At 40.5% G+C, this 575,737-nt stretch overlaps 8 protein-coding genes, 4 long non-coding RNA genes, 1 other non-coding gene and 1 pseudogene across 18 annotated transcripts; 9 read left to right on the top strand and 5 right to left on the bottom strand.

The window, feature by feature from the left end:
- Nucleotides 1-9,887: 9,887 nt before the first annotated feature.
- Nucleotides 9,888-18,686, top strand: LOC140509953 (uncharacterized). The gene is made up of 3 exons (XR_011969019.1): nt 9,888-10,054; nt 15,373-15,458; nt 17,191-18,686. It is a non-coding gene; the product is annotated as an uncharacterized lncRNA (long non-coding RNA).
- Nucleotides 18,687-101,792: 83,106 nt separating this feature from the next.
- TRNAR-UCG (transfer RNA arginine (anticodon UCG)) lies at nt 101,793-101,865 on the bottom strand. The gene has a single exon. It is a non-coding gene; the product is annotated as a tRNA-Arg (tRNA).
- A 332-nt stretch (nt 101,866-102,197) lies between these two features.
- On the top strand, nt 102,198-129,023 carry POLG (DNA polymerase gamma, catalytic subunit). Of its 2 annotated transcripts, none has more exons than XM_072618094.1 (24): nt 102,198-102,336; nt 103,695-103,741; nt 103,811-104,406; nt 105,179-105,374; nt 106,100-106,267; nt 106,467-106,613; nt 106,905-106,984; nt 107,567-107,749; nt 107,879-108,027; nt 108,266-108,392; nt 108,988-109,209; nt 110,581-110,698; nt 111,536-111,595; nt 111,995-112,102; nt 112,718-112,878; nt 114,154-114,207; nt 114,488-114,605; nt 114,981-115,116; nt 115,227-115,473; nt 117,099-117,221; nt 118,264-118,432; nt 118,703-118,911; nt 128,092-128,252; nt 128,517-129,023. In XM_072618094.1, the coding sequence occupies exons 3-24, from the start codon at nt 103,811-103,813 to the stop codon at nt 128,579-128,581; spliced, it is 3,597 nt and encodes a 1,198-aa protein (XP_072474195.1). In that variant the 5' UTR covers nt 102,198-102,336; nt 103,695-103,741; the 3' UTR covers nt 128,582-129,023. The 2 variants fall into 2 exon arrangements, with proteins under 2 accessions (XP_072474195.1, XP_072474206.1); XM_072618105.1 differs by lacking the exon at nt 102,198-102,336 and adding an exon at nt 103,509-103,526.
- On the bottom strand, nt 128,727-186,041 carry FANCI (FA complementation group I). Its single transcript, XM_072618081.1, has 39 exons — nt 185,830-186,041; nt 185,492-185,573; nt 183,430-183,532; nt 182,337-182,409; nt 179,501-179,631; nt 178,734-178,890; nt 177,566-177,623; nt 175,642-175,683; nt 174,952-175,075; nt 174,410-174,495; nt 172,134-172,260; nt 170,951-171,043; nt 169,700-169,836; nt 166,775-166,955; nt 164,986-165,073; nt 161,916-162,046; nt 161,365-161,435; nt 160,755-160,869; nt 157,538-157,660; nt 156,321-156,389; nt 154,554-154,655; nt 153,360-153,530; nt 153,152-153,273; nt 152,545-152,709; nt 150,981-151,160; nt 150,491-150,657; nt 149,099-149,175; nt 147,038-147,154; nt 140,703-140,754; nt 140,049-140,176; nt 139,862-139,930; nt 139,606-139,699; nt 139,176-139,360; nt 132,123-132,176; nt 131,988-132,047; nt 131,336-131,410; nt 130,173-130,268; nt 129,679-129,801; nt 128,727-128,981 (listed from the first exon to the last, which is right to left on the bottom strand). The coding sequence occupies exons 3-39, from the start codon at nt 183,511-183,513 to the stop codon at nt 128,916-128,918; spliced, it is 3,993 nt and encodes a 1,330-aa protein (XP_072474182.1). The 5' UTR covers nt 183,514-183,532; nt 185,492-185,573; nt 185,830-186,041; the 3' UTR covers nt 128,727-128,915.
- A 19,212-nt stretch (nt 186,042-205,253) lies between these two features.
- On the top strand, nt 205,254-218,317 carry RLBP1 (retinaldehyde binding protein 1). The gene is made up of 8 exons (XM_072618070.1): nt 205,254-205,415; nt 210,099-210,206; nt 210,515-210,643; nt 212,039-212,243; nt 213,184-213,362; nt 214,843-215,001; nt 215,748-215,858; nt 217,578-218,317. Exons 2-8 carry the CDS (start codon nt 210,195-210,197, stop codon nt 217,734-217,736), a joined length of 954 nt encoding a protein of 317 aa, XP_072474171.1. The 5' UTR covers nt 205,254-205,415; nt 210,099-210,194; the 3' UTR covers nt 217,737-218,317.
- On the top strand, nt 209,247-209,749 carry LOC140524288 (translationally-controlled tumor protein homolog pseudogene; annotated as a pseudogene).
- Nucleotides 218,318-220,558: 2,241 nt separating the features above from the next.
- LOC140509926 (tubulin beta-5 chain-like) lies at nt 220,559-222,133 on the top strand. The gene is given in 3 exon segments (XM_072618037.1): nt 220,559-221,399; nt 221,402-221,956; nt 221,959-222,133. Coding segments are annotated over 3 exon segments (1,320 nt in total). The 5' UTR covers nt 220,559-220,741; the 3' UTR covers nt 222,066-222,133.
- A 5,193-nt stretch (nt 222,134-227,326) lies between these two features.
- On the bottom strand, nt 227,327-347,345 carry ABHD2 (abhydrolase domain containing 2, acylglycerol lipase). 2 transcript variants are annotated; one of them, XM_072618050.1, is made up of 12 exons: nt 347,250-347,345; nt 312,280-312,365; nt 304,699-304,899; nt 269,837-270,012; nt 267,609-267,776; nt 263,686-263,727; nt 252,778-252,961; nt 244,622-244,714; nt 241,708-241,818; nt 239,227-239,296; nt 237,852-237,936; nt 227,327-233,399 (listed from the first exon to the last, which is right to left on the bottom strand). In XM_072618050.1, exons 3-12 carry the CDS (start codon nt 304,890-304,892, stop codon nt 233,203-233,205), a joined length of 1,320 nt encoding a protein of 439 aa, XP_072474151.1. In that variant the 5' UTR covers nt 304,893-304,899; nt 312,280-312,365; nt 347,250-347,345; the 3' UTR covers nt 227,327-233,202. The 2 variants fall into 2 exon arrangements, with proteins under 2 accessions (XP_072474151.1, XP_072474159.1); XM_072618058.1 differs by lacking the exon at nt 263,686-263,727.
- Nucleotides 347,346-370,723: 23,378 nt separating this feature from the next.
- On the bottom strand, nt 370,724-375,306 carry LOC140509925 (uncharacterized). The gene is made up of 3 exons (XR_011969000.1): nt 375,041-375,306; nt 373,604-373,755; nt 370,724-370,897 (listed from the first exon to the last, which is right to left on the bottom strand). It is a non-coding gene; the product is annotated as an uncharacterized lncRNA (long non-coding RNA).
- Nucleotides 375,307-375,395: 89 nt separating this feature from the next.
- On the top strand, nt 375,396-387,595 carry LOC140509924 (uncharacterized). Of its 2 annotated transcripts, none has more exons than XR_011968999.1 (4): nt 375,396-375,692; nt 376,568-376,662; nt 379,572-379,684; nt 387,146-387,595. It is a non-coding gene; the product is annotated as an uncharacterized lncRNA (long non-coding RNA). The 2 variants fall into 2 exon arrangements; XR_011968998.1 differs by having other exon boundaries at nt 379,569-379,684.
- A 50,279-nt stretch (nt 387,596-437,874) lies between these two features.
- Nucleotides 437,875-461,439, top strand: MFGE8 (milk fat globule EGF and factor V/VIII domain containing). 2 transcript variants are annotated; one of them, XM_072617983.1, is made up of 10 exons: nt 437,875-438,157; nt 440,804-440,929; nt 441,470-441,613; nt 444,713-444,823; nt 445,421-445,602; nt 452,329-452,484; nt 453,317-453,461; nt 458,184-458,368; nt 459,585-459,740; nt 460,154-461,439. In XM_072617983.1, the coding sequence occupies exons 1-10, from the start codon at nt 438,085-438,087 to the stop codon at nt 460,295-460,297; spliced, it is 1,422 nt and encodes a 473-aa protein (XP_072474084.1). In that variant the 5' UTR covers nt 437,875-438,084; the 3' UTR covers nt 460,298-461,439. The 2 variants fall into 2 exon arrangements, with proteins under 2 accessions (XP_072474084.1, XP_072474089.1); XM_072617988.1 differs by lacking the exon at nt 444,713-444,823 and having other exon boundaries at nt 437,907-438,157.
- A 2,951-nt stretch (nt 461,440-464,390) lies between these two features.
- LOC140509923 (uncharacterized) lies at nt 464,391-470,027 on the top strand. Its single transcript, XR_011968997.1, has 2 exons — nt 464,391-464,564; nt 467,531-470,027. It is a non-coding gene; the product is annotated as an uncharacterized lncRNA (long non-coding RNA).
- A 2,225-nt stretch (nt 470,028-472,252) lies between these two features.
- Nucleotides 472,253-484,460, top strand: HAPLN3 (hyaluronan and proteoglycan link protein 3). Of its 2 annotated transcripts, none has more exons than XM_072617955.1 (5): nt 472,253-472,329; nt 477,359-477,542; nt 479,437-479,805; nt 482,541-482,843; nt 483,553-484,460. In XM_072617955.1, exons 2-5 carry the CDS (start codon nt 477,419-477,421, stop codon nt 483,837-483,839), a joined length of 1,083 nt encoding a protein of 360 aa, XP_072474056.1. In that variant the 5' UTR covers nt 472,253-472,329; nt 477,359-477,418; the 3' UTR covers nt 483,840-484,460. The 2 variants fall into 2 exon arrangements, with proteins under 2 accessions (XP_072474056.1, XP_072474061.1); XM_072617960.1 differs by lacking the exon at nt 472,253-472,329 and adding an exon at nt 474,060-474,127.
- Nucleotides 484,461-486,667: 2,207 nt separating this feature from the next.
- Nucleotides 486,668-571,832, bottom strand: ACAN (aggrecan). Its single transcript, XM_072617974.1, has 18 exons — nt 571,535-571,832; nt 529,513-529,589; nt 527,640-528,023; nt 526,018-526,192; nt 524,629-524,756; nt 523,125-523,418; nt 519,285-519,740; nt 516,239-516,413; nt 514,384-514,511; nt 513,146-513,439; nt 512,490-512,684; nt 510,371-510,403; nt 506,081-510,250; nt 492,468-492,626; nt 491,888-491,970; nt 490,782-490,926; nt 487,911-488,093; nt 486,668-487,142 (listed from the first exon to the last, which is right to left on the bottom strand). Exons 2-18 carry the CDS (start codon nt 529,580-529,582, stop codon nt 487,066-487,068), a joined length of 7,149 nt encoding a protein of 2,382 aa, XP_072474075.1. The 5' UTR covers nt 529,583-529,589; nt 571,535-571,832; the 3' UTR covers nt 486,668-487,065.
- Between the last annotated feature and the right edge of the window lie 3,905 nt (nt 571,833-575,737).

Raw genomic sequence — 575,737 nt, 5'->3', positions numbered from 1 at the left:
GTCAATCAGTCCCCTAGAGATCTCTTTAGTTTAGAATCCCTATGACACAGACTTAGCCACAGCATTGCCTTGTGCTTCTGAGCCATCCAGGCACAGGCACACAGCCATGGATAGAAACATGGATAGGAGAGATGAAAGTCAACCCCAGGCAGAGTAGACATTTGGAGATTTTATGGAATTGAACCTTAGGGTTCCTTTCCAAATTAGGTGCCTCTCCCCTAGAAAACACTGAAAAAAAAAAAAGAGTATGAGTGATGGGTTATAAGAAATTGCGTTTACATACCCCTCTATTTCTAGTATTTCTAGGGGTTTCAGATTCGATGATCCCGATCAAGGATATTTAGCATTTTGTCATTTATTGATGACAACTGAAGCCCTTCATGGCTTTCTTTTGTTTCTGTTTTTCATTTTTAGCTTTGGCATGAGTTCAACATTCCTTCCTCACAGTGCCTTTTATTGTGAACTCAACTGAATTATGATATATTCTGGGAGTGGGGAAGCCCTAGTCATGCTCCCTGGCCTCTTCAGGACTTGGGCCATAATTAGACTAGGGATTTCCAGGAAGGTGCACCTGGGAAGGGACTAGAGGAGCAATAACACTTTGGGTCTCAACTAAGTATAGCAACCTAGACCCTCACCAAAGGGACACACACGCACACACACACACACACAGGCAGAGGAGGTATCTGCAGCAAAGGAAACAGCACTAGCCTCAAAATCAAGAAATTTATATCCCAGATCCCATCTGTCTCACTTATTATGAGTGTGTGACTTGGAAGAAAGAATGTACTCTCCTGTAGCCTCAGTTTCCTTACCTGTAAAGGCAGGGAATGGTTCCTCTACAGAGAGAATTGCAGTGAGGATCCAACAAGACATTGCATGGAAGGCATTTTGTAATGGTAAGGAGCTCTATGTTATTTACTAATTATCATTATTTCCCCTTTCAATCCATCATAGTCTGGTGGATCTAACAGGAGAAAGCACTTAGCTTCTAGTCTTGGCTTTGTTGTACTCACAAATTGTGACCTTGGCAAGCCACTTCATACCTTTATGCTTCAATTTTTTTTCAGTAAAACAGAAAAAAAAGCTGTTCCATAATGCTTCATGGGGACAATCTGAAGAAACAGAAATAATATATGTGAAAGAGCTTTGAGCTCTTGGGAAGAAAGATGTCCTATAAATCTGATTCAGGTGTTATTAGGGCTGAAAGTAAGTATTACTGCTCTCTGGAGAATGGAGGGGGTGGGGAGATGGGGAAAGGACCTAACAGCTCTTCTCAGATCGTACTATGACCTCTCTAGCAAAATAGCTCTGAAATCTATGTAGCCCCAAGTCCTCCAAAACACATAGACCTCAATACAATGATTTCTACCTTTGGGGAACTCAGTAATGGTGTAGCAATTCTATGTTCTATTGAATCAACTTTCCAGCTTCACCTTCACCAACTGAAAGCCAAAGCCCAACACTGAAAACCCTTCTGACTGTGTGGTCCACAGTGAGTCCCTGGGTTGTCATATTCTTGTCTGGAAATTAAGTATTATTCTCCCATGCTTATAACAGAGCTTAATATTCTAAGTGCAAGATTTTGAATCCCTGGAGTTAAAGGGTGACTCCAGCTCAGAAAAGCTGAGAGATTATGGCCAGGGGTTACCCTTTCTCAGAATGTGGCACAAATCAGCTGCGTTCCATTAAAAAAAGTGGTTTGGAAAAGGGCTGTTGGGCTTATCCTAAAACTACAAATGGAGGGGCAAAGGGCAAACACCATCTCAGTCAAAAGAAGAAAGGAAGGCATCTGGATGTGAGGTACCCTGTGTAAAATAGTTTGCTTTACTAAACTAGGATCTCCCCCAGGGCTTAATCTATTCAGGCATTTTTATAGGATATCTATAATCCAGAAAGACTTTGACCCAAAAAGGTCAAAGAAGCTGAACTTGGCTAGAACATTATTCAAGACTCTAGTGAATCTCTTCTCTATGCCTGATCAAAGATTATAGCTTTATCCAGAAGGAAGGAAAGACCAGAGTCATATCTGCTGACCTACCAGTCAAGTGTCTGCATTGACCTTTTTAAGAAAGAAAATAGAAAACAAAGATCAAAAAGGTTAAAACGAGTCCGTGGGTTATGAGAGAAGAATCTTTACCAATATGCAATTTCAGGGAGCCTAGGACAAGGATATATATGGAGGAAGGAAGAGGTGTGGCTCTCAGATCATAAAATCTAACTTATTTATATTATACATTGTTATTTATTATTTTATGTTATATGTTATTTGTAACACATGAAGCAACAGAAGTTCAGAGAAGTGATTTGAGGTGATGTAAGGAAATTATTGATATAGTTGAGACTGGAATCCAAATCTCCAGACCTCCACTGTAGTTTTATTTTTCCAACTATGCCTATACCACATTGCTTTAGTCACGTTGGGAAGGAATATCTTATACCATTGAAAGAGAAAATCAAGCTAAATGAAACAACTACAGCTACAGAGAACTCCAAACAGAAAATGCTTCTGAGAGAATAATGGTGGCCAGGGAGGAGCTAATATCTTACTTGTCAAGAATGGAATAGAAAACTATTATTCCTTAGGATCTCAAAGTCCTTCTCATATATTTCAGTATTCCATCCATTCACTCACCATTTCTTATAGAGTGCAGATATCATTAAGTCCATTTTGCTAAGAAACTAAGGCACTGGAAAAGCTAAGTGATCTAAGTATCCAACAGTAATTCAATGATGGGTGATGGGAGTAGAAGAGAGCTCCTCAATCCCTGGTTTATTCCCTTTGTCATTAGCCTGTGTGCGAGAATGGAGAAACCACTAGTGAGGGAAAGCAGATGGAGAGGAAAAGTGCTGAATATCCCAAATCAAGGGTGTCCCTCAGACAAGAAGGAGCCTGTTTGTAGTAGGATTGCCACAATCAGGGCCAAGTGACCATCTATAACAGGAGTTCTTAACTACTTTTTTGTCTTGAATCCCTTTAGCAGTCTGTGAAGGATATGAGTTTCTTCTCAGAATAATTTTTAAATGCATAAAATAAAGTGTATAGGACTATAGAAGAAATGAATTGTAATGAAATACAGCTATCTATCTATCTAAAGACATTCACAAATCCCAGGTTAAGAACCCCTATAAAAGGTTGTTACATGTAAGGACTGCTTCTATATGCTACCACTTTGTATACACAGAAGCAACATTTCCTATAGGACAAAGTACTAGCACCTCTTTTCCACCATCATTCAATTATTTCAGACCTTACCTTCTTCCACAACCTATGTTTTAGAATATAGCTGTTTTATAAAGGGACAAAAAATCTTGGAACAAGAGAAAAACATAAGTGTTCAGGAGCCCATCTCAAATCTTGCCCCAGCCTTTCCTAAGAAGGGTTGAAACTCTGGAAAAGGCTGTCTTGAGCAGCGTAAGCCACAAGGCTGATACCATGGAGGAGTTTGACATGACTCTATGGGTAGGAGAGCCTGGACATGAATCACAGGAGTAGAGAAGTGGACATCGCCTCAGAGAGCATCATTTTACAGATAATGAAAAGGACCAAGAGAGGTTGCCAGAGATCATACAGAGAATAGTAGAGCCTGGACTAGAACCCAAGTCTCCTGGCTTCCAGTCCAGTTCTCTATCATTATAAGCCAAATGTGTTAGGGGCAAACCTTACATGGGTGAAAGAGGATTGATATTTAGAAAGGAAACAGCTTTCTCCAGAATCTCTAAGCTTCCTGAGAATTCCTTATGGAATCCTTCATAGTGGAAATGGATATAAAAGCCCAATCAAGTCCTGGTTTTGACAGAGGATCCTTTTCTATCAGTAATTCCACATTACTTTCTTTAAAGTGAAACTGGGATGAATCTGTTCACAACTCAAATGAGAGACTGTTGAAAACAATTCTGTCTCCAATCACCCTAGTGATACTAATTGGAGGAAGCTACTCTATTTTCTTTAGTTAGACAAGTTTGGATTAAATAATTTCTACCCTTCCACCTCTAACATTCTATAATTCTAATAAGAAAGTCATATGTTGGTGAAGGTCAGTGATCTCTAGGAACCCAAAAGAATCAGTATCACAATAACTGCAACTGTGCACACACCGCTATCTCCACCCCCACCCCCTTGAATTCTATACAAAGGCTTTTGGGACTTCTCAGATTATTTGCTTTTACTTTTGAAAAAATATTATGGAGCCTCTCAGGCTTTGACAGTTGACTTATTTGACCTATGACATTTAACATTTGACCCAGAACTTTACTGTTTTGAGGATACACTTTCCCCCAAACTCTATCTTTCCAGATATCTTATAACATTTGCCTCCACCTCAAGAGATGTACTAACATCTATCTTTGCCACAATTAGCATCATTAGGAGTTCAAGTTTGAAGGGACCTTTGAGGTAATCCAATCCAACAATCTAATTTTCTAGCTGATGATACCTTAGATTGGGTTGAAAATGATCCTATGCTCCCCCTCTTTAGGGACAAGTTTATGGAATCTTGATAGCTGATCTATAGAAAACTGAAGAGACAAGTTAACACCTCCTTTGAGCATCTCAATGATAGAGCTTCACTGGCAGGGTTTCTCATCATTCGGGATCTCAATAAAGAGCTACCTGAGGTGGAGCGTTCTGGGGAACATGGGGAGTAAATAGGCAAAGAGACAGGTAATACAGTGTGTGAAATATGAGGAAATGGTGAGGCTATGAGTTCCAAATTGCATTCTACTATGACTTTAAGTTTCTGAATTTCTCTGGGCTACTTCCGCACAGGATTGTTGTAGGGAGGATAGACTAGGGGGTAGTGGTGCAGAGAAGGGTGAATGGAGGGGGCAAGTTAAAGAATACTTCTTTGTATTAGATCCTTCTTCAGTTGTATTCAAACTCCCTTTCAGTACCTGAATGTTAGATCCCTGGATGGCAATGGATAGTAGCAGAGACAGAATTTGGGTCAGAATAGGTAAGAGCTGTGATCTCTCCAACGCCTGCTACATAGGCCATGGAAGAACCATCTGCATCATGCCCAAGGGTTCCACATTGACTTTGGGGATGATTCTTCCCTCCTCTCCCTCCCCCATTTAATTCCCAGAGGCCTCTTCTATTGGATAGTTATCATTCTGCAAACAAATCAGCCACCTGGCCCTTCTGGAAATCCTTTTGAGAATTTTCCATCCTCTCATCCTTTTCTTAGCCTCGCTAGGTATTGGATCCAAGCTCTTTTCAACACCTCTCTTCTCAACCTTTGGTCCCAATTTCTGTCTTTTAGTTATCTGTGTCTCAGTCTCAGCTGAGACTTCCCACTCTTAAGCCATTCCCTGAAGTTCAGCTTCCTGACCCTTGAGGGGCACCTGGGCTGCTGCCTAATTCACCATATTCCAGTACCCTCAGTTTCTACTGGTGTTCACCAAATCATACTTGTTCTGGGACCCAGATCCTGTCAGAAGCATTATTTCTTTTATACACAGGGAAACTGAGGCAGGGGGAAGGAGTAGCAAGTTATTATCACAAAGTGCAGAAGCCAGGTAACTAACCTCCCAGATCCAGACTGTGGCCACTAGGCCTTTCATCGGTTCTGTGTGAAAAGAGCTAAATTCAGGATAATCTGGAAGCTTCATGGCTGAGTCATTATAACTCGGGCCTGGAGCTCAGCAGATTGTGGGGGTTAGGGATGGGGAGGAACTGCTTCGGTCCTCCAAGTCTCAGCTGTCAAGCAAGAAACCTCAGCGAAGCAGAAAGGAACTTGACACTAGGTCCTTAATCTCGGTAATTCTCCTCTTTCCCTACCTTCCCCCACCCTCGCCCCAAACCACACAATGAGCGAGGGAATGAGCGGCTGCACCCCATCAGCCCATGCCCCAGCGCTCTGGCTCCGGCTCCAGCACTGAGCCTCGGCTGCTGGTCCGACCCGGCCGCCCTGGGAGGTAGGGGAACCGCGCTCGGAATATGATTCCCCGGCTTTTCGTGCTGCTCTGTCAGCCGAGTGCGACTCTAAAGCTCCCCTGTCACCTCAGTCAAGCTGCTACCGGCCCGCCCCCGGATAACCGCGCTGATCTCTAGATTAGGGAGCCCAAGGCGGCAGCTGAGACTGCTCACCCAGGCGGGGAAAGGGAGTGGGGCAAAGTCTCCTAAGATTCGGCCCCGAGCCCCTCCCACGAACTCTCCTCGCCTAGCTACTCAACCCTTCAATCCCCAACAGCCTCCCCACTCTGCACACCCCTCCTCCACAGCCTCCAACTCTCAGCACCTCCCTCAGTCTCCCACTCTCAGCACCCCCTCTAGCCTCCCACTGTTAGCGCCTCCCCCGATCTTCCACCCTCATCAACTTTCGCCTCCCCTTCCCCCTCATAGCCTCCCACTCTCCTAGGCTTCAGATGGCTAGGAGAATTTCTGGCCAAAGGAGGATATGAGGAGGAGGCGGGGAGGGGAGGAGGAGGAAAAGAAGAGACAGAAAGTGAGATAAACCTAAAAATAAAGGTTGAGAGATTGGGAGCGAGTGGGTAATGAGAGAGAGAAACAGAGAGAGAGAGAGAGAGAGAGAGAGAGAGAGAGAGAGAGAGAGAGAGAGAGAGAGAGAGAGACAGACAGACAGACAGACAGACAGACAGACAGACAGACAGACAGAGACAGGGAGAGACAAAAAGAGACAGAGACAGAGACAAACAGAGACAGAGAGACAGAGAGGAAAAGGAAGAAAGAGAGGAGGTGAGCAATTGAAGATCACATAGTTGGGGAGCAGAAGAGGGAGGGATAGGGGATAGGATGGAGGTAGAGCTAGAGAGTGATGAAGAGACAAGGCCACAGAGAGGTGAAAGCAGAGACACTGAGATAAGCAAGCGAGAGAGAGACACGTGCTGAGTTTCCTAGGCCTGGATTAAAACAGGTCTCCAGTGTTAACTCTTGTGACTCAGTCAGCTCTCCTGTGGTTTCCCCTGACTCCTCGTACCCCAGCTGTCTCTCTCTGGAGGCCCTGGCTCAAGCACCAACCACTGCACTAGGGCATTAAGAGACTTGGATTCCCTAGCTATGTTCCTGAAAGTGGACTGATGTGGTGATGCACCACATGGGGTGGGGTGGTGGTGGTGGAAAGGAGTGCCTGGAGCTTGAGAGAAGGGAGCGATGAGTGATGGGAAATGAAGGAGAAGACAGGGAAGGGAAGGAAATCCAGAGAAAATGCCAGAGTTCTGCGGGGAACGTAAACACATTTATGGAAGTTGTGATGGAGATGGGAGGGCAGGACTCTGTCTGATACCTCACACTGTCCAAAGACAATGGCAAAATGAATGGATGAAAACCTCCTAGAGGTAGACTTGGCTGAGCTAAATGTGACCTACGAGTTCTGTTTCTAGCTAGGAATTAATTAATTCTCTTCCTTTCAGAGCAAGTGCATAAACACTGGACTGGCAAATTCACTTTCAAAGGTACCAATTGTTACCTATTTTGCCTCTAGGACTCTGAGTCCAAGGAGTAGTATCCAATTGAGCTACTGATGGACTGGAGAGAAGCTCCTCAAAGAGCCTCGACCCTCCAGGTCAGTTACCCTCTTGAGTCTGGTTACATTACCTTTCCATACTTTCAAATAGCCAAACCCATATGGGACCCTTTCATTCCTCTGGGCCACCATCAGGACTCCTCAACAATCTCATCATAAATCACCTTCCCTCCTTCTCCCTTCCCCACTCTTGAGGATATGGCTCCAGAAGGACCACATTTCTGTCTAGGCTCGCAGTCCCCAACTCAGGGCTTTTCTGCGGATCATGGTCTCCTTGAGGCTGAGTGGGCCAAGCCTCCAGCAGCTTTGAGGGGCGTTGGAGTGTGAAGGAGAGAGCATAAAAAACCACTGAGGGGGCAGCTAGGACCTAGGACAGAGGGCTGCCAGAAAACACCAGCATTCTCCTACCTAAGTCTCTCCTGCATTCCTTGAGAGATATATTCCTTGTTGTTGAAGCCTTGGGTCCCCAAACTTCAGGTATGACCCACATCATTATCTCCCCCTATACCCAAAGGAGTAATCTTTCTGAGTCCATTTTGAAGAAAAGGAAATAATAACAATTTCATTTATATAGCGTTTCAGAAAGCACTTTATAGAAATTGTCTTACTTGACCCTGTCAGAAATCCTGTGCAAGTATTATCATTTCCATTTTACAGATGAGGAATCTCAACCCAAGGTCACACAGCTACTACAAGGAGAATCTGATAGGTGTTGATGGGAAATAGGATTTAGGCCAGATCCTGGAATAGAGGGGATCTGACTTCCCTTGTCACCACTTCTCCAGCCTAACCTCACTCAGATTTCAACTAAAATCTCTTCTACATTATTCTCCTTCAAATACTCATTTCTATTCTTGAGCTTTAAAAAAATACCCCAAAAAACAAATGGTCTCCTCTCCAACCCTAAAAGCCTATTTCTTTCATCACAGTAATTGGGGTTCAATGCTTGTCAAAGTCAGCAGACTTTGCAATAGCAGAATTGATAGCAATAATCCTCAGGCAATTTGAGGGACACTACCACGAGCTATCAGCTCTCTCCTTCCTCCTCCCCTCCAGCTCGAGACTGGGACAGGACTACACAGCTGGGCAACCCAAATTCTCTTTGACTGGATTTATACACCTGACCATTTCCACCATCCCCTCAACCACACTTCCACACCTAGGCCCCTGACTTTTCATTATTGGGATCAGCCTCCAACCACACTGTCCCAGGTCTAGCCAGAATTCCAGGAGGTCTGAAGCCTCAAAAACCAGAGCGGGGACCACAAATCACAGCCATGTTTCACAAGTGGATTGCCTCATAGTCGTCAGAGACCAGAGAGGTGCCCAAACAGGATCCTCTGCTGCAAAGTGGCCCCTCCTGAAGCAGAGTATTCTGCATGGCTCAGAGATGTGATCCTTTATCCAGGAAGTCACTATGACCCACAAGCCAACTCGGACTGAAAAGAGAAAGGAGGTCAAGACTCCTTTGCCCCTCGGGACAAAAGGACAAGCATTTTGCGGAAAGAAGGACCTCAAAGAAGGACTTTGAGAAAAGAGGACTTGGACAGATGGACATTCCCCTGGCCAAACAGTAATCAATTCCTAATGTTGCAGTAGCAAGGGAGGGGGAGAAGGGGAAAAATAGAGTAAGGAAGAACAGAATGAAAAGAAAGCGGGAGAAATACAAAAGATACCAGCAAAGAAGGAAAGGGTTCATAATTAATGGGGGGGGGGGGGTTAGGCGGGCGGAGGGAACTGATAAGGAAGAGAAAGAAAGGGGAAGGAGGAGAAGAGTATTTAGGAAATTAGAAAATTATCCCAGTCTCCCTATTTAGTGTCACTTATCTGATAAATCAAATTGGATTTCCGAACTTAAGTTCTCCTTAACTGGACGTTCCCCTTTCCCACCCCTAGCCCTAACCCTACTCCCTTCCATGCCCCCCCCACCCCCAGACTAGGCTCTCCAACTCCCATCCCCCTCTCCAGGCTAGGCTCCATTCTCAGGGACTGCCTGACCGCCTCCTCCCTCCTTCGCCCTCCCACCACTATTGAAGCAGCCCTCACCAGAGGAAAGACAAACATATACACTGGCACCTTATCAGACATGCATGCAAAACTAATTAACATGGGGAGACATGCGAGCAGCCGTCCAGCTACACACCCTCAAACACACACGCAAACAAGGCAACCCCTTGTCTAGAGGGGACATTCAAAAGGCTTTGTTGCTAATTTAGGCATCTGTCTCTGTCTGGTCTGGTCCTCCTGCCTGGGCTGGGTTTTTTTTTTTTTCCCAGCCCCTCCGACAATGCTGGGAACAAGCCCGCCGATCCCTTATTCAAATCACACCCCGGACAATGGCCTCATTGTGCCGCCTACAGAAAAGGGGCTAGGAGGGGAGGGAGGGGGGACCCTGTCGGGGTGGGTAAGGGGGGAAGGGGAACGAAGGAGAATGAAAATGGGAACCCAGGAAAGTGTTTACTAACACGATCCCTTGCAGCTGCCTTGAGCTCCCTCTCCCCTCCCCCACTTGGTTGGGGGTTGGGGAATCAAAGACACAAGGAGGAAGGAGGCTAGAAACTGGAGCATGGGTAGGTATGAGGCAAGGGAAGGCTTCAGGTTCAAGGAGTGGGATGTGGAGGGAGGGACGAGGCTAGGGACTAGGACGGGAAGGCTTTCTGGATGGGTAGGGATGAAGCATGGGAGGGCTGCAGATCAGGCAGCGGGATGGGGAATCGTTCAGCAGCCCCGAGGTAGATTAAAAACAAACCACAGATTTAACCCAATCTGGGCCAGTCCCCGCCTCCCAAATCCCAACAAACACCACTGAGGTGGGGTGGTTCTTCCTTTTAAACTCCTGCTTTGATGTGTAATCTGCAACCTGGGGAAGGAGCAGGAGGAGGAGAGAAGAGAGGAGGGAGAAGGAGGAGGAGGAGGAGGAGGAGGAGACTGGTTGCGAGGGTGAGGTGCGTGCGGCTGCGACTCACTCCGCAGCCGCCGTAAGGCGAGCGCAATCCCTGCCATTGTCTTCGGGCATCGTTTCATTTTCTCCTCCTTCCCAGCTAATAAATTAGAAAAGAGACTGAGAGCGAAGGGACCCAGTTCCCCACGGACGAGTGGAGTCTGCGAGCTCACAGCAGATGGGTTTCGCCCAGGCTCGACTCAGACCACACCTGGCCAGAGAGTCGCACGTTGCCCAGACAATGAGGAGTACAAAAATTATAAATCTCCCGAGAGCCCAGAGAGGGAAATCTGGGCCTTGAAAATGCCCTCCCCCACCTCCTTTTCTGGGCTACAAGCGCCTGGACAAGCAGACATAAACAGACACACACAGAGACTGACACCGACACGCAGACACAAAAAGAAACACATACACATAGAGGCCGAACCAGACACACACACACACACACACACGGACAATAGTGTGATGAATGCAGGACTGTATTTTCATTCAGCCCAAATCACATCCAGGCTTGCCAACGACCTGATAGTCTAAAGGTTAAAGGCTGCAAGAAAATTTCCATGAGTAACCTTCTCTCAGATCTGGCCAAAACCGAAGCAAAATAAAAAGGGGGACAGACATACAGAAATAAATGCCTTCTGTGACTGAAAAGGCTCCCATCTAGACTGACTACTACCAGACTGAAAAGTCTGAGTTATTTGGAAGTTATGGTACGTGAAAAGTGGGAAGGAGGGGGAGGGGTGTGCTTTTTAAATTTTCTCTTTTAAAACAGCCTTAATTCTACCATGTTTTGAATGTTTTGAAGGGGTCATCCTAGTTCAGGGAAACTGTAATTTAGAGGTGAAGTGTGTTTTCCCTCAGGGCTGAATCCACTAGTCTCTCCCAATAAAGGACAATAGAGCTTAATAAGTTGGGGTGGGTTTTAACTATCGGAGTAATTTAGATATAGACCACCTTCTCTCCCCTAGGAGAAACAGAAGACAAGCCTGGAGATTCTGATGGTATGAAAAAGATTATATGATGAACAAAGTTTAAGTAAAGAACATTGAGGGTTAAAATCATAAAAGCCCTTTAAATAAGAAGGGCCTCACCTTCTAATCTCCAGAGGAAGAGGAACAGAAATTGTTAGCAAACTGAGTAAGATGAGGGAGGGGAAATCACACACACACACACACACACACACACACACACACACACACACACATATATAATATTTTCAGACATACATAGATGAATATGCACATTCATGTATATACATACATCATGGGGAAATAAGTGTGTATATATTTATATTTATATGTATATGTAATATATATATATATCAATAAGTTATAAATACCCTTTTTCCAGTAAGAAAAAACAACTCTCTGGTATAATCAGAAGCCAAATTTTACCTTGAACCATCAAAAACCATATAAAACCAGTAAACACAGAGAGGTCAGAATAGTAAACTGACTTGAAGTGTTTGACTTCTCGCTGAAGCATTAACTCACCTATATAGTACTTGGGCTTCTAAGCAGGCCTAGGGTCAGTCTGCCTTTTGACTCAGTGGGCCACATTCTCTTTTTCTCTCACCATCCTTCAAATTTCAAGGGGTCCTGGAAGAAGAAAGGGATGAAAGTAACAGAGTAGAACAGAATAAGAAAATTACAACAGGGCCTTAGGTGGAGAGGAGGACACAGTCAGTAATAGTTATATAGGTTTTCTTATAATTGATGTATGTTGTCAATTAATTACCATATTTATACTCAAAGCAAGGGTGTCTATATAATACAAACTCAATAAACATCAGTAACATTCAATAGAGGGAGTCAAACTGTCTAGAAAAGAAGGTTGATAATCACTAAAGAGGAACAAAATGTCAGAAAGTATAAGAACTGCAGCAGCCTTGCTAAGCCTACCAAAAAAATGTTGACCAGAATGTCTCCTGAGAAGCAATAGGAAGCCTGATAAAGTCACAACTAACTTTAGGATAAGGTATCAAGGACATAAATTTATTATATAGGGCACTGGCTATGGCACACATACTAGAAAATACAGAACTCACAGATTGCTTTGAGAAAATCACCCTAGTAAATGTCCCACTAGAGTTCCTCCAGGGAAGAGAGGTCATCAAGATATGGAAGGAAACTCTAGAGAATTCCTTCACTGGTCATGCCACTTCTTGTTCCCACTAGTGTGAAGAGAAAAACCAACTTCTAGTACATGCCTTTGGAATCAACTACTGCTGCCCACTCTATCATTATTGGTTTCCTCCAGAGAGCTCTAGGTCTAGAGTCAGGAACTTCTCTTCCTGAGTTCAAATCTGGCTCAGACTCTTACTAGCTATGGGACCCCCGGCAAGTCACTTAACCCTATTTGCTTTGGTTTTCTCATCTGTAAAAGGAACTAGAGAAATAAATGGCAAATCACTCCAGTATCTTTGTTTAAAAAACCCAAATGGTGCCACAAAGAGTCAGACATGACTGAAAAGACTCCACAACATGCTCAAGCAACAGCCATTGTCAGGATACTGGCTGCTACTCAGAGACTTTTGTTCCTGACTTGCCTTGGAACTCGCCACAAACTGTATTCAAACCCCTCCCTTGTACCTTCTCTCTATATTCTACTGGGTCCACCTGTGAAATGAGGGTGAGCTTATCTGTCCCCTACACCTCATGCCTTCTTATCCCTAAAGAGCTCTTAACACTTTGGGGAGGGGAAAGAGGAGGAGCTAGAATCCCTGGCTCAGAAGCACAGAAAATACAGCAGTCTACCTTTTTTTTTTCAATCTTAACAAGATATTCCATCAAGCTTACAAAAACCAGCGTTCTTAATTTCAGGGCATAGTTGTTCCTTTGCCCTGGATAAATGGGAGAAAAGCTATTTACAGGTTTGGGCTATGTACCCCAAAAACACATAATTAATATTTTAAAACTTTACGTTTGCATTTTTTTAAAATCAGTGCATTATCTAACTCCTGATTTATGTATAGGTGCTAGCTAAGCAGATCAGTGCCTCCACTTACCTGTTGAATTTAGGATTGTCTGGTAGTTTGACACGTCACTAAATAGAATCTGAACTTAAGGCATTTTGACACGTCACTAAATAGAATCTGAACTTAAGGCATTTTGAGCCAAATACTTTTTAATTTACTTCATAAGAAGAAGGGGGATCCTCTGCAAAGACATTCATAATATGTAATTTATTAAACTTCATCAGATACTAAATTACAAAATAGGTTGTATTTTATTTTGTCTTTTAGTATATGAGGGGAGTAGTTAGATAACATGGAATTCAAGATTTGCAATTCTGTATATTTAAGGCAAAGTCTGAACTGAGAACTCTGGAAAGGCAGAGGATGTTTAAATTACAACTAAAGGTAAGCACTTAGGTATATAAGAAAATTATGGCCTGCTACAGGAACTTGGTAAGGCATGAAGCCACTGCTGGATACCAACTACTTTCATTTTGTGACCATTTATTTTATATACATACATACGTACATATACACATATACACATATACACACACACATATATACACATATACACACATATACATACACACATATATACACATATACACACATATACACACACACATATACACATACACACATACACACACATGTACACATATATACACACATGTATATATACCATTATATCTTAGAGGCCTAGCTATTCCCAAACTTGATAATACTTACTATTCTAGTTGGGATATAGAAAACTCACAAAAACCCATCATCATATATGCTGAATGAGAAAATTCATCAAGTGTAAAGTAGACAAGGGGAAAAAAAGTCATAAAAATATAGCTGTATATAGGGGTATTTATAATACACGGGATTTGTAGAAGCAAAAAGGATGAAGAGACTGTATGCTATAGCCTTGTTTGTGGACTGGTCTGCGCATCATAGAGAGGCAGTTTTGACTTTCTCTCTCTCTCTCTCCCTCTCTCTCCCCCCTCCCACCCCTTTTCCCTCCATCTAGCACATCTCTACCAGATAAATCTTGCTTCACATTGGTCCCCTGCTTAGAATGTACAATGTTTTCCTTTTGTTTGTTACATATATTTTAACTGTATTTGTCTTTCAAGGTCCTTCATTATCTAACCCAATTCTACCTATCCAACCTTATTTCCCATCCTCCCTTGCACATACCCTCCACTCCAATAAGCTAGTCTACATACTAATTTTCCCATTGTCTAGTGTTTGCTCAGGCCTTTCCTCCTCCTCTCTGCCTATCTCAGCAAATCCATTTAAACAAGGCCCAGTTTTAAAGAATTTTCTTCTGTGGAACCTCCCCCAACTACTCCAAATCACATTAATCTCTCCCTTCTTACCTTTTGTTACCTATGAGTGCAACATTAAGTTTATGACTACGTCTATACAATGTCACATTATGCTCTAAATATTATGTACATATTCAGTCCCCAACTAGATAATCTCCATGTCTAACTTCTTTTGTGTCTATTATGTGTAACACCTATCTAGCACATAGTGGCAGTTCAGTATTTATTGAATGATCAGAGAGCTGATGAGAGCATGTCTTCCATGGGCCTTTTAGTTCTAGGCTCAGTTTATAGATTTTAAATCCAGTACAAGATATGGAATGTATTGCCATCAAGTGTTAGGTTCATTAGGTTTTTAGGTCTCAAATAAAGAGAAGACTGAGAGGAGAGAAGGCAATGAGATAGAAGGGGGTTGATGGAAGCTGAGGTGTAACCATTACTGCTGACCCAACACTCTCCTCTCTCTCTTTCTCTCTCTCTCTCTCTCCCCTTTTTCTCCTCCCCCTTTTCTCTCTGTTTCTTCCTCTCTCTTTTATCTCAAGATCCCTTACTATAAAACAACCCCCTCCCACTCCCATCCCACCCTGAGCTACAGTTCAAAATGCTTGACAGGAACACTTACCTAAACTTCTATCCTGAAGTTCTCTTCTTCTTGATTCCCTTTTGGATTAGAGCCCCTGTGAAGGAATTTGGTAGCCAACGGAAGGGCTTCAGAGAAGGACAGCTCTGCCTCACAGGTACTACATTGCTGAGGAAAGGTAAAACATCATAACTTTACTCTGGTGGGCTAGAAATCATTCAAGTGCAATTCAGGCAGGCCTGTGCTTTGCTAGTTTTCTTGGGCCTATGGTAAAACTACATTTTTTCCTCACACGTCCAGACCCCAAACCATCTCTGCAACTAATTGAATTAGTAACACTAAAGCGCCAAGTGGACCCAGCCAAAAGGCAAATATCGTATTTCCCATTTTACTAGCTGCCTAGAGATAAGACAAAGTATCTAATTAAAATGCAACTAAAAATGCTAAAATGTTGGTGGAATTAAAAGGCAACCTTGTGGACAGTGAAATAGGGAAAGGAATAGACCTACTTATGATTTAGTTTGATGTAGTACAAAGAATCCAGTCCTGAATCACTGCCTTGTTGTGGTGGAAGGGCTTGTATAACTCAATGAAACTATGAGCTATGCCATGCAGGGTTATCCAAGACAGACAGTTCTGACAGAAGGTGATCCATTAGAGAAGGAAATGGCAAACCACTCCAGTGTCTTTGCCAAGAAAATATCATGGACACTATTAAAATGATCTTGGACAGACTTTGGGAGATGGTAGAGGATAGAAGGGCCTGGTGTGCTATATGGTCCATGGGCTCACAAAGAGTCAGATGTGACTGAATGATTGAACAGAAGTGCAAAGAACACTGAAGATAAGTCACAAGACCTTGGTGCAAGTCCTAATTCTACCATGTATTAGTTATGGAGCTGTGAGCAGGTCACTTAAATTCCCTGAGCTTTAGTTTCTTTATCTCCAAAATGGTGATAGATTATTTGCATTACTTATCTCATAGGGTTATCAGAAGAATTAAATTATATATAAGAAATGACAGAAAAGTAAGCAGTTATTATACAAGGAGTCAGATTCCTCCAGTGTTACTACTATTCCCATGGCAATATAATGCCATACAATACAAATGAGCAGTACTTAATTTAATGGTACCTGAAAGACTTGAGAAAGTTCCTGTCAGTTCATCTCAAGGAAGGGTAGATTCATAGAAAGACTGTGTGTTCAACTAGAGACCCATGCTGATGTATTTATATCTATATCCACACACATATATATATACATACACGTGTGTGTGTATGTGTATCCATTTCACCAAGGTGCTCTTTCTTGTAGATACACATTCAGTTAAAACTGCAGAAGTGATAAGCTTGAGGGCAAGAATAATTTTTCATTTTGTCTTTGTGTCCCCAGCACCCAACACAGGACCTTGCACATAGGGGGTTTTCTTGGTAAAGATATTAGAGTGGTTTGCTCATTTTACAGGTGAGGAAACTGAGACAAACAGGGTTAAGTGACTTGCCCAGAGTCACAAAGCTAATAAGAGTCTGGGGCTAGATTTGAATGTAGGTCTTCCTGAATTCTGCCACTGCACTGCCTAGCTGTCCCTAGTAGGCACATAGTAGGTTCTTACAAATGCTTGTTGGATTAGATAGGAATAATAGGATAGTAACTCAGGAACTCCTGAATCTGAGGACCACAGAGAATAAGATCTGAGTCCAATTCCAAGGCTACGTCCTCAAGCTTCCTGTCCTTGCCAAGAGACTTAAGACCAAGTTTTTCATTCTAACCTGTCCCTAAGAGAGAGTCAGTTCCCTACTGAATACTCCCTCCCTCCATGAAACACAAGATACTCTTTATAGACTATATTATAGAGTATTAGATTAAAAAGGAATTTCTAAGATTATCTAGTCCAACCCTTCTTTTTACAGATAAAGAAACTGAGGCCCAGAGAGGTGATGTGACTTTGCCCAGTCATATAGCTAGTTAGTAACACAGCTCGAACTAAAGACTTGGTCTCCTTGAAGGAAGAGCTGAATTCTCATGCCTACGGAAAGCAAATGTGACACCTTGGGACATGATAAGTCCTGATTCCTGGTCAAAGAATCTTTCTGGAAGATGTAAATCTTTGGATGGAAGCCAGAGCAAAAGGATTCTCCAAGAAGAAAGTGGCTTTGAGCCAAGGTACATCTCAGAAACTTTACACAAATACAGAAATCCTTCTATCTGAAGTTGGGGGACTGTAGAAGAAAGAAGAAAAAAGATGCAAGATTTTCTGATGGAAACAATCCCACTTGGTAGAAATTTGGTTTCAGCCTCAGAAACAAGCTTGGGGACCTCACAGATGAGAAGTTCATTGTTGTCATTACTTTAGGCCACTATATATTCACCTGTCTCTTCCTTTCAGAAGCCACAGATTTATCCCTAATATTAGATTTCTTTGGGTGATAAGGGAAATGGTGATTTAGATAGAATGGAATTCCCCACATCAAACTTATGCAGTGAAATTTGGAGAAAACCTCCAAAACCCAAGGAAGCCAAGTACAAGACACTCAGTGCCAAACACTTTGAGAAATAATAACTGAATGACAATGATGATTATTATATTATTAAGAAAATCTGTATTCTATAACAGCAAAATGAAGCAAATTAAAGGGCTGATCCCAACATTGTAGAACAACTTGGATATGACAAGGCTATTTAATCTGTTTCCTGTTAGATGATCCTATCAAAGCAAATGATTAGTAAATTATCTGGGACTTTCCTTTCCTCCTATATGTCCCTCCTCTTGTCCATCTAATTCATCACAGCTATGACCATGAACATCGTACTAAGCTATTGCTGAGTTGCTTCGTTGTTTAGAATATAAGTTTGAAAGGATAGCTCTTCCTTTATCCCATGTTTAACTATGCTGCGCATGGAAAAATACCAACCTCAGAAGACTGGAACCTCAGTTGATCCCAAGGCTATGGAAGCTAAATTCCTATTTTGCTCACAAGGAATTTGGTTGACCTTAGGCTTATTAACTAGTGTATACCTTTATAGCATTATCAATGGCTACTTGGAGGTAGAGCAGGATTGTGGGGCACCAGGAAGAAATATCCCTCACTATATTCGAGAGTTCCACCTGAACTTCCTGCCCTTCTTTCTCAAAGCCAATACACTTGACTTGTGAAACATATTTTGGTTTTTTTCCCAATAAACCATACCCCAGAGGTAAGATCACATAAACCATTTGGAATGGTTACCAGAGAGAGTGAAAATCGTGAGACCTGTCATAGCAAGAGTGGAGGGAACAAAGAAAAATAGTGTAGGTCAGGTGGGAAAAGCTAAAAGTCCTCAGCATCTGACACAGGCCTATATTTACTCAGAAGAAATTCTTGTCTGGATTGCCTAGCTTTTGCCTGTATCATGGTACCTATTCCTGTTGATTCTCCTCTTGTATATCCTATGAGGAACTATCCATACAAGGTCATCTATGCTTTAGAAGTGAAGAATGAACATTGCCTTTATCCATGTTTATATTCTACTTACTCTGGAGTCTCTATGCCAACACACTATCATAATTGCTAAGCTACTAGTCAAGAGTTGCTATATTAACAAAGGAGGCATTATGGTCTATGAGCCAAGCAAGGTCAGGATCTTAATTGATCCAGTTTAAAAAAAAATTTACATGTATTATGTATGTATATTTAAAATACTGCTGCCACTTATTTTAAAAATATCACCATGATATAATCCCCGATAGGTTTCTCTCTTGCAACAAAGATGCATAATTAAGACAAACCAACATGTTCATCATGATAAGGTATGCTTCTTTCTGCACCTGTTGCCCACCACCTCCCTGTCGAGAGAAGAGGGGAATGCTTCACTACTAGTCTTTGATTTTTTTACCCACTCCCTTATCCAGCTAAAACATATCGTTTCAGTCAGTCAATATTAAGTGTCTACTATATGCCAGGCACTATGCTAGGTGCTGGGGATACAAAAAGAGGCAAAAGACAGTCCCTATTCTCAAGAGTTTACAGTCTAATGGGAGAGATACCATGTAGAAAGCTTTGTGTTAACAAGCTATATATGGGATATATGGAAATAATCAACAGAGAGAAAGCACTAGAATTGAGAAGGATTGTGAAAGACTTCCTGTGGAATTCAGGAGAGGCAGGAGGCAGATACCAGGAGGGAGAGTATTGCAGGCATAGGGTACATCCAGTGAAAATGCATAGATCTGGGAGGAGTATCTTGTTCCAGGAATAGCAAAGAGGCCAGTATCACTGCATAGAGTATGATGGGGGAGTGTAAGATATAAGAGGACTAGGAAGGTAGGGGAGGGGCCGATTATGATGAGCTTTGAATGTCAACCAGAGGTTTCTATATTTGATCCTAGAGATGATGGGAAGCCACTGCAGTTTAATGTGGGGGGCAGAATCAGTGTATGACATGGTCAGGTCTTTGCCTCAGGAAAATCATGTAGTGGCCAAAATAAGGATGAACTGGAGGGAACAGGCAGACCCACCAGCAGACTACTGCCAAAGGCATGAGGTGATGAGGGCAGGTCTGCACTAGCCTGGAGGCTACGTAAGAGAAGGGGGAGTATTGGAGATACAGAAAAGGGAAAACTGGCAGGCCTTGGCCACAGACTGGATTTCCTTTCCTCTTGTTTTTTGTCTTCTCCAGTTTTCTCTGTTCAGCTGGTCTATTTTTGTTCTCTTATATAAGAGGCACGATATTGAAGCAGGCAGTTAAAATGACAATAAGTCTCAGAGTCTTTGGACAAGTTACCAGTGGTCCTCTGCTTCAGTTATTTTGCAATAAAATAGGGAGAACTATTCTGTGGAGTTACCTATTCTACAATTTGGTGTCTACCTTCAATTTACCCTTCAAATTCAGGACATGATAAATGTTAAGGTCCTAATCTCTTCTGAATTATTAATCCCATATATATCAGACTTTCATTAGCTTTCTGGAACAAAAGGTATTCTCTGATCTAAAAATCCCAGTAACAGAATAGCTGTTCCCAGTCACTGTCAAGAGATGTCTAGGACTCTGAAGTCAAAGGAGCAATAAGTTGGAATACTGACATATCAGATTAGAGAAGGAGACAGGGAAATATGGGTGAGCTAGTATAGAAATATCACAGTGGAAGAGACAACCAGGATGAAGCCTTTGGTGGGAAAGAGAAGTTAAGATATGAATAGATTCTTTGGTTTAGGGCAAGTTACAAAGCCCTGAGTAAATTCTCTAAACTAGGACTTATGTCTAGCTGCAAAGTAACTGGGGAAAAAAAGATGGGGCCCTGACAGAAACATAGCCTAAAATGAAAGATGGTACAGATATAGCTTGACTTAAGAAAACCCAATCTGCAAAAATCAGAACCTGCTAAATAGAAAAATTAAAGGCTTGTTATTAACATGACAAAATGAATATTTGTTTTATAAAAAGGAATCATGACAGCTTTCCTATAAGTAGTGCATTTAAATTATGATTTAATTTACTAAATTTGATTGACATACTACTTTTCAGGAATATATCCATTGCATGAAGAAAAGATGCAGCTCTATTTACATGTATTACTCTGGCAAAATGATATGAAAAGGTCAGCTCTTCACTAGGTGACTTTAGTCTTTTAAAGAAAGGTAATCTGGGTCACTGATTTCTGTTCCACTACAGGATTTTCTTTTATCATGAATTATCTCAATAACTGCCGCAACTTTCCTCCTCTTTTTGTCAATGTAGGCACTACCTAAAAGCAGCCAGTTATAGTCAAGTCTGGGGTTAATTGTACACTTGAGAGAGTTGGGATACAATATTACAGATGTTATTCTTGCTCTGCTAAGTGCCATATCTCCTTCTACCCTCATCTATGTAAAAGGCAGGATTTGCCCTTCTTGGGAAGTGGAGAGAGCCTGGATGTTTATGCTACACAAAGGACACCCACCCCAAATCTTTCCTACTTGCTTCAAGCTTAGCAACATCTCATTTCCTTCCATCCAGCACCTGGACTAACCACTAAGGAAGCTTTAGCTGAGCTTACATGTCAGTCAATAGCATTCACTGCCTCTCAGACCACCCAGATCAGTTGCACCTTTTAATTTTCATTTCTTTCTGTCTTGCAAATGAGGACAGCCACTTACTTTTAAGTAGCAGGCAGGTCTACCCCCAATCCTGAAGATGGGTGCATTTCAAAGCAAATTCTCAGGTGATGAGATCATTATCATCAAAGAATTCCTTAAGCACTTACTGGAACCATGCTAGGGCTTCAGAAGACATGGTCTTTTGACCATAGGAACTGTTCATTCCAACCAGAGCCACATTCTGTGAAGGTGACATGCATTAAAGCTGATGTATTGGGAAATCAGCCTCACAGGAAAGGAAACTCAAGCTATCTACCCAAAGAACCCCAAAGAACTGGTCAATTTTATCAAATGATGACTGTGCCAGGTCAGATATTCCTCATTAGTTCACATAACGTGGTTTGAAAGTAATTAGTAACATGGTCATCAGAAGAGAGAAATGATCCATTCCCCACCAGGCCAAACAATGTGACAGATCCAACAAAGAGAACTAGGGAGAACTCAGATACAGAAAGCCATAGAAAAGCATTTGGATGTTTCTTGCTCTGCAGTTTAAGCCAGAGCAGTGGGCAAAATACAATTAATATTGTAAGAAGCAAATCCCTCAAATGAGAAATTGAGGAATGTAATTACCAATGCCTTCTATGATTCTTCTTTGGTTAGCTCACAGGATCATAGCTCTACAGCTGGAAAGTCTCTTAGAGGAAATATAGTCAAAACTCATTTTACAAGTGAAGAGACCAAAGCCTAGGAAGGTTCAATGACTTGTCCAAGGTAATGAAGGCAGTAAGCTTTGAATACTTGTCCTCTGACTCCAAAGCCCATGTGCCTTCTACTACTCCATACTCAGGTCAATTTGTCATTTTAAAACATATATTAGGTGCACAACACTCTACTAAGCATTGTAAGTGTAAAAAAAAAACATTTAAGTAAGACATGGTCCCTCCCTTCAAGGTGATTAGAGGCTATTTCCTGGATGATGATTGGGGGTGGTGGTGGCAGGGAGCGCATTCTCTAGAGTCTATAGACCTACTTCTGCAATTTTCCATCACTTCTTTCTTATAATTTGGTAGCCTCAGAAGGTCCAGATTCTTAGCCTTCTGTGAAATAGCCTGTGTACAAGTATCTCCTCTTTCTTCCTAGGATGTTTTTGGCTATAACCAAAAAATTCCCTAACTAAACAGTGAACAGAGAATTTCCACTGTGAGGATGGAATCTTTGTGACAAAAACATAGAAACCACTGGTTGGGCATGAAATATTGACAAATTAATCTCCCCTTCATATTTCTTGGGTAGATCTCCCAGTTCAAAAGACTCAAAGTGGGATGGGGAAGAGGAGGTAAAGAAGCTTTAGCAGAGATGGCCTGAAAGATGAATCTTCCTCTCTTATCAACAAAAGAAAAATAAAAATGGTATTTGGGGAGGAGGGGGTAAAGGGAGTATCCCACCTGTTTTGCCACCCTTAGGGAAACCGATTGCCCATGTGCAAACTGGTATCCAAAATGCATTTCTAAGGTGGCATTTTTCATCCATTTTCTATCTAGGTTTGCAACCCAGTGCCCACTAAGTCCCCACACTCTATGCCAGCAGGAGGCTTGTCCACGGAACCTGCAGTGGACAGAGGAAAAAGAGAACCCAGAGAGCCCAGACCCTGTCCTGGTCCCTACCCCACTCCAGCTAGAAGCTGTCGATGATACTTCTCTTGAAGGTTCTTTTTTGGACGATCCCAAGCTCTGTTTGGCTGCATCTCAGGGACCCTGCAGAAAAGCTCCTTTGCTTTTGCAGCCCAGCCCTCCCCTCCTCAGTGGTCTGGTCATCTTGCCAGGGCTCCAATCCCTCCATAGTTGTTCACTAATGCTCTGCCGTTTGGCTTAGCTTTTTAATGTTGCCCAAAGTCCTGAAGTCAGGCTCTAGAAGCATCTCAGCCCCAAGTAAGAGGTGCTGAGATTCAGTAGCATTTCCTTCATTAGTTATTCCACACTCAGGAGAACAATAGTGAGATAATACTCCTCACAGGATCATAGACTTACAACTGGAAGGGATCTTGAGGGTTATCTAGTCCAACATCCCTCTTCTTTTTTCTGATAAGGAAACTGAGGCTCAGAAAAGTGAGGTGACTTTCCCAAGGTCATATAGGTAATAAGTGGAGAAGCTGGGATTTGAACCCAAGTTCTTGACTTCAGATGCAGCACTCTTCCAGGAGTGGATTCCTATGCCAGACAAAGTGGGAAAATATATATGATCTGGGATCCAGGCTTGGGAAGAACACTTGTAAATGCACCCTTTTCTGGTATAGTGACAAATTTTAACATTAACCTGGGAATGTCATAAATATTCTTCACAGTTAAGAGAGATATCATTGTGTAGTAGAAAAAGCATAGGAACAGGAACAGCTGTGCCCATAACTGTGGTACCCTGGTCCCTGAAAATCACCTTGCTGGGTCTCAATTTCCTCAGTTGTAAAATGAGGGAGCCAGACTAGTGAATCTCTAAGGGTCTTTCAGTTCTCAGATTCTCTGAGAAAGGATACACCACTCCCCCCCATACACACACACATGAAATCATGTACAAATATATATCCTATGCATGTACATCTGTAGAAGACATATAGATGGCTACATAGATGTAGTATGGTATTATATATACGTGTGTGAAAGGCAGGATTTGAACTAAGGTTTATCCTCTCAGGGTTCTAGGTTGCTCTCTAAGATTATAAATTTCAGTGAAGGTGTTGACCTGCATCGGTAGAGGGAGTTTCTTCATCTGCGAAGTCCCTAGACCATTGAAATCACAGGTACAATCCTTATCTCTATCCCTATATGGTATATATAATATATATTAGGTAGCAAATCCAGGCAAATACAACTAAAGGGAAAAGTACCAGCCAGAAGTTTTTCATTAGCCACACGTCTCTGGGCCAAATTTAAGGCGAAGCTGGAAATAAGATGGATAATTCAGGAAACCAAAGTACCGTGTAACTCATACCTTAATTGCATAAACTGGGAAATATGTAAGGTGTGGGTGTAGAATTAACTTTTGGGGGCAATTCAGACTGTGTGTGTACATAGGCTTTTAATGGTCGATGAGGGAGCTAAGGAGATGGTTGGTCTGGTACTGGACCGCGTCTCGACGCTCTTTGCTGGAGTGGTTCTCAGACTGCGATCTCGCACAACGGCTCACCATCTGCTCAGGCCTCCTGGCTCCAGATACAATGGGCGCCGCCGGCGGGTTTGTGCCGCGCAGCGTGGGTAGAAGACCCCTCAAGAGCCCGAAGGACTGGAGGGTTTCAGACCCAGACGGTCAGAGCTGGAAGACCAGCCACAAGTCACATATTAGAAGGAAGCAGAGATTTCCGACCTCGGGCACTTAGGAAAGGACTTAAACCTCGGCTCCCGAGTTTGGGCACCTTGATGTTAAAGGTGGCTCTGATCTCATCCACTAAAATCCTCCTATTCTGCCCAACCCTACCCTACTCTTCTCTGTCTCTGTCTGTCTCTATCTCTGTCTCTCTGTCTGTCTCTCTGTCTCTCTGTCTCTCTCTCTGTCTCTCTCTCTGTCTGTCTCTCTGTCTCTGTCTGTCTCTCTGTCTCTCTGTCTCTGTCTCTCTGTCTCTGTCTCTCTGTCTCTCTCTGTCTCTCTCTCTCTCTCTCTCTCTCTCTCTCTCTCTCTCTCTCTCTCTCTCTCTCACACACACACACACACACACACACACACACACACACACTCACATTCACACTCACACCCAGTCCCACGTATATGCAAACATAGTAGTCTGGAGGTTGGGAGGAGACAAGGCATCTGTCTCGGGGATCTCTCCCTATCCTTCGCACTCCCCGCTACATCCTCCACCCAACCTCAAGGCAGAGCCGCTACCTCTTGCTGGAGGAAGACGGAAAGCCCCAAGAGCTCAGGTTTCCTAGCCTAAAAAAAAGGCAAGATCTTTCCCCCAAAACTACCCCAGGATGAGGAGGATACAAAATTCTATTACTCCTAAAGAAACCGTTTAGGTTACGAAACAAAGGGGTCAATTGTTTTAACCCCAGCTGTGTTCGTTGGGCTTTGACTACGCCCAAGCAACAGCAATTGAGGACCCAACTGGGCTAGGGGTGGGAGGGACTTCAAAAATACTCAAGCTTCTTTTAGTTGACCTCTACTCGTCAAACATTTTACATTCAAGAAGGTTTAACTGTCTCTTCCTCTCCCCCCGCCCTTTTTTTGAAGGGGTAAGTACTGGGGAACTCAGATCTATTTAGGGAGGAATGACCAATAAATGATTCTGGCAAAAACAAAAACCCAACTGACGAAGCGCAAATATGCGTTTTAGAGTGTTTCCTGGGTCTCTAGTCTTCTAAAAAAAGCACGAGAATTGATGCTGGGGATGGGGGCATGGAAGAGAATTGTTCTATTTCATTTTCGGTTGAAAAGAACACCCTCCCTGGTCTGTGTGCCAGCTCCCCTGAGGCTGGAAAGATAGGACTAAAACCTGTTTGGTAAAGAGAAGAAATTCACATTCATAAAGTTCTTACATCTACAGAGCACTTCTCCCAAAACAAGTCAGTGAGGGAAGGAGTGCACCAGTAATTAGGACCACTGCCAAGAATCAGTTCAAAGGGCAGCATGGTATAGTGGAAAGCTAACTCGGACCCAGGGAGAGTCTGAGGAGTTGTCTTTTTATTCTGATTCTGGCACTAAATTGACTACATTACCTTGGAAAGGTCACTTGGCCCCTCTCTCTTTATCTGAATTTCCTGATTTGTAGAGTGAAGGGTGAAGATTGAGGTTGGATTAGATAATCTTGCAAGTCCCCACTGGCGCCAATGTGACACACAAACCCTTCCCCCAGCCATTTGGCAGGGTTTGAAACAGGAGGCAGGGGACCACGCAGGCGCGCAAGGAAAATTAGCAAGGTCTGTGTTAATTCAATTAATATCTGGTGTTGGGAGGACTGTGTATGGGGGGCGGGGGAAGGCTGCCTGAGGAGGGAGAAGTGGCAGAGACAAAACTGGGCTATGCCAACTCGATTTCATTGTTACGCCGTGGGCAATGAGGGGAGGGTCGGCGGAGAGGGGCGTGAAGGAGGTGCTCGTCAGAGACCTAGCGCGCTGCAACCTACCTCATGCCCATGCAGCCATCTTATCTTGCAGAAGACTCTTTGCTTCCATCAAAATGGCCTCCTGGCACCGAGCAGCCTGGGAACTGCTGCTTTGTGGCACTCCGCTGTGGTGGGTAGGGTAGCACAGCCCTCTGCAGTCTTCCTTCTTTCACCTTTTCTTGGGCAGTTTCTGGGCGTGGAGAAGAGAGGACTTTTTCTTCCACCATCCTTTCTTCCTGTGGTCTCAAATCTGGGAGGTTTTCCTCCGAAGAAGGGGGCTGGAAGCACAAGGAGAGGTAAATTCTAGACGCTGGTCTTAGAGCTGCCTCCCTGTAAACACTCACTGAATGCCTACTGTGTGTAAGGCGCTATGTTAGGCACTAACACGGAGAGAGCTAGGAAACATTGCCCCTTGACTGAAAACCTTTTCCTTGTAGTGTTTTAAGTCCTCTCTGCCTCTTATCAAAACCTAAGCACACATCTTGATATCTACCAACCCTAGGTATAACAGATTTTTTTCCAGTCCGACTCAGGCTATATTTGATGGTCCACAGAGATTATTTTGGGGGTGAAACTATGGGTGCTGTTGAAAGGCAGGAGGTTTACTGAAACATTAGGCCTGGGCCTAACCATGAAGAATCAGATAGAGAGAAGAGTTTTAACCCAAAGGTATTTCCTCTGACTCTAGCTTAAAATATTAATAATGTTAATTGCTTATGAATGAAAGAACTTATACCTATGTGAGAAAATAGAGACTGTCTGAATTAGACCAAAATACATGACATTCATGTCATTGACCCAGAAGTCTATTTCAGACCCCCTGAAATGGTGGGTCACTTCTGACTAAAGGAAGAAAAGACTTTTTAAAGTCCCATGACTTGTGCAAAATGACATGAAGCTTGCACAAACGTTCACTTTATGAAAAAGCCAAAGCTATATGGTTTTATAGTTTAGATTTTCCTAGCATTAAATAAGCCTCACATTTCAGAAAGAATGGTTTAACATTCTGAGCTAAATGTTTTATCTCTGCAGTTGAGAAAAGAAGAGGTGAGGTGCTTTGAGAACAAGGGAGAAGAGATTGGAGTATAGGGTAGAATAAAAGGATAGGGAGTCATTGTAGGGGGTGCCTGTGAGAACACATTCACTTTCTCCTCAAATGTGCTTAGGCCTGTCTCACCTTCTCTCTCACTGCCTATTCTAGCTCCTGCTCTTTAGAAAATGAAGTCTGAATTTGAGGGAGACAAAGGGAGAATGGTGGGAAAGAGGAAAACATTTTTTATCAGAAAAACTGGGGGGAAGGAGGAATACACCTTCAATCTACCCTCTATCCCCCCCCCAACCCCACACAAGCATGTGTAAGGCATTGTTGGTAATCTTAGTTCCAGAGACAGAACCCTTCTAGACATCCCTGCCCATGGGCTCTGGGCTAAAGTTTGGGAGCAGGTTCAAGACAGGTCTCACCCAATCCCACATCTGTCAGACCACATTGTTTTGAATCTGAGCACTGAAAGACAGACAATGAGAGCAGAAACTTAGCCCTGGGGCCAGCAACTCACCTCTCTCCCAGCTCCATGTTCTCTGAGTACAAGCCATGTTCCGTCCTGCGCCTTCTCAGCCATGTCTGATTGGAGAGAAGGGAAATTTATCTGAATGAAGGGACGCTCAGCAGGAGGGAACACAGTTAATAATGACCCCGGGGCCCTTCGTGGGAAATAGCTGCAAAATATGTTGGAGAAATAAAGAACACCCCTCCCTCACCCCGCCCCCCAAACACACAAACATCAAGTACCCATGCACAGACACATTTGTACACGAATAATAGGGTGAGTATACATATCGCCTTAAGGCTCTTTAGCCTGAGAAACTCAATTCCATCTTTGCCCTAGTGTGATGGAAAGAGCCCCAGCTTTGAAGTTAGAGGCTTGGGTTTGAATTCTGGCTCTGCCACTTCTTACCTCTGCGATCTTGGACAAGCCTCAGTTTCTTCATCTGTAAAATGAGAGGCTTGGGCTAGATGGTCTCCAAGGTTCCTTAGAGTTCTTGATCTTTTGATAGATATATGTAGGGATCATCATTCCTACAGTTTCCGCTATCCAAAGAAATGACGGATAAGCCACCATAGAAAGAGAAGCAAAGGCAAATAAGTCCTCTCCCAGGACAGCCCAGAGCAGTGAGGGATGACATTGAAATCAAGAGTCAATTCTGCAGAGCCAAGAAAGGGACTGACCCCTTTTGCACCTCAGCTCTGACCTCTTTCTTCCTAACCCAGGAGACAAGACCAAGACATTTTAAGGGGAATTTCCAGCAAGATTAGTAAAGAGAATAGGGAATAAAGTTATACTCCAGTATAGCATCTCCTCAGGCTCAAATCTTCCATTCTAGATCTCACCAAAAGATTGACTCTGGTACCTCTGTGATTGCCATCTGTAGTTGGAAGCCATGGCTGGGGAAAGTCACAAACAGGCAGCAGGGAGACTGGTTTTCATCCACTAGCTTTCACATGGTTTGGCAAGGGCGAAGAGCCTACTGGGTTCTGGAACTGGAGCCCAGCGTCTCCAATCTGGAATTCAGGAATGTTTATAACAATCAAGTTGGGAGCCTGGGAAGGATCAGGGTCTCCAAGCATCCCTACTTCCAATCTTGCCCTTTTTCACTAAGCTGATATAAATGCACCTGCCTCCCCTAGTTTAGAAAGGACTCTTAAATGATTTTCTTTAAAAATCATTTTAAAAAATATCCAGTAGAAACAGGAATATCCCATCAGCATCTCTATGGGGGAATGGGAACATGGGGCTACTACGATACAGAGGTCCATCCACTGGAGTCAGTTAGTGGGCAGAACATCAGAGAATAGGCCAAGTCTAACCAGAGATCTGGGCTTAAAAGCCCAGGGAGCAGGAAGCTTTCCAGAAGCCCGAGAAGATAGTCACTCTGCCAGGGAAAATGCTAGGTCAGCATCAGAATCTGCTGTGTTTTTCCAACACCCTCCCAGCAGGGCCAGTCTAATTTTCACCCACTGGATAACCTAGAGCACATTGCTTGAGGAATCTAGGACCTTGAGAAGAGGAGATTAATGGAGTTCCAATGTGGAGATTAATCTCTTTTTATTTTTAAAATCCAAATCCACATAACACAATTAAGTGGGTAATTCAGGGTTATCATAATTCAAGCAGAAGTGAATGGGAGGAGTTTGAAGCTTTCCTCACTCTGACTCTTTTTACACAACAGAATTAGAGACCTAAAACAATTCTTCTGCAGGAAAAACAACCACAAAGAAAGAGATATTGAGGAGGGAAATTACCCTTCTTCCACCTCCACCTTCCCAAGGTTGTCTATATCAATCATATTCACCTTAAGAAAATGCTCCTCCTTCCCATTTCTCTATGAAGTATAAACAGCCTAAATGATCAAATGTTCATTAAGTGCCTGATATACATATACAAAAGGAAAATCAGTCCCTAACCTCAAGAAGCTTTCCTTCTACCAGAGAGACAGAATACTTACATAGATAATGAAATACTATGTACTTGGAGAAAAGAGAGCAATCAGGAAGGGCTTGTGGTGGAGCATGTGGCTCAGGTGGTGCCTGAAAGGAGCTTTGAAGGAAGCTAAGTATCCCAAGAGGTAGAGGTAAAAATTCGAAATGTTATTTCAAAAAATAAAAAGGAAGTTAGCTTGATTTTTTTTTTTGAGATTGTACCCTTTAAGTCCAAGGTGGAAGGAAAAAACATACAATACAAATTCTTTAAAAAAATCCCTTAAAGAATACAAATTCTTTAACTTCAAGTCTATCTGATGATTGTTAAGTAGATATTTCCTACACTGCATCTGGGCACTGAGGAGGCAGAAGTTTCATGTAAAATTTTTCAATAGCCCCAAAATGCTACCTGTAAATGGGGAGAAAAATCAGGGTAAGAATTTCCAGGAAGTGGTGACAAGGAATAGGAAGAAGTTTGAGGTCTGGGAATTCTTTGAGGGATAGAAAGTCTGAAAGCCCTAAAGAAGTGAGAAACCTGGGAAAATATTAGGTGCCCTGAAGAGCAGTTGACAACCTCCCCTCCCCCCCACAAAAAAAAGAGTAGAGAACCCCAGGCCTAGAGTTAAGCTTTTTAATCACTGCCTGAGGCTGTTAGCCCCTTCTTCTCTTCTTCCCTAGAAAATAAGCCTTAAAACCATTTTTAAAGCAAGCATAAGGTGTGAGAGGGCTTGTGAATTTATCTAACCTAACCCAGAGGGGATGACAGAGGACAAGGAAAGCTATTTGGGGCTAACTCCTCCAAAGTAGCCCTCCTCTTCCACTATTTCCTGGCCCAGATGAAGTGATATTGAATGAGAAAAGGAACTTGACATGTAAAAACAAAACAAAACACTCTCCCCACCCCCAGCCCTAAATGCTTAGAGATGGGAGAAATAGTTTCATTCATTTTTCTTCCAAAATGATCCTGGTTAAAGAAAACAATATTTTGTTTTCTGGATTTAGAACTAGATTTAGACTGGATTTAGAAAAGCAAGCCAGCCTTGTGCATATGCAGGTAAAAGCTAAAAGAGAGCACTAATTAGCACAGGGACCATCACCTTCCATTAATAGCTCATCACTGTTTCCTTGATGTTGCTGAAGGCAGGAAAGTTGGAATGTGTGATGCTTACCTGTCCCTAGCTCATTAACAGAAAACTCAGGGTGGGAACAGACCTTTCTTGGCTGTAGCCCAGACAGAGAATGAGGCCCTCTCTCCCACCTAATTACCAAACTGACTTCTGTACCCATTGGAGGGGGAAATATTTAAACACAAGCCCCACCACATCATATATACACAAATACCCTTGGCCTAAGCAGACATGTACATTCAGACATGCCCTATCAAGGTATAACAATACAACCTTATAAATAAATACAAAAACCTACCATCTAACAATTTATTATTATATTTTTACTAGCCTACTGAATCAAGAATATGAGCATCTTTTATTGCTGGGTGGGCATAATTTTCCAAGGCACATGTGGGAATGGTTATGTGAAAGTCTCTCTCTCTCTCTCTCTCTGTCTCTCTGTCTCTCTCTGTCTCTGTCTCTCTGTCTCTGTCTCTCTGTCTCTGTCTCTGTCTCTCTCTCTCTCTCACACACACACACACACACACACACACACACACACCACAACACATCACATCACATCATATCACATCACAGAATCCTCGCTAATCTTACGTGGATGTGAAGGAGGGCTTGTATGAATTGAATAAATTAGCTAAGACAACTTCAGAAAAGGAGTACAATCTTCCATTAAAAAAATCTTGAGCCTTAATCCCCCAAAGGCAATACTTTCTCTTTCTCCATGGTCATTTCTCAGTAAACAAAGAAATCCCTCCTTCAGCATCCACATCTCTATATTCATTAGAAGCTGACATTAGAGAATACCTTCCAACCTCACTAAGTCACACTAATAACTGGAAACGCAATTGCAGATTACTGGATCTCTTTCTTTACTTTCTACCACACTCTCTCTTTCCCTCCCCAGCCCTTTCTTTCTTTTTTTTTCTCTTTTTTTCCCTTGCAAATTAGAGAATAAGCAAACCCAAGGTGATCAAATCAAGGCAAAGACATCACTAACTGTACTTTGTTCATTTATTTTGACAAGTGCAGTTTAATTTTAATTATTTATGATAATACTTCATAGTAGACTAGTAAATGTGCTGGAGTATATTTGGTAACATTAATGAAGTCTGCCTAATAGGAGACTTCACTCCAGCACCCTGCTAGGAAATCTTGATGCTAGAGAAGTGGGTTGAGACCACTAACATACCATAGTTCTTGTCATTTTTTAAGAGAACTTAATATATTTGAGGATTGGTGAAGTGAGAATTAACCGGGTTTCACAGACTAGGCACACATATATAGTTTTGTAATCATGTGCACGTATGGCTCTGTATATATTCTAAAGATATGCAGAAATAGGTTTTACATAAGCAAAGAATATATATGTATATATATGCACACACACGCATGCACATATACATACATACGTACACACATGCATTTCCCACCACAAATCTCAACTTTAGAAATTAAGATAGGTTAAAGACCCAGAATCCTAAAGAAATTATAACCCAAGGAAGGAAAATTTGAAAACAAAATTGAAAATCTGGCATACAACATTAGTTCTACAACTTTTTAAAAGACTACTTACTTATGCTTCTGCCTATCACATGCATCAAATGGGCAGATAATGGAATTTGTGGACTAATAAAAGTTGAAGTTTTTTGGGTTGAGAATTATATATAAAGTCTGATGCCAACCCTCACAAACAATGTGAAACATGAAAAATATATCTGATTCAACAGGTAACTTTAAATGGGGACAGTTTCCAATGTTCCACTGTCATGCCTAATGTTGCTTTATCACAGATTTTAGTTACGAGTGCATAGCTCTTTATTAAGACTCTGTCTTGATGAGAATAGGTATTCTATGCACATGCATATTCATTTTGTAGACACTTATATAGCCCCAATGACTCCAGATGCATGCCCTACCATGTTTAGATTATTATTGTTAGCAATAATGATGGTTTTAAACCATACTTAAACATTTTACCCTTTAGAATATGAACATATAGAGGATCCCTTTGTAACAATTAATTACAGCTGAGCCAGGGGCCAATCTGAATCTTTTGTTTCCTTAGCTCAGGAAACCTATGTGTGGGGATCTTCAGGTAATCTTACGATTGAACTTTTGTAGCAATCTTGGTATGGAGGCCAGGGGTTTCGTCAAGAGGTCCATACCCCATGGGAAAAACTATCCATTTAGCGTTTGTTGGGTTCCTAGAATGAAGGTTCTTCTATTAAGAGAATAGAGTTACCTCCCCATTATACATTCTGGTCAACATGAGCATCATTTATTCAGAGAGATCAGCCTCAACAAGGAAAACTGTATCAAAGTTCCTGTAAAAGTGCTCTCTCCACCCCACCCCACCCCATAAGAACCAAAAACCTATGGCTAAGATAATTCTAGAAAGTTTTCGATCTAGGCTAGTTAGTATGTGTGTAACTAACCCTCTGTAGTTTTTAATCCCATACATACATACATACACACATGGTCCACTACCCTACAAGAAATAGGAGGGTTATGTAGTCTGGATTGGGGTATCACCTGCTGAAGTCATGTTGGTATCCCCCTTTTTTTTCCTCCCCTGGCCACACCCACCTTGACTCCCTCTTTCCTTAAGGCGCTGGTCTCTGGCGTGGGAAAAGCAGGTTGGGGCTTTTCACAAATCCAATATCCCCTTGAACCAAAACCAATTAGCCTGGCCCAAGGTCCTGTCATTGAGGCCCTGGCCCTCTTTTCAAACCCCTGCCGGCTCAATTGCTGTGAGGGGTCTGGCAGTGAATGAGCGGAGCCCACTTAAAGTGGTGCTTAAGCCTGGACCAGGGTGGAGGGAAAGAGTAATTCTCTATAGGAACAGGCAACCGCCCATTCTAAGAGACAACTGACCAGGGTTTTGTTCGAACTCCACCCCCACTCCTTTTCTCAGAGAGAGAGAGAAAGTCCCTCACCCTACAGCTTTCTGTAGGAGAGATGAAAACATGGGCTCAGGAAAGTTGCATGACCCCTATGACTTGGTTCTTCTGTCTCCAATATTTTTTGACTTCCCTGTATCCGATGTTCTAATACCTCTACAACTTCCTTCCACAGCTTCTGTCTCTTTGCCCTCATCTCCCTTAAAAAGGTTATTATTTGGAATGGTTCGGAAGGCTTAGGTTTCATTTGAAGGAGGAGTCCAGGGAGACTGATTTCCAAATCTTCAAGGAAATTGACTCTTGTAAGGGACGATGTCGAGAAGGGGGGGACGGTTAAGAGGCGAGATGGAGAAACCTTAAGAATGTGAGAAGGAAGTCGATGCTTGGAAATTAAAGCGATCCTAGAGCTGGAAGCTCTCCGCACCCCACACCCCAAGACGGGGGGGAGGGGGAGAAGTCATTTTCTTTACTAGTTAGATGCATGGTTTACACTGGCTAGAAATAACTAATCTCCTTTGTTAACCTGCTTGATCCTGTCCTTTACCAAGTCTCTAAGACTTGGTATCCCACACCTTAGGGACTCTGAGCGGCTCGGATGATGAGGTCACTTAGCCTTCCTCTAGCTTCTTCCACCTTTGTGAACCTCTTTGCCACACCAACCAGGCGGAGAATAAGGGTTGGTTTGTGAATGGATGAGATTCCCATTCACGAATCTAGGGGTGGAATTGAGAACACTCACCATCACCATGGTAACGAGCATCCCACCCTGTACCCCGGAGCTGATTGGTCATTATCTCTACCCAAGTAGACTTTTGGTGAACAGAGGAGGTTAGGACACATGCCACACGGACCAAGTCCCAAAATAGAAAAGAAGGAAGATATCTGGAAGGATGACTGAAATCCAGACAGCCTCCTCGGAAAGTTTCAGAATTTTGTGTTGGCCCAGAGCACAGATCGTGTTGACCGAGAAGTCAAAAATACTTTTTAAAAAAAGTCATTCTCTTGCATATTATCTTACAGTGTATTCTCTCAACTTGGCCCTATATAGGAAACGTAATTTGCTTTCAATAGTAATAGAAGGCTTGAATCGGTGCTACCAGGGTGAAGACTGGCCTCCTCCGCCTCCTCCCCGAATTCTCCCTGAGAGCCTCAAGCATGTAAACTCCAGCTGGTTCGGGGACAGCCCAGTGGCACGTTCTCGCCCGGTGCGGATAGAAGGATTAACCCTGATCCTGCAGACTCGGGTGCCCCAGTTGAGCTCCGTTTGGGGTGGAGGGGGGTGTGAGGGCGAGCTCTGCTCCTCTAATCCGGGCGCTGCGTGTGGGACCTGGCGGATCAGGGAATTAGCGCTGTAACTTCGGATTAGTAACGCTCGCTAAATGAGAGTCTAATTCCGACCCTTCATGCTTTTCAGCGTCCTGGCCTGGCCCTGGGAGGCCTCCCTGGCATTAGCTCAGGCAGTTCCCGTCTCCGCGGCCCAGGTTTCATTTCCCCGTGGTCTCCCCCTGGCACTGGGGAAGATCAGCCTCGTGGCTTGCTGACCCGCCAGGAAGCAGGAGCCCTAGAAGTTAGTGCCGAAGCTCGCTCCGAGCCCTGGCAATTATTTTGCCGAGCGGGGAGGGGGACGGAAAGGCGACATAGAAAAGAGATAGACGTGGGATGGCTCCAATCCGTACGAGGTCCAGGTCCTCAGTTTCTTGCAACCTTTTTGGTGGTTCCTTTCAATTGTGAACTCCCTTCACCTCTGGGTAGCTGGGCAGGAAGCTCGCTTGGGTCCTGCAATCTAAGGCATTCAGAACTCAAAAAAGCTCACTCAAATTTAGGGACTTGTACTCCTCCCCCAAAAAAACTCCAAAGAAAGGAACTCTTGACTTTTGGGCTGAACTCAGATTTAGTCATAGTTCAGGGTACTTCCTCGCTCTTTCCAGGCGTGTAGTGTTTCAGCAGTGAAGCAGGTTGGAGCTCCAAGATTCGGCCCAAAACGTCCTCTACAGAAACAGGATAGAATAGCTCCCAGGTGATAACGGGGAGAGGGGCACTACAAAGGACCCAACAATTGCAGATCGAGCAAATTCCTGAAATTGAGCCAGGCTGAAGACTGCTGTCAGTTCCTGACTAGAAGTCAAAGGTACCGGACACAGTGTCCTCAAAACACGCCGGCACACAGACACACACTAACATAAAGACACTTACAGAAAAGAATACACACACACACACACACACACACACACACACACACACACACACACTTCCTGATAGGATTTTTCAGAATGAAAAGTTGCTCTATTGTCCTCCTCCCTCACCATTTATAGTTTAAACGTGCAGTCTATACCCGGAAAATTCGATCAGAAGCATTCTCTGTCTACACAGTAAATCTTTCCAAAGCTCTTTCAACAACCCAAGTGGTCTACACTTTTGGCCCTGAAGGTGGGTTCATTTCTCAAGTGCATCTTGGTAGCAACAGCTTTTTGGATGAAAGCCGTTGAGCCACTTTCTTATTTGCACAGGATCCCCTCCATTCTCCTCCCAAATCGTGCCATTCAGGAATGTTTTCCAGCTTCTGTAACAAAAAAAAACTTGAACAATGTAGACAAATGAAGACACTAGATTACTTTGCTGACAAATCCTGAAAAATATGTGTGGTAAGTGATTGGAAGTAGACAGAAAAATGCAAGTCAGGAGATCTCAGGGAATCTAATGGTCTTGTCTCTAACCCCAATTATGACCTCGGCTCAGCTTTTCCCAGTGACCCAATTTTTCTTCTAAAAAATGAGCTGTCTCCTAACTTCAAGGTACTTTGGGATAAGAAGTGAAATTAAGAACAAAGACCACTCCCTATCATCATTCCTTCTCCCCCACCTCTATTTAGCTGTAGGAAAGAAAGCTATACCTATGTAAGAGACTTAGAGTAGTAACTTCTTCTGCACATCCATCTCAGTAGAGAAAGGGCAGAAAGAGAGAGTAGTCTTTCCCCCCCAAAAAAGTGGGATTTGGAAGCTTGAGAAGTTAAGTGGAAGATATTTTACTAAGAGAGTGAGTAGGTTTTGGGGTTTACTGGAAGGAGGGCTGGGTTGTAAGCAAATGAGTAAATATGCACATATAAATCACAACACACTTGATTTGCAGATGCACTGATATGCAAAGCATCGGATCATTGTCCCTCTCCCACCCTCCCCTCCCCCTATTAATAAGACACACACCTGCAGACATCTATCTTGACCTCATCTATAGGACTGCCTGCTTGCCTGCCTGGAGAAGTTTGGAGCCCAGAGTCGGGTACCTAGTCAGATCTTTTCTTTCCAGAAGGACTTGAACAAACTATTCTCCATCAGTGAAACATACAGGTATGTTACAGTGAGTCTTCAGACATTTAGTTTCAGAAGTAAACCTGGAGCCCCCTGTGGCCCAATAAAGTGACCTCGTGGAAAGCTGGAACCCTGACCTCCAAAGGATGTAGGATCGTGGGACCTTCAGGACCTGAACTGCTTAGAGTCCCTCCCCGCCCCCCCCCCCCCCAACCTGTCTTTTCAATCCTGCAATCAGAGTTCAGAAGGACTAAGATTTCTTTTCCTTGCCCGGAAAAAACTTACACCCCCCCCCTCCCCCGCCCCAACCTACAATGCTACCCCGCACCCCTCCTGAGCTGGGAGAGATATAGGGGGCCAGGGGGTCGTTTGGACCAAAGCTGTCCAGGCAGGAGCTCTCCTTTTTCCCAATGTGTTGCTAAAATGTGCCAGGAGATTGCGTGGTAGAACGCTCGCTGCTTTGCGTTACCATGGGAACGGAATGCAGATTTTCCCCCAATTGCTTTTTTATTTGCTAGACATTGTAATACATCTTATGTTGCGACTTCTCGGTTTTGCAGGGGGAGGCGAGCGAAGCAGTCTTTATGCATGTTAACCATTCAGGCAACTTGGGAAGCATGGGAGGGGGAGGGGAGGGGCGCGAGGCGATGTCCGGGGTCCGGCTCAAACAGATAGTTTGTATGCAGGGAAAGTCTCGGCGGTGAGGGCTGCCCCCAGGATCCCAGTCCCTTTCTATTGAGCAGACTCCCCTTCATTTCTGCTCCGGTTCACGCTGCACAGAGACCCCCCAACCGCACACAAAGGCAGCTGCCAAAGCCCATGAAAAGTGATCAAATTATCAAGAACTTGACCTCACCGAGGGGCGAAGCTTAGGGAGGGCTGAGCCCCCAGCCCGATCAAAAACCGAAGCCGCATGCTAATGCGGCTCCAGGTTTGACTCGCAGAATAATTCGATAAAGGCCGCATTGTTAGAACCGAGTGGAGCCCTCGGCGCCCCTTCACACCCCTCCGCACCCCCTCCCTCCCAGCCCCGGCCGCCGTCTCCCTCCCGCCCTATTTGCATCCGAAAATCCCAGTCCTGAGCTATGTGGAACAGATTGTTCCAACCTGATTTATGGGGTGAAGAAAAAGGGTTTGTCTCCCTCCCGTCAGCGACCCCTCTTCAACCTCATCTCCTCCCTCCCCACTCACATTCTCCTTTCTCTTTCCAGACTCCCCCCCTCTCCCCCCTTTCCCACCCAGTTCCTCGGGTTCCTTTACCAAAGGTTTGACTAGCAAAGAAAGAAGCCAAGTCCCAGAGAGGGAAAAGTTTCCTTCCTCTAGTCGAGGAGCTGGGATCTGACACAGAGGTCTGAGAACAGAAAGACAGAGAACTTGGGTACCTGGTTCTGGGTAGGGGCCTCCCCCGGGCCTCTACTTGGTAAGTCGGATTCTTGGGTCCTTAGGCTCCGTTGCGACCGCCGTCTCCTCTCCGCCTGGGACAAGGCGGGGACTGTGGGGTCGTGAAGACGGTGCTGGTAGGTTGGGAGGGGGGGCTCTCCCAGCTCGGAGAAGTTGTGAAAGTCATTTCTACTTTCGGTTATCTAGCTTTATGATAGCTTAATAACACTCATACAGCTAGATAACCAAAGAGAGAAACGGGCCTCGATCCTGCAGGCCCCCTGGCCACCGCCTCCGGAGCCGGCCCGACGTGTTGGATTGGGAGAGGGCTGGCTGGTAGGGAAAGGCGACCTCTCGGGCTGCTCCTGCCCCCGGGAAAGCAAGGAAAAGAGCGGAAAGAGAAAAAGAGAGAAAGAGAGAGAGGACATCAGTTGAGCGCCCTGCATCTCCCTCCTGGAGCCCGGGCAGTTCCCCGGGGGCTTCCTGGAGCTGCTAGCTGGGCCTCCCGAGCCTCTCGGTGGGGGGGCTCCGACCACTAGGAGGAAGCGGTCGGTTTGCATGCAGGTCATGCACTGAGGTCCCGAGGCGCCGCGCACACAGGGAGCACCCCCCACCCCCGCCCACTGCCCAACTAGCCCTCTTTTCTGATGGTAATCACCCCGCGGGGAAGTGACGTCAACCTGGCCCAGACCAATCAGGGGCCCAGCATTCAAATCTGGGTCCCCTTCCCGCGCTCAGTCGGACCCAGACTTTACAATGGATTTGGCGTTCACAGGCCCCCTGGGGTAAGAGGAGGTCTTCAGCTGCAGAGGAAAGATTCATGCTTGTCTCTTGTGAGGAACACAGTGCTAAGTCCCATTCCAGTTAATTTCGCTCCCCTTCCCCTCAGGATCCACATTCTTCTCTGTGAAGACTGAGATTTCCATACAACAGAACCAATTTGATATATGGGGTCACGAGAAAAGGAGCGAGAAGCCTCAGGAAAGTATAAATGCGAGTGTGGTGTTGGGCGAGGGGAAGAAGGGGGTTGTGAATGTGTATACCTGAACGTGTCAAGGTTTTTACATAAGCATCAAATGCTTATATGCGTGTCAGAACAAGTGCATGACGCTTGTAGGTGTGCAAATATATGTCTGCCCAGGTTGGCACGTGTGTCCGTGAGTCAGGCTACAGGATAGAAAGCTTCTCCTCAGAGAATATAAAATGCTGATGCAGTTTATCTTCTTCTCTCACTTTCCCCAGGCTTGGGGAGCCGTAAGTGGAAAAACGTTTAAAACTGTCTCACCCCACTCTAGAGTATTTCACAGGAAACAACAGTACGTGGGTTCTCCATTTTTAAAGCACCAATCAAGTAAATATTTTCTCATTCTGTCACATAAACCAGTGTACCTTTCCATTTAGCAAAAATAGTGAAGGGAATGTAGATTTTGTTTAGGTACTAAGACCAAAGAAAGCCCACATTAAAAAGCTGGTGCACCTTTTCCTCCCCATGAACTCGATTTCCCCACATTTAATCGCTAAACCTTACAAGTGTGGTCCTAGTGCTAATTATATATCCAATGACCCAAATCAATTACTTCATAAATCTCATTACCGATGGGAAACGAATTTCAAGACTTTTAGGGCTCCAATATGTTTTTCCCAGTGCCTCCTGTAACCCGTTTTTTGTTTGTTTGTTTGTTTGTTTGTTTGTTTGTTTTAATCATCTGGGTAGAGACGATAGGTAAGGCCAGGGAAAACTCAGTCATTGCCCCTTGAATTCAACTATGAAATTGAAAATTTCAGCAGTGGGGGAAGATTGCTCCCCTCCCCAATCAATTCACACCAGTCACTCCCAGTTTGAATTGCTTCTCCCATGTTCCACTGCTTTCTTTTTTTCCTAGAACCTGGACAGCCAGTCTTGTTTTCTCAAGGCAGCCTTACTTAGTCAGAACTTAGCCCAGTGAAATTTGGGAGTTTGATTTGGTTGGATGAGGGGAGTTTGGAATCCTGAAACCATATCCCTGAATTTCCCTCTCAGCTGCTTTGAACACCTAGATCCCCCATTAATATTTTTGATTGGTTCTCTGTGGGTATATTACAAAGAAGATGTTAGTATGGAAAAGAGAATTTTCTCTGTGAACCCTTGGAGACACCAAACTACCCTTCTCCTGCTTTTGTTGATTCTTTGACCCAAAGTTGATGGTTGTCCCATTTTTGGGAAGCCCAAGGTTCATAGCTATTGTGGATATCACCAAATTAGTCCTCATGTTTAGATGCAGAGCTTGAACTACAAGGATAATTTCACAGCCTGTCTTCTGTCTACTCTCCCTACGTCTTCTCCAATGTTTTTTCTGGGCCCGCATCACAGTTGGCCAGAGAAAAACTTAGAGGGACATAGTGGTGAAAGGAAGGAGGCAACATTTTTGAGGACTGGGTAGAATTGAGCACTTCTCTGCCAGGACATTAGATAAAGAGGGAAATCTAGCAGTCCTACCTGTATGAAAGTCATTCAATTATTTAAAAAATAATCCATTTCTTCCACTCCTTTTCCAGCTGAAAAAAATAGCTATTTTTAAAGTCATAATAGGTCCCTCTCCCTACCAAAGAAGAAGATGAAGAACAAAAGCACATTCAAACATTGTTTGTCTGCTTTCCTTTTTTTGAATCCCAGAAAAGAAAGCAGTTAGCAATTCTAGCTCTTTCCCCTACCCCTAGAGGCCTAGAACCTAAAACATTTTCCTGTAATTCCTACTTCATAAGATATCTTCCTCCAAAAGAACCTGAGAAATTGAGGAAGGAGAGAATGGGGAAAAAGGAAACAAAAAAGCTCAAAAAAGAATTAACACCTGGATATGACGCCAAGATGCTTAAATGCAAAGGATGACAATAATTGGGAGGAAACTGGCAGTCACTTAGAGGCGGCTTGCCCCAAGACCCCTGGCTCTTTTTCAGTTTTCTGCAGCAGACATAGTCTTTACGTCGGATAAACTATTAGGGTGCCTGGTAGGAGGGAGGTGCAGAATCATTGTCCTTCAGAGGCCATTCCCTATGGGCAGAGTCTTAGCAACTAAGGGAGAGAAACCGAGGGAGGGTGAAAAGGTAGGCAAAGAGAGCAAGGCAAGAGAAAAGAGACTCAGAGACAGAAAGAATCAGAGACCAAGACAGAGACAAAGAGAGACAGAGTCGCTTTTAGCATAATTTAAGCACGATGCGCACAAAATGGCTTCTCCACAAAGCTAATGTTAACGGTGTATATGAAGCGCCCCCAGGAGTGGGGGAGGCACTGAGTTGTTGCTATGAGAAAATGAATGATTAAAGCACCAATTTGGATTCCATTCAGGGCAGAGATTGTTCATTACTCCCCCAGTCTTGATTTCCCATTTAGGGAAACCCGGGTCCAGAAGTTGGACGCACTGTGCCCCAAGACAGACCCACTGGGGAATGGAGCAAAAACGGCCAGTTCCTCCCTCTCTTTACCCAGAAGAGGACAAACATAATCTATTAGAGAATCAGCCTTAAGAACATCACCCTCTCCCCCCGCCCTTGCCCCTGTCTTTCTTCCCCGTCCCGCCCCGCCAACCTGCAGGCTCCACGACTTTCTTAGGACCATCTCCCTCTTCACATAAAGGAGGTAAAAGCCTTCGTCTCCTTGAGCTATTGCAAAGCTGACCTGGTCCAGGGAGAAGCCAGGCCCCTAACACGGGACTGAGCCAATCTGTACCAGTCTGCACACCTCAGATTCCCAAGGTGGGTTGGTTTAACTGACAGTGGAGGCTCATTTCGAATTTAGCCCCGGAGATAATTCAAGGTGAACTATTACCCTATTCTCCTACCCCAACCCACCTCCCACGGTCTCTATTAGCAACTCAGCTTTCTCTTTCTATATTTCAAAGAAAGACGTTTCCTTTTAAGCTGAAAAAAAAAATGGACTAGCATATTGTTTCATTTTTCATGTGCCCCATAGGGCAACATGAGGCAATATGATGTATATCAAATATGTGCGACACTACGTATAATTTAGGATATATACATGAAAAATACAAATATGTGATTATTGTGCGTTTTCTGTAACGCCAAATGTAAATACACATATATAGATGAGATGAAGCTCTGAAGATTGTAAGAACGAAAGATCAGAAACTTGATGGGCCTAGGATCCAATTATCTCTCTCAGAAGAATAAATGTTTGTTTCTTTTCTTCTTTAGTCTCCTGTTTGAATATTCCTTGTTTCAAACTGACACCCCCACCCTCCCTCCCAGTTCATTTTCATCCCAATACACGGTGCTCAGATTCTCTTGGAAGATTTAGCTCCTTGCACTGAGCAAGACCAGAGATCGTGTTCCCACAAGCCACATACTACTTGAATCATTGAGGGTTTTTCCTCACGATTACTTCACCCTGTCTAAGCATCCACTGTATACCTCCCTCCTACCTCTTGCTTCGATCTTCTAGCCCTAAAGCCCTGTAGAAAACCCAAACTCAGTTATCAGCAGGACCCCTGACCATGGTGCTGAGCGTGACTCCCGCTTTCGGAGCTCCTCTCCACTTGGGCCTGAAAAGCAGTCATAACCTCTTTTACTACAACCTAGGGATCCGAGCCCTAGAAAACCGTTCCCTTCATCCTCCTCCCCCAACTCCATCAACCACAGAACCAGCTAAGAGTCAGAAAGCCAGCTTAATCAGCTTATGGCCTGAGAGAACTGGATTCGGAAGGAAGCACAGAGCCAGTAGGTTTGGTACTCAGCTCCTAGAAACTCAGGCCTTTACAAGCTTTCTTCATGGAGAGCCAGAGAGGAAAGTCACTTTCAGGATTCTTAGATATCTTCTCTCTCTCTCTCTCTCTCTCTCTCTCTCTCTCTCTCTCTCTCTCTCTCTCTCGCTCACACACACAACACACAATATGTACATATACATGTACATGGAATGGTACAAAATACATGCACATCTACCATGCATACAGATCACATGCTACATGTGTGCAGTATGCATGTATGTGTATATAGGTATAAATGTATGTATGTATACACACATATATAAACATACCACACAAATAAAGCACAGTTATAACATACATTCACTCATACAGAAACAGACTCATAGGAAGATCTCTTTCTGAATTAGCTTTTTCTGTGATTGTGATTCTTTTCCCCCATCTACCCTCAGAAGCCCAGTACAGTCATCTTAACACTCAAAAGAACTTTGGCTATTATCATGGTATTGAAGATGGCAACGGGCACACTCAGGATCTGCAAAACCTGTACCAAAGCAGAGCTGGGCCATTAGCTGTGTTTGGATAAAGGAAGAAAGGGAAAAATAGAGGGAGAGAAAGACTGAACACTGGTGTTTCTGTGTAGGTCCTGCATCCTACTGTCCTACACTTCCTCAGAAATAGAAAGGAATCTTTAGTATTAACTAGAATTCTCTAGCCCTATTCCTTTGGGGAGTGGCTAGTGAGTGTAGGGAGAAGGTCAAGCTATCAGACCCTAAGGAGGAATACACCCAACCTTCTCTTGGACACAGTTTTAATCAGTTTTGGGGGAGCCTCTTACCAAAGTAGGCCTATAAGTGATCATGATAGGAACTCTTATCTGCTCCCCCACCCCTCTCCCCTCCTTACACCGTGGGTCTGTAATTAGGAGAAATCATTTTAGTCACAACCTGGAATAATTTCTGGTTCCTCACAGTCTTAAGTGCCTCCCTTCTTAATTGTCTGTTCTCCCCATTTCTGTTCCTCCCTCTCCTGTACCTCTATGCTCATCTCCCAAACCTTTATTAATCAGATCTCATCCTTTTCTTAAGGCTTAGAACCACAATTAGCATTGCAGCTCCCCACTCTTGTCTCTCCATTCCCTAGGAATAAGGAACTGACTTCCTGACACTCCCTTTCATAGACACCAAAGCTCTCCCCTCTCACTTGTTCAGGGTTATTTAGGGTCTTGGTTCCCAGACATTGTCAGAGCTGTAGTAGACATGCCTGGGTTTACTGCTTTCCTCCCTCTGCTCCAGGCAAAGAAGCTTGGGCCTATGCTGCCCTAAGTATCAGCCAGAGGAATTAGGGAGGTGGGTGGAAACAGAATGAAGAGAGGACAAGGGCAATGGGAGAGATACAGTAAAGGATGCTGTTGTGGAGAACAAAAACAACTGCTATAACAGCCCTGGCTGAATCAGGCCAGTTGCACCCCTTTCTTATTCACTGAGCTAGCTGCTGACTGTTCCTAGCTTCAGAATTTGACCTGAGATGAAACCGGTACTCTATCCCACCCCAACCCCCACCCCAGACATAAACTATAGCTGCTTTTCCTCTGTCCTTATATATCATATATATGATTCAGCTTTTGAAAGGAGCCTCCCCCCGTTCTTTATACCTTCTCCTTTTTTTTTTCTTAAGCTCTATAGGTCAGAAGATTCAATAGGTTCCAGCCTTCCTATCAGAATGAGGGTTGTATGGTAAAAAGAACTCCCTTTCAACCCCCCACTATTATTTCTTCCCCACTCATATATCTCAGTATATATATGTATGTGCAGCTACCTGCACATACATAAACACACACACACACATGAATTAATAAACATTGATTGCTCTTTAAATCTGAAACTCTAATCAAAGTGCCCTCACCCTGGATGCAGGGCCCTTCCTATGCCTCTTTGCTATGCCCAATCCTTCAGGTTGGGCAGCCTTGGGCCTCTAGCAGAGTCTCAGCTCTGCTTGTACTGAGAAGCCAGAAACCTTGAGCATTTTCAGCTATACCCTTCCCCTCCCCCTCCCATTAGAGCTTCACCCAAATAGCCTCATCCTTCTCCTCTTTGGGAGGTGGAGGAAGTAGGTAAGGAGGACAAGAACCAGAGAGGGAAACACAACTGACTGACCTAAAGTTCTTATGTTGGGATTTGTGTGTGAAATAAAATAGACCCAGAAAAGATTTTCCAAAAATCTCATGTTTTAAAGGGGAAAAAATGTTATAGATTTCTAAAGGGGTGATGATTCTACCTGTATGCATGTGTGTAATTATCACCTGAAATGTTTCTCATGATAACATCTGTCCTGGTGTGTAAGTATTGTAGGTATGGGTGTGTATGTGGGCGGTCTATGAAGGAAGAGAAAATGAACTCAGAAGCTGGGGCTGGAGATTGGGACCTGGGATGTGGGCTCTTTACTATGTTAACATCTGAAGGATTTACCGTTTATTCTCTCTTGCTCGATCCAAGTCACACAACTTCCACTCCCTTCCCCCAAGGGATCCAAAGTCAAATGTCTTACCCCTCCTGCTTCCCTCTACTGCACGACCCCTGACCTTGGCCTTGTAGATTTCCAAGGGTCAGTGGGTTAGGGCCAGGGCAGAGACCTCTGGCTTCCTCCGGTACACTTCTCCCTTGCCCTGGGCTACCCACTAAGCAGAGCTACTAATGACCCTCAAAAAAAGAGGGGTGAAGGAGAATATGACCCGGACGCCTTCCCCAGCCTCAGCTAAGCTCCAAGAAATAAGTTAAACACCATACTCCCAAAGATTCAACCTCACCCGCCCCCCCATCAATTCCCTAATCTACCCCAGTCCCCCTCCCCCCCACAGCACATTTGGGCGTCGCAATCCCCCATCCTCCCCCCACAAATCTCCTGTTAGACGCACCCGACAGCAGCACTTACGGACGGGGAAAAGGGTGGGGGTTCTCGGAGACCGAGCTCAGGGGCCCGGGGAGGCAGCGGCGGGGGCTGGGCGGCGAACTGGGAATGGGTAGAGAAGGAGGGCTCTCCAGTCCCCGTAGTGGTGGGGAGCGCAGATTCCTGCTTCTTGCTGCCGCCCTTTCGGCAGTCCTTGCCTCTCCTCTGCCCAGGGATGAGGAGGGGGGCGGCGGCCAGCACTGGGGGCTCTTTGCCTCTCGCAGCTTCTCCTGTCTCTGGAGCTGCTCCCAGCGCCGCCTCTTCGGGCAGGCTCGGCCCGCAGTGACGTCAGCGCCTCCTCCCCCTCCCCTCCCCTCTCTCCCCCCTCACTCCTACCATTGCAGAGGGGAGAGGGGGGAGAGCTGGAGAAAGGGCAAGAGCAGAGAGAAGGCTTGGAGAGAGGGGGCTGCAGGAGCCCCGGCCCCCCCCGGCCCTTTGCCCTTTAATCCGGGTTCTCAGCACAGCTTGTGCCATATCGGCGCCATTCCCAAACCAGCAGTGCCTGACGATAGTCACTCCAACTACAAGCTCCCCCATTCTTAAGACCCGCCACCCACTCCCCCAAAGCTGCTCTTCTCACTTAAAACCCTCCACACAACTGGGGGCAATGGAGGGGGAGTGGCGGTAGAGAAGCACAGGGTGACCCAGGATGGAGGCCTTGTTCACAGCTTTGGGATATAAGAAAGAAATGGTTTTAGCATGAGAATGGGGAGGTTGAAATTTCCCCCGCCGTCTCTACGCCGAGCTAGAGCTCCTTCCCTATAGATTTTAGCGATCTCTTGCTTGAATGCAGGGGAAGTAGCGGATGCAGGGAAAGGGGGAGGATGGGTACCCCCAATGTGAGTTCAGAGAAGCTTCATCAGACTGAGTAGACCTTGCTTACAGCTACTGAGGACCTCGTGGATACATACCCCCCCCCCTTACTTCCTCAAGGCAGGTCTCAACTTTTCACCAGTATTACTAACCTTTGCTCCCTTTCCAGAGAATCTGGGGAAAACTATAAGTGCCCCGCCAGCTCTTTCCACCTGCCAAGCTGCTGTCCAAATGCTGAACTAGAACTCCGCTGAACCCCTTACAACCCTTTTTGCCCTCAAGACTTGGAATCAGTCCCAATCCTAATCCCAGACCGAATTCCTCTCTGTGATCCCATTATCTGATTATCCGGCGAGATCTCTCTCATACATAGTGAAAGAGTGAAATAGGAACAGAGCTACGGAATTCGAACCCCTGGAAATGTAAATCATTTTTCATTATTTTTGTAAAGGGTCACTGGGTGGTGGAGGAGGGATAGTGGAGAGGGAGAGGGTAGTAAGTCTCTTTAGGAATGAGAGGGAACTGTGGGTCTGAAAGCCCGCTCTCTCTTTCCCTCTCTCCCTCTCCCCACCCCTTGTCTCTATGTCTCTGTACACTGTATCTACTAGGTCTGTGTGTGTATGGCTCTGTCTCTCTCAACTGCAACAGCAGGGGAGGTCCCGCCAGCTGAACTTGTCAGCGGGGTCTTACCATCCATCAAAACCCAGACAGACAGGCCAAGTTCATGAGCAATAGGGTTAACCCTTTCCAACCCGCCTCCCCCACTAGGAGTAGGCAGCTGCCTAATTAGAGGGACCTTGTTTCTCACTTTAATTCCTAAGGCTGTGTCCCAAGTACAGCACAAATACTTCAGTCCTTTCCCCCCTTTCCTCTTTCCCATTTTCTTCTGATTCTTTTCCGGTATGGGAAACCTTGCGTTTCCCATCTGAGATGTTTCGGGAAGACTTTCCCCTCTTTCTTTCTTTCTTTTTTTTGATCCCTCATCCCTTTCCCCACCCCACAATTAATCTTTGTTTGGTCTTTTTTTTTCCTCCAGAAGACACCTTTACCTCCTCACATCTAGGCTACTTCTCCTACAGTTTATATTTTTCTCCTATTAGAGATGTTGTCATTTTCTTTAAAGAAAAACTCACATAAAAACACATACTGGCACTACCATCTCCCAACACATCATCTCGAAGACATGGTGTGAGGTAAGAGAGAAATAGATAGCCAAAAGCACTTCTAGAAATGGAGGAAAATGTTACAATCGTCTCACTCTGGAGAAAGAGAGAGAAAAAAGAAAGGGAGAATATCTGTATAAATAACTTGACTTTTGAGAATTTCCCCCTAGCAGGTGGATAAAAATTCCCGGTTTTCTCAGGTGCTATACAGATCTTCACCCTTCTATTCTTGGATCCATCCAACATTACATGGGTCTCCTACAAAGTTCTCTTCTCCTCCTTCTCTTTCTTGCCCGTTTTCCAATACTATCTCATTATCCCTCTACCCACTCCGCTCCCGAACTGTGATCGTGTGTTTCCCTGATCCCAAACCAGGAAGGCGCCTTCACTGCTGGGAATCTAGAAACCCTCTCTCTGTGAAGTTTATTTTCATTAGATTCCCAAGAGCTCAACTTGCGTGTAACCCGGGCCACCTTTTCATTGCCGAAATCCCTACATTTCCTATTGAATTATATTTGCTCCATTGCCACTGAAGCAAAGAGGACCGATCAACTTTTCCCCTGTGCATGTTCTCTACACCTCCCCCTTCCCCAAAGTTCGTTCTCCCCCCTTCTTCTTTTTAATTCAGGCACCCAGGCCGTGGACGTGTCCTGCAGTTTAACTACTTCCAAATTCTTTGTTCGGGTCACACTGGGACTCCATTGTGCCCCTATTGAGAGAGCTTTATTGCTAAGCGAAGCTTGAATCAATTTAGGGACATACCGCTCCAAGTCCCCGGGTCTGAGCACCATTGATTCGCCTCTAGCCGAGGGCTCTTAGGAATGGAGTGTAGGGAGAGAGGAACAGTGAAAAAAACAACAACCCTTTTTCACTCTTCTTCCATGGGCTCCAAATTGATTTCTTTAAAAAGCTTCAGATTTACTTGGGTTGTGATGATCACATATTACTGTTATTAATATTGTTTGCCTTCATCTGGATAATAATAATAGTATTTATCATAATCACCACCATCACCACCACGACCACCATTTCTGCTCTCAATTTCACTCCACTCACCTTCCCTGTTTCCCTTATGCTGAGGCCTCTTGCACTTCATTCGATGCAGGTGCAAACCCAAGCCAGCTCACAGTTCTCTCAAATCTGTAGTGCCTGTGGCTAGAAAGGCTGTAAGGTCGTTGGCCTCAATAATGCCCTCATCTCCTTCAGAGACTCGGGATTGACTCTTTCTTCTCCTCCCCATTCTCCCACAGCTCCCACTTCTGCTTTTCATCCATTCCATCCCCATTGTACAGTTCCACTGTCTCTCCTACAATCTTTCGACACTCTGCTGTCTCCAAATGGAGCTCAGGGACTCACTCACCTCTGAAAGTTGACTGAGAGGAGCTAAGCAAGACTGTTTCCTTTTCCTGGCCAGGCTCAGGGTGGAATTGGAAGTGCTCTGCCCCAGGGTCTCCAGAGCACTCTCTTCGGTGGGCGCGGGAGTTTGTGGCGAGGCAGGGCTGCGTCCCGATTAGAAAAAGGCGGCGTCCCCCCGAGGGCAGGGGCGGGGGAAGGGGGAGCAGGCGCCGAAGTGTCACTTCAGGGGTAGAAGCCTATGAACGTGGTGCTGGGGCCCGAGCTGGCCACGTAGCGCCCTACGTCACCTATAAAAAGGGCTGGGGCCTCTCTCTTGGGGGCTGCTCCCGCAGAGGGGAGAAAATACCTGAGGTTGGGGGTGAGTTAGGGACCTTCCTTTAAGCCTCTTTCCCCAAGGAGTCTCTGAGCTGGAGTGTTGAGTGCAATTCAGGTGTAGACTTGGTTTGCCAGGTTCCTCTTGGTTGACTCCTATCAAAGAGGTGGGTGAAGAAGGCAGGAACTCTGGTGTCCCCAGCCCCCAGATCTGGTTTATTGCTTCTAGCGTCTCAACTTCGGCCTCTTCCAAACTCAAGGAAGGTCCAAAGAGGGTGAATGAATCCTTACAAATGGTGGCACGTTTGGAGAATCTGCACAACATAGCTAACAGAACCTTGAGCATACAGAACCTTGAGTCTCTTCGATTTAAGCTACCTCGGTTGCCACGGGGCTCCCCTTTGGAGAGTGAGTCTTTTCGGCTCCGGTTTCCTAGGCCCCAATAGAACACCCCTTCTCCCCGGCGTTTTTCTATTCAAGTAAGGTTTTTTAGGCCAAGGGCAGCGCCTTCCATGAAAATAGGACCACCATTTTTTTTTTTTTTTTACAGAGCACAGGCCTAGTCTTGATTCTATCACCCCCTCCAGCTGTCACTATTGTGATTATTAGTTATAATAAGAATATATGATTAATGATGCTGATGACGTTAATAACGATTATGCTTCCTAGTGCCAGGGCCAGCGATGCCCGCTCAGTGTATGGAAGGCAGATAGCAAGCTTCCCAGACTTCTCTAGTTCCACCGGCCTCTGTCCTACCCAACCTATGTTCTTTTATCCTTCCCCACCCCCCAATACCTCCAGATGCTGTGGCAAATCGACCAAAGCGTACAATGCCCTCTCTACCGCTAACATTCTCTTTTCCTTCGAGTTTGCTGCCAGTAGCTGAGATGGAATCATTCGTTTTCCGCTTGCGCGCGCCAGGACCCAAAGCTTGGCGTGTCCTTTGTTCCAATGGTAGGGCATGGCCCGATACCCGGCTGCTGCCAACTTCTTCTTTGCCTTGGGGACATTTCCACGTGCTCTTCCCAAGCCAGTCCTGGGATGTGTTCTCTGTCCGAACCTCAGGCCTCTCCCAAGTCCATCCCTACCCGCTAGAATCGAGTGATTCTTTTGCGGTTGCTGAACTTCGGCGCCCCACACCTTGCCGGCTCTGAACCGGTACTTCAGTCGACTAGTGGCCCGTGGTATTGCATTCCAGAAACCGCAGCTCCATATCTTTGCCCTTCTTCATACCAGCACCTCCCCTCCTTCTAGTTCTATCCCAAAGAAAGATCTGGAAGCCAACTCGGGGGTGTTATCGTTTTTTCTTGACTCTCCGCCCCCCTTAAACTATTCAACCAGCCAGATGCTAAAATAAACTCGAATTCATAAATGGGGCTTGGTGGTGCGGCGCTGGACTCTGAGCGAATTTCCACAGTCCTCGCTACCACGGGGTCCTTTGAGAAGGGGTCTTGAAGGAAAGAGAGTCAGAAAATAGCCTTCTCAAAATGAAATTTGCTGTTGTTTCCATCAAGCCATTTTAGTTTCCAATCCCAGGCCAGTTGCTATCCTCTGGACACTGGGACAGGGGCAATCTTGGATGAATCGCTGCCCTCCCCCCCCCCCCCCAAATAAGATCGCCCTAACAACAGAAACAACATTTTGCCTCAAGCCGTGGTTCGCCGGCCAGGAGAAAGAGAGGACCCTGGACTGAGGTTTTACTTCCTCCCCTCCGTTTGGGCCACCCGCCTGTATTCCCCGAAAACGTACAGCTTTCACGTGCCCGTGTCCAGGACAGGAAAACGGAAACCCTCTTTCTGACCTTTTGAGGGAAAAGGCGGACGGGATCAGAGAATTGTGAAAAGCTGTGCTCTGGTCCCGCTGGCTGCTGGGGCGTGTCCTCTTCCCCAGGCTGCGGCAAGATCAGGGCGGTAGGGGTCGAGTCAGGTCTCCCCTTGTCCTATCTTTTGAAGATCGACAAGTTCTGTGAGCTTGTGCTCTTTTCTTCAGTGAAACAGATCTAGGGTTTCCAGTTCGCTTTTTTTCTCCCTCCCCCTGGGGCAGTCCCTCCGGATTGACTGGTCCCGGGGCCTAGGCTACCCAGGGAGTTCAGGTTGGTTTCCTCTTTTGAAAGTCAACTTCTTTCTTACTCCCCGATGCCCCCATTCCGACCTCATAGCAATCAAGGGAGATCAAGAACAGTTTTTTCCCCCATTCCTCTTTCTTGTCCCATAAATGTTTAGTAAGACTATCGAAGGCTGGGAAATGGTATGTTTTAAAGGAAAAAGTAAAATACTACCCACCAAGCAAAACCACCAAAATGGAAATTAGTTTGCCATTCCAGAAAAGAGGTACTCTAGCACCCCAGATCTTTATTTCGCCTCCAGCCCAGTGGGACTGGGGGGGGGGGGGAAGTCTCAGTTAAAGCAGAGAAAACTACAGAAGGGCAGATCCAGTTTTACCGTTATTCCTGCTTACCTTTCCCTCTGAACTTACTAAACCTAATCCAACCTCCAAAAGAAGAAAAAGTCTGCTTTTCAATTTAACTGTGTCGGGGACTAATCTCTGGGTTGGTATCATGGTCCAGGGAGGTTTAGGGATCCATGGTTCTGGAGACAAGATTGAGTTGAATTGGGGAAGCGGGGTATGGGGAAGAAATCTCAGATATGTGCCATTTGGTGCCTTGTACTTCGAATTTAAGTCTCTTCCATTAACTTTTTCAGTAAGAAAGAAGGGCAAACTCTGAAATTTAGTGGGAGGGAACCCTAAGTCCGAGAACTTAGGAAAGATCAGAATGGGGTGAAGGAATTATTTGTTATTTTCTTAAGATATTTCCAAGACAATAAGTCATGTCATACAAAGAATGTTAAAAAAAAAAAGCCCTTTTTCTTTCTATCCTGTTTCTGTCTCTACATCACTGTCTCTGTGTCTGTCTCTATTTCTATTCTTTCTTTCTTTTGCTCTTCCTAATTGCGGTTTAGCACCCCACTGCATTTTTCTTTTCTTTCTTTCTTTTTAATTCCCCCTTTGAGATCAGGCTGGCAAACAGCAACCTCTAGTGGACAGCCCAGGAGAGGTCTGGTGGCCCATAGTGGTGGAAGAAACTGGAGAAAAAGAGAACCGGAATTATTTCCACAGTATCTTCTCTAGGGCTGGGGAAGAGGAAGAAGATCTGATGAGAGTAGTACAATTGTGAACTCATCTTCTAAGTGAGTTCAGGATTAGGGGCTCCTGGCTTTACCCACTGAGTAAATTTTTTGTGGTTGTTTTTTTTTTTTTTTTTGGCTTTGTTTGGCCTGGCTAGAAAAGCACAGTCAAGAAGAGTTGAGGTTCAGGGCTCCATATTTCTAGGACCACACAACACTATGATCTCCTTTTCTTGCATTTGAGTCTTGAATCCCAGCCTCGGAAAGTCGAACTTGGAAATCTTCCCTGCCTCTGCTCTTTCCCGAAGGTGGCGGAAGTGGGTGGGGGTTGGTTGAGGGTTAGGCCTGTCGGAATCCTAGGAGACTCAGAACTTGTCACCAAGCCCTCTCTCTACTTACTGGGTGGAACAGAATTCCTAGGCTTTGGAATGAAAGTCTAGAGAAACCTCTAGCTAGCAGCATGCAACCTTTTCAGCCCAAGTGAAAGGAGAAGGGAAGCTAATGTCTGAAAGGGGTGGGGTGGGGAATCTGGTTTTCAGGCAAGATTAGAGAATGGGTCAGTTTGTTGTCCTTTGTCTTCCAAGAGGACCAAAATGACATCACCATGATAAAGTGTGTTCAACTGTGGCTGATCAGAACAATATGAGCTCGGAATGCTCTACCACAGTTTGAGCACAGATAATCTATGTGGATATTTGGGGTGGATATCCCAAATTTGTGCATCCTATGTTTAATTTGTGCTGTCTCAATTCTCAAAGACCTCAAAGAGCACAGTACCTTTTCTGATGTGGGCGCATCATGCTGAGCAGTCCTGTGCCAGTGTCTCCCATGTTGTACAGTCAAATCCAAAGTTCTTGAGAGAGACCTTGAGAATGTCCTTATATCGCTTCTTCTGACCACCATGTGATCACCTGCCTATACGAGTTCTCCATAAAATAGTCTTTTTGGCAAGCATACATTTTGCATTCGAACTACGTGGACAGCCTATCAGAGTTGTGCCCTCTGAAGCATAGTTTGAATGCTTGGCAGTTCACCTCGAGCAAGGACTTCAGTGTCTGGTAACTTATCCTGCCAGGTGATCCTCAGAATCTTCCTAAGACAGTTCAAATTGAAGCGATTCAGTTTCCTGGCATGGCGCTGGTAGACTGTCCATGTTTCCCAGGCATACAACAATGAGGAATGGCTCTGTAGACCTTCAGTTTGGTAGTCATTCTTATACTCTTCTTTCCCAAACTTTTCTTTGGAGCCTCCCAAACAAAGCTCTGGCAATGCATGCATCAACGTCATTGTCAGTGTGTACATCCCTGGAAAGTACACTCCCAAGGTAAGTGAACTTATCCGCAAAACTTCTCCATTTGTTGTAACCAGTGGTTCCACATATAGATGGTGTTGTGGTGGCTGATGGGGCACCTGCGTTTTCTTGGTGTTAATTATTAGGCCAGAATTAGCACAGGCAGCAGAGAGTTGATCCGTACTTTGTTGTATCTCAGCTTCAGAGGCTGCATTGAGTGCACAATCATCTGCAAACAGAAAATCATGCACCATCACTCCCTCCACTCTGGTCTTGGCTTGTAACTTTTCAAATTCAAGAACTTACCTTCAGTACAGTAGTTGACCTTGATGCCATGTTCATCCTCATTGAAAACATTTGATAACATTGCTGAAAACATCATGCTAAACAGCAATGGGAGCAAGCACACAGCCCTATTTCACTCCATTGGTGACTGAGAAGGTACAAGAGCATTGTTCATTATCCAGAACCCAGGCAAACATGCCATCATGAAATTGACGTACAATACTGATGAACTTCTCCAGGCAGCCAAATTTTGACATAATTTTCCATAAGCCTTCATGACTAACAGTGTCAAAGGCCTTGATCAGATCTATAGACATTGTGTACAGACCTCTGTTCTGCTCCTGGCATTTCTCCTGGAGTTGTCGGGCAGCAAACACCATACTGACTATTCCTCAGCCCTTTCTGAAGCCACACTGACTCTCAGGTATATGATCATCTTCCAGGTGAAGGATCAGCCTATTAAGGAGAACTCTAGCAAGAATTTTGCCAGCAACAACTAAGAGAGAGACACACCTCCCCCCGCCCCCCCGCCCCGGCCCCATGATTGTCGCAGGACAATCTATTCCCTTTACCTTTACAGAGATGGACAATGGAGGTATCCTTGAACTCCTGGGGGATAACATCCTCTTGCCATATAACCTGGAAAATTTCGGTCAGCTTTTGTACGAGCAATGGTCCCCCTGCTTTGTAAATCTCAGCTGGAATAGAATCAGCACCAGGTGCTTTGCCACATGAAAGGAGCCTAATGGCCCTCAAAACCTCTTCTTCAGTTGGAGGTTCAGCTAAGGAGGGATGGATTTCAACCTGAAGTAAATGGTCAATGGTCTCAGCATTGATTGATGATGGTCTGTTGAGAACACTATGGAAGTGTTCAGCCCATCTCTCTTGGATCATGTCCTTATCACTAATCAATGTGACTCCATCAGTACTGAGTAGCTGTGATGAGCCACAGGTTTTTGGTCCATACATAGTTTTCAGGGAAACATAAAAGTGCTTTGGATTGTTACTGTCAGCATAAAACTGAATTTCATCTGCCTTCTTACTGAGCCAGGAATCCTGTATCTCTCTAAGCTTTGCTTGTACTCTGCTTTTGATGGAATAAAATGCTGCCTTCTTAGAGGTGGATGAACTATCCTGCTGGTAAATCCTGTGGAATTCTTGTTTTTAATTTAGCAGTTTCTGGATTTTCCCATCATTTTCATTAAACCAGTCTTGGTGTTTGCTAGTGTTCTGGGCCAGATGAGCAAATGCAGTGCTGTACACCAAATCTCTGAAAGTTGTCCACTCCTTTTCTGCTCCACTTTTGCCAACTGTGTGTTGGCCCAACTTTCCCTCCAAGCTAGCAACAAACTGTTCATGCTCAGAGAAGAGCTCTAATTTGTTGACATTAATTCTTCTGGTAGTCATTTTGCTTTGGGGGCTTTTGATCAATTTGAATATTTAGCTTGGAAAAGATAGGTCTATGATCAGTCCATCACTCTGCACCACACATTGCCTTTGTCACTCACATCTTGTCTGTCTCTTCTCCTTACAATCACATAGTCTATTAGATACCACTGTTTGCTGCGAGGGTGCATCCATGAAGTTTTATTGCTTTTAGGTAAACAGAAGACAGTGTTGGTGATGAGAAGGCCATGAGATGCACAAGTCTTCAGCAGTAAATGACCATTGCTGTTGCTGTTTCCAACCCCATTCCTCCTTAGGACTTTCTGCCAAGTCTGGTAGTCTGAGCCTACTCTAGCATTAAAGTCGCCCAGAATTATAAGCTTGTCCTCTTTTAGAACATTGATGATAAGGGTATCTAGGTCTTCATAAAATTTTTCTTTGACTTCATCAGGGTTTGTCATGGTGGGCACATGGACACTGATGGTGGTGCAGAAAGATAGAAACTCAGAAGAGGAAACTTAAGCACAAAGATTCACCTTTTTTATGCTTCATGATCCTCTGGGCTCAATCACTTTTTGTCTATCTGACTTCCATCACCCTCTGGCCAATTACTCTCTCCCACTGGTTAAAGCCTCTCCAATTCATTCTTCTCTAGGTTTTAATGCTACTTCTAGCTTCATCTGGCTTATCTTGCCAGAACTTTCTAGACCTCCTAGAACAAGAATAGACTGAAGAGAATTGTTGGTTATTGGCCGCTTGAGGTGCTAAGTGGCATAGTGGATAGATCAGGAAGTCTGAGTTTAAATATAGCTTCAGACAATATAACATTGTGACCCAGGTCAAGTTAATTAATCCTGTCTGCCTCAGTTTCCTCATTTGTAAAATAGGGAAAATAACATCACCAATTTTGTTATATAAATGTTAGCTATTACTATTATTACTTGGCCTCTGAAGTAGCCTGTGCTTTTGCAGTGGCCTGGTATCATGAGAAGGTTTTCAGCTATTCCTCCACTCTGGCCCCATAAAACAAATGGGGAGAGAGGTTTTCCATCCCAAAGCAATATCTTCACTGGAAGGGTACAAATGGTGGAGTAGGTCTTAGAATCAAAGAATAGTAGAACTGGAGATAACTTTGTAGATTGTGGAAGACTTTCTTATTTTAGAAATGAGTGAGATCAGAGAGATTAAACAATTTGTCAGAGGTCAGAGCTAGTGAATGGCACTGCTCAGACCAGAATCTGACTCCTGGTTCTACTATCACTTCAATATGACCTAAAGACACTTTATAGTAGGCTCTCAGGAATTTCATAAAATGGAAGGTTTTAGGAGGTCAGTTTATTAAATGAATGAAAACATTACTTAAATATTTCTCCATGATTTACAGAACATTCATAATATTCAAGCTCTAGTAATAGTTATACGTCACATAAAATATTCTGCTTTCTAAGTAAGTTTGATCTCGTTGATATTCTCACCATTTCCAAACAGGAGCAAATGTTGATGTAGTCTTATAATGAAACAAAAAAAATTAACCTGGGAAATCACCAGGAGAGATTATTTACAAACATTTCCTGAAAAACAATGAAGAAGATTAAGATATCCAAGTAAATGAACCCAGCTCCAGAAAAAAAAAATTAAATGGGGCAGGAGTGGGAGACTAGATCAAAGTGAAGAGTTGCTATTTTCCACACAGCCTGAAAAGAGTATTAAAGTCCACTGTCTACTAAATTCTGTCACTCCAGTCCCACATATAAGGACAGAGCTAGGATAAGACATTTGTTTATCTTAGGCAAAATTTGAAAAATTATAGTCCGTGCAGATTATTAATCACTTAAATCTGTGAACCTTAATGATATCTGGCATTCCTATGGCACTTCAAGGTTGACAATACTTTACATACATTAACATAATTTATATTCACAACTATGCTGTGGGGTATTATCCATATTTTGCAGACAAGAAGACTGAAACTCCAGTGGATTCCTATTACTTCTAGGATCAATATAAAATTCTCTATGGCATTTAAAGCCTATCATAACCTTTGCTCCCTTACCTTCTTAGTCTTCTTCTATATCCACTCCCCCATATACTGTTCAATGATGGCATTGTCTTCTTAGCTTTTCCTGGAACAAAACACTCCACCTCCCTACTCTAGGTATTTTCACTGGCTATCCCTCATGCTTGGAATGGTCTCCCTCCTTGTCTCTGTCCCTGGTTTCCTTCAAATTCTTAAAATCCCAACTTCCTAATTATGGTCCTTTTCCTCTGTTATTTCCATTTTATTTGATATATAGCTTTTTTGTACATATCTGTTTCACGTTGTCTCCCCATTAGACTGTAAGATCCCTGAGAATAGAACTGTCTTTCCCCTTTTTTTATTTGTATTCTCAGTGTTTAGCACAGTGCTTGCCACATAGTAGGCATCTGATAAATGCTTATTGAATAACTGAATGACATTTCTTTGTTTTTTCAGAACTAAATTTGGTCAGTTACATATTTTTCAGTTTTTAAAAATTGTTCTTTGATTGTAATAGTCATTGTCCAATTTTGTCTTCCAGATTCGGCAACTTTCACTTTGCATCAGTTTACACAAATCTTCCCGTATTTTCCTGAAATTTTGCATTCAGATACTATTCAGATGCTATGGTTTGTTCATTTTTGTTACTTATTCCCCAACAGAAGGGTATCTTCTTGGTTTTCAGTTCTTTGTTACCACAAAAAGTGCTGCTATGAATATTTTAGTGTGTGAGACTTTTATGTTTCTGACCTTCTTGGAGAATCTGCAAAAGATGAAGATCTCTGGGTCAAAGACTATGAATAGTTTGGTTATTTTTTTCTTTTACCTAGTTGGAAAATGTTTCCCAGCATTGTTGGACCAAATTTACAGTTCCATCAATATAGTATTTGTGCTCCTGCGTTCCTGCAGCCTCTTCAAAAATGACCATTTCCATCTTTTGTCATTGCCAATTTTGGTGACTCTAAGGTGAAATTTCTAACCTACATGCCTGTTCATGTATCCTTTAAGCATTTATTAGTTGGGGAATGGGTCTTATTCTTACAAATTTGAATAATTACCTGATACATTTTAGAAATGAGACCCTTATCTGAGAAATTTGCTACAGATTTCCCTCCCCGCCCCCTCCACCAGTTACTCAATTTCTTTCTAATTTTAGTTGCATAGGGATTTTTTTGTGGAAAAACTTTTCAATTTTATATAATCAAAATTGTAAATTTTGTCTTTGGTCTTCTCTAACCCTTCTTTGGTTATGAACTGTTCCATTATCCATAGAACTGAAAGGTATCTTCTTTACCCCTCTAATTTGTTTACATCACCCTTTATGTGTTTTTCTATTTTTAACCAAATCCAGATGGTTTTGATGATTACTATTTTAGAATATAGTTTCAGGTCTATAAGTTCTTTTCCCCCTACATTTCTATTTTTCATTATTCCCCTTGAGAGTATGGATTTTAATTCCTTTAAATATTGTTGTTGTTTTTTTATTGTATAAAATAATTTTTTGGTGGTTTGATCAACATAACACTAAATATATAAATTGATTTAGGTAGCATCATCTCTTTTTTTGTTATACTTGAGCAGTCCAACAATAACAAATCATTTCTAATTACTTAGGTCTTCCTTTATTTCTTTAAAAAGTTCTTTTAAACTGTATTTTTATGGAGTTTCTCTATTATTTTCTCCTGCTACATAAAAATGCCAATAATTTTTGTGAATTTGTTTTGTATAGTTCTATTTTACTGAAGCTATTTGTAGATTCTCTGGGGTTTTCTAAGTAAATCATCATATAGTCAGTAAATATGAATATTTTTGTCAGCTCTTTGCCATTGCTTATACCTTTCATTCTATTTTATTTCTTTCTATTGTCTTATTGCAATTACTTGAATTTCTAGGATTATGTCAAATAATAATATGGGGAAAGGAGGAAGCTTGTTTTGTTCTTTTTTTTTTAACAGGAAAGATTCTAGTATTTCCCCATTGTAAATAATGCTAGCTCTTGACTTTCAATATGTTTTTATCATATCAAAATTTGCCCTTCTTTGTTAATGTTTTGTAGTGTTTTGGGCATATATGAGTTTTGGACTTTGCCTTAGGACTTTTCTGTATCTCTAAATATTGTCATGTGGTTTGGGCTAGTTATGTTTTTAACTACGTTACTTACTTTCATGACATTGAACCATCCTTGCTTCTCCCCTTTTAGGGACTTCACGGTCAGCCATTCCCCTTGTGACCCAAGTAAGATCTCAAGACTTCAGAAATATTAAAAGTAGCTCTTCCTCACTGAGAGATTAGGCATTCTTACCATAAGTATTAACTGGTGGTGGGAAGGGGAAGATACAAAACATGGGCAAGTGAACAATATCTGCACATGTGGCTCAGAAGCTGGAGCTGTCAGAAGCAGCCACTGTTTCTCTCTAGGCAAATATTTCTCCATTCTCAAATTCTCAAAGGCCTTTCTTTTGCTTGTTTCACTGACCAATGGCCAAGAAGAGAGTTAATTCTATTCATTTTCCACCTACAATTTACTTTTCCTGCTGTACTGTCTTTGTTTTTTTTTTTAAACTCAGTCACTGATTACTTCCTTTGGAAAAAACATAGTCAAGAATGCAGTCCCTGAAAGGCTACTGTGCAGCCTATGTGAGGCATGAAAACTGTGCTCCCTGAGTATTCCTATTCCCAGTAAACATTTCTAGTGGCATATAAAGCTTGAATTGTTTTTGAGTCATTTTTCAGTTGTGTCTGATTCTCTGTGACCCCTCTTAGAACTTTCTTGGTAAAGATACTGGAGTAGTTTGCATTTCCCTCTCCAGTTCATTTTACAGATGAGAAAGTTGAGGCAAACAGCATTAAGTGACTTGTCCAGGGTCACACAGCTAATAAGTGTCTGAAGCCAGATTTGAACTCAGAGCCTCCTTACTCCAGGTCCGGCACGCTATCCACTGCATCACCTAGCTGCAGCATAAGCTTGATGTAACACAAAGTAAATGTTTATATGTCATAGAAATGGAATTTTCTGACATTAAAAATAAGTGCAGAATAATAATTTCCAGGAGTCAACATGGTGGAGTAAGCAGTAAATCACTGTAACTCCCATATTCACCTCCAAATAATCATAAAATAGTGCCTCAAAACAAATCTTGGAACAGGAGAACCAGCAAAAAAAATGAGTGAAACAATCTTTTAGGTCACGAAAATTGGAAGATCAACAGGAAAGTTCTGTCTCATTCAGGCAAAAGGTGCAGTCCAGAGTAGGAAGCACCACTTCAGCAAACCAGGGGAAGATCATTAGCCCCAGTGTGGCTGAGTGGACAAAACAACAGCAGGGACTCTCCTCCCCACCCCCATTGCTCTTCATGGTCAGGGGAATGGACAGAGTCCAGCTCTGAGAACCATCATATGCTTCAGAGTAGCCCCAGGCAACCTCCAGTGACCAGACCTCCATGTGCTTCAGTGTAGCCCTGGACAAACAGGTAGATGCCAACTCTACCAATGCCTAAGCAAAAAGGCAGGTGCCAGTGGTCAGATCTTCTACCTTAATATGCTTCAGTGTAGCTCTGGGGAAATGAAGAAACACCCCACTGGCCTCAGCACACCCCAGACTCAACATCAAGTAAACTGCCAGATCCTCAACAGCCTTCAGCAGCACAAGCCACTCCCCACCCCATGCTCTCAGCACAGCATCAGTCACAAAGGTCCCCGGTGGGTCTTAGGGTAATATCAGTGCAACACCAGGTAAACAGCCAGGGCCAGCAGGCCCTGGCACAAGAAGCCTGAGATAGTGCCCCTTCCACCCAGGGAGCAAGGATAAAATTTAAAAGAGAGGAAAAAATAACCAAAAAAGATGAGCAAAAGAAAAAACAAGAAGAAAAGCATCTGACCATAGAAAGTTGTTAAGGTGACAGGAAAGATCAAGACATGAACTCAGAAGAGGACAACAATATGTTAAAACACCTATAAGCAAAATCCCAAAGAAAAAATGGGAAATGGTCTCAAGTCCAGAAAGAACTCTTGGATGAGTTCAAAAAGGAGTTTAAAATCATGTAAGAGAGGTAGAAGAAAAATTGGGGAAAGAAATGAAAGTGATACAACAGAATTATGAAAAAAGAGTATCAACAGCTTGGAAAAAGAAAAAGAAAACAATTGCTTAAAAAGTAGAATTGGTCAAATGGAAAAAGAGATACAAAAATCCACTGAAGACAATAACTTAAAAGGTACAGTTGGCCAAATAGAAAAGAAAGCACAAAGTCTAATTAGGGAAAAATAACTCCTTAAAAGTTAGAATTGGACAAGTGGAAGCTAATGACCCTATGCGATGTCAAGAATCAATCAAACAAATTCAAAAGAATGAAAAAAATAGAAGAAAATGTAAAATACCTCATGGGAAAAACAACTGATCTGGAAAATAGATTCAGGAGAGACAGTGTCAGAATCATTGGACTACCTGAAAGCCATAATCAGTAGAAGGACCTGGACAGCACCTTTCAGAAAATTATCAAGGAAAACTGCACAGATATCTTGGAACCAGAGGGCAAAATAGGCATTGAAAGAATCCGCCAAACACCTCAAGAAAGAGATCCTAAAATAAAAACTCCAAGGAAAATTATAACCAAATTTCAGAACAATCAGGTCAAGGAAAAATACTGCAAGTGCACAGAAAGAAACAATTTAAATGTTGGGGAGCCACAGTAAGGTTTACATGGGATTTAGCAGCTGTAGCATTAAAATATCAGAAGGTCATGGAACATGATATTCTAGAAGTCAAAGAAGCTAGAACTACAAAGAAGAATCACTTACTCGATGATATAAACATAATACATCAAGGAAAAAAATGGTCATTCAATGAAACAGAAAGATTTCAAGCGATCATAAGGAAAAGCCCAGAAGCAAATAAAAAATCCGATTTCTAATAGCAAGACCCAAGAGAATCATAAACAGGTAAAAAGGGAAAAGAAAACATAAGGGATTCAATAGAGGTAAAATGTTTACATTTCTACATGGGAAGATAATACTTGTAATTCTTAAAAGTGGTATCACTAATAGTAAAGCTACAAAGAATATACAGGGACAGAGGGTACAGGTATACGGTGAATTTGAGGGAATGACGTAAAAAATAATGAAAGGGTGAGAATGAGGAGTACACTGAGTGCAGAAGGAAGGGAGAAGTAGAAGTGCCTCACATGAAGAGGCACAAAAGATCTATTACAGTGGAGGGGTAGATGGGAAGGTGGGTGATGGGCATTGCTTGAACATTATACTCATCAGTATTGACTCAAAGAGTCAATATACACAATCAGTTGAATATAGGAATCTATCTTACTCAACAGAGAAGTAGGAGGGGTGGAGATTAAATAAAGAAGGAAGGGGAAACTGATGGGAGGGCAGATTGGGGGAGGTGGTACAGAGAAACAAAACACAAGTGAGTAGGGAAAGAGTTAAAGGAGAAAGAGGACAAACGGAAGGAAAATAAGATGGAGGGAAATATGCAGTTACTAAACATAACTGCAAATGTGAATGGGGTGAACTCTCCCATAAAATGGAAGCAGATAACAGAGTGAATCAAAAACCAGAATCCTATAGTATGTTGTTTACAAGAAAGGCACTTGAAGCAGTGAGACACACACAGATTAAAGGTATGGGGCTGGAGTAGAATCTATTATGCTTCAGCTGAAGTTAAAAAAAAAGGAAGGGTAGCAATCCTGATCTCAGACAAAGTAAAAGCAAAAATAGATCTAATTAAAAGAGATAAAGAAGGAAACTACATCTTGCTGAAAGGTACCATAGACAATGAACCATTATCAATACTAAACATATATGTATCAAGTGGTATAGCATCCAATTTCTTAAAGGAGAAATTAAGTGAATTATGGACATTATGAAATATAAAACAGATAATTTTGATGATATTAAAATGAAAAAGTTTTTTTTAACAAACAAAACTAGTGCAACCAAGATTAGAAGGAAAGGAGAAAGTTGGGAAGCAATCTTTACATCAAGTAAATCTGATAAAGGCCTCATTTCTCAACTATATAGAGAACTGAGTCAAATTTATAAGAATACAAGCTATCCCCCAATTGATAAATGGTCAAAGAATATGAACAGGCAGTTTTCAGATGAAGAAATAAAAATTAGCCATAGGCATATGAAGAAGTGCTGTAAATCACTTTTGGTTAGAGAAATGTACATTAAAACAATTCTGAGATACCATCTCACACCTGTCAGATTGATTAATAGGACAAAAAGGGGAAATGATAAAGATTGGAGAGGATGTGGGAAAATTGGGACAATGATGGACTGTTGGTGAAGTTATGAACTGATCCAATCATTCTGGAGAGCAATTTGCAGGTATGCCCAAAGGGCAATCAAACTGAGCGTACCCTCTGATTCAAGTGATACCACTACTAGGTTTGTATCCCAAAGAGATCATAAAAAAGAGAAAACGACCTACATGTGCAAAAATATTTATAGCAGCTCTTTTTATGGTGGAAAAATATTGAAAACTGAGGGGATGCCCATGAGTTTGGGAATGACTGAAGAAACTGTGGTATATGAATGTAATGTAATACTCTTGTACAATAAGAATTGATGAACAGGTAGATTTCAGAAAATTCTGGAAAGACTTGGATGAACTGGTACAAAGTGAAATGAGAAGAACCAGGAAAACATTGTACACAGGATAAGAAAAATTGGTGCATTATGGGATACTCTGAGTTAAAAGTAGGAATTTTAAGACAAAATGCATTTTAGGTTGTTCTCAAGTTTTCCTGCTGAGAAGCGTGTCACTTTATCTCTAAATGAGACCTGGTTTCTGAGCTCTAGACTGATTGGGCAGTCTTTTGGCTAATATGGGAGAAAAGGTTTTTGTTCCTTCATGTTGAAAATAATGGTATTTGGAAGAAAAACTAATGTCTTAATGGATTTAGGGTTTCCAGGCTTATATTCACAAGGTAGAACTCAGATCCCCATTATCATTAGTGAGGGCATGTTACCTCTAATATCTGATTCTGGTTACCCCAGATAGTTGATGATATGGTGATATTCTTGTAATAGTTGCAACTGGAGAGCTCCATCCACAGCTATCTGGAGCCCTGACAATGAGGAGAGAATCGGAAGTCTATATAAAACTGAATTAGAATTTTTTAGTGTTTGTGAAAATGTCAATTATTTGATCAATTTAGGATCAGGAAATCACTAGCCCACCAATAGCCACTGGCCTGAATTGTCTTGGGAGCATGGAGGTTCCACTGATAGCAGAGCTTAGTAGAATATCTGTCTGCTTACCTGAAAATGGGTACTATAAAGATCAATAAAATAGATTCCGTTCTTTTCATCAACACATGCCTTGTAACTGAGGCTGGACCACATATGCAGTATAATTTGGTTGCCAAGACTACAGAGTATGAAGAACACCCTGCAGCTAGCTATGGGTGACCTGTTGCTCATTGTGTGAGCACTGTGCATCCAACTCAGAGTGACAATTTTCAGCTAATGGCTAAAGATAGAGTTGTCTTGTCCATGTCTCCTGGAGAGAAGGAGGTATTGTTGTGAGTTGTGAATAATAATGATAATATCTCATGTTCTTATTAACAATGCTTAGCACATATAATACTTTAAGGTTTGCAAAGCACTTTATAAATGCTATCCAATTTGACACAACAACCCTATAAGGTAAGCGCTGTTATTATCCCCATTTTGCAGAGGAGGAAAGTGAGGATGAGAAAAGTTAGTGACTTGCCAAGGGTCTTTCAACTAAAGAGTCTCTGAGTTAGAATTTGAATACCTTTTTTCCTCACTCCCAATACAGTGTACTACCCATTCTGCTGAGGTCCTTCTGTTTCATGTCAAACCAACAAGCATTTATTATATGCTTAATAAATGCCAAGCATTGTGCTAATTGATGGGGATGCAAATAAAGACAAAAACAGTCCCTGCTCTCAAGGAACTAACAGTCTAATGGGGGAGATAACATTCCATCAACTATGTAAAACCAAAATATGTACAGAGTAGTCACAGAGGGAAAGCACTAGTATTAACTAGTAGGAACTAGGAAAGCCTTCTTGCAGAAGGGGAAATTTCAGTTAAGATTTGAAGGAAGCTAGGAAGCCAGGAAGCAGAGACATGGAGGGAAAGCATTTCAGCCATGGAGAAAACTAACGAAAATGCCTGGAGTCAGGATATGGAGAGTCTTGTTCCAGGAACAGTAAGGAGACCAGTGTCACAGGACCACAGAATGTTTTACATTCTACTCTGCATTTTACAGGGTGCTCAATGGTTTATAATGTTTTAAAGTTTATTTTTTATGCTTCATAAACCTTCTCATGACAACCTTATAAGTATTATTGTCCTCATTTTACAGATGAGGAAACTGAGGTTCAGATCAACTAAATAATTTGCCTAGTCAGTGAGATAGAAATTATCATAGTCATAGAAAATAGGTCTTCCAGCTCCATATTCAATGTTTTTCTATTATAGTACAGTAGATTTGTGAAGGGATCACCATTGAAACTAAAATTTGCTCCTTGAGAATGTTACTTCCCTTCCTCCTTCCTATGGCTGCCAAGCTTAACTTTACTTTTGAAGAAATTTGCTTGTTTGTTGTGAGTCTGGGTTGAATGCTACTGATCCTTTCTTCCCTTGATTCATCTGAATCAAGATTAGGGTTTAAAACACACACACGCACACACACACTTACTTTTACTCATATATTAAAGTAAAAAAAAAAAGAAGCAGAATAAATGACAAGAGTTTAGAATTTCCAAATTACAAAGATGCACTGATATTTTTCAGCTTAATCTGCCTCTGGGTTATGCTCTTCTTCTGATATGCCTGTCCTTGTAGGCCAGCACTCTTTCAGATGGCTAAGGGGGATTCTTCCCATCAGGTGAATCTCACTCAGCTCTGTAGCTTTTTAAATGGCATCTTAATGTAATATAGACCTACCTTTTTGTGTGTCTAAATGGCTGCATCTTTAAGGTCCTTTTAGGGGTCTGTTTCCTTTTTGAAAATGGGTGTCTCTCTATTACCTCCTACCAAGTGACTGCTATAGGGAGCTTCTGGTAGAACTTTGGGCTGATAAGACCGACACCAAATGAATCCGATTAAGATTTCAAGTCTGTCTTTGGTATAGTCACTAGCACTCCACCTATTTCATTATGCTATCAGTTGATAACTCATTTTTGAGTTGACTCTGAAACCCTCTCCACAAGGGGAGTGAACCATCTGAGAATTTCATTTTACTGTGTTATACTAGTCCAATACTTTATGTAATTGTTAACCTGGAACCCCGTATTCTGAGTTTATCCAGACCTGGTACAACCTTAGGTGCCTTCTTCATTCCCAATCACATTGTTGATTCATTTCTCTGTCATTCAAATTTTCCTCTAGCAACTTCAAATTTTATCTCTTGTATAGGTCTATATTCATGTGAGTGTAAGGGTAGAGGGCAGCTTTAATTTCACTCCACAGATATAATTCATAAAGGACTTACTAAGCAATTGATACAATTCTCCCCTTTCTAGCGAGTCCTGTTTTGATCCCCAGGACATACAGGCCTCTCTCTAATCTTACAATACTAGTCTAAGGGATAGAACTCCTCCAAGAAAGTAAATGAACATGGAGTTGCTAGAAACAGCCAGGCACCCTGAGAGAGAGACAGGAAGGGGCATGTCAAACCATGCTATACCTCAATCAATATCTCTCCTAAGATCCCAATGGAAAGCCCAAATCCTTGGCTATAGCAGTTGTGTACCCCTGCCCCTGAACACCAGCTTTGCTTCCAGCTTGGCTCCCACAGCCATCACCAAGGACAGCAATCCCTGTTATGAAGGGGTCTGCCTTCTTTTTCATCACTGCCACCAATCACTCACTATCTGCTACCTTAAGGCAAGTAAGCTCAAGAGCCCCAGGAATACCAATGCTTCCCCTTCCTCCCCTCTGCTGAACACTGGTTCTGCTTTCAGACTCGCCCCCAAATCCATCATCTTGGGAAGCAGCCCCTATGGAGATCTGACCTGGCAACAGTTTTCGATAGCTACTGGAGCCTTCACCTCCTTAACAACCATAGCTACTGGACACCCAGAAGAGAAAGTTGTTGGCAAAGTCAAATAGCTCAAAACTAGATACAGATATTATTTTACCAGTGGAAACAAAATTAAAGAATATGCATTATCAGGTGACTTGCTGCTACACCTTGAGAGGCATAAGACCTTTTGGTCTGACTTGAAGCTGAAACTTCCTATATGATGTTAGAATATGAGCACCTTAAGAACAGATTATCTCTACTTTTCCACTGATCTCCCCAACGCTTAGCATGGTACTTTACACATGGTGAATACTTAATAAATGGTTTTTCATTGGTTTATTTAATAGGCCTGTACCATATGAATAAATAATGATAGTAGTAGAAGGCAAAAACCTATGTTTTTTGCTCCTCTACATTGTGGCTCAATATCTTGCAGCTCCAGAGTCACATACTGGTCCCTTATTCTAGGAACTTTTGCTATTTCTTCAGAAGGCTGGAATTTAGTAGCTTCTATCACTCAGAACATGGTTCCATTCCTTGGAGCATGGTAGGTGGCACAGTTGGTAGAGCACTAGGCCCAGAGTCAGAAAGACCTGGGTTCTGTTCATATGGGCTCTGGAATAATTATACTCTATGTTAGAACTTCCCTCTTTCATAAGGAAGCAGGACAATGGAATCACACAACAACCAGCCAATTAGAACTTCTGAGGCTCAGAACTGCTGGACATACCAGTGATCCTTTGCAGGTGAACTCTAGCCCAACTTTGATGCCTGTAGCTGTCAGCAACCACGGAACCAGGCTTGACAGCTCAAGGGCAATCTTGAGCAGAAGCTGCAGACTCAAGACCTGGCTCAGGACTTTCTAAACATCCTGCTATCTGATTTATTGTGTCTATAGATATCCTCTCCCTTAACCACCGCTCCCTGCCCAAAAGCATCTAGAACCTCTAATATCTCACCCTTTTCCCACTCCTCTTTGAGCAGCTGAGAACTCTCTCCTGCTCTGCTCCCTTGTAGGATTGTCTCTCCCCTACAAACCTTTTCTCAGTCAATAAATTCTTTTAATGGGTGTTTTGGACTCTGTTTCATTTCAGCTCCCCTTGTGGGTCTGGGGGGTCTTTAGTTAACAGTTCAAATTCAGCACCAAGTAGTTACCAGCTGTGTAGCAACTCAACCTCTGTCTGACTCAGTTATTTCAACTGTAAAATAGTGATAATAATAACTACCTCCCAGGACTGTTGTGAAGACCAAATGAGACAATATGTTTAAAGTGTTTAGCACAGTTGCTGGCACACAGCAGGTGCTTAATAAATGCTTGTTTCCTTTCCTGTCTTCTCCATGGCAGCCATCTCAGAATGAAAAGTTGCCTAATTGCTGCGCCCTCCTCATGGCTGGATCTAAGAACTTGGAGTCCACAAACATCCTCTCCTCTGTGCAGGAGGCTGAATCATGTGGTTTCACCCTTTCCTGGAACCATGTTGCTAAGAGACTACTGCTGCCTCTCATTGTCCCTTTTCTGGCTATATGGGTGAGGACACAGGCCACTGCTCTGGCATGACTTTCTAAGGATGGCATTAGTGCCCGCAAGGGGAGGCTGTGCAGATGCACAGTCTACCCCTTCACCTCCTTGGATTCAGGTCTGCTCTTAGCTCTGCTGTAATTTTCCTTTCTGTGTTCAGTTCTTTGAGAATTTCACCAAGGCTAATTCTTCTTCCAAGACTCCCTTTTATAGGCCCAGTACAAAGGGGGTGGTGCCAGTTCATAATAGATCAAATTATCCACAATCACTGAGACTTACTTAATCACTCATCCTTAATGAGTTATGAATAGGCTGACAAGCACCCAAGCCCAGGAGATGTCTTCAACCATCTCAACAAGGTTTTAATGGGCATGCCCACACTCTTCATAGGGAAATGCAATCAGAGTCCCAAACAAAGGCTCAACCCCAGGAAACCACATCAAGTTGATGAGTATCCCCTGCTCAGACCCTTACAATTATGCATGCTGCAATAACACAGACAATTTACATTTCAACCAGAGAAGGATTGCTTCATCACATGGTGTCTTGTGGGTCCACCTGTGCTGTCAGGGGTAAGCATTTCCAGAGCAGAGATGAGACAAAGCAATTTGTGCTTCTTAGATAAGGTTTTTCTCCCCCTTTCTTTTAAAAGTATTTAATTTATTTTTACAAGCATTTATTTTCTCTCTCTCTCCCACTGTCCCATCACTAATGAAAATTTCATAAAATAAAAAATAAAATACTTAAAGCAAACATGCATAGTCCAGAAAAACACATCACTACATTGACCATGTGCAAAAATGTTTGTCTCATTCTACTTTTTAAATCCACTACCTCTTTGGCAGGAGGTGGGTGGCAAATTTCATTTTCAGTCCTATGGACCATATGGTTTATCACTGCAGTGTTCAAAGCTCTAAAATCTTTCAAAGTTGTTTTTTTACAATGTTGTTGTCATTGTGTAAATTATTCTCTTAGTTTACTTCACTCTACATCACTTCATAGAAGTCTCATTTTCCTCCAAAAATACCCATTTTATCATTTCTTATGGCACAGTTAATATCCATAGGAAAGATTTTAATAACTTTGTTCTAGCCAATCAGAGCTTTTGAAATTTTTAATGTAAGATGTGCAATTTTACTTAGTGCAAAATAAATACCAATAAGTGAATGGAAAAATAATTTGTTAAGCCATGGCTATATATATGCCAGGCACTGTCCTGATTGCTGGGGATGTAAATGCAAAAGTGAGGCAGCCTTTTCTCTCAAGGAACTTACTTTCTAATAGGTGAAGAAAATAAATATAGGGAAGTGGTAGCCAGCAACTGGAGTTTAGTCTGAGAAATCATGTCTTATGCTTCTCCACTGCTCTTTTGTGATCCTCAAATTCAGTTCTTTGGAGATTATGGCATTCCATGACTCTTAGTCATTCAACATCATATGAAGAATATTGGTATAAAAAAAGATGCATCTCTGTTTTGGGAAGAAACTTGTTTAGTTGTTTTTTCAGTCATGTGAAATTCATGATTCAATTTAAGGTTTTCTGGCAAAGATACTGGAGTGGTTTACCATTTTCTTCTCCAGCTCATTTTACAGAAGAAGAACAGAGGTAAATAGGGTTAAGTGACTTGCCCAGGGTCACACAGCTAGTAAGTGTCTAAGGCCAGATTTGTTGAATTCAGGGAGATGATTCTTCCTGAATCCAGGTGCAGCACTCTATCCACTGTGTCACCTAGCCTCCCAAAAGAAATTGAGGGGTCATCAAAAGAAGTGGACAATTTTCCAAAGGTAATCTGACCTGTTGTCCTCTCCCTTATAAAGCTTAGGTCTAATTCATCTTATATTTGCATAGTGTCTGTACCAAGTGAGGGCTCTCTGTAGATTATACTTCTTTATCTGAACAACAGTTATTTTATCCACTTGATTCATCTGCGAGAAACTTTGAATCTCATGTAGGAAATTCTGCAGTGCTCTAAGACCTGGTCAGCACAATCTTATCCACAAATAGGAGCACCTACAGGGACCTCACCAAGCATAGGGATCTTTCAATTTGGATTCTGCTCTGAACATCATCCATGACAATGGAGAATATTTTTGGCAATTATACTTCTCTCTGCTTTATGCCTTAACTGATATTAAATATCACATTGTTGAACCAGATTATCTTTGTTGTTACAATTTTAAAATGAAATCAAATTATCCTTTTATACCTGATGAATTCAATGCAAAGGGAGAGGTCAGCAAAAATATTTCAGAAATATGCTTCAGAAGCAAGGAATGAGAGAAACCAAAGGCTTATAGAAGACACAGAAGCCTTATACCTATAAAGCATGATTACTTTCTTGAGCAAACTCAGTCAGCATGCAGTTCTTAAGTATTAGGAACAGAGGAAACAAAAACAAAACACCTTCTGCCCTCCAGGAGTTAACATTGTTTCGAGGGGAAACTACACACACACACACACACACACACACACACACACACACACACACACACACACACACACACACACACAATTATATAGAGCTATATTTGTATGTATATAGAGAGTTATATATGTATGTATATGTACAGTTATACATAGGTATGTAGTTACATGTATGCATGTGTATGTAGAGTTCTATATGTATACATGTGTATATATTTGCATATGTATAAACTAGATACAAATTGACATAAGATAATCTAATGTGGGAGAAAGCACAGCTAGAGAGAATTAGGAGAGACCTCATGTAGGAGGTTGCCTTTAAGTTGAACTTTGATGCAGGACATGCAAAGGATGGTGCAGAAGGAGCTATCAGAGAGAAAGGAAACCAAGAGAGAATAATACAGTTACACATCTCAGGGTGCAGGGGGTAAGAAAAATCTGCATAAAATTTTTGATCCTCCCTTCATACCAGAAAAGAAGTCTAAATTATTATGGTATTACAAGATAAAATATGTTGATACTATACAATACTATACATATATTTTATGCATTTCTGAGTTCCTAACCTTTTTCTGTTTTACCTGCTAGTTTTTGAGTGTCGTCTGTCACAAAACTCCCAAACAATTCCTGATTAATTTATTTTGTCAACCTGTGAAACCTTGATGGGGAAAGTTGCAATAAGGAAGAGATAACTGTCATATCATGAAAGCCCAGAAAAGAGAGAGCTTTCAACAATGTCAAATGCTGCAGAGAAGTCAAGAAGGATCAGGAGTGAGAAGACCATAGGATTTGGCAATTAGGAGATCACTGGCAACTTTGGAGAGAACAGTTTCAATTGAGTGATGAGGTTAGAAGTCAGGCAGCAAACATTTAAGAAGTAAACAAAAGAAGAGGGAATAGAGGCATGGAATAGAGGCATTGAATGGAGAAAATCTGTTATAGGAATTCCCCTGGGAAAGGGAGGAAAGATACAAGGTTTAGTAGGGTGAAGTGAAGTTTTTTTCTTAAAGATAACAGAGATGTGGATATGTTTATAGAGCAAGGAAGAAGCCAAGAGATAGTGAGAGACTGAAGATTAGAAAAAAAAAAAGGAGATAATTAAGGGAGGAATCTACTTGAGAAGCTAGAATAGGATGGGATTAAGGGCAGAAGTAGAGGGCTTGGAATTGACAAGGATAAAAACCACCTCTTCATCAGAAGAGAATTGGTGATGATGTTAAAGGATTTTGAGATTAATAAAAAGGGAAAAGAAGACTCTAGCTTTTGGAATAACAACTCACTATTTGACAAAAACTGCTGGGAAAACTAGAAAACAATAGGATACAAATGAGGTATCTCACACTGTATACCAAGATAAGGTCAAAATAGGTGAATGATTTAGACATAAAAGGTGACACTAAAAGCAATTAGAAGAGTAAGGAATAGTCTAACTGTCAGATTTATGGGGAGGAGAAGAGGAGTCAGGACCAAACAAGAGATAGAGAACATTACAAAATGTAAAATAGATAACTTTGAGTATACTAAATTAAAAAGCTTTTGTACAAACAAAACTAGTGCAACCAAGATTAGAAAGAAATCAGAAATCTGGAAAACAACCTTTACAGCAAATGTCTCTGATCAAGGCCTCATTTCTCAAATATATAGAGAACTGAATCCAATTTATAAGAATACAAACCATTCCCAATTGATGAATGGTTAAAGGATATGAACAGGCCATTTTCAGATGAAGAAATAAAAGCTATCTACAGGCATGTGAAGAAGTATTCTAAGTCACTTTTGATTACAGAAATGCAAATTAAAACAACACTGAGATACTACCTATCAAGTTGACTACTATGACAAAAAAGAAAAATGATAAATGTTGGAGAGGATGTGGGAAAATTGGGACACTGATGCACTGCTGGTGAAGTCGTGGACGGATCCAATCATTCTGGAGAACAATTTGTAGCTATGCCCAAAGGGCAATCAAACTGAGCATACCCTCTGATTCAGTGATACCACTACTAGGTTTGTATCCCAAAGAGATCATAAAAAAGAGAAAATGACCTACATGTGCAAAAATATTTATAGTAGCCCTTTTTATGGTGGCAAAATATTGGAAATTGAGGGGATGCCATGAGTTTGGGAATGACTGAAGAAACTGTGGTATATGAATGTAATGGAATACTCTTGTGTAATAAGAAATGATGAACAGGCAGATTTCAGAAAATCCTGGAAAGACTTGTATAAACTGATGCAAAGTGAGATGAGCAGAACCAGGAAAACATTGTACCCAGTATCAGCCACATTGTGTGATGATCAACTATGAATGACTCAGCTCTTCACAGCAACACAATGATCTAAGACAAGTACAAAGGACTCATGAAGGAAAATGCCATCCATATCCAAATAAAGAAATAATGGACTCTGAAAACAGATCAAAGCCTGTTTTTTCACTTACTTTATTCTTTCTCATGGTTTTTCCCCCTTTTGATTTGTTTCTTCATTAAGACTGTGACTAATATAGAAATATTTTTTACATGACAGCCCATGTATAAACTATATCATATTGCCTACCATTTTCAGAAGAGGGGAGGGAGAAAATTTTGCAACTCAAAATGTTGTAAAAATGAATGCTAAAAATTTTCTTTACAGGTAACTGGGGGAAAAACAAAATACTATTAAACTTTAAAATTTAAATAATGTAAAAAAGAAAAAGAAAAAAAGACTTTTACGATAAATTTCTATTTTCTCAATAAAAGTATGAAGAGAGGTCTTATATTGAAAGGAAGTAGTGTGAGAGGCTCACAAAGAGAAGAGAAGGTTTGCAATAGCCTCTGTGAGTAATTCAATAGACATTCAATTAGAGAATAACAAATGGATTCCTTTGTGGCAATAAGGGCCCAGTTGAGATTACAGTTCTTGATCATGGAAATGGAACACTTGTGGATGATGGTGAGATCAAGAGTGTGACCATCTCTGTGAGACTGAGATGAAGGAAAGTCAGAATGTCAACCTTGTTTTGGTCCTGCACCCTCTTGGCTTTTTAGGAAACCTGTCCCACTCCATTCAACATGGAAAGAAATTAGTCCTAGATTTTACATGCAAATACACATAAGAAATAAAATAGTGAGATTACTTTCTCTTCTCCATTATATTGTAAGGTCCTTAAGGATAGGGATTATTTTTGCCTTTTTTTTGCATCCCTAGAGTTTGTGCTCGGTCCACCTTGAACAATGACTTGCACATATTAATAACTTAGTTTAGTAAATGATTGCTGACTTCTTGTCTTGACTTGATTTAACTACTCCAAAGGTACACACCAAAATTATTGGAATTATAATGATTACAAATAAATTGAGAGTATCTGGAAGAGTTTAATAGGATAATACAGTTTACAAAAAATGCTTTGCACTTCTTTAATGAGCTTCTCATATTCCCTGAGGGTATGCATTCATATCCTAGATTGGGAATCCCTGGTATAGATCATGGAAAGTGAGTAGACCTATACACTGGGAAGTCAGGGCATTTGAGATATAAAGGGGACAGAGGAGGCTAATTAATACATGGAAAAGAGCTGGGCCACCTGCTCCTGGAAAGACATGATGACATGTCATGGAAGTGCTTCGCTTCCCTAGTTGAAGAATGTACGGACATTCTGTAAAATGTTCCAGATCATTCACCATTTGGTAAAGAAATGCCATTTTTAGTGACTGTAGAGCTGGAACTAGGGTGCATTCAAAAGGCGTTAGTTAGCTAGAGCCAATCACTTGGTCTGACCCGCTCCTGACTATTGTGTTGAGAAAAGAAAAAACAATACCGTAAAGGGAGAGTCCTCATGCTCTCCAATCCAAGGTTGACATGTGACTTTGTTCTTTGCCTCTGAGTTTATTTCCTACTTTAGGTGAAGGAAATTGGAAATTACTATGACTCCATGCATTCGGTACTAAAAAGATGGATAAGGATCCAGTTCCTTCAAAGGGGAATCTATGTCTCCACCATTACAGATGTACGAAGAAATATGAAGGAAGAGATCTAAGATGAAGGCAAGTTTGTTAATAGAACGGCCATCTCAGAAGATACAACAGAAGGCACAGGGTCAGTTGGATTGAAACTTGAAATGGGTACAGATGAATTGGATGGATACAAAAAAATAGAAGTGACGGTGAGAGATACAGTGGTTTTTGCTTGAGAAACCAGTGATTATGCAGCACTATAATTGTGAGAGTAAGAGGTAGGTGTGCTGGCCATAGGAGAGGTAGAGTGTGCTTTTAATTTTTTCTTGGAGGGAATCAGGATTAAGTGGCTTGCCCAGGATCACACAGCTAGTAAGTGTCTGAAGCTGAATTTGAACTCAGTCCTTCCTGACCCCAGGGTCAGTGTTCTATCACTGTGCCACCTAACTGCCTCATTGATATTGAACTTCTTAAATGTAGTATGCACCCTCAAAGGTCCTCTAAAAGACAAAAGCCAACATCAGTTCTCTTTCATGTACCAAGAAAGAAGAAAGATTGGGTATGACATTAATGGTCCTTTCTATAGATGAGTTCCTGGGATCAAGAAGCCTGGTACCTAAGGCTGGTATTTATATAGCACTAGGTTTATAAGGCCTAGTATTGCAGGCTCTGATGCTAGGCAAGGAAATGAGAGACACTGGACATGGCAAGTACCAAAACAAATCCACAAAAAATAACACCATGTACATTTTTCCCAGAAGGAAATAACTGATTACTGATTTGGGAATAATTCCTGAATCAGATTTCTGTAGTGTCAAACTACTGACTTGTTAGAGCAAAAATTAAAATCAATACAAAACTAGAAGAATGAAAATAAGAAAAAAGATATGAAATGAAATTTTAAATAGCTTCTACTTCTTTTTATTAATAAAATTATTGACACTAAAAAGAGGGAAATGGATAGAAATAAGGTACCACAACAATGATTATAACCATTTCCTCAAGCAATTTAACCAATATAAATCAATTGTCAAAATTGCCAAAAGAGCCTAGAAACTATCATGGTCAATAAATAGGTACTCTGTTTCATTGTCAAACACAGAGAGAGAACAGCCAGAGATGGTTTAGAATATAAACTTTTATATAATATGTATGTATGTATGTATGTGTACATACACATTATAAACATTTTTTTAAAAAACAAGAATGGTGGGAGCTTGCAGGGAGCATCATCTCATAAAACAAGAAGCAGTAGCAGAGGGAGAAAAAACCAAGTTTAAAAAAAAGCTTGACAAGAGACTACTAAGAACACACAAGAGAATCTAAGGATGAACTTGACAGATGAAAACAAACATATGAAAAATGGTATATATCTGTCAAGATTTTTACATAGCAAATGACTTTTTATCATCAATGATAATGAAGCCACCACATTTGGAGTATAACATTATGACCTTTCCATATGCTAGAAAAGACACACCAAAGAAAACAAAGGTGGGAACTGCAGCTGTACTAGATGAGAAATAGAAAGAAAAGGCCCATACTGGAAGAGTGGGTAAAGACACAGGGGCTGACTTTCTTTAAAATATTCTTCCACTTGCCATATTGATGATTGATTGATAATTATCAGTTGATAATTGATAATGCCATTTTGATAATAAACAGCTGTAGAGAGACCAGCCACTGTACTCACTGAAATAGAAATATATCCACATTCCAGAGACTCTGATATCTAGCTGTGACAGAAAGCCGTGGGACCAATAACCTTACTCACAGCTTTCCCAGATGTAGATCTCATACATATTACAAAGATCTGATGAGGCAGTAATGTTTTGGTTAAAAAACACACTGCAGCTCTCATTACTCTATCTTTCTGCCTTATTTTCCCTGCGATCCCACTGGGAAAAGAAGGAATATGAAGTCTCTTAAAAGATGTTCCTAATGACTTTTTACAGTTGTTGGACAGTATGACTATGAAATTAGAAGTAATACCATTAAGTAATCCCACCCCTTATCCTACCCCACCTTACACTGCCCCCATTCCAAGCAGTATTTCAAGGTGTTGATCTAAATCCCAATTCCAAGGGTAACTGGAGAAAGATATCTAATGTAACCATTTAATTCAATGCAACAAGTATTTGCTAAGCATCTACTTTGTGCAATGTTAGTCATTGAAGGAGACATAAAGATGAAATGATGCATATTTTCGGCTTCAAGGAGCTTATAACCAAATAGTAGGGTTAATATAAGTTTGTGTATAACAATGGCACAAGTTCTAATATGATATATGCATAGTACATGAAGAGGGGAACAATCATTTGGTTCTTTTAAATTGAATTATTAATTTTTAAAATTTTGAATTTAACAAATGCCAAAGTGAACCTTTCCATGTACAAAGTAAGATACAAAAGAGGATTATATATGAAACCATGAATTTCTATTCCATGAGATTTCCTTTTTTTTAAACAAAAGCATATAATAAATTCAAAATGTTACTTTAAAAGCTGTTGGTGTTTCCTTCTGACCTTCCTTCTATTCTCTTCTGTGAAAAATATTTCAAAAGCCCCTCTTTCTTTCTTTTCTTCTCTTTTTGGCATCACTATTGTGAACTTCACTCTCCCCACCCTAAGTCCACTCTCCCTCATTAAAAACAGAATTTAAAAAACCTAGTTACAAACCTACTTACAAAATAAACGTAGTCCAGCATAGTCAAAATGATCATTTCTTTTTTACATTCTTTTTTAAAATTATGAGTTCTAAATTCTCTTCTTCCCTCCAGTGCCTCACTCATTCATTAAGAAGGCAAGCAATGATACTCATACATGTGAAGTCATACAAAATATATTTCCATTTAAGCAACGTTGCAAATAAAAGCAAGAAACAATTTTAAAAATATGCTTCAATCTGCCCTCAGAGTTCATTAGTTCTCTCTTGAAGTTAGATGGTATTTTTTTTTATCTTGAGTCCTTTGGAATTGTCCTAGATCATTGTATTGATCAGAAAAAAATAAATCACTGATGACCATCAATACAATATTGCTGCTACTGCGAACAGTGTTCTTCTGGTTATGCTCGCTTCACTTTGTATTAACTCAAAAAAAGTCTTCCTAGGTTTTTCTGAAGCAGAGATCATTACTGAAAATATACTTGTCTGCACCTTGAGTATCACCTCTCTGTTGGGAGATGGCAGCTAGATTGCTGGTCCTCTGGAAATATGTTTGGTTATTGCTTTGATCAGAGTTCTTAAATCTTTCAAAGTATTTTTCTTTACCATGTTTGTTAATGTTATACAAATTATTCTTCTGGTTCTTTTCCCTTCACTCATATCAGTTCATAGAATTCTTCTCAGGATTTTCTGACATCACCTCTTTTGTCATTTCTTATGCTGCAATAATATTATATTATATTCATGGGCTGTAACACAATTTGTTCAGTCGTTCCCCAATTGATGGACACTCCCTTCATTGATTATTTAGATTTTGATAGCTTAGAATGAATGTAAATAGCTATTATTTTCTGTTCTGGTCAGAAACTCTAAGGGTCTTTCCCTCCCAGATTGATAAATTTGTGATGACAAATTGGGCCATCTTTTGTCTCAACTCTTACCTAGCCCTTTGTCATTGAATGGGTATTGCCTCAAACAAACTGAGACCTAGCAAAGATCTTAATTAGAAAGGCCAAGGTCATTCCCTTCTTCCTGGGCCAGTCCTCTTGACTTTTGTCTTGACACTTGACTTCCATGACTCTGGAGGAGAGAATGAGGCTGACAATTTTTTGAAGCTCTGCCTCACTTAAATCCAATTCATGAACAAGTCAACATATCAACTGAAAGATGTTATCAGTCCTCTTCAAGAATGATGATGAATAATAACAACCCCCTTAGTTTCCAATTCTTTTCTTTTAACCTTCCATTCAGGATCCAATCTCTGGAGGTGAAGTTTGTTTGCTTGTGACTAGTTTCTTCTCCCATGTTATTCTATCCCTTAACCTCACTTCTTTTCCTGTTAATCCTTACCTATTAATTCTTTAATTTGATATATTTCTATACCAAACTCTGTGTGTGTGTTTGTGTTTGTGTTTTCAATCTTCCTTTGTTGGGTTCTGGTTAGAGTGATGTTCATCTAGTGCCTACTCTCCTCAGCCCTTCCTCTGTGATTGTATACTCTTCTTATGGATCCCAAGTATGAGAAATAATCTCCCTTTCTACAAGAGTATATTCCTTTTACTCTCCCCCTTTCTCTCTTAAAATTCTCAAAACAGAAGCAATCCACCCCCAAAGTCCTTTGTTTCCATACCCTTTGAAGACATTAAGATTAAAACATTTCTTCTCTCTCTACTACAGTTACAGTATTTCACTGCTGTAGAATTCTTTCCAGTTACTCAAATAAATTTTTCCTTTTAGGTTTGGGTCTCTTGATTATTCTGTTTACATTTTAAACTTTCTAATCACTTCTGGTCTTTTATCCTTTTCATCTTCATCTCACTTCCATTAAATGTATGTCTTCCCTCCTATAAGATTATACTTAATTTTGTAGGATAAGTTATTTGTGGTTGCTAGTCTAAATCTTTTGCCTTTTAGACTATTATATTCCAAGATCTCTTCTTGTTTATGGTAGAAGCTGCCAGGTCTTATGTGATGTGGACTGTAGCTGGTACTTGAACTGTTTCTTTTTTGATTCTTGCAATATTTTTCTTTGATGTGGGAGTTCTGGATTTTGGCTATGACACTTCTAGGACAATGCCTTTTTTCCTCCTAGGAAGTGATTGATACGTACATTCTATATTTACCTTTACTTTGTTCTCTGGTTCTATAGCTTCTATATTCTATAGATATGGGTAATTTTTTAAATTAAACCTTGAAATCTAGTGTCTAGGTATTTTAAAAAAATAATGGCTTTTAGGGAGTCTGATGGATCCTTAAATTATTTCTACTTGATGTGTTTTCCAAGTTATTTACTTTTGATAGCAGAGACCTTATATTTTTTTCTTTTTTAAAAATCTTTTGATTTTATTCTATTTTTTTTTATCTCATGAAAGTACCTTGTGCCCCTAGTTGGAGAATGTGTAGACCTTCTATACACAATTCCACTCTGCTGATCACATCATAAAGAAATGTTTTTTAATGCCTTTTTCTGTTTGGTTTATTTTAATTTTCAGTGAATTCAATTTTGGGGTAACATTTACCATTTTCTTTTCTAATGTATTCATTCTCTTTCAATTCTTTCCTCTAGAACTTTAGTTCCATTTTAAAATCTCTTCATTTTTTGGGTCTTCATATAATTCTATATATAATATATTATATATATATAATCATATAATATAATGTCGAAAGAGTCATTTTTTTTCTTTTGTGTCTCTTCTTACAGTTGTTGTGGAATTACTCTCTTCTTTTAGCATTGATTTTAAGGTATCTTGGGATCTATAATAATTCCATATAGTGGCCACCATCTTCTTTTTACTTATATCTCCAGTTTGAGTTCCTGAATTGGGCCTTTGTGCCTAGACCAGGCTCCACCTCTTGCTGCATTTTGAGAGAAGAAGCTAATCCTGGCTAATTCTTGATCTGCTGACTTCAACCTCCAATGGCACTGGTAGGATTTAGGCCCCTTAAGATCTTTGAGGTTCAGTGGACTGGATCTTTAGGACCTTTCATGGCATCTCAAGATGGAGTTCTAGGACCATTAGTAGGCTTAGGGTCTCCTGGTCTGAGAGGTATTATACCTAGTCACTCCTAGTTTCTTCCAAGGTCCATGCTATTCATTTTTTACTACCCTGGGACTTTCTCATGGGAACTCTCTCCTCTTGCTGACTTTGGATTAGCCTTGCAGGCTATAGGTATATCTGGTCCATTCTGATCATATTAGGAGACTTCCATCTTGTTTGCATACTCTAGCATTGTCTTTTCTGTTGGAACCATTTTCCTACTATTTGTGGGCTTCTGTCTGATTTTGTATAGTTCTGGGGTTGGATTAAATTACATACTGTAGTTTTTCATTGTGTTTTTTGATCATCATTAAGTCTGGTGCCATTTTTAGGGTTTTTTTTGCTGAAATGTGAGACCTGGGTTTCCTGTCTTTGTTTAAGCAGATATCTGGGCCAGAGGTTTCTGGGAGCAATCACTTGTAGGCAGGGACAATAAGGGCAGTGAAGAAGGAATCAGGAAAGACTTTGTGGAGCAAGTAGTAATTGAATTGGAATTTGAAGGAAGGGAAGCATTTTAATACTCATATTCCTACTTCTCAGGGTTAGTTTGTGGGAATAGGTCACTTGGAAATTATACACTGAAAGGGGAAAAAAAAGAACTTAAGTATTTTCCCCTATAGTGAGAAACACTCCACAAAAGTCCATAAAGGTTAACTGAGTTATCTTAGGCTATGCCAAGAGAACTTAAACTTAGAAATGTTTACCAAGCTGGAAAGGTCTACCCTGCCAGATCACATGCTGGCCAAAGACCAGCCTAGTACAAAGCATTTCATTATCTGCAGGTTGTACACAAGATGATGAATTCTTTGGTCTTGGACATGCATGAAACAGAGAAAAATACAAATGACTGTCACTCCTGTGTAACCCATCCCTACCCTTTGCTTCAGCAGTGATGATAGTAGACTGGCAGAACTGGTGGGAAGAGGGTGCTAAGAATTACATAGTTTTTAAGAGCATATATAAATGATTAGGTTGACTGTTGGTATTTGAAATAAGAGTTACTTGTCCAAGAGCAAAGTTCTTGATATTCTACCGGAAGAAATGAACCATACCCATATGGACATTCTTATTATAAATGATGATTCACGGGTGCTCTTCAAAGAGACAAATACAGCACTCATTCTTTATGAGCATAAAGAAAAAAAGACCTCCAGGAAGATAATTGCAGATTAGGTAAAAAGTATCTGCTGTAAAACACTAAGAGGAGAGGAATTCTCCCAAGAATTTCATGAGATTCTTCAAACCAGGTTAATACTGTCTCTCTTGTTAAGGTTTTTACTGGTTTCTATTTCAGCAACATTTCTCTTTGTTGGTTAGAAAGAGGTGAAGATTTTCAGTTTTCTTTGTCATTTCATTTTTCTTTGGAAAGATGAAATTATCAGTAAAATAAGGTAGGAAAGTATTAGTTTTTCTGTTTTGTGGACAGAGAGAGACGGAGAGAGAGTTCTAATAGATGCCAGATAATTTAAATCCTCTCAGTCTCAAATACCCAGGTTTGTGATCTGTTTCCTAAATTCTTCCTCTATTTTCTCCTATTCATGAGGTCTATATAATCTACTCCCATTTCACATTCCGTCAATCTTCATCCAATGTTCTCCATCCTGTTTCCTTCCTCTGGAACCTGGATTTCTTCACATTAATATGCATTCTTAATGTACAGTGTTTTCCAATATTCTCTTCCTCTCCCTTTATCCAGTGTGTTGGGGTTTTTGTTGTTGTTATTTTGCTTTTAATAAAGTACGTAGCCTCCTAGAATCATATACTAATTACGGTTTCCATACCATTAAGATATACTTATGACGTCAAAGTTACTTTTTAGTGTTAAGGTCTCTATTTCACCTTGCTTATGAATAACAAGGACCAAAGGCAGATGAGAAGATGCTCATGAACAATAGGGACTAATACAGGATTTTTAAAAAAAGATGTGGTTGGATTACGATCTACATTATTGGATGGAGTACTCACATAAATGGGATCATGAGTCCTTGGAGAGCAAGCTGGGGAACTTTACTAAACAACTTTTTAAAAGCAGCTGTAAATTGTTATGTTTGTGAGACGTAGTGGATAGTCTGTTATAAGTCAGCCCATTATCAGTATTAATTAAGAAAAAGGACAGAACCATCAATTCACCTAGGTCAGCAGTCTGCCTTTCAATCAATCAAACACAATCCACATAATGTTTTTCTGAACCCCCAAAGGAGAACAAGAGCACATTATAAATTCCTTGAAACTGAGGATATCTTATTTTCTCTCATTTTATTTTTTATCAATTACATTAAAAAGTTAACTTTTTTTTTTAATTTGAGTTCCAAATTCTCTCCCTCCCTCTCCTCCTTGGGAAGGCAAGCAATTTGATATAGATTATACATGTGAAGTAATGCAAAACATTTCCATATTAGCCATGTTGCAAAAAAAAACACTGACCAAAATAATCCAAGAAAATAAAGTATTTTTTACTTTAATTAATTTAAATTAATAAACTAATTAAAAATTAATATTTTAATACTTTAAATAAATACATAAATATTTAAAATAAAAAAGTATTATTTGATCTATGTTCTGACTCCATTTCTTTCTCTGGAGTTGGATGGCATTTTTCATCATAGGTCCTTCAGAGTTGACTTGCAACATTGCATTGTTTATTGCTGTTATTATGTACAAGATTATTGTTAATATGTACAGTGTTCTCCTGGTTCTGCTCATTTCACTTTGCATCAGCTCATGTAAGTCTTTCCAGGTTTTTCTGAGAGCATCCTGTTCATCATTTCTTATAACACAATAGTATTTAATCACAATCACATAGTGAAATTTGTTGTCATTCCCCAATTGATGTGCATCCCCCCAATTTTCAAGTTTTTGCCACCACAAAAAGAGCTGCCATCAATATTTTTGCGGACATAGGTCCTTTTCCTTTTCCTTTGATATCTTTGGGATACAGACCTAGTGTTGGTATTGCTCACTCAAAGGGTATGCATAGTTTTATAGCTCTTTGGACCTAGTTCCAAGTTGCTTTCCAGAATGGATAGATATATTTACAGTTCCACCAACAGTATATTAGTGTCCCAATTTTCCCTCCCCCCAACAGTTGTCATTTTCCTTTTTTGTCATGTTAGTAAATCTAATAAGTGTGAAGTGGTTCTTTAGAGTTGTTTTAATTTACATTTCTCTAATCAATAGTAATTTAGAGCATTTTTTCATATGACCATAGATAGCTTTGATTTTTTTTTTTTGTTTGAAAATTGGCTGTTCATATCCTCTGACCAGTTATCAGTTGGGGAATGACTTGTATTCTTATAAATTTGACTTAGTTCTCTATACATTAGAGAAATGAGGTCTTTGTATTAAAAAAAAAACTCTTGATGTAAACATTTTTCAAAGTTTCCTGTTTTCTTTCTAATCTTTGCTATGTTGTTTTTGTCTGTACAAAGCCTTCTTGATTTAATGCAATCAAAACTATCCACTTTATATCCAATAATGCCTGTCTCTTGTTTGGTCATAAATTCTTCCATAATCCATAGATCTGATAGGTAAAATTTTTATGACCCCCTAATTTGCATATGTCGATGATATCTTTCTTAGTTATCATGGTGTGGTAGAAGCATTTTCTGCCATGTAAGCTAGGCTAGTTTTTCCTTAACAAGTATTTTTTAAAATTTTTAATTGAACTTGGGGGATTAGGGTTCAGGTCAGTGATATGCCATTTTGGTGGCCTAAATACAAAAGCCACCCCATAAGAAGGCAGGAGTTGCTCTTTTCCCTCAGGTTTTTGATCAGTGGACCATCATTGCCAATCTAAAGGCAAAGAAGTTGTGCCCAACTGAATGGATCTTTTTTTTTTTTTTGTATGGGTAGTTATCATTTATTTCAGCCCACAGAAACCCAGAGACAAACACAGAAACACATAAAGCACCCAAATCACTCATAACCTCTTCTCAAACTGAATTTGGGACTGCTTTCTTGGCAATCTGGTGACATTCCAGTGAGTCCGTCTTTCCTACAGGTTTCTGAACAGTCCCAGTAAGATTCATAGTATCATCCTGTGGTTTCAACTGCCTTTGGAAGGTAGACATATTTAGGAGTATGCTAAATAAGTAAACTGCTTCTCACAGAATTTGCACAGTCCAAATGGAGTTCTGTGACAAGGTCCCAAGCTCTCCCATCCCTCCAAACCCCAAGAAATAGCTTTTATCCTTTAGCCACAGAGACCACGTGGGCAATCCTGTTCTTTCTCCCAAAGTCAAAGCAGGCCAGCAAATATATGCAAAATTCTCTACTTTCTATAGAAATGGTAATACCTAAACTCTCAAACTTAGACATTCTTAAAGTTTGGGTTATCCACAAAACAGTTCCAAGGCTAGAGCTGCCAATGGCTAGAAGGCTAGGTTCAGGTATTATATTACCTAGAAGGTGGAAGCCTCTCTTTCTCTGTCTCTCTGTCTCTCAAAAACACATACACAGTCACACACAGGGTACTGGGGTTCATAAACATTGCCAGTGAACTACCATCCTGGGTCACATAGACAAGCACATGTCTGTTTCCACCATGTGATTCTACAGAAACTTATCAATTTCCTGGCTGTTGCCATCTCTCAAGTTGGGAAATTCCATTCTCAGGAACTCAAATGTCTGACTTACTCTGAAACCTAAATCAAGTTCATATAACTTCCCTGTTCTCCTGCCCAAGACGTTTTTTTACCAGTTCCCAGGGGGGACAGAGTGAATACAGGCACAAGTTTCCGTGCCCCAAGTTCCACCCTCTCCTTGCAGCAGGCCATTCTGTCTTCTTAACAAGGGAAAGTCAAAACAGACAAATGGAATATATAGTCTAATAACAAGGGGCAGCTCCCCTTCTTCTGAGGATAAATTTTTTCTAGTCCAATGATATATCCTATGATAAGGCTACTCTGAACTGCAGCAAGCCAATCACCTTGGAAACAATCCCAGTCATAGAAAACCAATTAGAAGTTCCATGTTTCCTCTCAGCAAGATGCCAGTAGACATACCAAAATTCTCCATCAAAAGTTGCTCCTCAGGCATCTCAAAACAAAGTCTCTTGGTCAGTAATTTTATTGATTGGAAAATTCATCAAAATGATCAAATACTCCCTTGATCAATCTTCTCACAGGTATAGTCACTGATTTTGTGTTTTGGGAGTCTACACTTTCCTTATTGGCAACTGTGCGTGATGCTATCCATTCATAAAGTTATCAGTGGAAGAAAGGGGCTAGCCTGCCAGTGGGATATTGCAGGGTGAGAAGGCTACAAAGACAGATGAAAATTCTAGGGAGAAGAGATCCCAGGTGCTGAAGGAAGTTCCAAGGTGAGGTAGCTGTTGAGGAATGGCATTTGAAGTCAGAGAGAGAAGCAGTAACATCTGGATTTTCAAAGAGGAGAGGAGGGATGGGGAACAGCTACCCAGAGTCTCATCTGACACATGAACCTTCTTCCAAGTCCCCTTGAATGGATCTTTGCTGAATATCCTTTCCCTACTACGGCTAAGTAAAACTCCTTTTGTTAACGGTTAAATAGTTTATGAGTGTCTTCACTTCATAGAAACTTCAAGCATCACACAGGCATGAATCAGGCCTCACCAATAATATATGGTATTTCCTCTAGTCTGTCATAATTACTTATGTTTTACAGGTGCTTAATAAAGGAATGAGTGAGTTCTGATAATTAGCAATCTTAATAGCTCTGTTAACCTTACTGGAAGGTCCTTACATGGGATGATCACAAGGCATAGTGCCAATTCAGTAATCAATAAGTCAACACATTTATTAAGCATCTAATTCAGGTTTAGGCACTATGATAGACTCTGGAAGGATACCACAGAGCTAAATGTGTGGTATAGGAAAATGAAATTATAGAAGAATTTCAGAACTTAAAGAGACCATAGACATTATTTAGGCTTACCTCTTGAGGATAATTAACATGGCTAAGTTTACAGACAATGCTTATAAAAATTCAGGGAAGGCAAAGATGGCTGTGAGCTGTAAAAGTCAGAAAAGGTGTGATGGAGAAAATTGGTTTTGAACTGGACCTTGAAGGAAGAGTAGAGCTTGATGTGATGGAAAGGAGCTGGTCAGTTTTTTAGTTATGAGAGAATGCATCTAGCATGTTATATGGGAAAGGGCAGTGAGGAGGTTAGCCTAACGAAAGCGTTGAATTTGGGGGTGGGAAGCACTAGGGAAGAGTAGAATATTAATTAATTCTTTCCAAAAATATTTATTGAGTACCTATTGTGCCTCAGGCTAAGATAGAAGGCTAAAGTAGGTTAGGTAAAGAGGTCCAACTGATAGAAATCATTGAATGCTAGTCAGTTTCTACAGATTTGCAGAATGCCATCCCACATGCTGGCCACAGGATACTCCCACTACCCAAAGGAGCAAAAAGTCTAGGCTGTTCACTAGGTTACTATAGAGCCATACACCCTGTGTGTTGGAAGGGACCTTTGATACTACTTATCAACAGGGCAAGTGCCTGACTGGTACTCTTCAGTCATGGAAGCTGGACTCCTCCCCAGTCCCCAAACTCCTCAGCATTCTTCTGAAAAATTTAAAAGTGTCTTCCTAATCTTATTTTAACACTCCTGGCCTTGTAGCTTCCTTTGGTTTGTACTCCGTCAGAAGCCGCTGGGTGAAAGTTTTTCTACCCTAAGATCCCATTCCTTTTTTTCCTTCTATAATTATGTTCAATACTCTTCCCTTTACCTAGAAGAACCATGCTCAGAAAATGGCCTCACGAATGAATCTATTGATTCTTTTTGTGTCAATAATTATAGATGGGATTTATATACCACTTTAAAAAATGTGTTTTCTTTACATTATCTCCTTTGATCTTTACTCTGTCTTCTAGCCCTTTAATATTTACAAAGTGCAAGCATTATTATCCTTATTTTACACATGGGGAAACTGAGACACAACTGCATTATAATTATATAAATCAATCAACAAACAATTCATTTCCTACCTGGCTGTTCTCCTGGATTTAACAATCTACAGAAACTCTTTTTTCTGCAAGATGAAATCAACTCTGAAACTCATACCTCCTTAGTACCCCTGGGTCCCTCCCTCCTTCTGATTGGAGAGGAGGGAGAATGGACATTGGAAAGCTCTTCCAGGCCCTCTACTATTTAAGGAGGGCTTCCAGGGAATTCCCCTCACCATTTCCCATGAGGCTTCTCTCTTGGACTTCATGATCTACAGAATGTCATTATTTTGCATGATGATTTTAACTCTGTAAGTCACCCTTTCTCAGATTATTTCCCTGGTTACAGGTCTTCATCTTGCCCTTTTCCACATATCTCCTCCTCACACCTTTCAACTTCTTTTTATGTATTGTCTTCCTCCACTACATTGGGAGCTCCTTGAGAGCAGGGACTATCTTGCGGTCTTTTTTGTATCTCTGGTATCTAGTATAGTGCCTGACACGTAATAGATTCTTAAGAAATATTTATTGATTTGGATTCTGACATTTATTAAACACCTATTATATGACAGGCGCCATATTAAAGAATGACAATTGTTAAATGTATCAGCATGGTGTGAGTGAAGTGCTATGTGAGATTAGAAGCCATTGATCACTAGGGCTTCTAAGAAAGCTTCCTGAGATAACATTTGAGTTGGACTTTAAACGATGGTAGAATAAAAAAACCCAACAACATTGAATTGATAAATAAAACGAGGAGTTGGTTTTGTAAAAAAAAAAAAAAGTCAATAAAGTAGATAAACAATTGGTTAATATGATTTTTAAAAAGGGAGAAAAGAACCAAATCACTAGTACTAAAAATGAAAAAGGAATACTCACTAATTAAGATAAAATCAAAATAAGGTGTTATTTTGCCCAATTATACATCAATAATTTTAGCAATTTATGTGAAATGGGAGATTACTTACAAAAACATAAATTGCCTAGATTAACAGAAGAAGAAATAGAATACCTAAGTAAACCATTTGAGACAAAGAAATTCAACAGGTTATAAATGAATTTCCTAAGAAAAAAGCTTCAGGACCAGATGATTTATAAGTGACATCTACCAGACAATTAAAGATCAACTAATTGCAATATTAAATAAATTATTTGGAATAAGAGACAAAGAAAGAATCCTACCAAACTCCTTTTATGAAACAAAATGGTACTGATACCTAAACTAAAAAAAGCAAAACAAAGAAAATTGTAAACCAGTTTCACTACTGCATTTGGATGCAAAAATCTCAAATGAAATACTAGCTAGGAAAGTACAAAAATATATCACAAAGATTATACACTGAGACCAAAGGGATTCATACCAGGAATTCAGGGATGGTCTAACTTAAGGAAAAGTATTAACATGAGTATATCAATAGAAAAGTAACAAAATCATATTATTTTATGCTAGATGCAGATAAAGTTTTTGACAAAACACAACACTCATTCCTATTTAAAAAAAAAAACACTTGACATAGGTACAAATGTATTTTTTCTCAAAATGATAAGAAGCATCTACCTAAAACCGTCACCAAGAATTACTTGTAATGGGGATAAGCTAGAATAAAATCAGAAAGGAAACAAGGATGCCTATTATCACCAATGAGAGCAATAGCAATGAGAAGAAAAAGAAATGGAAGGAATCAGAACTGGCAACGAGGAAACAAAACTATCTCTTTTTGCAAATGATAAGATGATATACTAAGAAAATCCTAGAGATTCAACTAAAAAGCTATTTGAAACAATAATTTTATCATAATTTAGTAGCAGGATATAAAATAAACCCACTTAAATCATTAGCATTTCTATATATCACTAACAAAACCCTGCAAGAAGAGATAGTAAGAGATACCTCATTTAAAATAACCACAAACCCCATAAAATACCTGGGAGTATACCTGTCAAGACAAACCCAGGAACTAAATGAACATCATTATAAAATACTTTTTATGCAAATAAAGTTAAGATATAAACAATTGGAGAAATGTTGCTTGTTCATGGGTGGGCAGAGCCAATATAATTAAAAAAGACAATTCTACCTAAACTAATCTACTTATTCAATGGCATCTCAATTAAATTGCCAAAAATTATTTTATTGAGCTAGAAAATATAATAACAAAACTCAGTTGGAATTACAAAAGGTCAAGAATATCAAGGAATTAATGAAAAATGTAAAGAAAGAAGGTTTAGCAGTACCAGATCTTAAACTATATTATAAGGCAATAATTATCAAAACTATCTAGTTCTGACCAGGAAATCGAAAGGTGGATCAATGGACCAGAGTAGACATATTATACTAAGTAATAAGTGATTATAGTAACTTTGAGTTTAACAAATGTGAAGATTTAAATTTTTGGAATAAGAATTCACTATTTGGTAAAAAAAAAAAATTATGGGAAAACTGGAAAACAGGTGGGCAGAAATTGGGTAAAGATCAATATCTTACACCATTTACCAAGATTAGGTCAAAATGGATACATGACCTAGATATGAAGGGAGATATCATAAGTAAATTAGAAAAACAGAGAACTTATTGTCTAAGAATTTGTGAATAAATAAGAGATAGAGAGCATTGTGAGATGTAAAATGGATAATCTTGATTACATTAAATTAAAAAGGTTTTGTACAAATAAAACCAATGTAGCCAAGATTAGAAGGAAAGCAGAAAATATGGGGAAAAAAATTTATAGACAGTTTCTCGGATAGAGTTTTCATATTTCAAATACATAGAGAACATTGTCAAATTTGTAAGAATATCAGTCATTCCCCAACTAATAAATGACCAAAGAATATGAGCAGGCAGGTTTTTGATGAAGAATTCAAAGTTATATATAGTCATATAAAATGCTCTAAATCATTATTGATTAAAGAAATGCAAATTAAAACTTTGAGATAAAAATCTCATGCCTATCTGATTGGCTAAAATGATAGAAAAAGAAAATAACAAATGTTAGAGAGGATGTGGAAAAATTAGGACAATAATACATTGTTGGTGGAACTGTAAATTGACCCAGCTGTTTTGGAGAGCAATCTGGAATTATGCTCAAAGAGTTATGAAACTGTGTATACCCTTTGACCCATCAATACCACTTTTAGGTCCATTTCTGAAGGTGATCAGGGAAAAGAATCCTTATGTTCTAAAATATTTATAGCAGCTCTCTTTGTAGTGATAAGAACTGGAAATTGAAAGAATGGCCATCAATTAGGAAAAGGTTAAACAAATATAGCATGTAGTTGTGATGGAACACTACTATGCTGTAAGAAATGATAAACAGATTGATTTTAGAAAAACATGGAAAGATTTACATGAAATTAGGAAGAGTGAAATGAGCAGGACCAAGAGAACGCCATATACAGTAACAGCAATATTGTTCAAAGAACAATGGTGAATGACTGAGTTATTCTGAGTACTACAAATACTCAAATTAACTACAAAGGACTGATGAAGGAAGATGCTATTTACCTCCAAGGAAAGAACTGATAAATAGAGGTATACATAGTATATTTTATATACATACATATATGCCTGCATATATTTTTCACATATACATATACAAGTCAAAGGGTGATCTTCTTAGTGTGGGATGGCAAGGGAGGGAGACAGTTTGAAGCTTAAAATGTAACAAAAATTTAAATAAAAAATCATCAAAACATAAAAAGTGATGGTGAAGAATTCTATAGTTGGAGATGGAGCTGAGTGAGGATTAAATATGGAAGAGACAATATTCTAGGCATAAGGAACTATGTGTAAATATGTGAAAGTGCAGCGAGTATATTGAAGATGATGAGTAGTCTAGTTTGGCTGAGCTATTGAGTACATGAAGGGGAACTGTGAAATAAGACTGAAGAGGTAGGAGGACCAGATTATTGGAGAACCTGAATGCCAAGAAAATGAATTTGAATTTAGTTGGCAGTAGGGAACCACTGAATGTAGTCAAACCGAGGAATGATATGACCAGATCTATCTATAAAAAGATAAATTGGGCCACAGTATGAAAGATGGGTTTTGGGGGAGGGGTTGGGAAATGGCAAAGGGAGAGTTGAGGTATGAAGACCCATAAAGAGGGTACTCCAGTTGCCTAGGCTAGTAGTCATAAGAGCCTGTACAAATAAAAGTGGAGATTTATATACCATTTTATATACCTTATCTCATTTAATCCTCACAATTCATTGAAATAGATCTGAAGTTATTATTAGTCTCATTAAAGAGATGAGGAAATTCAATCTTGGAGAAGTTAAGTGACTCATGCCTGGTCCCCAGCCACTAAATTACAGAGACTGCATTTGAACTCAAGTCTAGCTTGATTCCAAGTCCATTATGCTTTGTTATGACACTACATTATCCCACCCCTATTACTCCTAATATGATGACAGTACAAGGGATTAGATACAATGGCTATCATGGACTAGAATTAAGAATTTATAGCCAATTACATATGAGAAAAAAGGCAGAAGGAAAAGCCAAAGATAAGACCAAGATTTCAAACATGGGAGAGTATATGAATTATATTTTTCATATATTTTTCAAAATTGGGAGAATCAGAAGAAGGTTAAGTGGGAGAGATTATATATATTTATTTTTGGATGAGTTCAATTCAAGGTGCTGGTGAAACATTTCATTTGGCAAATTGAAAACTCAGGTGTTGAGCTCAGAACAGAGGTTAGAGCTAGAAAGAAAGATATGGGAATCTCCTGATCTGCCTAGAGACAGGAATTAAAGATGTGGGAGTGAATAAGATCGTGAAGTGAAAGAGCACAGAGTAAGAAGAAGAGGACACAACCCTTGGGAATACTTCCCTTTTAAAGAGTTGGGAAGAACAACCAACAAAGATGGCAGAGCAGGAGTGTTTAGAGAATATGGTGGTTGTTGTGTTTGTCCTTCATTCTCGAAGAGGACCATGACATCAAGATGATGATATGACTTGCAGTTGACTTTGATTTGAGTGAGGGAGGGCTGTGCAAGGTCACCAACATGAGCCATCTGGATTCAGCAGCCTGATATTCATCAGGACAACTGGAGATGGCCCAGGATGCAATGGGAGACCCTGGCCCTTTCAGCCTAAAGACCCTCTAGGCCTCTTTGTGTGTCCGTCCTTCGTTGCCGAAGAAGACCATGCCATCAGAGAAGCGATGACATGACTTGCACTTGACTTTGTTTTGAGTGAGGGAGGGCTGTGCAGGTCACCAGCCTCACTCCTCCTCCAGAGCCATCTAAATCCGGTGACCAGATATTCATCAGGATGACTGGAGATGACCCAGGATGAGGCAATTGGGATTAAGTGACTTGCCCAAGGTCACACAGCTAGTGAGTGTCAAGTGTCTGAGATGAGATTTGAACTCAAGTCCTCCTGACTCCTGAACTGGTGCTCTATCCACTGCACCACCTAACTACCCCTAAAGGCCTCTTTAAGTAGTTACTCAAGGAATGGCCTCTTTAAAAAAAGGCAAAAAAAACTGGGAGGGGAAGACCCTCAGGGTTTCTGGGTAAAAGAGAAACAGTTACTATTTAGTATTTACATTCACTCTGTGCTAGTTGGGCAGGGACATGTTGTCCAGTCTATGAACTCCAGAGTGAATTGAGTTTAAGGCTGGGTCTTTGAGCAAGAAATCTAGCCAGTAAACCCAAAAGAGAAATGAAGAGTGGAGGGGACAAGAGACGGGAAGGGAGCAGTGGGGAGGAGAGAATATGGTATCCCAGAAGTCAGAAAGTGGAAATGAATAAGTCAAAGGTTGCGGCAATGTCAGAGAGAATGAGAAACCAGAAGAGGTCATTTCATTAGTTTGTCATTGTTGACCTTCTAAATGGTGGTCTCCTTAGAATGATAAGTGTAGACGATGAAGTAGAAGAGAGGTGAGGAGAAAATAGGTTATGAGGAGGTAGACACATGAAATTTGGATTTTTTTCAAGGTTTGTCATTGAAAGGGAAGAGAGATATGTTGTTAGCAGTATGGGGCAAGACTTCCTGGATGAAACAGGACACCTCCTAACATTCTTTTCAGGTGGGCATCACTTTCCACTTCAGCAACACTGCCCAGTTGGGGAAGATGGATTTTTAATGAGGTGAGTTACCACGTACAGAAGTCAAGAACCACTGACTTCAAGGTGGCAAGTAGGGTTACACTGCCATCTGGTGTCCAGTCACATCAGGCAGCATGAGTAATGATCTGTGTAACCAAAGGTGAATAGGGAGCGGCTGGATCTGTCTCTGTAAACGGACAAACTCAGGAGGACTCTGTTTCACTACACCACCAAGTCATGTAGGTCTCTAGGAAACCAGAAGGGTGTCTTAGACATTATCCATTCCACTCCCTCTGAATCCCCATGAAGCAGCAGATGTAGAAGAAAGAACACTAAATGGCAATCAGGTGGCTTGAGAGTAAGTCCTAACTTTACTAATTAACTTGCTTTGTGGTCAGAGCAAGTCAGTTAAGCTCTCTGGGTCTTAGTTTCCTTATGTATAAAATGTTGAATCGTTAAGTTTTGTGTAGCTTAAAGTCTGATGGTCATTGGACTCTAAAATTTCTAAAATCCTTTCTAGGTCTAAAGTCCATGATTCTATACTATAATTTTCCTACCTAACCCCCTTTCTAGCTGGGGAATTTGAATCACAAAGAGGTGAAGTTATTTATTCAAAGTCTTATAGGGTCCTTTGGTTATACAGGGCCTGCTCCTGATAAAATTAGAAGCGACAGATTTGACCATCCTGTTGTCACTTCCCACCTTGTCTCACTTCCTTCCTTCACTTCCAGGTAGCTAGAGCTTTCATGCTCCTCCTCTTCACTTCCTAAAAATATACTCTTGATCAACCCTTCGTAGGAAATATAACTGAAAGAGACCTCAGAGTATTATAGCCCAATACTCTACAAATGAGGAAACTGAGGCACAGAAATGGACTTGCCTAGGATCAAAGAAGTAGTAATATCCTAGAACCCAGGTCCTCTGACCCTTACTTAATGTTCTTTAGATTACATGGCCCTAAACTCTCTTTTTTAATTGCAACTTTTTTAAGGAACTCATAGATAACAAAAATTTCAAAATTTAAGACTTAGTAGAATCATGAATGGGGAATTATAATAGAAATAGGTACCTGAAATCATATTAGGAAATATATGTAGTACAATTCATTGAGAAAAATACAATTATATTTCTCTAAATTCTTATAGAATTTCAGAGACTCCTAATTTCCTACCATCCAAACTTCAAATTGCTAAGCCATGTATGTATTCAATGACATGCAAGAAATTCATCTTTCCCATCAGGTCAAAAATTCAGCCCAAAGGAGCTACTTGCAAACTCACATGCCTTATAAATGAACCCACATCCCTCTTGTTCTCATTAGGATACAAATTACCAATGTGAATCTATGGGATCCTTCCCTGGGGAACTTATATTTAACTAAAATGACTAATTAGGGAATTTTAGGCATAGACAAGAAAGGGGAAGTATTGTCCTGGGGAAGGTAATCTCACTGTTCTCTGAAATTACTCCCAGGCAGGCAGTATTCAACCCTTGGGATGATATGTAGCTACCAAAATTCCTACTTGAGAAATTAAAAAAAAAGAAAGAAATAAAACAGAAAAACAAAACTCAACATTTCATTTCTTTCCAAATGCAGTTGCTATGGAAATATTCTGATGCTCTGACTTTCCCCCTTCCCATTCTCCCCAAGGTAATACCTATCCTCTGTTGGGTTAGAGAAGTTCAGCATAAATTAGAATTATTCCCATTTCTGCCCCAAGTAACAACCATTCCAACCTCATGCCATTTTCATTCTGTACTTTCAGAGAAAAAAGATTCATGTTTTCAAGATATTTGTGTACACCCACCAATATTTGAAAGTAGTCCCTTTTCTCAGTTTTCCTGATACCATTCCCTCCCAATACCTGTACAGTCCACTAGAGACTTTTAATTTTGAGTCTTCACTCAAAAATAATTTAGCAAAAATAATAATAGCACCTTTGTGCTATCAAGGGTGAAGTTTTCTGGTATTAAAAGTGTATGCAATTTTTGTTTGGCAACATAGCTAATACGGAAATATGTTTTGCATGACCTCACATGTATAATTGATATCAAATTGCTTGCCTTCTGAATGAGTGGGAGAGGTGAAGGAGGGAGGGAGAAAATTAGGAACTCAAAATTTTAAAAAATGAATGCTAAAAATAAACAATTTTTTAAAGTGTGTGCATTTAGAGGAGAAAAAAACAGTATTAAGGAGCATCTCCACTGTATATTGATTGTGTCCTATGTTGAAATCTGCCTTGCCTATGTCTAGTCAGGTTTTGTATGCCCCGTACAGGCAATTCATATCTAGTGAATGCATTATTCAATGCTACCCTTATAGTACAGACATCTAATTTTTCTGCAGTTGATTCAAATGTTTTCTAGGTGGGGGTAATATAGACAGACCAGGAAGTCAGGGACAAGAGCCTTTGGCATTATGGGGTGAGAGGAAATGGAAAGCAAGGCTTGCCTCAGCACAGGCAAGGTGGACTAATTTTTTAAAAATCAGAGTTTTCTGATTCAAATGACCTTCATATGTTTTTTTCCTCTCTTCCTCTACCCTTACAGTCCCCTTTCCCTCAACCTTTCATGGTCCAAAGGGTGAATTAGCTGAAAAAGGCAGAGGGTGTACTAGCAAGAGTTGTTTGACTTGGAGTCAAGAAACTTAGGTTCCAATCTTAGATGACAGCTGTGTGACCATGGCTACTATGTAGCCTCTTTGAATCTCTGTTTCCTTATTTTTCAAACCCAGGGTAATAATACTTGCATAATCTAATTCTTGAAAATATTATGGGGAAAACAATATACAAATGTGAGTTGTCATTGGTAATAATACTTGCATAATCTAATTCTTGAAAATATTATGGGGAAAACGATATACAAATGTGAGTTGTCATTATTATATCTGAAATTCCATTATTAGAAATTCATTCCTTTGGCTCATTTATCTTTAAAATTATTCTATTATTCATTTTACAAACATTTTTTGAATGACTACAAACAGAGGTATGCTGGATCTAGCTCATGAAGGCTCTCAAGAGAAGAGTGTTAAATTTCCAGTGTGGGTATTTATACCTAGGAAATTGGGAAATGGTACAAATCAGGGCTTGATAGTATTGTTTTGTTGATTGTTTAGACTTAAAGAAATGGAAAATTAACAATGCAGATTAAACTTTAAAATGTATAGTCAATACGTTACCCTCCTGGAGGACGTTAAAGATTTACCAACAAATGTGGCCTGCCCACAAATGTGCAAGGGACTATGCTAGGGGTTAAGGATAAAAAAATAAGAGAGGGTTCCATCCTTAACTAGCTTATAATCCAGTAGGACAAATTAGGCATCTTAACATAATGCTATGAAGACTTAGAACTTGGATCATAATGCTAGCATTAAGTAGCTATGTTACAATCCCTTTATGTCTCTCTCCCTCAGTTTCTCATTTGTGAAATGATCATGTAAGACTAGATGATTTCTAGGGTCCCTTGCAGTGATGAACTGGAGTCAGCTCGTATAGGTTCATAAGAGCAGATTGTTAAAATTTCAGTGTGAGCATTTAAAACTTGGAAATGAGAAAATGCTGTAAATCAGAGCCTGATTTATCATTCTGTTGATTATCTAGACTTAAGAAAGAGATGGAGACAATATTAACAATGTAAATTAAACTTAGAAGTATGTCAAACGTACATTTTTTCAAGATAGCTATTGTTAAATATTTACCAGTAAACATCTGCCTCCAGTCATATGATTCTATATGTGTATATACACATATGTATATATGTATGAGTTAGCGAATATTTGGATATACACATGCATATGTGCACACAATATATTGACACACATAAAATTAATATATACATGCATGTATACATACACATGCATGAATATACACACATATACACACACACATTCACCTACATGTATGTGCAGGCAAATGTTTAAGGAATAAATTATGGGTGTGCTGAGGAGAAAGAGATTATTTTCTGTTGGTACTGTCTTATCAATAAACTCCAATGTCTCCCTATTACCTCTGGAATCAAATACAAATTCCTCTGTTTGACATTTAAAGCCCTTCCCATCCTGGCTCCAATCTACCTTTCTAGCCTGATTTCCATTCTTGGCTCTTTATTCACTCTTGTGGGCCAATCAAACTGGTCTTCATGCTAAACATGCACATATGACATTACACTTCCTTCAATGACTACCCCCCATGTCTGGAATGCACTCACTCTTCCGTCTCTCTGACTCTCAGAATCCCTAGTTTCCTTCAAATCTCAGTTCTCTTCTACATGAAGATGCTACTGATCTCCCCAGCACTGAATGCTTTCCCTTGCACTTATTTTATATTTAGTACATGTATGTATATGGCATTCTATGGGGCATAAGATATATATGTATACACACATACATATACATATGCATACATCTCATCTTCCCCAATAAAATGTAAACTCCTTAAGGGCAAGGATATTTAATTTTTGCCTTTGTATCTCTAGAACTTTGCAAAGTACCTAGAACATAGTAGAAGCTTAATAAATGCTGGTTGAATGACTGATCTCATAACAACCCGGTGAGGTAGGTACTATTGTTATCCCGGCTTTACAAATGAGGAAATTGAGGCAGACAGGTTAATTGACTTGCCTAGGGTCACACAGCTAGTAAGTGTCTGAAGTAAGATTTAGACTAGGTGTTCCTTGGTTCCTGGGAACCAAATCCAGCACTCTATCTACTGAGCCAGGCTATACATGTTGCTGCCAAGACAGATATCGTTGAGAAAAGTAGGTACAACATGTGGAGAATACTAGGAAGGAAGGGCTGGTAATTCACAAGAGATAGTATTCAAGAAGAGAGCCAGGAGTAAAGTTAATGGCCTCTGATGTTTATTATAAATGCACAAACTATAGGTAATAACCAAGGTGCATTCAGAGTTCTAAATGCATGTGGGTAAATTCAGTCTTGGTGGGATGGAAGTCGTGCAGAATATGGCTACTATGCTATGCAAAATGAATGATATTTTAGAAATAGCAGAGCCGCATACATAGTATTTTAAGAAGATATACTCACGAGAGGAAATCAAGGAACCAGAATGAGGACTAGCTTGACGTCTTTATTTTACAGTGTTAGGCAGGCTCTGAGAGGCAGCTTGGCATAGTGGAGAGAGAGCTGTGCTCAAAGCCAGGAAGACCCACTGGCTGTATGACCCTGGGCAAGTCTCATAACCTCTCAGCTCTCTAGGTAACTATGACTACACATTGCCAAGGAGGGGCCAATCTGCATGGATAAAAGATGTTTTCCTCACCTGAGAGTGTCTCTATTCTAATACAATCTCAGGTCCAGTTCCCATCCCAGTAGGATCAACAAAGAAGCCAGTTGGGAAAGGATTAGAAGCTCTCAAAAAATGAAATTCTGAGGCAGAAACAAGAGTGCTGTTTAAAGAGTCCAGTGTGAACCAACCTAGTGAAAGTTTTAAAAAATATGCATAAGAGGGAAATACAGGTAAGATAATGGGAAATGAAGACAAAAGAATTACTAAATTTCAGTAATACTAATTAAAGGGATGAGCTGAAGCTGATGAGGAAAGTTAAGAATAACAAAAAAAGGGGTTTGTTTTTAGTTATATCAAAGGAAAGGAATGAGCGTTTATTAAGTTCCTGTAGTGTGCCAGGCAAGCATTGTGCTACCAGCTTTACAAATGTTGTCTCATTTTATCTTCACAACAACCCTGTGAGATAGATGCTATTATGATAATCATTTTACAATTGAGGAAACTGAGGCAGACAGAGCTTAAGTGACTTGGTCAGGGTCACACAAACTAGTAAGTGTCTGAGGCCAGGCTCAGCACTCCATCCATGGAGCTTCCCAGCTGCCTCAAAGAAAGCAAAGACAAAGAAAAGATAGAATCAAAAAGAAAGAAAGAAAAAGGAGGGGGGAGGGCAAAACTAGGATCATTGCTTGGGGCAGAGGAGATGATAGCTGATGCCAAAGGAAAGACATAACTGGCTAGTGTTTTCGTTTCTTCTCCTGAAGAGCACGTTCTTAGGACGGGAAAGGACAGAATAAAAATGGGTAATAGGGAGTTGACCCTGATGATAAGTAAGGAGACGGTAAGGCGGCACCTGGCTGACTGATCATTTCATGTTGGGTCCTGAAGAAACAGATATTTGTGGTTGCTGAAGCACTGAAAGGGATTCTTGAATGAAGGAAGAAATCGGGACAGCAGGACTGGAAAAAGGAAAAGGGTTCAATCTTCCTAAAAGGGAAGAGAATGAAATCTGCCAAGTATCAGTCAGTGAACTTGACTTCGATTTTGGACAAAATTCTAGAATAGATTATTAAAGGGATGGTCAATAACATCTAGACAAGGAGGCATCGATGTAACGGAAAGCCAGTATGACTTCATCAGAAACAAATCATTCCAGATTAACCTATTTCCTTCTTTGGAAAGCATTCCTGAACTGGGGGATTAAGGGGATGCTATAGGTAAGAGTTTAATCCAGACTTTAATGAAGCACTTGATAAAGTCTCTCGTGGTGTTCTTGGAGGGCCTCGGAAACCCTTTCCAATCAATCAACAGGCAAGTGTTCATTAGGTGCCAGGCACTGCGTTGGGTACCAGGGGTGCAAGGACAACAGTGAGCCAGTCTCTGCTTTCAGAAAGCTTGCATTCTCCTGCAAAGGGCACGGTCCATGTTCACAGAGAAGTAGATCAATGTAAGTTACATAGAGATAGATCTAGAGTGATTTGGGTGGAACAGTCACCATGAAAAGGCCACTAGAAGGAGAGAGCCTTTGGGCTGAGCTCTGCGGGCAGCTGGGGGTTCTCTGGGGTGAGGAGGGAGGGCACCCCAGCGTGGGGAGGAGTAAGAGGGATCCAGCCTGGGAAGGCAGCCCGCAGCCAGCTGGTGGCGGAGGCCACGGGAAGGTCTTGGGCTAGGCGGTGGACCCAAGCCTGTAACAATTCTGTAGCATTTTCTGGGCTGGGCAGCACGTGGCGGAGGAGCCCAAGTCGGTGCACGTGGTTCCAGGAGGCTGTGACTGTAGCCTCTGAGATGGTAATTGTCATTAAAGTCTGCAAGTAAAAGCAACTGGTGCCTGGTGAATGGGGATGCTGCCCTCTTAGAAAAGTAGGGGGTTGAGCCGCAGGGTCCCTTTGCAGGTGTCCAGAACTCTCGGAATCTCAGCTTGTCCTCCGAGAGTGAAAAAGGCTAACCTCCAGGCTGCGAGCGACCGCGGCAGGACTCGAACCTGCAATCTTCTGATCCGAAGTCAGACGCCTTATCCATTAGGCCACGCGGCCTCACGCACTCCAGCCCTTTCGAGCCGCCTTAGAAAGGCGCGTCACCGCCAGGCGCCTCATTCTAGACCAATCTCCGTGTCTTGAGGCGGGAGGGGGCGGGACGTAAACAGGTTCCTGAGGCTGCGCGCTGTGCGGGGAGGGGGAGGGTCTGGACCAGGCGCGGGGGGGGGGGGGGGGGGGGGGGGGTAGTCTTCCCCCCTTCCCTTTTCTTCCTTGCCTCGCCTGCCTCGCCCCTGCCTTCCAGCGGCCTACCCGGCCATCTGCTCCCTCCCCCAGTTCCCCCCTCCCCCGTGGCCTCGGCGCGAGGAAGCGGCGGGAGCTCGAGCTCCGAGGGGCGGCCGGGCCCCAGGCGGCGGCGGCGCGGGCCGGGCAGGCGGCTGAAGGTGCAGCTACTTTAGCCCGAGGCTGTGCAGGCCGCTCGCGTGGAGAAGTTCCCGAGGTCAAACCGGAGGAGGAGGAGGAGCAGAAGAGGTGAGAATCCGGCGTTCCTGCCGTCCTCCCGAGGGGAGGGGGGTGAGGGGTGGGGCCGGAGCTTGGGGGTCCCCGCGCCCCCGGCGGAGGGCAGGGGGTGGTCGTGACCACCCTGGGAGGCTCGGCCCTCCCCCGCTGTGCCCCCTTGCCTGGGACGCCAGGACCGGCTGCGTGCCAGCCCAGCGGGGCGGGCGGGGAGCGCCCGGGGGGGGGAAGGCCTCTGCACACGGACGGACGGATGGAGGGAGGGACGGACGGACGGATGGGTGCATGCATGGCCCCCCCGGGGGACCCCATCGAGGCCTCTTCGCCTTCTCTGCCCCTGCCGCCAAGTCCAGAACCATTTATTAACGTGCCAAACCAAACCCGATTGAAAAAATCCTAGCCCCCTGTCTCAAGGAGCTCACCGTCTAGGGGGGAGACGGCCCCCCAGCAGCCGTGCACGAACGAGGCGTAGACGGGAAGGAAGGGCCGAGATTAGGGGTCGGGAAGCCTCTCGCAGAAGGGGCGGCTTTCATGGAGACTGGAAGGAGAGCGGGCAGAGGGAGGGCAGCGTGGCAGGCCCGGGGCGGCTGTGGAGGCTCAGCCCCGGGGGGTGTCTGTGGAGGCCCGGGACCGGGGGGCGTCTGTGGAGGCCCGGGACCGGGGGGCGTCCGGCGGGAGGCCCGGGACCGGGGGGCGTCTGTGGAGGCCCGGGAGGCCCGGGACCGGGGGGCGTCTGTGGAGGCCCGGGACCGGGGGGCGTCCGGCGGGAGGCCCGGGACCGGGGGGCGTCTGTGGAGGCCCGGGACCGGGGGGCGTCTGTGGAGGCCCGGGAGGCCCGGGACCGGGGGGCGTCTGTGGAGGCCCGGGAGGCCCGGGACCGGGGGGCGTCTGTGGAGGCCCGGGACCGGGGGGCGTCCGGCGGGAGGCCCGGGACCGGGGGGCGTCTGTGGAGGCCCGGGACCGGGGGGCGTCCGGCGGGAGGCCCGGGACCGGGGGGCGTCCGGGGGGAGGCCGGCCAGGAGTCCAAGGAGAGTGAGGGGCCGGGCCGGCCGCCATCCGTCCGTGGCCCTCGTGTGTCACCCGGGAGCGGGCCGTGATCCGTCCCTTCAGGTCTCCACAGCTGTCTCAGCCCCACTTCTTCTTCTATCTCCATTTCACGAACGGCTTGACAGCGTCCGAGATCCCCACCAAGGCAGAGCCGGCAGGTGGGGGAGCAGGGCTTTGGACCCGTCCTCAAGAGCTCTTTCTGCCGAAAGTGGAGAGAAGTAGCCTGGGGAGCGTAGGACGTGGCTTGGGTGGGGGGCAGAAATAAGTCGACCCTCTTAGGGGTCCCCACCGCTGTCACCCTCTACAATTCCATCTCTGTTTTACAGACGAGGAAGCAGGATTAGAGTTAAAGAGCAACCCAAGGACACAGCTGGTAAGTGGGGGAGCTGGGACTTGAACCCAGGGCTTTAGACTCCTAGTCCAGAGCTCTTTTCCACTACAGATGAGTCGCCTGGCGTGGAGAGCAGTAGCAGCCCGTGGGGTCCGGCCTTGGTGTTGTCGACGTTGGGCTTCTGGCTCCTCCGTGGGTCAGCGGTCCTGTGAAGAGGAGGTGTCTCGGGTGGGAGCTCCGGAGGAGAGCCAGAGGAGGCAGAATGCGCTGCATATTCAGATGCTGTCCAGAGGGCTCCATGAGCAGATCTTTGGGCAAGCAGAAGTCCGGCCTTCCAAGGAAGCCATCCGGCAGAGTGTGGAACATCTGCAGAAGCATGGACTGTGGGGCCAGGAGACTTCTGCTCTTCCTGATGTAGAGCTGCAGCTGCCTCGTCTTTATGGAGAAGACTTGGACCAGCACTTCCGCATCCTAGCCCAGAAGCAGAGCCTACCCTACCTGGAGGCTGCTCATGAGCTGCTTCAGGCTGAATTGCCTCCTCTACCCAAGAAGTGGGCCTGGAAGGAAGGCTGGACCAGATATGAGTCTGATGGGAAGGGACAGCAGGTGGAGTTCCCTGAGGATCGTGCCCTGGTATTTGATGTGGAGGTCTGCATGGCAGAGGGCAATTGCCCCACCTTGGCTGTGGCTGTATCACCTAATTCTTGGTAAGTTAAAACCATGCATTTATGGGAATGCCCACTCCATGGTACAGTTTTCACTAGGAACAAATGAGATAACCGTTCATGGCTTTCTTTTACAACTCAACACTGTTTCTTTCTTGCATCTTCCTTTCCTTTTCTTTTAGTCTCTTTTTCCTTGCCAAGTGCTTTATTCCAATTTTTCATTTCCAACTTGTTCTTTTTAGTTTAGCTGGTAGTACCCAGAGCATAGGATATTGTTGAGTCCTGACCCCACTTCAGATCCCTGACTGGTGTATTCAATTCAGTAGGCATATATGAAGCACCATGTGTGTATATATACAGCCCTGTGCTAAGTACTGAGACATAGCTTCTGTTATCATGGATTAGATTCTTTCTTGTGATCTGCAAGTTGTTCCAGTAAACTTAGCATGACTATGGATACTGGTATATCAAGGATATTTTAACTTACCTTGTCATTTTCTTGCCTGCCTGTTGGCTTGTATCTGACCTTTTTGTAAAATAGTCCTACAATATTTTTTTCCTCAGTCTCTCTGGTCTCTTCAGTGTGGTATTTTTTGATCTGTCCCTACTCAAGCACACAAATTTCCACCTTACACTCAATCATTATTGGTAACAATGATATTAGTAGAGGATTGGATGTTGACTCCCAAACCCTAAGCCAAAGAACTTGGACTACCCCTTTATCCAATCCCAGTGTCAGGAGTCACATGCACATCTGTCTGTGGTTTTTGTATTCCTCTTTGTGACACCAGCCCCATTTTTGCACTGCCCCTAGGTATTCATGGTGTAGCCGAAGGCTTTTAGAGGAGCGCTATTCTTGGGCCAGACAGCTGTGTCTATCTGATCTCATTCCTCTGGAGACTCCTACCAGTGTTAGTGGTACAGCCAAGCAGGATTGGTTGGAGCGCTTGATTGTAGGGCACAACGTTTGCTTTGATCGGGCCTACATCAAGGAACAGTACTTGATCCAGGTGGGGACTCTGCAGCTGTCATTTTCCTTGTGCCTGGGGTCCTTGACTTCCCATTTTCCCTCTACTCAGGATTCTGTTTTGATGTGTTTTCTAGCCTTATGTGGGTGAAGAAGTTGTTACTTCTGTTTGCCCAAGGTTCTGATGCTTGTATAGTCAGGGATCTGATAAGTTAAACCATTCTGGAGCTGGGGAAGGTAAAGAATTACATGGCACTTATGTGACTTTCTTTGTAAAACTCAGTTGGAGGTCTCTATCCTTGATCCCCACAAGTTGTGCCAAGGAGTTATTGCTGTCCCCTTCAGTGATCAAGGAGCTTGTGGTCTGGTTGGAGGAGATAAGACATTAAATGTTAAATGGCATTTAACACAAGTAACAGGTCAAGGTAACAATAAGAGAGATGTTAGGCCATTTGTGATTCATTGCCAGATGAGCGGTACAGACAATACTGTGAGAATTCAGAGGAGGTAGAGATGCCCTCTGGTTGGGGTAGTTGGAGAAGACTTTATAAAGGAGGTGTAATTTGAACTGAGTCTACAATGAGTAGTACTTGGATAATCAGATAAGGATAGGTGGGACATTGCAGGATATATGTAGCTTGGCATGAACAAAATATGAAAGTAGCCATGTGTACTGAGTATTCAGGTGACAGTGAGTAGACCAGTTGGAATGAAGGTAAGCATTTGCATTGGAGTATTTTTGTTACCCAGCAGTCATGTGTTTTCCAGGGCTCTCGGATGCGCTTCTTGGACACCTTGAGTATACATATGGCCATCTCTGGCTTGAGTAGCTTCCAGCGAAGCCTTTGGATGGCAGCCAAGCAGGGGAAGCACAAAGGCCATCAGCAGCTCCAGAAGAATATCAAGAAAACCCAAAGTAAAGTCAAGGGCCCATTGGTGAGTGAGGAAGCTATAGGTGCCTGCCTCTTCATTCCTAACATCAGTAGTCAGAGATGGAGTTCTTCCGGATCTCTGATTTCATCTTACTTAGGGTTCCCAGTCTGTTTTGTCTCCTGTAGAGCTGGCTAGGGAAGGATACAGGGTAGGATAGGTTAGAGGAAAGGAGCAGAGCTAATCACTTATTCTCTCCTCCTAGATCTGTGCCTGGGATTGGTTGGATATCAGCAGCATCAACAACCTAGCAGATGTGCACAGTCTGTATGTTGGGGGACCACCTCTGGAGAAGGAAGCCAGGGAACTGTTTGTCAAGGGGACCATGAAGGACATCAGGGAAAACTTCCAGGTATATTAGGCAGGCAGTGCATTGACTAATGCTAGAGAAGACACAAGCCTTTCTAAGCTAGAGAAAAAGTGAAGATTATGTGTGGCTTTTGGGCTTTTTTGTAAGTGGCTACCAGGATTCTGGTTTTTTTTTCTTGCTAGTGTAGTTGATTCCTCAGGAGTATAAGACTGGTTTATATTGAACTGAAGTTTTTTCTGCAGGTAGCAGAATCTGCTTTTACCTTGAGTGAGAGGAGAGGAGTCATGATTTTGCAAGGTACCACTTCGTACCCCTTGTGATTCTCTCTTACAGGATCTGATGCAGTATTGTGCTTTGGACGTGCAGGCCACCTATGAGGTTTTTCAGGAACAGTTGCCACTCTTCATGGAGAGGTGAGAGGACCCAGAGGGCAGAAGAAACCTAGAGGTACTTCAAGGGTTCCTTCATCAGGAGCTTCTTGGCTATCAGGCTCCTTGTTCTTGGTGGGAGTGGCCTAGTAGACCTGCTCTGTTTTCTAGGGACAGACCATTAAGAGATTTGGTTATTCTACTAGTGTCTCCAGTCCCTGATTGTTTCCACAGAAGCCTTGTGGGCAAAGCATAGGAAGGGAATATGGAAGAGGAAACCATTTTTTTATATTTGTTGCTCTTAGAGGGGCAGGGGTGGGTTGATTGGGTCTTGATTCCACTTGTGAAGTGGAGGGTGATAATGTTAACACCTCCTATGTATATAATTCTAGCCTGTGAGGTGAGTAGTGCAAGTATCATTATCTCCATTTTATAGACAGTGAAACAGGCTCAGATGTTAAGTGATTGGTGCAGGGTCATAGTAAGTCTTAGTCTAAGTCTGAAAGTCTTGTAAGTGTTAAAGCCAACGCTTGCATGTAAGTCTTTTAATGCCTAGTTTTGAGCTCTTTCTACCACATGCCCCATCTCTTCTATGAGGCTTATGTTGACCTGTCTTCATCCCTGAAGGTGCCCTCACCCTGTAACACTGGCTGGTATGCTTGAGATGGGAGTTTCTTATCTTCCTGTCAACCAGAACTGGGATCGCTACCTGGTGGAGGCTCAGACTACTTATGAGGAATTGCAGAAGGAGATGAAGAAGTCTCTAATGGACCTTGCCAACGATGCCTGTCAACTGCTGTCTGGGGAAAGGTAGTCCTGGGAGCAAGGGCCTTGGGGTGGCTGCTGGCAGATTCTTGGAGGCCCACAGTAGGTGAGAGGTGAACCTAGATACTGAGATCTGTTAGCCGAGTGTGGATGGTGAGTAGTTTTGTTCCTCAGGTACAAAGATAACCCCTGGCTTTGGGACTTGGAGTGGGACCTACAGGAGTTTAAGCTGAAGAAGAAAAAGATTGGGAAGAAGGATCAGAATACATCCTGCAGGTCTTTAATGGAGGCTGAAAAATCCTCAGAGACGGAAGGGCAAGAAGGTAGGCCTGGGACAGGGGTGTGAGGAGGTGTGGGAAGTAGGGTTTAAGGGTGGACAGAGCCGAGCTGTTGTGATATGCATGTCATAGGGAAACTCATAGGATGGTTTTGAAATCCATATTGGCAAAATACTCATAGGACCAAATAGCAGCTACTTTGTTGGGTGGAATGTGGAAATGCAGGATAGGTCCCTTTTTGGGGAGTTCACTTGTGTTTTGAGTTGCTCATCTCCTGGGGCAGATCCTGGCCCTCCTAGTGAAGAGGAAGAGCTACAGAGTGATTCTGCCATCAGAACTCGAATGGAGGAGTTGAAAGAGACAGTATCATTGTTACCCAAGAGGACTCAGCACTTGCCAGGACATCCAGGGTGAGCTTCTGGGCCAAGAGGAGGAGAGACAGTTTGGGTACCACCCCTTTCATAGGCTCAGCCTTGCCTCACTCCTATCTCTTTCTCTGTTTCCCAGCAGAAGGTAGATTTGGCAGAGAAATCATGTTTCAGAGGTCAGGCTGTTAAATCTAGTTGTACAGTTTTTAGATCTCATCTTTGCCATTTCCCCAAAGGAGCTCTTCAGTTTCCTAGAGTTGGTTTAAAGAAGTTCAGGATTGAGGTAGGATTAACGTGAACTCCCAGCCTCAACATGTGTATGTGCATAGGTGTTTGCCCTGATTTTGGGGCAAAGTTAAAAGTTTCTTGCATTCTTAAGAAACTTGCATTCTTATTAGGGAGATAATCTTAACGCAGTTGAAATAATTTAAGAACAGTTAAGAGCTGACTCTAAGTTCAATAGAAATGAAGAGAAGGGAGTGATCAATTTAGGCTTAAGTAGTTTGAGAAAAGCTCTAAAGAGAAGAGCTAGACCTTGAAGGATTTGCAGGACTTGGATACTTGGGATCAGGAGGAAGAAAGAATGTCTGTAGTTGGAAAATATTCATCTCCTATAATCTTTACGTTTGTACTGCAGGTGGTATCGGAAACTCTGTCCTCGGCTGAATGACCCTTCCTGGGTGCCAGGCCCCAGCCTTATCAGCCTGCAGATGCGAGTGACCCCCAAGCTCATGATGTTAACATGGGATGGCTTCCCTGTACACTACTCAGAGCGGCATGGCTGGGGTTACTTAGTGCCTGGACGGCGAGATAACCTGTTAGTAGGTTCCTCAAAGACAGATGTTGACTGTCCCTACAGGTAAGAGCCTAAGCTGGATGCCTTTCAGAGATCTCATGTGATGAGCAAACAACTTGGGGAAGTTAGGCTCCAGTTTCAGTGGATAGGGAGAAGGGCACCAGATATCTGTAGTATGATAAGGAGGTATTTGTCAGGGCTTCTCTGCCAAAAGTCATCACAGTTGGCACCATAGTCCACAGGGTCATACTCCCACAGCCAGCAATGCTCCTCTGTGTATCTTCTGATTCTCTTTCTCTCATCCTGGGGATCAGATTAAAATTTGTACTCCTTAACTACTTTTTCAAAGAGTCTCTATCCTTTTTCCTTCTTCCTTTCTCACTTTGTAGACATAGGGCCTTTAGGGCAACTAGGATTATCAAAGGTGCTTGAAGGGGTTTTCAGAGATTATGTTTGTAGTCCAATAAAATCAGAGATTTATATATTTATAGTTTCAGAATCCTCATACCTTCCCAGCATTCCACTGAAACATAATAGGCAGTTAGTGGAGGTTTGTTTAAAGTGTGTTAGATTCGGGGCAAGAATCAGGCCTAGATCTTCCTGAATCAGTGTCTGAGAGGTAGACAGTGAAAAAACCATAACTTTAGGGCTACAATTACAGAGAACGAGACAATCCCTAACAACTCTCAAATTCTGTCTTAGAGGGTGACAGTGAAAATCCAAAGTTTCTGGGGGTAGGTGGGTCCCTGCTCTAGTATAAGGCCCAATATTTCTTAATTTTGCTTCTCCTCTGCCAGTTTGTCCCCCAAATAGTAATTTGGACTATAGCGATGAATAAGTAATATTTTGATCTGATTCGCCACATCGTTAGCTGCATTTAAAGTTGAGAAGAGCTTTTAGGGAACTACATGTTCCCTGGGCAGCACTTGGGCTGGAAAAAAAATCAAATGACATATAACCCCATTGATAAGTGAAAAAATCATCTCTCCACTCACCATCCATTTTACCATAACCCTACAGATGCCTTCTCCTTCATGGATACTGGACATGAGCAATGCCATGGCTTGCAGCTCTCAGAAGAAATTTCATTTCTGCACTTTGTCACTTTCCTCTGGTGAAACGGTGTCTAAATACTCAGGATGAAAAGAGAGATCAGAAAAAGAAAATGAAGGCTCAGTGTCATTAATACATACGAATGCGACCATATCAAATAAGAGATTGTCAGAGAGGCTGCAGTCATATTGTGGCTGAACTAAATTAAAATGTAATTGGGAATTATATAACAAAGTAAATTAAGATATAGTAGAACATAAATAATGTTCATATGTGGTTTTCTCAGTCAGTATGCAGCGGTCAGATATCCTTACGTAGGACCTGGTGGCCCTCCTTCTATATGATTTTGACATCATTTTCCTTCTCAACCTGCCTTTACAGAGCCATTGAAGCCCTCTATCAGAAATACTGCAGGGACAGGGGGAAGGAGCAACCTGTGCCGATGGCCCAGCCATTGCCAGAAGAATTCATGCTTACTGACAACACAATGTGGCAAACAGTAAGGGCAGCCTTAGCCCCAGGAAGTAATAGGAATATCCAAGCCTCCCCATTAGCAACAGGGGAGAATTGTTGACTAGCTGTGGTTTCTGAGTTCTGTCCCTGGCCCTAATCCAAATCTCAATTCCCTGGGAAAACTGGATGGGACATATAGGCCTTTCTCTTTTCTTCCTGTCAGAGATGGGGAGGGTGTGGCATCTTCCTGAATCTAGGTGACAAGAGGGTAAGGATAAGTCTGTAACCTCAGACTGATACCCCAAGTCCTAGTGGTGGTGTTCTTGTTGTCCTCTTAAGTCTGTCTTTTCAGGTGTTCCTCCCTGACTCTTAGTTGTTGTATTGAGGTAGTTGAGATAGCTGATGATTATGAAGTATTAAAAGAGGGACGTATAAATGGAAACATTGTTCTTTGTTTTTCTTAGGACACGGATGTCTCCGTGATTCCTTTAGAGGGGAAGAGGCTCTGTGTAGACATCCAGTACATGATTTGGGGATAAAGGGGTACTCTGGCCAGACAAGGAGTCAGAGAAAGGACAATTTAATTGTCATTTCTTTGTTGGTCTTAGTCTTTTTTCAGAGAAGGGCATTATGGTAAAGTAAAAAGAACTTGAGTCTTGGAGTCAAAAGAACTGGGTTCAGAGTCTTACTCTTGACATGATCTTTGGCCAAGTCATCTAAAACCTTCTGGACCTCAGTGCCCTTATGTGTGAAATGGAGATAACAGTGTCCGTACTACAAGGTTGTTGTGAGGAAAGTGCTTTGCAAACTTGTAAGTGCTCTATAAATGATGTCATTTAACATTGTAATTGTTGTTGTTTACTCCTCTCCTTGTCTCATTCAGGTGGAGGAGTTGAGCCACGTGGAACCTGATGCTGATTTTGAAAATGGTAGGATGACACAGGTAACTGGCTGAGGTCTTGGAGGGCTCCTACTTTGAGATGTGAGACTTAAGAGCGGGCCAACTGGTCCTGTTTTCTGGTTTGCTTTTTCTCAGTGAATTTCTGTAGGCAACATTGGAGTTTAGGAGATGGGAAGAGAGTTCTTTCTTGAAACAGCTGCTTCTTAAGATTATGATCTTGACCACAGGTGTCACTACAGGCCCAACTAGAACAGCATTGAGACTTGACAGGGAGACAGGACCGGATAGCTACCTCCATTCCTCAGTGCCTAGGACCTGGGGACTTGTATATCTTATGGCTGGTTTTACAGGATAAGGTCACTTAGCTTATTCCCCACTACCACTCCAATTGCTATATATTCATAGGGGAGGATTAAGATGACATATATGTCCTACCTATAGGAGGAGACTAATGGTTTACAGTTTAGTCAGCCAACCTATCACCATGGCATTGGACCTTACGATGATGTGAACATTCCTGGTTGCTGGTTTTTCAAGCTGCCACACAAGGTAAGTGTGTACCTGTTACATAGTAAGAACATAATAATATGATTCTTCTTGTCTGTCCTCTTAGAATGCTAGTAATAGATCATATTTTCCCCCCATGTCCCTTTCTTCAAGAAATAAGATTTAGCACTGAAAGAAAACAAGTTGGGGGGGGGGGGGTTGTCTAATGTCTGAATTTAGGGCTGGCCCTGCCATTAAGATAGCAAGCCTACTTGTGTGGTATGACCTTGGAAAGTTAGTTAATGCCTCAGAACATCACTTTTCTTATCTTCAGAACAAAGAAGTTGAACTGGAAGATCTCTCAGATTGAGTGTCACTCTGTCACTCCTTGTGTTAGGGAGACAGAGTTGAGGGAAGAAGTCAAGGCAAGAACTTTAAGGAGGGACCTGACGGAGGCAATTGTAGGAGTTTTGGCTACTACATAGGAAATTAGCTCTTGGGCTACCTCTTCCTTCCCGCCAGTGTTTTGGGCTTGTCTTTGGCTCCTTTTGGCCCTTCAGTTCCAATAGTCTGGCTTAACTGGCCCAGATCAGTAGGGAAGGAGTTTTCTTGGTATTCAATGTGTGTTTCTGACCCATGAATCTTTTCTACCATGGATCTTTTCCTCCACCACCAAAGGATGGCAATAATTGTAATGTGGGAAGTCCCTTTGCCAAGGATTTCCTACCAAAGATGGAGGACGGTACACTGCAGGCTGGTCCAGGGGGTGCCAGTGGCCCGAGGGCTCTCGAAATCAACAAGATGGTCTCCTTCTGGAGGAATGCTCACAAGCGCATCAGGTAGCCTAGAGCAAACACTGGGGAAGGGCCCCTTATGTGGATGGAAATAGCCTTTTTATGGGATTGAATGGGTAGAGTAGAAACTACATGGAGAGGAAAGTGGTTTGGATTTCTTTTCACCGAAGAGGAATTGAATTGAGTCACGAGCTAGTGGCAGTTTATAACAGTTCCTAGGATAGGCCTAAGGTGGCTCTTGTATTTTCTTGACTAACACAGATCCTTCTCTGAAGGAGGACCTGAACGTTCAGAACCAACTAAACCCAGAATGATCTAAGACTGGGCCAGACCTCACTAGGAAAACTATTTGTGCCTCATTTTCCTTAGCTGCTAAATGGGGATAATAATATTTTCAATAGCCTCCTTGTACCTGAGTCTCAAATGAGACATTATGCAAACTACTTTGCAAACCTTAAAGCTTTATATAAATGCAAATTATTTTAAAAAAATATCTTCCTTATTCCCTATTTAAAGCCCTTAGGGAAGAATGTATAGCCTCAAAAGGGTGTTCTCCTCCCAGAGCAAAGTTTTAGCTAATCTCCTAGAAAGGTCTTTAAATTGTGATAAAGACATTGTCCACTTGCCCTTCTTAATTGTCAGAGCCTGAGTTAATGACCATTGGCCTAAGACTTAGACCTGTGTTTTTATCCCAACTCTACCGTTAATGAGACTTTGGGGGAGTCACTTAACCCATGTGAACCTGACTGATCTCATTTTTACAAATGATGGGGTTGCATCAGATGATCTCCAGGGGTTGAATCAGATGATCTGCAGGATTCTAGATCTAAAAATATTGTCTCATTCTGTTGTTTGGTTTTTCTAGCTGAACCCTGAGGGTGTAGATCTTGGCATCATCTGTAGTCCTGGGTCATCCTAGTCTTCTATGGAAAATTCTGAGATGACTTGCATAATAAGGTCATTAGGAGATCTTTGTTATGTGTCACACACAAAAGACACTTGCTTGTCTTTGAATGGTGTGTTAATGGAAAATCCCCAGGAATGATCAGTTTCATGGCCAATATAGAGTCTGATTTCTACTCCCTAAAAGGTACTATCTTGGTAATTCTAGACTGAACAGGATCCAAAGCCCAGTCATTAAACTTGAACCAGTATTCTGATGGGGACAAATAAAGGACCAGGATCAGCACTCCAAATTGAGCTAAATTTGTGAGAATTTAGAGTTGGGAAGGATTCAGACTAGACTTCCAACAAAGGCAGATTGTCACTTGCTTCCTTTTGGGTTTTGGATGACCCTGTGCTTCATCTACTTCTCTACAGTTCCCAGATGGTTGTGTGGCTGCAGAAAGGAGAGCTGCCACGTACAGTGATTAGGTAGGAGCTAAGTTGTTACCTGGGGGAAAACAAGGGAAATGTGGGGAGTCCCCACTCTATAAGGCAGTTGGGCTCCTTTATAGAGTACGGACAATATGCCCCTTTCAGACTTATTACCTGCCATAATAATGATGTTCTGTGATGCATGTGTTGGGGAGGGGGGTCTAGGGTGTCTACTTGCAGTGTCATCGGATGAACTACAATGCAGTTTTTCATGGCCATGCTACAGCCTTTCCATGTCAAGGTATCTCTCAACACTGATTCCAAGTTTTCCTTCCAGGCACTCAGACTATGATGAAGAGGGCTGCTATGGGGCCATTCTGCCACAGGTGGTGACAGCAGGCACCATCACTCGAAGAGCAGTAGAGCCCACCTGGCTCACAGCCAGCAATGCCAGGGTATGTCAGTCTTTCAGGACTCCCATTTTCCTGTCTTGAGGATCAAGGGGAGATTTTTGACCGTGAAGGGCAGTTTTTAACCTGTTCATCTTCTTCCTTGTTTTCCTCCCCCCTCTCAAATCCTGTCTCTAGATCTTAAGAGCCCAAAGCACACCTCCTTTATTGCTGAGACTATCAGAGGTGCCTGAGACCTAAGCAAGGATTTTAGGACCCACCACCCGCTCCCCCATTCCTTGGCGATCCTATAATTTCCCACTCAACTTGAGAGCTAGTGGGTTGAGGTGGTTTAACCAGGGTGGGGAGAGGGTTTGTTGGCTCCTCCTCCCTCTCCTCTGCCACAAGTATCTGATGTATAGGACTATGTGTGTTACGTAGGTAGACCGGGTAGGAAGCGAGCTGAAAGCCATGGTCCAGGCGCCACCTGGCTATGTTCTAGTTGGGGCTGATGTCGACTCCCAGGAACTGTGGATTGCTGCTGTCCTTGGAGATGCTCACTTTGCTGGGATTCATGGTGAGAGAAGGATTTGGGATAGGGCATCCGTAAGTGATATGGGGCAAGTGTAGGTTGATGAAGACATCTGCTACCTTGGTGAGAACTTCCAGTCCTTTTTTTTTCTCCAGGCTGTACTGCCTTTGGTTGGATGAACCTGCAGGGAAAGAAGAGCAGTGGGACTGACCTGCACAGTAAGACAGCATCCACAGCGGGCATTAGTCGAGAGCATGCCAAGGTCTTCAACTATGGCCGTATTTATGGGGCTGGTCAGCCCTTTGCTGAGCGTCTGCTGATGCAGTTCAACCACCGCCTCACACCACAGCAAGCCAAAGAGAAGGCTCAGCAGATGTATGCTGTTACCAAGGGTCTCCGCCGGTAACGCCTTGTTTTGACCTCTATCATTTTTTCACCCATTCCCCCACCTTATCTCCTGAAGGCTTGGGATTGGTAGAGTGCTGCATTCATTCTCTCCCTGGTCCAGTACCTAATAACTTTATCTTATCATCCTGGATCCCTCCTTTTTCAGGCCCACAGAAGGCCTTCCAGCTTGGATTAGACACGTGGGGCTGGCATGCCTTTCAAAGGTTGACATTTTCTGTTACTTTGTGTCTTTAGTTTTTCAGATTCTACCTTCTAAGGGTTATTTATCTCTTAAAAAAATGCTGAGCCTGAAATTTAGTTATTTTGTTACCAGGTGATAGTGACGTGTGTAGATACAGCCACATGGTCTAAACAGTAAGACTCAAATAAAAGTATATTTTTTCTTATTATCTGGATGGTGACTTTTTGCTCTGGTCCTCCTAATTTGACCATAAACTTTATTTAAAAAAATAAAAAGTTTTTGATTAAAACACCTAATCTTAAATATTAAACCATCATTATCTTTTAAAGAAGATATATTAAAGCAGCTTATAAAAACATAAATATTATATTGTAATTCAGTATTTCTCTCTGGAATCAAGCACCAGTCAGGGAGGCATATCTTCAGATTTTCAGTATTCTCTGGTTCAGGATTAAAGCTGAACTTAATTTAACTCTCTGTGGCCAAGTATCTTAATCATGGCTTATCTATTCACCTAGGCTAAATTTTTAGAGCTAGTTATAGGAAGCACCTTATTTTAAAGCTTTAACTTGTGATTTTATTTTTTAAGCAAAAGAAAATTTTCTACTTTAAGCTTTTCTCCATTTTAGGCCTCTTCATCCCTAAATCACTTAGTGTCAGATAAGTTACTAAATTAGTAGATTTGGAAGAGATGAGTTAAACTATTATACAGTTTGGTGGTTTCAGAAGTGGTCGGATGTTGTTGTTAATGGTTCAGTGTCACATGGCAGGGATTCTTCAGTGGAGTACGTGGATTTGGCCTGAAAACTGCCTGTTCATATTCTTGGACCGTTTATCAGTTTGCTAGAATGGCTTTTATTATTTGGGCAATTAGGTAATGCAGTGATAGAGCACTGGGCTTGAAGTCAGGAAGACCTGAGCTCATATCCAGCCTCCAACACTTCCTGTTAGGTGTGTGATCCTGGGCAAATCACTGAACCTCTTTTTGCCTCAGTTTCCTCATCTGTAAAACAGGGATGATAATAGTGTCTGTTTCAGAGTTGTGAAGATCAAATGAGATGATATTTGTAAAGTGTTTCACGCAGTGTCTGGCACACGCCTTCCTGTCGTCAAGCTTTTGTTCATATTGTTCCTTCTTTGTGAGATGCCCTTCTCCACCATCTGTCCCTTAAATTTCAACTTTCGTGCTACTTCCCCTAGGAAGCTTTCTCTGATCCTCTTAGTTGGTAATGACCCCTTCTACCCCAGCTTACTTTGCACTTCTATTATATGTCTATATATTATTTGTATTAGATATTGTGCATGTTTTATAACCCCTTACTACCCTGAAAGTTCTTTGATGGAAGGAAACCTATGTATTTCTTACAGCATTAACTGACCACAGAATAGGCATTCAGTAAACCCTTGTGGACTGGTTCTTGGTTTTTTTTTATGTTAGGTATCAACTTTCAAAGGATGGTGAGTGGTTGGTGAAGGAACTGGGAATTCAACTGGACAGGACAGAAAATGGTTGGGTCTCTCTTCAGGACCTGCGGAAGATCCAGAAGGAAGCTTCCATGATGTAAGAGAAATGGTTTGCTTCTCGAGAATGGCTGCCTTGGAGCTAGTGGTTTCAAGGGTTAGGGCTGGTCTTGCTTGTAGGTAATAGAGTACCATGGAGGGTTCTTGAGCAGGAAGTAGAGACAGAATGAAAGTGTCATTCTAGGAAGTTTAGTTAGGTATGTAGGATGGATTGAAAGGAAGTAGATAGGAATCTGAGTAAACTTCTGGGAGTAGGAGACTGGCGATGAGGTGTCATTTTGAAGACATCACAATGCTTCCATTAGTCCTTGGACTTAATTAAATGAACATTTATTAACATGTTGAAGGCACTGAGCTAGGTATTGTGGAGACACAAAGCTAGATGTGTTCCGACTTGTTCTCAAGCAACTCACAATCTGTTTGGGGAGCGGGGAGAGACATGTATATAAATAACTGTGATACAAGAAAGCATAACTTAAGTGCAAGAAAGAGATTCAGGCGAAGTGCTCTGAAAAATTTGAGTGAGGGGAGAACATTTGAGGAGAACATTTTCATTTGGATGGGGATCAAGGAAGTCTTTTATGGAACAAACTTCAGAGAGATAGCAGGAAGATCTCTTGATCTTTTACTGTACCTAAAATTTCCCTTGTCAGGGAGGGTGTGCCTAAGTTGGTATTGCATTGTGAACCCTGGGAAGCCAGTCATTTAATCTCACTGTGTCTCAATTTCCTCATCTGTAAGATGGAATGATATTTCACATGATTATTTTGAGGAGTAAATGAGATTATATATCTGAAAGTTATTTGTAACTAAAAAGAGCTATCTAAATGTGAGTTATGTTGGGACACCATAAAATTTGCCTTCCTTTTGATTTTGGTCTTTCCTAGGATCTTTTAATAAATAACTCTATTTTATGCCTTAGTTTTCCATTTATAAATTTACTAACAATTCCTTTGCTTTATTGCATCCCTGGAGAGTAGGAACTAGTTTTTTCTTCATCTGTGCCTGTTTCCAAGTGGTGGTGGAATCCCTGTTGTGGTTAGAAGACAAATCAGAGAACTCGTTTTCTTGTGGCCTTTTAGGTCTCGAAAAAGGAAGTGGGATTTGGTAGCTGACCGAGCCTGGGCAGGAGGGACGGAGTCAGAGATGTTCAACAAATTGGAGAGCATTGCCATGTCAGATGCCCCTAGAACCCCTGTACTCGGCTGCCAAATTTCCCGTGCTCTGGAGCCTGCAGTTGTTAAAGGGGAGGTAAGTCAACTTTAGTATACCTGGGTAAAGTCACTGTGACTCCCTCATACAGATAAATGTACTAGAGACAGATCACCCTAACCTGCAGTGGGAGAATTGCCATGTGGGCATCTCTAACTTTCTTCAGGGCTCCTTCCATGACAGCTTTAGAAATGTGTCATTCTTTTGCGGTCAGAGGAGTTCAACAGACTGTGATGTAGGATCTTGAGTCTTGGCATTCTCTGTAGTTTCCATCACCTCATTTGTTACTCATCATTCCTCTTTCTGCAGTTTGTGACCAGCCGAGTGAACTGGGTGGTACAGAGCTCAGCTGTGGATTATCTGCATCTGATGCTTGTGGCCATGAAATGGCTGTTTGAAGAATTTGACATCAGTGGCCGTTTCTGTATCAGCATTCATGATGAGGTCCGCTACCTGGTTCAAGAGAAAGATCGCTACCGTGCTGCCCTCGCCTTACAGATCACAAACCTTCTGACAAGGTAAGGTTCCAGAAGCCACGGAGTTACTGTCCACTTATTTAATAATTTACTTTAAAGCTTATTGGTACCTTCTATTTTCATATTACAGTCACTTCTCTTTTTTATGTAAATAGTATTTTATTTTTTCTAATCTTTGTAAAGATAGTTTTCAACATTCATTTTTATAAGAATTTGAGTTCCAAATTTTTCTGCTTTCCTTCCCTTATTCCCCCCCAAGATGGCAAGCAATCTGCTATAGGTTATACATGTGCAACTGTGTTAAACATATTTCCACATTAGTCATGTTGTTAAAAAAGAAACAGAACAAAAGGGAAAAAAACACGAAAAAAATCCCAAACCCAAAGAAAGTGAAAATAATATGCTTCAGTCTGCATTCGGCTTCCATCAGCTCTCTCTCTAGACATGGAGAGCATTTTCTATCCCAAGTCTTTGGGAACTGCCTTGGCTCAGTGCCTTGCTGAGGAGAGCCGAGTCTGCCCTAGGTGATGGTTCACAGTGTTGTTGTCACGTGTTCGTTGTTCCTTTGGTTCTGCTCAGTTCACTCAGCATCAGTTCATGTAAGTCCAGGTTTCTCTGAAACTTTGCCTGCTCATCATTTGTTACAGCACAGTAATATTCCATTCCATTCATATACCACAGCTTGTTCAGTCATTCCCTAGTGTCCAACTCTTTGCCATCAGCAAAGAGCTGCTATAAATATTTCTGTACATAGAGGTCCTTTTATCTTTTTTATGATCTTTTTGGGGTACAGACCTAGTAGTGGTATTGCTGGATCAGTTTTATAGCCCTTTCAGCATGCTTCCAAATGACTCTCCAGAATGGTTGGATCAATTCACAATACATTAGTATCCCAATTTTCCCACATCTTCTGCAGCATTTATCATTTTCCTTTTCTGTCATATTAGCCAGAGTTGTTTTAATTTGCATCTCTCTAATCAATAGTGATTTAGAGCATATTTTCATATGACTATAGTTTTGATTTCTTTCTCTGAAAACTGCCTATTCATATGCTTTGATCATTTCCCTTTTTGACAGGAATATTAAAAATATCTACTAAGATGACTGGAATGGGGTAAACATAGCGTACCTAGATTTTAGATAAAATGTCTCATACTTTTCTTGTGGAGAAGTTGGAGATGAGACAGTAATACCATCAACTCGATTCGGAACTGGTTAGATGGTCAAACTCAGAGTGATTGTCATGTTTTTGTGTCAGTATGGCAGGAATGCTCCAGGGCAGTACCATTGAAAGTTTTACTTGGCCCTGTGCTTTAAAATATTTTTATTTTTGGCTGATAAAGGGATAGATAATGAGCTGATCAGATTTGTAAAGCTGGAAGGGATGACTGTCAGTATCTGAAATGAACTTGGCAATCTAGAGCAGGTATCCCTAACATGAGGTCTGTGAACTTATTTTAAAAAATATTTTGAAAACTGTATTTCATTGTAATTAGTTCCTTTGTCATCCTGTGTATTGTAATCCCTTATTTCCTATGTATTTTATGCATTTGAAAACTTTCTGAGATGGACCTCACAGTCTTCACCAGAATGTCAAAGGGGTCCATGACATGAAAAGAGTTAAAGACCCTTTGGCCTAGAATATTGGGCTTAATCAGACAAGACAGAATTCAGCGGGGATAATTTTAAAGCCTTGTACTTGAGACATGGATAGACAGCAGTTATTCTGAAAATAATCTGAGGGTTTTAGAGATCTGTTAGCTCAGTGTGACTCAGAAATCCAATGTGTCAACCAAAAAAACCAGTGCAGTCTTAAATTAGGAAGATCATGGCTTCTAGCTCTCTGGGTATGATGGTCCTACTGTCCCTAGTCAGACCTCATGGGGAGTTTTGTATTCATTTCTGGGCACTACAGTTCATAAGGACATTGATAAGCTGGAGAGTTTCCAGAGAAGAGCAAATAGGATGTCAAAGGGTCTTGAGTCCATGTCATAAGAGAATTGGTTGAGGGAGCTGGAAATATTTAGCCTGGAGAAGGGAAGACCCAAAGGGGATATGACAAGTGTCTTTAAATATTTGAGGGACTATTACACAGAGGAGGGATTAAATTGATTCTGCTTGGCCCCGGAGAGCAGAACCAGGAAAAATGGGTGGGAGTTGTAAGGAGGCTTTATGTCAGGAAAAACTGCTTAACAGAACTGTCTAGAAGTGGCAGAGGCTGCCTGGAGAGAGGTAGTGAGTTCTGGCTCTGTGGGAGCCTTTAAGCAGAGACTGGATGACCAGTTGTTGGGTATGTTATAGTTATGTGAGATATATATATATATATATAAGACATACATTGTTTGAATGCAAAATGTACGCCTGCCAAAAAGACTGTTTTATGGAGAACTTGCATGGGGCAGGCAATCACATGGAGGCCAGAAGAAGCGATACAAAGACACACTCAAGCTCTCTCTCAAGAACTTTGGATTTGATTGTACAACATGGGAGACACTGGAACAGGACCGCTCAGTATGGTGTGCCCACATCAGAGAAGGTGCTGTGCTCTGTGAGCAAAGCAGAATTGAGACAGCACAAAGGAAACTTAGGATGCACAGACTTGGAGTATCCGCCCCAAATGTTCATATGGACTATCTGTGTCCAATCTGTGATAGAGCATTCTGAGCTCATATCAGTCTGATCAGCCACAGTCAGACACATTGAAACTTGATTTTATCATGTCATTTTGGTCCTCTTCGAGAATGAAGGACAACTGACCAACCGACTGACCAGTGTTGTAGGGGGCTTGCTTTGGTGGGTGTGGACCAGATGGCCATTTTGAGGCCCCCTCCAACTCTCAGATTCTGAGATTGTGTAATTATCTAGCACTTGGTTGAGACTCTTTGGTTAGTTTCATAATGGCCCTAACTGGACTGTTTTGTATTAAATTAGAAATGTTAAGCTCCTGAGTTCTATTTCCCACAGAAATCCAATTTCTTAAGCATTTATTAAGTGCCTGTCTTGTGAAAGACACTACCTTGGGCCCTAGGAATGCTGAGAGGTCTGGTAATACTCTTGTTCTCAAGGAGCCTACAGTCTAGTGAGGGAAAGGGCAAGCATACAAGTAACTAATATAAGAGGAAGTGGGATAATTGTAGAGGAGAGATCCAGGTGAAGTGTTTTGAGAAATTTGAAGGGGTAAAAAAATATTAATTTTTTAAAAGAAAGAAATTTGAGATAGGAGAAGGTACTTTTCCTCTCCCAAAATGGGAGCCAGGACAAGCTTCAAAGTGGCATCTTAGTTCAATCTTGAGGAAGAGGAAGGACATTAGGGATGAAGATAGGGGAGGGGAATCCATTTCAATGGGACATGGAAGTGGGAGAAGGCAGGATGATCATGAGTGGAGAACAGTGCAGTTTGTCTAACATAAAATAGGTAAAGGGCAGTAGTAGTAAGAGATGGGGCCAGATTGTAAGGATCCTTGAATGCTAGGACCTCACAAAACGTTTTTGAGTAGAGGATTAAAATGATCATAGTAGTGTATTAGGAAGATTTCTAGGGCAGCTGTGTGGAAGATGGATTAGAGAGAGGGAAGCCTAGAGCAGAGGCTCTTAACCTTTTTAGCGTCATGGACCCTCTTTGGTTAGTGTCTGGTAAAGCCTGTGAACTCCTCAGAATTATGCTCGTAAATGCACAAAATAAAATACGTAGGATTGCAAAAATGAATTGTGTTGAACTAGTTTTTAGAATGTTAAATTCACAGACCCCAGGTTAATAACCTTTTGATTAGAGTTGGGAGGCCAATTCTTTAAGTTTTATAGGAGTCCAAAGTTAGAAAGGAATAGGGGCCAGATTAATGTGGTTGCAGTGGAAGGGACAGAAAAGAAATAGTGGAGGAGAAACTAGAAGAGTTGCTAACTAATTGAATGTGGTGTTGTGTTTGTCCTTTGTTCTCGAAGAGGACCATGACATCCACTGATGACGTGACTTGCGGTTGACTTTGATTTGAGGGAAGGAGGTCTGTGCAAGGTCACCAACCTCACCTTCTTCCCCTGAGCCATCTGGATCCAGTGACCTGATATTCATCAGGATAACTGGATGCACTGGGAGACCCTGGCCCTTTCAGGATAAGGTCTTACAGCATTTTCACTTTGAGTGAGATACATCCATTCAATGAATAGGCTTCTTTAAGTAGTTGCTCAAGGGATGGCCCCTTTAATAGAAAAAAAAAAAATCAAACCGAAAGGAGAAGACCCTTGGGGTTCCTGGGTAAAAGAGAAACAATTACTATTTAGTATTTAAATCGACTTTGTGCTAGGTGGGTGGGGACTTGTTGCCCAGTCTATGAGCTCCAGAGTGAATTGGTTTTGAGGCTTGATCTTTGGGCAAGAAATGTAGCCAGTAAACCCAGAGGAAAAAAGGCAGTTTTTTTGGGTAAAAAATAGTTTGTAAAAAAAAAAGGTAAAATAAGTAGTAATTGAATGTGGGGCAAGGCAGAAGGACTAATAGCGGATGACTGGGAGAACAGTGTCATTACCAGAAATAGAAAAGTGTGGGTGGGGCTAAGATTATCCCCTCCTCCCTTTCTGTCATTTGTCTTCCTTTCTGTCGCACTCAGGCTGGAAGTGAAGCAGCCGTTCCAAGGCCCAACCACACAGCTGATTGGCATAGAAGTCCTGGGCTGGTCCCCTCCCTTAGGCAGAGTTCCCCCACTCCCCCACTCTTCTAGGGGCTCATCACATGATGCTGCATTTGGTGCTGATGCTCCTAGTGCACTTAATGTTAGCCCTTCTGTAGCTCAGAACTCTTGAACTCAGAGGATCCACCAGCCTCAGCCTCCATAGTAGCAGGAACTACAGGAGTAGAATTCAAGATGAGTTTAGGGTACCAGAGGGACTTGGAAATGGAACCATCTAGTAAGATTGAGAAATAATGGGTCTAGAGCCCTGGGAGACAAGGGAGGATCACAGTAAAGATTTGGAATCATCTGTGTAGATAATGGAAGCCATGAAAGTGGATGAGATCACTTCTGTGAGATATTTTATTATATAGAAGAAAACTTAGGCTAGAACCTTGGAGTCCAGCCACGTTAAGAGGTCCTGCGGAGGATGAGGAGACAGGGATAACTAGAGAGGTAGGAGAACCATGAATGTCCAGTTTTGTGGAAGCTGGGGGGGGAGAAGGATCTTAGGGAGAGTGGTCTCCAGTGTTTTATGTTGCAAAGATTAGAGAACGTTGTTGGGGATTTAGTGGTAAGAAGGTCATTACCTTGACTCTGGAGAGGAATGTTTCATTAAAGTGGTACAGACTGAAGCTAGATAGGAAAGACCTGAGCATGTTTATAAGATGATTGAAAGGAGCAAGAAAAGAATTTGGAAATGCACGAGGAGGTGATACGTGGAGGAAGGACATGTAAGAGATGGGAAGGACGGATCAAGCATAGAGGTAGAAGGACACCTTTTCCTCTGTGACTAGAGAAACTTTAAAGAAGTGGAGGAGGTGACTTGTCAGATGGCTTCAATTCTAGTAAAACTGGAGTTGAAGTTATTAAGAGGACAAGGTTGAAATTGGAGGCTCAAGGAGAAAATATTAGGAACAGCTCATCTGTGCCCATTTGTGGTAGACTTAGCATGACTTTATCTTTCATAGATTTTTCAGTTCAACTGAGCATTTTTTAGCAAGATGTACTCAGTACTGAAGAAAGGACCAATTTTCCCATCTTTGCTTGATGCCTCTTTGAAAAGTTCCTCACTTTAGTCAAAACAGGCTAAAATTTGTTAGAATGGGACAAGTGTAGAGGTTTTGAAAAGGAAATTACACTACTAATGCCAGTACTCAATGCCAGTGCTTGGCACAAACAGGTGTAGAATAAATGCTTGTTGACTAGTAGAATACAGATAGATGTTGCCACATTTGGCAACAATTGACAGTTTTATGGATCACTAAGATCAGTCTGAATAACTAGATTTCTTAGTAGGGGACTTAAAAGTTAACAGAAACACAGATAATTTAGACAAATACAACTGAGATGTTAGGATTGAGGAGATAACAAATGATTAATCTTTCATAGGGGACTTAATTGCAGGATAAAAATTCTTGAAGTGAACAGACCAAATTAGACACAAGCAGGTAAGCGATAGGGATATTTAAACAGTCGAATGTGATTTATTTTATATCCAACCCTGTCATTGCTCTATTTCTGCTGCTCCAAACCCTCTTCATTTTACCCATCATAACTTCAATTCTCTGAGGGACCTGAGCTCTTATCAAAGTGGGTGTTCCCTCCAAGTGTAGATTTTTCAGGTAATATGTTTTGTTTTGTTTTTTATATTGCTTCTCCTGTGTAATTCTCTGTAGACAGTATGACCTTCTTGAGCATCTGCACTTCTCCATTTCCTCTTAATTTTTGAGACATAATATTCCATGACTTGTAGCCAAAGAGCATAATTTGAAGATTATCAGTGTTTTAAAAATGATAGGTCTTTGCTTTTGTGAGGTTAGGATCATCATGTAGCACAGTTTCCCAAAGTTGGATCCACTTGCCTTCCCATACTCCATTATGAGCCCGTTTGTTATGCATCTACATCATCTGTCAAAAGGTGTATGTGCTGTCATACTGATGGCTCTATGGGCTGTCTAAACTGTTTATCATGATCAGCTTGAACAATAGGTGTTCATTATTCACTGTTTTTCCCTACATTTTCCAGGTCTGATCATGAAACTATCATGAAACTTTGCCCCATCTCTGTGCCTTTGCCTAGGCAGTTTCCCACTCATAGAATGCTTTCCTTGCTCACATCCACCTCTTAGAACCCTTAATTCACTAAAGCCATCTGCTATATGAGCCTTCCTAAATTCCTCCAGTGTCAGTGTTCTCCATACACACCCCTGAAATTATTTTGTATTTCTTTGATTCCCTGGAGTCTAGCATAGTGCCTAGCATAGTGCATTGTTGACTTGGTTAGAATAAAATTCTTGATTGATTATAGATCTCCTTTACTGGGGAGATCATTATTATCCCTGGCCAACTGACCAAGGCCCTCTTTTCTCCCTTCATTTTCTTTGATCTCATCAGTTTGATTGGGTTTCAGCTGGGTTAGAGGCAGAGGCATTTAGGGTTGGTTAGGGTTATATATCTAGCTCTCATCTGCCCCTTGAGCTCCAGTCCCTCATCCAGTCTCCAGCAGTTTGCAGGACATCTCTCCTTGATTAATCAATCTTTCAAACTCCAAAATCCTTCATGTTTGAAAGAGAATCCATTAAAACCCACCTCTCTTCCTAACTTCCTTATTTCTGTTAAGGGTACTGCCTTCTTACTAGCCATCCATGTTTGCCACCTCCATGTATTCTTGAACTTCCTGCCCTTTCCTACCCTCCCTGTCATGATATTCACTCCTTTGCCCAGTCATGTCATTTATGCCCTAACTTCTCTCTCCTTGTTTTTTCCAACCACATATCCACCAGCCTAGTTCATATCCTCATCATCTCTTACCTAAGTTATTGCAAGTTTCCTAACTAGTCTCCCAGCATCAAGTGGCTCCTTATCAACTTTAAACTTGTGTCTGTAACTTCCAGTGTGCTATTGTTCCAGTCAGCATTCTTGTGACCTCCCAGACCATAACACCCATTCTTGGCCACCGTATTCCTATATGTTGTTTCCCCTCCTTTTAGAAAGTGAGCTTCTGAAGACACTTGTGGTGCCATTTCTTATTTATATCCCTAGAATGTCATGTTTTTTCATTTATTCATTCAAGTATATCTAATACACCGCCTTCATTTTGTAGATGAAGATGCTGGTTGAGTACTTGTGACTTTGAATTTAGGTCCTCTTGACTCTAAAGCCAGGACTTTTCCACTATATGAGACTTATTTTATCAAAAAGTATAGGTTGATTGTATTTAGAAGTTTTAATCAATCAGCTTATCATAGACTCGCACCTTTTTCAATATCGGCACATAAGTTTCAATTATCTTCATGTTTGTTCCTTTTTCTTTGCAAATGCTTATGTGTCCCATGAAGTATTCCTTGTTGCCTTCAGATAACATGGTGGAACCTTCTCTGCCAGTTGTTTCATTTGCCTATATCCTTTGTCATCCTGTTTACCTTCACATTTTATCTTCTGGTTTTACTTATAGCAGGAGTTCTTAACCTATTTGTGTGTCATGGACACAATAATGTTTCTAAATGCATAAAAATAAACAGAATTACAAAAGAAACCAATTATATTAAAAGAGGTATTTTTCCCAACCAAATTTATGAACCTCTTGATTATAATGAAGTCAAGATTGATATGATTCAGTTCTGTTAATAGCCTTTCATTTACTTGGTCACTGAACAATGAACATTGAAGGACTAACCCTAAATTTTTATCAATTAAAAACTGTTATTCTTGTACTGTTCTGTACTCCCTCACCCCCAGCTTCTTTTGTGCCACTCCACTAGTCTGCAGAAAGAAGGCTGTGAGGCATTTTGTGTTTTTTTTTTTGGCTATGGCAACCTGTGTAACAAAGAATTTATCATGAAGTGGTCAGCCTACTGGTGATGATCTTTCGTTGAGCCTTTCAAGCATGGTCGAACCTTCTAGACAGAGGGTGGGCTCTCTAACACAGCCTGGGAGAACTCAGGGTCACCTGCATTCCACGAGGGGCCACTGGGGGCAGCACCAACATTTAAACAGTTTCATTTATCTTGCCAACTAAATCCTAGTTGAAGGAATCTTAGAAAAAAGCCTGCATCATAATAGTAGTTGAATTTGCACATGATTTATAAGCAAGAACACCATTCTAAACAAAATTAGTTTAGTTAAATAATGGTACATACTCTGGGACTTTGCTGATCTCAGCTTATGACTGTGTTTTTTTTTAATTGTTCTTCCAAGTGAGTTTTTGATAGTGATGTCATGATTGATTGTATTTCTACCAAGGTTAAAATAGAAGGATGACATTTATTAATAAACAAGAATCAATATTGGCCACTTAGGTACTTGCTATTCACCCTTTTGTAAAAGCAAAATTTGGTCATTTAAGGCTCCTGTAAGTATTCATGGGGAATGGGTTTCAACCTAACAACTAATTGGGGTTTAGGGAAACCCATTGCCCTTCGGATGGTTGGTATTAGGATTCTGTGGAAAACTATAAATTTAACCTAATGTCTTGAGAACAAAATAGGTGTGACTGTAACTGTCAGTCTTTGACTCTGAGGGACTGTCCACTTAGCAAAATAATTTATTTGGTCTATTTCAGGTGCATGTTTGCCTATAAACTAGGTCTTAATGACCTGCCCCAGTCTGTGGCATTTTTCAGTGCAGTTGATATTGACCAGTGCTTAAGGAAGGAAGTGACAATGGATTGTAAAACACCTTCCAACCCAACTGGACTAGAAAGGAGATATGGGATCCCCCAAGGTGAGTATATAGTATTCTCCCATTTATACCCATAGAATGAAGATACTGGAATTACAGTTGAATTGAGTTTTTTCATTAAAAAAGAATTTTAAAAAATTAAATATGGTTCACTATGCCAAAGGGAACCAGGAACCATGCCCAGTTGGATAGAATGATCCTATTTCTGGGAATTAACATTCTCAACCACTACCCTATCTTCCTTTAGAGTTTATCATTCCAGAGTCACATGACAAGTCCCTCTAACTAATTTCAATTGTCTTTCAGGTGAAGCACTGGATATTTATCAAATAATTAAACTCACCAAAGGCACCTTGGAGAAAAGAAGCTAAGCCTGTAACATACCATGGTCAAAGGCATCCCATTTGCTCCCATGGAGCATTGACTGATGTAGGCTCCTATTCCACAGCTTTTTTAGTTTACTCTTTTCTGGGACAAGAGTTGCCTAGGGAAAGTCATTTTAACCAAAAAAAGGGACATTATTACAGAGTTTATGTGCTGCTGTTGGATAATGTATTCCATTGACATGCCAAGAAGAGTGGAGTTCATTTCAAGTGGGTTCAAAACTAAGGTGCTGTGGCCACAGTATGAAGGCCAAAAAGAAACTAAGGCTTTACAGGTCCTGAAGTAGTCAGGAGTCATGCTGTATATAGCAACTCAGGGATTTCATTTTTTTTTCCTTTTCTTCTTGGGTGGTTCTTGACTATCTTTTCTCTGCTCAGATGCAGCAGTCTGGAAGGAAAGAGAAATATTCAATAAAAGTACTTTATAAAAGCCTGTGTCACTCCTGCTTTTTGTAGGAAAGACTCCTCTTCTTTTAGGGTACCTAATTTAGGGGAAAAGCAATTCATAGGTGTGTAGGAGAGGCAGGTAGGGCATATATAGTTTATTCCCATCTACTATTAACTACATTTAATTTTTCTAATGACCTGATCACACTTGGTAAATCAGAATGAGAATAGTATAGATAACTGGAATTACTAAACCTTAATTTTATTTCATCTAAATGTATCAGCTTCTTGCTTTTTGTATGATAGGCAGGTGGAAAACCAACAGCTACCTTAATATTCTCCCAAATCTGTCCTCAGTTCATAACCAGATTGTTTCTTTATTTCCATATCTCAATAGGCCCCATTCCTTTTCTTTCAGTTCACCTCTGCCTATGCCTATGTGGATGCCTATATTATCACCCTGTAAAAAGTAGAGGTATGGTGGAAAGGGCACTTGAATTGAATTAGTGACCACAGACCTCTTTGAGGCCCAATTTTCTCATTTGCAAATGATACCTGTACTATTCTACCTCAAAGGATTGTTGTGAGGAAAACATTTTGTAAACTGTAGTGTCCCACCAGTGTGAGTTAATCCCCTTTCAGAGCTATACTTTGAACTGATTACATGTTCTTTGAACTGGAAAAAAAAAGGAACTGACCTGATCTGCCACTCTTTCATTCTCTTCATCTGTTTCTTGCTCCTGAAGAGCTGTGTCCAGGATGTCCCCGTTAATTCTGAAGTCTCTGGAGGTGCTGAGCTTCATGTACTGCATTAAGTTTACCTATGACAGTAGTATATATAAAGAATATTTTTTTCATCACATGTGATCTCTTTTCTGAAGCATCTTAAATCATGTTCTATGCAAAGCATTATTGATCTGGACTGGATTCAGGAAGAGTTCAGCTGAGTTCAAATTCAGCTTCAGACACAATAGTTTGTGACTGTAGTTAAGTCTGTGCACCACTGTCTGCCTCAGTTTATGAATCTGCAAAATGGGCATAGTAATAACACCTCCCAGTATTGTTGTGAGGATAAAATAGTATTTGTCAAACACTTTGCAAACCTGAAAGCACCATATAAATGCTATAATCATTTTCCCAGTTTGTTTTAAATGTTGTTTTGTTTGAGTTTAATATTCATATTGTGAATTACCTTGGACTTCTTAGAAAGGTGGATGAGAAATTTCTCATATTGTTCAATAGCAAAGATCAGGTTAGGAATTGGTTTGGTCTCCCGAAGAACTCTAGCCTGTAAGGTAAAAAGAAGGCAAGTATTAAAGCCAAATTTTCGTGGCTTACGAGTCCTCCAGTCCATTATGGGTCTGTGACCATATAGGAATAGTGGGGGAATAGATACGACCTTCGATACCAACTAAAGCTTCTTTAACCAAGTGGAATTGTAAACCTTGTTGATGAGTTCAGGGTTCATCAAGCCATCCTGGGCCTAACATGTACCAAAGTGAATTTTTCAAAATATTACTCCAAAGTGACTTGCTTTTAAAGAATGGATTATAGTAGGTCCATTTTATCGCTTGAAAATGTCTCTGGTTACTTCCTCACAGGTTGTTGTGTTTGTCCTTCATTCTCGAAGAGGACCATGACATCAAGATGATGACATGACTTGCAGTTGACTTTGATTTGAGTGAGGGAGGGCTGTGCAAGGTCACCAACCTCACTTTCTTCTCCTGAGCCATCTGGGTCCAGTGGCCTGATATTCATCAGGAGGACTGGAGATGGCCCAGGATGCACTGTGAGACTCTGGCCCTTTCAGGCTAAGGCCCTATAGCATTCTCACTTTGACTTCCTATGGCTGTTAAAATTAAAGCATCTTCAGTACTTGTGCTTCCTTTTCCAGTTCCACAGATACATTTGCTTTGCCAGGATTCCATATCCTTTAGGCTTCATGTTTAGTGGCAAATGGTTGCTTTTCTCCCTGACCAACCTCCCCCAATGGTACTGGGCAGAGAGGACTGGATTTGAAGTAAGGAACCCTAGATTCAAATGAAACTAATGATCTGAGGGCAGTGTTTCCAGTGTTTGTGTTTCCTCATCTAGATAATGAGAATGTTGGGAGCGAAGGCTGGAATAGAGGATCTGTGATGGCCATTTTACACTTCCTACAGAATAGAGCCCAATACTCCTTTGCCCTTTCTGCACAAAAATTAATACCTAAATTTTTTGGCAAAAATTTTTAACCCCAAATTAAAATGTTTCAATTGAACAAAAAGTCTCGATACAAGTTAGGTCATTGCAAAATGCTTGAGTACTGACAACAATAAATTGTGTCAAGATTTAAAACTCATGGCCTAAACTTACCATGGCTGTGGTAACTGCAGCAGTTTTCTCCTTTTTCTTCTCTCCTGCAAAGCTTAGGCTTTCATTCTGGATGTTCTAAAGGAATTGAAAGCAAGATGCCCATTAGGTTTGTCCCTACAGGCCTCACCCCGTGAGAATTCAGAGGGAACAGAGAAAGGGCTCTCTCTTCAGCTGAACTGAGGGAAAAAGCCTATGTCTGCTTGTTAGACTCATCTCATCAGCAGTGACGCTGCCCTCTTGACAGGTAGTTCTGCTACCGTATTTCTGTCTTCGCTGCCCCTTTGTTCATATTCCCAATGGGCTTTCCATAGCAATTTTAGTATTACCAAGTCCCTAGTCCCAAGTACATGTTCATTTCCTCCTCTAAATACTAGACAGGAAATGCCTTCTTCCCAATGAAATCAAAGGATTCTTGCCAGGTAAAAACTGTATGAATGCAGAGAAACGTCTCCTTCCTTTGAAAGCTTCTGAACCTAGAGTGTGTTCTCTTCTGGGAGCTACGAGATGCTCAGCAATAGACTGGACACTATTTGCTGTGAACTTGGTAAAATACCAGGCCTCTTATCAGTAGCCTCTGTGCACATGGAAGAAATCCTTTTTGGGTACTTGATTACATTGTAGATCTCAAACCCATAGTCCCTGCTCTGCTTACCTGCACATAAGAGATGAAGGCATAGCACTGGGGTGTCAGATGGGAGCCTGAGAGTTTAACCTGCAAAGCAGAAGTACAATGACTGCATTACAAATAAAACCTCTCCTTCCCCTCCCTCCTGAAAGGCAAACCTACCAGTTTTTCCATACGGTTAGGAATTCCTCCTGAGCTACGGCAAACCTGGAGAAACTGACAGAAAAGAGAATCTTTGTTTCAGTTTTCCCTACACGGCAGTGAAAGTCAGTGTGGTGGAAGGAAAAGAGTGTTGGGCTTGGAGTCAAAGGGCATGGGTTTGAATCCTGACCACAGACAAGTCACTGAGTCAAGAAACATTTATTAAGCACCTACAGTGTTTGAGGCAATGCTTGAAGTGCTGAGGATACAAACAAATGCTGCTCCCAATTAGCCTCCATTCTAATGGAGAGAAACCATGTGAATAATTACATAAATGCAGGATCTATACGGTGTGAATGGAAGGGTCTAGCCACAGAGGGAAGTTGGGAATGGCTCCTGTAGAGAGTGGCATCTGGGCTGAGTCCTAAAGGAGGCCAGGGAAGGCAGGAGTCAGAAGTGAGGGAGGAGGATGTGCATCTAGGCTCAGAGGACAGCCAGTGCAAGTGTCTGGGGTGGGGGGATGTGGGTGCGTGTGCATCATCTGTGTAACTGGCTGGTTGAGTGCTTGGAGGAGAGTAAAGGGTAAAAACTGGAAATGTCCCAACTGGAGATAATAGGGAGCCACTGGAGTTTTGAGCAATATCAGTGGGCAGCTGAGTAGAGGTTAAGTGGGAGTGGGGAAGAGACTTGAGGCAGGGAGACCAATTTGAAAAGTACTGTAATATAGCTCCAGGAGAGATGAGGAGGGCCAGCATCCAACTGGTAGCTAAGTCATTGCTTTTCCTGAGCATCAGTCTCTTAAATTTATAAAATGGGGGTAAATACTTGTGCCACTTATCTCCCAGAGCTATCATGAAAGCACCTTCTAAAGGTAAACTACTATTACTTTTCCACTGAGTAATGCTCCTGGATGAAATATCTCAAGTCAAGTCAACAAGAGTTTCTTAAGCACCTGTGATGTTTCAGGCACTGTGCTAAATAAATACCGGGGATACAAAGAAATGCAGAACTAAACAGTTCCTGCTCTCAAGGAACTCACAGTCTAATGGAGATAACATGCCAACAACAAACTGTACAAAGAAGATACAGACAGGATAACTTGGAGACAGCAGGGGGAAGGGAGGAGCACTAAGGAGGCCTGCGAAAGGCTTTCACAAAAGGTAAGATTTTAGTTGGGATTTGAAGGAAGCCAGGAGGTAGAAGTTAGGAGAAAGAGCTTTCCAGGCCTGGGGGGCAGGCACTGAAAATGCTCAGAGTAAGGACATACAGCGTCTTGTATGAAGAACAACCAAGAAGCCAGTGTGACTGGATTGCAGATTATGTGGGAATAAGGTGTAAAAAGATTGGAAAGGTAGAAGAGGCACTGGGTATGAAGGGCTTTGAATGTCAAAGACAGGATTTTGTATTTAAACCTGGAGATGACAGTGAGCCATTGGACCTTATTTGATGGGAGAGAGATATGTGACATGGTCAGACCTGCACTTTAGGAAGAACTGACAGCTGAGTGGAGGGTAGACTGCAGATATTCACCTAGCAGACTACTGCAATAGTCTAGGCATGAGGTGATGAAGGCCTGCTCCAGGGTGGTAGCAGTGCCAGAGAGAGAGAGAGATTATGGAGGTAACCTTGGCAACAAACTGGATATGGTGATGAAAGAGAGTCAAGGGAATGACCGCTGGGTTGTTAGCCTGGGTGACTGGGCAGTATTATGGAAGTAAGGAACAGGGGAGTTCAGTTTGGGACATACTGAATTTAAAATGTCTAGGAGGGGCAATTATGCGGCATGGGATAGAGCACTAACCCTGGAGTCTGAGACACTAGCTAGCTGTGTGACCCTGGGCTAGTCACTTAACTGTGACTGCCTCCAAAAAAAAAGTTTGAGACATCCAGTTTGAGATGTCTCAATAGACAGTTGGAGATAGGAGTCTGGAGGTTGAGAGACAAGTTAAGGTTGGATATCTGGGAATCATCAGCACAGAGGTAACTGAATCCATGGGAATTGATGAGATCACCAGTGAAATGTTATAGAGAAGGAGCTGGCAAAGGTGATGGGTTAAATTTGGGCCTTGGGCCATAGTTTGTCAACCCCTGCTATAGTGGGAGAAAAGGGCCTAGGACAAAGCTTTGGAGGACATTGTATGACCTGGATGAAGATCCAGCCAAGAAAAGTGAGAAGCAGCAAAAAAAGAGGTAGGAGGAGAACCAAGATGGAACAATGTCATGAAAGAAAGTATGAAGGAGAAAGTGACTGACAAAGTCAAAGGCTGCAGAGAGATCAAGAAAGATGAGGACTGGGAAAAGGCCATTCCTTAGATTGGCCAATTAAGAGATGTGGGTAACTTTGGAAAGAGCAGTTTCAGCTGAATAAATCTCACTGTCACAAAAGTATAGGAGAAAAGAGAAGAATTTGTACAGAATTGAGGAGATGAAGCTATCTTTTCTTCCAGAAACACATATAGCATTTTATTGTGGGGAATGGGAGAGAACAGAAGCCTTTCCTTCATGCCTGATTTTCCTACACTTAAGTACACCTCAGTTCTGTGCCTAGAGGGGCCCTTACCTTATCAAGCCAATTGTCCCTTTATCTGGGACACCAGGCTATCTCATTATTATCCTCTGTGAGAATGCCAACACAGATGTTGCCAAGACTACGACTCACTTCGAAGCTCCTTCCCCTGTCCCACCATGACTGTCAACTGCCTAGGAACAGGTATAAATGTCTGAATGCATCATGGTATTTTCTATGCCTTTCTGATTATTAGGCTACTCTTGGACACAGTGATTTGATTAGCTGGTTTGAACTACTCTTTGTTTTCTTGTTCTGGACTGAAACATCTGCTAAGTACAAAGCAAAGGATACTTGCTAATGAATACCAAATGATTCAATGATTTGCCTTTTCTCTGGCAAGGACGGATGTTAGTGTCAGGGTACAATGATGACAATGATGATAGCTCACCTTTGCCTTAGTAACTCTACAGCTCTCAAAGCACTTTATTCACAGCTCTGAGTAAATGACGAGTACTAACCAGTTCATAAAGAAAAGAAGGTTCAGAGATGTTGACTTGCCTAGTGTCCCAGAGCTAAGACTCAAAAATGAATCTCTTTGACTCTTAATGCTTTCCATTATTTTACGAGGCCTTTCAACCCCATCATTCCTCACTCAAGCTGTTATCTTATCTTTTCCTTCTTTTGCATAGCCAAGTTTCTAGAGAAAACTGTCTGCAGTTGACAACTTTTCTTACTTCTCATCTGCTTCTGTTTCGGACAATCAACTAAAACTGCTCTTTCCAAGGTCACCAATGATCACTTTGTTCATCCTTTACCTTCCTGCAGTGTTTGACACTGCTGACCACCCACCTCCTCTTAGATACTCTCTTCTTCTAGGTTTCTGTGACATTACTCCTCCAGAGTTTCAATCTCACATCTTCAAATACCTGCTATTTTCACCAAAATGTCCTACAGGTATCAGGTGCAATATGTCCAGAATACAATTAATTCCCTAGAAACCCCCCTCCCTATATTCCTATTCCTGTCAAGAAAGCACCATCCTTCTTTCAATGATTCAGGACCACAGCTTCAGGCCTCAGTCTTTCACTCAGGTGCCCTCACCTGTTATCCAAAAAGATAGTCTTGGCAACTCTACAAGCACATTCATTCTCTTCCTCTCATCCTCTTCTTCCTACCTACATGGCCATGGTCCTCTTTTAAGCCCTCATGACCTCTTGCCTGAACTACTGAAACAGCCTCCTAAATGGGCCTCCTTACACCCGACTTTTCCCCATTCTGAACCATTCTCAACCAAGCTGTCAAATGACGTTACTACAGAGGTCCAACCATGTTATTTTCCTGTGTAAGATGTTTCAGTGGTTCCCTGTCATTTCTAGGATAAAATACAAATGTTCCTGGACTTTTTGCCAAGATTATTGCCTGAATGAGAGGCAGACCTCTCAATCCTCACATACCTATGTCAGCAAAACCTTGAAGTTTGCATCAGACAAAGAAAAAATTAAGAAATTCAATGAGAAACTACACTAAGTGACAAATTCCACTCCAGAAAGGCATCAAAAGTCAGCTAGCAGCCCACAATAGGGAAGGACCGTTCCCTGTCCCTGTCTTTCCCACCTCCACCCAGCCTCCCTGTCCATCCCAAACAAAACATAGGCCAGTACCTCCCAGCTTGACCATAGATGGAGCACTTGTAGCCTACAAGGCTGTGTCCAGATGCAAGAGCAGGGGGAGCCCCTAAGAAAATACCAGAGGAGAGACCTTGAAAATCCCATTAATGGCATTGTAGTGCTTGGACTGAGACAGCCCAGGCCTAGCAGCTCTGAGTCCCTAAAAATGTCCTGATATGGCACAGAGGGCCCTAACGATACAGCACTCTGAGCCTCAAAGATTCAGAAGGGTGCTAAACCTCACGAGGTGGAGGTCAGTATGGAAATCTAGAGTGAGACCAAGCAGAGCCAAACACTCTATCCAAAAGCGGGGTAGGGGAACAACCTGACCCCGATTCAAGAACTAAAGCTAGAGAGTGATCAGCAAATCAAAGAAAACATCAACCAGCATCAAACATTATTGCAAATTAATTCCCTAAAATTGCAACGAGAAATTCAAAGGAAAAAAGATTTTCCATAAGGACTCCACAAATGCTTAGAAGAAATGAAATGAGAGATAAATGAAATAAAAGCATTGAGATAAGAAGTGGAAGAATAAGTAGCCTAAAAGAAGTGGTAAATGGTAAAAAGTTCCTATCTAAGAAATGGAATCCCTAAAAACCAGGACAGCATGAAATACTAAAAACAAAAAAACCCTGAATAAAATATAAGATATGTGATATCAAAAACAAATGACCTGGAAAACAGGTCAAGGATAGAAAATCTGAGTTGTTGGACTGCCTGAAAACCAAGTTTACAAAACAAAAGCCTGGACACTATATTTAAAATAATCATAAATGAAAACTGCCAAGATCTATTAGATCCAGAAGGTAAAGTAAAACTAGAAATAATTCACTGATCATCTCTTGAAAATAACCCCAAAACAAAAAGTCCTAGGAATGTCACAGCCAATATTCAGAGCTTTCCACACAAAGTAAAAATATTGAAGACACACAGAAAGAAGCAGTTCAGTTACAGAAAAGGTCATGCAAGACGTTGAAGCTTCTACTAAAATCCAGGGGAATTCTTGGAATACAATATTTGAAAAAGCACAAAAGAAAGGCTTACAAACCAAAAATATTTTGCCTGGTAAAACTGAATATAATTCTAAAGGGGAAAAAATGGACCTCAAGGGAGTAGAGGACTTTCACACATCTCTGAATCAAAAACCAGAGCTGAGTGGGAACTTTGAAATACAAATACAAGAGTCAAGAGAAACCGAGAAAGAAAAATTTATCTCAGTAAATGGAAGAAGTTGTACAATGATGTATTTCCAACATGGTAACATGAGGAGAAGAAACAAGTATCCCTCCAGAACCTTATTGTCTTTCAAGGATACTGAACATTATAAACAAGAAAAAGAGGTTGTAAACTGGTTCTGTTCCAAGAATCTGAAGGGGGGAAAGGAGAAAGAGGTGAGTAGAATTTGTTATTTCTCATAACTAGGGGGCATAAGAATATACAATTAGAGGAAGAGATGAGGGGGATGGGAATCAGAGGAACTTCCCTCTTATCTGGAACGAGAGAAGAGTCTGACATAGTTTGTAGTAGAAATGCATCCAACTCAACAAGGAAACAAGTAGGGATGGGTAAGGAGGGAAGAGTCACAGGGGAAACAGAAGGGAAAGGGGAGGAGGAATCAAAGGAAACATACATGAAGGAAGAGATTATTCGGAAACTGAGGATGTCTAAAAATGTTGCTTTTTGAAGTGGCAATGAACATAAAGTTTTGGGGGGCCTATAAAGCTGGGAACTTGTAACTTGTTGACTGAACAAGTAACGGCATGTGAATGTAATGGCATACTCCTGTGCTTTAAGAAATGATGGAATGGGGGGTTCAGAGAAGCCTGGGAAGACACATGTGAACTGATACACAGCAAGCAGGACTAGGAGAACAATGCATACAGTGACCACAACATGGGAAAAACAAACAACTCTGAAAGAATTAAGAAATCTGATCAGCACAGTGATCAGCCACGAATCTAGAAAACCAGCGATGAAACACGACCCCTACCTGCTGACAAGGCGAAGGACACAGTGCTAGGTGAGATAGTTATGTGGACTCTGAAGTTGGTTTTGTTTGACCAACACATCTGTAAGAAGAGGTTTTGTTGTTTTTTCATTTTCAATGGGAGGAGTAGTTTGGGAGAGAGATGAGAAGGTGGATTTTTGCTCATTGAAAAAATGCAGAGAGGCAAATCAAAGATTCAGAAAGAAGAACAGACAGGCAGGGGAGTTTTGAAAGTAATGTGTAAAGTTTATACTTTTTAAAAAAGCAAATGGTGTGAAAGAGATATAGTTACAGATATGTCCTCTTTTTATATTCCGCTGTGTTTGGAAATGCTTTTTTGGTGTTTAAATTTAGAAGGAAAAAAAAAAACACCTCCATTTGGCATTTAAAGCCCTTCAGAATCTGGCTCTAACCCATCCTTCCAGGCTGATTACATTAGTCCTTCCCACACACTGTATGCTCCAGCCAAACAGGCCTACTTGCTGTTTCATCTACATGGTCCCTTATCCCCCACCTCTGTGCATTTGAACTCAGGCCTTCCTTGCCTCCAGGCCCAGTGCTCTATCACTGTGTCACCAGCTGCCTCTGCAGAAGTCAGGAGACTTGGGTTCTAATGTAGAATCATTACTTACTAGTCACATGACCTTGGGCAAGTCACTTAACCATTCCAAACCTCAGTTTCCTCATCTGAAAAAATGGGGATATATATACTTATCTAACAGGTCTGTTAGGTAATGCTGGAGAGGCCTATCTCAAATAAGACCAAACCAATGACTACTATAAGGCCTTGGAAGAAGGCTGACCTGGTTTGTTGCAGTTTTATGATGTGAATTTGAAAGCAGACTCTCCTGTTCTGAGCTGGTGGTCATGGTAGAATAGACTCAGCATGACTTCTGTCAGTTACTCACATATTTAACAAGGGCTGTAAGGATGGTGTAGATTCTGCTGAGGTTCCTTAGAAGGCTGTCCACACAGCTGCCTGATGGGAGTGCTGTCTGCACCAGCTCATGGAAAACTGTAAGCAGAGTCCCAAGTTGCAGGATAGCTGCCTTCTCGAGGGCCTGGTTTATCGAGACTTCCTGAGAAGCCTCCTCTGAGAGGAGAAAACATCAGCGGTAAACCCAACACAGCTTCAACAGAGTTAAAAATTAGAGCAATGCACTCAGTCTTTCTACTTTATCATGAGTCTAGTGAAAATAAGTTTGTGATTTACCAGCAATAAATACCACACTGACATAAAGTTACACTAACTGAACCTCAGAAATTTCCCTTCTATAGAACAGTTCAATGTGGCTTTAGTCTCAGTTCCAAACTATTTTCACGTGAATGAGCACTTACCTGACAGAGTCTCATGGCCGAGATGTCCCTTCAGCTTGGTGATCAGCCAGTCTACTTCTTCCAAGACCTTCTCAGCCTGACTGAGAACCTGTAACTACAACAGAAAAAGCAATGATGACGTGTGTAGTCCTCACCTCAGACAGGGAACACGGAGATATGGGAGCCAGACCCCGGGTTTCAACTACTATAGTTTGTTCTTGGTCACTTCTTGTATGTAGTGAATGATAATCCACAAGGTTCTGGTAGCAACACTTACACAGACAGTGGGAGCTGCGGTTCTTAGGTTCACCATAGCAAAGTGGTTTGGTTTTTCTACTTCTATATCCTGGGGAAGAAGAAAGTAAGAGTCATCAGCACAGAGGAGATCTCTTTTCAGACCAGAACAGACTCATGGCTCCCAGGCTTCCAGCCTGAGGCCTGGAGCATTCACAGCATTGACAAACCTGATCCAGATCTCCCAGCTGTCCATGGATATCCTGGGCCAGGTCACGTAGAAGGCTAACAGGACTCTTGCACAGCACATGGAGGCTGAAGAGCAGGTTCATTAGGCCCTTGCAGAATGAGGCATCCTCTAAGAAAAGAAAGGAAATAGTACTCCATGATCAAGTTACAGGCCCGTGAGCCCACCTTGGCCTACTCCAAGAAAAGCAGGGAAACTGCTGAAGAGAGCTGGTCAGATCACACTGGAGTCCAGGGCTGGGGAACCTGTGGTGTCGAGGCCACAGGGGGCACTCTAGGTCCTTAAGTATAGCCCTTTGATTGAATCCAAACTTCACAGAACAAATCCCCTTAATAAAAGGATTTGTTCTGTAAAACCTGGACTCAATCAAAAGGCCACACTCAAAGTTTTAGACAGCTACGTGTGGCCTCAAAGCCACAGGTTCCCCACCTCTGTTGTAGTCTGTCCTGTCACACTCTAACCCTCTTGCTATCTATCCAAGCCAGATAAGAGAAGGCAATTGTCTACTATCATGAGAGAACAAAGTCACCAAACCAACAGAAGACTAGTATAGTCCCAGTGTCAAAGAATATTTGTTTTACTAAATGCCATTTGATGACAATGGTTTATATGTGGCATAAAAAAGAAAAGCACATACCCAGACTGTTTTCCTTGCACATCTTGACTGTCCAGGACAGCATCTGAATAAGCTGTATCAAAGTAGAAGTATCATCATTCATATGTTAGTAACAAACAAAAAAATGGGTTCTAAGCATTGTCAAAAATAAATGACCACTGGGCATTTATTTCCAACTCTAAGCAAATGATTTGCCAATAACTTGGGCACAATCCATTCCAATTTTGTTCTAGTATTCTCTTGAAAATTAATTCTAAGTCTATAATCAAGGACTTTTTTCAGAATGATTTTGTGCTTGACTTAAAGATTCAAGACCTGACATCGTTTCAGGGATTAAAATTTACTAATCTTCCTGCCATCTCCAGATAGGAGTTATTAAATTTACACATATAAAGAATGCTATCATCAAAGTTTTGTGGGGAATAGTTTCCCATTGTATCTAGCTGCACTGATTTTGTTCACGGAAAATATTTCCCATTGCATGTAATGAAAATTATCTGTGAAGGAAGGGGAAGGACATGAAACAATAACCAAAAAAATCTGTTAAGCCTATCTTTTAAAAAAAGTAATTACCAAATTCATCACAGCATTTTCAAAACTGTTCTGTATGTCTGTCTGCCTATGATCTCATATGTGAATTTCCCCGTATTGTTCATATCTCCCCCATCTCCATTCCACAGCCCCTCCCCCCCAATCCAAAGCTTTCTCTTCTAACAACTAAAACTGGTTAAAAACAACAACAGAAAAAATCCATATGCTGGCTATGTCTGAAAATTTATGTCTCCTACACCTCTAGTCTACCACCTTTGTCAAGAGGTAGGAAACATGATCCAACACATTAGTCTTTTTGAATTGTGGTTGGTCATTCATTAGAGTTTAGTATTCTAAAGTTTTCTTTCCTTTAAATGTTATAGTCATTGTATTAATTGTTCTCCTTTCATCATTTCATAGAAGTCTTCCTAGATTTCTCTAGATCCATCCTTTATTGTAATTTCTTCCGACATAATATTCCATTATATTTATATAGTATAATTTCTTTCAGCTCGTCCCATGTTGCTTGGCAACCCTTTAGTCTCTAGTCCTTTGCCACAAATGTAGAATTCCTGTAAATATTTTTGTACATATGGGTCCTTTCCCTCAATGATCTTTTTGGGGCACAGGCCTAGTAATAACATCAGTGGGTCAAAAAATATAGAAAGTTTAGTGTCTTTTTTTAGGTGTAGCTCCAAACTGTTTGCTAGGAGAATGGCTATAATTTATGTGCATTAAGGTGCTTGTTCTCCCACATTCCCTCCAACAATGGGCATTTTTCTTTTTTATTATCTTTGCCAATCTGAGGGGTGTGAGGTGAAACTTTACCATAATTTGCATTTCTCTTAATATTTGTGATTTTTGAACATTTTAAAATATGATTTTTGATAGCTTGTACTTCTTTTGAGAAATGCTGGTCCATATTCTCTGACAACTTATCTATTGGGGAATGGCTCTTGTTTGTGTGTGTGTGTGTGTGTGTATGTGGATTACCCATGTGTCTAACCCATGTCTTAGATATTAGACCTTCATCAGAAAAATTTGCTGCAAAGAGTTTTTCCCCCCATTAACTCTCTTCTAATTCTTGATGTCTTCAGCAATGTCAGAACAGCAGAGAACTTTTGTTCAGTGATTTTCTGATTGTTAATCTCAAGTGATCCATAAAACAGGGAGATGTATACTTGCCAAAAGTGTTTGCCACTGTCATGGAGACTATCCATCAAGAGTACAAAATAAAAGGATTCCCTACTGCTTTTTAGTTGCTACAAATGCTCCAGTTTATAGATACCATTATGCTGATTGCATCAAACTCCTCAGCAATAAAACGGTCCCAAATGAGTTCCATAATCATGCAAAAAAACAAAACTTGGCCAGCTAGTCACATAGGAAAAAACAAGTGGATAAAAAATGACAGGCTATGATGTACGATTGCTGGAACAGTCCATAAAGCTGGTCTATCAGGCAAATATTGTAGATGAATAAAATGGGCAATGAACTAGATCCAGATGTGAAAAAGGGACAAGAGCAGGCTGGACTGCCTTTGGGAAACTCTGGACTTTTAATTAACCCAAGGTTATACCTGAAACAAAGGTCTGTCTTTTTAACCCCAATATTCTTCTGGTGATGCATATCAGACTTCAAAGAATTAAAAGTGCAGACCAATGAAACATGCTACCAACAAAGAATAGTACAGGAGTGGCATAAGAGATATCAGAAGAATGTATGACTGAAAAAAGAAGATGGGCAGGTCATGCAGTGAAATGAACAATTATGAACAGCACAGATGCTCCACTGGTACTTACATGATGCTAAGAGATCTGTGGAAGAGTACTCAGCTTACTGGGTAAAGACTTGTGGAACAGGATAAGAAGGTACAGAAGAGTTCAATGTACAACTAAGATAGTATTATGCATGAAGTTGGTCCTTAATGACCACTGAACAGGACATTCAGTCACGCTCTTTCCTTCTAACAGTCTAGCTGCACTGCATGTCAGTATGATTTTAGTGAAGGATTTGATATAGGAAAAGTTAGAAAGTGGGCTAACTAACAGTACAGCTAGATGGATCTCACCTGGTTGAATGGTTGGACTCAGTCAGTCATTACCAGTTCATCTTCCACATGGCAGTTTTCCAAGGGAGTATGTGAGGAATGTGTGCTTTGCTGTCTTGCCCCTAGCATTCTCTCTTTTACAAATTTAAAAAACATGCCATCTATGCTTTTATCCAAGTAACTGATAAAGGTGTTAGCATATAGTAAAGGAGAGATCCCTAGCACAATACAACAGAGAGACCTTTCCAAGCTGACATGGAATCATTAATGATGACTGGATTTGGGTATTTAACTAATTCCAAATCTTCTAACTGTATTATTATTTTGCCCACACATCTTCATTTTTTTCCATAAGAATAGTCATGCAACTACACTGACTGGGTCCACTGTAAATTTGTTTTATCTAATTCTCTACCCCATTCTCCACAGGGGTTGCTTCAAATTTCTCTCCTCAAGCTTCCCTCATTACTCCTCCCCTTCACTCTCATGGCTGAGGCCTTACCTTACACCTTACTGAGAAGGTAGAGGCCATGTGCCATGGGGATTCTCTTCCCCTTTTTTAATCTTGTAACTATCATCACCTTTCCCCCTCCCCCACTCTCTGTTCCTTTACTCTAGTCTGAGGAATAGATGACCCACCTCTGCTCTAAGGCCAACACCTCTATATGCATCCTTGATCTTGTCCCTTCCTATCTTCTCTATCCTCACAACCATCCCCTCTGTCTCTTATTTTCACTTCCTCCCAAGATTCTGGTTCCTTCCTTGCTGCGTACACATTTAAATGCTTGAAAAATCTTCTCTCGATCCTACTACCCCTTCAAGTTCTCATCCTTTATCTCCACTCCTTTTTTCAGTCAAACTTTTAGAAGAAACCAGCCACACCAGCAGTTGGTTCTTAACTTGTAGGTGTGCCACAGACCTCTTTGCTAGGTTCTCTATGGACCTCTTCTCTGAACGAGCTTTTAAAATGTACAAAATGAAATATCTAGGATTAGAAATGAAACCAGCTACATTGAAATGCAGCTATCAAAATGTTAAGTTTTTTTAAAGGCCACAAATCACAGGTTAAGAATCACTGTTTTATACTCATTGCCTTGACTTTTCTTCTGTCTCTTCTCAGCCCTTTGTTGTCTGGCTTCTAACATCTTCACTCTGTTACTGCTCTCTCCAAAGTGACCAATGATCTTATAACTGTCACGTTTGATGGGCTCTGCTCAATCCTCATCCTTCTTGACCTCTGTGACACTGTCAACCACTTTTCTCCTGGATATTGTCTCTCTTTCAGATCTCCTCCTACCCCTTTTTTAAACACCCCCTAGTTAGTGTCCTTTGCTAGATCATCATCCATATCACAGTCTCTAACTTGTATACCCCAAGGCTGTCCAAGGCCCTTTTCTCTTTTCTGTCTCTCTCAATATTCTCTTGGTGACTTCATCAGCATACATGAGTTTACTCATCTCATGCTAATGACTTTTAGATCTACAGATCAATATAGATATTCTCTTCTACTGAGCTATAGTCATGGATCAACAAATGCCTACTAAACATTTCAAAAAGAAGGTCCTGTAAGCATTTAAAATTCAACATGCCCTCTGACAAGGGCAGAGGAGAGTGGGACCATCACTTCCCTATTCCTGGAAGGTGTGCCCCTCTTAATGTAGACCAAGATTGTATTAGTTTTGGCTGTCATTTCATGCTGCTGACCTGTAGTGACAAAATTTTTTCCATAAACAAGTGCGGTCTAATTATGCCTTTCCTATCTTATACTTGATTTTTTTTGCACCCAAGAACAAGAATTTACATTTATCCTTACCGAATTTTGTCTTATTGGATTCAGCCCAATACTCTAGGTGGAGAACCTGTGACCTCAAGGCCACATGTGGCCCTCCAGGGCGTCAAATTTGGCCCTTTGACTGGATCCAAACTTCACAGAACAAATCCCATTAGTAAAAGAATTTGTTCTGTAAAACTTGGACTCAGTCAAAAGGCTACACCCAAGGACATAGAAGGTCATAGGTTCCCCAGCCCTGCCTGAGACCATCAAGATCATTTTGGATCTTGACTGTCTTCCAGTGTATGGGTTATTCCTCTCACTTTTGTGTCATCTGAAAATGCGACAAAGGAGGGGAGAGAGGGAGAGAATAAGCACTTCTTAAGCACTTATGTGTTAGCACTGTGTAAAGTGCCTTACAAATATTATCTTATTACATTCTTATCAATGTTTTTTAGGTATACTCCAGCTCTGGCTTGAGGCCTGTCATTCTACATTTTAAGCCAGGGTCCAGAAATCCAAAACGTATTCCTAAATTTTTTTTTTAGTTCCAAATGTATAATTGTTCTTCTTCCTTTCCTCCTATGTGACACTCTTCCATTTTCCAACTTCCTGACACAGATGATCAGATTTCCTCTTTGCTTCTTCAGATCTTTTCTCATGGAGAGATGCTCCTCAAGTATATTCACCTTCTCTTTCAGGAGGGAGACTAGTCTGCTCTTTGAACAGATAGCAGTCATTTGGCCATGGCAGAAATATGAATATCACACCCTTCATGCAAACCACTACAAAATTTACCCTGCTTTCCTGACAGAGCCTCAGGTTCCCAAACTGCCTGTAGGTTTTTAATAGCTTATCTCCTTAGCATTTCATTAACACACCTTTACTCCCTTTAAAAAAATTGTCTTTCTCCACCCCTTTGCTCTTTTATCACAGTTTTTCACAACTTGACAGCCTCACCTAACTTTTTTCCCTTCTCTCACTCACATTTGTTGTGGTCTTCTCTTAACAATATTGCAGATGCCTTTCTTACCTTCCCAATCACCTCATTTACGAGTCCCTTTTCCTCTGATCCCTCTCTTCCATACTGTCCTTCCTTCAGCTACAGTTGTTGGTCTTCAATGATTCTCCAAGTCCTACATTCTTCCTTTCCCAAATTCAATCTCTAACTTTCTTCCGAAGTGCAAAGCCCTCTAAATTACCCATCATTCCTCCTCCCTCATATTCAAGTCTTTTTCTTCTCTTAGACCCTTTTACCTCAAGACCATTTCTTTCAGAATCTAGAAATCACAGGCTGGCCTAAAGTGCCTCCAACTCCTTCTCCAAGTGAAGGAAAGCAATCTGGCAGCCCAGCCCTTCAAGGACACAGCATCCTTGGATCTGGTAAGAACTGCCCCTCTCCTCATTTCTGTATTTTCCAAGTAGAATGTCCCTCAGTGAAAGAGGCCAAGAAAAGAGAGACACCTCTGGCTCTCTGAGCTGCAGCATACATCTCCATGGCTCCATGCATCCCCACCTGATGCGGTACTTCTCTTCCTTCAGCTGACCTGGTGGCAAAGACTCCTGTAGAATGCTCTGGTCATTTTCCTACCAGTCTGTAACATTATTCACACTGACTCTAGGAGGAGGGCATGGTAAAGAAGATCCCAGTTGACTATGGAGTATCAGAAACTAAAGTTTATAAGTCTAGAGCTGGAAGAAACTTTACAAAATCATCTAGTTAAACTCCACCATTGTATAGAGAGGAAACAGACCATTCATACTAGTCCAAGGTCATATAGATATTAAGTAGCAAAGCCAGAATGCTTTCACATATACAGCTTGACAGGAAGACTGATTGAGACAATATACAGCTTATATTAATGGGAGTTAACTTTAAGGCAGAAGCAAACATATATAGATACTTTATAATATGCTAAAACAGGGTATCCAATTATTTTCATGATGCAAAACTATCTTTTTTGAGGAAAGCTAACCTGATAATTCAAAGCTTAGTACCAGTACCTGAGGGGAGGAGGGATCCAGTAGCTTGGACAAACTGGAAAGAACAGTCACTAATAGGACAGCCTCTTTGCCATTGAAATCATCATCTTGGCTGCTGAGCAGGTTCACTAGAGATCGCTGCGTGAAGAAAGTTCACAGGATTATTGACAGATATGTCTTCCTGGTAAAGATGCGGTGTGATTAGGGCTTTGATTTCACTGGTATAAGGAGCTCCTAGAAGAGGAAACAACTGCTTTCCCAGAGCAGACAGGCCCTATCTCTCCAACTTAGAGTTTCAGAGAGTTGCTTAGAATGATGAGAGGTTAAATGATTTGCCCAGGTTCACATAGCCTATTTGTGTCAAAGGTCCCAGGCCAATTCTATCCACTGCGCCATACTGTCTTTCCTGCCTGGTATAAGGGAGAAATAATTTAGTCAGAGATTTCTATGTCAGGGGGAGAATTAAAAGCAAATAAAGTTTTGATAAGTTTCAACATCCCAGAAATATAATGCTTATTTGAGGGATAAACAACAAAATATTTTAGGAATTTCTAGTCTGAGACTAAAAACCAAGTTATGACCAATGTGATAGAGATATTCTAACCATCCTATGGATTCAAAGTAAAGGGATAATACTCAGATTCTAGTAAGTGAATAATTTTACCTTAAAGACAGTACCTATACATCATCTTTTTGTGACTGAAGCTGCCAGGCAGCTAGGTGGCACAGTGCATAAGGTACTAGGTTTGTGGATAGGACGCCCTGTGCTCAAGTCTGTCTCAGACTCATGTGATCCTGGGAAAATCACTTACCTTCTCTGTAGTTCAGTTTCTTCATCTGTATAATAAAAAAGTTGGACCTGATGTTCTACTCTGTGGCAGGCACTGTGTTAATGTGCTGGGGACACAAAATGAGGCAAAAAATCTCTGCCCTCAAAGAGTTCACAATCCAATGGGGGAAGACAAGACAGAAAGAAGCTGAAAAAGGAGGTTACATGTGCTGGGGTATGATGACTGGGAGAGAAGTGATCTGAGGTAAGAGTTTCAGAGTTGATTCCATCTTACAGACTAGGGTAGGAGGGGGCCAGGTTATAAAGGGTTTTGAATGCTAAATAGAGAGTTATGTATCTGCTCCTGGAGGCAACAGGAAGCCACTGGAATTTATTGAGTGGAACTTATTGAGTGGGTGAGGGGGTGACATGATCAGATTTGATCTTTAGGAAAATCACTTTAGTAAAGTGGCTGAATGGAGAATGGTTTGGAATGAGGAGAGACTTGAAGCAGGCAGACCTACCAGCAGGCTATTGCAGCAACCAAGGCATGAGAATGTGACAAGAGCCTGCACCAGGGGATGACAGTGTCAAGAGGAGAGAGGGGGGTATATTCAGGAAATGTTGAAAAAGTGAAATTGACAGGACTTGGCAATAGCTTGGATATGGGGGAGAGAGACAGTGAGGAATCCAGGATAACTCCTAGGTTGTGAATTTGAGGTTCTGGGAAGATGGTGTTGCCCTCTATTGTAATAGGGAAGGTAAATGGGTGGAGGTTGGAGGGGAGGGTTTGGGGAAAAAGATAATGAGTTGTTTTGGACATACTGATTTTGTCTATGGGATATCTAGTTTGAGATGTGTGATAGGCACCTGGAGATGCAAGATAGGAGATCATCAGAGAAAGTGGGGCAGGAAATGTAGATTTAAGAATCTTCAGTATACAGAAGGTAACTCTATGGCAGCTGATGAGATTACCACATAAAGTAATACAGAGGGTGAAGAGGGCCAAGGACAGAACCCCAAGGGACACCAAGACACTCAAGATAACTGCATCTCCTGTCAGTCCTAAGAGCTCTGTTCTGTTCATTTTGTGATCTAGAAAAAAATATTCTGGCTTTTTTCCTCTCAAAAAGAAAACATTTACCACAGTTCCCGTTCTTATCAGCTGCTTCTACTATGGACTCCCATCTCTCCTCCCAAGAATCATTTTCAGTGCTTAAGCCAAATCAATTCACTAACATTACTGCAGCAACTGATCATTTTTTTCCTTGTATTTTTGCCAAATTTAAGATGACCTACTCAAAACCACTCACCTGAAACTGCCTAATCTGGAAAGTTGCTCTCTGGGTGATATTAACATCTTCTTCTCCTTCATCTTCATTAGTGATATCTAGGAAAGGAAGCTAAATGTTTTGATATGGATTCACGTTTTTCTTCCGATTAGACAAAATAGGTCTATTTTTGATATCAAGCAGTGTTCAGTGGCAGATTTAGAAGATTAATTTCCACCACCTCCATTCCTCACCTCCAGACTTCAAACTACATTGAAAAGCAGTAATCATTAAAACTATTGAATACTAATTAAAAAACAGAAATGTAGATCACTGGAACAAACTAGATGATAAGGAATAGGAAAAATTATTAGCTCAAAAACACTGTGCAAAATGAAATCGAAAAACATAAATTACTCAGGCCAGAATTCTGTTTGGAGACAACTACTAGGAAAACTGGAAAGCAGTCCAGTAGAAATTGTTATATCTTTCACTGATAAACATAAAATGGATGTATTGCTTTAAATATTAATGGTCTTACCATTAAAAACTAGAAGAGAATAAGAGCAAGTACTTTTTACAGCTCTGGTTCCAGGATAAATATTTAACTAAAAGGGTGATTAGATTTCAAAAGTGATTTTAAAAAATCATTTCAATTACATGAAATTCAAAAGCTTCTATGTAAACAAAATTAATGCAATGAAGATAAGAAGGAAAATGGGTGATTAGGCAAAATCTTTATATCAGATATGTGTGATAAAGTTCTAGTATATAAGATACTGCCACCCATTTTCAGGTGAAGAAATTAAAGTTTTCTATAGTCATATGAAAAAATGCTCTAAAACCCTAGTTGATTAGAGAAATGCAAATTAAAACAACCCTGAGGGACCACCTCATACCTATAAGAGCCCCAAATGGGGTCACGAAGAATTGGACATGACTGAAAAAAAAAAAACGACTGAACAACAACAAAGAAGAGATAGAAGAAGGCACCTTCCCACCTTCTTTGCAAGAGTGGGGAAGAGGGGGCTGCTGTGAATACAGAACACTAGATATGTCAGGCTTTTTCAATGTTAGGTAGTTTTACTCAACTATGTTTTTCTCTTTTCCATTCTGTGAGATGCCTTTCTAAGAGAGGGAGGGATATACTGGGTGATATAAAAACAAAAGCAATCAGTAATAATTTTTAAAAGATTATCTCATACATCCTGCAGGCTTTTAAAATACCACACTAAATTTTTCTATGACTATTCCTAATCATATGCAGCTTAGTAAATGCAACTTAATAACCACTAGATGTCACTCCTTAGCAAATCAAAACTATTCTCAGGAGTTCAAGATGTCATTTTCTAAGTTTTCTAAGGTTGCAAGCAGAAAGCCAGCAGTAAAGAGAAGCTGGGTTCAAGCCTATTTCTTTATATTTCAAGTACCTACCGAGAGCCTTGAGGAACTGATGGATCTTGGAAGGAAAGAACTGTTGCACTGTGTGGAAGATCCTCTGCAAGCCCTCTAAACACAGGAGGGAGATGGTCTTACCCTTCTCCTTCTTTCCTGACTCTTCCACCGCAGTGGGAATTGAAGTATACCTCCATAGCAAGACCCTGCAAAGAAGATCACATTCACATGTGCCAGCTGATTCAGATGACAGTGGTATGGCCATAAAGGCTTCTTTTATCACAGCCAGGTCAACCACACTCTATATTCACATTCTCTTCTCCCTTCCTCCCCACTCCATTCCCCCATCAAAAAAAAAAGTATCAACCTCATGCGAAAAAAGAACTGTTTCTTTCTGGTTCTTGTGTCCCTAAACACAATGGCAGGTACTTATCTAATGCTCCTTGAACTGAATCAAAACCTTTTCCTTTGTGGGTCCTTTTCCATAAAAGATGGAAAAAGCAAGGGTTCAAAAGAATCAGTGACTTACCGAGTGATTTCACAGAGATTTTGGAAAATTCTATCCAGATTCTGACCATCGGGACCATCCACTTGCCCTGTCTCCTCTAGCTGCTGCACTTTCTGGAGGGCAACACTCACAGCATATCGCATGAATTCATTGTTGGACCGAAGGACAGATAAACTTTCTTCATGGCCTTGGGAACTATCTCTAAGGCAGAAAAAAAGAAAAAAAAAAAAAGAAAAATAATTGGGCTGATGATTGGGGAGTTGCCAGATTGTGATACACAAATGTAATAAATATTATTGCTAAGGAACAGCCATTTCTTGAATACGAGTAATTCTAAGAAATAGGGGAACACTTCTATAAAGTGATACAGTAAAGAAAAAAGAACTAAAAGAATGTACACAAGGATAGCTATATAAATGACTTTTTTTCCCAAATGACAATTTTTAATGTCAATAAAACTCAAATTGAATATAATAGACATTAGCACTAATTTATTAAAATTAAGCCTGCAATATTTTAACAAAAGGCAACCTTTTTTAAAAAAAAAAAAGGAGTAAAGTTATTAATTAGGAAAAATGGAAAACTAGTGTAAGGTTACATGTACTATTAGATATAGCCATTTTTTCATGATGTTTTGCAAATTTATTTGCTTAACTTTGGGGGACTGTACTTTGTTGGGGTTAGCTTTGAGTTTGTTGAAGTTTGTATGCCATATCAAAACAAAATTCATCAATTAAATAAAAAAGAAAAATAATTAGAAGACCTGGATATCGTTGAGGCTGGCCTTTGAGATCAACTTTCCATCTTGTAGCTCAGGGTCTATGACTTCTTGTACTTACCTTGCCTGTATTCCTCACTTTGCCCTTTTATTTATCTGCTCTTTAAAATTTGTCTTTCTTTACTATGCAGGTTTCTCTTGTCATACTTTTCTTTCTTCTCTTTTTTTCACACATTCACATCACGTGAGTTTCCAATAGCATTTGCATTATACAGTGTCAGTATTAGATGGGCTTTTAGAAGTCATTTGGTGAAACACCTTTATTTTATAGGTGAGAAGGAACTGAAGACCTTAGAGGATTAAAGGCAGAGATGAGACTTGAACTCAGGTTTCCTGACTCTTAGAGACCAAAGTTTTTTGCATTTAACCAGTTCTTTTTCCATTATATAACTGCTTCTGACTATAGTCTTGGCTGAAATTCATCCCTACATTATCCCTCATATCTTTTTATCTTCCTGAGGTATCTCATTTCAACATGTATTATTTCATTAAAGTTTATTTGGTATTGTCTTCCACAGAGTAATGTTTTTGTGATTGAGTAGCACACACAATAAACAAGAAATGTAGGAAATTGGCAGAGATACTGGTGCTGATTTGGGACATATTAGTGAATCTGAGCGGGGGTGTTTCTCTTCCACAGAGCCATGAGCTTATGAAGAAATCCTATTGCTTCATACATGCTGATATACTTGCAAAAACACACTGTTCTTCTGGGGAATTTCAGTCAAATTCACGGAATTTAGAAGATATCTGAAAACAAATTAAGAACCAACGACTTTCCCAGATGGTAACATTGAGAGACCTTACCTGAATAGAGCCACAAGCAGAGTAGACACAAATTTCATGGACAGGAAACTACGAACTGTTTTGTTCCCCATTGTAGACTTGCCTTTTCCAGCTTTCTCCTTGAGGATATCAGAGAGTCTGCTATAACACTGAAATAGGCTCAGAACCTCCTCAAATTTATTTTTACTGTGAGAAGGGAAAAAGCAGTAAAGGTAATCATCAAACTACTATGTTTGCCCCGACATGTACTCATATGACCACATGATAAGACCAATAGTTTTCATCTCCATTAGACAGCATAATCACCCATAAGTCATGCAAATCTGTCTAGAACACTTCCAATAGAAACTAAAATTTCTCCATTAAAATCAAAGGAAGCTCTTAAATTCAGGGCTTGAATTACAAAGGAAAAACTATACATTCACATACCCATTTGGCACACTCTGTAACTATGGTATGAAGAACTAAAGTGAAAATTTTTAGATTGTGGACCTATCAGAAAAAGACACATTCTGTGATCTACAGAATGAGTGCTGTTGATAAGAATTCAGTTGAAACCAAAAATTAAGATCCTTATTTATCAACATGCCCTATTAATAATAAATGGATAGGCATAGTTATCCTTTACCTGAAATTGCCTATATTGAAATTATATTCGATCAGGACCTCACACACTCCCATCACTAGGAGAGCATAGATATTATTCTTGATGCCAACACTAGTGGACTGAGAGAAATCTGCTGATTTATCCTGAAAGACAAAAATTGAGTAAATGAATAAATTGTTAAACACTTCCATTACCCAGGTCATCACACTCCTGAAGAAACATCAATTACCAACTCAAAGTCCTCTAGCTCACTCTTGATCATACGACTGGTAATTGATTCCAACATGTCTTCTAAGTCTTGCTGGAATCCTTCTTCCTCCTCTTCCTCCTCCTCCTCTAAGGGCACCACTTTATTCTTGTACCATGCCAAACAATGCTGGATGCAGCACAACAGGTGAGCCTGCAGGAGAAGAAAAAAACCATTCAATCTAATTCCGCAGTGTTACTTAATTGGGTTAATGTCTACAAAGCAAATTATTTATTAGCATCCACACCTAAAAAGGTGTCAAATTAACAAGAATTATTGGAATTTTAAACAAACATATTTAAATACACAGCAGCACAGTGTTTCTGTTATACCCAGTGCTGCAATCCAAACGCTATAATCTCAGTCATTATATGAATACAAGGGAACCATAGTACAATATTAAATGTCCTTTGTGGCTTACTACAAATGTCACTGGTGCACGACCTATCCCTTAGTTCCCAGAGCTGTATGTTTAATTCTATGGACACAGATTTAGGCCAAGACAAATCTTGAAAGATCAATACTGGGAAGCTGGTTTCAGATCCAGGACAATTTGTGGTGCACTGGAAAAGATTGTCAATACGCAGTAAGATGCCAAGTAAATATGTCTTTCAGTGGCCTCTAGCAAACTTCTGGAGGGTTTATTTCAATTTCCATCTTGACTTCTGACCTCTATGTACAGGATCAACACGTGTGAAAGCTAGGATGAGAGTACATATGGAAAACCAATCTCTGGAGGCAAGAAACACACCAAAGGCAAGGACAATATGACCTAGGAGGGCTATGGTGAAACTTTTGGAGGAAAATGAGTCCTTGATGGATGGATAACCCTAGGCTCAACAATGAAAACAATGGTGCCAGAAAGTAAGAAAGAAGAATGTTAAGACAACTTTGAAAAACTTAAGTACTCTGATAAATGTAACGATTATGATTTCAGAGGGCTGGTGAGAGGAAGTATACTACCCACGTACTGACAGAGAAATGAGAAATTCAAAATACACAATGGGATATGTTTTTAGACAGGGTGAATGCAGGAATCTGTCATTTGACTCTGCATACTTTTTTTTAACCAGTCTTATTTTATTTTTAATTTGGAGGGGAGACAAAAAAGTGAGAAAAAAATTCCTATTTGTTAACAGAAAAAGCCATGCCAAAAAAAAGTCATGAAGATCTTACCAGAGGTTCCTGAAGAAACATCTGATCTCCCTGGGCCAGAATACATGCTTCTAGTTTCAGTGGAGGCAGAAGGTCATGTTTTGGTTCATAATACTGTTTTAACTACGTAGCAGAAAAACAAAGGTACTCTGACTTACAGCTGTTCATTAAATTTCTAATAGTCAACTTTATGGTAACATAGGTGTTTAACATCATTTAACGACAATGACATTAACAAACACTGTTAAATTTTAAGATACATATAGAATCAGGCTGGTTGTTATACAAAGTCAGTTAAAAATCTCTGGTTCTTTTAGAAGTTTAAGATCTTTAACAAGGGAGAAAGAAAATATATGGGTATCCAAAGGTATTCTGATATTTTGATTTTTTGCCAATTCCCAGATATCACAGATTTTATTTTTTTAAATGAGTTTTTATGGACATCTTTTGATGTTAACATCATTATAGTTTTCCCCAGTATTGTTTCCCCTACACCAAGAGCCATCCCATATAACATAATATTTTTTTTAAGAAAAAAAAAGGGAAAAAAGCACAGCTGACATATGTGTATACATATGTGTATGTATACACATTTTAAAAATGTGAACCTCCCATCTCCTCAAAAGAGTAGTTTGGGAGTGTCCTCTCATATCTCACAGAACTTATTTTCAATGTGGCTTCCTCATATGAATTTCCTTGGTAACTACTGGAAAACAAAGCAGTAAAATCCATATCCTAAAGCAGTTAAATCTATATCCTAAAGCAGTTCTTAACCTTTCCTCAGAATAACGCTTTTAAATGCATAAAATTACATAGGATTACAAAGGAAACCAATTATTTGAAACAGTTACAAAAATATATTTTTTTAAGTTCAAAGAGCCTTCAGTTAAGAATCCCTTCAAGAAGCTAGATGGAAATTTTCTCTCAATACAGCAGATTTAGTGCCTGGACCTCAGAGATCATCTTGTCTACACCCTTCACTTTACAAGAAAGAAACTGAGGTTCAAAATGTGCGATTACTAAAATATCTAAGACAAAAAGAGGCTGACCGACCACCTTGTTATAAAGGAGTCATGGTTTAGGTAAGGTAAGAGCTGCATGACCTCTATGACCTAGTCCAACTCAAAGAGACTATTTACTCTGAGAACCTAAATGCTAACTCTATCACATATCTATTGCAAGCTGTCCCTGTTTTGTTGGTCAAAATCTGCAAAATTCAGTAGCTCTGCTATAAATAAAATACCAAGTTCAAAAATAAACTGAGTTTTCAAAGCAAATTTTGTTTTCCAAGTTCACAGTCCATTTCAGAAAATTCTTAGACTCTGGAAATTCAAAGTCATAGCCTAAAAATGAGGTTAAATGACTTCTCTCAGGTCATACAGGGACTAGATGGCAGAGGTAGGACCAAACCCAGGTTTCCTGACTCCCAGGGCAGCTCTTTTCCCACTACATCATTCTGCTACTTCTATTGTTAAATGAAATGGTTTTTCTTTGCCAAGTAGTTTTCCACTCAATTCTCATGATACCATTTACTTGTAAGAGGGACTTTAGAGCTTTTGGATTTAAGATAATTTGAGACTTGTGGGCAATGATTGTTAGATGCTTGCAATAGTTGGTGGGGGAAGGACTCTCAGGACATTATCACACATCTAGAGTACAAGATAACATGAGGCTGAGGTGCACTGACTGGAAGTTGATGTTTTGGACTCTGAAAAATCTTTAAAAAGGTCAATCCACTTGAAGAATTTCCTTTAAGCATCTGCTTTTGATTCACCAAACATACTTTACCTGAGTGAGTAGAGTGTGCATTACTGAATTAGCGAGCTGCGAGTTCCTTCGAAGGACATCATAAAAACCCTGAAGGAAGTCAAATAGGAAACAAATGAACCTCCATCACAAAGTTAACTGATGACTATGATGATAGTAAAATATAACACTGCTTCTCTTTGAGAAGCTCCAAGTATGCCAGGTATATTCTCTCCAGGTATATCCCCCACATTATCCATTAAAGATGCCAGTTTGCCCCATGTTGAACTCTAATGCACAGATATCGTTTGTCCTTCTTTTAAAGGAGACCAATGACATTATAATGTCGTAACTCCATCCGTAAAGTGGATTTAAATGAGGCAGAGTTGCACAAAGTGATCCGCCTCACTCTCTCTTCCAGATCACTGAAGTCCAGTGTCAAGAAAAAGTCAGGATAACTAGTGATGGCCCAGGAATCAGTGGATGACCTTGGCATCTTCGATGTCTGACCAAGCTCTAAGTGCTCCACATCACCTGCTTTAACCACCTTCATTAGCCTTGGGACCAAACTGTTCTTATCCACCCACTGCACTGGGAGAAGTCTTCGCATGCTTTGGGCAGACATCTCCTAACTCACTGATGGGTTTGAGGCCTATCGGTTACCTTCAACCTGGATTAGCCTATCTGCCAAGATGATTTACCACAGTGTGGCTGCTATGCAGCTACAGCTTTTTTGAGTCACAGATGAGAGTTGAGTGTCAGGTAGACACCAACGGGGGGATGAACAGGTCTGAAAAGGGCTTGGAAAGCCATCACACCTTCCTGAACATCCCATACACCCAGTGCACAGATAGTGAATATACAAAGAGACCACAAGTCAAATGACTGCAAAAGCAAAGCTCTAAATCACTAAAACAGCAGTTTTCAAATTTAGCCTTAAGCAAAGGAATACTTCTGGCATTGCAGTGTATTTCCCTATCCAGGTGGGCATTTCTTTAATATTCCTTGGCCTTCAGTCTCTGCCTCCCATCTCCTCTACCAGTAACTTGGGATTCCTGTAACTTTCCCTTTAGTATACTCTCTGTACTTCATCCCAAAAAAGAGGCCCCAAGCACCCATTCTGCTTCTGAGCACCTAATTATGAATGTCAATGATCTATCAACTCTTCTGAAATTCCCTGGGGCAGTTTGGGACTGGATTTAACTTAGCTAACTAAGTTAGTTTATCAGGCAAGGGAAAAAAGAGCCCCCCATCATTACCTCATAAAGCATGAGACGTACATCAGCCTGTTGACCTAAACATCTTCTCAGGCTATCTAAGATCTCGAGACAAAAAGCCTCATTGGCAACAGAGTTGTAACGGCTATGAACATCCACGTGGACCTAAAAAGCAATGAGACTGATTCATGTCCGTCCTATTTTATCAAGGCAACAGTAGTCAACAAGAAGGAAAATATGTTTATATTTCCATGCTAAGAAATTCAAACCTTGCTCTCTTTGTCTGCCAAAGGCAATCATTCTAACAATAAACTACAGACAGTACTATGTGAAGTAGTGCATGTGTCAGGGCTAAGCTGCTATGCTTCTCAAACTCCGCTTAGAAGCCAGGATCTAGAAATTAAATCTTTCATCAGAGGATCTGGAGTATTTTTACTGAAATTCACTCAATGAACACTTTTCTCCTCAGTACCCAGTTACTCCTTGGCAGCAAATCATGTTTAGGATGTGCCTTAGATGTGTCCTTTAGGAAGGCACATTAACCACTGTATGCCACAAGAGGCTATAATAATAAAACACTACATGGTACTTTAGTGATCTGAAAGAATGAACATCACTCCTAAAGTATGTTGCTTATTACCAAGTAGTCTCTTAGAAAATAAGACTGTATTTTTCACTGACCTCTTCCTTTCCATGATCCCTATTAGTGCTGTCTTTAGCTCTCTTATTCTTCTATTCTTTCCTCCATCCAGTCACTTGGATGGTTTCAAACATAATTTCCACCCAAATAATTCCCAAATGGCTTAGTTCCAGCTGCAGCTTCTACTCTGAGAACTAGACCTTCAACTTTAATTGTTCACAGGGTATCTTCACTTGTCTGTCTCATGGGTACTTCAAATTCATTATGTCCAAAATGGAACTTTTCTCCTCAAATTTGCTTTCCTTTCTGAATTCCCTGTTCCTAACAATGGTACCATCCATCTTCTAGTCAACTATGTCAGAAACCCTCCTTGACTTTTCCTAGTTCCTCAATCCCTACATCTAATCAATTCTCAAGGTGTGTCATTTATATTTCTACAACTTCTGTCATTGATATCCTTTCCCCTCTATTCTCACAATCATCACCCTGATCTAGGCTTTTACTACTATTTTCTTTGCTATTTAATAGTCTCATAAGAGATTTTCCTGTTTCCAATTTCTTTCCCTCCCTATTCCCCTATTCTTAACATTGCTGCAAGATTAATTTTCTTTGTGCTCATGCCACACCTCTGCACAAAAAATCTGTGGTGGCTCTCTATTGCCTGAGTAAAATTTAAATCCCCTAGGCTAGAATTTAAGCTCTCCATAATGTGGCATCATCCTACTTCACTCTACCATAGACTATGAAGCAATATCAATATTAAACATATATATGCACCAAGTGGTATAGCATCCAAATTCTTAAAGGAAAAGTTAAATGAATCACAGGTTCATGACCAAACAAGAGATAGAAAGCATTACAAAATGCAAAATAGACCACTTTAATTATATTAAATAGCTTCTGCATAAACAAAACCAATGCAACCAAGATTAAAAAGAAAGTAAGAAGCTGGGAAACAATCTTTACAAGAAGTGTTTCTGATAAGGGCCTTGTTTCTCAAATACGTAAAGAAATGAGTCAAATTTATGAGAATGCAAGCCATGTCTCAATTGATAAATGGACAAAGGATATGAACAGGTAATTTTCAGATGAAGAAAGCAAAGCTATTTATAGTCATATAAAAAATACTTTGAATCACTATTGATTAGAGAAATGCATATTAAAACAATTCTGAGATCCCACCTCACATTTATCAGACTGGCTAATATGAGAGAAAAATAAGATCATAAATGTTGGAGGGGAAGTGTGAAAACTGGAACACTGATACACTGCTGGTGGAGCTGTGAACTGATCCAACAATTCTGGACAACAATTTGGAACAATGCCCAAAGGGCTATACACTTATGCATACACTTTGATCCAGCAATACCACTACTAGGTCTGTATCCCAAAGAGATTATAAAAAAGGGAAAAGGACCAAGATGGGCAAAAAATATTCATATGAGCCCTTCTCATGGTGGCAAAATATTGGAAACTGAGGGGATGCTCATCAGCTAGGGAATTGATGAACAAACCGTGGTATGTGAATGTAATGGAATTTTATTGTACAATAAGAAATGATGAACAGGTAGAATTGGAAAGACTTACACAAACTGATGCAAAGTGAAATGAGCAGAACCAGGAAACCACTGTACACAAAACCAACAATACTGTGTGGTAACTATGAATGACTGAGCTCTGCTCATCAACGCAATGCTCTAAGACAAGTACAAAGGACTCATGAAGGAAAATGTTATCCATATCCAGATAAAAAACTGATGGACTCTGAATGCCAAAGCATAGTTTTTTTTTCCACTTACTTTATCTTTCATGGATTTTTTTCCTTTTAATCTGTTTCTTCTTTCACAACTATGCCTAATATGGAAATATTTTTTACATGACAGTACATGTACAACCTATATAAAATTGCTTACTATTTTAGGAAGAGGGTAGAGGAGGGAGGAGAAAAATTTGCTACTCAAAATCTTTAAAGAATGAATGCCAAAAATTGTCCTGACATGTAATTGGGAAAAAAATAAAATGCTATTTAAAAAGACATAAAAAATGAAGGACAAACAATTTAAAAAAAGACCGCATCTCTTTCAATATGTGTGAAAAGTGTAATTTTGTATTATAGTTATTTGCATATATGCCATAGACCCCTACTAAATAAACTATATGAGGTGAGAGACCTCATAGTACTTAACTACTCTCCTAGAGTAGAAATTCAATTCAACAAGTATTTATCAAGGATCTACTAAGTGTAAGGCTCTGTGCTAGGCACAGGGGATACAAAGATAAAACAAAAAGCCCTCAAAAAGCTTATAATCTATTGGGAGGAAAGGGAAAGAAGGTGTGGTCATTTAATGTTTGTTGACATTGAATTCACCCTCAAATTCCTGAGTGTTCAATATCGACAGGATAGGGGGTAAAGGTAGAGGGATGAGGCTAAATCTGCCAAATGGATGAGCTCAAAGCAATGAGGTCCTTGGCTCATCTTTAGAAAGTAAATCACAGAATTCAGAACTCGTGGGGCCTATTTCAGGGCTCTACCATTAGATCATCAAGGCTTCAAGATCTGGTTTAAAAAGGAAAGTTGCTGAAATATCCTTTCTGCTAATTACTGTGAGTCATCCTTACCTGAGTGGCACCAATACTCTGACTGCACTGAGATGAAGACAAGCTGCCCAGAACCTTAAAATTCTTCAATAAGAGCAAAAACCCAGCAACAGCAGATTTTCGGGCATCAAGCTGACTGACTCAAGGAATAAAAAAAAAAAAAGAAAAATCAACAAATGGCACTAACTTTACCGCAAATAAGTTTCTGAGCAAAATATAAATCTATTCTATACAAACAGGGAATCTATATGTGCAAGCAAGCATAGGACACAAGTTGAATTTAGATACCTGAAGTTGTCCAAATAATGGTTCCAAATATAGATGATTTTTAAAATTGGCTATTTAAACTCATGACAACATCTGCACTTCCTTCTTTCTTTTCAGACAAAATGATACAAGGTATAAGAATAAGGTTGTTCAAGGATCATACAATGAAATAACTGGAATATATTTGTATGTTTTTACATATATATGCATTCATGTGTACAGGTAGATAGGCAGAACTTATCTTTTGGTACAGTACTTCAAAAAGTACTATATATAGACTGAAGTGGGAAATAAGAGATGAATTTCAGGCTTATTTTAAAAATGGAAAATTTTTCTCCCTAGAATCCCAAAGGTTACTACTTACTTGGCAAACATGGCTTTTCGGAGAACAAGTATTAGGGAATCTCTCATAGACATGCTGACTTTTAAAAGGGGCTAAAAGGGAAGAAAGAATCAGAGGGTGAAAAGAATTATTGAGCATACGTTCAGCTTAGCTTGATATCTGCTGGACATAGTTACCAATCTACATGAAGTTTCAGTCCCTACATCTAGGTTATGCTTATATTATTATGATCAGTGTTTTCTTTGACTGTTGGATTAAAAAAAGTCTTATCAGGTGTGAAAATAAGGAAACAGGATCTTCTGAAATGCTGTACAAAAATTAGCTATGAAACCCACTGTGAATATATGACCTATAGTCAATAACCTTCCAAGAGGCTCAAAATGTTTCATAGATATTATATCACTGATTTTAAAATACGCTGAAGGAAATGAAGTAGAAGTTTGGTGAAAAGACAGAGAAATAGACTGTAGTTCTTCCTAATTCAAAACTTTAGATTTTTAGAACAAAGCAAACAGATCATGACTAAATAAGATAAGCTGTGCCAAAATCCCCCTGGATTAAGGGGGCCTCACCTGCACTGCTTTGAGCAGGCCTTGCACAGTGGGAAGGGGCAGAAAGGACAAATAGTCAAAGGCTTCGGTGACTTTTGAAGAACAACTCTGAAGAACCAAAGGTGCATAGATGATGATATTCGACAGCAGATCTAAAAAAACAGAACCTCTTATCAATCACCTGAGACAACTGCAGATCATAAACACTGCAACTTTCCTGGGAATACAGAAGAAAGAGAAAAATCTATTCTGCCTTTTTCCTTCACTGTCAGCAGTATTTGGAAAGGGTCCTACTTCAATGAATGAATGAATAAATGAAAGAGAAAATTTGTTTATTGAGCACTTACTATGTACTAAGCACTGTGCAAAGTGCTGGTGATCAAGATAGAAAAGCAAGAGTTCCTGTTCTCAAGGAGCTCCCATTCAGAGAGAAAGTATGTAGAGGAGGGTTCAGCTGTAGAGCAGATGGAAAAGACCATTTGTGCAGCAGTAAGCATATTGTAATGTATCATCTTTAGTGCCATTTCCATTAATACAACTATATCTCTTTCTGATGGTGAACCATTTGATAATGCCAAGGACTCTTCCTGGCCCTCACTAGCCAGAGGAGTGGAGGAGGCAGGGTCACAGCACCTGTAGATGCAGTTGCCAGGTCACCTATAGCACATTTCTCTACTGAAGTCTCATTCTGATGCCTTCATGGGTTCTAGAAGGCTATGCTGGTAGACTACATGAGTAAAGTAAACAAATGATGCAGAAAATGGATACTGGATTTAGAATTTAAATAACTGCATTTATATCCCTTATCTGTCACTCTTTACATGGGTGACCATGGGCAAAACATTTCACTTCTCAGAATCTCAGTTTCTTTTTCCGTAAAATGAGGGGCTAGATGACCTCTAAAGCTCCTCCTACTTCTACATCTGTGACCTACATAAAGGATAAACTCTGGTGATTCCTAAGTACTGGGCCAGGAAAAGGCACTAACATCACAAGCCTTGTAAGTTCACCTAACAATGAACATGAATAAGATTCTCAAAGACAGAACAAAGGCTGTACACAAGAGGCAATCGGTCTGAGTTAAAAAAAATTCCAAGTAGATTACCTTAACAAAATGTACACATTCTATTTCAAACTTCCAATCAACCAACCATTATTTGTCAACTGCTTACTATATATGCATGGTACTACGAATTCATTGCCATATCCCCTAGGTAACATATGGGATAAGGACAAATAAAGCTTGGCTATTGTCTTCAAGGAGCTTCACAATTAAATTGAAAACTTAATTCAGTACAGGAAATATCACAAGATAGTAGTGGATGAGGTGCTAGATTCAAGACATTAATGGATGGAGAACTGGATCTGGAATGAAGAAGACCCGAATTTAAATTCTGCCATCAACAATTGCTTGCTTGGTATGTGACCGTGTCTAAATCATGGGTAACTCACCTCCTCTGCAAAGTGGGGATAATACCTACTTATTTCACAGTGTAACTGATGTTAAAACAAACCAAATGCTTTTAATGTTATTATTGCCAAATAAAAGGAGAGGAATATTAAATCAGGAAAGAGCACTGAGGAATGGGGTGATTTGGAAAGGTTTCAGAGAGGACAAAGTACATGAGCTGGGTCTTTAAAAATGAGTAAGCATTAGAGAAGGGTATTCTTTGCAGGTACTATGTTGTACAGTCATTTCAGTCATGTCTGATTCTTCACAATCCCATCTGGGGTTTTCTTGGCAAAGACATGGGAGTGGTTTGTCATTTCCTTCTACAGCTTAATTTACAAAGCCAGTAGGGTCAAGTGACAGGATCACATAGCTAATAAGTGACATGCCAGATTTGAATTCAGGAAGATGGGCCTTCCTGACTTCAGGCCCAGTGATCTGTCCACTGTGCCACCTAGCTATAGCACAGCTCATATCATGGATGCATAAACTGATTAAGGGGATAGTAAGTAGAAGAGTTTTAAGAGGTTAAGACAGCGATTAAGCAAACCTTGTAAGGTAGGTTAATTGGTTTGTCTGAAAAGGTGTAATGTTATCTGAATCAATGAGGAAGAGGCCGCCAAGAAAGCTAATAATATAATTTAAGGATACCCTAAGAAGGTATCATTTCTAGGACCAGAGAAGTAAAAGTCTCATACTTTGCCTTGCTCAGACCCCTCTGCAGCTTTGTGTTCACTTTAGGGAGCTACCTCTTGGGAAAAATGAGCTGAAAAATATACAGAGAAGGAAGAGGCAACTAGATATTGAAGGGTCTTGAATTCATGACAACTGAGAGAAGTGGGAAAGGATTTTAATTTCAGGCTAAAAAGTTTGAGTTTTATTTTGTAGGCAACAGGAGGCCACAGAAGGTTTTTAAAAAGGGAAAAAAACATAACAAAAATGAAGCTTTACAAAATGAAGTCTAATGTTAGTGTGCCAGATGAACTGGAATAGACCAGAGACTGAAAGGAGATTCATCTGTGGTTGTCATTCAGTCATTTCAGTTATGTCTGACACTTCATAAGGTTTTCTTGGCAAAGCCATTGGAGTGGTTGGCCATTTCCTTCTCTAGCTCATTTTACAGATGAGGAAAATGAGGCAAACAGGGTTAAGTGACTTGTCCAAGATTAGACATCTAGTGTCCGAGACTAGATTTGAACTCAGGTCTTCCTATCTCCCAATCCTGTGCTCTATCCACTGTGCCACCTTGCTACCACTAATGAAAATTAAAACACTAAAAGCCATAAGAATTCAGATTATTTGTAATGCATAAACTGACTTCCAGACAGCTGATGAATTTGACCTGGTGAGAAATTTGATAGTGAAAAGAAGGAAAAAAATAGGACAAGTTTTCATATAAAGAGAGGGCCATGCATCAAACGTGTGTCATTTTAGCTCTTGCTAACACTTTCATAAACATAGTCAAAGCTGCACAATGCACAAAAATATAACATGTACTCTCGTTTCTTTTGACCTTTACAGATATAATACTTAAGTTCAGAGTTCCATTTTACTGGCTGCCCAAGTTTTCTTATAGACAGACCAGTGAAGACATTTCAGTAAATCTCCAGAAAGCTGCTCCAATGCTTTCTGACCCATTACCTAAGAAATGACTGATTGGAGAGGATGTCTTGGAAACAACCCTGTTGAGGATCTGCTCAACAATCTCTTTTCTGATCATCTCATGGATCTAGAAAGAACAGAAGAACTAAATGGAGCTTTCCCCCAGGTTTTGAACCTCATCAAGATGACAATAACTCACATTTTTTATAGCACAGACACTTTATCATTTTTCACTACAGGGCTAACAGTACATTTCTGGTTCATGTATATATATCATCAGTGCATCAGAATATTTGAAAGACCAAAGCAGTTCAAGTTATAGAAGCAGCAGTATGGTAGAGTATAAAAAGCATTGGATTTGCAATCTGAAGAATGGAATATAAATTCTAGCTCTGTCACTTACAGGCTGTGTGACTTGGGGCAAGCCACATCACCTTAGCCTGATTTTTAACTGTAAAAGAAGGATAGTAACAGCTGTGCTACCTACACCGCACAGGGTTGCTTTGAGACTCAAATGTAGGGAAGGTGTTTTTCAAGACGATAAAATGCCATACCAATATATTTTGTTATTTATTATGTGGGTAGAATTTGACCACGGACATGAAAGACGTATCAGGATAAAGTCTAGATCATCCTAAAACACAAAATTACTCAACTCTGTCCAATACAAGCAGGTGACAGACTCATTAACTAGAAAAAGAGAGGCACAATTTTGTTAACCTAAGTATAAAAATAATGAAGAGAATAATGCTAAGTGAAAAGTCCTAAGCCAGAAATCAGTAATTCTTAGTAGTACTTAGCTACCAATACCCAACACTGACTCCTATGGTACTTTCAGACTGCATTGGAGACACACACACACACACACGCCCCCAAACAGATTATTAGCCTATGACAATTTTAGCAACCATGAAATCATTAGCTTTCTTCAATTCCCAGGAGGTAGCAATGTCACATCTAGATGGCAATGGTCTACTACAGTAGTTCCTAGCAAGTCCAGCTTCATTTTGGTAAAAATTCTTATCTGTATCCTCTTCCTTTGTGGTATGCCTTATTTATCTCATTCCTTACAATGGGGAAAATGTGGCTAATTTATATGAATAAGCTAGTAGTGAATTGTGCTAAGTAAACATCTGTATAAAAATGAATCAATGGGATCGCTAGCAAGATAAAATAATTTAGGCTTCAAACATGATATACCTTAATTTATTGTTTCAATTTTTAAAGAAAATAAGTTTTTATGTTTTAAATCTTACCTGGTTTTTAAAAGATTCAGTTGTTATCAGTTGTTTGTGATGTTTAAAAGTTCAAATTGTACACTTTGAGCCTTCAAAACCAGCAATTAACCATAATTCCTAGAATTAATATGTTTCTACTAACCTAAAATAACATCTGTATGTAAAAGGAATAGTATAAAAAAGTCCAGAAGTGGATGATCACTTGAGGGGAGAGTATAAAAGTAGGAAAGATTTTAAGATCAAACTTCTGAGGAAAGGCTAGACATAGTGGAAATTAGTGGAATAAGCTAAAAAACATGGTAAATCAAAGTTTGTTGTCCTTTTTTTTTTTTAAAGGAAATCCCGTTAAATTGGATTTCTAGATACTAAAGATCCATCAGGTTGCTATCGAAAAACTGATGGTATTCTAAAACAATCCCATTTCCTGTCCTCCCAAGGCTGAAACCACATCTTTATATATATTTTACCTCAACTTTCAAAGCACAAGCATTCCTTGTTCAGAACATTTCATTTATTACTGAGAACTGTATCAAAATAAGGTAACAATATTTTCCACCAGCTGAAACGGAGGCTAATCTGTGTAGTCTCACCTTAAAAGTTTCCAACAGAATACTAGCTCCCAGTTTGCACGCTTGTTGAGATGGTGTTTTGGAAGGAACTAAGCTAGCTTCAGCAGTTTTTCCTCCAAGTATCTTCTTTGGTCCATATGAGTCCATCAGAATGAAACCAAGCTCTACCAGGCCCTGGGTGACATGATCCCAGCTGTGAACACTAATGGAACAAATCTTAGTTTAAAAGGGGAGTGTTATTAATTCAATTCAACAAACATGTGTTAAACATTAATTGTGCATAGAACATCAGGCCAGGTGCTGAAAAGATAGAAAATTTAGATAGAAACGGAATTAAAGTTCATGAAATGCTCCCTGCCTCCAAAGAAGCTTGTAATCTAGTGAAGGGATAAGCCATACATACGCACAGCTATAGTAAAGAGCACTACTTGTTATATGAACTACAGATAAAAATGCCACATGAAGTCCAAGGGGAAGGTTAGTGCTACCCAGGAATCAGCAAAGAAGAGATGGCACTGGAAGTGAGCTTTAAAGGATGGATAGTAATTCTGTGAGCAAAGACTCTGTGCATGAAGAATAGTAGCACCCTACTCATGAAGGTGGGAAAATCTAAGACATGATCACTGGGCAGGGCGGTCCAGTTTTACGGAAGTGTCTAGAACAGATAGCATATGAGACAGAATGCTAGGCAAAGCAATCTTCAACTTACAAAAAATTGAAAAATATTTTGCACAAATATAATCAATGCAGTTAGAATGAGAAGAAAAACAATTAATTTAGAAAAAAACTCCAGCAAACTTCTTTGATAATGGTCTGATACCTGAAATACATAAGGAATTGATAAAATATAAAACCAGAATCATTTTCCAATAGATAAATGGTAAAACGATATGAACAGGCAGTTTTCAAAAGAATTGCAAACTATCAAAAATTAGATGAAAAAATTCTCCAGATCATTAGAGAAATGCAAATTAAAATAACTGAGATTATACTTCATACTCATCAAATTGGCAAAGATGGTAGAAGAGGCAAATGGCAATTGTTGGAGGAGCTACGGGAGTACAGGCCGACTTGTACCTTACTGGTCAAACTATGAATTCTTCTGACCATTTTGGAAAATAATTTGGAATTATACCCAAAAAATCACTAAACAAAAGTGACTAAAAGTCACTAAATTGCAGACCTTTTGATGCAGCAATACCCCTAGTAAGCATAAAGAGACCAAAGAAAAAAATCTCAAATTCTGTGGGAGAAGGCTGTAAGTAGAGTGAGAAAAGATAGAAGGTGGGAGAGCAAGGAATAGTTTACCTGTCAGATTTATGGAGAAGGGATGAATTTATGACCAAACATGAGATAGAGAGCATTATGAAATACAAAATGGATAATTTTGATCACATTAAATTGAAAAGGTTTTGCACAAACAAAGGCAATGCAACCAAGATTAGGAGTGAAGCAGAAAACTGGAAAAGAAGTTTTACAAACAGTACCTCTGATAAAGGCCTCATTTCTAAAATGTATAGAGAACTGAGTCAAATTTATAAGAATACGAGTCATTCCCCAGTTGATAAATGGTCAAAGGATATAAACAGGCAGTTTTCAGATGAAGAAGTTAAAGCTATCTATAATCATATGAAAAAATACTCTAAATCAGTATTGATTAGAGAAATGCAGATCAAAATAAGTCTTAGATACCACATCAGACCTATCAGATTGGCATGACAAAACAGGAAAATTATAAATGCTGGAAAAGATATAGGAAAATTGGGTTACTAATACCATTGGTGGAGTTACGAACTGATCCAACTATTTTGGAGAGCAATTTAGAACTACGCCCAAAGGGCTATAAAAATTTGCATACCTTTTGATCCAGCAATACCACTTCACGGGCTATATCCCAAAGAGATAATTAATTTAAAGAAAGAAGGCTTCGAGCTTAATTAGGAGAAGGAAATCATTTAAGTGAGTTGGAGGGATTTGGACAAGTGAAGAAAGATACTGGATTTGGTGAGGAAAAATTTGATTAAACTGTGTGGAAACTGAAGAAAATTTGAAGAACAATTTTTAGGCCCAGATCCAAACTCTACCAAGTTGTAGGAGAAGCAGGATCAAAGACAATTAAGAAAGCTATAAAAGGATTAAAAAGGATAATGGAGAATTAGGGAGTGGACCCTGGAGAGACTCAAGAAACCTAAGAAGTAGGAGATTAGCAAGATCAGACAAGATAAAGTAAGAAAAGTTAAGCGAAACAATTAAGTAAGTTAATAGTGTGGATTGGTGAGTGGGGGTAAATTTTATGGCTATAAAAGTTAGCTTTTTAAACTACAAAAAGTTTTAATTAGGTGCTTAAGGTTGAGATAGAAATATTCATGAGTAGTTTTAAGAAAACAGGTGAGGGGAGGAGCCAAGATGACAGAGAGAAGCCAGAAAGTTGCCTGAGCTCTCCCCAGTTTCCCTGGGAAACAACATTAAATCAAGCCTCTAAAAGAATTCTTGAGTGACAGAGTGAAACAATTTTCCAGCCCAAGATAACTTAAAAGGACTTCAGGAAAGATCTGTCTCACATAGGTAAAAGGGAAGTGGAACCCAGGAATGGCAGTGTCCCGGTAAGCCAGCAGGAGGCTCTTAGCCACAGCACACAGATCAGCAACCTAGGCCTCCTGGCCCTGGCTTAACAGACCAGTGGAACAGCAGGCCAGCTGTGAGGCCTTGACCCCCAGAGCAGCAGGCAAACTGCCAGCCCCAAAACCCAGGGCACAACAGATGCAGGTAGGCATCAACTCCAGAGGCCCCAGTGCAGAAAGCCCCACCTGTGCAAGAAGCAGAGCTCAGCTTTAAAAATGAGCTTGTCTATGGACACATTTCCCCAGATGCAAGCACATACATGTGGCCTAAAACCCTATTTTTCAAAGCAATTAAGGCAAACGGGAAGCATGTTCTCCAACTCACCTATTCTTAACCACTTCTAGGATCATGGTGGAGACACAAGACTTTTGAGGGACAAGGTTCTGCAGAAACTTGGAGCTGTGGAGGAGCTGAAGGTCTCTGAAGCTTTTGAGAATGGACGCTTTCAGAAGGTCAAACACCTAACACAAAAATACAGCCGCTTTCAGTCATCTTAAGTTTCCATAGTTAAAGGTTTATCAGAACACCGCCAAACAAGTCAGAGACACTCTTGATTCTGCTCCTTGTCAAACAACAGTTTGATCCTGGTGTAGGTTTTGAAGGGGATACTTGGATGTCATGTTCAGCCCCAAATGGCTGTCTTGCTTTAGATCTGACTGAGAATTCTGATTCACAGGGACAAGATGTTATCAACAGAATTAAAGTCTGATGAGTATGCTTAGTAAGGATGAGACATGCTTCTCCAAGGGCACATCAAACATTGTATAACTTAAATGACCGGAAATCAATTCAGAATTTTTGGTTATTGTGGAGATCAAGTAGCTGATCTTTTACTGGGTCACTGCAACTAATATTATTTTTTTAGGTCAACATGAAACTTGTTTCATATCCAAACGTCACTCACTTGGTTTTGTGGTCAGCAAGAATCTAATTTTTCGGATGCATTATAATATTGCTTCACTTTCTCACCAGACCCTCTTGAAAATACTCTTAAATCTATAAATGTTCTCACTAACATTATTACTTTTTGAGTATTTTAATAGGCTAATGGAGTTTTTTACCAAATATTCTCTGAATTCATTTGACAAGCATCATGTTCCCCAGGTTAGGAACTCCAGACTTAAAAACCCTCCCCTTGAGAGAATAGATTACAAATCATTAATTCTAACTCTTTGGTGCCCAGGAGACAAGAATTCTAAAGAGAAAGGACACTAGGCTGCTCCTGTATCCTCCTGACCAATCTGTCCTCTTGAACTAATTTTTATTCAACTAGAAGCAATTTCTTAAAAATCAATGCATAACAAAAATATTCAAAGTTCTTATCCTTGCTTTTTTGGGTTCTCTTTCTTATTTCTGTTCTTCCATCTCCCTCCAGCCCCTAATTCTTCTATAAGAAAACAAAGACATGAGAAAGCAACATAAAAAGGTCACCCTGGCCTCCACAGAATGGCTATACACCATATTATCGATGGCAGAGACTAGTCCTTCCAAGGACTGTTCCCCCAAGGAAATGGGGGAAACACTCACTAACTACATTGCTAGGGACTGAGAAATCCCACCCTTCCACATCAATACCTGCTCCTCAAACCGCTGTATTCTTGCTACTGAGAGTAGGAGTGCAATGCTGAAGGGACATATAGTCTTGTTGGCATCTCCTTGCTGCCCTGCCTAGGATAAACAAATCAGAAAAAAAGTTATTACTTATAACTTAAAAAGCATAGCATAGCAAATGATACAGTAAAACAGATCTCTGAATTTTTATGGCTCCTTTCTCTGTAGGGGTTCGAAGCACCTAACATATTATTTGATTATGTGAATCAGTAGCTCTTCAACAAACATTAACTGATTAACTGAAAACAATCCTATGAAGCTGGTGGTCTGCTCTTTTCCCAGAGTGGCTAGGTTAGTGACATTTATATGACTTAGTAACCTGCCTTGTTAGGAAACCTAGTCCTTTTCCTGTTAAGTACCCTTCTTCCCTCAAAACAAGGTAAAATGACCAATAACTTGAGTTTAAAAAGCACTTGGCTTGCTAACAGCAGCATTTGTACAGAGCTTCAAAGATTATAAAGTACTTTACATGCCTTATCTCATTTGATTCCCCAAATAAGCCAATGAGGGAGACACTATAGGTATAAGCCTTTCCTAGGGGAGGGCACCAAAGCTAACAATTTCAGAGACCTACCCGTGGAACAATACTGGTAAGGAAAGGTGTTGGATTAAGGTCTGACTCCATGGACAGTCCTCTGTCTACTATACGAGCCTCAATATCACAGAGCATTTATTAAGAGACAGCAACCTGGATAATCTGTTACAAACTATTAATTGCTAAAAATCTAAATACTTTAATATTCAAAGGTTCTAAACTCATTACATTGATTAACAGATAACTGGAAGATTATGAAAGGCTCTGTTAAGAACAAATAATATCATAAATTCTTAGAGTGGAAAACTAAAGCCAAGGTTTAAGGTCATGTAAGATAATAAATGAGAAAGAACTATTTACTGACAACTATATCAGGGCTTTTTTCATTAAAATATATTACAGTAAAGCTCTAAATAGAACCTGTTGGCTTGTTTAATGATATGATGAAGATCATTTGGTCTCACTTTTCCAAGTATAGAAGGATGTCCTAATTTCACACTATAGTATTCTCACTTGATTCCTGGTATCACAAGCCAACATAAAATGATTTCTAGTTTAAATCTCTCCCCATTTCACCAGGAGACACTGAATCATATTCAGGTTTTGCTCTACCTTTAAGTGTTTCATGAGTTCTCTGCCTAGGTCCCGGTCCAACTTGATGGCAAACACAATGTGCAGGATAATGGTGCCTTCCACATGACGTAGTTCACCAGATGGCACTGTGACAAGGTCCAAGAGACTAAAGGAACAGAAAGAAGGGCCTGGGCTACATGTCACTGAACCTGAGCAATTGGTTGAGGCACTCAGCTGGGCCACTGGACCTAATCATACTGGACTCAAATAAAATAGAAATTGATTCATCCAATAAATATTTTTGAGTGTCTATAATGAGCAAGGCAGTATAGGACAAGGAGCTGTCCTTGTTTTCCAGGAACTTAAAATCGAGCAGAGGAAGAAAGCCAAAGCACAAGGTAGACACTAAGTATTCAAAGAATTCCAAGGAAGGAGAAATCACTGGCCATGGAAAGTTTCATTAGGACATGGCACTTAGGCTTGGCCTTGAAAAATGGGTAAGATTGGAAATGGAGAGGGCCCTACTGGTAGAAGAAATGGCATAAATGAAGGTGAGAGCTGTGCAAAAAGCTAAAGAAATAAGGGGGAGTATATACTAAAATATTTATAGTGGCTTTTGTAGTAGCAGAGAGCTAGAACCAAATGAGGGGCTTGACTATTGAGGAATAACCAAACACACTGTGGTGTATGACTGTAATGGAATATTACTATGCATAAGAAACAATGAACATGAAGAATGTAGAGAAGCGTAGGAAGACTTACAGGAATTAATAAAGTAAACAGAACCAGGAAAGCAATATATACAATGACCACCACAATGTAAATGGAAAGAACAGCCACAAAAGAACAAAGCTGGGTGTTTTATAATAATAATAAGCAAGCTTGTTGCTAAAGAAGAAAGGAAAAGTTACACTTCCTTTCCTTTATTGGAATGGTGGAAGACTACAGGTGTGGAACATTGCATATATAGTCAACGTTGATGTAATGGTTAGTGTTGCTAAACCTCTTTTTTTCTCCTTACTTTTTCACTTTTTTGTAGCAAGGGATGGTTCATTGGGTGTTAGAGAAAGAAGATATATAACTTGGAAACTAAGGTGATATAAAACAAAAGACAAAAATGAAAATTGTTTTAAAAAAACAAAGAACAAATATGTTTTATCAAGAACAGAAATATAAGCTCTCTTGTATGAACTATTACAATATGACACAAGTAGAACCAGGAGAACAATTTATAAAATAACAATATTAGTGCTAAAAAAAAAAACCCACTTTGAAAACTTTAAGAACTCTGATCAGTGAAATTATTAACCACAATGAAGAGGATCTATGAGGGAGAACGCTATCTACATCCTGACAGAGGGGTTGGATTCAAGGTACCAAACAACACATACATTTTTGTAGTGGCGAATGTATAGAGTGGTTTTGCTTGACTATACCTGTTACAAGGATTATGCTCTCCTATTTTCAATCAAGGGGAGGGATTTTGGGAAAGGAGAGAAGATAGACAGGATTGATAAAAAAAGTCACTGAAACATTTTACAAACCACTAAGAACAAAAGGAAATTCAGAAGGACACACAAAAGTAGGATAACTGCATACTTTTAAAAAAGTAACCTGCACCTAAGAGATATTTGGTTTTACACATAATCCTTTTTTTGGTGTTTAAATTTGTAATGTCTCTTTGTTTATTGGGAGGCTGGTTGTCAAATTCATAATATAAAAAAAGAAAACCGAAGGTCCTTCAGTCACTACTGAAGGCTACAAATTAGGCCTTGTTGTCCGGATGCTCTACAGCTGGGCTGGAGCACACTTTGCAGTGTCTTTCAACAGACAGCTTGAACTTGAGGTAAATCTATACCATGCAGATCGCTCTGGCTCCTGGTGGTGCAGCTCCGTGCCAAGGAGCTCAGCTTTGGCTAGGTGAGGGAGAGGTTTGGCAAAGAGTCCCCATAACATAAGCAAGAACTGTCTGTACTTAAAACTAGGAAGGTGTACTTCCAGTACAACAACCCAGGAAATAGCTCAGTCCTCAGTTATTTAGTGCAGGTTACAACAAGAATAAATAACCACTGGTATTTTTATATAAACTATCTAGGCCCTGGAGCTAACCACTAAACTACAAGAAAATGATAGAAAAGTGAGATGGTGAGTGTTCTCAAACTCTACAGTTTCACTGCAGAGTAAACAGAGACTAGGAAGGCATAGAAGTCGAAAGAGTACACAGGAAAAATGGAATTATGTACAACAAAAACTTATTTTACAGGAGAATGAATTTTTAAAAACAACTATTTCAAATTGTATTGTCTATTACTCACTCATCACCACTCTGCTCCTCACTGTGTGACTTATCCAGCTGACTGAAGAAGGCTATAATTCCTTCCAGAACTTTCGTCCTACTTCCCTGGAAGTTATGGAAATCAAAACAAAAACAAAAAGAGAACCTAAATCATCCAAGCTTAACAGTGCCTTTAAATCCAAAGGATTCTTAAAGCATAAAGCTAAATGGACCCAAACTATATCGTAGGATCACATATTGGACACAGAATATGTTCATGTGGGTCTGGAGTGGCTCTGAGAAATCAGACAATGGAAAATACTACATTGTGACCTATGTGCCACAGCTACCAATTTCGCTACTGCACACAAAACGTGGCCTGCCCCTATGTGAATGTTTTCCCCTTATGAAAGTGTGAGATGCAGTCAAATGTAGGCACATACAGCTGAAATGCATAATCTATGCCCTAGAATATTTCTGAAGTTATTTCTAAACTCCAACCTGAGAGAATAATAGGTTGGATCACTCTGAATGGCCTGTTTCAATTTGGAATTTAAAAGCAAAAATCTTTTTCCGTCCTACCTTAGAGGAAAGCAATAGAAGTTGGTAGACCAAAGGAGGTATCTCTTGGAGGTCCAACTTGGAGAGTAGCCTCAGGATCTTTTCTGTCACAAACTCCAACTCCTCTATGCTTAGAGGGACATCCCTGTGGATCAGACATTTTTACCCTAGATGCTCAAATGCTATTTACTTCCAACTTAATGCTTCAGAGCAATTACAGTTCCAAGAAACAAAATCTCATGGGATTATTGGACTAATCTACCTTTTGATTTCTGACTAGAGTCCTTTAGAAGAACCAATAAACTCACCCAAGCAAAGACCAAAAACCATGAAAAAAACCTGTAAGAACATAAGACATAGAGATGGAAGGGGCCCTACAGACAATCTGGTTCAAGCCACTCATTTAATAGACGATGAAAGTAAAGCCTACAGATGTAAGCGACTTGCCCAGAGTTAAACACAGGTTTGCCTGCAAGTCTTCTGATTTTTCTGGTTTTTCTTCATCAGACTACATTTCTCCTATAGGCTCATACTTTGATTTAAATAGGTATGCTTGATGCCAAACAGAAAAGAAGCTTTTAATACACAATACAATAGTAATATGCTATTAGCCTAGATGTTTCATAGATGAGCCACTGACATTTGTGAGAGTATCATGCAACAAGTTTCTAAAAGGAGAGGTCAGGAAAAGAAAGAAGACTAGAATTTTACCTGAACACAGAAGTAAGTTGGATTACAAATTGCTGGTCCCATCTGATTAAATAAAATGCCCAAAGAAAAAAAGTTACTTATTTTAATTTGCAAAAATTAGCCAAGAGAAAACAATTTTAGTTGGTCCAAGCTTGGTTTGGCCCTATTAGAAAACAGTATAATCTAGATAACAAATGGTAAACTTTTGCAACCTTCAGTTCTGCCTTTCTGCATATTTGTCTATACACACACCAAGCAAGATGCAATTTTGTAGTTGAGTAAAATGGGGAATTTTATTTAACAACTTTTTATTTCCATCTTTACTACCACAGCAGTGCTTATTATAGTATATACAAAGAAATAAGTAAAATTGCTCCACTGTAAAGCGGAGTGCAATGTAAGTGACTCAGGATTTTAAAAATCAAATAAACAAGGCAACATCTGGTGGTACTTGCATGAGCTTCAAAACATCTACTCAGCAGTTTCTGAGTAAAATGTATTATAATGTGCAGAACACAACAAAAAACCAAAAACCCAGAATTTGAACAAATACAAAACCAAGAGATCAAGACTACACGAAAGAGAACAAAGAAGTAATGGTTTTTTCATTCCTGCTTTAGCAGACTTGCACTATACAATAATTTTTTAAAATTGGCTCATATAACCTCCACTGTCCCTGACAATCCGTAGCTTGATAGGGACTCCTCTAATTTTTAGCCTCTTCATTACAAAAGGTTTCTCACCTTTGACTTAGAGTCTGAAAATCGTGTTAGGAAGCAGGAATTCAATTCTTTTCTTGACAAACTATGACTGGGAGGCATGGAAGAAATAACTGCCTTTTTTTCCTTTCCACAAAGTATTACCTAGCACCTTTTCAACCTGACTACTGATGCACACAATGTTAGAGGGGGAAAAGGCCTTCAAAATCATCTGACCCAACACTCTCATTTTAGGGTATGAGAAGCCCAAGGTCATTTAGCTGATAAGTGGCAGAGTTGGAACTCAAACCCAGGTTAGGTCTCCTGACTCCAATATTCCAGTGCTCTTTCAATAAAAACACCTCTGCAGCTCATGGTAGAAAACTCTAGATTATCACAGATTCTTTTAAAATAAACCTACAAGAATTATCCATAATCTGTTGTATTAAACATTTATTATATTAAATACTACTTAATATTTAATACTACTTACTATTAAATACTACTTCAGAAAAGCAATTTACCATTTAATGCTTTTCTTCATAACAATATTAAAATATTTGATGTAATCAGCTTTTACCTCTTCAAACACCTATTTTTCCATGGGTTCAAATTTCACTCAAAAACAACTTTTAATTCCCATGACACAACAGAAAAAACTCAGGAAATAAAGCCCAAGCATCTGGACACCACAGCTTGCAGTGATTCTTTAGTGTGTAATATTAGTACTGCTCTTTCTACAACAGGTGCTACAACCTTTAAGCCCCAGGAAGCCAAGATCTCTTGCTTTTCTTAATAAGTCATGCCAATAGGAAAAGACAGGAAGAAGGTGGATAAACTATGCCACAATGAAATCTAAAGAGGCTAAGGATATGCCTCCTTCCTTCTTAAGAAACTGAGCATCAGAAAAAAGGGTGGAGTGAGGGGTAATTCTATTAACTTGAGAAATTGAGAAGACCTGAAGCTCCAAGAAGATACTCCTTTAGTGATACCTAGTGAGCAAAAACCGTTCCCTAAAAGGGAGAGATTCAAGTAATAGAAAATGCTTCTCTGAGAACGTGAATGGAGCATTTAAAATCTTTCATTCCTTATGGACTAAAATAATTCAATACAAATTAAATGGTTCTATAATAGAATATTATATGACAACAGTGCAAGTGGAAACTTAAAGTTCAAAGACAAAAGTCGCTGCTCTTTGTGGCCATGGATAGCTCTGAAAAAAACTGCAAGATGACTGACAGACTCACCTGCTAGAACACAAAGTGTTAATCAGCTGTTTCTTATATTCTTCTCCATTCAGCTCACCTGAAACATACAAACTGCTCAACAACTGCTCCGCTCTCCTTTACTGACTGCACATCGCACTGCTCACAGGAGCCATTTTAAACAATTCCCTCCTCAATCTCTCAACCCCCACACTCTAGTGCATAATTCAGTCTCCTATACTTCACTGAGAAGACCGAAGCCATCCCACAGGGGCAACGTCAGCCCCCCACCTCTGCTCCTCAGCGTGCAGCAATCAGGGGCCACTCTAGTCTCCTTTCCTCCAGCCTCTGACTCTTCCCCGTGACCCACATACTTGGTCCCAGACCTTCCTGCTTCCTCCAGGAGTTGCCCCTCTTCTTTCATGTTTCCTTAATTCCTTCCTTCCCATCTTCCTAACATATCCAGGTTTTATTCAATCTTAAAAAGCTTCTCCCTAGTCCTATGTAGCAGTCATTTCTTTCTTCTCCCTCACTACCAAACTTTTATGAAAGCTACTTATTCCTGATACCTCTTCCTCAATACCAACTCTCTCAACTCTTTGTAATAAGGCTTTTTGATGGATTCACCAAACAGAATTTTATTAACACTGATATCCATGTGCCCAAGAGAAAATATCATCCCCAAACCAATTACACTATCTTTCACCACTCTCTCCAAGTTTATTTCCCTTTCAATCTGAGCAAAGACTGTTCTTAAATTGGATTAAACAAAGACATTTTCCCTCCTGGTTTGATTAGCACAAACGATACAAAGTCTCTCAGGAACAGGAAATCAGGATCCATTCCTGAACTGTTCATCTTCTACTCAAGGAAGCCAAATTAGACCTTTCATTAATGTGAGATCATGACACTGATGCATTATTTCTGAATATTTCCTAAAACAAAAAGAGGTCTTAGTGCTATAAGCTTCCATGTTTCCCTTTGGACTTCACAGACCACTTTGTTATGGACCTCTCTTATGCACTGACTCTTCAATATTGTGTATTAAAGTTGTCTGTATTTATGTCTTATCCCCTGACAAGACTGCAAGCTTCCTCAGTGCTTACCTAAACTTCATTATCTCCCCCAGTACCTAACACAATGCTCTGTACACAGTAGGTGCTCATAAATCTTTGCTGAATTGGATTATTGAAAAGTGGAAAGAAATTACCTTTTCCATAAGCCAGGTTTTCCTTTTTGGTAGCTAGGGCAGTAAGAATAATGGGTAATAACTCCAAAGATTTTCCATTCACCAAGCTGCCTTCCCTAACAGCATCAACAAATCCATTGGCTAGCTCAACCAATGAGGAGCCAGGCAAACTGTGAGCCTAAAAGTTCAAATGTCAAAGAAATCAAATAAGGGCCAGAAGATAATATGTCTTTCCAAGAAACAGTACTTTTTGTTGAATTAACAGAAGTATTACCTAGGCATGAACTACTCTCAAAAGGCACAGGCAATAACCCGAAAGGATCACTGCCTTGGTGCTAAAAACTAGAACCAGACAAATAAGAGGTATAACATTTCCCACTAATTACCCTGTTTTCTGCACCACAAACATGTCAAGTTTTCAAAAGGCTGTGACACTAGAGCAGGCCTACACCACATGCAGCTGCTTACGGTCCTCAGGTCACTTGTTACACATCAAAGAATTTGTTCCACATACAAAGGATGTTTTTGCTACATTTTTTGAGAGCCACCCAAAATTCTTTGGCTTGCTGCAAGTGAACCTTGAGCTGCAGGTTGTGCTGGCCTGTACTATAGACTCAATGTAATTAATTAGGTTTTGCATGGTCCAAAGGCCAAACTTAAAAAATTGCTGCTCATAATAAAAGATGGCACCATATTGAGTTTAATACACTGAAATTTCCCCAACTCTCCTTTTTACAAACTGCAGACCCAAGAGAGCCACCAGAAGGAATCCTTAGCTTTTATCGTACCTCAAGCATCAGTAGTCCTGTGATCTCAGATGCTACTTCTCTATGCAGATCTCCTGATTCCACCAACTGGATACAATATTTATATACTTTGAGTCTTCTGAGGGCTCCAGCCTCCTCAGAACATGGGGAACCTTATTGTTTTAGAAGAAGGGGTGGAAAAACAAAACAGAAAAGAAGAAATATTATCATTACTATTATATAGGCTACATAGAGAAAGCAGATTAACAAAGACAGGAGATTAATAAATCATGCATCTTTCTAATACTAATCACAGTAGTAGTTAAGAGCTGTAGCCAAAAGGCAAATTCATAGTACTTCATGCACTAAATTACTAGCTCACTACAACAAAGGCACAGAACATTTTCTTTTCCATGTACAATTAGATATTGCAAAGAAAAAAAGTGCCTTTGAGAGGATACTTCTCACTGATTATAACTCTAACTTAAGGTCACCTCAAAATACTGTATTTATCATGGGCACTATAGGGTTTGAAAACTGGACTCTCTCATAAACACTCATTGACTCAAATTACAGAAAAGTCATCCTTTTCAGTACGCTAAAAAGAAGTGGAGCTCAGCACAGGAGGGCATCATTACTTCTAGGTATATTTGTTAGGAAAAATATCTTCAACAAGATGATGGCACATCCAGCGGCCGCAGTGAACTTTAGTGGCTTGGCAGCTCTTTTTTCATTCTTCTCATTTTACTTGCAGAGTCCACCTAAGATGGTGATACAAACACCCATTCAATACTTCTTTTCCGTCAGTCACTGAGCTGGGTGCTGAGATGCAAAAGACCAAAACAACTGTTTCTGCTCTCAAGGAGCTTAAATTCCTTGTGTAGAAAAAAGTGGGCATATATCAATATACATAAATGTAGATAAATATTTTTGAGGGAGTGAATGGATGAAAATCAGAAAAGGCCTCGTATAGTACTTGACCTAAGTTTTGCTAGGAAATAGGGATTTCCAAACAGGAGAAGTGAAGAAGAAATGTATTCTAGATCTGAGGGACAACCTGTTCAAAGGAATGAAGATGAATGATAGAATGTTGCAGAGAACAAATAGGCCAGTTTAGCAGAAAAGTAGATCATCTGAAGGGAGAGTTACATGTAATCAGTTTGGAAGAGAAGGCTGAAACCAGATTTTGAAGAGCTTTAAATATCAAACAGAGCATTTTATATTTTACTCTAGAAACAACAAAGCCGCTGGTCCCTTTGGAGTAGGGGAGTAACAGTCAGGCAAATGCTCTAGGAGTATCATTTTGGTAACTGGGTGGAGGCAGATTGTAAAGGGAGAGACTTGAGGTAGGGATATCAATTATGAGGCTTGTTACATAGTCTAAGTAACAGACGATGAGGATCTAAACTAGAGTGATGGACATATGAGTGGAGAGAAGAGAATGAATGGGAGAGATGTTGTGGAGGTAGATTCAACAAGTCTTGGCAACTGATTGGATATGGGAGGAAAGGGAAAATAAATGACTGAGAATGACTCCAAGACTGCAAACCTGCGTGGCTAGAAGGGTGATGTGATGTTAACTTTGAGAGAAATAGGTTAGAAAGAGGAGAGATACGAAGATAAAGAGGCATCGTTTTAATCATAAGAAGTGTGAATTACCACAGAACAGCCTGTGAGAAATGTCCAATAGTAGCTGCATATGCAGAATCTCAGGAGGAAGAGGGTTTTGGGAGTGACCTGCCCAGAGATGACGAATGAACCTATCACGGCCAACGAGACAGGTGAGCAGGAGGATGCAGAAACACAGCAGGGTGCAGGAAAGAACCCTGGACTATACCCATAACTAGGAGAGATGACGTGGAAAAACCAGAAAAGGAAAGAGAGGAGTAACCAGATGGGTAGCAGCAAAATGTCACGAAAGAAGGCAATGTCACGAGAACCCAAAGGAGAGACCATGCAGGAGGATAAGGTCATCACAGTCAAATACCGTACGGTTCAAGAAAAACAAGAACTGACAAAAGACCATTGGATTTGGCTATTAAGAAATCACTGGTAATATTGGAGAGATCAGTTTCAATGAAGTGATGGGATCGGAAGCCAGGCTGCAAGGGGCTGAGAAGTGAGGATAACGAGTATAAACAGCTTTTTCTAAGAGTTTGGCTATGAAAGGTAGATATTTAGGATCACAACATAAAGGATCAAATAAGGGGTTTTGTTTGTTTGTTTACTTTTAAAGAATGAGAAAGACCTGGGCATGAGAGAACAGGAGGAAGCCAGAGATGAAAATTTGAGATTAGGGAGAAAGAGAATAGTTGCACAGCAATCTACTTGAATAGAGGAGATGAGATCCAGGGTATAAGTATTTAGCTAGCCTTTGAGAGAAGGGCCACTCCTTCATTACACTGGAGAAGAGAATGGGGGGTTTTGTTATGGGTTTTAAGTTTTAGGGGAGAAAGAGTTCACAGAAAATAGCCTTGAATTTCTCAGTAATGTATTTTACTGTTATTGACTGAAACACACTTCTAAAGACACCAAATCAAGAGGAATGGTAGGTAAAAAGTTTCCTCTGATTACCAATAAATCAATACCATAAGAATCTTATCCAATCAAATTTTTTTAAACTAATAACAATAACAACCTCAACTGTCCTTTCATTTTGTTCTGTGGCCATAGGTGATTTTACAAAACCACCTCTGGGTGCACAAAATGCCCGTTGAACGTGAATGGGAGAGTGGAGAGAGAAGGACAAGCAGTCAAGAAAATAGTAAAGTTTACATATTTTCACAACAAAGAAATCCAACAACCAACAATTAATCAGAGAAATAAGGCAATTATTTAAGCCACTTTTAGGAAACGGCAATATCATCATCATCATCACCCTTGAAGATGCTCTTTAGCAGCGCTCCAGAGGATTTTCCTTTCACTGCATGCTTCTGAAGAAGACTAGTCAGCTATAAACGAAGAAAAAATGACTTCAAATTTTAGGTAATGGTAAGAAACATCCTTCTCTAGCAAAAATTATATAAAAGATATATCTGATTAGGCATAGATCTCTAAATGATACCAAGAGCCACAAATACCCTCATTTTTAAAAAAAACAGGGCTGTGGAAGTAATCATAATTTATGCAAATAAATAGTATGATGCTACAAAATCAGTTTAGCACGTTTCAAAGAATAATTAAGAGTGAAGCTCTATCTTCACGTTCAGTAAGTGCTGCCACAATGTAGTAAATAAGAGGCCTACATCATTTTCAATTACTGTAGCACTAATACATTAAAAACTTTCAGCCTCATTCACCATGTATTTAACCATGATTGCAATAGTGGCAGAATGGCAGAGAAGGAGACAGAAAGAACTAAGAATCAGTTTTCAAACTACCAAAGCTATGTGGTTAGCTTAGCTGTTAGTACTCAGAATGGGAGGCACTTGGTTGGTGAACAAGCAGTGGACTCAATACTGGAGGAACTGAATCATATCAGTCTCGACAGTGTCATTACAAAAGAAACAAGTCAAGAAATGGATGAAAGACTTCATCCAAGAAGTCTATGAGGTGGGAAAAGAAGTGGGACACTCAGGACGGAAGACCAAGGGATCCCAAACAGATGGCCTCTGTGCTCTACTGGGCTGACCCTGATCACATCAAAGGTCCAGAGAAAGCCCCTGGTCTACTGAGGAGGCCCCAAGGAAGGGTTCATGGGAAGTCATGAACAGGAGGGGGGTAAGGAAGAAAAATCTCACACTCCAGCAAAAGTATCCACATTGATGATATCACAGAACTTTTCAATCACGTTACATTCTTGTCCTCTCTTCTCATATTTCAGGAAAACCAAAGTTCAATGATCAAAGACTAGTTGTCCCTTTACTGTCATCATTTTGCATTTACATAATGTTGTATTTTTGTACCTACCAAATACTTTTAATAGGATCTTCCCATCAGTAATAAATGACAATTGGAATCTTCATACTCACCTCATCATCTTTCAGGCACTGTAGAAGTTCTTGTAATTTATCTGCTGTTTTTTCTGCTGCTAGAGAGATAATTTTCTGGTCCATTGTAGCTTATCTCAGGGAACTGCAGAAGAAAGTACATTACATGAAGGCTTAATTTTTACAGATATCTACAGCTGAAAGAGATGTTGGCAGGTTACCAAGTCTATTTTTCTTTTCTTACCTCCAGAAAAACAAAGAATTCTTATTTTTAATCCATTAAAAGTCTCTAAATTTCCTCAATGTCTTCCCTTTTCCAGGAATCTTTCATGTGACTTTCATGGCTTTTATTCAGGATAAAGAACTGCTAGAAATGAATGATCAGCTGGTCACAATAGCACAGTAGAGATTGTGTTGGACTTGGAAGTCAGGAAGACCTAAGTTCAAATCTAGCTTCAGATACTTAGTTTTGTGACCCTGGAAAAATCACTTAACCACTATTTGCCTTAGTTTTCTCATTTGTAAAATAGTTGAGGGGAATAGGTTAGAAAGAACAAAAACACTGTAAGGAGAAAATGCAATATTTGTAAAGTACTTTGCAAACCCTGAAGCACTATACACAAGCTAGCAATTATTATTGTTATCATACTGAGCTGCTTGCTACTTAGTATCAATGTGAAGTGGGTTTTTACAAATTTATAATTTCATCCCAAAGTCAAACTTTTTATCTAGTCTTGACATATCTTTAACTATGGCACATTCTTAGAAAGACAAAAGATCACCTTTTCACATTAGTATCTTCTTTAAAAAGGAATAGGGAAAAATATTTCAAGTTTTCAACTATCTAAGGACTATAAATTATTTATAATTTTATGTGCCGCTTTGCAATGAACGATATGGCTCACACTCAGAACAATATACTAACCACTTGCAGCACACTCTAGTACTAAAAGGTTAAAACTTTATAGTTAAAAATTTACAGATCAATTCTATAAACAGCAAATATTTACCGAGCACCTACTACATACAAGATACTGAAAACTTCAAAAGTGTACAACTCTGGAATCTTTGTTGAACTAGCTAGACACAATTAACTAACCATACCAGACAATACGCTAGGTGCTGTGGAATACCAAAGAGCTGCAGACATGCTGCTGAGATAATCAGGTAAAAAGCTTCCGAAGTGGCACAGGTAGCAACATGAGCAAAAGCACAGGGATAGGAATTAACAAATTGTGTTTGTGAAAGAAAAGTAGAGCAGCTCAGTTGGAAAGGAAATTTCAAGGTAAGGAGTGGTGGGAGATAAAACTGGAAGGAGAGGGACAAATGAAAAAAGTGTCAAAAGCCAGAGGAAGGAGCTTATCCATAGGCCAATGGTGCTTAAAGTGTCCCTGAGCACGCTAATTTTCCAATTTTGTGTGACAAAATCCCTGGCACCAAGTGCCAGGTGCAAGCTGCTGTCCATTTGATCTGGCTTGACACGGAGAAGGTCAGATCTACAGCTTTATCCAAAGTACCAAGCCACTTTCTCTGTTGTGAGGTCTCAAAGAATAAATAAGAAAAGGCTGAAGGGGAGAGGCAGGGGAATCCAAAGCCCCAGATGGACCTTCTGAACCCAAATGGCCTGGGTGCTAAGATACATCATGGAAAAGAAACTGTGCCCTGAGAAAAAAAATTGAGAACTGCCATTCCTGTAGCCATGCGTGCGCTGCCGGAGGTTTGGGGGCAGGGGAGGGACGCGATGAAAGCAGTGTTTCAGAAAGATCAGTCTGGCAGTGGGGAGGGAGGAGAGTGAATGTGAATAAAGCCAGAGAAAAAGAGACTCCGCTAGGCGATGACCGAGGTCCGGCGAAAAAGACCAAGACAGGGTAACGACAATTGGAAAAGGAGACAAATCCGAGAAGCAATGGAAGTTACACTGAGGCACGAACGCTGATTGGATTTGGGAGAATGAGGGGAATCCAAGGTGACTCCCAAGTCCTGGGTGGGAGGGAAGCGAGGGGAAGCCTACGCTGGGGAGGAAAGGTGCCTTCGCCTCTACTGGACATTAAAGCACACGACCGGCCCCGGAGGTTGTCCATCCCACCGTCCTGGGGGGACCCACCTGCAGCTGGGCTCGCGAGGCAGGGCAGCCCCGGGCCGGGCTCTCCGCCCCGGCAGCGCGGTCTCCGCGTCCGCTCGCTCGTCTGGAAAACCAAAAGGGTAGACGGGCCGGCTTTAGAACTCTTTCCATCTCTTCATTTGTTGAAGGCCGTTTTTCCGGGCAGTTAGCTTCCGGTCCGTGGTTGGAGGGAGGCTCCGGGGAGCTTACAGCCTGGCGGGCCCGGGATGTCCCCCCTCCCCCCGCGCCCTCCCGCGGGCAGGCCCGGGCATGAGAGGCGCCCAATACTGGGGGGCTGGAGAGCACACCTCAGCCCCGCTCCCCAAGCCGCCCCTCGTTACCCGGCTCCCGAACCACCGGAGTTAGTGACCCCAAGCTTGTCACCGAGCAGACACCCCAAAACGCCGCTACTGCTCGAACCCGGGGTCCCCAGGTTTCTCGCTGGGCGCTTCCTCCTAAAAAGCCGCTAGCTGACTCCAAATCTCCCGCTAAACTGGAGACCGCGCTGACCTCACTTCCGTTCCCCAGAGCAACAACTCCCGCCCTCACCGTCCTCAGGGCTTGCTTCCGTTCTTGTCGGTTTCACCTTTTGGAAGGTACCAAGTATCTTAAGGAAGAGGGGGGAAGAGCAGGAAGACAGTAAGGGAATAGCTGGGGTAATTTAATAGGGTGGAAAGGAGCTGGCTTTTGGTACATCACAGGGATGAGGTGGGAGCCCCAGCTCTACTTTCATTTGCTAGGGAGGATTAATTGCGCCTCGTTCTCCAGCGCCCCTTTCAGACTCCCCCTCCCACCCCGACAGTCCGCAGCCTCTTTTTGATGTTGACGGTATCAAACACCCAAAGCAGAATTCGGTTTCTGCCGGGTGACGCAACCGCTCTGGTTCCTTCTGGTCTTACCCTCCTGCCGTGCTGATGCCCCTCCAGACTTCCTAAGCCTTGGTATCCCGCGCGCACAGCGCAGGGCTTGGCACACAGTAAATAAATCAGCATCGGGCTGCCAGCGCTTAGTAAGCGCCTTCTCCATGCCAGTGCTAAGCGCTGGGGACACAAAGGATGCCCGGCGCTCCAGCAGCTGGTGTTTGACCCTGGTCTGAGGGAGCTTACACCTTAATAAAACGCCTGCGGACCGGACTCCGCCTCCTCCAACTCCATCTCCGCCACCCGTAGGGATGGTCCTACTCTGGACGTCACCCTTAACCGCGTGTTCCATTTCCCTAATTAAAGAAAACCTAACCCTCCTCTAGGACTGACCTCTTATCTCTCCATCACCCCGCGGGGAACTTCTGCCCTCGCGCTCCGTGCGCGTCAAGACCTCCCAGTCCTCCCACTCCGCCGTCCTTTCTTTGGTTGTACCTTTTATTTTATTTTATTTTATCTTAGTCCGCCCCATGAATAAACACTTATTTAAGAAAAACAGAAGTTTTAAGTATGCATGATCAAGCTGAATTACACCATTCTTGGACCCATCCAAAAATACTCCTTGCTTCCCATGGCTTCTTCCAGACTCTTCCCCCATCACTATAACTCAGCCACCTTTCCTTTTTGGAGATTCATGCTCAAGTTTATCATCCAGTGCAGATCCTGCTCCCACCTGCTCCTGGTAGCCGTTATCTGTGAAGCCCCCAGGACATTCTCTGTGCTTCTTCAACGAGTTCAGTCCCTGGAACAATCTTTCTACCTCAACTCCTTTTGTTCAGTTGCATCTGACTCTTTGTGACTCCATTTGGGATTGTCTTGGAAAAGATACTGAAGTGATTTGCCATTTCCTTCTTCCAGTTCATTTTACAGATGAGGAAACTGAGGCAAGCAGGTTCAATGACCTGCCCACAGTCACACAGCTAGTAAGTGTCTGAGTCCAGATTGAATTCAGAAAGATGAGTCTTTTTGACTCCAGGCCAAGCAGTCTATCCACTTGGGCACCTAGTTGCCCACCCCAACTCCTGCCCTCGCACTAAGGGACTTCAGATAGACTGATGTTCTCTCAGATAGCCAACTGACAAGTCCTCCAAGCCACTCTGTTTCCATGACTTACTCCTCCATTGTACTTGCATTCACACAAAGATGCTCATACCCTTAAGTTTTTCATCACTCGTAAGTGTTCTATTTCCTTGTTCAAAAACTCCTTTACGTTCCATTCCATTTTCCCCTATGCTTTACAAAACCTAACCCTACTCTTTATTTTCACTGTGATCTCATTACTCTTCCTTTCTGTTCTTTCAGAGGTATTACTCCTCCAATGACCACTCTCCTCCTACCTTTTCTATCTCAAATCTTAGATGAACCAATTCAATTTGACATTGCCATATTCTCAATTTCTTCTCATTTTGCTGACCATGCTTTGCCAATCTGAACCCTGGATTACCCCCATCATCCACCTTCTTCCCTCCTAGTCACAGGCTGCTGACTAGAGCTGGAAAAAATTCTATCATCAAACCAGTTAGATCCACTACAAATTTATATTTTCTAATCTATACTGGGCCCTCATTGAAGCAAGAAAATCATTCTACTGTTTCCTAATTGTCTCATTACCCCATTCTCCACTTCAGACATCCCAACTATCTGTCCCCATTTTCTGTGCTAGGGATGTGCCCTTATACATTCTTATAAAAACTGAAGCCATTTGCTGAGAGTTCCCTCTTCTTTTCTCCTCATCTCACATCTTTCATATATGTTCTCCCATCTCTTCCTTTATTACAGTACCAGATGAATGTACCATGAGTACTAAAGGCTCTTCTCCTTGCCAACAATAACTCCTCTACAAGTGCCCTTGGTTACATCTCCTCTGATTTTTTTCAGCAGATTGCCCTCACTATCATCCTCATCCTCTATAGTCTTCAGTCTCTCCCTATCTACTAACTTCTTCCTAGATGCCCATAAAATATAACCATGTGTTCCCCATCTGAAAAAAACAAACAAACCCTCACTTAAATCCATCACCCTGGCTAGCTTTCATTCTGTGAAGGGAATTATGATTTTTCATATTAAACTATATGATATATGTAATGAATATAATAATATAATAGATTTGATTTTTCAGAATTGCCTTTTCTAGCCTGAGTCAGCTCACAATGCAATTTGAAATGATCAGTGAAAACCTTGACAACACTATATTCTTGTGCCTGTGTACCATAAGTGAAGTGAACCAAAGATTGTAGAACCTGTTCCTGTCACAAAACCTTGGTCCTATGATCCACCAAGTAAGGATCCCCAAAGACTTGAGCGATATTACTCCCACAGGACTCCACAATTGTTGTGTTGTCTTTCACTTGTGGGTTTGTCATGGGAGATAGATCAAGCCCTGGAAGTGATTGTAATCCACCTTACCCTTCCCTTCCCATTGTGATTTACATATATAGTCTCTGTCTTCACTTCAACAAGGTGGAATTTTGATGAGGAGAATTCCCAATTTGCAAATCTGTTCCTCATAATGAAACTGATTACTAGCACTTTGTGTGTGACCTGCTGTTTTCATCGTTCTCAGGTCAGAGACTGACTCAGTAAAATCCTGTTAATTTCATATCTCAATTTCCTTTTTTAGCTGTACTCCTTGAAAAAAGCTAGATGCATTCACTTCCACTCCTGACCCTCTTTTTAACCCTCTGCAATCTGACTTCTGAACTCTTCTTATAACAAAAACTTCCCTCTTCAAAGTTACTGATAATCTCTTAATTATAAAAAATAATGGCCTGTTTGCAATCCTCATATTTCTGGACCTTTCTGCAGTATTTGACAGTCTATCTTCTCCTCTTGGATATTCAAATGACTCTAGATTTTTGTGCAACTACTCTGGTTCTCCTATCTGCTGACTGCTCCTTCTCAGTCTCCTTTGCTGGTATCATTTCCACTTACCATGGGTGTCTCCATGTTCCTGGGCCCTCTTTTCTTTTATCTCTCTGCTATCCACTTGGTGACCTCATCAATTCCCATGGATTCAATTCTCATCTTTATGTAGATGATTTCCAGATTTATATAGCTAGCCCTTGACTCAGTCCCGAGCTCTAGTTTCACATCACCCCCTGGACATATTGAACTCAACATGTCCAAATGAGATAATATTTGTAAAGCACTTAACACAGTGCCTGGCACATAGAAAGCATTTAATAAATGTTTATTCCCTTCCCTCCCTTCCCTTTCCTGAAACAGTCATCTTTTCCCCCCAAACCTTTCCCTCTTCCCAATGGCACCACCATCATCCCAGTCACTCGGGCTTGAAACTTCTGTATCACCCTCAATTCTTTCCTCTCATTTACCCAACTTCTCCAATCTATTGCCGAATCTTGTAATTTCTACCTCCATGACCTTCTTCCCATCCGTCCCCTTCTCTCTACTTATAAACCACCACCTTAGTTAAGACCCTCGTCATCTGCATGGCTTTCCTTTTAAATTTTGTTTCTGTTTTTATTTTTAATAGACTTTATTGATATATTGTTTTTAGATCAGCATATTTTCTCTTGTATGCCTTTGCTTCCCCACCACCACCCTTAGAGAATTATCTCTTATAATAAAGATTAAAACAAAGAAGAGGAAGAAGAGAAAAAAATAACAAAACTAATCATTATATCAAATAAACCCAACATATACAATGCTCCACACCTATGGACCTATATCGCAGCAAAGGAGTTTTTGTATGCAGGGGGTATCTTCTGATATCTCTTCTCTGGGCCAACCTTGGTCTTTATCATTCAGCAACATTCAGTTTTAATTCTATAGTTCTATCCATTTACATTGTTGCAGTCATTGTGTATGTTGTTGGCTCCAGTTTCTTTATTGTGAGGTAGTTGAAATACATCTTTCCAACTCCTCTGTATCCATTATGCTCATCACTTCTTATAGCATAGTCATATTTCATTACTTTCTTGTATCACACAGTTTGTTTAGCCATTGTCCAAATAATGGGTATCTACTCAGTTTTCCACTCATTGCTGCCACAAAAAGTGCAGCTAGAAATATTTTGGCATAAAGAAAGCCTTTCTTTTTGTCAGTGACTACCTGGTGACCTTACACAGCCCTCCCTCACTCAAAACAAAGTCAAGTGCAAATCATATCATCATTTCTCTGATGTCATGGTCTTCTTCGGCAACGAAGGACAAACACAGTGCTTGGGAGTAGATGCCTAGGTAAGAGAATCAATCCCTGGGTGAAAGGCTATGGACATTTTGGTCACTTTATTTGCACAATTCTAAGTTACTTCTCAGAATGGTCATACCAGTTCATAGCTCAACCAATAATTCATTGGTGTGCTTACCTTTCCACATCTCCTCCAATATTGTCAATTCTCATCTTTTGTTGTCTTTGCTAATTTGCTGGGAATGAAGGGAAAGATCAAAGTTGCTTTGATTTTCATATTTTTTTTAGTGATTTGGAACATCCTTTTATATGGTGGTCACCAGTTTATAATTCCCTCTTTTTCTTTAAAACTATTTGCTCATATACTTTGACCATTGAAATAGCCTTCTAAGAAGTACCCCTGTCTCAACACACTCCAATCCATCCTCTATTAGGCTGCCAAAGTGATTTTTCTAAAGCATAGGTCTGCCCATGGCACTTATCCCCTCAATATGTACAACTCAGTACATTCCAGTGGCTTTCTAAAGTCCTCTGCTTGATGATTACAGTTCTTTAAAACCTTTCACTATTTCTAGTTTTCTTATACTTTACTTCCTGCTATGCACTCTATGATCCAGCAAAGCTCATTTACACGTATTACTTCATCTCCTGATTTTGCATTAACTGTTTCTTATGCCTGCCATCCTTTTTCTCTTTACCTTCTAGTCTCAGTTTCCCTGGTTTCCCTCAGACTCAGCTCTCCACCTTTCCCCTCCCCAATTCCAGCTGTTAGTGTCTTCTTTGATGTTGCCTTCCATGTCTTCCAGATATATCTTGTATGCACCTGGCCATTTCCATGTTTGTCTCTCTCATTAAAGCATGAGCAACTTGAGACCCCCCCACACTTTTTAAAATTTAGAGTACTAAACAGAGTGCCTGGCACATAGTAAACACTTAATAAAATGGCTGTTGTAACAGCATCGTTGTGTGATGACCAGCTTTGACACACTTAGCTCTTCTCAGCAATGCAACGATCTAAGACAATTCCAAAAGACTCATGATGGGAAATACTATCTACATCCAGAGAAAGAACTGTGGAGTATAATGTTTTCTCTCTTCTCTTTTTTTCTCCTAGTTTTTCTCTTTTGTTCTCATTCTTTTAACAACATGACTAATGTGAAAATATGATTGTATTTAATATGATTGTATAACCTATATAAGATTGCATGCTGTCTTGGGGACAGTAAAGCAGGGAGGGTGGACAATTTAGAACTCAAAATCTTATAAAATTGAATGTTGAAAACTAAAAATAAACAAATAATGAAAAGATAAAACGGCTATTGATGGACTGATTGGTTATGTGGTTTCTTCCCTGTTAATCAACGTTGTCTAGTTCAACGACCTGCTGACACATCAGAGGGAGTAGGTAGTAAGCACCAGTGAGGTTTACACCAAGTCCTTGCCCAGGCTGAATTGGTCTGTGAGGTGGGATCCAACTTGTAGTTATAGCTTCATACATGAAGATATATGGAGTAACGGTGAGGAGCACTGCTCTAAGGGGTCACTGCTCTCAAAGAGACTGCAAAATAGGTGAGTGTGTTATGTCTAACTGACCATGACCCCCTGTTCTCATCTCTTTCCTCACTCTTTTCTCTTGTGCTAAGGGATGGCAATCAGAGATGGAAAAGTGTGGAGAAAAAAATAAAAAAAATGATATCTCAGGGCACAGGACTGATTCTCGAAGGACCCTTGGAGATGGTCTAGAAAATGTGGCTAAATTTCCCAGGCGCACTTAGCACAGCTGGGTTTTGAACTCAAGTCTTCTGATTCCTAGTTAGCGCTCTTCTCATTATACCTTCCACAAATTTAACAATACTAGATTTTAAGCTTCTTGAAGGCAGGTCTTTTTATATTCCTTAGGGTATCTTGGTATGCTGGAGTGCTAATGCCAGAAGTTTCTTTTATTTTTCTAGTTATTTTAACCATGAAAATTTTCTGAATTTCTGAATAAAGTCAGTAATCCTCTTCCATTCTGGAGATCTTAGTCAAATTGAAATGTTAACTGGAAAACCCAACCCGGGGGAGATTTCTTGAAATGCTAATTCCTTTTTTCAATGGTCAGCTTTTTTTATTTTAGACCTAACCTAGCTGCTTTCTAAAAAAGCATTGTTACACAGAGCTTGCTGCGTGGTCCTCCTGCTCCTAGGCAATTAATAAATGTTTGTTGACTGACTGACTCCCAGGGTCAACCAAACTTCTGTCATTCTCCCACTTGTTTTTTTTTTCCTTCTGAATAATGGGGGAGAGCTTAGGAATAGACTAATATTAACTTTCATAAAACAAGGCTAACACAACTCATGCTATGGGCTGGTGTAATACTGTAGTACAGCAAAATTAGTTTAGCACATTCCATAAAAGAGAATTCGGTGCTTGCTCAATGAAAATTCATTGGCTTATTGTGTTTCCTTTAGATTTTTTGGAAGTGGGAGTTTTATTTAGAGGAGGTTCTCCCAATAAAAGTAGAAAACTCTTCTCATATACCTGATAGGTTCTCTAAGAACCTAGTCACCCCCTAGGTTGCCCTAGGCATTTATCTATGGTTGAAGGGGGAAAGGAGAGGAGGAAAGACTCCTGGCTAGAAATATAATTTTATATACCCTGAAATTCTTCAGAATTTCCAAAAATTATGTTCATGTACCAGGGGTGGGGAATCTGCAGCTTAGAGGGCCACATGTGGCCTCAAGGTCACAGGTTCCCCACCCCTGCACTTAAATTATGCTACATGTAGAGGAATAATACTTTCATTCAGGGGTGTGCTGGTAAAGTTTGACAGGCTGGGGTGGGGGGGAGGGAATGAAACATTTTTAATTTTAATCTCATTATTAACAATCAACTCATTAAAATTAAACATTTAAATGAACATTTTCTCCATTACTTTTTAAAGTCAAGGCAATCAGTAAGAAAATAAATCAAGCCTTGATTTGTAGTGTCAGCCAATTTCTGTGGTATAAGTGCTCACAAAGAAAATTCAGCATTTAGTGGAAAGTTAGGGTTGGCTCCTGCCTCTCTCTGCTTGTATTGTATCCTTATCACCCCATATGTATAGCAGGATGGAGTAATGTACTGTTAATACCCATTTTATACATCTCCATGGAAAGTGTCATTCCAACACATCCTCTCTACATATTTGTGTCCTGTCTCCCCAGTGAGGCTATAAAGTCCTTGAGGGCTGGGGCTGCCTTTCCCCAAGCCTCTGGCCTCTACGCATAGGTGCAAAGGACCACATGTTAGAGCTCAAAGAGCTCTGAGTTTGGTGTTTGGACAGCAGCAGTGACCAAGTGAATAATTAAAAGTGTCTGAGCCTCAGTTTCCTAATTCATAACATGGGATTTGGACTAGATCTCTTCCAGGCAGATGACTATTCTGTTCTAAATACTTGTTTATGGTGCTGACGCTGATGATGAGTTGTGTCATTTAGTAAATTCTTTTTTTGTTAACCCTTGAGATGAATATTTTTAGAGGATGAAAGTAGAAGCAAGAAATGATTTGGGGGAGCTTTCTTGAAGGGTTAGCCTGGGTGTGATCACTACAGTGCCCCAAAGGACTGTTTTCAAGGAAGAGACTAGAATGAGAAGGCTGATAGGGGAAGGGAGAAGATGTTAAAAACAAATTTTGTTTGGGCCCAGTCCAGCTAGACACTAGGCAGGACTGTTAATGGGTTTTTTGCTCTTCCAGTGGCCAGCATTTAGCTAAACCATTGAATTATACATTTATCCAGTCCCTCGATCAACACCTCCCTAAGGCATTGGTCTTCTTGTGCAGAAACCACCTGTCTCTAGAAACAGTAAGTTCAGGAAGAGACCAAGCAGCTCCCAAGCTGAACTCAGATGTAATTCCCAGAGGACCACTGCCAAAGTCTTTCATAACTGATTCACAGATTGGTTGGTTTAATCCCCTGGACACCTTTTATTTAACTACTTCAGAACTGGAAATCATTTAGCTACTTCTTGGTTAATACTAGGGCAAAAATCTGGCGTGTGTGTGTTTTCCAAGAAAAAAATTGTTTCCTAGAATAAGAAAAGGACAAAGGGAACACCACAAAGGGAAAGCAAAAAAGTCTCTCACTGCAGTAATTGCAGTGCCCAGGATTTCTTAAGACCGTGATCTCTTTGACAGACTAGGGTAGCTCAGTTTGTAATCCTGAGTCAGAGCCTAAAGTACCAAGAGAGCAATTAATGTCTTACCTGACGGCAGGATGTTTGGCTGGGCATGAGCAAAGAAGGTGGAGATAAAGGTTGTCAGGAATCCCTGAGAAATACTCCCAACAATTTAGCCTTACAATCAAGTCTGTACCAGTTATGTTTCTTAAGTATTATCCCATCTTCCAAATGCCTATTCTGAGATTTAACTGATATTTGATTGACACAGAGTTCTTTAGAAACACATCCCACGTGTGTGGGTGCAGGAAGAACTTCCCGCAACCCTTTTAGCTGCTTGAGGCACAATAACTTTACTTATTCAATCCACAGTTTTCATTTTTTAGGCATCAGTTAAGTCTGATTGGGGAAGGGTCTAAGGCTGCTCCAGAGGTTGGACTGTTGGTTCCCAGGTGAGCTGGACCTTCTTCTCTGCCCTCTGTCTTTCAGCAAGTGAGGTATGGGGAGGGGGTGTGGCAAGGAAGAGACAAGGACCTAATTCTCTAAAGTAGATGACTGGAAAGAATTCAGGAGCTTTGTCTCATATGGTTAGAACAGCAAACAAACCACATCCAGGAAGGATCCTTTGTTGACCTCAGTTACACCTTTTTCTTGGAAGAGTTAAACATTCATTACATCTACACTAATCATTTTGAGTACACTAACTAATCATTTTAAAGTATTTTTTTCATTTCTGTTATCTTATTGCTAAAATCAAGTCACTACCTCTCAGTACCTCTTCCAGCTCTAAAATTCTCTAGACTAAAATCTTAAAGGTCATCACACCAATTACTGCTGGGGAGAAGGGTCAAGGGAGGGGAAGGAAAGGGATGGGGAGTAGTGTTAAGAAGAATTAGAAGTCCAAGATACCTTAACCTTTTATTTTTTTAATTTCACCTCAGGCATGTTAGAATCACCTGTAGCCACCAGAGGTCACCCTGGCCTCAAGGTAGCGGGTGCTCTTTCGGATCCTTGGGAAAGGCACTTGTCTATAAATCCTTCCTAAAACTGCTTGGCTGAGGGGCAGATGCCTTTCAACCTATAAACACCAAAGTCCTCGGAGCACAGAAGATAGATTCTTGATGATCTAACAATCTTTACAGAGGAGTTTTTGGTTCCTGCTACTAGGGGTGTACTGATAAATGCTTACCAGCTGGGGATGGGGTGGGGCAAGGTCTAGAATATTAACAAGATATACTTTTAAGTTTAATTTGCATTGTTAATATTTTCTCCATCAATTTCTCGAGTCCAGACTCCAAAACAATAAATCTAGCACTGATTTGTTTGTTCATGCTGCAAATTTAATCATTGACTCTCCCAACTAGTTAGAGCTGGCTCCAGCTGGTTCTGTTCTGTAACCCAGAAGACACCTTATGTAGGCATTACCGTTGTCCTGAGGAAGTTGTGTGCAGCCACAGAGGCATGACTACGAACTAAGGGAGGTGAGATGCAGGGTGCAGGACTTGGTCTTGGGTGACTACCAAAAGGAACAAATTTAAAAAAGCCAACAGCATAAATCTAGAAGAAATGATCCTCAAACCTTCTTAGACTAAGCTTTTTGCAGCCTCTGTGTAGATGCTGGAGAGGAACATTCCCTAAAGTTATATTCTGGATGGGAAAGGAAAAGATTAAGCTTGAGGGAGAATTTTGAGTTGGAGGACTTCATATTTTTTAGTTTCTTGGCAGTGTTTTGCAGTGACCAAGGACCCACAGAATTGACAAAAGCCTTAAGGTTTATTTTGCCTGTCCATGCAAGAGGCATCTTCAGATGGGAGATGTGGAATTAGGAACACCTGAGTTTCTTTGTGTTCCTGTGGGTAAATCACTGAACGTTCCTGGCCACAGTTACCCCAAATGGAACATGGGTACAATAATAGTACATATGTAGAGGAAACCAAGTACAATAGTAGCTAACGCAAGGGGCCTGTAGTTAGGAATATCTAAATTCAACTCCTACCTCAAATTTTCCTTGGGTAAGTCATTTAACCTCTTTCTTCCTGTTTTCTCTACTGTAAAATGGAGATTATAATAGCACCTGCCTTCCTGAATTGTGAATATCAAATGAAAAATTTGTAAAGCATTTAGCACAGTGCCTGGTACATAGTAGGTACTTAATAAATGCTTCTGTCCTTCCCATCTCACAGGATTGTTGCAACAAAGGAGAATATATATATGTGTATATATGCATATACACTTGCTATATAATATATTGTATATGTATGTGATATACACACATATGTATAGTGCTTTGCAAACTTTAAAACTTTATAAATAAACTTGCAAACTTTATAAATATTAGCCATGATTGGATAGTCTAAAGTTTTCCTGAGAAATACATCAGTAACATCCCCCTGCTTCTAAAGACCCCCAACTCTCACTCAGACTGGTGGACAAAGTCCCAGTGGATGGCTACTGTTTCTCCATTCAGAGCTTTAGGGGTAGCCCTAAGGAGCTGGGGATTTTCTAATATAATAAATACTTAATACATGCTTACTGAGTGACTAATTATTGCTTATGAAGCCCCCATCCAATGTGCTCCCTACCAATTACCAATGAATCAACCAAGGCTAATTAGCTTTCAGAAATGGGTATTTATTGAACAATTGGTATAAAACATTCCCCCCAAATCAGAGTATGTTCTTCCATATTCAAAGTTCCTGGGGAAAGTGAATTCAAACTCAGAGAGCTCATGTGACTTACTGAAATTAATCCCCTTCACACATTTTACATTCTGTCTTAACTGGCTATTCCCCACTCCCAACATCTTGTCTCCTCTCTCTGTGCCTTTCCTCAGGTTGTCCGTGCTTGGAATACAGTCCCTCCTTACAACCACCTCCTAGAATCTCTAAATTCCTTCAAGGCTCAGCTCCAGTGCCATCCTTACATGCAGCCTTTCCTGATCTCTGCTTTTCATCCCTTACTTTTTGTTAGTAACTTCCTTCCTCTTGAATTTATTTTGTATTTATTTATTTTTACTTATTAGTGAAGATATTGTTTCTTCTTGGTATGATGCAAGTTCCATGTCTTTAACCCCGGCACCTAACACATAGTGTTCATTTAATAAATGTTTATTGATTGAAGATGGGAGCCATTGATTTTGCTTCATGCTGCACTATCCTCCTCTCCCACTTTTCCTCACTCATCCGTTCATTCTCAGGAGAGCAGCGCATCTCAGTTCTCTCCTCATTGACCTCTATTCCTCAAGAAGGGAAAATTTCGATCTATTGATAGTTGGATAACCAACCTAAAACCATAGGGTCGATAAGAAAATACAGGGTCTTCCCACCAGTCTCCCAACTGAGGTACTACCTACTTCACCTTATCTAGTACCACTCACTTGTAAACAATTCGATTCCACATTTCCAAATCTTCCTAATGCCCACTTAGTAGAACTATCTTCCTGGATAGAACATTAACTCTTGAGAACCTAAAACTATCCCCAAAATTGAAATAGTATGTTTCAGGAAAAGAACATTGGATTGGGAATCAGGAGACCTGGTTTCTATACCTAATTTTGTCATTGACTACCTCTATCATTCAAATTCTCTGGGCCTCATTTTTCTCATATCTAAAATGAAATGGTTGGATAGAATTATTTCTAAGGTTTCTTTGGTTCTAATATTTTATCCTGCTGTAAAGAAGTTGAGATTCAGCATAACATAGTGACTGAAGGTTCATGACTTTTTTTAACTTAAATTTTATTTTCAAATGAAGATCTGCCTTCTTTCCTTTCTTCCTCTCCTGAGAAAATACAAAAAACAAAATCTCTGTTGCAAACATGTATAGTCAAGCAAATTAAATTATTGTGTTGGTCATGTCATGACATCTTATAGTCAGGAAGAACTGGCTCAAGTCTTGCCTACGAGTCTGAATCCAATGGGCAATCTGTCACTGCTCCCAGACAATTCTCTAAGACTTTAAGTTACAGATGAATTGTATTGATGTACTCTCCATGCTCAGATTTTTAAAAAAATATATTCATTTTATTTATTTTTAAAGCTCTACAATCACTACCATAAAATTTAGATTTTTTTCCCCTTATCTACCCTCCACCACCCCCCTCCCTCCCCAAGATGACATACAATTCTATATAAGATCTACACATACGTTCCTGTTGAATACATTTTCATTATAGCCATGCTGTGTAGAAGAACTAAAATAAATGGGAGAAATCACATAACAAACCAAAACATAATGCACACGCACACCCCCCCCACACACACACATGATCTGCTACATTCTGCGATTGAATTCCATAGTTCTTTCTCTGAATGTGGAAGGCATTTTGCCTTAGAAGACCATTGGGAATTTTTTTTTTAAGTCCTTGCATTGCTATGAAGATCCAAGTCTACCGGAAAAACCTCTCGCACACTGTGGTCATTGCGGTGCACAGAGTTCTCCTGGTTCTGCTCCTTTCACTCAGCATCAGATCATATAAGTCCTTCCAGGCCTCTCTGAAGTCTTCTTGTTCATCATCTCTTATGGCACAATAGTACTCCATTAATTATTTACCATATTACCGTAAATTATTTACCATAATTTATTCAGCCATTCCCCAACTGATGGGTATCCCCTTGATTTCCAGTTTTTGGCCACCACAAAGAGAGCTGCTATAAATATTTTTATACATGTGGGACCCTTTCCCATTTTTATGATCTCTTAGGGGTACAGTCCTAGAAGTGATATTGCTGGGTCAAAAAGTATGCACATTTTTGTAGCCTTTTGGGCATAGTTCCAAACTGCTCTCCAGAATGTTTGGATGAGCTCACAGCTCCTCCAACAATGAATTAGTGTTCCAACTCTCCCACATCCTCTCCAACATTTTTCGTTTTCCTATTCTGTCATGTTAGCTAATCTGATAGGTGTCATGTGGTACCTCAGAGTTGTTTTGATTTGCATCTCTCTAATAAAACATGATTTAGAGCATTTTTTCATATGATTATAGATATTTTTAATTTCTTCCTCTGAAAATTGCCTGTTCATATCCTTTGACCATTTATCAATTGGGGATCATGGTGTTATTTTCAAACCTAGTCCTTGGTATTTGCAAGTTTTTCATGCTTCAAAGCTAATATGGTGTGGAGAGAGCTATGGTCCCTGTTCTCCAGGTCTATGCTCTGGTCTTTACTCACAAAGGGCCCCTGGTCCCCTGAGGCTGCAGCTTGGCCCTGGAACTGTGACCATGTCCCTGCTCTTCTTCAGCCACAAACACTAGTGCTCTTCTCTGCCTTGGAACTGTGGAACAGGCTCCTCCATATGAACAGGCTTCAGAAAGTGCTCCTTTCTGCCCTAGAACTGGGATCTAGAACTGTTTATAGGCAATAGAGGACCTGCACCCAGTGCCAGCAAAGAGTCCCCTATGTAATCTCTTTCTGACCAGTTGTCTGACCCCTTACTGTCTCTGGTCTGAGAGCTCCCAAAGCTGCTGCTAGTGCTGCTGCTGTCACCGCTGTCCCCAAGGTCCACCTAATGAAATTGTTATTAAGAGTTCACTATGTGCTATGTACCCTGTGCTAAATGCTGGTGATATAGATAGAAAAGTAAGACAGTCCCTGCTCTCATGAAGCTCAATCCTAATGGGGGAGATGACATATAGGACGTTTCAGTTACAAGTCAGATAGAAAGGTCCTGTGGTCCTTAGGGTGTAACAGCAAAACAGATAATAACTTTTTTTAAAATGTCGTTTCCAATGATCAAGTTCTGGTTTCGATATCGAATCATTTGACAGTGCCAATTAATGGCAAGAACTAATTTTTTTTGTCCTAGAACTTCAGTAGATATAGTACCTGTAGGTATCATTGCCAGGTTGCATCTCCAAAGCAGTCTTTCCCAGAATGATGACTGTGGGAAGTGGGTTGGAAGCGTATGCTATTCCAAAGGCTCTTGGGTTCAAGGTCCTAGACCATTTCCATCAGGATTTGAGGGAATGTGGGTGTCTAAGTGGGTGGTGGTCTCTCTCAAGGTTCCTTACTGCTTCAGCTAAGCAGGCTTGACTGCCCCATGTGTAGCCTTTGTTTGGGAGTATGGCTGGCTTCTTTTCACAAGAGCTATTTCCTTGGATGATGATTCTGAGGGCTAGGCTAGAAGCGTGACCACTAAGTAGTCTGGGAGCTGCTGCCATTTTCCAGAGCTCTTGTACTTATTTGCCTGTTGGTCAAGTGGTTGTTGCTGTTGGTGATCTTCTCCACAATGACGTTTTCCCTCAATAATGGATGTGGGGGATGAGTTGGAAGTAGGTCTAGTGGTTTGGGATACATTGCTGTTCTCGAAGCTCTTCTGTTCAGGGTTCGAGGGGAGTTGGTGGTCAAGGTGGTGGTAGTAGTTTGAATTACTTGGCACAATCTGCCTCCTGTCTCTCCCTCAAGGGGCTTTGATACTTCAGCTAGACTGAGTATTGAGTATTTCTTTCAGAAATGACAACCATCAGCACCAAAGAGGACAAGGCACAACACTTTCATGATGGAATAAATGTGAACACTCATGCAGTTTGGAAATATTGCATACTTCAAAGACAATCAATATGAGTGAGGATATACATAGAGATTCCAAGTTATCATAAAAGGAACCAACTTAATAAAATCACAGTTCATTAAAGGACAAATTCTTTGCAAAACAGTGTGACAAGATGGGAGCAGAGCATAGGGTATTTCTATGTTATTGGAAAAAACCCTGGCTTATTTTGAACCAAAGTACTTCAAAGGACATTTGAGCCAAAAGATGAAATAGCCATTAAATTAAAATGAATGAAATGAAAATAAATTCAATTTATAACAAAAATTCCTTCTAAAAGTACCTATTTGGTGAATATTACTGAAAAATTGAGTAATCTAAATAAATTAATGTGAGGTCTTCAAATTTGTACTCTTACTCAGAAAGATAAAGTGGCTACATTTACGAAAAACTTAGAGCTTTGGGCAATAAATTTATAATATGATATTCTGTGGTTTCCCAATTTAAAATATAATTGACCTACAAACTAAATAGAAGAAAATAACAACTTCCTTATTAACCAATGGACTGGTCTCCAGAGGCAATTTTCACTTTATTTTAAAGATCTAGGTGTTTCTAAATGAGTGAATAAGAAAGTCATTTGCTATGGAAAAATTGATAGATTTGATCTTATTCTGTCTGAATGAATATGGTTAATAGACTTGTCTTCTGATAGTATGTTGAAACACTCTTTGTAATTTGAAAACCCTACTATTTAAGATGTCAACAGATCTCGATATCTTTCGTCTATAGATAAACAGAATTCCCTGATTTATCAGGAAAAAAAAAAAGTGCAGATTTTACCACCATTTGTAACATCTTATTTGTGTGAAAGAATTTTTGCTACAGTTATTGTAAAAACAAAATATCAACCTTGATTAATGGTTGAAGAGTAACTTTCAATACCACCAATCACAACATATGAGAAACTTTGCATTGCTTGAAATGAGGAGCAAGCCCATCCGTCACATTAATCAAAACATGTTGCTACTGCTGCTGCTGATCCTACAGTCCTGGACATCGTAAAGTATTTATCAGTCAATATTTTTGTATGTGGCATTATTTTAAGTTTAAAATTTACTTGTGTTATAAAATTTAAAAATTTTTTAACATTATTTGAATAAAATGAGCTAAGAAATTATTTGTAAAAATTATGTAATAATTTATATTTGTATAAATTCTATAGATTTTATAGATCAGGTGAAGAGGAATAACAATTTTTTGTAAAAAAAAAAAAGTGGGATGTAAGCCTCTGCCCAGGCACATTTGTGTGGTCCTCTCTACTCTGCTCTGGCTGAGGAAGCATGCCAGGAGCTCTAGTGGGCTGTCACACAGAGGAGGGCTGTCAGTTTTGATGCTCTACTTAACAAGGTCATCATTCCTCAGGAAGACTGGCACCAGTGTTCTCAGAATTGGAGGGTGTCAGAAGCTTGGACCTGAACCTAGGTCATGTAGAGAAGAGGGGATAGGAAAAGAAACAGGAAATTATCATTACAGAAGAAAACCTAATAGAAAATTTCCCTTTCAAAGAGAGTTATTTTTGTACTCTTTTCCTCTCCCCCCCTCAAAAAAAAAAGATCTGTTTACATCCTTCCCTGTTGTCAGGGTGGGCCAATTCATATTTTTTAAATGCTCTGTGGCTAATGTGCAGAAGCTAACCCATCCCAATTGCCCTAAATCTTGTAGCTCTGACTTCTCAATTGTTCAAGTGCTTGGCTGGGGCTATGAGTCAATAATTCAGCCTTCAGTGAAGCCCTTTCCTTTCTAAAGGTCCCAGCTAGAGGTATGCCCCAAATGGACAGCCTTTCCCTATCACTTCCCTTGACTTGCCCAATTATAGGATGCTCCTCCCTAGGGATGCAGCCTCTAGATACAACTTCAGAAGGCAAGTCCTTTTGACTTCCTATAATTTGTATAGTGGAAAGGGCACTGGATTTGGAGCTAAATGACCTGGGATTGAATCCTCCTTCTTCATCCTATTTCCTATGTGACCTCAGCAGAGTCACTTAACCCTATTGTGTCTGTTTCCTCATCCGTAAAATGAGAAGAATGAACAAGATGATATCTAGGGTTCCTTCCAATCCCAAAGCTATCATCCTATGATTCAAAGCTGTTTCTGTATTTTGGATAACAGATGAGAACGGATGAGAATATTGGGCCACCTGATGAGAAACTCAGAGATAAAGGAAGGGGAAAGAGAGAAAAAGTCCCTTGGAAGTAAGATTTTCTTCATGATTTCACCTACTACAAACTCTATAGAAAGAGGTTACCAGAAATAGTTCAAATGGGAAGAGAAGACTTTCCCAAGACCAAGCCAGAGGACACCTGAAACTAAACAGTCAAGTTTAGAATAGCCTAAAACCCAAGGAGAGATTTGTTTCTCTGGTACCTTCTGGAGAATGAGTCTTTCTTATGGGATTCAGATCACACTGGCTCTCTTTCTCCAAATGCCTTTGTCTGTTCTTAGGACCTAATTTCTAGACATGTCCAGGCTCACACAGCTAGCATGTATCTAAGGCCAAATCTGAACCCAGGTTTAGCACTCCAACTGCTATTGGAAAAGATGGGAAAGGGAGGGTTATAGCTTTCTTAAAGTATTTAAAAAGCCATCATGTAAAAGAGAAATTATGCTTACTGTGTGTAGCCTCCATGGGTACAACTAGGACAAGTGGATAGAAATTTCAGGGAGGCAGATTTTGGCAAAAAATGGGAAGAATATATTTGTAGCAATTAGAAACTGAAATGGGCTTCCTGATGTGGAAGTAATTCCTGTCACTGTAGAAGGGATTTTGGTGGAAATGGATTCTACCTAGAGTTCCCTCCAGAAGTAATAAGATCATGTGACTGATCAGTTTGTTTACCCAGCATGTGACAGTCATACTTCCTTTCTCTCCATAAATAATATGCTTATTTAATCACTTCTCCTTTCCAACAACCTCACTCTCCAGGAAGATTGATCTGCCAGTCCCTTACTAGGCTGTGGAACAGGGATGGAGTTCAGATTAGCCAGAGATCAAATGGTTCAGTCCTGTGTACAAATCTCCTTTGTCTCTCCCCAATCCCTATCATGGGGCTACTCTCCCCAGTCTCCTCCTAGTTAAGGACCAGGCAGAGAGAAGAAAAAATTAGCAATAGACCTCCACTCGCTTGCCTTTCCTTTCCACCCCAATGAGCGCTAATGGGTCAGATCTGAGGGACACAATAGAAAGCTTTGATGTTCCACTAGCCAGCCCTGAAGTTACAATTTATATGGCCTGGATTTTCAACCTCCCTCTTTCTTCACTTGCACCAGCAGGAACATTCCACTAAACTCTTTCTCCTTCAACCCATCCACCCCCTCCTCTGCTTTCACCCTTTCTGAGGTTTTAATGAATTCTCCTGGCATCTCCCTGATTTAAAGTGAAAAGCTGAAATGAGTAATTCCTTGTGACCGGACTAATCCCAAGCTGGTGACAAAGCTTTCTCACCCATCAGCCTCCAGGCCACCTTGGCCACCTAGTGGGGCCCCATTCTCAGGACTCAGAATCTCTAGTGGAGAGAGGGTAAGTGCTTGCTGGTAAGTCTGCTTTGTGGCGGTTCAGCATAGGAAGTTTCTTCCCAGGGGAACCATTCAGTGTGACTTTCGAGGTTGTCCCCAACTATTTCTTCCAGGCTGGTCCAAATCTAGTCTTAATCAGGCTATTTCAGGAGACAGGGATAGAGACGGGTGTGAGGGTTACCCATTTTAACAATATTTTAAATGAATCCTGTGCTGGGTGCCACTTTTTTTTTTCAAAGTCAGTGGTTCACAGTCATTTTTTAAAAAAGGACCCAGGTTTTCCCTTTGAGTGGGGTAATGCCCATTCAGTGAATAAGGCCTCTTTAAGAAATGAGTCAAGGGATGGCCCCTTTAATTAGAAAAAAAGAAAAATCAAGCTGGGAGGGGAAGACCCTCAGGCTTGCTGTTCCAACATGTTCAGAAATATTTTGACATAACTCTTAAGATAAAAGAGGATATGCTTATAACATTCAAGAGTATTTATACTGTTCATAATGAATTCTTAGAGCTGTACTTTTGACTACATTTTACAATCTGTAAAATTTAGGTTTAATGATCTTCTTTTTTGAAATAGCTAATGTCCTCAAGGCCGTTCAACTTGCCTGTTCCACGGGCCAGAAACTTCCTGAGTAGGCATCTCTCTGGCTTTAGTGTCTGTGAGTATTGCATTTTCTCTGTGGGATATCTAGGGATGGGCCCCAGAGATGGAGGTTCTTTTTGCCTCTGTACACCTATCCCCATGAGAAGGTAACCATTCTCTGTCTGTCCATCTGGAAATCTACTTGCTTGAGCTGGTCCATGTAGATTTGTATCCAGTGGCCCCCTGACTTTTTCTGTTCTAAGCGAGGGTTTGGTAGATTCTTATTAATTTACCAGGCTCTCTCAAGTCTTCTCTGTTCAGTAATAGGTTCCAGGTTGTGGGGTAGATGGGAGGATGGGATCCAGTACAGAGACTGAGAGGGGCATTTGCCTATATCTGGAAGGAAACATGGGGGATTCTTGGCTTCAGGTGTCAGAAACAAAACACTCTGTTTATAGGCTCGGGTTGTAGAGATCGTCTGGGTCCTCTGTCCCTGGTGCTGTAGGCACAGTAAATGTAGGTGATCCATTAGAGGGAAGAAAAAAGAGAGGAAAAAAAACCCATAAAAGAAGGGGGAGAGAGATGGAATTCAGGGACAGAGAGAAGGGATGAGATAGTCAGTTGATAAACATTTATTAAGCGCCTGCTGTGTGCCAGGCATTGTACTAAGTGTGGGAGGCACTGTGATAAATGCTAGAAAGAGAGAATAGAAAGAGATATAAAGAAGAAAAAAAAGGTGGGGAAAAGAATGAGAAAGAGGCCTGAGAAGAGAGGGACAACAGTGAGGAGAGGAAAGAGGTGGGAGGAGAGAGAATTACTAAATAGGGACTAATAGAGGGGAGAGTGAGAGAAAGCAGAATTGCTGGGCTGGAAGACTGAGGAAGCAGGAGGAGGAAGGAAGTGAAAGGCGGCCTCTGAGGGGGTGTAGTTCAATGCTGCAGGGTAAAATAGCTCTAGAAGTAGATTCATTGCTAGGCTCTGTATCTTTTAAAGCCCTGAGGTTCTACACAAGTATCTGGCTTTCTAGTGCAGAGGAAGTTCATTCTCCTTACCACCTTCTATGCTTTTGGGAGTGGGGAAGCAACTCAAAAAGAAGTTCCGTGCCAAGGATGTTGGGGCAGCTCGGTGGTGTAGTGGATAGAGTGCAGGGCCTGGAGTCAGGAAGACTCATCTTGAGTTCAAATCTGACCTCAGATACTTCCTAGGTGGGTGACCCTGGGCAAGTCACTTCATCTTGTTTGCCTCAGTTTCTTCATCTGTAAAATGAGCTGGAAAAGGAAACGGCCAACCACTCCAGTATCTCTGCCAGGACAACCCCAAATGGGGTTGCAGAGTCAGACACAACTGAATAATGACAACAACTAAGGGAAGTTGGTGCTTGTTCCAGAAATGGTGATGGTGGTAGTTGGGAAGTCAAATCTGGTTCTTAGGAAAAGAGCACAAGTGGATAAAAAATAATTTCTTTCACCTTTTACTTGCCATACTCACCTTTTCCCTGCTAAACCCAACCTAAGTAAGCCCTGGGGGGTAGTCTCAAATTCACAGGGATAGGAACTGGACCTGTGGTTTCACTGATACAAGGAACTTGTGGTTCAGAAGTTGGATGCTATCAGTGCTGGTTGGCACATCAGATTTTTAGTCTTAAGAGTCTGCAAGAACACTGAGTGATCGTGACTAGCCCAGGTCCATACAGCCTGTGTCGGAGGCTGAACTTGGGCCCAGCTCTTTCTAGCTTTAAGATAAGCTTGAATATGCCATTACTGTTCCCCTTATTCCATGTGTGAACTTATATTCCAGTGACCAGTGAAGGCAGCTTGATCTTTTGACTCTGCTATGCAAAAGTATGGATGGTCTAGAATCATAGACTGTTAGAAAGACAGAGTAGTATAATTCTGAAGTTGAAGTCAAAAGACTTGAGTTTGAATTCTGGCTCTGACATGTCCATGTGCTTCTAGCTAAGTCCCTTACCCACCAGGCTTGTATTACCAACCTGATAGGGTTGTTGTGTAAATCTTATACACAGGCAGAGACACATAACACACTCTCACATGTGTTTAATATTTCAAACAATATGATATAGTTCATATACATTATAAGTAGAGTGCATTATGTATTATTTATACTTTGGTCGTTGTTGTTTATCTGACTCTTTGTGATGCCATGGACCTTAGCATGCCAGGCCCTTCTATCCTGCACTGTCAATATCCATCTAAATTCATGTTCGTTGTTTCAGTGACACTATCCACCTTGTCCTCTGCCCTTCCCTTTTCTTTTTGCCTTCAATCTTTCCTAATATCAGGGTCTTTTCCAATCACTCCTGTTTTCTCATTATATGGTCAAAGTATTTAAGCTTTAGTATTTGACCTTCCAGTGAATATCCTGAATTAATTTAAGTATTGGCTGATTTGATCTCCTTACTCTCCAAGGGACTCAAAAATCTCCTCTAGCACCACAATGTGAAAACATGATTCTGTGGAGTTCAGCTTTCCTTACAGTTCAGCTCTCACATTGCTACTGGAAAGTCATAGCTTTGACTTTATGGACCTTTGTTGGCAAGGTAATGTCCCTGCTTATACTCTATGTAGTGAGTCATGATAGACATGGAAGGGACCTAGTCAAGTCGTCCAACCTTGTCATTTGACAGATAAAGAAACTGAGCCTCCAGAAAGGGAAGTAATCCCATTGTTATGCAGTAAATCAGTAGTAAAACTAGGACTGGAATGCCTGGCGGTTGGAGAACACTTTACCACACCATCTTTCTCATGCCTGTGCTTAAGTTCTTGGGCCTGGTCTAGATCTGTAACCCTTAAACAGAGCTACAATTGGATTGATAGGGGATGGCAGGCCCTCATGTGGATTTTGTATAGGCTTAAATGAGAGGGTTGACCCAGACGATCAGATTCAGTCGATTTCTTTGATACTTTGAGGAACTATCATTTCATTATTGTGGGCACTCCCATTATGGAAACCGTTTGCAAGTTCTCTCCATCTTAGACAGTCTTCAACAGTTGTTGTCGTAGAAAAATGTATCACCCTGAGGCCAGACTGGTACTCGAGCTTAGCTAAGTTGATCCTCATATAACCCATGCACACACAAACTACACATGCATTGTGCATTAAAAAACCCATTATTTCAAAAAGGGGTTCCTAGGCTTCACCAGTCTTCCAAAGGACTCTAGAACATACAAAACCCCTTGTCTCAGAATATCTAGAAGGCAGCTCATATATATACATACACACATTTTATGTGTATGTATCGGTGTAAGTGTGTGTGTGTATATATATATACACACATATACATGTCCACACTCAAAGCCTGTCTGCTGGGAGGCCCTCTCACAGCTTGTGCTATGCTGATGGAGCCTTTAAAAACCCAGGATCACTTACCTCTAGGATGAGGCATTAGAGGGTGATTCTAGTGGAGACCTCTAACTCCAACATGTGATGGAAGACAAGGAAGGTGGGAACAAAAGAGCAGTTTTGGGCAAGGGCTCTTCAAAGGAAGATTCCCTGCCTGCCCAACTTGCCCCAGACTCAGTGGGAGGGCTTCCCTTCCTCTGCCTCGGACATTGACTCTGGCTCAGCGAAGGCTTCTCTTTGCTCAGGAAGGGCTGGCTCTGGGCTGCCTTTTAGATGATGTGACGCAGGGCCTATTAACATTTGGGGGGATTTTGCAGCTCTTTGGCAGGCTGGTGGAGCCTATGGATTCCTCAGAACCATGTTTTTAAAGTCATAAATAGAATACATACAAAGGAAGAGAATAATAATGAAATGTTATATCAAATACATTTTTTTCAATGAGTTTGCAGACTGACCACTGGTTAAGAACCTTTCTTTGGCTTTTCCACCCACTCTCTGCTTCCTGCATCTTGCTCAAGCCAATCTCTGGGCCCCTCATAGGTAGATCATGATCATCTACCTGGATCATCAGCCTGAATGAGATGTTCTCTGACATTTACAAGATTTGGGAGATTGTGGTTTGAATGGGCTGTGCCTGCAGGTGGGAGGGGCAGATGGTCAGTAGTACAGGGAGTACCCTTGATGATTGACTCATTGGAGAAAATGCCTCTGCTGAAGGTCCTGAGGGTGAAGGAGCAGATGACACTGCAATCACTGGAGCTGACATAGTAATAAACCATCATCTGCAAGAAACCAGCTTTCCAAAAGAATCCTACAAAAAGTACATCAGAGACGACATGAAATCAATCAAAGCCAGACTTGAAGAACGTGAGCCAGATAGAGTAAAATCTTTTATGGCCTGGGCTGCAGAACAAATCAAACATATTCTTGCTAATTTTAGAAACTATCAGTTCTTCATAGGCAAAAACATGAATCCAGATGGCATGATGGCTCTCTTGGACTTCCGTAAGGATTTTCCTTAAGGATGGTTTAGAAATGGAGAAATGTTAACAAATATCACTGGTTACTTTGAATCACCTGTCATCATAACTGGCTGCTGCTTTTTGTCATCTACGCAACACCAGGGCTTCGACAAACTTGGACTGATGTCTTCTTGAGTTTTATTCATTTATTTTTTACTTTGATTTATTTGGAGTGGAGGCATTATTTTTGAAAATATGTCATGTAGGTTGTCTAAAAAAAGAACCCTTATTTGGAGACATCCAGGAAGCTATTCTGGGCCCAGTTCTGGGTGCTCCCTTCTCCTTTCTAGGGAGAGAGTGGAGAGGGGAATTTACCAGGTATTTCTTCTGTTCATATACATTCTTTTAATTAGCATTTTGGGCCCTTTTTGTAATAGGACTGCAGCACTGATCTCTCATCATTGGAAAGGAGCTAATATCTCATTAGAGATATTGTCACTACTTCCAGTCACAGAGGACTTCCTGGGAGCAGCATGTCAGAAGGAGTGAGTACCCCTAGGTTCTCTCCTTCCTCTTCTCTTTCCTCTTCCCTTTTCCTCTAATTCCCATCCTCTCTCCTAAGAGAATAGGCACACACTGTAGGAGTTTGAGCCTCATTTCCTGAATGCTCTAGTTAGCCCAGATATCCACTCACAAAGTGAGGACTTACCTTGTATTCATATTTCTGACCCAATGAACAAGTGCACATTTAAGAGACCAAATAGGACCTTTCAGGTGGCTTTTTCAGAATAATCTGGTTTTGTTCCTCCTTGTTCCTTGTCTCTCCTTCCAATTCTCTACTTTATTCCCCCAGGAAGGAACATTTCGAACAGTCTCTGAGGAGGAGCAAGAACTGCGTTCCAAGCTGGAGCGACTCACAACCAAGGACCATGGGCCTGTCTTTGGAAAGTGTAGCAAGGTGCCTGCACACACCATGCAGAAGGTAGAGGAGATCAGTGTAAGGGAAAAGTGGGATAGAAAGTCATTGAATCATAATTTCATAGATTTAGAGTCAGACGGGACCTGAGGGGCCATTTCAATCTACTGTGTCATTTTATAGATGAGATTCAGAGATGTTAAGTGAATTGGCCAGAGTATGTATCAGAGGCAGGATTAGAACCAAGGTCTTCCTGACTTTAAGTCCAACATTCTGAGCACTATACTATGCTGCCTTTCTAAGTCAAGGGAGGCAGTGTCCTAGCAAAAGCAATACAATGCGCTAGAAAAGGCAATGGCCCAGCATCCTCATACCTATAATTTGTTTATCCCTTGCCCAGTCCCTGCAGTGTTCAGCTGAGCCTAGATTATCTCAAATCAGAAGGTCTGGCTAGTTCTGGGGTCACCCTGAGTGTATAAGCCATAATTGTAGGACAGACACAAAGTAGGATTGAAGGTACTATGGTTTGCCCTAGAACAAGACTAATTTTCTTCCACCCCATTCTATATCCTGTCACCAGGAAGCTCTGAAACCAACTCATTTCCCTAGGATTCTCTAGACTAAAAATCTCTAGAGAAGATAGAATGAGGTAGTGTATAATAAGAGTATACTGAGCTACATGTTGAATAAGTCAGGGGAAAAGGTTGAGGAAAACACCACCACCAATATACTTTTGCTTGTATGGCCTTAGAGCTCTGTGGAGGAGAGGAACCCTCAAGCTCCCATTTGATCTGAACACCTCTCCAGCAATACCTCTGAGATGAGGCCCTCTGGATAGTCAGAAAACCCTCTTCCCATTCTAGTGCACTAAATCTATTACACCAGAAAGGCAGTGTAGAGGCAAGAGTCAGGTTGACAGCTGATTGCCCTCGAAGAACCATAGGAATATGATTCTGGAGGTGCAGTGTGATGAGGAGACCCAGGGAGGTATGTCACTCCCTCTGGATTGATGAAGACACAGTTCTCCTGAGGCAAAATTGTAAGGCTGTCAGTTGGATTTGTATGAGGATCTTGGGGCTAGGTGCTATTTGCTTAAAATCCTCATTTTTTAAAATGGCATAATTTGGAAGTTTCTATTTCTTAGTTATACATTGAAAATAAGGACTGTATGTGAATTTTCCCCAATTTGCCCTTTCATTCAAATGAGAATACTACTTGAAAAAAGATTGTGCTCTTGGAGGAAGAAAATTGATGCTTATGCATTTGGTCAAATCCCCGTTTTCCATTTAGGGCACATAACCCATTACCTTAGACTGTCCTGAAGTCTGTTAGCCTTGTTGAATATAGAACTTGGTTCCTTAGAAGGACCAGCTCCCTTTTGCCCCAGGCCTTTTACAATGGATACTATGAAGTTTGGGGCCATTCCTCTCATATAATCCCTCCTTCCATCTCCAATTCCAGGCCAAGGATGAGCTCAATGAGACAGAGGAATCCCGGGAAGTGGCTGTGAGGGAATTGAGGGAAATGGTTCAAGAACGGGCTGATTCTGGAGATGACATGGGTCGATTGGTGGCTGAGAAAGTACAGGGAAAGGATAATGACTTCTTCCTCCGTTTCGTTCGGGCCCGCAAATTTGATGTCAGCCGTGCCTATGACCTGCTTAAAGGTGAAGCTGGGCTCCAGCCCTTGGAACAGGGCGGGGTATGGGGAGAGATTGATTATGTAAGGCCTGTTAGGACAATGAGCCTTCCCATACCAAAGCCCAGTACCTTTCTGCCTCCCTGGTTGTATCCTTGAAGCCCCATTTAGAATTCTTTATGTCACTTACTGGTTGTGTGAACCTGATTTTTAAAAAATCGATAAAGTGACGAGGTTGTTTGGATAGTCAGATGTGGCCTTGAGGCCACAATTCCCTCGAGGGAATTGGGGAATGGAACAATGTCATAGAACTGGGGCAGTGTGCCTAATCAAATAGGGGTGCTTCTTCTCTCTGCTACCTGGACCTCAAGACTTACTTAGTTTCAGGTTTGTGAGTATTACAGGAAGAAAAGGGAAGAAAGAATAAAGATCATTGGGACAAGTTTCTTAGCTCTTGGGACAGAGTTGGTATAAGGATGGTATTGCCTCAACCAAAACAAGCGCTGCAGAATGACGTGCTTCCCATCAACCTTTCTCAAGTAGGTAGTGCTCTTGTTTTGCAGGGTTTGCTCTAAGAGCAATGTCTGTGCTAAGCAGAAAGAGCTTTTCCCCGGCCTCCAATGGCAGGTCCGTAACTAGCAATTTTTGCTCTTTGGTCAAGTCACACAAAATCCACTTTTAAGTGCTCCTAGGGAGGCCATCTGTGAAGTAAATGCTCTGCAAATTTCAGTGGCCTAGCACAAAACTTTGGCCACCTCTAATCTTTTCAAATTATAGCTCTGTCAAGGAAAAATATCCTAACTTGGCATAGTATTAGCATTAGTGAGACTGGATCCACTCCCAGTAGATCAAAAATCTCTAAAGCCTTTAAGTGAAAAAGAGCACAGATTATCTCTGCAGATCTCCAGGGATAGGATAGGGGAACAGGCTCCCTACGACTGTCTTTGGTTTCCTCCTCTCCTCAATAGGTTATGTGAATTTCCGAAGACAATACCCTGAACTCTTTGAAGATCTGTCGCCAGAGGCTGTTCGCTGCACCATTGAAGCTGGTTACCCAGGCATTCTCTCTAGCCGGGATAAATATGGTCGTGTGGTGATGCTCTTTAACATTGAGAACTGGGACTATGAGGAAATTACTTTTGATGAGGTCAGCAGGGGACAGCAATTTCTCTGTTACATTCACCTTACTCTGGTGTGGGCCAATAACATCAGGTTATACTCCTGTCTACTTTTTTGGCAGTATTGACTAGATAGGACCCTTATTCAATATTGATAATTAGAAATATAAAATCCCATGACCTGCTCCGCAGAAATGCTTCTCCAATCACTCAGTAACTTGGCATATTAAGTCACTCTTAAACTATTGTTTCTTATACCATAGATATTCCTTAATTAATCACATTCCCTCCAGAATTCTCCTTGTAATAGAAAAAAAACAGTTAAACAAAACCAACCAATGATTACATTTGGCAGGGTTTGTAGCATTGGTTACCCAGAGACCCCTACCTTTCCATCAAGATGAGGAAGGTGTATATGTATCATCATCCATCCTCTGCAACCTGCTGTCTTTTAGGTTGTTTTCACTCACGTTATTGTAATCACTTTGTATGATGTATTCTTGATTTGGTTTCTTCATTGTGCATCAGTTCACATGAGTCTTCTCATGTTTCTCAGAATTTTTCACATTCATTACTTCTTACCATGCAATAATATTTTACTGATTCACATACCACAATTTTTTCAGCTGCTCACCAATCAGTGGGTACTCATTGTGTTTTCAGGAGTTTTGTTATCACAAAAATGTTGCTATGAAAAGCTTTGTTCATGTGAGTCTAATCTTTGACTTGCCTGGAGGACACGGGATCACTGAGTAAAAGGGCATGAACAATTTAGTAACTATTCTCACATAATTTCTAGCTGTTTTCCAGAATGGTTGGACTAAATCACTGTTCCACTAATTATGCCTCAATGTGCTTGACTTCCAGCAGCACATCTCTTACTATTTCTGTCTTTTCTTATCTTTGCCAGTTTCATGAGTGGGAAGTGGAACTTTAGAGCTATTTTAATTTAAAAGTCTCTTATTATTCAAGATTGGAAGTATTTTTTTTAATTCTTCTTTTGAGAACTGTTCAAATCCTTTGACCACTTATCTATTTGGATGATAATTCTCTCTTCTCTGAGGAAAGGTATCAAGACTGGAATGGCTTCTCTCTTTCCATTTCCTTTCATCCTTTTTTCCCTATTCCTACAATTCCAGTCATCAAAGCTTTCAGGTGCCACTTTTATTTTCTTCTACTGAAAAAGTACAGGTCATTTGACCGATGTCCAGCTCCACTTTTGGGTAGTCCATCCTTGAAACAGAATCATCTTTGATGAAGTAAAGTATGTGTTCATAACAAGTAAACAGAAATACCAGATGTACAAGGTATGGAAGAGGGAACTCTAATAATGTAAAGACACTAATAATGGACAGAAATAATGTAAAGAAAGATGCTAGCAGTTGGATGAGTAAATGACCTTATCTAGAAAGAGGAAGTCAGTATACATCCCAGGTCCTGGAATCTCCCCAGACACCAGTACGCTCTAGCAAGACTACTTAAACTTTCCTCACTTCTTTTGTGCTAAAGATCCTACAGGCATACTGTGTCATCCTGGAGAAGCTACTGGAAAATGAGGAAACTCAGATTAATGGCTTTTGCATTGTTGAGAACTTCAAGGGCTTCACTATGTACCAGGCAACAGGCCTCAGGCCTTCAGAGCTCAAGAAGATGGTAGACATGCTCCAGGTAAGGTCACATTTACCTCTCTCCTCTGTTCTTTTCTCATAGCTCTTAGACTTATCCAAAAGGGATCTAAAAAAGTCATCAACTTTATCTGTAAATAGATAGACTTTAAATAAATAAGCTTTAGCTAGAACCAAATAGAAATCAAAGTGAATCCAGTCTATTTTTTAAACCCTCCAGGGCAGAAGATTGCACATTTTCCCTTGGTAACCCATTGCAGGGTTTAACTCTATCATAAGGAAAGTTCTTCCTAATAACTCATCAAAATAGCAAATTCCTTATAACTAACTCCTTTTCTATGTGAAAGGATGGCGGACATGTGGCAGAATGAGGTAAAATAAGACACTCTTGGCAGACTATAAAGTGAATCAATTCACTCAGCAGGCAGCTGGCAAAGCTTGGATATTTAAAATGACAAGGTACCTGAAAATGAATCATTTTTCTATCTTTGTCTTTCTGGCTCCACGCAGTAATGATTTATTCCAAGTGACAATTGCATTGGAAAAATCACAGAAGCTATCCTTCTAGTAGGACCAGCACACAGACACTTAGAAGGGAGTAGGGACTCCTGGATCCTCTTCTTAGAAGGACTATGGAGTCACTTGTCACTGTGTTTGCGTCCCTGATTACTTATACAAACATGGGGTAAATGGTTGTTTCAACCTGGGCCTTTCCTGGGGGTTATGAAAACAAGTGAAAAGATGAGAATCAATCAAAGAGATGGGGAAGTTATCTCTTTGTTTCTGCAGGACTCTTTCCCAGCCAGATTCAAAGCTATCCACTTCATTCACCAGCCATGGTACTTCACCACCACCTACAATGTGGTTAAGCCTTTCTTAAAGAATAAACTTCTGGAGCGGGTGAGTATGAGAAGGCTGCAGTTTACTGAACCAATGAGGTCAGGGCTGGGAGCAAGAACCGGGCCCACCAAGGGTTCTGACCAGTGGTCACAAAGCATTGAACCATAATGATGTCTAAGGCATAAGACTCAGATCATCAAACGGACATAGGCTAGGAGAAACTGTCCATCACATTAGCTGGGTAGTCAACAAACATTTACTGAGGTCTACTATGCACCAGGCACTGTGCTAAGGACTGAGAATACACAGAAAGGCAAAAATATGGTCCTCACTCTCAAGGAGCTCACATTCTAATGCCAGGATCTGTTACCTTACCTTTTGATCTGAAAATTCCAACTTTAAGTAACTTCATGAATATGTTCAATTTAACAAGTACCTACTATGAGCAGAGTACTATACAACAACAACAAATTGTAATAAGAACAGGCAGTTTCTACCCTATCCAATAAAGAACCAATGAAAATTTCTGTGCAGAGTGTACAGGCTAGTAGGGGGATAGGATGTCCATATAGATAACTGTAATACAGAATATAGCATGGTAAATACATTAAGAGATTAAGAACTATATGAGGTCCTGAAGGAAAATCATTATCACCTATGGAGCTCAGGGATGCTTCTTGAAGAAAGTGGCATTTGGTTTGTATGTTAAAATATGGGCAGGAATTCATCAGGTAAACAGAAAAAAAATAGACATTCATTCCTGATACCGGGAACAGAGTGAGAAAAAACACAGGGTATGATCAGGGACAGAGTGGTTTAGTTTAGCTGCTGTGTAGAGTGTGTGGGGAGGAATGCTATGGAATACAGCTAGAAAGATAGGATGATTCCACCAGGGTGGGGAACTTGCAGGCTTGAGGCTACCACATGTGGCCATCTAGGTCCTTGGATGTGACCTTTTGATGGAGTCCAAGTTTTACAGAACAAATCCTTATGTTAAGGGGATTTGCTTTGTAAAGTTTAGATTCAGTCAAAGGGCCACACTTGAGGACCTAGAGGGTCACATGTGACCTCGAGGCCACAGGTTCCCTACCCCTGCCCTAGTCTGTGGAGAGCCTTGAATGCTGAGCAAAGGAGTCTGAATTTTACTTAGCAGGCAACAGAGAACTAACGAAAATTTCTGCGCAGAGAAAGGAACATAACCAGTTCTACACATAAGAAAGATTATTCTGGCAATGATATTAAGTCTAGATAAGGAGAGGAAAAGGAGAGAAGGGATGATCTGTCAAGAAATAGTCCAGTTAAGAGGTAAGACCTAAGAGGGCCTAAACTAAGACGATGGGAAGGGAATAAGCATTTATTAAGTTTCTTCTATGTACCGGACACTGTGCTAAAAGCTTTACAAATATTATCTCATTTGATCTTCACAATAACCCTAGAAAGTAGGGACTATTATGACCCCCATTTTACAGTTGAGGAAACTGAGGCAGGCAGAGGTTAAATGGCTTGCTCAGAGTCATGCAGATAGTAATTGTTTGAAGTCAGATTTAAGCTCTGACCTTCGTTCTATCCACTCTTCCACCAGGTTTTCCAACTGGTGGCAGTAGAAACAAAGAGAAGGGGTCAGAGGCTAGAGACATTGTCAAGGTAGTCTTGATAAGTGATTGAATATGAGAAAAGTAGAGAGAAAGGAAAGGGTAAAGGATCATGACCCTTCCCTATCCCCCTCTTCCCTCATCCAGGGCATCTTCCTGTCTAGTTGTTTCTCTTGCCTCACCTTAGGTCTTCATTCACGGAGATGACTTGGAGACCTTCTTCCAGGAAATTGATGAAGACATACTGCCTGCTGACTATGGAGGCACACTGCCCAAGTATGATGGCAAAGTCATCGCTGAACAGTTATTTGGACCCCGAACTGTGGCTGAGGACACAGCCTTTTAAGAAAGCCTACTTGTTACTGCCCCCAGTGACCCCAGTGATCCTGCCTGTCCTAAAGGAAAACAATTTTTGGATGAATTGTTTGTGCGAGTGACCAGACATATGTTTTTGTTGTTGTCTGTTTATGTGTGCATACCTGCAGTCAGGATCAGATACTTCTATCTTGGCCACACCGAGTCATCAAAACTGGGAGAATCTTCCTAAATTGTCTAAAACTGGGGGATAATCTAACATTCTAGTTGTCATTTAAGCTACGGGGCAAGGGTGGAATCAAGGGAGGGTGGCACATGGGAGGAATAGAAACATCAACTCTTTTTCTTTAAAACTGTGATAAAAACAAGATATTCACTGCTGCTGTGGGCTTGAGGGAGACAGTGCAAGGCCGAGGTGAAACGTAAAATGCCTAGTCAGCAGTCCTATAAACTGCATCGTATTTAGATGGTTTTAAGTGTTAACCTTCCTCTGGATATAACAGTAGTTAGCACTGCTGCTTGTTTAGCTTAAATCTTACTGTCACCATGCTTGTGAGACTCTTTTATGTCAGCATTATTTTGTGTAGGAAATAAATATTTGCCTATATCTGACTCATATTGTATAATGAATACCTTTGTATTTTCCCTTTTGGGGAAACCGTAAGTGAATTTTCATCTAAGCTTTAAATAATTTGTCCCCAGAAGGACGGTACACATCATGTGCCTTAGCTGAGAGCAAAGAAGCCTCTTAGGGGAGAAGGGTGAGTGCGCCAGCCTCCTGAGTCCAGAAACAGTTTCCAACGTTAGAACAAGGTCAGAACATCCTAGAGCTTGAAGGGTCTTCAGAGGTCATCTACTCCAACCCCCTCATTTTATAGAGAAGGAAACAGGCCCAGAGAGGGAGAAGTGACCTGATTAAGGTCATACAACTAGTGAGACTTGAACTCAAGCTTGCTCGTTCCCAAGTCAGTGCTCCTTTGATTACCTCCCAGCTGCACCTGCTTTTCAATTCAAAACAACAACATATACTATTAGGCATCTACTATACACAGAGCATCATTCTCCGCCCCAGGGACGTTACAAGTTTAGACAATGTACAACTTTTGACCATATAGTCTAGTGTGTGCATACGTACATGCAAACACAAGCAGGATAAGAAACATACATAAAATAAATATTAATACATGGCAAAGTGCATCAGATGTAGGCAAAGGGTTAGATTTCTAGGACTATTATATGTGGACTATTGCCAGAGGAACCTTTCCAAATGTACGTATGGCCAAAGGTAACAGTGCTTTCTCATTCCTTTTAAAAGAGGAAAAGGTGTGGTCACACTTGATCACTTAATAGCCCCAACTGTAATCTTGGATAGCGTTTTTGGTAAGTGGGAAGCCAAGCCAGCACTAGAGGACAGGCCAAGGTAGGTAGCTGCCAAGGGTGTGACACACAGGATGCCATAAAAGGCATTTCAGATTATTACTTTTTACAAACATATTTTTTCTAATGTCAGAAAATTCCATTCTCTGTGGCAAAGGGGTAATTTTGCAAAGTCAAGAAGTCTCAAAGCCTCCATAGACACATCAGAAAAGATGCAGTTTTCAGCCATGCCTCAGTTTCTTTTTTCCCTTCTTTTTTTATCCATCCTAATTTTTTTTAATTTTTGGCTGCCATCAATTGGTTGTAGGAAAGTGTATCCAAGCAGATGGAGGGAGAATGCTTGATAAACTACAAACTATGTGGCCCAGTTTTGCTATCATGGGGAATAGTTTTATTATTTGTATGTGGGTTTTTTAAAAATAATTTTAGGAAAATAAACTTTCCTCTAATGTGTTCTGTAAATTTTAAGTAATAAATCAGTATAACAGGAGGCTATACAAAACAAAAAGAAACAAAGAACAAAAGAAAATTAGCTCTTTCTGCCCTCCCTGTTCAAACTTTCCTTAAAGCCTGACCTCAATCTTATTCTCAGATTCAGTAAGTCTTTTCTCTTTTCATTTCTAAAATACTTATCTAGTATTGATTGTTGTGTTTTCAGGGTTTTTTCTTTCTTCCCAACACTCTCTCTCTCTCTTTCTCTCTCTCTCTCTCTCTCTCTCTCTTTCCCCTTAACCCTTTCCCTCCCTCTTTCTGCACCCCTGCTTCCATCCTGTCTCTGTCTGTCTGTTTCTCTCTTTCTAGGTGTTCTCTCCTCTCCAGTTCCTTCCAGTTTCCTTCTCAGTGGCATTTGGTGGCGTAATAGAGTACTGGACTAGTAGTAAGGAAGACCCAAACACTGCTTCACACAGTTACTAGCTATGCGACTCTGGGTGAGTCACTTCACCCTTCTTAGCTTCACTTTCCTCATCTGTAAAATGGGCATAACAATAACACCTATCCCACAAGGATGTTGTGAGTAACATCTCTGCTGAGTGCTTTGTAGACCTTGAAATGCAATATAAATTTAAGCACTTTTTTTTTTATAAGTAAGGGAATCCTTTTTCTTTAGGCTTTTTCCCCCTCTCGTACCCTAGTTCTTGCCTATTTACTCACCAATAACATTTCTAAAGTTTCCTGCATTTCCCTGGGAAAGTCCTGGTGTTATTTCTCTCCTTTAGTTTTTAGCAAAAATAGCATAGTAACTACCATCTTTACAGTATTTTGGTAATTCGAAAATAATAACAAAAAAATTTTTATATGAAAATTTCCCCTGAGAAAGGGAAGGTGGTATAGTGTAACTGAAGGGGCCAGAGAGGGGCAAGCTGTACCACAAATGACCTCCTAGAAGTATGGATACAGAACAGCAGGGGCAAAAATATTAGTCAACACTTTAAGGCTTAAAAAAATGAAAATTAGGGGGACACAAACCACTGCAGCTGTTGGGAAGGGAGAGGAAACAGGGGGGAGCTAGACAAGACGAGGTGGGTGAGCCCGAAGTCCCCGCAGGGTCCCCGGATCTTCACTCATACCATCTTCCCTCCACACAAACCGCTTGCCCTCCAGTCCAAGGGCCACGGAGGACACAGCAGTGCTCAGCGGAACCCGGTACCACCGTGCGCGATGAGGGAGATCGTCCATATCCAGGCTGGACAGTGCGGGAATCAAATTGGCACCAAGTTTTGGGAAGTGATCAGCGATGAGCACGGGATTGACCCAGCGGGAGGCTATGTGGGTGACTCGGCGCTGCAGCTGGAGAGAATCAACGTCTACTACAATGAGTCATCCACCCAGAAGTATGTTCCCAGGGCCATCCTAGTGGACTTGGAACCAGGAACGATGGACAGTGTGAGATCTGGGCCTTCTGGTCAGCTTTTCAGGCCTGACAATTTCATCTTTGGACAAACCGGTGCAGGAAACAATTGGGCAAAGGGACATTACACTGAAGGAGCAGAGCTAGTCGATTCAGTGCTTGATGTAGTGAGAAAAGAATGCGAACACTGTGACTGTCTGCAAGGATTTCAGCTCACTCACTCCCTGGGAGGAGGAACAGGGTCTGGTATGGGAACACTGCTCATTAGCAAAATCCGAGAGGAGTATCCAGATAGAATCATGAATACCTTTAGTGTCATGCCTTCTCCCAAAGTGTCTGATACTGTGGTGGAGCCTTATAATGCTACCCTGTCGGTCCACCAGCTGGTTGAAAACACAGATGAAACTTACTGCATTGACAATGAGGCTTTGTATGATATCTGCTTCCGTACCTTGAAGCTTACCACTCCAACCACCTGGTGTCTGCAACCATGAGTGGAGTAACCACCTCACTGCGCTTCCCAGGGCAGCTCAATGCTGATCTCCGCAAACTGGCAGTCAACATGGTCCCTTTTCCACGCCTTCATTTCTTCATGCCAGGCTTTGCTCCTCTAACAGCCAGAGGCAGTCAGCAGTACAGAGCCTTGACAGTGCCAGAACTCACTCAGCAAATGTTTGATGCTAAGAACATGATGGCTGCTTGTGACCCAAGGCATGGACGCTATCTCACTGTGGCCACTATATTCCGAGGCCCAATGTCCATGAAGGAAGTGGATGAGCAGATGCTGGCCATCCAGAACAAGAATAGCAGCTATTTTGTAGAGTGGATCCCTAATAATGTCAAGGTAGCTGTATGTGACATCCCTCCTCGTGGTCTCAAGATGGCTTCCACATTTATTGGCAACAGCACTGCAATTCAGGAGCTCTTTAAACGCATCTCTGAGCAGTTCTCTGCCATGTTCCGCCGGAAGGCTTTCCTTCACTGGTTTACAGGAGAAGGAATGGATGAGATGGAGTTTACAGAAGCAAAAGTAATATGAATGATCTAGTCTCAGAATATCAGCAGTATCAAGAAGCTACAGCCAATGATGGAGAGGAAACTTTTGAAGATGATGAGGAAGAGATCAATGAATAAAATTTCCCCTTCACATTAAAATATAAATGAAAGCTTAATAAAATTCCTTTAAATGTAAAAAAAAAAAATGAAAATTACCTCATTTGTGAGCTAGTATAGCCATGATCATCTACATTTTAATTAGTGAGCATACTGGGGTCAGGAAGACTTGAGTTCAAATCGGGCCTTAGACATATATTAGCTGTGTGACCCTGGGTAAGTCACTTAACTAACCCTCTCTGGCCCCCCAAAAACCCCATCGACAGCTGAACAAAACCAATAACAAACTGAATCTGTGAGAAGTTAAGTGTTTGGGTCATGGTTTTCTCTCTAGTGAACGAATGAGGTAGCTAGGTAGTGCAGGCAGAGTGCTGGACCAAGCATCACAAGACCGAAATTTCAATCTGGGCTCAGACACTAATTAGGTGTGTAATCTTGGGCAAGTCATTTAACTTCTGTTTGCCTCAATTTCCTCACCTGTAAAATGGGGATGATAATAATAGCACCAACCTTCCAGGGTGGTTAGTGAAGACAAAATAAGATGACATTGGTAAAGTGTTTTGCAACCATTAAAACACCACATGAATTCTAGCTATTTTTAGTAGTATTATGCCAGAGGCAGAATTCAAACTCAGGTCTTTCCTGACTCCAAGTCCAGGATGCTCCCCTCTTGGTACCATTCCTAAGGTCAGCGTGACCATTAGCAATTTCACAGGAGTTACTATGATACTAGATAAAGGTCATGGCAGAGGTTGCTGCCTCAGAACATACCTGCTCACACACCTTGCTGGGGTGACCCCATGGGATAATGAATGAGAGGAGCCTCCCTTTCTCCTTGGAAGTAGTTAGAAGGGAAATCTGACCAAAGTCTCATCTTAGTTCTGGGTCAGCTAATAAAGGAGAAAGCCTCTAGTGGCACTCTCTGGGGGTGATGGAAGGCAGTAACAAGAAGAGACAAATACCACTAACAGATAGCAGGAGGTGGGTGCAACCCATAAGGACATTTTGGTGCCAGGGAGTTAAAAGAGATGCCTCCGGATGGCCATTTTGCCTTGGGTAATCTGACTGTGGGATACACCAGAGCCCAAATGGGGAACCAGGGCCTCCTTGAGGGCCACAAACACAGTGTTACTAGCTGGGAGCTACTCTCTAGGATAGCATCATAGCACCTTGCTTAGAGGACAGAGGTGATCCTGATAAAGTGGCACATGGGACTGAGAACAGGGAAAAAAAACTCCCTACTACTTGCATAAAATGGAGTAATCTCTCTGGGTCTCAGTTTCCTCATCTGTTAAATGAAGGAAATGGAGTATATGATTTCTAAGCTTCCTTCCTGAGTTAAATGTTACGCTCCTGTGATCCATTGGTAAATTCCATTTTCTTTGATCTGTGAGCATTTGAGTTTATTGCTTTCTTTGGTGGCTTTGTCCAATTTCTCTATTTTTAAGAAATCTGTGCTCAGAGGACAATTAGTTGAAAAAAGAAGAGGAGGAGAAAAGCTTTCATGGGGTTTTGCTCTGTCACCTTTCCAAAAGTGAATTGATTGGTTCATGTTTGATCTTAGAGATGAAGGTTTAATACCCTGAAGGTTTTCAAGGTACATTATATACCTTATCTCATGTCAGGGAAGATAAGAAGCTTTATGTCCATTTTTTAAGATATGGAAACAGTTTTGGAGAAATTAAGTGATTTGTCCAAGTAGCAGTCAATACTTGAACCCAGGTTTCTTCACTAGACTGTGCTGGGTTGAAGAGACAAACACACATGTGCACACACAATCAATCTCTTCCTACAAGGACAGCACAGCTGCTCCATGGTGCTAGAGGGGCATGAATGAAGAGAACACTTGAAGGAGGTGAAGACTTAGGTGGGAAAAACATTGCAGCAGGATGTGGCTTTACACCTAGGTAACCAATAAATGTGATTATTCTAAGAAAGAAGGAAAACAGGAGTGCAGAGATATGGTCTTTCTACTCCAATCAATCTACCAGCAAGCATTTTTAAAGTTCTGCTGTGTGTTAGGCACTATGTTAGACGCTGAGGATATGGAGGTAAAATGAGGTATAATTCCTGCTGTCAAGGAACTTATTTTCTATTGGGGGAAGATGTGGGCAAGTAACAGTTTCAAGGGTGGTGGTACTCTGACCCAAGATGAGGGCTGCCTTGTATTGGTCCCAAAGCACTTTGTTTCCAGGCTTGTCACTCCCAGAGGGAAGGTGATGACAGTAGGTATGAAACATTGAGTGAGTAGAACAGACTTTTCCATGGAGGTTCCCTCAGAGAGCAGGTCTCTTGCCTGAGTCCTTGGATGTGGACTCAGGCACCATATGAATTGACCAGTCCTGTACAGTGAACCACTACTTTCAAGTCCCATTCTCATTCTCTCTGAGATCAGCAAGTCTAAAGTGTACCTGAAAAGGAATTCACCTCTCTATAATAAGGCAAACAAATAGCAATTTATCCTTTGCCAGTGAGGGGGAATCCACTGCCTTCTAAGGCAGTACACTCTATTTAAGGGCACCTCTAATTGTTAAGTTTTTCCTTATTTTGAACTGAAATCTGTCTCATTTCAACTGTTTTTCTCCTACTTCTTTCTGCTCTCTCCTGCTAAACAGAGCAAAGCTAATTCTCTTCCACATGAGAGCCCCATCAAACTTACTGCGCATTTAATTTAACAATTTAATTGCATAGGTTCAGTGAGAACTCTTGCCAACAAAATAATTTCAGTGAATTATGGGTGACTGCCAGAAAGGGAGGTTCCCTTTCTTTGGAATCAAAAGCGAGGTACGGTGATTCAAAGCAAAGTTGGCCTAAAGAGTCTTCCATTCACTTGAAGAGGAGGTGGCCGAAATATTCAGGTGATACTCTACCCAAGAATCTGTTAGCAAAGTGCTGAAATTAAGGCAGTGACCTGATCTACGTTCAAGAAAAAGCAGGTGCCTGATCCTCATCAAAGAAAAGCTCTGTACAAACTGTGGTCAAGAGGCTCATTTTGTGCTGGTGAAAAATATAACCAAATCCACATTTTAGTAGAATTTGGAGAGTCTGTGACTATAGGTGCCATACTGATACACTGCAGCCTATCCAAACACAGATGTGAACATAATACACACAAGCCTGCGGGTTGGCTAAGAATTACAGCTGTCTGGATCCAGAGTCTGTTTGACCCTGAGCAGGACTAGTTGTCTTAATTGACCATGACAGCAAGCTGTGCAGATCCAACTTGAAACAAACTTCCCACTGATGATGACCTACCTAATATCCAGGGCCTGGAATGTCTTTCATGCGGCAGTTATCATAAGGTCATGACCACTTTCCTCTAGTTGTCTATGATCAAAGACTGTCTGGGAAGGAGAGATTGGCTCACTAGAGATGTATGAGGTTTTTAATAGTAACATGGGTGTTGTACCCTCACTATCCCAACTTCCTGCCTGGATGGTTCCTAGCTTAGCTTGTCGTATCTCTTGGTAAAGAGAAATAATTCTCTCCCTGTGTGAAGGTAAGGCAATACAAAGCTGTATCCGCTTTTAGGAGGGGCCCAGCAAGAGGCTCCACAGATCAGGACCATTCTACTAGCCTAGGTTGGTGTTCTTGGCAAAGTCACTTCACTGATATTATGTGCAAGGCACTGAGGAGAGAGATGAAAACCAAATCCTGTTCTCAAGACACTTACAATCAAATGCGGGGAGGGAAGGAGGGAAGAAGGGAAGGAGTGAGAGAAGCAATGTGTACAAAAACATCTAGGCAAAGTAAGAAATTGAGAAGTATCACTTTCACCTGGAAAGTTGAGGAAAGACTTCCTGGGGGATGGAGCAATTGGTTGGGCCTTGAAGAAAGGCTGGAACTTTGATTGACAGAGGATGGAGTAGGATAGGACATTCTAGGTGGGGGAGAGGTGGAATGACAGGAACAAAAACATGGAGAGTAAAGTAGATAGGATGGGGACAATGGCTAATTTGGTTAGAATGTAGAATGTGTGAAGGGTTGTATAAGGCTAGAGGCTGGATTGTGAGGGCTTTGAACACCAGATTTCGAGGTTATAGAGTGCTTTATTTGGTAGACAATAGGGAAACGCTGAAGGAGTGACATAGCGAAGCAATTCGTTAGATTCAACAGACAGGAAGATGCAAGGAGGAAAAATAGACTGGCAGCAGGACCAGGGAGGAGAAAATGAGAACAACCTGGCTTAGAGTGTGCTGGCTAAGAGAATGAAGGAGGGGACAGATAATTATGGAGGTAGAAACTACAGGGACTTAGAGTGACTGGATGTGTGAAGAAGGGAAGAGAACAAAATGAAGTGATGAACTCAGGTGACTGTGAGGATGGTTTTGTCATCGTTTAGTGTCTGTAGTCAGTGATTTGGGCAAGTAACAAGAACACAGGGTGACTATCATTTTAATAACATCTACACCAAAAGTTCTTAACTTGGGGTCCATGAACTTGTTTTTAAAATATACTTTGGTAACTGTATTTCAATATAATTTATTTCCTTTGTAATCTTATTTTGTTTTATACACTTAAAAACATTATCCTGAGAAGGGGTTCATAGGCTTCACCAGACCGCCAAAGGGGTCTATGAAACAAAAAATATTAAGAATCCCTGGTCTACACAGTTATGAAAGAAACCTGTCAAATAATCTAAGGTAAGGGAATTTGTTACCTGCAAGGGACGAAGAATGGAGAGTTTAGAGACAGGGAAAATTAAAACTAATTATGGATTAGTAATTTTAAATCCACTTTACAAGTCTGTATTTAAATCAAGAGCCAGATGTTTTCAATAACTTAACAACAACGACCCACCCCCTTTTTTTCCTAGGAGCAAGCTTCTTAGGAGTAGAGAAGAGGGGTTGTTCTGCTGTTGAGCCCAGCACCTTCCAACTCTGCCAAACATCCACTCCTAAATATTGCACCCCACTCAGCTCCCTAAGACAAAAAGTGCAAGTCAGGTAGTGCATTCTTAGCAATGGTTTTAGATGAAAAAAATGAAGAATGAGATTATTGGTTAGAATAATGACAATCCAAATTTATACAGTGTTTTAAATCTTACAAAATGATTTCTTTACAAGCACTCTATGAGGTAGGGGGGCAGGTACCATTATCCTCACTTTACAGATGAAATTGAGGCTCAGACATATTGGGGTGATTTGCCCATAATCATACAGCTATCAAAATACCAAAGATGGTACCTGGACCCCTGTCTTCTGATTCTAGGTCCAATGGTCTTTCTTCTGCGCTGTCTCTGGAAAATAATCACTGCACAAAGAAAATACCCAGGCCACATCTTGGTTGATTTTGTCCTTTATTTTTTTTTAAGTAAAGAAATTCCATTGAATCAAAGATAACAAAATTATTATTTTTGTTTGCAATGATCTTTGTTTACCACCACACAGAATCAAAATAAGTCCAAAAGTAATATGAGAAAATAAAAAGATCAAGGACACCATTGCTTAATATAATTTTTCTTAATAAAGGTAAACATCGCTGTATTTAGAAAAAATTGCATTGCTAGTTGCAAATCTTAAATGCCTTAAAGCTAAAGGATCCCATTCTCCCCATCTTCCCCCTTTAAGATCCAAAAGCTGGAAGGTTTTCAGTATACAAACTAATTTTTTTTTCAGGGCAGCATTTTAAATGTAGAGGAAAAAAACAACCTTGCAACATAATAGGAATGTGGAAGTGATGGTTCTTTAAAAACTTCTCTGGAAGCAAATCCGCCAAAATTAAGAAGATATGTTGAACAGGAGAGTCTAATCAAAATACAGAAGGGAATGCACACTCACTCCCCCCTCCCCTGCCCTCCCCCTCTCCCAACCCCCCAGCTTCGCTAAGGCCGCTGTAGTGGCAAAAGTCAGAAAGCTCAGGTACAGTGTAGGTCTTCCTGAGGCAGAGTGAACTATCCCATCATCTGAGACCAGTGTGGAAGGAGAGAGATTTTTAATTTGAATTGTGCTTTAGGAAAAATGAAAAGGGTCTGTTCTTCCATTACCCCCCAAAAAATCCCTCAGGAAAACTATTTCTGAAATAAGGAAAAATTGTTCATGGCCATGAACATTTTGTGAAGTGAGTAAGTTTAGGCCTAAGCTGGTCAGCTGAACTTTTATGGTCTGTTGGCTACCATATCATGGGAGGATTGGAAAAAGGTTGGATATTGAAATGGAAGGCGCTTCTGCAGATCCCTTAGATGAAGGCTGTCCTTGGCAACAGTGGATCACTTAGCTAATGTCAACACAATTATTTTCCATAAGTTAAGTTAATATCCTTAAGTTAAGGTTTTATTACTAGTCATCAAAAGTAAAGCAAATATCTAGAGGCTTCATGGAAATTAGAATATGTGACCTAACCCAATGGTTAGGAATATGTAGTTCCTGTATAGGAACTTACATAGAGTCCACTCATTAAAATATATGAAAGCTTTAGTCAACATTATAATTAGGAAATTGGGGAAGAGATGAGGCTATTATAGAGAGGGTTGACATCCTAGAAGAGGCAGCTCTTTGATGATTGGTACCTGAAAAGGGGTTTGGCTTTCCTGTCTTGGGGTACTGGCCTCATGTCAAGCCCCCTTTGTACGAGAAATGCTTGCAGTGTTGCTGAGTCACAAGGAAGATGCGACAGTGGTCAGAAGAAGCAACTTTTCAGATGAGAAGGTCTCTGAGCTCTCTGCCCCTGCTTATACTCTTCTGTATGATTTGGCAATAGTGATCTTCATCTCAGAGAGGCATGGAGAGTTAATTTCTTTCGCTTTAGTGATAAGGAGGAAGAAAACTTCCTTAGCTGCTTATTGTCCCAAGGTTAGAGGCAGCCCAACCTTTATAGTTCAAAAGAGGGCAAACTCAAACTCAGTATCTGTGAATCATTTATTTGATCCAAGATGCTTTAGGCAGCAGCCTAGGCAGAAAGAATTCTGTAGGTCTACATGCTTAGTGAGTTTTGGCTGGATTTTAGGAGTAAATGGTTCTGGTTCAATCTCTCACAGCAGAGACACTACAATATTATGGTATTTATTAGAAGATTTCCTAGAGGCTCTGGGTATGAAGGAAGACATTCCCAAGAATATTTGATAGGATACTGCAGTGATATAGTACTAAATGATCCTTCTGTACTGCCTGAAGGATGAAGACCTGTAAGATCTTTTTAAGCTAGCATGATGTTTTAATAATCTTTATTTCAGTCTAAGTAAGAATCAGTGCTATATGGGAGAAGAAAACCAGCTCAAATCCCACACATCTGCCCATTTATAAACAGGAACAAAAGCTCCATGGTGTCCCTGGAGCTCTATACAGATCTTAAGTCACATTATAAAGAGATCTGTAATTTGGATGCATGGCATGGTGAGCTTGGCTATATAAAGAGTTATGCCTAGTTATGCTGAAGGCTACAAATTGCTTTAATAACTGAATTACAGAACTTCAGAGCTAGTTTTGGAGAAGAAAGGCTGAGCATATGGAATTTTCTACCTTAGGAAGAGTCTCATTGTCCTGCTTGGCTCATGTGCTGAATGATGTTATTCCACTGGCCCCCATGAAACATGGGCCAAGATTACAAACACTTTTGAATTGAGAGAGGGTTTAAGGTCATAATGGTTATGCTACAGAAGATCTTAAAGGTATGAAAGAGTGCTCTAGCCAGTGCCAATGGTTTTCCCTAGTAACTGTTTTTTTAAATACAATAGCTCTTTCGCTAAACCTTAGTAAGGTAAGCTTTGACACAGTTGTATTCCATATGCATGGAATCTAGAGAATGTAGGAGTCATCAGACTCAGCCTAGAGGGTCTGTCAATAGATGTAGGTTAGAAGAATGAATCTGTGCTGACTACCAAAGACCACCAAATGGATGTGATAACTAAGCCAAGGCCTTACTAAAGAGATTCAAGAATGCAGAATCCCTCTTTCAGGTGAGCTTCCACATTGGAAGGAGGTGGTAACACAACCTCTACATACCAAAAGAAGAAGGATGACTCCAAGGGCATTGAACAAAAGACCCTGAACAAATGAAAAAACATCTCTTCTGCCTCTATTCCACGGTGATAGGAGCCTCCCTCCTGGAGAGACAAATGCTTGTTTTCCAAATCTATTAAAAGCATCCTTAAACATAAATGTATCAAGGGGACTTGACATTACTTTCCAAGTGGCAACTCCTTCTCCCTACACCATACCAAATACTAAGCTAGTCTGGATGACTTACTGAACTGTGGCTTACTTCTCTTTTCTTAGGTGGAAAGAATACAGCAGGAAGAAATATGAACATTCATTACACTTTGGTTTAACTTTATTACCACTGCCCCTGTATTTGTACAGCAGGAGGTCAGAATCTGATTTTAAAGTAGACATACCACTTCCAACACCATTTGGAAATCCAAGTTCATATTAGCCCCTGACTGGTACGGTTTTATTTCTGGTTAAGGGGGAGGTAGATTAGCGTTTGAAAAGTAGCTCAGGTTTTCCTTGCTACTTTATATTAAGAATATCTTAAAACAGATAGGTTTAGGAAACGGCCAAAAAATGTTTTCTTCCCTAGACACAGATCATTTCATGTGAATTCAACCAATCAAATGCAGACAAGTTACTGGGGTAGCAGATAGAGAGCAGAGGAAAAAACCTCTTTTTCTTGGTAACAGCTACAACATGGCTTGGGATGAATGAAATAGGAAGGCTGGAGGAAGGGAAAAGAAAATTTCCATATAAAATGATATGCTGCACCCATGGCTTACTGGGAAGCTGGCACTTTCTAAAATTAATGCCTACTCATATTCACCCAAGAAGCAAACAAGAACAAGAATTTTCATGTAAGACAAAAAGTCACATCCACACCCTTATTTCTATGCTGAAGAGACTGGAACACACACAAAGGATTTTCAGTTGATTCCACTTGGGTCAAAATGGAATGTAAATGCCACTCTCGGTCACACTGCACAAAGAATTTTGGCTGGGATGTTGTCCCCAGGATGATGCATGTTAAATTCTGGTTTTGCAGTCACAAAGGCTGAAAGACAGATGTGACTCTTTCCCAACAAAAGCAAACAGAATGATCCTACTAACCAGTCAACAGGAAACAGTTTTCATGTCACGGGTAGAAGATAGTTTCACACTTGGCTGGATCTTTCCCCGACCTTCATCTTTTGTATATGGGACAATGGTGATCTGATCGTTTTCCTACTGAATGTAGCAGCATATGCACATGTGCCAGTTATTAGAACAGGCCAGAAAAAATGGCCAAAGGCAAACAAAAGCAGTCTATCATTTTTGATACAGTAATTCAATGATTATAAAATTATTGCTTGGTTTAACTAATCTAAGTTTAGAGAAGTGATGACAGTACCAGGAAGTCTGTCTGTGAATGTTCTTGTTTTGAGTGGGTAAGGGATTAGGGGGTTGGCGCAGAATTTTTTTTACCACAACCAAAGTGGCTAATTGCCAAACCAAGGCTAATATAGTAAAGTGCTAATTGGTGCTAAAAGAGTGACGCAGGAAAGGCAATAAAGAATACAATTTGGAAAAGATTACAATAAATTGAACAGGAAAATAATCAGAAAGTAAAACTGAGACCAAAGAAGTTCCAATATTTTTCAATAGTGCTGCTGTTCATTCTAATAAGGTGGTGATCTAATGATTGTCATACAGAATTCCTTCAGGGTAGACATAGTTGTCATCATTGTTGTGGTCACTTGGGGCAATATACATATCCTTCTGTCAATGGACATAAAAACAATGCCTTCAAAGTGCCTGAGAAGTCCTCCCCAGCTGAGCTTTCCAATTTAGCCTCTACTTATTGCTGGAGTCAAAGAAGTTGGAGAAGGTAAAAGACTGAAAAAGATGCCTAGTAGTATCATTATGAGTGCTGTACAATCCCATATAGCAACTGCTGGTTTTAGCAACTTCATATTATAGAAACCACTGGAGGTTTTAGATACAGAGGTGCCAACAGATCAGGAAAAGGATAAAATCCCAAATCCCAAATAACATTTTTTGACATGAGACCCTGAAAAAGTCTGACAGTATATAAGTAAAGGAGATTCGATAAAAATTCTGTTCCAAAAGAGACTTTTTAAATGGAGATGTTTAACTTTGTCTAAACTTAAGTTCTACTTTTGAATTACCAAGCCAGTGTTAAGGAGACCTGGGTTAAAAGAAAAAAAACACACCAGATAATTCTGTGCTAAAGAAAATCCTTTACACAAGTAATGAAGAAATAAAAAAAGGCAAATGATTATATCAAGGCTACTTGTTTGATTTGGACAAGAATTCAAAGAACAGGAAGTCACTGGAATTCTGTTCTCTCAAAATCTAGCCAAATATAAATCATCATATATACTTTTAGAGTTGGACAGGCCCTCAGACATTAACTAGTCCAACCCTCTCATTTTACAGATGAGGAAACTGAGGCTGACAGGTTAAATGACTTGCCCAAGGTCACTGTGGCAGAACTAGGATTCCTAGCTTTCTATCCACTACACTCTACTGCAAATGCACAACTGGCAATCCCAAAATGGTGTGCCTTCATTATGTCTGAAGCGGACAGTTACTGATACTCAGACACCTCTGGTAATAAACTTCAGTAAGAAATTCTAAACAAGATAGTTCTAACCTAAATGTTTTGCTGAACAAGGTGAAAGATCCTTTAGGAAGTGTTGTAAATATGGAACTTGGCTTATTATAGAAGCTGATTTTTTTTTCTTGCTTATGGAGCTAACATTCCCCCAAACTCTCACGCTAAGTGGTTCAAGCTCCCTCTCCTCAGTATTGACTTGGAACCACAAAACAACAGCACAAAGTATAGTCACAAAACCTGATACATCTTGCCACATTCTTGGGAGGATTTTTTGACTGGCAAAGCAAAGATGCTGTTCAGATACATTTTTAATAGGGAAATTAGATGACAATTGGCTTAATCAAATGCTGAAATTGGACAGGTGATCAAGAATCCCGCCACTCATCATCGTGGACAATAATGCAATAAAGAAAACTAGTAACCTAAGCACAAAAATAGCCTGAAGATCCTGGGGACAGCCATCTGCCTCGGCGAGAGGTGCTCTTGGCGGGAAGCTTCCCTGCTGACATACCCAGGTTATTGAGAAGGACGAAAACCTGAAGCAGCAAGTGAAGAGATGAGTAGTTTCAGAAGGAAGGGCCACTGGAGTGCTTCTGAGTCTGTAAGGGCATCACTCCAGATCAGCATCCATTTGCTCTGTATCTGAGCACTGGGATTTGTTACGCTCCCATTGGCAAATGGCATTGGCATACTGTACCACCAGCTTATCCATCCAGGTCAGGGGTTCCGGGAAAAGAACAGCACCCTCAAAGAAGCCCAAGTGACCTCCATGAAGTGGCAGCACAAACATGACATTCTCTCGTTTCTCTGCAAGGGGAAAAATGCATCTCTGTGAGTGATCAGATTCCAGTTGGCAACCTTTGGGTGCAGATAAAGGAACTTGCGTAATAGGTCTCTATTTTGCTCACCGATAGCACCTGTCTGTTCAAGAGTGTATCCCAAATAGTGGCAATGATTTTCCACCAAATCACCCCTGTCTCTTAAATTAGAAGGGGAAACTGCTGAGGAAGGCAAGAGGCTAAGATGCTGATGAACTTGGTTTAAGGGTGTGATACGCAAAAGGCTATCTGTTCAACATATCTGGCTTAAGACATAAACATCATAATATTCATAGGCATGTTCTTTTTGATTACTATTTTGTATGTTTTTGTAAGACTAGTTTAGAAATCTAGATGTTTTAAAAGAGACTGTATCTTACTTGATCATAAGATCCTCAGAGGGGTTAAAGTAGCATTAGTTACGAACAGAGGATCATAGGCTTAGGGCTGGAAGTTACCATGGCCTTTCAGGTATAATCTAGTGCCAGACTCTGGCTCCCAAACCTTTTCAAGTTCCTTCCAACTATGAGGTAGACCTTTTAAAGCCTCTCAGGACACACCTCACCCCCATCATCATCATCATCATCATCATCATCATTAGCCACAAGGATGGACGTCAAGTTGGATCCCAAGGGAGGGCCCTGAATAGTCTATTTAACTGCATCCCTCAATGGACCTCTCTCAGTGGTTAACACAACTCTACCCTTTTATACATCTTGCAGTGATTCTCAAGCTTCAGCTGTCAATGTATAGATCTTATTCCCCATCCGAACTGCCTGCTCCTTTACTCCCATGTCCAAGGTTCCATTTCAGATCTTTCCACCTCTTCTATTTTGCCCTGTGACACCGGTTTCAAACTTAATGGATTTCCATCTTCTGGCTTTCACTGAGCCCTGATTCCCTCTTGAGGACTGATTCTTTGACCTGCCTTTCCAGCACTAGTTTATGTTTTCTCTCATACTCTCTGACTCACTGGTTGCAGCAGGAAAGCTGGAACTCTCCTTTGCTCCCCACTGACACTTCCAGATTCACCCTTTGCCACCATTACTCAGCACCCTCTCTTCCTCTGAGTTTCATGATTTCCAAATTTATTACCGAACCCAGATCCTGGTAGCTGTTATTAATCCACCTCTAGGACATTCTCCTTCTTTCTTCTATGAGTTCAGTGCCCTCAGACCAGAAGATTTCAGCATACATATTAATTTTCCTTCAAATTCTCTAACTTTCCAGTTCCTCAATGTACTCATTTCTGATGACCACTTCACTCCACCTCAGCTAAAGAGAGTTTGCTGTTACTCACAAGCGTTCCATTTCTATGAACTCTAAAAATTCCTTATAAAAGAATGACTATATATATATTGACTAATCTTTTAGCATCCCATCTTTTCCTATGCCTTATAAAACCCTAACTCTTTCGTTGTCTTCACTATAACATCATTCCCTTCAGGTCTTTTAGAGGCCACCATTCTTGCACTGGATACCCTGTCCCCTTTCCCTCTCTTGACCCCTTGGTGAACCAATTCAACTCTGTATATCTTCTCCATTCAGTCACTTACCTGATCATTTATCACATGCCTTGCCAAACCCAACCCTGGATTTCTCCCACCACTTGAATACTCTGCTCCATTCATATGCTGGAATGGAGCTGGAGAAAACACAATATGGTGTTGACTGGGCCTGTTACAAATTTGTATTTTCTACTCTTGGCTAGGCCCTCACTGCGTCAAGATTACCCTTCTATTCCCCTTCAACTGATCCAATATTCCACTGTCTATAGTAACTGTTCAAATTTTGGCTTCATCCCCTGGTCTTCTCTGTTAAGGACACTACCACATACTTCCCTGAAAAAACTAAGGCCATTTGCCAAGAGCTTCTTCATGTTGTCTTATCTCACATCATTCAAACATTTCTCCCCTACTATTTCTGCTTTCAGTACTTTATCATATGGAGGGGTGACTTTTTCCTCATTAAGGCCAACTCCTCTCTATCTTTGAACTTAACTTTTTAAATTTTCTCCAAAATACTGTCCCCACTATCATCTCTATGATCTCCAGTCTTTCCCTATAAGTTCCTTTCAAGCTACCTACAAACATGCCCGTGTCTCTCCAACCTTAGAAATCCTCAACTTGAGCCTGTAAGTACCATAAGTCTACAAAATGCTTAATAGATGCTTCCTTCCTTCCTTTGTTCTGACATTCTGGGTAAGCCATCATCTTATATCTCTCCTCCCCTTCTCAGCTACTTCTTGAAAAAGCCATCTATACTAGGCGCTTCCATTTTTACTTCCTCTCCTCTCATTCTCTTAACCCTCTGATCTCATCACTCAACTGAAACTACCCTTTCTAAAGTTACCAATGATCTCTTAATTACCAAATATAATAACCTTATCCTTCTTTCTGCAGTATTTTATATTGTTGACTACTTTGTCCTCCTAGATATTCTTTCCTATCTAGGTGTTTGTGACATGCCTCTCTCCTGGTTCTTTTCCTACCCTTTTAGTATCCTTTGCTGGATCTTTATCTAGGTTATGCCCGTTAACTGTGGATGTCCTCCCAAGGCTCTGATTTGGGCCCTCTTTTTCCCCCTCTATATTATCTCAAATGATGATCTCATCAAGTCTCATCCAGCTGATTCCTAGACCTACATATCCATTGCTTATTACTCTCGAGTACTAGTCTGATATCACCAAACTCCTTTTAGACATATTGAACTAGATTCTTCTCAGCATTTCAAACTCCACATCTCTAAAACAGAACTTATTATCTTTCTTTTCACCCATGATTACTGTCTCTGGGGCACTACCATTCTCCTGTTCACTTTGGTGCCTCACTTTCACTCACCCCACATCTCCATTTTGATGACAAATCATGTCATTTCTTTGTCCAAAGCATTTATCTTCTATATCCCCTTCTCTCTACTCACTCAGCCTCTGTGCTAGTTCAGGCTCTTAATCACCTCTCATTTGGACTGCCTTGATTCTCTCTGTACTCCAAACCACTCTCCACTCAGCTACCACCGTGATTTTTTAAAGTCCAGGTCCTGACCAAGTGTCTTCTCTATTCAATAAACTCCAGTGGCTGTTATGACCTCCAGGGTCATAAACTCCTCTATTAGACTTTTAAAGCCTTCCTAACCTGACCCCTCCTACTTTTCTAGTCTTCTCAGGCTTTAATTCCTTCTATGTACTCGACAGTTGAGCTAAAATGGTCCCAAATTTCGCTTTCTGCAGTTCTTTCCCAGTTTCCCCAGCTGCCAGTGCCTTCCCCTCTGAGATTTCCTCCTAGGTACTCTATATATCTTGTATGTATCTAGTTAGTTACATGTTACCCACCCTTATTAGACCGAGTACTCTTTGAAAGCAGAGATTGTGCTTTTCTTTGTAAATACTTAAAAAATGCTTTTTTGATGAATTCATTTAGTCTAGCCTACTCATTTTATAGATGAGGAAAACCCACAGAAGTTAAGGAAGTTTGCCCAAGGTCAATGGTGATAAAGACAGAGGCACATTTTGAACCTAGGCCCTCTGTCTATAATGTGCCTCTGCTATTATATTCAAATATATGAAATCATGGGACCATTTCTCTCTCATAATGAAAGCTTTTCATTGCATAACATCTGACCTCTAGAATACACATTTCCTTTACTTCCTGGGCTACAAAGGCTTTGACTAGTGCCTGAGTCCTCTGTGTTTTGTTCTACTACATGTTTTTTCCCCCCAGCCCTGGATGTTTTAAATGAACCAAAAATTTTCTTCTCTCCTTTGATTCACTTATATTCACAAGAGGAAAACTTTTCCCTCCATCATCCCTTTCTTGTGGTTTATGTCCTAGGGGTCTAAAAATGATGTCCAGTTCATCATCAAGAAAGATAACATTGGCATTCCCAGATCTCGTCCTCTCTCTCCTCAGCTTTCTTCTTGGCCCTCTAGCTTTTGGTTGGTGTGGAATGACATCATACCGACCTCAAACCCAATAAACTACTTCTGCTGGGCAGTATTTCTTTGCTCTTCCAGTTGCTTGGATTTTAGTCCATAGCACAGCTGGAGTCACCAAAGCACTGGCAGTGACAACTTTATGTTTTGTTCTTTCTGTAGTTCTGAATACTTTCTTTCCCAAAGCCAAACTTCTCAGTTTAGAAGAACCATAATCTCCCAGGCAATTTCACATGCCACTGGGTGACAGAAGTAATAATAGCTTCCAGACTGACAGTGCCGACCTCTTGCAACAGGACAGCAGGAAAGCCAGAATATTTGTTTAGGTATTCAGGTGGCAACATTATCAGAGAGTCTTTTGCTACAAAGAGAATCTTGGGTAAAAGTATGGCACTAAGAAAAGCCTCCCCACATCAAAAATATTTCTAGGTGATCACTTCACAGGGAAGATGACAGTATTTACTATGTCAGGATGAGTATGGAAAAGAATCAGGAGTAAGAAACACTTACCTGACAGAGCTTTGGGGATTGTTAAAAGACTATCATGCACCAAGGGGTCATCAGCAGCATTAACCAGCATGAGCGGAACATAAATCTGTACAAGGAAAAATAAAAGTAAAACTCTTTTCTCTACATAATGCCACCATTGTTTTAGGGTGGCCAAACCCTGGAACTCCCTATCTAACACTTTCTTAAGAGAAAGTGAACAAGGACCAATATCTTGCCCATGATCAGTGTATACAAATGCCAAGTTGGCAATATAGGAATGATAAGCTTCTAGTAGGATCATGATTAGACATTGAGATGGAATGTTCTCAAACAGGTTGAGAGTAACCTTGGCTGAACTTGTTAATAATGCTAGCTATTATTAGCCAATGATGTCACATGGCTGTAATAAAATGAATGCAATTTTAGTTTGCATTCAGAAGCTGGGGTTTTCAACTCTTTTTGTGTCATGGACCCTTTTGACAATCTGGTAAAATTCATGGACCCCTTCTCAGAGTAACGTTTTTAGGTGCATAAAATAAAATACATAGGACTACAAAGGAAAACAATTATATTGAAATATTTTTTTTCACAAACTTCCTTGATACTTATCCACAGACCCTTCTTCTCCAACTCCTCCTAGATCTCTGGACCCTAGGTTAAGAATTCCTGCTTTTAAGATCACAGTACTAATGCCATTATAGCTCTGCATTATCTAAACATGTCTGGAATACTGTGTTTAATTCTAGGTGTTACATTTTAAAAAAGACATGGTTTGGAAGGTGGCCTAGGATGATGAGGAATCTGTAAACCATCTCATGAGGAACAGATTAGACTTAAAGGGGGACATAATAACTATTTTCAAATATCTGAAGGGCTTTCCTGCGAGAAGGCAGAAAACTAAGTAGCACCGTGTAGTGGAAGGACTGCTTGTATTTAGAGTCAGAGGACCTGGACTTAAATCCTGGATCTGTCACTTAGTTCTTAGTAGTGTGACCTTGGGTAAGTCACTCAACCAATATGGTATTCAGTTTTCTCACCTGAAAACAAAAAGGTTGGACTAGGTCATCTCTGAAAGTTCTTCTCACTACAGATCTATGATCCAAGTTAAGAGGAAAGTAGATCTCAGTGCAACATATGAAAGAACTTTTTAACAATTTGAATATACCAGTAATAAAGTGGGTTGCCTTGAGAGGAAGCCACTGCTTTACCATTAGAGGTATTCTAGCAGAATCTGGATGATTATAATCAGAGATAATGTAAGGAGGAGTTTTCATGGTGCCTGAGAGGTTACACTAACTGGGCTTTAAGGTCTTTTCTAACTTCAAGTCCAGGATTTTTAGGTTTGGGGGCAAAGCAAAAATAATGTTATTATTTATAGTCAGTTGTAGTCACTCACCCTGTGCAGATACCTCATGCAGCTTTCTTCTTCATAATATTCTTTCAGAGAATTATAGCCGTGGAACTTCCTAAGATATACCAAAGCAGGAAAAAAAATGTAAGAAACAAAGAGATACTTTTCCTTAGGCCTCAGTGCTGGTCTGTTTTATCTTTCTTCTAATTCCCACATTCATCTACAAGAGTAACATCTCTCCATGATTTAATAAAGACCAACTATTTGAGCTCAGGTTGGCATGAAGCTAGACATCATTGAAGAGGCTAGGAAATTCAGAGATTTGCAACAGAGGTCTTTCCATCAGAGGACAGTCTTTCTGCCTACATTGCTATGCGATGAGATGACATAAATTATGGGAAAGGAAATGGATATGGATGTTAAGTTCCAAGTCCTGTTTATCAAGGAGGCAGTAATTAGAGATAGACTACTTTCTCTTCTAATTTTTAAAAATAGTATAATCTCTAATAATAAGGATTATTATGGAATATGGTATAAGATGTTCATCTAAGCCTAATTTCTATTAGTCTGTTTTCCAGTTTTCCTTGTAGTTTTTACCAAATAGGAAGTTCTTTCCTAAGTAATTTGGTTTCTGATTTATCAAGGTTCCACTATTTCTAATTCTCCCATGTCTAGTATGTTCTGTTGGCTTTGATGACTATTGTTTTATAATAAAACTTTGAGGTCTGGAAGTACTATTCCCCCTTTATCCTTACCTCTTCTTATAATTTCCCTTGATATCTAGATCTTTCATTTTTATAAGTGGATTGTTATTATATTTTTATAGAGTTCTGTAAAGTATCTCTTTGGTAATTTGACTGGTATAGTATTAAAAGCACAAATTAAATTTGGTAGTATTTATAATTTGTACTATGTTGGCACGACCCAGGCACAAGCACCGAATATTCTTCTAGCTATTTAGGTTGTTCTTTATGTCTTTAAGGAGAATTTTGTAAGCAAACACACACACACACACACACACACACACACACACACACACACACACACACAGAGTATTTTGTGTGCTTTGGTGGAATGACCTCCAGATATTTCATGCATTTTGCAGTTATCTGAACTGGAACTGATTTCCCTTTCTATTATTGGCTCTTGGATTCTGTTATTTATATAGAAATGCTCTGTCTGGATTGTCTAGGGCTTATTTAGTATCCTGCAACTTTGCTGAAGTTATTGTCTCAATCAGTATCGTTGTTGATTCCATTAGAATTTCCAAGTAAACCATCATAGGATAGAGTGCTTTCTAACAAAAACATAAAATGCTATGGGATGGACATCATAATAACTGCCCTGACCTTCAAGTTTTAGGGATCAGATTTGTCTTGGTTATGACTTAAGAACAGGATACAGACAGAACATCCCTAGTGTCCAGATGATTCCTGGGAAACTAATTTTTATCTAGTGCTGTTGAGGGGTTCAGATTTGACTCAAGAATGACAAAATGAAAAATTTCAGAGAATTCTGGGAAGATCTGTATGAACTGATGCAAAATGAAGTGAGTCAAACCAGGAGAATAACATATGCAGTAACAACATTATAAAGAAAAATTCTGAAAGACTTTAGAACTGTGATCAACGCAAATTTCAGAGACCCAAAGAAGAAGCATGTTACCTCATGGTAGATGGACTGAAAATACAGAATGAGACATAGTTTTGGACATGACCAGTGAGAAAATTTGCTTTGCTTGATGATACCTATTTGTTACAAAGGTTTTATTTTTTTTCTTTCTGTTCACTTTTAATAGAAATAACAACAAAAAAGATTTACTCTAAGGGAGACTTGGCTCAGTGTGGGAATCTCTCTGCCAACCTGGCTTTCCAAAGCTTCAAATGAAGACTTTTAAAATCCATTTTACTTTTCTGCTCATGCTGAAAGCTTTCTGATCCCTTCTTTCCCTTATGAGGCCATTTTCTGCCTCATTTCTTACCTGGCCTTAATCATGGAAAGGGAGTTGCCTTAGACAGACTCAGACTTGGGAAAGACCTTGGCTTAAAAAGGCCAGACTGCATCTAGCGCCATCTCCAGCTGTCCTGATCTATGTCTGGCCACTGGATCCAGAAGGCTCAGGAGGAGAGAATGAGGCCCCTGACTTTACAGAGCCCTGCCTTGCATCTCACTTCAATCCAGTTTACTTGCAGGTTATGACATCACTTTTCTGATGTCACTGGTCCTCTTCCAGAATGAAGGACAAATGTCGAGAGACCCTTCCAAGGCTAGTGGCTTAATGGATATCATTGGTGCAAGAAGGTCAGTAAGAATCAGAAAAGGCTATATCCTCCAGGGATGATATTTACCTATGATTTAATACTAGCTTGCTTCTGTTTCCTTCCTAAAGCCCTCTTGACGTTAAATAGAACCTTTAAGTTCAGGAGGCAACTTCACCTTTCCCTGCCAGGCCTAATCTCATTAAGCAACTGATGCTATCTTAGAGGAAGTTATTCTTGGAGAGCAAAGCTCTTATACTATACATACCTCATCACATTGTCATCAATTTGCATAAGAGATGTGGCTGTGTACAATCTGCTCAAGTCAGTATCCTCAAGGCTTTGAGGTTTCTTAACATTGTTTCCAAACAGAACTTGTCTGAAATAAAAAGGGCAAAGGACACAATTTCAGGATGAAAACTGAAGGAGCATGCAATGGCAAAGGGGCCTACCTTGCCCAAAGGCAATCTGGAAGAGTGAGACTTTGCCAAAGTGTTTCTCTGGCAGTTTAAAATAGATCCCTGGAGCCTTCAGAGTCTGCCAGTGAATGAGCTCAGATTGTTATGTTTTGAATGACTGAAGAGGGAGGTAAGCTGAGACCTTCACTGCCCTTTCAGGGACAAAGATATGCTTAGTGGAGTGTATGGAGGCAGTCCAGGCAAGGCTAAAAAATCAGAACTGAGACAGTGCTGAATCGTGCAGAACTCTCTCTCTCTCACCCCAGCATAGGATATTTGTGGAGTCTGCTCTGAAGGGAGTGCCAGGCAGCAGGCTGGCTGCACGTGTGGGTAGCACTGGCCCACTGTCATCAGTGGCATGTCAGCAAACTGATATTTACCACCTCAAGAAGTCTTTTCCTTTCTGAGTTGGTTCCTTCTCTTGATGAGAAAGACAATTAGCTTATCCAAAAAGGATGTTAAAACCAAAGAAATATGCTTAGAAAATAATGGACACCATATTCAAGAATGTAATTCCCTTTACAGAAGAGATGTTACAGATTAACAAAGAGGAAAATGAGGGAATTATCATCAGACAGACCCCAAAGAACAGTATTTCTGCATCATCTCTGTAGCAGTTGTAAATCATGCTGCAGTATTTAACAACAACTCTGGTCCCTCCTGCAAGACCAAAGATGGCCAGTGTTTGCAGGAAAGATATCCAACTGGAAGTAAGTCATTTAGTACCTTTATGAACCCACTGCAGAACTGGAATAGACTTTTTTTAGATTTTTAAAGTTCACTTTAGGGGGATTATATGCTGTCTGCAATATGATTCACACTTTAAGAATTCTTTGAGTTGTCAAATATTTGGTTTTCTACAATAAATTCAAGAAAAGTATATGCACCCCATAATTTACTGGGTGAGCTAATGCAGCACACTTGAATTTACTTGTTCTATATAGAGGGTTCATCCTCCTAGTGACTGGCAGAAAGCTACCTTTCAGATATTGATTGCCAGGGCTGAATCCTCGTCTCTCCAAAAATAAATATTTCACAAAGTGCCCACTTAACTTCCTGTAACCATTGTGTTGGAAATTTATAGTGCGAAAGAGAGCAGCAGCATTCATGTCTCATGAATTCATATCTAGGATGAGGAACAAGAGTCTCTCCCCATCCATCGCCTATTTTATGTAAGGATCAAGGAAGCTATGCTAACACGTTGCTGTTCAGTCATGTCTAACTTTTTGTGACGCCAGTTGGGGTTTTCTTGGCAAAAATACTAGAGTGATTTGCCATTTCCTTCTCCAGCTCATTTTATAGATGAGGAAACCAAGGCAAATAGGGTTAAGTGATTTGCCCAGGGTCACACAACTAATAAACTAGAGGTCGCATGTGAACTTTGGAAGATGACTCTTCCTGATTCCAAGCACTCTATCCACTGTACCACCCAGCTACTACAGCTATACTAGAATATTACAGCCTAAAACATACATTTTACAGATGATAGAGCAAGGAGATTTTTTCTAATGGTTAATTTAAATTAAAAAATAAACATTTACCAAAAGCAAATCAAGAGTTCAGTATTTATTTACTTTTGCTGTTATTTCTAGGTCAGTAAAAAATCCTTAAATAAAATACTTGTCGGGATAAAAAAAAATCAAACCTGTTTTTGTAACCTGTAGAAAATGACAATCGTATTGCACAGACAGACCTGGAACTCAGGAGAAATATGGCAGCCTATGATTAAGAGCCAGCAGGATGTAGAAAGCAGACTGGATATAGACTCAGAAGACCTGGGTTCAAACTCTGGCTCTGCTACTTCCTCCCTTCGGGGCTTGGGCTGTCACTTCACTGCTCTGGGTCTGAACTTCCTTATCAGTCACCAGTGACAGGAAGAGGCTGAACCTTTAGGGCTTAACACTTCTAAGGTTTCCAGGAGTTCTAAATCTTATTATCTTCTAAGTGGTATATATGGGTGGCTTTACACACACCTCTTCTGTTCCTCTTTATAGCCTTGGAAGGCAGGGAAATGACTGTGAACTACAGAACAAAAGGCATCAGTCAGTAGAACGTGGGGCTTTTTCCAGGTGTGATGAAGCTTCAGAGGGCAGATGTGGGGGCACAGTGGGAAAACCAAAGTCACGTTGTGCATATAATGGGCATTGAAGCAATTAATAAAATGCTTGTTGCATTACTGTTGGATAGGCAGGTGGACTCTAATTATGGAAGGCCTTAAATCTGAGTAGATGAGATGAAAGTGGGGAGGGGCCATTCAAGTTTTCTTGAGCAAATGAATCAACATAATTAAAGTGGTAGTTAAGTAAGAGCAATAAATATGGCAGAGGCAGGTTTTGGGATGCTGGGAAATCAAGTACTAAACCAGTGGCGATTTTATTAACATTTATTAACAGCTTTGGGAATATATTCTTAAAAATGCTAATAGTCTTTATGATAGTAAAGTATGATAGAAGAGTCATTCCCTTTTTGGATTTACTTAAACTCTAAGGTAGAAAAAAAAAATCTGACCAGCTTTTGGTGGTTGAGGAAAATGTAATTTCTAACAAAGGAAAAATGCAATGATTTGGCCAGCAGGAATACCTGAGACTGTGTGTCCAAGCAGGCCATTCAGATCATTTGATGTTCTAGAAATGAGGGTCCAGAGCCTCTTAATAGCTTCTATTGTAACTAGGCAGCAAATGAATATGGGCCCCTTGAGAAGAAATGAAGGAACGGCAATGGTACCTGTGAGAAAGGATTATTTTCTTCATGTTGTCAGCCATGAGGAAGTTGTAAAATCTCCGGCACTGATCCCACTGCATGAAGGTTTCCTGTGCCCTAAACCGAACCACAAATAACAGTCAGAAAGGATGAAAGAAAGGCTTAGAAATGGGAAGTAGTCAGGCAAAGATAATAAGCCAGAGATTCTCTTAATTGTAATGAGATGATTAAAATAGGCAGCAGAAGCTTTTAGGATTACTGACTTTGGATTTTGGAAGAGAGAAGGTTGACCGACAGTGCCAAAACCAGCCATTTTAGAGTAATACACTGGTGATCACGCTATTACTGGCAAAGATTTAGCAGGAAGAAGCCTTTCTGGTGACTGAGACATCTTGTTTGGTCAAAATCACTCACTGGGGCTCCATTTCAACTGCTTGTAAATCTGTTGGCCATGCCAGAAAGTAACATCATCAATGTGACAGTAAAACCATCATTCTAACACTAGGACTGCCTTCCACCCTGCACATAAGTTCTCTAGGCTTAATAACAGAACAATGATGAATATGACAGGTATTTTAATAATGAGTATGTGTATGCATGTGCATGTGGGTGCATGTAGTTTTGCATTTGAAAAATGTTCTTTTGGTTATGTTAAAAAGGCATGGGGAAGGATTTTTTTTTTTTTTTTAGTAACAACTGAATTTTCATTTTTCTGGTCTTTTGTTACTCACAAAATTAGTGTGACCTCAAATTGATAACCCTTCTTATGACTAGTCTGAGAACTTGGGACAGGGGCTGAAAAAATAGAAATGAAATTAAAATGAAAAAATCCTTTCCAGGTATGACCAGCAGAGAATTAGTGTTGAACAGAGTTCCTTCCCATTCAAAACCACCTTGTGTCTGCTTTGTATACACCTATATATGTATGTGCTGGCTGCCCTTGTTTAGACCAAAGTCCTCTGAATAAACTCTTGCTGATTGTTGGAGTGTATGTGTGTGTGCATGCATGTATGTGTGTGTGCATGTGCATGCATGTGTGTGTGCACATGTGTGTGTAAGGAACTGCCAGCCTTCCTTTTATAAATATTCAGTTGCCAGATTTGTACTCTTGTATCTGAGCTGAGGGTACATTTTGACAAGCCAATAGCAGCTGCTTCACAGACTAGCTAGGAGGATCATTCCTCTTTAGTCCGTACCTAATGCCTCCTTCCCACCAGTGTAAGTCATAGATAGCATCAACTGTTTATTGAATCTGAGTTAATAAAATTTCTTCATTGGGTTCTAATGTTATGAATGTCAACAGGCTCAGTTTCATGATGTTTATTAATATATAAACTTAGGTATCACAAATTTCTACTAAAATTCTATTTTTATCTTCCAAGTAATGGAGTGAGGAACATGGATGGTATGTCTTTCAAACGCTAGACACTTGAAAAAATAATTTCCCTCCAAACTGTCTCAACTTCATTTGGGAGTAAGCAAACTTTCCCTATGAAATGATAAAATGACAATAAGAAATGAATATTCTTCAGATTTAATGGGTGGAGAGATCCTTATAAGTTACTACTTAGAGCTCATTGTTAAGAATGCTAATGACATAAAGGTCAAGAGGCCCCCAAGGGCTGTAAGTTCTGCACAAACTGAAGCAGAAGAACCTGAAAAGCTAAACAAGAATCAACAGTAGAACCAAAGGTATAAGAATTGAACAAGTTGATGCCCTTAGGCCCCTTCCTTTGGACCCAAGAGGCTAGTTGGGCAGTCTTCCCACAAGCCTAAGCAATGAACAGCAACTTGTTTCCTTTGCCAACTCACACCCTTTGACTCCCAGACAACCTGTCCAGGCATTATTAAGACGCTGCCTAAGATACTTCTCTTTCATGGTTTTTGCCTGTACCTTGAAATGGGAAAGGGGGGGAGGTAGGAAGATATGTGTGAAGATGGAGTGTTTGGGACTAAGATTAGATATGTGTACTAAAGCGACTGAGTAACAAAATAAATCATCTGAAGAGCTCTGGTCTCTGTTAGTTAAGGTTTGATGAAGTGTTGGGATAAAATGCTGATTATCTGTAGCAAATATATGTATTCCCAAACTACGTTTCTCTTGTTATCAGTCATATTTCTGGGCCATCTTCCCTCATCACCAGGTGATAAACAGTTAAGCAATGAATGACTTGTCTAATCAAAAAGAATATAATAAATACTTGTGTAATCAAAGCAAAAGTAACATAGCCATAACAATGATGCCACACACACACACACACACACATACATACACACGCACACACACACACACACACACACACACACACACACACACACACACACACACACACACACACACACACACACCACTAAACCCCTCCAAACCAAGTGGTCTAAAGTCAACTCAACATATTTGAATTATATATCACTTCATTCACATGACTACTCTATTTTATTAAAGTCAAGAGCTGGCTCAACTTTGGGATGCAAGTTGAAGAAGTCTAAGAGATAAGGAGAAGTATCTCAATAAAAGCAGTTGTTCAAAATGAAACAAAGTAAGCTCTAACTACCATTTTCAGTGATGCTAAAGCAGCCATATATACTGTATTACTAGAAACGCACCTAGTATTAAGCACCTAGACACTTGTCTTGTTTCTATATGTCCAGATCTTCATTTGGACTCTCTAAAAGTGCTAGAAATAGGAGAAGGAAAATGGGAGAATGAGACTAAAACTTCAGTAGAGTGATCCTGGGGCAAGGAGGAGAATGTAGTTGAATGCAGGTAAGAAAGCGCAGGGAAAGGAAAGTGGGGACTAGTCAAGGGAGCTCTGGACTATCTGGATGTTTCCACACCCAGATTTTTTCTGGTCCTGAGATACCTGGATAATTATACAAGGCTCTATTACACTTCTGAAAGGATTTTCCTAGTGGGAAGTACTCTATTATTAATAGCACCTTATATTTGAAAACATTGATTTTTTAAAAGCATCTTTATATTTAATATCCTCTCTACAATCCCGTGAACTAGTGAGAGAAAGAATAGTTTCTTACAGATGAAAAACCAAGGTCCAGAGAGACTAATGACTTTCTGATCACAAACAGCAACAATGTTGTCTCTGCCAATGATTGAAGACAACTGATTTTCTTGCCTTTGTGTCTTAATTTTTCACATCTGTAAAATCCATAGGATTATCTCTATTTTTAATTTCTCCTCTCCTCTCTGGAATGTTGTGAGAGAAAATACAAATCTTTATTAAGTACTTTGAGCCCCCTAGGGAAAAGGTTGCTATAAACTACTTTACTGTATTGTAAACTGTCTAAAAGAGGGGCCAGGTTTCTCAACCTTGCCTTGTACTTAATAAAAATCTGATTAATTCATAAGTCACTAATTCTCAATTTGTGATAAGGGTAGGGTGAAGCTCATCTCTTTTGAACAAACAGTGTAGAGCACAAATAAGCAGTGTAAACAGTAATAACATAGAAGAGATGATTAAAATACTTGAGAACAAACTTTTTAAGTATCCTCAAGTACTATTTACATTAAACCTGATCGCAGGAGTAACCTCTAAAGCTCCATTAGCCTAATATGAGTTACTTTTTGTATTAAAAAAAAACAAACCCACCCTCTATTTCAGACACTCTGCAGATACAGGCTGCCTTTTTACCAGGCCTTAAACCTGGGACTTCTGACTCTTTCAAATCCTGTTTTTTCCATTGCATAGCACTGCCACTCTCCTAAGTTCCATTCAAAGGCCCAGATGTAGTATTATCAAACCCATTTAGCAGAGAATATAACCACACTTAGTGGGGATTCTTAATGTGCATTTGAGAATTTGTGCCTTCTTCTTTCAAAGGGTCCTGGGTTCCCACAAGGCATTGCAGAGCCAGGCCCTATGCCAGGCTGTTAATGCTTCTCAAAACTAACCTGTACTTTTTTTTCTCTGTCTCATTTCCTCTTGGAATCTTCTCCTAATTAATTGCAACCTGGTTGCTCATTCCTCTACCTTTCATCCTCGCAGCACTCATTCCCCTTGACTGTCTAAATCAGAGACTGTCCCTTTCAGTATAATCTGCACACAAAGGGTGCTCCATGAAGAGGTTGTTTTATATTGATAGTGGTTTTGCAGTTACTGCCTGATGTCACAAAGACGTTCCTAGGGGTCTTCTCTGAAAAGATGGCCAGGACTGTTGAAATGATCTGTAAATTCGTTTTCCTGCTAAGAGACTGTAGGGTTTTCCCACCTTCCAGCTTGTAGGTCAGATTCTTAGAAGTAAAGAACTAGTGGGAGATGGAGTATATTGCATTTGCACGACCAGTTCTCTCACTTACCTTTGGGACCTGCCAGTTGCTAAATGGATGAAACTTAGACTCAAATGTCTTTAGACACACAGGCTCAGACAACTAATTAAATCAAGGATTAGCTTGACCACACAAATTCCCTTGGCTTAGGAAGCAGCTGCTTATGTTGAGAAATTATCACGAAGAACATGAGATACATCATGTGCTTTTTAGTAATTTGCATTCACTTCATTGGTCTAACCGTAATAAAACATGATATCATTCAATAGCCACTAGACTCTGCTCCTCCAGTTTCCTTTTGCCAGAGGAACGGTATACTGATGGGTTAGATGAAAATGATGGAAGTCACTACCCAAACAGTTCTCCAGATTCAACTACGAGTGATTTACTAAAAGAAACCCAGAGATACTAATTTCAGAAGGATGTGAGCCCACCGCACTCAACTTTGGCAAAAAGGATGGGAGGAGGAATGAAAGGTCACAATAATGTTGGCCACTTTCAAGCCTGAGCACAAAGGGCAGGTTCAGGGCTGTCAGATAATGCTGTGGATAGAGCGCTGGACTTGAGGGAGGAAAACCTAAGTCCAAATCCTGACATTATGCAGGGATATATCATCCGTCAGACTAGGGCAAATCTAAACAGCAGAATGATCCAAGACTCAACTTTTTCATTTATAAATGGGGATAATAATTCTTGGACCACTAGTTACAAGGTCAAAGGGCTGTTGAGAGGCTCAAACGAAAATGTACTTGTAAGCACTGAACAAATAAAAGGCAGTTTGAGTGGAGTGGTAAGAGTACTGGTCTGGGGTCAGAAGACTTCAGGCACAAGTCCAGGCTCCTCCTCTTTACTAGCTGTGTGGCCCTGGGAAAATCATTCATCTTCTTCTTCTGTAAAATGGGATAATCATACTGGCACTGTCTACTAAGCAGAGCTGGTGGAAAGAAAATTTTTAAACAAAGCTACGATGATTAGGGTAGTCTGTTTTTAACCTCCTTAAAAACTGTAATTCACAACATCAGATGGGAATGTGTCCCAGGGGGGAAAAGGGATTAAAGGATCAGCAGGGAAATGAAATAGAAAGAACCCTGAGGTAAAGGTTAGGAGAAAAGTCAAACAAGGGGATGCTGGGCACTTAAGATCCTTGTTTCTCAAAAGGTAAAACCACTGTTCGTCTCGTAAAGTTGACTTGGGAATGAATGAAATAAGTAAAATACGTGAAGCATTTTGTATGTCTGGAGAATGCGCTACTACACACATGTAACTGCAAACTTTCTAGCTCTTCGTCGTATTACAGACTTTGTACTTTCATTTCCCCACCTGACACACAAACACTGGTTGTAAATGGCCTCGTGGTGTGCTCTTGCTCCCAGCAGAGGGAGCTAGCGTAGCAAAATGAAAGGAGATTTCCATTCAGGAGATGAAATTCTTGCAGAAGTTTCTAGTTCTTTTTCTTTAAAACAACATTTTTTGGTATCCTCTTAATGAATATTTTGCTGGTGCTTTGAAAGTCAAGTTGATGAATACGTCCCCTCAGTTTAGACAGGTCAGGTTTATAGATGACATAATGGAAGTCAGGCCATTCTGCGTACACATAGTAAAGTTAATTACAAGTAAAACTTAAGACTTCCCTGGCTTTACGAACTTCAAAGCTGGTTGGTTTCTAACCTATCACTTCCCACCTCAGTGACTGAACCAAGGTCATAATTGTGCAACATAATGTTGGGCTTCAGAAGGTCAAGGAAAAACCTAAATTCAGGAAATCATATTGGGATGTTTGTCTGAAATAGAATATCTCATTTACTGAGCATCATTCAGAAAAGCAGCGTTCTATATATACATTTTCCAGAGAGCTGACTTACTCCTTTTTGTCCAAATCTCCTTATTCACCATATGTATGTATATATGTGTGTATATATATATATGTATATATATATATATATATGAAGTACCTATACTCTATGTGAGGCCACATTACCTTAACCATATTTTATGAAAATCTAGGCAAAATATTATTATACACATTAAAGTATGCTTAAATAGAGAAGGTAGAAATTTCCTTTTATTTGATGACATAGGATGAGTATTGTGGGAAAAAATTATATCATGTTGTAAAGAAAATAAAGTCCAGGAGAAATCAGTATCTGTGTGGATAGTAATAGCTAATGCTTTTGTATAGGCTTTTCAGCATAGAATATACTTTTGTTTCCACATATTTGGTATATCACTTGTGAGCTGAAAATAATCTTGATTAGAAACAATCTCCAGCAAAACCAAGAGGAAAAAAATATTACTTCTTTCCAGCTGACTTCATAATTTTGCGTGGTTGTGTTTTTCTTTTTTTTTTGGTGGGGTGGAGAGAAGAGTGGGAGAGGGAAGGGGTGGGAGTTGCAACAGAAGAATGAGAGAGAGGTAGTCAGAAGAACAATAGAACAAGGAGACAGGAGACCTTGCTCTAATTGCCAGCTCTTAGCTGCTACCTAGATGTGTGACCATGAGCAAATCCAGTAACATCTCTGGGGCTTTGTTTTTTTTTTTTTTTCTTAATAAAAATGAGACTGTTAGATTAGATAGCATCTAAGATCCCTTTTAACTCTCAAATTCTGATTTATGAAGTACCAAAGAGTTTCAGTCCAATTCTCTCGATTTATAGACACTTTCCAGGCTGTAGGACTGGGGCTCAGAAAGTCTTAGGGATGGAGGTGTATTCACAGGCCTTTCTAAGGATATTCAGGAATTAATCTGAAGCTATCATGATGTTGATAGCCCTGCGTAAGGTCTGGCCTCAGAGCCTATAGCTCTTTCTGTCACTACTACTCAGATTACTATTGAACCACTCATGATTCCTCTCACTATTAGGGAATTCTCCAGGACTAGATTTAGGCTATACAGTAAGAGATTACATCTTGGGCTATTAATACCTTAATGTGCTCACTGACCATGCTGATTATCAGTACTGGAAAACTATAAGTACCCCATCAGGAATTCCTGTTGCTGTTTAAAGAAAAAATCTATCTTTAATGAAGACAGACAACTAAATGAAAACCTGAGGGTTTTAGGTAAAGTAATAAAAGATCTGCTAATTGTAAGGGTTGTTAACACTAGAAAAACCAGCTCTATCAAATGACTGTAAAATGTGCTTGATCCTTCAAGGTATGGTAAATTTCAGCCATTCAACACTGGAACAGATAACTAAAGGAGATTTTCAGTAAGCCTTTATCAGCAGCTCTTTAAAAACAAGACCCAACTGTAATGAGTTAATGAGTTTACAGAACTCATCAATCCAAAGGCAGTACAAATGGATTAAAATGCACATGGAAAGGGCTTCAAAGGTTATGAAAGCTGGAACCATAAAAAGAGAAGTTGAAAAATTCTTAATCCTTAAGGCTGAAGTGAAGGGAGAATATGACCTCTCATAGGTCTTTGTTGTAAGACACTACCCTGGCTAGGCCAACCATGGTCTAAATTTGGCAGCTACAAATACATCTGGAATGGCAGTGACTGTGCCTGCCTTTCTGCTAATCTTTTCTCTTCCCGACTTTTAGAGTGGAAAGGACCGGATAATCTAGGACACAGACACTTATATCTTAGCTCTTGTGCCGCAGATGGCTCTTTTACAAACAAAGGGATTCTCTAAATCTCTATTGGACGATATTTGATTCTCTAAGGACACGGAATCTCCTGGCTTTTTTGTCCGTCACAAATATGAGTCCAGAGATACCGAAATATGAAGAGCACTGATTTATGGACTCTTAACAGCAGGAAAAGAAGGACACACACTAAAGAACTCAACATAGGAGCAAAACATGGTTTATCAAAGACCCAGAATTTTCTGCCTGATCTTAGATTGATTTTCCCTGGAAGAAATGATGACAGAAAAGCAAAAGCGTACACATACCTTAATGCACTGTATCCTTGACATACACTGACACAGCACAGGACTCTTTCTTGATTTGCTTGGGTTTCACCCAGGTATTTACACACGATGTTTCCACCCAGACTAAAGCCTACTACAACCAGTTGTGTCTGGGGATAAGTCTTCTTGATGTAGCTCACCATGGCTCCAAATTCCCAGGTACAGCCTAAAGTAGAGACCAGTCCACAAATCAGTTATGATGCAATAGATATGCAAAACACACTTTTGTTGGAAGCCTTCCAGTGCGGGGGAACCTATTGCCTCTTAAGACAGCCTATTTCACCTCTGGATAGCTCTAACTGTTAGGGAGTTTCTTCTTATACTACACCTATACATGCCTTTTTAGAACCTCTATCCCTTGCTGCCAGTTCTGCCATCTGGGACTAAAAACAGAACAAATCTAATCCCTCTTCCATCCTGGCTGCTTTTCTCTGGATTTACTCCAATTTATTAATATTCTGCCTAAAATGTGGCAGCCAATACTAAAACACAAAACTACAGATGTGGGCTGGTCAGGGCAGAGTATAAAGGGATGATCATCTCTCTAGTCTTGAACCACCTGCCTCACTCCCCCCTTAATTTAGACTGCAGCGGCATTCATGGCTGCCATGTCGCACTACAGACTCATCCTGAGCTTGTAGTCCACTCAGTCCCCTAGGATCTTTTTCAGGCAAACTGCTCTTGAGATATGCTTCCCTGTCTGGGACTTGTGATTTTGATTTTTTAAACCAATTTTAAGACTTTACTGATACCCGTTAAATACAATTTTGTTCTTTTATATTACAGCCTTGAGAATGACTAAATAGGAGATAAAATATTGAAAAAATGATGCTCTGGTTTTCTTTTCTTTTCTTTGACAGAAATTCCTAGCCATTAAAGGAACTGCTTAGGCCCTAGGTTTCTAAGCTTATTTATGCTGTGGATTGAACAAACGCTGGTCTAACACTCTTTTCAAGGGTAACTTAAGGGAGATCTGCTCCATTCTCCATCACCAGAAAAGAGTGTTCAGGCCATAAGTAAGAATACATATAAAGGTGAATACAAAATCTCTTGGGTCTTCATGGTGTTAAAGAAAGTATAAAGCATTATTTGCAGGACCCACTTAGAGAGGGTGGGAACAACAGAGGATGATCTTTAATCCAGAGGAAAGGCAGAGATGTTCTGTGCACTTAGGATAAAATGTTCTCGGTGATACAGTGGCAACAAGCAGAGGAAACAAACCAATTCAGTAATCCAGAAGAGATGCTTCTGACAAAAAGGATGTTTGCCCCCCATTCTTACCAGGAAAGATGACATCAGCCTGCATCCAGGCCTTCACACAGGTCATCAACTAGAAAAGCTTCTTGAACAAGAGGAAATCAACCACTATACACTGAAGAAGTATTCTGAACCCCTCTAAGTCCTCAGGTTTGCCTTGGTGGGAACAGAGGTAAAAAAAAAAACGCAGGATGACATTGGGGTAGGGGAGAAGGTATAGGAAAGAGCTGCATAAGAAAACTACTGATTTATGGAGAAGGTCCAGGTTTGCTGGTTGGCAAAACTCAGGAATTTTAAGTTAAGCGGCTCATCCCACAAAAGAGAAGGCTGAGGGTAAGACCACCTTTTGTTTATCCTATATATATGCCTCCTCCCTGCAGCAGGCACTCAGCATCTGGCTACAGGAAGCGTGCCGAGCCTATTGGGTCAGGCCTTAAGTAACTTATTTATCTGCTTTTTTGAATTTGAAATCTATGTTACATGCTTCCCATCTGGGCAGCTGATTTTATCAGCACTAGAGCCAGATAGTTAAGGAGCCAACCTAGACTGCACCATGTCTGGGTACACGCTCACTCCTGAATACCAAAGCAAATGCTTTTCCCTAGAAAGGATCTTCAGGATAGCATGAGTTTATCATCTCTGACCTTCAGCTCTCTTGGGAAGCCATCCTCTTGATGAGCCCTCAAAGAATCGTAAAATTACTTGATTTCAATCCCTCCACTGAGGCAGATCAAAACCCCCATGGTGCCATAGTTGATTTTTGTGAGTTGCTATAGCTGAAAAAATTAAACACTTAGTGGCAAACTTTCTGGTGATGAGCCTCCTCAAAAGTTAGCTAGGTTGTCCTTTGGACAATACCTGGAATTCCCTTTTCACAACATTGCCCAGTACCCTCCCCATCTCTGCCTTCCCTGTCCCTGGTAATAAATGGATATAGCAGCCTGGAGGGAGCTCAAGGTTATCGCTTTTAGGATTTAGATTCGGAAAGACCTTACTGATCATCCAATTTATATCTCATTTCATAAATAAGGAAATTGTGGCTAAGAAAGTTAAATGATTTGTCAGGATCACATCATAGTACAGCCAGGATTCCAAATCAGGTCTTCTGCCTCTAGAACCAATGCTCTTTCCACTAAAACACACTGTCACCCATGCTGGTTTTGCTTTCTTCCAAAATAGCTGAAGCATCTTCCTAAAGTTTTAAGTGAACTGCTTGGTAATAGTACTTCCCCAAACCAACCTCTCTGTAGGAATTAGCTCACAATAGCATTGCCTATACCAGGGAATACAATTTTCTGATTGCACCCACTTCTTTTATCTGATGTTTTCTTTTTCCATTATACCAAATATCCAACAAATCATTATCTATCTATCTTCTAGTAATCTTGAGGTTTCAACTATAGAGCAGAGTGATCTAGAAAAAAATCTCAGAGATTAGAGTGTTGGTCTAGGAATCAGGAAGACTTGTCTGGGGAGTTTAAGTCCTGTGTCTAACTCAAAATAGCTGTGAGACCATAAGCAAGGTCCTAAGTATTCCAGGCAACTCTCTGACTTTCAGTTACAAACAACTTACAGATCTGCATCCAGGGAGGAAATTTACACAAGATAGTTCCATAGAGCGATGTAGTCATAAGATCTGGATGAAAAGAAAACAGAGCACCAAACTAAAGTGAAATTCAGGTTTGAGTGCCACTCTTTAGGTCTGTGAAGTGAGGGGTTGGACTCGACGGCCCCTAGAGTTCCTTTCAGTTTTGGGTATTAGATCCTAATGTCATTAAGGCTAGAGGCTAATTAATTACGACTTAAGACAAGTATGGAGATGTCACTAAGGCTGCTACAAAATTAATTTGCTATGGCACCAAGGAACAGTCACCATGAAGCTAATTATAGAGGTACTTTGGGATTGACAACTGAATTAAACTGAAACACATCTGATCTGAGAAATGGACCACTTCTGTTTGTCTCTTGGCATACTGTCAGAGCTGCTTTCCAAGACCCTGGATGTCTCTTTAGGTACTGGGAGAACAGTCATACAATGGACTTTACACAGTTCCATCTCTGAGTCTTTCTCCTGTGGGTAGATATTTCTTCCTAAGTTATGGCAAGTTAATGGGATGCTACAGGTTTCAATGACTTGGAGGAGCTCACAGCTCAAACAAGTGGGACCCATTTCCTTGGATTATTCCAATGCAAGTAATACAAATGTCAAAGAGACTCTAATCTACTTTCCAACATGAGAGAAATTCTTAATGAGATTCTACATATTTAATCCTTATGGGACTAGCATTGGTGGCACTGTTCAGATATCTAATCTAACGCTACTGTAACAGAAATGAAATCTAGGGCACTGACTATATAGCTTTGCACAAAAAGGTGATTATTACCATTCAACACTTGAGAGCCAAAAATGCTCAGAACAGAAAGATGAATGATTCATAGCGAATGTCCCAGCTACTGGGACATTAAAAAAGGCCCCCCAGGCAAAATCTGCTTGTGATTCACTTCATTTTAGCAGAGTTTTCCCAAATGGGGCCAACAGGACTGAGAAGTTCAACATCCAGGATAGAGAAATAAGAATACAGATTAAATTATATGGGTAAAGACAGAATTGGCATGATAAAATAGAAAAAGCAAGTCCAGGTTTTGATGTGTACTAGTTGTGATCCTTGTTAAGTCAGATTCTTTGACTCTCAACTTCCTCATCTGTGAAATGGGAATAATAATACTTGGAATAATCATACCAGGGCAGCTAGATGGTTCAGTGGATAGTGTGCTGGGCCTGGAGTCAAGAGGCCTGAATTCAAATCCAGCCTCAGCCACTCACTAGCTGTGAGTCACTTAACTTTGGTTTGCCTTAATGCACTGGAAAAGGAAATGGCAAAACCACTCCAGCACCTTTGCCAAGAAAACCACACGGGCAGTACTGGCACACTATGGCCAACGGGGTCATGGAGGGTCAGACACCACTAAACAACAAATACTTATACTTCACGAGGTAGCAGCAAGGGGAGGGGTGGGTAAATCAAGAAGTGCTATGTGAACGTGAGTTCTGATGTACATGGATATATATCTCCATAGTCCAGTGGTTTTCATATGGGTTTGAACCCCAGCTCTACCAATTGCTAGTTGCATGACCCTGAGAAGGTCATAACCTCCTGGGACTCAGTTTCTTCATTTGGAAAATGAGTTGGGCTGAATGGTCTCTGTAGTCCCTTTTAACTCTTATGATCTATGTGTATGTGTGTGTGTTCGTGTATACATATGTACAGGAGCAGTTAACACATGCTTATTGAATGAATAAATGTATTATAAGTATGTGCACACATACTTAAATATATACCCATGTATATGTGCAGTCACACCCACAGACACACATGTACATACATACATACATACATATATGGGGAAGCCAAAGAGCTTTTATAAGAGAGGGGAGGAGAAGAGAAATATACTTCTCTGTCAAGTCAAAGGTCTGGAAAATTAAGACAGTGAAAATGACAAGATGACTTCATTCAGGTGGGTGGGAACCTTAGAAGAGTTGTCATTCCCGGAGTAAAAATGTATGTAGTCACTATTAGGTCACGTCTACTAGCTATAGGGGAGTTGCTATAAGACTGAATAATTCAGTTAGAAAATAGCTGTAGAAATAAAACAAAATCCCAGGCCCAAAACATAACTATTGACACATCAGATGAAATTGCATTGCAGAGAAGAAATTCTTTATACTTAAAGAGTTTCCATTTTCCTTTGCTCCTCCAGAGCAGTGACATTCTGGGGTCTTGAAGGACAGAATTGCCCTCAGGGATATGAAGGCCTTCAGACTATAAATTGCACCTACAGGGTTGCCGAGTTTGACTCTTCCCCAAATCTAATGCTTTTTTGGAAGGGGAGATGCTTTCATGTGTGCCTGAGAACTGTGAGAAAGGAGAAGTTGTAGGGGGTTTATTCTAAACGGATGGTAAGCTAGATTCAGGGAGCAGCTTTTAGATTGCAGGTTGCATTTCACAGTCATGGGTAGTTTAAAGAAATCTTTATGATGCTCCCAGTTTTATAAGGGAACGGGTAGAAATGATCATTTTTTTTCTCCTGAGAATTTTAAGGGAGGGGAGGGAAGTTATGGAAACTACAGTTGAAGCTGAACTTCAGAGTATCACAGATTTTGAAAAGAGAAGGGGCCTATCATAGGCTCATTAACTGTTTGCAGGTGGGAAAAGTATTATGCTCACCACTTTAACATGTGAGAGTTCAAATATACTGAGATGTCCTCAAAGTGACTGTGGATACTCTGGGTCCAAAATCTGGAGTACAAGACAACAATGTTTGTGGTATACACAACCTGTAGGTACACATACAGATTTGGTAAGGCAAACCAAGAGGTAGATTTGAATATCTAGTTGGGGGGAGTTAAGTATCATCGGCAAAACTGGAGAAGAAAAGTAATAAAACTTACAAAAAAATACAAAATTCAGTAAGACAAATATTTGTCAAATTGAACTAAACATAAAATGAATAATCCCATTTCCTGGGCCATTTTCTTCTCTCAATTATGTTCCCCTCTTCTTTCAACTTCCGGTTTCCATTCCTACTGGATCCCTATGATCATTAATATTTTCATTTTCCATATGAAATCAGAAATCTCTACCCACTAGGTACCCTTTCTATCTCTGCCTCCATTCCAGTGCAAAAAAAAAAAAAATTACCTCCTGGCCAGATAACTAAAGAAGAATGGGTTGAAGGATTTAATCTATCATCTTTTGCTCCCTCAGACTACAAACACCCTCCCCTCCCACCCCCCACTTCCCTGCCCTGGGTCAACAATTTCAAGGGTCCTGAATGGGTGGAAAAATCTCCTTCTTCAAATACCACACCCATAAAAACAGAAGTAGAGTGAAGACTCTTGAGGACAATTTCCCAAGATCTATTTCTCTCTTGATTCTCAGCAGACCAGCAACTGGGCTACTCTGAGCTGAGTACATTTCTCCAGTTTTTCCCTCACCTTCTTCCCTCCTTTTCCTAAAGCTCATCTCCTATACTCTCCACATGAGAAGACTACTCATCTCAAAAATTCATCAAGGCTTTGATGAAAGGAATGCAAGAAACATTCATCCCCCCATCTCACCCCGCCATGCTTAGTAACAAGTGGGACCAATACATTCCTCTAAAGAAAGGGTAAAAAGCTATGGACTTGGGGTCAGGATTCTGTCTCTTAGAGAAGTAGGCCCAGAACATGTTCAGTCTACTAACATTAGTTTGCAAAGGAAAAGCCTCCTCCAAGAGCCAGGGGGAATGGTAGCTTTAATTGTGGGCCTAGGGACAGTGGACAGATAATTTAGTTCTGGAGGGAAATGAGTCAGAGATTTGGGTGTGTGCTTGTATATCTAGTTGTTTTGGGACTGTGCGTGTCAGTTTTAACCCCTTCAGTTCAGCTCAGGGAAGAAGCGGAGGTTTGAGGAAGTTTGGGAATGCTTGGCTATATCTAGCAAGAGACTTTGAGCAGCAGCCTGATATAATTAATCTGGACTGTCCCTACACAAGTAATAGTATGCTATCATACTGGGCCAAGTATAGGTGCCAACCCTAAAATGAAACCTCTTTGAAAGGAAAATAATCTATGAGGAAACGAACACTGATTATAGGCCATGTCAGGTTTTATACAAGTCATGCAGTGGTGGGGGAGAAGTTGAAACATAAGATCATAGATTTAGAACCAGAAGGGACTTTCCAGACTATCTAGCTGAACCTCTTCACTTTAGAGATGAGAAAACTGAGTCCCAGGGAGGGCACATGATTTGCTCAGTTATACAGGCAATAAGGGGGCAGAGCTAATATTTGAACTAACTGACCAACTGAGATTTTTTTTTTAAAGACATTTACAAAGAGAAAGGCAAGGAAAAGAAGATGAATACCAAGGCATGGCACAGTCCTGTCAGGAGCGGTTAAACTTGGTAAGAGGTAGACAGGAGTCCAAGAACTGGTAGGGGAAATGGAGCATAACCAAACTTTTAAAAAGTAATACTGGAGAAAAGAAGGTAATCGAAGAAGTAGTAAGGCTCCTACTTAGGCTAGAAGAGACTGTGGTAACTGCCTAGGAAGAGAAGGTAGGGCTATTTACTTCTCACTTTGCTTCTGTTTTCTCTACCAAGGAGAGTGCTCTCTGGCCTGGAAAAGAGAGAAGCAAAATGGCTAAAAGCTCCATATGTACATTGTAAGGAAGATCTGAGCCTTGCTCCCCTGAATCAGTCCAAGTTATCTGCTCCGGAAAAACTATATCCTAGGTTACACTGCAAGAAATGCCTGACATAATTGCTGAGTCCTTGTCATTGATCTCTAATAGATCACAGGGAACAGGAGAGGTGCCACCGAACTGGAAAAGGTTAAATGCTGCCCACTTTTCAAAAAAGGGAAAAGAATGGAGTATGGAAACTATAGGTCTGATTTTTGATTCTTGGCAAAATTCTAGAGCATATTATTAAAGGCGGTAAATGTCCAAAGAGGAAGCAGTGATTACAAAAGGCCAGTGTGGTTTCCTCAAGATCAAGTCAAATTAACTTTGGTTTAAAAGAATTATTTAATTGGTAGGATCCACATTTTAGCAAAACATCTGCTGAACCCTCTCCTGCCATGCTTGTGGAAAACGTGGAGAGATGTGGGCTAAACAATGATGCAGTTAGAGGATTTGGAATTGTTTGAATGATTGTACCCAGAGAGTAGTCACTGGGGCTCCAGCAGGGAGGCCTTAGGGATGTGTGTTCAACCCTTGGATGAGTAACATTTTTATGAATGACTTGCACATATCAATCCATAGATGACATGCTTATCAAATTTGCAGAATGACACAAAGCTAGCAAGATGATACTGGATTACAGAGTCAGGATTCAAAAAGATCTTGAAAGCCTAGAACACTGGGTCACACAGAAGATGATGAAATTTAATAAGAATTGAATCTGTTACAGTTGGGCTAAAAAAAAATTAACTTCACATATATAAGACGACGGAGGCATAGTTAGATGGCAATTTTTTTGTAAAAGATCTGGAGGTTTTGATTATACATTTGGATCAGTTCTCTATATATTCTAGAAATGAGGCCTTTATCCCCGAGCTTAGCTGTAAAAATTCTTTCCCAATTTACTACATCCCTCCGGATTTTGGTTGCATTGGGTTTGGTTGTGCAAAAACTTCTCAGTTTAATGTAATCAAAGTTTTCCATTTTGCATTTCATAATGCATTCTATCTCTCCTTTAGTAAAGAATTCTTCCCTTCTCCATAGATCTGATAAATACACTATTCCTTGCTTCTCCAGTTTATTCATGGTATCAATCTTTATACCTAAATCATGTACCCATTTGGACTTTATTCTTGTGTACGGTGTCAGGTATGGGTCTATGCCTAATTTCCGCCACACTGTTATCCAGTTTTCCCAGCAATTTTTGTCAAACAATGAGTTCTTATCCCAGAAGCTGGGGTCCTTGGGTTTATCAAACAGAAGGTTGCTATATTCCTTGCCTACTGCATCTTGAGTGCCAAGTCTATTCCACTTGTCTACCTCTCTGTTTCTTAGCCAATACCAAGTGGTTTTGATAATTGCTGCTTTATAGTACAGTTTGAGGTCTGGTAGCGCTAGGCCACCTTCCCAAGCATTTCTTTTCATTAGTCCCTTTGATATTCTGGACCTTTTGTTTTTCCAAATGAATTTTGATATTATTTTGTCCAGCTCTAGAAAGTAATTGTCTGATAGTTTAATTGGTATGGCACTAAATAAGTATATTAATTTGGGTAGAATTGTCATTTTTATTATATTAGCACGGCCTATCCATGAGCAACTAATGTTTTTCCACTTACTTAAATCTGACTTTATTTGTGCAAAAAGTGTCTTGTAATTGTGTTCATATAATCCCTGGGTTTGTTTTGGCAGGTAGACTCCTAAGTATTTTATACTGTCTACCCTAACTTTAAATGGGATTTCTCTTTCTATCTCTTGCTGTTGGACTTTGTTGCTAAGGGATCTGGAGGTTTTAGTGGGCCAGAAATTCAAGTATGAATCAACAATAGGAGACGGCAGCCAGTGAAGTTAATGCAATGTTGGGCTGCATTAACAAAGGCATAACGTCAGGGCTGAGGAGGTGATAGTCTAGTTATCCTTTGCCCAGGTCAGGCTACAGCTGAAGTCCTGCTTTCAGGTCTGGGTATCACACTTCAAGAAGGACATTGATAAGCTGGATGGTGTTCAGCTGAGGGCATTCACAATGTTGAAGGGACTTAAGTCCATGCCGTGTGAGGATCACTTGAGGCAACTGGGGATATTTAGCTTGGAGTAGAAAAAACTTAAAAGTGAGATATGACAGCTGTTTTTAAATATGTGAAGGGTTGTCACTCAGCAGAAGGATCAGATTTCTTTTGCTTCTCTTCAAAAGGTAGGGCTAGGACCAATAGGTAAAAGTAACAGATAAAAATTTAGGTTTGATGTGGGAAAATCTTCCTTACAATTAAACCTATACAGAAATGCATTGGGTTGTATTTGGGCTCCCCTTCACCCGAGGTCTTCAGGCAAAGACTGGATGATCACTTGGGGGATTTATAGTAAAGAATGTTTGCTTCAGTACTGATTGCACTAGTTGGTTTCTGAAGTTCTGTCCAACCCTGATATTTTCTGATTCTATTCTGACACTAAACCCAGCCTCTTTTCACTGTACTTTCCTGCAGTTGTATAACTGGCCCCAGCCAACTAAGCAGATGATGAATAAGAGGTGGATAAGCATAGTTCATGCTTATACCCCTGGAGTCCTTGCTATAAACCAAAAACTGGCAGGAATCAACAGGCCAGAATCCATTAAAATGCCTAAGATACCAAGATGATTGTGAATCTGTTCATGATTTATTCATCTGCCTTAAAAAAAAAAAGATTATGCTTTGGAAAATAGACAGAGGTCAAAGCAGTGCGGTAGTTCCTAAAATATCCTTTTGGAGAAATTTAAGAGTAAGATTCCTTCTCAAATCACATTAGTGATTTGAATAATGGCCTAAATTGTAGAATTCTGGTGCTCAGTCTCACTCCCTGTCTTTTTTTACTGATTAAAACACTACTGTTCTTGAAGGTCATAGAGTTTTATCGGCTTTATAGAGGAGATCCCTAAAGTAGGAAAAAGAAAATTCAAGAATTCTCAAAAAAGTCTAGTACTATGCTTGATGGGAGGTTGAAAAGACCCTCTAGCTACCAGAACAGAATACGGCCCTCCTGTCCACCTCTTGTCAACTCCCTGGCCTTGCCAGAACCTAAGAGCTTAGAAATAAGATTAGTAATGCCATTTAAATCCTGCAGAGTGTCTACATTAGCTTGGTATTTTGGTCAGAGATGGGCACTGCTAAGTACTTAATAGGTTCATCGTCTTAAGGGAAGTTATCCCCTTCAACATGATACATAAGGAAAGACAAGCCTCACTTCCCAGTTCCTTGAATCTAGACTAAACCTAGAAACCTTTTGGTCACAGCTGACATATACGGTGACATCTTGCTTTCTCATTCCTAAAACTACAGAGGTCTTAAAGATAACTTAAGAAATCCAGATCCAATTATCCTAATAATCCACAACCTTGTTTACAGTTAACTTCTTTGACTCATGGATGTCTCTCAGCTCACCTTTAACCCTCATCAGAATATTAGACTTTTTGTACGAGGCATCTGGAGGAAAAAAAAAACAGAACACATTCTTTTTTTCAGGGTCAATGATAGGAAATGCTGTACATTCCAAAGACTGTACACGGTTTTAAAAACAAGATAAATTAAGCCCACATTTCTCTGCTGCTTTACTGTTCCTATGAAAGGCTATGTTATTTAATTTAAAAAAAAAATTTAATTAAGATCTCTCAGATTTTTCACAGCCTCTTTTTGTAGTCATGAGACCAATCCCATCTAGATGTTATTGAGATTTATACATACTTGTTCCTGACATGGCATTGCACATAATTGATTATTTCTTTGCTTTAATGATTGTTTTGGAAATCACACTGCAGTGGGTCTATTACTCATCTTGAGTTTTAGACTTTATTTTTAGTCTGCTCAACTGGCTTAGATCATGCAAGATGGGTTTTGGACCCACCATGTAATTCACAGAAATGATAAAAATCAAGAAGTAGCCTAGCTGAAAGAGTTAAGCAATTAGCTAGTAGGAGATCAGATTGAGTGAGTGCTATTTCAAAAATTAACTGGAGCAAACCAACACTCCCACCAACAAATGCAAGGTATAACAAAGAATGGAGAACCTGGATAGTCTGCTTTGGAGAGATATGACCCATGCACGGGAGCAGCAAAATTTACCAGGATAAAAATAGTGAAGACCATGCTACCAGAAAGTCTATTCTAGTGGTTTGTTCAGTCATTCAGTCATGTCCAACTCTTTGTGATCCTGTGGACCACAGCATACCCTTGGCATAGATACTGGAGTGGTTTGCCATTTCCTTCTCCAGTGGATTGAGGCAAATAGACATTAAGTGACTTGCCCAGGGTCACACAGCTAGTAAATGTCTGAGGCCAGTTTTGAACTCTGACTCTATGCTCACTGCTCTAGCCACCAAGCTGCCTCATTCTGGTCATTAATCACCAGTCAAAACTCAGTTAAGCAGAAACTCAGAGCAGGTGCTGTTTTGGTTGGCATGGGAATGTGGGTTAGGAAACACAAAACTAAAGGAAGGAGGAGGAAGTAAATATTTTCCTTTCCCTCCTTTTAAATTCCATCATCTAATTCCTGGTCTCCTGTACACAGTACATCTTTTTATGGGTTAAGCCTTCATTGTGGCATGCATGATTGTAGTGGATGGCTACTCAATTTGACACTTAAATATTCCATTGTTTCAGGTTGGACACAGACAATATATCTTGATTTTTTAAGTAAGTTTATCATTTCTTCTTATTACAAAACTGAGAACAAGATCAGAGTGAAGGTGTGATGGCAAGGATACTATCCCCTGTAGCAGAAAACTTTGCCTAGTCATCTGTAAAAATTGTTGTTCTTTTAAGGGCAACCTTAGAGGTAACCTTAATTGGAAAATATTAATTATGTTAAAGATCATTAGTATTTTATGCATTTAAAAACACTATTCTGAGAGATCTATTAGGCTTCAAGGCCTCACTAGACTGCCAACAGAGTCAATGACATAAAAAAGGTTAGGAGCCCTCTTGCCCGAGAATGCAGTTTCTAGTAGAATGTCATAAGTCTCTAGTACTTCAGTTTCACCATTTGTTAAATATTTTAGCAATGACTTGAATTTATGGATAACATAAGACTTAGGAGGCTAGTTTACCCACTGAACGAGAACCTAGATCCAAGAAGTTCTTGACAAAGTACAACAGGCTAAATTTCATAAAATAAAGTTTATCAGAGATTACTAAGATCACAGTTCCAAAGCACTTAAGTAAACATAAAGTAGGGCCTACACCTGAATAAAAAAACTCAGTGCCCAAGTAGAAGATGAGAGTTTTAGTAGACTGAATGCTCACCAGAATTCAACAATGTCCTATAGCTGTCAAAAAAAAAAAAGCCTAACGAAATGCTAGGCTGCATTAATTACCACTCAGTGTCTAGGACAAAGAAAGTTATAGTCCTAGATTCTTTGAATGGACAGACTAGATCTGAATATAATGATGTTTAATTCTGGGTACTGCACTTTAAGAAGGATACTGACATAGAACCACAGATTTAAAGCTAGAAGGAAACTCAGAGGTCATCTAGTCCTACAACTTCATTTTACAGATGCGGAAACTGAGGTCTAGAGAAGTTAAGTGACTTGCCCAAGGTAACACAGGTAATCATTAGGAGAGGTAGGATTCAAACACAGCTTATATGAATGCAAATTCAGCATATTTTCTAATTCCTACCCTGCTTTCACATGTTTGAGTACATTTAGAAGAGGGAAAATAATATGGTGAAAGGACTGAAAATCATGTCATAGGAAGAGTGTCTGAACTTGTACCCTGTGACTGTTCTGACTTGTGTGTGCCTCCTGCAGCCAAGTCTTCCTTTACTTCCTGGCCATTTATCACCAGCTGCTACTTTGCAACTCTAGAATCATAATTAAATCAATACTGACATTGCTTCCAGGAAGGGTGTGTCAGTCTACTCTCCTATCTCTTCACTCATCATCCCAATAACTTTCTAAGATACCATATCCCTCTCTGTCTGCTGTTCTCCTTTATGTGTTCTAACATAAATTCCACTGAGAATATAAGTGCTTTGAGGACAGGGGCTATATTTGCTTTTGTATTTATACAACCAGAGCTTAGGATAGTATTTGACACATAGTAAGAATTTAAAAAAAATATGCTTCCATTAATTTATTCATTTATGTTTAGAGAAGAGTCCTTTGGATAGGAGGAGAAATGTCAGATATTTAGAAGATTATCAAGGGACAGAGGGGATTAGAGCCTTTTTAAACTTGGTTGCTATGAGGCAAAACTAGGAATAAGGCAGAAAGATGGATGCTAGTTCAGTCTGGGATGGGGAGGTAAGGAGAACCTCATAATTAATGCTCTGGAAAAGTGGAATTTCTGAGACAGTGAACTCTCTCTAGGGTCACAGATTTAGAATTGAAAGGACCTTAAATAGCATGAGTCTAACACCCTAATTTCACAGATGAGAAACTAATGACCAGCAAGATTAAGTGACTGGTTCAATGTCACACAGGTGTTAAGTGACATTACTGGGATATGAACTATCTCCTGAGATGTCGAGCAGAAAGTAGATAATAGCATCTTCGTCTGCCTGTCCCTCCCTCCCTCCACCCGTCCATTTATATTACTTGGTTTTCACAACAAGCCTGTTAGGTGGATACTATTAAGTATTGTCATCCTTATTTTAAGGATGAGAATACTGAAATTTGGCTGACTATTTGTCAGGGATTTTGTGAAGGGATGCCTAATCAGATATAAGTATGACTAGATGATCTCCGAGGAACTTTTACCTTTAAACTCTTGAGAGTCTATAATGCTATGGTCTTAAAAGTCTTTTATTCATAGGTCTTGATCTGTTATAATGGAGCTTTAGAAAACTCAGATCAAATGGGGACACAGTCACATTTCATTTGCCTCAAATGTGGTCAGGAGCTTCCAGTGGTTCTCTGCCCAAGGCTGGCAGTTGATAAAATTCTTTGGAAATCTTATCCTGGAATTAAACATCTGGCTCTGGACAGTAACTGGTTTTGCAATAAGCCATGGGTGGTGCCAAACAAGCTAGAATTTTAGCCTCTGCTTTTGCTATAGGTTAGTAAGCTCCATTACAAGGTGTGAACTCTGCTTTTCTAATGGTGGTCATTAAAAATGAAGGAAAACTAAGCTGTAGTCATGATGAGGATGGAATAGGAAGGCAAGTTCAAAGATCTCCTTAAGCAGCACTGCTATTTGTCCCGATCCCCTCCTAAACACTGCAATTTATTTGGCTATGAAAGTCAGAAATGATTTAAGATACACTCCATCTACTGGTCCACAGTGTGTCTCTACTGCTGCTATTGCATAAGTTAGAATGGCAAGAATGAGAATCGGAATAGTCATACTTCCGTTTTTGCTCTTACCGTAAGTGAACATCCTAGGAGATGTCAACTCAATATTGGGTAGTGCTCCCAGGTGGTTCAGCACAGCACATCGATAGCCATTTTTCTGGGCATAGTCGACAAAGGTCCGGATGTATTGTTTCTCACTATGGTTGGCAATTCCAGGACAAATGACCATTGTGACATCGTCTAAAGGTTGAAGAAAGATATTCAAAGAGACCAGATCAACGATGATATACTAAATGGAAAAGCTAAGATTCAATTTTGTCAGGAAATGGGAGGATTTCCCTGGTTTCCAATCAAACAAAAGTCTTCATCACCTTGCCTGAGACAGAATTTACTTCCAAATGCCTTAGAAGGAGTGACTCTCCAAATGTTTTAGCCTACGAATATATTAAAATATTACCTACCTTACACTATATAGTGCTTTATAGTTTAAACTTCATGTATCATATATGTATATATGTATTATGCACATATATGTGTATACATGTACATATTCACACATACATACATATATGTATCTCTTGTGGGGCAGGCCAGGTAAATAATATTACTTCCAATTTGGAAATGAGGAAGCTGAGGCTGACCTAAGTGACTTGTCTAGTGTCAGATAGCTTGTAAGTAGTGGAACTGAAACTTTAAAGTGGATCTTCTCTTTCCGCTATACTGCCCTGCGGAAATGCTGTTCCATTGGACTAGCAACAAGGGCTTTGTTTTTCAAATCTGACAAGAATTTTCTTTCCAAAAGTCAGAAAGAGCTGTTGCTTTTATCAGAGCTTTTTCTGGGATCTGTATATTGACAATACCCTTGAATCATCTTCATCCTTTCCTAGGAAAAAATGGCAGGGAAATATAAGAGTTTTTAAAGGAATGTCATAACCAAACTTAGTATTTCTCATTTGTCCTGCCCCCTCACTGCTGGTTTTCTCTTGGCAAAGTAGGCTGGCTAAACCAAATTTTGCTCTTTAAGCAGAAAGTAAAATAAGGTAGGAAGTAAAAATATGCCACAACATGAGGACATGATTTCAAATTTCTCTCTTAGAGAAATAAACTACTAAAATATCATGCTAGTGAACTTAGGGGTATGCAAAGCAAGCTTACAAAACGTGGAATCTGAAGCAAAGCTTCCTTTTCACTAACAAGGCTGGTGATTCTAGAGAATTTCAATGACCTGATGTCTTGGTATATTTGCTGTAATTTTCAATCTTAAATATTACAAGTACCCACAACAGATTCTAGAGTATAGGGCATACAAATGTCATTCTAAGAGATGAGACTATATATTCAAGAATATTATTCTTTCTGAAAAATAACTTATTCACAAAGGCTGCTACCATAATTAGAGGGGACATAGGAAAATATGGAATCAAGAGATAGGAGCTACCTACTGGCGGGAGAAAGTACTCAAAATATATGACTTTTTTTTTTCTTTCAGTTTTTGCCTAGGGTTGGCCCTGTCCTCACACTTGTATCACCCACAAAGCCATACCCTCTTTTCCCTTGCTTCTCCAAACATCTGTTTAGCTTAAATGTAACTCTTTTATTTGTAGGACTCAGAAAAAGGCAAATTGCTTTACATGCATTAAAGTATAATGGACATATACATACATCAACATGTGGCTGTCTTTATATGTGAGGGGATATTAGGAGACATATCTATGGGCATATATATCAGATGTATGAGTATAAGGCAACTGAGATATACTAAGATCATGTAGAAATAAGGTCAAGTGTATGATATGAATGGTTCTGCTCATAAAGTTATAGAACTAGGAGGAATCTCTGAGGTTATCTATACAGGTGAGAAAACTGGTTAAGCGACTTAAGAAAAGTCACATAATAACTAGTTTATGGCAAAGTAGGGATTAGAGCCCAGGTTCAGGCCTGTGTTCTTCCTAGGATGCCATGTTGCTTTCCATAGCCATTGCTTCATCTCTACTAATAATACCAACATAAGCTTCTTAACAGTTCATATGGGAAAACTTTCTGGACTTGCATAACACCATTTGAAAAGAGTTTTAGCATTTACACAGTGTCTTATACATACCAAGTGATTTTTAACCATTTTCAAGATTCCTCATATAATCCTGGAGGACTTGTCAGCTTCTCTATCACAATATTTTCCATAAGAGACTTTTAGTTTGTAACTATTGACTGCCTAGTAGGATATGTTAAGGTATTTTCTCTTGTTCAATAGTCCATTCTTTCCAAGTAAGGACACAACTATCCAAACTAACTTGGCTCACCTCCAATGCAGTGTTCAGCTAAAGGTTCAAAGAGGTCAAAGGTGGAAGTGGCTCCATCTGACATGGTGATGAACTTTCGGTGGCCATAAGGATGAGGTGACCTCACCCTTCCCATCTTCCCATACAAAGCAGTCTGGATATGTCCACTCTTCCCCCATATCAAGGGTGGAATATATCTGAAGAGGAAAAAAATATCGAGGATTACTTTTCCCCTATGTATCACAAGCTTTCAAAAGTCTTCAAAAGCACTAACCTTGTAACCAGTTTTATAACACTGGTGAAAACTCTCTGTACTGAACATAATTATTTAAGACATACATATATCATACTGTACTTTAGCTCCAAAGTGGCTAAAGAATGCCAACCATGATCTGCACATGTTGCAAATGTGAGTTGTTTTAAATAATTCACAAGAGTGTAAGACCACACACATTAAAATCAGAAGGATCTTCAGAAGCCACTGAGTCTAATCCCCTCATTTTACAAATAAGGAAAGTGTGGCTCAAGGAGATCAACTGACCAAGATCACATAGGTAGTAAGTGGCAGAATTAAGATCTGATCCCCAGGCCTCTGACTCCAGACCCCAAATTCTTTCTATTATACTACCCTATCTCTTGGCATTTTTATAGACAAGTTAAAAAACAAATTTTTTTTGACCAGGCTTTATGGGCAAGTCACTGTGCTAACCCTAAATTTCATGTCTAGAAGTTCAAAGCAGACAATGACTAACAACAAATTCAGTAGCTTTGGAGCCTGTTTAGAATTTTATTGCAAAGGATAATGACTAAGCTCAAGCAAGGCACAGAGCCTTCATGCAATTGTCATTATATGAAAATACTGAGTTAGATAGGTTCCTGATATGAAATGTAAAAAATGTTGTTGGATTATGTCTTACTGATGATTGTTAATGAATGTAGTAAATGAAGGTACAAACCAATTAGATCTGAACTTGGTAGCTAACAACAACAAAAAAGTATAAGGATTACTGCAATAAATTACTTTGGGAGCAGTAGTTTTTCCCTTATAGAGCAATTAGCTGAAGATTGGTTTTCAGGGTGTGTCATACAGGTGAGGCACCAGAGGCAGGGCATAAGGCCTGAATTTTCAGATGTGATCAATGTGGGGAATTGCTTTGCTTGATTGTACTTAGGACTGTGTTTGTGACGGAGATGAAGGAAGGAACAAAGGAAGAGAGAAACATCAATAAAACATTAAAAATATACACAGTACAAGAAGAAGTTTGCAACGGGGGCCTACGAAACAGGGCAATTTTGTTACTACTGTGTTAAAATATAAATATATTTTAAAAAACTAAAAAAAACCAACTGTACATAAATGAGGTTCAGTTTCATATGCTAACCTTTTTTGTATATAGAAATGTTCATTTTTGTTGAGGATAAAGTTCATAAAGAAAAAAATTTGTTCTTTAGAGTACAGAATCATAGTATTTTATAGCTGCAAGTGTTCTCAGCATTCATCTAATCCAACTTCTTCATTTTACAGATGGGGAAATTGAGACATGGAGAGATGACTTGATTAGCCCAAGTCATACAGCCAGGGTGGGGCAGAGCTAGGTATGGAATTCATGTTTCTTAACCCCAAATCTGTGCTCTTCCCACTAGAAAAGTAGAGGTGTTTAATATTTGTAATAAATATTACAATAATTACAATAATTATTTGTAATCTATTTCAGGTAGGGCATTTATTAATACTCAAAAATGAGACCTGCTAAGTCATATCTATTGCTTCCTTTAAAACTGTATTCAAATTAAACATCTCTAAGCAACCCTTTTTAAAGTAACCTGACCCTGTTCTGTTCATGCCTTTATTCTACAGCCACTAATATTTGGAAAAGCTATGAGTAGGAATTTCTGCAGCTGGAACAAGTACCACAAACTAAGCCCAAGGGCCAGTCTAGTGAGTGACGGGTGTTAGGGATCCAGACCAGTAGGAGGGGAGGAAGCACTGTCTGGTAGGCGCCTATTTTAATTAATTATTCTTGTTAACTATATGGTAAGCCTTGTTGTGTCTACGATATTGAAAGTCTACAAGTACTGTAACGATTTTTAAATTATTTGGATTAAATTAATTATTTAAATTTATTTAATAAATTATATATTATATATAATACAATTATATAATATGTGAATAAATTTAAATTAAATTAATAATTTTAAAATAATTCAGCACATTAGGACAAAGCCCTGGTAGCTTTTTACACTTAGTATTATTTTCTACCAAATTAATATATGTTTGTTCATATATTGTTTTATGTGTTCTCAAAGTCATGTTTGATATTTTATCGTCTCTGCACCTGGAAAGTAAATAGGAAAAATGGGAACCGTGTAAACTATTTTTAGTAAGGAGAGGAGTAGTAATAATAACAATAACTGACATTTATAAAGCACCTTGTGATTTACAAATTATGTTACTAAATTCTCCTTTGTGTCTTATGCCAGTCCTCTGAGATAGGCTACCTAAATGGAATTAATCATCACAGTGGCTAGCTCGTCCAGGACAATGCAATTCAATTAAATTAATATTCATTAGGTACCATGGTGGGCATGCAGCCAATGCTTTTTGAGTTATTCATTCTCTCCTTCAATACAGAAAATATTCAAAAATTAAAATTGAGCACCTCCTTAACTTGTTGACTACCTGCTAAAACAAGCTGGATACTAAACAGGATATGGAATTAATTAAGTCTCTGCCCAGTGGGTTTATTTATAATCACCACCTGGTTTTGATTACAAAATCATAGAACCAGAAAGACTTTGGAAGATAACGTGGTATATCATATGGAGTGTTATTTTTGGGAGGGGGAGGAATGGGGATGGAACGGGGAGTGTCTAAATCATTCTGGAAAATAGTTATCTATTGTCTTTTAAAACAACTGCAGGCACACCCAGAAAAAGAACTTTGGAGTCTAAATGCAGACTGAAGCATCCTATATGCTCTCCTTTTTTTTTGTTCCTTCTTTCTTGTGGTTTCTCCCATTGGTTCTAATTCTTCTTTACAACATGACTAATGTGAAAAAATGTTTAATATGAATGTATATGTAGAGCCTGTCTCAGATTGCACACCATCTTAGGGTAGGGGAAGAGGAGGGATAGGGAGAAAATTTGAGATTCAAAATCTATAGAAGTGAATGGTGAAAACTAAAATAAATTAATTAATAAAAAAAGAACTTCAGAGATGGAGATTTCATAACTGCTCTTAGTAGCTCTTAAATTATTTACCATCACCACTCTGTAAACTGGCCAGTTTTTCTCAATACCAAGAATACATTTGATCATTAAAGGGAGGCAGCATAGTGCAAAGCAAACAGAAACTCCATTCAGTACTGGGAAATCTGGGTTCTAGTGCTAGCTCTGCTACTAATTAGTAATATTACCTTGGGCAAATTTCTGGACCTCTCTGGTCCTTGCTTTCTATGAAATGACAGGACTAGCCAGCCTAAATGATCTTGAGGGCTAGAATTCCATAATTTTCTTCTGTTATGGGTTTCTGGAATAACACTGGAGGCAAGTAAGAAATTTAACATTCCATACACCAGGCAGGATGGTCTGGCCAATATCCCTCAAACACTCCTGCTTCCCCACCTTTGCTTACTCTATTCAGAACATTGCTATGTATTTCCATCTGTGTCTCTCTTACCCATTTTTCAAAGCCCAGCTGGAGTTCTACCTCTTCTGTGAAGCTTAATCACTCTTGTCTCTTACATGTGTAGCACTTAAGCGTTTGCATCACTCATTTCACAGCTAAATACAGGAATGCTGAAACTTACATTATTTCAATTGATCGCACCCTAAGCTACGGTTTTCTCATGGAAACAATAGTAATGATAATAACATTACCCAGCATTTATAGAGTACTTCACAGAACATTTCTAAAAATTATTTTTTAATTCTGAACTTAAACATCAAAAGAGGAACATTTCCATATAATCAGCAGACTACATAAAGGGATTATATATGAAACTGTGCGTCTCCATTTCATACCACTTCCTTTTAAAAAAGTAGACAATACATTTCATGTTACTTTAAAAACTGTCTGGCATGTAAGTGCTTCCTTCTGAATTTCATTTTGCTTTTCTCTGTGCATTTTAAAAATATTTTGATGGCCCTCTTTTTGCTTGGCCTTGCTATTTCCTTTTGGAGTTCCTTTAAGGAGTTGATTGGTGGATTCACACAATGCCTTTGTACCCCCAAAGAGTGCCCACTGGAGTGTCTTGCATTTAGTAGACACTCACCAAATAGATTCTGATTGAAAATAGTGATTGGGACTTCAGAGCATCGGCATTTTGATTTGTGTCTGAGGCTGACAGCCAGCAGACATCCTCTTCACTACCAATTGGTTGAATTCTAAAAAGGTAAGGTGAGTGTTTTATATGTGGCCAACAGTGTTAGGGTAGAGGAAAATGTTAATGTCTTGTAGATTTGCAAAACTATTCCATAAATTTTTTTCATCAGAAGTTCTCAGTACTAGGATTTTTTGTGGTAACAAAAACTGGAAACAGAATGGACCATCATGAATTGGGGAACAGCTGAACAAACTGTGGCATATGAATGTAATCAAATAAGAAATGATGAATTGAAGGAATTCAGAAAGACAAACCCCTGTTTAACTGAAGTTGCCTGAGGCAATGGTTACAGCACTATTTGAGATCAGCAGATCTATAGTATAGTCAGTCCTCTTCTACATAATGGTATGTAACCTTACACAAATGACTTTCAACTTCTTGTGCCTCTGTTTCCTCATCTGCAAAGTGGGATAATTAGTGTGCTACTTTATTCAGAAAAGGCCTCTGAACATAAAAGACTTAATTAATACAAGTTTGTTTAACTGAATGGAAGGTAAAACAACCAATTTCCTAGTCAAGGTACTATTGCTCATTGGGGAGAGGTACTTCATAAAACACAAGGTAATATTTAACAGTAGCAAAGTTTAAAAAAATCTCTCAAATTGACATTTGGTCATAATTCCAAGAATCCCACTACTTGTCGCCTCCTCCCAACCCCCCATACCCGACAAAGCACCAGAAAATATTGTCCTTCAGTTAGTGCTGGGCAAGTTTTTTTGTTTGTTTTTCCCTCTCAGAGAATGATCCTTTATATTACAGTTGGGGCATTGGAATCTACAATGACTCAGAGAAAAGAATGCACACACTCCACCGACTCATTCTGCAAGAACCTTTATTCAAGTACTTAGCTGATGAATGAAATTTTAAGAAATAATAATAAAAAACGAAAGAGTGAAAGAAACACATTAAAGAAAATGGAAACATCGCCCTGATTATAGTGAAGTATATCTTTTTAATTATTATATTAGGAAGTATACTGGGTCCAAGAACCAAAGCAAATAATTCTCCCAATCTGAGGCTCCTATCACACTAGATCCTAGTAGAAGAAAAGTCTGCCTGTTAGAACTGGGTGAAGACGAAGAGAAACATGGCCACGCCCTTACTGCTGTTACCTTGTAAAAACACTGCTAATGATATATCATGAGACTATATTGTCTCACAAAGCTCAGCTGCATTTTATCTGACTTATGGGACTGTAGGCTTCTGGGTAGGGGGCCTCAGGAGAATATAAATATTCAGTTCTTTTGGGCAAATAGTCAATTTACTAATTAGAAATTTTAAAACAATAGAAATGTAAGAAAATGGACAGGTCTTACAGTATTTCTTTACCACTTATTTCAGAAAAAAATCTTACTTGTCTATACTTTTATACAATATGAAAGCAAAGTCAATTTTGGAGAGCTGCACAAAGATGATCTAGAAACAATTACTACTTCTGTTGCTTTCAGAAGGCCTCCTCACTCCCTCTTTTTAATACCAGAGCACTCATCACATTTTTAAAATTAATTAATTTTTAGTTTTCAACATTCACTTTTATAAGATTTTGAGTTTTAAATTTCCCCCCTTCCTCCCCTCCTCAAGATGGCATGTAATCTACAATCACGTTAAACATATTTCCACTTTAGTCATGTTGTGAAAGAAGAATCAGAACAAAAGGGAAAGACCAAGAGAAAGAAAAAACAACAAAAAAAGAAAAAAGAAAAAAGTATGCTTCAATCTGTATTCAGACTCCACAGTTCTTTCTCTGTAGGTAGACAGCATTTTCCATCATGAGTCTTTTGGAATTGTCTTAGGTCATGGCATTGCTGAGAAGAGCGAAGTTTACCAAAGTTGATCATGGTACAGTGTCGCTATAACTGTGTACAGTATTCTAGTCTTTCCAGGTTTTTCTGAAATCTGTCTGCTCATTATTTCTTATAGCACATTAGTATTCCATTATACGTATATATAGTTTGTTCAGCTAGTCCCCAACTGATGGCCATCCCCTCAATTTCTAATTCTTTGCTTCCACAAAAAGAGTTGCTATAAATATTTTTGTACATGTGGGTCATTTTCCCTTTTTTATGATCTCTTTGGGACATAACCGATAGTGGTACAACTGGATCAAAGAGTATGCACAGTTTGACTGCCCTTTTGGTATAATTCCAAATGGCTCTCCAGAATGGTTGGACCAGTTCACAAGTCCATCAACAATGGATTAGTGTTCCAATTTTCCCACATTTTCTTCAGCATTTGTCATTTTCCTTTTTTGTCACATTAGCCAAAATGATAGGTGTGAAGTGGTACTTTACATTTGTTTTAATTGAGCACTCATCATTAAAGGAATGCTCTTTTGAAAAAAAGTGTTTCCAGAACTAGCTTAATGGAACCACTATAACCTTAATGATTAATATATTTTGAATTATTCAAGTTAAATGCTTTGAATGATAAAGATCATCATAAAGTAACATGACTAATTAAAAACACATTAGAATTTATATATTAAAATAAATATTTTGGATATTTCAAAAGAGTCACCTTGGGATGTCAGATGAAACTGCCTGAAACATTTTCTAGACTCTCACCTTTGGAAGTATTCATAGATTCTGAGGCATATTCTCTTGACCACCAACAATAGTGCAAAGTTTTTATCCTTTGAAGATGGACTCGAGTTTTGGAAATGGCAAAAAGTAATTTTAATAACATTTGGTGAATGAGATAGGGAGGTAGTCAAGCTAGGCAATAACTACTTTTGTTTAAAAAAAGAAGAGTTGCTATGAAGCAAAGGTATACGCCTGATTTTCTTATATGGCTTACAGAATGGTTCTGAGGCAGTTATACAAGTTCCCAAAACTGAGCAGTGGCAACGTTGTTGGAATAAATGTTCAACCTCAAAGAAGTCTATTTTCAAGGACAATATTCATTTAGATTCATAAAAATCTGATGTCTCATTAAAAAATTAAATCTCATAACTTTATAGTCACAGTTTCTCTTAGCCATGAAACCACTCATTATTACTAACTTAGGTTTTTTTTAGCACACAGAGGAAATAAGTTATTCCATATACCACAGCTGAGAATAGGGGGATGAATGGTGAGGGGAAAGAGTAAAAAACGCTTAATATCTGTGAAAAAAAGGATGAGAAGGCCTGCATTTATGAAGATTTTCTACCTCTTTCCTGCTCTCAACCTCCCCAAGGGCAGAGCTAGGCCTTAGCACTTGTATGCCTTAGGTAATGTTTGAAAAGTGAGCCCCTGATGTGTTACAGGTCACTGAAGGCTTTGAACCTTCACTGTAAAGCATGACTTGACTTAATACAAAATACCTTCATGCCATGGAGGTCTGGCAATAAAATACATCATAATAAAATGGAATTTTAAATATGTTCCTTGTTTGTGCTCCTGTGTGTCTTTTGCCCTGGGTCTAGTCCATCCTTCATTCTGGCTCAGCACTCCCTCAACCCACCCCACATTCAGATATAATCTCCTCTTCTTTTGATCTCCTAAGACATTTTGTTCTCCTTTATCACACTTAAATATTCTACCTTGTTATTTATAATGTCTTTTCAAATCTACCATGATGTAAGCTCCCTAACAGACAGTTTTATTGCTGTTGGATACACAGTAGGTATCTGACTCATAGGTATACATTAAGTAACAATAATAAGCAACAAATACCATCAAATTACATCATAGTGAATTTGGGAGTGTCAACAGATCCATTCCCTGTTTTTAGGCTACTAGATTTTAATATCCCAGATATCCACAAAATGCTCTGAAGTCCTCAGTAATAGGTACTCTGACAACATGATATAGTAGGCCTTATATGAAAAATGAAAGATCACTGTATTTTTAAAAAGAAAAGTCCTTATCAAACAGAGTTGAAATTCCCACTGAGTCAATTGGACATGATGCAGATAGCATAGTTCTTTATTTTGAAACAAGAACTCATTATAAGACTCTGCACGATTTTTCAGACTAGCCAGAGGAAACAGATGTGGCTCTAAATCCTGTTGACCAAAAAAGAACATAATTTTTTCTCTGTGACTTTTTCTAACTTATGATGGGATAGGAAAGCTTGATTTGAAAACCAAGATGTTAAAATTTTTAAGAAGCCAGAATAGGTGATTCGAGTTCAACTGCCTGTTTTAAAAAAAATCCCATTAGCCTATCAAGCTTTTAATAGCTTAACTGACTTCTTCTCTCTGGGGAAGGGACAGGGAGGGAAAATGACAATCCAGATTCATCACAAAGATGCAACAGAAATACAGGAGCAAACTAAAAGGCCCTTAGAGATAAATAAAGAAAAAACTCTAAAAATTAAGTAAAAAGACAAAAGGGATCAAGTTTTTCAGGTTGACCTTGAAATTCTGACATTAAACCAGGTATCCAAATAGATCCCTGGAAGTTGAAGGCAGGATAGAACCAATACTGGGATGTGGAGCAGAAAGGATCTCAGATAACTGTTGTAGAAAAAGAATCATCAGTGTTCTGCTGTTATGCTTAAAGGATCAGAAGGAAGGTCATCTTTCCTTCTTTACAGTCTTCCTAGATCAGTGAGTGCTCAACAAAGGCTTGTTGACTGACAATGTGGCTCACAGTGCTCCTTACTTTTCTTAATTCCTATCACATTTGTCTATTCCTTTCATTCTGAACACTGAACTACACTGAACTACAAGCATTCAACACTGCACTACTTTATAACAGCCCTTGTATTACACTGGATGCATTCTCATTTTTTTCAACCTTTTCATCTTTTTTATCTTCTCTACTAGACTTTAAGCTTCTTGAAGGCAGGAACCTGGTCTTACACTTTTTTGTATTTCCCCCATTGTACCTTGCAAAGAGTCCAGTAGGCATTTGATAGTTTATCAACTAGACTTTGCTCTTAGGACTGTGGTCTTTCTCATTTACTTCTCTCCACTAACCCTACTCATTAACTGCCTCACCAGCAAAACAGAAAACCATTTTTTACTACAGTGTTAGAAAATACAATGACAAGGCACTTATAAATTATAAAAATTCAATCTTTTTCAAACTTGATGCAGCTTATCTCATTAGCTAGGCTCTTGACAACAAATTAGCATGATAATGTTTCATTCCCTGATTTATTTATCCTGTAGCCACAAAACCTTAGGTTATTCAGTTCTATCCTTGCTGACTTCTGGATCCTTTCCTCTGTTTCAGACTGATGATTTATTTTTCTATAGCTCTACCTTAGGAGGTTTATCCTATCCTAGAATTTACCCAGTCCTCCTTTGCTAAATCCTAAGATAAGGCACTTTACTATGTTTTACCCAGGTTCTTTGTATTTGGACAAATTTCCCTCATCAGGTGCTCCTTTGTTTTTTAATCTTTTCTTAGCTGACTTGCATCTGGTTAGTTAATGGATTCTGCTACTGATATGCACTGGAGGGTTGCAGATCATCCTCTTCTACCATCTCATTCTTTTAAAAAGCTTTCTATTTCTCTTTATGCCTTCCCTCCCACTGCCAGGTCACCAGCCACTAGGATGAAACATACTCTTAGATATTTTGAGGCCTCAATAGCATCTTGAACCCCCGCAGTGACATTTTGGCTGTTTGTGTGCATCAGATTAGGGCACATTCTGTTCCACAATATTTATGTGTGTACATGTGTAAGGGAGGGGAATCAAAGAGGAAACTACAGGTTCTAAGATATCTTTGATATCTAAAATGGAATCTAAAATGCCAGCCTGTTCAAGTGTTTCCTTTATTATACTGTGGGTTCTGAAACTGTGGGACTTTGCCATGCTGTATTTTTCTACTGTAACAACATACAGTAAGAGAAGCCCAGAATTTTGGTCAATTGTGCCATAGCTGACTTTCAAGTTCTGGACACTCTCTATCTGAAAAGTCAGCGTTTTAAAGCTGAAAGCAGTTAACATTTATATGGTGTGCTCCTCACAACATTCATATGTAGTATTATGATCCTCATTCTGCAGATGAGGAAACTGAAGAGTAGAGAGATTAAATTACTTGTTCAAGGTTTAAACAACTAGTAAGTATAGCAGGAAGAATTTGAAGCCAAGTTTGTCCTGACTTAATTTCAGCCCCCTTTCTATTTTACCCTCTTTATGCTGTTACATCTTGCAATTCATTTAGTCCAACCCTGTCATCATGCTATGGATGAAGAAACTGAGGTCTAAAGAGGTCAGAGGCCCAAAGTCATACAACTAGTTAATGGGAGAACTGGGACAAGAACTCAGGTCTCTGAGCTCCCAGTTTGCAGCCATTTCCATCATGCTATGACTGGGAGTAAACATATTTTTTCCTCCAACACAATTTCAATAGCTAGGAGACAGCTATGAAAGTAGACATAAAGTATTAGGACTGAAAGGGACCCGAAAGATCATGGAGTCCACTATTTTATAGATGATGAAAACTAAGTAGTAAAGTGCCTTGCCTAATGTCACATCTTGGGTTAGGTAGCAGAACCTGGCTTAAGATTAGTTAAATCCACCATTTAAAAATCTTCGAAGTAACATTTTTAGATTGGACACTCTGGAATGTTGATTCTCAGGTTGTATATGAACACCTTAACCATATTCTTTTACCAATATGTGGCCATAGTATTGATAAAAAAAAAACCACAAAATAATGTGGATTAAAAGAGACTAAATGGGGAAGAAAGAGCTTCAAAAGTTTATCATCAGTTCACAGTCCACTGGACTAAAGAATTGTTAAGTAGATCTTATTTTCTACCTAAATCATACTTGCAGGAGACTGGTGGGTTGTTGTTGTTGTTTTTTTTTCAGCTTTAAAAGGGCCAATGCAGTTATTATTTCACAGGAATAAGAATTACATCACATAGGTACTGTGCCCTAAATTCTTTAGAAAAGGCTGGAGTATCACTGAAATCTTTCTACGTCAAGAAAACGTAAAAAAATGTCACACTGGCTTATATACAATTCAATACTTTGTCTCTGACAGTGACATTGAGGAATATTCTGTTCCTGAAAGCACAGCTGTCTTCTATGATGTCAGCCTCAAGAGTTTAGGTATTTATCTTGACTATTTCTAACTTCTTTTTAATAATGTTAGAGATCTCTCCTCTCACGTAAGCATTTCTTTATTCATATCCTTCTTGAATGCAGTACTTAATTATATATGTAAATCAATTTAATACCTTCTGTTGGTATAGTACTTTACAGTTTTTCAGAGTACTTTCACATATACTATCTCATTTGATTCTCACAATGATGCTGTGAAGTGGGCAGAACTGATATTTCCTCATTTAAAAAATGAGGAAAATGGGGATACAAGGGAGGGTGTATTAATAATGCTTTTTTTTGTTTTGGTATAATCAAGTGCCTCTGATTGAATAATGTGATTAAAGAAGATCTGCCCCATCCATTAATGGATCTGCCCATTAAAGAGCGTTTGATTAGGGAAGATTTGTAGGAAGGCCCACACCTTTTGTTAATGAGGCACCGTTTCTCAAAGGCTGTGATGCCCTCTGGTTCTGAAAATATACATAAATACTCAGAGGTGAGGTTTTACTTTGAGGCTTACTGATTAGAAGTGTTTGTTTGGCCAAAGAAGACTCTGGGCAGCCACTAAGGTGCCACTCGGCTTTGAAAACCCAGAAGTTGTTGCTTCTCTCTCTGGTAACTATGTATATGTGTAATGGTCAGACAGTTGCATCTATCTGATGATCTGTGATGTATGTATTGCTTATGTCAGGCAGCCGGAAGATCAAGATCTCTTGATCTTAATTTTTCTGAAGTTCAGGGTGCTGACTTTTTCCCCTGAACTAAGTGAATGATACATGTACTTGATTAAAGTAATTGTTGACCCCTCAAAAGTTGCCTTTCCTTTTAGAAAAGCAGATCAAAGAAACTGTACAGCAGGCCCTCCTCTACATGTCAGGGTGCTTGCTTTTACAGAGGGTCATAGTAATTAAGTGACTTGGTAATGGCCATTCAGAGGAAGGAATCGAACCCAGAACTGCTGGCACTAAGTTCAGTGCCCTTTCACAGTATAATAAATATCATTATATATACTGGGGAAAACATCTAGCTGTTTTCATTTCAGTGATTAACAGCTTCAAAAAAATTTTTTTTAAATCAAGACTGTCAGTAATGGAAATCTTAATGTATTTTAGATCTGATGGTACAATCTGCAGCTTAAAAAGAAGTTTTTTTTAGACCAGCAATTATATTTCTTTTCATAAGATTAAGATCTTCAAGAGCTGGAGTGCTTATTCACTATTCACTGGCTACCAACCAGAGATATTTCAGAAACTATTTCAAATGTTGCCTTGTTTAATGAGGACTAACTGAATGGCATCCTGAAGTCAAAATGCTAGTAAAAGGGGGAAGAAAGAAGAAACAGACAACCTGTAAGTGTGTGTGTTTTCAGAAGCCATCAATGCAATAATCATAGCAAGTGCTGACATTACAAACGTAAACCTTCACTCATTTTTATTTCTACCGTACCCAAAACATATTCAGATTCTGATTGCCTTAGAGAGGAAATATGACTAAGACCTGAATATGGAAAATTTTTAAAAGACGTGATGAATAACTGCTTAAAACCCAGTACCACAGCACAGAAAAAGTTACCCCAGATCCTCATAATTTGAGAACTAACTCACGTCTTTAGCCAGCCACCTGGAACAGCTTAAAACCTTGAAACTTAGAACTCATTCATCTGATCTTTAAGGAAAAAGGGCATCTGATGACATAGGAATAATCTTTTTACAGGCTTTGTGGTTTTTAAGATTTCATACTAGAACACCAATTATATTAGTGGTTTCACTAGACAAAAACCACTTGTGAATCTAACACTTGACTAGAAGTCAGGAAACCCTGAGTGTATTCCTAACTTGATCTGTGAAATGGGTGAAGCCAGGCAATTCATTTGCCTTCTCTGTCCCTTAGTTTCTCTTTTGTGAAAACATGTTACTGATAGGACACTACAAATATGTGGGGATGGGAAGAGGATGGGACACATGCTTCAGGTAAGATTGCAACAATCACTTCCCCTGTCTCCCACCTTACAAAGGACTCTTCTCAAGACTTCTAGTGCTTTGCCATAGAGCTGCATTCCCCTTTTTCCTGAAAGAGTTCATTCTTAAAAGCTGGCAAACAGCTTATTTTCTTGGCCATAATGCTCAAATGTTGTAAAGCATTAAAGCCAGGCTAATGTGTGTGGGACAAGCAGTTTAATGTGAAATGAGTCAGAAGAAATGGCTTTCATTCACATTCCTTCTTTTCAGGGAGACTAGTTTGCTTTAACAGGAACTTGCATTCAACAGAGCCAAAATTTTAAGTCCTACAAGAAATGTTATCTTTTCACGAAGAAAAATAAGGATATCAAGGAGACCTTTGTTCCTATAACGGAATTTATTTTTAGCCTTAAGATATGGACCTGGAATGACTAGCAAAGAGATCACAAGGTCACAGAATATAGAGCTAGAAGGGACCTTAAAGATCATCTAGTGTCAAACACTTTCATTTTATAGATGGAGTAATTGAGGCCCAGAGAGGTTAAGTGATTTGCCCATAGTCACATGTGGTAACTGTCAAAGGTAGAATTAAAATCTAAGTGGTCTCTTTCCATTGTACCTTGACAGCGAATTTGGCAGACCGTGTGTGTGTGTGTGTGTGTGTGTGTGTGTGTGTGTGTGTTTCAAAAGCCAACCAGATACTGGGATTCAAAAACTTTTGCATTTAGAATTCCTCCACATATTCTGTTCCTTCTTTCATATGATTCCATTTCTCTCAATCATCACAAATCCATATCCAGCGTTATTACTCCTCTCCCAAGAAAATCAGCTCATGTTGTCTTTCTGAAGATAACGACTATCAGCAAGAAATATTATCATCACGACAGGCTACAAGCTCACTTCTGCTCTGTTAAATCATACTATTACTCTCTCAATACCAGTTTTATGACTACAACCAGATGATTTTAACCTGTATGGGGAAACCAGGTCTTTCTTTTCAGAGTCTGGGAAAACCTATATTGGGGCTTACTCTACTGTTCAATATGACTTCAGCCACTTCCTCAGAAGCCCTCTTTCCAGGGACTGACTTTACTTCCACATCACTGATTTTATAGGAAGAGCAGTTTCCATATGGCAGGTAGTTCCAGGTGGTTCTAGTTACCATTTAGTGATGGAAGAAGGTGAGGGAATCTCAACTGGTTCCCAAGTCTTAATTCAGCCTTATTATGGTGTGCCCAGGATTATGATGGATTGCACAAACTGATATGAAGAGAGAAGTATACTTTGTGTCTGCTTCCTTTTAGGGGGTTACTATGCACTCCATACTTTACACAGTTCATCACATAGATCTAGAGTAAGGAGAGTCGCAGATAAGAAAATGCTGGATTTATTACGGCGATTACATTTAGAATTAAACATTTCAGGCTCACTGACATAATAAAGGTGCTCCGCTTTTCAGAATGTCTATTAACAGGACAATCAGAGCAATCTTTTGAAAACTGCATTTTTCTTCACCAAACGCACAGATATTTCCACGGCTAGACACGTTACAATGTCATTGCTCTTGCTGGATGCTATACAAGGCCCTTCTGTTCTCATGGGAACATTCCACTACAGAGAATTCCTCTCTCTGACTGATGAGACAAAAGTAGACCAAGGAAACTAAAAGAAATCTTCCTTGCCTAATATAACTTGGGTCTTGAAATATAAGCATTGGGCAAAACCTGTTCATATATAGGGCCTGTATTGTTTTCAATTGTACATGTTTTTAACTACAAATGTTTAAAAACAAGAAAACAGCCACATGATTTATTTCAGAGATGCAGCTATGGCTAAATTAAAATACTACGAAACTGAGAAAGCATAATTCTATAACATGAAACTTAGTGTTACTATTATCTGAGCAAGTTGAACTTAGTTTAACCAGGTCACCCAAGGTTTAACTCAGTATAAAGTGATTTAGTTAAATCTCTGAGATCAGCATATCAAAATCTAAATTCAGTAAAGCCTCATCATAAAGAACCTCAGTATTTCATGGACTCAGTTTCAGCACCTGTCAAATCATGCTCCTATGGGTTGTACAATATATATTACCATATATATGTGTGTGTATATATAAATGCACATATACATATATACATACATATATATATACACACATACACACTCATCCATAAACATCTACATATCTACTTACAATACCAGATAAGATTACATGGGGAAAGGAGGAGAATAGGATGAGTTTGGCTGGACCATAGTGTTAATGAAAGGGAGTAACATGAAATAAGGCCGGAAAGGCAGAGACAAGAAAGGCCAGATGATGAAAGATGGTGAATTCTTGATTAAGGAGTTTTTATTTTATCCTACAGGTAATTCAAAGACACTGAGAAGGGGAATGGTCGGCTCAGAATATTATAGTAGTGTATATGTTTGATAGGTTAACAAATTCAGAAATGATATATAGTATACATACTACAATAAATCTGCGATCTCACTTATGTGGGTGTTATTTACCAATATAGCTCACCTGATGACTCATCCTGCATGACTCCTGACTGTATCTTCCCATAAATTCACCAGTGGGGGCCCTTCCAGTGTGCTAAGGACCTTCCTAGCCTTTTCTTGACCTTACAAGTATACATAACAATGAAGCATGTGGGCTACCCACTGGTGATTCCTTGTATCACATTTCTTTGATGACATCCTTTGTACCACTTCTCTTTTGTAATTCTTTGTTGTGATGTGTTGCAGCCTGCATATCACATTCACTGTATATGCCTCTTTGCTGCCCTTTGAGCAACCTTTCACATGACATTTCAGGATTTATAAGTCATGGAACACAACTGTCTCCAAAGCATGTATATATACATATATATATACATACATACATACCTATATGTGGATTTAAACATATATACATATATATCTACACATAAGTCAGTCAGTAAACATTTGTGAAATGCCTACTATGTGGCAGGCACTGTGCTAAGCCCTGGGAATACAAAGAAAGGTAAAAAGACAATAACTGTTCTTGAGGAACTCACAATTACAAGCTATATACAGGATAAATTGGAAGTAATCAAGGCAGAATTAAGAGGGATTGGAAAAGGCTTCTTAGGTGGGATTTGAAGGAGGTCAGGAAAGTGAGGAGGGAGAACATTCTAACAAGGGGGTGTTTTACAGATAACACACAGGAGGCACTAGAGTTTTCAGATTCCAGCCTCCAACAGGTTCACTCGAGCTAGTCAGATAGGGAAGACAGCTTTGGATGGGGTTAATAATATCACTTTATTCTAGTCTAGTCTTCTCAAGAGGGAGTTGCTGTTAATGGGAGCACCAGCTCCTACAGCATTTCCTAATCACCCTACTTGTAGGGGCCAGTGTGGGGTGGCAACTATTCCTACATCTCGATGGGATCAATGTGAGACAGGCACAGCTTGTACACTCCCCTAAATCCCCTCAAGCCTCAATGGGGGCTGCTCAAAGCACACACAGATTCCCCATTCATTTACCAGTGCCCACTTGTTTTATAGGGCAACAGACAAAGAAGGCATATTGCCAATAATAGTATCACAGGTTAACTTTAGCAATATCGTCATTTGGCGCAAGTGTAGTAAATATCAATTATGTCACCCCCCATATCTCATGGTGTAGTCACAATAGGACTATCACTATGATTCTAGAAATTACTATCTAGGATCCTTGGGGCTGTTCTGGGAGTTATTGTCTAACACCTGGAAACTAGACATTGCTATGGCCATGGATCCTGAGAAACTCAACTGTAAAAAAGATAACAAAATCCTTCTTACATGGCGGGGAGGGGGGCAGGGGAGAGAGAAAGAGCAGCCAGTGAAAATGACTGAATTTAGGAGTCAAGAGTATCTTGTTTGAGGAACAACAAGGAGGCCAGTGTCACTGGATCAAAATGTACATGGGAGAGGGAGGTATAAGGTATAAGAAGACTGGAAAGGTGGGAGGAGGCAGGATTTGAAGGGTTTTGAATGTCAAAAAAAGGGGGGGGCACAACATTTATATTTCATGTAATTGGTTTCCTTTGTATTACTATATATTTTATGAATTTAAAAATATTCTGAAAAGAGATACATAGGTTTTATCAAACTGCCAAAGTGTGTGTGGGGGTGGGGTGGGGGAAGAGGGTCATGAAGAACAAAAATTGTGAAGAAATCGTTTGGAACAACTTTCTGGACAAGGGTGATTCTTAAGCTGTAATTTAAAAGGAAGCTGGCCTGTTAACTTCTAAAAGGAACACAGTACCAAGAAACAGAAACAAACTTCAGCTGATGTGCTATGGTTCACCACGGCTGAAATAGAATACCTTTCCTATGGCATTCAAACAAAAAACAATTTTCTTAAAATTGTAAACACCAACATCTTCATCAAAACAATAGGGCAAACATTCATGTTCAGTTTATTCTTAACTTGTAGTAATAGCATAATACAAACCCTCACAAATTCTGGGAGGTTCTGCAGAGGGGCTCTACTTCTATTCCAGTGTAAGGAAGCAACTCAGAAAGACTGGTCAATCATATGCGTGTGTGTGTGTGTGTGTGTGTGTGTGTGTGTGTGTGTGTGTGTGTGTGTAAAATAAACCATACAGGATGCAAAATCTTCTTTAAATTCTTGTCAAGACAATCCTGTATTATTTTTTTCAAGGTAAATAAATATCAGAAGTCTTAATGACCATGTATTTGATGCTCTCAAATTCCAGAACTTTTTCAGCTTAGAGTGGAACCTAAGGATGTGAATTACACAACTAAAATAATTAGAAAACAGGATCATGAACAAAGGTGAGACACAGCCGTCAACTATAAGTCCAAAGAATTGTTTTCTAGATCTGACACTGCTATTAATTAGTTCTGTGAATCTAAAGCACTTTGGGCCTCAGTTTACTCACAATTAAGTTGAAGGGATTGATTTATATGATCTCTAAGGACTTTTCCAGTTTTATAACTGTGTCCTTCATCCTATTATTATCATTAGTAAGGAAAATGTGGGCCAGAAGAGTCAAGCCCTTGAATGAAGGTCCAGGTCCTGCCTCTGACACATACGGGCTGAGTGTCATCGGGTACCGTTCTTAACAACTCAAGTGTCCCAGGCAATTCTCTAAGCCTAAAACATGCAGAGAGGGTGTAGAAAGAGATTCCTTGTTGGGAGTTTCTCACACCACTGAAAATACAGGTCTGAACAAAGAAAAAATGAGCAATACTAACAAATCAAACTCCAACAGCAGGTACTCAAAAAGGATTCCTACAGAAAGATTGTAGAAAGTCTTTGCTCCTCCTCTGCACATTGGAGGAAAGACTCAAGATGCATATAAAGAATGGAGGAGCAAGAGGTTTGGGGGAAGAGTCAAAGAGATGACAAGAAAAAGTCGGTGGCTTCTAGCCAAGTGCTAAGAGCTTCTTATACAAACAGGAGCTGCTAAAGTCATTCCAATATAGTGCAATGCAGGGTGTTGTGGATCCTAAGACCAAGCCCTGAAAAAGATGAGCTAGAGACTAAACTAATAGATGATGGGAAAAGCCAAGTCAGAGAGTGGAGGACAATTGGAGAGATATTACCAACTGCTTTACAATGCAGTCCTTGATTCTAGTAATTTCTTAGAGTTATGAATTCTCTGGGAGGACTCTAAGATGGAAATGTCATCCAATGGAGGGTGGCTATAATTATTTCCTCACTAATCAGGGTAGAATGATAGATTCTTCTATGTTCTTTACATGCCTTTTAATAGGTTTGTGCTGTGTCAATGCCCTGGTTGCTTAAGTTGCTTGCAGTAGGGTCAAGATCCTGAGAGATGTGAATTCCTCTAGGAATTCATCAAGATTGACCCCAGTCTATGTGAGCCCAGAGCTATTGTAATGTGCTACAGATTACACTCAGTTATATAGCCCTTTAAGGATTATAGCGCAACTTTGTCCAGGTAGCACCTTATACAAAACTTTTATATCTTTTGGTTGAGTGGCTTCTATGAAGAAGTAGTCAAGATGGATGAGGTTATAATATAAGAAGAACAAGTTCTCCAACTATGTTACAGTATTAGAATAGCAAGTTCTTTGACTGAATACAAACACTGGAGATCCCAAAGCAACTTCCTGTATTACAATAATTTCCTATCTTGTAGTGCAAAGGTCAGAATAGTCTGATAAAGTCTATAATGATACAACACTATCGCATCAAGATGTGTTTTTAAATCATACTCAATTAGGACTCATGTCATGTTCTGACAACAAATGATATTAAACAATCAAATATGACTCCCAACACACACTCATTCTTAACTCTGTGATCACCTTCCCTCCCATTCAATGGAATTCCACAAACATTTGCTGAGTGTCAGCTCTGTCTCAGTCACTGTGCTAAGACGAGGGTCAGGTAGAGAGAAACAAAAATGAAAAGTTTTTCCCTTCACAGAGCTTACATACTACATTTATTGAAAAGACTGAAGCCACCCAGCATGAAAGCCTAAGTCTTTTCCCTCCAGTATCTTTCAAGCAAAGAAGATCAGAAGAAGCTTTTATTTCATAGGCAATGGTGTCCATGTAAAGGTTTGGGGGTGTAGAGCAACGCAGCCTTCTAGGGGTTTAATCTAGTGGATAAAAAAACTTGGGAGAAAAGTTGTTAAATTTGGTTTGTGAAAATAAGTTTGAGGAAATATGAGAAATGTCCAATCTCCAGCTATGTTTTTACCTTTAAGATCAGAGAATTGGAGTTGCAGGGGCCCTTAGAGATCATGTATTCAAATTCCTTACTTTACAGGAGAAAAAAAACAAGCTTGGGAAGCTGAAGGAACTTGGTCCAGGGCCTGTGGAGAAAGCTCTGAGTTGGGACTTAAATCTACCACTTTTAATATCTCTGGACCTAAATATCCTCCTCTGTAAAACTGGGAGGTCTGAAGAGATAACACTTAAGGTCACTTCCAGGTCTAAAGTTCTATGAGGAACATAAGCAATAAGTTCTTTAAGACCTCAGAGGAAGTAGGATTAGAGATGGGCCTTAAAGGATTTAGATGATCCATAAAAAGCCTGTATAAGAAAAAACACAGAGGTAGGCAAATGCTTCAGGGGACACTGAGTAGGCCAGTTTGATTGGGGGGGAGGTTTAATAAATGGTCACTGAATTGATTTTTCTCACACACACACAGAAACCCCACAGACATTTATAACTGGAGAATTAAACCTTTCCCTGTAACCCAAGTGTGTTTGTGAAGATGAGAGAGGCAAAACGGAGACAAGGAGATTGTACTGGGTCAAAAGATGTGGCATCATTTAGATTTAACAAACCTTTGTGAAGCTAATCACTCCATGTTAATGACTGATCAACAACTTTAGTGATCTGGTTGGAAACAGCAGGACAGGATGTAGCCTCCCAATGAATCAGATCCAGAAGTAAATACTACTTGAGTCACCCACAACCAGTCTAGGAAGGTTGCGAAATTACTATCCAGCAGAAGACAAAGGTGCTAAGACTTCTATAGTAAAGCCACTGGTTTGGAGAATTAACCTTCTAAAAATATGGCAAAATGTATACGTTTGCTGAGTCTTCTCCTCTTTATCACGCAATAGATGGTTGCTGAATTCAACCAATGATCTTTGGAAGAAAGGGTATTTTAGTGCTCCATATTTCACATTTTTAAATGACTATCTCAGAAGGAGGATTTCTAAGGCTTTATGAAGCCCACAAGCCCTTACCTAATGACCCCTATAACTAGAGGTTGACACATACACTTGGACTATAAGGATGGTTTATTCTCTATAGCAGCAATTGACTCATTTTCCTTTTATGTCATAACACTTAACTCTGAGTAGCCAGCTCTGTCTGGTTCTTTTAGTCAAAGACTGTTTCTATAGCTCTCCGCTCTCTCCCTAGGTGAAATCATCAACTCCCCTGGTTGAAAAGATCGGTTCTATGTAGATGACTCACAAATATATCTATATCTTTATTCTCACCTGTATTGTGATGTTTAAAAAAGTTCGAGGGACATATTTTCTGGGTAATTTAATCATTTTATTAATAATGCTAGCACACTCTCAAATGCCAAAACCACCTCATGGTGGTAGGCTCACAGTTTGGGGAAGAACGGGTGTTCCTGAGGGTGGCAAACAACTATGATGGCTTAACAATTAGTAAGAGAATGAATATTACAATGAGAGGTGGATGATATTCCAATGAAGATCTTGAGGGGTACATAACTTAGATCACTTAAGTCTAGGTCAAAGAGGCTTGTCAATTTCCATTATCACCTGTCTGACAAAAGGGAGAGACCACATTTTCCCAGATCTGTCTGAGTAAACATAATGAGTAGGAATCCACATTCGCCTAAACTTAGAATTTCTTTTACCGTCCAATTAGACCTTAGCCTGGGTAAGTCTTTGCCCAGTATTTCCCACACTGGTTGATTTCTGGATGAGGAAGAAGAAAAGGGGAAAATCCTTGGTCCTGACTGAATAATTAGTTATTAATACAAGAGGAAAATAATAATTTCTCTCAATATCTACATATAAACACCTTTATATCTCCCAGATTTCTCTCTTGCTTTAGTGCCACATTTCCAACTACCAACTTACATATTCCATTGTTACCTCAAATTCAATTGCCCAAAAGTGGAATCATTAGATTCCTTTTAACACCTTTCCATCCTCCTAACTTCTTTATTTCTGTTGATGCTTGTTACCATTCTCCAAGTTGCCCAGGCTTTAAAATACAAAATGTCTGTTTACTTTTCTCCTTCACCCTCTACATTCAATCAGTTGTCAACTCTGGTCAATTCTGTCTACAATTTCTCTCACATCTCTCACTTCTTCCCCACTCACGCTATCAGCACCAGATAAGAGGGTGGACATCTGTGCCTATCTTTTTTTTTTTTTAAAGTCTCTTAACTGGCCTTCCTGCCTTCAATCTCCCCCCTAACTGATTCTTCACACAAATGGCAAAATAATCTTCCTAAAGTCTGACAACACCATTTCCTACTCAAAACCATTTAGTGGCTCCATACTGCTTATAGGGAAAAACAAACTGCTAAGCTTGGCATTTAGGGTCATCTACAATATGGCTCTGACCTACTTTTTGGTCTTATTTTACACTAGTTCATTCCATGAGCTTGACATTCCAGCTAAACTGGCTGTTCCTTGATCTTATCCTACATTCTCCCTTCTCCATGCTTTCACAAAGGTTACATGCCTGCTCCTAGTCTCCCACCTTTTCCTCTATTCCTGGAATGTATTTTTATCTTTATCTGTAGATATCCCCCTCTTCAGTACCAGTTTAAAACAGAAGCTACCTCTTCTATGAAGCTTCATTTACTGCCCCCACCAGATGTAAGTTATTTTTCCTCAAATTTTGTCAGAGTAGTTTGTCTAGGTCTTTTCTGCCCTTTTATTATGTTCTATTATGTATCATTTTTTTGTTGTTCAGTTGTATCAGTCGTGTCTGACCCTTTGTGACCCCATCCCAGTTGGAGTTTTTTATTGGCAAAAATATTGGAGTGGTTTGCTATTTCCTTCTCTAACTCATTTTACAGATGAGGAAACTGAGGCAAACAGGGTTAAGTGACTTCCCAGGGTCACACATCTAGGAAGTGTGTGAGGCCAAATCAGAACTCAGGTCTTCCTGATTCCAGTTCAGGCACTCTATCCAATGTGCTGCCTCGCTGCCCATTGTGTCTCGTACTTATGTGTGTATGTCATACTACCCTCACCTTAAATTATAAACTCCTTCAGGGCAGGGTCTATACTTTGTCATCTTTGTATATCCCCAGTATTTATCACGGTGCCTTGCACATAATAGGTACTTAATAAATTTTCACTAAAATACAAAGTAGTGTGTGGAGTCCTGGGAAAGATTCTCTTTGAGTTGCTACCCGGGTTTTAGCAAACAATATAAAAGTCATATCATCAACAAAATAATTCATAAAGAATTAAAGCTTTCTGCATCAGTGACAGCCACAAAAGCCCTCAAAGGAAGGTACATTTCCCTACCAACCCAGGGAAATGTGGCTTCCTGATATAAATATCACAACATGAAAGCAATTCTAATCCTAAGCCTGGTCACTAAACAATCTCTGTTTTACACAGTAGGAATTTCCTGCTAAAAGGACCTACCTTTCCACATTCAGTTTCATCATACTGCTATAAAAAAAATACAAATTAGAATCAACTTTTACTTATCCCCCTACTCTCCTTAATATAGTGGCAGAAATAATCCTCAAAAGGAGGTAATCCAAAAATAATTTCTATTTTTCTTTAGAACACACCAAGTTTATCCTTATAATTAGGAAGCTAAATTGACTGTATTTTTGCTAAGACAATATTAAAATGAGTTTGTATTTCTTGAGTGTAAACCATACGCTAAAATGACAAAGGCAGACTAGATACTAATAAATGGCATGGAACAGCAGAGCTGTGGCTGGTCCAGTGCCAAAGACAAACTGGTCTGGGGTTAAAAACTAGATATAGACAATTCATAGAATAGGTATTCTGCATGTAGATAAGAGAGAATTGACTGTACTTAGAACTGCGATGCCCTTCTGGAAAAGTCCAAACTGTAATCTACAGGTTAAGTCCAGTTTTGAGTCAATCCTGGGGAAGGTAGGGAGGAAGAGAGGGCTGCTCTGATCCCAAGAGAATATTAACTCTTTCAGGGAGGGAATAGTTTAAATCTTGACTTTGTATACTCAGAACCTAGCACAGTGTTTATTTTATTAATAAACATTTGTCATTAGTACATATTAATTATACATTATATAGCAGGTTAATTAGTGTATTGAATTACATTCTAAAGAAGTTCTTCCCCCCAAAAATCTACCTGGTTCCAGGTCATCCTGTGTAAGGAAAGGTGTTTAGTACGCTCAAGAAGTATATGTTGAATTGAATTGGTCAAAATGAACTAAGAAGGAAGCTTGAGATTATGCCTTAAAAACACTGGATATAATGCAGGAATGGCCTTTAGAGGCTGAAGTTAGAACCTGTCTAACTGAATTTCCCCTTCCTTACCCTGCCATTTGACAGATGAGAAAACTGATAACTGGAGAAATTAGTCAAGTGACTCACAGAAAGTCTCACAGAGTCAAGATTTCAGTTCAGGTATTCTTGAGTCTAAATAAATCAGTGTGCTTTCCATAACACAAAGCTGATCTGAACCTCAAAGCCACCCAGAAACTAAACAGGTCTCTCTCTTTTTCTTTAGGCTGGTAACTAATATTCATTTGTTTTGGTTGTGATACTATTTGAGGGGAGGAGTATCAGAATTAGAAAAGTTTATCTGTTTTGTTTTTAAAGTAAAAGAATTTTTAATTATAGGACATTACTATGGCTCATGATGAACTCCATAGGTGAAATGAACAATAAATTGGCAACAAAAGTTTTGAGACCCTGAATTCCTTTAAAAAAAAATAGTGGGAATAGTGAAGCAAAAAGATGTTTCTTTTATCCGCAGTAAGCAGGAGGCAATAATTAGCAATACAGATGGAAACTTTTATATCTTTTGGTGTTTGGAAAAGTATGTATGTACTCATGAACAGACTCACCTACCAGTGGCTTAGCAAAGAATCTCACTGAAATCTAGGAATGAGAGAACTGATAAATGGGCCGTTTACTTAGATTAGGCACAGTGATTTAACAAAACAGGTTTCAGAGATGGTGTTACTATTGAGCAGTAGTTTTCTTTTCTTTCTGGCTTGGATGGACGACTGAACTAGCTATCCGATACAGTAGATAAAACAAGCAGGCATGATCCAAAAAAAAAAATTATTTTTAATTATGAGCAAAATAATCTGAACAAAACAACAATCATACATTTATTAACAATCTTACTATAAACAAACAATAAGAAAGAGACAGGATCTGTGATTTTCATTGTTAGAGAGAAGTCCCAGGTAAGGAAATTTCTTTATCATAACAAATGATATTGGCTAATCAAAACCCGATAGAAAAAGAGATAAGCGTCTGAGACCACAAATCCAGCTAACACCCTTCTTTTTAAATTTTGTTTCCTATTTACAATTCCCATATAATTCCTATGATAATGAAATGATCCCATTTTCTTGATAGCAACATTTGAAATATATGTGCATGTATATTATGTATATATACATATATGTGTATATATTTAACCAATAGCACTCAATAAAGAATATACCACACAATAAAGAGATGACGTCAGGGCAGTGCTACAGTACAGAAAGGTGGTTTGGTACAATGGAAATGGCACTGGATTTTGGGTCAGAAAACTGGGGTTCAAATCCCCATTTTGTTCCCTGTGGGATCTTTGTCAAGTCAACTAAACTATAAGCCTCAGTTTCCTCATATGTAAAAGAGGATCTAATACTACTCATACTGTTGTTGTGAAGATCAAATGAGAATAATTTAGAAGTTTCGAGGTTGTATAGTAAATAATTATATTTATGTAGTAAAGTGCCACATAAATATAAGTAATTTTGTCTCTTATCACAGCATAAATATCTCATTTTCAGCAGAGATGGTCCTGTGTCTTTGATCTTTTAAGAACTTGCTATTGATGTAGGTTTCCAGCTAAGCGAGTTCTTGAGGTTCAGGGCCTGTATCATCACACTGCTGTTTCCTAGATCACTTCATCAATGTTTAATATTATACTTCAAATATCCAAGTAAATATTTACACCACTCCTAAAAAAAGGATGGAACCAGTTCAAAGAAAAATGAGAACTGATGCAATTACTACCCACCTAGAAAAAGCTCAAAGCCTTAGTGTTCAGTTTGAATGACAATAAATCAAAGAGGGAGGAGAAAATGTTCAAACCAATCTAGTTTGGAATGTCTCTGTGGGCACAGAAAAATTAAAAGGAATTTAAGCCCAAGAAAATAAAATTCTTCTATTCTTCAAAAACATATATATATATAAAACGCTTTTCACAAGATACTGTGAAGGGTATGCTAGTGGGAAATGAGGGCAGGCATGTTGAGTTGTCTATGCTGTACTCCTCTGGAGATATTACATACTAAAATATAAGACAAATATTCAATGGCTATTTTTTCTCTGTGATACACTGAATTTGATAAAGCAAAGTAGAAAGATGCCCTAATTTGAACATTCCCTTTGTGTCCTATAAAGTGCACATCCTCAGACCAGAGAAGCGCAAAAATAGCATATAAGATGTGAAGCCTAGCTCGTGAGGGCAAGGTCAGACAGAAAACTGATCTCGCTGTTACAGGACAGTTAAGAGGAGACAAAGAGGGGTAGGGAGGAGGTGATGTCTAGAACAAGAAACGCAAGCTGGCTTACTCTGCCTTAAGAGAAATAATAAGGAGATGAATTTGTAGGAAAGACATTACTGATCAGTATACACAGTCAAAACTGTAGCAGACAGGCACCACTGTTGGCAAGAAATGAAATATGAGGGCTAATCAACACCAGAGCATCATATTTCAAAAGACTTACACAGAGCTTGAGCACTTTGAAAAGGGAAAGAAGAAATGAATAAAACAATATGAAAAGGGAAATAGTCAAGATTAATAGAAATTGAAGGCTTTTCCATCATTGCATTATTGGACAGGAGTAGGAAAACAGCCCTAATGGAAAAAGAAAAGGGCAGGGAAGGCTGCATGGAATATTACACCTGCCATTACCACTGGCTCCTGTTGCATCCTTCCTGGACACCTGCCCACAAGTGTCGGGTATCTGTTAGGTTCACAGGTAACAATAATATCCAGTGTTTCTTATTAACACAGTCAGCAGCTGCTCTGAAGAATGAACCAATTCCATTTTTATCTCCCGGTGAAAGATGATCAAAAAAATAGGCTGCTAAGGGTTTTGATCATGAGAGCCCTGGCATGGCTCTCAATTGTTCCTTGAATCAAATTAAAATCCATACAGGATCCTAAGCTTTTTGACTCTTCACCCACCTTTCCCAAGTGTCATCTACAGCTGAGCCTCAGGCTGGGCAAATCAATTGCTTCGTATGTGCTTTGTCTTTCTCACCCTCAAGCCATCCCTCATGCCATTCTCTTTTCCTGGACGACTTTCACTACTCCTTATATTCAACTCCCCACTCTCTCCATCTCTCCAAAGGCCTCTAAGCCCTAGCTTTCTAAGACTAGCAGAATCTGGTTCCCTTCAGTCCTAGCACTAGAATATTTTATCTATGTGACACAATCTGTGAAAGAAATCAAGAAAGCATTTATCTGTTGTTTATTCCTTCTCAAATTTTTAAAGCAGGCAAAAACTTAACATCTTTCCCCTTTGCAGCTAGGGTTGGCTGGCCGAAGCAAAAGGGTGAGTTAAAACGAGATCATATTTGTCATATAATGACAATACTTACTAACTCTGAACCTCCATGTCTTAAAGAAAAGTTTCAACATTTTAACGTAGTATAAGTATCTAGGGACATGCTCCTGGGCAAGTCCTTTTACTCAGTGCCCCAAACCTTTTTTTAAGACCCTGGTTCCTTATGTAGCATTCACAGTCTCCCACAGCATCTAGGGATAGATTGCAAATAGTCTGTGAACTTGAAACTTTTATTATTTTGATAACTATATTTCAATATAATTTGTTTCCTTCGTAAAGTACATATTATATTTTATGCATTTAAAAACATCATTCTAAGAGAGGGTCTATGGGCTTCACTAGACTGCCAAAGGGGTCCATTCTATGATCTTTCTCTGCCTTTTTCTAAGGCTATAAATTGTAGAGCAGGTATCAATCTTCACTCACCATCTCACTTCACATCACCACTCACCATGCATGTTTTTCCAGGTTTTTCTGAAGTCCACCTGCTCATCATTTCTTATAGCACAATAGTATTCCATTACATTAATATATCACAACTTGTCCATCCATTCCCCAACTGATGGGCATCCCCTCAATTTCCAATTCTTTGCCACCACAAAAAGAACTGCTATAAATATTTTTGTACATGTGGGTCCTTTCCCTATTTTTATGATCTCTCTGGGATACAGACCTAGTGGTGGTATTGCTGGATAAAAGGGTATGCAGAGTTTTATAGTTCCATAGTTGCATAGTTCCAAATTGTTCTCCAGAATGGTTGGATCAGTTCACAACTTCCCCAACAATGCGTTAGTGTTCCAATTTTCCCACATCTTCTCCAACATTTGTCATTTTCCTTTTCTGTCACATCAGCCAATCTGAAAGGTGTAAGGTGGCACCTCCGAGTTGTTTTAATTTGCATTTCTCTAATCAATAGGGATTTAGAGCATTTTTTTCATATGATTAAAGATACCATTAATTTCTTCCATATCATATCTTTTGACCATTTATCAATTGGGGAATGACTTGTATTCTTATACATTTGACTCAATTCTCTATATATTTGAGAAATCAGAAACACCGGCTGGCTGTAAAAATTATTTTCTAGTTTTTTCTGCATTCCTTCTAATCTTGGTTGCATTGGTTTTGTTTGTGCAAGATATTTTTTTTAAAAAGTTCCTCATTCTCAAAACATTTCTAGTTATAGGAATAGAAATGTTGCAGATATACAAACAAAAAACTCCCAAGAGTTCTACTGATCAACACTGTTGTTTCACAGGCTAGATAACTGCACTGTATCCCTTTCCAAAGCATACACAGCATTGCCAAAAACAGACCAACACCTACAGCTATTTGTGGAACACAGCAGGCAGAAAGACACAGTTTTTAAAATGTATCCCCTAAGAGAACCACCAAATGTACTGTTGCTAACTTGTATGAGTACAAGCATCGATTCATTATCAAGCAAAATATATAACTTAGAACAGCATGACCTTTGATAAGCTCAGAGCAGCCAGGTGATTAATTCAGCAATTATAAATACTAATGTATTTTATACCTTAGTGCTAAAAAACAAAACAAAACAAAAGCCATCAAGATACACTCTTGTGCTTTGCTGTATCCTAACTAGAAAAGAAATGAAAGAACATCAGAGCAAGATCTAAGAGATCACCAAGTCCAACATGGTCATTTTATAAATAAGGGAACCAAGACCCAAGGATGTAAAGTGCTTTTGTACAAGGTCCTAGGGTAATAAGTTGAATTAATGGCTTCAGTTAGTTAGCCTACAAGCATATTTTGCATCTTGATTCATTTTTTTAATTAGCAGGCATTTATTTTCTTTCCTTCCTATGCATTCTAATTAAAAAGGAAAAAAGAAAAACAAAGTCCCTGCAACAAATACACATAGTCAAATGAAACAAATTCTCACAATGTCCAACTCCAAAAATATATGCTTCACTCCACATTTCAAATCTATAACCTCTCTGTCAGGAGGTAAGCAACATAGATCATCATCAGATCTCTGGAATCACAGTTGGAAATTGCACTGATCAGAGTTCTTAAGTCTTTCAAAGTTGCTTACATTGTAAGTGCTTACAATGTGTGAGGCAGTAGGCATTCTGAGAGTAGTAGCCTGGCTTTCCCTTTAATGACAGGAAAAGCGGCATTTGTCCTCTAGTCACAAGGGAGTATCTATAAGGAACTCTCTAAGGCCTCTGTTCTGAGTGCTGTAGCTGGCAGGCCAGTAACCTCAATTCTTTACCTAGACAATGAATTTCCAAGAGGAGAACATTTCTTCAGGTGGCAGGTGAGACAGCTGTCCAGGCTTGGGCCGCTCAGGGGCCCTCCCTTGCATCATACTGTTCTGAGCATACTTTATTGAATATTTTATTTTTTGCACAATCTTGTGGCTTTACTGTTCTCCTCAGCTAGTTGATAAATTCTAAGATGGATCAAAAATACTTCTCAGGGCAATCTCTAACGATAATAGTAAAATACTAAAATCATACTAAAATCAGAGGTAAAGATAAGTCAGTTGGGCTCACTTAAATCCTGTGTTTAGGTTCATACATGGCTTTTCCACCCCCAAAATAGCTATGGAAGTCTGAAGCAACAAAGACAACCATTTTTTCCCCTTTTATTTCTTTTAAGGATCTGAATAGAATCTACCCTTTGGCACACCCAAGTTTCCTGCAGCCATTACTATTCTCTGTGAACCTACCAGTTCCATTCGACTTGTGTCTTACTGGGAAACCTTATGTCATCTTCATATCGGCTCCATAACTTTAGTATAAATAATGTCTCTAAAAGGAAGCAAGTGTGTAGATAAGTAGCTTTCTGCTGATATCTAATGAAACATGACATTACTAGGATCATGAAATCTCCAAGATGGAATAGACCTTTGAGATATACTATTTAACAGATGGGGAAACTGAGGCTCAGAAAGATTAAGAGACATGATCACACAGGGCTGAAACCAGACTCCTGGTCTTCTCATCATTGGCTCTTTACGTCACAATGCTGAAAGATATTAAGGAATCTGTGTAACTATTAGGTTTTATAAAAAATAATTTTAAGCTGAGTATTGGTCTGCTCATTACAGACTAAAGTAAATACCTGAAAAGAAAAAATCAATTACTAAGTCTAAGTAACTATTTATCTGCTTCTACTAGGACAAGAGATTTATACCATTCCATTTACTCAGTCTTTTTCACTTACCCATAAACCACTTCATTTGTAACTTAAACACTTTATCTTTCCCAAGCAGAGTCAAATTTTTAAAAAGTTTTCATGTCAAACATGAGGAACTTTAAACAAACTCTCTTCCAGTTTTTTTCACTTTCCTGTAGATTTCTTTTGAAATGAGGATGGTAATGAGGAAATGAGGACATTCTTATTCAGTTCTTTACAACAATTTTAAGTGTCCTCACCGCCATTTCACACTTGGAAGGGCATGCCTGTTCCTTCAGCAAGCCTCCTGTGATCTAGCTGTTGGAATGAGCACTTACGCCCACAACAGAAAAGCTTCCTGTCCTGGTTTCAAAAAGCTGTCATGGCCTTATGGATGTTACATGGAACATTATAAGGAGAAACTGGCTTTGGGCAAGCACTAGCCACATGAAGAAACATGAGATGAGAATCTAATTTGAAGGTTCAAGCTCTGATCCGGGTCCTGCGCCAGATTCCAGAGCTGGCATAAATTGGCCTCCAGTGGGCCCCATTCTCAAACTAGGCATCCCAGCAATTCAATCCTAGTATTCAAGGGAGCTAAGAGGACAAAGCAAGAAAAGATAACATAGCTATTCTAAGATGAAAAGGGGTCAAAACTTCTTTTCCCTTTGGTCACTTTTTGCAAAATTCATGCTTAAGTATTAAGAGATTTTTCGTTATTTCAATGCCATTCCCTCATGCTACAAAAGTAAGACAATCCAAAGGGACAGATCTTGAAAGTCAATTATTGTTAAAAGAGTTATTCATTAAATATATCCCTGAAACCACAGGCAACACCCAAGTGCAAATATTAGCCCAATCGCAGATCCAGGGTAACACCCAAACCTGAGCTAACTTGGAGTTAAAATGGCAATTTGCCAGTAACTAGCCTGATGCAATTGGTTCACATAGCTAATCCCACTCTTCAAATATCTGTGTTGCTAAACAGGATCCAAAGGATCGCGGACACTTCCACGTCAGAAGGGGAGGTCATCTGAGGTAAGTTTCAACAGAGTTATCACAGATCACTAGAAAACTACAGTAATCTTCTTGTTGTTGTGTTTGTCCTTCATTCTCCAAGAGGACCATGACATCAAGATGATGACATGACTTGCAGCTGATTTTGATTTGAGGGAGTTAGGGCTGTGCAAGGTCACCAACCTCACTTTCTTCTCCTGAGCCATCTGGGTCCAGTGGCCTGATATTCATCAGAACGGCTGGCGATGGCTCAGGATGCAATGGGAGACCTGAGGCCTTCTCTGCCTTTCAGGCCCATAAAACAGATGTGCCTGGAAAGGGGATAAACAAGAGAATTTACAGCATTTAAAACTTTTGTTTTAAATGGGGGAGGGGGAGGGGGGGGGGGCGGTGCTGTTGGATGAAAGAAGCCTAATCAGCTTCCTTTACACTCTGAACAATTAATGACTAATCAAACCTTATGTGATATTTCACTGGAGACTGGGCAACAGCAGCTTTCCTCTAGCTTCCTCTAATTAGGTTATGAGTGAATGCTGTTGGAAATTAGCATTGATCTGCATATCTGTACAGAGCTTTAAATACATTTATCTTTCTCTGGAAATGCGCCTATAAGGAGCTGGGTCTAGATGCCTCCTCTCCTTTCCGCCTTTAAGGGTATAACCATTTCCCATGCCAATCAGTCATGCTATAGACATGGAGAGCTGGGGATGGGGTGGGGTTATTTAAGTAAACCAAAACCCCTCAAGTCTGATCTTTGGCAATGTCTCTGTAATTCATGAAGCAACATTCTTCAAATTAGGGGGGAACCATCTAATATCATAATGAAGTAAGGCTATTGCGTAGCTCAGTTAGCTTTAGGGTAAGATTTTAATTTGACATGCATTTTGAGTTGTTACAATAAGCATTTTTAATGTCTTTAGCTTGATCTTTGCCTAACCTAATATTTGGGTTGGTAAACTTGCCTTAATTCAGTCTCTTTGGCAGGAACTATAACCTAACTCAATGTACTATATATTATCCAAGTTCTATATGATACAGAATATACATCAATATTCTGTACTAATATATCTGGTTACATTATTTTTTTGCACTGGTATTTTCTGAGACTTTTGTTTCAGAAGAAACTTCCTCACATCCCAAAAAATTAGATATGTTATGAAGATTATGAATAATCTTGAAGTACTTCACAGAGAACTAGGAATGACAAGGATTTTTTTTGAATTTTTTTCTTTATTTACAAGAAAATGAATTTTTTTCTTTATTTACAAGAAAAAAAGACAGTGAATCATTGAATCCTCAGTTTCCTTTCAAAATGAAAACTGGAAAAAAATGGGATGAAAATTCTTATGGTAGAATCTGTCAATGCTTCAGGGGGAAAAAGGTTCCCAGAAGATTTATTCCTATGGCTTTTTAATTCTGGGCTGAGAGCTTGGTTTAGCACTAGCAACAGAAAATACAAATACCCAAAGCAAGTGAATTTTCCAGGAAAGCCACATGAGAGATCCTTATACACTGGCCTCTAAAAGGATAAGATGCGTTTCCCACAAACTCATTTTCTAAAATAACATCCTGGCTGTTTATTTGTTAGACATTAAAACTTTACTGATGCTCTATCTTAGCAGAGCTAGAAGCTCTTGGAAGTCCTACAAAGCCTACAGGCTTTAAGTATGGGTCTGGTGACATACAGCTAGCCTGTCCTCTAAGGACCAGCCCAGCTAAATTCACACAAGTTCCTTACTAGAAGAGTGATGACACACTGCATCTCACTAAGACCACTATTAAGGCATACCAGAGCAATAACCTTGGTTGGCGGAAGAAGCAGAAATCTACAGACAAAATCACAGATCCTTATAGTGCTGAAGTAAACAGAATAAAAAATGAAGAACTTTTCTTATTTGATCTCATACAACAATATGTTGTTCATGAGTCCCTTTTTTCTCATTAAAATTGTTTTTATTTTAAAAAGGCTAAAAAAAATGAAATCATATAAAGAAAAGAGGGAAGAAAGGTAAAGCCAGAAGCACTATTTTTTTTTCCAAAAAATGAGTATTAAAGTGCCATTCTCATGTATTAGAAAAAAAAAAAATTTAACTGAGCTTCAGATATAACAAGATTCTAATCACTAGGCAGAGTCTAAGAAATTATTCAGGAAATAAAATCATTTTTATAAAGCAATTAGAAAACTTGTATTATGGTAACCATCTGAGCATGAACTGAGCCACCAAATGGGATTCACAGAACTTGAATGCTAGGCTCAAAATCTCTGTTATCGGTCTGGAATTCAATCATCAACCTGCTTCTTATATCAACATCTCCAAATCCGACACATAAATACACCAAATTCTACAGAATTTCTATCCAGAGGAAGGAAGTTTCATTGTTCTTCAAAGTTTTTAATAAATACTCAACCATAGAAAATGGCAGTCCCTTTTCTGTATGACTCATACCCAAGGAGGCCCACAGCAGAAGCTCTAACCCAACCTCCTAATAATTTAAAGCATCCTCCCTTCTCTCCGAAACATAAATTAAAAGAAAAAGGGTTTAGTTCACTTGGGATCTTACCAAACCTGTCAGGATTTAAAAGCAAATGTTCTCATTAGCTAATGGAAGTTTGATACATTTTCCCATAAGGGAATTGGCAAGTCTCCAGTATGTCTGTGCCTTTTTCTCATTCAAATACTTTGAGCCAACATGGCTTTTCTGCTCAGTATTTATGATCATTTCACCTATCTGGAATGGGAAATAGTGAACTTCATAAATGGCTTTAAGACTGCCCTGGCTTTACTTTGGCTCCTAAAGTACCACTGTTTTTGTTTTTGTTGTTTTGGTGAAGTCCCTGGCACCAGTGCTGCCATCTTGTTATAAGAGAGATGAGGAGGAGAAAAGACTTCATTGCTTTTATTTCTACCTCAGGTGCTGCAATATTCAAATGCTGGTGCTACTAGGGCAGCTATCGGCCTCAACAAGCCCTGTATTTAAAATCACAGATAGTGCTCAACCCCTCCTGCTTTCTATAATATATAAATCAACTTAGGCTTAACTACAGTCTTCTCTCTGGAAATCCAAGCAACCCAAGTTAGGATAAAACTGAAGGAATCACTTACTCTTTGGTCAGGAGAGGACAGGACTTTAGCAGAAATCGAGATAGCCCAGAGTCCTGGAAGTAGAGGTCAGGTGGGGCTGTGGGGCTCTTGAGATTCAAGCATCTGACAATCACATAAAGCACAGCAGCCACAGCAGCTAACTTCACCCCATCAAACACAGCAGGTAGCTCAGAGGTTTCTAGCATTGCATTCATCTTGAGCCTGTGGAGAGAAGGTATGGACAGAATATGGGTATTTGCAGGTCACAATGAGAAAGGCACCAAATTTTAATCTCACCAAAGAAGCATGGAGAGACCTCTTAGAGATTAACAACACAGGGCTAGAAGAGTGACATAAACCTATGCCAATGAGACAGTAGCAGCATCAATTTCAATGCCTCTTCATAGTCTTGCTCAGGTCTCCCTGAATCCTAAAAAAGCCCCTTCCCTTGGCCTTTGTCTCCCATGAAACTATCATCCCTCTTTTTCCTTTCCCAATAATCACCAGACTTTTAGAAAAGGCTAACTTTACCGAACCCCTTCAATATTTTCCTCACAGACCTCTTTTCATCAGCTCCTTGTAATCTAGCTTCTACCGTCTCCACTCTGCTGAAATTGCGGATCCTAATGACCTCCTCATTGCCAAAGCAATGGTCTTTTCCCAGGCCTCCTTCTACTTCTTTGCAGCATGTGACACTGCTGATTGGCCCCTCTTTCTAGACATGCACTCTTCCCTTCGTTTCTTTCAAAGACTTTCTTCCCAATGATACCTGGCATTTATATAGTTATAACATCTATAGTTTATAAAGCACTTTACAACAAAACAGTAAGGTAGGTACCTTAAGGTATTATTATTATTGAAAGGGAATATAATACAGTAAAAAGAATGCTGGACTTGAATTCAGAAGAGATCAGGGTTCAATCTTACATCTGCTGTGTAAACCTAGGCAAGTCACTTAATCTCCCCAAGCCTCAATTTCCTCATCTATAAATTAAGATAATAATACCTACCTTACAGGGATGCTATAAAGAGCAAATATAATAATAAGGGAGGAACTTTACAAACCTTAAACCACCATATAAATGTCAACTATTATTATAGTCCCTATTTTACAGATGAAGAAACAAGCTCAGAGAAATTACATGATTTAGCCCATAGTCATAGCAAGTAAATCCCAGAGGTAGGATTTAGGGCAGCTAGGCTGTGCAATCAATACAGTGCCAGGCATGTCAAGAAGAACCATCTTCGTGAGTTCAGATATGGCCTGAGGCACTTACTGTGTGCAAGTCACTTAACCTTGTTTGCCTCAGTCTTCTTATCTGTAAAATGAACTGGAGAAGGAAATGGGAAACCACTCCAATATCTTTGCCAAAAAACCCCAAAAGGGTCACAAACAGTTGGATATAACTAAAAACGACTGAACAACAAAAAGATTTCAGACCTAGGCCTCTCCTGACTCTGTGTTGTTTCCCCCCCCATTTTGTCATACTCCCTCAAAAAGAGCTTGCATCTATACGGCACTTAAGACATACAAACTGTGCCAGTCCAGGGAGGCATTATTAGCATGGGTTGTGGAGGTTTATGGGAACTATCCAATGGCAAGCTAGGGCTTTGATGCTTTTGAAATATTGTCGGTCTTCCTTATCTCTTGCACTTACACAATGCCAGTGTAACTGTACCTTATTCTCTTGGGCTTGGGAAGCCATTTGCACTGATCTATGCTATTTCTATTTAATTATTGCTGTGATTAACTCAAAGTGTATAAAAGGGCATAAAAGGCTCGCGCCGGCCAGTGGGTCACTCCAAGCAGAATCGAGGCATTTTTAGGTTGTTGAAAACTCTGACAGCATTTGTGACACTGCATATTCCATATTCTAGGAGTACTAGTATTAAGACCACTGGCACTGGCACAGTCAAGAAATGGCATATTTGTTCTTTCATGTGTCCTTTATCCAATAAAATGCCAACTTGAATGTTAGCAAATAAGTGTTCCCTGTTTGCTGGTTCCAACTTCTGATGCCTTAGACAGGCTATGGACTTGAGTGGTACAGGTGACACGGTGCAATGCATATGCATTAGCTCTCTTTTGTTATCCTCCTAACTCCCCAAGGCAGTGTTCTCCCCAGGCTTTGTCAAAGACTAACTTTTTGTGTCCCTAATTCTTAGCATATTATCTATCATGACAAATCCTTACTAAATGTTTTTTCATGCATTAATCTGTTCATTCCTACTCTCTCCAAAGTTATTAATAATCTTCCAACTTGTCAAATCTGATATTTTCTCAGCCCTCATCCTTCTTGAAAACTGCAGCATCTGACACAATTAACTACCTACCCTCTTTCCTCCTGGATACTCTCTCCTCTCCTAGTTTTCATGACAGTGTTTTCTCTCAGTTTTCCCTCCTACATATCTGACTGTTTCTTCTCAATTTCTTTTGACAGATCATCATCCATGTTCCACATCCTAGCTATGGCTGTACCCCAAGGTTCTGTCTGGGGCTCTCTTTTCTTTTGATACTCTCTCACTTGGTTATCTCATGGTATACTATGATCTAGACGATCATTTCCACATAGATGAGTATCAGATTTATATAGCCAGGCCTAATCTCTTTCCTGAGCTCCAGTCTCTTATCAACTGCCAATTAGACATTTTGAAATGAATACCCTATAGGTATCTAACATTCAACCTATCCAGAACAGAACTCACTATCTTTCCCCCAGTATCTCTCTTCTTAACTTCTTTATTACTGTTGATAATATTGAATATAAATTTTAGACTTTAAGGTCCAGAGCTTGAATTAAGCCTGGACCTAATAATCTCTTTTCTCTGATGCAAACTCGGATAATGCCTCTTGCTATGTCAACAGAGCAAATGGGGCTGACTCAACATTCCTATGAGACCTCTGACCTATGACACTATCTTGAATAATGGGACGTTTTCCATATTTTAATATTTGTAGACATACACTATGTTATGGCATGTAAATGGTAAAGAAAACACAGACATCTTGGGTCATAATTTCAATTGAAACTTTGTCAAACTCTGTTATCTCATTGTATTTACAACCTATGGATTTAAGAAATTCCTTTCTAATGGTCTAGTTAATCACACTTGAAGACCATAAATCTGAAGGACACAGACCACTTTGGATTGCCCTAAAATGTATTTAAGTCTGATTATTCCTGTACTGAGTGGAGTCAGGTATAATCCCGGCCCCAGAGATCTATTTACTGTTAACTTACAAGGGAATTAAATAATAAAATGTATTAGCCTGTTGTCTTATCTTTAACCAAACTTTCAGGTCAACATTGTCAAAGATACCATGATTCTTCTATTCATCCAAATTCACAATCTTGGTGTCATCCTTTACTCCTTTCTAGCACTCATCCTATACATCCAATTAGTTGGCAAATTGTGTCATTTTTATCTCTACAATATCTATTGCATTCATCTTCATTTCACTCACATGGTCAACTGCCCTAATTCATGCTTTCATTACCTATCTCTTAGACCTTTGGAATAGTTTTCTAATCAGTTTCCCTGTCACTGGCCTCTCCCCACTCCAGTCCATCTTCTACATGATTACTAAGGCAGCTTCCTTCATTTTTGAAGAGACTGAGCATATCATTTCTCACCACCTTTCTTTTAATGAATTCTATTGGTTTCCTATTACCTCTAGAATCATATATAAACTTTTCTGTCTGGGGGTTAAAGTTCTTCACAATCTGGCCCTTTCCAGCTTTCTTGATCATCACCCTCTTCAAACACTCTATATAGTTATATCGAACTTCTTGTTCCTCACACATATCATCTCTCATCTCAGTGGCTTTGCACAGTCTGTTCCCCACGTCTGGAATGATGTCCTTTCTCGTGTCCACTTCTTGGAATCTTTATTTTCCTTTAAGACTTCTTTTCTGGTCTGCTCAGCTGCTGATACCTTCTGGGAACCTTGGAAAGGTCCCTTTGTATTTCATATAAATACATATGTAAATGTTTATTGTCTTCCCTGTTACAATGTAAGTTCCTTGAGGGCAGCTACCGTTTTGGTTTTGTCTTTGTATCCCCACCTAGAATAGATCCTAACACACAGTAGTTAACGTCTGGAGACAGAAAGATTCCTTCATTGCCCAAGGTCACACTGGTAGCAAATAGGTAGTAGAGTTGGGATTCGAATGCAGATTCTCTCCAAATCCAATGGCAATTCCACTGTACCATACTGCCTTTCAATGAAGATTTAGAGGGAACCTAACAGTAGTGTTAAAGTGTTTAAAAGGCTGTCATGTGGGAGAGAGACTAATCTTGTTCTGTGTGACTCTAGAGAGCAGTACCCTGAACAAGGAAGAGGGTTGAAAAGAATCAAGTTTAGGCTTACAGTCAGGAAAACCTTTCTAACAATTGGAGAAGTCCTAAAGTAGAATTAGCTCCCTTGGGAAGTAGTTGATTCCTTGTTTCAAGGTCTTCAGCAGAGTGTAGATGATCACCTGTAGTCATCTAATATATATATATATGCTATATTGGCAGTATAGGTTGAACTAGATGGCTACTGAGGTCCCTTCAAATGCCAATATTAAGTGGAACATTTTTAGATTTCATCTAATACCACTAGATCATACCATAGAAATACTGAAATTCACTTTGGGCAAGAAAATCAAGACAAACTATGAACAAAGGAATAGAAGAAGGGGGATCTGTCCTATGTGAGTGCTCATACCTTGGAGCAGAAGTAATATTTTGCTACCACTACCAGCTTGCAGAATGTAGGCAGGCTATGAGCTTCTGTTCACAGATCTGCAAAACAGCCTTAAGTAACAGGTGTTTGCTAGGTGTGCACTCTGAAAAAATGTCTTTGAAAATGCCAAAAGGAATAAAGTGCTTTTACTGACAGGTATAAGTTTACTGCCTGAGATATTCCAGCCCCCCATATAATTAGTTTAAAATTAGACAACAAGTACACAGTCTTTGCCTGATTTCTCTGTGATCTGTTTCATAGCATATCTCCTGTATTTAGAGGAAAATTCAGATTCCCAGGTCCATTTAATTTTCTTTCTCTTTATGATTTCTGGGAGAAAGGAATCGAACTCTTGCCAAACTTTCTCAGGGGATATCCAGAATGTAAGGATATTTTGATTATGTCCACTTATCTAGCCCAAATTCAAAATAAAAAGAGATTGGAATAAGGAAATATATGTTTGTATCTGGTTATTTCCAGAATCTGAATCTCCTATTCTACTGTCTTTTGAAGTTGCTCCAACCTGTATGAAATGATAATGTTTTCTCCTTCTAGCTAGCATAAAAATTAGAAAAATATCAGTTCAAAAGCATGGCAGCTATGGCACTAGGTTTCCAAGGAATGAATGGTTTACCATTAGGCTATTTTACTTCAAAAAAACTTACTACAATGAATAATGACAAGAGGACAGACTTTTCCAAAATCTCAGACAAGACTCAATTCAAGACAGACAGTACAGCAAAGATGAGTAAAAAGGGAAAAGAAATCCTTCGACCAATAGCGAGAGCACAACAGAACTGAACGGTTAGTTGTACTCAGCTGTCCTAACAAGAGAGCTCAGCTCACTGAGTGAAGCAGGACAGACTCTGTCTCAGATTTAACCAATTTCCATACCATGAATGTGGAAAGCAGAACTTTTCACTCTCTGGTACATTTGGGAACCAATGATGTCATTGGTGTGGATATTCTGTCCTCCTAATGCAACTCCTTGACCCCTTCTTATCCTGGGCAACTCCAAAAATGTTAATGATGGATGTGGCTTCGCTCCTTCATTAATTAGTACATCAACTCCTGGGTTGTTGAACAATGTGACCAATTGTAAATAGCACCACCAGTTAACTAAGGGCTACATGATTCTTAGCACTGTTAGCTCCTCTTTCTCTCAATCAACTGTCTTCATTCTGGAAGTTGGAGGGGGTCACATGGCCATTTTGTATTTTAATCTACATCATCACTTGCTGTGGCCAAAAACAATTTTCCCCACCTAAATCTTCAATTTAATTCAAGATGCAGATGTTCTTCTTGATTACATCAACTGCTGGTGCCCTCCACCCCTCTCTCACTAACTACCTGGTCTTTAATTACCTTATATTTTTATTTTGTATTTAGTCTGTATATATTTATTCTGTCTAGATTTATGTAGGTATGTTTCCTCCCATCAGAATATAAGCTCCTTGAGTGAGGATTGTTTCACTTATGTCTTTCCATCCCAACTTCTTAGTAAGGAGCTTGGTATGTAGTAGGAACTTAATAAATGTTCAGTGATTTAGTGACAATAGATTAACCTCCAGGTGATAAATACATTTATACTTAGCTAGACTGAACAAAAGCCCATACTTTCAAGCCTTTCCAGATGGAGGACCCATTAGAACTTGTGCTCCATTAACACAGCTTCTGAGAACCTGGAGTTAACTACACCACAATGACAGCTGAAGTAAGACTTCAGTAGAAGATGCTCTGGAATGTCACTTAAAAACTCAGGATGGACCCTAGATAATTTTATCACATATATCCTTTAAACTTTTCAAAAGGATAACATTTTCTCCTTAAATTTACTAGGCACTAATGGCATGTCAGAAGTCCCTTTCCATAAAACTACATTCATTCAAATTGAATTTTCAACTCATCCTAGACTTCTTTCTTCTTCTTCCTCCAACCACCCCATTCATTAGCTGCTAAATCTTGTAGGAGTCTACCTAGACAATATCTTTCATATCCATCCCCTTTTCTTTACTCCCATAGCCAGCACCCTAGGTCAGACCTCTAGTTTACTACCTCTTACCCTATCTACTATAATATGCTCCTTAATTAGTTTTCTTATTTCCAATCAATCTTCCATACCACTCCTAAAATAATCTCACTAAAGCACAGGTCTCACCATGTTACTATCCTACTAAAACACTTGTAGTTTTTGGCTCGATGAGAAATCACAAACTCACTAATCCTGGCCCTCTACACTTGTGCTCCAAATTACTCTTGCAGCCTAATTTCATAGTGCTCCATCACATTTTCAATGTTCCAGCCAAAATGAACTACCAGCTGTTCCTGAATTCAGCATTCCATTTCCTTCCTCCATATGTGGAATGTGATCCCTCCTTCAACTCTGCTCTGAAAAGCCTTTGCTTCCTTCCAGGCTTAGGTCAGATGTCCCCTTTTCCATGAAGACTTCCTTAATCCCCTCCGATGTTATGCTCTCTCCTTTATCAAATTAATTTAATTTCTTCATCTGTGTGCCTATTGGATACCCTCATCTCCTCCAACTCTTCAATCACAGGGGTAGAATGAAACCTCTCTGAAGACAGGGGCTATGTCATTTTCTGTGTTTGCAGCTCCAGTGAACAGCTAGGACACAGAAGGCATCCCATGAATATTTGTTGGATTGAACTGAACTAAACCAAAAGCAAGTAGTTTCCTCTTGACCCTTTTCTGTTTGGAAGAGAACAGATCTAGTCTAACGGGCTTTGACTCTCCTCATCCTATTTTATAAAGCAATAAGCAACAAGCACAGATTCTCAAGTCAATACTTTACCAGATCATATGGTGTTGAGAAACACTAGGAAAGGGGGGAAATACCCTTAGCAAAAGAATCTTACCTATGTTATTTGTTCCTTGATGGTGAGAATTCTTGAATATCGTCCTTAGACAAGCCGTTGAGCTGAGATAGATCAGTCAAATTATCCTAAAAGCCAAAGAGATATTATATTGTTTTCATGAATGTAAAAGACGCAGCTTAATCAAAACACACACAAAATAGCCTAAAAGTATTTCTTTTCTCAAGGGCCAAAAAAGATTATTGTAATGAATTGTATACAGAAGCAATGACCACATCCCACTGTGTGAGTGAGCTCATGAGTAGTGCTTCCTGACCTGTCCCATTCACAGGTAATGCTAAAGAGAGTAAGAGCTACTTCATGGACAGAATCAGTGAACTACTTGTTTTTCTTTTTAAGTATTATAGCGCCCAAACAAATCAGTATTGCTTCTTCAAAGAAATGGAGCAACGAGGTTTAGGGGCAAAAGAAATCTAACTTGCCAGTACTAGATTTTAAGGATGAGCCCCTGAGCAGATAAATTGTGTTCTTCCTGCTACTAATTTTAACTGCCTCCAAAGACATCATCAGATCAGAAACTGTGGGAACGTGTGGAGAAGATTGCTTTTCAGATGGCTTTAAAAGAGAAAAAGAAACACAACACCTGTTGACAAGGTAGAAACTGTATATTCAAAAGCTCTATGTTTATCTTCTCATGAATTTACTGTATGGAATACCTAAGTGGCAAAGGAAGGCTCTACTACAATAAAAACCTTATCAATCATTACACATCATGATCCTCTGTTGTGGGCCCCTGTGCTGTGCTAGGTCCTTTGAGTGATACCGAAGTAGATGACACCTTTGCCTTGGTGAAATTAAGGGCCTACATAAGGATTTAAGAAGAATGTTGGTGAAACAATTAGTGAATAATATATGGCAAGACAGGAACCTAAAGTGAGATACTCTGTGCTCTACACTCTAAATTTGCCACAGATATGTGAAGAAGAGACAGAGATTAGAGGGGAGAATTTAACACCCAAGACTTCATGAAGAATGCAAGTCTTGAACTAGGCCTTGCAAAAAGCATGATATTTAGGGTGGTGGACAATACAGTCTCTAAGGTTCCTTCTAGCTCTACTCTCAAAAACCTTCGGGAGTTCCCTCTTGTCTCTAGGATAAAATAAGAAATACTTAGACTGGCATTAAAGCCTGGTTACCCCTGACCTTTTCTGTTTTTTCTCATTTCATTTCCCTTCTCCTTCACATTCTTTCCTCTTCTCTAGTTGGACTGGTTTATCCCTTCTACACAAGGCAGGTGCTTCCATGCCCTTGGGCAACAGGTCCCCTAGTCTGGCCTGCATTTCTTCCTCACCTCTGCCTAGGAGAATTTTCTACCTTCCTTCAAGGCATAGCTTAGGTGCTACCTCCTACAAGAGGTCTTTCCTGGCCTTTCCAGGTAGTAGTAGGCTTTTTCTTTTGAAATGATTTCAGATCACTTTTTCCTTCTATTTGCATCCCACTGAATGTAACTTCTTTAAGTGAGGGACCATTTCTTGAGGAGAGGAACTATTTCATTTTTGTTTTTCAATGAAGTTCAATTCAAGAAATGTTCATTTAGTGTCTACCATCTAGCTCCCCTATGCCTAGCATAGGACTGTACACATAGCAGACACTAATAAATGTTTGAAATTAAATGAATTTTGTGATTTAAACTGGCAGAAAAAAGAGAACAACCCACGTACTAGAAATTTAGGGGTGAAAAAGCAACTCTGTGATTTATGCTGTTTCTGGACTTGTGTCCTCAATGTTACTTTAGCTTATCTCTGTACTGCTCTGATATACCAATTCCTGTCTTATTTGCTATCCCCCTATATGCTCTGGCATTAAAGCACAATCTGCCATTAAGTCCAATGTTCTACACTTGACTTCAGACAGAACACTTTCGTACTTTGTCTATGTAATTTTGCGGGAGATCCTCCCTCCTATCATTTATTTCTTGGCTTCTGTTTTCCCATATCTTCCATGTCACCTATCAACACGCAGTAGGGCACTCTCTATGGATAGTTAACTAAAACAATAAATAAACAGAAATTTTTAACTCTAGGAATATCTAAAAGCAACCGTCCTTGAACACAGAATATTGATATTTATACTCATCCTAAAATATTCTTTTTAACTACTTTATTTTTATAGCTTCAAACAAAAAAGTTTGCATTTAAAATCAGCCTGAAAACCGAGATACTGCTTCAGATAAGAAATTGGAACGTTTTCTCATTGGAATTAAAAAATACACACAACAAAGATGTCTCCAATATTTATCTGTTGTTCAGAAACCCTTATGCTTCAAATACCCACAGACTTCTGAGTCACTGCTTAGTTCTTTCACATTAGAAGATATTGCCACTGATGGTATCTGTTCAAAGCCACAGAAGATCCACTGCATGCAAATAATAATCATAAGCGGTATTATCTTCCAATACAAAGCATCAATGCATAAAGTAAAACTCATTTCTGAAGTATTTGCACAATTGCTCACTTTGGGCTCAGGGGAACCAGGGTCATGCTAGAAGCAGTTCATCTCATGTTCTTCTCCCTATGCTTTTATACAGATAAAATCAAGTTAAAAATTATATCAAGGACAGCTTTGCAAAAGAAAAGAAGCCACAGAATACTATGGAATGGTATTCTTAAAGTCAGGATGTGAAGGGAGCAATCCTATATATTAATTATATGGGGAGGAATATTAAGCTGCTTATATATGTGAAAGTCAAGTACTTTTCAAACTATTTCTTGGAGCTCTTTCCTTCTTTCCTACCTACAGCCTCCTCCTTGAGGCGTCATCTTCCAGAGGCTAGCACAATGTCTTACACATATTACCTACATAATAGGCATTTAGAATTTTAAAGAAAAATTAGTGAAAAGGCAAAAGAGTAGGGAGGGCAGAGGGTATGAAGGAAAACATAGCCATCACCCTTTTTCATTTGTCAAGACAATATGGATAATTTAGGGTATGTTTTCTAGTCTCTTTTATAAGTGGGATGGATGATAATATTCATAAAGAAGGGGTAGTAGTTCAAACAGATCATATTACTAAAGGATGCTGCTGCCTCATTAGCAACCAAGGGACCTACATCTAGGGCATTCAAAAGAGGAACTTTTGGTGTTCTCTTGAATGGGTCATACATGTGTGACTGGTTCTTCCAGCACTTAAATGCCACCTAATTGCCCAAAGGGTCTCCTATGGCTAATAACACGAACTGAAAGACACCTGCTGAGGGTAAAGATGGTGTCCCTTGGCCATGGAATAGGAGATCTTTGCATCCTTGAGCAATGTTGCTTTATGTGTTACTTTGCTTGGTACGATGTTGATGAACAGTACACTGAAATTCAAAGTACAAGTTCCTGGGAAGATCTCTTTTTCCTGATAACTAGAATTTTTCTAAGAAATAAAAATGCTGTTTTTTTTTCCTTTTGATATTTACACCAGTAATGCTGACATTTTGCCTGCCTGATACACCACTAATTTCAGATAAGTCATAATATTACTGTTCATAAGTAATACAGAAGGATTAAGAATACTTGATTTGGGAGATATAAGTAAACACTGTGTTCCACAAACCCCAACTAATATACTATATATCTTTATAGGGAGCTGGCAGAGGCCCCAAGCAAAGATCTTCTGCTTTCAGTTTTTGCCAATCTTTATTCTCATTACTCATTAATTCAATTCTTTTGTTGCCGAGATCCTGTAGAAATTGTACTTAATTTGTCCCTTTACGAACCTGGATGGGTAGTTGGCAAATATGCCACTTTGTTTTGATAAGCTCTAAAAATTGAACCAAAACACAACTAGATGATTGACTCCAACTACTACCAGTCTACTCACCTAAAAGACTGACCCACCAAATGCTAATTGGATCATTTCAAATTCATTAACAATTACATTTCTTTATCTATGAAATCTAGTTGTCAGAATCATCCTTGCCTTTTCATTTAATTATTAGCACAATTATTTGCTTATAGAAGCTCAATAAACATTTATCAACTGAATGAATGACTTCCTCTAACCTTTAGACCTCAGTTTCTTCATCTGTGCAATGAGGGGGAAGAGAAGGGTTAAATTCCCTCTTTCTACCCAGCTTTAAATCCTTTGATCCTGTGATCCTTTTCTTCCGATCTTAAGGATCTTCAATACTTAAGGATTTCCACTATCTTTCCAGATTTAACATCTACTATATGGAGGGTACTGTGGCAGGTTCTGTGCATATAAAGATAAAAACTACTATTGTCTTGGACCTCAAAGAGCTTAAAGGCAGAGTCATGCCAAGGACCCAAATAAGTATGACAAAAGTAGAATGGCATTAAGGACAAAGAAGAGGTCCTGCTAAAAAATTTCTCTGAGGAAGAATTATTCAAATTCATTTTGGGGGCAGGAGGGTGGGGGAGGAGACAGTGGAGGGTCAGAGGAGGTTTCATGGAAGAGCTGACCCATAAAGGAGGAAGGAAATGCTAGGCATGGGAGATGACCTGTACAAACACATGGAGGCTGGAAAGTGCAGGATAAGACTGAGGAATAGGACCAGAAGGCGATTCGTGTGAAGTACAGCTGATTTGAGTAAGATCATGAAGAGATTTAGATGCCTGGCTAAGGAGTTCGTATTTTATACTCTAGGAAACAGGGAGAAAGGTTTCTAAGCAGGGGAATGAACATACTCAAACCTTATTATTATGCAAGTACAACCTGTTTAACCTCTCCCTAATGCTATTATCTTCCAATTGCTCTAGTATACTTACATACCTATTCCAAGAGAATTCTGCATCACCTGGCCCAATTACCTGAAATCTATTCGATACAAAGGAAGAAAAATTTTCCCTCCATCCTTAGATTCATAAGTAAATTATGGCATATTAATATTATAGCCTATCATATCCCTTAACACTTTTACATATGTTGCCAAGTCAAAAAATGGTTCAGAAAAAAAATAAAAACAAACAGAGACAAATCCCACCAGATTTCCTTCCTTCTTTCTGAACTCCACTTCCGATTTAGGAAAAGACATAGCTTTCAATTAGGATATACTAAACTCTCCTTACACTGAATCAATAAATTCCATCAAACAGAAATAAGCCATGACAGATTCGTGTTTCTCAATGACACAAATACTTTGGTTAATAAGCTTTCCTTCTAGGACCAGCTTCAACAAAATCAAAATTAATTCCAGAGAATGAAAGTTTCTGTACATTGTACAGTAAAGCTACACCAGACAATCTAAAGGACAACAGTACCAAGTCTGGTGTTCTTACTTTGCTGGTCCTGAGAGCTGCCATAGGATGTTATTCAGATCCCAAAGATGTCCTTGAAGCGGGAACCTGAATTGAGGGAAAGTGAGTCCTGGCTCAAGGTAGCTGGAGCAGTCATGTGCTGAGTCACTGTGCTCCAGTGTGAGCATTAACCTTGGAAATTAGCAAAGAGCTACAAATCAGGACTTGAATTAGTGTTTTGTTCTAGACTTAAGGCAATCTTAAGTCTAGATTTTAAACATGTTAATAATGTTAAAAATATGTCAAAATGTTAATGCATTTTCAACTTAAAAATGTGTCACGGGCACTTTTTTTGGGAGGGACTGATTGTTAAATATTTACTTGCATACTCCTGAGCCAGAATCCCCAAAGCTCCTGCTTGAAAGGGTTCTTTGATCCTACAAAGTATACACTGATCCTTATCCCTATCCTAACCTTAGGGGGAAGAAAAATCTATTAGACAAATACATGCTTGCCCTGTAGACTATTCCCACTTGACAACCACTTTGTCTTTAGTGTCCTGCTATAGAGTTGCCTCTGACAGTACAGGGCTTCATTTTAAACTGGATTTGTTAAGGTACGGGGAGGGTGTCAGGAGAAAAGGGGTGTGGCAGAGTACAGTACGTAAAAGAAAAAGAGGGGCCAGGGAAACCCTACTTTTTCCCAGTTTTGAACTTGCAGCCTTTCTACTTGCTACTTAAAGGTGTTCATATAATGCAATGCCTTGGAAAGGTAGAGAGCAGAGGGAAAAGATTGAGTTTCACTTGTTTCTCCTTTTAGGTGTCATTCAACTGATGAAGTCATTGCTACCATGTGGAGTAGGGTGCTGGTAGACAAGAGAGAACAATTTGTTATGAGGAATGGGACAGGAAACAAAAATTGGGAGATGCTATAAGAAAGATAGGGCCAATGTGTTGATTTGTTTTGCATTATCATACTTATTTGTTGTAGGGGAAAGTTTATTGGTCGCTTGTAGGGGAGACACTCATTGGAAAGTGATGGAGATGGAAAAAAAAGTATTACATGGGAAAGGCTATGCAAGGGTTAAAGATGAAATGCTGAGTTAGGGAAACAGCAATTAAAGTGATAGAAACATAGGAGAGTAGCATGAAGTAAATTTAGCAAAGCAGACCGGGGACAGGTGGTAAAGGGTTAAATTCCAAGAAGTAGTAAGATGTCGCTGAAGATTTTTGAACAAGGAAGTGCTGCGGTCTAACTTAGATTTTAAGAAGATTATTTGGGCATTTATGTAGAGGATAGATTAGAGAAGGAAGAGATTAAAAACAGGGAGGCTAAGGAGATTATTTCAGTAGTTTAGATGACAAGTGATAAGTGCCTGAACTGCAGTGACAGCTCTCAATGCAAAGAGAATGGGGAATATGGGAGACATGTCTTTGGAGGTAGAATCAACAAGACAGTTATGGATATGAAAGGTGAAAGAGAAGGAAGAGTTAAGAACAATTCCGTGGTTATTCTCAGAAACAATGACTCTCAGAGTCTTCCATAGGAATAGGGAAATTTGAAGGAGGGACAGATTTAGTGACAAAGGTAATGAGTTCCATTCTATTTTAGACAAATTGAGTTTGAGATACCTCAGGACGTAGATGGAGATGTCTAGCAGGCAGATGGCCAGAAAGGCCAGAGCTCATGAGAGTGATTATAGTTGGACATTTGTATAAAAATGATAATGGAACCCATCAGAAAAGGTTTTTCACTTAGTGATTAGAGGGTATAGAGGGAAAAGAGAAGAGGGTTGGGGAAAGAACCTTGGGAGATATTGATGATTAGAAGCAGAACTAGAATGAATGGATGGAAGGATGAATGACTGAAAAAGCACTTCTTAAGTGCTTACTATGTGAAAGGCCCTATGCTAGGTGCTGAGGATACAAACAAATACAAGTCAGACAGTCCCTGTCCTCAAGTAGTTTACATTTTAATAGGGGAAGACAGATGCTGGAAGACAGGACTGGAAAGGGGGGTAAAGCGACGAAGGGCAGTCGAGTATATATAGTTTAGAGTTGGACAGGAAGTGGTATGGGAAAGATAAGGTGAAAGCTTGTCTATTAGAGTCTAGGGCTCCAGAGATAAGAATCTGAGCTCCAGTAGGAAGAGGAGGAATGCCAGAGTAGGATGGGCATGGATGATAATTCAGCAACAGAGAATGAGGAGAAATGGTCAGAAAAGAAGGAGAATCAAGAGAAAAACGTGTTGTAAGATAAAGAGAGAAGAAAATATCCAGAAGGTGATTAACACTGTCAAAAGCTGAAGGGACGTCAAAAAGGATGACAAGTGACAAAAGACCATCTGATTTAGCAAGCAGTTAAGTACTTAGCAACCTTAAGGAGAATAATTTCTATCATTGTTGTCAAATGGTGGAATAGCAAGCAGGGATACAAGACCTAGAGAGAAGCAAGTGGAAAAAGTACAAGTAGAGAGTGAAGACAGCATTTTTGTTTTAAAGAAATTTGGTTATGAAAGAGAAGAGAGTTAAAGGTTAATAGTTTGAGAGGATGGCAGTATCTGGGGAAGAGTTTTTTTTTTTTTTGGTTGTTTTAAGGATAGTTGAGATCTGAGCCTATTTAGAAGCAAGAGAGAAGAGAACAGCAAATAAGAACAATGGAGAGAGGAGGTGGTTGAAGTGATGCCTTGACAAGGAGAAAGACCACATTTCATTTAAGACTGGAGCAAAGGAAGACAGAATGTGGTAGGATACTGAAGAGTTTTGAGATAGGAGATGAGCAGAAAAGGAAGTTCAGAATAGATGGCTTATTTTTTTCAGTAAAGCAGGAGGTGAGATGCTCCACAGAAGGGGTGGAGCAAAAAATGGTATAACTTGAGGAGAGAAGACAAAGTTTGAAACAGCTGCTGTTGGGAACGAGATCCTCTTGTGCAGCAACGAGGGCATAGCTGAGATTAGGTAACAAATTTGCAGTGGACCCAGTGATCACAGTCATATGACTTCCTCTGGTGGCATTTCATAGGACACAAGTAGGAATAGAGAAGACAAATGGTTAGGGGTAAACCAGGGTTATGGTTTGGTGTGGTTTGAGTGATGACAGAAAAAAATGGCAAGGGATTCAAGGGAAGAAGACAATGTATAACTGAAAGAGGTAATGACAGGGTCAAGATTGGGAAGGGAAGAAAGTCAGGCAAGAACAGGGGTGATGGCCTGGGAAAGCAATGGAGTGACAGACAAGAAATTGAGGCAAGGATGAAAAATAGTTTGAAGAGGAATCAAACACAGGGAGAGATGGAAAGACAGAAGCCTACGATCAGAAAAGAAATATTAAAGTTTGGGATTCTGGGAGTAGTATAGTTCTGGATAATGGTGAGATCAATGGCATTTGGCCAGGGTCATGATGTTTGAAGAGACACCTACATGTACACTGAAGTCCTCAAATATTGAGAAAGAGGCTGAAAGAGAAAGGAAGAATACGAGTCAGGTACTAACTCCTTGAAAAAGGAAGGGGAATGACCTATAACTAATAGAGTTCAGCAACAAGGAGACAGATAAGAAAGAGAAGTTGTTGAGTTAGGGTGGCTATGTTAAGGATCTCAACCAAAAAATATTGGTATCTTGATGAACTGAGTCACTAGTTAAAATATTTATATACATATGTGTGTGTACATATATAGTATATATGTGATATATGTATAAATACACTGTATATGTTATATATGTGACTGAGTTAAGGGTCTGAAATATTAAAAAATATTAACATCTTGATGAAATGAGTCACTAGTTAAAATATTTATATACATATGTGTGTACATATATAATGTATGTTATATGTATACAAATATACTGTATATATGTACATTGCATATGTACATATAAATATACTGTATATATGTACACACATATATTAATATGCACTTATTAAAAAGTAAAAGAGGAAATGGACTTTTTTTTAGATGGATAAACAACCTGTGGAAAAATTAAAGTACTTTCTAAATTCTGATAGGGAAAATTTAAAACTTTCCAGAACATTCTGAAAACAAATTTATTCTCTTACGCAGAGAAACCATTCATGTTTTTCAGGCAGAAAACAACCTGGGTGGTTCCCCTAGGCAGTTTCTGAAGTTTTAAAGCCAATGGTTACTTTACTGAAAGATGACAGATCAAAACATCTTATTAAAAAATCTATAATGTACTTACAGAATATGGAAATTCAGTAAAATCTCAGCCAGAATTTCTAGTTAACTGGAATTTACTAACACATACTTAGTATTGGAGAATCACCTCATATAGAGATTTATTCAACAAAGAAACCTCCTGGGTTTGCCTTGAGGTTAGCAGACTCAGCTCATCTGAGTATCTAAAGTCATCGCCATCTAAAGTACGATGATGTTCAGGATAATGAGACTGAGGCAGGACAAGATTTTCAATCAATAAGCTTCCCTTTCTATCTGTATACTAAAGCTGGAAAACACAGGTAAGAACCACCAGAATCAAAGGATTTAACACAAAGAAGTGACCTCCGTGGCAATCCAGCCGAACCCATATTCAAGAGGAATCACTACTACGTATGACACAACTGACAGCCACTTGTGCAGTTTTTGCTTGAAGATCTCTCAGGAAGGGATTTTACCCATGGAGAGGCAGCCCATTTCACTTGAGGACATCTCTAATTGTTATAAAGTTTTTGCTGACCTCAAATCTCTGTAAATTTTCCTCAATAGAGGTGCTTCACTACGTTGCAAAGGGAGTTTGTAAGCTATTTAACTTGAAAATTAAAATACCTATAATGGCCAACTCTGGAATTGCTTAACTGAAATAATACTGTTATAGTCAACGTAATCACAGACTTAAGAGATAGAAGGAATTTTAAAGATCATCTAGTGTAATAGAGTCAAATTCAAATAGAAACCCATCTCTGCTGGCAAAATGCTGACTTAGGAAACAGCAAATTAACATTATCTATGTTGCATTTTTATTGGTTTGTTAAACATTTCTTTACATTTTAATCTAGTTCAGGCTGTACTTGGGAGTTTTACACAGCTAGTAAATGACACGTTAACAATCTGACATTTCTAAATCCCTTCATTTTATAAGTGAGGAAACTGAGGCCCAGGGCAATTCAGTGATTTATTCAAGTTCAGTTACAAATGACTAGCAGAGAAGGACCTTTAAGTCTCCCAATTCCTGGTTCAGTGCTTTTTAAAAATTTTTTAAATTAAAGCATGCCTTGGCTCCTTAAAACACAGAATTAATTAATAGAATACAAAGATCAATGCAATTTTCCCCCTATAAAACCATATAATTTAAAAACCCAAGTATTTTAATGAGAACAAACTGGTTTCAGTGATAACATGCAATGAGTGATAATCTGGCTACCCTCCTGGAATTCAAAGTCTGTCCAAAAAAGCAACAAATAACTAGTTCTACAAGCAGATAAGACTACCTGGCAAAGTTATCCAACAAAAATATCCTCTTCCTTGAGTCTGCTCTGCCCAACTTTTCAGACTAGAAAAGGATGAAGAGATAGCTGACTGTATTTTTCACTTTAGAATACTTTGGTTATTTTATTATTTCAATAGTTAACAGTGGTTCTCTTACAATTCTAAACCATATAATATTTTCAAATTTGCTAAAGATATGTCGTTGGCTAAGATCAGAGGATCATAATAAATAATAAATTTAGAGCTAGAGGGGACGTTGAGGTCTTCCAGTTTAACCTTCATTTTTTATAGATGAGGAAACCAAGGCCCAGAATGGTAAAGTAACTTGGCCAAGATCACCCAAAGAGTATTTGAACCCAGGCCCACTGATTACAAATCCAGCACTCTGTTGCACTACAACTACACTGCTTCCCAATAACAACAACTGAGGGAGCAGATGTGAAGGGCAAGTTTATATGCAACCATTTTAAGAAATAACCTTAAAAAATATGGGATCCATTGACTTTTCAAAAAGTATTTTATAAAACAGTAGGTTTGGAGTTTATAGGATCATATATTTAGGAATGGAGAGCACTTAGAGATTTTCTGAGCCAGCCCCTTCATTTTACAGAAGAGGAAACTGAGACCTATTCAGAGATTTGCCCAAGATCACACAGACTCTACAAGTGGCAGGGTCAGGATTTGAATCTTGGTACTCTAGATTTCAAATCTTATTCTTTTTTCACTGCACCACTGTGAGATGAAGCAGGGTTCAATTGTACTGAATACTTAATACCTAAGACTAGTACAAGAAGGCTAACAATAGTTTGCTTTAGTTAAGAAGGCTTGTAAATAAAGTCAAAATGGTTGGTGACAGTGTACCCTCTGGATGGAGAAATTTGCACATGATCGTTGTTCATCTGTAAAAAGAATCTCTCACTTAGGTTTCCAATGAAAACTTGTCATTACCTTCCTGAATTTTCAAGACAACACATCATCATAGTTACTCAATTAATAAGCATGTATTAGGTGCCTATTAAGTGTCAGGCACTGTGCTAAAGCGTGGGGGGATGGTTACCAAAAAGGGCAAAAAAGACGGTCTCTGCCCTCAAGGAGCTTCTTATCAAATGAGGGAGACAATGCACAACCAAACCTGTACAAATACAATACATACAAGATAAACAGAAAATAATTAAGAGAGGAAAGGCACATAAACAGCAAGCATTACTATGCTGCCTGTTTGGAGAATTACAGAAGAGCTATAGCTGGCATGTTCCCCAACTAATAAGTAAACATGGTTGACAGCTGCGTGCCCAGCCCTGTTAAGTTCTAGTCCCAAAGACTCCCCTCTGATGGGGCTGTGTGGGTTGTGTTAATGACATGCCCAAGGAATAGTTTCCCATCCTATTTCTACCTCTACTTCATTTGCTACCAGCTGCAAAAGGTAATTATCCCCACCCATACAGGAAACCTATCTCAGCCAATCAGCTGACTTTGGACTTAGCTTATGCATACCCTTCTCTTCCTTGTTCCTGGTTCTGCCAAAACAAATGGGAATGATCCTTTCTACAGAAATATGACTTCTAAAATTCTTTGATGAAAGTTATATCCTATTGTAATTGAATAATATAGTGGGTATTTTTCAATATTATTGGAAGTATTTTAGTTAGAGATTCTAATATATAGAACACATCTTGTGCAGGGGACCATAGGATAATTCAGAATTCAATCTCAGCACCTTCCTCTTCAAGCAAGAAAAGATTCCCAAATACTAGAAAGGCTGAGGGCTCGGTGGTAAAACACAAAAATCCTCAGTCAATCCAAGCTCATGCCAAATCCCAAATGTTGTGTTCCATGGAAGTAGGTAGGCGGGGGAAGGGTAGGGGAGCAGGGATTAGGATAGAGAACAGGTCACGCACATGATATGAACTCAAGATAGTTCACTGGCACAGGGTCCTTCTCCCCCTGCTAGGGAGGATAGGAACATTAGGTCTTGGACAAATTACTTGCCCTCTCTTGAGTTTCATTTTCTGCATCTAAAAATTGAATAATTTAGACCAAATGACCTCTAATGTTCCTTTCTATCTCTAATCCATACTCCTATGATCCTATTGCCAAAATAAGGATGAGTAACAGTAACTGTCAACCTACATATATCACCTACTTTCTCATCTTTTGCAAAATCATCAAGAGAATAATCTATATAAATTTTAAAGGCAGGCTTTAGTTTAAGAAAGGAAGTGGCAGGCTTTCCCTAATGATATTCTACAGCAGACCACTGCTTTAGAATTGTCTGAAAAATGTCAACAGAAAATTTCACTGTGCTTTATTATTTGCTAACTTTTTAATTCCTGACCTCAGTTCCTTTTTTGGAAATGAGAGTGTTGGACTAGATAACTCCAAAATCCCTTCTAACTAGAAATCTATAATCCAATTAGCCTATTAAAAAAATGGACTCTGGGAGCCAAGATGGCGGAGTAGAAAGATACACATATGCTAGCTCCGAACCCACAGCCCATAAAATACTTGTAAAGAAGAACTTCCAACAAATTTGGGAGCAGCAGAAGCCACAGAACAATGGAGCAGAGATTTCTGTTCCAGAGAGACCTGAAAAACTGACCCAAAAGGTCTGTCGTGCACCGAGAGGAGCAGATCCAATCAGGCTTCAGGGACAGAATCACCAGCAGCAGCACAGGTCCCTCCACCCATAGGTGCCAACAGTTAGTGAGAGGGTCTTTTCAGCTTGAGGAGAGGGGAGTGGGGTATCCCCATAACTCAGGCCCCCTTGGGAGGCAGCAGCGGACAAGGGCTCCCAAAGCAGGCAGGAGCGCGGATCCATTGCTGAAGGTCTCCGCATAAAACCCCTGAGGGAACTGAGCCCCGTGTGGCAGCCCTGCCCCTGCCGAAAGCCCTGAGGCTGGGAAGCAGCATTTGAATCTCAAACCCCAAGCGCTGGCTGGGCAGATCTGAAGGTGAGGTGGGTGTGGAGAGGACACTCAGAAGTCAAGTAACTGGCTGGGAAAATGCCCAGAAAAGGGGGAAAAAAAATAAGATCTCTATGATCTTTCTTGGTGAACAGATATCTCCTCCCTTCCTTTCTGATGAGGAAGAACAATGCTTACCATCAGGGAAAGACATAGAAATCAAGGCTTCTGTATCCCAAACATCCAAAATAAATATTCAATGGGCTCAGGCCATGGAAGAGCTCAAAAAGGATTTTGAAAATCAAGTTAGAGAGGTGGAGGAAAAACTGGGAAGAGAAATGAGAGAGATGCAAGAAAAGCATGAAAAGCAGGTCAACACCTTGCTAAAGGAGACCCAAAAAAATGCTGAAGAAAATAACACCTTGAAAAATAGGATAACTCAAATTGGCAAAAGAGGTTCAAAAAGCCAATGAGGAGAAGAATGCTTTCAAAAGCAGAATTAGCCAAATGGAAAAGGAGGTTCAAAAGCTCACTGAAGAAAATAGTTCTTTCAAAATTAGAATGGAACAGATGGAGGCTAATGACTTTATGAGAAACCAAGAAATCACAAAAGAAAACCAAAAGAATGAAAAAATGGAAGATAATGTGAAATATCTCATTGGAAAAACAACTGACCTGGAAAATAGAGCCAGGAGAGACAATTTAAAAATTATGGGACTACCTGAAAGTCATGATCCAAAAAAGAGCGTAGACATCATCTTTCATGAAATTATCAAGGAAAACTGCCCTGAGATTCTAGAACCAGAGGGCAAAATAAGTATTCAAGGAATCCACCGATCACTGCCTGAATGAGATCCAAAAAGAGAAATTCCTAGGAACATTGTGGCCAAATTCCAGAGTTCCCAGGTCAAGGAGAAAATATTGCAAGCAGCTAGAAAGAAAGAATTCAAGTACTGTGGAAATACAATCAGGATAACACAAGATCTAGCAGCTTCTACGTTAAGGGATCGAAGGGCGTGGAATAGGATATTCCAGAATTCAAAGGAACTAGGACTAAAACCAAGAATCACCTACCCAGCAAAACTGAGTATAACACTTCAGGGGAAAAAATGGTCACTCAATGAAATAGAGGACTTTCAAGCAGTCTTGAAGAAAAGACTAAAGTTGAAAAGAAAATTTGACTTTCAAACACAAGAATGAAGAGAAGCATGGAAAGGTAAACAGCAAAGAGAAGTCATAAGGGACTTACTAAAGTTGAACTGTTTACATTCCTACATGGAAAGATAATATCTGTAACTCTTGAAACTTTTCAGTATCTGGGTAGTGGGTGGGATTACACACACACACACACACACACACACACACACACACACACACACAGAACACAGAGTGCATTGAATACGATGGGATCATTATCTTAAAAAAATGAAATTAAGTGGTGAGAGAGAAATATATATTGGGAGGAGAAAGGGAGTAATGGAATGGGGCAAATTATCTCTCATAAAAGAGGCAAGCAAAAGACTTATTAGTGGAGGGAAAAAGAGGGGAGGTAAGAGAAAAACATGAAGTTTACTCTCATCACATTCCACTAAAGGAAGGAATAAGATGCACACTCATTTTGGTATGAAAACCTATCTTACAATACAGGAAAGTGGGGGATAAGGGGATAAGCAGGGTGGGGGGGATGATGGAATGGAGGGCAATGGGAGGAGGGAGCAATTTGAAGTTGACACTCTTGGGGAGGGACAGGATCAAAAGAGAGAATAGAAGCAATGGGGGGCAGAATAGGATGGAGGGAAATATAGTTAGTCTTACACAACATGACTATTATGGAAGTCATTTGCAAAACTACACAGATATGGCCTATATTGAATTGCTTACCTTCCAAAGGGAGGGGGTGGGGAGGGAGGGAGGAAAAGAAGTTGGAACTCAAAGTTTTAGGAACAACTGTCGAGTTCTGTTCTTGCTACTAGGAAATAAGAAATACAGGTAAAGGGGTATAGAAAGTTATCTGGCCCTACAGGACAAAAGAGAAGATGGGGACAAGGGAAGGGAGGGATGATAGAAGAGAGGGCAGACTGGTGATAGGGGCAGTTAGAATGCTTGGTGTTTTGGGGTGGGGAGAGAGGACAAATGGGGAGAAAATTTGGAACCCAAAATTTTGTGAAAATGAATGTTAAAAGTTAAATAAATAAATTTTTAAAAAATGGACTCTGTATAACAAAATAGTGCCTTAAAGGTTCTCTACGACAAAGTGTTTCCTATGCATGTCAAAATTTTAAAATGTAACAAAAGAAGTATCTAAAAACTCTGAAGATAAATACAAGAAAGAAATGAAACAAAGCTATAAATATGCTAGCCAAAAGTGTTTGCACCATCATGGAGGATCTCTTGTGTAGAGAACCAGGGTGACTCCTGGTGAACTGAGGTACCACAGATGGTCCTGCTTTAGAATGCTATTGTGTTAACTGAATCAAACTCTGGGACACAGAAGAAGCTCTGAAATGAGAGAAATAGTCACTTAAAAAGAGTTTGGCTTAACCCTTTGGCAGCATAGAACAATGGAGAAAGAACAGAGTCTTTTGAGTCAGCTTTCTTTGTCATTTAGTATCTATGTGACCCTGGGCCTCAGTTTCTTCATTTGTAAATTGAGGGTGTCAGACTCCAGGGCCTCTAAATCTAAGATCTGGTGATCAATCAGCAAGCATTTATTAAGCTCCTAAGTGTCAAGCAATGTGTTAGGCACTGATGACATAAAAACAAAATGTTACTCCCAGGGAACTTAAGACCAAGGAATTTAGTCCCTTAGCATTCATTACCAACTACCTAAATTCTTATGGAGATATTCCACTGAAGGGTTCAGTAGTCAAGAGCTTTGGTGATGAAGGGATAGAAAGCCTGAGAAAAGAACTCAGAGGCAATCTTGGAAATGTGCACTAAATTTAGGTGTACACTTGTACACCTAAACCAGAGAGGGAGACATCTAAAAAGGAAAATAAAAGCAGCAGGGGAGATAGAAGCCCATTACTGCATTATTTGTTGCCCAAGAGACTTGGATACACAGCAGATTAAATCATATGCTCCCAAAAAGCCACACAGAATAAAAGTATGTTATGGAATTGTTAGCATCTGGGACAGTCACTATTTTTGTTGATGTGAAGTTGATAGTGCACATTTTATGACGGTGATTCACTTGGGGTTTTTCCCTAGGCACAGCAATGTGTTGGTCCTCAATCAATCCAAGCTCGTGCCAAATCCCACTTGTTATCCACAAGCGGGATGGACTGTCCAGGGAGGGGCTGGCTGGCTTCCTCACTGGAAGTATCTAAGCAAAGGCTGAATGACCACTTGTGGGCTAGGACATGGAGGGAAAGGGCATGACAAGCAACTCCACAGTGGTTCCACTCCTCATTCCTCTGATGTCCCAGACCAAAAGAGCCTTCCCTAGCTACTGCTGTCTTCTGTGTCCCTCCATTAGAATGTTAGTTCCTTGAGGACAGGGACTGTCTAGTTTATTGCTTAGCACACTGCCTGTCATATTAGTAAACACTTAATGGTTTTTACTCATTCGTTCATAGAGGGAATTCCTGTTTTAGTTGAACTAAATTACCTTAAGATTCTTTTCACCTCTGAGATACTCTGATTCTGAGAAAAAAAAAAAAGATCCTGAAGGTGACCTCTGTCAAATTCCTCATAAATTTGTCAACCCTATTAAAAATGCTTCAGTATTATCACCTTCCCACGTGCCAGAGAATAGGGCTTGGTGTAGGACAACCATTCAAAAGCATCTACATCTGTAATGTAGAAGCAATGCAGGCCATTTTGTTTGGGGGTTACTGCCAAAGAAGTTGTTTTTCCAAAGCAAAGAGAAAAAAATTCTACATGTATAAAATCAGTTTTCTCATTTTCCTCATAATTCAAATATTATATTATGTCACCCATTCCCTTCTGCAGAACACTCATTTGTCTCAGCAAGTTTTCTAGGCCTTCATTAAAACTCAAAGGTAACTCCAACCTGCTGCTACCCACTTCTCCCATGGGCACACTTCTGTTCATGCTGTGTGTCTAAACAGTGTGCTCTCTGAGCAAGAACCAGCTCTTCCCTCTGAACAAAAGGCCACAGGTGCTCTATAAAGGGGCAGTACTAGGTAATAAAGAAGCCTAAAAACAGGTGTGGTGCAACATAAAACAAATACATTAGGGGGTGATTATTTGTGTTAGAGAAGGATTCTTTTTTTATTAAACTTGCATGGCATTCATTTACAGATCAATAATTACCAAAGGTGTATGGAGGTTAGAGAACAGGAATTGGGGATTTAGGAGGGACAGAAGCAGGTAAAGTCTTGTCGCTGCTTTTTGAAGATCACTCTATCAAGAATTAAGACAGTACATTTCTAATATAATGTAGAGAACATGTTTCAATTTGCCAAAGTGCTTTATCCAACTTTAGCAGGCATTTATCACATAAAGTAAAGTATTCCTGGAGATAGCTGGGAGGCTCAGTAGATAGAGAGCTGGCTCTGGAGTGAGGAAGACCTGAGTTCAAATTTGACCTCAGAAACTTACTAGCTATGTGACCCTGGGCAAGTCACTTAACCTGTTTGCCTTAATCCACTGAAGAAGGAAATGTCAAACCACCCCAGCACAAAACCTCATGAACAGTATGGTCCATGGGGTCATGAAGAGTTAGACATGACCGAATACTTGCATATTTCATTTATTAGCACCAGGGGGGCAATCTTTTCAAGTTAAAGAGTCAAACTGTATAAAAATTAAAAACAAATGCTCCAAGTACCAGTTTAAGAATCATCATTTGCACAACTGAAAATACTATAAATTAATAATGATATTGGCATGATGATTAATACTGGGATAATATAATATTGGTTGGCTGGTCAATTGAGTGATTAAATTGGTATAATTGATTAAGAATATAACACTATATTCATAGACATTATCTGATAACATTAAAATTGAGTGGGAATATTGTCTCTTTGTTTTCATTCATTTCTTGGCTGACAGCACAACTCCTTCATTCTTCTTCCCTGCATCCTTTTCCTTCCCCAAATTCTCTCTTTCATCCCTGCCTTGCAGGCATGAGGCACAACCACCACTCCTCTACCCTACCACATAGTAAAATGAGCAGAAAAAGGAAGCTGAAAGCGTTCTCAAAGAATGTGATAAGGAAGAAAGGTTTATGGTTCCCAATAACCATTGCTTTGATGAGGATTTTTAAGAATTTTCAAATTGTTTTAAGTTGTGCCTATTTGGAGAATGACAAAATATCTGGCTAGCAAGTTATTAATTCATTAAACATTATTATTGAGTGCCTAATGAACAATGCATTGAGTTAAGGGAGTAGATAATAAAATAAAATCAATAAAACATAGTCACTCTCCTCAAGGAGCCATTCTGTTACACTTGTACCACCACTTCACAATCAAACAACAGACAGATAGTGAATGCCTACTCCTCCAGGCCAGACGCTACTAGATTATATTTTTGTGTGTAGGGGGAGGTAGAGAAGAGAAGAGTTGGGTTAACATGAAGAAACAAAAAAAAAGTTGACTGAACTTTTCCACAGGGACTTTATAATTTGATTAAGGAGGCCGGACACAACGAAAATACAATTAGAAAACAACTTAAGAGCAAATAATTAAGTATTAAATGTTATAGTATAAGAGTATAGTAACTGTTGAAATTCAAGTGAGTGACTTGGGAATGAGTCATGAAGGTAAGACTTGAGTTGATGCTTGATGGATAAGTAAGATTTAGATGGGGGAAGGGGAGTTGAGGTAAGGGAAAAGGCATGGGATTCCAGGAAGGACAACAGCTGAACCAAGTCATGCATGACTGGAATGAGCATGATCTACTCAGGATATGGGGATAAAGAATGGCCTGATGAAAGAGAAGAGTTCAAGCTGAGGAGTAGTGGAAAATAGAAACATATTATGTCAAGATCCCAGGATATCCCTTACCATTTAAATTCCTGCAGGCCACTTGGGAACTAGAATATGGTGTATTGTGTTTAGGCAATACACTTAAAATATTAGTTTTATCTCATAAGTGTGCCTTCATATGTGGGGCTGATGAAACGCTGAGAAAATGGGAAGTGTTCATTTTGTCACTTAGAGCCCAACCCATGATATCAGAAATATGCACTGTCACTTGCCAATTTTACATTATATGAGCACCCTGATGACATCCAAACAGAAGAATACAATCTTCTTTAAAACATGAGATTTGTACATTTAGCTGATTTTAAAGAAAACTGCTTTCTATATCAGCTATATATCCTCTTCAAGATCCTAAAATTCTTAAATTCTCCTCTTTCAGAGCTTGCCACCATCCTTTATGGGGACAGATGCTTTAGAGTGACATACACAGATCTCAAGTTTGCTTTAAAAGTAATTCAAATTCTACGCCTTTATACATACCCTGATAGAAATGTAAGTCAGTGCCTTTTTGATTAGACCCTTATATTAGTAATATAGCATGCCTCATTTCTAGGGCAATACTCCTTTAAAAAAACTAAAATTATATTAGTAACCACCTAGTAGATACTCAGAAAATACCTGTTGAAACTAAGAGAATGATCCTAAGAAATCTCTGCTCTAGCTAATGTCTACCTAAAAATTTCCTTATCATTAAGTCATCATATTAAACTCAGAGTAGAATGGGTCTATTATGAATTATTTCTAACAGTTATATGGTAATGACTCCAGTCCTCCTCTGATACTTCCTCATGGCCCAAAGATGATCCTGGGTTCCTGAAGGCTATGCTGGAGTGCAATGTGAACTCTAGCAGACCTCTACACCAAGCTAAAAAAGCTTCAAGTACAGGCTGGGGGACAGGGAAATGTCTGTTGTCTGAAGCTCAGCCCAGTTAAGCTTGGAGAAGGCTGGTCACCACGAGATGATTTTATTTTTATTTTTTAGTTACAACAGATCATCACCATACACCAATTCAGGCTGTAATTTGTGTTAAAGTGCCCATAACCTGCAAACCAGAGCTCTTTGAAATGTTGAAGTATTTGTGAATAACAATGAAAGGGTTCTAACATCCTGAGAGGTTAAAAGTCTTATTACATGGACTGCTATTTCTGCTGTTGGCACAGCGGATAGAGCACTGGGCCTAGAATCAGGAAGATCTGAGTTCAAATCTAGTTCAGATACTAGCTGTGTGTGTAATCCTGGCTAAGTCCCTTAACCTCTGTTTCTTTTAGTTTCCTCAACTGTAAAATGGGTATAATAATAGTATCAACCTCCCAAAGTTGTTATGAGGATCAAATGAGATAATATTTGTAAAGTGCTTAGCACAGTGCCTGACATATAATAAGAGCTAGATAAATACTTAGTTCCCTTTCCTTACCCTTACTTTCCCTTCTAAATAAGGGATTATACCCAATAGATTTATTTTATCCTACTGAAAGTCTCTTAACACTGAGATTATTCACAACCTTTCCACCTTTTTCATCTGTTTCAGAAATACCAGACTGGGTTTCAATCAGAAATATTGAATTTGTTTTAGGAACTATTGCAGAAGGGACAAAGACTAGAAACCACCCAAATCTAAGAACAGAATACCAGTTGTTTATAAAAACAGTTGAATGGGAAAGACTTCATTTCTTCTTTTTATTCCAAATCACTTCCCTACTTACAATACTCTGGTTGTCTATCTGTATATCCCTATCTCTCAATATTAACCATGGCCTTCAGAGTTCTACCTTAGGTGTAGCCACTCTACTGCCTGTTTTACCCTGTTGTACATTCTTAAGTCCAACTAAGATTGTTCTTCTCCTGACTCACTCTGACTGTACCAGGAGTGGTACCCTTACCTTGTGCCCCAACCACATACTACCTTTCAAGTGCAACTGAACACTCTCCTGATTGATTGAGGAAATGTCAACACAGAGCCGAACAGATAAATACAATAATCACATGAGTCAACTGGGATAGCAGGAAGTCAAAGATTATACTGGTGAATCAGAGCACAGAATAAAGGGAAATGGCATGCTCCTTGACAGCAAGGACTCTTGTCCCCTACTGTTTTGTGTATTTTCTAGCACCTAACAGGGTTCAATCTACAGTGGGCAAATGTTACATATACTAAAAACAAGATGAATTCATTTTTTAAGAAGTAAGGGATTTTTTAGAAAGCATTTTCCCCCCTTTTTTGTAGCAGTGGGAAGACTATGGGTGTGGGAAACTGCATATATTCTCAGACTCAATTGACATGTCAGTTAAATTGCTAAACTGATTTTTTTTCTGTTTCTTTTTTATTCTTTGCTACAAAGACAGATCTCTCTGGGGAAAGAAAAAAGGATGTATTTGGAAATGAAGGTGACATAAAAAAAATCATAAAACTTTTTTTTTAAAGGACTAGAGAGCTATAAACCCTCTCCTGTTGAGTCATGTGTTTAAAGAACTTCTTTAAGAATGCATGTGTAGAACCCATATAAGATTGCACACCCCATCTAGGGGAAGGAGGGGGAAGGAAGAGGAAGGAGAGGGAGAATATCTAAGATTTATGGAAGTGATTGTGGAAAACTGAAAACAAATTAAAAAAAAAAGAGCATCTAACTCAGCTGTATGTGATTTAACAGACATCAAAGTGAACCGCCACCATCAATACGCTGTGATCTTACCATGGACACCAATGGAAACACCTGGATACTCATCTAAGCCTATGACCTCACTTCTCTTTCTAAAACTACCTCTAATGAATGATAACCATCTCCATTTAAAGAATGCTTTAGGGGTCTCAAAGTACTTTCCTTACAATAAGCATATGAAGTAATAGTACGAGTATTATCATCTCCATTTTATAGATCAACTAAGTGACTTGCCTACGATCATATAGCTAGTAAATTTGGGAGCCAGCATTTAATCCCAGGTCTGTTTAACTTCAAGTTCAAGCCTTGTTAAATGATAACACTGTCTTCACTGCCCAGTTTAAAATCTGTGACAATTATCTACAGGCTGGAGAAGATCAACAGATACATGAATTGCATATATGAAATAATATTAAGTGAAAAAGGCAGAATCCAGCCATTTCATATATATATGATTTCATGTATCTACATATTCAATATATTTTCCATTTTTAAATAATTATCTACTATTCTATCATGTTACTAGGGAGGTGGCTCAGTGGATAGAGAGCCTGGGTTCAGGAAGACGTGAGTTCAAATCTGGTCCTAGCCACTTTCCTAGCTGACTGATCTGGGCAAGTCTCTTAACCTCTGCCTCAGTTTCCTTATCTGTGAAATGGGGATAATAATAATTTAGCTCTCAGGCTTGTTGTAAGGAACATTCTGATATCTGTAAAGCATCTCACAGACTTTAAAGCACCGTATAAATGCCAACAACTATTTCTGCCACTAGTACTATTATTGTAATTATAATGATGCTAACATATCATAAACTGTTAAGTTGGTCCCTTTATTGTGGGACATGAAGAACACTCTACTCCCTTTTTTTCTTTCAAAAATAGCATTTCTATGAACATCTGTACAAATAATTTCCCCTTTTGTTTATTTCATAAAGCTATAGAACGTTAAAAGCTGAAAGGGACCTTGAAGATCATTTAGTCCCCCCTTCCCCATTTGCAGATTTACAGTCTCAAAAGTAGAATTATCTTGTCAAAAGTAAGAAAAACCAAATAGTTTATTAATCCTTAAAAACATTCTATAAAAATACAGAGTATACTTAATTTAGGAATGAATCAGCTAGAGCATGTATGACTTTAGTAACGTCACAGTGAGTCAGTAGTAGAGTCACAGCAATAATGCCAACAATGTTCCCATCAGGACAGCCTTAAAAGAACAGACTATCTGATCAATAAAATGATAGACGGCACCTCTTGTTTACCCTAAAGAATATACATTTCAATATATGTCCTTAGTCTGTAATATGTTATTTATGGGTTAACCCAGAAATTAAACAAGAATTTGGTAGAATATAAATTGTCATCAGTTGATTCTTCCATGATTCAAGAAAAAAAGAGGAAAACGCTTCCCTAAATATTTCAGTATTTTCATAATTTCTTTGAGTTAAATAGACCAGAGCAATTAACTTAAGGTAGAATTTTCTGGCTCATCAAAATGACTCTCTGAGAGGTAAGAAAGAGGTGAGTAGAGGGTAAGATTAAAAACAAACTACCACGTCAAAATCATTTAAAAAAATCATTTTAGCATTTTTCATCCTCTGCTATTACTAGTTAGACCAGCCAGTTAATAAACATTTATTAAGCACCTTTTCTGATTTTTAGGCTACATGCTTCTCAACCCTACTGCCATTTCTGCACTTAGTACAGTATGTTGTTCATAAAAGGTGCTTAATAAAGAGAAAAAAATTACATTTTGGTCAAAAATGTGCACAAGTAGTGACAATGGTGACATGGAACTCAGCATAAGTTTGGGTTGTGTGTGGCCTAGTAATATTTGGTAAATAGGATCATCTCTCTATAAATGATAGTTTTTAAAGTATTATCTATATAAATTTATTTTATCAAAAGTCACTGAGCCCTCATTACCCCAAAGTAATCCTTTTATTCTTTTTTATTGCCTCCCCCTCCATTTTTTCATAGCTACTGTTTCAAAGTAGGTGTCACAGTGGATAAAGCTCCAGGCCTGGAGTTAGGAAGAAACGAAGTTTAAATTCAGCCTCTGATTACACTAACTTGAATTTTCTGCATGACATTGTTGATCATCTTATCCTTCTGGAAATTCTTGCTTCCCTCAGTTTCTGTGACACTGTATTTTCAGAATGTTCCTCTTATCACTCTGTCTCCTCACCATCTACCCACCTTGGTCCTCTTCCCTTTTCTCTCAGTACTTTCTCCCTGAATCCAGAGTATGATTGATCATATTTATTCCCATAGCCTTAACACCTCTGCGTGGATCACTATTGAATCTATAGCTCCAGATCTAACCTTTCCCCAATGCACCAACATACCCAATTCTTTCTGGATAGCTCCACTTAGGCGCCCTTAAATTAAATACCTTAAATTCAACCTTTCTAAAAACAGTTCTCCTTTTAAAATCTGTCCCTAAACTCCCCATTTCTATTGATGGTACCACCACTATGCTTGCCAGGTACTCAAGCTAAAACCTCAATTATCTTTCAATTTTTCCTATCCCTCAGCCCTCAGCTCCCAGCCATTATGCTGCCAAATCTGTCTCTGAAATATCTCTCAAATCTGTCCTCTGCTTTTCATTCCTGTTGTAACTAGCTTAATCCAAGTGCTCATCAACTCTTATCTAGACTATTCTAATAGGTTTCTAAACTGGTCATTTTCCCTTTCCATCTCTCCTTTCTTCAATTCATCCTTTATATCACTACCTACCTAATCTCCCTACTATGCCTTTCTAAGCTCCTCTCCCTCTAATCAACAGTGTTCCATGGTTTTTCATTGCCTACTGAATAAAAACAATATTTCTGTCATTCAAGGCCCTCCATGACATGACTTCAATGTAGCAGATTACAGGCTTATCTCATACTCTTCCCCTTCATTAATACATTTAACAATCATTTACTAAGTGACTACTATGCATCAGGCACGAGGGATACAAAGACAAAAAGTAAATTATCTTTGCCCCGAAGAGCTAGCACTCTGTTGGGGCAAACACTATGTACTCTACTGTCCAGATAAACAAGGCTTCTTATCCTCCCCCATTCCTTTTGAACTCTTTGACACTTCCATGCCTATACTCAATATTATTCTAGGATCTTCCCCCCTCACCCACCCATTCCTGGAATAGATTGTCAGCATCCTCTCTCTCATACCCAGGCCTCTCCCCAACTCACCTACAAATCTCAAACCCTGAAGTACTTTCCTTCCTTCTTTCGAGGCCCAGTTCAGGTACTGACATATCCATGGAGTTGTCCTTTTCCTTTCTCATTAGGCATCTCTTCCTCAAGTTTCTCATGGTATTTGAGTCCACCTTTTCCATTCAACTCAACAAGAATTTACTAAAGATTTAGTACAGCATGACACCTATATTTGTATTATGGTTATTTATATAAATATTTTGGTTGTAAGTTTCTTAACGACTGAGGCTATAGCTTTTCTTTGTATCTCTAGTAATTAGCATGGTGCCTTGCATATGGTAGATGCTTAATAAAAATATTTGTGAATTAGATTACATATTCCTTTGATAAACTTTTTGTCTCCACTAAAGTTCTACTGTGATGCCGCACTGTGGCATGGAGGTGAGTCTGGGTTCTTGAAGATTATATGCTAATAGATTTCAAACTCCCATAGGACTTGACTAAGTAGGAAAGGCCTTGAGTGACAGACTGCACCTACAATGTCCAGAAATCAGGCCAGTCTCATTTAGAGAGGTACATCATCAGTCTGGTCATTGGGTGATGAAATTTTGAATTATGTTAGCTCTTAAACACTAAGGCCTAGAAGAAGGTACAATTTATATTACTGAAGAGATGCCTACACTGATGAAGTTACAGGTTAATAAAGTATTAACAAATAAGTGCTTTGATAGAATGATGTGTCATGTCTACTGAATGTACCGTATGATACCTAGCATATGGCATGCATTCAATAAATATATTAGTTGATGATAATGATGACAGGCTAGGAAACATGTCTTATGAAGCTTTTTAAATAAGGAAAATATTCTTGGGAATAATTTATCTGGCATTTTCCATTATGTCACTATTTTAAAAGGGTACATTTTTCCATGTCACTGACAACAGCGAGCACTTGACCTACATGACTGGAATGGAGAATGGAACTGTAGTCGGTGTGTTTCCTACCTTAGAAACAAAGGGCACATAACCATCAAAATGAAATGAGATGTGAGGTGCTAGAAATCATGATTCCATTTCTACTGAGTTTATATCAGAAATGCAGCTCCAGGACTGGTAGGCTCCTGTAATAATAAAAATCAGTCACAAGAAACAGGAAGCCCAGATCACCACAAATATCTAGTTATATTTTATTTATCTCAGTTTTTTGGTAGGATTAATGCCAAAATCAGGTCACTATTGAAAGCCAATAGAATTCTCGGCAATTCACAAGGAGATGGGCTCAATTATATCAATAGTCAGCAAAGAGAGCAGTTCAGAAACAACTGTCATCTATAGTCAGCTCCAAGTTTTACTTTGTGTGGCAAATGGATAATCCCAGCATGCTTTGGGCTGCTTCCTGGCACTATCAGTTACTGAATGAATTAAGGGAATATAAATTTTACAGTTAGTCAAAGTAAAACATAATGAAGAGGGCAAATATGTTCTCCCAAATATATATAATACATTTCAAAGAGAAAGTTTCCATTCGTTAATGTTGACAGACAGTTGACCTCCAACAGAAATGCTGTCAGAGATGTTGGAGTGTTTCTGCTTTGGGTTGGAGGATGGACTAGATGAAGTACCTTTGCAACTCTTAAGGTTCTGTAAAGCCCCATACTCAGGCCATGATGGTAGACAGTAATCATGGCACATCTATGTGGAAGAAAAAAACCAATCTGAATAAAAAGCAGCAATCTGAACTATTAACAGTTTTCTGTCTGGAAATGAATTTCACAAACTTAATTAAACCCATGTATCCAAACAACCAGTCAGAGAACACTGTCCAAATGATATCAAATTCAGAGCTATAGATCATAACCTTGGCTTCTTTCTAACTTCCTGGCTCAGGTGTTAGAGTCATCACCTCAGGAGATAGAAGAATCTTTTGTAAACACATTGCTGATAATTTCAGATTTCAGTCTCATACAATATTTAAAAATAGAAATGTTTAATTTTTCTGTATGTTGTATAAATCTAACAGACCTTTTTTGAACTGTGACTAGAGAAGACTGCAATTATCCCTATATAACTCCTAGGAAAACTGAAAATTCTCAACTGGACTAAATCATTTGCCCAAAGTCATACTTCAAACGTAGGCAAAGAGAAATGGCCAACAGATATGGATGGTTTTCAAAATAAGACCAGCAGACAGAAAAATGACCCTATAAAAAAGGTTCCAAAATAACAAGAAATGCAAATTAAAATGACTGAGATTTTCACCTCATTAAACTAGTAAAGATAATAAAAACCAAAACAGTAGTGTGTGGGAAGATAGGTACACTAATATACAACTGAAAGAGGTGTGAATGTATCTGACCATTCTGGAAAGGGATTGGGAATTACAAGAAAAGAATCATTAACACTTTGTAGATTTGTTTGAACCCTTTGAAACTGTTCATATCCTTTGATCTAATCATCCTACTACTGGACATGTCCGTGGGAAGTTAAAGAGAAAAAGAAAAGGGTGTGTGTAAGTGTGTGTGTGCGTGTGTGTGTGCGCGCTATTAAGTATCTGAGGCCATATTTGAACTCAGGTCCTACTGACTCCAGTGCTACTACTCTGTCCACTGCACCACCTACCTGCTCCCACTCTCACATATATTAAGATATTCAAAGCAATGCAAAGAAACAAAGTCGGTGCCCATCAACTGAGAAATGACTAACCAAAATGTGACATGTGATTTACTGGAAATGTAAAACCTGAAAAATTTTGAGAAACATGCAAAAATTTGTATGAAATGATGCAGAACCAAGAAAATAGAAGCAGGAGATGAATACATATGACTCCAGTCTTGTAAATGAAAACAATAGTAAAAGACAAATGGCTTTAGATCAAATACAATGGCCAGTACTGGTTCCAGGGCATAGGTGATAAAAGGTACATCTCTCAAGCGAAGGAAGGAGGATGCCAAAAATTACATATGCTCTTAGATGAAGTCATTGTGTCAACTGGTTTTGCTTTACTGTTTTTCTTGGTTACAAGGAAGGTTTCTATGGAAGCCATTACTGGGAAGGGAGGTACTGGGAAATAACCATGATATCAAAAACAAAAGGCAACAACAAAATTTTTCTTTTAAAGGCATATATGCTGAAAGAAAAATGTAAAAACCTTCTTTCAATGGATACACGTTTGCATGTCCAGGTAAACACTATACAGACACATAAATCATACAGTTATACTTTAGTATTAAACTTTCTCTGAGCCTGTTCCTTTTTTTTCTACAAGGATAAAAAGAAACAGAAAAACTGGTAATGTTAATTTAGATTGCTTCATATCTCACACTGTAATAACAGAGTAGTTTGGTTGAACAGCTTTAGAACATGGACAAGAAATCAAAGGCTCTAGATGGGATCAAGTATCCATGATCTTGAAGAACCAAATTAAAGTTCAAGATGACTGTAAATTGGAGACAGACAGATTTAATCAGGATGAAATTTGATAGGGAAAGTGATAAGAGTAACTCACCCAGGGGAGAACACAGCAACACCTACTGAAAATAGAACTGTTGCTGGAAAAGCATGGCAACGTAAGATGTAGGGGGTCACAGTAGACCACAAGAAATTGAGTACTATAGCTTTAAAGAAAGCGCACATGATGGCATGATATGTAAACAAGAGTGTGGTATATAGTTATTTTATGCTTAATAGTAAAGTTTTTATTAGCATGCTGTATTTAATTTCAGACCATGCAATTAAACTGTGACCTGGAGAACTCAGGAAGGCTTCAAAGGAGAACAGCAAAAATGATTTAAAGGCTTTGGGAAATAGGCCTCAAAAAAAAAAAAAAAAGGCTAAAGTGATTGACTTTTAGTCAATAATCAAATAAAAGAAAATATATGGAAAGTGTTTGGCAAATATTAAAGCACTATATCAGTGCTGGCTATTATGGTTATTAATGATAATTTAAAGATGAGTAGCTAAAGCATGTGTACTAGAAAGCTTCCAAAAACATAAAGGAATAATATAACCAGGTTGTCTCCTATTCCTCTAATGGCAGGGCAAGTAGACAGCAGATCACACTGTAGCACAGTGGATAAAGCAAAAAAAGCTCTTCCGTTAACCAGTTCATCCAACATATGTTTATTGATAGCCTCATTATTAAGCTCTGTGGGGAAACAAAAAGAAGACATAACCCTTACCCTTATGGCATTGACAGTTTCAAAGGGGAAGGACCTACAAAAACAACTATCATTTTTTTAAAGTAAACTTTTAAATTATCATAAGGATGGTATAAAGTACTGTGTAAATTAATAGGAAGTGGAGACTACTTTAGCCAAGAGAGTTAGAAGGGGAAATCAGGAAAGGATTCCTGAAGGAAGTGCCTCTTGAAAAAAAAAAACTGTAATAATAATGACAGTAATAATAATAATAACTCACATTTATATTGCGCTGTAAGGTTTGCAAATGCTAGAAATAAGTACCAAAGGTGGCGGGGGAGTCTTTTCTGGAGATTAAGAAAAAATACAAGTTATCCTTTCTGTGTAGTCGCACAGTCGTCTCTAAGTAACTCAAGGTCCATCCAGCTCTGTGTTTCCTAGATACCCTCACTAATTCATAATACAACCTTGAGAAGTTGTATTACCTGGATTTGCCTGGATCCTATTTATATTCTATAGAAAGAGAATAAAATTTGCCACCAGGATTGAAGTGCTTTAATTCACAAAGCCAGCTTGAACACAATGGCTGATTTGTAAGAACACTAAAAACAGGAAAGGTTAAGCTTCAAAGCTTGAACTAGGCAGCCATCAACTGAGCAACTGCTTGTTTGGAGTAAATTTTCTAGTTAATTTTACTGATTTCCAAAAGCACCACTAAAATAACTAGTAACTAAAATAACTAATTCTGAGCCTCCATTTAGGGAAAATCCAAGGGTGTCAATGCTCCAATTCCCTAACAAGCTGTTTCCTTATCAGCTCTTTTATCAGTGAAGAACACAGAACGAACCTTCTTCCAGCTGCTAATTTATACAAACAGGGCACCCAGCTGTGTCACTACAGCAAGATGTCCCCGACCTCAAGCAAAGATATGAGTCAGATAATTTCACACTCATGGCTTTTATGAAAAGAAAGCTTTAAATATGTGAACATAATGCCTCTGAGTTCAGAGTACTAAAGGAGGCAGCTGCCTGTCATTTACCTAGCTGTATGACCTTGACAAAGACACTTAATTCCTCCTAGACCTCTTTCCTTGACTACAGAAGGAGGGCCTGGAGTAGAAGATCTAAGACTGGATTATTTGAGTTTTGAGTTAAGAAATACCAGTAAACTATAAACTCTGAGAGCAAGGATAAAGTGTTTTTTTCCCCTTTCTTTCTTTCTTTCCTCCCTGTTTTCCTAGTGCTTAAGAGGGCCTGACACAGTAGGAGCTTAATAAACGGTTACTGAAAGAATTATTAGATTGCCTAAAAACCTAGCTCAATGTGCTAACCAACCATGATTCTGTTCTTAAGGACTGATGAAGAACCACACTGCCCACCTCCTGGAAGAGGGGTGATGGTCTTAAGATGAAGGGTTTGGTATAAACCTTTGGTCATGCCTAATGCAGAAGTCTGTTTTGCTGATTACTCATATTTATTACAAGGACCTTGTTTTTGTTTTATGAGGAGGTGAAGGGGAGAGGAAAATAAGTGCTTGTTATTTGAAAAAAAGAAGTAAAATAAGTTACATAAAATAAAAAAGAAAGCACTCTAAAGGAAGAAAGTACTATTGGGCTATCAATAAGAAAACTGAATAACACTCCCCCCAGGTAGGTTGAGAACATTTAGGAAGCTACAAAAAACACAAAACTATACTACACATCCATAAACAGTATGATCTTCCTGAAAGAGGCTACTTCAGTGCCAATGGAAACAGCAAGGCTTTCAACATCTTGTATTATAATCTCCTAATCCATGAATTCAGTTTCAATAAGGCCCAGAGACATTGCCACAGAACACCCCATGCCAGTTCTTTCTTCTCAGTGGCAGAGAGTGCTGGCTAAAATGACAGCTTAGTGAAAACAGGCACAAATCCAGCAGTCATGTCACGAAGGAAATCCTGCCATATGGAATTCTATGATGTTGGGAACCATCTTTCTGCTATGGTCAGCCAAAGATCACATGGAACAAGATAAAGAGAAGGTGAGAAAAAGATGGAATTTGTCTCCCTCCCATGAATGAAACAAGAGAAATGTGAGGTCACTGGAAAGCCAAAAGACTGGGAGCTGTGCCAAAAATTCTCAAGGAAAAGGTGCATGAGGAAAAGGAGAAGAACTAAAACGCAAGTTAGAAGGCCTTTCACTAATTTCATCATCATACCGGGGGAAAGTTACCAAAGAGGAAGTAGCATTATTATGTTTTTAGTAAAAAAAAGGAAACAAAAAACATTCTAATAGATCATAAGCCGTACTACCAGACTAGAAGTTCCATGAGGGCATGGATCATTTCTTCATGACCTCTTTCTCTTCCCACACCCTACAAATAGCCGGCTTTGTTTACTTTCGGAAATTCTAAAATGGCTGAGTTCTGGAACTGCTCTAGAAACAACTGAAAAATCTACCTGGAAGGAAAAGGAAGAAAAATAATACGCCAGTCAGATAGGAATGAAAGTCTTTGGCCATCCCCTGAAAGTGATAAATATATTCACAAGAAAACTAAAGCTGCCTGGTGCTGTGGATGAAATAAAGATGACAAGTATCTTATGGCTTGAAGGGGCCTGGCTGGCAAATTTACTGAATTATCTTTGGCAGCTATTTTGAAAAGCCATGAAGGTGACACTGAGATGAGAGTGGGAATGAAAATAGAAGGAAAGCCCAACAGCCAAAACCAGAAATTGTGCTGCACTTGCCATTTAGCTTGTCATCGTCATTTCAAGCACAAGTTAAGAAAGGGAGGAACACCGATAAACTAAGGAACATTTAAGATTCCCAGCAATCATCAGTCATAGCCCCCTTTTTAATGCAAGATGTAGAACTATTTATTTCACCTCTACTCAAATGACTAAGGTTTTGCTTGAATGCAGCTGACAGATGATACCTGGACTTCCAAAAAGCTAAATGCTTTTTACAATACAATTAATTGTATTGAAAACTTTTTCTTTAAATATTCATCAATTTATAATCGAATTGCATCATCTAGATGACTGGTAAATGAGTCAAAAAAGGATAACACACCTACAACAACATTATCAAATTCAGTGGGTAAGGAAAGAGGGTACCACTGAAACTGATGTCTGTATGGCCTTTCTTTACTGTCTCATCAAGCTGAAAAGCAATATTTTTTAAAAAAGGAGATTGTGAAAAATTGCATTTGATTCCAAAATTTGTTGGCATTAGAGTTATCTAATATATGATGGGAAAATGGAAAGGAAACAAAATATAATTTATCAAGTTTGCATGACCTTTCAGTGCTTTAGGCAATACTCTAAGACAAGAAGCTGAAGAGAATGAGAATACCAACCTTCATTGGTAGAGTTTCCTTTTTCACAAAGGAGTTCCCTATGCTAATAAAATCACAGGTCCATTCCCTTTCCTTATCCCTCTGGGGAAAACACTTGAATCTATAAGTAAAAATCAGGATAACATTTAATGAACCAGAGTGATAATGAGGCAAACACTAGGCAAGATCCTGGGTGGAGGAGAGGACAAAATTTAGCAGCAAAAAAAAAAAAAATCAAAACCATAAACCAATAACACTATATAATCCAAACATCACAAGAGAGGAAAGAGTAGAAAGAAAAGTAGAAAGAGAATTATATCATTTTATATATATATATATACACATATATATATGTATATGTGCTATGTCCTCATGTCCTCATGTGCTATGTCCTGTGAATGAGGAGATCCAGGTTCTACTCCTGAGTTTCCCAGTAACTAGAATGTGTACACAACTTTGGATACAAGTCAAAACCTTTCTGGGCCCCAATTTTGTCATCATTTTATAAAATGAGGGATTTGGACTAAATGATCACTAAGGTTCTTTCCAGCTCTCAACTTTGATTATTGTAATAAATAGAGGGTGATGAATGGTTCCAAATGTATTATCCAGAGCATGATAAAGCTGGCAGGAGGGGAGAAGACCACAAGAAATTTTATGATTCACTCTCCCTATCAGTCAGACACTCTAAAGTCCAACATTCTACTGCATTGGTTACCTGATTTATCACTGTCATTTCAATCACAAGTTACAAAAGAGTATCCTTCAGAAGATAAAACAAAGCTTCTTTCATTTAAGGTTCTTTTAGAATAGACTGGGGTGGCAGCAGAACTGGGACAGATTTTTCTTTCATACTTTTGGCTCTTTAATTTGGATACGATGAAATGCTGCAGGAGCTCCGAAATCATTTTTAATCTGACAAACATACAGCCTGCCTTTCAATGTGTTTCTTCTGAGCCTAAACTTAGAAGACTACCTTTGATTCTGGCTAGTAGAATGCCAGGATGATCCAGGGAAACTAGAAATACTATCAAAATTAAAGGGTCGGAGGGATCAATGTAGATTGATGGCTAGATATGTCCAGTTAAGATGGCTAGCTTCCCCAGTAGTTTATAAACTCCCATCTCTGGGGGTATGATCCATAGTCTTTGCTAACTCACAGCTGAGGGCCCTCCATTCACCCAGTTGCATTTCAACACTCACTATTCATCCCTTGCATATGAAATCTTCAAGGCCACAGAGCAGAGCTCATGGGATCCAAAGACTAGAACGGGAGCTCAGAGGTCATCCGATCCAGTATCCCAATGACCAGTGCAAGGGCTCCTTGTGCAGCCTCTCTGGTAGTCTCTGCCTGAGTTCTGTCAAGGATGGGGAGCTCAGTTCTTGGACGAAGAATTTACCTTTCCACTGCTGGACAGCTCAAAACCTAACAAAGTTCGGCTCGGGTTAAGCCTAAGTGCCTCCTCCAGAACTTCAGCCTTTCGGTCCCAGGCATGACCTTTGGCACGACATGGAACAGGGCTCTGCGCTCCCCTTTGGCACAAGACAGTCATTCAAGGATTTCTCACGCATCCCTCTCTAGGTCTTCCCTTTTCCGGGGTGCACATTTCCCGGTTTCCTTCCACAGCTCCTCCTCATGGGAGCTGATTTCCAGATACCCCGGTGGCCCTCCCCCAGGGAATGGAGGGGGTGGTGGGCACGGGCATGGATGCCAAGGAGTTCGGGGGCAGGGAGAGAAAGAAGGGGAAGGGGACAAAGGACTAACAGTTACATAGCAGGACACCCCTCGCTCCAGTTCCAGCTCCAATGGAGCCTCCCTGGGGCGGAGAGAAGCGGAAGCCTGGAGGCGCTTGGCTCCGGGGCAAGGCCTCGGGATGGGGTAGGCAGCGCCCGCAGGGGCTGTGGATTCGGGCACCAGGCGGGAGACGGCTCCGCCAAGGAAGCACCTCCACAGGGACAAGCTCCCGGAGCGGGGGCGGAGGAAGCTCGGAAAGGACGAGGTGCGGCGCTGGAGGAGAAGAGCCGGCAGGACCAGGCGAGGGGAAGCGGCCAACAGGGCCGGGAAGGTGGCGCGGGGATCGGCCGCCCTGGGGTCCAGGGGGAGATGGATGGATGGGGGGATCCACGGAGGGGGATGGGGAAGGCACCCGGAGACGAGGCGCGCCTGCCGAGTCCCCGCCGGGGCTCACGGCCCTTACCTGCCGCTGGCCGGCGATGGCGACGTGATTTTCTCCTCCGGTTCGGTTCCAGTTCTTCCGCTGCTGCCGGCTGCTCTCATGGAAATGCAGCCGGAACCCCCAACCGGTGCCGCGCAGCTCCCGCCGCTACCGGCCCCTCCCGGGCAACCAACACCACGCCCCCTAACGACCAGCTTGGCCACGCCCCCAAACTCGGGCCTGCGGCTCATCCATTGGACCGCACGCCCGCTACTCTACCAGCCCCGAGCTCTTATTGCCTCTGTGCCGCCTACTACTGGGAGTCTTCAGCTCATTGGTCCAATTGGCCGCTCGTCAAGTGGAGGGTTGGGCCCCAGGCTGAGTGCCCTTCGGTAATTGGCCTCCTTTGACATCTTCGGCCAATAGGAGGCTACCGTTTGAGGGAAGGAACGGGGGGAGGCCGATAAAGGTGGGGGCAATTGTGACAGAGCGGGGCTGGGCAGTGCCTGGCGGCTGAGCCGACGTGCTGTGGGGCTAAGGTTTCGGCCGGAGGGGGAATAAATAAATAAATAAATAAACCTTGGAGCCGGAGGGAGAGGTATCCGCGCAGTTCTCCCGGAAGCAGGAGATCCCCCGGAGGCGCTCAGGCACGCGGCCCGGGGTGCGCTGCTGCCGCCGTCCGGGGGGCGCACCATCCAGGTGGCGCCCACCCGAGGGGACCGCGGTCACGTGAGAGCCGCGGCTGAGGGCATCCCAGGCCCAGCGCCGGCCTGAGACTGTTCTCCAGCTCCTCGAGCCTCCGAGGAGCGCCGCTCGGCCGGTGCAGGACCGCGGCCGGCATCACTGAGAGGTTATGAAATAAGACCGCACGCCAAACCAAAGGCGCAGCCCAGACCCTCCGAGGTGACTGTGTCAGGCAGGATTTGAACCCAGCTCTAACACCACGCCAGGCGCGCCGCAGCGGCCCCTCCGGATCCGTGGAAGTTTGGTTTTCTGGGTGCGCTTGGCGCGTGGAACGAGATTGGAGCCTCAGGATCTACTTTCACCGGCTTCCGAAAGGCAGCCAAGTGGGAAAAGTCCCAGGACGCGAAATAAGGCTGGAAGAGCGAGTCGCAGTGATCCAGAGCTGTGTGATGCCAAGGGTACCCAAGGAGCCAGCCCAGGAGTGCGGAATGACCCCAAAATACCTGCGAGCTTAAGCCTTACGGGAAACACTGAGGTTAGCCCACAAGGTCAGCTAGAAGCCCTAGAAGAAATACTAAAGAATGTGAAATGTTACTGATGAAAGGAGAGTCCGGAGAAAACAACCAGAAGTGGATGGATCGTGGCTCCAAGGCATTCAGGAGGACGCTGTGCTGGGACGAGGATGGCTACCAGTGCCTTCCCTCCCAAAGCTTAGGGCTGGCCCTCACTGCTGAGCAAAGGCATGTTTATAAGGTCTTTAATAGCTCTAACACTCTAGAATTCTATAGAACTTAGTTTCATCATTCTGTGTGTAAGGACAGGGTTGAAATCACCCCACCCCATTTGGACTTTGATACTTTAACTCATGGAGAGCACATTTCAATCAATCTGATTGATCACTGAATCCTAGATCTCAGAGGAGGGATCGTTAACTTTGTTGTGTGTCATAGACGCCTTTGTCCGTCTGGTAAAGAAAGAACTACTCAGAATGATGTTTTAAAATGTATAGAATAAAATAGGATACACAGGATTGCAAAAGAAAGGAATTCATTTGAATAGATATAAAATATTTTTTAAAAAAGTTTAGAGACTCAAATTAAGAACCTCTGAAGGCTTAGAATAAATGCTAAAAGGTCTTCCAAGTAGAGTGATGTTGCACTAGAATCTTGTTAGGATTTTTATTTAGTCCTCACTCCTCATGATCCCATCTGGGATTTTTTCTGAAAAGATAAAGAAGTGGTTTGCCAGTTCCTTCTCCAGTTCATTTTACAGATGAGGAAACTGAGGCAAACAGTTAAGTGACATGCCCAGGATCACACAGCTACTAAGTGTCTGAGGCCAGATTTAAGTTCAGGAAGACAAGGGCCTGACCCTCTTATCTATTGTGCCATTTAGCTGCAACCGGTTAGGATTGACAGAGCTAATCTATAAATCAGCAAGTGGATTGAAAAGTCATGAAATTCTAAAAATTGCAACAAGTGTGTTCTTCAAGCATATCCTTGAGAAGCAATGAGAAGGAGGGGTAGGGCCCTAGTTTGACTCCAACCAGGTCTCCTTCCCCTTTCCATCCTTTGCGGGGAGAAGGACCTTTCAAATCTAAAAAGGTCTAGAAGATTTTGGACTTCTCATCTTATTGGTATCCTAGCACCATTCCCTTCCCCCTCTTCCCTCCCTAATGTATCAGCTAAAGGTAGTGTTTGCATTGCAATCAAGGAGAGATGGATATATATTTACTATGTTTAAGGGAAACTAATTTTCCTTATACCTTGAGAATGAAAGAAAAAATTAGCAATCAGGAGCTTTAAGTTACCCCTTTGCTCTATGGACTCTAAGCTTGAACCCACTTTCCCCTAAACTCTATATGTACTGGTAGAAGAAAGTGTCACTAACTTTTGGAGGGATGTTTGTACCAATTTTTTTTTTTTTACTATAACAACTTAGTAAATAACCTTTTCTAAAAACTCCTTAAGGCTGACTTAGTTGACTACATTTCTGGGGAAGGGACGGGGATGTGTACCAGTGAGGGAGTCAATTTTATGACAGAGATAATCACCCCTCGCTTCTTCAGGTTGCCCCTAGAGCTTTGAGAATGACATGTAGCCATGGTCTAGGTTCCAAATGATCCAGGTGGGTCAGAGTTGCGATCAGGATCCTCAGAGCTTACATGGATTCATTATGTAGCTGTGACTTCATCAATATGGCTTTATGCGTCAATAGTATAGGTCTGAGTGCATTCATGCCTACCTATAATGTGTGACCCTTGTCCATGTTTTCCCATAATCCTTCACAAAGTGGGGTTCATATACTTGCTGAAGTGCTTTCTCTAGATCTCTTGACATTCTAACAGTGGAGCAAATGTGGCTTCCCTGTTGCTCTTGCCCCATCTTTTTTTTTTTTTTTTTTCCACCAGGCACACATTTCTCTGATTTACTTCTGAGAAATTCTTGGATTATAATGTGTGGGAACCAAGTGGTTCTTTCTAAAACTTGGACCAACCTAATTGTTTGAAAATATCTCTTGGAAGTTGTCTAATTATAAAATGGTAGCCACTACACTAAGTTGATATGATAAAGAACATTTAGCTACTCCTTTCCTTATATAGATGCAACTACTCCCTTGAGGTAATATCTAGGATAGTTTCAAAATGGACTGAAACCCATGTGTATTCAAATATACCCTGTCTTGTAGATACAAGATGATAAACCTCTTAGTTATATACTAGTCTAGACCTGTATCCACAAGCCTATTCCAGAACTGGAAAGAGCACAAGCATAATTTGGCCTAATTTTCATTGAAATTACTTTAATCCAATTGTCGTACAACTGAATAACTATTCTTTTTTTGATAAATTTGTCTTCAGGTTCTCTTTTGGAAAAGGTGAATCTATGCCTTAGTAATAAATACATTTATCTAGATTTTAATGAAGGTGCCTAAGGGAATAATCTGTGATTTTTTATCAACCCTGGGTGTAGGTGTAGGAACTTCTTACAGATCTTATCAAAATCCATACTTAGTTTACAAGTCCTGAAGAGTTGCCTGGGGGACTGATAAGCAATGATATCAGAACAGAAAGAAGCCCTAAGGTCCAAGTCTTCCAAAAACTACTCCAACAAAGATCTAAAAAGAGCACCATGTTGAATAGTGATCAGGAAATCTAAGAAGAAATGTTCAGTGAGTCACGTAACTCAGGGAAGTGAGGAGGGCAGAAACTGTTGAACAAAGGTAGGCCAGAATCATGTCCTCTGTCCCTGGACTCAAAACAGCTATGCAGCGTGGTTGATCTGACCTTGACTGGGATCTTAGACCCAATTCATGGGCTCAGAGCAGGAGCAGCAGGCAACAGTATCACTGTAAACCTGAAGAAATTTTCAGCTAGCTACCAGGACCTACAATGTGTACTAGAGTCCCATCCAGGGGCAAGTCTGTCACTGTGTTGCCTAGACCCAAACTGAGAGCTTGCAAAGTCCAGGATAGCATCAATCCAATCACACCATAGATCAGATGTCATAGGATCCACTGAAAGTTTACAGCTTTCTGGCCTAAGCCACCCCTATGACCATTGAAGAACAGATCATTCAATACCTGGAGAACATAGTATTAGGACCCCAGATAAGACAAGCCAGGACTATACAAAGCCACAACAGTCTTGTTAGAAGTGTGCAGAGCCTAGACTTAACACAAAGTCCCAATATGTGAAAGAAGGTTAGAAGAATGAGTTGCAGTGATCAAGAGCTATTATGATAACAAAGATACCCAAGAAGCAAACCCGGAAGTGCAGAATAATTTCAAAATACCTGTAAGTTAACCCTTAAAGGAAAACATGAAGCTTGACTACAAGGTCAACTAAAATCCCTAGAAGAAAATAATAAAGAATTTAAAATGTCACTAATGAAATGAGAGTGCTAAAGAAAATAATTGGAAAATACACAAGAGTTTTGGAGGGAAAATTTGAAAAGAGAATTAATAGCATAGTTCAAGAGGTACAAAACTTTACTTAAATAGACTTTTGAAAACTAGAATGCTTCAAACAGAAGTTAATGACTTCATGAGACGAGTAAAAGAAAGCCAAAAGACTACAAAAAGTAGAAGAAAATGTAAAATATTTCTTTTTAAAAAATGGACTTTGAAGGCAGACCAAAGGGAGATAGATAATTTAAGAATCATTGGGCTACCTGAAAGCTATGAATAAAAAAAGAGCCTGGGTATCATATTTCAGAAATTCATGAAAGAAAATTGCCCAGACCTGTTAGAATCATGGGCAAATGAAAATCAAAAGAATCCAGTTTACCTCCTGAAAGAAATTCCAAAACAAAACTCCTAGGAACATTTTAGCAAAAATTCAGAGCTTCCAGGTCAAAGAAAAAAAAATACTGCAAGCAGACAGAAATATTTCAAATCCCAAAGAATGAGAGTTAGCATCACCCAAGATTTAGCAGTTATCTACCCATTGTAAAGAAACACAGCATGGAATATAAAACTCCAAAAGGCAAAAGATATAAAAAAAAAATATCCCCAACAAAGCTTACTATAATCCTACAGGAAGGGAAAAAAGACTTCTTAGCATTCTGGATGAAAAGGCCAGAGCTGAGTAGAAACTTTGAGATACAAATATAGGAGTTAAAATATAGGAGGCAAATATAAGTGAACAGGAAGGACTATATAAAGATGAAATACTTACATTCTAATGTGTGGTGAGTGGGTATTAAAAAAAGTATCTCTTCAGAAACTAGGGTTCACAGAGTCAAATAAGTTAGAGGGCCTGAGAGTGGTTCTGTTATATTTGGATGATCTTAAAATATAAAAAAGAAAGGGAAGTGGAGGGTCACGAAAAAGGCAAGAAAAAGTAGGGAAATTTGTCTTACATAACCAGGGTATAAAAGTAGAAGTCTTTACAAATTAGGAAGTGGTAAGGGTAGTGGGTTCCACTTGAACCTAACTTTCATCTGAATCAGTTGAAGGAAGATAGAAAACACACACACACACACACACACACACACACACTCACAAAAGAGAAAGTAGAGGGAGAAATAAGATGGAGGACAGATACAGGGAGAGATTAGTCATGAACAAAACAAATATAAGAGGATAGACCCTGAAGATGGGTTTAAAAGGTAAGAATCTATGATTGAGTTCTGAGTGAAGGGCAGAGAGGGAGCAAAAGCTGACTTGCATTGGGCACTGGTTTTGAACACATTCCTTTTCCTGATTGTATTCACTTCCCTCTGCTTCAGCTCCAACAAGTCTTCTCAAGTTTCTCAGAAAATATTTTCTTTGTAATTTTTCACAGAACAGTAGCATTCCATTAGATTCATATATATAATGATTTTTTCAACCATTCTCTAATTGATAGGCACCTCTTTAATTTCCAACTGTCACTACAAAAATTATTGGAAACATTTTTGTACATATAGTTATTTTTCTTTGATTTCCTTTAAGTTTAATAAAGCTAGTAATGGTATTTCTGGGTCGAAGGGTATTCACAGCTTAGTAACTTCTGGGGCATAATTCCAAATTACTTTCCGGAATGGCTGCTTCACAGCTCCACAAGCATAAGTATGCTTATTTTATAGCAGCACCTCCAATATTTGTCATTTTCTTTCTTTCTTTCTTAACTTTTTTCTTTTTCTTTCTTTCCTTCTCTCCTTCCTTCCTTCCTCCCTTTTCTTCTTTTTTACTATATATCTAGACCATGTTTGTATCAGAGAAGGAATTTGTTGGTTCTTGCTTTTGCAAACAGTTTGTGTAATATTGGATTTCATTGTTCTTGGGATGTCTGAAAGAATTCCCTTCTTCATTTGGTCCTAGGTTTTGTCTTTATTTTTTCCTTCTTAAATAGAACTATAGAATAATAACTCTAATAAACATTGATGCAACAAAAAAGGCGGCAAAGAGGCTGTAGCAAATACATCACAAAGACTTCTGAAGTCAGAAATGACAAGATGTGGCAAATGATTGCATATGGGAAGTAAGAGAGAGTGAGTAGTCAAGAATGACACTGAGCTTGCAAAATTGGGTAATGGAGAGTGATAGTGCCTTCTATAGTAAAGGGGAAATTTAGAAGAGAGAAGGCTTGAGAGGAAAAGAGTTCTGTCTTGGACATGTTGAGTTTGAGATATGCAAAAGGGATTTAGTGATGAAGGACTGGCACTCAAGAGAGAGATGAAGGTTGGATATGTAGATCTGGGAATCATTTGCATAGGAGTGAGAATTGAACACATGGGAACTCTTGAGATCACCAAGTGAGGAAGTATAGAGGAAGAGAAGAGCCTTAGAAGTGTTGATATCCATGGTTAGCGGCTATGACCTGGGTTAAGAACCAGCAATGGAGACTGAGGAGCAATCAGCTAAATATAAGGAAAACCAAGAGAGTGCAATGTCATAAAAACCTAAGGAGGAGAGAGTATGTAGGAGAAGGTGATCAAGTGTCAAATATCCCAGAGAGATTAAAAATGGGTGAGGCTGGGAAAAGTTGATTAGATTTGGCAATTGAGAAATCATTGAGTTTGTAATGGTTTTGTTTTTTATTGCTTAATGGGAAGGGGAGGTGGGAGGAAGAATCTGGAGCTCAAAAAGTAAAAGTGATTTTTTAAAAAGCTTATTAATATTTTTGGAGAGAAAGCAGTTTCAGATGAATGTTAAGATCAGAAACCAGATTGCTGAGAGTTTAAATGACTGAGAGAAGTGCAAGCAGCTAGTGTAGATGGCTAACAGGGATGCTAGGCTCAAATGTTGTTTCTTTAAGGTTGGGAAAAACAGAGGCATGTTTGTAGGCTGCAGTCCAGGAGACAAGATATAGGGAGAGATTGAAGATGAGGGAGAGAGTGGAAAAAGTATTGAGGATCATCTGCTATAGGAATGAGGAGGGGTTGGGTTCAAGGGAACATGTAGATGTGTTTGCCTTGGCAAGAAGAGTTACCTCTTCACTGGAGACTAAAATGATAGAGAAGAACTAAGGGGAAGATAATGTCAGAGGGATGTGAAATGGGAAGGGGAAAAGAGGAAACTTTTGATGAATCATCTCCTTTTTTTCAAAGACATGCTGCCAGGTTCTTAGCAGAAGGTGGAAGTTGGGGTGCTATGGGAGGTTTGAGGAGAGATGAGAGTTGCAACAGATGCTGTGTTGAGTGGCATAGAGAACTCCTGAGAGAATCATAGAATTGCAGAATGATAGTTAGAAGGGACCTCTAGTGGACGTCTAATCCAGCCCTATAACATACCAAATAAGTGATTGTCCAGCCTCTTCTTGAAGACTGCCAAAGAGGGTGAACCTACCACCTCTGCAAACAGGAACCACTTTTGGATAGCTGAAATTGTTAGGAAGCAGGTCTAGTTTCAAGCTTGCTTAGGCAAATGCATGTTCTTGTTGCCCTGCATGCATAGTCACTGTTGCTTCAGGGTAACTGAATCTCAAGCAACCAGCTTGGTAGTCCACTTAGTGGGAGACTCTTCCTCCCCCAGTCATTAATCAATTTAGACTCAACTCCTAGTCTTGAGAACCAAACAAAAGCTACTGTGAATACTTTTAGCAGAAGGTCAGAGCATGTAGCCCCCTGCAAGGGGCCAGAATAGATGCTCCTGCCCATCACTGGTTATATCAATGAGTGGGAGAGGCAGAATTTGATCCCAGGTCTCACTCCTGAATCCAGGACTCAATCTACAAGGCAAGGTTGCCAGTGTGTGAAGAAGAAACATATTACTCTGGAATTTTATATATTTAACAGATTGTGGCCTTATAATGGAAGATCTTAATGTTTTCATTTTCTTGGATATTTTTGTATCTTAAGAGTTATAGCTACAATTTCCTTGTTGCTGTGTCTTTATATAGTGTTTCTCAGTTGTCTTACACATGTCCGCACATGTGCTAGTCAAACAGTTCCAGTCCAATGAGAGTTAGCTTCTTCCTTTGCTTAGGGAAACAGATTACTTGGTGGGTAAAGGAAAACATGAAATGGCTTGTGGAGATCAGGCAAGACTTTTCTCAAACTTGGTTCAGAGCCACAAAAGCAGCTGTGATGAGCAGAATCCAGATGGGTTCACAATTTGCAGATTCAGTTTTCTCCACCAGGGAAGCAAGATTCAGCCAAAAGTTCCAGAAAGGGGCCATTTTTCCAGTTTAGGAATTCTCAAAACATAGTTATGTGAAAGCAACTCAAAATGAGATGTGGGAGAAAGCACAGCAGAGGAGGAGTCGTGAAAGGACAGAAAAATCTCTTCTTTGTGGCTCCTGTTGCCCTGAGCAGCCTTCCAGTATCACTCCCAGATAGAAACATCTGTTTTCTTCTTTGTCTTTGGGCTCCTGTTTTCTCCCCTCTCTGTGGGTTCTTATTCTTTTCTATTTAAGCATACTGTTTCAGTTCTATAAAACATTTCCATTGGAAATCATTTATGAGATGGCTTGTAAATTGTTTGCCTTTGATTTTAATAGCTTCTTAGAGTTCAATCTTCTGATATTTCTGTATGACTACATTACATGGAGGAATAATAGGACAGACAACAAATATTTATTAAGTGTTCATTATGTGCCAAGTACTATGCTAAGTGCTGGAGACAGAAAAGCAAAAAATAGTCCCTTCCCTTTAAGAGTGTACATCCTAATGGGGGAGACAACTAGGTACATAAAAAATTTATATAGTATTGATTGAAGGTAGTATGGGAGGAGTAGGCACTAGCATTTAAGGAACTGGGAATAGTGTCTTGCAGAGGTGAGACATGAGCTCTGTTTTGAAGGAAACCAGAGAAGCCAGGATGCAGAAATGTCAAGGCAGAACATTTTAGGCATGGGGGCCAGACAATGCAAAGTTGAGAAACTGAGGGTCCTTTTCAAAGAACAGCTCACAGGACAGCTTTGCTGGATCATAGAGCATGAGGGACAACGAAATATAAGAAGAGGAAAGGTATAAAGGGGCCAGTTTACAAAGCAATTTTAAGAAGCAACATGCTTCCTCATGAAGATAATAGAAAAGAGGGTTGTACCTACCCATATCTGGTACGGGCATAGCTCTAGTTGTTTGCCAAAGTTGAACTGGCTCCCATCTTGACTAGGACGCTTATTTCTCAGTCCTGTGAAGATCTACTTATACAATAGGTTGCTAGGAGGCAATGTGGTGCAGAGGCAGGGGCAAACTCCCTTCACTTCTCTGTGTTCTTTCTATGACCGAAAAAAAATCGCTTGTTCTTTCGGTTTCCATGGAATTAATTTTTACTGACCTATGTACCTCAATAACACTAGTGTAGTAAGGCAGTTCTGCTATAGTGACATATGTGTTCCTAAAAATTACCCCTTTTGCAAAATTCACACAATAAAAACCACAGGGCTTATTGGGAAAATAGTGTTATGGGCAAAACACTCAAATCTGGCCCCAAGGGAAGCCACTGTGACTGTTACATGAGGAAACCCTAGAATGGTCTTTTGGCTACTGACAAGGCCAGCTACTGCCCAGTGAGGGGATGTGATCACCCCATGGGTGAACTTTGGTATGGCCTCTTCTGTGAGATTTCCTAGGGGACCCTGTCCTCTGACACATACAGTTCTGGGCCTAATTTCACTGAGGTACACCCCTACCATCTCTGATTAGACTTTCCCCTGGGCAGGTGGTTTGGCAGTGATGGGGATGAAAGGGGTTGGATCATTATCTCCTTTATTGTAGGGTAGGGATGGGGAGCAGATTGAGCGTATTCCTAACTTCCTTTTCCTTCCCTGCTTGTCTCTCCTAGCCCCAACTTCTAGTTCCTCCAGTGTGCACCAGCCCCAGAAGCTCTCATTGAATCCCAGGTCACAGATCTCTTTGTTGGAGCCAGACCTCTCCTCTTCCCACAGGCTCTAAGGCATACTAGCAGTGTCTCTCCTCCAACCCACCCTAGAGATTAACCCCTTGATGCTCTCCCTACCATTGAGTACAGATTTCTTAATGATGGAAATCTAATATAAGCAAACACAAAATTCACGTTAGGCTCAAATTGTTCTTTAAATTGTGTTGGAACAAATCCAAGGTTTTTACAGCATGCATTGTATCAGAACTATCTATGTTCTGTATGTTGGGTACATCAGTAGTTCCTGTAACTAATGTTTATGGATTTGTGATAGTTTTTTCCTAACAGTATTTGCTTTCCATGTCGAGTCAGAAATATTCTTTTCCTTATGAGTTATCTACATAAGGTAGATTCAGAAGATTCTCTAGTTAAAGATTTTGAGAGTTAAGTACTAAGTGGTAGGAAAATGATAAAGAATATAATTTAGTAAATGACATGTAACAGAGAAACTCATGATAAGACATTTAAGTAATACGGTCAATTTTCATATGTAGTCTGTGAAATCAGTATCATTATGTCATAGTCTCGCCTTGTCAGAGCTAAGCAGTGGATTCAAAGGGTCTCTTAATCTGATCTCCATGCTAACCTCATCTTAATAATGGACTCAGCGGTTCTTTATAGACTAGTGGGAGGAAGGGAGGAGAAAGACAAGACATCATTTATGCCTAGCTCTGGCCTTCCAAATTCAAGAGCAAGACGACCTAAAATAAAATCATAGACCTACAATGACATAAGAAATCAAAATGTTTAAGAGCATCTCACCATCAGATATAATAGGCAGTGTTGGAAAGGTGAATAGCTAAAAATGGTTCCTTTTTATTCACCATATATATTTCTTCTTAGAGTCACTTTTAATTCCAATGATAAAAATCAAGTTCCTACTTCTTTGAATCCTAAGATAGGGTTACTGCCCAGGTAATTAATGCTCAAATCATTAGAACATTTGGCCCCTAGCCTTTCTGTTGTAGTATTCCATCACTGGGCTGTTATCAGACCATTCAACTTTAAATCTCCTTATGCAGATGCTCTTTCTGTTTCACTGAGGAAATCGTCAGATCCATATTGAACATCTAATATGTAAAAAATTCACTGTGTTCAGCACTAATGGATATAATGGGCATTAGATACTATCCCAGTTCAAAAAGCTTATTATGAATGAACAGAAAAAGCATTTATTAAACACTGACTATGTGCTAAGGGTGGGGATTCAACACTAAGTCAAATATAATCCCTCCCCTCAATAAGATTACTAGTGTGAGGAGACAACATACATGGTATCAGGGAGTCAGAGGATACCCAGAGAAGCTAGGAAGGGGCCTACCCTCTTCAGTCTTGAAAGTTACAGGGATGGAGGGTGGAGCCATTGGCAAGAATACTTACACACTGCTTCCAGGAACAATGGCAAAATCAGTCTTATCATGGTTCCAGAACTGTAGAGGGAAGGGAAGGGAAGGAAGCATTGGAAAAAAATATTGTGTAACACATAAATCCCTATGAAAAGATAATCCACAATATCTTTCAGTAAAGATAAATGCTGAAAAGATGGTAAAGAAAATAAGGATAGTAAGTAGAAAAGCTTACTTCCCACTGGGATGATCAGGGAAGAGTTGGGATATAAGCTGGACCTTGAGGATGAGGAGAATTTAGGTATATAATTAAAAGATTCAGCAGTAGAATAATTAGGCTGAAGTAGGGTATTTCTTTATGGAATTGACTTGACTTTGTTTTGAGTGAAGGAGGGCTGTGCAGGTCACCAGCCTCACTTCTCCTCCAGAGCTATCTGAATCTATTGACCAGATATTCATCAGGATGACTGGAGATGACCCAGGATGAGGCAATTGGGGTTAAGTGACTTGCCCAAGGTCACACAGCTAGTGAGTGTCAAGTGTCTGAGGTGAGATTTGAACTCAAGTCCTCCTGACTCCTGCGCTGGTGCTCTATCCACCACACCATCTAGCTGTCCTTTAGGGAATTAGTAAGATATATGATTCAAAAGGTAATTTAATTTAGATCATGAAGGGCCTTGAATGCCAGGCTAAGGAGTTTTGACTTTTCCTATAGAGAGTGGAAATCCGTTAAAGTTATAGAAGCAGGTTAGTGACATGATAAATGTGGTATTTTACAAGATCAGAATAGTGAGATACTAAAGGCACAATGAAATCTTTCTAAGGAGTCAATTAGTCACAAGCCACATTTTTTTAAAAGATAGGATGTGTGAAGTATCATCCTAGCTCATGAAGGAGATTAGTAGTTTTAAATAAGAGATGGTTCCTACTGTCACAAAACTAATGAGTCTAATTGGGACATGAAGCACTAACATAAATCTATAACATGCAGTATATTACATGATAGGCAGTGGGGTACAGAGAATAAAATATTGTACTAGGAGTCATAAAGACCTTGGTTCAAATCCTGCCCAACACTTAATAGATGTACTTTACCTCTCAGCATCTCTTCAGGCAACTCCCAGATACTAAATGATAAGTTATGGACAGGTTGCATCTAAATTAGTCCAGGGAGTTGCCACAGGCTGAAGAGATCACATATCTTTTATGCATATAATAAATGATTTAGGAAATTACAAAACAAAGCATTCTTTGAATTCCAAGTGGGAAGATCCTTACTGATCAATAGGTCAAAGGAAGGTTTCATGGAAGAGGAATCTGAGTAAGGTTATAAAGGAGGGGTAAGAATTGGAAACAAAGAAGGTAAGGACATTCCTGGCATAGGTTCAAGATGAGGAAAGCCTCAGTAAGTACAGAGTATTCCAGTTAGCTGGAGTATAGTGTGCTTAGAAAGAAGTAACATGATATAAGACTGCAAATGGAGGGTGGTGGCAGATTACAGAGGTATTAGAATTTCTATTCAGATGACTGCATCTTAAGCTCTACCCTCTCTTTTGACCCGCTATCTTCATCTCCACCTGCTCATCTTTACCTGGATGTCCCAGAGGCATCTCAAACTCAATATATTCAGAACCAAGCTTATTGTCTCCTCCCTAAACCTGATCTCTCTTCTGCCCTCACTATTTCTGTTTGTTGTACCCTCTAGTCTCCTGTGTTCTTCACTCTGAGATCATCTTTGACTTGTCTCCTCTTTATCACTTCTCATATCCAGTCTGTATTGATTCCATCTCTGTCCCATCTCTCATATATGTCATGCTCTCTCTATCCTCATTATTATTAGTCTAGTTTGGACTTTCATTACCTCCTACCTAGATTATTATAGAAGCCTCCTTACAGATTTTTCCCAAATCTATTTTCTCCTCAGTCTAATTCTTCATATTAGTAGCTAGATACATTTTCTTATTCATTAAGTTTGGTTGTGTCATTCTTCTACTCAAAAGCCTTCAGTGGTTTTCTATTTCTTTGCAAATAAATTCAAATTGCTCTTCAAGGTCCCTTATACCTTGGCATCACCCTACTTTTTCAGCCTTATCTCATTTTGCTTCATTACTCATACTCTACATTCCAACCAAACTGGACACTTCTCTCTCTTGCAAATGTACATTCCACTCTTTGTTCAACCTGTTTACAATACTTGGAATATCCTTCTTCCCTGTCTTTACCTGTTGAATTCTTCACTGTCTTTAAAGTCTCAGTCAAATGCCACATAAAAAGTCTTCCCTTATCACCCCAATTAAAAATGAACATCTTTCATAGGCTTCACATTGAGCTGTGTTTGGCAACTTTCTTTTTTCTTTAACAAATTATTGATATCTTTTGTGTTCACATCACCTTAATTTCCCAGCATACACTACTCCTCTTTCCTACTCATAAAGTCATCACTTATATCAAAGAGTAAAAAAGAAAGAATTCAGCAATATAAAATTTAAAAAGAATTTCAGCAAAACTAACCATCACTTTAACCAATTCTATTGGTATTTGAAATGTACTGCACTAATTTTTGCAAAGAAAAGAGGGATACACATTTCTATATCCCTCCTTTGGATCCAAGTTTGGTCATTATAATTAGTGTTCAGTTTTGAGGATTGTTATTCTTTCCATTTACATTGTTGTCGTCAATTATGTATATTGTTCTGTTCTGTTTCTTCATTTCACATCAGTTCGTAGAAGTCTTCCCATCCCTCCCTGTATTCTTCTAATTCATAGTTTCTTTGGCATAGTAATAATCCCTCATATTCATGTACTTTAATTTATTTGGCCACTTTCCAGTTGAATCAGAGGATCATAGATATAGAGTTAGATGGTACTTCAGCAGTTATTTAGTCCAACTACTTCACTTTACAGATGAGGAATATGAGACATGAAGTGGTTAATTGACTTGTTCATGTTCAAAAGACAGTAAGTGTCAAAGCTATTATTTGAACCCAAATCTGCTGACTCTGTGCTCTTTCTGCTATACTTTGCTTTTTGTCCTCTGTTACTTTAAAAAGTAATACTATTGTTAATTTGGGGAGTCTTATCTAGTTCTTTGTAGAATGGCTTCCACTTTACCCTCAGTTAATGTTATTGGCATGTAAGATGCAAATATATTCTTGGTGGTTTTTGACAAATATTTTTTTTACCGCAATATGTAATTATCAACTGTCTCATGAAATAATGTGTCTTGTAGCCAGCCCTGAGGCATATACCATTCTACCAAGTCCTGTCACTTCTCCAAGGAATACACAATAACTATCCTTCTATTTAGCTGCAACTTCCTTCTTTCTTCTGGTTTTGTTTATAGCAAGAGTGGATAAATTTATCGGTAATATAAATATGGCCCTGAGTTTGTTTTCTGAGAAACAACCTAGCTAATTACAAATAGGGAAATTCCATTAGGCTGGCTGCCAGGGGAAATTTTGTTGTTGTTGTTCATGGCAACCCATGAAATAAAGAAAAATAAAAACAGCCTTCAGTCCTATGTTGTCCACTTCCACTCCTACAGTGATAGTGACAAAATGGTAGAGTTATGGGGATGGGACCAAAAATGCTAATGAGAATTACAGTTTTTAGAGTGTAAGGCATTTCACTTTGACTGTTATTACTCCTAAATACAAGATCCTTTGCTAATGACCAATAATTGGACATGTTGCTAGAGAAGCTAAATCTTGACATTGTTGCTATAAATAAAACCAGAAGAAAGGAGAAAATTGCAGCTAAATGGGAGGTTGGTTTTGAGGTATCTAGATGGCTTAGTGAATAAATTGCTGGGCCTGGAATCAGGAAGACCTGAATTCAAATCTGGCCTCAGACACTTACTAGCTATGTGACCCTTGGAAAATCACTTAACCTCTGTTTGCCTTCATCCACTGGAGAATAAAATGGCAAATTACTCTAGTATCTCTGCCAAAAAACCCCATGGACAGTAAGGTCCACAGGGTCATCAAGAGTCAGTTATAACTGAATGACTGAACAACAATAACAGGAGGTTGGTTATCATGTATTCTGTAGAGAAGCAAAGAAAGGAATTGGTGGAGTAGTATAGACCCATAGAGTATGAGAACTATTATCTCACTGAACATGTGGTCCTCACATATTGCAGTACAAATGTTAAGTATTTGCCAAAAGATCACTATGAATATAGTTGAAGCACACATGCTATCAATTGTTGAGGTTGAAGTAGAAGAAGAACTTAAGCTTTAATGGCTTAAAACTACACTAAGACTTTTAGAACATCCTATACAGGGAGAAATATTGCTTAGGAAAAATTAATTAGAAAGACCAAAGACTTGGAGATTATCCCAAAACCTGATATGTCTATATCATGAACACTTTATTTAAAAAAAGTTTTCAGCCCCGAATAAGCACCAAACTTATAAAGAACAAAGTAGATTATATTTTATTAGATAAGAAAACGTTTGTTGTTGATGTGAGAGTTATCCCTGGGTGAGCTGTGTACAGTCAGACCATTGAGTCATTAGAAGTAACACTAGAATTTGTAACAAAAACCAGGAAGAAAAATGTGAAAGAGATATGATATATTATTAAAATAATTTAACTCTCAATTACTTTGAAAATTTATTGAAAATCAAAATAGGAAATGAACAAAGATGTCATGACTGCTAACTATAATATTTTCATCTAGAAGTTTAATCTACACAAATTAATTGCTCCAACAAGAAGACCAGAAGAGCCCAGAAAGAGATTTCTTAAGGCTCTGACTGGGCTAGACTAGCTCTTCTTAAGGTCTTATCTCACGCAGGCTAGACTACTTTTTTCCTTAGAAGGTACTGAAACTATCCTTGAGACTTAACTGGTCCAGGGAACTAAGGCCAGAACCATTGGTGTAACTTTGTCCTAGCCTAAATACAAAAAGCAGCAGTCAGGAGGTCTTCCCTTGGTCTTCCATTTGTTGGTGGACCAGCATGGCCAACAAAGAGACAGGGGAGGGCATCCAAATGAATCAATGCTGTCTTTTTGCTGAGTATCTTTTCCAAGCTGTGGCTAGCTAAATAAACTTCCTTTTGTTAACTGTTAGGTAGGCTATTAATATTTCATTTCGTTCTGGTCCCAAACTTGAGTCTCCAAACTAATCTGAATAAGGCAGGGTCAAGAACTATCACCAACTATTTGACTTACTTTTCCAATGGAAAGAAATGACTTCCAACCATTCTGAAGAGCAATTTGGAACTATACCCTTTGACCCAGTGATATTGCTTCTAGGACTGTATCCCAAAGAGATCATAAAAATGGGAAAAGGTCCCCCATATACAAAATATTTATAGCAACTCCCTTTGTGGTGGCCAAGAACTGGAAATCAAGGGGATGCCCATCAATTGGGGAATGACTGAACAAGTTGTGGAATTATGAATGTAATGGAATACTATTGTGCTGTAAGAGATGATGAACAGAAGGACTTCAGAGAAGCCTGGAAGGACTTATATGAACTGATGCTGAGTGAAAGGAGCAGAACCAGAAGAACACTGTACATAGTAACAGCCAAAATGTGTGAGGACTGTTTCTGATAGACGTAGCCCTTCACAGCAATGCGAGGACCTAAAACATTCCCAAAGGACTCTTGAGGCAAAATGTCATCCATATCCAGAGAAAGAACTATGGAATTAGAACACAGAATGAAGTAGACTATTTTGTCTTGTGTTATATTTTGTTTTGTTTTTTCTCTTGGTTTCTCCCATTCATTTTAATTCTTCCATGTAACATGACTGATGTGAAAATGTGTTTAATAAGAATGTATGTGTAGAACCCATATAAGATTGCATGCCATCTCAGGGAGGGAGAGGAGAGGAAGGGGAAGAAAATTTAAGATCTATCTATCTATCCATCTATCATCTATCTCTCTCTGTCTATCAATCTATCTGTCTATCTATCTATCTACCTATCATCTCTATCTATCTATATAATCTGTCTATCATCTCTGTCTGTCTGTCTATCTATCTTTCTTAAGTGATTGCTGAAAACTGAAAACAAATAAGTTAATTTATAAAAAAAAGAAATGGCTATCAAAGGCAACATGAAGCTAGATGAATTCCATTATGAAAGAAAGAATGATGATGGATGATTTGGAGCAGTCTCATCTTGTAAAGCAAATCAGTGGAAGGTAAAGCCAGTTTAAAAAAAGATTGGCAATATATTCAACTAAGCAAAATCATCCCAAGAGCATTCAAGGATCACCAATCAACAAGCAGTTATAAAATGCCTATAATGTTCCAGGCCCTGGAGATATAAGTACAATAAATGAAGCAATCTCTACTCATAAAGAACTTACATTTTATTGGGTGAGACAACCAGGGTATCAAAATGGAAGAAGTATTACACACACACACACACTCACACATAAAAGAGGGGAAAAATAAAAGACCATTTTAACAAACTTTTCTCCATCAAGGTTAGTGGAGCCACTACACTTGCTCCATAATTACAGTCCCTGATGTGCTTATAGAGGAGGAAAAAGAAACCCTAAAGATGGGGAAAGCAACTAGATTTGGATGAAGTATGTATAAAGGAGATCTGTGTCAGGAACAACAAAATTGTAGGGACATTAAGGAATCAACATGTAAGGTATCTGGAGGAGGGAAACGTAGTAAAGCCATGGAAAAAATTTAGACCTCATTAATACAAAAAAAAAAAAAAGTGACTGGGAGAACACCATTGCTGCAGAAATAAACCTATGATGTTGTAAACATACACATGTTTGTTGTCACAGAGAGGAAATGTTTGTAATGTAATACAGTAATAATTATTGCTTAAGATACCATTAAATAATTTTTAGCATGAACTCCTTGATTACAAATCCTCAAGGGGTTCTCAAACCATTAAATGGGAATCACTGGTCTAACCCGTCTCATTTGTTGAGGGTGTTTCCTCATCTGCAAGTTCTCTATGCTAATTAAACCACGTTTATTCTCTATCTTTATGCTAGATTTTGTTTCAGCCCTCCAGCCTACTAAGATCATTTTGATTACTGGCTCTGTCATCCAACTTGGTATATTATCTATGCTTTCACCAAAGTACACATTGATTTAAAAAAATATCACACAGCACAAGGGGCAAAGCAAATGCTTGAGGCACTCCGCTAGAAATATGCCACCAGGCTGACATTGATTAATTAATGATGACTCTTTGGGTCTGGTCAATTTTCAAGAAAGAGAAGAAACAGTCACCAGTCAATAGATTTAAAAAAAAAAACTTGCAAAGGAGATGTACACAGGAAAAATATATTTAAGTACAAGCTCCCTTAGGTTTTTCTGTAGGATTTCTTTCATAAAGAGAATCAACATCAAAAGAAATGCTTACTTTATTCTGATTGGATACACTAACAAGATACAGAAAGACATGGAAGTAGAGAAAAACAAACTCACAGTTAAGAAACATCTGTTTTGCACAATATAGGTGATATGTGGCACAAACAATTAACTGTAGAAAGAAACATCTGTTCAAACAGGATGCAGAGCATAAGGACCTTTTGGTTTTTTTTCAGATAAATATTGTTATACTTTTTGCTTTTCCTGATAAACTATAGCAGTCCTGTTATCGCTTAAAATCAAGGTAGATTTACTGAAGTTCAGTGTTAGTGAAGCTCTGTTGCAACAGGATTACCAAACTTGAATCAAAAGTATATTACATAGTGAATAAAATGGTTTAAAGTCAGGAAAACCTGAGTTCAAATTCCACCTCTAACACTTAATCAATTCTCTCATGCTACGATGGAAAATAGGGGTTAAATAATAATAGAAGTAGTTAGATTTATAAACTGCTTGAATGGTCAAATTCAAAGAACAATCATGAATGAATCTATGTCAGCTTTGAGGGAGGTTTCTAGTAGAGTGTTCCAGGGGTCTCTATTTGTTGGATAAAGTCATAGATTAAATGCTTATCGAATTTTCAGAAGATACAAAGTTGGATGGGAGAATTAACATATTGAATGACAAGAGTCAGGATTCAAAATAATCTTGACAGACTACAAGCATGGGTTTCTTTGCTTAGGTTCTTCTTAGGTGGCCAGGTAACCAATACTCTACGACTTTCCTAAAATTTGGTTTTACTTTCACAAACATTTCTTATCTCTCCTTCCCAAGATTTCCCACTCCGCTGAACAGTTTTAAAAAATGCTTGCAATAGACAAATGTAGTCCAACAAAACAAATTTCCACATTAGCCATGTACGACAATACATGCTTCATTCTGGATTTTAGGTCTATTGCCTCTCTGACAAGAGATGGGTGGAGTGATTCATCTTTAGTTTTCTAATTTCTGGTTGATTATTGCAGTAATCAGAGTTCTAAAGTCTTTTGAAGTTGTTTTTTCCTCCATAGTGTTGTTGTCATTGTGTAAATTGTTCTGCTAGGTCTGTTCATGTTCATCAGATTATAGAGATCTTCCTGATTTCCTCTGAAACTGTCCATTTCATCATTTCTCATAGAAAAATATTTAATTGCATTCATATACCACAATTTATTTAGTCATTATGTAATTGGTGGGTATCTTCTTAGTTTATAGTTTTGTTTTGTTTAAGAGCTGCTATAAATATTTTTTGCCTATGGATTTTCTTTAATCTGAATCTAGTAGTGGTATTGCTTAGTCAAAGGATATGCCCAATTTAATAACTTTTGGGGCATAGCCCCAAATTGCTTTCCAGACTAGCTAGACTAATTTATAGTCACCAACAATTATATATTAGTGTTCCTGTTTTCCCACAGCCCCTCCAACATTTGTCATTTTCCTCTTTTATCATCTTTCAGAGTTTTGGGGAATTATGAACTCTTAATGAATCCCATTCATGATCCAGAGAGGAAGCTTTGTCTTTCTTCAAATTCTTTTCTCTCCAAGAGTGGAGAATGTCCTCACCACGTTCTCTTCACGAGTTGAGGGAATATGTTCTAGAAAGTTTTTCCTGTCCACATCAAAGATTTAAGAGGGAAGTGAAAATGATAGGGAGAGATAGTGAAATTAATTTTGCTGGACTACCTGTGTCTATTGTAAGCATTTTTTAAAAAAAATTGCTCAGTGAAGTGGGAAATCATGGGAGAGAGGGATAATAAATGTTTGTAAAAGTAAAAAACTTTCATTTGGGCATAGGAATGCCTTGGCTATTTTTCTTATCATTTAATTCTGTGTATAGTAAATTGCCATGATTACATACATGGTTAAATTTATGGGTGCTGAGGGAAGAGAGCTGAGAAAATAAATTACCTAAAAAATTGTGTAGGTCAAGGTAAAACTATCCTTATAGTAAATTTGTGTTTTAGTGTTTTTATAAATATTTCATCTCCTAGACTGTAGTTAGGATAGCAAAGAGGTTATGGTGCTTCTTAGTCAAAGGAAATTGGTACTGGCATAAATGGAAGAGTAGCTAAGAATGTTGCAGGCTCGAGTACCCAGTTGACCCTCTGAGGGATAATTACTCCAAGTAAACCCATTGGGGACACTACAGTCTGTGAGGAGCTATCTAGCCCACCATAATCATCCTACAGCAGAACTGGAGTCATGGGAACTCCTATAGAGGACTACCTTTCCATCATCTCTCAATTCAATCTCTTAACCAAATTTTTGTCTATGTTACAGAATCTATGAGCTTACTCCAAATGAATAATCCACATATATGTCCCATTGAATGTGTGTTAATGTTGCAAGATCCAGAAAGGTATATCAGAATCTCCATGATAGTGATGATGGTCAGGGAGTACGGAGGGTTGGAGAGTAACTGAGGAGTTAGAATTTGCCAAGAATTTATAAAGAAAGGGATGAAGAAGTTTAGAGATGAGCAGTAGTTTAGCTAAGAGGAGAGGAACATGGTATGGTATATTCTGAAAAGAGAAAATGTTAGCTTATAGAAATTCTGTGAGTGGACGGTGATTTGGGTGGCTTCAAGGTAAGTAGTTACTTCTTAAAAACAATGTAACCTGGGTTCAGACATACATAATTCTGGTTTCTCAGTGACCAAAGGAGGTTTGATGAAGAATCCATTGAAAGACACAACTCTTGGTCAGTCAATTTAACCCATTACAATTTACTGATGTGACAGCAAACTGCTACTAAATACTAAAGGTGTGAGTGTATGTATATCTATATATCTATGTATATATATATATATATATATATATGTGTGTGTGTGTGTGTGTGTGTGTGTGTGTGTGTGTGTGTAACATGTAACATTCAAAGTACAGCCTCTCTTGGTCCATAATGGGGCCTAATCCTAACATTGACTGCAAAATGTATCAAAGAAAATCTGTACTCTTAGTTTTAGTAGAAATTTGTTTGAGATAATTTATTATTATACACACATTCCAGATTAGAGAGAGATCCAAAAGAGTCATTTCCCCCTCATAAATGGAATTCTTCCTGATCTAGGCAACATATATTTATAGTAGTCATAAAACAAAAGATAAAAATCCACAAGATAAAAGAGAAGTATATAGTTTAGGTTTAGGGCTTTTAATCTGCTTACACAGAACAATATTAATGTCAGTATCTATACACACTTGTAGAAATGTCTTCTTGAAAACAATCTTTTTTTTTTAACTACCCTCCTTTCAAACTGGTCAAGAGTGAACAAAGAAATACTTTTTAAAAATTGGATTTAGGAAAAAAAAAGTCATTCCCACTCTTAGTTTGGTCACTATGAATGTTGTTTTTTATTCTCAAAGAGGACCAAAATGAAATCACCACATTGGGGTTAAGGAACAGTGTGTCTGACTGTGGCTGATCAGATCAATACAAGCTCACAAGGCTCTACCACAGGTAAGACACAAGTACTCCATATGGACATTTGGAGTGGAGATGTCTAAATTTGTGCTTCTTATGTTTCTTTTGAGCTACCATAATTCTGCTTTGCTCATAGAGCACAGAGTGTTCTTTGACATGAGCATGCCATGCTGGTAGTCCCGTGCTAGTGTTTCCCATGTCTTACAATTGATTCCAAAATTCTTCAGAGAGACCTTCAGAATATCCTTGTATTGTTTCTTCTGACCTCCATGTTAGCACTTGCCTTGTGTGAGTTCTCCATAAAATAGTCTTTTAGGCAAACGTAGATTTGGCATTCAAACAATGTGGTTGGCACATTAGAGTTGTGCTCTCTGCAATAGATTCTCTTAGTCTTAGGAAATTAAGAGCCTTCTCTGAAATTGATTGTCTTTTATTCAGGGAAGACTGATTAACTCTTTGATTTGATCTTCAAACTAGGACACTGTCAAAATATTATTTCTTAATATCTCATAACACAGTTTGACAAGATGGCACATGTCCTTAATCTCAGTTGCCTAGAGATTGAGGACGATGGATTTCTTGAGTTCCATAGTTCTGATCTCCAGTGGACTTTTGTCAATCAGGTCTCCACACTAAGTTTGGCATTAATATAGTGAACCTCCAAGAAGGGAGTTGGAGCTGTGGAACTATGTTGCCTAAGGAGGGGCACACCAGCCCAGGTCAGAAATGGAGCCACTCCAAGCTCCCATTCTGATCAATAGGGGGATCAAGCTTATGAGAAGCCCCTGTTTTTCCAGCTGGATAAGACCCATTCCTTAAAACAAAAATTATTATAACACATGACAATAATATAGGCAGACCCAGGAACTCGAATTCCTTTTTGTATTCAGGAATGAATAAACAAGTCAAATATGCTTTTACAAATGCCACAATCATAGGTAAACCAGTCCCCATGTCCTTTTAAAGAATGTATCAATCATAAGAAAGCCAAACACGAAAGCACTTCTGGATTGATACAGTTTTCTTTGACGCTTTATGCCTGAATATTATGAATTCATCAGTCATCTTGGCTGCTCCAGATATGACTTGCCTGCATCAGGAGATAAAAGAAATAGTTCTGATCTTGGGTGAAAGGTTGGAAGTAATAGATACAAGAATGAGGCTGATTGACTTACTAAAGCAAATAATACCATGGCCTGATACCTTAACAAGGTGAGGATAAATCTCAATCAGTTGATCAATTAGTTAATCATTAACTTTAGATTAGGTACAAAAAGAAGAAAAATACTTGGAAATGGAATGTCTTACACATTTAGATAGGCTAAGGAAACTAGGTCATGTCCGGGGGCTCATTTACAAATTATCAAGATAGGTGAGAACTAGAGTCGTCCAGAAATTCAGATTTCAAAGTAGTGACTAAAGAATGAGTGTTCCAGCTAAACCCCCTGAGAAGGAACCACTTAGTAGGGAAGCAGAGGCCTTGGCTTTGGCCTAAATTTGGTTTCTTTCCCCACATTTTGCTTTATCTACAGTATGAATTCCAAAGGCTCTAGAGAATTTGTGACTTCTTATCTTCCCCTAGACTTTCTAATAGACAGCCTCAGATCAGTTGATGGCAGCACCTGAGTTGGATTCTGTCCTATACCTAAAGTCATAGCTCCAGAAAGAGCCCAGCCTCTAAGCAGAACTTCTTGAGCACCACACAAAGGGGAAAAAAGAATTTTCAGCAAACAGAAACTATGAGTTTACATCTTTGCTACATAGGCTCTCTAAGTCTGAGTGCACTTTCCCCTAGACTATGTATTGAAGGGAGAATGTCATAGACATAGGAGGATATTTTATATCAATTCTTCTTACTATATCACCTTAGTAAATATTCCTTCCTAAAAGTTACTAAAGTCTGTCTGACTAAATTGATTAAATAATAATCTTGCAGAGAAGCACTCTATAAGCAATTGTAAAGAAAAACCCCAAGACCCTCAAGGGTACCCCTGTGGGCTTAATCGGGATTTAGGATAGTTACCTCAGAGAACATTAGAGAGAACTAGCCTGAAAGCACAATATTTAGGTAACTATAATGACCAAGCTTGGTTGTAGAAAAGAGTTGAGATAATTCCTTTGGAACCCAGATTTCTAAACTTGGCTCATTTTATATATCACTGAGTACTAAAAAGAGACTCCTAATTGGTAGAGATTACGCTAATGCCAGGGTGCATTCTTGGTTCAAGAACTTTTGGGAGAGATGCATAGTGAAAGACATTCTCTGAGGCTAAATCCAGGGGAAAGAAAAACTTTAGAAACTGCAGGTGTGTGGGGGAATCTGACTCTTCAACATGTCCCTGATTCCTAGCTTGTCTCCCTAGCAACTTCTGAGAGAGAATTTCCCTTCGGGTGAGATTGAGATCTCTCTCTTGTTTTGAACTGAGATCTTATCTTGTACTCATCAGAAGAACTCACTTTTGTATTTTTTGGGGGGTATGTTTTAACCCAAGGGTGGGGAACTTGTGACCTTGAGGCCACATGTGGTCTTGTAGGTCCTTGGTGTGGCTCTTGGACTGAATCCAGACTTCACAGAACAAATCCATTTAATAAAAGGATTTGTTCTGTAAAACTTGGACTCAGTCAAAAGGACCCAGAAGGTCACAAGTGGCCTCAAGGTCACAGGTTCTCCATCCCTGTTCTAACCTATATAATTTCCAATTTCTGTTTTCTGTCTTGATTGGATAAATAGGTTTACTCACTATTTGCTGTGTCTTATGGTCTTTTAGTAAGAAGGAATCAAACCAGTTGATACAGGCTTGGAGTCACCCTCCTCCCTTAAGGGCTTATGGCTAGAAAAGTGGCTTTTGTTTGGAATATATTATACCCCTAGACCAAGAATATTTAGGAGGGAGAAGATCGTTAGAATTCTATTCTAAAGCTTTTTCAGAAACTAGAGAAAAGAGCTCCCAGACTTGTCACCCTTCCCTTGCTTCCCTCAAGGCAGGAATCTTGTTCTCCCTTGGAGAGAGGTAGGGAAGATTCCAGGGATATCTATCAATGCCTCTCATGAGCCACATTGAAATGGCCAGAATGTATATATTTTACGCAGGCACATGCACAATCTTACATCTTTGTTGCAATAGTAGGAAATTATAGATATGGCATATTGTATATACTGTCAGCCGTGGTCAATATTCTGGTTAGTCTTACTCAATTGCTTTTCCTTCTTTCTTATTAAATCTTTGTTACAAGAGATGGTTCACTGGGTATAGGAGAGGAGAAATTATATATGTGTGTGTATATATATATATATACATATATATATTAGATATACATATGGAAATGAAGGTGGTGTAAGTACAAAAAAAATCAATAAAAATACTAATTTTTCTTTTTCAAAAAAGAAAGTATAGCATGATCAAAAGAGTCAGACTGTAAGAGATAAGACCCCTTTTTTGAATCTCAGGGCCTTTCCCCTCTTTGTTTATTTGTACCTAAAACTCCCAAAATGTTGTAATCTCCCAAGGATTTGGTCTCAGGGCTGAAACAGGGCCTAGAAAAGACTAAATAAAACTTTAAACTTAAGGTAAATTGAATAATATGAAACCATGATTCTAACTTGGGGCCTGTCAACTTAAAAAAATGGGTAGCTATTTTTCATATAATTGGTTTCTTTTGTAATTTTATGTATTTTATTTTATACATTTAAAAGCTTTATTTTGAGAAGCAGTGCAGAGTCCGACAGTCCCACACCTATTACTGTTGCTTATTGTTGCCTGTGTTGTTAAAGAAATCACGCCACAGCACCACTTACCTTCATCAAAGTGGTATAGATTCATGGTGATGCCAGAAAGATATCCAATTGCCCTTGAGTCCACTTCTCATTCAGTCAATGATCAACAGTTGTGATTTGAGTAGAGATGCAGTAAAATCTTTGCAGGACAAATCATTCTCGAATTCCCCAGGCTGCCAGACAACCATAGGGGTCCATGACACAAAACAAGTGAAGAACCCCTTGATCTAAATATACTTACTTATTACACATAGTTTGTATTTCTAAGATGACCTCATACCACAACAAAACAGTGTGTACACTTTCAACAGCAGACTGTATTAAAAGTGCATAGAATACATTGCAATAGACACTATAGGTATTTGTACCACAGAAGAGGGGAAGGGAAAAGATCATGGATCTTTGGTGTATGACTTTCAAAGGGTAAATCACCCTTTTATTCCCTATGCAGCAGGTTGTAGATTGCACCTTAAGTAATGGTAGCTGAATAAGGAGCCTTCTTTGGGGAAGGGGCTTTGTGGTTTCCACCACATGTTTTATCTGAGAGGGTTTGGGGAATGGCCACATCCCCCAAAAACATTTGAAACCTCATAGTTTGGGATAATTTATATGTTGCCTCTTTATGATGCTATAATAAATTGTGGGTAAAACCCCCTTTTTTGAATCTCAGGGCCTTTCCTCTCTTTGTTTATTTGTACCTAAAACTTCCAAAATGTTGTAATCTCCCAAGAATTTGGCCACATTTTCCAAAGAATACTTTAACCGGGAGGGATGACTAACCCAGACAGACTATGCGTGTCATCATGAGAACAGGAACTGAGCTTTGTGGACACCAAAGGAAAACGATAAACTGAAAACTTCAGAATTAAAAACAACCATCTGTTTCAGCACTTGGTGTTTTCTCTAAGGGCTATTAGTGCCAGTAATGAAGTGGTTCTCTCCAATAAGAATATGAATTCCTTGGTTCACTGGTGCCCAGCTCTTCTGCTTTTGATTAAGCTTAGAAGAGATCCTGCATTCTTATTTTTAACCTGCCTGAACAGGAAGCAGCCTCAAAGGACAGGATTGGTAACAGAAAGAGCTTCTTAGAAGGTGCCCAACTGAGCTTGGAGATTCACTGCCCATCCAAGTCCAGCCTCACACTTTTAATTGTCCTGTCCTTGATCCTACCCAATCTAGGCTCTCTGTTTCACAACCACTTTAGGAAGTCTGCCCAACTCCACCAGATCCCAGAATAGAATTCCATGCATGGTTACAGAGGCGAATGTTCCCTCACATTGCTCAAAATGGTTACCTCTGCCAAAAGACAGGCCATTTGAGAGCTTGGAATATCCTGGGCCAAGAGAAGCTGAAAATCCTTCAATCACAGGAAGCATTCAAAATTGCCAGCCTAACAACTATTAGCTTTGCTTATTATTGCCCTTGTTGCCATAGAAATCATGCCACAGCACCACTTACCGCCATCAAAATGTTGTAGGTTCATGGCGACGCTGGCAAGGCAGCCAAGTGTCCTTGATTCTACTTCCCATTCAATCAATGATCAGTAGTTGTGATTTAAGTAGAGACAGGGGTATAATCTTGGGAGGATAAATCATGTCTTAAATTCCCCAGAGTCTGTGTATAGATTTAATTCAACCCAGTTCAACAACTGTTTTTTAAACGTCTATAAAACACACAAGGTACTAGGGTCTCAAGGGCAAAAATGAAATCATCCCTGCCCTTGAGCATTTTATATTCTCCTGGGCAATGTAACACATATGTATATAAAAATGAAGTTTGTACAAAATGACACAAAGCAATTTCAAGAGGTAGACTGTGCTAACAATTGGAGGGTGGGGCAGGCTCAGGAAAAGTCATGTAAAGAGAGAGGCCGCTGAACTGGTCTTTGAAGAAAGCTAGGGATTTTACAAGGCATCAAGGGAAGAAGGAAGGCATTATAGACATGAAAATACCACCTGCAAAAGATACAGAAGCAGGACATAGAATGTTGGGCATGGAGAACATCTACTGGGCTAGTTTAATTGGAACAGAGAATGTATAAAGGGAACAACAGGAAATTAGACTGGAAAGGAGGGTGGGCAACAGATTACAGACATCTTTAAATGTCAAGGTGAGAGATTTGTATTTTTTTTTCTGGAGGCAATAACATGACTTTTTGCAAATTATTGCTACACATACACACATGAACATATGCATATTTGTATACATGTGCATATGTATGCATTTATGTCCCAAATACTCAGGTTTTACTCTCCCAGTATAAGTCTTGCTTTCTGGGTTCTAGGGAGTACTCTTGAGGAATTGTGGGATGTGTATGTGAGAGAGAGTGTTTCTCTTTCTGGGTTTATGGGAGCGCTCTTGAGGATTTGAGGGGGGAGATGTTTTTCTAATGATACTGGCTCAAGTCCCCATTCTAGTGTGTTTCTCCTTGCTACTAGCTGCCAGTGATTAGCTCCCCAGTTCCATTTAACCCCTTAATATCATTTCACTTTTACAAAGAGATCTTTACTTTGAAGACAGAGCAAAAACATCCTCCCCTCAATACTTTAGGAGCAACTTTCTCCTACAGTACATTAATTTCTGGGGAGAGAGGATTCACACAGAATTAAAGCAGTTTCTCCGTAGCATTGGTCCCCCTGACTAAATGTCCAAATGTGGCATCACTGCTGGACAAGTCCTTGTCTCAGATATGGCTAGGCTAGATTCCAAATGTGCTCTTCCATTCTTTGGGTCTCAAAGCTGGATCAGCTGCCTGTCAGCTTCAAAACAGACTCCCTTCCCAGAACTTCTGGTGGCTCACTCTCTTGTCCTTTCAAAGTTTACAACAAAAGAACAAATGTCAAGGCAAAGAATTAAAGCTGGTGTTGGTTATGGGTTATAGGTTAACCAGGAAAGGATAGGATAACCAGGTTAACCACATGTCAGCCTTGGATGAGGCGAGCCCAAGGCATCTCCTCTTATAGAAATGTCTCTGTTCTCCCACAGGAATGTTGCCAGGCAGGAAAAAGTCAAACTGAGAGAAGGAAGAAGCTCTGGTCAGCACCCCCAGTTCCAGGCAGACAGCCCCTCTTCACCATATGGTTAGTTGACTGGAACTAGTTACTGAATGACTGTACAAAGCTCCAAAGTCTACATGGCAACTGAATTAGCAGAGCACTTTACATATGCTCATAAGGGCTGGGCTCACTGGACAGTCATTCATTACATATATGTGAAGATGGAAGAGTTTATATGGAATCAAATGGATTAATTTCCTATGAACAAGATAGTTTTTTAATCAGTGCTCAGTAAACAAAATAGGCTAATGCAGCACCTTTCCTCCTATGTCAACCTGGACCATTGAATTATATATACCAATATATGGGACATATGTATAATATCCATATGTCACATATATATGTGGTTATATTGGTTGCCTGATGGCTCCCCTACCCTGAGACATCTCAGTTTTCACATTCCACTCAGTCTTAAATTTCACCAACTTAATGTAGTAAATATGCATAATGTATGTATGCATGCATGTGTATGTATATGTATGTGTGTATGTTTGTATCTTTCCCAAGTCACTTGATTTTATTCCTGCTTGCCTCAGAATATTCTAACCTGTCTTTAGAACTACAGCTATGTCTTTTTTTTGTTCAATATCCTTATTTAAGATTCATCAATATTGTACCCTTGTGTCTAGATTCCTAGGCTGCCTTCATTTGCATAAACATATGACAAGCTCAAGATCCAAACCACTCTTCTAATATTACATTTTTTTCTGCTCCTGAACATGCTTTCAGGACCCCATCCATTTTCCCCTTCAATCGAGGAATCCTCAAAGCTGTTTTTCCCTCTCTACCTAGACTATGTTTTGCAATACACCTAGTCATTCCTAGAGCGTGTTCTAATGCCTGCAATCTCCTTGACAACATGCTTGTGCCCCTGGGACATCTAAAAAAGAAGAAAGAAGACATTTTTTGAGAATCTAGGAGTAACCAGGGCAAGAAGATGATAAATTAGTCTAGATAGTTGGTCAAGATTGGAATTAAGCCCAGAGCATAAGTTCTTAACTTTTTTGATATCATTTCTTTTATGTATATCACAGAGTCCTTTGGCAGTCTGGTGAAACCTATAGACAGACTCCTTCTCAGAAGAATGTTTTTAAATGCAAAAAAATAAACTATATAAGATTAAAAAGGAAATAAATTTATTGAAATACAATTATTCAAAATATTAAAATCAAACAAATTTTCAGATCCTGTAATAGCAAGCAATAAACAAAGTTGTTTTTCTTTTTGGAGTTCAGTTTACCAGGCTCAGGCTAAATTGTGAGCATCTGAAGGCTCAATCTCCTTTGAACCTTGGTAGTTCACAGGTGTGCTGAGTCATGTAGGTTTCATGCCTACTAACTCTGAGCCAATCAGGAGCCAAGTCTTTGTTATATACTGGGGAGGTTGGTATTTTACTTTGGAGGGGTTGCTTATAAGAAAAAGGATCGTGTGATTCTCTGGTCGAGACTCTGAGTGGCCATATATTCAGACCCCACCCCTCCAACTGCTCAGATGTAAAGGCTCCAGAGATATATGTAAGCATTATTGCTTTGATTCAGTCAGGGAAACCCTGTCTATTGGTCTTCATTTCTCTGCCTCTATTTTCTCTGTTCCGAATATAATTAAAAAGGATTGTTGACCTCTTAAACAACTATCTTTCCTAGTAAAGCAGATCTAAGAACCTGTGCTAGCGTCCATCCTGAGTATACCAGTGTGGTTGCCTTGATAGACCCCAGGTTAAGAACCTTAGCTAATATATTTCAATAGTGTAGCTAGGTGGTATAGTAGATAGAATGCTGGTCCTGGAATCAGGATGACTGTTTTTCCTGAATTCAAATCTGGCCTCAGATATTTATTAACTGTGTGATTCTTAACCCTGTTTGCTTCAGTTTCCTCATCTGTAAAATAAGTTGGAGAAAGAAATGGCAAACCACTCCATTATCTTTGCCAAGAAAATCTCAAATGGGATCACAAAGAGTCAGATATGACTGAAAAAATGACTGAACGACAACTGATATATTTCATTGCATTTTGGAGAGGATGATAGGGAGGTGGGATTTAGCTGGTGTGGGGGAAAGGTGTTCCTCTTTCTGAATAGGTAGTTTTGACTATAGTCTGTGCCTGAAGTGAGCAGTATACAAGCAGTGGAGTAAATTCTCCCTAACCTACTTCTGGAGCACAGGTGGTCATGTTCATGGTTAGTCTAGTGGGACACAGACAAAAACAAAGATGCCAAAGACAGAAACTCCATAGTGCACAAAGTGAGAGATGTGTAGGGGATGATAATTCAGCCTGCAAGCTAAGGAGGAAAGACAAATGGTTTCCCATGTGTTTTGCTGTTTCCCCAAGAGTGCAGCTGCTTGGCAGCTCTTCCTGCTCTGATTCCCCAGCCTTCCTCCATTAGTGTTTATTTCCAGAGAGGGAAGCAAAAGATATTTCTTTTGCTTGGGCCTGGTGTTTAGGAAAGCCGCAGCTGTTATGAGAGCCACAAAGAGAAGCTTTTAATGAAAGCTTGGGTTCAAAAGTAGAAGGGAGGGAGCTATGAAAAACAACACTACCTACCAGACCTGACCTTGGCCTCGCAGGACTAGTCAGGGTTACATTGGCTGTCTAGGAGCCCCCTACAACTACAAGATATATCCCCAGCCCCAGTTTTTATTTTCTCCTGGGCCTGAATTCTACTAATTAGACTTTCATTTAATTTAACATGTGTGGTCTTTAAAGATAAAGAAAGAATAGCAAATTCCTGTGGGAAGAGATCTGTCAGTAGCACCTAAGCTAAAGCACCTAAGTAAATTGTTTACCTCGCACCCTTTCAACTTAAACTAAGGAGTTCTTAACTTGGGGGTTCATGAATTTATTTTTTAAATACTATCTTGATAACTTTATTTCAATATACTGGTTTTCTTTGTAATCCTATGTATTTTATTTTTTTCCATTTTTCTTTCAAGAAGAGATCTGTAGGCTTTAGTAGACTGCCGAAGGTGTTCATGACCCTCAGAAAGCTTAAGAACTTCTGATTAGAGAATGGAAGTTGTCACTGGAGATTTTGGTAGGGGAAGGAGAGGTAGGTAATTTTAGATATTGGAACATTTGGGGTGGTGTTACAGGGAAAGGAGGTGTGATAGAGTAGGAAGCTTAGGGCAACATGAGATCACTGGGCAACGGAGGCCTAGGGATGGTACCCAAAGTGGGAAAGGAATATAGAAAAGAAGGCGGGATAATTTATTTATTTATTTATTTTTTCTTTTTTTTTTTTTATTTAGCTTTTAACATTCATTTTCACAAAATTTTGGGTTACAAATTTTTCCCCTTTTCTCCCCTCCCCCCCCAAACGCCAAGCATTCTAATTGCCCCTATGACCAATCTGCTCTCTCTTCTATCATCCCTCTCTGCCCTTGTCTCTGTCTTCTCTTTTGTCCTGTAGGGCCAGATAGCTTTCTATACCCCTTTACCTGTATTTCTTATTTCCTAGTGGTAAGAACATTACAGTTGATCCTAACACTTTGAGTTCCAACTTCTTTAGCTCCCTCCCTCTCCACCCCTTCCCTTTGGAAGGCAAGCAATTCAATATAGGCCAAATCTGTGTAGTTTTGCAAATGACTTCCATAATAGTTGTGTTGTATAGGACTAACTATATTTCCCTCCATCCTATCCTGTCCCCCATTACTTCTATTCTCTTTTGATCCTATCCCTCCCCCTGAGTGTTGACCTCAAATTGCACTCTCCTCCCCATGCCCTCCCTTCTATCATCCCCCCCCACTCTGCTTATCCCCTTATCCTCCACTTTCCTGTATTGTAAGATAGGTTTTCATACCAAAATGAGTAGGCATTTTATTCTTTCCTTTAGTGGAATGTGATGAGAGTAGACTTCATGTTTTTCTCTCACCTCCCCTCTTTATCCCTCCACTAATGAGTCTTTTGCTTGCCTCTTTTATGAGAGATAATTTGCCCCATTCAATTCTCCCTTTCTCCTCCCAATATCTTTCTCTCTCACTGCTTGATTTCATTTTTTTTTTTTAAGATATGATCCCATCCTCTTCAATTCACTCTGTGCACTCTGTCTCTATGTGTGTGTGCGTGTGTGCATGTGTGTGTGTGTAATCCCACCCAGTACCCAGATACTGAAATGTTTCAAGAGTTACAAATATTGTCTTTCCATGTAGGAATGTAAACAGTTCAACTTTAGTAAGTCCCTTATGACTTCTCTTTGCTGTTCACCTTTTCATGGTTCTCTTCATTCTTGTGTTTGGAAGTCAAATTTTCTTTTCAGCTCTGGTCTTTTCATCAAGAATGCTTGAAAATCCTCTATTTCATTGAAAGACCAATTTTTCCCCTGAAGTATTATACTCAGTTTTGCTGGGTAGGTGATTCTTGGTTTTAGTCCTAGTTCCTTTGACTTCTGGAATATCCTATTCCATGCCCTTCGATCCCTTAATGTGGAAGCTGCTAGATCTTGTGTTATCCTAATTGTATTTCCACAATACTTGAATTGTTTCTTTCTAGCTGCTTGCAATATTTTCTCTTTCACCTGGGAGTTCTGGAATTTGGCCACAATGTTCCTAGGAGTTTCTCTTTTTGGATCTCTTTCAGGCGGTGTTCTGTGGATTCCTTGAATATTTATTTTGCCCTCTGGTTCTAGAATCTCAGGGCAGTTTTCCTTGATAATTTCATGAAAGATGATGTCTAGGCTCTTTTTCTGATCATGGCTTTCAGGTAGGCCCATAATTTTTAAATTGTCTCTCCTGGCTCTATTTTCCAGGTCAGTTGTTTTTCCAATGAGATATTTCACATTATCTTCCATTTTTTCATTCTTTTGGTTTTGTTTTGTGATTTCTTGGTTTCTCATAAAGTCATTAGCCTCCATCTGTTCCATTCTAATTTTGAAAGAACTATTTTCTTCAGTGAGCTTTTGAATCTCCTTTTCCATTTGGCTAATTCTGCTTTTGAAAGCATTCTTCTCCTCATTGGCTTTTTGAACCTCTTTTGCCAATTGAGTTAGGCTAGTTTTCAAGGTGTTATTTTCTTCAACATTTTTTTGGGTCTCCTTTAGCAGGGAGCTGATTTGCTGTTCATGCTTTGACTTCATGTCTCTCATTTCTCTTCCCAGCTTTTCCTCCACCTCTCTAACTTGATTTTCAAAATTCTTTTTGAGCTCTTCCATGGCCTGTGCCCATTGAGTGGGCTGGGACACAGAAGCCTTGATTTCTGTGTCTTTGCCTGATGGTAAGCATTGTTCTTCCTCATCAGAAAGGAAGGGAGGAAATGCCTGTTCACCAAGAAAGTAACCTTCTATAGTCTTATTTCTTTTCCCTTTTCTGGGCATTTTCCCAGCCAGTGACTTGACCTCTGAATATTTTCCTCACACCCACCTCACCTCCTGATCCTCCCAGCCAGTGTTTGGGGTCTGAGATTCAAATGCTGCTTCCAGCCTCAGGGCTTTGGGCGGGGGCAGGGTTGCTATTCAGTGTGAGATTAAATTCAGATGCTCAGGTGAGGGCAGGGCTGCCTCTCAGGCTCAGTTCCCTCAGGGAGTTTATGCACAGACCTTCAACAATGGATCCAGGCTCCTGCCTGCTTGGAGAGCCCTGGTCTGCCGCTGCCCCTCAGCTTCTGTCTCCCGAGGGGGCCCGAGCCATGGGGGCACCCCACTCCCCCCTCGACCCGCCAAAGGGACTCTCTCACAGACCCCCGTCACCTGTGGGTGGAGGTACTTGTGCGGCCGCTGGAGATCCCGTCCCTGAAGCCCGCTCGGATCTGTTCCTCTCGGTGCCGCGGCCACAGCAGGGCTGTACTCAGCTCCCAGTCCCGGCGCCCAGTCCGCAGCACGAAGGACCTTTTACGAGAGGTTTGCAGGTCTCTCTGGAACAGAAATCTCCCTCGCTCCAATGTTCTGTGGCCTCTGGGTGCAGAATTCGCCGTGAGTTACTTCTTTGTAGTTGTTCTATGGGTTGTGGGTTAGGAGCTATGTGTATGTGCGTCTTTCTACTACGCCATCTTGGCTCCGCCCCCTGGCGGGATAATTTAAAAAGAACACTTTTGCCTGTAGTGATTGGAGTCCTATTTCATAGGCTTGTTGTAAGGCACATTAATGTAGTGGAAAGATCTGGAGTCAGATAACTTAGGCTTAAATCCCAATTGTGCCACATAATTATTATGTGAGCTTATTATTATGAGTCACCAAACCTCTCTGGCCCTTAGTTCCTTCTTCATAAAATGAGGGGAGTTGAACTAGATGGTCTCTGAGAAAGGATCTATGTTCCTGTTGAAGCAACTGTTACTTTGAAATGTTGTTTGGGAGGGGCAGGGGGGGAAGAAACTCTTCCTTTTCCTAGTTCTACCTTTACATCTGGGTTGAGAACTTAGTCCAATACTCTTACTATATATAGTTAAACTCCATTATAGGTTAAACAGGTTTGTCAACTATCCTAGAAATCTAGCCATGATATATACCATTGTTTCTGTGAGAAAACATCAATTTGCAAATGATCCCTTTGAAGCTGGAGATCACAGGCTTTGTCACCATACCCTAAGGAGCATAGGACCTTTCCATCTGACTTGCAGCTGAAACCTTCTACATGCATTGTCTATATAAGTTCCTTGAAAGAAGGGGCTCTCTTGTTTTTCTATTGTATTCTCTAGGCTTAGCACAATGCTTTACACATAGTATGCAAATATTTAATAAGTATTTTAAAATATATTCATTCATAAAGAATATCATAGCCAGAAAGGATTGTTTTTGTTGTTGTTCAGTTGTGCCCAACTTTGTGACCCCACGAACCATAGCACACCAGACCCTTCTATCTTCCGCTTTCTCCCAGTCTGTCCAAGCTCATTTCTCTGCTTCCATGATACTATCTATTCAGCTCTGCCATACCCTTCTCTTTTTGCCTTCAATCTTTCCCAACATTCAGGTCTTTCCCAATGAGTCCTGTTTTCTCAGTATGTGATCAAAGTATTTAAGCTTCAATTTCAGTATTTGTCTTTCCAATGAGTAATCTGAATTAATTTCTTTAAATATCGATTTGATCTCCTTGCTATTTGATTCTCAAAAGCTTTTTCCAACACCACCATTGATTCTGTAGTGCTCAATTTCCTTACAATTCAACTCTCAGTCATATATTACTACTGGAAAAATCATAGTGTTGACTATATGGACCTTTTTCAGTAAGGTGATGGCTCCGCCTTTTAATATGTTGTCCAGATTTGCCATAACTTTTCTTACATACAGGGAGCAAGAGTCTTTTAATTTCAAGGCTACAGTCATCGTCTACAGTGATCTCTGAGCCCAAGAATATAAAATCTGACACTGCTTCCATATCTTCTCCCTCTATTTGTCAAGATACGGTGGGACCAGTTGCCATGATCTTAAGACTATGGAGATCATCTATCCCAAACCTCTCATTTGACAGATGAGGAATGGAAATCTAGAGATATTCAGGAGTCTCACAGGACTCATATGTATCTATCATTCTCTTTTCTATTGCTTAGGTGACTAAAAGAGCGATATGTCCCCTCTTTATAGCCTTTTTCTTGTTGTAGATTTCTATGTCATCTATTTTGCCTTATTTACCTTCAGGTAGCATTCATTTCTTCCACTCATTTTTCTCCCAACTGCTCATACCCTATCTCCTGAGCTCTTCCAAATTACTAATTGATTGCCAGGGTATATGACAATTGCTGTCATGGAATGCCCTTTGGGGTTCCATATGAAACTGAGAAAGCATGTGGCAGGGTTTGATCATTTAGGGATTGCTCTCTTGTGTCATCTTGAAAGAGCAACGCATTCCTTTGGTATCTCCTCCTTGCTCCCTACTTCCTAGAAGATGGAACCCAGTGAATCTTTGGGCTTCTCCTGGTCTAGCAAGAATAGGAAAAGTGTAGATATCCAAGGCAACCAAGAGGAAAGATCTATAGCTGATGTTGTGTTGTAAAGTTTAAAAAATTAATCTCATTTATTTCAAGTAAATATTCTGTGACAAAAGTGCTATCCCCATTTTATAGATAAGGAAACTGAGGCTGAGAGGTTAAATGACTTGTTTAAGATCATTTGATTTGGAAATGTCTGAGGTAGAATTTGAACTCAGGTCTTCCTAACTCTGTCTTGGGTTCTACTATGCTACCTAGTGGTCTACCTGGAACTTTCAGTGTAAAACAAATTGTAGATTCCTTCTTCCTTCCCCATCCCTCCACTCCTCACCCTTTGTAGATACTTAACTTCTCCATATTTGGGATCTAAAGAAGGATAAGAACTCTAGTGCAATGCCAAGATCCATGCGGAACATACTGGAAAGACTCCCTTCCTGTCCTGTACTGCCTGATCCTACTGCATTCTGTTCCTTCTCACTGTCTCTTAGAACCTTTAGTCACCTTATCTGTAAAATGGGGATAATAATAGCACTTACCCCCCATAGTTGTGAGGATCAAATGAGATAACATATGTAAAGTGTTTTGCTAACCTTAAAGTACTCTATAAATGCTAGCTATTTTTATTAGTAGTAATAAATAAAAACACACAAACAAATTGTGCCAATTATCTGGGCTCTGACCCCTCACTTCTTTAATTTTCTCTTCCTTCCATATTTAATGGATAATTTAATGGACTGATAGTATATGGATCATTACCAGTTTTAATACATGGAATTAAAATAAAGTAAAACAAAGAAGCCTTTTGCTAGCTCCCATGTCCTTTCTTTTTTCTCTCCTCATCTTCTGTATGTGGGAAGTCCTCAATCATACCTGAAGCTCACAGCAGAAGAGGGAAAGGAATTTCTTATTTATTAGAGACAAGAGAATGGGGAGGAAGCAAAATTTCTTTCTTGGGCACATGCATCAGATCTCCAGCAGGACTTATGGCTGATTACTGTCCACAGCAAGCCCTGGACAATAGATGATAGTAGAATCTTTTCCCACTTGGTCTGGGTTGGTTCCTAGTTGCTCCTGCTTAGTTATCCTTGTCTCTTGACTGTGCCCAGATGTTCTGATGAGAAAGTTATAAATTATAGTCATGGCCCTGCCCCTGCCTCTATTTTGGAGTGATTTAGAATGACCTGGGGTAGTCTTATTTTAGGTTGAAGAATGTCAGAATTTTCCCAGACTTTCTCTCAAGAATTCCAGGCCTGTGAAAGATTGAAAAGGCAGAGATGATGAAGGGAATATCCCTTAGGTTACGCAGATAACTTAACCAGTAAGTCAGTAAACATTTAATTGGTACCTACCATGTGCAATGCACTGTGCTTGATGCTGGTGATACAAAACTTGAGAAAGAGATAATCCCTACTCTCAAAGAGTTTACATTCTTTTAGGGGAAACAACATCTGCATATACAAGTATATACTGAATAAATACACATGGAATAAATAGAAATTTATTAGTATATGACATTAATATTAATAAATGTAAATAATGTTAATAATATATGCAAAATGGTTATCAGGGAAGCATGTGTGTGTGTGTTCGTCCTTCGTTGCCAAAGAAGACCACGCCAACAGCGACATGATGACATGACTTATACTTGAGATTGTTTTGAGTGAGGGAGGGCTGTGCAGGGTACCAGCCTCACTTCTTCTCCAGAGCCATCTGAATCCAGTGACCAGATATTCATCAGGATGACTGGAGATGACCCAGGATGAGGCAACTGGGATTAAGTGACTTGCCCAAGGTCACACAGCTAGTGAGTGTCAAGTGTCTGAGGTGAGATTTGAACTCAAGTCCTCTTGACTCCTGCACTGGTGCTCTATCCACTGCACCACCTAGCTGCCCCTAGGGAAGTAAGGCACTAGTAATTGGAAGGGGTCAGGGAAGGCTTGATATAGAAGATGGTACTGTTGAAGAAAGGGAGGTATTCTATGAGGTAGAGGTGAAAAGTATTCCTTCAAGAAGAGGGGGAGGGGGACACTTATTAGTGACAGAGATGGGAGATGGAGAGCTACATGTAAACAGAGAGAGGGCCTATTTGGCTGTGCCATGTGATGTGGAAAAGAGAGTAAAACATATAATGTGGCTGGAAAGAGAAACTGAGGTGAAGTTGTGAAGGGCTTTAAAAAGCTGAAAAGGTTTAGCTCTCATAGAAACAGCAGGCCAGCTCCTGCACATTTGCTCTAGCAAAAAAACCCCACTCAATTGGACTAGACTGAATGATGACCAAGAAATCCAATGACAAACTACAGTGACTTTTTCAACCCCACAAAAAAGTCTGCCAGAAACCCACAGGCAATAGGGAAAGGGCTCCACCAGAAAAGCCAGGAAGAGCTTATGCAGTCAGATAGCACAGTAGATAGAGCACTGGATTTGGAGCTGGGAAAACTTGAGATCAATTCCAACCAAAGACACTAGTTGTGTGATCCTAGGCAAATCACTTAACATCTGCCTGCCTCAATTTCCTCAGCTGTAAAATGGGGATAATAATAAGCTCTACCTGCCTCCCAGAGCTGTTATGAGAATAAAATCAGATATTTGTAAAGCACTTAGCACAGCTCCTGACACATAGTAGGTGCTTATGAAATGCTTTTTCTCTTCCCCTCCCTAGGCAAACATGAAGATAGATCGGAGAGACAGGAGAGGGATGCATGTGTGTAGTATGCAAGTCACTGTATCTGGAGGCAGCAAGAGCAGAAAGCCTCAGGGTGGCTGGAAACCCACAGCATGGATTTTGGAAGCAATCAGGGACTGGAGTTCACAAAAATACTTCACAAGCCCAAGATCTTCAAGGTCCCTAGCACTCTGTGCTGAAATGGCATAGATCTCAAAAATGGGGGTGCTTGGGAGGGGTACTAAAAATATCAGTGATTATTGTGGATTCACCCTACAAGGTGAACATCAACATAAAAATCCAGGTTAAGACCAAGCAGGACCTCTACCACACCAACCAAATATTCAGCAGGGATATGTTGGTGGGATTTATACTAGGAATGCAGGACTGATTCGATGTTAGGAAAATGTATCAGCTTTACTGACCATATCAATAAAATAATCAACAGAAATCATACGATTATCTCAATAGATGCAAAAAAAAATGGCTTTGACAAAAATACAACACCCATTTCTATTAAAAACACTAGACAATATGGGAATGAATGGAGCTTATCTTAAAATAAGTAATATTTATCTAAAACCATCAGCAAGCATTATCTGTGATGGGAATAAGCCGGTAGCCTTCCCAGTACAATCAGTGGTGAAACAAAGATGCCCATTATCATCTCTATTATTTAATATGGTACTAGAAATTCTAGCTACAGCAATAAGAGAAGAAAAAGAAATTGAAGGAGTTAAAATAGGTAATGAGGAAACAAAGCTATCACTCTTTGCAGATGATATCAACTAAAAAGCTAGAGAATCAACTACAAAGTTACTTGAAATTATTAACAACTTTTAGCAGTTGCAGGATACGAAATAAACCCAAATAAATCATCAGCATTTCTATATAGTACCAACAAAATTCCACAGCAAAAGAGAGAAAGAAAAATTCCATTTAAAATAATTGTAGACAATATAAAATACTTGGGAGACTACCTGCCAAGATAAACCCAGGAACTATATGAACACAACTATAAAACACTTTTCATACAAAATGTCAGATCTGAACAATTGGAAAAATATTAATTGCTCATGGGCAAACTGAGCCAATATAATAAAAATGAAAATTCTACCTAAAGTAGTCTATTTAATCAGTGCCATACTAATCAAACTATCAAAAATTATTTTATAGAGCTAGAAAAATAATAACAAAATTCATCTGGAAGAACAAAAGCTCAAGATTATCAAGGGAATCAATTAAAAAATGTGAAAGAAGGTGGTCTAGTCATACCAGATCTCAAACTGTATTATAAAACAGTAGTATTGGCTAAGAAATAGAGTGGCAGATCAGCGGAACAGATTAGTCACAAATTACATTATAGCAAATGACCATAGTAATCTAGTATATAATAAACCCAAGGACCCATACTTTTAGAACAAAAGCCTCATTATTTGACAAATTGTGCTGGGAAAAATGGAAAACAGTATGGTAGAAACTAGGTATAGATCAACATCTCACACTGTATGGACGGTCAAAATAGCTACATGATTTGTACATGAAATGTGATACCATAAGCAAATTAAGAGAACATGGAAGAGTTTATCTGTCAGATTTATGGAAAGGGAAAGAATTTAGGACCAAAGAAGATATAGAGAGCATTACAAAATATAAAATAAGTAATTTTGATTATTTAAAATTAAAAAGTTTTTGCATAAATAAAACCAATGTAGCCAAAATGAGAAGGAAAGCAGAAATTGGGAAAAAATTTTGCAAAATGTATCTCTGATAAAAGCCTTATTTCTCAACTATATAGAGAACTGAGGCAAATTTATAAGAATACAAGTCATTCCCCAATTGATAACTGGTCAAAGGATATGAACATGCAGTTTTTCATACAAGGAAATCAAAGCTATCTATTGTCATGAAAAAATGATCTAAATTACTCTTGATCAGAGAAATGCAAATTAAAACAACTCTGAGATATCACTTCACACCTAACAGAGTGGCTAATATGACAAAAAAGGAAAATATTCGATGTTGGAGGGGATATGGGAAAACTGGGACACTAACACATTATTGGTAGAGTTGTGAACTAATCCAGCCACCCTGGAGAGCAATTTGAAACTATGCCTAAAGGGCTATCAAATTGTGCATATCCTTTGATCCAGCAGTAACACTGCTAGGTCTACATCCCAAAACCATCCAAAAAAAGGGAAAAGGACTTATTTGTATGAAAATATTTATAACAGCTCTTTTTGTGATGGCTAAGAATTGGAAATCAAAAGGATGCCCATCAGTTGGGGAATGGCTAAACAAGCTGTGGCATATAGTTGTAATGGAATATTATTGTACTATAAGAAATGAAAAACAGGATGATTAAAAAAAAAACCTGGAAAGATTTGCATGAACTGATGCATAGTGAAGTGAACAGAACCAGGAGAATATCGTACACAGTAACAGCAATATTTTTTGATGAAAAATTGTGGGGGCGGAGCCAAGGTGGCGGAGTAGAAAGACGCACATACACATAGCTCCGAACCCACAACTCATAGAACAACTACAAATAAGTAACTCACGAAAAATTGTGAATGACTTAGCTTTTCTCAGCCGTACAATGATCCAAGACAATGCCAAAGGACTAATGATGAAGCATACTATCCACCTCCAGAGAAAGAACTGATATCGACTGAATACATACTGGAGCATACTATTGTTCACTTTTTTTTCTTTTATTCAAATCTTCTTGTCCAAAATGACTAATAAGGAAATGCTTTACATAGTTACACATGTATAACCCACATCCGCCATCTAAGGGAGAAGGGAAGGAAAGGAAGGATAGAATTTGGAACTCAAAACCTTAAATAAAAATGTTAAAATTTTTAAAAAAATACAGCAGAGAGTAGACATCAGATGAACTTCACCCTCAATGGACTTGAACAAAGGAGGGTTGAACACGCAGATTTACATATAAATACAAAATTTGGTTTGAAAGTATATCAATTTCAATAGGAAAAATAGAATGGATAAGAAAAGGAGATTAAGAGAGAGGAACATTTTGGAGAGCAAAACTGGCTTCAGCTTTGTAGAGTAGTTCCTGAAGAAGGAATTTAAAAAATACAAAGAAAAGCAAAATCTGGAAATTAAGAGAGGGACCATAAATTGTGAAAATTGTAGAACAGCTAAAGCAAACGTGGTATGTGAACGTGATGGAATATTGTTGAACCATAAGAAATGGTAACTTTTTTAGAGGATCTTGGGAAGACTTTTATGGAATGATGCAGAGCAAAGTAAATGAAACCAAGAAAATCATGTAAAGACATGATAAAGACAATGTTAAAAGATTTAAAAACTAATCAATGCAATGACCATCCTCAATTCCATACTACCTATGATAAAACTTGTAACTTATCTTGTGACAAAGCGGTGATTGAATAAAAATGCAGAATTAGACATACATTTTAGGACATGGACAATTTAGGAATTTATTTGGTTTGACTACGCATATTTATCAGAAGGGGTTCCACCCCTTTTGTAAATGTGTGGAGTATAATATGGGGAACAATTGATAGGACTGTCAAAAAAAAGAAATAAAATAGTTTCATTGTAACATTTTTTAAAAAAATGCACAAAAGAGAGGACAGAAAGAATCAGACAAATAGGCCAGTTTTGGAAGTTATATGTTGAATTTATCATATACTTAAAAAGAAAAGCAAGCTACACATAACAGATTTTCACCATTTCACATACAATCCTCTTTTTTTATTCTGTTATATAGGTGGTAATTCTTGTTTTTATTCAGTACTTGTGAGGTTCAGAATAACAAAATGTAAAAAGAAAAAAGTAAGGTTTTTATTTTATTGTGTGCTTTTTTTAAAAAAGAAGAAAACTGGAGATTTGTTTCCTATATAATCCTCTTTTTATGTTCTACTTTGTATCTGGAAATGCTCATTATTTTCTTAGAGTTTGTTAAACTCTGAATCTTTTTTAAGCCAAATAAAGAAGTTTGTTTCATTCTAGAGTCAATAAGACCCAGTGTATGTCTTGTTCAACATTACTATAAAAAACGATTTGTTCATGCTAGGACTGGATTCATGTAAGTTGATAATGTGATCCTTGTTCATTGGACTTTCAAATGCCTTTGAGATCATATCAGATAGGAAGTGATCAAAGTGTGCTATGTCTTTGGGTCCCCACTGTCTTTATCCCAGCTCTACTGCCTCTTTCCGAGCTCTGGAGCTAGATTCAATCCTACTTCTGTCTCCATCACTTTCCGCTCACTTCCCTGATCCCTTCTAAAGAAAGGATTGAGGACAAAAAGTCCCTTTCCTCTTAATTCAGCTGAGACAAAGGATCTTTTTTATCCAAAGAACTAAAAACACAAAGCCACAAGAACATAAGAATCAGAGGAGTTTCACAGAATATAGATTTCTGATCTTAGACAGAAGTTTTTCACCTTCACCTGGTCTGCAGTTAGCCCTAGTATCTTCCTGGGGCATCTTTCTTTTCCTATTCCTTTCTCTTCCAGGCTCAGAGGTGGGAGTCCAGAGCAGGGAATGGGGCAGAACCTCTGACCACATACTTAGCCTGGTAATTCAAGAGACTATTCATTGATTAATAGTTGTTCTCTGCTTGTTATACATATTATTGAAGAAGTCAGGATAGAGTGGTGACTCACGTAGCTTGGTTTTTATAGTTATCGTTTCAGCTCCAGAAGGTCCAAACTCCAGGATCTCCTTTAGAACCCAGACCATGTTTAACCTCAAAATTAACCTTCACTAAGTGCACACCCTCTTGGAGTTATTCCCGGAGCAAGCCACCAGAGGGCATATGGCAGGAATGGCATTATATTGCTTTTAGAAAAAGACTCAGAGTACAATACTAGTATTAAGAAAAGGATTATAAGATCACAGGTTTAGAACTATAATGTGCCAATTTTACAGATGAGGAAAATGAAGCCCAGGAACTATGTGGCCAGAACAAACATTTAAACCCAGGTCCTCTAATTCCAAATAAGCTGTTTTTTCTCTATGCTAATTATCATTATTCACTTTCTCTGCCTCCCTCTCCCTCTCTCATTGACTCCAATCTCTTCATTGTTTTTTTTTTTGGGGGGGGGGGTTGCTACATGATTATCATCACCAGTGTGGTTCAATGAAGAATATTTTATTTGGAGTCAGAGGATTTTGTTTCAAATCCCGTGTTGGACACATTGCCCATGTGATTTTAGGAAACTAATTTCACCTCTCTGTGCCTCATTTTCCTTATCTGCAAAATGAGGGAGTTGAACTAAATACATTATAAGTAAGGTCTCTGCTAGCCAGAGGTATGCTGCTAAATATTTATCAATGAGCTTTCTAGGGGGAAATAGTTTCTGCTTGACACACTTTTAAGTTTAACCTGCATTATTAACATATATGTGGCAAAATGGATAGACTGCCGGGTCTAGAGTCAGGAAGGCTCCTCTTTTTGAGTTCAAATCTGGCTTCAGACATTTACTAGCTGTGTGATCCTGGGCAAGTCACTTAACCCTGTTTGCCTCAGTTTTCTTATTTGTAAAATAAATTGGAAAAGGAAATAGCAAGCTATTCCAGCATCTTTGCCAAGAAAACCCCAAATTGTGTCACAAAGAGTTGGACACCACTGAAATGACTGAAAAATAACATTATCCATTTTCCACCATTTTCTTAGTCTAGACAATCCATAAAATGATAAATCAAGCCCTGATTGGTAGCATTTGAGGATTTCCCTGGTGGAAATGCTCCCATGACATGTTCCTGATTCTAGCTCTACATACTATGGTCCTCCTTTAGAATCTCATTTGTTTGAGTTTTCCCTTTCTCTCCTCTCCCTATATCTATTTAGCGACCTAGCTCTGTTGCTTTTTCCATTATACTGTTATAGTCATCTTTCTTTCCTATTTGCACTGCCATCTATAACTATAACTAGGGCAAGGCAACTGAGGATTTGTCTCAGAGTGCTGAAATCTTAGGGTGGGGGTAGAGATGACTGACTGGTTCTCCATCCAGGGGAGGGTAGAGGAGAGGAGTGAAACTTATCCAGTCAGTCAATGGATAAATAGCAGATGGAGGGGGCATCCCCTGGGGAGATGCTGTTTATCTAGACCAGCTGTGGTCCTAGACAGAAGGGCAGTACAGTTCCCAGACACAGCAGTCTGGGAAGTCCCTCTGACGACAAAGTACCTATGGAGATGAGTCTTTTTTTAGTTAAGGCTTTGCTATCACACAAATTCAAGGGCTTATTCTCTCACACTTAAATTGTTGCTATGGCCTTTTAATATGTCATCCCATTTCTTGCCTCTCATTCCTTCAAACCATCTTGTATTTTCAGATGAATATTTCTATTATTTCTACAGAACTACTTTGATGTCACATCCTCAAAATCCTTCAATGAGTTCCCTATTCTTTATGCTATAAAATTGAGGTTCCTTAGCTGATCATTCAAGGATCTTCATGGTCTTTCTCTAGCCTTGATACACTTGTCCTTGACTCACTACTTTCCTCCAGAAATCCTTAGCTTGCACTTGGCTGGTATTCTGCACATCCATAGAATGAATTTCAATCCTTCAAGGAGCAGTGATATTCTATAGGCACTCCCTCTCCCTACATAGATTATAATTCCTTTATGCCTTACTATGGCTGGAAATTAATGACTCAGTGACCAACCTTCTAGGGATAAGTGTTCCCATACATAGCTAGCTAGACTTGCTCTTGGAGGGCAGACATTTATTGAACTATGTCTTTCTAAGTTGTATTAGTTATTGGAGAGAGGTTGAATCTGTAGGAGTTGATGAAATCAACAAGCAAAATAGGAAAAAGACTCCCAGGACATAGTCTTGGGAGTCACCCACATTTAACAGATATGACCTGGATGAAGATATAGCAAAGGAGACTGAGGAGTGAGACAGGTGGGAAGGAGAATCATGATAGATTAATGTTATGAAAACCAAGAGAGAAGGGAATACGTAGAAGAGGTTGATTGAAAGAATCAAAATCTTCAGAAAGGTCAGGAAGAATGAGGATTGAGGACAGGCCATTAAATCAGGTAATTCGGAGATCACTGAAACTGTGGAGAGAATAATTTCAGTTGAGTGATGAATTTGGAAGATAGACGTTAGAGAGTTAGAAGAAAGTGGAGAAAAGGAAGTAGAGGCACCTTTTGTAGATGATATTTTCAAGGAATTTAGCCACGAAAGAGAAAAAAGATATGGAAGACCGTCTATCAGGGATGGATGGGTCAAGTAAGGTTCTTTTGAAGATGGGGAAGCATGGGTTTTATAGAAAATAGGAAAGGCAGCCAGAGAATGGGGAGAAATTGAAAACTGGTGATAGAGGAGTGATGAGAGAGTGAGCTATGTGCTGTCGAAGACAGGATGGAGTGAGATCATTTGTATGTGTAGATGGGTTTGTCTTGGCAAAGAGAAGGGGCACCTCTTTAAAAACAACTGGAGTGAAGGAGAAGATAGTGGTGGAAGGCATCTGAGTGAAGTGAGATGAGGAGGAGAGTATAAGAAGGAGCTCTTGGTGAATGGTCTTAATTTTTTTCTGTGAAATGTAGGCAAGGTTCTTAACTGAGAGGGTAACGGAGAAGCAGCCATAGGAGATTTGAGTATGGGTATCTGAGTATGAGATTTGAGTGTGGAAGAGCTATTGTGGTGAGGAAAGTAGTAAGTTGATTAGGGAAGTATAAAAGGCTCTTAATAATTGCTTGTTGAATGAATGAATGCCATTGGGTAACAGCCTTTCCTCTATCTCTTTTAAAGGCTAGTGAAATAAATGCCTTGGACATACATAAAAGGTTCTCAATGTTGATGAAATGAGGATGGCATCATTAGAAGAATCCATTAACTGGAAGCATTAGAAAGTTTCAGTTATGCAGTGATTGATTATCATCAGTAGGAACAAACAAGCCATACAAAGTCTGCATCAGATGGATGTCAAGGTCACTTTGGAACTGAATTCCTCTTGTCAGAAGTTCAGCATCAGAAGTCAAAGCTAAAAGAAAGCCTGGCCCCTGGTACGCTCCAGGGGCTTTAACTTGTGTCCTTTGTGGCATAGAAAACTCTGGGTTCTGTGATCAGGCATTGTAAAAAATGAGCCTGTCACCATGGGTTAGGAAATGAAACTGACCTTGTTGGCTGATTCAGAAAACTTTAAAACAAAACTAAGTAGAGGTTGAAAGGGAGTCTGGGCTGGCTAGCAACTCACTTGTCCCTGGACTATTTCCTGAGCAGACATAATGAAAACTAAGCAAGGAAAAGCAAGGTTCTGAGAGATCCAGGAGAAAAGTAGGAACTCTAGGAAATGGTGTTGATTGATATTCATTCAGGACATAGCTTTTACCCCAGGTGAGAAAGAAGCTGAAGTCCCAGTTAGGCACTAGAGGGAGCTGAGTAGCAAGAAATTGTAAAGTTGAACAAACAGTAGTGCATTCTCTGGAAAATCTCAGAACTCAGGGATCAATGACCCTTGCCTTTTAGGTGGAGAAACTAAATGTCATGTCCAATGGCTGATGACATAAAGCATTATCTAAAATGGTACCATCCAATTTGACGCTTTATTCATAGATCATCTCCATTTTCATAGCTTTGGTCACTCAGACTCATAGTTTAAAGGTCATCAATAACCATCAATCATTTATTAAGCATTTATTGTGTCAGGCATTGTGCTGAGTGCTGGGGAACCAATGAAAGGCAACCCCCTTACCCCTAAAAAACCAAGCCCACACCAACTAATCACTATCTGCAAAGAGTTTACATTCTAATCGGGTTGGCAGCATATGAATAAACAGGTACATATAAGATGTATGTAGAATAGAGGGAAGGCTTAATTACTCAGAGGGGAAAACTTTTAGTCTTTAATGAAGTCAGGTGTTCTAAGAGATAGTGATGAGGAGGGAGAGCATCCCAGTCATGGGGCCAATGAAAAAGCAAAGAGACAGAGATTTAGTAATGTGTATGAGGAGCATAAATAGGACAATATGGCTGGATTGTAGATTACCTGTAGCCTAGTAGAGTGTAAGAAAACTGGAAGGATAGGAAGGGACCAGTTTGTGAAAGACTTTATATTCTGTCCTGGAGATAGTAGGGGACTACTGGAGTTTGAGTACAGAGTGTGACATGTCACACCTAAGCTTTAGTAAGATCATGCTGGCAGTTACTTGGTGGATGGGTGGATTGGAAAAGCAAAAGGCAAGGAGAAGAAGTAGAATGCTATTTCAGTAGTCAAAGTGAGAGATGGTGAAGACCTGAACCAAGATGGCAGCTGTGTGAGGGTAGAGAGAAAGGGGACATATATGAGGTCATCTAGTTCAATGTTGCCATCACAAAAATGGGGAAATGGAGAACAGGAAGTGAATGACTTGCCCAAAGCTACACAAAGAAGGGTTAGGACTCAAATCCAGGTTCTTGGGCTTCAAGTATAAGAGATGGAAGACAGAGGTAACTTGGAGTCTGGTGATACTTCACACAATAATCAAAATGAGATTCTGATCTTTTTTGAGGAGGTAGAGGAGGTTTGGACTTGTGATCTCATCGATGAGGGGAGCTGGCATAGAAAAACTCTCATTACAATAACCATTGTATCTGGTCATTTCTGGACAAATTTAAGTTTACGTGTTAAAACCCTTTTGTCAGTCTAATGATGCTTGTGGAGCCCTGAAGGTTTTTAAATACATAAAATAAAGCATATAAGCTTACAAAAGAAAACAAATCTTAAAATAAATAATTGAAATTTCCCATTCATGTTCATGGACCTCCCTGAAATTTTTTCATGACACCCAGATTAAACATTTCTGCTCTAGATAATGAAATGAGTGGTTAGAGAACTTTATTCTACCAGGGCCTTTTCTCTGTACTACATGGAAGCAGAACCATCAACTATATGGAACAAATGAAAATTTTCCTTTAGAGAATGAGTTCTCCCTCCTTCCCTCCCCTCTCTCCCTGCTCTCAACTGCCCAAAATTTGACCACAGAGAAGCTAAGGAAAAATTAGGGTCTGATTCAGAAAATGGCAACCTTAATTGGTCTCTCAGACCACAAAGGTATTTACAACCAATGGACTTGGTGTTTTTTTTTCCAAGTTCCCTAAGATGTTGAAATTGGCAAGAGGATAGGAGCATGACAGAGAGCAGGGACCATGTGGCCTGCTTCCTGCTTGTTAAAAAACATTTCAAATAAATGAGACCAGGACCAAAGCTTAAGATTCACAGATATCTATTGCTTGGATTGAGCAAAGGAAGCAAAGGGAAGTTTCAGAAGCGTGGAGTCTTAGAAAATTGCCTGAGGTACTAAGAGTGACAGTGATTTGCCCATAGTCACACATCTTATATGTGTGGAGGAAGAATTTTACCCTAGTTCTTGCTGCTCCAAAGCCAGTCCCTCTATTCATTATGCTATGTTGCATATGTTCTTTTTTTTTATTTAAAGTTTTCAACATTCATTTACACAAAATTTTAAGTTCCAAATTTTCTCCCCATTTCTCCCTTCCACCCACCCCAAAATACTGGGCATTCTGATTACCCCTTCCACCAATCTGCCCTCCCTTCTAACACCCCTCCCTTCCCTTATCCCCATATTCTCTCTTGTCCTGTAGGGTGAGATAAATTACCCGTATTTCTTATTTCCCAGTTGTATGCAAAAACAATTCTCAACATTCATTCCTAAAACTTTGAGTTCCAACTTCTCTTCCTTCCTCCCTCCCCACCCATCCCCACTGAGAAGACAAGCAGTTCACTATAGGCTATATATGTGTAATTTTGCAAATGACTTCCATAATAGTCATGTTCTGTAAGACTAACTGTATTTCCCTCCATCCTGTATTTCCCTCCATTCCCTCCATCCCTCCCCATTTCTTCTATTGTCTCTTTTGACCTTGTTCCTTTCCAAGAGTGTTTACCTCTAATTGGACCCTCCTCCCATTTGCCCTCCTTTCCATCATCCCCTCCACCCTGCTTATCCTCTTCTCCCCTACTTTCCTGTAGTGTTAGATAGGTTTTCATATCAAATTGAGTATGTATGTTATTCCTTCCTTGAGCCAAATGTGATGACAGTAAGCTTCACTTTTTCCCTCTCACCTCCCCTTTCTTCCCCTCCACTGAAAAAGCTTTTTCTTGCCTCTTTTATGAGAGATAATTTGCCCCATTTCATTTCTCCCTTTCTCTTCCCAATATGTTCCTCTCTCACCCCTTAATTTTATTTTTTTTTAGATATTATCCCTTTCTCTCTCTATGCTGTCTCTCTGTCTCTGTCTCTCTCTCTGTGTGTGTGTGTGTGTATAATCCCTCCAACTACCCAGATACTAAGAAAAGTTTCAAGAGTTTCAAATATTATCTTTCCATGTAAGAATGTAAACTGTTCAACTTTAGTAAGTCTTTTGTGATTTCTCTTTCCTGTTTACCTTTCCATGCTTCTCTTGATTCTTGTGTTTGAAAGTCAAATTCTCTTTTCAACTTTAGTCCTTTCTTCAAGACTGCTTAAAAGTCTTCTATTTCATTGAATGACCATTTTTTCCTCTGAAGTATTATACTCAGTTTTCCTGGGTAGGTGATTCTTGACTTTAATCTCAGATCCTTTGACTTCTGGAATGAATATCATTCCAAGCCATTCGATCCCTTATGTAGAAGCTGCTAGATCTTGTGTTATCCTGATTGTATTTTCACAGTACTCGAATTGTTTCTTTTTGGCTGCTTGAAATATTTTCTCCTTGACCTGGGAACTCTGGAATTTGGCTACAATATTCCTAGGAGTTTCTCTTTTTGGATCTCTTTCAGGAGGTGATTGGTGGATTCTTTCAATATTTATTTTGCCCTCTGATTCTAGAATATCAGGGCAGTTTTCCTTGATAATTTCATGACAGATGATGTCTAGGCTCTTTTTTTGTTCATGGTTTTCAGGTAGTCCCATAATTTTTAAATTATCTCTCCTGGATCTATTTTCTGGATCTGTTGTTTTTCTAATGAGATATTTCACATTATCTTCCATTTTTTAATTCTTTTGGTTTTGTTTTGTGATTTCTTGATTTCTTATAAAGTCATTAGCCTCTATCTGTTCCATTCTAATTTTTAAAGAAATATTTTCTTCAGTGAGCTTTTGAACCTCCTTTTCCACTTGGCTAATTCTGCTTTTTAAAGCATTCTTCTCCTCATTGGCTTTTTGACCCTTTTTTGCCAATTAATTTAGCCTGTTTTTAAAGGTGTTATTTTCTTCAGCATTTTTTTGGGTCTCCTTCAGCAAGCTATTGACTCACTTTTCATGATTTCTTTGCATCTCTCTCATTTCTCTTCCCAATTTTTCCTCCACCTCTCTTACTTGATTTTCAGCCCATTGCATATTTATTTTGCATGTTTGGGAAGTAAAGGCCTTGACTTTTATTTCTTCCCCTAAGGGTAAACATGGTTCTTCTTCATCCGAAAGGATGGGAGAGAATACCTGTTCACCAAGAAAGTAATCTTCTATAGGCTTATTTTTTCCCCCTTTTTTGGGCATTTTCCCAACCAGTTACTTGACTTTTGGGTCCTTTGTCAAGAGTAGGCTATACTCTGTAACATTTCAGTTCCTCCAAGGTGGCACAATCAAAAAAGAGGAGTTTACTCCCTAACCTGGCTTGGGGCTGAGGTTCAGATCAGCTGCTCAATTCCCTGAGGGACTTTAAGATGAGGTTTCAACAATGCCTGCCACAGCACTGCTGCCTGCTGACCCCAGCGATTCTGCCTGGGACCAGTGACAGAGGAGGACCTTACTCCCTTGTCACCAAGGTGAGAAAACCCTCTCACTGACATTTGAAGTGTCTTTGTCACCTGTGAGTTGAGGAATCTGAGAACCTCCACCGTTGGGGATTCTTCCCCACCCCCAGGCCTGCTCTGGCCCTGCTCCTCCCATGCCCCACAGCCAAGTCTGGGCAGCGCTCAGTTTCAGTCCAGTGCAACAGACCCTTCCCATCGGCCCTCCAGGTCACCTCGGGTTGGAAATCTCCACCACTCCATTGCTGTGTGGCTTCTGCTGCTCTAGAATTTGTTGAGAGTCATTCTTTACAAGTATTTTATGGGCTGGGGGGGAAGAACTAGAGTATATGCATCTTTCTACTCTGCCATCTTGGCTCCACCCCAGATCGATTCTGCATATGTTTTTAATAAACGTTTGTTGAATTGAAGGCTAGGTTGGGATCCAAGTCTTATTTGATGTGAATTCTTTTAGCTTTTCTCTTCTTGGCCTTCTAAAAATTCTCAGGGATATTTTTTGTTGTCTGGGCCTAAGTTAAGCCTCAGCCTATATGATCCTCAGAGCAATGAAGACCAGTCCAGCCAAGCAGCTGTGATGCATAGGTTCACTAGAGCTGAAAGGGACCTCAGATGGCAAGTAGTCTAAATCCCTCATTTTATAGTAGAAGAAACCAAGGTCCAAGGGAGTTAAGAGGCTTATTTAAGTTTATAGGGTCATAAATGTCAGAGGCAGGAGCTGAATTCAGGTCCTCTGACACCAAGAGTCAGGGCTTTTTTCATTATACCAGTTAATTCACTATTATTTTGCTCACAGTATAATCCTAGGGTGGGGTAGATTGGCAGAGACCTTCACTGACACCACTTTTTCATTTTGGATTTCTTTTTCATTGAGGCTAGATGGCCACTTGTTGTAAATATTGTATTAGAACTTCTTAGTCAGGTTGGACTGGACGATTCTGAAGGTCTCTTCCAACTCTAAAATTCTTTGAGCCTGTATGATTAACTAATTGGTCCAACCCCTTCCAGCTCTGACCTCTTCATCTATTTCCTCTTTAATCATCCCCCTCCACTTAGCACAGTGCTGTACTCTGATCTCATTGGGCATTGAATGAAATACTCAGGGAATTCTGGAAGGAAGGCAGGAAGGAAAGAATAAAGGAAGGAAGGAAGGATGAATGGATTAAAGAAGTGAATAAAACGAAGGTTGCTGGTATACTTAGGACTGTCCCTGAGAATAGAGAGGGACATCATGAGACAAATCACAGTTTTATGCAGGTGAAGTAAGGTTAGAATGAACACTAAGGATAGTCTTGAAAGGTAAAAATTAATCAGAATGTGGTAATATACAACCTTTGAGCATGTTGAGAGAAGAGTACTCTTAAGTCCATAAGTTGCAGAATAATTGCTTATCTGCTGTGGTAAAGTGGATTTCCTCTTTGGAAGTTCCCTACATTTGTGAAGTCACAGGTCTAAGCTTGTATAGGTTATGTACATGATACATATATATATATATATATATATATAGCTATATGTAGAAAATATAATACATGGAGAATAATCTGGAATCGTGTCCAAAGAGTTATAAAGCATTGAATACCCTTTGACTCAGCAATACTACTATTAGGTCTATTTCCCAAGGTGGTTAGGGAGAAAGGAAAATATTTATAGCAGCTCCCTTTGTGGTGGCAAAGAACTGGAAATTGAGGAGATGCTCATCAATTGGGGAATGGCTGAATAAATTGTGATGAAATTCTACTGTACTGTAAGAAATGATGAGCAGCTATCAACCTGTTTCAGGAAAACACAGAGAGATTTGCATGAAATAATGAGGAGTGAAATGAGCAACATCAAGAGAATGTTGGATATAGTAACATCCATACTGTTCAAAGAGTAAATGTGAATGACTAAGCTATTCTGAGTTCTATGAATATTCAAATCAACTACAAAGGATCTATGAAGGAAGATGCTATCCACCTCCAGGGAAAGAATTGATATATACAACTATGTATTGTATAGTTTCACATATATATTTGTATCAAATGTTGGCATTCTCTAGTGGGGGCTTGAGTGGGAGGGAAGAGGGGAGAGAGGGAAACAGCTTGGAATTTAAATGTAGTTACACATACACACACACACACACACACACACACACACACACACTTTAGGTCCTTTGAAACATCAGTTGGACCCAGCTACCTCCTTCTTTCTGTCTGTCACTGTCCCACTTCCAGGTACAGGAAAAAAAAAGAAAGAACAAACTTGAACTGGTTCTAGATTATGGCTATTTCTATTCAAGTACAAATAGGAATTTTATTGATGGATGGCAGTTATTTCAAATCAATCATAATTTTGATTAAATCATTAGCAGCTTAATAAAGTTTTACCATGTTTAGGTTATGCCCTGAATAATGACAAGGATGTGCATAGACCATGAAGCTTTCCTGGGGGATCCTATTCTTTTTGCTATATTATGTAGATAGATGCTAATTCCTCCTTAGTGCTCAGTCTCCTATAAGAAAAATGGGCAGGTAGTAATTTCATCTCTGTGTCTGTCTGCCTGTACTCACTGTGTGTGTCACAGGCATAACTCATCTGAGACTCAGGCTGGTTGGTTATAAAATTTTAGGAGCAAAGGAATCACAGGGGCAGGAATCTGAACCACTAGGATGATTCTTCCTTTGGCTATGGGTACCCAGCATGAGCTGGCAGCAGAGTTTCTAAAAAAGACAGGAAGTGCTGTGGTTTTTGTTTGCTGCAAACATCTGGATGCAAGGAAATGGTATTGGCAGCTGCAAAAGAAGAGAACCCTTAAGTTCAGAAGAAACGAGGTCTTATGCTTCTTTCCTTTGCCCAACCCCTATAGAAGACATTTTTTTAAAGGAATAAGGAACATAGATGCTGTAGAATCTGAGAGCTGGACAGGACCTTAGATATGTAGTGCAATATTCTGGCTTGGGGAAACTGAAAGGCAGATGTGTAAGTGACAAACTAAGTTCACAAAAGAACAGTACCAACAGTTTTTTATTTGGTTTTTGAGAAGTAAATTTACTGGGAGAGTTAGCTCTAGTGACTCTCTTTTGCTTTAATCCTCAGGAGATGGAGTTTGGTCTCCACTGTTGCGTGTAAAGGGTTAAGCAACAGTTCAAAGGTCTCTGAGGATTAGGAATTCCATTTGTTCAGCCAGCATGATGGAGGGGGGTAAGGATTTCAGACTTCTTTGCTGAAGAACTTGGAAACATAGGCATGGGCTGAGACCTTGAGGGTTTGTAGTCTCCTGTCTGTAAATCGTATCACTTGATCGATCAACAATCATTTCTTCAGCACCTACTATAAGTTGGGAGCTATGCTGGTCGCTAGAAACGCAAATGAAAGAATCCCTGCTCAAAAGGAATCATAGAATCTCATAGCTTTAGTCCCGTTCATCTAAGACTAGCCCAGCCAGGCCTCTCTCTTAGGGAGACAGCTTAGTACAGGAGAAAGACTATTGACTTTGGAGTTAAAGGGCCTGTGTTCAAATCCTGTCTCTAATACTTTATTACCTGTGTGACTGTAAGCAAGTTGTGTATCCCACATCAGTCTCAGTTTCCTCATCTGTCAAAGAAGGGATTTGTATTAGAAAGTTTTCTGAGGCCCCTTCTAGCTATGATATCAAGTACTTGGCTAGACCTGACACAGTAAAGGCCAGATCATTTTGGGGATTTAAGGACTAGAGTCTGAGTGAATTTAATTACAACTGAAGAATTAAATAAGCAAATAGAAGTGTCTCAGTTTTGAATCATTTGATCTGACACTTGATGAAAAGGCAGGGGTCCTGGTGTTATGACTCATGTAAGCTACTTTGCCTCACAGAGAGACTAGGGATGTCCTTACATGGTATAGTGGACAATTTGGAGCTAGAGAAACTGGGTTTGAATCCCAGCTGTGCATTGGGCAAGTCATTTCTACCTCTCTGGGGTTCATTTTCCTAACCTGTAAAATGAAGGGATAAGAGCAGATGACCTCTAAAGTCCCACCCAGGCATGTACCTCCAGGCCCCCTCTTAGAAAAAAGGAGAGGGATCAGGTGTGTTTGTATAATAAGTTAAGATCATCTAATTTGAGTATGCTTAGTCTAGAAATCCTGCAGAAGCCTGGAAAGGCCTGGATAAGATGAGACAAATGGAAAAGAATGGAGGTGCCTTGTATGAATTTCCCTAAGAAAAAAAGAAATATTAAACAACATGAGGGCTTTGTTTTAACCAGTACAAATCATAAGTTTTACTCCTGCAGGGAATGTGTGCTATGTTTTGCCCATGCGGGTTCTATATATCCACATTGTCTGCCTACATGTGGCTTGCAGGGAGGCATGAATCTTTAGTTTCATTTGCCCATCTTTGGCAATGGAGACTTTGATTCTTTCTAGGAGGTGAAGCAAGTGATTATTGCTAAAGATTGACCACTCTCCTCTCCTCAGACAAATGGTCGCTAGAATTATACTTACCTGAATTATATTTGTATTATACCTTATCTATTATATTAGTCTAGGGAAATAATTTTTTAGGTTTAAACTGAGCTCCCAATCACTATCCATTTATGGGAAAGAAATCTCACAAGCTATATATAACCAACTCTTGACTCCCTTTCTACAATGCCAGTTACACAAAAAATACACAATGAATGGAAAGTAAACCCATTTATCTATGTTGACAGCAAACAAATCAGAGAAGATATACAGATGAGGTATAACAGACAATACACAGAGTGAATGAACTCTTCTACTGGGAGTGAGATGACAGAAAGAAAGGAAAAGGGGGAGGGAGAGGGGAGACAGAGAAAGAGAGAGAGAGAGAGACAGAGAGAGAGAGAGAGAGAGAGAGAGATGAATGTTTGATTATTCTTGGGATCTTTCTCTTGCTTTAGGGACCTTTCCCTGAAGAGAATCTGGAGTTAACTGTCCTTTCTCTTGAAGCTGGAAGTCCAAAGACCAAAGTCTCCCTTTTCCCAAGCCTTCAACAACTCAGTCTCCTGTTGCAGGCATGATGCATTGAGTAATCAATCTCCAGCAAAGAGAAGAGTCTTAAACAAAAGGGCTTTAAGCCACATGTTGCATTGAGCAAGGAGAGAGTGAAGGAAAAAGAGAACTTAGTTCTTCCAACTATGACATTCCATGAGTATAAATAAAAACCAACAAAAGAAAGAGAGAAGATAAAAGGGAAAGAAAAGAAAGGAAGTAACAATGAGGAACAAAATGTGTAAAAAGATATTTCAAGAAACTATCTAGAAGGACAATCTAGAATTGACAATTTTTACTCAAAAATTGATCTGGCAACAGATAAATCTTTCTATTTTTCTAGAAGTGGTCCTGAGGTAGGCATCTGCTTAGCATGGTCTCTCACTAAGGGCCACAGAAAAGGCCTAAACACACTTTTTCTTCTAGCTTCTCTATTTCTGTCAAAGGTACTACCATTATTTCAGTCACCTGGATTTACAACTTAGGAGTCATTTTCTATTCTTTTTTTTTTTTAGTTAATTGTCTCTCTTGGATCTGTTTTCCAGGTCAGTTGTTTTTCCAATGAGATATTTCACATTTTTTTCATTCCTTTGGTTTTGTTTAATAATTTCTTAATTTTTCATAAAGTCATTAGCTTTCATCTGCTCCATTCTAATCTTTAAGGAATTATTTTTTTCAGCAAGCATGTGGACCTCCTTTTCCATCTGGCCAGTTCTGCTTTTTCAGTCATTCTTCTCCTCATTGGATTTTTGAATCTCTTTGCCATTTGGGTTAGTCAATTTTTAAAAATGTTATTTTCTTCAGTATTTTTTTAGTTTTCCTTTAGCAGGCAGTTGACTTGTTTTTCATGATTTTCATGCATCACTCTCATTTCTCTTCCCAATTTTTCCTCTATTTCTCTTACCTGTTTTTCAAAATTCTTTTTGAGCTCTTTCACAGCCTGAGACAAATTCGTATTTCTTGGAGGCTTTGGATCTGTGTAGGAGTTTTGGCTTTGTCATCTTCTGTTTGTATATTTTGGTCTTCCTTGTCACCAAAGTAAGATTCTTTTTCAGTTTTTTACTCATTTCCCCAGCCATTTACTTTACTTTTGAGCTCTTTGTCAAGGTAGTTCTCTGCTTCCATTGGAGGGGTATACTATGAGCTGCTCTATCCCTCCGCAACCTGTGGGCCTAGGGCTCCAGAAACAGCCACTGCCCCTGCCCCTGCTGCTGCTGTGGCTGTCACAGGCTCCTCCACCACCCTTGGGCTCAGGCTGGACCACTCTACTCTTTCACACAGGTCCTACAGGGTTTTTTTTGTATCGACCTTCCAATTTTGTCCCCTGCATTTTGGGGTCATGAAGTCTGGAAACTGCCACAGGTGCTAGAGAATCAATACCCCTCCCTCCCCCTGCTCAGGTCCTGTTTGTGCTGGCATGGTCCATTCTGGACTCCACTCTGCACGGTGTGATAGATGCTTCCCACTGACCTTCCAGACTGTCTTGAGCTGGAGATTTACTTCACTCTGTCATTCTTGGGTTCTGCAGCTCCAGAATTTGTTTAGAGTCATTTTTTACAGGTATTTGACTGGGCTTGGGGGCATCATCCTCAAGTTGCCAAGTCTCGTCACTTTCACCTCGTCAGATTCTCACATCTTTTGTAATTCAATCTTTTTATCATCTGTCCTCTTCTCTCCACTCATATAGCCAACAGCCCTCATCATCACTTGCTAATTCAATTAAAATAACCCAATAGGTATGCCTGAATCTAGTCTCTTCTCTATCTGATCAATTCTCCACAGAGTTTACAAATTTCCATTCCTAAAACACAGGTCTAATCATCTCAGTCTCTTGCTTGGGAAAATTCAGTAGTTCTATACCTCCTAAATAATATTATATAAAATTGTCTGGAATTCAAGAGCCCTTCACAATTTGGCCCATCTTTTCAGGCCTACTATATACTTATGTATGAACATGTTGTATTCTCTCATTAGATTGTAAACTCCTTGGAGGAATGAGTTGTCTCAGTTTTATGTTTATAACACTAGCACCTAGCTCAATTCTTGGCAAGCACTAGGTACTAAATAAATGTTTGTTTAATGACTACTTTATCGTTTTTTTTTATGTATTGCTTTTCCCTAGTAGAATATAGGATCCTTGAGGCCAAGGACTATTTATATTTTTGTCTTTGTATGCTTAACAAATGTTTGTTTAATTGAACTGAATTTTTCTATACCTCAGTCTTTCTATCTCTATTGAGAACCATCACACAAACCTATTTTTTTAAGGATTCTATAAAAATAGTTCTTTGAGTTTCTAGAGGAATTACTGAGAGATGTCATTTTTCACAGAATCTCCAAGTTGAAAGAGACATCTAAGACCATTTATTCCATTTCATATCTGCCTCAGAATCTGTTATTCTTGGCTAAGGAGTTAATTGGCTAAAGACTAGACCTAGACAGGAATTGATTTGGGTCCAAGGACAAAACGTCTAATAATGCACCTGGTAGCTTGAGGAAGTTATGAAGACTTCTTCCTTCCCCTCCCTAAACCATTTGGCAGGACATGTGGCTACATTTTAAGGGTTAGATTAGAAAAGGGAGGAGGGGAGAAAGAAAGAATAATAAGGAAAAATTATGACTATATCAAAGGACCAAGAAGTGAACCCAAAGATGAAAAGTATTGACATGAAACTAACTTCTACCCAGAGACAAGGTCAGGGGCAATGCTTATGCATTTCCATGACTGTTTAAGGAGGATAAACAACTGCAAAGAAGGGAGATCCAGGATGTGTGACTGAATAAAATTTAGGGAAGAATGACATCTATAAGCCATGTAGGTAGAAGGACTGTGGAATGTGATTTAATGACTATAATGTTTGTTCAGATGTTATATGCACAAGTCCATGCCCCAAACTATGTAAGTTCAATAAAGTATGTAAATAAATCCAACTTCATTGTAAATTTCTCTATGAACTTTCTTTGGAAGGCTCATGATGAAGGCCCAAGATGGAGGGAGACTGGGGGGGAGGAACTACAGAATCTGATCTACTGTATCCCCAACAAGTGGACATCCACGATTTTCTCCAAAAGTTGTCATCCAGCTTTTGCTTAAAGTCCAAAGATGTTGTGGCTTGTTCTTTGTTCTCAAAGAGGACCATGACATCAGGAGGTGATGCCATGAATTGGATTTAAGTGAGGGAGGGCTGTGCTAAGTCATCAGGATCAACGAATCATCATTTTAGAGTTGGATTAGACCTCTTCTAATAGAACTCTTTTATTTTTTAAATAAAGAAACTGAGACTTAGAAAGATCAAGAAACTTGTCTAAGGTTACTCAGGTAGTGAGTAGTTGTGGCAGGATTTGATCCCAGGTCATGAGACTCTAAATACAGCACTCTTGACACTATACCACATTCCTTCTTATGTTAAATTTTTTAGGCAGTTTTGTGAAAAAGATGTTGGACAGGGAGAGGCTGAAGGCAGGGAGGCCAGTTAGGATGCTATTGTACTAGCCCAGGCAAAAAAAAAAAAAATAGCAAATGGATGACAGAGTAGAGAAAAAAGGATAGACTGAGTAGAGAAAAAAGAGATGTTGTGGAAGCTGAATTGACCAGATAATGCAATAATAGTAAACATTTGTTCAGAGTGTGCCAAAAGATTTGTGCAATTTTAAGTACTCATTTAAGCAATTTGTGCAAATTTAAGCAATTCAAATTATTAGAGCTTAAAACTGCATAAAATCTTTTAGGACACCCTATATATCACTTTATGGCAAGCAACATGCTTTATATACGTTATTTCACTTGAGCCTCACAATCACTCTACAAAATAAATACCATAAGCATTACTATTTCCACATTATAGATGAAACTGAGGTTCAGAAAAGTTAAATGACTTATCCATGGATACCTATCTAGTTTCAGAAAATGAATTTGAATTTAGGTCTTTCTGATGTCCACTCCAGGATGTTATCTCATTATTGAGGCCATATTCCACTAAAGCCCCTCTCATCTTTTTCAGACAAACTGCTATTGCCTTAATTTACCCATTTTGCACTTGTGGAGAATATTTTTTGAACTTAAGGAAAAGGTTTACATTTATCCTTCTATTTCACCTTATTAGATTTGGCTCCATATGCTAGCCTTTTGAGATATTTTGGATTCTGATTCTGTCATATATGTTAGCGATCACTCTCAGTTTTGTGTCATTTATAGATTGCATGTCATTGATGCTTCTCTCAAGTCATAGATAAACACATCCTCACAAGGCTAAGGACAGACTCCTGGGTACCACATTAGAGACTATCTAGAAGAATCCAATAATTAATCACTGTTCTGTGAGTCAGATAATTTAACCAGTTCCCGAATTTACCTATCATTATTACTTAGCCCTGCATTTGCCTCATGTTCAGAAGAATAGATAGCATGAGGGACTTTATCAAATGTTTGGCTAAAGTCTAGATTGAAAATGTCTATAGGATGTCATGAGTCATTAGTCTAGTTATTCTGTCAAAAAAGGAAATGAAGTTAGGCTGGCATGACTGATAACACAAAATCTATTATCTTTGCAATCACTACTTCCTTTTCTAGAAATCACTAATCACTTCCGTTTCTAGGAATCCCTAGAATTTTGCCAAGAGCTTACAAGTCAGACTTACTGGCCTATTGTTCACTAACTCCATCCTTTTCTACTTTTTAAAAAAATCACTAGATTTGGCTTCCTTAACCAATCAATCAACAGGTATTTATTAAACATACTTGTCCAAGCTCTATGCTTGGCCCTTTGCTAGACAATGGGGATGGAAAGAAAAAATAAACCTCCTCAAGAAGTTTGTATTTCATTAGGGGAAACAATATATGTCAAATATTAGTAAATACACATGCACATATACATCTATATTACATCACAACTTGGGTATGTTATTACAGAGGGAATCAGGAACTACATCCTGTTGGAGGTGACATTTGAGCAGATTTTTAGAGGGAGCTAGTAGAAATGAGAAGGGAGTTTTTTCTAGGCATTGGAGACAGCTTATGCAAGATCAAAGAGAAGGAAATGGAATATTGTATGGGAGGAAGGGCAAATAGGCCTGTCTGGCTTGACTATAGCTTTCATAAAGGGGCATAACATGTAATAAGGCCAGAAAGGTAGTCTGGGTCAAGATATTTCATCTTGACTTGTAATCAAATTGATTTGAATTCATTAATCTGAGTCTTCTCTTATTAGCACCTTACTTATCCTGGGTTTCAGTTTCTTATTTTTGTTCTTGGCAGAGAAAACAGACTCAACATGAGTTAAATAGGTCTACCATCTTTGCATCATTACCATCTCTCATCCAATTTGATCTGTACTTCCATGTCTTTTTTCAAAGGGTCATACATTTAGAACTAGAAGAGAACTTAGAAGTCATCAACTCCAAACCCTTTATTTTATAAGTAGGAAACTACCAGCAAAGTTAAGGGACTTATCAAAGGTTACACAGGTAGTAAATAATAGTGTCAGAATTTGAACCCAGGACCATTGACTTCAAATTTAGAAGTCTTTCCACTCTATCACAGTGTCCTCTTTAAGTCTCTTATTTTTCTTAGAATAACAACCACCAAAACAACAATTAGCGTTCATACAGAGGGTATTTAGGTTTGCAAAGTACTTTACATATTTTAACTCAATTGATATGTACAACAACCCAATGGAGTATTTGTGGGGTACTGTTTTAGGTATTATTATCCCCATTTTACAGATGAGAAAACTAAAACACAGAGATTAAGTAATTTGCACAGGGTCATATACCTATGTTTTGTCTTTCACAATATGACTAATGTGAAAATGTGTTTAACATGATTGTGCATGTATAACCTGTATCGGATTGCTTGCTGTCATGGGGTGGGGGAAAGGGAGAGAAGGAGAAAATTTGGAATTCAAAATCTGATAAAAAATGAATGTTGAAAACAATGTTTACATGAAATGGGAAGAAATGAAATATTATTTATTTAAAAAAATAATTTTATTCCAAGGAATCTTAGCTATCTTTTCTCTGAATCTTTCAAAATACTGTTTCCCAGAATCTAGCCTAGGCATATGGCGGACTGCTCAGCTCTCCTCTCTTCTGCCACAAATTCCAAAATGGAGCAGTCATTTCTCCCCGAAGTTCTCATAATTGCTACATCAGCAACCTTTTTGGTCAGAATTAGGTACAGAATAGTAATTCCTCTTGGCAATTTCTCTACTTTATGTCACATAAAAATATTAAGGCAAGCCTAGAATGTATCAGCCACTCTGCTTTTGGCAAAGGGAAAACAGATAATTGAATTCTCTATTATTGAAATATTATGCCTCCCTGTTAGGCTTGTAATCTGTTTCCCAAATTCTTCATCTATTTTTTCTTCTATCTAGTTGATTGATAATATATTCTAACCAAAATAGTGCATCTTTTTCTCCCTCCTTTTATCTTCATCCAAACATTCTCTCCCAGACTTCTCCCCTTTGACTCCTTTTCCTCACATTAATATATCTCCTTACTTTGCTAGGCTACTCCATCCCACCTGCACTTATATCTACCCTTTTGATTGAAATACATTCTTCTAGGGGTAGATTCCAGTAGTATCATCCCATCAAGTCTTAGTTATACCTACAAAGTAAAACCTTCCTCCATGATTTAAGACTTCTAATTTTCCTGGCTTTTTCCCCTTATGCATTTGTATACACATATCTAAAACCACGGGTGTTTTTTTGTCTTATTTTCTTAAATTTTGTCTTGTATGGATTACTGGACGCTACTACTTCTGATCTTCCTGTGCTGTGAGGCTAATCTCTACAGCAGGGTTCTTAGCCTTGTTTTTGGTTTTTTGCATCATGGACACCTTCGGCAATCTGATGAAGGCAATGGGTCTGTTTACAGAATAACAATTTAAAAATCCATTAGATAAAATATATAGGATTAGAAAGGAAACCAATTGCATTGAAATATAGTTATCAAAATATTTGTAAAAAGAAGTTTAGGGGCCCTAGGTTAACCTCCCCCCAATAATATCTAGGTTGGTAGATATATGTAGACAATTTTTTCCCTCTTCCTTTTTTGTTTAAAGCCTTTTGAGGTATAAAAAGAGGAAGGGGGTCAGATAGCAGATAAGCCAAGACCACTCAATTCCAGTAAGAAAATCACCTGATGGGCAATTAGTGAAAATTAACCAGAAATGAATGCATTTTTGACCATCATAACCCAAATTTAACCCAAATTTGTTTCTAAAATACTACAAATTTGTAACATCCCAATACTATATTCAACTTAGCCCTCTCTTTTATGTCATAGCTATGATACTCTATCAATATATAATGAACTTGAAATTGTACTGACTTCAAATTAAGTATGTATTAACTATGTCATAGCTATGACATAAAGCTAATTCAATCTCATGCTAAACTAATAGAAATATGGTATCTAGTACTTAAGAATTAATAATCCCAGGCATCTAGGTGGCACAGTGGATAGAGCTCCAGGCCTGAAGCTCCAGGAGCCCCAAGTTCAAATCTGACCTCAGATACTTACCAGCTGTGTGACCCTGGGGAAATCACTGCATCTTATTTGCACCTGTTTCCTCATTTATAAAATGAGATGGAGAAGGAAATGTCAAACCACTCTATGATCTCTGCCAACAAAAGTCCAAATGGGGTCAAAATGATTGAATAACAAGAATTAATAATCTCACTGTCCTCTGTAAATGTCAGGCAATATCTGGAGTATTGTACGGATAGATCTTCTTGGCATCATTTTTCAAGAGTGACATTGACAAACTGGAACAGATTAAGAGGAGGGTTACCAGGAGAGTGAGAAGAACTGAAAACCATGTTATATATTACTACCACTACTACTACTACTACTACTACTACTACCTAGCACATATAAAATACTTTAGCAGCTGAAAGCAGCTAGGTAGGTAGCACAGTGGGTAGAATACCAGACCTAGAGTCAGGAAGAAGCTCAAATCCTGCCTCAGACACTTACTAGCTGTGGGACCCTGGGTAAGTCACTTTACCCTGTTTGCCACTGTTCCTCAACTGTAAAATGAACTGGAGAAGGAAATGGCAAACCACTCCAGTATCTCTGCCAAGAAAACGCCAAATGGGGTCACAAAGGGTTGGACGTAACTGAAATGACTCAACAACAATTTAAGGCTTGCAAAGAGCTTTACAAATAATCTAATTTTATCTTCACAATGACTCTAATAACTCTGTTATTATTTCCATTTTATAGATAAGGAAACTAAGGAAGACAGAATGATTTGCTCAAGGTCACACAGCTAGTAAATATATGAAGGAAGATTAGAACTCAGGTTCAGTGCTCTATCAATTGTTCTACCTAACTGTCATACAATGAGTGATTGTAGGAACTAGAGATGTTTTGCTTGGCGAAGAAACAAGAGGGGATATGATAGGCATCTTCACATATTTGTAGAGCTGTCATATGGAAGGAAGATTATAAGAATTTTATAATGCTTTGGGGGTAAAATGAGAATGATAGATGGAAAATATAGGAAGGCAGAGATAGTTTCACTTTAATGAAGAGCTGTCCACTAATATAAAGAATGCTTGATAATGAACTCCCTGTCACTGGAGGTGTTCATGAAGAAACTGGATGGCCATCTTTCAGAGATGTTTTTAGCAGGGCTTTTGCTTTTGGATAGAGGGCTAGACTAGGTAACCATCAAAATCCCTTCTAACTTTAAGATCTCAGGATTTTGTGGTTTTCATCTGGTTGTTCTCACTAAGGGAGACTGTCCTAGGAACAGATAATAGACTTTCCATTTATACAATTATTTCATTCCTTTTCCAAATACTACCAAGGCTATATAGCAGATACTTCTTTTTTTTCTATTTCCACGTGTCCTTCAGACTAGGCATATTTTCCCTTCCAAAATTGCTTTGGATGTTCATTTTAATATTTGAAAATATTGGATGGGAGAGACCCTGTCTCCTAGGATGACACTGCTGCCCCCTTGGTTAGCTATTTATTGTTCAGTTCTATTTAACAAACATGGCCTTGGACCTTATGGTGTTTCCTCATGAGGCACTGCATTCTCCAGTTTATGTTACTGGCTACTAGTTAATGTTGGTGTTTCTGACCTCTTTGCACTCAATCAGTGAATGCTGGGTCATAGATCACATTTGGTCCAAACCTCTGAAGGTCAAGCCTTGTGCCACTGTGGGAATAATATCCAATGCTAGTTTCTGGGTGATCTGCAGAAATCTCTCACAGGGGGTTTCCTCTCTGGAAAAAAAAAAAGATAATCTTATTTCCTCTTTAAGACAATCCTAACTGATTGAAGGAAATTCTAGAAATTTCCCAGCATCCTGGGAACTACTGGATGGGTACAAGCACAGGACTACTGTTGTGAGAAACCATCTAAAATTACACCTGGATTTTGGCTGTGGGGATGACCCTGTTGACCTAAGCACTGACCCAGGCTCCGGGCTTCAAGGAAGGCTAGCCATAATGACAATTTTCATTCCTGTGTTTTTTTTGTTTTGGGTTTTTTTTTTTGCCAGCACTAACATGTATAATGACCTGATTTATTTGATCAGCTAGACAGAACATAGGTCATGCTATGGCCTGGTAGAATGCCTAATTCCATATATCTTTACTTTAATCTTGTGTCAATTTTTCTCTAAGCCTGTGCAGGGAGACCCAGACAGGAAATTCCTGTTTCTGGTTCTGATCAGTTTTACTGTGTTTTGTTATTTGGATGGACTCAAGCTGGAATTCCAGAAACTCCCAAATGAAGGGATTGATTTCAGAGAAATGAGAACTTTAGGAACATGAGGAAAGGGCTTGGGAGCTTTTGGGATTAGATAGCAAGGTACAGAGTTTTCTCATTAGTCCCATGTTTTTATTGAAGGACCTGATTTTCTTGTTCAGTCATTCCACCCCTTCCCTATCCTGTAATCTATTGCACACGAATTCAAGTACATGGACCTTGACATAATTTTTTTTAAAAAAGAAATACTGATCTAGAACTTTCTATCTAAAGATTGCAATTGTGCCTTAACTTATAAAATTTCTGAAAAAAAAGAATTTTTGAAAATAAGATGAAAATTTAAATTGCCCTAGAAAGATCTTGCAATAAACAATTTTGTAAAATTATACTTAAGTATAATATATTTTTTGAAGTTTGGATTAAAGTCAACTGGATTTTCTTAAAGGGGACATATCTTTAAGTTCAGAGTGGAACAAATGCTATCACCCCTAAATTCCAGATAGGAAAATGGAAATCCATCTAAGAGAAACAACTTTCTTACTATCATATGATGAGTTAGCAATAGACTAGAACTGAGGAGTCTGAAAGCCTGGTTCTTTAGAATGTACCTATTTGTTTACATCTTGTCTTTCTGATCAGTCTGTAAGCTTCCTGAGGGTATGGACTGTTTTTGTATTTCTGCCTTTTTTGTATCCCCAGCACTTAGCAAAGTGCCTGGCACATTATGTTTGCTAAATATAATCTTGTTAATTGATTGAGGGTAGATTCAGGAAAACTCAAAGGGGTTCTGCAGCATCTAATTTGCCACTTTCATTCCATTCTGGTCTTCTCTGTGGAACTGAAGCAGAATGAAATAAGTGGCATTTAGAATTTGAGTTCGAGTCTTTTAGACAGTCTTAGACTAATTTTGGAACATGGTGGGGTAAGAAAGCAGAGGCCAGTAAACCCCAGAGGAGGAATTTCCTTTTCTTTTTTTTTTAAGTAAAAAGTTTGAAGCTATTGATTTAACCCATCAAATAAGAACAAAAGTTTGTACATAAAGTTATAATCTTCATCAGTTTGTTTTAAAATATGCATATTAAATTAAACAAAGTAGTAACAAAATCATTCTATTTCCTTTCATATCCTTTCTTTCTTTCAATTTCTTTTCCTTCTGTGTATTTTTCTAGACTTTGTTTTTATTTTATTATATTCACAGAATTGTGGTCAATAGCAAGTGAAATAATATCTGTAATTGTTATTGACCTGTAGAACTGTGTCATCTCTAAAATCTTTATTACAATAATCTCTAAAATCTTTATTACAATAATCTATGCACATATAGGCTTTCTCAAGAGTCTTAGTACTCAAGAGTTTTAAGCTAAGACTTCATTGAAAGCATCCTTGATGAAAACATGAAAAGTATAGAGACAGATTTTCATAAATGAAAATTTTATGTCAGGCCACATCTTCCCAGTCAAATGACTGACTGAAAAATGCAGAGAACATTAGCTCCTACTGTGTTTATTATTTGTTAATTATTTAGAAAAAGCATTTGCAACCTTATGGATTCATCTCCATCAAGATGTTGCTATATATATATATATACATATATATATACATATACATGTATGTATATATACACACACACATATGTGCATACATACACACACATATGTGTAACCCTGTCCTAAAGCTCCCTGGCATCGACCCTATTGGTGGAGATAAAGGCCCTGCCCCATATGGAGGGTGGGATGGTGTTAGAGCTTCAGTTCTCAGCCAGTCCCCACTTTGGGGACTCCTCAAGAGACCATGATGACTTCTAGCTTCTAGAGGCAAGATGAAAGAGAGTAACCCCACTTTGGGTTGTTGACAGAAAACACTCTGGAAAGACATGAGAGGAGTGGGCAGTCTCCATCATTTACTTTTCTCCAGGTTGCTACCCTAGAGACCTTGGGGAGTCTTCCCCCTGGGTGAGATCCAGGACCCTCTCTCTTGGTTGAGCTGAGTTATCTTGCTCCCAATGGGAGAGCTCCTTCATTCTCTGTTATCTGGTGTGTGGTCTCTTATGTATAGCTTCTTTGATTTCTGTTGGACTATGATTTAGATAAATGGACTTCTCTGCTATTTGTTATATGTGTTCATTGTGAAACTCATATTAGGTAGGGGAAGATTCCAAGCCTTGTATATAGAACTTGGGATTCTCCTTGTCCCAAAATGACAAAGTGATCAAAAGTTAAATGAAACCTAATCCTATTCCCTAGACTAATAATGTTTAAGGGAGCAGATAGATATAATTCGTCTGGTATTCCCCTCTCCCTCTGAGGAGAGCAGAGTGTTGGCCTTTGGCCTTGACCTCTTGCTTGCCCTCTTGGAAGGAATGAAAGTCTCCCTTGGAGAAGTATGGGGGGAGAAGAGGCAAAAGATGTCTAATCTACCTCTCTTTGAGCCACACACAATGACAGGCCCTCATAACATGTGGAACCTCTTTATACACATGGTGCGCCTCTCTCTCCTCTACTGATACATACATACATATATATATTATATATATATATATACATATATATTCACACACACATATAATTCTTCAATAGATTTCCAAATAGAAAAATTAAGTGTGGTATAAAATGGGGACCTGTATGCTTACCAAAGCTATTTGCCATTGTCATAGAGAGTGTCTAGCACAGAATCTAAATGGAAGAGAGAGTCCAGATAGATAGTGAGATCTTCCAGATGCTCCAGTTTGTGAATTACAATAAGTCCTGGAACACTACTGGAAATTATATCCACAACCACTCAAAAGAATTCGGCTTAAAATATAACCAAGAGATAAAGAATGTCTCTTATCTTGAGTATGATATGCAGTTGAATAAATATGCTATGGAACTGGTCTATCTGTGTATACAGGCAGCTAGGTAATGCAGTGAAATAGAGTTCCAGGCCTGGAATCAGTAAGACTCATCTGCTGGAGTTCAAGTCCGACCTCAGACACTTACTAGCTGTATGACTCTGGGCAAGTCACTTAACCCTGTTTGCCTCAGTTTCCTCATCTGTAAAATGAGCTGGAGAAGAAAGTGGCAAACCACTCCAGCATCTTTGCCAAGAAACCTCCAAATGAGGTCATTAAGAGTTGGACATGACTGAAAAACAACTGATTGACAATATCATCTGTGTATATATTTATTTTAGACCAGGGATTCTTAACCTGGGGCCTATAAATTTATTTTTAAAACATTTTCATAACTATTTCAATGCATTTGATTTCCTTTGAAATCTTATGTATCTTATTTTTGCACTAAAAAACATCATTTTGAGGAGTCCAATGACTGCATCAGATTTCCACGAGTTCCATGGCACCAAAAAGATTAAGACAGCCCCTGTTGTAGGCAGACACTGGAAATCGTGAGCCAGGGACTAGAACTGCATAGAGAGAAAGTGAACTGGGTTGCTTTGGAGAATATAGCATGGTGCTTTCCATGAGCCCAAGCAGATTCCTAAAACAAACAAAGCTCTCCACGTCTTTTACAATCCATTATTCTTCTGGTGATGTTATATAACTGCAAACCATAGAATAGCACGATCCCCAAGGAATCACAAATACAAGTGACCCAAAAGGCAAAGGAAACACAGTGGGCACAAAAGGGCTGCTGCATGCCACCAACAATGACTTACTCATAAGAAATGGTGCAGAAGGTTTGATCCTGGAAATGTTTACTGGGAAAAGATGGCAGGCTGATCATACAGCAAGCTTACTCATAGCTTGAGACAACAGATAGCTCATGGGTTGAACCTGAAGCCATATAACTTTCATTGACCTATTTGGTTATTTGGAATCTCATGGAGGATTGATGAGAAGACAACACCAGAGTTGCATGAGATGTAAAGATGTGGATAGGTTGGTTAAATTAATCAACTCAATTACTGGAGGCAACGGCCAGATCAATGAGCTTGTATGTTGGAGTATGTGCATTGGTATGTTATTGCTTTGTTTTCATTTTCTTCATTGAATCATTTTATATTTGTCACTTTTTGGTGGAGTATCCAGACCTATGATTTCATCAGTCTGGGGCACTCCCAAGGTGGATACTCCCTTCACAGATGGAGGGCAGCAACTTATCTGTAACATATGGTCACAGCTGCCTGCGTTACTGAAAGGTTATGTCATTTGTTCATTATTACAGTTAGTATGTATTAGAGGAAGGATCTGAATCTAGGCTAGAATGTCTTCTGAGCCCTACTCCATGATATCTCTTGTAATTTATTATGTTATAAGAATATCCATAGAATCATAATTTAGAGCTGGAAAGAGACCGTAGGAGTAATCTAATTCAACTTCCTCACTTTACAGATGAGTAAACTGAGGCCCATAGAGAGGAAATGATTTTTCCCAGTGTCACATAAGTAGTAAATGGCAGAACCAGGATTTGAACCCATGTCTCTGGAAACCCTAATCCAGCACTTTTTCCATTGCACCGTTCTATTACATTTACATGCCCAGGTTTTTCATACCTCATAATCATTGGGCTCATGGGTTGTTTTCAACTTTTAGAATAATTCCATTATGAATAAGGCTGATGGGAATACTTTTATACAGATAGATCCCTCCTCCACCATCAATAACATCCTTAGGGTATAATACAAGAAGTGAGATCATGGGGTCAGAGAGTATGAACACTCAACTTTTATTGTATAATTCCATATTACTTTCAAAAGATCTAACACCAATTGCAAGCTCTATTAGCAATGTAATAGCTTGTCTGCTTGAACAATATTTTCTATGAGATTTTCTTGCTTGTTATTAGCCAGAAATTAGTGGTCAGGGAAGGTTCTGGACAGAGTGATCACAGCTGCTGACTTCTGAGCATAGACATGGGCAGGCACATCCTGTTGTCCTGCAGGCAGTGATAGAGATGAATTCTCCAAAGACTTGAGATCTCTACCCTGGTGTTTCCTGACAAGACTCCTCCTGATGTTCTAGAAGTTTTCTTTTCTTCCTGTCCTAGAAATATACTCTGGAGACCTAGATAATAGGTTAGTCAGCACAGGACTCACTAGGCGCTTTGATTTCACCTGTTGTATTGAAGCCAGAAAAGAAGTGTGGTTGCCATGCAAGCATTGGAGGGGAGGGGACTCATGCAGAACTCAGAAAGAAGCTGGAGGGTTTGAAGAAAGTTTTTAAGAAGGGAGGTGATGAAACTGAGTGGAGGTCAATGTTATCGAGATGGCAAGAGTTCCAGGTCAGATGGTAACACTCCCAGTGCTTCCTGTATTCAAATACAAAGCAAAGAAAATGCTTGTTGAGTATACAATTGGCAAATTCTAGGCACAGGATCCTCTCTGCTCTTTATCCCCTTGTCTTCTTGTCTTCTAATTAGTTTCTCTTCCTCTATGTCCCCCTTGCAAATCCATTTTCTCTACCAGTGGCATCAGACTAAAATGGAAATGATCCTCATGGGCTGCTTATTGATTTAGAAAACTACAAATTAGCATTATCTATGTTGTATTGCCTTTTTATTTATTTTGTTAAACATTCCCAGTCACATTTTAATCTGGGCCGCATTTGGGAATTTCCCCTTCTTTATTTGGGACTAGTTAGTTGCCCTGGTGGTTAAGAGTATGACACTTCTGTTCTACTTTTCTGACAGGTTAGTGTCTTCCTAAAGCACTACTCACATGTCACCCCTCCTCAGAAATCTTCAGTGGCTCCCCGATTGCCCATGGGATAAAATTCCTTAGCCCAGAATTCAAGGTCACTCACATAGAGTCCCAGCTTAACTTTTGAATCTTATCTCCTATTTTTCATCTCTGAAAAATACCATATCACCTTTGCATTTCCTATCCCCCTTGCTTAGAGTACATTTCCTACTCTTCTTGTCTGATTCAAAGTTTTATTTTAAGGCCTAACCAATGGTATGCTGGTAAATGTTTAACAACCAGCTCTCCAGGAAAACAAACGTATTCATGACATACTTTAAAGTATTAATCTTTTCTCCATAATTTTGTTAGGGCTAGAAATCAACAAAACAATATATCAAGCCCTGGTTTGTTGTACATAAATATTCACACTGAAAATTTGACAATAGGATCCTGTGAGCTAGTATGAGCTGACTCCAACACACCTCTGGCCACAGTTCGAGTCCTGCCTAATCTGTGAGACTTTCCTGGTCTTTCTTGGTTCTCAGCCATCTCTTCTTCTTCTGAAATTCTGGAGTATTCATTGTCTATAGCAGTCATCGGCACTTAGCGCAAACTTCCTTGTGTTATTATTGACCACTTCTGGCATATGTCCTTTCTCTGCAACTAGGCTGTAAGCTGATTAAGGGAAGGGACCAGGTCTTAATAAGTGTTTTGTATTACCAATGGCTCATGTAGTAGGTGGTCCTCAATAAATGATGGTACTGTTGATAATGATGGGAAGAGATATCTCAGAAAAGCAAAGGGACTATCAACCAATAAATTTCTTGTTAATTGATTAGGGATATACATATATATGTTTATACACATATATACATGTATGTATACCTACACACATACTATATAAGTATTGTATGTATAGATACACATATGTATGTGTATGTATGTATAATTGTGTGTGGAAAGCCATTCATCTGGGATTCATCTCTAGATGATGAAGTAATGGGGACTAGAGGATTAACCTGGAGAAGAGAGTCAGAAAACTTGTATGAAAGGAATCTGGTTATGGTATTAATTGACTCTTCTGGGAGTTGAGTGAACCCCTAGGATTATTTATGGCCAGCCTCAGGTGCCATCATGCCAATACCTCATCCCTTTTCAGGATTTCTTGCTTCCCAAAAGCTCACCTCTCCATTGTTCTCCCTAATCTTGAATGTCAGACTTGAGTTACTTTTCATTTGGAGCTTGTTTACAATTAAGATATTTATATTATCTATTTCTATAAATATTCCCTGGTTCTTGGGGGTTTGGAGGGGGGAGGGGCTCTATCATTTATCATGTTATCTTGGGCAAATAATTTAATGTCACTAAGCCTTAGTTTCCTCGTCTGTAAAATGGATGACAATATCTGCTTTGTCTACCTGAGTCTTGAGAATCAAATAAGAGATACTTTAAAAATCTGTAAGCCTTTTATAGGATAGAACAATCACTCTATGAATGCAAGATGGCGAGAAGGAGAAACTCAAGCCTAGACAAACATAGTTGGCTCATCTCAGTTACCTAATGAATCTACAGAGGATGTGGGACCAGCATCCATAGCAAATTTAAGTCTTTATTTAGGGGCAACTCCTTGATAGGTCCTGGGTAAGCTCCGATCCCTAGACCACACAGTGCCAAGGGAAGGTGGCACAGATTTGACCAATGGTTTGGCTCAGTAGTGGGCTTGGGGACCCAGAGAAAGAGGGCTTTGTTCCCTCCCTCCCCCTATGGTTGGCAGGAGCAGGACTGCCTGGCTGTGCCTTTCTCTTTCCTCTGCATAAGAGCAAAAAGGAACTCTCTGCCAAGCCCTGATGCCAGTCCTGTCCAGTTGGTATTCCCCTCCAAGGAACTGGCTCTTAGGCCTCCTCTTTGTTCACGCTGGGAGATGGACAGCTGGGGAAGACCCCTGCCAGGGGGCAAAGGAAGCCTTCCCTCTCAGTGAATGCTCATCTGCTCCTCAAGCTGGATGTAATTGCTGCTGTGGGAAAAGACCCATTGTACCCAGCCCTCAAACCAGGTCCTCTGAGAGCTTAGCAGCTACGATGTGTTAATGCATGGGATGGGGGCTGCTTAGTTCTGACTAATTAGGAGACTGCATTTGTCGTAACATTTTTTTATTTATGCTTTCCCCAGCAATGAGCCTCATTTTTGGCTTCCCTATCATCCTGCTTTTCTCATTAGCAGTTCAGGCTGAATGACCACCTGTAATGCCCAAGTCTGCTTTCTGAGCTGAACTCCTCTACTAACAGGTTTTATGTTTGGTGGGGAAACATCCACAAATCCAAAAATTCTGCCTTAACCACATATGTAGATCTTCATGCTCTAGGAAGAGATCTTTTCCAAACATTGTCTCTAGTGAACATTCCCATAGACTGACAGTCATTTAATTTCCATATAGGAACAACTTTTTTATTAAAAAAATCCATTTAAAAATTAATTAAAATTTAATTTATCTTAAAAAATCAATTAAAGTTATACTTTAAAATCCCTTTAAAAATTTCAGTTACTTGCCCCATAAGCTGTTATGTATTTATTTCTGTGAATTAAAATGAATCTGGTACTGAGGGACAGAAGACCGAGGTTCTAGTTCCAACTATGACACTTATTAGTTGTATGACTTTGTATGGATCCTTCACCACTCTGCATCTCAGTTTCCTTACCTATCCAATAAAAGAATTTGAATAGATGACCCCAAAGGTCCCTTATGACTCTAACCATTCATGTCTATTACACTAGTATCATTGCAGAATGGAATGAAAGATGGTGGAAAGAGTGTCGGGTTTGGGGTCCAAGGACTTGGATAGCTCTGCCACTTACTACCTATGAGACCTTGGAAAGTCACTTAACCTCTGTGGGTTTCAGTCTCCTCATCTGTAAAAATGAGAGTGTTGGAATAGATGACATCTATGGTCCCTTCTAGCTCCAACATTTTAAGACCCTGTCATTCGATTATACCATATTCTGTGCTACTGTGATTGAAGGACGGAGAGAGGTGCTATGGAAAGGGTAAAGAATTTGGAGCCAAAGGATGTGGGTTCAAACCCTAGCTCTGCCATTTTCTACTCATGTGACCTTGGAAAGTTACTTTACCTCTGTGGACCTCAGTTTCCCCATCTGTAAAAAATGAGGGAATTGGACTAGATGACCCCTATGATCCCTATGAGGTTGAAATGTTATGATTCCATAATCCTCTATACTAGAAGCAGCATGAGATAATGGAAGGAACATTGCTATTGGAGTCTCAGGTGTGGCACTCGCTTACACGACCTATATCATGGAACCTCAGGGTTGGAAGGGACCTCTGGAACCATCCAACTTAAGTCATTCTATCTGGATATCCTTTTATAGCATCCTGAACAGGTGGGGAATCCAACCTCACCTTAAAGTCTATCAATAAAGAATACGCGAGTTCTCGGGCAGACCATTCTATTTTTAGGTGCCTCTGAGTATTAGGGTTATTTTGAGAAAAGTACTCTGAAAACCTTAAAACTCTTTATAAATGTGAGCAGTTATTATGATCATGACTTCCAAACTTCTCCTCAGCCAGAATCAATTATACTGAATGTATGCAATACATTCCCTAGAGAGCCTAATGCAACTCACCACAGTTTTATGCACATAAAAGACTCAAACTGAATTATTGGATTTTAAAAAGTGTGTCTTCTAGGCCCCATGCTTAGAACTGAAGGGGCATGATGGAAGTAGAATGAGTTTGTAGTCAGATGGCTTGGATCTGAATCTTCTCCCTGCCATTTACTATCTATGTGACTTTAGGCAAGTCATTAAATCTCTCTGGATTCTCAGATTCATGTTCTGTAACATGAGAGAGAATAGATTATCTCTAAGATCAGTTCAGATATCACTTATTAGCCATATGACTCTGAGCAAGTCAGCCTCTGAGTGTCTCAATTTCCTCATCTGTAAAATGGGTACAATAGTAACACTTCTCAGTGAGCATAATAATAACACTTGTAAGGATCAAATGAGATCATATTTGTAAAGCACTTAGCTCAGTGTCTGGTACATAGTAGGTGCTTAATAAATGCTTGCTTCCTTTCTTCCTATTATCCCATTACTGAGCCTCCACTGAGTCAGCCTCCTTTGTCCTGATTTAGGATACTGACTCATTTCCAGTTGGAGAAACCAAAGGGTTGTATGCCTTTGAAGCTCTGCTACTCACAGAAGTATCAACAGGACCTTCTCCATCCCTCTTTCTTTCATTCCTCCATCAGGCCAAATCAAGTCAAATTTGCCCTCAATTTTCTCTGCACAAGGGAGTTACTTCTTTTAGCTTGTTTCCGATTAGAATGACTTCATCATATTTTCTTTTCTGGTTTCACAATGATCTATTGATTTTAATTTTGATATTGATATTGTTTTATTATATATTGAGTAACTGTCAAGACAAACATTCAAATAAATGTGTCCCAGCAGGACTAGAGTGGGAACATTCAGCTTCAAGGCAAGGACCTGGTCCAATAGATCATGGGGTTCCCCTATTAGACAACGATATTTTAAAAGCGAATCATATAAAAAATAAAAAACTCCAAGCTACAGACAATTTGCTTTTTAAGACATAAATAGATTTATTAAAATAATAACCAAACATTTTGCTTACTCTTTTGTCCAGTGATGACCTTCTTTTCTGCTGTTTCAGATTTCATTCCTGTTTTTCGATATTTATTTTTTGAGTTCCTACATCAGGAATTGCTTGGAGATGCAAAGAAGTTCAAGACATGGCTTTTATCTTGTATTCTCAGTTCCTGAAACATGGTAAGCACCTAATAAATTCTTGTTAAACTGAATCAAAAAGAACTGACAATTTGATTCAAATGACATAAAATCCTAGGACCATAGATTTAAAGCTGGACAGGATTTTAGAGGTCAGAGAATCCAATCATCTAATTTTACAGATGAGGAAACTGACTCCTAGGAAATTGTAGCTGAAAGAGACCTGAAAGGTCACCTAGGATGAACACTTCATTTTATAGAGAAGGAAAACTGAGACCCAGGAAGGTTAACCATTGATTTATTGCTGAAAAGTCACTTACTCCTTAGAGGTCATTTAGGTCAAATCCTTCATTTTACAAATGAGGAAACAGAGGTCCAGAGAAATGGAAGAACTTGTTCAAGATCATGGAGGCAGCAAGTGGATGAACAGGGACTCATCAAGGTCCTATGAGTCTAAATCTCTTATTATTTCCACTGTACCCTTCTAACTAAAAATAAGAAGGCATGTTGGACATATATGTAATAAATGTCCTAAAGTGTTATAGAACTTTAAAGGGGGAGGGGAGAGAGAAAGAGGGAGAGGAGAGTGGGAGAATGAGAGAGAAAAAGAAACAGAGACAGAGACAGGGAGACAGAGATGGGGTCAGGGAGAGAATGGGGGGGGAGAGAGAGAGAGAGAGAGAGAGAGAGAGAGAGAGAGAGAGAGAGAGAGAGAGAGAGAGAGAGACGAGAGCGAGACAGAGAGAGGGAGAGAGAGAGAGGGAGGAGAGTGGGAGAATGAGAGAGAAAAAGAAACAGAGACAGAGACAGGGAGACAGAGATGGGGTCAGGGAGAGAATGGGGGGAGAGAGAGAAAGTGAGACAGAGAGAGACAGACAGACAGAGACAGACCGACAGACAGAGAGACAGACAGAGAGAGAGAAAGAGAGAGAGAGAGAGAGAGAGAGAGAAAGAGAGAGAGAGAGAGAGAGAGAGAGAGAGAGAGAGAGAGAGAGAGAGAGAGAGAGAGAGAGAGAGAGAGCACTTCTGGCTGGTTTGGTTGTGAGGGCTCCCTGGAGTAGAAGGAATTTGAACAAGACCAGTTTTCAACCATTAAGGGAAAAAAAAATAGCACGTAAGCTGCCTAGCTGTATTGGAAATTAGAGGGAGCTGGAGGGAGTGTTGGATAGATTGTTATGAACTGCTTTATAAATCATGCCTCTATACTTTCAAGAGTCACAGTTTTGCAACTATGTAAGTACTTGTTAGGAATTACTATCTATAATAACTTCGTGGCTGCCTATGCATACCAGGTTGTTTATCTAGTTTTTAAATTCAAGGAAGACAGAGAACAAACCTGACTGGAAGTTTCAACTGGGTCAAGGGTTTAGGTCTGTGACCTTGAGTCAGGACTTGGGAGTTTCAGAAAAGGGACTGCTATAAATGCCACTCCCCCCTCCACCCCTAGATAGGCATTCAATCAAACTTGGATAAGGAGATAACAATTTAAATTTTTTAACTTTTGCTGATAATAAAGATCCCTCCTGGCCAGCAAAGCTGTCTCTGAAGGGGCACATGAATTCTGATAATCTGGGAACTGGGAAATGGATTCTGGGAGTTGGGTGCTTCCCATTCTGCCTTCTCAAGTAAGATTCAGCCAGCTGGTTTCTCTTCCACTTTAAACCTTTAAACAGAGAGAGAGACAGAGAGACAGAGGCTGAGACTGTAGAACAGTCCAGAGAACTTATTCCACAGTTGTTAGCACAATGTCTGGCACATAGTAGGCACTTAATAAGTGTCCGTGGGATTCAATTTAGATATTTGTCCTGGTAGGAGGCAGGGAGGATGAAAAAGCTGTTTTCTTGATCCAGGTAGTAGAATTTGGATAATTAAGCTCAGGAGATTTGTTGATTCATGTGTGTGCGCGTGTGTGTGTGAAAACCAGGCAAAAATATTTGAGGTCCAGAAGGCCTAGCGTCTGGAGCTTGAACAGCAGTATTCAGAACTGAACAATCTCTTTGTGAGACTTATCCTAAATTGTATACAGCAGGATTTTTGTTATTGATGCTGTATCCAAAGCAATGAAGAGTATTGGATAGCCTGTCAAGATGTGGAATCGGAAGGATCTGAGTGGAGTCTTGCCTCATACACTTACTTATTGTAGCTTCAGTAATATAGGAAACTCATAGAAAAGGGACATAATTTCTTCTATCAATGCAAGTCTGGTACATTCTCTGCAACTTTTTAGTCATTTGGAGTTGTTTGGAGCACTGGGAGGGTCATCAAGCATGTGTCAAAGGTAGATCTTAAACCATGGTCTTCCTGTTTGCAATGCCTGTTCTACAGTCTCAGCCTCTGTCTCTCTGTCTCTCTCTCTGTTTCTGTCTCTCTGTCTTTCTCTCTCACCCTTCCCCTCTGCCCCTCCCCCCACAACTTTCCCCCCCCACCTTTGTTACGACAGTAAAAATGATGGGTTGGTTGTTGTCCTTCGTTTTCAAATAGGACCAAAATGACATCAACATGATAAAGTTAAGTTTCAATGTGTTCAACTGTGGCTGATCAGACCAATATGAGCCCGGAATGCTCTACCACAGTTGGGCACAGATAGTCTGTGTGAGCATTTGGAGTGGATACTCCAAATCTGTGCATCCTACGTTTCTTTTGTGCTGTTTCAATTGTGCTTTGCTCATAGACCACACCACCCTTTCTGATGTAGGCACGCCATGCTGAGCAGTCCTGTGCCAGTGTCTCCCACACTGCACAATCAAATCCAAAGTTCTTGAGAGAGACCTTGAGTAAAAATGATGTGAAGTCCATAAAATGCTATAGAAATGCTCACTGTTATTTTGAAGTGTTACAATCATCTGTACATAATTTTCATCCTGATCAGTCTTTGTATGAACAAAACAAACAAACAAAAAGCTTCTGTGTATTCTAGACAATCAAATTGGGCACGTAGCATTACTGATCCTGTAGGGGAAAGAAGGAATGCAGGCAGGAGACCCAGAGCACTAGAAACTTTTTCCAAGGCCATAGATTACAAGTGAGGGGGTGGAAGAAATGAGATTAGGCTCTTGTAAATGGTTCTTTGTAAATGAGTGTCATTTGTTGTTTTTATTCATTTCAGTTGCATCCTATTCTCCATGACCCCATTTGCGTTTTGTTTTGTTTTCTTTTTTGGCAAAGATACTGGAGTGGCTTTACTAGTTCCTTTTCCAGATCACTTTACAGACGAGGAAACTGGGGCAAACAGGGTTGTGACTTGCCTAGGGTCACATAGCTAGAAAGGGTCCGAGGTCATATCTGAACTCAGGCCTTTCAAACTCCAGGCCCAACACTCTATCCACTGTGCTATCTAGATGTCCAAATTTATTTACAAGGAATCAAAGAATTGTGAATTTCAAACTAGGTGTTAAGGCATCCTAGACTCAGGGTCTAGAAATAGCGCCACAGTTTAGTGTTGACTAACACGTTTATATTTGTTTTTTGACATGATACATACATACATAATACTTGCACACAGATACATACATGCATATAATTACCTCACTGAATTTTTAACTTACCAATTACTTTATAGTTTTTTGTTGTCATCTATTAATTTTGTTTAATTTTTACTTCATAAGAAGTACATTGTCTCAGAAATGTACGATCAGCAAAGATGGGCTGATCATCAAAGTCTGGGCAATGGATCACACCTGGTTGACCCCAGAGCTGTACTGGTATCTGTCAAATGTTAAAGCCATAGTAAAGGAAGGTCATTAGCACACTGGGCAGATTTCCTATGGAAGACTTAAGGGAGAAGGACATGGATGGAACTGGACAGGATGAGGTATGTGAATATGTACTTTAAGGGAGCGCCCACAGCTTATGAGATCATGCCTCCACTCAAGCATTGACATTCACTTTGTGAGATAAATTTTTGTGACGTAAATATTTTGGTTAGCCCCACTTTTACACCCTCATTTTTCCCATCACATGGGAAATTAAGGGAGGTGCTCTAGTCTTAGACCAAATCATTGGCAGAATTAGAACAACTCAGATTCTGAAAACCCACTGTCTTGGGTTCAGTAAACCAAAAGGAAAAGGGCATGAGAAGAACTGAAATGAATCTCAGCAGATGATTCTCCAGCAAGCTGGGCGAGATGTCACTTATTCTCCATTCTGATTCTGGGTCCCATAGTGCCCTATTCTCTAAACTGCACTAAAACCCACTTTGACATTCTTTGGGTCTATGAAGTGAGAGTGGGTATGCACGGGTATAGTGGCTATCCTGGGGGGTACCCATGCAAATTACAGCTCATATTTATGGAAAGCTTTGCAATTTACTTATAGACATCCCCATTTTAAGTACCTCCAATGCCTTTCACTTGGTTTGTCACTCCCTTCGCCACACCCAGAAACCTAGGCCCCAGTCCCAAACTTTATTTTTTTTTTAAATACATAGATGAAAGGATCTCTCTAAACCTCTTCCAAGGCTGTGATCTTTTGAAGGGACTTGGATTTCTTTCCAAATGGCTTCTCTGCTGCAGTAGCCAAATGGATTTTCCAGATGTCCACCTGGCCATATTAGAATGCCTCTGACCAAGGAACTTTCAAAAATAGATTTAAAAACAAATTTCTCCCATATTACTTTTAACTCTTCAGACTAGTTTCTCCTATGTCTGAGGTTATGCATTCTCCTGTTCTATAGCTAATGGTGACTTCTGTAGAAACTTTGAATGCCAAATTAGGGTTGTTTTTTTTTTAGTGTGAATGAATAAAATCTAATATATTGCTTTGTATTCAGTAGGTACCCAATCTTCTTAAATATAGTATAATTTTGGATTAGAAGAAATGACATGAATTGGTGTCTGGGTGACTTGGCACAAACCATTTTACCTATCCAGTAGTCCGTCAACAAGTATTTATGAAATGCCTACTATGTGCCTGTGACTGTGCTAAGCATGAGAGTACAAAGAAAGGCCCCAAACCAAAACCAATAGTCCCTGCTCTCAAGGAGCTCACAGTCTAAGGGGGAGACAGCATGCAAACATCTATGTACAAATAAAATTTAGACAGGATAAATTAGAAATTATTAACCGAAGAAAGGCACTAGTATTAGAAGGGATCAAGAAAGGTTTCTTATAGAAGGTAGGATTTATTGTTTATCCTTAGTTTTTCAAGCGGATCAATGACACCACCAGTGATATCTTGATTTGTGTGTGAATTGGATTTAAGTGAGGCAGAGTTGCGCAAAGACGTCAGCCTCACTCTTTCTTCCAGAGTCATTAAAATCTAGTGGCAGGACAAAGTCAAGATGATTGCAACATCCCAGGATGCAATGTAACCTTTCTGTCTTCGATGTCTGACCACTCCACAGTGTCTGTTTTACCCATGGTCATGCCTGTGGAATTTTAGCTAGGGCTTGAAGGAAGCCAGGGTGGCCAGGATGTAAAAATGAGGAGGAAGAACATTCCAGATATGAGGGGCAGCCAGTGAAAATGCAAGGAGCTGGAGTATTCCATGTGGGGAACAGCAAGGAGACAGTGTCACTTGATCCTGGAGTCTTCAGAGTGAGGTGTGAGAAGACTGACAAGGTAGGAAGGGGCCAGGTTATGAAGGGTTTTAGCAGCCAAATGGAGGATTTCATATTTGGGTCCTGGAAGTAAAAGTGAGCCACAGGAGTTCATTGAATAGGGTGAGGAGGGGATAACATAGTTCAGAACTATGCTTTAGAAAGATCAGTTTGATAGCTGAGTGGAGGATATACTCTAGCAGAAAAGACTGAAGCAGGGAGACCAACAAGTAGGCTATTGCAATAATGTAGGCATGAAGTGGTAAGAGCCTGCACTAGTATTGGCAGTGTCAGAGGAGAGGAGACATATATAAGATATGTTTCAAAGCTAAAATTAAAAGGACTTGGCACCTGATTGGAAGTGGAGGGGGGGCAGTGGAAGAAAGTGAGGAGTTGAGGATGACACCTAGGTTGTGAGCCTGGGTGGCTGGAAGGATGGTGATGCCCTGGACAAAAACAGGGGAATTAGAAAAAAAGGGCTTGAGGGAGGTATGGGGAGGAAGATAATGACTTCAGTTTGGGACATGTCTATGGAGAATCTGGCTGGAGATGTCCAATAAGCAATTAGAGATGGGACTCTGGAAATTAGAAAAGAAGTTAGGGCTGGCTAAGTATATCTGGAAATCATCAACATAGAGATGATCATTGGATTCATGGAAGCTGATGAATTCACCAAGTGATATAGCATATAGGGATAATAGAGCAGGGCCCAGGGCAGAGCCTTGGGGCCCATCCATGGCCATGACTTGGATGAAGTTCCACCAAAGGAGACTGAGAAGGAACAGTATGACAGGTAGGAATTTTGGGGATTGAAATTAAAGTAAACTGAGGTAACAAAACTTTGAGCACATTCAATTTATTGTAAGGCTAGCAGTTACCAATAAAAGGTATGTTTAGCTCCTCAGCAAACCAAAAGACCCCCAGTGAGGACTGACAAACCATTTTTAATAGACAAAATTAAGAAGCATCCAAAAACTAGAAGGCAGCGTCATAGATGGGGAAAACAATATGACTAGCTACAAAGTTGGAAGCATCATAGTTATGAGGGAGAATATGATTAAACTGAAATTGGGAATGCAAGGCTAGCCACAACCTGCTGTTCCTTCCTGTTGCTAGGAAATTCTAAATTATTTAGTCCACCTGCAAGAATAACTAATAGTATATAGATAATAGATTTCCTGTAATTGTACAAGGACATCTAGTAATATAGAGATAACAGGTTTCTTTTAATTGAAGTGATTTGTAGGGAAAGTGAACTTTTAAACAACTCAGAGGGGAAGACCAAACTTCTGAGTGTGGAAACTTCTGAACTGAATTCAAAGACCAAGATACATGACTTGGGCAGTTATATAAAATGTCTGGAGTGATACAGAACAGACTCAGTTACAAATTCTGATTTTTTCAGAATCTTGGTCTCATTTTCCAAATCTCTAAAATGAGACTACTGAATTATATGACATCCAGACTCCTTCCAATGTTAATAGTCAATTCAATATGCATTTATTAAACACCTATTATATACAAGGCATTGTACAAAGTAGCTGTAGGATCCAAAGACACTAAAAACAGTCTGTGCTCTTAAGAAGCATATGTACTACTGGGGACACAACATTTACATATATAACAAGTGCCATGAGGAGGGAAAGAGCATGGACAACCAGGAGATAAGGAATAACCCAATGGAACCTTAGCCACTATTGTTATCGAACAGCCAACAGAGGCAGCACTCTGCTTTGAGGGAGGCTTGACTTTTTTTTACCACCTGCCCCCATCTCCCCATACTCCATTGACTTCTTGGGGAAAATTTACATCTCTAAGCTCTACTTTTAATATGTCTTACTCAGCATGCACTATGGAATAATCCAATACATGTTGGATAGTCAGAAACTTTCTTTCATCAAAGTCTAGTTTGATCTTAATATTCTTCATTTCTTTATCCCCCAAGTATATATGTGAAATCTCCAAGTGTAAGCGGACTCCTAAGCTGTACAACCTCTGGGGGCATCTACCTTAAATGCCTATTATCCTATGATAATCCTGGTGGGCCAAATATTGTGAGTCATGTGCCGGGTTATAGAACTTGTTTCACTTTTATATATTTTTGTGAATGGATTCCAGGTGATTCTTTCCCTTCTTCCCCTTCTTCCTCCAATGTATTATTTGGAAACCCTACCTTCTCTGCCTCCCCCATTCTATATTATAAAGGGAGAGGGATAAATTAATAATGACACTATCAATCAACCAAATAAACAACAGTTATTTGTTGGGAATTGTACGTAAGGTGAATTTTAGTAAGTAAGGTGGATTTTAGTGCATGTAAAGTGAATTTTTGTTATCATTTCTTGGAGATCAGTTTCCCAGGATCCATAGCCATAACAATCTCCTGTTCCCAGGTACTAGATATGAGTTCCCACAGTTATGGTTCAAAACAGCTCCACCACGCTTGCACAGAGTTATATAATAGTAAATAATACAAGCATCCACTGCGGCTGCTCAGTGAGATACAGGGATGAGGTGATGTAAACTTGTGAGGCTATTGCTGGCAATGTGCCTTCTTTGTCTGCTGGCCTATAAAGCAGGTGGTCACTAGACAGTGAATAGGGAACCCTTAGGGTTGAATGCATAAATGCTGTGTGTGCCTCAACTGGCCCCCATTGAGGCTTGAAGGGAGGGGATTTAGGGGAAGCATAAGTTGTGCTTGTCTCGATTGACCCCATCGAGATGTAGGAGTAGTTGTCCTCCCTTCTTGCCAGCCTCTGAGAGATGAGTGATTAAGGAATGCTGTAGGAGTTTGTGCTCCCATTATCAGCAACTTTCTTCTGAGAAAACTAGACTAGAATAAAGTAAGATTGTTAACCCCTTCTTAGTGTCTTTCCTCAAGAGTGAACCTGTGCTAGCAGCCCTCAAGTGTGCTGTGTTTATCTGTCATACAAGCATAGAGTATTATTATTTAGAGACATAGAGAAATTAAGACATACAGTTTACATTGTCTTTGAGGAGGCAAGACCAACAACAGATGATTCAAGACAGCATTTAAATAACCACTGAATTGTGTATAGAATAAAAATTGTGGGAAAAGGTTGATAAATTATGTCTAGGGAAGGCAGGAAAAATACAGGCTGAGATTATTGCAGGGAAAGTGAAATTAGGGTGCCTAAATAAATACTTAGTTAACTGACATGGATTCTGGTTGAAAAATCTTTAAAACCAAGGAAACAAATATTTATTCTTTGTAAAGCAAATCTTTAGCCCATGTTTTCTGTATCTGGGACAAAAAAGATGCTGTGTGGTAATGAGTTTACATATTTGCTTGTGGATTAATATGTGTACTGCCAGGGTATGGTTTTGGGTGAGTAGTGCTGTATTTATGGCATTAGAAAGTCTATGCTTATATGTTAAAGCTCATGGGATGAATGCTTTCATTTAAACTAAGGGAAGTTGGGAGGAGGAAGAGAAAAAGGGAAAATTCAGTTTGATTCAATTCAATAAAAATGTGTTAACATTTGAAAGTGGAGTACCTGGAAGGTCTCACTCAGTTTCTTTTCTCGCCTGTGGAGTTGGTTAAACTTGAAATAGAATCTCAGAGCTGAAAAGAGAACTTAGTGAATCTCCCACCTAATGTAAGGATTCCCTCTACAATATCCTTGATGGATAGGGTACCATGTAGCCTCTGCTCAAATGCTTCCAGGGATAGTAAGTCCACTACCTCAAATGGAATTTCATTTCATTCTTGTGAGAAAATTTTCTGTTATATAGAGCTAAACTCACTCCCTGTATTTTAACCCATTGCCAGAGCTACATGGAAGTCAAATTCCTCTTATACTCAAAGTTCTTTAAACATTTCACAACCCCTGAGTCCCTTCTCACCAAAGTATTTTATTCTCTAGGCTAAGCATCACCAATTTCTTCATTCCTTATTTGATGTGATTTCCAGAACTTTTGCAATTTTAGTCATGATCCTCTGGACATGTGCCTATTTCTTAATATCCCTCTTAAAGTGAGGTGCCCGAATCAGAACTTGGTATCTGAGATGTAGTCTGATTGATGCAGAATACAGTGGGTCTACTATTTTCCATGGATGAGGCAGATCGTGAGGTTAGAGCTGAAAGGGAATTTAGGGATGATTTAGTCTGATTCTTTCATTTTGTAGATGAGGGAAATGAGGCCCAGTTTAAGACATTAGCCCAAGTGGTTGATAAAGAGTAGGGCTGGGATTCATAGCTAAATCCTCTGACTCAAAAGTCCACTCCAACACTACCTGTCAGAATCCTATGATTCCTTCTAAAGCTAAATCCTATGATTGATCCTATAATCTGGCATGGGACCCTCTAGGTACTCTTCTTTCAAACCTTAAGAAATTTTGGTTGAATTGAATCAAATTGAATTTTCCTTTTCTCCCTCCTATCAATCTTTTCTAGTATCAAGAAAAGTATTCCTCACACGAACGTTTAGCATAAAAGCACAGTTTCTCAAATACCTCAAATGCATGACTATTTACCCAAGGCTGGACAAGTAATAGCAACAAACTTTAATGGTAAAACTGTTCCAAGACTTTTGGGACACCATTTATTTCTAGTAATACAATTGGAGATTTCAATAACTTTTTTGGAAGAGGGGGAAGGCATTTTTATCACTTTGTTGGCTTATATTGCATTCAGTTTCATTTAATAAAAACATACTTAAAGAAACAGATGAAATGTTTTATTGATGCCTTTATATCAAAATCATTTCTTACCCCTCTCCTCCACTGAACCCTTTCTTATGAAGAAGGTCTGACTCTTCATGACCCCATTCAGGATTTTCTTGGCAAAGGTACTGGAATGGTTTGACATTTCCTTCTCTAGCTCATTTTACACATGAGGAAACTGAGGCAAACAGGTGTAATGGGAATTAAAAATCTTCCCCACCCATTAATAGGCCTCAGGTGGGGCTGTTAAGGAAAGTTTTCTTACGGGGAGATTTGTTTGCATGAAACCTCTCACACCATTTGGTAATTAGGTGTTGAGGCACATGGGTTGTGAGGCCTTTTGGCTCTCTATATACTCTGAGGTGAGGTTTTGCTTTGGGGTTCAATCACTGGGAGAGTGTTCATGTGATCAGGCCAGATGAGACTCTGGGAAGCCTCTAAGGAGCCACCCTAGCTTTGAAAACTCAGATGTTGGTGCTTGTCTCTCTGGTAACTATGTACGTATGTAATGGTCAGACAGTTGGATCTGTCTGTTGATCTGTGTTGTAGGTATTGCCTATGGTCAGACAGTTGGAAGCCCTGTCTGTTGGTCTCTCTATTGGTATATGTGTTTGATTAAAGTAGTTGTTGGCCCTCAAAAGTTGCTTTCTAAAGCAGATCTAAGAACCTGTACCAGCCTGCCATCCTGGGTATGTCAGGGTGCTTACTGCTACAACAGGGTTAAGTGACTTGCCCAGGGTCACACAGCTGGTAAATGTTTGAACTCAGGAATGTGAGTATTTCTGACCCTGGGCCTAGCATTCTATTTACTGCACCACCTAGCTGCCCTTGAAAAAGAAAGACAATAAAGCAAAAAAATCTTGTCTGGCAATGGATATAACGTTCTGTCCGAGTAGTCCCCCACCTCTCCTTCATAAAGGAGGAGCTATATTCCAATTCTTTTACATTTGAAAGACCTGGAATAATTGCAATGTCTTGCAGTTCTGTCTCCTTCCCTCAAGTATCTCCCTATTGCAGTCCATCCTCCACTCAGCTGCCAAACTGATCTTTCTAAAGCATAGTTCTGAACATGTTACCCCCATCTCACCTCATTCAATAAATTCCTGTGGCTCCTATCACTTCCAGGATCTAAATATAAAATCTTCCATTTAGCTGCTAAAACCCTTCATAACATGGCCCCTTTTTCCGGTCTTCTTAACCTCATACTCTGGGACTGATCTAGTGACACTAGTTTCCTTGTTCCTTCCACAGGATACTCTGTCTTCTGACGCTATGCAATTTCACTGACTGTCCCTCATATCTGGAATCCTTTTCCTCTTCCTCTTTGCTTTCTGTCCCCCTTGGCTTCCTTTATGTCCCACCTAAAATCTTACCTTTTACAAGAAGTCTTTTCTGATCCCTTTTATGCTAATGGTTTCCCTTGGTTGACCACTTCCAATTTATCCTTTATATATTTTGGTTGTGCATAGGTGTCTGCATGTTATCTCTTCTATTGAACTGTGAATTTCTGTGAGATCAGGGATCATTTTTTATTTTGTTTTTTCTTCTCTTTCTTTGTATTCCCAATGTTTAGCCCAGTCAGGCAAATAACAGGTGCTTAGTAAATGCTGTTAATGACTTGATTGGGCTTGACTTTTTCAGGAATTAATATTAAACTATGTCTCCTGCCCCTTATAGAGGTAACTTTTTGGAACTAAAGCAGAACCTTATATTTACTGCTGTTAAATTTCACCCTGTTAGCTTGGAGTCAGCATTCTAGCCTATGAGACCTTTCCGAATCTTAATTTTTCTCTTTAACATATCAGCTAGGCCCCCAGCTTTGTGTTTTCCACAAAAATGATAAGAATGACTTATGACGTCCTCCAAGGTTGGTGAAAACTGGCAACCCTGAGCCAAGAACAGAGGCTCTACCTTCTTTCTTTTCCCCCCAGTTATCTTAATTCCCTGCATCTGTAAGGCCTAGTTTAAGAACTGTGTCCTCTGGGAAGCCTTCTCTGACCATCCCCAGCCCACAGAGTAATCTTTAACTTCTATACCCCTCCACTGATTCACTGCTTTGTATTGTGAACTTGTCATCCTAATGAGACTCTAAACTCCTTAAGGGCTGAGACTAGATTTTCTCCTCGTTCTTCTCCGCTGTATCGAGCAAAGTGCCTTGCCCATAGGAAGCACTCAGTAAATCTATACCGATAGAGAGGTACGTTTATAGTTAGGTAAATAATAGTTAAGGCATAGAAGAAAATGGGTGAGAAATCTTGAACTGAACTCCTGACGGGCCACACTCATTGGCAGGGAATCAGTTAGCCGAAGACCCCCTCTTTAGAGGACTTGCACATCCTTTCCACAATCTGTACTCTCTTTAGGACCCTCCTAGCAAGAACTATTGTTTCGACTCATGCCCAGAACTGGGCATCAGCAGAGAGGGGGTGGGTATCCAGGACTGGAATACCAGATGATCTTGGTCCCAAGCAGAGGGGTCCGGCTGCATTTCTGCCCTTGGACAGAGTGCCCCTCATTCCTCCCGACCCTTGCGATCCCGGAGCCCCGGAGCTTAGCTCAGCAGGAGCAGCCCAAGTGGGGCGTGCCCCCACCCTGCCCCCACAGCAGCAGTCTGTCCAGCCCCTCCAGCTGGCTAGCCCATCCTAACAGCTCCCTCCAGCCATTGGTCCATCCAGGGAGGAGGCGGGACCGGGGGCCCTATAATATTCATGCTTAGCGTTCAGTAGGGGAGGGAGTAGCCGGTTGACTGACTCACACCGTGGCTCCCGTCCCCGGAGAAGAAGTCAAAACACAAACAGGCTTGAAGAGCTTGCCGAGTCAGCCCGGTGGGGCCACAGCGCACAAGCCCAGGCAGGAGCTACCCTCTCAGCTCTGGCAGATAGCATGAAGGGCCCCAGCCTCCTCCAGACACTTTGGAGACTCCTGTTCTCCCTGTCTGTGGTCTTGGCTGCCTCTGGTGAGTTGGATCGCTCCCTTCTCCCCTTCCCTCCGTAGTCTGCAATGTTCTGAACTTCTGGACAGTTTGGAGACTCTCAAGGAAAACAGTTGCCACTTGGGGAGTCGGGGGTGGGATGAAGGTGGGGCACTGGGCTGTTGATCTCTTATCCCAGCTGCTTTTCAGCCTGGACTGTTTCCCCACCCACCTTCCTTGCCCACCATGTCTTATCCAGAGAGGACAGAGGGGTTTATGCGGTGCAGCGCCCCTGGTTTTCTTTCCTAGTATGATTTTTTTTTTTCTAATGAGAGGTGATGTGCCATGTATGGTCTTTTCCAATTTATACTTCTCAAGGGAAGAGTGACTCAGACTGTGTCTATTTCAGCTCTACCCCAGGGTTTTCCATTTCCCCCATCCAGAACTCGGGACAGAGATGGGTCTGTTGTGATGTGGGCGCAGTCAAGCAGGGCATGATCCAGGGACTTGGCAGAGCAAGGGGTGAAGCCCAGGTTGAGGGAGGGGGAATCCTGAGCTGGGACTCTAGAAGAAGAGTGAGGTCCTGGATGGGAGGCTGACTCAGATCAGAGGAAGCTCATATTCCGATTTACTTTCTGGGTGATTTGGGGCAGCCTCTCTCTCTTTTCAGAGCCTTATCAGTCTCGACTACCAAAAGGGCAGGGAGTTGTCTGGTCCCAGCACTGCTGAGCAGACTGAGAAGGTGTGAGTGAGGCTCCTTTTCCTCCTCTTTTTTTTTCTTTTTGGGCTGCTCTGTATATGGTTGTACTCAGATGGACGGTAGAGGTCAGCCCGTTGTTTGGGAAAGGTGTGCATGGGGAGGTGAGGAACTGGAGAGCTAGAGGAGGAAGGAGAAAAGGGAGACTGGAGTTCCCATCACCAGCTCAGCCATTCCTTTCTGAATGAAATGGTCATAATAAGGGCTCTAAAATTTGCAACGTATTTTACATACATTTTCTCATTTGATCCTATTGACAGCCCTGTGAGGAAAGTGCTATTTATCACTCCCATTTTACAGATCAAGAACTCGAGTCTGAGAAATTATGACTGGCCCGCTATGCCTGCCACGCAGTTAGTAAATGGCCAAGGCAAGAATCAAACTCAGAACTTCCTGACTTCAAGACTCTGGTCAATATGCCCAGCTGCTTCCCAGTGAGATAGGAGGGAGCTGAGTCTGGCTTCAGGCCAGCCTTGTCTAAGTCATGGGAAGGTCCCAGGCTTTAATCTGGTCCCCAAGGCCTGGAAAATAACAGCAGAACAGAAGCAATGGATGTTCCAATCCTTGTGAACCATTTCTTAGGAAGGATTTGGGTTGGGGGAGGGGAGGAAGTACTAGACTGAAATTCTTGTTCTTCTCTGGTAGTTCCCCAGTGAAGGTGGCATCTGAATTTAGGAGCTCTTGGTCCTAGTATCTATTCTCCTCTGATTAATCTAGAATGAATATGTGATCCTGGAAAATAAACTAGGAAGTCAGGAACCTCTGTGACCTTGAGTTAAAAATTTAAAGTATTTTCATGGATTCAAGAGCCAGAAAGGAGCCTTAGAGATCATCTAATCCACTTTTATCATTTTATAAACAAGGTGTATAGAAATGAATTGATTTGCCCAAAGTTGTAGAGTTAGTGGGGTTTCATTGCCACCCAAAAAAGGAGAGATGAAAAATCCAGACCAGTGATTCTTTCCCATAGTTTAGTAGGTCAGAAGAAAGAGCCTCTTTTATTTAATGTCCCTCTTCCTTTTTTACTAGAAAAGGCAAGAACCTTTAGTTCATCTGCTTGGAAGAAAGAGGCCAGATCAAGTGCATTTCCTTCTCAGCTATATGGTTTAGGTGTACTAGAAATCTCTCTTTCACTTTCATTACTTATGCCTTTGCCCTGGGGCTAAGGTATTTGAGGAACACTTGGGATTGGGTTGGCCACACTGCCTTGGTATAAACAGTAAGGCTCTCTTTGGTCACCCTACTAGTCTCTTTATAGTCTAGCCCATCTGCCACAGACTCAACCCTCTGGAGGGTCAGGGAATGGGATTAACCTGCTATTTAAAGAACAATGACTAATAGCTCGTTAAGAGTTGACTTAAGCTCAATGCCCTGTAAGTTAGAGCTGGCAAAGTTCAATTTCTCATTCCAAGGACAGGCCCTCTTTCTGGGACCCTTGAAAATATGGAAGGTCCTACCAGCCTTGGATAGAGTGATTTTGGAAACTGGGCTTGAAAAATTATATAATGTTAGAGCTACCAGGGTCCTTAAAAATCAGCTGGTCCAAAGTATTCCTTTTATAGCTGAGGAAACCCAGATCTAGAGAGAAGAGCCTGGTCCAAGCCATTTAGCAAATTGAGATTTCTTATCACCAAGTCACTGTTTTGAATCCAGCTCCAATGTGAAATTTGTCCAGCTTCCCTAGGTGAATTCATGCGAGTGGCCTCAAAGCAATACTTTGAGTCTATGACATGTTAAAAAGCAGTTATCAGGTAACTCTTTACCTGGTACACATCTTGAATTATTAACTTGTAGACACAGAGCACAGGGGAAGACTGGCAATGATAATTTGAGCTATTGGGAATCCCTGTATGCAGGAAATAGATTTCTTGGAGGGTCTTGTTTCAAAAACCACTGATCAGGAAGTTGTCTCTAACAGCTAATTTTCATTCCAGGTGAGGATTGTGATTCCAGCCTGTGTCTGAATGGAGGTACCTGCATAAATGGAAGTGAGAGCTCTACTTTCTACTGCCTCTGTCCTGATGGATTCACTGGGCAGAACTGCAATGAGACTGAGCAAGGTATCCTGTCACAGGGTGACTGGCTGAATTTTTCCTGAATTTAGACCCAGCTTTTGAGAGTTCTAGAGGGTAGGGCAACTTCCTCAGATGAGACTAGCATACTGGTCATTAGATTATAAACTCCTTGAGGGCTCAGGCTGTCTTTTGACTCTTTGTATCCCTAGCACATAGCATGGTGCCTGCACATAGTAGATACTTAACAAATGTAGGAAGACTGCTTGATTTGGGGCCAGGCTCACTATCTAAGTGGTGAAAATTAGTTGGGGAGCTAGCATTTGTAATCTGTTCGTTGTAGGTGCTTCACTGAATGGTCAAAGTCCTTCCCTCAAGCCATGTTAACATCAACCCTGCTGACTTCATCTAACTCCCAACCTTTTTTCTAAGGGGCTGGGGGATACCTTAGTCCTATTTTCTGGGCCAGGTGCTGAGATACTTGAGGTGGTGTAGGATCTTCTTAGGAAAAATGTGCTTTTATTTCTATTATTTCATCAGTCTTCTGATTGTCCCTAGATCATTGGGTTTCTCCTGCTTTCTTTTTAGGGCCTTGCACCCCAAATCCCTGCCTAAACAATGGCCAGTGCCGAGTGGTGACTGAGTCCCGTCGAGGAGATGTCTTTGCCCAGTATGTCTGTGATTGTCCTGAAGGATATGAGGGCCCTCATTGCCAGAGAGCAAGCAGTTCCAGTGAGTATCATTAGAGTTGTTGGTAGGGGATTGGGAAGGATCAAAGGGTATCCCTATATTTTGGGTAATGATGCCAATCCCTGCACTGGGTGGATTCTAGGTAAGTCTTCCAGGGAGATGGCAGAGGCTTGGTTAGATTTAACCAGAAGCTGGTAATAGCAGAGAGAGGGGTCATGGTAACCAGTTTTTTTATAAAGTGCTTACTTTAGCCAGGCACTATGCTAAGACAAAAACAGTCTTTGCGCTTGAGCAGCTCCCAGTCCAGTGGAGGACATGTAAACTGCTATGTATAGCTACAGATTAAATTAGAAGTAATCTCAGATGGAAGGTGCTAGTATTGGGGGATGGGGTGGGGTAGAATTTGGGTGGAGACTTGAAAGAATCTAGGGAAGCCAGGGTGTAGAGGAGATGGGGAAGCAGTCACAGTGACACTATTCAGATATTTTAAAGGCTTTCCTTGGACCTGGTTAGTTTATTCATACTTTGGGAGGCTTAGGGGTTGAGTTTCTTTATTTAGCAGGTTTCCCATTCAATTAAATCTTTTCTCTTTGAGGTAACTCTCTCATAGGCTTATTCCCTGTCTCTAGGCAGGAGGCCAATTCCTGTACCCAGGTGAGTTGCCCTGGAGACACATGAAGTCATTGGAAGCTCTGTATAGGTCTATTCTAGAAAGAAGTAAGGTTGATGTAGCCCAAGGCCAAATCATCAGAATTAGGGTTAATTTTCCTGGACTTTTCCACTGGAGGCAGGGATGAAAACCAATTCTAAATCTTGCTGGGTCCAAGGGGACCATAAATCAAAGCTCCAGGCTTAGGGCCCAGAGTAGGAATTTGTGACTTCCTTGTCATGGGAACATGATAAGGGGAGAAGAAGACTGTGGAAAGCAGGCTGCAATTAAATTTTCTAGTTATTCTATCTGTATGAATTCATCACATGTTCATATACTGTTTTTCCCCATCTTCAGTGGTATTGGGATATATAGTAGGCTTGTCTTTGACTATGGTCAGACCCTGCTGATGAGAACAGTTATCTTCATAGCCTGCCTTCTCTCCCACCTTAGTAAAAATATTCCCACTTTAAAATATCACCACCTTAGCCCAGGGATTCCTTCTCCCTGACTTCATAGTTGGCTGATTAACACCAGTCCTAGAGGTCACATAGAGCATAGAATATACCTTGGACTCCTTTCTTTGTGGGAGTTGGAGAGATACCTTTAACCTTTGGTGGACTAATATCTCCTCAGCATCCCAAGGGAGGAAACCGTCTTCAACAGGATGACTACATAGAGAAAGCAATTTGGAGAACTCCATTTTCCTACTTACGGGGAAAAGTTAGGCTGTGAAGCAATGCTCAGGTGCTGAGGATCCTCTAGTTTGACTTGTTACAAGATCCAGGGTAGTCCTGGAAACTCTTACAGAAACATATGTTTTGCGAAAGGCTATTTACTGAGGCCAAGAAGGGGCCCTCGATTCAGAAAACTGGGTTCAAATCTTGCTTCTGGATTTGGTGACCTAAGTTCAAATCTTGCTCCTGATGTTTATTGGTCATGTGACCCTTGGCAAGTCACAACCTGTGGCCCTAAATTGTAAAATAAGTGACTTAGACTAAATGACCTCTGTGGTCTCATCATCCCTAACTCTTGTATTCTATTCAGGATGTTAGTTTGTAGGTAAGGTAAGAGGCTGGCTTCTGATTACCATTGTCTCCTCCCCTGAGGAAGAGGTGACAGCAGAGGATAACCTGTGCAGGGAGTCCCTGGCAATGTATCTCTGTTCATGAAAATCCCTATTCATTCCCTGGGTCTCTCTGGGGACTTCCCAGAGGAAATGGTTTTGGACAAAGCACTTAGAGATGGAGGACAGAGATCTGACTGTGCAGGCAGTGACTTGTTAGGTCCCAGTGAGGTTCCTCAGCAGCCCTCCTTCCTACTTGCCCTCCCTCCTTTTTCTGTTGTGTATTTTTGGGGGTAGGCTAATGTATGAAGGCATGTACAGTTGTGTTCCTCTAGGGCCTTCCATGAAAACTCTAGGAATTCTTTCTCCACAATTAGGGAAGAAAAAATGGTACCATGGTAGATTTGGAAGCAAAGGCTGTGGGTTCATATCTTAGCTCTGATATTTGTGAATTCTGTGACATTGGGCAAGTCCTTCATCTCACTGGAGCCCCATTGCCTCATAGAAAATAAGGGAGTCAGACTAAGTAGCCTCTTGTGAATCCCTTCTGGTTCTAAATCTATAATCCTATGAACCACAAACAACTAGGCTTTAATTAGGCAACTGTTGAGGGTACAATGAGGTATATATTTAAGATGTTGTTTAAAAATGTAGGTATTCTTAATTCCAAGGGATTTTCAATCTCATAGCTCTTATTCCCACTTATAAGTGATGAGGCAGTTCCAAGGCACTGTAGATCTAGGATATGGTGGGCCTCAAGGTTTATTTTGTGAATCAAAGTTTCTATGTTATCTTGGAACCTATCTCACCTTTGGGGGTACAGAACAAAGAATATCCCATTGATATCCTTGCCACTATTTATTCAGTGTGTTCTAATCTAGGTGAGGCCCACTAAAGGGCTGAAAGAGAACAAAACTGCTGTCGTAGCCCCTTTTAATGAAAAATTATAAATATAAATTTATTTTTAAAATATTTAGTATTACATGTTCATGGACATCTAATGAACCTTTATTCTTCAAAATTCCCAGATAACCAAGTTAAAGTTGGGTTCTTATAATGTAGGAAAACCAACATGTTGGACTCCAAAAGTGTGTTTCTAATCACTGAAGGGGGCAACTAAGTGGTGCAGTGGTTAGAGTTCTGGGCCTAGAAACAGGAAGACTCATCTTTCACACATTAGCTGTGTGACCCTGGACAAGTCACATCACCCTGTTTGCCTCAGTTTCCTCATCTATAAAATGAGCTAGAGAAGGAAATGTCAAACCACTCTAGTATCTCTGCCAAGAAAATCCCAAATACAGTCACGAAGAGTCAGGCACAAATGAAATGACTGAACAACAAACCAATGGAGGAGGATTCCTCCCTGGTAGGAAGTAGAGCTGAGTCAATTGTGTTCTCTTCCCCTAACCCATCTATTCCTGAGCAGTGAATGAGTGCAACACCCAGCCTTGCAAGAACGGTGGCACCTGCTTTGACCAGGAAGAAGGCTACATCTGCAAGTGTCCTTTCCCGTTCATGGGAAAGTCTTGCCAGTCCCGTAAGTGCTTGACTGGCATTGATCTCTTTTGTCCCAGCTATTTTTCCTGTCCTACAGCCTTAAACCCTTCTTTATCCTGAAGAAAGAATTAGGTGGGCATCAGTGAGCCTGGGGCCTAGAAAGACTCTAAATTCAGCTAGAATAGGGGAGCGGGGGTTGGGTGATAGTGAATAAACTGAATTAAAATTATAAGTATCTTCTTTTTCTCAATATTTTTTCCTCTTTTTTGCCTTCACAGCCCCCTGCCCATTATTTTACTATTAATATGCTTCCCTATCGGAATGCCTTCTTCTCAACTCTCCTGACCAGACTGTCCTTGATTTTAGATTTATACTACCTTGAGGTCACATCTAATTAATTCCACCCAACACTGATTGGTTAGGCCATTTATTTGGTGTCCTGTTCCTACTTCTAAATTAACTTGCACTATTTTATGTGTTTTTATATTATTTTATATATACGTATGTATGTATGTGTATCATCTCCCTTGATTATACTATATGTTCTTTGAGAGTAGGTCAGGGAAAATGTTTCATGTTCTGAAATGTTGTCCCATTCAACTCCTTAGTATTGACTGTTTGTTTTTTCTTACGCCAGCTTGCAACATGCCACTGGGCATGGAGGGAGGTGCCATTGCTGATTTCCAGATTTCAGCTTCATCTGTACATTACAGCTTTTTGGGAATGCAGCGTTGGGGGCCAGAGTTGGCCCGGCTCAATGCCAGAGGGATTGTCAATGCTTGGACTGCCAGCAACTACGACAAGAACCCCTGGATACAGGTGCTGGGGAATACGAGGGGCTCCTGGGTAGTCATTAGCTAGGCATGGGGGCCCAGGGCCAGAGTTGAGGGAAAGGTGTTTGGAGGTAACATTCATGAGTCAATATGATTAAAGTGGAAGTTGGGAGTTTGTTGTTTGTTTGTTTGTTTGTTTTTTGTCAGTCCTCCCTGCACATTTAAGGGATTATTAATAGTTGTTTCTTGCCTTGGGAATCTGTACCAGGAGCTACCTACTTTCTATAAGTTAGGGGAGGTATCTGCATAATGAACTTAAGAAACATTTATTAAGCATCTAGCGTGTAGAAGGCGCTGGGCTTAGAGCTGGTGTTCCATGAATGAAATGGTATCTACTACATGCATTCAGGGATCTTGCAATCTAATTTGGTGAAGGAGGGAGAGTTGGAGTAAGATGAATTTATGAAGAACTTTGATACTAGGCAGAATGTAGGTAAAAGAGAGATCCAAGATGTGCTTTTAGAAATAGGAGGAAGAAGAGATTGTGTGTGGGGGGGGAGGGGGGGCGGGGCGGTGTAGAACAGAGAGGACTTCACAGAAGAAGTGACACCTGAGTTTAGCCTTGAAAAAAGGAAGGAGTTTTAGGAGGATGGAAGAGTCCATTCCAGGTCTAGAACAGAGAGCAAAGGTGTTAATATTAGAGAATGCTAGACAACAATGGGAATGACTTAGTTCAATTTGACTAAAATGTAGAATATATCGAAGGGAATAATGTGAAAAAAGACAGAAAATGTAGGTTGGGGCCAGATTGCAGAGGGTCTTAAATGTCAGGAAAAGGAATTTCTACTTTATTTGGTAAGTTGTAAGGAACCATTGAAAGTTTTTTGTATAGAGGAGTAACATTAGGAACAATGAACAAGTAATTCAGAAGATGGACTAGAGAAGGAATAGATTGGAGTTGGAAAAATAGTCCAAGGGAAAGGGAGTTACAGTCAGAACTGGAGTAGTCGTGGTGGCAGCAAAAGGAAGGAACAGATGTTAGAGAAGCTATGGAAATAGAATCAATAGAATTTATTAACTGATTGGATGTGGGGGATGAGGGTGATCAAGGAATCTGATGTTTTTGAACTTGAGTCCTGGGACAATGGTAGTGCAATCAACAGAAGTGGAGACATTAAGAGGAGCAACAGGTATTCAAGGTGGAGGAAAAAGAGAAAAGATGACTGGTCCAATTTGGAGCCTGTTGAATTTGCTCTGTCAGCATAGCGTGGACATAACCATGCGTAACCAGCAAATTCAACAATGGTTAATGTGATACTGGAGGTCTGGTGAGAGATCAGGGCTGAAGATATGCGTCTTTACAGAAGTGGTAACTGAGCCCAAAGCAGCACATTAGATTATTGAGTAGAGTATTGAAAGGGGCAGCTAGGGGGTGCAGTGGATAGAGCACCAGTGCAGGAGTCAGGAGGACCTGAGTTCAAGTTTCACCTCAGACACTTGACACTCACTAGCTATGTGACCTTGGGCAAGTCACTTAACCCCAATTGCCTCATCCTGGGTCATCTCCAGTCATCCTGATGAATATCTGGTCACTGGATTCAGATGGCTCTGGAGAAGGGACCTGCACAGCCCTCCCTCACTCAAAACAAAGTCAAGTGCAAGTCATGTCATTATTTCTCTGATGGCATGGTCTTCTTTGGCAATGAAAGATGAACACACACAGAGTATTGAAAAGAGGACCAAAGACAGAACTTTGCGAGACATTCATGTTTGAGAAGTGGGTTGAAGATGAGGACCCAGTGAGGGAGACAAGAAGGGAATTAGAGATGTAGGAATTCAACCATGACAATGTAGTGTCATGGAATCCATGACAGGAAGGCGTATCAAGGAGGGGTGGAAAACAATGTGAAATACTACAATGAAGTAAAGGAGGATTAAGACTTAAAGACCATTGACTTTGGTGATAAGAAGGTGACTAGTGACCTTGAAGTACTTTCTGTACAGTATTAGGATGCTGCCAGATCAGAAGAGATCGAGGAATGGGTGGATCATGAGGAAGTACTGGCTGTTAATGCGAACTAGTTTTTCTTGAAGTTCCATAGTGAAAGGGAGGAGAATCACGGGATTATGGCTTAAGAAAGAAGCACGGCCAAGGAAAGGAGTGTTTTGTTTTGTCTTATTTAGGTTGAGCATGCAAAGAAGTCAGTAGACATTAAAGATGCATGAAACAGGGGCAATTGATAAAACCAGATTGTCAAAATTATTGAAAGGACTAGGATGAAGATAGTCATTTTGACTATTATAAATACCCAAATTAATTATAAAGGACGTAGGAAGAAAGATGCTGTCTGCATCCAGAGATAGAACCGAGAAATTGAAGTAGGTGTAGAATGATTTTATACACACACACACACGCGCACACACACACACACACACATTTGTGTCTAAGGGTAGCAATCTCTAGGGCAGAATAGTTATATATATTATATATATTTATATATTTAAGTTATATATTTAAAATAGTAAGTTGTACACAATTGATTTGCAATCATATTTTTTATTAAGTTATGAAAATGCTTGTTTTATTCCATAAGCTAAAAATAAAATAAATAAAATTTTTTAAAAAAGAATATAGAAGGAGAGCTACTTCTTCCTGAGATTAGAGGGAAGGAGAAGAGTTGTATGAGATACAGAGAGGTATTGGGGTTAGCGCTATATTTGATTAATCAAACGTTAAAGCACCTACTGTGTTCAAAGCATTATTTTATACCCTAGTGATACAATGAAACAATGCCTTCTTTCAAGTAGCTTACATGCTTCTAGGGGAAAAAACTGTTTCACAGATGAGTAAATGTAAAATATTTTGAAGAGGGAGAGCACTAGCTTGGGAGAAAAAGGGGAATCTTCATAGTAGAGATGATTGAGGGAGAGAAGGATTCTGGAAGGAAAAGATGCCTATGGGATATTTTCTAGGCTGCAGGGACAGTATATGCAGAATACATAAAGATGGAAGATGAAATGTTAACTTTGAGGAAATGGCTAGCAATTCAGTATGGTTGGAACACAGTATGTGTGTAAGAATGTCAAATGAAATCATTTTGGAAAGTAAGTGGGAGCCAAATTGTGGAACCCTAAAAACTGTGTTTATCTTTTATCCAAGAGGCAATAGGGACTCACAGAAGGCTTTTTGGATTGGGGAGTGACATGATCAGATCTATTGTAGTTTAGGAAGATTATGGCCTTAATCTCAGTTAAGTAGCAGACAGTGCCATCTGCTCAGAATAAAGGGTGATGGTAGTGGATCTGGGGGCTGCAGGACTAAGATGAAGATTTGATACACCATAATGGACAGTGTGAGAGTCCCTAAAAGAATTCTAAAAGGATTGTGGTATATTCATTAGAGCCAGATTGAAGTGAGATGATAAGTATTTTCATGACTTCTTCTGTAGTTGTTTAGGAATAGAATAAAAGAGGTAGATTCTAATAATTATTCAGTGTTTAGAGTTTAGAGTGGAAATGGTGGGGAATTCAAGTGTGGAGGAGAATGTATGATTAACCCAGGTGACAGAGAGGGAAATGAGGTCAAAAAGGGCTTGATAAATTGGCACAGTAAGTTAGAACCCTGGATTCTAATGCAATTTGATGATTCACTTCAACACATAAAATCTGACAAATTGGTTACTCAGTTTGTGTAGAGTGCTGTGCTTGGTGCTGGGAGAGATGAAGTTCAGAAGGTACAACTTCTGACTTTATAAAGCCCATATTCTAGTTGAGCTTTTGAAAGCTATAATTATATATAACTATAAGACAAACTAAAACAAAAGTGAATTTGAGAGGGACAGAAAAGTGCCCCTGCATGATATTGGAGTCTGGGGGATGAGGAAAGTTCCTGATAGACTTGGACCATGTAGAAGACCTTGTGGAGGATATGACATCTGAGTTGAGCTTTTAGAGATGAGTAGAAGTGACATGAAAGGTAGGGGAAGGAGGCTATTCATAGCTTATGGAACAATTGAGAAAAATATGGAGGTGGGAATGAGAAAGCTGTATCCAGGGGAATATAGAATAGTGAATTTTGACTGGGTTATAGGATTTGTAGGGGAAAATGGTATGAGATGTGGCTAGGAAGGTAGTGTGGTAGAATATTGTAGAGAGTCTTGAAGCCATGCAAAAGTCTGCACTTGACTTATTACCTAGTCTTAGAGAACAACTGAAGATTTTTGAGCAGAAGAGACACATGACTAGACCTATGAATGCTGAAAATTAGTCTGGCAGTGGTAAGAAGAATGGTGGGTGGAAGAGAGGACCAGTGGAATCAAGGAAGCCTATTAGGAAATTTTTACAGTGTTCCATGGACTGCTATGTGGCCTAGTGAATAGAATACCGAACTTGGAGTCTTCATGAGTTTAAATCCAGCCTCAGAGACTTACTAGCTGTATGGCTGTGGGCAAGTCACTTCAACCTGTTTACCTCAGTTTCCTCTTCTGTAAAATGAGCTGGAGAAGGAAATGGTAGACTACTCTAGTATTTTTGCCAAGAAAACCTCAAATGGAATCACAAAGAGTTAGACATAACTAAATAATAAAAGCAGCAGTGTTCCGTGTGGATAGTAATGAAAGCCTGAAGGAGGGTGGTGATAATAGAAATAGAGAGGAAGGGATAAATGCAAGAGATATTTTAAAGATAGACTCACCAGGATTTGGTAACTGATTGGATATGGGAAGTCTAGGAGACAGGAGGATCAAATCTAACACTAAAATTACATTAGTAAGAGATGAATTAATGGCTATGCCACCAATAGAAATTGTAGTCAGAGGAAGGAGCAGCTTTAAGGGGAAAAATAACAAGCCTTGCTTTAGACTTGTTAAGCCTCAGGTGTTGTTTGGACATACTGGAGTGGTTAGAGTGGTGGATCTGGTGCTTGAAAGAAAAGTCAAGGGCTGGAGATATAGAAGTTGTGTGTATAAATAAGAAAACTAAAGTTGGAAGAGTGAATGAGATTGCTGAGAGAGACAAAAGGACCAAGGACTGTATCTTGGAGAATTTCCTATTTTCAAAGGTCAGGAACAGGAGCTATCAAATGAGAGGAAGTAATTGGAGAAGTATAGGAAGGACCAGGAAAGTATAACTCTGGAACTAGATTAGATTGCAAGGAATAAAGGAGAGAGTAGATGCTGAGGGAGCTTGAGGTCTGATATGTAGAGAGTTTTTTTTAAGTTTAGAAGCAAAGGGAAGGAAAGATAAGGATTGCATCTGGATATTTTAGGCTTGGGGATATCTGAAAATGTTTGTAGGCAGTGGAGAGGCAGAGACTGACACATGTATATGTGTGTATCAGATTGCTTGGGGAGGGAGAAAAAATTTGGAAGTCAAAATCTTGTAAAACAATGTTGAAAACTATCTTTAAATGTAATTGGAAGAAATAAATTACTATTTACAAAAAAAAAAGAAAGAAAATACATGAGATAGAAGGAACAATCACTGGAGTAAGGATCTTAGAGGAGTTATGGAGGGATAAGATCAAGGCCATCCATAGCAGACAGGAGGGAAAGAAGAAAGGATGGATATTGATGCTGAGAAGATTTGAGAGGGCTCTCATCTCAGTGTCCTCATTGAAATGGGGGGTGTTATCTGCACATGGAGTACAGTTTGGGGTTTAGGACAGAGGGAAAGTTGCGGAAAAATTGTTGTGGAGATTGAGTTAGAGAGGCAATTAGAGTCCCATAGGGAGAGCCCCACTGAGGTTATACCATAAATCTGTAGTGGGCAAAACCAGTTCACTATCATGATCTTTTTGCCTAGCAACGCTCGGTATTCTGGGAATAGGAGCAGAGAATTTACACAATGGAGGTTATCCAGGGTTGAGTTTGAGCGTGACAGGTTGGGGGTAGGGTGTGGGGGTGGTGGTGAGGCATTCCAGGGAAGTGGTTAGTGAATCATCAAAATAATAGGCCACTGGAATAAGGCTGAATATGGAAGGAAGTGAAGCCAGAATTAGGGAGAGATTAAGAGAAAAGGGATGAGTCAAGTGGTCAAGGTGAGGGCAAAAAGCAAGTTTATTTGAGTTAATAGGAGTGGAGAGATAGGAGGCTGTGTTTGGGGTGGGGGGAAAAGGATTTCAGAGTTCATACTCTTGAATTTGCACTGGTTTCAAGAGATACTGAGATCTACGGTGTGAGCCACCCCTGTGAATGTCCGAGGTGGAACAGAGATGGAACTTAGGAGCTCAAGCGACTATGAATTATAGTATTAGAATGATTGGCAATGTGAGTATCAGAGTTTAAGAGGATGATAAGAGAGGAATGGGGTGTAGACTTTAAGCTATGTACTGAATTCACTGAAGAATGTGTGTCTTAAAGGTCTCTAGAGGTAACCATCGGGAAGCTTGGGGTTGATCCTACAAGGCATTTGGGACAGATGTCCAGAGACTGGAGAAGGGGTTTATAGGAAACAGGCTTCAGAGAGTAGACTTTACCTGGAGAGCCTGATAAAATCTTGCAAACTAAGGTTTCTATGAGGTGGGGTTTGGTGGAAGGTGGGGAAGGCAGAGCTAGAAGGTCAGTATCTGAGGAGTCTGGCTCTGCTGGGGTACTTAACCTGATTTGTATGTATTTGCTAATGGAAGAGCTTGGCTGTATTATTGCTTAGCTTAGTTGGGATCCTCTTACAGCAGGGGATCGTATGAGATGGTATGACAGGAAATAGGGTCTTGGGCAAGAAGGACCTTCATTGAAAACTCCCTGAAACTCAGGATTCCTTGCTCTGTCCTCAGGTGAACCTTTTGCGAAAGATGAGAATAACAGGTATCATGACACAGGGTGCCAGCCGGACAGGCAGTTCTGAATATTTGCGGACCTTCAAAGTGGCATATAGCGATGATGGGCACATCTTTGAATTCATCCAGGAGCCAAACCAATCCAGGGACCAGGTAATAGACAGGCTGGCGCTGGAAAGAGAGATGGGGAGGAAGAAGGACATGTTAGATTGAGGGGTGGTGATAATTAGCTATGGGAACAGCACACTGGGTTATCAAAATGAAGGTGATGGTTTGGGGGACCACATTGATGAGGCATTAAGCAACTCCTGAAGGAGGAGCACGATACAAGGGAAACAGATGTCTAAGGTGCCAGTCAGTAGGGGGATCATGGGGTTCAAATGTTTTTTAAGGAACATCTTTAAGATGGTCCCTGTTCTATTCCCCTAGAAACTACTCTGAAAATATTTTCTATGCACATACTCATTATTTATTTATTATTGTTAATTATTATTATTATTTATTATTATAAAATAACATTATTTCCTTCCAATGGAATATAAGCTTCTTGAGAACAGGGATTGTTTTACTTTTATAACTATATCCTCAGCACTTAAAGCAATGCCTGGCGTATGGACATGATTACTTAATAGTATTTGGGAAAGCTCAGAAATATCCACGGCGGACTCTGAAATGCATATTTGAGCTCTGCTTGCAACACTGTTAGAATGGCTGAAGTGTGTGTGTGTGTATGTGTGTATGTGTGTGTGTGTGTGTGTGTGTGTGTGTGTGTGTGTGTGTGTGTGAGTGAAAGTGTCCATACAGATGGAGAAACTGCTTGGGAGTTCCAGAAAAGCTCAAAGAGCATGAAAATGAGTAGGAGTATCAAGACTGTTGTGGGGTCTGGACCTTAGGTATAATCCATGACCAAACAGCATCATGAAGTTTCTCTCTTTGGGGTAGTCCTGCACTTCTTGCCCCATTCATTTCATCCCCATCATTCCAGGTCTTTATGGGGAACATAGACAATAGTGGCCTGAAGACCAACATTTTTCATCCACCTCTGGTGACCCAGTTTGTGCGGATCGTGCCTGTTGTCTGCCGTAGGGCCTGTACCCTTCGATTTGAGCTTTTTGGTTGTGAAGTGGAAGGTGAGTCACTGAGGGTAGGGAGGTGGGGAGGGGAAATTGAGAAAGCAAAGTATGTTGTTAGGTTACTTCCTTTTCCCCTGAGCTAAGTAGTGCTACAAGAATTAGAGGGAAGCCTCTAGCCTACTGGGTAGGTCCTCTATGAAGAGTTTATAGAAAGACATGAACAAGAAATGCACTGGAAAGAAAGCATGGACAGTTGCTATTTGCATCATTGGAGGAAGTACTGTTGAGAATTGTCGCAATGACATATTGATTTCTAAGTAGAATTAGTCTGAGTCAGGCAAAGACTTTGAATGACAGACATGAACATGGTGTTCCCAGACTCTTAGGACTACCAATAGAATAGTCAGCTGGTGACACAGTGGATAGAGCACTGGATCCAGAGTCAGGAAAACCTGAGTTCACATGTGACCTCAGTGACCCTGGGCAAGTCACTTAACCTCTGTCTGCTTCAGTTTCCCTGTCTATCAACAGGGGGATGATAACAGCCCCTAACTCCCAGGGTTGTTAGGAGAATGAAATGAGATAAGATTTGTAAAGCACATTGCAAATCTCAAAGTGCTATATAATTGCTAGCTTTTATTGATATTATACCTATGGGTATCTAGGTGGCACAGTGGATAGAATGCTGGGCCTGGAGTCAGGAAGACTCATCTTTCTGAGTTCAAATCTGGCCTCAGACTCTTACTAGCTATGTGACCCTGGGTAAAGCACTTAACACTGTTTGCCTCAGTTTCCTCAAATGGGGTCACAAAGAGTAGGACACAAGTGAAACAAGTGAACAACAACAAACATGTGGAGTGATAGTAAGGGCCTAGAGACCCTTGCCCTAAGGGTCAGGGGTATGACCTAATCCAACCAAGGAGTTGACAGCCTACTTGATGGCATTCTAGGACATGAGGCCAGGAATCCTGAGTGGCTTTAGTTCAATTTTTTTCCCCTTCATGGAAACAGAGAGCTGATTTGCGAAGAAATCTAGACTTCTTTCTCTAAGGACTAGTGAAGATGAAACAATTTGAATGTGCCTTTGTCTTCTGTTTTTCTCATACCTCTGTTCTGACTCTCTATGATCCCATTTTCTTATGGGATTCATCTGCTTAAAACAATATGGGATGTGACATGGTTACAATATCCTTACCCTTCTTCTACATCTTTTCTGGAAAGGTGGGTGTAGATCTTTAAGGATATGAGGTGTGTAATGCATTTGTAATGTGTAGTTCATTTTGTTTTGATGTATCTATAATGGAGCAAATAAATATTCTGTGAATCTTAGAACTGGAAAGGACTTTATATGTCATCTAATCTAGTAGTCCTCAAACTTTTTGGTCCCAGGACCCTTTTACAACTTTAAAAAATTGTTGAATAACTTAAAGATCTTATATCTTTTGATATTTATCATATTGGAAATTAAGACTAATGAAATTTTAATATTTTCCCAATTTACATATAAAAACAATTTTTAACATTCATTTTTAAAAATTTTGAGTTCCAAATTCTCTCTCTCCCTCCCTTTCCTCTACCCTCCCTGAGAGGACAAGCAATTTCATAAAAGTTATACACATGCAATCTGATAAAATTTTAAAATACTTATTTTTAATTCATAAAAATAACAATAATAAATCCATTGCATGTTAGAAAATGTTCTTATGAAAAATAGCTATTTTCCAAAACAAAAATTAGGAGTGGCATTGTTTTACATATTTTTATAAACAGCCTCTATGGTCTGACTTAAGAAGACAAGTGAATTCTCATAATTTCTTCTGCATTCAATCTGTTGCGATATGTTATTTTGGCTGACATATATGGAGAAAATTTGGCCTTACATAGATATGTAATTGGAAAAGAGAGAGATATTTTAATAGGCAAATAATGTTTTAGTATTATTATGAAAATATTTTTGATTTTGAGGACCCTCTGAAACGGTCCTTGGTCTATGGACCACTCTTTGTGAAACTCTGGTCTAGTGCAACCTAGTCATTTTACAGATTAAGAAAATTGATATTCATAGAGGTTGAGTGACATCACCTAGTAAGTCTGCAGCAGAACAGAGAGGATAGTCCAGGGTTCTTTCTGCTATGACATTGCCTTTCAAATAATCCAAGGGGTATCATTGACATCTTGGAGTGGTAAGAAGTAGAAGAATCACAAGAAAACTTTCAAGATCATTTTGTCCCAACCCTGTTGGTTTTGCAGATGAGGGACTGAGGAGAAGTTGAGTGATTTGCTTGGAGTAGCCAGAGCTGGGTTTTCTTATTCTAAATGTGCCTTCTTTCTAGAGATAAGGTTGGCTTCTGCTCTTTTTGTGTCCTCACAGAAAGTCCTGAATCCTTCAGAAGGTGATATCCTCCCAAATCAGGAGGAGACAGGTCTCAGAATAGAATAAATACAGAGGATGTTTATTTATTTGTCCTCTCTAAGTGCTGGGTTGGAAGAAAGCAACTGGAAAGAAGGATGACTTGTGAGGTGGTGCCTAGGTGGTGAGCATTGCCGTAGAGGAGACAATGAGCTCCCTCCATCCTCCCTCAGCCTGGTTTTCTTGCTTGAGTTTGCCCTTATGCTTGAATAAACCATTTCCCTCCCTCAGGGGCCACACTGACACCTCATGGCCACCAGGAGAACTGTTCCCGTATCTGTTGAGAAGTCTTTGACTAATGTTAACTAGGCTTCTTCCTACACTATCAAGTAATGAATGCTCTCGTATTCTTTCTGTGCCACCTGACTGTGATGTATCTTCTTGACTCTCTCTCTCACTCTGTTCTCCTTTCCCATGTCAGTCCTCTACTACTCATTCTTGGGTTTGAATCCTATGTCCAACAATTTCTAGCTGTTTGATTTAACTTCTATGAGCCTCAGTTTCTTTAATTTTTAAATGAAGATAATTCAGTTCAGTTCAATAAACATTATTAAGTGCCTGCTATGTGCCAGGCACTGTGCTAAGTCCTAGGAAAGAAGTAGACAAACTGGAGTTCATCAGGAAGATGGCGGCTAGGATGAGAGCCTATGCCAAGATCAGATCACTCAAAGAATCTAGGGATGTTGTCTGGCACAAGGAAGATGTGAAACATGATGAAGTGTTCTTTGGGGAGCTGAAGGGATAAAGAGGAATTAGGTTTATTCTACTTGGTCCCAAAAAGCTGAACTAGGGGAAGTGGACAGAAGTTGCAGATGGGTAGAACAGACTACCATGGGAGATTGTGAGTTACCCATTACTTTGATTGGGCTCTTGCTCAGAATGTCCTGTTTTTGGTCAGGTACAGATCCCATATGATTCTGAGAGTCTTTGATTCTGAATATGGACTTTATACTCTAAGCAATAGGGAATTATTGAATTTTTTTTTCTTTAAGCAGGAGGATAATATGATCAGAGTGATATTTTAGGGAGGTCATTCTGGTGATTGTGCCTGAATCATAGCAGGCAATTAACAAATGTTGGTAGGATGGATGAATGGTAGGCAGGGTGGACTAGAGCAGTGGCTCTCAAGCATTTTGGTCTCTAGATCCCCTTATATTCTTAGAGATTATTGAGGATCTCCATCCCCAAAGACCTTTTGATTACATGGATTATATATGTCAATAATTACCATATTAGAAATGGAAATATTTTAGTATTATTATAACTTGTGGACTCCCTGAAGGGGTCTCAGTGACCTGGTACCAGGTCACTAGAGGAAGTGAGACTAGTTAGGGGCTACTGAATTGTCTGTTATAAGGGCCAGATCTAGGGAGGTAGCATAAGGAATGGAACAGATATGATGAACTAAACAAAATCTTGAAGAAAATAGCAGAATTTGGTGACTGTGTAAGATATGGGAATAAGGGCAGTGTGTAAGTCAAAGATGATTTTTTTGAGCTTCTTTTGTTTTATTTCATTTTTTGTTTTTAAAAATTTTGTTGGTATATTTTGTTTATTAATACATTGTCTTTTTCTAGTACCACCTCATTACCAACATCACCACCACTGCTACCTCCCCTGAATCCTGTCTTGTGACACAACAAATCAAAGATGATTTTGAGGTGGTCAGCTTAGGTAACAGGCTGAAAAAGAGACTTTTTGGGGAAGAGGTTGAGCTTTAGTTTGGAAATGCCCAATAAACACTTGAAGATGTGGGCCTAGAGCTTTGGGAGGTTGGAGTTGGAGATATAGATTTGGGAGTTGTTATCAGGGAATGATGGTACAAATCCTTGAAGAAGATAATGTATAAAGGAAAGAGAAAAGGACCTTTCTCCTGTGAAGATTCCCACCCTTAGCCACTGGATGAACAAAGAGGAATTAGTGAAGGAGACACCGTCAGAGAGGTAGAAGGCAGAGCTGGTTTCCTATATAGTGCCAGGCCACAGAAGCTGAGGAAAGAGTTTCAAGAAGGTGGTGGTCAGCATGATGCTGCAGAGGTCAAGGAGGATTAAGAAGTGAGAAAAGGCTGCTAGACTTGGTGATTGGGAAATCATGGTGGCTTTGCAAAAAGCTGTTTGTGCACAGTAGTAGATGTAGGGAAGGTTGGGAAAGAACCACATGAAAGTGTTTGGGTGAATGGGAAACCACGAGGTTTGGCTGAGAAAATGAGGGAAATCTGCTGGTAGCTACTGCTGTTGCTAAGCTCACTGCCCCTTCCTTCCCTAGAGTGAGGCCATCGCTGGCCTTCCTTCTACTTTAGCCATCCGCCCCTTCCCCGACCCGCTGTTGGATTAGTAATCATTCCACCATATATTAATTAAACTTTGCAGGTTGCTCTGAGCCTCTGGGTATGAAGTCTGAGATCATCCCTGACAGCAGGATCACAGCTTCTAGTACCTTCAAGACTTTTGGCCTGGATTCTTTCAGCTGGCATCCCTATTTTGCTCGACTGGACAAACAAGGCAAATTCAACGCCTGGACTGCTGAGAGCAAGGAGGACGCTGAGTGGTTGCAGGTGTGTCCTAGTCTTCTCTTGCCTTTCTGGGTCCCCTCACTGGACCCATCTGGAGATAATTTAAAACCTTCATTGTTTTCTCCAAGGAATCGACTCCCCACTGGCTCTGTTGACTTACTCTAGTCATTACTCACTTTAGGGTGGGAGGTATTTCGGAAAAAAAAATAAAACACAACCACTTTTGGTTTGCCCTTTGCCACCCCCTTTCTCCTGCCTCTCCTTGCTTTTCCTTTCCTTCCCTCCTTTGCCCCCAGGTAATTGAACCTCTCTTGGTACCATAGCCCTGGTGGGAAAAGAAGGACTCCAGTCCTTTATCTTCCAGTATCTCCAGGAAGAAAGAAAATACTTAAAAGACAAGTAGAACCCTGCTTGCTGGTTGCTGCCAGTGTTTCCCATGTTAGATTGTAAGCTCCTTGGGGGCAGGGATTCTCTTTTGCCTACTTTTGTATCCCTAGCACTTAGCCCAGTGCCTGCCATAGGCTGGATGCTTAATAAATGTTTGTTGATTGATTAACGGATTCCTTCTAGGGTTGATCAGGTCCTCTTGTTCCTGTGGCTGAGTTGAGCTAGGATAGAATAGGACTAGTGGGGCAGGTTGGAAGATTTTACTGGGCCTGATGTAGTCCCCCTTTAAGTAAACCCCTATTAGGTTCCTTCATCTGAGGAAGAGAGAGAGAGAAGTATATGTGAGGACAGCTGCTGTACATGGTCTTGGACTTCAAGATTAGGCACAATGAGTGGCAGTTAAAGAAAACAGTTTGATTCAACTGAAGAAAGAACAAAAACCCGCCTGTTAGTTTTTCTGACTTCTCTCCCTCTTCTGTCTCCTCTAATGGGTACTCTGCTAAGTTCCCACAGGGAGCCTCATGAGGCACCTGTAGGTTTCCTCAGCCCAGGAAGCTGCCATACCTCATCACATTGAGGGGCCCCTTTGCAATGGTTGTCTCATACAGGGATTCTTCCTATGAGAGTCACTTGATCCTAGGATCATAGGATTTTGAGCTAAAAAAAAAAACCCAACAGAAAACCCCAAACAACCCCAGAGCCCTTAAATCATTTAGTTCAAACCACCTGTTTAACAGAACTGTGAAGTAATTTGCCCAAGATCACACAGGTAGTAAGTGACAGCACAATTTGAACCCAGGAGCCCAGATCCCCAATCCAGCATTTTTCCACTTGTGCTAATAGAAAGATACATTTCTTTCTTTTCTTGCAGATTGACTTGGGTAAACCAAAGCGGGTGACAGGTATCATCACTCAGGGGGCCCGGGACTTTGGTAATATCCAGTATGTATCGGCATACAAAGTGGCCTACAGTAACGATAGCAGATCTTGGACCGTATACAAGGAAAGGAGAACCAACAGCAGCAAGGTGTGTCATCTGGGGCCTGTGAATTAGGAGGAAGAGGGTCAGAAAACCTCTGCTCCTGGGCACTTTTGTGAGTCTCTCCCAGTGACCTTGGAAAAGTAGAGGAGATGGAAAGGAATGGATGGAATCCCTAGTTTGGAGCTGTTTGGTGGGGAGAGGGTACAAATGGAGCGTGACCCAGAATAGTGATTGTTCCCTGGAGTTTGACAGGGAGGAGGAGCGAGCGAGTAAGTGTGTGTGTGTGTGTGTGTGTGTGTGTGTGTGTGTGTGTGTGTGTGTGTGTGTGTGTGTGTGTGTGTATGTATGATGGGATTCTTGAGGGATAAATGCTGGCTGCTGACCCTGGGGAGAGGGAGGAGGCAAGAGTTCCTAGGTTTGTCCGTGTTATTCATCAACTCCTTTTTTTGCTTCTACAGATCTTTTTAGGAAACTCAGACAACAACTCCCACCAGAAGAACATATTTGAGACCCCTTTCTACTCCCGCTTTGTCCGGATCCTGCCTGTCGCCTGGCATGGGCGTATCACCTTGAGGGTGGAGCTGCTGGGCTGTGAGGAGTAGAGGCCCTCCACTCATGGAAGAGACTGGACAGGGCCTGAAGTGGGTGGGAGGTCCAGGGCCAGGCTTGCCTTCTTCCTCCACCCCTGCCTCCAGCCTCTGTGCCTTACTTACCTCTGCCTACCTGTCCCAGGCCTCAACCTCTGGGGACAGGATGAGCAGGGGAGGTACACCGCCTGATTGTAGTTGAACTTGGGGTGGGGTGGGTGGGAGGGGCTTCAGGGCCCCCATTTTTTTTTTCTGTAGGGGACAGGCTTTGCCTTGGGTGACCCTCACCCTCACCACGCTCACGCTGCTGGGGCCCCCACAGCTGTTGCACACTGGGGACCTGGGTCTGTAACCCCTCCATTGGGAATTATTCCAGATTTATTTAGTTTCAATCATTTTCAGAAATCTTAAGAGTTCAGCTTAGAGGAGTATGATTGGTACGTAAGAAGTCTGTGTTTATATGTGTGGGAATGGGTAATATGTATAAGTAGGGTTTGTGTGTTTTGAATTGCGGTGGAGAATGGCTCTGTATGTGTGTGTGTGTGTGTGTGTGTGAGTGTGTGTGTGCGTGCGCGCGCGCGTGCTGTACCTGCCTTCCTTCCCCTCTAAAGCTTGTTTTTAGAACCCCCATAATGTAGGGAGAGCTGATGGTACAAAGACCTACTCTTCTCTTCAAGTTCCCACTACCCTACTTGCTTTTCCTTCCCCCAGCTGTCTAGAGAAAAAGGATCTGCTGTGACTTTCTGTACCGAGAACCCCTAGCAGGGGTCCTCCCCCCACCTGTCAGTTGTACATTCTGAGACAGGAGTGACAGGAGGGGAAGGGGATCTTTTAGTAGGCTGACACTTGCCTTCACCCCTTTGTCTCCTACAGAGTCTCCTGTTTCCTTTCAATCCTCTCCTTTTGATACCCAGAAGAAGGGGATATTAATAAAAAAAATCTCAAGGAGAGCTGGGGGTGGGAGTGGAGACCTTGCTATAGGGCTCAGGAAAAAGGGTCTGAGAAATATCACTTGGGGCCAAAGGATTAGTCTATTACCCTAAAAAAACTGACCAAGAAGGGTCAGGTGGATGCAGGGCTCTGATGCCTTCTCCTCACCCTCGTGATGGTAACACAGGGTGGGCAATTGCTAAAATATATTTATACTTACCAACTCATCCATTTCCTGGTATCGTGTATCTTTGGAAGCAGTAATCAGATATGTTTCATTGAGTCTCCCCAGTCTGTTGTGTCATGGAGGAGAGAGGTAGGAATCACACACACACACACACACACACACACACACACACACACACACACACACCCAGAAACCAGTTTCTTGCCCACTGGTTTCTGCCATTTTTGTTTCTGTTTCTATGTGCTTTGCTCTTATACTCCAGGGCTGAATCTCTCTGGAGTTACCCTTCCCTGCTCCTCACCCCCAACACTCACCTGCTTATCACGTGCCAGGCACTGTGGGCACTACACGCACAAAGGCAAAAACCATAACTGGTGTTTGGATTCATTGGTTTATATTCTATTGGGGTGGGGTGAAGCTACCATATGGAAAGATAAAAGTATTTAGATTATGATCTGAGGAAGGAGAAAGCACTTGAGGGAGGGTGTGGAGCAATTAGGAAGGCCTTCCAGGAGGATGTAGCATATGCATTACCTGGAAGAGAGCAAGGGATTCTAAGAGGCTGTGCAGAGGATAGAATGTTAGATTTAGAAGACACTTATTAGCTGTGTGACCCTAGGCAAGTCACTTAACTTGTGTCCCCCTCCATTTCCTCATCTATAAAAATGGAGAGAATGATAGCACCTACATTCTAGGGCTGTTAGGAGGATAAAATGATATAGTATTTAAGTGCTTTGCAAACCTTAAAGTACTCTAAAAATGCTAGCCACTTTTTAAATTTTATTTTTAATTTATGGCATAAAATAAGCATTTCTATAACAGTACAATAAAAGATGATTGTACGTGAAACGGCCAGTCTACTATGCACAACTTGATATTCCTTTCAAATATACAGCAAAATTATCAGGTAAATTTATTTTTCTTTCTTCCTCTCCCCCTGCCCCAGATGACTACCATTAGACACACATACACACATATATGTAAAGCACAAATGAGGAGGAAGTACACTCTAGGTATGGGTAGCAGCGTTTAAATTGAGTTGAAGAGGTTTGTTGGTTTGGGACAACAAGTGGGGAAGAAAGAGAATTATGTAACTAGTTCCAGATCTTGGCATATACCCAGTTTGTCTCCCACTTGCTGGCTGGAGGAGAGCTCAGGACTTTGGCTTGCATGCTAAAGATTTTCTTGGCAAGCTTTCTACCAGTCTTATAACCATCCTCTCACCTGTCCACAACTCCTCCCTTGGGCAGCAGCAGGTAGATCCCTATTGGAAAGGAGGATGCTTGGGGAGCAGTGCCTTTAGATTTTCCCTGCCGAGGAGAGGGTTAAGGGGTAGGGCTCAGATCTCCCTAATCACTCCATACCACCTTTGCCTTCATTCCAATCCCATGGGCTGGTGCTAGCTCCTAGAATACCTGGCCCACCAGATGTTTGGTTTTGTTTTGACTTCTGAGAACTTCCGTTTCCCTTGGCATCTGAAGCCTAGTCAACAAGCTTTGGGCAATGGCAGTTATTAAAAACCTAGAGAAATTGACCTGGTCAGTTTCTTCTGCCCACAGAACTGCAACATGCCTGGGGTTAAATGGGAAGGGAGGTGGGAAGTAGTCCCTAGTTCTCTGGTGAGTGAGAACGTTTTCTTCCTCCACTGCAATTTGCCTCTGACTGTCACCATCGAGAAACACAGTGACAAGAGTTCTGGAAGTGGAGGACCTGGGTTTAAATTAACACCTCTAATAGGTGCTATGTGTGTGACTTTGAGTAAGTTACTTAATCAACATGGACCAGAGATGAATTTGCTCCTCTGTAAAATAAAGGAGTTAACTCCGTGTCCTCTGAATAGTCCCTTCCAGCCCCGAATTGATGATTCACTTGAAATAGCAGGTGCCCTGGGTTTGAGTTATGGCCCTAACACTATATAATCTTTTAACCTCATTTTGCTTAAATATCGAGTGAAATCAGGAGGACAGTTTAAATCCAACCTCAGGCAGTTACTAGCTGTTTGACTCTGGGGCAATTACTTAACTTCATGGTGCCTCAGTTTCCTCAAATGTCAGATGGGGATACAAATAAATACTCTACTTAGATAATTTGCTGTGAGGAAAGAATCATCATATGAATTTCATTTATATTATTCTGTGTGAACTTGAACTACTCAGCACTTTCTGCTTTCCCATCATTGCAAAACACTTGGAAGAAATCATTAGTGTAGGTTCCCTACCCCTGCATTAGTGGATACAGATCTAGCTTTGCATCTTCAAGGTGTCCTGCAGGGTGAGAGGAAAGCTCTTTCTGGGCTCATCTGGTCCTGCCCTCTCATTTTACATGTGAGGAAACTAAGGCCCAGAGAAATGAATCTCCCCATAGATATTAAGAAGCAGGGCCAGGATTTGAACCTGGAGTCTTAGACTTAATGTGCAAGTGATTGGAACCAGAATGAAAATCCAGAACTACTTTTTAGTATCTGTGTGACTTTGGGCCTGTCACTTGAGGTCTTCATCTGTGAAATGAGGGAAGGGCTAAACGAGATGGTTCTAGGGCTCCTCAATTTTAGACTTATATCTATGATTCTCTGCCTCCTTTTCATTGGCTGTCTGAGTGAGGCTGCTTACTTAGGCAGCTCTGCCTCACTTAAATCCAATTCACCCCAAGTCAAAACATCTCCCATGTGATACCATTGGTCTTCTTCAGAAGAAAGGATGAACCACAAACAAAGCTGAACACCTTCAGTCCAGGGGTGAACATAGGCTACCGTTGTGGTGGGTGAACCAGTGTTTACTGGGCACAGAACCTGGCACATAGTAAGCACTTAATTAAGCTTGTTGACTGACTGAATTGTAGGGCTTATAAAATTCATATAATTTATGATGTCCAAGGGCATCCTTCATAGAAGGAGGGATCTGTAGAGATGACCTTCAGCCTGTCTTGGGGAAACTGGCTCTTTGAAATTTATCCAGCAGGACAATTTAGACTAACTGCATTTTCTCAAAACAGAAACAACCAAGGAAAGTTCGACAGCTGGAGGGATGGATTGGTATCATTTCATTTCAAGAAGAGGAAACAGGAGGTTTCCTTTGGCCACTTTTGGAGGGATCATTCAAGTCATCAAGCAATTTTTCAAATCAATTCACTGAGTGTTAAACTATTTTCAGCGATTATTCTCTTTAGGTAATAGTTCATTTTATACAGTATTTTGAAAAATCTTACAAAGTGCCTTCCTCACAACCCTGTGAGACACATGGTACAAATAGTGTTATCCTCATTTTACAGATATGAACACTGAAACTTGGTGACATTAATGGACTTGTCCATGGTCCCAAAATGGCAGGCGGGGTATTTGAACCTCTAGCAGTTTTTCTAACTCCCGTGGCAGCTCTTTTCCCACAAACCCCTGGGCATGGTGGACCTCACAGCTCTGAAGAATTCCTCTCACCTTAGTTATCACTCCCTCTTGACTTGTATCTTCACAGCCTGCACAAACCTCTGGATACAGAGTCAGAGCACAGATGACCCTGGGAGTCACAATCTTGATAAACTTAGTATTCTTATTTGTAAAATGAACCAGTTAGAGCAGATAATCACTTCCAGCTTGAAATCCTGTTATCTTGTTCTTTGCATTTCATTTCCTCTGGCCTCTGATAATAGCCTTGCTACTGGTAGTGTCTCTTCCTCTGGGCTAGTATGATTCTCTCTCTCTGTCTCTCTCCCTCCTTCCCTCTCCCCTACCCCCCTCTCCTTCCTCCCACCCTCTCTCCTCTTTCTTCTCCCTCTCTTTCTTCCCTTTCCTCTCTCCTCCCCTCAAATGCCATCTCTTTACTCCCCTCTCTCTCTCCCTCTCCTTTTCTTTTTCCCTCTCTTTTCCTCTCTCCCTTTCCCTCCCTCTCCTTCTCTCTCCTCCCCTTTCTCTCTCCTTCTCCTCTCCTCCTCTCACCTAACCTCCATCTATTTTCCCACCCACTGAGTAAGTGGGGATGGGAGGAAGGGGGGTGGGGCAGGGAGCGGGGAAGAATCTAGGATCTAGACAAAGCCTCCCTCCCGGGCCTTTGGCCATGGGAAGGCTCTCTTATGTGATAAGGAGGGCCTCCAGACTGCAGACAGGCCTCCCACAATGCCTCCTTCCTTATTCAGACTTGTGCCTGCCTATACCCTCTATACACTCACTGCACACAGGCTTGGTTGACCCCAGGACGTCTTCACAAAACTCACACAATGCTGCATTCAATCTGCAGGATTAAAACAGAGAGGAAGCAAGCTGAGCAGGATGAGAACGTGAGGCCAGTGATTAGAACCGGTGTAAAACCACTACGATTCAGCCAGCCCAATGGTCACCAGCTGAAGGCCTCCTGAGGGGGGATCCTCCAAAGCCAGCAGAGCCCTGGCTCTGGGGTCAGAGGAACCGATCCTCTGACCTCTGACCTCTGACCATCCCTCCATTTGCTCTTCCTCTCTTTGGGCCTCAGTTTCCTTTCATCTGCAAAATGAGGGGTTGGATTAGTTGGCCTCTAAGGTCCTTTGTAGCCCTACTCATAAGGAGCTATGATCCTAGAAGCCCCTTAAAGGGAAACCCAAGCTTTAGACCTCAGGTTTTCTTTTTCACATATTTTTAGGGGTGGCCAGCATGCCCAGGCTGTAGTTATCTTGGATCAACAACAGTCCTGGGGGAGAATACTAATGATGCAGGCAACTAACTGGTGGCACACAGTGGATAGAAGTCAAGGTCTGGAGTTCAAATCCAGCCTCAGATACTTATTAGCAGTGTGACCCTGGGCAAGTCACTTAGCCTCTTTCTGCCTCAGTTTCCCTAACTGCAAAATGTGGATAATACTCACCTATACCTTGTAGGGTTGTTGTGACTCTCAAATGAGATAATATTTGTAAAAAAGAGCTTAGCACAGATCGGAAATACTATATAAACGCTTATTCCTGATGCTTCCCTGTCTGCCTCTGGAGAAGCAGGGGTAGCTGTTCCCTTTTAAATTCACTCTCACAAGAGGATCAATGAGTAAAGGGGATATGAAGAAAAGAGTCTTGGATTTGTAGCCAGATTACCTGGATCTGAATCTGCCCTTGGACAAATCACTTGACCTTCTTAGGGCCTCAGCGTCCTCTGGTATCAAATGAGGAGACTGAACTAGAAAACCTCTAAGATCCCTTCTACATCAAAATCTGTGATTTATTTCCCCACCTGGTGACAAGTAATCCTGACTTTTCTTTGTGGGAAATAGCAGTTCTAGGGGCCTGGGTATGTGTGTTAGTCCTTCATTGCTGAAGAAGACCATGCCATCAGAGAAATGATGACATGACTTGTACTTGACTTTGTTTTGAGTGAGGGAGGGCTGTGCAGGTCACCAGCCTCACTCCTCCTCCATCTGAATCCAGGGACCAGATATTCATCAGGATGACTGGAGATGACCCAGCATGGGGCAATTGGGGTTAAGTGACTTGCCCAAGGTCACACAGCTAGTGAGTGTCAAGTGTCTGAGGTGAGATTTGAACTCAGGTCCTCCTGACTCCTGCACTGGTGCTCTATCCACTGCACCACCTAGCTGCCCAAGGGGGCCTGGGAGGGGTCCACTAAAGACTACAGCATTTCTGTGACTCATTTCTACAAACTTCAGGACATATCTATCTTTTTAGTTTCATTTCTAGTCTCCAGCCTTAGGCTGTGGATGTAGCATGAGGCCGCCATTTTGTTCAGAATTATAACATTTAGGTAACACCTAGCTTGTAGAGTGGTTAGGAGGATTAAATGAGATGATATCGGTAAAGCTCTTAGCATAGTGCCCAGCATATAGGAGGCACTGAATATATGTTTCCTTCCTTCTTTCCTACCTTTTCCCCTCCCTTTCCTTTATTTCTTCCTTCCTCCCTTATTTCCCTCCTTCCTTCATCATTCTCTTTTTTCCTTTCTTTTTTCCTTCTTTCCTCCATTCCTCTTCTCAGAACATCTCATGATTCTTATTCTGAAGTAGGAAAAACTGAATGATATGAGAAAAGCTGTTTTAAAGTGTCTTAAGAATATAACCTAATGAATTGTATTGTTGGTACTGGGTGATTTATAGACCAAAGAATTGAGATTTGGGAGGAACTTAGAGAACATCTATTCTAACTAGTCCAACTCTCTCATTTTACAGATGAAGACCCGAGGCCCAGACAGGTGAAATGATTTGTCCAAGGTCTCACACCTGTCAGAGGCCAGGTCGTGTTTCCAAATATGTTCCATCCTGCCATCTGGTGGCAGAGCTGGATAGTGGAGACTCTACACTAATACTACTTAGAGCATGACAGCCACAAGATGGAGCAAGACTCCCGAGTGCCCCAAACAGGAGAGGGAAATGTTTGACAAAATAAATGAAAAATATGATAAAGCCCAGATAACTTTACATTTTAAGTCTAAGTCAACATGCAGCTACTGAGAACCTTATGAACGTATCCTCTGTAGAGGACCTCATTTGTATCTGAGTTTGATCCACTATTGGGGAGATCTTTTTTTCTTGCGTTCTTCCATTTCCTAAAAACCTTCAGGCATGGGATTCATAGGTCACTAAGATTTAGAGCTGTAAAGGAACCAAGAAGTCATCTAGTCCAACTGCCTCATTTTACAGATTTGTGTAGACTGATTTATATAATACAATAACTGTATTCCATTGTGCTTTGCCCACATTGCTTAGCAAACTCATGGTTCTCCCTATCAATTAACTGACTTTTCAGAGGCTAACCTGATAACTCGGATGATATAGGTGTTCATTTTTGGGGGTTTCTTTTTAAAATTAATTTTTTTGGTAGTCTGTTTTTATATCAGACTACTTACTTTTCACTACTATGTTTTTATGCCATATCTCAATGTCTCCTTCATAGCCACTCCTTATTTTGTGGTTGTTCGGTTGTGTCTGACCCCATTTGTGACCCCATTTGGGGTTTTCCTGGCAAAACTGGAGTGGTTTCCCATTTCCTTCTCCAGCTCATTTTTATGGATGGCGAACTGAGACAGATAAATCTGAGATCAGATATGAACTCAGGAAGATGAGTCTTCTCAACTTCAGCTCCAAGCACTCTATCCTGTGCACTACCTAGTCACCCAGCTACCCCTTATAACAAAGAATAAAAAGGAGGAGAGATAAGAGACTAGAAACTAATCAAGATTTTAAATAGGTCTGATAGTATTTGCAATGTTCCACATTCTAAACCTCTCCCTTCTCCCATACCTGCTTATATTTCTATACCTGCTTATATTTCTTTTTTTGGATCAAGCCCAGTCATTATAGTTTTTCAGGCTTCTCTGTTGTTCTTTCAATTTACACTGTTTAAGTAATTTTGTATGTTGGTTTCCTGGTGCTGCTTACACTGATTTGTATCAGTCCATTTACATCTTCCCCATGCTTCTCTGGATACACCATATTCATCAATTCTTACAGGCCAGTAATGTTCCATTAGGTACTACCATTTGTTTAGTCATTCTCCAAATGATGGATAGTAGCTATTCACTTGGGAATTGCGTACCTCTAGCACCTTCCACAGTCTTTCCTCTAACTTATCACTATTTAGCTCCTGCTGTGGCAAGGGAGCATAAGTCTTGCGACCATATATTCTGGATTTTTGGAGATAGGCCTGATTTTGAATGTTTTGTCCCATGCGGCACCATGTTATGTTGTTATTAAGTAGTTTCATTACCCCATTTGGAGTTTTCTTGCCAAAGATACCTCCACTTAGCTGTCCATGTGACACCATACAGCAACACATGCAGAACCTGTGTGGGAAGTCCTTCCACCAATGTGAATTGCATACTATTTATAGCTTATAGTTTTAGAAAGTTGTTTGATGGTCAGAGAAGTTGAGAGATAGTGAGAGATAGTTTGGTAAGGTGGAAAGAGCACCGAATTTGGAGTCAGAGGGCCTGGGTGCAAGTTGTGATTTTGCTATTTATGCCCTATGTGAGCTTGGATGAATCGTTTCATCACTTTGGGTTTCAATTTCCCTTTTAGCTCTGGTTCTATGTAAGAAAAGTTGAATTACTTGCCCATGGCCATTTATCTAATAAATGGAGAAAGTGGGATTTAAACCCAGGTCTTCCTGACTCCAGTACCAATATTATACCACCTCAATATTAAACTGCTACTCATATCCTCAATTTAAAATATTTTGTCCTATTGCCTCCATAAATTAGGGAAATGCTTCAGAAATTCCAACATGTTAGCAATTAATAATGGAATGAATCAAGGCATAGGGACCCAGGGTTTAGAAATGAAAGGGACTTTAGTGTCATAGAACCCAATAAACTCATTTTCTAGATGATGAAGCTGAAACACAGAGAAAAGTGTCTTGCCCAAACTAGTAAGTATACTAGGGAAAGATGGACGTGTCATTAATGATCGAGAAGCACAAGAGGTAGAAATCACAGGTTGAAGAAATGTTATACTTATTAAAAACAGGAGCATAGTAGCTCACATTATGTGCCTACAATGTGTGCATGCATAATTTTATGGGGCAGGAGGCAAGTGGGTGGTAATGGTGACAGTTGTATGTTTCTCATTGTAAATCCCAAGACTACAGTATGCTGTGGACTGATGCAAAGACCATTAAAACTGTCCTGAGTGGAAAGACACAGAATAAAGCTTACAAACTTTTGGCAGATTTTTGGTTTGGAGATAAGAGTCTAGATGAGTCAGCCACCTACCATTCATTAAGTGCCTACTATGTGCCAAGCATCTTACTAAGTGCTGGGCATATAAAGAAAAAGGCAAACAATAGTCTCTATTTTCAAGAAGGCCACATTAACATGCAAACAGCAATGTACAGAAAGTTACATATAGAAAACTGGAGATAATCAGAAGAAAATTCCAGAATTAAGGAGAAATCAAGGAAGACCTGTAGAAGGTGTGATTTTAACTGGGATTTAAGGGAAACCAGGAGGTTGAGAAGCAGAGGAAAAGCATTGCAGGTGTGGGGGCACACAATGAACATTTCCTGGAGTCAGAGTTGAAGTGTCTTGTGTGAAGACCAGCAAAGGAGGCCAGCGTCACTGCACTGAAGGGCATGCCCAGGAATGAAAGGTAGGAGGGAGCTACATTTGGGCAAAGCTTTATAAGCTGGATGGCAGCTAGGTGGCACAGAGCCCTGGGCCTGGAGTCTGGAAGACTCATCTTCCTGAGTTCAGATCTGGCCTCCAACACTTACTAGCCACAGGACCCTGGGAAAGTCACTTCATACTTGCAGATCTCATCAGCTTGTTGTAAAGATCAAGTGAAAATGCATTGTAACCTGTGAAGAGTTTTACAGTTGTAAGGCGTTATGGTGATGTCAGGCGAGGGCTGCCCTGCCGCAGGATATTATCTGACAGGTTTGATTTGGGCTTCATCTCTGAACTCATCTTATTTTTCTGGGGGAGGTTAAGTGGGTTTTTCCCGCCAGATAGAGGAGCTCTCTCCAGTGGGAGCAGGCCCCAGCCTGGTGTCAGGCTGCCATCCGGATGGGTGGGCCCCCGCTCACCTCGCAGGATGGCTCTATTTGGACAGTGTTGTTTTCCTTCCCGTCCAGGCAGAACACAGGTCTTGTCCGGCCATGGCTCATTTCCTTAGCACAGAACAACAAGCCTAAGTAGGAGCTGCTGCTGTGGGCCCCAGGATGGGTCGGGGGCGGGGGGGGGGGGGGGGGGGGGGGGGGAGGGGGAAGGGTCACAGGGTCACAGAGCCCAAACAACGCTTGCCCTCTTCCCTGGTACCCCTTTTACAGTTTTACAGCTTGGGATGATAGAGAAGCTAGTCTTGTTGGCTTCATGGGGTGGATGGTGGGGGAGATTAGTCTCCTTAAGTGAGATGCTCTCATTTGTGATTTAATGAAACTTTATCCAAAAGGATCCTTCTCCATTCAGTTTACTTCAGGGGAGGAACAGGGAAAAATAAGCACTGACTCTGGGGTAAAAAAGGCCTAGGGGCATTCTGGTAAATGTCGAACAACTGTTTCTCCAGGGGAAAAAATGTACCCACAAGATACTTTTAATTTATCCTGCATTATTATTTGTTATTTTGGGAGGCAGTCAGGGTTAAATGACTTGACCGGGGTCACACACCTAGTAATTGTCAAGTGTCTGAGGTCACACTTGAACTCCATCCTGACACCCCATCCACTGAGCCACTGCATTGTTAACGTTTCTTCACCACTTTCTAAAGTCTAGCCAATTAACAAAGTAAGTAGCTACTTACGCTGAAAACTTAGCGCTCAGCTCTCCAGAGCTGACTTAAGGTGTCTCCAGCACACCTCCGTCTGGGGTCAGATTCTGCTTCTGACTCACCTGTGTGACGTGGGGCAAGTCGGCTCACCTCTCTGGGCCTAAGTTCGCTCATCTTTAAAAAGAGAAAGTTGTATTAGATGACACCCTTATCTATGATCCTTGGCATTCCCAGAGAGGAAGGAAAATGAATAAATTGTTTTGCGTCTCCTCCCCACCTCCCTCCTCCTATACTCACCTCCTGAAATTGAGGGAAGGTTCGAGGCCAGGGTCCTACTGGACTGCCACTGGCTATGACACCGATGGCCTGGCTGTTCCTTTCTCAGTGACTCTCAACCCCATCTTTTAGACTAGGAGACTGCTACACCAAGCACTGGCGAAACTCTCCCACCCCCTTTTCCTTTATTTTAAGCTGACTCCTCTGCCTGCTTCCTCCATCCCATTTCTGAGTACGCTAAGTCTGGGTGCAGAAAATGCCCTCCTTCCTAAAGGCCTTAGGAAGTGTCCAGGACCGCAGTGGCTGGCTACCCTATTCTCCAGCCTAGCCAAAGTCTGGGAAAGGGGCGTGTGTTCCTTTAAGAGGCTGGCCCAGGAGTGGTGGGGTTTGTTCTGGGCTGTTTCCTCTCTGGCCATTCAAGAGCCCCAAACCCATCCTGTAGGCTCATTCACTGAGCAGGGACTGCGGGCAGTCTCCTAGGAGCTGGACTGGTAAGTGGGGTGTCTCCAGTCCTGGCCCAGGGAATCCAGGGAGGCACCTTGATGAACCTGTATTTCCTTACAGCCTGTTTTCTCTAGTGAATCTCCCTTACTCCTACCTCTGGTCCAGGAGAGTCTGGGCTGGGGTCTGAGGCAAGATGCAGGACAAGAATGGGGTCTGCGATTTGGACAGCAGGACATTCAGGGGCAGAGGGAGAGCCCCCTGGGCTTTGGGACAGGGAGCTGGGCTCTGGGGCGGGGGCCTCTTTGGTTTGGATGCACAGTGTGAGACCTGGTGCCAAGAATGAAAGACGGAAGGCTTAGGGCAGAGGTCCAGCTTAGTACCCGGGGCAGAGCAAAAGAGTTTGCCGTCTGCTGTAATATTCTTCTGGGGGAGAAACTGCCTGCCGTGTGCCAGTTCCACAGAAGTTTTCCTGATGGAGTGAGGTGAACAGGTAAGTTGGTAGGATTGGGGCCAGTTACCATATAATGGCTACCTTCAGTGGCTCGGAGAACCTGAGAACAGCTTTGGGGGTGTATGTGTGGTGAAAAGGCCCTGTTGGCTGGCCTGGGCTAGGCTGTGACTTCCACCTTAGCTCCTCTGGTGGGCCAGGAGACCCACATTTTTCAATCTGCCTCGTTTGAAGAAATGAGGAGAAAGGAAATGTGAGTGAAACTGACCCAGAGCCAGAGCAAAGCAGAGAACAGCTTCTCACCTTCCCAGCTTCTCTGACCCCTCTCCGGAGTGCCCTCCAACAGTGGGGGGCAGGCACACTATTCAGTGGGTGATGAGGGGAGATGAGGACCAAGAAATCTTGTCTCTGTCACAAAGTGGGACTTGGCGGGAGGCCCCTGGAGTGTCTATTAGACAAGCAGAGGTTTATCTAATGGACTCTCTGTAGCCTGGAGGATCCTTTTCTTGGGGATCAGGGCATCTAGCCCTTTTAGGAAGAAGCTTTCCTGATGGATTAGGGGGAGGCTCTGGTTCCTTTGTGGGACTCAGTTAGGGTGGGTGAGTGCACAGGGAATGTCAGGAGGGATTTTGATTCCCCTCCCAGCTCACCTTCCCCTTCCACATTCCCTTGACTGATAGTGGCAATTTCAAAGGAACTTATAAACCTTGTCCAAACAGGGGGCACAGATGTCAAATTCCTATCCCAGAGCCCTGGGGGCACGAGGCTGTTGAGAAGCCTGGTAGGTGCATGGCACCCTCTGCTGGTAAAATGGTGATGTGCGACCACCTGGAGACAGAAAGATCCTTGGTTTGGAGACAAAAATCAGAGTAATATAGATTCAGAGATAGAATTTTACAGAAAGGAAAATGGAGGCAAAGGGACGTTAAATGACTTTTCCATGATCACACAGGTAGAAAGAATTAGAACTTAGAATTAAACCTCGATTCCCAAATCCAGGTTCTTTCTACTAATACTTATAAAGCACATTGTAAATCAAGTACTGTGTAAATGCTATCCATCTATCTATCTATCTATCTATCTATCTATCTATCTATCTATCTATCTGTCTGTCTGTCTGTCTGTCTGTCTGTCTGTCTGTCTGTCTGTCTATCTGTCTATCTATCTATCTATCTATCTATCTATCTATCTATCTATCTATCTATCTATCATCTATCTATCTATCATCTCTCTCTCTCTGTCTCTGGCTCTCTCTGTCTCTGTCTCTCTCTCTCTGTCTCTGTCTCTCTCATCTAGTTTCTCCTCCTCCCCCTCCTCTTCCTTCTCTTTCAGAGTCCTAAGTTGGTACGGGAAAAGCCAGAAACTAAGGGAAGATTTTAAATTTGAAAAATTAAGAGGTATGTGATGGGAGGGAATGTGAAAGACTATATTTAACTGTGTAAATAGAATTTTGCCTTGGCACTCTCCCTTCATTTCTTTCCCCTTAATTGAGGGGAGAGTCTGCTTATGGCCTAGCTACAGGGTTCCCTTGCGCCCCACTCCCCTCCCCCCGTATGCTCTGTTGCATCAAAGTGTAAAGGAAGGAGCACCAGGAGTCAGTAGGCATAGGTTCTTCTCATAACTTTGCTACTAACTAGTTGTGTGACTTTGGACAAGAGGAGGCTAGGTGGCTCAGTGGATTGGGCTTCAGTCAGGAATTTTTGAGTTGGAATTCTGCTTGCTAGCTGCATGCCCTTGGACAAGTCCCTTAACCTCTCTCGGCTTCAGTTTTCTTATCAGTGAAATGGGAATATTAGTAGCTCCTTCCTCAGAGTTTCTAGAGGGGATCAAATGAGATAACATTTATCAAGCACTTTGCCAACCTTAAAGGACTCTATAAATTGTAGCTATAAAATGAGGGGTTTGTTGATCTCTAAGGTACCTTCTAGCTCTAATATTCAGAAGTGGTTTTATCCTCTGTCTAAAGGATGCCAGGAAGATTAGAACAGATTTGGGGAATCAACCTGGTGATCCATTTTCTTTCTCTGAATGATTCCAAATTGGGCTGATTCCTGGGTCCTCCCTGTTTGTATCTCTAAGCCAGAGGAAAATCAAATTGGCCTCCAGTGACAGGGAAGAGCAGCATGTTATATGACTGCTTCTTGGGCTCTTTTGGTCAATTGGATGCAGGATGAGAGCTGAGCAAAAGGATATGGGGAGTGTAGAATGAAGTCTAGGAGAACAAGGTTAAGAAAGGAGTGTTCTCCAGTGACCTTGTGTAGGCAGAGAGGTATTTTCATCTCTCAGCTTCAGAATCTCAAGAGCGTAAGATCTGGAAGGAACTTTACAGATCATCCAGTCCAACACTTTTATTTCACAGATAAGTCAACTGAGGTCCAGAGAGGTGTAATTGCTTGCCCAAGGCTTTCCCTTAATGACAATACTGAGATGGAAGCTCATGTCTTTTACCTCCCAATTTAGGATTATTTCTACTATGCTAGTCAGTCTTTCCAATTTATACTCTGGCTAAATCAAGGATCTACATACACTAATTTAGATTTAGAATATTAAAACCCATTCTTGTCTGCAGCCTGGAACTAAAGAAATGAGAGAGGGAAAAAGTTGGGGGGAGTCAAGGTAGGAAAGACATCACAGCATAATAGAAAGAATGGTAAACCTGAATGGAAAGGCAGGCTGCCTGACAGAGGAGACTGAACCATCATTAAGCAAATGGTACCCAATCACTTGTCACATTAGATGATTGGAAGTAAGACATCTTGGGTTCGAGTTTTATTCTTACCACTTAAGGGGTTTGGAAACCTTTAGTTAGTCACAACCTTCTGAGTTACAGTTGAGCCATCATCTGTCAAATGGGGAAGGAATAATAACACAGATATGTTGTGAGGAAAATGCTTTGTAAATGTGATAAGGACTGGCTGGTGAGGGTCCAGTCCAAGGACTATGCTAATGGGACCCATGTGGATGATTGGTGAGTTTGCTTCTGGAAATGCGTGATGTTGGTGAATGGAGGCCTGGCTCTCAGCTGTCTCCTGTCTGCTTAATAATGGCAAAGTGGGGCCTTTTGGTTGGCTGGTGGCTGAGTTGGAACCAAAAGTGTATACCAAAGATTCCAGTAGTCCAAAGTTGGAGGAGTCATCAGAGATCCAGTGACCAAGCCTGGGAAGGTGGTATTCCTGAAGAGTTACATGCTTGACCTTGCCAGCTGTGGGTTGATGCTGCAGCTGAGATGAACTCAGGGAACTCATCTGTCAGCCCTGCCACATCCAGAAGTTAACTCAGTGGTAGGCAGAATGTTTGTAGCTGCCGCTTTCAGTTGGAGCCCACTCTTCCCAAGGACTGAGGTGGTTCTTCCAATATTTCTAGCCCTAACAAAGCCCTCTGCCAAAAGAAAGAAGATGCAAACAGGTTCCAACCCAGATATAGGCTTGCCAAGGAGACCACATGCTCCAGAGTTCAGAGAATTATATTTACTCTTTGTGTGGAGCAGGAAGGTAAAGCATGAGCTTCTACATTGGAGCTCTTGGTATACACCAAGAAGCCATGCCATGAAGAAAGCAGTCAGGGAAAAGTTAGAGAATACCTGTGTGTGCTCTAAAGAGCTGGAGTTTTCCACCACTGCATCATTCCAGAAGCAGGCTCAGCAAACATTCCTGTAGTTACATTGGGCTTCCTCCTAAGGTTGGGCCCTCATTGGCCATTACATCAGAACCAAAGTAAGTCCTTCTGTCCCTTACATTCCCTGCAGCTGTTGCTTCTTGGTTCTTTGTAGCTGCATATGAACCCCAAAGCACCTAGAACAATATATGGCCCATAGTCTGTATTTAGCAAACGCTTGTTGATTGATTGATTACGGCATGTGGATGCCACTGGGAACATGAAACAGGGTCCAAAACTCTGCTTCATGTTCCTTGCAATCTTGACTCCATGAAGTCATGGACTACTTATTTTTACCTTTTTTTGTATCCCCAGCACTTAGCATAGTGCTTGACACATAGTAGGCACTTAATTCATGTTTATTGATTGATGAACTGTGGAGAACTTAGTATATACATCAGGTGGGAAGGAGATACAGATTCATTCCCTGAGTTTGCTGAAGAGGATTCTTATGACTCCAGTCTCCCTGTGGGGCAGAGAAGAATTTGGGGGTAAATGGAGTCAGAGACCCATGTCCTGGAGAAGAACCAAAGTATGTTCCCTCTAGCTGTGGGCAGACTGCCTTACAGACAGGGCATAGTTCATTGGGGCAGCCAGCTGGACCACACTCAGCCTGAAGGGGTGGGAGGGCTGGCTGCCAATCTTTCTCAGCAGGAAGCCCAGACTCAGGGTTAAGCAAGACATGAAAGGCTTAGTTTACCACCCAGGGCTAAGAAATTGGAGGAGAGGAGAATTGAGTTGAGGCTACATGGATTCTGGGTTTTTTTTGTGGCTTTAGCATCATCAGAAAGGGAATTTTTCATGGACTGAGAAGGAAGCTCAGAGAGGGTACCTTGGCTGTGGCCAAGGCAGGACTCTTAGCTGGAACTCTGTTGCTTGACCCAAGCTGTCTAGATGTCATAAGGATACGTCTTGTACTCCTTTCCCAATGGAGTCATTCTCTCAGTCTAACCCATGTACTCTTTTCTTTTCAGTTGGCTCGTTGGGAGCCCTCAACCCTTAGCCAAGAACAGTTGAGTTTCTCTGGACAAGAAATGCTGCTGGTGTCATTGATAATGTTCCTGCTGCCTTTTGGCTGTCCCGGACTCCCTTTCTACAATGGTTTCTACTATGGAAATGTCATGAATAACAGGAGCTACAGAAATGGCAATGGAGAAGGTGGGTGTGCCACCAAGGCCAGGGACCTCAATTTTGACTGTTTAATTCATCAATCAATCAGCAAACTCTTATTAAGTGCTTACCTATATAGCCTGGGCTGGAAGCTAGGTGGTGCTGTAGTACACAGAGGCCTGGGCCTGAAGTCAGGAAGACTAATCTTCCTGAGTTCAAATGTGATCTTAGACACTTACCAGCTGTGTGACCCTGGAAAAGTCACTTCACCTTGTTTGCCTCAGTTTCCTCTTCTATAAAATGATCTAGACAAGGAAATGGCAAACCATTCTAGTATCTCTGCCAAGAAAACCCCAAATGGCATTATGAAGAGTTGGAAATGGCTGGAAAAGAACTTAATTCAAATATTCTGGTCACTGCACTGGGAATACAAAGAAAGCAAAAGCAATCCCTGCTCTCAAGAAATGTACTTTTAAGAAAAAATGTTTTAATTTAGATCTTAACAGACATCACAAACAGGTCAGAGTTCTTAAAAATTCAAAGTTGTTGATCTTTACAATGCTGTATGATGAGAGCATATTGCTCTCCTGGCTTTGTATCAGTTTATAAAAATAAAGAGGCTTCCCAGATTTCTCTGAAATCTTCCCCCTCACTATTTCTTAACAGTGCAATACTATTGTATTACACTGGTAATCCTCAAAGGGTGTGCTGCTAGTTCCGTTGGGTGTGCCATGGAATTTTGGATGTTATATTAATGTAGAAAAAAGAAAAAAAATTGAAATAATTTTGTTTAAATGCATTTTACTTATCCACCCACCACATGTAGTGTGGCAAAGCACATTATTCATAAAATAAACAAAACCTGCCTATTATTTGTATGTACTAACCTCAAAATGCATCAACCTTGAACTCCCAGAGAACTCAACAAAAACAGCTGCTCTTATTTAAGGGAAACTGTGAATACTAGAGTTTCTTGATTCTCCCGTAGTGTTGCCAAATTAAATGTTCAGTCCTTTGAACAAAATGTTTGCGAACTAGTGCATCACATTTGTGTGCCACAGTTTGATTCCTTTTTCTCCAGTCAATGGGGATCTATTTCGTTTCCAGTTCTTTGCCACCACAAAAGTGATGCTATGAATATTTTACTATTGGGACTCTTTTTTTATTTTTTTTAAAAAAAGTAAATTTCATTGTAATCACAATTCATGGACAACTCTTTAGCCTTTAGGTCAGGCTGAAGGTGTAGCTTGTCCTTAGCTCCTTCCTTCCACTCTCTTCCAGGTAAGACGGGAAGCTAGTTACCGACGGCCACTCTGTGGAGCTGGGGGTGGCTAATACTTTTGGGGGTATCTGTGCTGTTAGAAAGATGTTCCTTCAGTGTGTCCTGTAGCTGGGCAGGGTCTGGCCTGGGAGCTTGGCTTTTTCTTCTAGATGACTCCTCCCCACCAAAAATAATCATTCCTGTTTTTAGTTATATGGTATTTAGTTGGAAGATTGAGTTGAACATCTTTTTTCTTTTTCTTTTTGGTATTGATTTTGTTTTTAAATTTTTATTGATAATGTTTTTTTGGTTGCTCTCTGGTCCCCTCAGAGAGAGCCATCCCTTGTAACAAAAATAAGAGGGGGAAAAGCAGCTTAGCAAAATTAATAATTCCATTCAGTCTCATAGTATGTGCAAAGCTCTGTACCAATACTCTCCCACCTGTACAGAGATGAAAGATGAAAAGAGGTCCATTTTGTTCTCTCTTCTTCTGGGTCAAGTTTGCACACTGTCTTTGTCTTAGGACTTTTTGAAATGTTTCCTTAGACCTTTAGGTGCTCTCATTTGGATTGTGAGTTGTGGTTGTGAACTGCATGAGTGTGATAAATACCTTGGGACATCTAGCTTCTTGACACTGGCCTTAGACAGTTCCTCACCCTGGATTGCCATCTCTCCCAAAAGGTTTCTTCAATGGGGTGAAGTTGGTGGTAGAGACACCCGAGGATCCCTTGTTCACTCACCGGGGTGCCAATGTGACTCTGCCCTGCCGGTACCACTATGAACCAGCACTGACCTCCTCTCGTCCAGTCCGGATCAAGTGGTGGAAACTGGGGGAGAACGGGGCCCTTGAGAGGGATGTGCTGGTGGCCATTGGGCTGAGGCACCGAAGCTTTGGGGAGTTCCGGGGTCGTGTTCATCTTTTACAGGAGAAGGAGCAAGATGTTTCCCTGGTGATCCATGACTTGCGCCTACAGGACTATGGGCGCTATCGATGTGAAGTCATTGATGGACTGGAAGATGAGAGTGGTGTGGTGGAGCTGGAACTGAGAGGTAAGCAACTGGGAGAGGGAGATACACACACACACACACACACACACACACACAGACAACCAGAGGGAGAGACAGAGAGAAGAGAGAGACACAAAGAGAGACAGAGACAGAGAGGAGGGACAGACAACAGACACAGACACAGAGACAGAGACAAAGAGACAAAGACAGAGAGAAAGAGAGAGAGGAGGGACTGAGAGACAGAGACTGAGAGACAGAAAGAGAGACAGAGAGAGACAGAAAGAGAGAGAGAGGAAGGACAGACAGAGACAAAGAGAGGAGGGATAGAGAAAGACAGACAGAGAGACAGACAGAGAGACAAAGGCAGAGAGAAAGAGAGGAGGGACTGAGAGACAGAGACAGACAGACAGGGACAAAGAGAGAGAGACAGAGGGAGACAGAGGCAGAGAGAGAGAGAGAGAGAGAGAGAGAGAGAGAGAGAGAGAGAGAGAGAGAGAGAGAGAGAGAGAGAGACAGGTGCAGTACTGGGGTTGAGGAGGCAAGGGGAAAGGAATGGGTATGGTTTGACCCTCTCAGCTTCTAGGGTAGGACTATTTTCAGAATATCATGGGATTTAGATCTTGAAGGGACCCTAGATGTAGGTCATCTAATTCACCCCTTTCCGTTTACAGATGAAGAAACTGAGGCCCATACAGAGAAATGAAATGATTTGCCCAGCTTTACCTAGGTAGTAAGTCACAGAGCCAGGTTTCAAACCTAGGTCTCCTAACTCCAAATCTCAGGTTCTTTCCAGTACATTACCTATTATATTCTTAGTAACTCAGTCCCTACCAATGCATCCCCACCCCCACCCCAATAGCTAACAACAATGCTTTTATACAGTGCTTTGTTACATATGTTATCTCATCTGATCCTCACAACCCTGTGAGGGAGGTGCTATTATTACTCCCTAAATGGGGATAATGGATAAGAAAACGGAATCTGAGAGAGATTAAGTACCTTGCCCAGGGTCATACAGTTAAATGTCTGAGGCAGGATTTGAACTCAAATCTTTTTAACTCCAAGTCCAAAGCTCTGTCAACTAGACCACAGTTCATAGCCCGTACCTATAAAGCCTTTTTTGTACAGTATCTCATGTTATCCTTGCAACAACCTATTCCCACTATTATTCCCATTTTATAGATAAGGAAGTGATTTGTTTAGCTCTGAAGTGGGCTTTGTGTCTTGATCCTAAGCATAACACATGCTGTTGGCATGTCTAGAATGCAGAAGTCTGCATCCTTCTCCTAAAGTGGGGAGGAATGGCATGCTAAGAAGCTTGAGGTAGGAGTCTTCACAGGGTGAAGCTATGAGCTTGATATCTCGTCCTGTCTTCATTTTGGCTGTTTACTGGCCTTAATCATTTTACTTTTCTCTATTTTCACTTCTTTATGTATAAAAATAGGGATAATAGCTCCCCTGATGACTTCATAGGGTTATCAGGATCAAATGAGATACCATATGGGAAATCCCTTTGAAATTTGTAAAACACTATTAAAACACAAAGAATTAGTATTGCTCTAATTACTGGGTCTGGGTGTATGTGGGTTTCCTATGTGTAGGGAAGAAAGTTTGATTGGTGACAGGGGCCATTTGCTGGATACCTCTCCTTTGTGGGAGGGAGGGTTTTCTCTAGTAGGGAGGGCCTGTCTGTGGCCGGGGAATGGGGGGGATGGTCTACAGTTCCTCTAGACCTGTTGTACCAGGACCTTGAAAGAGGAAAGGCGTAGATATAGGGTTGAGAGATCCATGGGCTGGGAGGGTGGGGAGGTGGGGAGGTGGGGGAGGTGGGGTGGAGGTGGGGGATGGTAGGATTACAAGTAGTATGGGAGATAATTGGGGGATGAGAGCAGGTGGTGCCAGGAAATGGGGTGATTAGGGAGCTGGGAGGTAGAACACCCAAAGCAGTAGAGGTAAGAGGAGAGGATATTAGATGGGACAAGAGAAAATGAAGTAGTGGGGGTTCTTCAGATGTGTGGGCTGTGTGGCTGAGGGCCCGACAAGTTGTGGGATGAGAAAGGAAACTTTCTCTTTTCCCTCCCCTCACCTAGACCTCCTTTCCTCCCCAATCCACAAATCTTATTCCTGGTGTGTCTAGGCTTGTCTAGTTGTTCAGATTTCTTGCTTTAGGATGTAACCTGAGGCTTGGGATGGAAAGCCAAATAAAGGTCATCCACATTCCTCGGAGATCAGACCTCAAGGCAATTTCTAGGGTCTTAGGCCACTGCTGATGGCGCCCTGCTGCTTCCTAGAACAAAAGGTCCCTAATGACATCACTTGAAACGGGTAGGGCTAGAAAATGAGGACTAGCTCTGCCCTCTAGTTGGGATTCGAAAGTTGTCAGCCCTGATTCCTGATCTGATCACTCAGTGGAGGTCTCTAGGGCTGAGACGGAACCTTTCAGCATTGATTTCTTCAGTCCCTTCTTGGCCCTCATTCTCCCCATGTGCTTTCTCCCATTTCACTCTCTCCACTCTTTTTGCTACATATTTGCTTGTATCATACCTACTCTTTTATCTCCTTCACTCCCAATACATTCTGCTAATGTAAGGCATAAGAATAAAGCTTTTTTCCCTTCTTTGCCCCTTTGTGGAGCAGTTTCTAGCTCAGATAGCTCACAAGGTAGCTCTTAGCCATCCTGACCCCAGGCTGTTTCTTCGGAAACTAGTCCTGACTCATCCATCCAATTCTTCCTTCGGTTGTGACTCCTTGTTCTTTCCCTCTCTTCTGCTTGCCAGGTGTGGTGTTTCCCTATCAGCCGCCCCACGGTCGCTATCGGCTCAACTTCCATGAGGCACAGCTGGCCTGTGAGAAGCAAGACGCTGTGATGGCCTCTTTTGAGCAGCTTTTCAGGGCCTGGGAAGAAGGACTGGATTGGTGCAACGCAGGCTGGCTGCTGGACGGGACTGTGCAGTATCCCATCACCTTGCCTCGGCAGCCGTGCGGGGGCCACAGCCTGGCGCCCGGGATCCGCAGCTATGGGGAGCGCCACAGGAGACTGCACCGCTACGATGTCTTCTGCTTCTCTTCCTTGGTGACAGGTGGGTGCCCCTGGGAGAGCCTCAGCTTTGCTCTGCGTGCGTCCGGTCCAGGTATCTGAGGAGGTTTCCCTGGATCAGATCGGAGGTGGGTGTGAGGGTATGGGGGTGACGCTGGTCATGCTGTAGCATGGGAAACTCAGCCCAGAGACTGTACCAGGGGTGTTTAACTATTAATCAGAATGAGAGAATTGGAAATCAAAGAATCATGTATGTTATATGCATATATATAAAATATCACCTGTTTTATACGTGTGTATAAAATATATACATAGAAATGCATATTTAGAAACATATGTGTACATAACTACATCTGTGTCTATCTGTATCTCTTGTTCGTACCTTGCTATTTGAATGTTGTTTTCCCCATGGGGGAGTCCTTTGAGAGCTAGAACTTTCTTCCACTTTTATTTGTATCCCCCACACTTAACACACTTAACACACTTAATACATGTTTGTAGATTTGTTGGATTAATAATAATAATGATGATGTTTAATAAAGGGCATTGATAAAGGGCTTTAAGGTTTGCAAAGTGCTTTCCCAAACACAAAAATCATCTCATTTGCTCCTTGATCTAAACTTCGTGTCTTCCTCATTGTGTGCTGCACACAGTAGATGTTTAATAAGTCCCCACTGAATCTAGTTGAACTAAGATCCCTGCTGTTCTGGCTGCTGTAATGCTCATGGTCCTGTCCCACCATCTCCCCACAGGGCGGGTATATTATCTAGAGCACCCAGAGAAGATGACACTGGCTGAGGCAGAAGAGGCCTGTCAGGAGGACGGGGCCCGAATTGCCAAGGTGGGGCAGCTGTTTGCGGCTTGGAAGTTCTATGGTCTGGACCGCTGTGACGCAGGCTGGCTGGCTGATGGCAGTGTCCGCTACCCTATCACTCGTCCTCGGCCTAACTGTGGGTCCCTCGATCCTGGTGTGAGAAGCTTTGGTTTCCCGGACAAGGAGAGCCGGAAATATGGGGTCTATTGCTACCTACAGAGCTAGGACTGAGGAGCCCGTCTCCCCTGGCCCCAGCCTTGCTTCCTCTCCTTTTTTTCTCTCTTCTGCTCCCCCTCAGAGCTGGTGTATTTATTGAAAGTCTCATTTTTCCTGAGGGTTGAGGAGATTTAGATGACTTTTTTACATTTTTCAACAATTTGTTTAAACAATATTTTTTATTATGTGTTTTTTAAAGCCAAAAAAGGAAATTGAATTTTCCTAAGACATGCCTTCTCAAATATCTTTCTTACCTCTGGGCTCCTTCTCTCACCCTGGGCACTCAGTAGGAGCGTTGAATCTTAAAGGCAGAGGGAACTTCAGAGATCATCTAGTCCAACTGTCTCATTTTATGGATGAGGAAGCAGCATCCCAGAGATGGGAAATGACTTGTCTAAGGTCACACAGCAAGTTAGTGGCAGAGCTGGAATTAGAACCCAGGTCTCTAATCTCCTAGTCCACAGTTCTTTAAAAGTAATCTGGGCTCTCCATTTTCCTTCTGTTGGTGGAGGTGGGGACTATTTCTTATGTGAGAGGAAAGGAGAGATTCATGGGGTCCCTATCTGTCTTATGTTGACATGTAACAAGACAGGGGACACCGAAATCAAGAATGTGGACATTTCTTGCTAACTTGGCCTTGTGCGGTTCATGCTTTCCTTCTCTCCTCCCATTTCACGGGGGACCATTCTTGTCCAGGTGAGTCCAAATCAGTCCGTCCAAGAAGTCGATGTTCCCGACAACATCCCAAGCTCCACATCTATGCCTGGTCCAAGAATTTTTGTGTCTCACTCCCATTTTCTACTTCCTTTCTGGGGACCTGCCACTAGGTCCATGTTTTCCAAGTTTATAAATGGTGCTATGACCTTTGAAACCAATTCTAGTTCCTTCTTGCTCCTTTTTCCTCCCTTTGTCTCTACCTGCATTTTATTTTTTTTGACTGAGCTCTTGCTCTGTGGTGAGGTATGGCTATGGGGAGTGATAAAGGAGAAAGAATCAGGGTGCCCACATGTGGGCATGTTCGTTGATAGTGGGTGGGAAGGGTATGGGAGAATTGCTGCTCCCCTGAGTTGCCATGGAAATGTTTTCTTAAATGCATCCAATAAATTTGTGAAACTAAGAGATGGATCTGAAAGGAGGAGTGAGAAGGGAAAGCTCCTGCTGTCTTAATGGATCTTTGTCGCTGCTGGAGGCTGGATTCTAGGTTAGATTTGTTTTTATTACTTTCACCCAGAGCTGCAGCTCTGAGCTTGAATGCATCTTCAGGGCCTCATTATACACACACTCTGTGCTATTGGAGACAAATCCCTTCCATATCACAGGGATTTAGGGGCATGGCACCCCCTTGATCTGGAAAATCCAGGTAACATTTTTTTGGCCTTCCCTTTGTACCAGAAAAGAAGTCTGAATTATTATGGTATCAAAAGATAAAATATATTGATATTATGCAATATTATACATTTATTTTATGCATTTCTGATCTCTAAACTTTTTCTGTGTCATCTGCTGGCCTTTGTGCGTTGTCTGTGGCTTCTGCAAAACTCCTCTAAAATCCCCATTTTATTTCTGACGCTGATCTGGGATATATCAAAACCTCTATGGGGAAAGTTGTGATGTGGAAGGGATAACTGTATATAGGAATTCCCTTTTTTGATTGTGGTAAAAAAACTTAGAGAGGGAGAGGTTCAAGCAGGGAACCAAGTGTGGCCAGTGCTCCACTTCACTCAGGCCTGATGATTTCTAAGACCAGTTGCAGGATCTTCCCTCTCTGCTCTCCCCCACTTACCTTTTATGGGCCCCAGAAATCAAATATGAAGGGTGGATTCAAATTCTGACCTCTATTCATTGCAAATATTCCTTTGTGATTTCTTCCCCATTTTCCTCTTAGTGTCTAATCCTTTCCAAATCCCCCCTGCTTCCTTAAGTACATTCTGTTTTCAGAGCACTGTATAAGGTCCAGTTCACAAGCCCTCACCTTGGTCTTGTTTCTTGATCTGAGTATAATATGAATCCATGAAGACACACACACAGATTTGCATATTCACACATACACATTCCATCATGTTAGCCTCAGTCTCCTTATCTATAACACCAAAGGGGTGGAAGAGATGACCTCTAATATCTCCTCTAGCTCTAAATCTATATTCCTACAGAATTTGCTCTGATAAGAATAAGTCACAGTAGGTTTTACTGTATATGGTTTCTAGCAGCTTGTCTGCAGTACACACACCTAGTTCAAAGTTTCCTTTGAACAAAAAGAATTTATTACCTTCGGGGAGTGAGCCAGAAAAAAGACTTTCCGTTTCCCCAAATGTCCCTTCAGTAAGCCCTTAGTTGTCCGGCGCCCATCCCTTAAATTAGAAGAAAAAAAGACTCTTCCAATTTCTTTTATTATCATCATTGTCAGTTTTCAAAAGTATAAATAGATGCACGGAACCATGGTGGCCTGCACGGTCCCGGGGGGTGACGCTCGAACCTTGGATCAGGAGCGCCCCCCAGCCCTGCTGTGACGCTGGCTGTGACGGCAAATTGGTGGTGAGAGGAAGCCAGAGAAGCTAATTAGTCATAGAGTGGAACCAGCCCCAGAACCCATCCTCCTTCAAGCTTCTCCTTCCTTCTTGCCCTCCCCATGCACCTTTCTCCCTCTTCCCCCCTCCCCTCAGACTCCTGCCCTTATCACAGACCCCCTACCCCTTCTACCCCCTTCACTTCTGATACATTCAACTACAGTTCACTAGTACAGCATTCTCCAAGTCCTCTGGCTCTGGAACATCCACATTATCTCACTCTCCCTCTGCTAGCCCTTCTTGGAGATTAAATAACAAATAATTACATTGTTCTTGGATAAAATCAGGAAACAAAAAATAATCTTCTTTATTTAACTTAACCCCCTCCCTGTGTCCCCTCCTCCCCCCGTCCCTGCCCTGGTCCCTGAAATAGGCACAACATGAAATTGAAGAAAATAGTACCTAAACTCAGACTGTGGGGAAAAAAATGTGGCTGGAATCTAGTTTTTTGCATTAGTGCTTTGTGAAAAGAAAATAAAACAAAATATTTCGGGGGGATGATTTTTTGGGGGTGGGTATATACATGATGTGGGTTTTTTCCTTTTTAATGTAATTCCTTATATGACAGAAAGCAACAAGAAGGTGACAACAGCTCCATGAAATAGTGTCAGTTCCGTAAGGTCTGTCGGCTCATTCTGTCCTTTTTGGCTCTCTGGGGAGGAATTCACTGTCTAGTGGGCTGTGCTGTGGCCGCTGCTCTGCTGAGGCTGAGAGTTCCGCCTCTGTAGTCTTCTCTTGTAGGTGGCAGCTGTGGAATGGGAGATGGGCATAGTGATTACTCAGTGGAGGGAGAACAGGGTGAGCCTACTCTAACCCCACTGGTGGGTCTCTTCCATCTAGTTCATTCCCTTTGGTCCTGGTTTCTATTTGGGGATGTCAGCCTTCACTGGGAGCTCTGGACTTTGCTTCTGTCCCAAACCTATCAGGTCTCAGCCACAGTTAACAGACAGATAGAAAATCTCTGCTTCATCTTTTGTGTCATATCTGTTTTTCACAATAAACACCCTCATGGATACTATGTTCCCGATATGATTCTGTTTAGCTTTATGGATCAATCAGGTTCTGGGGCGAAAGAAGGCAGCTGGGACTCCAAGAAACTTATTAGCAGAGGAAAAAATATTGGAATTTGTATCGTGGGATCTGGGTTCCAATCCTGATCACCACTTACTACCTCTGCAACTTTGTACAAGTCATTAATCCTGTCTGGGCCTCAGTTTACTCGTCTATAAAATGAGGGGATTGGCCTAGATGACCTCTAAGACCCCTTCCCTCCCTGCTCTAATTCTAAAATCACATTTTTCTATGACTCCCTATCCCCATATTTTTTTCTAAATAGGAACTGATGCATTTTTAAGAGTAAAATTCTAGAAATTCTGGAGGAAGGGTGCCTTATGCTGAGATCCTTAACTCTCTATGTTTAATGCTATCCTAACAGATTTAACCATTGATCAGATCCTCCCAGGATAGCATGGGAGAGGAAGGAAGCATTGGGTGAATAGAAAGAGCCAGTACTTACGGTCTATGCAGGTTATCTGTGGCTCTTCCCAGTGTCCACTAGGTAGGCATCGGATTGTGGGCACATGGCGCTGGACAAAGCCCTCCTTGCACTGGTATCGGATCAGTGAATTGATTTCATACCGGTCCTTCTTCTGTCCAAAGGTCCTAGCATGTTCAACTGTAGGAGGGTCTCTGCAAGCCACTGTGGGATTGAGAAGGTGTGACGAAGCCAAGATATACATTTTTAATTTAATATTTTATTTTTCCCCAATTACATGTAAAAATAATTTTTAGTATTCATTGTAAAAAATTTTTGAGTACAAACTTCTGTCCCCCTCATTGAACAGGAAAGTAATTTGATATAGGTTATGCATGTGCAGTCATGTAAAACATATTTCCATGTTAGTCATGTTGTGAAAGAAAACATAGATTAAAAAACAGAAAAAAAAAGTAAAGAAAAAGTGTGCTTTGATCTGCATCCAAACTCTATCAGTTCTTTCTTTGGTGATGGATAGCATTTTTCATCATAAGTCCTTCAGAATTGTCATGGATCATTGTATTTCTGAGAATAGCTAAGTCATTCACAGTTGATCATCACACAATATTGCTGTTACTGTACACAGTGTTGTCCTGGTTCTGCTCATTTCACTTTGCATCAGTTCATGTAAGTCTTTTCAGGTTTTTCTGAGAGCATCCTGCTTGTCATTTCTTATAGCACAATAGTCTCTAATTCCCCAAATGATGACCTTCCCCTCAATTTCCAATTCTTGGCCACCACATAAAGACCAGCTGTAATTCCTTTTGTATATATAGGTCCCTTTCCTTCTTATTTTTTATCTCTTTGGGATATGGACCTAGTAGTGGTACTGCTGGGTCAAAAGGTATGCATGGCTTCATAGCCCTTTGCGCATAATTTCAATTGCTTTTCAGAATGATTGAATCAGTATGCAACTTCATCAGCTGTATTGATGACTTGTGTTTTCTATATCCCTTCCAACATTTGTCATTTTCCTTTTTTGTCATATTAGCCAATCTGATAGGTGTGGTGCGATAGTTCAGAGTTGCTTTAATTTGCATTTTTCTGATCAATAACAATTTAGAACATTTTTTTCATATGACTATAGATAGCTTTGACTATTTCATCTGAAAACTTCCTGTTCATATCCTTTGACCATGTATCAGTTGAGGAATGGCTCTTATTTCTACAAATTAAGCAAAGATATTTTTGAAAGGGCTCAGGGCTTCTGAGTTAATGAGGACTTCCAGATTAACTTTGGACCGCACAAAAATACAGCCACTTCTGGGAGGAGACGAGTAAAGGAATGCAGAGAAGGGTGATTCAGAACAGATCAAAGGTACACACTATCTATGGGAACCTAGGCAAGCCACTTAACCTCATTAGGTCTTATTTTCCTTATCTGTAAAATGAGATCTGGACTATGTAAACTCTTAGGCCCCTTCCAGATCTACCAGTCCAATCTTCTGTGATCTCTTGGGAAGCAAGTAATCGTTGGCTCTGTGGCTTTGCTCCTTCTGTCTCTTTCACCGAATATTTCTTCCTTTAGACTCTCCCTCTGCTCATCCATGTGTGATTTTCTTCTAGGCTTAACTCAGATCCCATCTCCTCACTGAAGTCCTCCTTGACCTTATCGCAGACTGATCTTTCCCTCCTCTGAATTTCTGTGACACTTATGATCTACAACACATCACACAACCTAGTCTATCATATGGTACTTTATATAATTTTCTAATTCTTTGATTGTAAGCTCCTCAAGATCAAAGTCCAGATTTTCTACCTCTGTTCCCCTCATAGAGCCCTGGCTAGAGAGTGCTGGGCACAGAGTAGGCAAAAGAGAAAACATTTCTTGATTTAGCCTAAGAAGTTCAATGCCTCCCTCAAGTGTTCTCTATAGTCAAACTCTGAGATAACATTTCACCTGGAAGGTAGTTTAAAAAGGGAATATTATTTCAGTATTTGCTTCAGTGCAAATCAGGGCTCAGCTCTGGGAACAAAACAGAATCCTGAGTGAGTTTCTGGCAGCTGAGTATCTGAACAAATGACCCCCTTATTGTGGAATTTTTATCTGGATTCCTCTGGGATTTAGGAGAGTCTGAATAAAGGCTCATGGACTTCTCCCTTTTCAAATCATAGCCAGCTGGAAGGGAACTCAGAGGCCATGTAGTTCAATCCCTTTATTTTACAAATAAGAAAACTGAGGCCCAAATAAGTTGTGATATATACAAAATCACACAGGTAGTAAGCATCAGATGTGAGATTTGAACTCAAATCCACTGAATTCAGAATCTTGACCTCTTTTCATTGTACCATGCTGACTCTCCTAGTTTACACATATGGAATCTGGGTTGCAGAAAAGTTAAGCATTTGTGCATGGTGACAGAGTAGGTGTGAACTAGACTCCAGGTCTCTTGTCTCCCAGGTCAGTGGCAGATAGATAGAATTTATAGATAAATATCAACACATACCTATCTATAGATATGTATAGATCTATATACATAAAAATCTATCTGTACATTTATATGTACATATCTACCTAAAAATATATTTATATCTATAAATAGACCCCCCTCCCCCCCACACACACAAACATTGTCCCATTCTTTGGACATCTTGGTCCATTCAACTGAGGTAAAATCCCTCCTGTGAAGTGAATGGTATTGTAAGATCACAGGTGTAGAACTTAAAGGGATTATAGAAACCACTGAAACTCTCATTTTATAAGTGAGAAAAAGGCCTAGGGAGCCTCTTGACACACCCAGGGTCACACAGATAGCAAATGTCTTAATCGGGACTTGAGCCCAAGTCCTCTGATTCCAGAACCAGTGCTCTTTCTTTTGTAGGTTCTAAGACTCTTAGTGCTTGTTAGCTTACCTGTGCCCTTCTTACATGTGAACGGCAGGTGATAGTTGCAAGGGACATCATTCCATTCACCCTTCTCATGCCAGATCATCACTACACAGTCCTCCCCAGTGGCAAAGAAGTTGTCTGGTTGGTTGGGTCTCCAGTTCTCAAATTGCTGGGGAAAGGATATGGGGCAGAAAGTGAGAAGTGGGCAAGAAGGAGGATGGATGACTTGCTTCTCTATGTGCTCAGTCCACTCTTTCCTCCATCTCCCTTGTCCAAATGTTCTACATCTTGCTCCTCATGCGGTGAACCTTAGTTTGTCATTAGAGCAGAGGCTGTTTAAAGCCTGGTAGTATTGTTCATGGTACCCCAGAGAACGCTTTTCCCTGATTATATAACCTTGGCCTTCTACCTTTAGGATCTCCAAACATTCAATAAAAAAATTCACAGAATTTGCTGATGATTCATGATATTTTCTCTCTTTTGGGGGAAACTAAGTGATTTGATTTTTCCAGTTTGTCCTGAAATGTTTATGTTAGAAATATGGGTTAGAACCTATGAGAAAATCCAAAGAAGATTCTGTGGGGTTTTCTTTTCAGTAGAGAACACTCTCCTTTTTCTGATACCTGTCTTAGAAGAATCAGCTCAAGCTCCACTACTTTTATGAAGCCTTCTATGATCATTCCAGCCAGCAGTTATGGACTCTCTTTCAAGTCATACTATCCTTCTCATCTCTGTCACTCACCTGGCATTTATATTGTTTCCTAAACTACCTTTTCATGTTTTTCTGACTAGATGATAAGCATCTTGAGTGCAGGCTCTCTGTATTAGGCTTCTATTTATCTCCCAAATGCCTAAGCACAGTATAAGTGATCTTTAAATATGTGTTGCTTTTTTTCCTTTCTTATGACCCTTTCCCCAAAGTTGAATCTCTATCCTAGTTTTTTCACTAATCAATCAATAAGCATTTATTAAGCACTAGTATGTTCCAGGCACAAGCTTGGTATACAAAGAAGCAACAAAAACAGTCCCTGTCCCCGAGGAGATTATAGTGGTGGAGACTCTATTAAATGTGAATTCCTGTTATTATTTCTCTGAACCCTTCTCTTTTTTCATCGGGCATCATAACTCACCAAGGGGTGTCCATCTGACCAACGGAAATCACCTTCGATAGTTCTGTCATTGAGTCCAATCCATTGGTAGTCTTGGGCATTGTCTGTGGGAAGAAGTGGGAACAGTGACTACGACCCAACTTTACTTAAAAAATAATGAACGTAATCTGAGAAGAGGGAGATGTGGAAAAAGTGTAATGGGGAGGCCAGACATTTTACACTTCTAGGTCCTTGTCAACCTGGTCCTGGGGGACTCATCCAGGACAGTAAACCTGAGTGCCTAGATACTCAGGTGACACTCAATAACTTTCTAATGGTGGTACAGGTTGGTAAAATCCATGTGAGTGACCTCTATTGTTTTGGGGATTGTTTAACATGATAGTAGGTTGTCCTAGAATGTGAAGTGGTCTGACTCAGAAGACTTGGCTGAATTGCTGGACTAGGGCACACCAACTTTGGATATTGGAGCTCAACTTACCTTCACCCCAGAATAGGCCCATGACTCTTAGACTTAACTAGTCACACTTTACTCCTAAGATGCTGATCTCTGTGTTTGTTTTACCCTTAACTACCCAACCTTGGTGGTCCCCTTTGCACTCACTGTTGACAAACTCCTGCTCTTCAGGTGTAACAATGCTGCTCAGATGAGACTGGTGCTGTCGGCACTGACTCTCAGCATTGACCCAGGTTTTCCGGTCAGGGAAATGCCGGTAACAGTGTCCCTGGAATTTGGTCCAGCCTTCTTCACAAATCTCCTGGTCTGAAATAAACATCAAGGACATGAAGGGATATCCCAAGGTTGAGCTGAGATTCTGGTCTTGAACAAGCCACCTCAAGTACCAGGCCCCCAAGTGAGGAGAGGGGCTCAGTCAAAGGATTCAATGGCCTTAGGCAGAGAAGGACTGGGCCCTGCTCACAGGAGTCTCAGAGCTCTGGCTGTGAGATTCTAGAGACCCTGCATCCTTGCCATTGGTCTAGAAATATCTCTTTTGTTGGAAACAAGTTCTAGAGTACAGGTGTCCAATGCATGGCCTGCAGTCCACTCCTGAGGCTGAACTAGATTAAATTATAGTGGGAAAATATTTAACAAAACAAATAAAAATACAATAAAACTTACATAACATTACATTTTAAAACTAAATCTATACACGGCCCAAAAGATCCTTATTGTACTATTTGAATTTGATGCCACTGCTCTAGAAGATGGGCATTCTCTGTTGCTACTTTACCTCTTTCTCAAGGAAAAAAGATTTTAGTTTGAAAAATGGGGAAGAGAGAGAGAAAAAGCTAGAAGTCAGGTGGAGAGGATGAAATCGTTTAGAGACACTACAAGGTACCACAGTGCTGGATGGGCACATAAAGTTAGTAGAGGCAAAGGATTGAAGACAATAGAGGGATAAATAGTATGGGACATTTGGCATAGAGCTGGAATTAGCTCTCTAGCCAAATCATGAAATGGTTTTATAAGCAAAAATGAAATAAATTCATGGAAAGATAGGATTCAGAGCTTTGGAAAGATTTGTTCCATAACAGTCTACCACCTGCGTGTTATGTGAGGGATACACCAAAATGAAGGTTGGCCCTTGGGCTTTGTTCCCAGAATCAGGGGATATGGAGAGAGGATAGATTCATTGACTAATCCTGGGATCAGACGCTGAAACCTTATTGGAATACAAAGGAACAGAGGCTTATAAAAAATTATGGGATCTAGGGAAAGCCATAAATCATACTGTTCTCTCATTTAACTAAGGGAATGTATACATACACACACACACACATGTTGCTAATATTATTTATATTTCCAATAACTATTTCTTATTTTACCTCCAACACCCTTTCAATTGAAATGGTCGAATGGGAAATGGGAATGCTGGGTTTAGGAGTGGTGGAATTTCTTCTTCTAGTGTGTATGCAAGTTTACTTCTTTGGATTCCCACCTTTGTGGGCGAGGTCTGAATGCCCTGCTGAGGAAGAAGAGAACAGAAAAGAAGTGGTAGCTGGAGAACTAAAAAATCGAATGTAGAAATGGAAGCCATGGCGGATTTGAAGGCAAGAGGAGAGGCATCTGTGAACAGTGGTAAATCTAGAAGGAAGTATGAAGGAGATTAAAGAGAATAGAAAAGTTTTAGAGCTAGAAAGAACCTTAGGTTCTTTATTTTACAGGGGAAAAACAGACTGAGGTGAAGTGACTTGCCCACAGTCACATAGTGTCAGAGCTGGTACTCCATCCAATTCTCCTCATTCCTGTCTTGTCCCATGGTCTTTATATCACATTATGTTGTTTTCTTCATTTCTCCCATTACTGTTGCCCACACTTTTACTGTGAGACAAAATGAGGTGCTGAGGAGATCACCAGAGCAGGGGTTATGGTGATACCAATTCCACTTCTCAAGATATTTGGCTAGGTCTTGGACAACTGGCCATCTTGACCCGTCACTTTCCACCCAGCTCAGGAAGTGATGCTCAGAGCCAATCTAGCTAAGCAAAGCAAGAGAGAGCAATAGCCTAGGGAAGGATGGAGGGAAGAATCTATGAAGGAGTACTTTCAAAAAGTTGAGAGGTGGGGCAACCAAAAAAGGAAGCCAAGTAAAGCCTGAGAAGCAATGAGGTCTAAATTGTTAATACAATTGCTATTGAAGACAGCAGAGTCAAGATAGGGCAGAAGTCTTAGATGGATTTGATCTATGACACCCATGACCAGGAAGACCAATTGAACTTTATCTGAATTTCTTGTCTGCTATTTTTGTTTGGGAACAGAGGTCTGTCATTATCTTATCATCATTCTGAAAGATTTCATCTCCCTCCTACCTCTAGGGTCAAAAGTATTGTCTTTGTGTGTATTCCAGAATGCTCTCCCTCATCCATTTTGCCATTCTTCCCTTAGGGGATGCTTGGGAGAAGGCCCTTGAGAGAGCTCTTGTTTCCCATCCCAAGTAAGATTCCATGTACCAACTTCTTGGGGAAGGTTGAGGCATTGTCTTCCAGAAGTATTACATCCCATCATGAATTCTATTCTCTTGTATGGAAGTGTCATGGGACATCAGTTGTATGTCCCCCACCCCATCCCTTCCTGAATACTATATTCACACGATGGGATAAGGAACACCTATCCTGGGACTTTAATGCATGTCAGCTGAGTTCTTGGAGTTTTCTGATGCTCTCTCTCAATAACTGCTAGCATAGATCAAAGAAAATGGCCAATGCAACTCCATGCTTTCCTTTCTCCATGGAACACTTCTATTGGGTCTCAAGGATCTGCTCTTTCCAAGAAGAGATGCTTTCTGAGGTCCAGGAGGTCTATGATGCTTCCAGTTGGAGAAAGAGATTGGAAGGTACTGAAGATGAGCCAGGTGGGTGGTCTCAGTCAGGAACCTGGGAATGTCTATAAGGCCCAAGTGTTATTTAGCATTTAGTATATTAGCTCTGGTTTTGGTAAGCCCTAGGAGAGGAAACCTAGCCAATGTCCATTTAAAACCAGACTCTTTTCTGACCAATCAGTGTATCTCCTTCCATAAGCTTCCAAATCCACTTGTATTAGAGGAAAGATGGCAAAGGAGAAAGAAAGAGAGGCTGAATGAGTGGCAAATGCAATGCCTGCTGATGTTGCCACCAGAAGTTACAGAGATGGAGGCATCATGCAGCTATCCCCATTCATGCATAACTAATTCCTCACTCATGCTTAAGAAACCAGAGGACTCCAAGCTGGCAAATCTGTTTGTTTTTTTCTTGAGAGAAGAGAGAGGTAGCTCAGCCTTGGTGACATGATGACTCCCAGGGATAAGGAAGTTCCCATGGGAATGTCAAGAAGGATAAATGTCATTATTTCCATCCAGGAAGATACAGGGTCACCAGGGAGAAAGCCAAATCTTGCCACCCCACAACTTCCTTCAAGACAAATGTGTGAAATTAGCACCTTCCCTTCAGCCTGATGCATTCCTTTCTTGGTGAGCTTTAGGAGAGCAGGGTAGGTTGGAAGTCCTGGGGAGGATTAGTGCTCCAAAGATCCCACAAAGACCCAAATTCCAAGTTTGTAGGTTGGCCCATAATCCTTTTTTTGCATTCATATTTGTTAACATCCAAAAGGAGAATTTTCTAGTTGTGTAGCAAGACATCTCAGTCACCTCCTCAAAAATAGTTGCTTGGTTGGTGTGATGGCTCACAGCCCCATCTACCTGAAAATAAAGCCTTCCCTCCGTGGAGAGGCTGTTGCTTAGAGTTAGAAACTAGATTGGAAATTTTCAGGACTAAGAAGGGGAACAGTTGGGGGAGGTGAGGAGAAAAGAAGGAAACATGGAAAACGGTGGTTAGTAACATTAGCTGAAGCGGGGGGATGGCCGTACCGATCTTACATAGGTCGCCTCCGTAGCTGGGAAGGCATAAGCATGTGAAAGAGTTGGTGCCATCCACGCAGGTACCTCCATTCAGACAGGGGTTTGAGTGGCATTCATCGATGTCTGTAAGAAATGAAGGGCTGCCATTAGGACCTCTGGCAGACAAATCCAGTGTGATGATGGCCCGTTGCTCCACTTGTCCAGGACAAGACCTGCTCTTTGTGGAGAGGACTGGATGGGGATTGGTTTAGTGCCCTAAATACTGTGGTTGTTGCTGCTGCTGCTGCTGCTGCTGCTGCTGCTGAAGCTTTAACTGCCATACCAAGAGATTGAGGATAGATGCTATCCTGGGAGTAGTAGGAGGAGGAAGTTGTAGGGAGAAAGTCAAGTCTCATAGTTTGTTCCAGGTCATATCGCTATACCCCAAATGATTTGCATGAAATTGACAGTAATGTTCCTCCAAGATGTTACATCTTCCTAATGTTTCAATAGACAATTGATCTGGCTTCCAGAAAAGGTTCACTAAGAATCTAGGCTATTGCAAAACACACTCAGGAGAGGTTCTTGAAAACTATTCATCACATTCCATTTCCTACTAGATCATAAAGGTCTTTGGTCTTTCTGGAGGCAATTCATCCAATATAAATAAGTGAAGGAGAGCAAAACTGTAGAGCAGGGATAGTAAAAAATGTTTGCATTTTACCTTTTTTAAGAACTGATGAATGGTCTACTCATTGAATGTAGACCATATTGGCAGATGGTATCCACATAAAAGAAAATATATCCCTCTGTGGTAATTAGCTTCTTCCTTTTAGTGATCTCTTCCTGAAGTTCCAGAGTACTTCTAAGGGTGTAGGCACTAAATTTGTTGGGGACTTTGATGGAAGGACAGTGGGGGAAAAATGATCTGACTTCCTAGTAATCTTGCAAAGTTAGTTTCCTTCAGGCTCAGTGTTTCAGAAGGTGATTTCTCAAATGAGACACAACTTTAATGGTAGCCTGGAGAACTAGCAGCTTTGTCCCTACTAGTTGCTTGTCCGCTCATATTGAATGCCTCAGGAGTTAGTTTTATTCAATCTTGTTATTATTCAGTCATTTTCAGTTGTGTCCGACTCTTCATGACTCCATTTGGGGTTTTCTTGGCAAAGATACTGGAGTGGTTTGCATTTCCTTCTTTAGCTCATTTTTCAGATGAGGAAACTGAGGCAAACAGAAGTAAAGTGACTTGCCCAGGGTCACACAAAAGTTTCTGAGGATGAAATTGAACTCAGGTCTTCCTAAATCCATGCCTGGTATTCTATCCACTGAGCCACCTACCTGCCAGTTTTGTTCAGTAAGTATGGTAACTGATGAGTTCTGGGATGTTATGATGACAAGTTCCTATCTCTCTCTTCTGCCTCCAATAGACTCTTCTACTCTTCTGTTCTTCTGATATCCAGATGATGCAACCAACAATTTTTTTTCACTTATTCAGGCATTTGGATTAATATGATTAATTTAACCACTGGCTCTGAGTAAATTAAAGTGTCAAGGACAAAGGTCTAGATAAGAACTGAATAACCTTGAGTAGTCCTCCACCTTGACAACCCATCATAACTCAAAAATTCCTTCCTCTGAATTTGACCCCAAAGACTGAGGATACCCAAAGAATTCAGTTTGGTCCAGGCATATTGTGACTAATGATTGTCTATCCTTCTTCTCCCTTGCTGGCCTGGAGAGAATAAGGAAACGCTTCATCATTTCCCTTTTGTCATGGTGCCATGGAATGATTGACATAAACTGTCACATTTCTTCATACGGTATCACTGAGTGAATGGTTATTTCTGGTTTGAGGGAGCCATACTTTGTTCTATACGCTTGGACTCATGACACCACACAAAGACTATGACTTCTAAATAAGAGACTTGGGGGGAAATTCCAGAATGTCAAGGTGCTGCTCTTGTGTTGGGTTATATCACTATCTGGCTCTTTTGTCCACCATTTGGCTGCAGCATATTGTTGGAACAGGATCCAGGTGTTGTGTCTCCACTGTTACAAATGTACTGAGGGAAATGTGTTAGATTTTTCCTTGAGTAATTTAGGGAAGTCAAAGTCAAATGAAATTCTTATTTGAGGAGGTCAAGAATCTCAAGTCTTTGGTAAGACAATTAAGGAACTTTTCTCTTGATCCTGATATTAACTTTGGGTCTACAGGAGGCATCTTCTTGGGCTAGAAGGGAAGCTCACTAAGCTTGCAGGTTGAACATCTTCAGTCTTTCTTATCCTTAAATTTTCTTATATTTTATCATCAGGGAAATTAGAGAATGGGTCAGAAATTGATAAACTCAATTAAGTCTGCTGAAATGGATCCAGTTGAAGATTCAAACCCTGTCCAACCAATAAAATTAACAAAACAAAAAAGGAAAATAAAAAGCAAATTCCTAAATGCATGGAGGGATAATGACAATCCCAGCATACACTAGGATTGCCAGCAGCAGCAGTAGCAACAGTAGGTCACGCCAATTTGCAAGGTGGAAGGTGGAGGCAGGGAGGGCTGTCACCTGAATAGGAAAGCAAGAGTTCTTTGTCCATTAGCTTCTATTATGTGTCAGGGTAAAGCACCCTGTTGGCAATGGGAATAAAGCAAAAACAGGAGCCAAAGCGGGATATTCAGCAGGGAATAAGGTTGATCTCTGGAGTGGGCAGAAATATTCATTGATTGGTTAGAGAACTTGATGCCATGGTCAGAGACTTCTGACTAATCTAAGGTCAAGGAGGAAGGGAGGGAAACACAAGGGGAGGTCATATATGATAGTTCTCCAAGTGTTCAGAAAGGGTGGTGGGCTATACAAAGGAAGTACTTGGCTTATCACCTCCATCTTAAAGTCATCAACCCATGGGACCTTTATACAAATTTAATCTAAGTGGACTGGGCATTGCACATGATCCAGTGCAGATATTTGGACTGATGGAAACTACAATGAACAAAATCACATGCTGAATTCTCAGAAGCCAGGTGTTCCATGGTCATCCTAGAGGTAGAAGAATAAGGGGAGAAGGCCTCTTTATCAAGTCATGTATTCTTGACTTATGTTGCAGTCAACTGCAGTCATTCCTTTCCCTGGACTGGGTGTGGGGGAAGCAAAGGCATCTCAGATTCTCAAAGGTTGTTAGCTCTTCCCCAGGTCTGGAGTGAGATCTTGACAGGTTCCGCTTTACTCTTCATGATCTGTTTCCTCTCAGATAAAGAGACGTAGAAAGTCTATGATCCTTAGTTTCTGAAATTGTGCAAGGAATTTAGCTCCACCAAATTTCATCTGAGGGATGAAAATTCCAAACAAGTCAACAAGATCTATGATGGAGATTTGGCCACTCTATGTCTTAACTTTGAGAGATGGGGAGAGTCCTGTGGAGGGGGGGAATGCAAATCAACTATTGTGGGGAAAAAATGCCATAAAGATACAAAAGTGAAGTGGATGAGATTCAGGAAATGACATCTCACATGTGAAGGAGGAAGATCATAGGGCTCATACTGAATTCAAAATCTGGCATGTCATGACTTTATGTCTGGCATAAACCCTGTGAAGTGTAACGAACATCTTGTGAACATCAGTTGGGTAATCAGAAGTGGTCCAAATGCTTGGGGCTCTTTTCTAGTCTCCTCTCACCAAGTGGAATGGTTTTAATTAATGACAAATAACTTCATCCAAGGTACCTGAGGCTAAGATCTCATTAATCTTCATAGGAGCCCTCTAGCAATAGGGAAAATTCATCTTGAATCCCTATGTTAAGGTCAGGAAAATAGATTTGCAATCGTGTTTTCACCATGACATCATCAGAAACTGTTATTTCTCCCAACGCCCAGGTCAATGGTCTTGCCTCATGGTCTTTCCATGTCAAGAATACATGTTGAAAAGTTATTCCGAGCTCAGAAAGAGGTGGCATTTGACTTATAAGAAGGACTGAAGGAAGTTCTAAGGTAGTGTTTTTTACCTATCATACTCTGGATTCCCAAAGGTAATTCTCCAAACTGAGTAGAGCAAGGTTAATTGTTTGGCTTCATAGATAAGTTCTGCACAATCTAGCACCCATACTATGTATATCTGATCAGGACTATGAAAAATAGGGGCAATTTGACATGAGAATGACTGAAAAACACAAAGTTTGTTTTATAATTTACAAAGCCTCATTTAAAGCCTTCTGATTATCTGTAATAATAGTTAAAATTTGTATCATGTTTACTATGTGCCAGGCACTATGCCAAGCACTTTACAAATATCTTGTTTTGTCCTCACAACAGCCCTGGGAAGTAGGTGCTATTATTATGCCCATTTTACAGATGGGGAAACTGAGGCAAAAAGAGGTTAAATGGCTTGTCCAGGTCACCTGGCTAGTGTCCGAAGTCAAATTTGAACTCAGATCTTGCAGACTCTAGGCCCAACGCTCTATGCGCTGTGGCACCTGGCTACTTTATATATCATTTAAAGCTTCACATTATTCCTGTGAAGTAGATTCTAGAGATATTATTATGGCTATTTTAGGATGAGGAAACTGAGGCTGACAGAATGCAAATGACTAGCCCAGTATCGCTTAATGGTGAGTATAGGTGGAGTATAGGTTCAAATCCAGATTTTTCTGAGTTCTTATGCAGGATTCTGTTTAGTACAGACAGGCCTCCTGCCTCTAATTAAACAATGACTTACAATAAACCCATCTTGGTGGGCCTGCTTATTGCACAACTGTGAAAACAAATTGATCATCTACAATTCAGCTCAACTGGAAGTGTACAATACAAAGATTTTTCTGCTAAACCAATACAAATGGTAATGCAGTATTTGAATATGCCAGGGAGAATATTTCCTCTCCCAGGAAGAAAAGTTTCTTTGAAATAGAAACTTTCCCTGGGGAAAGAGAAAATATGCCAGATCTCAACCTCAGAGCATGAGAGCGAGAAAGTGAGATCTGGCAGTTAGCAGAAAAAGAAACTGATTAAGTTTTATGTTCATGGCCCTCTTAACTACCCAGTTAAATGGAGCCCAAACAGCTCCATTGGTGAGCAGAAAATTAGTTGTGAAATCTGGTTTCAGTTTTAATGCCCCCAGGTGCTAGTTAGCAATGGAAAGGAAGGTTTTGAAATGGATTAAATTAGTGCACACAGTTCTGCCTTTAATCACTTAGGGATCAGAGAATTCATTAAATGGATGTTTATTGCAGTGTCAAAAATGTTGGTTAATAATTTATCAAGGACTTGTTTAGGGAATACTTGCTAAACAAGACAAAGATAATTGTCAAGTCTTTTCTCTTAGGACTCGTTACAACCTCAGACCCCCAGTTCTATGTGGGATGTTTCTTTAGTCATTCAAATATTGCAGTAAGAAGAAAGTTATGTCTTTCAAAACAGCCTGGACCTTTGTCCCTATTCTGACTAGGAGTTTAAGGGAAAAGTTCCTGCCTCTGTACAGGATCTGTGGATAAATGATGAATCATCTTAAGGACAGGAAAGCTATTTAGAGCTCTTCCTTCCTTCCTTCCTTCCTTCCTTCCTTCCTTCCTTCCTTCCTTCCTTCCTTCCTTCCTTCCTTCCTTCCTTCCTTCCTTCCCCCCCTCCATATAACACTTAGGAAGCACCTTCAAGTGTGATACAATGTGCTAGCTTTAATGGTAGAAAGGCCCTATGGCTCCCCTAGAGCAGAACTGAACTTTTTTTACTGTTGTTCAGGCACTTCAGTCATGCCTGACTCTTCATAACCCCAGTTTTTTTGTTTTGTTTTAGGCATTTTCTTTTCCAATTCATTTTATAGCTGAGGAACTGTGGCAAACAGGGTTAAGTGTCTTGCCCAGGATCACACAGCTAGCAGATTTGAACTTTTATCTTCCTGATTCCAGGCCTGCTGCTTTATCCACTGCACCACCTAGCACCCCAAAAACTGAACTAGTTACTAAATTTTTAGCTCACAAAGAGAACACTGATTTAGCACAAGCCCCTTTGGTCTTATGTTAGGCTACCCCCAAACAGGGGAGGCTTTATCATTTTATCTCTAAGGAAACCCCAACCTTCACAAATCTGGCGCCAGGCCCAGCAGCGCTTTCAGAGCAGAAGCTGTTTTAAATCGTTCTCTGGGAGCTTCCATTAGCCTAGTGGCCTAAGTGGATTAAGACCTAAATTCTGGTTCTGACTCCATCACTCAAGTATTCATTGTGTGATGCTGGGTGAGTCACTGAGTCCCTCCCCTCTGCTCAGCTCAGCTACAGAGTATCTCTGTATCTACCTCATGGCGATGTTTGAGGAGTAACAGTCAGAAAACCCTGTGGAAACATAAAATGCTTAGCCAGTGCTGAATAAGAAGGGCCTATGGCAAATTAGGTAAGGTCCACTTGATCGCAATCTCGCCGTTTCAGGCTGGTTTGCTGCTCAAGGACATCAGTCCTGCTGAAGCAGCCAGAGAGAGATGTCAGTGCCTTCTTATTTCTACTAGCATTTTGGTATTAAGGGTCAAACTGGAGACAGTCACTGAGCATCAGGAACTGAGAGGACAGAGCACATTGTTCTGATCCTGAAAGTCAGTCCTGGTTTTTCTAAGATTGATTTCGTTCTCTTAAGCCTAAGGAACTTCTGAGTGACTCAGTGAGAATTGGAGGGGAAATTGAGCCAAATGTCATGTCATCCCTTAACTTCTGAGTTAACTTTCTTAAGTTTTCTCTGTTTTACCACTCAAGGGTGAGCTTTTTGGGAGGGACTCTGGAAAAATGTCCTGAAAAATTTCCTCCATAGATGTCTGAAAATGGATCTCATCCCTGTTCAGGGCTGGTTCTCTCATCCTCAGTCCAGCCATGAACAGCTTCTCAATCCCAGCTCCAGAATGCTGGAAAATACAGAGATATTCTCTCTCAGCTCCCTGCAAATACATTTCATGGTCTCTTCACCCCAAATGGAAGGCAGCGGTGGAGATTTCAGGGTGTATACCCAGAAGGAGTCAATCCCATCCCTGGGGTCACCAGTGCCCTATGGAAAGGCTGATATCTTTGTGGTAAGAAAATGAATTTTTCTTGTAAAAGTCATCATTTGTTGCCCCCAAAATTAATCTCTTTGTAGTTGGTTTGAAAGGCATCCTGGGAATAAACCCTTCCCATCCCCACACAAACGATTCCTTTGGAATAGGGTCAAATGGGATGTACAATATTCGTATTTAACCACAGTCAAGAAAAGAACTATTCTTACTATATGCATTATATATTCCAACTACTGTTTATATATACATATATAAACTGTATATATGCTATATACAGTATATTTATTATATAGTATATATCTATATAATATGTAATAAAGACATTAGTTTGAATATATACATATATATCAGCACAATATACTTTATTGCATATGCCTATGATATTGGACATTGTGTGCTTGGTTTTGTTTTGATTTTTCCTTCCATAACTCTGCCTTCATTCTACTAACTCAATGCAGCAAAACAGATGGGAACCTTGCTACAGAGGCAGAGATCCCAGCTTTTCTGAGACTGACTTACCCAGACAGACTCGGGATATCTGCAAACCAGATAATGCATCAATAACAATGGATTGATAGGATCATATTTTTGTACCTGGAAAGGTCCTTGGAGGTCAGCTAGTTTCACCCCCTCTCTCAGCAGTTGAGTAAACTAAGGCTGAGAAGTGAATTGACTTGCCTAAGGTCGCACAGGTAGTATGTAGAATAGGCAGAATGTGAACTCAGTCTTCTGACTCCAGGTCCAGCATTTTCTCCAGTATACCATGCTGTGTATATGGTAGTGAATTTTGAACTTTGCAGGGAGGGTCATGGAGCATCTCTTCTTTCTTTAGATCATGTTTACCTTAATAATGCTATTGCCTGGAAACATTTGGGATCACTGATGCTGCTTAAAAGGAAGGTATGTTGATTTAAAAACACTGCATATAACAGTGGGATAGAAACGGGACTGTTAAGAAGTTGATGTGCAGATATGATGCTAGAGAATGAGAGATCAGACTCTGATTAACTCATTTTTTTTCTTACTACCCCAAGTAGGAGGATTCATCCTGGTCACCTCCTGGGCCCCTTTCTACCTCTTGCCTTCCCACACTTGCCAGCCCAGTTGCTCTGCTTGTAGTTTGGGGAAATTCACTCAAGATAGTAGCAAATGTTTAGCATACATGTGATGTTAGATTATGGGCCTTCCCTGGGCAAGTGCTCACTATGTTGTGCAAAGCGATGTGGGAAGCCAACTCTCTCATTTCTACTTGGGTTGGTAAGGATACTGGACTCTACAGAACCTATATCCATGAGTATATCCTAGTTCTTCCAGATGCTAGTACTATAAAGTTAACATCCATCTTCTCAGTATGTATCTTGTATTTTTCTATTTATCCATATGTTTTCTCACTCATAAGAATGTATGTTTGTTGAGTGCAGCAACTGTGTTTGCTTTTTCCTACAATAAAAAAGGTCCCCAGCACCTAGCATAGCGTCTGCTGAGAACTTAATAAAATCTTTGCTGATTGACTGACTGATTTACAACCTGGCTTTAACCTACTTTTCCAGCCTTATTCTACCTGAGTCCACATCATGTATTATGGCCCAAGCTGACCTTGTTTTTCCTCCACATGACAGTGTATCTCCCATGACCATGCCTTTGCACAGGCGGTCCCTTCATTCCTAGAATGTGCTCCTTTTCCACCTGTCTTTTAGAATCATTAATCCTCTTCAAACTCGACTCAAGTGCCAGGAGATCTTCCCTGATCACCCCAGCTACTAGTGCCTCTGCTCCTCCAATTACCTTGTATTGGTTTTGTACAAACTTATATGTGTTCATATTATTTCTCCTGATAGAATGTAAATTCTTTTAGGTGAGAAACTGTTTCATTTTCTCTCCAGCTTCTAGCATCATGTTTGACATGTGGTAAACACTTAAAAATACTTGCTGGTTGATTGACTGAGTACCCCATGTGCCATACCAGTTTAATAAACCCTTGAATTAATGCAGTCAATAGAATTCATACCCCAACTCTAACTCTGAAATCGGGATAGAGAGGTGCTTCTGAAAATTTCCTCTTTTTCTGTTTATTTTCCTCTTACTCTAGTAGAAGGTTTGGGAACTTAATATCTGCTTTAGATTACTATTGCATCTCTGGATTCTGAAGAGAACCATGAAAACATCAGTGTTGGGTGATAGATTTATATTCACTGCCTCTATCTGTTTATGCTCTATGCTGTATTTCTTTTCTCATGGCCAGGTAAACTGAACTAGGGCTAAGTAGTGAATGCAGATGCCTCTTCTAAAACTGGAGGAGTCTACCAGCCTTGCCCCATTTAGGCTAAAGAAGGAGCTTACTTATATCACAGCAATTACCCATGTACCCAGGGGGGCATAGACAGATGACACTGCCCTGCCTCTCCTGGCAGGTCCCAGTCCCACATGACTCTTCAGCACATGACCTAGGGATGGCTGTATCCAGCAGGGGAAGAGATCAACCAGATTATTTTATCACTTTGGGCAGCCACTTGGGCAGCCTGATTGACCTCTCAGCTAAGGGAGCTGGGGTCTCTGGAGTTCCTAGTACACCTATTTTGGTCAATATGTTTCTGCCCAGCTTTGCTTTGTTAGATGTTGAATCCCATTGACTGCTCTGTGGAGCTTTGAAAAAGAGACTTTAAAGACAAAGGGGAGGTGAAGAGAGCCCAAAAGAAGAAGGCAAACTAATTAGATACCACTTTTTTTTGTACCTACTAGAGAGGTCTGCTATATAATTTCTAATGATCTCATTCTCTTTTTGTGTTTTGAATCCAAATAAAACAAGGCTATCTCTATATTATGAACACCTTCCCCACTCCTCCTATCCCCCTTCACACATTCACTATTTTGGAAGTCCGAAAAAATAACCATACCTCCAGTTGTGGACTTTGATTTTTCTCTCTCACTCGAGGAAGCTTGAGATGCGATGGAAGTGTCCGTGGGGGAGGGGACTGTTCCAGCTCTTTCAACCTCTTCTCCTGATACTAAGGGACTAGAGGACTCAATTTCTGTTTGAGCCTCTTCAGGGCTCTGGGTCTGATACCTGAATTCAGTCTCTGAGACCCTGGTGCTAATGACTACATCTGGCAAAGAGGTGTCACCTGAAACATCTGGCAAGGGCAGGGTTGGGAGCCCAGAGGCTTCCCCACTGACTCCAGTCCTGTCTTCAAGACTCACAGGAAATTCACCACTAGCCAGAGGCACAGATGATGTTTCTAAGTCCAGGGAGCTGGATGTCTCTCCACTAATATCATGTGTGGCAGATGTTTCCTCGGAGATCCCATGAAAGGCAGATGAGTCTCCACTCAGGTCATGTGTGGAGGATGGTTCACTGGTTACTTCCTGGAAAGTAGATGTTTCCCCACTTCCATTTGATGATGAAGATACTTCATGGTCAGTTTCATAAAGTGTGGATGTTGTGCCACTTACATCAGGGACAGCAGATGCCTCAGGATATGCTGTTAACTCACCACTCACCTCGGGAACTGCTGATGCCTCTGCCTCAGTTTCATGGGTTGTTGACATTCCACTGAGCTCACCAGAAACAGAGGACTCCCCACTGGATTCAACAAAGTAAGGGAGTGTCACGGTAGATCCTTGACCAAGTTCCTGCGAAACTGTTGGTTTGGTAACTGCTTCCACTAAATCTGTGGTAATCAAAGTGACTTCTGGAAATCCTGAGGTCTCTCCACTGCTGCTAGTGACTGCTGATGATTCCCCACTTATATCAGTGACCCCAGAAAAATCACCACTGAAAGATGTGCTAGGTGACTCTCCACTGGTCTCTATCAAGCCTGGCTGTGATCCACTGAGATCCACACTTCCAGATATTTCCCCAGAGGCTTCTGTTTCTCCTGAAGGGGTTCCACTGATCTCTAAGACCCCAGAAGGTCCTTCTTCTGCCTCTTCTGCTGATGGAGTTGGGGTTGCAAATTCAACCAAAGTCCTATCCACAAGAGATACTGTGGGAAAACCAGATGAAAGTTCACTACTGTCATATTCTCCAGATGGCAAACCACTTCCAATCCCTGCTCCTGAGGGTTCTCCACTAAACTCCATTGATCCACTTGGCAGGCCACTAAATTCTGGGGCACCTGAAGCAAGTCCACTGGATTCTGTGGTTCCAGAAGATTGTCCACTGAAGTCCACAATTCCAGAGAAGTTACCTGATAGATCTGCTTCCCCAGAAGGAAAGCCGCTAATTTCCACAGAACCTAAACCTTCTTCTTTTTCTCTGAAGGCAGTTGGGGCCACTTCAACAAAACCAGTATCAATAAATGTAACGCTGGGAGGTTCACCGCTGCCACTTATAGTCCCAGAAACCAAACCACTGAGATCACCCACCCCACTCAGATCAGAAATTCCAGATGTTTCACCACTGAACCCAGGTACTCCAGATGGTTGCCCACTGATATCAAGTACTCCAGATGTTGCTCCACTGATATCTGTCACACCAGAAGGCTCTCCACTGGGTTCAAGTACTCCAGATGTTTCTCCACTGGCATCAGGTAATCCAGAGGGTTGACCACTGAGATAGGGTACTTCGGATGGCTTCTGAGTTAAGTAAAAAATCCCTGATGTATCTCCACTGGCATCAGGAAAGCCAGACGCACTGATCCCAGATATTCCAGATGTTTCTCCACTGGTCTCCAGAGTTCCAGATGCATACCCACTAACCTCAAATAGTCCAGATATTTCTCCACTGGTTTCAGGAATTCCCGATGCCTGTCCACTTATTCCAAATATTCCAGATGTTTCCCCACTGGTATCAGGCAATCCAGATGCATATCCACTGAGCTCAGTTCCTGAAGGTAGTCCACTAGTTCCTCCACTAATGTCCCACTCTCCAGATGGCAGTCCAGATATTTCTCCTTGACCACTAATTCCAATGGTTCCCTTCCCTTCCAATTGACTGGCAGTGGTTGCTGTGACCACTTCCACCAATGTAGTATCAACAAGAGAGACAGTTGGAAACCCAGATGGAAATTCACTCAAATCAGGCAGTCCAGATGAGAGGCCACTTCCAAAGTCCACTCCAGAGTGCTCACCACTAAATCCAGATGGCAAGCCACTTGTTTCTGGAGTTTGGCCACTCCCTAGAGCTCCAGAAGGCAGTTCCCCAAGGTCCAAGTGTTCAGAAGCAGACCCAACTAAGTCGTCTCCTGAAGGTAGTCCACTAAATTCAGTAGTACTAGACAAGCCACTTACATCTGTTTCCCCTGAAGCCAATCCACTCTCCTCAGGTAGCCCAGAGCCCTCTCCAGATGAAAGACCACTGATATCCAGGTCACCTGAGGGCAGTCCACTTACACTGCCCTCAGAGGGCTGCCTACTTGTTTCAAAACCTCCTGAAGCTTCTCTACTAGCAATGAAATCTTCACTCTCATCTGGAGCACCAGATGACTCTCCAGAAGCTGATGCTTCCCCACTGCCACTCACATCTAGAATTCCAAAAGCTGGAACAGTGACTGGTTCTCCAGAAGCCAATGGTTCCCCACTGCCACTCACATCCAGAATGCTAACATCTGGAACACCAGATGGCTCTCCAGAGGCTGATGGTTCACCTCTGCCACTCACATCTGGAATACCAGATGGCTCTCCAGAGACTGATGGTTCTCCACTGGCACTCACATGTGGAACTCCCAAATCTGGAACACCAGATGGCTCTTCAAAGACAGATGGTTCTCCACTGGCACTCACATCTGGAACTCCCGATGGCTCTTCAAAGACAGATGGTTCTCCACTAGCACTCACATCTGGAACTCCCAAATCTGGAACACCAGATGGCTCTCCAGAGGCTGATGGTTCTCCACTGGCACTCACATGTGGAACTCCCAAATCTGGAACACCAGATGGCTCTTCAAAGACAGATGGCTCTCCACTGGCACTCACATCTGGAACTCCCAAATCTGGAACACCAGATGGCTCTCCAGAGGCTGATGGTTCTCCACTGGCACTCACATCTGGAATTCCCAAATCTGGAACACCAGATGGCTCTTCAAAGACAGATGGTTCTCCAGTGGCACTCACATCTGGAACTCCCAAATCTGGAACACCAGATGGCTCTCCAGAGGCTGATGGTTCTCCACTGGCACTCACATCTGGAATTCCCAAATCTGGAATACCAGATGGCTCTTCAAAGACAGATGGCTCTCCACTGGCACTCACATCTGGAACTCCCAAATCTGGAACACCAGATGGCTCTTCAAAGACAGATGGCTCTCCACTGGCACTCACATCTGGAATACCAGATGGCTCTCCAGAGACTGATGGTTCTCCACTGGCACTCACATGTGGAACTCCCAAATCTGGAACACCAGATGGCTCTCCAGAGGCTGATGGTTCTCCACTGGCACTCACATGTGGAACTCCCAAATCTGGAACACCAGATGGCTCTTCAAAGACAGATGGCTCTCCACTGGCACTCACATCTGGAACTCCCAAATCTGGAACACCAGATGGCTCTTCAAAGACAGATGGTTCTCCACTGGCACTCACATCTGGAACTCCCAAATCTGGAATACCAGATGGCTCTTCAAAGACAGATGGCTCTCCACTGGCACTCACATCTGGAACTCCCAAATCTGGAATACCAGATGGCTCTTCAAAGACAGATGGTTCTCCAGTGGCACTCACATCTGGAACTCCCAAATCTGGAACACCAGATGGCTCTTCAAAGACAGATGGTTCTCCAGTGGCACTCACATCTGGAACTCCCAAATCTGGAACACCAGATGGCTCTTCAAAGACTGATGGCTCTCCACTGGCACTCACATCTGGAACTCCCAAATCTGGAATACCAGATGGCTCTTCAAAGACAGATGGTTCTCCAGTGGCACTCACATCTGGAACTCCCAAATCTGGAATACCAGATGGCTCTTCAAAGACAGATGGCTCTCCACTGACACTCACATCTGGAATACCAGATGGCTCTCCAGAGACTGATGGTTCTCCACTGGCACTCACATCTGGAACTCCCAAATCTGGAATACCAGATGGCTCTTCAAAGACTGATGGTTCTTCACTGGCACTCACATGTGGAACTCCCAAATCTGGAACACCAGATGGCTCTTCAAAGACTGATGGTTCTTCACTGCCACTCACATCTGGAATTCCCAAATCTGGAATACCAGATGGCTCACCAGAAGCTGAAGGTGCTCCACTGAAAGAAGTGGGAGGCCAAGATGAAGGACTCACTGAAGGAGGAAAGGAAAAAAAGAAGAGATTTTATTGATAAGCACTGACTGATAGGACCCCATGGCCCCCCACACCTAAAAGCCTAAGCCCATTGTTATCATTCTCTATGCTATACTGATGGAATTCTTAACCCAGAGTCCATAGACCCCTAAAAGATTCAAAGGGACTCTGAACTCTTACAAAAAAGGAAAATATTTTGATAACTGTGTTTCAATACTATTAGTATCATTTCTATGCATTTTACTTTATGTATTTAAAAACATTATTCTGAGAATGGGTCCATACACTTCAATATACTGCCAAAGGTGTCTATAACTGGAAAAAAGTTAGGAATCTCTGAACTAAAGATTTATAACTTCCTTGGAAGGAGGAAAGGTGATCTACCTCTGATACTAACTCACTATGTGTACTTTTGCAAGTCATTCAATCTCTGAGGGCCTTAGTTTTTTCAAAATGGTGGTAGTGGTGATGGTAAGGACACTGGAAGTGATCTATAAGGCCCTTTATACCTCTTATATTTTATGACTTTGATTAACAACACGGCCACTATAAGCTTATGGTACTAATATTATGTTCAAAAATATTTTCATAGGTATATTCTTTCTTCTCACCTCAGGAGCAAATATTATTTTATGGATAGAAAAACTGAGACATGAGAGGTTTAAATAAATTGATTCAGACTCATAAACTTAATCATTCTCTGGTGCTTCCACAGATCTTTTAGTCATTTTCCATTAGTAGCTTCAAATGCAGTCTAGGTTCACCTGTATTTTCACTTCTAGCAGTGACTGTTTTTACTTAGCCCTATGGGAATATGGGGCTTTCTCTCTCTGTCTCTCTTACCTCTCTGTCTGTATGTCTGCCAACTTGTCTCTTTACAATGACTCTTGTAGCCTATTTTTAGAGAGTGCCAGTGATTGGCACATAGTAGGTGCTTAATAAATGTCAGTTGGATTAGATGTGGTGCTACAATGTAGATTCAATCCACCAAACAGTTACTAGTAGCTACTATGTACGAGGCATTATCCTAATATTGGGAATCAAAGAGACATCACAGAATGCCTGTTCTCCAAGAGCCTTTGATGATGCCTTTATGTAGTTTGTTCTGTGATGGGCTAATTGTGGCAGATATGAGACAGCTGTTTCCTGGAATCGATAATCAATTAAAGAATCCCAGGAGGTCCCTTGCTCAAAAATCTCTCTTATATTCTAGTAGTTAGAGGTTCCTGTGGGAATAACTCTTTGGGGATACAAATCTTGCTACTGGTTAAATCATTGATCATTTACACTCTAGAGTTAAATGTTTTAATCAGAACAACTATTGGCTGGAATGGGCATTTTTACTAGGGAGGTAGGTGGGGAGGAGGAGAAAGAAAAGGAGAATTGTAGAATTCTGGGACCCCAAAGACCTTCAATCATCTGGTATCACCTCCTCACTTTTGAGGCAAAAACAGCATAGGTCAGACTCCTACCCATATAAGCTGCTTCCCCTTGGCCCTGCCCAAGTACTCTCTCTCTATCTTTACAGTCCCTTCTTTGAGAGACTATGAAATACAGAAAGTTATGGGGGCAGGAGTGGTCTTGCATATTTGAAGCTAATATAAAGGAGGTACCATTTCTATTTCCTTTTCTATCTCAGCCTCATTGAAGTGTTACACATATTGTATAATTGATTGGTGAATTAATTAATGGTGTTGTGGATACTAAATATTCTCTTTGAGTTCAGAGCCTCAGAGACATACTTATCCAGTATTGAACAGAGAATAAATAACTGATTTGAGAAATAGAGCACAGGTCTCTGGAAAGCACAGGTTCCCATGGAGAGAACGTATTTCCTACCTGAGTAGAGATAGCATGGCTAGCATTGTGGTATAGTAGATAGAGACCTTGACTTAAAATCAGGTAGACCTGACTTCAAAACCCACTTCAGACCCTTTTTAGCTATGTGACCTTGGGCAAGTCACTTACATAGTTGCTTCAGTTTCATGAGGCAATTGGACTAGATAGGCTAACTAAGGTCCCTTTCAGCTCTAAATTTATGATCCTTTGGTCTGTGTTTTCTAGGAGTCATGGGGTCATGCTGACCTGAGAGTAATGAAGCATTTGTTGGATAAAATTCTGTTTCCCACTCTGTCTGATTCTCAGGTACAGTAGTAATTTCCAATTCTCTCCCGGGTAAAAAGGCTTCTCCCTCCTTTGGAGCCACCTGAGTTGGAATCAGCTCTTCATCAATGATGGAGATCTGTGTACCACCTTCTCTTTCCTCCAGAGAAGGCCCAGCTGAAACATTCAAGAGAAGAAAGTGAGTGACCTCACAAGCAGGAAACTCCTACCTCAGATTACTCAGGGACCTATCCCAGGGGACCTATTTAGCAAATAGTTCTTGGGACCTGAAGAAACAGGGACAGATAAGGGAAGGTTCTTCTGTAAATAATCACATTCTAAGGTGCTCAGGCAACAATTCACCTGGCCTTTGATGGAAAAACAAGAAGAGCTGAGATAATAAGGTCATGTTTCACCCTTCTTGCCTTTACTCCATGTCTGGGCAATCTTTCTTTGTGATGACTCTCCTGCCCCACTTTTAGGTTGTACGCTCATCTAACAGGTACATGGCTTGGAGGAGCTATAGCAACATGGGGGTTGAGGGAGGGGACTATAAAGATAAGTAATTCCTTAACATAAAGGGACCTTTCCTATTGCATTAGGGAAAATTGGACAATGCGAAAAGGGCGGCATGGTACCTCGGAAACAGAAAGCATGATGCCGAGAGAAGGGGTGAGGAAAGCCAGTCTGGTTGGAGTACAGGTAGACAGTTCTAACTCCTGGCTTATCCCCACCACATGCAGAGCGGGGATTGATGATAGGATAGCGGACGCTGCCATCTGCCAGCCAGCCAGCATGGCATTTGTCCAGGCCCCGGCGCCATGCAGCATAAAGTTGCCCTGTGGAAGCCAGGGTGGCGTTGTGGTCTTCACAGTATTCTTGGGCTTCTTGGAAGGTGAACAGCTCCGGCCGAGTGGCAAAGAAGACCTCACCTATTAGGAATATGCAATTAGATTCCATTGCTCCCAGAGCCAAATACCCTCTCTAGAGGCACCCCTCTTCTATACGTCCCCCTGGGCCCTTACAGGCATTTTCACGCAAATACACATATATTCAAAGTATCATCATCCCCTCCTTCACTATATACTTATGATTTACACAGAGTATGACTATCAACTCCCTGAGCCTTGTGGGGAACTGCTAGGTGTGGAGACTTCTTCTGCCAACATAGGTTAGCTACTAGTCTATAACTCAGAGTCTTGTTATGTAGGGAAGCACTGGGAAGGTCAGTCACTTGCCCATGGCCATGCAATTAGCATGTGTCAGAGACAGGACTGAACCCAGATCTTCCCAGTTCCTATATCCAGCTACCTCTCTTGAATGATACATTCTCCTATGACTAAAAGCATTTTCCTTATTGGAAACCGTGTAAGTGCTGCACACAAGTGTGACATATACTTAAGCTCTTTTAGATCAGTTAGTGGGCACATATGAACATGGGCAGAGGATGGCTTGGTGTTGGTGATTTTCTTTTCTCCTGGTCTATGGTTCCTGACCTGGAGTCAAAATGTTTCACTGTTTTGTGCTGAGGAAGTACCACAAAAAGTACTAAACAGACAGAGAGAGACAGAGAGAGGCGGAGAGATAGAAAAAGAGACAGAAACAGAGAGAGTAAGGGGAAGGAGAGGAAGAGAGACGGATACAGACAGACAGACAGATAGAGGCAAATACAGAGATAGAAGGAATGTGGTGGCTTAAGAGAGAGATTAGAACATGTTTTTTCCCCACTAGATCTTTTCTGACTCAGAGAGTTGTGTAGGAAGGACAGATGGTACTATTGGGATATTTGCCCATTGTGAAGGAGGCCTATCCAAAATTCCTTGAGTTGGATCATCAACCCATATAGGCCAGAACTTTAGGGATGTTGATTCCATACCCAGTAGCCAGTCTACGTAGCAGTAGACATCATAGGTCTCTGATGCTGGGCGCAGGCCATAGCTCCTGACCCCTGGGCTGCTGTCCTTATCTCCAACACACTGGGTCCGGGGACTCACAATTGGGTATCTGCAAAGGAGAGAGTGAAAAAATGTTCAGCTCCAGACGATAGGACACAGGGCTTTTGAAGCAGAAGGTGTTAGTCACTTACGGACTTAGAGGAGGAATGTCTGGCTCTTCTAGTGGAAACATGATGAGGAATCCTAGACCTAGGACTTCCCAGCACAGAGAAGTATCTAGCTTTGATGCTCCATCATGAGCATTAGCAATAGTTGTGGAGAATGAATTTGGTAACTTCATAGGTGACCTCTGATTTTAGGGAACATCCTGGAAATTGGGATCACTAACTGATCAGGAAAGGATTAAGAATGAACAGGGCAGTGATCTAGAGAAAAAGCAGTGGGAAAGAAGATAGTTTCTTCCCAACTACTCAGTGACTCTTGGAGAAATAAATTGTAAAGACATATTAAAAGTCCTTCCTCCATTTATTTTGGTCAGGACTGTCCCTGATTGTCGCCTGTTCTTTATTTTTTGCTCTTGGCTGCAGAGAGAAATCAACAGCGATAGCTTGATTCTGGACTCCTAAGAGGCTATGAGGATGTCTCTCAAACTCATTTCTTGTGGTCGAATTCTTTTTTTATTATTGTTATTTTTATTTTTAATGATCTACAATCGCTATCACAAAACTTAGATTTCCCCCCCCTACTTACTCCCCACCTGCCCCCTCCATCCCTGAGATGGCGTACAATTCTATATAGGATCTACACATATATTCTTAGTGAATACATTTTCACTACAGTCATGCTGTGTAGAAGGACTAAAATAAATGGGAGAAATCATATAACAAACCAAAACATAACACACACACACACACACACACACACACACACACAATGAGCTACTGCATTCTGCGATTGAATTCCATAGTTCTTTCTCTGGATGTGGAAGGCATTTTGCCTTAGAAGACCATTGGGAATTTTTTTTTTTACGTCCTTGCATTGCTATGAAGATCCGACTCTACCAGAAAAAACTCTCGCACACTGTGGTCGTTGCTGTGCACAGAGTTCTCCTGGTCCTGCTCCTTTTGCCTAGCATCAGATCATATAAGTCCTTCCAGGCCTCTCTGAAGTCTTCTTGTTCATCATTTCTTATGGCGTAATAGTACTCCATTACATTCATATACCATAATTTGTTCACCCGTTCCCCAACTGATGGGCATCCCCTTGATTTCCAGTTTTTGGCAACTACAAAGAGTGCTGCTAAAATTTTTTTGTACATGTGGGACCCTTTCTGTGGTCGAATTCTGCTGTGCCAAGACCAGAGGTCACCATGGCTAGGAAAGTGCCTAGGAATGTTGTACAGGTACAGCTACCTGAGGAATGGGCTGCCTCAGGACAAACCAAATTCAAGTAGTGTTGAGGACCACTTTTTCTGGATATAGAGATCATAAGGTCATTGACATAGAGATGGAAGATAATAGGGAGATCCTTTAATCCATCCCCCTCATTTTACATTTGAAGAAACTGTGACCTTAAGGAATGAAGTGACCTGTCCCAGGATTCCTGATCATAAGACCTTGGGTCCAGAACCAGAAGAGACCAAGAGGTCACTTTATCCCATGGCCTTGCTTTATAGACTGAGGAAATGGAAGCCCAGAGAAGTATCATCACTTGCCTAAGGATTCCTGCCCAGCTGGAGGTTGGATTGGATCTCTGACATCCCTTCCAACTTAGAGATTCTGTGATTTCTATCTGAAAATCCAAGGGAGAAAGGGAGGTCCTGGCTCCAGGGCTCACCTGACTGTCTGGTCCTGCAGCCACCCAGCATCGCACTGTTCATAGCCAGCCTCATAGGCCGCCTGCAGCTGTTCTGGTGTAGCGATGACAGCTCCTGTGTCCCTACAGGCCTGCTGGGCCTCTTCATAGGTGAGAGAGTATCTGGTGGAACCCGGGCGGTAGTGGAACACAACACCTGGTGGAAAAGAGAAGGAAAAGGGAAAAGTCAGCCTCAGCCTCAACTGCAGGTGGCAGCGGTGGGGAGGGAGATGCAGACCGAGACTTCTTTTCAAAAGCTTGGTGATGCTAAAAGCATGCTTCCCACTTCTACTCCAAAGCCCCAACATCCCAAATCCTTTTTACTATTGCATCACACCTATAGGTTTACTCATTGAATTAGCCAAACATGCCACCAGGTTTCAAAGACTCACTTTTTTCTTTCATCATCATCAAACACTTATTATTGCCTACTATGTGCCAGTCGCTGTGCTAAGTGCTGAGGATCTGAGAAAGGCAGACACAGTCCTTGACCTCAAGGGGCTCACAGAAACATTCAGATAACTATGTACCAACAAGATGTAAATGGCAAGTCATTTTAAAAGGGAGGCAGGGTGGGGTTCATAGATTTGTCCCTGTGTCTCTTTCAAAAGATTTTTAAAGCTATAAGAGACTTTAGATCTCATCATTTTACAGCTGAGAGCCCCTGTAAAGGTGAAGTGACTCTAATGTGAGAGCAGAAATCCCTAGAAGGTAGTACACTTCTAGAACTATGGATAATATTAAAAAATTATTGTTTAATGATGACCAATATGCTTCCTACCCTCCCACCTCTCCTCCTTCTGCTTTCGCCTTTACCCAGACCCATATTCTGTGGCTGATCATTTTGAACAACTTGATTAAACCTTAGGAGCCTTGGCTCTCTTTCTCATTCCCTGGACTTCGGAGGAAAATCTAGTGACTTTCTGGTACACTGATGATTGTTTTCTTTTCAAGGGCGCCCTTAGGGGCTCAGTGTTTACCTCACCATCTTGCTGCTTTGAGAGTCTAGGGTCCCTTAGCTGCTAAAGGATTCCCCTTTATCCACTCCTCTTTCTTTCATTTCCTAAAGTTTTCCATTTACCTAGCCATTCCTGATTGGTCATTGGAGTTGTTCTGTAGCCCTCTTCTTCTTCAGGCAAACTTTCCACCAGGTGAGAGTTGATCTGTTAATGACTGGTAACTTTTCACCATTGGTTCTTCCTAGCACTGCAAGCTTTCTAGCAGCCTACAGCTTTCCATATAAGATATCTACACTTCCTTCCAAATTGCACCTACCCTGATATATATATCCCTGATATGTATTTATTATATATTTATATTTATATTATAAATGATATATCTATATATAATATATTATATATAGATACATAATCTTTATATATTATATATAATATTATATATTACCCTGATATATATATATGATGCATATATACACACACATACATATGTATATATATATATATATATACATATATATATCAACATCAATCTTTCACTATTTGGCAGTGAAATATGGAACATAAGGATCACTGGAAAATTTAAAATGAATATCACACACAGCAACGGTGAGACCTGTGGTAGGTAACAGCAGGCTACAACATGTAGATAAAGAGGAAGAATAAAAGATGTTATCCAGGAGATGTAAGATAGGAAAATAGGATGGGCTGGTCAAATGGAGAAGGTGAGAGCTGCTGGGTACATAACCATGCTCCATGGTTAGGTACCCTGGCAGTGTCAGGAGAAGTGAGAAAGGCCTCCAGAATACTAGGTGGGTCCCCTGTGGTTTACTTATGGGGGGACATCAGAAAGAATCCTTCAGAATGGGCCGATATTGGCTGAGGGGTGATCTCCATCACTGGAGAGAACGCCTAAATCAATGGGATCACATGGCCTCTTGAGTTTTTGAATATTTGAGTATCAGCTTTTTAATGCCAGATTTGTAGGTTCACTATTTTTATCTGCTTAGAAGTATATAGTCTTAACGGATGCTTTCATAACAGTATTGCTCTTCTGAGATTTTGAGTTGAAAGGAATGGGCTAATTCTTTTTCCATAGAATCAACTACAAGTTGATTCTAAATAAATAAATGATGTGATAATCTGTTGGTGCCAGTCTTTGTGTGTGAGGTATTTCCTGGAAGTCTGACAGTAATAGGACTATCCAAAGACTCTCTGAATTCCCTCAAAGGGCTTACAATCAAGTTAGTCTATATGATTTGAAGGAGCTGTGGCTATGTTAGATTATCTAATAATGCTGAATTCTGCCTGTCTTCCACCTCCAGACCCTTAACTTGGGTGGTTTTCAATGAATCTGTCAACATTTATTAAGGTAAGATTTTGAGACAAACACCCCCAAATGGGAAATTTTGTTCAATAGAGAAAAGTTTGGGAGTGAACAGAGATCTCACTAGCAATATTCTAGTGGTAAAGGAGGAAGGGAGAGTGGAAAGTAGTCTCACCTAAGGTAGAGCTTGGGGAGAGAAAGCAAGATCCAGACAGCTGGAGTTGCCACACTATTGGGAGTCTAATTGTTGAGGGAACCCTGATGATTCTGGGGTTGGCAGAAGGGTGCTGGTTGGATGGGGGTGACATGGACAAGGGAAGAAGCACCATGGGAAAGTGCTATGAGTGTGTCACCCCAGGACAAAGGGTGCTTAGCACATAGTAACTGACTGACTGACTGAAGACCAGCTACCCAATCCCAATTTGGGATCTGGGGGTGGCAGACAGGCAGTTGTCACACAGATCATGAGCTTGAGGCTGCCAAGAGAAGACCTGAAAAAAGAGGGAGGTTCTACTTCTATTGGCATTTCCAAATGCTTAGTATTGCAGAATTTTGACTGAAAGGGACCTTGAAGATCATCCTAGTCCAGCTGCCTCCTTTTACATTTGAAGTGGCTGCAGTTGTGAGAAGTGATTTGACCAGAGCATTGATAGGGCAAGAACTCAGGTCTCCTGCCTCCCAGAACCATGAGCTTTCCAATATAACTTGTGGTGTTCATTGCACTATGAATTACCTGGTGATTTACCTGTTGGTGAGAGTGGTCGCTCAGGGACAGTAGCAACTTCTGGAGCAGATGTCACCAGTGCAATTAAGCCCTCTCTCGTGAAGGCTGTGGCAGGTTCCAGTTCAGGGGTGGCAGTGGCAGCCCCCTCTGTGATTTCCCTGGGGAACAGAGCATCACGGGAAGAGGCAGTGGCCTCCGGAAGGAAGCCCCATGGTTTGGTGGCCTCCTCAGTCTCATTTTCCAGCACTGGGTAGCCTGTGCCAGCCAGTGTCCAGGTGAAGGCCTCCTCAGGCTCAGGCCCAGTAGGAGTGATGACAGTCTCTGAGGTGATGATGCTGCCTCGGGACTCCTGCTTCGTGACATTTTGGGGCAGCTGCAGTTCCACATCAGGCTGAGTGACAGTCTGAATAGTGATCTCCCCCTCACTGCTCAGATCATCGGTAAAACTCTCTGGTATGATCTGGACAAAGTCCTCCCCTGGGGTAGAAAGCAAAGGCCGAGGGAAAATCAGGGAAGTGGGTCTGTTCAAAATCTCCCTAATCTCCCGATCCCTTCAGCAGTCCTATCTGCGCCATCCAAGATGGGCAAGGGGACAGTTTGAGTGGGTATTACACGGTTACTATCAATGATCCACATTGTGCCAACATTTATCTCTCAGATGTTGTTCTTGTTACCTGTGCAGCACCATTTATATGCCAGCAGAGAGGGAGAGAGAGAGGAGAAACCATATGGCCCCACATCTGTGGACAAGTGGCATCTGCTTGACCATGCATGTGCCGCTCAGAGACAAATGACCTCTGGAAAGGACCTTAGAGATTCTAGCTCAATACTGTCATTTTACATATGGGGAGACTGAGGCCCAGAGAAGAAAAGTGATTTGTTCAAATCAATACCACAAATTGGTGGCAAAATTAGTGGAAAATTCTCAGGATGTCAGAATTTTAGAAGAGCATTTCTACCATTGTTACCTCTTATTTACCTGTTCATTATTACCTCTTATTTACGGTTCAAAGTGGACTAGGTAGAAGTTCTTCATTTGGGAATTCTGGACCCCTAGGGTTCCATAGACTTGGATGAGAATAGCTTTTTTTAAAAACTATTTTTAGTTTTATTTTGACTAACTTTTAGCTATCTTTGTAATTCCATGAATTTTATTCTACGCATTTCAAAGCATAATTCTGAGAAGTCTTTTCATAAACTTCTCCAGACTGTTAAAGTGGTCCATGACACAAAAAAATTTAAGCACCCCTGTTCTAAGGAGATATCAGTTTTAGCCAATGCTCTGCCACTAACTAGCTGCATTATCATTGGTGCCTCAGTTTCCTCATTTGTAAAAAAATTTTAAAAAGGGGACAAGAACTCTGACTCCAAATGTATGAGAGGTCTATTTTGAGGCCCAAATGAGACAATGTATGTAAAATTTACTTCAAACTGAATATTACTATACAAATACAAGGAATTATTGTTTGCATTACTGTTATTAGTGAGGCAGCCATTGTGTAGTATAGAAAGCTGACCCTGGAATCCAAAAGACTAGAGTTTAAGTCTTGTCTCTGATATCAATGGGTTTTGTGACCCTGGAAAAATTAGTTAATCTCAGTGCTGCATGCACCAAGGATAGAAGTCACAGAGACGCATTGCTTGAGAGTGCTTTGAACTCTGGGAGTTCCATATCTCGCTGAAGTTACAGACCCAGTCCCTATCCACTATTGCTAATATTAATTTAAATGATCATAACAAATACTTGCCCATGGTCACACAGCTTTTTAGTGATAGAACTGCAATTAGAACTCAAGTCTTTTATCTCCCTGTCTGATGAACTTTCAGTTTGAAACAAAGTATAGATAAAATGCAACAATGAACTCTTAATGTCCCTAACTGGCATCCTTGTCCCCACCAACAAAATTTTGGGTTACTCTGTGGGTGATGGAGCAAGTGCTCAAGTACTCCTTGGAATAATGCAATCTCAGTTAGACTTTCCTTTTACCCTTGGTTGCCACTGCATTGAAGGGAAACACTGGTGTATACCAGGATCATAGGACATAGGAGCCTACATATAGTCAAGTCTAGGAGATATAAGCTAAAATTTCCCCTAGGATATGGGGGCATGATAGAGTGGATAGAATGCTAGACTTGGCATTGAGAGGGACCAGGCTCAAATCCCACCTTTGGCACTACCTATCTATGGGATTCTGGAAAAAAATAATTTAACTACTCTAAGCCTGTTACCTCATCTGTAAAATGGGAATAAGGAATCCTACAGAACCTACCTCATATGGTTGTTGTGAGGTTCAAAGAACCTAATCTATGTAAAGAACCATATAAATCTGTGATTCCTTGTGACCTGGATTTGTATGAGAAGTCTTTATATAAGGTTGGATGCTGTCTAGGTATCTGGAGTATGTATCCTTCACTAGTTGGGGTCAGGAAGGCAGGGGTGGGGTACCATTCACAGATGAATGGTTAGGGTTAGTTTTATAGTGATAAATATAGCTGGATCTCTTGAGGTCAGAATGCTCCATCCTTAACTCTCCAAAGAAAAATCTGGGTTTTTCTCCATTCAGGGTATTCCTCTAACATTGGAGGACTCAATAGGTCATATGGTCTAGTTCTGAACTTTTGATGATCACCTTTCTGTCTGAATTGATTAAAGTGAAGACACTTTTCCCTAACTGGTCTGCACTGCCCCCCAGCGTTGACATGACAGAGCTGTGACAAGAGAAGCTAAGTTGTAGCCTAGTGAGAGAATTGCCTGATGTCACTACAGTAAGGATAACAGGGCCCCATGGCATGCAGAGGTGGAAAACAGCACAAGTACCCCTTTCACAGTCCACAGAAGACTGTCCTGAGGTGCCAGCTACAGGCTCAGGGCTATGGGACACAGGAGAATCAAACAGGTTCCTTTTCTGGGGAATTTAAGGCACACAGGTAAGGACAAAGAGGTGAATGTGTGTGTCCTAGATCAAGCAGCCTTGTTTTTGGTGGTGAAAGGTCAGTGATTGTAGGGGCGAGAATATCCAAGGTTTGGAAGCTGCAGCCTTGCTTGGTCCTGAGTTTCTCTACCCCTTATATCATTACTGTGGTGTAGGTGGTATCTGGATTGGTCTTGGGGTTGTAGTTAGCACTACCCCAGAGATCAAGCACACAGCATATACCAGAACTGATGAAATGAGTGTTGAATTTAAAGGCTGTAGTCAGATCCAGCCTAGGTTTGCTTTGTTATTTTTCTTGTTCAGTGGTATCTGACTCTTCATGACCCCATTTGGGGTTTTCTTGGCAGATTCTGGAGTGGTTTTGCCATTTACTTCTTCAGCTTGTTTTACAGATGAGGAAACTGAGGCAATCAGGGTTAAGTGACTTGCTCAGGGTCATACAGCTAGTAAGCCTCTGAAGCCAAATTTGAACTCAGATCTTCCTGACTCCAGGACAGGTGCTCTATCTATTGTGCCACCTAGCTTTCCTATAGGTTTGCCTGGATGCTTGCCACTAGCTGAAGTTGTTTCTTATTCCTTCTCTTTATAAGAAAAAGATACCTAAGGGGAAAACAATAGACTCAGTCAATGGTAAAGTTGGAAAGGACCTTAGAGATTCTAGATCAACACTGTCGTTTTACATATGGGGAGACTGAGGCCCAGAGAAGACAAATCAATACCATGAATTAGTGCAAAATAGAAATGAACATTCATGTCTACTGACTTTTTCCTGAGTGTAAAGTAGATTGGTATGTGTATATGGGGGGAAATGGGAGGTATAAGCGGTTAATAATTCAGGTGCTAAACCTATACCACTTTCCTTTTCTTCCTCTCCAGGAATTCCTTGCCCTATCCCCCACCCCAAACCCTGAAACTGCAAGAAACCTACCTGTGTAGCAGATGGCATCGTATCGGGATAAGGGATCCGGGTAGCCCGTCTGATTGGCATGCAGGTATACAGTCCTTACCCCTAGGAGGTTGCCCCCGCAATTAGGACGTGCCTTGGAGATGGGGTATCGGACACTGCGGTCAGCCAGCCAGCCAGCACTGCACATGTCCATTCCACTTTGCCAGGCTAGGTACAGCTGCCCTGTGGTTGCCAGCTGGGCTCCCAGGCGCCGACACTCATTTGCTGCCTCCTGGAAGGTGAATTTCTCTGGGGATGTTGAATAAAAGACTTCCCCTGGAAAGCACATATCAACTAATGTGAGCATTTCCCTCTCTTCCTCTAATATGATCTTATCAAAAACCCTGGTTCTCCAGGTGCCCAAAGTCTCAATTTTCCAGATTCTTTCTCCCAATTCTTCATATTCCTAATGCCACAGTTTTCTGGGGTGCTAGGATTCTCAGACTCCTATTTATACATTCCTTAGGTCTTCATTTTAGCAGGTCTTTGAAAATCTCAAACCTTGACCAGCAACCCATCCCCCAAAGATTCAAGGTTCCTGATCTCCAATTCTTTGGGCAGGCCAACATCAAGAAAACAGAGAAAGTCAAAGGAAGAGCAGTTAAAATGATAAAAATCAAAACTGGCTTTATCGGTGGGAAGAGTAGGTGTGATATGAGGGGTAGCAGGAAGGCTTTGTTACCTAAATATAACTCTTCCACCGGCCTGTTTCTAGTGCATGAATTCCCAAGGCTGGAAACGAATTCCTGGGCTCCTTTTAAAATAGAAATTCTCCTGGGAGTCACACATAGTAAATAAGGGCCTGGAGCTTCATGACCTTTGGAAGCTATCTCTTCCAAATAAGATACTGTTCATGCAATGCCTGATGCCTTAGTATAAATAAGCTTATCTGTTCTCTTCTTGAAGGCAAGAGGAGGTATGTGAGAGTACTGGATACTTGGGTTAGAATTTGGGGGAGTACCCCCAAAAGGGGCAAGAACAGGGCTAGGAAAAGGGAGGAGGAAAAGATAGCATATCCACTTCAGCTATAACCATAGCTGATCGTGTTTTCCCAGCCAAGTCTGTGAATTACGCAATGATTCCTCAGTCCGATTCCTGCCAAGGTCATACATAGACCTTAAAACGATTAATACTGCTTAAGTAAGGTCCAGGGCTGCGGAAGTGAACCTAGGGGTACCCTGAGTATAGGCATGAAAATGGGGAGCTAGCTCTGTTGGGATGGAGTTGAGAGCTCCATTAACTGGGAAAGGAGGAAATTCTGGTTCAGGAGTATATAGTATGGCCACAAAGCAGAACAGGTGAATCCTCCAGATGGTAGGACACTAGGCAAAGTTTTAAGAGAGAGGAGGCTATGCTGCTCATTTCATTCCCTTGCTGGGAGAACAGAACAGAACAGAACAGCCCTGGGTAAATGCCCATATGTTTTGTGGCCCTAGTGGTATGTTTTTTGGAAGAAATGGAGATTCGAATCCTCAGACACACTTACCCTCCATCTCCTCTGCAAAACAGTAGACATCATAGGTCTCGTTGGTATCTCGGATGCCATAGGTCCTTACTCCAGGGAATTCATCCTTGTCTCCATAGCAGCCCTCACGGGGGCTGTGGATAGGGTATCTAATAGGAACAGAGTGAAAGGGCGTAGAAGACAGACTGAGAGGGGAACCAGCTATAGGCTGAAGAAAGCCTGCCTGTGACTATATGTACATGTATCAAGGTAGTTGCAGATATGTGGTGTTAAACTCAAACAGAAATTAGGGGGGGGGGGTGACCACTAACCTGTACATAAGGATCTTTGTGGGCCACCTATGACTTCAGTTTTAAAATGTAATATTATCTATGTTTTATTGTATTTTCATTTATTTTGTTAATATTTCCCAATGATACTTTAGTCTGGTTCAGGCCACATTCAATAGAGTTGTGGGCTGCAGGTTGACACCTTTGTCTATTTATTCAACTATTTTTTAGCATTCATATTTAAAAAAATATTTGAGAGGTAGTTAGGTGATACAGTGACTACAGTGACTCGAAGCCAGGAAGATCCAAATTCAAATTCTGCCTCAGGCACTAGCTATTTGGTGCTGGGAAAAATAACCAGACCTCTCTCTGTCAGCTTCAGTTCCCTCATTTGAAAAATGGGGATAATTATAGTACCTACCTTACAGGGTTATTGTGAGGATAAAATGAAATCATATGTAAAGTGCTTTGTAAACTTTAGAGTGCTATAGAAATGTTAGCTTTTATCATCTGGTCTTCCCAACTTCTCTGTCTGCTTTGTTCCAACTAGACTGTGAGCTCCTCCAGAGTAAGAAAGAATGTTGCTTCTTACTTGTCTTTATCCCTGTCTATCACTGATAATGCAGCAGCATTCACTCTGGGAGTGTTTGATATAGTCTATTTGAATTAACCAAACACTCACTAAGAACAGTACTTGAAGTCAGCATTTCTAAGATAAAATAAGAGATTATTTTTTTCAGGGGTGGAGGGTGGTAGGGTCTGGACCTATGATTCCAGCTGTGTAGGGTACTCTTGGTATGAAAATGCTTTCCACTAATATAGATCAATAACCTGTCTGCCCCTATAACTCAACTCTAACTGATTCCCTTAGAGGATTAGTTGAGTTACTGAAATTAAATGCCTTGCTTCTGGTCACACATGTAGAGTATGTCAGAGACAGGATGTAAATCTAGGTCTTTCAAATTCTAAGAAATACCTTCTCTCTATAATAATATACATAATATTATACATATTAAATATCTACAATGCCTAGGCAAGGTATTCTCCTTCTTTTTCTCCTATTTCTCTTCCATCCTAGTTTCCTAGTCCCTAAATCTACGCCCTTCCTCCTCTACCCCTTCTCCATGATCCCACTGCCTACCTGACAGTTTGGTCAGCCAGCCAGCCAGCATCACACTGGTGGTAGCCATCGTCATAGGCGGCCTGTAGCTGCTCAGGGGTGGCAATAACTGCACTATTCTGTAGGCAAGCCTGCTGTGCCTTCTCAAAATCCAGGGTGTAGCGGGTAGAGATCGCTCTGTAATGGAACACGATGCCTGGAAAACACACACGCACACACAAGAAGATGTCAGTCAGAATCGCTAATGCCTTGCTGGCATCATATTTGGATGCTATCTCTCTTTTCTGGGGAAAAGGATTCTCAAAGTCCCTTGGACAAATAAAAGTGACCGCAGTAGATTTCTTGGCTATCCTTGGATTTGAAGCCTTTCCTCTATAGAAGACAGGGATTTTTAACCTCTTTTTGTATCATGGATCCCTTTGGCAGCCTAGTGGAACCAATGGATCCCATCTCAGAATGTTTTTAAATGCATAAAATAAGGTACATAGAACTACAAAGGAAACCAATTATACTGAAATACAGGTTTGAAAATGTATGTAATTTTAAAACTCAAGTGCAGGGATTCCAGGTTCTCTGCTCTTTGAATGCCCATTTTGGATTATCTTTTGAGAAAGATCTCATCTTCCCCAAAACTTCCTATTTATGTGTTTTCTGTTGGGTAATACCTGGTGACAATGTGGATTGATGCCAGAAGCACTGTTGCTGCCCAAGAAAGACCCTATGTTCTCTTTGGGGTCATAAATAAAATAGACAAGTAATATAAATTTCATCACTTTCTGTGTCTTCTGTGATTATCCAGAGGTGGGGCAGCATGACATAGCAGAAACAGTGCCAGACAAAGAATTGTTGTGACATATTTTGATCATATCTCCACTGTGATTTTCCTTTGTAACTTCATTTGGAGTTTTCTTGGCAAATATACTGGAGTGGTTGGCCATTTCCTTCTCCATAGAATTTTACAGATGAGAAAACTGAGGCAAACAGGGTTAAATGACTTGCCCAGGGTCACACAGTGAATAAGTGTCTGAGGTTAGATTTGAACTCATGAAGATGAGTCTGGCTTCAGGCCCTGCACTCTGTGCACTATGGTGCCACCTAGCTTCCCAGATGAAGAATTAAGGGACAGTATTCTAATCACAACTGCTACTAACTTGCCAACATGCTATTATATTAACTTGCTGTGTGACCATAGCTAAGCCACTAGATCTTAGTCTCCCCATCTGTAAAATGGTAATATCGCACAGTATTTTCTGAGGAATAAGTAAGAAAATGTATACAAATGCATTTTTGAAAGTATAAAATGTGAGGTATTATTGTTACTTCAGAGGATAAAATTGTTTCCCTTGGGCAACTCAGGCAAATAAATGTGGGGGAGAAAAAGTATCTTGGAACTTTGCTAGGATCATAGGTGGATTATAGAATCATAGATTTAGAGCTGGAAGGGACCTTCGAGGCCTTGAAGTCCAACCCTCTTTTATGTTTCCAATGTATAAGAAACCATGGAACAAAGAGATTAAATGCCTTGTTCAGGGTCACATAGCCTCACATAGAGGGCCTCTGAGGTGGGATCTGAACTCAGGTCCTTTAATACACTTGAGTAGGGATAGAGGGTTCCATGGGGAGCAGAGAAGGGGGACCCTCACCTTTCACAATGACCTCCAGGGTAGCCTGGCTGTCCTCGATGCCATGCATCACCTCACAGCGGTAGATGCCTGAGTCATTGGAGCGAAGGTTGTTGATCTCCAGAGTAGCATCACTGGGGATGGCAGGGTAGTTGGGCAGTGAGATCTTGTCCTGGTAGGCATTGTTGATCCGCACACGTCCCTCAGTAGCTACCAAAAGGACCACCTCCTTCTCCTCTGAGAGGCGGCTCCATTTGATCCGGGGGGACAGAGGGGGCGTGGAAGGGGCCGTTGTCACAGGGTGCACAGGGTCGATGAAATAGCAAGGGATGGTGAGAGAGTTCCCAAGGAGCACACGAAGGGGAGAAGGCTCTGGGATGCTCACACTCAGTGAGTTACCATGGTCTAGAAAGGAAGAGAATGGGAGAGAGGCAGGTCAGGAACAAACTGATAACATCAGAGCATTTTAAGGACTGTACTATTCTAAATTAAGAGGAAATACCCCTCCCCCCCACCTCAGATTCACCAACGGGGGCAATGCCTTTGAGTCTAGGACAAAAGCTTGGTGTGTTGGTCAGTGCCTTGTCCCATTTGATGCCGTTAGCATCAACTCTACTTCTGAACGGAGGGTCATCCTCTTTCAACTCCCTGTGTTAGGGATTCAGGAGAAAATGAGGCACTGGGAAGTTCTGGGCATTAAAGAATTTAAAAAGATCCAGAGAAGGGAAAAGCAAACACTGGAGAATAGACTAGGACTCTTGGCTTTGGAAGGACAAAGGCTGAGAGAAAATAAAATCAGATTGAGCACAGACTTAAATTATAGGACACTAGAAACATCTGCTTACAGAAGGTAGTTTGCAGATAAATAAAATTTTGAACAATGAATAGTAGAAATAGAAAAAAAATTTGAGGTTATATATGACATACTGAAAACGTAAAGTAGTTCAAGAAATTCGGGGAAGAAGACAAGGATATCTAGATTATATTTTTAACTTTTTGAGGCAAAAAGCAAGAATGGTAATTTCTACAATCAATCAGTCAGTATTTACTAAGTGCCGACCATGAGGCAGACATTGTACTAGATGCTAGGGATATAAATACAAAATTGACAGAGTCCCTGCCCTCAAAGAGTTTAGGGGATACAGTACAGATGGGGAGTGGTAAGAAGGGGAGGGAGTTGTGGCTTAATTGGTCAGGGATTATGGATAAAGTCAGAGGGTGGCACTATGGTAATTTTGATTTAACTAGTGCTTCCTAAGCAAGAACAAGATACAGGAAGAGGAAGGAGAGGTGGTGATCATGGGACACAGGCAGAAATTCATCTCCTCACTGGTACTCTTCTCATACTTTAGTTCAATAATTTTCTCCTACCTATGTGTTAAGCTATAATAAGTAAGGACTGCTTTTTGTTTCCTCTCTGTATCCTCAAGGCCTAGCATAGTATCTCATACCTAGTTAATGCTTAGTAAGGGCATATAGAATTGGACTGGTACTCTATCCATGCTGAGTAGATGAGTGAAGATAGCTTTTGAGAGGTTTCAATGTTTGCAGTACAAGACGAAAATGATTCTTAGATTATATTTGCGGTTCTGTGATAATGCAGATAACAACTCCCCACACCTTCGTCTTTGGCCAGGGCTATGGCTAGAGACCGTGATCACCTGCTGGTCAGCCTTGGGCTGATAATCCTTTCTGGATTGGCTAGGCTGGCTCGTTCTTCTATGACAGATATATAATAGACCCATACTTGGAGTCTTTCCGTCTGTGTAAGTCCAGCCAGAGCTGACTCTCTGCTGACATAATCTTTGAGAAGCTATCAGCCCCTGAATCAAGGAGGTACCTTAGGGGAAGACTCAGTCACTGCTTAGGGAGTTCGAAATGTTGGAGCCCTTACCTGAAACTTCCACAGAGATGGCTGCAGTGACGACTCGCAAACTCAGTAACACTAAGAGTAAAGTGGTCATAATTTACCTGGAACAGATAAAAAAAGAAACCCAGAATTTGGGTGGTTAGCTTGGAGTGAAGCCCAGGAAGAACACAGAGGGAAGACCCTCTAGGAAGTGAGAAGTGAGATCGTGGATACAACACTGGACCTTGAGTCAGGAAGACTTCAGTTCAGCTTTGACCTCAGATACTCACTATGTGATACTAGACAAGTCATTTATGTTCGCTTCAATTTTCTCATCTGTAAAATGGGAATAATAATAGCACCTGCCTCTCAGGGCTGTTGTGAGGATCCAATGAGGTAATATTTATGAAGTACTCGGCAAATCTTAAGAAGTGCTATATTAATGCCAGTTGTCATTCTAATTCCTTCAGATTAAGGAACCTCCCCCTAGTTAAAGGAAATATTCCTTCCAGTGACTCCCAGCTTCACAAAACCTTTAGAAGAATGAGACTATGTAAAAAAAAAAAACCCATTGAAGGTAAGATATAAAAAATAATCATAGAACAACTCAGTGGCGCTCACATATCAGGCATTTAGTAAATGTTTTTTAAACTGATTTTACTGTAGTAAGAAAGCTTTCCTTTACCACAGTGACTAGTCTCAATGACCTCTAGCATTTTATGACATCATTCCATTAATAAAACAAGTTTCCGTGATGTCTTTTGTCCTTACCCAATGGTCTTTTTTAGGGTATACCAATAACGAACCCCTCCCATAACAAAGAAAAAGCAACAAAATAAAACCCAACAGGTAACCCACCAACCAAAACACATGACAATATAGTTATAGTCCTTCGTTTCTCTTACAAGAGGAGAATGGTATATTTTATCATCTCTTCTCTAGGATGACTATTGTTTCTTCAGTGACTCAATGTTCAGTTTCCTTTATTTATTTATTTATTTATTTTAGGAGTGGGGATGGCAAGGCAATTTGGGTTAAATGACTTGCCCAAGGTCACACAACTAGTAAGTGTCAAGTGTCTTAGGTCAAATTTGAACTCAGGTCCTCCTGACTCCAAGGTTGTTGCTCTACGCACTGTGCCACCTAGCTGCCCCTTAGTTTCCTTTAAGTGATCTTTTTCATTTACATTTTACTGAGGATGGAAATGAAATGACTTGACCAATCATTCTTGCTATGCCTCTTTTATCCCTTCCCCAATTTCTAATACAGGAACCTTGCTTATTTTCTTAGAAGTTAACAGGATCAGGAGATTTAGGAAGAATTCATAGGTCCAGTTCAGAGGAAGGGAGGGAATCCAGATACACACAGAAACCACAGAAACTTAGCAACATTCAGCACATAGAAAGATGGACAAAAGGAACTTTCCATAGTTAGTGGAGTTATGCTGCAAGAGCACCTGACTGGAACTTCGAAAACAGGTGAGTAAGAGCATCACTGAAGATAGTCTTCAATTTGCAGAAGAATTCACAGAATTTCAGAGTTTGTAGGGACTTTGCAGACCATCTGATGCAACCTGTACCTGAACTACAATTCCCTCTGTGTCACATGCAAGTTCCACTCATTGGAACTGGCTATCTAGCTATGTAAATGGCTTTCTAGCCATTGTTTGAAGACCTTCAGGGAAGAGACCTTCCAGCTGTCCTAGGCAGCCCATTCTACACTGGGATAGCTCTGATCTTCTTGCCTCAAACCTAAATCTGCTATTTTTCAACTTCTACCTTCTGCTCCTACTTCTGCTCCCTGGGCAGAATAAAACAGATTTCTCTTCCATGTAGCAACCCTTAAAATATTTGAAAGCAGATTTAATGTCCTCTTACTATGACTTCTCCTGGTTAAACATGCTTTCAAGTCATCCTCATTGAGCACATTCTATCCCATCTTTTTGCTTCAAATATTAACCATGTAAATGTGTAAGTTAATTTAGAATCATATAATTTTGAGATGGAAGGGACTTTAGAGAACTTGTCATTTACAAGGGAGGAAACTGAGGCCCACATAGAGATGAAGCTAGGTGGTGACAATGGATAGAGTGCTGGACCTAGAATCAGGAAGACATGAGTTCAAATCTGGCTTCAGACACTTACTAGCTGTGTGACCCTGGGCAAGTCACATAATCCTGTTTGCCTCAGTTTCCTCATCTGTAAAATGAGCTGGAGAAGAAAATGGCAAACCACTCTTGTATCTTTGCCAAGAAAACTCCACATGGGCTTATGAAGAATTGGACACAACTGAAACGATTCAACAACAATTACTACAATTTTACAGAAGCTGAGGAAAAGAGGAAGGAGGAAAACTTGAAATTAAAGTGTTAAGATTTACTGCTAAATGAAGACCAATCAACTATAAGATCACAGATCTAAGGTTGGAAGGGCCATCTAGTCCTACTCCCTCATCTTACAGTTGAGGATACTAAAGCTCAAGGAGGTCTTGAGCTTGGGCTGAGGTCACACAGGTATTCAGGGTCAAATTGAATCTAGGTCCACCTATTACAAAGCCAGCATTCTTTCCATGGTTTGATAGAGCCCCCAGTGTCTCATAAATTATTATGTTAAATCAAACGTGAAATAGAACTTTTTAGGAGAGTATTCTTTGTAGAACTACCTTCCAGTAGATGTCACTGTTTGCTCATTCTTCAGTTCCTGCAGAAGCTAATTTCTTTAAAAGAGCTTGTAGAGGAAAGGACTTGAGAGGAATGCCCAAGAGGGGGTGCTGTGGCAGTGCTGTCCTGAGGTGTAGCCCCATACACCTCACTGGCTGCTCATAAGTAAATCATGGTTTTAACTGCAGCAATGGAAAATTTGACCCACATAACTAGAATTATATTCCTTTAGACATAAGGGGATTCTGTTCCATTCCATCCAATCCAATCTAGCAAACATTTACTTAGCACCTTTTATGAATAAAGCACCACCAACAACGAAAAGCTTAAATACCCAGTGATCCTTAACCTTAAGGATTGGCTAGGATTGCGTCCTTAATAGTCTGGTAGAGGGAGAAGACACAGACATAAAAAACTGAAATAATTTAGAAAATTATCAGTGAATAGTTAAACATGTTCACTTTAAGAAGAAGCCAAATGGTATAAGATGGTTCAAATTCTTCCTCCACTGATCACTGATCACCTTGTGATTTCCTATAAATCACTTAATCTCCCTAGGACTCAGTTTCCACATGTGTAAAGTGAAAATGTTAGATTAGATGGTCTCTGATATCCTTCTTTTCTCTACATCCAAGATCCATGTCAATGTTCCTGCCTCATGCTGATCACAGCCCCTCCATCACTTCACTTTTATTTTTAAAATAATTTTAATTTTTGTTATTCTCAACTTGGTAAACAGCACGCACAAATATTTCCAGGAATACATGAAATACCTCATCTTCATTATGTGCTGCTATTCTGTTCTCCATATCTTCTTCTGAACCTCCTTCTGTTCTCTTCTATTCATTAAAAAATGCAGCCGTGATTCTTTTTTCCCCCCTCTGTATCACTTTCATCACTATTCCTGCTCTGTCTTCCAAATCTGCTCTCACCTCTAATTAAAGAGAAAAATAAACCTTTGTAACAAATAAAACTAGTAGAGGAAAAAGATTAGAAACAATGGTCATGTTTGTATGTGTCTCCATCTGCATCTTGAATTCTTCATCTTTTTGCTGTGTCGTCCTCACCATTTCAGAAATTACTCCTGAGTCATGGTGGCTAAGAAAACCCATTCCATAATGGAGGAAGCCTTGCTGATGAAACTCTCAGAACTGACCCAGTGTAATCTTCAGATGAAAGACAGTAGTCTATCAATGACTGAAGGCTTGGTAGGACACACCTGAGTTGGTGTTCTGCTGGCATTCTTTGCTGTGGGGCAGCTAGGTGATGCAATGGATAGAGTCCTAGGTCTAGGATCAGGAAGACTTACCTTCCTTCGTTCAAATCTGACCTCAGACACTTACTAGTTGGGTGATGCTAGTAAGTCGCTTAACCCTGTTTGCCTTAGTTCATGTAAAATGAGTTGGGAAGGAAATAAGCCACTCTAGCATCTTTGCCAAGAAGAGCCCAAATGGGGTCGTGAAGAGTTGGACATGAATGAACAACAATAATGACATTCTTTGACAATTTAGCTCCTACATGAAAGACACTGCACTAAGCCCTCTGGAAGATACAAAGATGGCCATGACAATTTCCATGCCAGAAATGGAATAAGACTAACATTACCAATATTAAAACTAAAAACCCTTCCAAACACAACAATATATAAAAAGCTACCAAGAACTGGGCAAGTCTATCAAATTTTGATCAATTTGGCAACCTTAAGGCTGACTTGAGCAAAGGCTTAGGTTTGGGGGTAAGCTCAAGCAGAAGGATCTGAAAGGCTCAAGGAGGGAGACAAGGGACAAGATGAAAGTGGTAAATGGTAGGTGGTAAAGGGATTTATCATAGAGTCTGTTCCTCCAAAATACATTATATACATTATAGGGTTGAGTCTCTTCTCCATTCCACTGTCTTTTGCTTTGTATGAAATACCTCTTGCTACCATCTGTTCATTAAAGCAGAGGTGGACCCTGAAGCCACTCCTGACTGCAGCCAACCAGATGAAAGTATAATTGTAAAGTATTTAACAAAATAAATAAAAATACAATAGAACATAGATAATGCTAATATGTGGTTTTCTAGGTTGATATGTGAACTTCAGGGATCCTTATGTACAAATTAGTGGCCTCTGTTTGTATTTGAATTTGACACCATTGCATCAAACCATTCACTGAGCAGCTCCCATGTGAAAGGCACTCTGCAACAGTCTATGGAAGATACAAAGATGAGTAGAGCTGTAAAATTACTACCATCTTGGAAAGTTTAGTGAATTCCAGAGCTCCAAAGAGCACTTCCTATCTCTCAATTCAATTCAACAAACATTTATAAAAGGTCTGCTACATTCAAGGCTGTGTGCTAGATGCTGGAAATACCAAGAGGGAGGTAGCACTTGAAGTCAAAGGACCTGGGCTCAAATCCCAGATCTGCCACTTTTTAATCTGCAGTGACTTTGGGCAACTAATTTATGTTCCCTTAGCCTTGGTTTCCTCATCTGTAAAAAGAGGAGTTGCCTCTTGATGGCCTCTAGGGTCCCTTCCTAAATCTATGATCCTAGAAAGAAAAATGACAGTCTCCTTTTAAATAGTTTGCAATTTCGTGGTGTGAGGGGATGACATGTATGTATGTATGTATGTATATATGTATGTATGTATGTATGTATATATAGCTACTATACAATAGATACATAAGAAAGTCCAAACAGTGGTGTGAGACAGTCAAGGAAGTCGCTTTAGAGGACAGAGGGAATTAAGGATGCCTTGATTTATGAAGGAGATAGTACTTAACTGAGTTTTGAAGAGGTGAAGAATGACAATTATAGGAAATGGATGGGGGCAATCCATTCCAAAGCTGGAAGGCAGTATGTCCAGGTACAAGATGGAGGTGAGTGAATAGTCCAGTTGGGCTGAGGCATAGATCTTATAAAGGGAGGTGAAATAAGGTAGGAAAGGAGACTGAAGTCAGAAGAAGCAATATGTGGTAGTAGCAAAAACACTGGACTTGGAGCAGAAGTCCCAGCTGTGTGGCAAAGCATTTAAGTCCTCCGAGGCTCAGTTTCTGTCAGTAAAATGGGCATACGAATATTTACACCACCGATTTTGAGGGTTCTTTTGGGGTAAATCACTTCAGGGTCTATTAAACACTATATAAATACGCTTTATTTTGGTGGGAATCCTTGGATGCTGGTGCTTTGTCCTTGAGACCTTTGACCTCTGCATCTTTGGGGCAGGTACTGGCCGTTAGCTTTGCCATTTCTCTCCTTCCAAACTAGGCGTTAGTCCAGGACCAAAGACCCTGCTGAGTGAAGTTCTCTAACCCTGGGGAAGATACTACACTCTACTACAGTAGAGTGAGTCTTGGGGCAGAACTGACCTGGCTGAGGGTTAGAGGGTGAGGGCAGCTAGGTGGTACAGTGGGTAGAGTCCAGAAGACCTGAGTTCAAATATGACCTCAGACACTTACTAGCTGTGTGACCCTGGATGTGTCACTTAACCCTGTTTGCCTCAGTTTCCTCATCTATAAACTGAAGTGGAGAAGGAAATGGCAGACTACTCCCTTATCTTTGCCAAGAAAATCCCAGTTGGGATCATGAAGAGTCAGACATGACTAAAACAACTGAACAACAATCTAAAGCTTGCCTTATCCTTGTATAACCAGCCAGGCCTAGGGATTTCACTGTCCTCTGCCTTGACTATCAAGCAGGGTTAGAGACTTACCATTTGCCCCACAGCTGTGTAAGTACCTCTCCCCCACTCTATCATCCTTCCTCTTGCTCCAGGATTGATCAGCATAACCACTGCCATTGTGAAGGGCATAACAATCTTCTGTCCAGTGGTTCCACTCAAACCTCCCAGATTGCCTGGACTGTGAAGTTCTCTTCCCTGGCTATATATGTCTCAGTCCCTCACCCGCATCCATGTCAGTCCCATCCCTCCTCTGTCCCCATTCTACTTTACCCTGATTTTCCATCATGCCCCTTGGACTTTGCTTTCTGGTGCTGTCAAACTGGTCATCCTATGAGATCTGCACCCTTCCCTGGGACACTACTTTGTATTTAATTTCTATGTACATGTTGTTTATACCCAACAGGATATAAGCTCCTGAAAGGCAGGGTGCATTTTTATTTTTATCTTTGAATTCAAGGCATTTAGATTTGTGTTTGACTCCTTGTGATTGATACTGTAATATTTTCACCCAAAAGTGAACTCATTATCTTTGCCCCCAAATCCTCCTCCAATAACTAATTTCTCTGTTTCTTTCGAGGACAGCACCATCCTCCTTATCCCTCAGGCTGGTAACTTCAACATCATCCTAGACTCCTCACTATCTCTAATTCCCTAATCTGTTGCCAAGGCCTGTCAACAACACCGTTGCCATATCTCTGGAATCTGCCCCTTTGTTTCCTCTGACACTGCCACCATTCTAGTGTAGGCCCTTAAAACCTCTCATTTTTCTTATTACAATAGCCTGCTGGTGGGTCTCCCTTCCTCAGGTCTCTCCACACTCCAATCCATTCTCCATTCAGCCACCAAAATTATTTTCCTAAAGTGGAGGTCCACCTATGTCAATAAACTTCAGTGTCTCCTAATCATCTCTAGGATCAAGTACAAAATTTTCTGTTTAGCCTTCGAAGTCCTTCAACACCTCACCCCTGCCTATCTTTGCATCATCTCACATTTTAATCTTGCATAGACTCTGATCCAATGACATTGGCCTCCTTGTGTTCCACGAGCAAGACACTCCATCTGTTGGCTTCACCACCGTTGTCTCATCTCCACCTACTATCTTACCTGGCTTCTTTTAAGTCCCAACTAAAATCCCATCTTTTACTGGAAGCCTTCCCTAACCCCTCTTAATTCTAGTGCCCTCCTTCTCTTAATTATTTCTTAATATTCTATAAATAGCTTATTTGTACCTATTTGCTTGCTTATTATCTCTCCCATTAGATTGTGAGCTCCTTGAGGTGATGGACTGTCTTTTGCCTCTCTTTGTACCCCTAGCACTTGGCACCATACCTGGTATCTAGTAGATGCTTTAAAAATGTTTAGTGATCTGCTAGATGTAAAGTCTTTAGTTGGACTTTCTGCTCTGGGAGGGCAATTAGACTTTTACACTCTGCCATTGAGAGCCCTTTATTTCCATCTACTGTTTCTGTCTCCTTTCACTTCATCAGCAAGTTGTTTTTTTTTTTTTTAAGGTGTTGCCTGTTCCTTTATGCCCTGAACAAGCTCAACATTGTCCTGAGATGCTGTATTTCTTCTGAGGGCTCAGTGCTTTCTGTTCTTAGCTTAGGCCAGGAAATGGGAATGAATTAAAAGAGAGGGGGATTTTGGGGAGGGCGTAGAGTAGGCAGAGAACCTAATTTTATTTCTTTTTAAATTTTACTTTAAAAGACAAACTTTGGGATAGAAATATCTCAATAAATATGCTCTTGTGCTTGTGTGTGTTTTCTCAGCTGTAAAGAAAATAGGGGAGAAATATTCCATTCTGTCTGAGATCCAAACCATTCCAGGACTAACTAACCTCTTTATGCAGGGCTGTTACCTTTGCCAGGGCAGTCCCACCACAGACCAGGACACAGGGAGGCCTTTCTCCACTGAAAATGAAACGTGGCAGTGACTTCTCTGACATTATGTAGACGAGGAATTGTGTGGGTTGGGAGGCAGAATATTAGGGAAGGGATTCTGGTTCTCATCTCCATGTGGTCTTTGTTCTTGGTCTTACATTGGGGATATAAACAGAGGAGGGTTGAATTAAGAGGGGAAGTGGGAGGAAGGTATGAAGGAGATCATGTAGAAAGGGGGCTTTCCATTAGAAAGCAGGAGGTATTAACAAAACCCAGGTTCTTGTGGGAAAATCTCTATGGGTGGCCTTTTTGGAAATCTTTGATTTTTGTATTATGCCTTAAGAAAGTATTCTTTTCAGGACTAATTGGGAAAGGTGAATGGTGAAGTGAGGGGGCCATGCTATTTCCCTTCACACTAATGTAAAGACATGTGTATCAAGGGAATCAGAGAGGGGATTGGGGAGAAGAGTGAAGGAAAGTAGTATTGGTCTTAGTGAGGGATTTGGTTTACATCACAACCCAGAACCTGGCCCTGTGCTGGGTAGGGATAGAGTTACAAAGCTGTTTCAGTGCCTCGGGGGTTCCATATTTCTCCTCTTAACACAGACGACTTTCTGATTTTATGTATGAACTCTACTCTATCCTCTGCCCTTAAAGTTGGAAGGGATGTTAGAGGTCATATGATCAATCAACCAACCAACCAACCAATTAATCAATAAGTATATATTATCATGCCATTATACGGCCAGCACTATGCTAGCAATATGTAAGTAAAGGTGAAAATCCTTGCCTTCAAAGAACTTACATTCTATCACTCCTCCATGGCAGAAATACCTTCTATATCACATGATCATAGACTCTACAAAATCATCAAATAGAACATAAACTCCTTGAAGGCAGGGTCTGTTTCATTTTTGCACAATGTTCGCCGTAGGGTTGCACCTTTATTTTTAATAGTATTTTATTTTTTCCAATTACATATTAGTTGGCACTTTTATAAATGATTGTTGATTGGTTGATTGATCTTGAGCTGGATGTGACATTAGTATCTTGTTAAATTCCAGAATCATCATTATCCCTTATATTAGCATACACCTTTCAGTTTATAAAAGACTTTCAAACCAAATAGTTACTCCTAACAACTCTACAAGATGGGGTGGGTAGGTATTACTAATCCCACTTGACAAATAAGGAGACTCAATGGAGAAGAAGTGATTTACTCAAGATCACCCAACTTGTCAGGATTAGAACCCAGGATTTCTGGCCCCTAGTTTTTTGCTTTTCCTCTTAAATTATGAAACCTCCCTATCTTTAACATTCATGGCATGGGCATCTAGTTTCTATTTTCACTGGTTGTTCTCCGTACCTGGAGTGCTTTACCTCTTCCTCTCTGTCTCCCAGTCTCCCTGGTTTCCTTCAAGTCCCAGCTTCAAATCCCACCCTCAACAAGGTGCCATTCCCAATTTCTCATACTTCTAGTATTCCCTCTGTTGATTATCGCCAATTTATATTGTAGGTAGCCTGTTTGTATGCAGTTGTCTCCCCTTTTGAGAGCAGGGACTATCTTTTGTCTTTCTTTGTATCCCCAGTATTTAGCACAGTGTCTCACATATGGCAGATACTTATTAGTAAATGTTTATCGACTGACTACTTTAAGACTTTTGGAGAGAGGGAGATCACTCCTTAACAAGGCAGCCTGTTCCATTCTTGGGAAGCTCTGTTATCAAATTCTTATCTTGAGCCAGACTCTGTGTCCTTGTACCTTCTGCCCATTTGTCCTGGTTCTAGTCTTTGGAGAAATAGAATACTCCTTCTTCCCCTGATTAAATTTTCTTGTATTTGAAGACAGCAATGAGCTGCATTAAACATTCCTTATTTTGGTTTGTTTTCATTCTTTCTTGAGATAATTTGGTTTCTAAACCATATGTTACCATTCTGGTCACTCCTGTGCTGAATACAAAACCATTCACACCTTCACAGAGTTTTGGGGAGAACCAAATGAGATAATATGTGTATATATCTATACAGATATAGATGTACACATATATTTATAGATATGTGTGTGTATATATATATATTGCACATATATATTACATATATAAATATGTGAGTGTGTGTGTGTATACATACAAGGGTGCTCATCCTATGGGAAGTAGAGATGAGCTCCTTGATGCTTTTTGACTCTGGTCAGAGATGGGGAGCATACCAATGAGGAGTTCCTGGTTATCACATCCAGTGTGAGTTCTAGCCTCATGGCCATTGAATACATCTCTAGCTGAAGAATCTTTTTCAAGTTGCTCCTATCCTATTAACTATACCAGAACCTAAGAACTGAGTAGATGGACAGAGCAAGAGATCTCATGGTACATCTACAGACACTGCTTCATCAGCTGGCTGCTTTGCTTTCATCAAGTGATCATCAAGTGATCAAGGCTGAGTCACAAGCCACACTTTTCTAGAGCACAGCTGATCACAGTATGATGCTAACAGAGTCAAGGTTATGGTTCAATCCTAGCTTGGGTCACTTAGCTTCCCAGGAGAAAAAAAACAAAAGAGAACACTGCTCTATAGTCACAAAAATGTATCCTTGACTCCAGCCACTGTTCTGGGTTGTTTTGATCATGGGAGCTGGAGTTCCTGGTTCCTTTAAAAGCTTGGCATTCAATTCTTTCCATCAGGGATCCTTAACTTGGTGTTGTTGAATATGTTGTTGTTTTTGAGACTTAGTCTCCTTATCTCACTCAGGCTGAAAGTACAGTGGTCAGGCAAAGGTCTAAACTGACTATGGATTGACGCAGGAGCCTTGACTCACTGCCTTTCCAACCTAGGTGAGCTCAGTTCTCCCTAGGCAAGCTGGTGTCCCCTCCTCCCTTTTTAGAGTTTGGAGAGGGGAGTGTGGGCCATGTCATATAGTTGCTAGATTTAGTGAGGACACCTGATCAGCCTGGGCAGCTATGCGGTAAAGTGAAAGAAGCACTGGATTTCGAGTTAGGAAGACTCACTCCTCTTCCTGAGATCAAATCTGGTCTCAGACACTTACTTGCTGCATGACTCCAGGTAAGTCACTTAACCCTGTTTGCCTCAGTTTTTTCATCTGTAAAATGAGCTGGAGAAGGAAATGAAAAGCCACTCCAGTATTTTTTTTTTTTAATCAATACTGGTATTGCCACTCCCCCACAAAAAAGGGTCATGAAGAGTGGGACATGGCTGAAACCACTCAATAATGACAAAACCTGATGAGCCTCACCCACTGCATCTCAGCATTCCTGAGCTCAAGTTATCCACCCATCTCAGTCTTATTAGCCGCAGGGACCACAGCTGCATATCATCACACATGATCATAAACTTATTTTAGAAAATGTTTTGATAACTGTTTTTAATATAACTAGTTTCCTAGATTTTTTATTTTTCTAAGAACATTATTCTGAAAAAGGATCTGTAAGCTTCATCAGATTACCAAAAAGATCTGTGACACAAAAAGGTTAACTTCAGACTCTAAGCTCCTTGAGGTGCTGTCTTCTTGTGTATATACCCTTAAGCCATACTAATTATTTCATTCATTATCCATTGAGTAACTAATAGTACTTTGAAGGAAACAAAACATAAAGGAACAGTCTGGCACATAAATGGATAGAGTGCTGGGTTTGACCTAGGATGACCTGAGTTCAAATCCTGCCCCTGATCCTAATTTGTAAATCAATCTGTGAAAGTTGTTCCCTCCCTTCTATTAATTCAAGTTGGTACCTTCTCTGCGACTTGGAGATCTGCCTAGAAAAATGAGAGTCTGAGTGACTTGCCCAGAGGTGGTAAAATTTGAACTCAGATCTTCCTGGATTTAAAACCATCCTTCTCTTCAGCATACCAGTTTGCTTCTCACCCAGGCTTAAACTTACAGCTAAAGTTTCACCTCCTCTGGGAGCCTTAGTTGGATATTTACTACCTGTGTGACCCTATATAAGTCACTTAACCTTTCTTAGCCTCAGTTTTCTCATCTATAAAATGGGGATAATAATAGTATCTGTCTCCCAAGGTTGTGAGGATAAAATGAGATAATATTTGTTAAGTGCTTTGCAAACCTTAAAGCAATGTATAAATGTTATTATTATTATTTTTACTATTACCATGGCCCATGGGGAGTCTGCCCTCTTTTGGACTCTTATTGGAGAGTTTTATAGTTGACCATTTAGTATTTAATTGTTTTTCAAGCCTGCTATTTTCCCCTACCCAATTAGATTGTAAGCATCCCAAGGACAGAGAGGCCAGGACCTAAATTTCTTCAGCTCCCTGCACAGTCAAAATAACAAATATGGACACAGAAGCACACCACAAATACTTGCTGAGCATCTTAAGTGCCCACAATATTTGGGATTGGCTGAATTGTTTGTACAATAACAAACCAGGTCGCGCCAGCGTTGGAGTTTTCCTCTGTGGGTGTCTTGGGCACTTTGGCAAGGATTCGAAAGAGAATCAATACCTCTCCCAATGTACTTGATTTACTTGCAGGGAGTGGTTTACTTATTAACAAGATTTGGCCATTTAAGTATAAAGATCCTTACTTAGAGCTGTGACTTTTGGGTTTAGGTTTTAAATCCAGTAGAGGAAAGATGCCAGGAATCATGTATTAAGAGGGATTTCATTGAGACAAATTCAAAACTGTAGCCTTTTCTTTTCCATAAAGTTAATTATAAGATGTGTGACAAGCCAATATGCTGCGGTGGAAAGGAACGCAATCCAGGCCAGAACTCTGGAGACCTAGGTTCTAGCTCCACTGACGCCCTGTTTCATCTTGGGTAAACTATTGAATTTATTTGGGCCTGCATTTTCCCTCAGTCAAGTAGGAATACAATTACAAAATCTGCTCTATCCACTCTCAGTACTATTGTGTCACATGAAGTCATACAGAGCAGAAAATGTGAAGTGATACAAAAGTTATTATTATTTTCTATGTTTTTTCTTGTGTCAAATCCATGAATTTCTCTGTAGTGAATGAATTTGAAATCAATTCCTAGGACTTTGTAATTTGACTTCTGGGTGGCAGAGTGGATAGAATGCTGGATCTCGAGTCAGGAATAACTGTGTTCAAATGTGACCTCTGAGAGTTACTCATGGGGTGTTACCATGGTCAAATCACTTACCCTCAGTTTCCTCATCTATAAAATGGAGATGGGAGCTACCTCCCAGGGCCAAATGAGAAAATATTTGTAAAGTGTTTTGTAACCCTTAAGGGTCTATATAAATGCTAGCTATAACAACCACCACTGCAACCACAACTAAGATTTGTAATGATGTCATTCCATCATTCTAGTCCTGTCCGACTCTTTGTGACCCTACTGTGCCACTGAGCTGCCCCAACATTTATACAGCACTTACTATGTGCTAGGCACTTTACAATAATTATCTCATTTAATCCTCACAATGACATTGGAAGGTAAATGGTAATATTAGCCCTATTTTGCAGATGAGTAAATCCAGGCAAATAGAAGTTAAGTAACTTGCCCAAGGTCACACAGCTAGTGTCTAAGGTCAGGGCACCCAGGAGTGTTAGACCTGGAGTCAGGAAGTCCTGAGTTCAAATATGACATCAGGCACTTACTAGCTGTGTTGCCCTGGGTATGTCACTTTACTATTTGTCTCAGTTTCCTCATCTGTCAAATGAGCTGGAGAAGGAAAAGGCAGACCACTCCTATATCTTTGCCAAGAAAACCCCAGGTGGGGTCATAAAGAGTCAGACAGGACTAAAAAACAACTCAGCGACAAGAATTTCCTGTCTCTAAGCCTAGTGCTCTATCCACTGAGCCACATGGATGCCTATAATGATTATAACTATGATCTTTGTTACTGGCTTGCAAGCACCCTCGCTATAACTGCTCTACCCTGAGACCGTAGATATAGAATGGAAGAGACCAGTGGTTCTCAAATTGTTTGGTTTCAGGACTCCTTTACACTCTTAATAATTATTAAGGATCCCCAACAGCTTTTGTTTAAATGGGCTTTATCTATCAATATTTACTCTATTTGATATTAAATTGTTTTAGTATTATTATGAAAATAGTTTTGACTTTGTGGAATCCCTGAAAGGCTCTCAGGGACCTGAAGGGGTCCAGTGTGTGGTCCCAAACCACACTTTGAGGACTTCTGATCATGTCCAAACACCTCATTTTGCAGAAGGGGAAACCAAGCCCCGGAGAGGCTCACTGATTTGCCCAAGGTCACACAGGTAGTAAATAGCAGCCCTAAGATTCCAATCCAGGTCCTTTAACTGAAAATCCAACACAATTTCCACTGCACCATATTGTTTCCTCACTGCTCCTATCAACAGTTGGTCTTCACTGGGCACTTAAGCACAGCAAACTTTCTTCTTTCTGGTCTACTGAGGACAATGACCTGGCACTGCCACATTTCAGAAAGAAGATTTGAGCAAGAAGGAGTATCCCAAGGACTTCATCAAGCCTTTACCCCATGAGGTGGGCAGGGTGTTATAATTCCCTTTCACAAGTGAGAAAACTGGGGTCCAGAGAAATTATGAGTGAGGTGTTGTAGAAAGAGTTGGTATCGGGAGAAACCTGAGTTCAGATTATGCCTTTGATATATCACCATCATCATCCAAATAAATTTACAAAGTCAGCTTTATAGTTTACAAAGCATTTTACATGCATTAAAGTTCTGTGGAAATGACAACTATCATTACTATACTTGCTCTTTCCATCCCCTGAGGTTGTGAGGAAAGAGATTCACAAATTTTAAGATATACATACATATACAATATACATATACACATATGTACATGTACATACATATACATATGTATGTACATATATGTATGTGTGTATATATGTTTATATATACATATATAAAATATAGAGCTGTGGCCATTATGATGATGATGATAATTGGTATTTGGGCCAGGACTTGCTCTCCAGCTTCTGACTTTCAGACCAGTATTCTTAACTTGAAAGGATACAAGATTAGATATAATTGATGATAGGAGAGGACCAATGCATCAACCTTAGCGTTAAAGAGGACAACCAATGCATGGCTTAATGCATTGAATAGGGAGTACCCAATCTGTTGCTCAGGGCTGTCTCAGTAGTCTCAGGAAAATAATCTACTTCAAAGAAATGAAGGAGTGGTTGGGGAGCTTCATGAAAAAAGAAAGGCCCTGGGGACTAAGAGTGTATACCTTGCTAATGTGAAGATAATTTTGATACCCCTACTCAATTTAATCAGTATTTACTGAGTTCATTGTGATTTGGTGGATATCAGTAATTGTATTAGTGAGTTAAGTAGAATACAGTTTAATTTATTTAGTGCTATAAGAGATATGTAAGCTAAGAATGTATTAATAAATTATTAATGGATGTTAATTCTAGTTATTATGTTATTGATTACTGTTTTAATGATATTACATGTGATTTATAGATTAGATTTCTAATGATTAGTTAGGCCTGCTATAAGGACTTATATTAACTTGTGTAGCACAATCCACCCTCTCTGATATGAGAATTATGCTTAAAAAACAGTTGCCTTGTTATAAATGTTCTTCCTTGCTTTTGCTCCAGTATATTGCTGACAGGTGGCAAGCTCCAGAACCTTGGTGACAGAATCCTAAGCCGGTGGAAAGCCCTTGAATAGTGCTAACAACAGGCAAAGACTAGGTAAGTGAGGAAACCAGTGCTGCAAATGAAACTAGCTTGTCTTTGTATGTTGCGGGGATAGCCCTGAATTGGAGCCTGGATCATTCACCAGGGGTCTAGTGAATGAGAGTTAGATTTAGACACAGTTTCTTCTGACTGAAGACCATTTTCCTCTCTACTATGGCGCACTGCCTCTTATTTAAATGATCCTTCTATCTTTCAGCGTTGGTATAATTCATTTAGCAATCAATGTATCATATTTTCTAGCATTGTCATGAACAGTTATCTTTTATTACTACTTCACTTTCTGTTTTTGGATCTTGTCCTCTGTAACTGGAAGACAAGGTACTTGAAGATAGGGTCCTTACCTTATATTCTTTCTGTATCCTACAGTGACTAGCACATAGTCAGTAGCACGGGTGTAGTAGAGCAGGGAACGGAGCCAAGAGATATGGGTGAGAGAGAGAGAGAGAGAGAGAGAGAGAGAGAGAGAGAGAGAGAGAGAGAGAGAGAGAGAGAGAGAGAGAGAGAGAGATCTCTTGTAATATGAGCTAGAATTGTGCCTTAACACATCGTAGACACACATTAAATGATCTGATGAGATTTCATCTCAGGGTAATTTACAGTTTGTTGCCCCATTTAAGAGATTATGCAAATGAAATGGAGTCAGACTTCCCTGATAACCGCTGCTACTTATGTTATGCTCAAATCAGGTAGAGGATTTGGGTTGAACTAAAATCTTCCAGGTTGGGAGGTAGGATTCCAACTCTCATTAGCACTTGGAGCAGGCAGGGTTCATCACAGATCTCTCTGTGCCTTGGCTTAGCCCCCCCCCATGAAGTGAGTAACAAGGATTCCTCTACCTAACAGCAGTGAGGCATTTGGTGGGCTAGGCAGCTGTGTATGGAGAACTTTGTTGTTTTTTTTTAAAATTTTACTCAGTAGGAGGTAGTGGGAGGGACAGCTTAACAAATGGATGAATGAATAAATACATGAATTAATAAATAAATAACTCTGGGGAAAACAGGAATGAGTCATTAAGGGATTCAACCCTGAGGAATACCAGTGGCTCCATTTTTGTGGTAAGGTAGTCAATGAGAGAAAGACGTGGATAAAGATATAGATAAAAGAGTGTTCCTGGTAACTTATTCAAGGCTTTCCAAGTGGTCTGGAAAACAGGAAATTCTATAGAAATGTTAAAAAATAATAACAGGATGTTTGGGATGCAGAATATGTATGCATTCCCTTACAAGAGCCTTGCCTCATTAGAGGGTTCTTTATCCAGAAGTGCAAGACTCACTCCCCAGATAGAAATGTGCTATGTGTTCATAAGTACTCCCACTCTGCTCTCCCAGCATACCCTCCCTCTCAGGAGTCTCACCTCCTACCCCAGACCCCTCCCAACAGTTAGGTCAGGCAAACTGCCAGAAGGCGCCAAAGAGAAGGCAGGAAGGAGACAGATTCGTCCCTGGACGCCAAATTTGGAGACAGCCTTTTTTGACTGCTGTCTAGAGAATTGCAAAGTGGGCTTTTAAAGAACTTCAATCAAGCTGTCCCAATTAAACAGGCCATGTTTCAGCGAACACTCGCATGAATGTGAACATCATTTGCTCAAATACATCCTGAGTCCTCCTATCTACTGACTGCTCAGAGACAGTGGAGAGCTCAGTAGTGATGAGGCCTTGGTTGGGGTGTGGGGAAACATGGGTATCTCTAGCTTTAGGACCCTCTCCTTGGGCATGGGGACTCTCAACGTCAACTTGCTCCTTCCCAAAACGCTAATCACCAGGGAGAATTGGAGCCAAGGAAACAAGACCAGGGCCTTTGGGCTTTCGGAAACAAGCCAAATGGAACCTTTTTTTTTGTTGCCAGTGTCAATCTGTGGCCAACCTCACTGACCAGAGCCAAGAGGAGATTGGCCAAACACTAAAATGAAACTGGTTTTGATTTTATGAAGGGACTGAGTGGGCTTGTTGGGGGGAGAAGTCTTTAGGAGCAGATGTATGATCAGTACAACGGGAATCTGAGAAATCAGATCCCAGCTCAAGACATTCTGCTTGGAAAATATTTTTAGGGAATGACAGCACTTTCCCCCTCTCCTGGCCTCTTTTCCTTGGCTTAAAGCAGCCTCTTGACATATAGGAACTTCCCCAGGTCTCCTCTCTGTTCTGACTCCATTACCTGACTCAGGGCTGCTATGTCACAAGCACTTTGCTCCTCTCCATCTCTGGCTCTGCTGGGTTCACTTTGACCCCAGGCTCTAGGGAGTTCCTCTTATCTAAATATCCTGAAACCTCAGCAGAAGAGCCTTCCTATCTCATTTGTCCTCTTCAGACACAATGTAGTAGAAATCCCATCTCAAAGTATAGAGGAAAGAACACATAGATTTTGGAGTAACAGGACTTGGGTTGGGATTCTGGTTCTTCTATTTACTAGCTGTCTGACTTGGAGTAAGTCATTTAACCTAACTGGGCCTCTGTTTCCTGATTTGTAAGATGAGGAGGGTGGACCTTAAAGATGATCTTTAAAGTCTATTCTAGCTCTAATATTCTATGATCCTTGTTATGGTGCAAAGTTCCTGGTCAATACAGGCCATGGATGCTTATTTGATTTGCTTTTTACAAGTTGTATTTTTCTTGGCTCTGAATTTTTTCTATTCTTTTTCCACTTGTTATCTCCCTAGGTGTATATAATTCAAGTGCAATAGAGGGTAATTTCCTTGTCATATCTGTTCAGGTTTTAATATAAAACTGTCATTGGTAGTAACATTGAAGTGTTGAGTTGTTTTTCAGTCCTGTCTGAGTCTTTGTAACCCCATTTGGGGTTTTCTTGGCAAAGATACTGAAGTGGTTTGCCATTTCCTTCTCCCCCTCATTTTACAGATGAGAAAACTGAGGCAAATAGGGTTAAGTGACCTGCCCAGGGTCACCCAGCTAGGAAGTGTCTGAGGCCAGATTTGAATTCAGGAAATTGAATCTTCCTGACTCCAACCCCAATGCTCTATCCACTGCACCACCTAGATGATTTTATATTACAGTACAGTTATCCTTTTCACACCATGCAGGTTAAGGGACAGCGTCCCCACAATCTGCAAAAGCCATATAAAGTTTTTTGGCCCTCCCTTCATACCAGAGAAGAAGTCTGAATTATTGTGGCATTAAAAGATAAAGTATGTTGATGTTATATAATACTATAATGTATTTTATGCATTTCTGAGTTTCTAAACTTTTTCTTTGTTGTCTGCTGGCCTTTGTGTATTGTCTGCAGTTTCCACAAAACTCCTAAAAAATTCTTATTTAATTTCTTATGCCGAGCTGCAATTGAGAAAGTCATGATATGGATGGGATAACTCTACTTGATCTCCATGGGGCCATTCCTTGTTACTCTGCATTAATTGATTTGTGCTAATACTGCCAATTGTCTGCAAAACCTTACTTGAATTCACTCTTGGGGTAAGTGGTGGGATCATTAGTCCTGGGTAATTTCTGGACACTTCTAGGGTTGGTAAATGATCTGTTAATATCTCTACCACTGTATAATCTAGTGTGGGAATCTTTAGACTAGCAAATGTGTGTTCCTATCCTTCACCTCTAGGAAGCAGAATAGTGCAATGGAAAGTGTGTTGGCTCTAGAATACAAGGTCCCAGATTCAAATTCTGACTTTTTGCCATTAGTTACCTTGTGATCTTGAACAAGTTACTTAAACTCTCCAGGCCTCAGTTTCTTCACCAGTAAAATGAAGGGGTTGACTTAGATGGATTCTAAGTTGTCCTCCAGCTCTATATCTATCATTCTTTACTTAGCAGTCTGATTTGACCTGTGAGTGGTGTTTGAGGCACTGCCTTACTTGGGTAGGTACCTAATACTTGAGAGAAATATAGGTCTCACTATTGCAGGTCTTCTAGCTCCATGCCGGACTCTGTAAAACACAGGACCCTGCACGTTTCTCAGCATATCAATGCCTTGCTAGCTAAAGTATCCTTCTTTGTTACTCATTGGGGATTGCAAAGGGAAGGGCAGAAATGATGTGCCAGACACAGTGATGTGCTAGGCAGCTAGATGTTTCAATGGATAGAGGACTGGAAGAGTTAGGAAGACTTGAGTTCAACTCTAGCCTAGGAAACTTTCTAGTTGTATGACCCTGGGCAAGTCACTTCATCTTTCTCTGCCTCAGTTTCCTCATCTGTAAAATAAGGATGATAATAATATTTACATAACTTGATTGTAAATAAGAATCGAATGAGATACTTACAAAGCTCATTGTAAATCTCAAAGTTCTATAAAAACACTTGGTTATTATGATTGTTATATGCATAGGACCTGATATGAACACCTCACTAATTGATAGATATCAGCAAATTTCAGTACTTTTGGCATTCAGGTGAGGCTCCTTCAGAGTTAGAAGAGACCCTGATCTAAGGCTCATTTCTTTTCGAACTGGAGATAATTTAGGGGTAGGGCAAGGGGAACAGTTGTTTTACATTAGTCATAATTCACCCCGCCTATGGTGACTATTTCCTTTTCACTCCTCTTGTGTGGAGGATTGAATGATGCCTGTTGAGTCAGCAAAACAAATTTCCATGATCATAGACCAGCTCAATAGACAATCCTAGATTTATAGCCACTGGTCACAACTTCCAGCGGTAGAGTTTTTAGGTGACACAGTGTAATATCACTGAGAGGTTATTCAGCTTTCCTTTGCCGGTGCAGACTACCCTTCAGGTCACCCAGGAATGTTCAAATATCCTTTGAAGATAGTCTGAGCTTGATAGTTTAGGAGCCTGTACTATAATGATCTCTGGAAGTAGGCAGTGTGGTCAAGATCTAGAAAGACAATAAGGATTACAATGCCCGTGTATAGTATCATTTAATCCTCGCAGCAACTCTGTCAGGAAAGCCAGGTGAGGCGAGGCTGGTAATACTAGCTCCAGTTTAGAAGTGAGGAAACATAGGCTAATAGGTAACCTGACATTCTCTAAGATCACATGATTACTAGGTATTAGAGCCAGGTTAGAACCCAAGTCTGTAGGTTCCTTCATCTAAGGAGTACACATATCTTGGGGATAGCTTAGATTGTTCAGTGGATAGAGTGCCAGGCCAAGATTCAGGAATACTTATCTTCCTGAGTTAAAATCTGGCTTCAGATACTTACTAGCTGTGTAATCCTGTGCAAGTTAACCCTGTTTGCCTCAGTTTCCTCATTTGTAAAATGAGTTGGAGAAGGAAATGCAAACCACTCTAGTATCTTTGCCAAGAAAACCCCAAATGGGGTCATGAAGAGTCAGATATGACTGAACAACAACAACATACATCTTGAGAAAGTCTACTTGGCTAATGAGTTTTATTTAGTCCAGATTTTTGAGTCTGAAATTATTCTCAGTGTCTCTATCATGACAGCTGATTTCAGCAAAGTCAGCGATTTCTAGGAAGTACATAAATTTAGACATTATTTGTGAGGCAGCTGGGTGGCATGGTGGATAGGGTGCTGGAATTAGAGTCAAGAAAATCTGACTTAAAATCCTACCTCAGATAGCTACTGACTGTGTAACTTTGGACAAGTTACATAAGATCTGTCAGCCTCAGTTTCCTCCTCTCTCAAATGAGGATGATAATAATGGTGCCTATCTCACAGGGTTGTTGTCAGGATAGCATATATGAAAGAGTTTTGAAGACGTTAAAGGTCTGTGCACCTATTAGTTAAATTATTATTAATATTATTATTAACAAAAAAGTGTTCTACCTCTTGATGAATTCTCAAGCTCCATTTGCACTGATTCATCTTTTTTGAGGAGTTTTTTCTACTCAGTTGTTCCTGGAGCTAGTGCTGCCGGTATCAGAGAATGAGTTCCCTTTCCCATCTGGGTAGGTCCCAAGGTCCATCTTTTGCTGGTGCTTTGGTCCTGCTGCAATGTTCTCTCACACTAGAATCCGTCTGTTTACCCTCTCAGGAGTCACCTTTAGAGGGAGTATTTGACTAACATTGGTGTATTCATGCTTCCCTTAGTATGAATTTATATTGGCCAATATCCTTGAAACTGACTGGTATTTCATAAGCTGCACAAGATCTATAACAAGCACTTTAGGAACCTGGAGCAAATAACTCAAAATGTATCCTTGAATCAATTTCTCAAGGTAAATTCATTGGTGGGGCAGAGGGAATCTTTGGATGGGGGAGATAGAGACCCTGAGGCTCTTCCACACCACCTAGGGTTGGGGGAGAAAGGAGTAGAGCAGAGTAGGGCTGGTCAGGGCCAAGGAGAAGCTCCCTGGGGTACAGTTATCTAGTACTTTCTTATCTTAACTAATTAACTAATTAATTCGGCTGATAAGCTCAGTTGTTTCTATCTGGTGAGAGACAAGAAGTGCTGTCAGTATCCTCCATATTTCTCTGCCCTGAAAAAAATCCCCAGGTTTCACTTAAGGATGGAATGGATTCTGCTTGCAAAATTAATTTCTCTCCTCTGCCATGCTCAGAAATTGAAAAGCAAGTTTGCAATGTCCTATGTCCATTTCCTTAGTTTATTCACCTCCATCTGGGCATACTCCAGACAGTGGATCCCAAGATCTCTAATCTTCAAAGCAAAGTCAAGGTTCCTTAGGTATAGCTTCAGACTTCAAACAGAAGCCAGGTTGTACTGTAACTTTTAATATGAAAGATGCTTAGCCTGGCAAATTGCTTTCCAAGAGTATTGGGCTGCCAAAATTCTATCTGGCAGGGTCTGAACAGTCATCCTCCTACATATTAATACTGTGTCTTCCTATGTTCTTTCCATTCCTGTATTCTTCTAGGATTCTCAGAATTTCCAAGCTGAATCAACTAATAAATAGTCATAAAAAATGTTTACAATAGTTCCTATTCTACTGAATTCTTACATGGAAGCCTCATCCAGGACTGTCAATAGTCTCAATGGCCATGTGCTTGGTAAACTAGGATAGTGGAATACAAGTCTGGAAACACCTATTGTTTTGGAAATATTTTGAATATGACCTTGCAGTGGGCTTTAGTTGTATCTTCTAAGTCCAGTCTCACCAAGTTTGGAGGGTTTCATTTCTGAAAGGTTGCCTCCTCTCCCCCTGCCCACCCATGTGATTTTTCTGAAGCTACAGTAACTCATGATGATTGTTTACCAAAACATGGAGGGATTGGATATTTGAGACTCCATCTGTATGTAGATGGAACACCCACACAGATAAGAACATAGAAAGAATATAGAAAGAATTTAGAACTAAAGGGCCTCAATTCAAATTTCAGCTCCATTATTTACTAGTTGTGTGACCTCTTGGGTAAATGGCTTCAACTCTTTGGGCCTTAATGTTTTCATAAGTAAAATGAGGTGCTCAGACTATATAACCTCTAAGGTTCTTTTCAGTTCTGAATCCTATAATCCTAATCTCTAACTTCCCATTTACAGCATAATGAAAGATGTTCATACATTTTCCTTAAGACAAAGCTATGGGTAACATAAGTTTATTTCTCTCCATTCTGTTGTTGTCATTTTCATTTGTTCAGCACTCTGCATGACCCCATTTGGGGTTTTCTTGGCAAAGATACTAGAGTGGTTTGTCATTTCCTTCTTTAACTCATTTTACATTCAGCAGATGGGGAAATTGAGACTCTAAGAAGGCCCAGGTTTTCTTACCCCAACTCTAATGCTCTTTCCATTATACTACAAATATTCTCCAACATTTCTAGGCTATTCCCCTTCTGCCCTCCTTCTCTGCTCCCCCTTGCCATTATTCACTCAAACACAGATTTCCATGAAAATCAAACTATAAAACAGAAACATATGGACCAGTATGCCTCTCTGGCTAGTGACCAGGACTTAGAGTGACATGAAGTCATTGCCTCTGCTCTATATGACCAGAGAAATTCAACTTTTCCCAATCCCATCTGCAAAAAAAGTGCCTTTTACTTGATACCTGCCCCTTTCCTGTTCTTAAGTCTTGCTGTCCAATGCTGGCACCTAGAAGTTTGCTCTGCATTAATTTCAGACTTTGTGTAAATATTAGACCCAGATTTTTTTGGAAACAAGTATGTTTCAGCCCAAACTTTCCACCAGGCACAAGTACCTTCTCTGTTGTAGAAATCACGGGCTAGCGGTTTACTTCTTAATCCTGCCTGACCCCTATTGCCAATTCAGGGGCAGCTATTAGAAGGAAGCTTCTTTCATGAAGTAGAATCTTGAGGAGGCTGGGAAGGGACCTGTAGGATAGAATGGCGACGTCTTGGTCGACACTCTGAGCACTCTGTTGCCAATTCGTCCTGGAACTTATTTGAGACAGAGGTTTCTGAAACCACAAAGCTTTAGTGAAACCTCCTGCCTTCCAAAGAAAAGAAATGGGAGGGGAATCAAATTTATAGAAAAACTCTTGCAGTGGCCATGGGAATGGATCTAAGATCCTTTCTAACTCTGAGGGTCTATGATTCCCTGTGCCATCAGAAAGGTTGGGTGCCAAGGATGCTATAAATGGGATTGGCCGTTCAGTCAATGAGCTCTAATCAATTATGTACATACTATATTTACTGGACTGTTGGTCCAGGTAAGATGACAGAAGTAGTTTTCACTCTTGTAGTAGAAGGAGCTTCATTTTCGGTTTACAGAATTATGAGAGAAGGCAGGCCCTGTGGAAAGAGTTCTGGGTCTGGTTCTCTGGAGATCAGCAGGAAGGTACACAAGCAGAGGCCTTTGGCATCTTTCTGTAGGGCCTTGTTCCCCCAAGAGGAGTGGCATGGTTCCATTCCCTAAACTCAGGTACAGGGAGATTAATGGAGCTGTTGTGCACCTGGCCTGTATAAGGCCAGGGCAAAGCAGTGAGAGGTTAGCCCCCAGGTGGTGATGGCAGCTCCATCGTAAACATTACTTAGATCCTCTAGGGTAAGGGCACAGTCCCTTTCTTGACTGAAGGGTGAGAATGAGGTTGTTGTGGCTACTCTGACTTTCTCCTCTCCATCTGGTCATGAGTCTGAATGGAAGGGAGAATCATAAGGAAACAATAAGGTTGGCATCACTTTTTCAGACCAAAGACAAGTATTAAGCCCTCTGCAGAATCTGAAGTGAAAGATTAAGCCCAGTGTATGTCTTCTCTGGTTTGGGGAAGGGAGAGAGGTGGGGCTCTGGCATAAAAATTCACTGAGAGATGACCTAGATCAGGAGTTTTTTCCTAGGGTCCTTGAATTTGATTTTTTAAAAAATATTTTATAACTGTATTTCAACATTATTGGTTTGACCTTATGTATTTTATTTTATGCAATTAAAAACATAATTCTGAAAAGGGGACCATAGGCCAATGGGTCTGAAAGGCACTGCTATCAGCAGATTGGATGGCTATGGGGGTCGGGTCTAGAAAGCAGGGCTGTGAATATCCCATCATGCAGAGTCACATTTTTCAAAAAGCATCCATCCAATTAGTTGTGTATAGTACTGTGTCAGGGACAATGTGGAATGATTTAGATGGACAGAGTATACTCACTGAGGTAGAGAGGAAGGAGGGGCTTACAGACTAAAACAGCCTGTGTACAATGAACTAGGACAGACTTTTTAAAAAATGTGACTGCACTTTAGGATTTTCATAGCCCTGCTTTCTAGACTGGACCCACATTACCATCCAATCTGCCAGTGCACCCTCCAGATCCCTGGGCATTGCCACGGACCTTGATGCACCAATCTAAGGGCCATTCTGCTTTGCCATTTACCTGACAGCATTGTGTTTGCTACCTATAGGGCTTGCCATCCGTCCTGCATCTGCCCCTTTCTATTTCTGCTGTCTCCTCTTATTTGAAATAGGAGTTCCTTGAGACCAGAAACTGGATTGCTTTTCTGTTTGGATGGCTAGTTCTTGGCATAATGCTTAGAACATAGTAGGTGATTCATTCATTCCTTATTATAGGGAAGACAGCATCAGATTAGATTCTCCAACCCTGTGTTCAAATCCGTTTCTCCCTTAGTCGCTTTGTGAACTCAGTGTCAAGTTACTTTAGCACCAAGAACTATCTTAAATACTTTTAAGGCTCAATTAATACTCATAGGTTGATTAATGGATTGACTTCTCTGGCATTGGCCTCATCTGTCAAGATAGATAATAATAAGTTATCTCTCTTCCTTCTTTTGTGAGAATAAAAGAGGTCTCAGGTGAGAAGTGCTTGGTTTTAATGTCAAAAAGGCTTTTCATAAACTGATTATGAAAATAAAAACAAAACACACAAATTGGGTATTTCCATAAATAGTCAAGTTACCCTAAGTGTATTCTATGGAATGGAGGCTCTAGGATGAGACCTAAAAAGCCCAGAGGAGTTTTTCAAAGAAGCTGGGATTTTGCTGCGCACCTTATTGCTGATACCCTTGAGTCTCCTGGCTTGCCCCCAGAAACAGATGAGTTTCTAGAGGTGGCCAGGGAGTGGAATGCAAAACCTTAACACTCTTGTCTCTCCTACCTTGTTTTTCCCTGTCTAGTATGTCTCCAACATGTATTTCTTTATTAGGTTCTCCTGGCTGCTGGACAGTCCCCTTCAAGGGTGTCCTGCCCTTGAAGTCTACAATACCTAACTAATCGCAGTCTTCCAGCTGAGCAGACAAAGGATGCTGAAGCCAGCAATCCTCACTAAGCAGTTTTCTAGGAACTCAGTGAGCTGAAATCTCTGCCCAGTTTTCTCCATTCATTTTTTTTCAATGACATTCCCCCCAATAATAGTCACCTGACTTGGATCGAGCCTGTTGATTTCATTTTCAGTAGGGATTCCAGAGAAGGGAAATTAATCTTCCTTTTCTGGCGCTATCAACCAGAGAGTTTTACATGTGATTCCAAGCAGACAGCTCAAACAAAGAGAAACAAGACTGGAAAAAGGCCATTGTTGGCCAAACAAAAAGTGCGAGGGTTGGAAGAAGCCTCTGGCAGGAGTTCTGAGGGCTCAGAAAGAGCCTACCTTTAAAGTCTGTACAGTTCATTCAAGTATCTGCTCACAATCTCAATCCCAAGGTCCTGAACCCTTGCCATCAAGAGTGCTTATTTTGGGGTCAGAGTGAGAGAAAGATGATATTCAGTGAGAGTAGCCTAAGATTCTTCATTTAGCTTATATACATGTAAAGACATGTAAATATATGTAAATGTAAATATACGTATATATTTTTATATACAAACACAGAGTTCTAGTACTGAAACTAGGTCTCCTGATTCTGTCTCAGTGCTTTTTTTTTTTTTAATATTATGATATGTTGTTTCCCTTGCATAAACATAGCCCAGTAAACACTGCTGTGTTCTGAATGAGGCTTCATTTTCTAGCTTGTAGAAGCCCTTTGTAGCTTGTAATCAGAAAGTATTTTTCAATTTTTCATTATACAACACTATATACATTTACATATACACACATATAGATATACATACATATATGCGTATATATACATATATATTTTCCTAAGAGCTTATTGAGGGCCATATTTAGATCAATGCAGTATGAAGACACAAGACAAGTCCCCTGGACACATGAAAGCAGGATTTTGTTGCCCAGCCTGTTGAGTTTTATATGTATAAAATATAGAAAAATATGATGGTTAGACTGTAATGTTTTGTTGTCTCCAAACAGCCTTTTATTAAAGGCTCATCAAAACCACTTTTAGCAGTACATCAGGCTCTATTGTGAGTCAGGGTTTCCCTGCCAATGGACTTTTTAGTCCCAGACATAGACTCTGGCTTTGGTTGTGGTCAAGGATGAGAGACAGCATGATATATACTGAATAGTACACTGGAAAGGGAGTCAGAAAAACTCAAATTTGAATTCTGCCTTTAGATACTTACTGTCCACTGGATCTTGGGGTATTATTTAACCTCTCAACCTCAGTTTCCTCATTTGTAAAATCAGGTCATGCCTACCTCTTTGGATTGCTGTCAAGTGCTTTGCAAACTTTAAAGTATTATATAGTCATCTGTCATTGCTGGTATTTGACGTAGATTAGGGTGACCAAACTGAAGCCATAGAGAGCTTGTTAGTGATGGGAAGGACCTAAAAGAATTATAGAGGAAGAAACCAAGACCTAGGGAAGTTAAGTGCGGGATCAAAGGACACAGCTAGGACTTAATACTAGCTTAGTGTTCTTTCCATTGAACCGCGTGGTCTTCAAGACCTGCAGTTCTGCCTACTACAAGTCAGTAACTTGTTCTGAGAAGTCAGAGAAGTTCTCTTTCTAAACCCTTTGAAAACTTTCATTCAAGAGCAAAATCTCTGTGCTTGTATATTTTAAATTAGAACTGTGGAGAAAACAAAACAAAAAAAAACCAAACATCATGGAGACCCCATTCAAGAAGCTACATTTGCATATCAAAGCCAATAGACCAATCAGAATAGAAAAGAGTTTTCACAAAATATCACTCAAAGTACGAGCACTTTTCCGTGGATCATCCTGTCTCATCTATAGATCTCTTTATTGGGCAAATATGAATGAGAAAACTATATAAAGACCGGTGTTCATCTGGCCCTTGGGTGCTAGATAACTGATAATGGAAACTCTTTAGACACACACATACACACAAACATTTATTAAGTGTCTACAGTGTAGAGAGGCAGCTAGGTAGCTCAGTGGATAGAGTGACTAACCTGGAGTCATGAAGACAAATCCAGCCTTAGACACTTAACTAACTGTGTGACCCTGAGGAAGTCACTTCACCCTGTTTGCCTCAGTTCCTTATTTGTAAAATGAGCTGGAGAAGGAAATGGCATACCACTCTAGTATCTTTGCCAAGAAAATCCAAAATGGGGTCAAGAAGAGTCAGACAGAATTGTCTAAACAACAAACAGTATGGAGATCACTTGTCCTGGAGGGCACAATATTTTGGTAAGATATGATCTCCACCCTCAAGGACTTTGTAATTTAGTGAGGAGAGTAACACACTAACATGGATAGCTATCATATACAATATTACTTGTTTGGTGCAGTAGAGAGCTACAAAGCAAAGTAGTTTGTGAGTTCTCAAGGGGCAAGTCATTACCAACTGGGAACTAATGAAGGAGGAGATAGAATTTGAGTTGGGCTTTGAAGGCTAAACAGAAGATTAATCAGCTAAGACACGAAGGGCATTGTAGGCACAGGAAGAAAGAGCTGAATGAGGGTAAAAAGGTTGAAAGTTTGGCTCATGTTTGGGTGATTCAATTTGATTGGGGTATAAAGTGAATGAAGGAAGTAATAGAAGATAGAACTGGAAAGACAGGTTAGGGGGAGGTTATGGAAGACCTTAGCTGCCAGTTGGTCAAGTCTAAACTTTGCCCTAAAGACAAAAGAATCCACAACAATTACATAAACTAAAAGAATCTTCATTTGTAAAGTATTATGGGATTCTACCTAATTAACTGTGAGGAGGTACTATGGAAGTAAATGGGAAATTAGAGGACAGATTCATGTGGTCTTATGAGGCTGGATTTGTTGTTTAATTATTTCCTCATTTACAAATGAGGAAATTGAGACAAACAGGGTGAAGTGACTTGCCCAGGGTCACACAGCTAGTAAGTGTCTAAAGCCGGATTTGAACTCAGGAAGATGAATCTTCTTGATTCCAAGCTTAGTGCTCTATCCACTTTGCCATCTAACTACCTTGGGAGGCCAGATGGACCAATGGAAAGAGCATTCAGATTGGTAGTTAAAATGTTTACATTCTTTTTCAAGCTCTGCTAGAGACTAGTACTATTGATCTTAAAAAAATATATATAATTAAAAGAGTCAGTGCAGTTTGAAGTTTGAATAGCCTAAAACTGAGGTAAGACTTTTGGGACACCCTGGATTATGTTTCTAGCTCATTAAAAAAATGGAAGTTTGAAAAGTAGAATCATAGCATTTTAGGAATGGAAACTCAATTGAACAATCTTAATTAAGTACCTACTGTGTGCAGAGCACTGTGCTTAGCCCCGTGGAAGATACAAAGTTGATATAAGATCCTGCCATTATGGAGCTAATGGTCTAGGAGGGAGATGACACACATACACGTTACTAAAATGCAAAATAATAGCATAGGAAGAACCTTATATTGTAGGTCACCCAGTTAAATTCCCTCTGCTCCCCAATTTAAAGACACTGAAACCCAGATCAAAAGAGTGGTATGATGCAGAGATAGTTGGATTTGGAGTCAGGAATGTTTGGGCTCAAACTCTGCCTCTTATTAGCAAGTGCGACTGTGGGCCAGGCATTTGGTCTCCCTGAAACTCAATTTTCACATCTGTAACATAGAGATAATTATCTTGCATTAGCTACCTCATAGAATTATTGTGAAGCTTAAAGGAGATAATTTTTGAAGTACTATATGAGCATCAGCTTTTATTATCATCACCCAAAGCAAAAGATCTAATAAATAACAAAGGCAGGGCTATGTTGGGAAGAACAGTGGAAGAACTTATAAAATTCTTTACGATCCATAAAAGAAAAGGCATACCTCACAGTATCAAAGATTTAGAACTCCAATGGCCCCTAGAACTTAATCTAGTCCACTTCTATCATTTTACAGGAATGAGGATCACATGGGGCATAAATATCAGAGCCTGGAGTTAAAGCCAGGTCTTCTGTCCAGAATTCTTCACACTATAAAAAATTGTGGAGAAGAATATGGCTTACACAAACATCTAAGGAAGCCAAAACTAGAAGCCAATATACAAAGCAGATTGTTTCTCTCCTTTTTGTTCTAGATCCAGATGAATAGGAATAAGAGGAGTTACAGATGGAAGGAGTATTTATGCACCACTAATGTCCAGTCTGTCTAGTGTGGTGACTCCTCTCAGTGATCAGCAGGGCCTCTTGGCTTGTCTTTGTGGGCAGGGCTTCTGCCTTACCCTCTATTCCAAGTTCTTTTAGTGTCATAACTCAATCAGACGTTCCCCTCTAGCTTCCTTTAGTGGGACCCATCATTGGCTTGAGTTCTTAGTCTAAACTTCAATTGGAAGAGAGCCCCAATCACTCTGTATCCTTCTTTTCAGGGACCATCCACAGGACTGATCTTTGCATTTGTGTGGGTGAATACATAACACACATACATATTCTATGACTAGCCTTTTTGTATTTTATATTAGGGGTCATCTGTGAGTTTGACAAATTCAGGTATGTTTTTTAGGATGATGGGATTAAATTAGATTAAATTAAATATAAATTAGGATTTATAGTTGAAAAGGACCTTGAGAATCACCTTGTCACTTTACAGATAGGGACACTGACATCCAGGAAGATTAATTGACTTTCCTAAGAAAATATATTAAGTTCTTTTCCTTAGCTTTCCCAGACTTTGATAAACAGAAACATAAAAATGTGTATATACACATATATGTACATGCATATATATGTGCACATAGACTGTGAGAGTGAGAAAGTGAGAGGAGAGAAAAAGAGAAAGAGTGGGAGAGGGAGAGGGAGAGGGAGAGGGAGACAGAGAGAGAGAGAGAGAGAGAGAGAGAGAGAGAGAGAGAGCGCGCATTTCTTTTGCCTTCAACAACACTGCCTCTAAAAAGGGAGTTTCCATACAACCTTGTTTCAACGGGACAAAAGCTTACTTAGAAAGTCCTTCATTATATTTAACAGGTTTTGTTCTATGCTTAGTGGAGATGGGCAACAGCTTGCCCCTTGGGATTTCATTCATTTGATATCACCTATACTCTCTGAGTCATTTTGTATGGCCTCCTCAGGCTTGTTTACTCCCTGAATTTTTGGACACATTCTCTTTTTCTCCCTTTCACTTTCTATAGAAAATAGCAACTGCCACATTCCTGAAAGCCATACTTAAGTGACTTGAGGCCAGTGAAATACGTGTCCTCACTCCAGCTTCAGACTCTATCTTCTTCCAGAGCATGCATGTGTGTGTGTCTGCAGGCAATCAGAGTTAAGTGACTTGCCCAGGGTCATACAGCTGTAAGTGTAGGGCCAGATCTGAACTCAGATCCTACTAACTCCAGAGCAGCCCCCCTATCCATTGTGCTACCTGGCTGCTCCAAGCACATACTTTCAATGTCAGAGAATTTTGTCTTTCACTGTAAGGTGCTGTTAACTTTGTAATGAATGGTCATGTGTGACTGTGGTGGTGGAAGGCCTCCACAGGGCTGTATCCACTCTCTGAGCCTGTGCATTTTCTCTGGGTGTCCCCCACGCCTGGAAGGTTCTCCCTCCTCATCTCTGCCTGTTGGCTTCCCTGGCTTCCTTCAGGTCCCAACTAAAATCCCATCTTCTACAGGAAGCCTTTCCCAATCCCCCTTCCTGTTAGTACTTTCAGCCTTGAGATTAGCTCCTTATAGCTGTTTGCATGTTGTCACTGTGAATAGCTTGAGAGCGGGGACTGTCTTTTGCCTTTTTTTACGTCTGCAGTGCTTAGTGAAGTCCCTGGTATACAGTAAGAGTTTAATAAATACTTGTTGACTTGTCTGAGTCCCCACCCCCACCATATACACATGTAAAATTTTTGAAGCTTGCCTTCAGGTCACAAATGCCTTATTCTTGCTTTGCTCTGAGGAAAGGTGAAGAAGAAAGGATGGAATCAGTGAGGTAGGTGGATGTTGCTCTTGACACGCAATGTGTTTTATGAGTCCTGAGCAAAGATGTTACAAAGGCATAGGATGATCAGGTAAAGAGGGCTTCTAGATGGGTTGGGAGAGGGCCAAGGGAATAAAGTTGTGGAGAGCCAAGACTTTAAAAAAATTAAGGTAAAATATGGATCTGAGAAAAGTACTACAGCCAGGAGATAGCCTCAAAATAGGAAGAAAAAAGACAGGAATGTTTGGATTTATGGGTAAAGTGAGAGGGGATCTGAAAGGCCATCTAGTTCATTTTACAGATGAGAAACTTGAGGCTCACGTCAGATGGGTGACTTGCTCATGGTCACACAGGAATTAAGTGTCACAGGTGGGATTCAAACCCAGATCCTCTGAATACTATTATCTCCCACAAGCTTTTACCTTCAACAAATACTTATTGTTCACTTTTGGCTAGACCCTTGGGACACAAAGAGAAAGAAATGAAATATGCCTTGTCCTTAAGGAACTTCCATTCTAGTGTACACAGAAATACAACGCAGATTAGGTAGTGAGAGGGACAAAGGAGAGATCTAGATGAAGGGAATGAAATCCAGTGCCTGGCGTAGAGGAGACACTTAATAAATGTTTGTGGGCTGACTGATGGACTGAAGTGAAGGCAAGTCTAAAGATCAAGAGACCACTTTTCATTGTCAGGAGGGTGTGAACTGAGCTTCCAAGGAACAGCAGGATTCTGAAGAAGAGGAGGGGGTGTTCCTTCCAGGCACCAAGGACAGCTTCTGGGAAGGTATAGAGGCAGAGGAAGGAATGCTGTTTTTAAGAAACAACCAGTGATCCCATATGGACTTCATTCACATATGTGTGAATGGCAGTTACGTGAAATGAGCTTGGAAAGGATGTTGGAGCTGGAGTGAGTAGGACTTAAGGATAGAAAGGCTAAGAAATTTGTAGTTTATCCTAGAGGCAGTACAAAGCCATTGAAGATTATTGAGTAGCAGAGAGATATAGTCAGACTTGTGCTTTAGCAAGATGATTTGGCAGCTTTATAAAAGGTGGATTGGATGGCCAGGAGAAGGAAGATGAGAACAATTAGAGGACTGTCACAATGACCCGTGCCATAAGTTCACAGACTTCAAGTTGTGAGGCCCCTACGGTCCTTGAGTCCAGCCCCCAGGTCAGTGGTAATGGTGGCCTGAAACTAAGCTTAGATGTGATGTGAGTGCAGGGAAGGGAGTGCTCATAAGAGATGTGCTGCTAAAACCAATGAAATTACAAAATGACTGGATCTTGGCTCTCTCCCTCACTCAAAGATGGAAATATCTCTGAGGCTTTGGACCTGGGTGACTTGGAGGATGTGACAGAAATAGAGAAGTTGAGCAAAGTGAGTTTAGTAGGGAAGAGGATGAATTTAGGTTTTAGATTTGTTGACATCCAGACAGAGATACCCAGCAGGCAACTGGATGGACTGGAATTTGGGAGAGAGATTTTGGGCTGGATTTATATTTATACTGATATCTATAGTGAGAGATCTTTCTATCTGTCTAATCCAGGAGTGGGGAACCTGCGTAGGTCCTCAAGTGTAGCCCTTTGACTGAATCCAAACTTCACAGAATAAATCCCCTTAATAAAAAGATTTGTTCTGTAAAAATTGGACTCAGTTGAAAGGCCACACCCAAGGACCTAGAAGGCCACATGTGGCCTCAAGGCCACAGGTTCCTCACCCCTGGCTAATCTTTCTATTTGTCTGTGCCTGTCTATCAATCTACATTATCTATGTATATTATCTATCTAATCTTTGTATTTGTTTATCTGGCTGCTCATCAATTTATATTATCTATGCTATTATCTGTTTATCTAATCTAATCTCTCTGTCTTTCTAATCTGTCTTTCTATCTAATCTGTCTGTGTGTCTCTCTGTCTATTTGGTAGTGGTGTGTGTAGAGGTGATAACTGAACCCATGAGTATAAATTCAGTAACCATGGAATGCAAGTATAGGATAGGCAAGGTAGGAGGATGGAGGAGAGAAAAATGAAGGGGCAATTCATTTGGATTCAATTCAGCAAACATTTATTGTGCAAGGTATTGCTTTATGCCTTAGGGATACAAAGTCAAAACATATTCTGAGTACCTCTCTTTACATACTAACATTTTTATCCAGGTAAAATCAGATTAAGATGAAGATCAAGGGAAACATTTATTAAGAGGGAAAAGAGTCACCAACTGAAAACCTGAGGTGTGTGTGTGTGTGTGTGTGTGTGTGTGTGTGTGTGTGTGTGTGTGTGTATGGGGCAGACTCACACTGTGTCTCATTGATGGAGGAACACTTAATACGTTAATTTTATATAAGTGATCCTGATGCATTTAGTTCCAAGGTCTTGGGTCCTTCCCCAGCTGAGCCCTTGTCTATCTGCCTGATTCCTGAGGACAGGGAAGGCTGTCCTCCTAACCCTGGCATCCTGAGCAACTGTCCAGAATAGCTGCTTTCTCACTTTTGTATCTGTATCTGTATCCTAGTATAGAACCTGCAACATAGCAGATGCTTATTAAATGCTTATTGATTGATTGATGCCAGTAGACTATAATTCAGGAAGAAGAAAAAGTGATATCTAGGGAACAAGACTTTTGTCACAGGCCAAGGAGAGATAAAAAAAAAATAAGAAAGTCTCTTATTTTCTTCAGAGACAACAGAAGGCTAAATCAATATATTTCACTTGGAACTAGAGTGTGGAAGCAGGACACATTAACCAGATCTGTAACCCTGAGGGTCAAGTCCTAGAGAAGAGACGTAAAGACTTCCCCAATAATACCAGAGTAATCTTCCTTATGTAAGAAGCTGATCGTGTCATGCCTCTGCTCTGAAACCTTCAGTGGCTCCCTCTTACCTTTCAAATAAAATTCAAAGTTCTTTACTTTGACATTCAAGGCTCTTTGCAATATAACACCACTGTTACCTTTCCAGGTTTATCTCAGATTACTCCCTCTGTTCTTATTACACTCCAGCTAAACAGGACTACCCTTGGCCTCCTCAAATATGTCAGGTACCCTCCTTTCTCCTTGCCTTTTCTCTCATTGTTGCCAATGCTTAGAATGTTATTCCTTTCCCCTCTATCCCTGTGGCATTCCCACCCATCTTTCAAAGCCCAAGACAAAAGCCATTCCATAGAGCCTTTTCTGATTTCCCTGGCCAATAACACCCTTCTCTCACATAGACCTCGCATAGCTGTTTGTTTCGCCACTGTAGGGCAATCATCATCAAAGGCTACATATTCTAGTTTTTCATTTTTATCCCTTCTCCATGAGAGTTGTTGTTGAGTCATTTCAGTCATGTCTGATTCTTCATTACTCCATTTGGAGTTTTCTTTGACTGAGATGATGGAGTGGTTTGCCAGTTCCTTCTCCAGTTAATTTTACAGATGAGGAACTGAGGCGGACAGGGTTAAATGATTTGCCAAAGGTCACACAGCAAGTAAATATCTGAGTCCAGATTTGAACTCATGAAGATGACTCTTCCTGATTCCAAGCATTTCACTTTGCCAGTCTCTGCTGTAAGGGTAGGAACCCCCATTTTAATTATACTTGGAATTCCCTTTAGTGTCTAAAGTATTCTGTACAAAGTAGGTTTTTAAGAATACTTGAATAAACCATGGTTTGTATGTGGTACATGTGTACATGGAGTACTTTAAACAGTGAAAAGCTAGTTGAATACTGTGCTCTATATCTGTGAGATATCTCAACTGTATATGTGTGTTTGACACTCCTTCATACTGTAGCAAGGTTTAATTGTACACTGGAACCATCTGTGACTTACTGTGGGCAGAATGGGTAAGAGAGGTAATGATGGAGAAACCAAGAAGTAGGGATTACTAATGGAAGATTACTTCTATGTGGTTGTGAAGAGTGAACCCAAATCCTTAGTTTTGATATTTAATTTTAAAAGTTCCAATTCCTAGCTCAGTGCTGTAGACCAAACTGGCATACACTCAGTAATCTGTATACTTGGCTTAGTGACTCAAACATAGTAGGCACTTGGTAAGTATTTATTGTATTGAACTGAATACACTCCATACATTCTAAGGAGGGAGGAATTCATTTTTCTGGGTCTCTAAAAGTCAACCTTCATCCTTCAAGATGTCTATTCTGTTTCCCACATTGGTTGATTCCCTGATAGAGAGTATGTCTATATCCATTATCCTATATATCCTATATCCATATCTATGACTGACCTGGTTTGGACTTGAGTATCTGCACTACTGAGGCTTGGCCATCTATTGTCTGGCAATTCCTAAGCATATTCCTGGCCTCAGCCCCTTTCCTAGTCACAACAAGAACAAATGAAACATCGGAAGATCCTAGATTAGGTGACAAAAAGAGATGCCTCAATGAGCTTACCAACCAATTTTCATGGAACAAATCTTGGAATAACTGTTCAAAGCCACACATTCCGGTGATATCTGTCTAAACTCCTATATCTGGGGCTCCTAAGCATGAGAAAAGAGAGGACACGATTGGTTTGACCAACCTTCAGCAGATCCCCACTATCAGACAAAATATATATTACTCGTGGCATTTACGAGCTTCTCCAATGTGACTCTAGACTGTTTTCCCCATATTATTTAGTATCTCTTTCTTACGTGGATTCCAATATCTTCCTGTTCTCTTAGACCTCTGTGCATTTCTGAATGTCAGCACCCCATGACTTCCTTACATTTCTGCCAGCAGAGATGCTTCATTGGAAACTTCTAGGCAGGAAAAGTCTCCACTAGCAGATCTGTAAGAATGAGGCTTCTCACTAACCTTTCTCTTATACCCCCACTACCTTGTTCTCTTCAGGGAGGCCATTTCTCCATCTAGTTTCTCCCTTGATGTCCCTGATTCTGCTTTTTATATCACTTACATGCTAGGACTCTTGCCCTGCCAGGACCCAAAATGTAGTACTGTCCTGAGAAACTTAATCTCAAGAAACCTACAAGATGAGAAAGGGTCAGAATAAGTTTCTTTGGGATAATGATGATAGCAATAAATGAAACTTTTGCTTTAAGATTTTCAAATGACTTTACATTCCTTATTTTATTCAGACCTCATAAAGACTCTATGAGATAGGTGCTACAGGTGTTATCTTCAACTTAAAAATGAGGGAGCTGTCTATGATCACATAGCTAATAAGTGCCAGAGTCAGGATTCAAACTCCAGATCTATTCCTCTCTCCATAATACCATAGCATAGTATTCCCTAAGACCCCAGACTCATGCTCAGTTGCAGGAATTTTCCATCATGGACAACTAGAAAATACATCTAGCTATAAGAAAGGGTAGGGTGATAGCCACCTTGGCATTTCTGATGAACAAGCTACAGGGGTCAGGGCTGAAGCCAGATGTTTCTAGGACCTTCCTTGGCTCTCATTCCCAGTCTCAAATCACCTTAGAAAAAAACCAACCCCCAAAGAACAGACCTTACATGAGGAGAGGTGATTTTTTTTCTTTTTGGTCCTAAAAGGAAAAAAAATAACCTCAGTGGGAAACAAATCTCCAAATCTTGATGCCCAACATTACACGCCCAAAATCCATCTATTCATAAGTTTAACAAAAAGCTTCTTTAGGTTATACTGTAAGTCCATTGAGAGTGAGGAAAGAGGGCCACTCACACACATACACACTCCCTTATACACACAGACGGAGCCACAGATTCCTCCCCCCTCACACACACACACAGATGGGACTGTTCTGCTGGTTCACAAGGAGGCACTGAGTTTTTAAAAGTAAACTCTACAGTTTCCGTTCTTGCCCTGGATTCAACTTTTTTTTTAAAGTAACCGTTCTCTCCCATCTCCCTCCTTTTCTCCATCCCTCCTCTCTCTCCCTTTCTAACAGCAGTGAAATCAAAGGTTATGTTACAGCCACTCAGTCACCTTGTGGACCCCAGGATCTCCTGGATAGAGTTTTGTCAATCTGGAGATGATGGGATAGTATGAGATCAGAAGCCCAATAAGGACTGGAGTGGGTAGGGGAAATAGTAAGCCTTGCTATGGGGGATACCCCACATAGTGGTACCCCTTCCTCTTATATCTCACAGCTCTGATGTGCTAAAGACCAAAACAAAAAAAAAAAAAAAAGGAAAGCAGAGGTGCCCACAATAAAAGAGAGAGGAAGAGAAGGTACCAGTGCTAAACAAAACACACAGAATGAACATAATGACAGAGAAAAGAGCATTCTTACGGAACTCTTATCCCTCTCTCAACTCAGTAACCCATTAAGTTTTTCCCCAGGATTTTCCTTTTCATTTCTGTCACACTAGTGCTCTGTCCATTTCTACATTTTCTCTAGGAGTTGTTCAGTTTTATTGATTCTTCTTCCTCTTTTTCCACCAGAACACACACACACACACACACACACACACACACACACACACACACACACACACACACACACACACACACACACACACCCTGCCTCCAACTTAGATAACTATCTCAGTTCCTAAGCCAAGGAATATCAACTGGAGCTCCAGACAAGAAAGGGTTACGCAGAGGTTCCTGAGGACCAGCTGGACATCGTGGCCTGGCTGTCTGCACAAGAGCAGCAAGGGGGCCTCAGTACCTCTGACACCAGCCAGGAATTCTTAGTGACAGGGAAAACATCTAACTCAGTTCCCCATGTCAGAGGGCTCCTGCGGTAGCCCATGTAGGATGTAGATGAGACCTTGTCCTATTTGGTTACTCTCTAGTTTTGGTTTCTTAAAGGCATCATAAAGGGGGAACCTCTGGAAAGGGTATCTTGGGAAAGACCCAGGCCAACTTGGGAAGTGTGAAAGGAAGGAATGAGTAGCTTTCTGGTAAGCTCACTTTTGGAATGTGGAGGGCAATTCAACTTTCCAGGGAGGGTGCAGGTGGGATTCATGGCAATAATGAGTGTGCTTCGATAGAGCATGTGTATTTACGATGAATGGGGGCTTGGGCGTGTGTGACCAATGAATGGGTATGCTGACTGAAAGAAATGAGTGTGAGTAATAATTGTGTGGGTATTTGTGCAATGCATATTCATGGATATGGAATTAGATGAGACAATGTGGATGGTGGATAAACGTATGATCACGTCTCTCTCTTTTTTGTTTTTGAAAGGTAACTCCACACATATATGGATCCAGATCTATGATTTTGGTGGAGGAAGGGTCTGTACCTTTGACTTTATCTCTGTGGGGAATTCTATATGAAATTCCTTCCACTGTTACAGATTTGTAGTTCTCATCTATATGTTACTAATCTGCATGTAATCTTTATACACACATATATGTACATATAAATATATGTATATATATACATATAACCTATATACATACATATCTCATATATGTGATAAAATGGAAAGAGTGCTGTATTTGGAGTCAGAGGACCTTGGTTTCAATTACAGCCCCATTATTAGCTATTTATGCAACTCTGGGCAAATCATTAAGCCTTTCTGGGTCTCAGTTTCCTCATTTGTAAAGTGCAGTGGTTGACCTGGGCTATATGATTCTAATATCCCTTCCAACTCAAAACTCAATGATCCCATGTGTGTATATCTGAATGGAGGGCATGGGATGTGTGACATTAATGTGTTTGCTGAGCTGGGTGTTAATATGTAAAATTAGAGGATGTAGTACACTTGCAAAAACACAGTACTGGAATGTTGCAGTGAAGTACATCAAGAGAAAAGCCTTATAGGAGTCATTTTTCTCTCTCTGGGCCCTTATCCCTTCAGTTTGCTGACCAATACATCAAACATATTTCCTACAAAATGAATAACGGAGAAAGGAGTCTAATTGGAATATTTTCCACTGGGAATTCCATGTTCAAAAGCTAGAAAGACAAATGACCTTAAATATAATAGCTACTTATTTTTTAAATGAATTTTCCTTGAAAGAAGTTTTCTGTTCTGAGGTAACTTATTCTTTCTTCACTGAGTAGGGTAACTTCACATTATGTTCTGTTTTCAAAGAGAGATACCCATCCTGAACACTCCTGACAATCATACAGCAATATTTCCTTTCATTTTTTTGTAGGACTTCTATTTCTAGGAGTTCAGTGGCAGATGCTCCTTCCTCCTTCACCTACCCTGCACCATCTTGTCCACTTTACAGAAGGCACTAGCAAGTCACGGAAAACTAGTTATAAATCTTATGTAGGAAGGGAGCTCAGAGGTCATCTTGTGCAACCTTGTCAGTTTCCAAATGAGGAAACTAAGGCATTGTAGGTCAAGAATCTTGCCCAAAGCCAAAAATGTAAGAAATATCAACAGTAGAACTTGAACACAGATCCATTCTCTCTAACTGGAACACACTGGGGTCCAAGTGACTTGGACCAGCTGAACTAGAAGAGGAGTTACAGGTTACAGCCCCAGTGCCTGCACCCTCAAGTCCCTCCCACCTACTCCAGAGGTGGATGGTGGTGGTGGTGGTAATATGAAAACTAATTTTATCCTATTTTACAACATTTTTTTTTTATTACATTTCCCTCCCTTCATACTTGAATTTACACACTTGTTGAAATATGGGATGACAAGTTCATTAATAATGAAAGTATAGTGGAATTCCATTATGACACAGCTAGTAATACATGGATATGCATATCTCACTTCAGGTCAGATCCCGACTCCGGAAACCTAACAACCATGCAGAGTGAAAGCCAGATTCCAACAGTGTTCATCTATAAGGTAGGCTCTTAAAAGGTGTGGCCAATATCAGAATGAGAATACTTCTCTATTAACTTGAAGGTAATTCTAAGGGAAACCTTCCCCCTTCTCTTTCCTAAACTGTAACTTGACAAATAGAAGTTCTTGGTGGACATGGAGATTTTACATAGGCAAGTCCTGCATTGTTGGGAAGGCAGTCCTCCTTTTGGTATATGCACATCTGTCCATCACTGGCGTCACCCCCTCTTTTTTAGTCCTGTTTGGTAGGGCCCTGCTCCTATTGGAGGCCTTGGGGATCTTTTTAGTTCCCCTATTTACTTCCTTGGAAGATGAAGCAAATAGTAAGAGAGGGAGATTTGTCCAGCTCAATTCCCAAACAGACCCAGCAGACCCTTGGGTTAAATGAAACTCCTGAGAAGTTGGAATAAAGGGTCTTATTCTCTATCCTCCTTAATCTGTGGAGCTAAACTTCATTTTCTTCTAACACAATTTATCTAGAAAACTAATAAGGTTGTCACATTTATGTTCTCTGTCCATCAGCCGCTCTCTGTATCTGTTCTCTCTCTGTTTCTGTCTCTCTGTTTCTATCTCTATCTCTCTGTCTGCCTCTGTCTGTCTGTCTGTCTGTCTGTCTGTCTGTGTCTCTCTCTCTCTCTCTCTCTCTCTCTCTCTCTCTCTCTCTCTCTCTCTCTCTCTCTCTCTCTCTCTCTCTCTCTCTCTCTCTCTCTCTCTCTCTCTCTCTCCGTCTCCCTGCCTTGTCTGTGTCTCATTCACTCAAGTTGAGAATAGGATCAATAAAGAAAACCTATGACTGGGGATTCCCTACACCAAGCATGGGCAATTGCCTTCTCACAGGACGACATCAGCCACCACCCCCATCCCTCCTCCTAGCGACGAGTTTGTTTCATCTGAAATGCACCAGTAGGTTGGGGAAACCGTCAGCTCCCAAATTTCCCTCTTCCCCAAAGTGGAGAAGGAGCCAATCAGCTTTAGCTCTCAGCCACGAGTGCGTTTGGAGCGCCGGCAAAGGCGAGAGCCTTACGGAAGAGAAAAAAAAGAGGAGAGAGAAGATAAGGCGTTACCTTAAACAGTACAGCGCAGTTCAAGAAGTTAAGTCCCATACACCTGGCAGAGCAATTTAAGATTTCCTTTGGGTGATAGAATGATGAAAAGTCCGTCCCTTCTTGCTCCTGAAGATCTCCTCTTCACAGCCTCCGGAGGGATGTTTCTGTCCTTAAATTTTTGCGTTCCCCCTCCGCCTCTCTGGAAAAAAGCGAAAATCCCTCCCCACCCAGTGCGTTGTTCCCAGGTTCTTATCAGGCTGTGACAGCAGCGAGAGAAGCATCAATGTTAGAGTCCTGGTGGTGAGCGTGAAAGAAAGCTACAAGATCTTTCTGTTTTTTTCCAAACCCCTCTAGCCCGGAGTCAGATCACTGCCAGTGGCTGAAAAGAGAGACCTTTAAGACTCCTCCTGTCAGCCTCCTTTGACACCTCCTGGCATGCTATGTACTCAGGGATCCACCTCTAGCGCACTTAGGGTAGGTGGGCAGGCAGGCATCGAGGGAAATGACACACAGGGTGGGGGTGGAGGTGGGGGTGGAGGAATGGGAGGGTGTTAGGGAAGAAGGAAAAACCCTCCCTCCTGGGGGAGGGGAGGGGGAGAGCAAAGTGGGGGGAAGGGGAAAAAGGATCCTGAACTGCAAAAAGGGAGCGCTGACGGAGGGCTCTGATAGTTCCCTTTGGAAACCCACAGCTGGTCCAGCAGCGCTGGGGGATCTTAAAAAAAAGATGAATTTAAGCCACGAGAAAGAAACGAGGAGTTATCCAGGGGTGGGTGTGAAATTAAAAGATCAACTTAATTAAGAAAGGGTTGTGAGGAAAGCGTTATAGTAACTGTGTGTCTGCATTGCAGTCAATAGCACTGCAGTCTGAATGGGAATTAACATACTTCAGAGCAGCTGAAAATGGGAATAACCCTGGATCATTCTGAAAGTTTGGAACGCTCCGGTGTGGTTTATCTGTGCGGCTGAGGGCAATGGGAGAGGGAGGGGGAAAGAAAGAAGGAATCTGGGGAGGGAATGCTGAGTCCAAGTGTTCAGTCTTGGGGGGTGCGGGTGAGATGAAGGGATCCTCCAGCTTCAGACTGTGAGGAACCGGTTCAAAGGAGCGAAGGAGCTTTGGGGGGTTGGGAAGTAGCAAGGTGGCTGGGGATGCTGTGTTGGGAGCTCGAGGAAAAGAAAATCATGGTGGCTAGAAAACTGAGGAAAGAACAAGGCGAGATCAGGGAGGCATAAGGAGAACTCAGATGAACCATGAGGACCTTAGTCAGGAAGCTGACCAACTGGAGCAGCCCAGAGGATTCAAGTGTCATAGATTTAGAACTGAAAGGGACTTTAGAGCCCATCTAGTGCAACCCCTTTATCTTTCTAGATGGGGAAACTGAGGCTTAGAAAGAGTAAATGACTTGTCTTTAACCACACCGCCAATACAGGTATCAGCGGCAGGATCTGAACCCAGGTCTTTCTGATTCCAAGTCCCAGTGCTGTATTCATTACAAGCTGGTAAAGGGATTCACTATTGCCCCTCTGTGGTCCAGCCAAACAGAGACCTTGATTTTCCTCCTATATGACACTCCCATCTTCTGTCCCCAAGCCTTTATACAGGCTCTCCCCAATGCTTAAATGGGGGAGACTTACTTTCATCTCTCAGAATACCTACTTTCCTTAAAAACTCTGGGGCTGCCAGTTACAGAGGCTTTTTCTGATCCCCAGTTCTTGCCACCTCTCCTCCAGCTGTTAATGCCTACTCTACTCCAAATAACTTCGTATTTACTATATATATATATATGAAATATGTATGTATGTATGTATATATATAAAATATGTATGTGTATACATATAAAATATGTATGTATATGTATACATACATATATATATATATATATATACATATATATATATATACATATATATACACACACACATTTGCATCCCCAGTGCCTGACATAGTAAGCACTTAATAAATGAATGTTGATTAATGATTTGATCAATTGAAGTAATTCAGGATGTTTAGTCTACAGAAGAAAAGACTTGGGGAGAGGAGAGGATATGGGGCATGGTAGCTATCTCCAGATATCTTATGACTGCCATGCTGGAGGCAGATTAGACTTGTTCAGCTTGGCTCTAGAAGTCAGACTTAGCCAGAGGAGCTTTGGATGGAAACTGCAGAGTTCAATTTAGGTTTCTAAGGAAAAGCTTCCTTATAATAGAGCCGTTCACAAGTGGATTGGGCTGCCTGGAGAGTGAATGAGTTCAAGAGAAAGCTAGATGACCACTTGTTGGGAATGTTGTAGTGGAGATTCTTGGCCAGGTATGGCCTCTGAGGTACCTTCTAACTCAGAGATTCTGTGATTTGGTACCTCCTTGGGTCTTCTATTGGCCCCTGATGAAATAATGGGACGCACTCATTATTTGGGGGGAGGAATATGCTGAAGAAGTAGGTCTTCTGCTGGACCAGTTCTGGAAGACCCAAGGATGATCCTTAGGATCCTACAGAGCCTCTGACCACAAGATGATACAGCCTTCACAGATCAGACCAGTCATAGCTCAGAAAGCAACACAGAATGAACTAGTTGCTTCAACCGAATGATGCTCACTCCTCAGCAAAATGGAAATCAAGTTGACAACATTTTAAGAGGAAACCAATAGAATAGGAGAAAAGAAAGTGTGGAAGAGAGGAGGGAAAGAAGAAAGACTATTTACTACCTCATTCAGGGACAATAGGGAGACATTAATTCCTTCCATCTCTAAAGAAGGTGGGGGAGGCTTCCCACATTTGCAGATCCTGTTTAGTTTTATAATTCCAGAACTGGAAGGGAGACTGAGCATCATATAGTGCAACCTCTACTGCATAGGGGTCAGAGAAGTTTGCCTAAGGTCACACAGGTCCCAAGTGGCAGAACTGGTCTTTGAACCTAGGTTGTCTGACTTCCACTATGTTATGCTGAGAGATCCAAAACTGGCTATGGAGTTATGGGAGGGTTTCTGAGAGTCTTTGCTAACCTTAGAGCAGGGTCAAATTTCCTATAGGTTATAGCTGAGAATCTCAATCAAAATACAGAGACTGGATGAGCCTGGAGACAGGCTGATGAAAGGTACTCTTCATGAAGAGACAGTGTGGTTTTGCAATCCACCAATAAATTGACAGTCTTGTGGTCATCAGTAGAGTCAGAGTGCCCTCAAAGGTGAAAGGATGGTTTTCAGTGGCATTAGGCTGGTCTGTATTTTTTGCATTTTTCCAGCAGGGGGAGAGAGAAGTGCTCTAGGATGGTTTACCCTTCCTGGAAACCTTGGAGTGCATTGGTAGAATTGGAATTTGTCTAGCTTACTTTGTGGTAGTAGCCTGACTGTGGTATGGCACAGTGGGAAGAGCATGTATCTGCTTCAAATCCCAGCTTTTCCACCTGTGTGACCTTGGGTAAATCACTTCATTTGTGTGGACCTCAGTTTCCTCATCTGTAAAACGAGGGGGTTGGACTTAATGACTTTTCAGTTCTAAATCTATGATCCTAACTTTAGTATTGTAACAGTTTTTAATCTCGAACAAACCACTTATATCTCATGTGTAAAATTAGAACATTGACTATTTTCATTCTAGGACAAAGAAGGTTAAAGAACAACAAGGAGCATATTTGCTCTAAAATAAAATTTTAGAGAATGATTGATACTAATTCCCAAAGAGTGGGGGGAGGGTCTTTTTTTCTTCTTTGAGATAGCTAAAGGATAGTGAAGATTATTATAAAGTCTTTATTCAACTGAAATACCCTTTTCCCCATGGAATATTAATGTTGGATGGACCTTAGATGTAATTTATTTCCCATTTCAAGAATTTAACATACATAATTATTATATTATATGCCATATAATAATATATTATTATATATGATGTAATATAAGCCTATTTCAAGAATTTCTTCTATTTCATTCCTGATAGATGGTCATCTTGGCTGCAGGTTAATACTTAAAGTGATAGAGATTTTACTGAATAAAGGTCTTATGCTTTTTTGTTGTTGGAATATTCCCTTTAAAATCCACACATTAGTGGTTTTGTCCTCTGTAGCAACACAAAGCAATTCTACTCATTCTTTCCACAAAAGAATGTGGAAAGATACAAATACAAATACCAAATCTCATCAGCTGTTTGAATTTGACTGTTTAATGTCTCTTTAACTTCTCTTCTCTAGATCAAACTCCCTAACAGACCAAAGTACCAAATAGGTATTTCTT

Source organism: Notamacropus eugenii, chromosome 1 (assembly GCF_028372415.1).
Source record: "Notamacropus eugenii isolate mMacEug1 chromosome 1, mMacEug1.pri_v2, whole genome shotgun sequence".
NCBI lineage: Eukaryota > Metazoa > Chordata > Mammalia > Diprotodontia > Macropodidae > Notamacropus > Notamacropus eugenii.
The sequence above is the reverse complement of the archived record's forward strand: the minus strand, read 5'-3'. Positions and strand labels throughout refer to the sequence as shown.

Excerpts from the sequence above, each read along its gene's own strand:
- FANCI (XM_072618081.1), bottom strand. The coding sequence starts at position 183,513 with ATGGACCAGAAAATTATCTCTCTAGCAGCAGAAAAAACAGCAGATAAA. Across the intron at positions 175,076-175,641 it reads CAACTTACTTCTGTGTTCAG|GGATGTCCCTCTAAGCATAG; the intron begins GTAAAATTCTAG and ends TCTGATCCACAG. Across the intron at positions 157,661-160,754 it reads AGAGTATTGGTGCCACTCAG|GTCCACGTGGATGTTCATAG; the intron begins GTAAGGATGACT and ends ATTGCTTTTTAG.
- MFGE8 (XM_072617983.1), top strand. The coding sequence starts at position 438,085 with ATGAAGGGCCCCAGCCTCCTCCAGACACTTTGGAGACTCCTGTTCTCC. Across the intron at positions 441,614-444,712 it reads CCAGAGAGCAAGCAGTTCCA|TGAATGAGTGCAACACCCAG; the intron begins GTGAGTATCATT and ends ATTCCTGAGCAG. Across the intron at positions 459,741-460,153 it reads GGAGAACCAACAGCAGCAAG|ATCTTTTTAGGAAACTCAGA; the intron begins GTGTGTCATCTG and ends TTGCTTCTACAG.
- ACAN (XM_072617974.1), bottom strand. The coding sequence starts at position 529,582 with ATGACCACTTTACTCTTAGTGTTACTGAGTTTGCGAGTCGTCACTGCA. Across the intron at positions 528,024-529,512 it reads CATCTCTGTGGAAGTTTCAG|ACCATGGTAACTCACTGAGT; the intron begins GTAAGGGCTCCA and ends CTTCCTTTCTAG. Across the intron at positions 513,440-514,383 it reads CTACGTAGACTGGCTACTGG|GTGAGGTCTTCTTTGCCACT; the intron begins GTATGGAATCAA and ends TATTCCTAATAG.
- HAPLN3 (XM_072617955.1), top strand. The coding sequence starts at position 477,419 with ATGCTGCTGGTGTCATTGATAATGTTCCTGCTGCCTTTTGGCTGTCCC. Across the intron at positions 477,543-479,436 it reads CAGAAATGGCAATGGAGAAG|GTTTCTTCAATGGGGTGAAG; the intron begins GTGGGTGTGCCA and ends CTCTCCCAAAAG. Across the intron at positions 479,806-482,540 it reads GGTGGAGCTGGAACTGAGAG|GTGTGGTGTTTCCCTATCAG; the intron begins GTAAGCAACTGG and ends TCTGCTTGCCAG.
- POLG (XM_072618094.1), top strand. The coding sequence starts at position 103,811 with ATGAGTCGCCTGGCGTGGAGAGCAGTAGCAGCCCGTGGGGTCCGGCCT. Across the intron at positions 108,028-108,265 it reads AGAGACGGAAGGGCAAGAAG|ATCCTGGCCCTCCTAGTGAA; the intron begins GTAGGCCTGGGA and ends CTCCTGGGGCAG. Across the intron at positions 118,433-118,702 it reads CTGCAGTTGTTAAAGGGGAG|TTTGTGACCAGCCGAGTGAA; the intron begins GTAAGTCAACTT and ends CTCTTTCTGCAG.
- ABHD2 (XM_072618050.1), bottom strand. The coding sequence starts at position 304,892 with ATGAATGCAATGCTAGAAACCTCTGAGCTACCTGCTGTGTTTGATGGG. Across the intron at positions 244,715-252,777 it reads CAAGGATACAGTGCATTAAG|GGCACAGGAAACCTTCATGC; the intron begins GTATGTGTACGC and ends GGTTCGGTTTAG. Across the intron at positions 239,297-241,707 it reads ATTGATGACAATGTGATGAG|GAAGTTCCACGGCTATAATT; the intron begins GTATGTATAGTA and ends GGTATATCTTAG.
- RLBP1 (XM_072618070.1), top strand. Across the intron at positions 210,644-212,038 it reads CTGCACACACCATGCAGAAG|GCCAAGGATGAGCTCAATGA; the intron begins GTAGAGGAGATC and ends CTCCAATTCCAG. Across the intron at positions 212,244-213,183 it reads TGCCTATGACCTGCTTAAAG|GTTATGTGAATTTCCGAAGA; the intron begins GTGAAGCTGGGC and ends TCTCCTCAATAG.